General features: G+C 42.6%; 15 protein-coding genes across 21 annotated transcripts; 6 read left to right on the forward strand and 9 right to left on the reverse strand.

Moving 5' to 3' along the window:
• Positions 1-10,066: 10,066 nt before the first annotated feature.
• ttll12 (tubulin tyrosine ligase-like family, member 12) lies at positions 10,067-21,339 on the reverse strand. The gene is made up of 14 exons (XM_084573741.1): positions 21,049-21,339; positions 20,385-20,545; positions 19,588-19,786; positions 17,567-17,726; positions 17,113-17,246; positions 16,654-16,730; positions 16,360-16,476; positions 15,613-15,807; positions 15,245-15,356; positions 12,934-13,085; positions 12,092-12,173; positions 11,921-11,989; positions 11,208-11,346; positions 10,067-10,539 (listed from the first exon to the last, which is right to left on the reverse strand). Exons 1-14 carry the CDS (start codon positions 21,187-21,189, stop codon positions 10,388-10,390), a joined length of 1,890 nt encoding a protein of 629 aa, XP_084429867.1. The 5' UTR covers positions 21,190-21,339; the 3' UTR covers positions 10,067-10,387.
• Positions 21,340-22,261: 922 nt separating this feature from the next.
• On the reverse strand, positions 22,262-31,468 carry LOC311508844 (sorting nexin-4-like). Its single transcript, XM_084573833.1, has 14 exons — positions 31,282-31,468; positions 30,794-30,918; positions 30,473-30,611; positions 29,283-29,432; positions 29,137-29,184; positions 28,978-29,033; positions 25,731-25,803; positions 25,343-25,404; positions 24,966-25,031; positions 24,712-24,801; positions 24,375-24,474; positions 23,854-23,999; positions 23,617-23,731; positions 22,262-23,531 (listed from the first exon to the last, which is right to left on the reverse strand). The coding sequence occupies exons 1-14, from the start codon at positions 31,420-31,422 to the stop codon at positions 23,484-23,486; spliced, it is 1,359 nt and encodes a 452-aa protein (XP_084429959.1). The 5' UTR covers positions 31,423-31,468; the 3' UTR covers positions 22,262-23,483.
• A 973-nt stretch (positions 31,469-32,441) lies between these two features.
• pnpla3 (patatin-like phospholipase domain containing 3) lies at positions 32,442-44,362 on the reverse strand. The gene is made up of 9 exons (XM_084573376.1): positions 44,072-44,362; positions 42,659-42,891; positions 42,514-42,579; positions 39,458-39,667; positions 36,280-36,340; positions 35,971-36,147; positions 35,493-35,625; positions 35,287-35,394; positions 32,442-34,652 (listed from the first exon to the last, which is right to left on the reverse strand). Exons 1-9 carry the CDS (start codon positions 44,256-44,258, stop codon positions 34,409-34,411), a joined length of 1,419 nt encoding a protein of 472 aa, XP_084429502.1. The 5' UTR covers positions 44,259-44,362; the 3' UTR covers positions 32,442-34,408.
• A 1,804-nt stretch (positions 44,363-46,166) lies between these two features.
• Positions 46,167-63,753, forward strand: sult4a1 (sulfotransferase family 4A, member 1; the record flags this gene model as incomplete). The annotated part of the gene is made up of 7 exons (XM_084573028.1): positions 46,167-46,335; positions 53,840-53,970; positions 54,246-54,326; positions 54,516-54,642; positions 54,749-54,843; positions 59,003-59,141; positions 63,444-63,753. The coding sequence occupies 7 exons, from the start codon at positions 46,167-46,169 to the stop codon at positions 63,554-63,556; spliced, it is 855 nt and encodes a 284-aa protein (XP_084429154.1). The 3' UTR covers positions 63,557-63,753.
• A 49,405-nt stretch (positions 63,754-113,158) lies between these two features.
• Positions 113,159-119,749, forward strand: LOC311508975 (EF-hand calcium-binding domain-containing protein 6-like). Its single transcript, XM_084573981.1, has 8 exons — positions 113,159-113,575; positions 113,658-113,852; positions 115,591-115,818; positions 116,162-116,350; positions 117,389-117,572; positions 117,670-117,857; positions 118,878-119,027; positions 119,508-119,749. The coding sequence occupies exons 1-8, from the start codon at positions 113,378-113,380 to the stop codon at positions 119,628-119,630; spliced, it is 1,455 nt and encodes a 484-aa protein (XP_084430107.1). The 5' UTR covers positions 113,159-113,377; the 3' UTR covers positions 119,631-119,749.
• A 6,380-nt stretch (positions 119,750-126,129) lies between these two features.
• Positions 126,130-330,019, reverse strand: mpped1 (metallophosphoesterase domain containing 1; the record flags this gene model as incomplete). Of its 3 annotated transcripts, XM_084572992.1 has the most annotated exons (7): positions 126,130-126,408; positions 130,531-130,644; positions 138,224-138,339; positions 177,130-177,355; positions 196,040-196,221; positions 198,872-199,054; positions 330,000-330,019. In XM_084572992.1, 6 exons carry the CDS (start codon positions 199,048-199,050, stop codon positions 126,284-126,286), a joined length of 942 nt encoding a protein of 313 aa, XP_084429118.1. In that variant the 3' UTR covers positions 126,130-126,283. The 3 variants fall into 3 exon arrangements, with proteins under 3 accessions (XP_084429118.1, XP_084429117.1, XP_084429116.1); XM_084572991.1 differs by lacking the exon at positions 330,000-330,019 and having other exon boundaries at positions 198,872-199,050; XM_084572990.1 differs by lacking the exons at positions 126,130-126,408; positions 330,000-330,019 and having other exon boundaries at positions 129,494-130,644; positions 198,872-199,050.
• On the reverse strand, positions 217,050-331,480 carry scube1 (signal peptide, CUB domain, EGF-like 1). Of its 2 annotated transcripts, XM_084572989.1 has the most exons (23): positions 331,295-331,480; positions 328,054-328,176; positions 308,133-308,258; positions 293,391-293,525; positions 269,228-269,356; positions 267,252-267,368; positions 261,147-261,236; positions 255,452-255,568; positions 237,840-237,962; positions 234,413-234,529; positions 232,405-232,527; positions 232,102-232,221; positions 230,881-230,979; positions 228,757-228,873; positions 228,448-228,606; positions 228,128-228,331; positions 227,889-228,050; positions 227,364-227,531; positions 225,356-225,517; positions 225,047-225,244; positions 224,412-224,564; positions 224,169-224,248; positions 217,050-223,987 (listed from the first exon to the last, which is right to left on the reverse strand). In XM_084572989.1, exons 1-23 carry the CDS (start codon positions 331,380-331,382, stop codon positions 223,835-223,837), a joined length of 3,063 nt encoding a protein of 1,020 aa, XP_084429115.1. In that variant the 5' UTR covers positions 331,383-331,480; the 3' UTR covers positions 217,050-223,834. The 2 variants fall into 2 exon arrangements, with proteins under 2 accessions (XP_084429115.1, XP_084429114.1); XM_084572988.1 differs by lacking the exon at positions 261,147-261,236.
• Positions 331,481-334,765: 3,285 nt separating this feature from the next.
• Positions 334,766-345,649, forward strand: samm50l (sorting and assembly machinery component 50 homolog, like). The gene is made up of 15 exons (XM_084573917.1): positions 334,766-334,965; positions 335,652-335,765; positions 336,234-336,335; positions 336,407-336,494; positions 336,598-336,704; positions 337,360-337,490; positions 338,704-338,791; positions 339,039-339,167; positions 339,277-339,348; positions 340,301-340,387; positions 340,606-340,676; positions 340,881-340,948; positions 342,356-342,502; positions 342,990-343,131; positions 343,753-345,649. The coding sequence occupies exons 1-15, from the start codon at positions 334,945-334,947 to the stop codon at positions 343,796-343,798; spliced, it is 1,413 nt and encodes a 470-aa protein (XP_084430043.1). The 5' UTR covers positions 334,766-334,944; the 3' UTR covers positions 343,799-345,649.
• An 8-nt stretch (positions 345,650-345,657) lies between these two features.
• On the forward strand, positions 345,658-363,502 carry aldh1l2 (aldehyde dehydrogenase 1 family, member L2). Its single transcript, XM_084573916.1, has 23 exons — positions 345,658-345,714; positions 347,038-347,182; positions 348,672-348,906; positions 350,500-350,665; positions 350,769-350,870; positions 351,593-351,682; positions 351,980-352,114; positions 352,330-352,455; positions 352,566-352,657; positions 354,540-354,687; positions 354,800-354,919; positions 355,005-355,132; positions 355,308-355,458; positions 355,569-355,639; positions 356,137-356,242; positions 356,538-356,625; positions 356,966-357,059; positions 357,157-357,256; positions 357,407-357,505; positions 357,668-357,833; positions 358,929-359,034; positions 359,117-359,316; positions 361,324-363,502. The coding sequence occupies exons 1-23, from the start codon at positions 345,667-345,669 to the stop codon at positions 361,377-361,379; spliced, it is 2,772 nt and encodes a 923-aa protein (XP_084430042.1). The 5' UTR covers positions 345,658-345,666; the 3' UTR covers positions 361,380-363,502.
• An 8-nt stretch (positions 363,503-363,510) lies between these two features.
• nopchap1 (NOP protein chaperone 1) lies at positions 363,511-366,786 on the reverse strand. Its single transcript, XM_084573919.1, has 4 exons — positions 366,666-366,786; positions 365,928-366,002; positions 365,691-365,824; positions 363,511-365,528 (listed from the first exon to the last, which is right to left on the reverse strand). Exons 1-4 carry the CDS (start codon positions 366,724-366,726, stop codon positions 365,334-365,336), a joined length of 465 nt encoding a protein of 154 aa, XP_084430045.1. The 5' UTR covers positions 366,727-366,786; the 3' UTR covers positions 363,511-365,333.
• A 317-nt stretch (positions 366,787-367,103) lies between these two features.
• Positions 367,104-401,967, forward strand: slc41a2b (solute carrier family 41 member 2b). Of its 3 annotated transcripts, none has more exons than XM_084573263.1 (11): positions 367,104-367,208; positions 368,458-369,046; positions 370,467-370,574; positions 372,982-373,053; positions 373,470-373,614; positions 373,828-373,974; positions 378,958-379,105; positions 379,566-379,645; positions 387,919-388,050; positions 388,332-388,480; positions 399,394-401,967. In XM_084573263.1, the coding sequence occupies exons 2-11, from the start codon at positions 368,501-368,503 to the stop codon at positions 399,577-399,579; spliced, it is 1,713 nt and encodes a 570-aa protein (XP_084429389.1). In that variant the 5' UTR covers positions 367,104-367,208; positions 368,458-368,500; the 3' UTR covers positions 399,580-401,967. The 3 variants fall into 3 exon arrangements, with proteins under 3 accessions (XP_084429389.1, XP_084429387.1, XP_084429388.1); XM_084573261.1 differs by lacking the exon at positions 367,104-367,208 and adding an exon at positions 367,248-367,474 and having other exon boundaries at positions 368,360-369,046; XM_084573262.1 differs by lacking the exon at positions 367,104-367,208 and adding an exon at positions 367,248-367,474.
• Positions 401,968-419,559: 17,592 nt separating this feature from the next.
• On the reverse strand, positions 419,560-515,554 carry chst11 (carbohydrate (chondroitin 4) sulfotransferase 11). The gene is made up of 4 exons (XM_084573780.1): positions 515,374-515,554; positions 451,124-451,209; positions 428,431-428,660; positions 419,560-428,182 (listed from the first exon to the last, which is right to left on the reverse strand). Exons 1-4 carry the CDS (start codon positions 515,474-515,476, stop codon positions 427,558-427,560), a joined length of 1,044 nt encoding a protein of 347 aa, XP_084429906.1. The 5' UTR covers positions 515,477-515,554; the 3' UTR covers positions 419,560-427,557.
• A 3,421-nt stretch (positions 515,555-518,975) lies between these two features.
• Positions 518,976-528,980, reverse strand: LOC311508310 (thioredoxin reductase 1, cytoplasmic-like; the record flags this gene model as incomplete). Its single annotated transcript, XM_084573020.1, has 14 exons — positions 518,976-519,041; positions 520,443-520,577; positions 522,556-522,651; positions 522,758-522,865; positions 523,010-523,166; positions 523,258-523,334; positions 523,452-523,552; positions 525,076-525,103; positions 525,179-525,404; positions 525,508-525,623; positions 525,938-526,080; positions 526,213-526,320; positions 526,399-526,471; positions 528,891-528,980. 14 exons carry the CDS (start codon positions 528,978-528,980, stop codon positions 518,976-518,978), a joined length of 1,524 nt encoding a protein of 507 aa, XP_084429146.1.
• A 1,441-nt stretch (positions 528,981-530,421) lies between these two features.
• nfyba (nuclear transcription factor Y, beta a) lies at positions 530,422-535,925 on the forward strand. 2 transcript variants are annotated; one of them, XM_084573136.1, is made up of 7 exons: positions 530,422-530,497; positions 532,768-532,861; positions 532,974-533,104; positions 534,016-534,213; positions 534,624-534,702; positions 534,810-534,889; positions 535,135-535,921. In XM_084573136.1, the coding sequence occupies exons 2-7, from the start codon at positions 532,768-532,770 to the stop codon at positions 535,165-535,167; spliced, it is 615 nt and encodes a 204-aa protein (XP_084429262.1). In that variant the 5' UTR covers positions 530,422-530,497; the 3' UTR covers positions 535,168-535,921. The 2 variants fall into 2 exon arrangements, with proteins under 2 accessions (XP_084429262.1, XP_084429263.1); XM_084573137.1 differs by lacking the exon at positions 530,422-530,497 and adding an exon at positions 530,666-530,788 and having other exon boundaries at positions 535,135-535,925.
• Positions 535,926-547,455: 11,530 nt separating this feature from the next.
• On the reverse strand, positions 547,456-556,110 carry LOC311508426 (histidine ammonia-lyase-like; the record flags this gene model as incomplete). The annotated part of the gene is made up of 20 exons (XM_084573175.1): positions 547,456-547,569; positions 547,650-547,719; positions 547,836-547,944; positions 548,028-548,162; positions 548,839-549,004; positions 549,259-549,324; positions 550,130-550,210; positions 550,326-550,384; positions 550,473-550,568; positions 551,065-551,212; positions 551,728-551,775; positions 553,027-553,166; positions 554,048-554,173; positions 554,693-554,730; positions 554,851-554,917; positions 555,015-555,087; positions 555,169-555,243; positions 555,337-555,364; positions 555,735-555,783; positions 555,870-556,110. The coding sequence occupies 20 exons, from the start codon at positions 556,108-556,110 to the stop codon at positions 547,513-547,515; spliced, it is 1,872 nt and encodes a 623-aa protein (XP_084429301.1). The 3' UTR covers positions 547,456-547,512.
• Positions 556,111-563,110: the final 7,000 nt, after the last annotated feature.

Raw genomic sequence — 563,110 nt, forward strand, 5'->3', positions numbered from 1 at the left:
AACAGTTCTTTCTCAGGCTCTATATTATCCTTATAAAATAGTCCGAAATTATGTCCAGTACTATTCAGCATAGCAACAGGCTAACATTATTACATACATAAAATCATCATCATACTCATAGATGACAGCAACATACACTATATTGCAAAAGTATTCAACCACCCATCCAAATAAATGAATTCAGGTGTTCCAATCACTTCCGTGGCCACATGTGTATAAAATCAAGCACCTCACCAACTTTCTGCAGAGTCAATCGCTACAGACCTCCAAACTTCATGTGGCCTTCAGATTAGCTCAAGAACAGTGCACAGAGAGCTTCATGGAATGGGTTTCCATGGCAGAGCAGCTGCATTCAAGCCATACATCACCTAGTGCAATGCAAAGCATCGGCTGCAGTGGTCAAGAGAAGTCAAGAGTTGATGCAGTTTATTCTTAAAAAGATACAAACTCGAGTCTGGTTCAGGATGCCATGCGAGCTCAGACTGAATCTATGGTGTCATGCATCATGTCATATTTTTTAAAAAGAGGTGCAATTCCATACATGGTTTTGGTTGGTTCTGTGTATCACTCTCAATGTTATTCAGAGTTCAAGTTGACATCCCAGCTGCTAGTTGAATGTCATTTAGCTGTCTTGGCTGTCAGTTAGATGTTGGTTGTGTCGTCGCAACTGAAAATCAGTCACTTGTCTAGTACAGATGAAAGTACTTCTATTTCTTGTCAAGAAATCCTTTATTAGATAGATAGATAGATAGATAGATAGATAGATAGATAGACAACTTTATTGATCCCTTTGTGAGGTTCCCGCAGGGAAATTGACATCTCCATCGCATACAGAACAGTCAAACATACATGTACACGAATTATATAGGAAACAGTAAATAAACCCAAATACCAAACACCCAGAAAAGAATAATAATAATAAATAATTATTGTGACTGTACATAACATGGTTGTTGCATAAATAGAAAAATACCAGCTGCATATTGTTATTGCACTTTATTATCAGAACTGGTCTGGGGTTGGGATTGTATTGAAGGCACTCGAAAAGTCCAGGAGGGTAATCCTGACAGTGCCTTTTCCCTTGTCCAGATGCGAGTGGGCTCTGTGTAAGAGGTAGAGGATGGCATCCTCTACACCAACCTCTGCCCGGTAGGCAAACTGTAGAGGGTCCTCAGCGTGGTGCAGCTGAGGTCTGAGGAGCTTGAGGAAGAGCCGCTCCAGTGTCTTCTACAGATGTGATGTGAGTGCCACCGGTTGGAAGTCATTCAGCTCGCCGGGCTGGTTCTTCTTGGGGACAGGGACGACGCATGAAGTCTTCCAGAGGGTGGGTACTCTCCCGAGATGCAGGCTCAGGTTGAAGACACGTTGTAGCGGCTCCCCGAGTTCAGCAGGGGAGGGTTGGGGGATGCTGTGCGAGAGAGGTGAGAGTGGGAGGGCGGGGCCAGGGCATGGCTGCGGCAGCTGGGGGAGAGGAGAGGAGGGGGGGGGGGGGGGGGGGGGGGGGCTACTGTTGTATGGGGTTAAGATGCGTTGGGGGAGGGCAGGCTACAATAACGGTGGGAAGTGGAGTGTATTCACTGAACCTATTGAAAAAGATGTTCATGCTTTGTGTCCTGTGATGGTTCTGACACCTTCCCAGACGTCCCTCATGTTATTCTCCCTCAGCTTCTGCTCCACTTTCTTCCTGTAGCAGTCTTTTGCTTCCCTCAGGCAGCGTTTCACCTCCCTCTGTGCTGCTTTCATCTCCTTGTCTTTGGCCCTGAAGGCCTTCTTCTTCCGGTTGAGGACAGCCTTGACTCCCTGTCTTACCCATGGTTTGTTGTTTGGGTAACACCGAACGGTCTTGGTGGGGGGCGACCACGTCTGCACAGAAGTTGAGATAGTCTGTGATGCAGTGAGTCATCCCCTCTATGTCCTCGTCATGTACACCCAGCAGTACATCCCAGTCCGTGGTGCTGTAGCAGTCTCTCAGGGCCTCCTCTGCTTCAGGAGTCCACCTTCTGATGGAACAAGTAGAGACAGCCTGCCTTTGGACCAGGGGGGTGTATTGGGGCTGTATGTACACCAGGTTGTGATCTGACTTGCCCAGTGGGGGCAGGGCGGGGACTCTGTATGCCTCCTTCACGTTGGTATACAGTAGGTCTATTGTCCTGTTCTTCCTGCAAGCAAGAGCCACTCATCAGCAACACATACAGTAGTCAGGTCATAATATTGCATATAATCTGACACAAAACATTGTAACATCTCAACATCCACCTCATGACACGCGTAAGAATTCTACACTTTAACCTGAGGTATATTTCAAAAGAAACATTCTGTGAAGTTAACCATTCATAGGATGTGGACCAAGGACATGGATAAGGCAGTCAGTGTTTATGTTAGGGTTAGGAAATAGACGGTCCAACAGATAAGAACTTTAAAGTGTGTAAGGGACGGTCAAAGGTCAAGTGTGAAAACGGCCAGATGTTTAGGTTAATGTTTGGAGACAGGAACCTTGGAGTTAGAAGATTGGTTATTCTATATGTTTCCCATATGGTGGAGCGATGACCTCATTACCTGATGTTATGCATTTAGACAAACATGTTGGGTATAAAAGGAGACGACCGGAGGAGAACGAGAGAGTCTCAATTTGGCAGAAGGGCTCTCCGAGCAGTTGCAAATGCTTGTATCAGATGCTGTAGTCTTTTGTAATAAACCTCTTTATATGCAAGAGAGACAGTGTCAGCGGAGATCTTTTTCTTCATCATCTTCACATCATCACCGGCAAATAAACAACAAACCATTATTGTGTAATATACAGTGACCCATTCTCAGATCACATGTACACAGAAGAGGCACTTCAAATACCCCCTTCAGGCTAAACTCCTTAAAGTGAGTTAATTCATTCATTCATTCATCTTCTGTACCCGCTTATTCCTGTTAAGGGTCGCCTATCCCGGCTGTCATCGGGCGAGAGTCGGGGGTACACTCTGGACAGGTCGCCGGTCTATCGCAGGGACCATGGATTCGAACCCAGGACCTTCTCGCTGTGAGGCATCAGTGCTAACCACCTTGCCACTGTGCCGCCCACCTTAAAGTGAGTTCCTCATATTAATTCTCACAACATATTATACAACGGAACATACAACAACATATCTATTCATACCTTGCAACCACATGATTATCATAAGGCAGAACCTATGTCCAAGACACAAGCTTCCACCCTACATACAATCTAATGTTGCATCAACAATTGTTAGATTTCATATATAAGATATCAAAATGATAAGAGACATTTGAGAATTTTGACTGTGTCCATCCCTTATTACATAGATAAAAACTGAAACCTTACTACTGTGGTTTCTTATAGTATAAGCACTACATATCAAACTTAAATCACATCTGAATTTTGGAGGATTGGAGAGGATTAAACTGTGCTGGATAATGTTGTAAAAAAGATTGTAAAAACTTTCAATGTAGAATATATATAAAAAAAGAACACATTATTTGGAGAGAACACACAGAATATTGGCAAGACAAACAAACTATTGTTCAAAAACTGTGGCATCTAACAAAATTTGTTAATCTAGCACAAATACAGGAGGAGTTTCCAGAGGTACTCTGGGTACAGGTAATTCGAAGCTGGTGGACTGCCAACACTCTGGATGACGTGTTGTCTGCGCGTCCAAAGACATGCTCAGGTTCATTGGTGATTCTAAAGTGGACAGCTGGGATAGGCTCCAGCACCCTCGTGATCCTTCACAGGACAAGTAGTTAAAGAAGATGAATGAATGAAAACACGTCTAGTCAACTGACTGAAGAAGCCAGAAGAGAGAGGGAGAGAGAGACTTGTAAATAAGTGACTGATAATGAGCGTCTCCCTGATTGAACTTCTGCTGACTTACAGTTGTATGGTTGTATGAGATAAGATAAGCACTTGTGAAAGTGATTGAACCCAACTGAACCTTAACTGAAACTCAGCTCAGAGTTCTCAGGCACAGAGATAGCCACTCCAATAAAATAAATTGTTTAATAGTTGCCGTTGTCTTGTAGCATGTTCTTATCCAGACTTGGATGAGTGGTGTTTTTGAATGAAGTAAAGAGACCTCTCTGTATTTAGGCATTCTTGGTAGCAGAGCTGAAACATTAACTACAAATACTCCAATGTAGATTCTGACTTATTTTTCCATATAGTTGCCAGTGAGCCCCTTGGCCTGAGTCCTGCAACTGTGTCATATCACAGATTCAGAGCAATTTGTTTATTCAAATTCACTGAAAAAAAGGCCTCCTGAAGTAAAGGTCAGAGGGGAGACTCCTGCTCAACTTCCTGTCCTTTATTTTATTTCTTTTATTCCCTAATGTTGTGTTAAAATATGTCTTGCATTGTGTCACATAAGTTTTATTATTATTATCATTCGAATCTTTATTTTACTTCTAAAAAGATCATCCAACTGTTAACACGATAAAAAATAGTTTGATCATGAGATCATTAGGTTTATTTTTGGAAAAATCAGTTATGAGGCTCACCAAGCAAGTTATGAGGCTCAGCCGTCAAGTTGGACCTGGAAAGTGAGAAAGTGGATGTAGAAGGTAAGATAAAACCACAGACTGTATATAAATATGGAGTCTGCGTAGCGCAGTCCGAGAGTGGAGCCACGCAGAGCCGCCTTATCGATGACCTGCCCACACTTCCTCCAGACTCACTCAATCTACCTCCACCAGCTACAAAGAAATGTTGGATTATACACTCCTATTCTCACAGGCCTATGGGACAGCTTCACAGAGTAGTTGGCATGGTGGTCATTATGAATGATGTTTATTTCTATGGCGTTTAAAGGGGAATTATCATTTTTGACAACCGGGACCTTATTTCTGGCATAAAATCCAATCGTTTATTCACCCATATAACTTGGGTGTCATTTGATTACATCCAGCGGAGCGCCCACTATATGGATATACGCGGCGCTCCGTTGGATCTAAATATCTTCCGAACGACTCCAAACGACACCCAAGTTATATGGGTGAGTAAACGATCATATTTTATGCCAGAGATAAGGTCCAGGTTGTAAAAAAATTACTAAAACAAAACTCATCAGTTAACAATTAACATGTGAACATGCATCAACATTATATTAACTACCTATAATGAGAAATACCATCCCTGAAAACATTATTATTTGACATGTACTTTAGTGTTTTAATTCAGCCCAAGTCCCATCCACTAACATGGAGGAGGTGGACCTTATGACCTTGTCCTGTTAACGCCTAAGTATGTCCTGTTGTGGATTTTTTCCCTTACTTTGAATAAAAAGATCTCAAAACAAAGGTTTTGTCTTTGTGAGTTCTCACAGAGACGGCTGAGCAGGTGCAGATATGTTTTGTCTTGTGTGAGCAAAAGCATGACAGTCAGCACTTAAGAATTTTTCCACTACGGGAGTGAATGGGGCACCGAAACACAGCTTCTAAATAACACATTATCTGCCACAAAACTCGTTCATTTCATCAATATTTTGTTATGATAGTCAGACAAGGAGGAGCTAAGGAGGGTACAGCACCAAGTACAAGACAAGCTGAGAGGGTGCAAAGACTCCAGCAGAAGGAAGCTGGAGGCCAAACTCCAGCAGAAGAACATGAGGGAGGTGTGGTCAGGAATGAACGACATAACGGGCTGTGGGGGGAGAGGCAGGGTGTCTGAAGGCAACTTGGAGCGTGCCAACGAGCTTAACACCTTCTTCAACAGGTTTAGCTCTACGACTCCTGTGTCCTCTACCCCTTCCCCCCGCACCTCCCCACTACCTCCATTGCTCCCACATCTCATGCCCCCTACTCCTCCCCCTGTGGTGAACCTTCAGGATCAGACCGTGGGAACAAAGCTCACTACATTTCGCCCCACAGACACTCCCCTCACCCCCAAAGTACGATGCACCCCCTCAAATCAGGAAGGCTGGCTCCATCACTGGGTGCAGACAGTGGAGAGGAGGACTCTTAACAAACTGTTATCAATCATGGATAACCCTGACCACCCTCTCCACCACACAATAGACAGACAACGGAGCACCTACTCCAGAAGGCTCAGACAACTTCAAAGAACGCTACAGGAGATCTTTCCTGCCTCAAGCCATCAGTCTGTACAAACTGTAGTGGAAAAATACTAATTGCTGACTGTTATGCATGTAGAAGGAAAACACCTGCAACTGTTACTGACTGTCACTAACGAGACAAGATCTAGGGATGCGCTCAGACGTCTCTGTGAACTGTTCTTGCTTTTTTTCTCACACACGAACATCCGCAGATAACAGTTGATATACGAGAACCTTCTCAAGGTCACATTGTTGTTGGGCAAACTAACAGAAATTATAATATCATACGAAAGAACAAGAACCAATGAGCGGAAAGTAACTGTACCATATGCAAAGTGACAACGCCTAGTTCGAAGTATAAAAAATCTTGTAAGACCTAAACTGCCCCGAGAGAGTCCTCGGAGCATTCACAGCCTGTGTTGTTCTGTGCATGATTCTCCCCCCTTCGCGAACGGTATACCTTTGTTTGACGCAATAAAACTCACAAAGACAAAACCTTCGACTTGAGATCTTTTTATTCAAAGTAAATTGGAAAATCCACGACAAACTCCTCATCTGTGTGTGACAGATGACATTCTGGACTTTTGTTTTTCTTGCACATTTGCACATGATTGTTTGGTCATTGGTTGTAAATTCATTACGTTTCACTGCAATTTCATTTCATTTTTAATATTCACTTATTTTTTAAATATCTATCTTATTATCTATACTGCAGCCAGTCATCAGAGGGAGCTCTGCTTGCTTTGGCTTCACTTTTGAGGAGCTGGTTCTGCCATTGTAGAAGACAAAGTTGAGGTAGGCCAGGCCGGGCCAGATGTTGCCTATGCCTCTTACCTTCAACACTTAATATAGATTCTTAGAGTTTACCGGTGTCTGGAGTATCTTCAAAGTCAAAGAGAATCACTGGAGAAGTCAGGAGTTGATGCAAGCAGAGTTTATTCTTAAAAAGATACAAACTCGAGTCTGGTTCAGGATGCCATGCGAGTTCAGCTGCATTAACATATTAACATTTTTCCAAAAAACCTAGGTACTTTTACCCTGAAATTAATGGTGTCTCCTTGTATGCTACTTGTTCTTCTTTTAGACAATAATAGTGTCTAGACTAAACTAGTGGTGTACATTTCATTCATCATTTGCTACAATTATGTCCTATTCTAGCTGGGATAGGCACCATCTTTATTTACAGTCTATGGATAAAACTCACAAGTGCACAGAATTGCAGTTATAGTAAATTAATTTTAAGTAAATAATTGAGCACTCTGGGTTTTATAAAAATACGTCCCATTTGCGTTACTTTCCCTGTCACCCTCAGCATGTGCTGGGACTGACATAAACAGGTCTAGAATATCTCTGACCTGTTTGCTGATACCTCTTCGCTTTGTCTTTGCTTTGTGACTGTGGAAGACGCAAGGTTAACCATTATCAGACACATTTAGGCTTTTCCATGCAAGGGCTCAGGATCTGGGTGCTTTAAGGCATCTCGAGATGATTCGGATTTAAATGTATTTGCAACTGATATTTTAGAATTTTTGGCACAGTGTCACACAATTTTTGTATTATTATTTGAGTTAAATAGAAGCAAAAAATGCATACACTACATTGAGGTCAAAGGGAATTTCACGTGGTAGGGTACGGTATCAGTAATCAGGCATAACAGTTTTCACTGTGATGGCTCAAACTGTACCATGTTAACATGTTGCATGTCATTACAGGCAAAGTGTGGCTGTTGGTGTCGGCCAATTTCTTTAATAAAATGAAAAGATCAAGTGTCTTCCAGAGCTATTAACTGCAGTAACCTTCACACACGCACACGGGACGCATGCCAAAAGATACAGGAAAGGGAGTTGCACTCAGCAGTTATGCATTGTTAAGGCCCTACCAGCTGAGTGAACACAGCTGACTTACTGCAGATATGTTCAGCCTCGTCTACCAATGAAGCCAATGTTCCTTTTCAAGGTTGGCACTCACTTATCTCAGAATGTTTTGTGTTTGCATACCAAAGCAAAACTGTCCTGCAAACCGATTCTGCTTAGAGCAGAAGATACGAGTCACAAGAGACAAGAGGATTGATTGTAACTAAACCTGCTATGGGTGTGTAAAACATCAAAACTTAATGTCCTCATTTATCACAGGTGTACAAGAGGTGATTTTTTTAAAATATTTTTTTAAACACACCTGATTAAATTATGTCAAGGCTTTAAAATTGTGCATAATTTATGAGTGGCTGCTTTGCATACCAGGTGGGTGCTATTGTTCATCAATCTAATGTAGAACTACAACATTTAACGTTTGCAGATCTTGTGTTAATCTCCATTCCTCAGGCTTGCCAGCATCACTGTGTTTATTATTATCTCTATCTCATCTCCATCTCCATAAAGAAAAACAATGAGCTCTCTTTTCACTTATTGTAGAAATCTAGTCTTTGGTTTATTGCCCTGAAGGCATGCCCAGCCAGTAAGAAATGCTGGGTTACATTATGTGCATTAACCGTTATTAATTTCAACTGCGCGTTTATCTTCGTCAGATACAATAATCTGCGTGAACAGTCACCCACATTTTGTATCAGCTCTCTTGCATTCTTTATCTGGCTCAGACACTCTGTGCATCTCTTCTCAGAAACTGCATTCCGTCCATTTTCATGTGTGTGTGTGTTTGTTCCTGCACAGCTATTTGCGTCAAAGTTGGATATTCCAGGACAGGAAAAGGGTCAAAGTTACAATGATAGAAATAAGGTTTATAGAAGACGCTGGGCATGGTGTGGAGACACTATTTTATATATATTTAAGTACAACTTAAGAGCTTTTTGTGGAACTTTGTGTGATGTGAGAATGGCTATAAAACCTTTGTGCACCCTAAACAGTTTGGTTTCATCCCAGTAAACTGTGAGTCTCTGTGCATGAGATCTTCTACAATTCTACAATACACATGTAACTGCCATGCCCCTGTTGTCAAAATGAAATATGTTGCAGACCAAGGTAGGATGTAGACTTTCCATACAAGGGTTAAACCACAATTAAACCTAAGAATTATGACCCTGGTATTCTATATTCTCTATATTCCCTATTAGACATAGCGAGGGTTGATAGAGAATAAAAGAGGGAGATCAGGCATAACATTATGACCTAATACTGTACATTTCTTGTGCCCGGTATACGGTGGTCCACCAAGTAATGCGTCCAGGTAACATCCACATGAATGCCAGGTCCAAGAAGTTTCCCAGCACAACATTGAATTGTCACAAGATGGTCAATGTCATTTACTTCTTATGTCAGTGGTTTTAATGTTGGGGCTGATCAGGGTGACTTGTGCTGTTGGGAACCTGCGAGCAGCTCAGTGATTTCCTGTCTGCTCTCTTCCTGCATTAAGCTTCAGGGACTTCAGAATACCCTTAAATAAAACCTGTGATGTGCACTTCGACCACATGAACTGTGATTGTGAATTGTTCGATTTGTATGAGCTGTAAATGTTTGAGTTAGCATTTGGTAGCTTCATAGCCACCTCTCACTCTTCCTCAGTCACAGCCATCTGGATCTGCTTGTTTTGTTATTCACCAGATTTCTGGGGGTTGCCCCTCTGACCCCAAACATCCTCAATCTTCCAGTTTCTCTACAGAGACTGTCCAGGGAAGTCCCTGCAGCCGACCTCCACTGGAAAATTCCAGTGGAAACCCCCCCACCCCCACCCCCACCCCCACAACTGGTAAAGAGAAGAAAATACCTCTGCACACATTTGGACAGTCCTACAACCAATCAGAGAAATGATGAATGTGACATTAAGGCGTTCTCAACGTATGCCTTAGTTGCTGTTAAGTATTCATCCTTATAGCAATAGCATCAACAGACACATGTGTATGTTACTACTTCAGTGTTAGTCTTCTGTCCATCAGTCCATGAAGCCCGCCCACGAGATCTGATTGGCCCGGCAGATCTTTGCTGGAGCATCATCAGTTCCCAACGGAGCGACTCGACACCAACTTTCCGTGACAAAGATTTTGTGTGCTAGTATATTTGCATCCAGAGGTCTTTCTTCATTCATTCGTTCATTTATTAATCCAGTTTGGAGCCAAAAATAACAAAAAATTGACAGCAGGTGACAGGGCCACAGGAGTCTCAGCAAGAGAAGGAAGAGGTTTTATAGCGCTGTAGTACATAATGTAAGCGTCAGAATGGAAAAGGTATTTCAAACTGTATGAAGTCGTGATACAATTCTTGTTGATACAAGAGTAGTATTAATAAGAGAAATGACCAACAGATGAAGTAGTTAAGTACTGAAAAATAGGGGGGGGGGGGGAGAATAAAAGAATGGAAATAGTCTTTGTGTTGGGTTGATCATGCTATCTGTGTGACCGGACAGTCCTCGGGCTGATCCAGGAACAGCGTCTGGAACATGTGGTTGTAGAAGGAGGGGTGGTAGAGGCAGGCCCGGGCGCAGTCAGGGCTAAAATTCAACTCCAGGATCTGAGGCTGCATGACCCGCTCACCTGAAAACACACAGAGATTAACAGCGGCCAACATTTCAGTTTCAATTTCAGTTTTCCCAACAACAATTAACAAGGTTTAACAAGGGCATCAAAGCCCTGTTGGACAGGAAGGAGACTCTTCATGACAGGGGACGCTGACATAAGGAATATAGGAAGCGAGAGGCTACAGATCGCATTTGAGATATATGATCACAGACCACATCTGGAGGCGGTCTGGGTCGCAAGTGTCAGATGGTGTCGGGGCTTATTTGCATACAGAGCGGGAAACTGAGATTGGATCTGGAGACGCATGTGAATCGAATTGAAACTTGTCACTTGACATCTGATAGCCCAGATCAGATGTTAATGCAAGGTGTGAACAGGCCCTCTGTGCGCTGATAAGAGAGTGGACCCTTTCAAAGGAGAGCTGGAAAAATACGTTCTGTAACAGGGAAATCCCTGTAAATCCCTGGGATCTAACACATAGTAAATACAATGGCAGCCATAATCATCAAACTATCCCCTCATTTTAATATAAAATAACTTTAACATTAGAATATTGAGTTCTTTGGGTCTTTGCTCTAACAGTCACTTGAGACATTAAAATGTGTAGGCATCTGAAACAGTCGAAGAATAATGCCAGCGTATCTTAACCATGGTGATGAATTAATTACAGAATGAACACTCACCGTTCTGCTCCGTTTTCCACTTCAACATTAGGTCCACGGCATAGATCGCCCTGGATGATGGGTAAGAACAGATACCATACGGAGCCGGTCGAGAAGAGGCCGCTTGGAAGAGCTCTTTGAAGGCTTTAAACAATTCTACCTGAGAATAGCAATGAATGAAAATTAAGATTTGTACACACCAGGAACAAGCCCCTAAGGACAACGTTAACTGTGGCTCATATTCTGGATCAAGCTCAGAAAGCACTGGATAATGATCAGTCTTATTTACTATAGATTTCTTAGACTAAGTCAGGTGGTGCCAAGACTTTATAGTCAATAAATAAATTAATCGCGATTAATCACGATTTCCAATATGGCTGAGTATCGCTACTGATTTGATTCAATATCAATTCATTTAGAGACATTTCTGTTTTGAAACAATTTTACTTAGAGATTTTCACCTAAAAGTTGTCATTGGTTCCAGAGATTTGTGGCATTTCCACAATACTTTACCTCAAGTTTCACATCTTTCACACACCTCTTCTCCGTCGTCACACTTTTTATACACAATCAGCTATCAGGCCTGACAGTGCTCTCTGAGTTGTAGCATCCATCATGTTTTGGATCCCTCTCAAATGTGGACTACTCCTAGAGGACCTCTCCTCATCAATTTCTGCTCATTTATTTCTGCTTGCGGTCCCTGCAGTTGTAAAGGACTTCAAATGTACACTTACTTCCACCTCTTTCCATGGATACTGTGGATACTGCTTCTCGAACATGGGGATGAACTCATCGTAGTGCACCTACAGACAATGATTCTATTTTCACTGGACTTGCATCAGTTAACAACGACCGAGCTTGAAAGGTACAGTGTCGCTGCCAAAAAGACTACAAATAGGGAGTACCTGTTTTAGGTCCACGCCGTCTGCGTAGTTCATGACAGTGAAGTGCTTTTGGTAATCATCAAAATGGTCCAAGGAAAATGGTCTAGGAAGAGGAAACAAAGATCAGGTCTAGACCAAGGAGGGGCTCATTCTCAGAATTACTACCTGCTGAGATGAAGCCAAGAATAACAGGCGGATAAGAGCCGCGATTAGTCCGCTTTGTAGTTCCTGTTTACTATTTCCGGCTGCTTCTCCATCTCCACAATTTTTGAATTGATTGTTTTGGATCAATAAAGATGGAGCACATTGAGTGATGGTTAACTGAGGATGACTCAGACTTTCAGTTGCCATTGTTCAAAGTGGAGCCGGAAGTAGAAAGTGAAACATGAAGTTGAAACAAAAATGAACCAGACAGGGAAAAATGACACAGCCCCGAGTACTGTTTCCGTGGTGTTTTTACAGAGCGAGCCAGACTGACGAGCGCACAAGTGGAAATGGCTCGCACCGGAATCGGCAACGTCTGTTGGCTATGGCGTCTTGTCCCTAGAGGCATAAACTCTCCTTGGCCAAGCTCTCTGTTTTATACTAACAGCTTCTAGGAGAAGAGAACTCATGAATGTGTATTTCAAATCAACTACAATAAGTAACCATCTTATTATCATTGTTTGGGTCAGAAGCACTGGTAAAACACTCGTTCTTGCTGATTCTGATGCTACATCAGTACTTGTGAATAGTGAAATAGCACCAGTACTTCACTGGACTGTGCCAAAGAACCCTAAGCAGGTAAGAACTGTTGGAACTCTGGATTCAACTACCTCTGATAGCATAATGGTACAGTGTTAAACCATGTATGTATGTCTTACCTGTTAGCAAAGCGCAGCCAGAACACGTTATAGGCGTACAGACGCAGAGGCTGCACCGAACGCAACATCAGCATGTAGCGAATGTCGAACTTCACCATTCCTACTTCCTCCCTGCTGAACAGTACTGGGTCTTCAATGTACTTGCACACCACCTGGAACGGAAAGAGACACGTTTACAAATGTGGGCACTACATCTGCAAGCATGATGGCATTCAGGAGGAACACCGAATTCCAAGACTGATACAAACAGGTACGGGTATCTAGACGTCCAGCATGACAGAATCATTAAAGGGGCCGATGAGACCTGCCAAACAGGGAACAATTCCTGTCTGAATGTGCTACACTTCCAAAACTGAATCCCTGCCTGTAGTTAACAATACTGTAAATGAAATTATGTATGTACCATCATTTGCCTGGTTCTATTGCAGCTTTTTGAATCAACTGGAGGATTTTTAAAGAGCTATTTGGACAACCAGACAGTACTGAATTACAGTAACCCAGCCTGGAAGACACAAATGTATTAACTCCCATCACATACAGATGGGATGTTCCTTATAATAATAATAATAATAATAATAATATCAGGACACAGCTTATGATGTGACCCCAAAACAATTTAGAAGGCATCTGAATGGTGCCATTTTTAAGGATATAATAGTAGTAGTATAATAGTATAATAGACTTCAGGAGTTCACATCCAGCAGGACAAACTGAGCTGCAGACTACATGACGTTGGCACAAATATAAGCTCTGGTTCTGCTTTCAAGTGACTTGATTTGCATTCAAATTATAATCTAAGATGTAGTGGCAGCACATTAATCCCCAGAAACCATCGCAGATATCGTTTATTAGATTTTGGCGCAGTTTCTACAGAAACACGTATTTGTGGATGCGATTTTTGGAATAAAGGCATGTTTTCGTTTTAGAACAACGAAATTCCAGAGCATGCGCAAATATAGTAAATCGAGGTTTCTATGTACAGCTAGTGCTTGTTAGTGGGTCAACTGTTATTCATGTAAATTCAAGTGTCTATATAAGAAAAGATCTTTGGCCTTATCCTTTATCTGACGTGTTTTCAGGAATGTTTCAACAAGTTACTTGTCTATATCACAACAAGTCCATATTCTCGCAAAGGATGCGGTTTTAACACTTTATTTCTTAAACAGCGTCATACTTCAGGCAGATCTGACGAATGCATAGTGTTAGCTTCCAGGAACTGCAAACAGCAACTCGTGATGTGGTTGTGGTTTTTGTTGTTGTCAAATCACTTCCTCGGTATAAATTCAAGATGCGCTAAATGAGCAATCACCCATTCTCTGATGATTACTACCCTAATCCATGCTGGTACGGACGATTGGTTTGGAAAATATTTATCTGCCTCCTCCAGAGATTTTTAAACAACCTGTTGTATTTCGGTTTTCGGTGATTTATTATAAGAAGGCGTTTTCTGCAGCAAATGCTTGTGCTGTTCCACAGGATGTGGTCTTATAGTTAGTCAGATGCAGTTGGACGCGCCTCATATAGCACACCCATGGCTGCGGTTTGTTTGGTAATTTACAAAGCCTGGCAGCAGCGTTTAGTTTACACGAACTGAAGATACAATCTCATGGCAACAACTTGGTGCTGACGCCATCTGTGGTGAAGCTTCAGCATGAAAGATCACTGCCAGTATCACCAAAAGCTTGAAGGTTGGAGTTGCAACAAAGAGAATAAAACTGCATTCACTCTAGCGGTGACGGGGCAAACAGCTAGGATTCAACGGATGCCAGCGATATCCAGTATCATGCTGATCCTCGACACTTTCACCAGTCACCAACAACGTCAGCAAGTGCTTGAACGCTTCAGCTGCGACTCTGTGACAGTGTAGCAGTACACACATAACTGTTTTGCAACGTTTGTAGTTGTGTAGCTTTTGGTATGAATGCAGCACACAGACTGAATAAATATGGATGACAGAACAGCTCCTCAAAAGTGAAGCCAAAGCTAATAGAGCTCCCCCTGGTGTCTGGCTGCAGTATAGGTCATAAGCTCCACCTCCTCTATGTTAGTGGATGGGACTTGGACCAAACTAAAACACTACGGTACATAAAATAATATATAAATAAAATAAATGCAAGGAAGTGGGGATGCATTGTCCATATTTATATACAGTCTATGCTGCAGCACTACACTTAATTCAATTCATTATAAACAAGTGAATTTATTTTAAGTAAACTTGAGGCCAAAGGGACTAGAAGAGATAACGTTTCCATGTTTTGTCAGTCATTCAAGTCTGAATAAACCCTTATGCAATGTGGTCGTGTGTTAGCACCTTAGGCGTACTCTCTCTCTGTCGGATTATGTAGTCCAGATTGTTGGTGATATGCGTGTCCAGTCCACGGGCCAAATTCCAGGGCTTACAAATCCAATGGTTGTCTTCTCCCCTAAAACATTCAGAGACATCTTACATGCAGCTTGTCTTACACCCAACTCAAAACACAACTTTGAACTTGAGGCAAATGATCAACAATGACAAAACACTTTGACTTCATTTCACTTTGGGTGATATTACCTAAAGTCTGGAGTTTCTAAAAGAACTTAACCTGATGTAGTGCTTGCTGATCCAATCAGCAAATGCATATACATCAAAGTGGTATTTAGAATCAATTTCAGTGACTACTAAGAAAATATGATCCCAACCTTTTCTGTCTCTGTTGGTAATGCTTGACGAACTGCGGCAGCTCAGTCTGCAGGTTGAAGGTCTCTGGTAGCCAGTCTGGGGCCGGGCCACCTTTCAACCGGCGAGCCACTGCAGCCAGACAGTCCTTCACAGTTACAATACTCTCACAGGGAAACTGGTTTAGCATGACATGAGGACGCTCCTCACTGAGTTTCCTGCCAAAGAAAATGACATCCATGGTCAAAATGGATTTTCATTAAAGAATGGCTGATGGTTGGTTTATTTTAAATCCTGTAACTGTGACCATAACTGTACTGAAACAGTCACATATTTTAGTTTGGATTAAAAGTATTACTCAAGACCAAAACAGAAAAACTCTGGATTAAGGGCTCTTATTTAAAATACATTTGACATAATAAGGAGTAATTCAAACTTGAAATGTATCCTTTTACGGTACATTTAGAACAGATTAAGAAATGTGTGATTAACTGCACATTAACTGTGGACAATCATGCGATTAATCGCGATTAAATATTTTAATAGATTAACAGCCTTATAAGACTTATGATATTTTAATATATTTTGTATCACATTTAGAAGAACAGAAATACATGTTTTTATCTCAAGATGAAACTAGACAAGAACTAAACCAAAACCAGGTGCTATAAACACTGCTATGCAATTAAATTCTGCTTCATATTTACCAGTGACTTGTAAAACCAGACTCTCACAGTACCTGACTGTGTGAATGATTCTTTGTCTCTGACCTGTAGTCTTTAATGTGATTATAGCCCCAGATGACATCAGCCTCCTCCTCCGCCTCAGTCAGCTCAAACCGAGGGTGTGTCAGGTTGTTCGTTACTTGCAACATTTCACAGTAAACCCTGAAAACGGAGCGGTGGAAAATGGGGCAAATTATGCAGCGATTAACACATGAAGATGTAGTCCCATGGCCCATGTGGTCCGATCCAACAGACACGTCACACCCAACTGTAGACATTTATTTAATCAAGCAGATCAAGCAGAAGTCTTTGGATCTCTACTTGAGGTGACAGACTTACTTGAGGATCTTGTCCTCTGGAACAGTGTAGGGCTGGACTTCCACAGGAAGCTGCTCCTTGTTCTCCCGTGCAATGGCCTGGAGAGAAAGATACAGAGAACAGTGAGGATCAGAACAGTGTATTTGATTAGGGAGGCTCTGCCAAGTAATTTCCCTTTCAAATCAAGTTAACTCTTAATATATTATCTCAGTCTGTTGGTTTTATAAATTACATAATTATACATTTCTAAATAAAGCCCTACAGTAGACTCAGAAATCTAATTTTCTGAAAGGCCATCTATCACGTTCATTGCTACTATGACCTTGTGAAATTATCTTGGTGGGTTCCTACACTACAGTCCACTACACTGCACTACACCACATATCTTCTTCAGTCATAGCAGAGTCGTTTGTGCTGAGCCCCTCAGTGCTAACTGCAAAGGCGTTTTTGTCGTGTTTGAACCCAAGTTACAGTCCTTACCTCGTAGTATGAGTCCGAGGGCTCGGCAGTGACACTGCTGACACCTTCAAGATCAGTAGGTATCCATGGTAACAGACGGCACTGCCTCACCAGCGGGTTCGACTCTCCATATGTATAATCACGGGTTACTTCATCTGTGGAAGCAGAAAGAATATTCAGAAACTTCTCCGCTCTGTCTGTGGAGCCCATTAGTTTCTACTGAAGTCACTTTTCATTTGTTTGGGAATACTTTCTGTGTCGAATTAATGCACGCTTGGTACTCTAGTATGTCTGGAAGCAGGATGGTGTGTGATGGTGCTTCTAGAAGGTGCAACAGTGTAGCTTGCTGGTGTGTTTGGATGGTGGAGCTCCGCAGCACAGAGGGAAACCTTGACTTTCTGATAACCAGCCGTGTGGTGTATGTATGTGTGTGTGTGTGTGTGTGTGTGTGTGTAGATGTGCATCTTGTTTTCACCTCCTTCCTGCAGGTCCTGCAGAGGCCAGAGCACAGAATAGGCCAGCTGGCCCTGTATGTAGAAGAAGGGAGCCATGCTGCAGCTGGGCTGGTCAGAGTGCTGCACCTGGGAGCCAAACTCATCCATGATGTACCACACCGGAACCTTCTCCTCCGCTGACTGAACACAGAAACACAACAGAGGGAGAAGACTGAAGCAGAGGACAGCGAGACAACTGAATTTGAATGTCTTTTACAATACACCGATATGAATCTCTTTGATACGATGCAAATACGATTATACAGTGTGTAGAGTACAGATTTATATGCAGGGACAGCAGATGAATCTGAAGGGATTGCGAGATGATTGCTGAGACAGGAAAGTAAAAAATAAAGTTACGTGTTTAATTTAGTTTTGGGGCTTTTCCTCAAATCTCAGAGTATCTGGCTACTGTGCATTGTTGCGCACCCAACAGTTCCTCTTCCAAAGATGCATCAGGTTAACTGCTTGGTTACAGAATTCTAAGGTAGTCGTCTCGGCCCGAGGGTAATGTGTTCAAACATGAAACAAAATACTTTGGGAAGCGACAGCAAGACCACTCTCTCTATCTCAGTTCATTTGTTCTGGAACAGACTGCCACTGCTGTGTTCACACCAAGCCAAGCTAACAATGACCTAGGTGTGAACACACCCTTTGTTATAGGTGGTTTATGCTTCTGGGTTAAGTTGATGCAGAGGCTAACGTGACAACACAGACTCCTACGCAGAGCCTTCACCGTAACTGACGTGCACCTCCCCAGAAATGTAAATACTCGCTGACGCAGAGGACAAGAGCTGTGATTGGTCCACTTGGAAGTAGCGTGTTTCCGCTTTAGTATTTTGGGCTGCTTCTCCTTCTCTGCAATTTTCGAATCGATTGTTTTGGATCAATAAATAATTGGTACGGTTAACTGAGGAGGTTTGGAGACATTTGTAATTTTGCCGAAAGTTTCAGTCGCCAGTGTTGAAAGCGAAGCAGGAAGTAGAAACAAAAATGAACCCGACTGGCAATAAAGGCACAGCGCTGACTAGTGTTTGGGTGGGGTTGTTACAGAGCGAGCCAGACTGATGAGCGCACAGGTATAAACGGCTCGCACCGGCGTAGGCTACGGCATCTATGTCCTGCAGGAGTATAAACTCCGCTTTACTTTGCACCTCTGCTTTTGACACCATTTCTTAGGATGTTTTCACACCTAGATTGCACTCTGATTCAACAAGTAATTGGGCCTGCTCAGACCTTGCATTAAGATCCAATCTAAGTAACAAATCTAAGTAAGAATTTACAAATGGACGTTTTTAATAGGAGTACACAAGTGTGATTCTGTGTTAATTATTGATGTGGTCATGATGATGTATGAGTGGTTAAGTTACATGTTTCCTCAATCACTGACGTCTTTATTTCCCTTTATTACTGGAGATTATAGTACGCACAGAAACTTCCAGGGTTGGAGTTATAATCTGAGCTTTGTGCAGGTCTAACTAACGTCAGGGAGGATATCAGTGCATAATAACTTACAACAGCACTGTTCTCGGTTCTGGAGCAGCGGTATCCATTAGAGACAGTAGCTGTTACAATATTCTTGCAAACAGTTTTGTGATTGCTCGTAATTTTCTGGAGGGAATTTCAGGTAATCAGGAAATAATCGAACTGAATATGGAGCATCAGCAGTAAGTGTGAGCACTGGCTTTTAGTGCTCTTCTGTTGTTCATTTACCAGTGTTCTGTATATGAACACCATGTTTAGTTTGAGCATCTTGGGCACACTGCTGCTTTACATGCTCTGGTTTACGCACCAGGTAAAGAAGTTGATTATATAATTACATTTGTATCAGTCCTTGGTTACCGTCTGGTCACACTGCAATGAAGCTCAGGACATCCGATGCTAAATATCTCCAGTTGCAACTATCTTTTTGCATAGACTTATCAATCACCATCCCTAAGAATATCTGCAATGGGTCTATTAGTAAAATCATGGTGGGTGTTTTTCTTTTTTTTCTACGTACCCCCTGAGAGAGGTGATAAGTCTGGTTGTACTTCCACATGAGCTCCATCACCAGTTCCACCGTGTCCGGATCGGGAGCCTCACCGTGGAAGTCTATTCCCATGAGGGCGGCCATTCTTGGCAGCAGGCCAGGGATCTCCTCCAGCTGCTGCCGGGCGTGTTCCACGCGGTAGGTCCAGGCGTGATCCACCAGGAAAACACTGAAGGGATGTGGGAAAAACCTCAGTTTGAAAAAAAATAAAATAAAAACAAGCCATGCGAGGATGCAGAGGACGGTGAGGGTTGGATTTCTGCTAAAACTTCTCTTAATTGGAGAAGTTCGAGCTCAGCATTGGTCAAATAAATGCACTTCTACACCATCCTCACCTCCTCCATCACCGTCTAATACGCTGCTGCCACTGCTGAGGACAAAGGCAAACTGCAGCATATTATTCGCTCTGCCGAGAGGGCAACTGGATGCAATCTGACTTCTCTTCAGGACCTGTATGCCTCCTGAACACTGAGGCGGGCGGGTAAGATTGCAGCCGACCCCTCTAACCCCGGACACAAACTTTCCCCATCCATCAGGACCAAAACCTCACGCCTCAAGAACAGTTCCTTTCCATCAGCAACTGAACTTGTAAATCTCAGCTGTTTTTGCATGTCACTATCTGTTACACTATCCCCCAATCTCCAATGTGTCCTGCATCTTACTGTGCCATTTGCTCTACCGTACATGTACATGTCAACAAACTGCAACCATATTGCAACATTTTATTTATTATTATTATTATTGTTTTGTGTCTTTGGCGCCCTCACCTGTTCGGCTCTGAGGCTTGCAGTCCACTCTCCCGAGTCACAACCACTTTGGACCTGATCACAGGTCCAGGGTTGTTCTTCTTCTTTTTCTCACTCTCTCCATTTCCCTCCTCCTCCTCTTGGTACTGCATTATTCCAAAAACCTCACCGGCGTCATAAATCTGTGAAAAATGAAAGAGCGTGAGCCGCATGGTGCTTGTACCAGACTTCACTGAAAAATGTATCAATTTAAACTTTGCTCACGCCACAAGGCTGCTGTAACGCGTTTAAAATACTCTCAGCTGAAACGATAATTCGCTATTACACCAAAGCAGGATGAAGACTAGTAACTAAATCTTACGCCGAATTGGTGCTCGGAAAAGGTACATTCAGGAAAGATTTTAGCTGTTCTCTGTCTCAGGTGTATATTAGTAAAATTTATAAAAATATAAGGTTTTTCAAGCGAGTTCGGCACACACTACATTACCTCATGTGTAACAAAAACATAGGTAACGTAACGTAGGTTACTAGGCAACGTTGACGTACAGTATTCATGCAACGTCCACAAAGTGTTTTTGCTAAACGGCGGTTTAATGTCAGCACTGGGCCCGGGTTATCAGAACTTCTGAGCACTACAGTGGTTATCAGGACTGTGTGTGATGCAGTGCTTCATATGAGGGCAGACCTCGTTGGTGATTTTGTGATGGAGGCTCCTCCAGTAGATTTGGGGGATCCCTGAGGACTGCAGGGCTCCGGCGTGTAGCGCCACAAAGCTTTGGAACTCCTCGTCCCCTGCTCCATTCAAAATTTCAGGATTTGTTGACATTATTACAGCAAGACTCTATTCACGTGGACGCGGCTAGGGAGAACCCGGAAGAAATGGTCTGACAGCTAATGCAGCAGTGCATTGTGGGAGTTTTAAAGAAAGATTACACATACAGTACATATATTTTTTTTAATTCTTCCTCCCATTGTGCAAAGATATGCTTGTTAGATTAACTGGTGATTCTAAACTGGCCGTAGGTGTGTTAATGGTTGATGAAATAAATAAATGACAAAAAAAGTTAATATCTTTATGATCTTAACCACTATACACGGACCGCACACAAACACAAAGCAGAAAAATTACTACAAAAACTAACTAATGATTTATGTAAATAGACTGAACCAGCTGCCAGATTCAAACTGAGATTTAAAACTGGAAATGAACCCACAAAGCTTATTGCTGCCAAGAATTCAAAACGTGATATAGAAGTTGTAAGACATACACTTTCAAGCCCTATAACGTGATTTAGATGCCTCTGTACTTCTGTCTAAGGTGATGATTGGCTACCTCTTACATGTGTACCTCAGACCAAGAATAAATATGACATGTTGATCTCTCTGGTCTGTGTTCATACTTACTTCCTACAAACAAGGCAAATGGATTAATGTGATTAATGCACTGAGTTTTGACTCCAGATTGTACTGAGACCTGAGTGGTCACACACAATGACAGTCAGATATAGAAATCATCACCATGTGGTTGTTACATTTCATTTAATGAAGATATTTTAGGCAGGTGTGTAGTATTAGGCCAGTTTTAAGGTGTTTACATACACGTCTGTATACAAGTTTACAAGTCTGTATTTATTGCATGTGTTCTTTTTTTAAATCTGTAATATCTGTAATATATATTGTATTTGTTTTGCGAAAAACGCAATACAAGACAAAGCAAGACAGAGTCATGAAGCAGTCAAGTACTGAGGCTGATTTTAATCATCCTCTAACTTCTTTGATAGAAGCCTATTCTGGATGATGACCTCTGAATACACGAGTGCTCTGAGTAGTCAAAAAATAAAACTGAGATGCAAAAAAACCACAGACATCCAACCTGTTCCGGAAACTTTAATGACGGACTAAAGCTTCCGTGAGAAACATGATTAATAAAACATGAGGTCATATTTTTTAAACATAACTAGAGTGACAAATCTGGATGATAAATATGGTGTGGAAACAATTTCATAAAAATAATCTGTTTTTACTACTGAAAGCTTAAAAGTTAGCCACGACTCTCTTGTGAGAAGCGGTACCCTCTTTCCATGGTAACTATCACTGACGGTTGCACACCAGTGTGATCAAATAAAAACAAATAAATAAGAAGAAACGTCATGAACTATTTTTACTCAAGTAAACAATCCTGATGCAGACTCACGAGCTACCAGATGCACTCATCCTGGCTACAGGGTGTAGCCAGACTCATTTCGTGTTTCAACTGGTACTGCAACCTCTGCATGCAAAACATAAATGCAAATGTAAACAAAGTCAATTCCACGGCTCTCAGGTGACATGAACGAGTACGTGCCCGTTACTCTTCTGTCTTTCCCGCCTGTCTTCTGTCACAGCATAAAGCCCGCACAAACAATTTGACTGGCCTGTCAGATCTTTGCTGAAGCATAATCACTTCTCAGCAGACTTTAGACCAGTGTAGACTTAGCTTTCAGACAGCATACATCGACACCACTCTGAGATTTTATCTTACTTTGTTTAATCTACTTTGTTTATGATCGAGACTTTATATCTGATATCTAGTTTAGCTTGATCTATGTCATTCTTTGTGAAATAGGGCCCGTTTTAACTGCCTTCCAGTTCCTCATATATTAGGGACAAGCTGATGAAGCATATACGTGTTACCATTAATCTTGTATTTTTATGTAGCACACCTAATAGGAGATTAATTCCTGTATAGCTAGCTCTTATCTTCTGGGACCAGAGTTCACTGGACTGGTTTCACACCAGCCTAAATCAAACCTGAGTTATCTAAATTGTTGGAAAGTGCTGATATTTAGACTTGCTCTTGCATAAAGCTGGGAGACCAAAAAGGTTTTTAAAAAGAATGATAATCAGACTTGTGGCTGTGGCAAAGTGCCTGTTTAAGGTTAGAGACAATGGTCTTGGTAATCCTGTTCACACCCCAAAAGGTTAGCAGTGAGTATGAATTACTACTGTTACATTTTTTTGTGCACACATTATGTTAATATTGACATTTTCTATCCCCAGCCAGAAAACATTGGCATCACTGTGCAGAATCCTCAACAGATCATTACTAAGAGTGGGCATCCTCTGAATATGGCTTCAGTGTTACATCTTGAGGAAACATTCTTTGGCATTGCTCCACACTTGTATTCCCTGCAAAGAGAGAGCAGAAATAAGAACATGACTGAACACGACAATCATCTGTGGACTTCAGATGGCTCCTGTGCTCCTTCTTTACCTTCTTGCACATGCTGATCTGCATGACAGCGTAGTTGATGAGCGCTTCACGCAGATCTTTGTCTTTCTGTTCCTGAAAGCGCTGCATGTCCACCCACCCCCTTTCAACGTGCTCTCTGCACCAAAACATCAAGTAGAGCACACACACAGAATTAGCCAACGGAGCTTTAAAGCACAATGAAAACGTATGCTGCTTTCACATACGTTCTGCTAGAAGAGAGCAGCGCCCACAACTTACTCGCACTCGACTGTTTTCTCCTTGACGGTCTCTTCACCCTCTGTTATTAGCTCCTCCAGGAGCTTTAGCCTCGCCTCCCTCTGCTCAGGTGCCTCTTGCCCAAAAAGCTTGTTGGTCATTCCTTTGAAGGAGAATGTCCGCACTATCTGAGGAGGTGAAGGAGGACTACACATGAAACTGAAAACTGCAAATACATAAGAAGTCATTTCCAAGATCTTTCTCAAATCACTTCTTTCAGTCTGCCGCATGCTGTATTGCATATTTAGCAATTATTCTTTAACGTATGTATCATGTCCTGACTGAGTTCTGCCTCACTCATGGAGTGATCTGATCTCAGACCCCATTTGGATGCACAGAAACAAAATATATGTTATAACAGAGAGTCGAGTGGGTCATGGATTGTCTCTGGCAGGTGCCACAGAGTCAGAACTCAATACGAATGCTTGCTGCAGGCATTGTAGGTTAAAGTTAATAGAAAAAGAAGTGCAAAAGAATACATGCATTAAGTGAGCATAGTGTACCCCTGTAGCCAGCTCCTCACGTTGTTGCTTCTTAGAGATGAGGTCTTGCGAAGCCATCTCCAGCTCAAACTGGGTCAGCTCGTGTTTCCTGCACACCGCCCTGCCGAGAGAAAGGTTACAACAGGCTGTCATCTACTTACGTTTGGAAATGTCACAATAGAGGAGCAAAGAGTGGTCATTAGTGCAAGACTGTTACAATAGAAAGCATTGAGTGTTGTCAGTGCCTTTATTGTCAATTTAAACTGCAGGAGTTTCTGAAGGCTCTATGTGTATTATTGGCAGGGAGAAAATAAACACATTAAAAACATGTGCAGACATTGCTCAAGTCGCATCTCACCTCAGAGCTTCAGCATAGAAAAGGTATTCTTTCAGCTGATCAGCATAATGTTCCTCTTCCTCAAGGATATCATCTATTGAGGCAGCATATCTGCAGATGTGTGAAAAACATCTGTCTTAGGAAGAAACACAGTTGGCTGTAACAGTCCAACAATACAGTATACATTCAATGTACTGTGTGTGTAAACAGTATCAGTTGAGAAGTAATGTCAAACTATACAGAAATGAGAAGACAGTCTAGACTGAACGACTTACGCATCCATATGATGGCCGGCACTCTGTAGTCCATCCCCCATTTCTTTCTCAATGGCGCTCCACTCACTGCAGTGAACACATGGAAGAACACACACACATATTCAAATGAGCAACAAGAGTCTGGCACACACCACGCTCCATTTGACACAGAACTGAGAAATTTCTGAGGATTCCCTTCCCTTCTTCAAATCTACTGTCTAAGGCATTGTATGCTGTACAGGTAGTGAAATCCTCTAGGCTACAATTGTGAGACTTTATAAATCGTCAAAAAGACCAGGTGGGTTTTAACCTGGGAGGACGAAAGTTACATGGTTGACATGAAGACAATACAAAGGTTAATCATGCACACACCTATTATAATAAACTTATTGACAAACCTGAAGACTCTTCCATAGTTCCCATGGACCTTGTAAACACCATACAGTCGATCAGCAACCCTCTATAAGACATACAAACAATGAATGGTGATTGGTCAGTTACTGTTTCTGAGAGCAATAATGGACTTTCCATTTCCTTTATTTCATGTTTATTCGGACACTCTTTTCCTTTACCACTTGAAATCTTATGAGTCTATTGCACCATAACATACTTTATGTTCCATCACTACTTTCAGCCATTCATTTGCGTTCACAACGTGTCTCTGCTGTCCCCAAGTGGCCACAATAAACAAAAGTCCTTGCAAGTTTTAAGAGTTAAGAGCATGAAGCACGTTTTTTTAAGATTTTATTGTGAGTGACAGGAAAACAGGCTGAAAGAAAGACTTACTGCTCGTACTCGGAGCAGCTGGGAGGTGTGAGACTGGAGCTCATCACTGTAGCGTTTCATATCCGTGAAGCGTCTGAGTAAGACAATGAAGACACATAAAGAGGAGAAACAGGACAATTTCAAACATTTGAAGGTTCCTGGTTCCCAAATGTGAGACCTCTCTGCCTTTGTGGGCTGATATGAATTAATATAAATTAATATATTGGAGTTTCTCCATCAGATGTATCTAAATATTTGGTGCAGGACCTTTACATGAAACGAAAAATGTTCTATAAATACGGAATTACTTACAGATTGATCTTTACCAGCATATTAATAAAACACAAACTGCATTTTAATCATTACCATCAAGCTCCATCAACCTCTTAATAGCTGGTTGTTTGAACTTTTTCAAATCTCCTCAAGCACCTTTATGGTAAAAACTGAAAACTGAATTTCAGTTGGAGGCAAAAATGTTAAACCGACATTATGGCTCCAATCTACATTTTTATAAATTTAACAGTCACACTAAGCATTTCCTAGGCTTAAACCAAAATGCTGGAGATCAATTCTGTCTAAATGCTTAGGAAGGCCCTCTGTAGGGGATCCTGTCATCCTCGGAACCCTCTCCTCTCTGGAATGTAAATTTACGGAGTTGTTTTGTGGAAGAACTCTTCTAACAGATCAACCTTTTACACCTTAGCCATAAATGTGCCATGTCTAAATGCTGGACAGACCCATGCTACCGGACCTCCCTGAATGCTGAGGACGTCATCTGAGCCAAAAAGAGAGATTTACACTTCTGTTCTGTTTCCCACTCTTGTTTCTGATCTAATTAGTCCTGAATCGAAAGAACATCAACACGATATCAGGAACTACAAAGAATGAAGGAGTTGACTCTCATACTTCATATAAACAAAATCAAGAAGCGATATTCAATTATGCTATTAAGCCTGTGACTCATTAATTCTTCCTTTTCAGAGACACACACATGCAAACATACCAAACACTTTCTTCCTTCTCCTCTCCCAGAGTGACCAGGGGAGTGAAAAACAGATAAGCATGTCGTAAATAACTTTCTTTCCCCAGAGCCAGACTCTGATCTGCATTCTCCTCTCTAAAAAGAGCCTAAGTTTGATAATATGACAAAATTGTAATAACCTGGTAAGTTATATATTGTTTTTCAGGAAGTGCTTAGGATCCCAATGAGACGATTTTGATCCTTGTACAATAAACCTAGCCCAAATTCACATAATTTGTCACAAGTAAGATGGATCAACAGTGCCCCCAAGTGGCTATCTTTAAAAACATTTTCTTTCTTTTATCATTGTTGAAATTAAAGCATGTTGAACCTTAGATATGTTCTTATACTAATGGTAGCTATTAGTTGAAGCTATAACTGTTGGAATTATTATTTTAGAAACCCCAACCTTTTGTTATTAGCAAAATGTCACTGTAAAGAGAACCTGATTTTATTAATTACTGATGCTTATGAGTTATTTTGATGTGGTCATTCTGATACGCCATCTTGTAATGTTGAGTGTTGCCGCATACGCAAGAACATCGCGAACAAGCCATGATGAGTGATGGAATGATTAAAATTAAGTAAAATAAAGCAGGGTAAGAAGATCAGGTAATAAGATATCTGTAGACAAAGAAGTATAGGCGTTCCCTTTCCTTTCCGCGCAAAGAATTTGGAAACCCGGTCCAAACACGCCCTGAATAATTAACACATAAAACCAGAGGGATGCTCCCTCTTCTCCACACTTTACCACTTTCCACTTTCTACTTTTCTTTTACTTTGCACTTTTACTTGCTCTTCTTTCCGTATTTAGTCACGTTTATACTTAGTAACTTTGTTTTAAGAACAACTTGGATATTGTTAAGCGGCATTTCCAAGCTCTGTTTGTTTCGCGTCAGACCTTTTTCCCGACGTACAATTTTTGTAGTGACTTAAATATTTTTCTAGTTTTATTCATTTTTATACTCTACGAACCGAAGTACTAATTAAGAGAACCAACATCGTTTATAAGTTAGCCAGCGTAGTCAGCTGGGATATCAGAAAAAGACCCAATCTCTTCGACGGATCAAGATACCAAGAGGCTGTTGCCATAGCAACAACACAGAGAAGCTGTGACGATCCGGCTTCCTTCTTTGAACACAAAGACATTGCAAAGTGTCATCTGCCTTTGACTGAACACCTACAACGCTCTCAAGCGACGCTGGGTGTTGGAGTTGAAGATCAAGCAACAAGTCCTATCTACCGGTCCAAGAGAGACCTGCATCAGCTGTGCTGTTTCGTCACCACTTCGTCACACCGACGCTTCGCCATCACCGTACCGAGAAGACTCTACAAAAGTAGGCTGAATCGTTCCTACCGCTTAAGACAAAGAGTTGGTGTCACTACTTTGAAACTCCCTATTAACATCTTTTAGAGAGACGTTAGTTTAGGCCATAACATATCTCCATCTCTCACCATTGCTCCAGAAATTAATTGTTTCATATCTTATCATATTCATTTTATTTAATTACACACCTATTTTCTATTAGTCCCTCATTTATTCATAGTTGTCACTTCATTAAATAAATATTTGATCACACTTAAGAAGTTGTTTGTGACGTTGTTTTACGGCAGAGAATGACTGGTACAAATTGTGGAAAAGGATCCACTCCTTCAGATATGCAAATTATTTAACTGAGACTGATAAATTGATTTAAACCGCGTTCTTCCTACGATAACAGGACGTGGTGCCCTAATGAGACATTTAAAAAGTGTAGTAAACGCTACACCCTCTTACTATGGGCAGCCCGACTAAAGAATTATTGATTAGAACATTATTATGTAGGGCCTTGCTTCCACCATCTGTCACTTAGTACAGGAACAATTATGTGAACCCTTGCTCAGGGTCACAAAACATCAGATAGGAGACCTGGCTGTGGACATATCACATCACAATGTACAAGGAAATGGATTATTGTCTAATTCAACTGAAAATGGAAAACATCCACCCCCTTAAATAGAATGGCACAGTCGGCTGCATACGACAGACTGACACACTCTGAACAAGCCTAAACAATATGCGTTTGCATGGGATCTGTTACTTAAGACGTTAACCTAGTAATCCAGTGTTAACTGGATTACTGTTGAACTTAACCTTGGATGAAATATCAGTGAATTGATTCCTTTATGTCTTATTCTCAGTATACTTCTAAATAACCAAGGATGAATTATTGATAGAAGTAGTGTGTTTAGGAAACACTAACTTACTTATCTGGATTTCTCACCCTGAAGGTAGCACTGAGAGCTCGCAGCCTGGAATCTGACTGAAAAAATGAGTAACAGGAGGTGCTCCAGGTTAGTGAACACTGAAAATATCTGCATGAATTCAACATAAGATTACAAACAGACAACACAAATATCCAATACCTTTGCCTGAAATCCTGTCTCATACACCACTTCTTTCCAGCCATGCTCCTGCCGCACAGTAGCAGAGGAAGTTATAATTAAAGACTGATCTGAAAACGATCACTTGAACAGCCAGCTTGACTGATGCACAGTTCAGTACCGTGTACCTCAGTGAGGAAGTGGTAGAGGATCTTGTCGTTGGATAGGACAGGATGAGAAGCTACACGAAGCAGAAAGTTCTCCAGGCCAACCCTGCGGCGCTCCACGAAGTCTGGGTCCATGTTGTCTGCCGACAGCTTGTGCCACACGAACTCTGCCTGCATGCAGGGGAACAAAGCAAGAACATTTTCAGTCAACTTTTCTGGACACTTTCTTTAAGCTTGACTGTTTTCCTACACAGGTGAGATGAATTAAAACACCTGAAAATCAGACTCGAAGTCATTTATTTGTAGCAGGTACAATATTTTTAAAATGATTTTGTATTTTCCAAAAAGTACCAATTCTGTTACATGTTATTATTATTACACAAATACTTCACACTTTATGTGACTTATGTGACCGCTCAAACATTATTTCAAATCTGAACTTAATGGCAGAATACTTTTAGAAAATAATGGAGAAAATAAGTGAGATATCCAGCTCCATATCGACTTTATGTCTCAATTCACCAGTGGCTATCTGGAAGCCAGTGGTGAGTTGTCTAGATAGGGGGTGTTGAGACTTGGTTATTTGAATGCATTCTCCGTGATCCAATGGGAGGTAACTGGCTAAAAACACTTAGTAGTTAGTTGTGTGCGTGTCATGACGTGAAGACTTAGGGAACTGACACAAATTATGGAACAAGCTTTGATCAATGAAAGCACACATACATGTTATTATTAGAAGTTATTACTTAATTAGTTATTGATCTGCGCCCTGAAATTAGTTATTTAAGAGACCCATACAAAGCTCAGATTATAACTCAAACTCTGGAAGCTTCAATACGCATTAAAGTAAAAGAAAAAAATCTCTAGAAATAAAGGTAAATAAGGACAGATTACTATGCTCTTTCCTTTTTGGGTGATCATTTATAATAGTGGGCGTGTGTTTCTTTTTCTGAATGTATGAGGCAACACTTTGCTTACACAAGAGCGCCCCGGCTAAGTAGGCGGTATTTAACGTGACCCAGGACGCACTGACACTTAGGAAAGAATGTAGTCACAAGCGGCCCAGACCTCCTTCAAATGTGGTCTGTCCTCAATGTGTCCTGGGTGTGTTCACAAATGCACTTCAAGCTGGCCACTTGTGATCGGATTCATCACATAACCAGGTCTGATCACTCAACAGATGTTGGAGAGCAGAGCCACACTGAACTCACCCTCTTCTCGGGCAGAGGGGGCACCACGATGTACGGGTAAGTGACTATTAGGTAGTTCCGCAGCAGCTCGAATTCACTGTATCGCCTCCACAGAGAGTCAGGGGCTGGGTTGCGGCCTTCAGCGACAGCGTCCATTGGCCTTTGAAAGTTGAACCACAGACATTTGTGTTGTTTTTGTACAGACACACACACACACAAAAAAAACAGAAGTAGATTGAGCTGACACATCGCCACAAGAGGTGATGCATGCATACCAAAACGTCTCAGCTCAACATGCAGCGCTTCCTGTGACTGGACTGTTAAGGGCTAAGCTGTGCTCACCTGGTTTCGACCAGGTACACGGTGAACGTCTCCTGCATGCTCACTGCGTTTTTGCCACTCCTTTTCTCAGCCTCAGCAACACAGATCTCCATCCTGCGCAGGAGAGTCGAGCCCTCCTCCAACATCTGAGCCGTCACAACACAAGACACCATTAACGACTCTGAAAACAGCTGTTCGTAAAGACACCTGGGTCCATCCACCTGCTCACTCCTGCTCCATATTAACTATGGAAGAGTGTGCAACAGGAAACCGGATCATACATAACCTCATTCTGATAAAAAAATAAAACTTGAATGGTGAACACGTTATCAGGACTGTCAATTTAAAGCGTCGAACATCCAATTCAGCTTCCATGTAGCTAGCTTAAAGCTGTTAGCTAACGTTTTTTTTACAATTTAACGGAAATACTGTTTTTTTATGGTGCTACGCAGCAGTATATGTAAGAGTCGTTTTACAAACAAAACGAGAAGAAGAAGCTACTGTTTCACCGTGTTGTTTAAGCTCCCGTCGCCAGCTGTTTGGTCCGAGTCGTCGTCCGTAGCCACCGACTCTTCCCTGCCATCATCCGCCATCCTCTTTTTCTGCCCTGATGTTGATGGTGATCCAGGACGCATGCGCAGTACGTTCATCAGCTGTATACAAATAATTTGCTATATAAAACATTTTATTTTGAGAACCGTTTTTTTGCAACAATACAGACGCAAAAAAAAAAAAAAACGTATTCAACGATAGTATATAAACAAATAAATTAGATTTTTTTTTAAAATTATTTTTTTGATTCCTAATTTATTTAGTTATTTATTTTCTCTTTATGAGCACACAGGCTTGTTGTGATGCATTGGTAGTTTTAACATTCTTATGTAGTAAAAAATAATTAAATATGAATAGAAGTCAAATATGAGAATGTAAAGAAATTATATGTAAATGCAATAAAAACATAGACACCAAGTTGAACTGAAAAAAACTTTCATAAAAGGATAGAGTAGGGATAGGAATTGGAACATGAATACTATGGATGAATGAAATCTGTAAAAATGGCATGACCCTTTCAACAGATGTAAGATGTGTTTCATTTATTTATTTTTTTAATTTTAAATGTTTCAGATCTGGCAGAAGTCGTAATTTCTCTAGATAAAATTTGACAGAGAGGTGAGGTGGAGAGTTTCATGTGAATCCAATTTCTGTGTGTCAACTTGTCAAACTGGATGGGAAGCGTCTGAACTTGTGTATGTTGGTTAAAGTCTTAGAGCATTATATGAGCTGTATGACTTTACTCGTGTTAAAAGATGAATCCAGGAGCAGGTCTTCTGCATCCATCCTTCCCTCAGTTCTGATGGGCAGTCTGTCTCTTCCTGCTGCTGAGAAGCACCCCTATACTATGATGCTTCCACCAGTGAGCAACGTCGTGGATATTTCTTCTGAGTTCTGAGTTTAGTTTGTTTCTCATTGGACCAGAGAATCTTTGTCCACATGCTCCGAGAGCTCTGAAAGCTACTCTTACACAAAGGCCCGATTCTTGACCACATCTGTGTCAATTGTATTCAGTGCCGACTTTTTTTTTTATCTGAAGATAAATTTTAGAGCTGGCTCTGGCAGCTGACACCAACAATACTGTATTCATCATTACACTGCATTTCTCGGAGGTAAATGAGGAAATTCTTTGAATTTGTGTTGATCCTGTGCCCTTGGCTGCAGAACGCTCAAATAAAAATCACACAGTCGATCCATTTACAATTGTTTAATTTTTAAATAACAACACAGTGCATTAACGTACCGTGACATTCAAGTGATAACTGACACAAAACATATTAAAAGTTGAAGGTCGAACCATACAGCTGGTTCCGAAGGTGTTTTAAAGTTAGAAGAAGGCAACACACATTAAAATCAGCTCATTTTAAAAGGTTAATGTATTGTTACTTTTTATTTTGGATTAAACACTAGTTGTGGAATGTGAAAAGTTTCGTTACTCCTTAGCAACCCTCTTCCACGTTGGCACACCCCAAAGTTTTATAATTATAAGCTTCTCTTTCTTGCATATCTTTTTATACCACTTTTATATTTTCCTGCAGCTACTGGCAACGCTGATATTTAATGTCACTGGTTAGCGACGTTTTCTAGTTCTGTCAAAACACCTACCAGCAGCCATCTGGTCCCAAAAATGCTGGTAAGCTGCTGGCTTTACATATAAGAAAATGGGCTGCTGATTAGGCTGTACATGTGTTTATGTATTCATAAATTGGCGTGGACTTTAGTTATAATGTTGTAAGTAATGTATGGATTTGTGTCATAGTTTGTCATATCGCTGACAAGATCAGTTATAATAGGGCCACATTCATTCACTAAAATGAATGCCAGAAGAGGAGGAAATAACACAGTAATGACAACAACAGGAATTCTATACCCAACAAGGCACTGTTGTTGTGACATTTTGATTGTTTTTTACTGAAGCCATAGTTAAAATATTTCTCTGCTGAAATTGTTGAAATCTGCTTGGAATAATCAATACTTTAAAACATAGACTGTATATAAATATGGACAATACCTCCCCACTTCCTTGCATTGGCCAAACTTCCCTGGGATCCAGGCGGCACCACCATGCAAGTTTTGAGCCAGAGCCTGCGCACAAATATCCGAGAGTGGAGCCATGCACACCCGCATTACGGATAACCCATCCACACATCCGCCAGACTCACATGCTTTTTTGTGTAATTAATACTGCACTTTGGTCTACCTCCACCAGTTACAAAGAAATGTTGGATCATACCCTGTACTTATTTATTTATTTATTTATTTTTTTCCAACTCTCACGGCCTTATGGGACTGCTTTATAGAGCATCTGGCATACCAATTTGTAGTCATAGTAATGTCACATCCTGTTTCCATAGAATCAAATAACTAAAACAAAACTAAACTGACACTGAGCATACACGAAATGAGAGAAACTATCCTTGAAAACAACTGATGTGTACTTTAGTGATTTAGTTTGGCCGAAGTCCCATCCACTAACATGGAGGGGGTGGAGCTTATGACCTATACTGCAGCCAGCCACCAGGGGGAGCTCTACTTGCTTTTGCTTCACTTTTGAGGAGCTGCTCCGCCGTCCATCTTTATACAGTCTATGCTTTGAAATGACAGGAAGTAGCAGTTGAAGTAGAAATAGTGTACAGTTTCTCCTTTTGTGGTTTTCTGTAGCTAAGTAGTAGAAGGCCAGTATGGGGCAAGTTTTGGCACGCTCTGGAAGTAGTTTCTTTTGCAACATTCTAAAATTTTGTTGGCTTACTTTGGATGTATCCATAAATTGACAGAAACTTTAAATGTACCAGAATGGATGATAATACTAAACTAACAGATAGGTAGGGCTGTAGGTGTGAGGTTGTTAGGTTTCTTTGTTCTGTGCTGTGCATTAAAACAGATTATAAAATTGATGAAGTTAGCTGTAACGCTGTCCAGATTGCACGGAAATATAAAACATTTGGAGTGTTCTGTCAACGTGACAAATAGTTACACAGTAGGGCTTATTTGTTCAAACTTTTAACACCCATCAAAGCACCTGTGCCTGACCCGGACAGCTAAAATGTGGCCGCATCGTAGCTAAAGTGAAGGTCCTGAATTGTTTTACTGCTGCTCACTGCTGTAGGATTCATCCTGCGATCCGACAAAGAAGCAGACTTGTTGTGGAGATGAGGGTGCGATGAGGGGAGGATGATGCTGGGACGAGGAGGAGGTAGATTTGGGGACCTCCCAGTAGTTTCCGTGGAGGTCGAGGGCAGAGAGAGCGGGCAGGGCGTCTCTTTGCAGGGTACCGTCACACTTCGAAGGTAGTGGAGGCACACTCAAGCATTTCCTCAGACATGGTTCACTGTGTATGCAATTATAAACACGTGTAAGAGTTTCACTTATTCCAAACAAGAATCACGTATAGTAGCAATAGGCAGGAAATCAATTCCTTTACATATACTCTATATAGTGGCATAAACCTTAATTTCATTTTACCACAATGACAAATACAGACATTCTATTTCTATTCTATTTCTATAAACAGGTTCAGAATAGCTTCAATGCCTGGTCTAACACAGAGCTCTTCAGTGTGCGTCAAACTATACTATACAAACACGCTGTCTGACTACAGCTACAGCTACAACACTAGCCCATGCTTTCAGACAATCTATCCTTTGTGTGTTTAGCTGTAACAGGCAAATAAGAGATTCCATGAAAGCAAAAAATAGTACAATTAATATTCTAATAGTAGATTGGAGGAATCAGATGTCATTTATCCTATTTGTGATTAATGTAAACAGGCATTACTTGACGCCTGATTTCTTAATATGTTGTAGTTATGCCTTTCTTTAGCTAATTTTGAGATTGAGTCATCCTAACTTTGTTGGAATCTTGGGGGACAATGTCCCAGTAGAGCCAATCATCCGATTTCTGTCCATGGCATTCCACCAAAAGAACTGATATTGTCCTAAAGTTGCAACACTTAGTCAAATCACCTGATGGAGCCGGCTGGTTGTCCTTTCCAGGCCTGTCGGTACACATCACCTGCCACACTGAACAGCCACCGCATATCAGTTGGCACCTCTGGGATCCACTCCACAAACCTGATCCAAAGGAGACATCATGTTAAATACACGTGCTGCTTAATCATGGGCCTTGCTCTTTGCATAGAACCCAGTGCTTACTGCTACTGTCACCTCACCTCTGGGCCACAGAGTAGGCTGACTGTACAGGAAGTGTGTACGGCATGAGCATGTAGGAAGCCACTCTCACTGGTAGCATCTCGGACACCTTGGCGTACAGGCCAGATTTATCTTGACAGGCTTCGCAGAACACTGACAGATGGAAAACAGGAGAGACAACCACGTATCATGTTTATACCATTATCTACACATACGTTTAAAGTACAGACGTCCAGATTGGTATCAAGGAAAAAACAGAACAAGACGACTTCTTCTAGTGGCCATTGGCTAGCGTCAAAGCTGTCACAGATCGTGGGAGAAAATTTGTTTTATTTAAGATTGGATAGGGACTGGGATTGGCCGATACTGAATATTAAAGGATTGATATCGGAACATGGGGCAAAATACACATTATGTAATCTGTGAGGTCGAACAACAAAAACATGCCTCAAACGTATCTTCCTCACTAAGCCGGTTAAGTCTGGGCTGACAACCAACCTTTCTTGATTGACGTAGGCAGAGCAATCTGCTCATCCAGCCACCAGTGTTGTTTACGCAGCAGACGGAGCCTCCGGAGCACCCACTCTTTCGTTGTTTCAGTATGGTTGCAACAGCAGCTCTCAGGGCTCTCTGGCGTGGAGGGCCCCGAGGTTGGACGCTCCAGCATCAGCAGGTCTGGCATCACAAAATATGACGTAAGTGACACAGTCCAAAGATCAGGCTAGAGCCTGATAGGGATAGGGATGCACCATAACCAGGTGACCTCAGTCGAGAGTCACCGTGGTAACACAATAATAGAGAACTCACTGTTCTCTTCAAGGAAGCGTAGAGCATCTTTGTAACCGCTCTGACACATCTCAGCCAGTATCTGTGGAGAAAAGACAATATATCTTCCATATGGGGAAAAACTTTGGAATTCACTGGAATTTAACTGCCTTTTTCTCCTAATGTCTGCTTTCTTTGTCGTATGTAAGCTACAGTCAGGCTATTTTTGTTATAAATTAGTTATCTGCATTAGTAGCTTTGTAGCTTATTTATAACAAAACCACGGCAAGAATATTTTAGGACAGGCTTTCTCAATGACTATGTGAAATAAAAGATCAGAAACCAAAAAACAGACCAAAATATATATAAGCAGTACAATTTTTAAAGGAACACTTTGTTTGTTCAAGCCATGAAAAATATCAAAAACAGACATTAAACCTATCTCTGCTTATGTCGTATGTGTTAATCTCTGGTTCCACACTGGCAGATGTAAAAAGCTGAAAATGATTAAATAAATAAAAAATAAAAAAAATTAAACAGTTTGCTTGATAGGGATATTGATTTCCCTCATTTCTTTGTTAGATTTGTTGTGATTTCAGTATTTAAAGTCTCCCATATTATTTAAAAGGAATTCTGTATAATGGAAATCATAAGACAAAATCCACTGTCCCAAAAATGTTTGACTGATTGAGGTTTTACAGGGAGTTAAGTCGCTATACACAAGAACAAAAAGAAACTTCTAAATGTAAAACTCTGAATGATGTAACAAATCATTCAGTGTAATAATTCACACAGATGAATACGTCTGTATAATAGCCATAAAGCAATTTTCTCTTGTAGTTTATCTTTGAGCTTATCTTAGACTGTTAACTTGTGGAAATGACAAGCTGGACTGTGTCCATAAAACTGAGCAACATCTCTAAAACTCACTGTTTGACACATTATATCTGGTTAAACTAGAAATGGCAGACCAACAATTTGTGATTTAATGTGCACTAAGTGCATTTGCGAATGCTAAGCTACACAACGCTACAGTCAGGTAAGGTACACTAATCAGGCACAACATCATTCCCACTGACATAAGAAGTGAATAGTATTGAACACCTTGTGACAATTCAGTATTCTGCTGAGAAACTTTTAGACCTGGCATTCGTGTGGCTGTTACTTAGACATGTAGCACCCACCTAGACCAGCCCAGACACCCCCTCCCCATGGCAGCAGCCATCCCCAGCAGGATGCAGCCTGACACAGGCACACACACAAAAACGGTTTAGGAACAACTCAAAAAAACAAGGTGTTGACCTGGCCTCATCATTCATACCCTACTCACTCCAGCTATACAACAAGTCACCTTTCTGTAATAGATGTGATTAATGTTAATGACCTTATTAATCCTTCCCATGTATATAATATATATTTACTTCTATCTGTATTTCTTGTTTGTACTATTTAATTTTATTTACTAGATTTTAACTTATATTTTATTTTACTAGATATTTACTTATATTTTTATTTTTATTGATTTATTTTCATTTACTTGTGGTTCTCCAGAGTGTTTTTTTTATGTGCAACTGAGCTACTGTGACCAAGCAATTTCCCTTGTGGATGAATAAAGTCTAAGTCTAAGCCTAAATCTATAATGGTATGCCTGATCAGTGTATATTAATATTTTTAACATAAAGACCAACCCTCTATGTTGAAGGAATTTACAATATATTTGGTTATATAGTTACTATATAAACTCTGGTTATATTTGTTGACACAGCACAGAGCTGAAACAAACAGATGTGTTTGCCATTCAACGTTGAGATATCACTATCTGTTAGAAAGCCAGAAGGACATAGTCTTCTATCACTGACTGCATTTATGACACAGCCATGTCTCTGTGGTCAGTTTGTTTTATTGCATAAGAGAAACTCCTTCAGTAGGGTTCTTTTGACATCAGCAGATGTATTCACAGCCAATCCCCTGGCTGGAATGGTCAGACCACAGAGGTCATGACCTGCCAACCGTGTGAGTTACTGGCTCAAGCGCGTACTGGTCGAATTGTTTTTCAGGTGGCGTGGTACAGCGAGGTCATTCCTGCCTCGAGGAATGTGCTAAGAACACACGTGCCTCAGAAACAGAGATTTGTGAACGATTTGTTACATAATTATGGGACTGAGCTATAACATACACAATCATGGTGAATCTGTGTGAGGAAAACAACACAGCAGACAGGTCTGCTCCGACGAGGCCAAAGCTCAGCTCGTGTGAGAGCTCAACTAATAATTATCACAGGGACTGATAACAACATGAGGAAACATGAAATCAGAGGGAGATAACGTGTCAAAACAAGATGCTGGAGTTTGAGGCTGAAGTTCTGCTTGAAGTCCTGCTTTTTTTCTTTTTCACACACACATACGCCCCCCGTGCTTACACAATAAACGCACTACCTCCATTTACAATAACAGGAGGACTGCACTGCGCTGTAGTGGTCCAGATTTGGTGTGGGGTAAATGAATAGGGAAACTTGTATATTTAGACGGTAGTTCCATGTGGGTTCATTAGTATGCAATTCCTCTCACTTCACATAGTAATTTGATCCTTTCTTGTTATAAAAATATCGATTGGCGCAGCTTTAAATGAACTTTAAGGGTTTGCTACATTTAACACCGGGACTCAGAATCATAGCTTTACATAAGGGCAGTCAAAATGAAAGCATTACATCAGGCTGCACGTGTCGTAGTTCGGAAAATCAGGAAGTGATTAAAGCTACAGGCTTGCAGCTACACATTAAGCTGTAGCAAAACAAGCAGTCTCTGGAGTGCGGCCACAGTAAATAATTTTACCCTGCAAAGGGCAGCAACATGCCGTGTACTGTCAAATTCCCAAAAGAAAAAGAAGAATGAGCAAACATGCAGAAATGGATAAAGACCATAAACTGGATAACAAAAGAGTTAAAGACCAATAAAGACATAGGTAACTGAATGCCAATGCTGTATTTACTGAGCTTTCTGAGCAGCTGACATGTTTATAAGAGTAATAAAAACTTGAAAAATATCCATTTAAATTTTAAAAGTGTGACTAATTTGCGTTAAAGTGGGTTAACTAAGGAAATCATGTGATTGTTTGCGACTAAACCTTTAATTTATTGAAGGTCCTAGTTCATATACATATAATTTTGTCATGTTATGAGCTCCTCCTCTGTATTGCCCTGAAATGCTAAACTGGTCCTTACCTTAGGTTCTGGCGGAAACAGAGCCCTGGTGAGGCGGTACATGTTGCCCAGGTTCATCTGGATGCTGGTGTTGGTGAAGCGCAGCTCGTGGAAGCTGCTGGAGTTGTCCCGGGGACAGATGTCGCTTTCACCAGAGAAGGGCGATATGGTGATGGTGTTCTTCAGCTCCGACTGCGGCAGGTTATCGCTGATCCCGCCATCCACGTAACGCTAAGGACGCACAAACAGACAGGAATGATGCATGCACTGTACTTACTTTTATTCAAAAGCTCACGCCGTTTAAATTTTGTTGACGTGGATCACTCACTGCATAGTCAGTATGCATCATCCAGAACTTTTAGTGCTGTAGTATGATAATGGGCACAAACATATTTTGAGCCACTGCCACCATGGCATGCAATTGCTGTCATGTACTGTCACAGAAGTCACTCAAATTTGAAAAAAACTCATCCTGTGGAATACTGAAAAATTAAGGAGGGCTTTCCTTTTTAGAGCGCTTAAGGGAATTGACCTCGTTCTAAATGCCAGCTGTAAAATCCCATTCAATCTGGCAATGTCTGAAAGTGTTGCCTCTGTGTTTGGAAATGCCACCCTGACAGAAAGTAGGACAGACAGGGATTGTAGGTCAGGAGGGTTCACTTTGCACTCAGACAATATGCTGTAAATGTTTTAACCGTAATCGGAGAAGCAGCATTGCTAAACAAAAAACATTCATGGCATTATTTTAAAAGCATCCTCCCAAAAACATTTGCACATTTGCAATGCGGAAACGCCCAAGACAATCATACATTTTGCCAATCAGAGTGCACTGACAATTTGCCAACATCAATTGGTGTGTCCACCACTTTGGCCTACAGTTAATATCTGAACAACTATGGCGTACCTATGTCATCCAACATTCATGGCACCCAGGGGATAAACCCTACTGACTGACATGATGTAGATATTTGTGGTTCAGAATAAAACAGTGCTTCTTTTACTTGTTATCCACCTTCTCATCAGGCTTAAAAGTGTTAGCATGGGAACACATTGGTTTATCCAGGAATTAGAGGTGTGGCCATACTGAACCCTGAGTTGCTCAAAGGACCTGGTACTGGTGTGTGAATGTGTGTGCTTTAGGAACAACACCACCATCTGAAGATCAGTCAGCTAACAACTTAAAAGACATGAAAAACAGCACAAGGTGTTGACCTGGCCTCCGAATTCACTAGATCCCAATCTGATCAAGTATCTGTAGGATGATCCACAGAGGCCCCTCCCCTCAACCCATAGGACCCAAAGGCCCCCACTAACAACATTCTGTTTCCAGACACCACAGGACACCCTCAGAAGGCCCATGTCCATTCTCTGATGAGTCACAACTGTTTTGGAGGCACAAGGGAGACCTACACAATATTAGGATCATAATGCTATGCCGGATCGGAGTAGATGTATAAAGCTGACTTTTGACTAAATTGGATCAACAGTTGACTCTGACCTATAGCTATGCAATGCTTTCCTATGATTCAAGACTAATATTAGCAAAACCAATACGCCAATACAGGAAGGTGGTCATAATGGTGTGCCTGATCTGTGTATATACACACACACACACATTTGCTCATGTGTTGTCATGCCTCGTGTGAATGTACACTCACGCGAGGTGGTGACTCACACTTTACTAGGCACTGCACCAGCAGGCAGTCTGTAGCTGTGTAGCTAGGTACACAATGTACGGAATCCACAAATAGCTCCTGCAGGCGGAATACGCATGTATACCATACACACAAACACAACACGTGAATAGTTCAGAAATATCTAGTGTATCAACTTAGCGGAAGCACTCGGTTTCATGTGGGTTTTTATCACTTAGGTTCGGTCCCAAGTCTCAGACAGCTGGCTCCATTCAGCTTAAAACACATGGAAATGTCCACAAAGAGGGCGTTTATTTGATTCGATTTGCCACTGTGGAGCTTCACTGCTGGGATGATGATTATTATATAAAACGGCACAATTTAATCCAATAGTTTTTAAGATGGAGCATTCTTGATACTCTAGGTCATTTATTTTACTCAGTTAGTCATGGCTGATTATCTTATCAGTCTTGACTTTGTTATTTTGACATTTCACCTGTATTCATGCCAACATCAGAGCGGAGTGCATTTTCCAACTACTTTCAGTGGATAAACCTCGACAGCTTTTGTTCATTAGCCATTGCAGGGATTAGCTTTCGATCACACATTTTCAGTGCTTATATATTTGAACTGACGCTTCAGCTGCTTTCACAGTTCAACTGATGCTTTCAGCTCTTTATGCTGCGCCTCCTTTATTAAATGCAGCTATTAACCTTTGCATTTTCAAAACAGAAACTGATTATTCCAGCAACTCGAGTTTATCTACTCATGTCTGAATGACAGGGTTACATAATTCTGTTTATCGTTTGGTTGATTAATTTTATGTACTTCAGCTGCAATGCAGGTAAACTTTTTATTTCGTTATTACTATATAATCTGGATCTGGATCTCTCTTACTCACTAAGTTATGAGTGATTATGAGATCACTGCCAAAGTCCAACAGAGTGACTTCAGAGTGAAGTCAACAGATGCATCAAAAACTAGGACTTGGTATTTGACTGCTACAGTTCTTTTTTTTTGTCTGGACATGAGAATAATTTGTAATGGGAAGCAGTTTTGCACTTTGACCCATATTTTTAGTACAATAGTCTGTATCTCAAAGCTGTGGCTCCTGTATTTACTGGAATCATTCTGTCACTTTTTGAGTTTTGGATCACAGCTGCATCCTGACTGAACATGTTTTTGCATGCAGACTCCTAAGGATCTGCCTCTCTGATATCTGACTAATTCCATTTTAACTTTGCTTATTTTGACTTTCTTTCACCATTCAAGCTTCCTTCTTCTTTTTCCAACTTCCTTTTAGTCACACGCTTCCCTCTTCATGATGCCGATCATGTGTAATAAAGCAGAAGAGGGGACTATTTCATGAGGAGACACTATAACTGTGTATCCCCGAGGACCAAACCAAAGTTAAACCATAATGGGTGCGAATCAACCACTTACCACTCCTCTGAAGGATGGAGGAATCAGCCCGCAGTAGATGGGAATGAAACAGCTGCAGATCAGCGCCTGTGGAGAGAGTGCAGGGTTAAACCAAAGAATACGCATATCCGTGTCTTGTGACATGACCGCCACCTCCACCCCGTACCTGGATGAGCTCCTCCTTGGAGCTAAATTCCGACACCAGCACGTTCTCTCCATCGGACACTCTGGTCAAAGAAACACAGAGCCGCCCCGAGGCCAGGGTGTGCGCATCAGAAGGCAGATCCCGGTCCAGGCCGGACTTCATCACCTTGACAAGGTTGAAGGTTGGGTGAAGGGGGCCCAGGTTTCTCTTCCTGGCCTCCCTTGCCACCTCAATCACATCTTCACAGCATTTACCTAGGTCAAGGAAAGAACAAGGAAACATTTAAGAGTTTGAAGCAACACCACCATCTGAAGATCAGTCAGCTAAAACAAAAACACAGTGTGACTATGGCTAGATCAATAGCCTCTGAAGATAGCATGAGTCAATGATTTAAAGTGACTTGCACTGTTCCGACTACTGATCCCCTTCAGAGGTCACCACAGCTTCCTATGAGTCCGTGAGCGTAGGTCAGTCTGTTTTGACACGTTTACTGATATCACTCGTGAAACATAAAGTGAAAGAGTCCCTTTGACCAAAGCACATGCATGTTATCTTATGACCTGACCCCAGTACTTCCATGCACTCCAGCACTTCCATTTTAAACTGAAACACAGGTTGAACAAATATCAAAGAATCAGCCTGCTCTGTGTACAGTTCTCTCCATCAGCTCTGCAGTTTTAATCCTCATGTTAGGTTTTCTAGGGTGAATCCAGCAGCGACTGACAAGTGACATTTAATCTTGAAGAAAAATACTACAGTATGCTTTTCATTGCTTTGAACTGAAAGTAGAATAACGGTTTAATAACTGGATTTAAGGTACATTTCTTCTACCCTCAAGCCATCAGCCTCCTGAACAGCCCCGTACCCACCACTGGCTGTATCTGTAGCACAAGGCACAGAGCGCTTTCTAAAATTGGGTTTTAAGCTTTTTAGCATTTATATTTCTTCAAGTAAGAATTTCATTGTACAGTAAAAACACTGTGCATGTGACAAAAGACATCTTGAATCTTGAATTTCCATTTCATTTCGTCAACACACTCAAACTCTGCACAATTTCTAATATCATATCATCATATATTTAAATCTGAATTATGTTTCATTTTCTACATTTGTAGCCTGATTCTATTTTATCAGGATTTTCCTCAGTACAGCATGATTTAATTCTGCTTTTGAAAAGTGCTAAGAAATAAACTTTTATTATTTGTATAGTAATGTAGATTTTAATTAATAGTTAATTAATTAATAATAAAATTAATAGCTATTCATAGTTTTGTATTTGCATGGAAATGACGTTCACGGTTAAGAATGCTTTGAACAAAGCTTCGTATATGTTTTCTCACACCAAAACACAAAGAAATACACACATGCCTCACTGTGAGACGTTATAATCAAACAACACGAAAGACAAGAGCTAGTGTAAAACCTGTGTCTTACTTATGGGCGCCTGGCTGGCGAGCACCGCGGCCGTCAGAGCACCGGCGGAGGCCCCGTACAGCTTGGTGGCCCCTTTAATGAGGTAGGGCGCTTTCTCCAGCAGGCAACTGGCAACTCCGATGTGGTAAATCCCCAAGAACCCGCACCCGGCGAAGGACAAGTTCCAGCCGCCGTTTAGGTCGAACATGGCGGGGCATGCCCCGGCTGGGGAACCTTTAGGACGGATAATGTCACCGAGTGAGCTGCGGCTGAGAGAGCGGAGGTACCCGGTAGTCACGACGGACAGACGAAGATTAGTGGACTAACCGGGTCAGTCAACAGCTGGCTCGTATAAACTTCTCACGGTGCGTTCAGGCGCTGTCAGCAGTATCACGGTTTCGTAAGTAACCAAAAATGTTGTTTTACATACACAAGTTACTGCTAATTTTTAGTCAGTGTAAAGCTGAGGCGTTATATATTGTATTTCCCGGCGTTGTTATAACAAATGTATAGTTTAACAAAGTGCTAGGTGTTGTCCCCTAACCACACCTGGCGTCTTTCCACTTAAATCTGAGCGTAAAGCCAGGGGAAGGCACAGAAGGCGCTTGTATTCTAAGATTTACGAGTTACCATAAAGGCAGCAGATTTCGCTGACATTATGATTGGATTATTACACGTCTATCAATTCTCTTGTCAAAACAAGGACCAATCAGCGACGAGAGGAATATATGACGCACGGCGGCGACGTAACACGTGAAAGCTATACAGTCAATGGTGAAAATTAAAAGCAAAACAGAAAGAAGCCCCTCCTCCAACATGGCTCCATGCCTCGCAGATATTTGTTGACTTCTCACACACTCGCCCCGCCTCACAAAATACTTTACGAACTGGACATGCGACCATAACAAGATTACGAAATGAACATTTGGAGACGGGGCCCGGCCACGTGACTTCTTGTGAATATATGATATGCAAAATGTGGTAGGCTGTTTTTGTAGGCTGAGGCGTAAATGCAGGTATAACCTCTGGAACAGTAAGATATTAGTTTGGAAAGTATTAAGGCCCCTTTACTTTTTATGTTGTAACTTTAATTTTAAAATGACATAATTTCCACATTATCCCAACAATTGTGGGATAAAAGCCATGGTGATAAACTGAAAACAAAGGATTTTTTATTTGCAAATGTATTCAATTCTAAATCTCTCATTTATAAAAGAATCCATACAATTAAATCCGATCCGATCACTTTAAAGACAGGTGTGAACACTCCCCAGGACGCATTGAGATTGCATTTGAGAGTGGGTCTGGCTCCACCATACTGGATGAGAAGGGTCAGTGAACTGCCAGCCTCAGGTCTCAACAGGTGTTTTCTGGGGTTTTAGTCTGAGCTTTGGCCGGACCGCTGGAACAACAATCAGGCTTGTCCTAAAGCCACCCCTGTGTTGCCTTGGCTGTAAGCCCGAGCTCATTTTTGTGGTGCATGATGGTGCTACCACCATGCATTACTGGATAGTGCAACAGCAAAGAGCCCAAACACTTTGTATAAATGCGATTTTAAATTGCAATATAAAAGTCCGAACTAGAACACGAAAGGAGTATTGTAGAAACATTACTAGATGTTAAACATGTAGTATTATTATTACTGAAGGGGGTGGTTGTAGTTACCTCCATTATAAACTCGCTATTAAACATCAGCTAGAATAATTAAATCCACTTGGTAGGTGAGCAGGGTATATGTGGTAACAATATGAAATCATTATTAGAGGCCTTTTTTTAGTAGAGGTCTGTGTAACGTGATGGGAAACGTCTCTCCTCCGCGGGCGCGCGCATCCTCGAGCCCGCTTGGAGTGGTCCTGATGCTGAGACTCGTGCCCGCGCATTACATCACTTTTCCCCAGCGCGATTGGCTCTAGGTCGACTCCCCTCTGCCTGTCGTGCAGCTTGGATAGCAACCCCCAGCATCCGAGAGGCAGTGGCGTTTCAAGTCCGCCTCACCATCAGCACCAGCTGCCGCATCTTTGATTTTTTTATTTTATTTTTTTAAATTCCAAAAGTCCGAACTGTTCGCGTGGGTGTGCGCCTTCTCTTTTTCTTGCACTGGCGGCTCGTTTCGAGGATGGCCGAGAGCGAGGCAGACACGCCGAGCACGCCGATTGAGTTTGAGAGCAAATACTTCGAGTTTGATGGAGTGCGGCTGCCGCCCTTCTGCAGGGGGAAGATGGAGGAGATCGCCAACTTCTCCCTCAGAAGTAGCGACATATGGATTGTCACCTACCCGAAGTCAGGTAAACAAGCCTCTGCGTCACCCTCTGCACGGTGCAGATTTCTTGCAGCTCGCTGCTGCAGCGTTCTCTGCAGGCGCCAGTGTTATTATCAAAGTTTTACAATACACTACAGGGCGACCAAATGTCTTCCCTGCGTCGGTCATAGGGTTCATTTTACGCAACTAAGTCTACAGATCACAACCACCATTAAAGTTGCAGGTCTGGTCGTGGTTCATGTTTAATAGCGGTGGGTGGAGCACCGTAATCCAGCTAATATTGCTGTTGATATCGCAATTGTGCAGCAAAACTACAGTTTATAGGCCTCATATCAAGCTGTTACAGAATGCCGCTTATGTCATTATGAGCAATGTATGAATCAGTCAGACAATCTAAATGCATACATTCCCAGCTGCATTGCTTCAGTTTAGTCTGCTCGTCCATTCTGGCCTTGGCGGTCCACCTCCATCACACGCGCAGTTCGGGAAGTTGGTGTTTACATCCAGGTTCGGAGCGTCATTGCGCAGCGCTGCCGCAGACGGTCCACAGTGCGCGGTGCCCTGCCGTGCGGTGGGTGGGTCCGGTCATGTGACTTCTGGTGGGCAGCTGTAGCTCTCAGTCAGTTCGTGCAGAAGGCCTAAGTTAATAATTGCCCTGGTTAAGAATCTCATCCCTCCGTTTATGAGAAGCTGTTTATAACCCTGTAGTGGAGAAATGTAAACGTGATCACCAAAAACACGTGGTCTACACGTGTCTTTGTGTGACAGCAGAATAGTTGGTCATATTCTGCTGCAGTCATAACCTCAGGAACAATGTGTGTGTATTTAAGCTTTAGTACTACAGTATTCTTGTATTTTAATCTGTGTTTTGTCTTTGACTTTAATGGAGATGCATTCATTTCGTAAGACTGGATCTAAGACAAACAGACAGGGAATGAGCAGAAGAAATCCAAAGGAAAAATTAGGACAAGGTATAATCCAAAAAGGCCAAGGCTCACAAAAACCCAGGAGACAAAATCAACTGCAAATAAACACAGGCACAGCATCCTGGGATGAATTAACAGGAGGCATAGTGAGAGGCAAGACTGTACATTAACATTAAAACCACTGACAGGAGATGTAAATAACATAGACCGTCTTGTGACAATGCAATGTTCTGCTGGGAAACTTCTGGACCAGGCATTCATGTGGATGTTATTTAGACATGTAGCACCCACCTAGACCAGACCCCCACCCCATAGCAATGACACTCCTTGATGGCAGCAGCCATCCCCAGCAGGATGCAGCCTGACACAGACACACACACAAAAACGCTTTAGGAACAACTCAAAGAACATGACAGACAGCACAAGATGTTGACCTGGCCTCCAAATTCACTAGATCCCAAACTGATCAATATCATGGCACATAGAAAATTAAGATGACAAAGGGAGGTGTATAGTATCAGCATTGGTGCACTAAACATACAGTAAATGTAACCTAAAGAGTAATCTAAACCTGGCATGGCTTCTGTTCATTCACAGAAGGTCAGAAGAGTCACGTTATAGGCTTCTTAAAGCGTGAAAATATGATCCCTTAATGAAGGTGTTACGAAAGATGCAGCTTACTTTACTTATTTTTATCTGTCTAAACATCGCCATCTTAATTTGAGATGTAGCCTCAACTGAGAAACGTCACAAAAGCTTAAATTAATTGTATCACAACCCTAGAGAAACAAATAGCCATATTGTAATATGTGTTGATATAATTCTATGATCTATGGAAGGCATAGTTTTCCTCACTGAAATAAAAATGCCCTTACATTGAAACCATAGTTCTTTCAATAAACTCACGACTATAATTGTAGAACCCACCATGTTCATCACCGCAACAAGCAGGGTTGGCTGGAAAGACGTAACTGCAGGAACACAGATGCAGGATTGTTGTACTATCCTAAAAGGATACAGTGTGGGAAGATTAGTGCATAAGACCCACTCCAGTTCAGAAGGTAGGCGGTAATGCACCAACCACCATAAAACAGAAAAAGAATCATCCAGAGAGGAAGCAATAGCCTAGACTGATTACCACACTGAATACAAGTTTGCAAAGTGATCAAATTATCGTACATTATATCCCTCTGAGATAAAGTTAGAGAGGCCAGGTTGAGATGCTGTGGACATGTTCAGAGGAGGGATATTGGTGGAAGGATGCTGAGGTTAGAGCTGCCAGGCAGGAGGTCTAGAGGAAGACCAAAGACTACTACTGTATGCAGTGAAGGAGGACATAAAGGCAGTTGGTCTGAGAGAAGAGGATGCAGAAAATAGAAAGAGATGGAAGCAGACGATTCGCTGTGGCGAACCCCAGAAGGGAAAAGTCGAAAGGAGGAGAAGAAGATCATACTTTATATCCCTTTGTTGATCATATGTGGTACGTAGGGCAAAATACAATTAAGATAATTACTGTAGCGCTGGTAATGCTCACTCCATTTCTGGGACTCGTGGTCATGGTCCACCTCCACGGGGTTCAGTGTGATCCATTCACCAGGGATCAAACCACTAACCTTGTGGTTTGTGGACAATCCGCTCTGCCTCCCACCCAGATCTCCATCCCTCATTGGCGTAGTCAAGATTGCTATTGTTGAGTCATGCTGATCCATGGATCAAGCTTCTCCATGTTGCACCTGAAACGAAATGTAATAGCTGGTATGTCAGGGTTTTATATTTAAAACACCACGCCAGAAGCCGAAAAATTAAAGATTTTGAAAGCCAGGTCACAAATAGGTAATGGGGAACAGCATAGATACAATGGCGTACTTATATGCTGATGTTAGCGAAGGAATCATGGAGTGTTGCTGCACCATACCATAGCACACATTCTGTTCCATGACACAGCGAGAGAAAACAGTAGAGCCAAACGCCTGTGTCTAACAGAGCATGCCCCTTCTTGTTTAGGTTTGGCACTGCCAGCAAACAGTTCTTTGCTGCGTCCTCCCATCTCACAGCACCCAGAGAGCCCATGTGCTAACTCTTCATGATTCACTGGGATTCAGTACCTCTCATGCTGACTGCAGAATCGCGAGTGCAAATGCATAACGGCTCATATTCAGATAAGGCTGTTTGCTGGGTCTTCGGTTAGTCACTCATGAGTCGTATCATCCACAGATGTACTGCTGAAACAGTGTTACATATTCATACTGTGGTTTCACATGATGTTTAGTAAGATAGCACACAGTTAGCTGTGAAATGCACTTGAGTAGGTTCGGGGTCTGATTTTTCAGTTGCCCTGTTAAAGTAAAGTAAAGTTGAGTCATACCTGTAATAATATTAAAAAGTATTTGTGTATGAGTTTGTATTGTGTTTGCTAGAACCAACTTTGCATAGTTATAGGTCAGAGTCAATTGTTGATCCAATTTAGTCAAAAATCAGCTTTATATATCTACTGTAGGTCTCCGTTGTGCCTCCAAAACAGTTGTGACTCATCAGAGAATGGACATTAGCCTTCTGAGGGTGTCCTGTGGTGTCTGGCAACAGAATGTTGTTAGAGGGGAGCCTTTGGGTTCTGTGGGTCAAGGGGATTGGCCTCTGTGGATCATCCCACAGATACTTGATCATTTTGGGATCTAGTGAATTTGGAGGCCAAGTCAACACCTTGTGCTGTTTCTAAAGCGTTTTTGTGTGTGTGTGCCTGTGTCAGGCTGCATCCTGCTGGGGATGGCTGCTGCCGTCAAGGAGAGTCATTGCTATGGGGTGGGGGTGTCTGGTCCACACCAATGAATGCCAGGTCTGAAAGTTTCCCAGCAGAACACTGAATTGCCACAAGAAGTTATTCACTTCTCCTGTCAGTGGTTTTAATGTTATGCCTGATCTATGTATATATACATATTATATATGTGTTTGGGGGATATTACAGTCCAGTGAGTGGACAGTAGGAGGAGAGAGAGAGTTCAGTTTCCTGACAGCCTTTCTGTTGTGAGATACTGCAACTGAATGTGCAAACGCAGACTACACCCCTACAGCTAAAAAAAAGTACCCTCATTCAAGCTTTTATTGCGGTTACTTTATGAAACTGAGTTAATGAACAAACCCAACTGAGAATATTATATATACCTAATAAATGAAAGACTAAGACACCTCCAGGACATGCCAGTGACATCGGTTGAGATCATCAGGGCTAAAAGAAATTCAGGAATCAGTCTGGGCACAGATTACAAGAATAATGTTTTCATTAGTTTGTCACAGTAAGGTCTGTTTTGTAGATAAGAACAGTTAGTGCCTGATCTGTACTTGGTGTGCCTTGCATGCGGCTGGCCTCTCTTCTGTGTCCCATCGGTTTTTCTGTCCACTGGATTAAAGTTATTATGTGATGAATTTGTACGTACCAGAGTCCATGTTGGGGACTGATCTTTGTGGATGGAGACAAATGTGTCATTGTGTTAACTTGTTAAGTTCATTGCTTTCGTCCTTCTGCTCTGTGTTGTTATGACTCTCGCTTCTGGCGCAGAGGGAAAAAAAAGCACATGGCAGGCCACGTGGCAGAGATGCTGCAGAGCTATAATGCTATTGGCTCACATGTGACTAGTCTCGGCCAATGGGAAGCACTGTGGCTTAACTGCAATGATATGATTGCAGTGACTTTAATATTTTGACAGCAGGCATATGCTCAGTCATGTCTCCCTGCAGGCGGTATACCCCTGCAACGCACTGCACTGCACTGCGAACACCCTAATCTCAGATGTGTGGGATGATCATGCACTGAGAGGTGCTCTAGTTGCATATTAGACACTAGCAACTTATGCACACAAGCAACTTACTTTCAGTAAAGGCCTTCAAATGACCTTTAAGCAACAGCACCTTCTAGTGCTTGTGGAACATTGTAGTACAATGGAGTGAGTTAGGTAGCATAGTTATAGAGCCACAGATTTGGCACAGGGGGGAGGTCGGTGTGGATGGATGGGTCAGCAAATATTTGAAGTTAAATCTGCCAAATTGTTTGTTTCCCCTTTTCTAAAAGCTATTTAGAGATTTATTTCCATCCAGTGTTGCATTAATTTTTCACCAAGATCTTGTATTGATGATGTGAGAGTCTGACCACTGTGCAAATCCTTCTCCCCAAAGATTCTCAATGGGGTTAAGGTCTGGACTCTGTGGTGGCCAATCCATGTTAAAATGATGTCTCATGCTCCCTGAACCACTCTTTCACAATCTGAGCCCGATGAATCCTGGCATTGTCATCTTGGAATATGCCTGTGTCATCAGGGAAGAAAAAAATCCATTGATGGAATAACCTGATCATTCAGTATATTCAGGTAGTCAGCTGACCTCATTCTTTGGCCACATAATGTTGCTGAACCTAGACCTGATCAACTGCAGCAACCCCAGATCATAGCTCTGCCCCCACAGGCTTGTACAGTGGGCACTAGGCATGATGGGTGCATCACTTCATCTGCCTCTCTTCTTACCCTGATGCCCCCATCACTCTGGAACAGGGTAAATCTGGACTCATCAGACCACATGACCTTCTTCCATTGCTCCAGAGTCCAATCTTTAAGCTCCTTAGCAAATTGGAGCCTTTTTTTCCCAGTTCCTCACTGATTAGTGGTTTTCTTAAGGCTACACAGCTGTTCAGTCCCAATCCCTTGAGTTCCCTTTGCACTGTACAAGTGGAAATGTTCTTACTTTCACTATTAAACATAGCCCTGAGTTCTAAAAACTGTTGTTTTTCTGCGATTTGATTTCATCAAACGTTTAAGTGATCGCTGATCACAATCAATCAGGATTTTTTTCGAAGACGATGGTTCCCCACTATCCTTCCAGTTTTTAATAATGCTTTGGACAGTTCTCAACCCAGTTTTAGTAGTTTCTGCAGTCTCCTTAGATGTTTTCTCTGCTTGATGCATGCCAATGAACTATGTATGTACCTATATTGCTAAGTAATAGTATCAAGTATTAATCAGTTATTGCACATTGAAATTGCGCTATGGATTGCACAGTCCAGAGTCTCAATCATTTAGCTCACTTATTGCTTTTGTAACAACTGTTTAAGAGCCTGGAGGTGCGAGCTTTGATTTCTCTCTACTGCTTCCCAGAGAGAGGAGCAGTGTAAAGAGGCTGTTGCCTGGGTGGGAGCAGGCCTGTGTGATATTAGAGGCTTTGCACAGACATCTGTTTCTAAATGAGTTGGGGACTGTGGGAAGCTGTGTTCTAATGATGATCTGCACAGATTTGATGACTCTCTCCAGAGCCTTCTTGTCATGCACAAATGGTTGCAAAGAAGCCACTACTGTGAAAGGACAAGAAGAGGAGAATTGCTTGGGCCAAGAAACACCAGTGGAAATTTGTACTTTGGTCAGATGATATTGTGAGACACAGAAAAAAGATGAGCGCATGTTTTTAACATGTGTGGTTACTACCGTGAAGCATGAAGGAGGAGGGGTGATGGTGTCGACATGTTGGTGAAACTATGTAAGGCCTTTTTGACCAAGAAGGAGAGTGATGTGGTGCTTACCAAGATAACCTGGCCTCCACAATCAAACAACTTACGGTACACACAAACTAAATGGTTTGGGATGAGTTGGACCGCAGAATGAAGGCAAAGCAGCCAACAAGTGCTCAACACCTCTGAGAACTCCTTCAAGACTGTTAGAAAACCAGTCTAGGTGACTACCACATTAAGCTGATTGAGAGAATGTCAATAATGTGCTAAGCTATCATCAAAGCTAAAGCAGAATGTGGCAACATAATTCCATATGTGTTCCTCCATAGTTTTGATGTCTTTAACATGAATCTACAATGTAGAAAATAATAAAAATAAAGACAAAACATTGAACCAGGAAATGTGTCCAAACTTTTGGCTGATACTGCCAATCTGGAACTTTCAATATGTACTGGGGACAATGGTCCGGATCTGAATCTGAAGGAGTTAATACTTAATTTGACGTTCTCAGTTAATCTTTTTATCCCTGGCTTCTGCAGTTTTTTGATTTTTATTTGTAAGCATCTGATGTTTCTCGCGTATCGAACACAACCAAACCCTTTCATGAATTCAAAAAGACCTCACAACTGGTACTAATCTGAAATAATAGATTTCTTGTAGGACGAGAAAGCTTGTAGAGAAAACTGTCCCAAATCCTTGTTACGTGATGGATTTGGTTTCATAGCATGAGTCTATGTGAGAACGTTCAGTGTTGCTCACGTCAACCGTTTGGCAAGCACTCAGGTTATCAAGAAGCCAACATGGGGGAGCTGACCACCATTTGTTAAAACCCTGAGACATTACTTTTCTTGTGGCTTCACAAAGCTGTGTCCTTTAGGTTTTATATTGATGTGATGACAATCTATAGTCAACGCTTGATTGTATTATAAGAACTGTTTACTGTTACTGTTTTTTCCAGTGAAGTGTGTGGAATATCAGATTGGACTCATGTCTAAGTAACATCCACATGAATGCCAGGTCCAGAAGTTTCACAGCAGAACATTGGATTGTCACAGGATGGTCAGTGTTATTTACTTCTCCTGTCATGTCCTGACTTTCTTTCTCCTCTGTCCTTGCAGGCACCAGTCTACTTCAGGAGGTTGTGTATCTAGTGAGTCAGGGAGCAGACCCTGACGAGATCGGCCTTATGAACATTGATGAACAGCTGCCTGTCTTAGAATACCCACAACCTGGGCTGGACATTATCCAGGTACAGTCATGTAACGGAGATCAGATTACCAACATTGGCCAATCGAGGATGGTGGGAGCCCTGAGATGGTGGAAGCCCTTAGATTAAGATTTGCTGCGTTGCAAAAGAATGAATGACATATTATTCCTAGACAAAAAAAAAAAAAAAAAAAATTCCAAGAACTGTAGCTACAGATTACATGTAAGGGTGGAGAGATAAGATAACCTGGCAGTTCCAGATCATTCTCCAGGACTGATAAGAGTATGTTGAAGTTGACTTCCTCTGCGTTTCAACAGGAGCTGACATCCCCTCGTTTGATCAAAAGCCATCTTCCCTACCGATTCCTCCCTACGGCCATGCACAACGGAGAGGCCAAGGTCAGTGTACTGGGACTGGAATGTGATATGTGAAAGTCGCTTTGACTTTTTATTGTATTAAGGGGGTGATGTAGAGGTAGGCGTCACAGGTGTCATCAGACTTGGTCCTCACTTTTATTATACTGGAAACCAAAACACTGGATCAAAACACTGAAGTTGCCATCAATTACTGTTGTGGCTCTGTTCCAGGTGATCTACATGGCTCGAAACCCTAAGGACCTGGTGGTGTCCTACTACCAGTTCCACCGCTCTCTCAGGACCATGAGCTACCGGGGAACCTTCCAGGAGTTCTGCCGGCGCTTCATGAATGACAAGCGTAAGTATGTGGGTTGTAGTAGGACACTGTGCCCTTCCATCTAGTCCACTTTATAGAACCCCTGTGTTATTATGTCTAGTCCATCCGTCTGTCCTTTCTTCTGCAGTGGGATATGGTTCCTGGTTTGAACATGTTCAGGAATTTTGGGAACATCGCATGGACTCTAATGTCCTCTTCTTGAAATACGAAGACATGTACAAGGTAACTTGACCGTCTCCTGTGACATTTTTAGCCTCCTTTTTCTAGCTCTTATCTCAGCTTTATGCAACATGAACTCTTATCCCAGCAGCCTGGCCCCGACGGTTGGTTTCACAGATTGTTTGGTGTAATTTAGATAGCAAAAGTAAGTCAGTGCGTTTTTCTGCGCGTGCTACCGAATACAGCCTTGATACGATCAAATTACAACACAGACACAAATATGAGTAAGTGAGTAAATGACTAACAGTACACATGAATACAATGCACGGATAATAGAATTGGGACATGTGAAGCAACCAGTCATAAAGAAGTTTCAGGTCAGCGGCTAACTGTTAAAGGACAATTCACACCAAAATGAGCCACACACACATACATGAGCTGCTGCATGGTTCCCAATCTCATGGCATGACAAACTGTTTTTATTTCATAATTATTTAGCAGTATGTCTAGCATGTTTAGCCTTTCTTCCCCGGAAAATTGAAAGAGGCAACACCCAAGCGCTGAGATCATGAAATATCCTTGCCACAATGATGTGAAATTAGAATAATAGGAATGAGATACATTCCATTCATTCAAATTGAAAGCACAATATGAGCAAAATGCAATTTTGCTATTTTTGAAGCCTTGGACTTTTGAGGTCAAACTCACATGATGTATTGGATGTGTTAAATTTTACACTGATGTTTTGTTTTTCTTTAAATATGCCAGTTAGAGATTATGTTCGGAAAATAATGATAATCTGATTGGAAGTGGTATTGAAAGAGAATAACCCTCAAGCCCTTTCACTTCCCCCACAACTCTAACTTACTTTAACCTTGCATTCGACCCGCTATACCTTATTTTGCACAACGTGGCAGACCCACGTATCCTATCTATGTTTTTTGCGCCGGAAATCCAGGATATGTCAAATCAATACGTGCTCTTTGCTTTGCCAAAGGTCCCTTTATTAGATTATCTGTTCTTATCCGTTGTACAAGGCAACTCACTCATGTGACTCTTCTGAAGATAGGCGAGTCTCACAAGAGGTTACTGAGGACTTAACGGAGAAGAAAACACAGTTTTGGGTTTTGGTTTTTATTGTAAAATTACAAAATGCTGAGACATGATAACAAAATAGACACACAGTGTATGTGATATATATTTTAAGATACCCAATGCAATATTTTTATATCAATGCCACACGTGATTAGGTTATGTAAAGGGATCCACACAGAATTATCTCCTGTCATCTCTGCAAAGCTTCTTTTAGCTTATTGTTGTCACTTCCAACTAGAATCACAATCTTACTGTTCTTATTAATATTGTTTTCAGCAGAAGTAGGCGGCAAAACTTCTGATAAACCCACAGTGTCATACGTTAATCTACAGACCAGTTTGCAGTTAGTCAACAGTGGAGAATGGAGCATTAGGTGCAAAAAATATAGAAGTTGAGAGAGAGAGACCCTGAGGGTGTTCACACCTGTCTTTCACGTGATTAGATCGGATCTGAATGCAAGGACTGAATGGGCCCCTAGATGGACACAAACACCAATCCAAATGAACTGAAATGAAATTAAATGATATTGCTACACGCAGCCAACAGTCAAACATAAATGTGTGTTATTATTAGACTAGAATAGAAGTAGATAGATGTTCTTTGGCATTGTTTAAAACGACAAAAAACTGTTTAGCGGGCACATAAGTCACAATAGACGTATAATAATGTGACAATAGACATATACATCACTTAAGTTCCAACAGACACACAATAATATAGACACATAAGAATAGCAATAGAAAAAGAAGTTATTACTATATGTTTGTATCAGCATTTATACATTCTGTCGTTGTGGGAAATGCCACCACAGTTTGGGGACTATCCTTGTTCAAAGCACCTGAAACCCTGTGTAGGTAGCGACTGCAAACCAGTGACTGCAAAATCCCGAAGCTGCTTTTTAAACTAGTATTCCAAAGCTCCTTGGCCATATCGACTGCAGACAGGTCGAAACAGCTAGTACATCTACCGGCACCCCTAAAGTTTACTATTCAGCATCTTATTTCATATGTTTTTTTAAATGACATTCCCATTACCTTCCACTGTACCTTCCATCGTACCTTCTATTACACTGTCTCTGGTGTATAGTGTAATAGAAGGTACACTGTGTACCTTCTGTTACACTGTACACCAGAGACGGTACACTGACGGTACAGTGTACCTTCTATTACACTGTGCACCAGAGACGGACTGGCCATCTGGCATACCGGGCATTTTAATGGTGGGCCAACATGCTACGGTTGTGCATATGTTATGTGCATTCTTTATTTTCTTGACTGACACGGGGCTGGCCTAATCTTATCATGAAACACCTCCTCCCTTTGGCTCAGTGCGCTGGTGTGAAGTGCAATGTAGGATGGTAACGATCGTAATGTTATCCGTTAGGATCTTCTGACATGAAGAGAAAATGCAAAAGGAGGCGCAGAGAAACTGCGAGACAAAAAAAAAGAAACTTTCTCTTTAAGAATACGCTGCCAAATGTGCCAAAATTACAGACATGTTTGCCACGGCAGGACCTTCATCAGCTCCTGTGGCTGATGACAGTGGTGGTGGTGGCGACAGCAGGTCTGGCAGCAGCACTCACAGTGAACAGGAACATGTAGTAGAACGTGCGGTAAGCTTAGGCTATGTAATGAGTAAGCTAAAGCAACCCAGCCCCTTGGTAAATCTGATAAAATGATAAAACTTCAATAAAATAAATGTGGCTATTGTTCTATGGCCAAGTTAGTTCGTATTGTAAACACAGGTGAAATTAGCTAACATCCTTATCACTGGTGGCTATTTATTAGACATTGTGTACACTGACTGGATGAGAAAATAAGCCTAGGTTAGTACTTTTATGTCTTCCATCCTGAACTAAATAGTCTTGAATGTGAGAACACTTAAAACCACCATTCACCAACAGTAACAGTAAGTCAGCAGGCATTACTATTATTGTTTGTGGGGTAGTAGGCTAGCCCAAGGCTAAGCTACTTTTTGGCCCTGGAAAAATGTGTTAGGCAGTTTTTATGTAGGTGGTTAGGGACAATGTACAGAAATGAAAGAAAAGCACACTTTTAAAAATTATATCATTTTGTCTATTGTCTATGTTATACCAATGCAGCTGTGCACCACTTTACAAGAGAATCCAATAATTCTAGGCGTATTAGTAAATTTAAAGCCACTACTCAATAACATGAACAGTAAGTCAGCGGACAGAATTCTGATTTCGTTATCAGGCTGTTAATTGTTTGACACTTTTTGGAAGTATTTAATGTGTCCACTCTCACTGATTCACGTTAACTCATTGCATGGCTTAAGGTACGTGGTTTTAAAGAGTTGCACAGTTGGTATACACATTAAAGAGATTAAAAAGACAGAAAAGGTGTGCGTTATCAAATGTGGTGGGCCAGTCTGGTCCAAAATGCCAGGGCCGATTTTTTGTCCCAGTCTGCCCCTGCTGTTTACTAATCATTCATGTTAGCTTGTTGTTAGCTGTCACTGTGAGCATGTTAGCATAATGATATTAGCTCAGTACAGGCGCACAACCAGCATGGCTTTAGGATTCCGAACAACCCCCTTCCTATGAATTGCTATGAATTGCTAGGTGGAGCCTCCATCTGAAAGGGTTTTCTGATTCATTTGGAGACTAAGCCAGCACACTGAACTTTTTGTTATGTTCCTCAACCATTCCCTAGCATTTTGTTCGGTGTGCCAGAGTGCATTATCCTGAAAGTGGCTGTAGCCTTCAGGAAATACTGTTATCATGAAACATCTCAAACACATCAACTGCAAGAACTGACTGTTCACTTGCTACTTAATTCACTCATTGATAGCTACCTTTGGATCATGAATATTGTTCACTTTTCCTGTCAGTGGTTTTAATGTGGTTGCTGATCAGTAAACTGTATGTCTACAGCCAGTGTTTCTAACCTTTGTGCCAATAGATTGAGTAAGCAAAGGGAACAGTGTGTTCTCTCTGTCCGTGGGTGGATGCCATTCATGGAAGCAGAATCACTGCCGGGTATTATTTTGTAATGAAAGAAGGACACAGTCTTCTTTGAATTTGTCTGTGATTATTGCATTAATGGATTTCACATTTCTATATCTCTGCTTTTTTTCTTGCCGCCCGTCCTCTCCCTCTCACCAGGATCTGGGGACACTGGTGGAACAGTTGGCTCGGTTCCTGGGTGTTTCGTGTGACAAGGCTCAGCTGGAGGGAATGGTGGAGAGCTGCAACCAGCTCATCGAGCAGTGCTGCAACTCGGAGGCTCTGTCCATCTGCAGGGGTGAGTGGGACAGAAAGTAGAAAGCAGTGCTCTTCACAGCATGTCCAACAGGGCCAAACTCCGAAACCAGAAGAGTTGCTAAGAACAAAATTATTGATGTAATTGCTAAGAAGTTTGAATCACTTTCTTACTGTTCCAGACCTAGCTACTGTAGCTATATACACTACTTGTTGCAAGTTGGGATTAGACCTTACTTTGCATGGTGGCCGAGAGGGCAACACACTTCAACTTAAAAAAAAACACTTGCAAATAGACGAAACACAAGCTAATTAAGAAAACGCCTTCAAAATGCCCACAACATAGATCGGGGGTGTCAAATTTATGGCCTGCGGACCAAATCCGGCCCGCCAGAGGGTCTAATCTGGCCCGTGGGATGAATTTGCGAAGTGCTAAAATTTCATAGAAGACAACCAATTTTTCCGCTATGGTTTAGTCAAAGTTGCGTACATAAACAACACTGATACCCAGAAATAAACAGCAGATGGCAGCAACGCGGAGTCTGGTGCCATAATTGTACACGCTCTTTTGCCGTCAAAATTACCCTCCATGGCACCTTCATTACCGAAATGTCTTTGTCTAAAAGGAGAAAGGTGGACATAGAGTGTCGAGATTTCCAAAAAAAAAAAAGGACCGATTCCTATTTATTCACCGAGGTGAATGGGAAACCTGCGTGCTTTGGTGTGTATGCAGCAAGTTTCAGCGCTGAAAGAATATAATATTCGGCTATGAGACACATCATGGCAAAAAATACAACATACTGCAAGGACGACTGAGAAAAGAGAGGGTAAATTACTGTTTTATCCGAGTTGCAGCAGTGGAAGCTAGTTACCTTGTTGCTAGCTAAATAGCATTAGCATCAAAGCCATACTGTGAGGGTGAGTTTGTGAAAACTGGCGTGATGAAGGCTGCAGAAATCATATGTCCTGAGAAGCGACAGCCTTTTGCCAACCTAAACCTGATGAGAAACACTGTGGCAGATAGGATTTCAGATTAAGAGTATGTTTTGGCGGAACTTCCCGTTGCTCCTGCCACAACCTTCATGTATAAACTTGTTGTTCTAAAACGATGAAATAGTGAAAGTAAAGTGAAATACTGTTTCAGTTCCAGATACCTGTTACTAAATGTTTTGTAGCTTTGAGGCATACAATTGTTGAAATTTCACTTAATTTTCTTAGGAAATTTCAGGTTATTCATGAGTAGGAGTTTATTAAATGTAAACATTTTCACACAGTACTTGTACTTATTTGTAATAAAGCAAAGGGGAAATTTGAAGTTGTTATTTATAGGTTATTATGCTATTCTTATGGTCCGACCCCCTTGAGATCAAATTGGAACACAGATACATACAGATCAATACAGAAACGCAATACAAGTAGCACAAACAACTTTAGCTTTGTGGCACCAGTCTTGATGTGTAAGATTAGGAATTTCGGAATGTCCCTAAATTAAATGGAAAAGCAGCACAGCAAATTCCAAGTACTCCGGAGAAAATGTATGAAAGGAATTATTTAGTTCAACAAGCAGAGTATTGCACAACTACTCCATTCACTCATATATTGAAAAAAAAAAGAAAAAAACACAGACATGAAGTTTCCAGGAAACAGTCTACTTCAAATTTCCTTAAATAGGTGCAAATGCTACCACATCACAGTGGAAATGCCAAATCGGATAAAAGTCATCAATACATTTGAGATAAAAGACATATAAAACCATCAGAACATGATACTGAAAGGAAATAGAATGTAAACTTAGTTAGAGCCATTAGATGAGGCCTGATTTCATCAGTGATCTCACAATATCGACCGACACTCCACTTACAAAGCTATTAAAAGACCAGGGATGTGCACAATACATAACTCACATGCAAAGGTAAATATGGGCCGACAAGCCCTAGCAAGAAACTTGGTGTTATTATTTTGGAAAACGCAACACGAAATGTTCAAAAGACTCATTTTTGTGAACCATACGGAGTATACCGTGAGAAGATACTCTTTAGAAAGAGGCGGCTCAGACAACCTACACTGCTTGTCATGTGAAGACACAGTTTGAACAGAATATCAGTTTGTATTTCTACTGTACTGGGGTTTGAAAAAGACGGTAATAAATCACACAATTAAGGGCATGAATAATCCTTTGACAACACAAATTATTTGCGGTATATTTTTACTGAATGGAACCATCAGTTTGTGTATGTGTGAAGTGCATATGTATTTGTCCTGTAGTGATCATCTTTAAGAAGGACATGGAAACTCTACCTATTTTAAACTGTACAGCGGGTCTGGTTATCTGATACAGGCTAAATTCATTCATGCCTCTTCTGCCACAGAGAGACAGACGCTGAGGAATCTCAACACAAGTTTCACAAGACCTTTTCCCCTTTCAGTCTGCCAAGCTGGAATGTTCTTGCAATTTCAACACAAGCACAAACTGTCCAACCATGTCCCACGATGTCCTCCTGAATCACTGGGCTCACAAGTTTTATGTATCTTTCTTCACCATTTTACCCATCACTGATGTTGGCATACCATACCTTACTATAGATGGTGTCTTCATGAGAGAAACGTTAACTGGAGTGTAGGATGAGTTCAGTGGTAGACTTTGGCAGTGTGTGTGTGCACGTGTGCGTGTTTGACCACTGAATGTGCTCTGCTTGTGTAAAGAGGAAGATGCCCTTTGTATTACATTACAGTGTGTTCACGTGACCAGCAGTGTGTGGCCCAGTTGTCTGAGCTACTTCTTTCTAGAATCTCCGTCTGCCTATCAGTGGAGTACAGGACTTCATCAAATGGCTTCGTAGTAGCTACTGTAGATAGTCTTGGAGTTTGGGTGCTACAGTTTTGTCGAGTATGATCTCTTTTATGGTTGGTTACGTTAGCGTAAGTAGCCTAATCTGGGTGGTCAAAGTACTAAACAAATTATCAGTCTAATAATTTGGCCGTTTTTTTTGTGTGTGTGTTTTGGTGGTTTTTCAACAGCTTTTCAGCTGGAGACCGTCAGCTGTATCTGGCGACACTGCCTCTCAGCCAATCACCCACATTTAAGAACCTCAACACGTGCTGCCAGATTTAGCCGGTTAGCACCTGATAGCTAGAAAACCAGAGTAATTCGGAACCATTTAACTGTCTAAAGCTTGACAGAAACCCCACATACAGTACACAGATACAAAATCAAATACCTCTTTCTGTTAAAGTTAACTCACAACACAGGGTTGTGAGCTTGGTTTATTACTTAGCATCAAAGTGAATAGCCAGCATCAGCTACCTGTTAGCAGCTAATTTAGTGGCCAGTTCATTCTTATATTTTCTGGCATATTTTAAATATTAAGATCTTTCTCAGGACAGCTGGGATAGGCTCCAGCCTCCCCGCAGGACAAGCGGTTACAGAAAATGAATGAATGAATGATGTTTCTGAGTAAGACACCACAGAACCCTGTGGTTGCTCAAGACAGCAGCTAACTAACAATGCTAACACTGGCTGTAGGTAGTAAGGAAGCTTGTACAGTTGTTTTTTTCACAACTTTTCTCATAAGATGTTTTCTGATACTTAAGGTTTGAGAAGATTATAGCTATGTTATGTGGCTACATAATCCATCTGCACCACAAACTGAATTTGAACCACAGACTGCATGTTATCAGCTTCCACTGTCTACACAATTTTGGCAGCAGAAACTTGCCGGGATCAGCCGGGCTGATTATTTGGTTGAGTTTTATGCAGCTGTGGACTAAAGAGTAACAGCGACATAGTCATACTATAACCAGAGCACCATGGAATTGAATTTATTTGCAACAAAATGGCTCTGATTGGTTGTTGGTATTTTGTCTCTGTGTTAGTAGAAAGATGACGCATAATGAAATCCAAAAGGTGTATTACCAGACTTATATTCTGATAAACTGTCTCTGCCAGCCTACTAGTTTATGATTTCAAACTGCAGGTCTGCAGTTTTTAATTTAACGCTCTTTGAATTTCATTTAGATGTCTTTTATGTTTATCCCATGATTTGTTACCATTTTTCAGTTTAGTTTATGTTGTCATTCTCATTTACATATAGTTTCTGTCATCATTTTTTTCTGTTTTCCCTTATTTCTTTTCTTTTAGTGTATGGAAGTCTGGTGTTTGCTCTGCTTTAGGTTTAAAACAGAGCTGGCAGTCATTCTGATGTGTCTCATACACACCACAGCAGGTGAGTGTCTGCCACCTCAAGCTGTATTCAATGTGCAGCTGAAACATGTTTAGTAAGATGTGATGAAGACACACTGGTCAGAAACTCAATCAGAATATTAACTTTCCTCCCTGTCCCTGCAGGCCGCGCCGGTCTGTGGAAGGACGTCTTCACAGTGTCCATGAACGAAAAATTCGATGCCGTGTACAGACAGAAGATGGGCAAATCCGACCTGACCTTTGACTTCAGCCTGTGACGTCACCCCGGCCCCGTACCGCCTCCGTCCTCACGCTGATCTACGTCAGTGCAGTCAACAAGTGCTCACCTCCTGCCAAAACCCACGCTCCTGTGTCTCCGTTCAGTCAACCCGTCTGAAGTTTAATGCTACAGTCTGACAGTGGGATCAAGAGTTTACGGAATTTTCCATCTCAATCAATAGTTAAACCAAACCTCCCTCAACCCCTACCTCCACAATATGTGCAGACTGCTATGTAAGTCGTGTATATACTGACCAGGGTTTGACCAATTTAAAAACTCAATGCCACTTAGCTGAAGTGTGCAGATATTTGTGGTGGAGATACACTGAAAATCACATATAAATTTTTCTGCTCATGGGAAAAGTTAAGCATTTATTTATGTCACTGCTTTCCTTGAATGGTTTTCATTCTATGGTTGTCTTAAGAATATGTGTTGGAGGTGTGCGACACGGGTAGCCCAGTACGCTCAGTGTGATATCTAGAACAGAGTGGCACAGAGCGTGTTCTTATCAGGTCGATGAGGTCTTTTTAAATTTTTTTTTTTAATTGAAGAATAGCACTGCTAATGAAGCTGTGTTATTAACACAATGCATTTCCTAAAAGTAAGTACAAAGACAGGAGGGACGCTCCAATGAGTGGCTAATAGAAAAACATTGGATCTTTTTCATTGTACCTTTGCACTGAAAGGAGTTGATGTGGCTTGGACAGCATTGCACTTTAGGTACTGTATGTCTAGCTGGGCAGACCCAGCGCATACTGGACAAAGTACGTATACCCATAGGCTTATAATGCTTCAGGATCCCCCAGAAAGAGCAAAGGAAGTAGCCACCGAGCTCACTTACTTAGGTTGTGGCCACACGTGTACCCTGTGTGACCTGGGAGTGGCATTTTTTTTTTTTTGCTTGTTTGCCATTTGGTGACAGAGGAATGGGCACAACTTTGACAAACATCATAAACCAATATGGTGAGCATTCATAATTCTGGTCCTGCAAAATGCTAATGCTCTATGGTTGCCTAGCGAGTGGCTAACTTTATCTATCTGGAGCTGGGTAGGCTGTGTGAAGATAATATCTGACAGCCGACATCTGGAAACAGGGTCGACGAAAACCAAAACTGCTCAAAGGTCAGGTGGTAGTAATCACTGAGTTTGTGAACATACACTTTAAAGTACGAATATTTATCAGCGCAGCTTTAAAGTTAATGTCAGTATTAATGTCTCATTATCTAAAAAAGTCACGCTGAGAGGCAAAGACAATTGACTGTACTGTGTATCAGTGTATATCAGCCACAAATATCTTGATATTTCTGCTTATCAGTTAGACAACCCCTCTGCATTTGGTTTTACTGTCATGAGATTCTATAATTCTTGAGGGAAGCCCAGATGAATAAAACCGTTTTTTTTTTTTTTGCTCCGTTGGTCAGGCGGCAGACGTAGTTATTAGCGTGGAAGCAGAAATAACATTACTTCCTGTTACTGAAAAATTACACAGTGCAGCTGCACAAGGAGAAAATACCAAAACTGTCCCATTATATACAGTGTATCGGTTTAACCTTGATACTCAGCGGTTGTCTTGATGCAGTGATGGAGCTGAAGCCAAACCTGTAGAGAAGAAGCTTAACATGCCTAATTCAAACAAGCAGCTTGGTGTCACAGCTGTGTTTCTTTTTTTCTTTTTTTTGCTCGAGGGGCTGCAGAATTTTCAGCCACCGTCACCGATGCAGTGTAAGAGCTTTTTGTATGTGTGTGTGTGAGAGGGAGAGGCAAAGAGAGGGAGACTACATCAGTCAGATTCAGAGACATGCTAGTGCAACATATAGAATACATTTTCTGCCGCCAAATGAATCTGCAAAGGCTAAAATCACATAAAAAATCTTACACTAGTGGATTAAAGGACAAGATGCTGTGTGTGGTGGTCATATTATCAGGATTAGAGCAGAAATCCGCTGGTGCTTTGTGTTTCCTTGAAGTAACTCAATGTGGCCAAGTTTGCCCTCTAGTGGTCAAAATGAGCAGCTGCTGTTGATTTGCAGATGCCAATTTTTTAAGCCTCACATTTGATGTGCATCCACTGGCATCTTGTTGGAATTAATTGCCCTTCAGTGACACACAGAATGGACTCATTTAGTAATATGCACTAATCAGCACAATGTAACCCTTGAACCTTAAAGGTCTTGCACACCAACACAATTCAAGAGTATCTTGCTCCAGAGAAAATGGGGAGGCCTCTGATATGTCAAAATGTAACCTGGCAAACGTGCAGAAACTCTGAATGTGTGTCTTTTCCAGTGTGAACCAGGCTCTCCACCACCACTGATCAGTGAACAGTTGTTTCCCTCTCTTTCTCTCTCATTTCTAAGCAATGTCAAGTTGTGTCTGCAGGATAGGGGCGAGCAGAGTATTAACCCATAACCAGCATTAACTGTGTTCTGCTACTCACTGTAGGGTCACAACAGCACCACTATCTGAAGTCAGGCGATTAACTCGAGGCATCAGTGTCAGTCCAGTACCTCCTTTTCTTCTTCCTCTTCCTCCTCCTCTTCCCATGTAACTGCAGTAGTTTCCAGTCCAGCAGACCAGTCCTGCCCTACCAGACACTTGTGAATGTCTTTATTGTGTGGATGTAAACAATGATCTCAGCACACACTTGTCACGCCGTCTCTTTTTTACGGCCGCACATTCTTTCTTTTTATTGTTCTCTCTGTCACTCTGTTTACAGCCGTCGGCAAGGCTTCAGCCCGGCCCATCTTCACTTTTATGGTTTGTTTGGGTTTTTATACATGCCTGTGTCCGTTTCCAGGTCATTGTATTTGACATGCTTTGCGTGCTTGTTTATTAGTAAAGTTGTGTCTTCAGACGATATCTCGATGGTTTCTCTTTGTTTCATGCTGCACATTGTCAAGAAATGTGTTAATCGGTCTGAGTGTGTTTTGATAAGGAGAACTGGGAAATTAGTCAATTACATAGACTGAAAATAAAGATGAACTGCTCCTTAAAAGTGAAATCAAAGCAAGTCGAGCTCCCCCTGGTGACTGGCTGCAGTATAGGTCATAAGCTCCACCCCTCCAGTGTTAGTGGATGGGACTTGGGCCAAAGTAAAACACCAAAGTGCACGTCAAATCATTTTTTCAAGGATGGTTTCTCATTTTAGATAGCTGATATAATACTGATGCATACTCAAGTGTCCATTTTTCTGCTAAGTTTCGTTTTAGTTATTTGACGCTAGGACTAAAAACAACATGTGACATCATGGTGACTATCAGTTGCCATGCCAATTGCTACGTGAAGAGGTCCCATAGGACCGTGAGAGTTGGAAAAATAAATAAATAAAATAAGTGCAGTGTATAATTCAACATTTCTTTATAACTGCTGGACGTAGAGCAGAGCGCAGTATTAATTAAATGAAAACGAGTGAGTGAGGGAGTCTGGTGGAAGTGTGGGTGGGTCACTGATAACGCGGCTCCTTGTGGCTCCACTCTCGGACCGTACTGCGCAGACTCTGGCTCCAAACTCTCAAGGTGTGCCGCCCGCTTCCCCGGGAAACTATCATCAGTTAAACCAATGCAAGGAAGTGGGAACATATTGTCCATATTTATGTACAGCCTATGGTCAATTAAAATTAGTTTGTTGCTGCCCTGAAAATGATTCTCCTAACAATAACAAACTGACATGTAATATACGGTGCTATAACATGTAATATGTCCAGTTAATGCATATCCATGTGATCATTGGCCTTTTCCATGGTCCTTCTAAGCAATGCAGTATTACAGAGCACATCAACACAGTTCAAGCATTCCTTGCTCCAGACAAAATGGCAGAAACACATGAGGGACGCTAACCCGGAGAGAATGTTGGATTCACAACCTTCTTGCCGTGAGGCATCAGTGCTAACCACCACTCCTCTGTGCCGCCCGACATCGAATTCATTCAACATTTCAACAGGAAAGTCCTAAATTTGTCAGTGGTGTAAGTGTTTTTGAGCTCCTCTCACTCATTTTGTATGAACAATAGATCATGTTGGCAAAGGCTGTCCTGCAAACTTCAGCTAACCACTGGACGACATGGAGCACACACCATAGGTGGCTACACGAGTGAAAGGATTTATACATGTGTACTGGTATTTCAGCATTGTTCTGCAGTAACACCACTAAGACACTACGCGGAAACTAGCTGTGTGTGTGTGAATTTCAACCTTGGTTCATCCAAAAAAGGCTTTTTTGGATGTACCATGACCTGGATGACTGAGAAACTTCACAGATAACGTTGGTTTATAGTCGAGCGTCACTAGGTACGGCGTAGCTATGGCGTACCTCTGGACTCTACGCTGTAGCCTACATCGTAATCTCATGTGCACCTCCCCAGAAATGTAACTACATGTTGCATTCACACATTGTCGGGTAGAACTGAGTGGCTAATGTCGTAGTTTAAGTTAATAAATGCAGATCAACAGTTACTTTCAGCACAAAACAGAAAGATCTACATGTGAATAGATGATGTGTAGGAGGATGAACAAGGGAGAACTTTTGAGACGTGTGATTAAGGAAATGCATTTTGGACCATTCACAGAAGCTGTGGTCCGTGTTGCCAGACCACGTAGTTACATTTCTGGGGAAACTCAAGTCCTGCACTAAAAGACTACTGAGTTGGCAGGAGTAACTTGCTACCAAACCTTACTGCTACATACAATATCTGGCTTTTCATTGTAGTTAGTCCAGCTGCTGGAAACATCACTGACTAGACGGAAACAGTTTCTCACTAGGAACATACTGTACGTCCACATATACTGCACCAAATTTCTCAGTCCAGGAAATCTGACAGTTTTTACTACTGCCAGTGCAAACATGGCTCAATTAAATGTTGTTGTTGTCTGACACTTGTTTAATGGGCTGTTTCAGCAATTGCATTAGCATGAGCGTCAGATATGGGTGTAGCTAAACCAGACCAGCCACCAAATGCATTTTTTTCCAACTTTATACTGCAGCTATCATCAACATTTCAGGCTTTGGGTTCTGTAAAGACAGTTTGGTTTGTTATTGACAGTATATAACATAAATAAATTAAAGTTAATAAAGTCTAATCAATTAAATTATTAATTTACTGCTCTACTGCTTTTGGTTAAATATCTGTACAGCTGGACTATATTTATTGACTGTTAAAGATTACAAATATAGACATCTTCTGTTTCTTTGCAACCATAGTAACCTGTGGCGTACTTCAGTTTGACAATAGTGGGTGGAGGCCAACAAAACCTGACTTAAATACAGTATGGTCTGCTCAAAAGAGTCTGACAACTGACTCAACACACTCACACACACACACACACACATAGAGAGAGAGAGAGAGAGCGAGAGAGAGAGATCAGGTTCATGTGTTAACTAGCAACAGCAGTCCACTCTTCCAGTGTCATTTATCACCCTGCTGTCCACCTCCTCCTCCCTCTCTCCACACACTCACCAGTTTTACCCAGAATGGCCAAGCTGCAGCCACTTTATCCTGGACTGGGACAAGTGGTCGTTGGCTCACGACCCTACACAGCTCTGAGCACCACACGCTCCTCCTTTACAGGAAGGGGACAAACAGGCGAAGGACTCAGGAGGACATGGACCTTTGCAGACAGAGGTCAGTGGGTTATTGGATCTTCTCGGTTTCTTCAGCTGTACAGAAAACAAAATGTAATAAAACCATGAATTATTACTCTTTCACATATGTCTAATTGCAAGCTGCCAAAATGGCAAAAGAATCTCCTGCAAAAAATGTTAAACCTTTTATCTAGAATATGTAAGGTTTGTCTCCCCCATCTGGCAGTGAGCATAATCACACACATACATGGTGATGCATCATGTATCAGTGCAGTCTACAGTACCTCGAGAAAAAGCCACACAATCAGCCAACAATCTGTGTTTGTACTTCATCAATCACCTTCTATTCTAGACTTCCTTCCTATGAACACGGCAGGATACAGCACAAAGAACAAGATGAATTCATATTTACTGTACATCTGATTAAGGCATATATGCAGCATCTAAACAGAAGATGATAGAAATATGAGCCCAAGATATGGGGGATGCATGTTAGACACATGCCCTATACTTTCTATTTTTCTATTTTAGACTGTGCTTGCTGCATAAGCCAGGATAACCACTTATTTGGAAGAATTTTTTTTTTCCCAATTTTTATTTATTTATTTTTTATCAAAAGAAAATTACAAAGACACCAAGATGCCTTTAAACTCCAAAGAAGAAACTGCTTCGAAAATGTGCTATGTCTCCCCATATTGGTTGGCAGTTTGTTACAGTCCAAATTCTACCTGGTGTGAAGAAGTCAGAGCCAGCCTTTTAATGACATCTATGGGAGCCCACTTTTTCAAGTCAAGTTAATTTTATTTTCTATATAGCGCCAGATCACAACATGAGGCATTCATTGAGGTTACCTTACTATAGAACAGATATTTACCTTGTTCTTTTATTAAACAAACTAAACAGCCTTGTGTTATCTTTATTTACACACAGACACATGAGCGCCCACACAGGTCAACATACTACGCTGTATTCCCTTAAAGTATTGTAAAAGTGATATGAAATATTTCATCCTTATCTGACCCTTCAGCCCGCCCAGCGACCTCCCATCCAGGCCGGCAGCTCACCCTGGAGCAGGTGGAGCCCCTGATCCACAGCCGACTGGCAAACATCAAATCAGCCTTAATGGCAGCTGACGCTGATAGAACAGGCCTGGTGAGCAGAGAGGAGTTCAGACGAGCGCTGATGAGCTCACTGTCTATCAGCAAGAACCAGCTGGAGGCTGTGCTCAATGAGGTGAGATGGTTGGGGTTTCTAATGGGGTCTTGTTTGCTAATTTAAACGCATCTTTCTCTTAAGAAAGGCCCGAGTATGGTATGTCCAGACTTGACACTCCTTGATGGCAGCAGCCATCCCCAGCAGGATGCAGCCTGACACAGACACACACACAAAAACAGTTCAGGAACAACTGAAAAAACTTGAAGAACAGCACAAGATGTTGACCTGGCCTCCAAATTCACTAGATCCCAAACTGATCAACTATCTGTGGGATGATCCACAGAGGCCCCTCCCCTCAACCCAGATGACCAAAAGGCCCCAATGTCCATTCTCTGATGAGTCACAACTGTTCTGGAGGCACAAGGTAGACCTACACAATATTAGGAAGGTGGTCATAATGTTATTCCTGACTGGTGTATTTAATCAACACTGATTAACTGCATTCAATGCAGAGTATTTGGGTTGAAGGGGGAAAAAAACTTGACTGGGACATACTGTATCCAAGTCCCTTAGACAACATGTCCTCCTGGGTATATTACATTCATCTATTCCAACTGGGAGAAGGTCCCGAGGCGAAAACCAGAACACTCAAGAGGGATTCTTATCCCATTTGGCCTGGGATCCCCCAGGAAAAGGTGAATTAGCAAATGACGTGTGGGGTACATTGCTTATCCAGCTAGCACGGTGAAATTAGCGTCAAAAATTGATGAATTTATTTCCCCTTCAACTCCAAGCAGCAGGCGCTGCCTGGACGCCTCTTGGACTTTAGTTAGCATGTGGAGGGTTTGTAAATGCTTTCCAGGGCCAGCCAGCCCCTGAAATATGCGTTGTTCTGTGACGCATCCTCCAGAAGATGGCAGTAGAAGATTTTTCTTTGGCCCCCTCCATGCGGCTGACATTGACAAATGACGCTCCATGGCCGTGGAGACTGGTCAGAGGAGAAGTGAATCTGGCAGCTGTTAAAGCAGACGTTATTTGTTTGCACTTCTGTTGCGTTGGATGGCATCAGTTTTTCCCCTGCCTCTCCACTGAACTATACTTTGCTGTTTTATTTTATATTTTCCTCGGCAGCAGATGTTCACCAAAAATAAAAAATTAAGCAATAAATGAAAAAAAAAAATAAATAAATAAAGGAGCATCATTGGTAATATTTCTGGGTGGTGTAGGATGTATAGTTTTGAGTCACGGCTCTGCATTCATGAGGCCTAATGAGAACGCTGAGGCTTGGTATCAGAATGCTTCTTCTCCTTGGCATTGATCAATCGAGCGTTCGCGCGTGTGTTGGTGTATTTGGCATCGTTGCACGGTAGAGTAATTCCCCCTCTCCCTTCATCTTCATCAGTGTGCGCCATTCCTCTGTCACTCTGCTACACCGCTGTAATCGTCTCCACTGTTCCTCTTTGTTCCGTCTCAGCGCTCACGCCTGACAGTTTGACTGCCTGTCTTTCCCACACAGATTTCCTCCCATAATATCAGCACTTTGTGCCTGCTACCCCCCCCTCCCCGCCCCCCATACACACATGGACCCCACATTCATTCCTCCATTCCATACCCACCCCTCCCACTCACCGTCTTAATCATTAAAGACGCTTCGTGGGTGAGTGCCTGTGCTTTCAGGAGAGTTGTGGAAAGTTTACTTTAAAGGGACTATCGCTGGAGAAGCAGCTGCTGTTGCTGGTGACATTTTGATGTGGAAGTGGCTTCTTGCTTGAGGGAGGGGGATGCCACAAGCGACAGCCTAACCCATCCCCTTGTTCTTCTTCTTTTTAAAAAAAAAAAAAAGCAGGGACGAAATCTGTTTCTGCTGAAAGGTGATCAATTATTAAATGTGCCCCGGCAGCTTTTGCCTTTAAAAAGACAAGTTAAGTTGCTTGAAAAATTAGTTCTTAAATTGGATGCTGAGATCGCAACTGAGTTGGTTCTGATTGCTCCTAAATATTGCAGCCCCTTTGACCATCGGATCCAAACTAATTCAAATTCAGCCATGACAGCTGATTATCAGGATGGTGGAACGTTCTCCTCCTGAAGAACATACCTAACAGCTAAAACACGGCCACAAATCATTGCAATGCAAATGTTATAAAGAGAAGTTCATCAAAAAAAACAACAACTCTAAATGCTACAGAAAAATAATAACAAACTACAGGAGATTCCTTTGATATTAACACATATCCTATCACATCTTACGGCCCTTTCGTCCACCGGTCGCTGACCTTCATCTCACCTTCAGCCTCAAAGTGAACTGCAGGTGTTACCGCACTGTCACATATATGTAGAGCAAGGAGACCCCCCATCCCCTTCCCCCATCCCTCCGCCTCCCCTGAGGTGGCGGTTGGGGGCTGCGTGTTGCGCTCCGTGGCTGCTGATAGCAGTGATAATTGGAAGGTGGGGTGTCTATAATAAGACTCAATGCCAGGAGTTCCGCTGGGGACCGTTGCACTGGATTACACCATGGAAGGATGTAGGGCAGGACAACGGGGACTGTACTTTGATTATGAGCCACCAAAATAGGTATGTGCTTGTGTGCGTGTGCCAAGTCTTTGTCTGCTTTCCTGATTGAATGCATGTGTGTGTTGTGTATGCTTTACTTAAAGCTGGTTCTTTGTTTTTGCGTGTTTGGGCCAGCTCTTGATCAGTTTTTCCTTTAGGTCCACGTGTGTGTGCGCGTGCAAAAATAAAGCACAAGGTCAGAACAAAAAAAGCAATACCGCACCGTTCCCCAGGTGGGATCGTGTTCCAGTGAATGTCACCAAGTTTATTCCCCGAACAGTCTCGTCCTGAAAATTACTGCTCAGCCCGCATGATGCAAGCCTCCGCATCGCCACGCAGGGGTTCCTGTCTCCGCGGAGACACCCTCCCAGACGCCCCCGCTGGAATGTTTGAAAAGTTTGGATTGGGCCTCGAAAAGCAGGAAGATGTTGCATATAGAGAGGTGTTTTATCATCATCACTCACTCAGCTCGTTCCCCTGTCTTTGCTGTAGGCGTGTGAGACGGGAGGTGTGACCGTGGACTACACGCGGTTTCTGAGGAGGTACGGCCAAGTGTCCCCGGCCCGCAGAGCCTGCAGCAGGAGCAGCGGCGTGAGGTACACACTGCATTTGCACATTTAGACATTTGGTGGCAGCAGCTGAATGTACTCTGATCGGTCTGTGTGTTTATCTCAGACGAGGTGCACAGAACACTTCGCTGTCCCTGCCAGAGATACAGAAGCTCCTCAAAGATAAGGTGTGTACCCCCTCCTTTGTTTGACTTGATCATGGTTAAAAGCTGCCTGGGTTCCTGAGCTTCACTGGTGTTCAGGGTCACTCTTTAATCTTCATCTGAAATCCTAATAATTAGAATTTAAAATATAATAATAAGTACAAAATTAAATTATAAAATTAAATAATACTAATATGGTTTCTGTCAAAACACTATGACCAAAATCTGTTTGGACTAACTGTATCATAGGTCAATTCAAGTGACTTGAATGCAGCATCGATCTTTAAAAACACCAAACATGACAGATGATTAGGATGATGATGATCTGAGCCTAGATTATTTCCTTTAACACCCATTAATGCCGGCAAATATGATGCATTCAGAAACAAATAAATGAAATCTACGCACTAATATGACTTACACAACCTTCTCTCAGTGTGTGTGTGTTGGGGGGACGAGGGTAGTTGTCAGCAGTGGGGCCAGCTCTGCCAGATTACAGGTTCTACGTAGGAAGCGTGACAGAATCTACTCCGGATTTGTGCTGCCTGTGTTCCACATATTAAACGAGGCAGTTGATGTTCTTGTGAAAACGCAAGAAATCTACCAAATCCCGTCAGCGGATAAACAAAGGCCCGAGGGCCATCGGGGCCGGCCTCTCAACAGACGTCTGTGTGTTTGTGTGTGTTGAAGTGTATGCTTCTGTGTGGGCTGTATTCAGGAAAACATCTCCCACGGCCCACATCCCTCTGTCCTCATAATACACTTTCATTTGTAGTCCATCCATGTCTTCCTCCTTGCATATTATGTATTTCTTTCTGTTTCTTGTTTCCAACCGTATGCGTCCAGATGGTTTGACATCTAACAAGCAACAATAAACAGTTGCAATCAGCTGGGGTACACTCAGGGCTTCAAACCAAGACAAATGACCAAATTGGAAGTGCAGGCAGCGAAGCAAAGTGAAGTTCCATTTTTTAAAAACCGTCAAAGTAACATAGGCAACCACTATTAGGACTTTAAAACAAGTGTAACGTGTTCTCACTCTCTGGTCATGGAAAGCACTCAAGCTGCAGACTCTGACACACTTCTTTTCACCCTCTGTCTTGACTCTCCATTGAGACTCCTCATCCCAAAAGCATAGTCTGATTTTATAACTAGTTTATTCTGTCATTTTTGTTCAAGTGCTTGGAGCCTGCTTCCAAAACCAGCTGCTAGGAGGTCTTCAGGAAAACCTTAACCTTAACTGTTTGTTGTTTTTTGTCAGTACACAAATAAAACCCAACGGCGCTCAGATGACATGTATGACTACGTCACTGTTACTCTTCTGTCCATCACAGTCTAAGGAACACCGAGGTGATTTGGCTGGCCCGGCAGATCTTTGCGGGAGTCAGTTCCCAGTGGAGGGGGCTCCACACAAACTTTCCAACACGATAAATTTGTAGGCGGTGGAAGTTGTTCTGACTTTTGGGCTAGTTTTGGACAGTTTGCTTGAATTCTGATTTTCGATATTTCAAATGAATAATTCAATAGTAACTGTAATTTCACAAAAAGTGTCTGGACATCAAAAGACATTTTCGTTCATTTTCAAACAAAGTTGACATATACTGATGTATGCTGATGTTCTGCAGTTACACTTCTAAAACCTGTTTCCCTCTCAACAATAGCAGTTTTGTCTTAAAGCTATTTGGTCATTATTCACCAATGGTGAACGATGGCGTCAGCTATGGTTGCTAGGACACTAGTGACGCAACCCTGAAGTCTCTAAATACACTACTTCCTTTTCACCCAAACAAATGCCACTCATATTTAAATCTATCTCCATAAACACGCTGCATCCGACTTCTGTTACTAAGGCAATGAGTTTTTGTTGTCACGGCAACTGGACAAAGGTGTCCCTCTGAGGGACAAAAAGAAGTTAAATCAAATATTCAGAGGACTGTTTACTGGGCAAACAACAAAGCCACGAGGGAACCCCCTCTCTGCACTGTAGTCTACAGTTTTGGCGACTCTGATCTCTGTCAGAATAGTTTGTGGATTACTGTAACAAGTGCGTGTACATCTGCGTGAATGTGTGTTCGTGCGGTCACTCTCTGATGACTCGTCTCGGAGGAGCAGCTGGGCCTGATAATGAGTGATGCACACACACTGTATGATGAAGTACCAGTCACAGCTGTTTACCCCGTGTGCTTGCCTCACTTATCAATATTCAATTTAAGATCACGGCCACGCACACACGCACACACACTTTCACTTTCACTGAAGTAGCCATCCAAGGGTTGAATGAAGGATGTTTCTGAACTGCTTATTAACTCCATCTGCGTCTTGATCTCCTTCTGTGGGTTCTTACATTACTTGCACCGCTGTGGAGTTAAATCTGGCAACACAGAGCAGACGCAAGGGACAGCAAGAGGCCAGGATTTACTCATTCAGTGGGATTCCTGAAAGGCGCTTACACAAAAGCAATGTGTGAGTTTGGTTCACAAGTAGGGTGGAAGCCCAGAGGTGGACCAGACTGTAAGTGAACAGCCGAATCGCTTTTTTTTTTTTTTTTTTTGTGATGGGAAGTACAGGTCTTTTCAAAGATTCGGCTCCTTTGGCTCAGCTTGCTGAGAAGAACTGTCTCTTATGGCTCCCAAATGGCTCCTAAGTGGCTCTTCATTTAGTTTCACTCTGAACCTTCTATTTAATCCTAATTTAGCAAGCAATTTTCATTCACTGTTTTCATAAAAGCCTTATTTTTATCCATTTTTTGTTACAAAAATACAGTTACTATTGTTGAACATTTTAATCAAAGCTTTAAATTAACTACTGAAACACCGCAATCAAATCAAATGCATACAAGCTGAAGTCTTAACATTGTGACAGTTTAGGTAAAAGTCTTTAGTGCAGGTTGGCATTCAGAAATGCCAGATGCTTCAGCTTGGATGTCCAGTTTTCGCTCATTTCTTCACTTTTTCCAGTCTCCCTTGCATTTAATTCTGGCTCCCTCCTCTCAGAGAACATTCACTCTCCAACACTCTTTGGAGCATCTGCCCCCCTTCCTTTTTTAACACAATGGTATGATCTTAGTCTGTCCTCGCATGTGACTGGTCGCATGGTGTCCATCATGATAAAGTTCCACCCCTGCCTTTATGAATTCACTGGACCCGCTGAAGCTTCGGCTCTCCCGATGGGAGTCAACCCTTCTCGTTCGCTACAAAGAATCGGCTCTTAGAGGCGACTCGTTCGTGAACGACACATCACTAAGTCTTTGCTTTCTGGACCAGTCCCCCCAGTGGTTCAGGCCTGTGTCAGAATGGAGAAATTCAGCTTTTATGGTTATGCAGACATTTTATGATTGAATTGTTTGGTTAGAAGCAAAACACAATCAAACTCCTGTCCGTTTTATGCGGTATAAATGTGTAACTTTTGTCATTTTTCGTCCCATCTAGAGGCAATCTCTATGCCCGAGTGTCTGAATCATGCCTTTTTGGAAAGAAGTTTGGACTGAATTTCTGTTTTCACTCTGGATACCTTTAACATAGTATAATATTCCACTCAAGTCAAACCAACGCATACATCATTAAATGTTGCTATGGTGGTGCACTCTCCCCATGGATCAGTAATTAAGTCTCTCCTTGTGTTCATGTTTTCAACCAAATGTTGAAAATGGTTCTATGTAGCCTTCTTTTATGTCTAGGATGCTGTCAGTCATTTCTGTTTACTTCCACAATCCTTTGTAAGTCTTAGAAACTGAAAAAAACAGGATTTAAAAAAATAAATGAAAAGTTAACACTTCATTTTAAGACTCACAATTAGAATTCATAAGCAGTACAGAAATAATTAATGGTTCATAATAGTTAATGAAGTGATAAACCGATATAAAGACATCTGAAGTGTACACATAACTCCTCCTTACAAAGCACTCATACACTGTATTTAATGATTGATAAAGAAGGAGAACAGTTCTAAACCCTAACATACTATATGTTTGTACACGTCAGTGATCACTCAATAAATGTCTACTAGGTTTTATTAGGCTCAGCCTTCACTTGATTCATCAACAGTTCTAACCTTAAGTCTAAAAGCATGTGTAACTATCCATGACTTACTTTGCTGTTGCACACTGATTGTTTCAGTGTTTAAAACACTGTTTTACAAAATAATTTTAATATTCCAAATTTGCAGTGAAATGTGTGGTGTGTATAGGCCTTATAATAGCATAAATGGAATACCATAATGTATACATTTGTGAGTACGTTTTTATTAGTGTGCAATCACCAGAAAAAAGAACTGCAGTGTTTTTTCGTTTGTCGTTCGTTTTTGTCTTTACAATTTATCTGCAGATGGAGCAGACCCTCTTCCAGGAATCTGTTATGCTGGCTATCTCTAAAGGTTAGAAGAACTTGTGGGGCCCCATGCATAGAAGCAGTGGTGGCTCCTGTCAAACTTCTCCTCTCTTGAACAAATTTCTTGCTTCTCACGGAGTATGCAACAGCCTTAACAGTGATGTAGTCATCCATGTTATCTGAGCGTTGTGGAGTTCAAATTGTTTACAACACAATGGCTGCTGTTGGAGAAGCAGGCTGTTTACAGTCAGTTGTAAAAGATATTGAGAGCGAAATAACTTAGATGCAAAAATAATGCATTTGTTGAGATTGCCCTACTTGCTTAATAATACTTCTTTGCTGTGTTTGTTTTGTTGTTGAAACACACCCCATAATGAAATTGAATGCTACCAGACTCATATTCTGATTACAGTTGAGTCTAGCTACGCCAAGCAGTACAAATATCAGTGACCAGTTTCTTCTCCATGGAAATGGCCAGTGCATTCGGATGTTCCTGATCCGTCAAGTTTCACAGGAGTGTCCTGACCACTAGCTCAGTCACTGACAGCTAGCCACACACTGTGGTTGGAAGAAGTTCACCACTAGCCACTAGATTAAATGCTACATACTTGCCCTTTAATGTAAAAATAGCTGGAGAGACAATGTCAGTTTTCCACAAGACCGTTTCATTCAAAGCAAAAACTTGTTGATCAGAACCAGAAAGAAACAGAAATATTCACTATATGTTTAGTAAGAGAGGAGTTGCATGCTGACACAATCTGTATGGTACTGCAAAATGCCAATATCATAAAAATGACAAATCCTATAACAAAATGTATCCTATTGGAATGTTGGCCAACTGGATCCTTGGTTAGCTTCTTAATCGTATGTCCTGGCCAATATACACTGTTTGCACACTGTGAAAATTGTGAAATTGAGATAGTGCTGTCACTCAAACACTGGTGTTAGTGCTGTCAGTCAAACATAATAAATAAAGAATAATAGCAGCAGCAGCTGCAGACGACAAAATCAAAACAAGATAATCATGTTACTGCATTAATATGGAAATGGTTTGCTTTTGCGAAGTCTGACCTCAAACAGACGCTGCACAGCTACGCGCCGTACTGGCCCAAAAACACGGTAATGATTATGTATCAGAATCAGACTGTATTGTTAAGTCCATCGTCTTGTTTCTGTAGAGATGTCAGGAGACTTTATGAACATGTTATAGTTATCAGTAATTTACTTTCTCCATGGCTCCAAAATGCATAGATTGGCTTTCAGAATGTGCAGGTTAAACTGGTCTAACCAAACACACATAGGGCTGAATGAGGGGCATTTAGCACTGATGCCTCACAGCAAGAAGGTCCCGGGTTCAACTCCATGGGCTGACCAGGCCTTTCTGTGTGGAGTTTTCATGTTCTCCCTGTGTCTGTGTGGGTTCTCTCCAGGTACTCCAGCTTCCTCCCACTGTCCAAAGACATGCTTGTTAGGTTAACTGGTGATTCTAAATTGTCCATAGGTGTGCATGTGAGTGTGAATGGTTGTCTGTCTCTCTGTGTTAGCCCTGTGATAGACTGGAGACCTGTCCAGGGTGTACCCCACCTCTCGATGACAACTGGGATAGGCTCCAGCCCCCCGCGACCCTTCACAGGACAAGCGGTTACAAAAGATGAATGAATGAATGAATGAGTCTGAACAACTCACCATAAACACTGGTAACCACAGGCCTCGTAACATTAAGGCTACAAACAGCCCATGCACTGCAGGGTTTCCCATACAATATTAATACTATGGCTGCCCGCCAGGGTCTAATTCACTCATCCATAGTCTCATAACGAATCGGAAATATATTTGCATGTTTCAAATAACGTTGCCGTGCTTGCATTGGCATCTCTTCCTCCCTCCCCTCCCCAAAGCCGCTTCACCCCAGACCTTCCACACACAGCGGTTGTTCACCTGTTCTGCACTGAATTTAACCTGAGGGACAAAACGCCTCAGATAACTCACGTAGCATTTGAAGCTATTTGCGCTGTTCACTAACAAAAAACGACGTTACCGCCACTTTTTAAAACCCGATGTTTGTGCTCTTGATTTTTTAGACCATGGAGATTTAAAATTATTTCAAGAGAGTTGGGCAAAACCCGGAGGAAAAGACTCCAGATGTAACAAGAACTAGCTTAACTTCATAAGCTCTGGTTAGCTAGTACAACAAGATCTGACTCAATCTGCAAGAGAACTATGACTTGGGAGAAAATTTATTTTCCAGCAAGACAAAAGCTACATAAAATACTTTTGAAGCTACATAGAATACTTTTGATAGGCATTGCATTTTGTGAATCACTCTTGGTCTTGAGCAGGAAGGGGGAAAAAAAAAAAAATTGTCCATACAAATGAGAATTTTCTAGACCCAGCCAAAGCAACAATTTCCTGTCTATAATTTCAACGGAGAACCCACAAAACCACTCTCCTTGTTCTTGGGGAGTATCTGGATAAACCGACTCAACAGCAGGGATCCTCCATATGGGGATTCCCTGGAGTAAATCTTCATCAAATGGGTGTCTGTGGTCTAATCTGCATCTATCAGCAGCCACAGCATGAGTATTTCTTGGAAGCCCTCTTGTAGACCCTCCATGTTGTTTAGGTTATGTAGTGCCTTTGTACTGCTAATGTTTGGATAGGGAGCGACAGCAGCAGAATGGTCCCAGAGCCCCTTATTATCCCTCTGAGCTCCACTTTAATGCCACGCGTCTCTGGCACTCTGGAGCACAACCAGAGAGAAATTAGCCCTCTAATTGACAAATGAAAGACGGTTCGGCCCCTCTGCTCTCTGATGATGGCTGTCTGATCTCCTCTAGTCTTTCCTCTCTCTTTTTCCTTCTCTTCACGCGCTCTCTTGCCTCTTAGCGGCCTCTCCTCCGCTTCCAGCCTGTGATCGCACTGTCTCCCCTCATTCCCTTCCAGCTCTCTTTCTCTTTCTGTCTCTTCCTTCCCTTCCTTTCATCCCTCCCCTTCAGAGAGCCATCCCGGCCCTCTGCTCGCCTCCTTCCCATAATTCATAGTGACAGGAAAGGTTAGAGCGAGCGCGGCAGAGCTTGAGTGTCTTTTAAAGCCTTGTCGTTACACACTGTTTACAAGTCGACACAGTGTAACTGAAAGCTCAGATAAGTAGCGTCGCCTGTGACTCTAAATAATGTCAGATACTGTTGATGTGTGAGTACAAGTGCTTCACTTACAGATTTATGTATGACACAGACGTGATCCAAGCATGTTCTGTGATGCAGCTTTTTTTGTTTTGAGTTATGTGAGAGTAATTTTGCGCTTTATTTCCACATTTAATGACATGCACTCGTGCTTTGACCTTACAGGAAAATCTAAAGTACGTGTATTCTCTAATTAGAAAAAGTTGACCTGGTATACTTTCCACACATGCCTGCTGCCAAGTCAAACAGCACTCGTGCAAAGCAAACATGCAGGTGAGGTGGGAGGCTGGAGGCACAAACACATCACATTAGTCATTAATCATGACTCTAATTAAGCAGCTGAGGAGGCTTCATGCAAATCACCGAAGACGTCTTCCTGTATTTAAACAGGTCAGCTAAATTAAGCAAAGCACTGGAAAGATCCAGTAATATCACGCGTTCATTCCATATGCTAATTTATTAATTCAGACCGTCGAAACCCAGTTCTAGCTGATATTAATTTGTTCATATCAGATGAGGATTGTCTCGATCCTGCAGAAATATGGGAAAAAGGCTGACGATTTCAGCCTTGAAATGCGCTTTTAAATCTTCAGAACATCAAATGGAGCCGAACTGTAGCTTGGACTGCAGATCATATATGCCGATAAAGCTGCCTATTGTTCCATTTCTGGTTTTGTCTGTTGATTTGTGGATCCTGTTGCTAGGTATTAAAAAGAAAGGGAAAAATCTGCATCTTCTACATCTCTAAAAGTTGGGAGACATAACAGTCAGTCAACTCACTTCCATTTAAACGTAACAATAAAAAAAAGCAACGTTGTCTATGCATGATTTGCTATTAAACATACATTACATATACATAAATGTTTGTCCAATATAATATAATATATATAATTATAACCCTAATCATCACACTGCTGTAATTACCTTTAGCCTTAACCCCTGTGACAAATATACTGTCAAATATACTGATGCACTCTGACCAGCCACCATGACTAGCCGACCCAATCTCTGTATAGATATAAATGATGTAATGTCAAACTGCTGCAGAAGAAAGGTCGATTAAATTGTAAAATACTCCAAAACACACAAAAATCCCACTTGTGTAGAGCTGGTGTGTTAGGCCACGCAGATAGTTTGGATTTTATCTGCTCAGATCTTATGGCAATCTGTTGCAATTATTTCTGCCTTGTTTTTAGTTTCTTCTTTAATACTAAAGTATCCATGAGCCTCAGCCACTGTTGCTACGGGGAATATGACAGATGCTGTCAAGTTTGAACTTCTTTGTTATCTCTTACAAACTGAACACCCACCTATTTGCTAAATGTGCTGCTTAGCCTTGTGTCTCCTTTCTACAAACAGTAAAGTTTAGCTTTTGCTCAGTAGTGATATACATATAAAAATGAGCAGTTGGTGATTGGATGTTTTGTTTTAAAAATGCGTATTGTCACTTGACGGAATAACATGAAAAGGAATATTTTGCACACATGCATGTGAACGTGCATGTGTGTTCTTCTCTGTGGACCCATTTACATAAGATTTAGCTATATGTGTCTTTTGCGGTTTTTTCAAATAAAGAAATTTTAGGCCATCCAATCTTTAATGTCCTTGAGACAGTCCGGGAGTGGTTTTAGGGAGTTAGAATCATTCTGTTTCAATGGCAGGTAAAGTTGTGTATCGTCTGCATAAAAATGGAATAAGATGTCATACTTCCTGAGAATGTGGCCTACGTGGAGCATGTACTGGAAAAATAAAATTGCCCCGAGAATAGATCCCTGGGGGACACCACAAGGGAGAGCAGAGGAAGAAATGGCATTGCCGAGGCTGACAGAGAAGCTCCTATTGGACAGGAAGGACCTGAACCACTCCATAACTGTACCTTTAATGCCCACACAATGCTCCAAACAAGTTAAAAGGATCCTGTGGTCTACGGAAATCTAAAAGCATGAGGATAGCAGAGTCACCTGGGTCAATGAATAATAAAAGATTGTGAAATTTTTTTAACAGAGACTTAAAACCAGACTGCAGCACCTCTAAGATACCATTTGAGTCTGTAGCAATAATCCTGCAGCTATTTGTAGTCGCCAGGTACCATTAGAACTTTTTTTTCCTTTTATAAACAAAATGCAGTGACGAACACAAGTTAGCATTTCCAGACCGAAAACCAATCCAAAACCTCGACAAAATTCTAGCAGTGCAGCCTATATCTTCCTCAACTATTGTTGCAACATATACAATCAGATACAACCCCCAGAAATAGTCAGTTGCTGCATACATATATACATGTATATTTTTAAAATAAAAGTGTAATTATTTTCATTACAATAGATATTTTTACACTAGTGTGTTTCATCATTGTGAAGTAACTAATCACAAATTTGATGTGCTACATGTGAGACAATGGCCAAGGAGTGACAGATAAACTTCACTGACATATGAAGAGTTCTCCAAATGTTTGCCACAGGAAAACACCATTCTCGACTTTAGTTCCTGCCACCAAACTCACAATGGTGATTGTGGACTTAGAACGTTGAGCGAACCAAGATGAAATGCAGGCGTCTTCTCGAATAGAAGAATAGAATAGAGCAGAGATGTCAAGAAGAGTAAGCTCTATACACCAGCAAGATTTTTATGTTCTGCTTGTTTCAGATTGGAAAGGGAAATACGAAAGGGGAGACTGTTAAAGCTACAAAGCGCTGGGTGACCAGCAAATCGCTTTAAATGTGAATAGAAGTTCAGATAGTTGTTCATTTGTTGTTCTGATAAGTCACCTAGAAGAGTTTCAGCTTGGTTTGGAATGCTCCAACTGACACCAACATGCAGTTGAAGAAAATGATGATGTGAAGTAATGGAGACAGTTTGTAGAAGCTGCTGAATTCTTCAAACCACAAGTGAAATCTATTTATTTCCACTGTAATGGCACAGAAACAGATACTTCCTGCAGAACTCTTTGTAGATAAATAAATACCTCTAGGGGCAACTGAGGTAATCCATTGATTTGTAACCTGGGTGAACTGACCCTTTAGATGTGCAAGATTCATTAAGAGGAGGAACAATTTGCAGTGATCAAATGGCTATCAGACCTGCCTTTGGGTCAAAGCTGTTGAGCTCATACTAATCAGCGGAGGGTGTAACACACAGGCATGGTGGAGGGACGGGCACGGACACACAGGGCTTCCTAGATTAGCATATAACAGGCCGGTAAACAAAAACAACAGAGCTTTCATTAATTAAGGACCATGGGGCTGGGCGGGCAGACGGATGGGAGAGGGCTGCTGAGACACTCCGAGCACGGCACAGCGCCAGGCCTCCAACCACGCCAACCAGAACACAGCTGCCTAATGGAGCGCTGGCACCGCTGAAGGACGAGGGAGTGGAGAGATAGGGGGGGGGGGGGGGGGGGGGGGGGGGAAGCAGGAGGCGGGAGGTTGGAGATAAAAACTAAATAATCAAGGAATTTGTAGCTGAGCAAAAAAAGCAGAGGGATTCAAAGACAAAAGAGGGGAAAAAGAAAGGGAAACAAAGTTTGCGAGGGAATCGGGAAGAGGTGGAAACAAAGGCAGATAAAAACCGAGGGGGAGTGTGTGTGCAGAGGGAGAGATATGATGGAGATAGAGATGGAGATTGGATGATATCCCTCTGTCTCTGTTCATTAATACCGTATGATCTCCTCTCTCCCTCCTTTGTGATTTTAACACATTTCTAATTAGCACAGAATCCTCTAAGTTGGAGAGGGAGGGAGAGGGGGAGGGGGGGGAGGGACGAGATCGAGGGGATAGAATCATATTTATATCTGTCTTTAATAAATTCACTTTCATTTGATCTTTTTTTAAATGCACAGGCTGCTGTGGAGCGCCTCTTCCCTTTCCCCTGACTCCGGCAGAATGAAAGGTGGAGTAAATGCGGGGCTAATTGTTATGCTTGTAAGGATACGCTTCCACCGTAGCTGAAGTTGGTAGATTACAAAAAAAGTGGAGATTTTCAGAGTTTTACCCTTCTCTCTTGTGATTCAAAAGGGAAAGAAAGGAAACTGTAGAAACATGACCGAGTCGTCTGTGCTTAAGTAAACACTGAAATGGTATTACAGAGGTCAGGGTCTATATTTTTGCTTGACTTTACTCCATCTGCTCTATTTTGTGTCTCAGCATAGATACAATGTCAGTGTAACAGCACAAGAGGGAGGCTCCCTCCATGCCTTTCACTGAGAGACTTGGCAGCTTGTCTAATCAGAGCGCAATTAGAAGGAGACTTCTCTGGGCGATAGAAGACGACTCTGATTACCCAAGAGTCACTGGGGGTATATTTAGTATCTCTGCTCCTGTTCCTCCGTGGTTAGTGTGGCACCCCGAAGCTATGGAACGAGCTGGTGCATGGCGGACACTTTTGGAAGACGGGGTAGGGTTAGGGACTCGGCTGTGGCGCTCTGACTTGCTGACTGAGCTCTGGCAATGACAGCTGGATCCAAAACCTCATCATCCAGCTTCCCAGAGTGTTAGGATTTTCCAGATCACACATACGTCAGAATTCTTATTGTGTCATACAGATGTAGACTCGTTTACTGGTATGGCCCTCGTGCCATATTTCAAATGCCTGTGATGAAATCAATCACATGTCAGTCATGACTTCAAGAACAATGATGACCAACTCAGATTCATTCTTAGCATGCAGGCCCTAATTTTGAGCATTGTTTTTTTCCAGTCACAGATGCTGAATGTGTTGCCTTAACAAAGACGGTAATGTGATGAAATAATATTTCTCACTGGGTTGCTCTTGTTTATGTACCCTGCATGATTGAAGAAGACACAGGGTGAAGTATCTTCAGAACACTGTAGTTTGCGTAGGCCTACTGTAAGTGCGGTAAGATTCTCTTAGCACCATGATTGTCTACAAACTTCACATCTTTCCCAACCTCATGATGTTTTCCAACTATCCATGCAAAATCTCTGAAGGTGCTTTGTGTTATTTGGCTAGAAGATGATTCTTTTTTTTTTTTTTTTTCAACTCTCTTTATTAATTTTCTGACATTTTAAACAATACTGACAGTCATACAGAAACCACACATACTGTACGTACACTGGCTAGAAGATGATTCTTTAAGCCCTTTTTCACTAACGAAGACCTCACCTTAATTGATGCAAATAAGTTTATTGGTAGACAGGTCATGAGAGACATGGATGGATGGATTAGAAGGGTTGAAGTGTATGGGATGAAAGGGGGTCGAGGGGATGGGATGAAAGGGAGTGAAAAGCTTTGGGGGGATGGGCTGAAAAGGGTCCAAGGGATCGTTTAAAAAGAGATGAAAGAGGTCGAGGTGATGGGATGAAAAGGGATGAAAGGAGTCAAGGTGATGGGATGAAAAGGGATGAAAAGGGTTGAGGGGATGGGATATGGATTGTGTAGACTGATGATGGTACAGGAACCCAGGGATTGAGACTTAGGGTGGGGCACATCTCGTGAAGCTTTGGATCCTTATCCCCTGGTTCGTGTAATGAAAGGTGTAAGAAGAAGAAAAGAGAGGGATGGCAGGGTGGGGGTTGAGAACTCAGGCAAAACAGAGAGACAGAGTTAGGACACACTTTTATAGGTAAGTGTGGAAAATAGAATGATATGGGACATGTTCTAGTTCCCAAGCTTAAGTTATAAAAACTTTAAAAGTTCTGAACGGAGCATCTTTGGTCAGGGTATCTCCCTCAGACCTCTGTTGGTATGTACTCACCACAGCTGACAGGGAGCACCCCATAAGCCCTTTGACTCTTTTCACCCTTGTCAAGACCCACATCCAACATGTTGACTAAGAGAACCAGTTGTCCACCTGTCATTTGATATATTCCGTATCTTGGCATACAGATGATAATCAACTATTATATTACTCATCTCACTTTTTGTGACCATGTGACAAATCCCAACAACCTCCACCTGTGATGGAATATAAATAAGCACATACCTTCAGTGTTTTGTTTTCAAATGTTCATTTATGTAAATTATCATTTTTAAAGCTGTACAAAAACCTTGCGCCCTCAGCTGATGCTTCTAGTAATTTGATTTAATGGGACTGTAGTGAGACATGATGGTTTAATTCAGTTGTTTGCCAGTATTTATTTATTTTTTTGGCTCACAAGCTCGTCTTCATAATCCAAATTTCTCATTAGTCCCGCAATTAATGAGCTGTCAAGTTGTCATGTGCATTTGATCGTGACATACTTTTGTAATATATTTTCAACAGCACAGGAAAAGGTGTCGATACAAACCACTGTGTAACTTTATTTGTGGCTTCAGTCTTGTAACGAGTAGTGGCGCATAGTTGCAAGAAAAGTACGTAATCTGACCTTAATCTCACAGTCACAAATATAGACACACAAGCAAATAACATAGTTACAATAAAACCAAGTTGCTCTGCTCCACTCCTCCAGTCTTGTCTGACTCCAGTTAACTTTTCTTGACGTCATTAGCTTGAGGATTCAAACACTTTCCCCAACCTTCGATGTTTATGCTTAAATCATACATTCAGTATGGACAAAAACAATGCAGTGATTTGGATAATATCTTAAACAGGTTGTGTTCATTCATGAGTGTAACTAAGATGGAAACCCGAATATATTTTCAGACAGAATTAAACATCAGTGCATTTAATTCCAACGTATTTACTTATTTCTGCTTGCTTCTGTGTCATTCTGAGCAGATCGCATCAGATCACCTTAAACACAGGCGCTCTCCTAAACCATAAAGCTCTCCATTAGTGTCTCCTCCTTTTCTCTCTATTCCATCTGTCAGCCACAGATCTTTGCATCTCCTCTTTGCTTTCTCCCACCCCATCAGTTGTCAGCACTTTGGAGAACAGGCCCAGGCTTTTACAGATCAAGGCAGGCGTGTCAATAACTGTGTTCACAAAGATGAAAAGCTCCGGTGAGCCCAGACTCACAAGTTGGTTGGGTTCAGGAGTTCACCGGCACCGCCGAGGCGTAGAGTTACTGTTTATGTCAATCACCGTGTGTGAACCCCACAGATAGGAGGCAACCTGAGAACTGTGATCAGAGTCTTTCGTCAGTTTGACTACAACCGAGAGGGACACATCCAGCGGCACGAGTTCCACCGCATCCTGGACAACTACTGCATCCGTCTGACAGACAAGGAGTTTCAAAGGTGGGGGTTCATTTTGTACATCTGATACAATTTGTCACATCAAATCTGGGCACTAGGTTGGTTGGTGAGGTGGAAGTTCTGAGGACACTCAGGTACTTTAACCGAAGACAAATAGCAAGCGCTAAGTGCTTAATTACTGAGTATACATTTTTAATTTGAACATCTTTTAGCTAGCTCTGATAAATCTTGAAGAGGAATGCTGTCTGTGATCAGACGGGTTGGAAACAAACCCATTGATTAGTCAAAAATGTTTTCATATCCTGTGAAACCACACAGTGATTACAGATGTCCAGCTTTCAGCAATTTTAAGATGACACTACAATATTATTATGGGCTATTTGGGGGCGGCAGAAATTTATTGTGAACATATCTATATCAGCATCATCTTTAAGATAATATGGTAAACTTGTTAGCAAACTGTTGAAGCTAAAAATACATTTTAAAGAGATCACAGAGTCAGCTGACCTGATTTCCTCAGGCAGATTGCCATAGTCAAAAAATAGCCTAACACAGCCTAAAAACTTAATTTTTCCGCTTGGGGTTTGTGTCTTTATGCTAAATTAAGGTTTTTGGCAAAATGTGTGAAGCTGTAGTTTATTATTTTATGGCCTTTACTTACTGACTCAACGATGAAAAAACAGGTACACGCACATGGTACAAGCTCCACAGAACAGCTTCCAGCTCCTTTGTCTGCACTCCTTTGATTGGTCATGTTCAACATCCACAGCTCTTGGCCTATCTGGAGTATGATGACAGATGGTCATCACTGCCCTGTCACTGCATTTGTGCACATGGATCAAATATGAGTTAGTATATCATAAACCAATATGGCTAGTGTGATCACATACGTATTTTTTAACCTGGTGAATGGAATTCCACACATGAACCAAATTTACACCAATCAGCCACAACATTGATACCACTGACAGAAGAAGTAAATGACATTGACCATCTTGTGACAATCCAATGTTCTGCTGGGAAACTTTTGGACCTGGCATTCATGTGGATGCCAACTCAAAAAACATGACGAACAGCACAAGGTTTTGACCTGGCCTCCAAATTCACTAGATCCCAAACTGATCAAGTATCTGTGGAATGATCCACAGAGGCCCCTCTCCTCAACCCACAGGACCCAAAGGCCCCCACTAACAACATTCATTCAGTAGGCTATTTTCTGAATAGCCTCAATTTTAATTTAGGTAATGAGAGCCAGGTAAATTGGTTTGTATGTCTCATTAAACCAGTTTTGAACATGGTGTCTGCGGTGGCATTCCAGTGCTGGTGCACTGGTACCAGTGTGTTTTATGTAAAGCAGTTACAATTGCTTTGCCATATTCCTAGTTGCTGTGTGTGACTTTTACACGCATGCAAATATAGACTTTATCACACCTGATTGTTGCATTAGCAAGTCTCCATATAGTCAAATCATCTTTTTGTTGTCTGGATATGGTAATGTGGTGCACACACTCAACCACCGCCCCGACTATTTCCAGTATTCCCCGCGGTGGGAAGTCATCTGTCGGCTCGAACGAGATCACTAACGCTAACTTTGTGGTCAGCCTTTGTCCCTGAATGAGAGAGAGCTAATTGACTTCTAAAACTTCGGGCCCTGCAGTCAAATCCACTCCAGAAACGCCGCTCAACTTTTTTTGAAGCGGCTCTAGAGGATTGTGTGTGACAGGTTCATTTTCAATGGCTTTAATTGGTTTTAGCGCTCAGGACTCTCTCTGTCACACACACCCACACGCGCACACCCACACACACCCACACACACCCACACTCACACACACACTCCCTATGTTAGTGTGCTAGAAGAGACAAAGCCATGCATAAAGCCTGACCTCTTTTTTCGTCTCATTATTAACATGGATTTCTTGACATTTAGTGTCACTGTACTGTTTATTTAAACTTAAACCTCAAATCTCTTTTTGCTTTTTTTTTTTTAAAAGGTTGTGGAATCACTACTGTCCCAGTAACACTGCAAACATCTCCTATGAACTGTTCTTGGACAAACTAGGCTTTGGTGACAGGCATGACTTCAAGATTGCACCAGTCTGCACTAAGCTAGGTATGCCCATATTGTATTTGGAATTAACAGTATACATAAAAGAGCTTAGAATCAACACCAGCTGCTCTTTTAGTTACACTCTAGCCAGGATCTAGATAGCTAATACCTTATCCTGTGCTACGCTAGCTATTATAGGTAGAAAAAAAAATGTGGTTTTAAGGTAGGTTTGGTGTCGGACTATGTCTTGGCAAGTTCCATTGGACGCATGGCACTAAATTATCAAAGAACATTTGCTTTTGCACAGATTACGGTCTTTGTGGTATGTTGAGCTGTTTGCTGGCAGACATGAGAGGACAGATATGAGTGCACCATCAATCTTCTCATCTATCTCTGTATTTGACCACCATACCCAGTGGGAAAGAGGAAGGGCACTGACAACAAAGACACGTTGTCAGTTTAGTGCCCACTTAACACAATGTAGCTAAAGTTCATGGAAAAGCTGGCTAGTTTTACGGGTAGTTTAGGCAAATTAATTACTGTACCAACAGTAGAACAGATAGGGTATATTAATGTAAGGTTAAGAAGTGAAGTTAATTATGAAATAAAAACTATAAACAAGAGTTAATGAAGATATCTTATTTTACAGATTTGTCCAGCCGAACAGCAAGTCAGTGTGAGAAAGTCAAAAATGGGAAGCAGAGACCAGAATCGCAAAGCAGCTCGTATTACGTGCTATCAGCCCCGCCACACAAGGAGCTGCAGACCCTCTTCTACGACAAGGTAGATGCTTGTCTGAATGACTTTGTGTGTTTTATTCCTCTTGTTTGCGTGTCACCATCTGGCCCTCTCCCCTGCATTATCCTCTTTAAAAACGGAGGGGCAAATTGGCTCTAAGTGGCGCGTCAGGATGCAAACGGCAGAGGGAACACTCCTAATTAAAATGTTTGCCCAGAAAAATCAGCTCCCGAGTTAGTGTGTTAATCATGACTAATTTGCGGAAAAGGCGGTGGAATGGGCCCGCTTTGCTCTTACATCCTAGAGCTGCGCTGGGATGTTCTCCATGGCAACTGAAGCTGTAGATGACTCACTTCCTGTCCTCACAGAGGGGAGAAAGACAAAGCATGGGGAGATTCTTCTCTAAAATATAAATGTATGTACTTTTTTCGTGTTCTTCTACTTGTCAGATGTGCATAAATTCTAGTCCGGTGTGGCAAGCTCTGCAGGCCTTTGATACCATCCACTCTGGCCTGGTAAAACGGGACGTCCTCAGGGCCGTTCTGAGCAGCTTTATATTTCCCATGAACCCTCTCACCTTTGAGAAGCTGATCAGTTGGTAGGAAAAGGATTTTTACTATTCTTTTGTTTTCCTAAGCCCCTGTGCCGCAACCCTCCCTGCCCTTTGCTCTTTAAATCTTAAAATCCACCTATCATCTATTCTGTTTAATATATTTTTTATGCATGTGTACGGATTATGTGTGTGCATGCAGCTATGGCGTGAGAGCAACAGGACCAGTGAGGTGGAAACACTTCTTGGGCCATTTCATGAGTCAAGACAATGAGGAGAGTGACTCAAAGCTACACTCTGACAGGTCAGTTTGAAATAGCATTGCTGGCACTTTTCACTTAAGCAACATAAACACTTGCTTCAGGTAGTTAAATTTGCTCTACAGTCTGACAAGTTTGGGCAGTAACGCACTGTAAATGTTCAGGGTATGTACAAAGAACTCTTACCATTCCCCACTGCATTTCAATGGAAAATTTACAGGTGTTTCAGATGAATTAACAATGCCCATGTTCCAGTTAAGGACACGATCGTAAAAATTGAAATGCGGCAGTTGTTAATGTTATGAATAACATCTGGGCTTTTAATCCTAGAAAACATCCTAATGATGTTTGCTGGATATGAAAAACATATTCTCCACTCGACACAGAGTACTGTGTCAGAGTAGCTATATCCTGCTTTAAGGGAATGGAAAGATACCGTGTTTCAGGCTTGTTCGTAAAGAACAAATATGGTTCACATTTAGAAAGAAATCCGGAGTGTGGAGGAAAAATCACTTTCTCCCATTTGGTGGTTATTGATAGGAATGCATGATGCCACTGGAAAAGAGGGAGCAACTACTAAAAACACGAGAGTACCAAAGAATAGTTTGAATGATACTAGCTGCCTTGAATTAGTCAATCAATCAATCTTTATTTATAGAGCACTTTAAAAACAACACAGTTGACCAAAGTCTAAAAAAAACAGACTGTTGACGAAGAGGATGCAAGTGCTTGTCTGGCAAAGTACCAGAAGTAACTGCAGTAAGATGTCCCTTCAGTACCTGCCTGTTTGAACGCAAGTTTTCCTAAGAACTGGGCAATTAGACTGAAATCTGAAGGTAAAATCATTGTCAGGAGTCTCCATAGGGAGACCAGAGTCTCCATAGGGAGACCAGAAACCCATTTGTTCAGGAAGTAGTCAATCCTTGAATCTGGTGCCTTAGACCACTTGGCCATCCTGAGTAAAAGTCATGAAAGTCACTCTTGACTTCAAGCACTGCGTGAAGTTCTAACTTGGAGACCCGGGACGCTTTGTTGTTTGATGCAATTGATTAAACGGCGAAGTAGCAGAAGTAAAAAAGTAACGATTTCTGCAGTAACATGTCCCTTCAATATCTGCCTGTTTGAAAGCAAATTTACCTAAGAACTGTACAACTAGACAGAAACCTGAAGGTCAATCATGGTCTGGAGTTTTAGACCACCTGGCCACCCTGACAAGAGAGATACCAAGATCATCAATGTCACTCTGGACTTCCCTCTGCCTAGCTCACTAGCACAGTTAGATTAGAGTTAGATGCCCATGTTTCAACAACAAGTGTTGACAATTCGTTTGGTCAGCATGACCCCCATGCCCATTTTTGGATTATCCGAGTGTTGGTGGCATACAGTACAGCCAACATGGAGGCTGCCGTCTACGGCCACTTCAGGTTTCAAACTCTCTCCTCAGAAATTAAATGGGTGACATCATGATGGGTTTGTTCATAGTATGTACAGTTAATGGTTAATATGCAAATGAAACAGTATATGCTGTTTCGTTTGCATAAATTATGTATGGTGACTCTGAGATTAGCAGCATCTTAAAACAAGATAAGAGCAGTAATACTAGCAAACACAAAATCAAGCAGTACATAACACAAATCTAGTGTTCACCTCTATGCCAGTACTTTGGGCAATCATTATGTCGTAGCGCACCTTTTAGTGCAAATTTTTTTCTAACTGTTTACTAAGAAGTTCCAGGAAATTCATTCATTTTCTGCAACCGCTTGTCCTCTGGGGACCAACTTCCTCCGGGAGGAAGCCGGAGTACTCAGAGAGAAACCACACAGGCACAGGGAAAACATTCAAACTCCACACAGTAAGGCCCCAGACGGCCGGTGGATTCGAACCCACCACTGTTCCGGGAACATGATATTCCTCATGTCCAAGAATTTCCCTACAGGGAAAAGTCATCAATGCATTATAACTCATTTCCATAGCTGGGTCCACTGTATCAAAAACACAGCGATCTCAAGTTTTTGAGGAATGAGTACAACATTCCTTTGAATGTTGTACTCTTCAATTGCAATTATAAGTTTTTGAAAAATGTCATGTGTATAAATATAGTGAAGAAAACACTTGAGCTCTCAAATGTGGCTGTTGCCAACCCCACCCTGAAGATTCCTGAACATTCAGAACTCCAAGTTAATTTAATACGTTTTAGCTTTACAAAATAAGGGTTTGATTATGTTTGGTAAAGAATTAGCTCATAGGACATGTTCAACAACAGTGCTCTGGTTAGTAGGTCAATCTACAGACTTCGGATGATGATAACAGGTAACTCCGGACTCAACGGGGAATAGAACTAGCGTATCAGTTTCCGAGTTTCGTGGCAGATAATGCGTTATTTAGAGGCTGCGTTTCGTTGCCCCAGTCACTCCCACTACGGTATATGGATATACGCAGATCTAAATATCGTCCAAATGACTCCAAATGACACCAAAGTTATATGAGTGAGTAAACGATCGTATTTTATGCCAGAAATAAGGTCCAGGTTGCAAAAAACGGTAGTTCCCCTTTAAGTCGTAAACTGGCAAATTTTCACTTCATTTTCCAAAGAAAATTACCCCCAGCTGTGGGTCATACATGAATACATCATACATGAAGATACAGTTATCCAATACTTGAGGTGCTAAGAAGTGTTGCAAATGATTTTCTATTCATTTCTTTATCTCTTTTCCCAGGGCCTCTGAGCAGCAGCCTGCCCCACATGCCGACAACTTTGATTTCCATAACGTTTATCCCAGTCTAAAAGTGATCCTTCAGTTCCTGGTTACGGTAAGAGTCACATCTTAGGAAGAAAATGGAGTAATGAATGTACTTCTTGGACAAAAGACAGGCTTTCAAAGCCATTATTTGCACAGCACTGCAAAAATGATAGTAAAAGACTAGACAGAAGTGATTTTGAATGTTACCAGACAGGACACAAGGGAGTAATCTCAGCAGATTGCTGAGAGACAAAGGCACATGCTCAGGTGTGTGCTTTAAATATAAATACCAGACAGCTTTACAGATGAGCCAATCATCATCCACAGCTTTTTGATGGCCATAAACATGATTAGATGATTGCATATGGCCACTGGTTAGCCACTCAGTCACTAGCCATATGTTCGTCTGACAGCCATCCCCTTCAGCACGCCTCCGCATTCAGTTCTGCCTCTTTAATTTCAAATCAGTCTTCTTCAGCTGGATAAAACTTTGGAGTCTGACTAAACTTTGGGAGAAAGGGGGGCTGAATTCTCCATTAATTCACAGTAATCTTTGATGTTGCTGCCGCCACTCACAAAACAACACTCGGGCTTCGAAGTTTAAGGAAGTGTGTGCGTACACGTATGCGTGCACATGTGTGAAGCCTCTCCCAGATACGAATCGCACATATCTATGTGCCAGAATCTCCCCCTTTTAATGATATGGGAGGGAAAATCCCTCCATCAACTGTTTTAAAAATCTATTGAGCGGGTTGGAGATCAAACAAGAGTGTCCTCACACTGCCAGCCAGTAATGAGGGTTTTTTTTTTTTTCATTCAGGCGGGTTTTAAGCCAACTATGGTTTTTAGACTATCTCTGGGGAAGCATTCATGAGCTCGGACAACTTGCAGCGATTCACATTGTTTGTGTATAATTCAAAATCTAACATACACTTCAAATGGATGTTATTGAGCCAGACCATAATTGCTACTGTTATATGATATCACAGCGCATAATCACATAAAGCACTTAAATATTGGGTATTATAGTCTTAACAAAGAAGTGGCAAATTGCAGTAATACATTAATTGTTGAAGTAATCCAGTGTAACAGGCCTTCAGCAGACTGTGCAGTTTAACGTATTAGATTGGATTGGGTCTCTTCACATCCATTTAATGATGTTCCCAGAGATTTTTTAAATGTATGTCTTCTTTTAAATCATTGACTGTATTATTATGGACAACGCGTCCCCACTTCCCTGCATTGGCCAAAGGCGCGCTATTTTCCAGGGGATACGGGTGGCACCATCTTGTGACTGTGGAGCCAGAGTCTGTGCAGCACGGTCCAAGAGTGGAGCCATGCGGACATCGATGACCCGCCCACACTTCCTCCAGACTTACTCGCGTTATTGTTTAATTAACACTGCGCTCTGCTCTACCTCCACCAGTCACAAAGAAATGTTGGATTATAAACTGTACTTATTTTTTATTTTTTATTTTTCCAACTCTTGCGGTCCTACAGGACCGCTTCACAGAGAGGTTGGCATGGCATCTTGTAGTCATCATGATGTCACATTCTGTTTCTATAGCGTTAAATAACTAACTAAAGTGAAACTTCTCTGAAAAATGGACACTTTAATATGCTTCAGCATTATATTAACTACCTAAAATGACTGAAACTGTGTATTTTAGTGTTTTACTTTGGCCCAAGTCCCATCCACTAACGTGGAAAGGGTGGAGCTTATGACCTATACTACAGCCAGACACCAGGGGGAGGCCAGGGATTTTTGCTACAGCTACGCCTACAAGAGGACAGAATAAAGTCCTAACTTGAAGTTAAAACTCCACCATGATTTGAGGTATAATGATCAGCTTTATTTTCATACCACTGCTGCTTGGCTTGTGGCCTTCATTACGGTCAGTATGGACACATGCAAAGAACATTTACCAAAGTACTTGGAAGGTCACTTAACAGTATCTAGCAGTGCAACCCACGTGCACGACTGTTTTCACTGCAGAGAAAACGCTGCGCGAAGATGTTGTGGGATTCATTCTAGCAGAGGTTATGAATGCAAGCTTTTCTCCCACCCCCAAGTGTGACCACTAATCAGTAAAAGCACTTCTGCCTTTTCATATGGTTGGATCAGAGCTCACAGAGGTGTTTACCTCTCTCCTAAAATATTATTTTTTAATTCTGCCTATTTTACACAACACAGATCTGTGTACAACAATGGTCTGCCTGTCTGTGATAACTTCCTGGGTTCTTTTTTCCAGAAAAAGGCAGACTGCATCACCAGGACAGAGCTGCAACATTTTCTGGAGAGGTCCAATAGGACGCAGCCTCGAATCCCCAACCCACCCTGCCTTTCAAGTTCACAGATCACAGAGCTGCTCAACCTACTGGACCCGGGACACACTGGCGTTATCCAGTTGGCCAGCCTCGAGCGACTCAACCCTGGCGTTACCGCTGCTTCCACAGGCAACGAGGCACCATCGCCCCCACTTTCTAACACCAATGAGCCCCTCGACGTCCACGAGGACACGGAAGGCAGCGCTGTATGCTTGTTTAACCATCTGTTTATGTGTGTTCCACGATTCCATGTAATGTGTACCACGTTTTTTTTTTTACTTTTTTGCCTTTTCCCAGGAGGAGCAAGAGCCACCAGATAACAGAGAGACCCCACAGTGGGCTGACAAAGTGGCGGTGGCATCTGCTTCGTGGAAAAGAGTGAGTGTGCTAACTGTGATCAAATATCGCACATACCACACAGCATAGAGCGCGAGATCCGACAGAGAAAGAAAAGAGAAAATTAGATCAAAAGAACAAAGAGGGGTTAATCATTAATGCAGCATTTAGTTTGGATTTGCATTCACACCGTGTGTGTGTGTGTGTGTGTGTGTGTGTATTAGATGGAGAGTTTGCTGTGTGAGCAGCTCAGTTCAGTGCTTGCAGCTCTGGAGCTCTGTGACCCTGAGCACACTGGATACGTCTCACAGAAAGATCTGAAGAAGGTCATAAGCAGCTATGGCATGACCATCTCAGACACACACTTCGAAAAGTAAGGCACACGCACACAGCAATCAAAAGCTCAACAAAGGTGTTAACTCGAGAAGAACTTCCTATACAGTGAATAAGAGGTCTGGTTTATTATGCATATGCACTTAAAACAGTGCAGGCAATTTCACCTGTGTATCTTGTCTTACCGTAAATACTTTGTCTTTTCTTTGCGGGCAAAATACCAGCTCAAATCAGTTCCCATTGTCTTTGGTCAGATCATATACCACCCCATTACATAAAATGTGTCAAAATAGGTGCGACAGCAAAATAAAAGTTACAGAGAGTGTGATATGATAACACTTTTGCCACCAACCACATTTTTCTATATTAGTACAGCACAGTGCAAACGTTGTGGGCACTAAAAGTGAGGATGCCTTGGATACTTGTTATCAATTAGATGCACGCAAAGACCGGAGAAGAAAAAAACCCAAATGAAATCAGTTTTTAAAGATGCTCTCCCTAGCATCTTTACAGTCTTTTGATTCTCTAAGTCTACACTTTGAGTTTGACCTGCTACTTTCACACAGGGGTCTAATAGAGATTATTTCTCAGTTTGTTATGTGTACAGTGTACAGTATTTGTGTGGCACCAACTGACACTTCCTTATTTTGTGTAATTGCTAGTCACTACTTAAGGAAATTAGGGCTGACCGATGTCAGCTTTTGCTGATTGGAGAGCAGCATAAGCTATTCTCACACATGCACTGCGGCTCTCGACAGTTCAAGACATCAAATGGAGGAGCTGTGTGTGGGAACACAAATGTCTGAATTTGACCAGACATGAAACGGACTTGGCCCTGCCAGCTCCCTAGTACAAAGTCTGTCTAATGTCTGTCTCAGCTCATGTGTGAATATAGCAGTAAGCATCAAGACTGAGTAACATGTGCTGTTGTGCTGAAGCGACAGCTCTCAGTAGCAGTAATTGGTTGACAGTGAAGTGATGCCTCAGGAAGTGAGGCAGATGTGAGGAAGATGAACATAGTTGAACATCAGAAGGATAGTACCTTATTTATTCAATGTGGGAAGATTTAGGTACATACAAAGTTTTAAAGAATTGCACTTCAACTCTTCTGTGCAGCTCCCCTTAGTTCTTTTCTTCTCTTTTGGACCTTGACTCACATTTTCTCCCATCATTCTTGTTTCCACCAGCAGGCTGCTAATTCAGCAAGCACCAAAGAGCAGATTTAAACATTTTTGAGAAGCTGTCTACAGCATAGATGGTTTTGTATCTAGGCAGTTCATTTTCCCAGGAGCTGGTGGTGACCAAAATGGAGCAAAGCAACTTTGGAATTTTCCAGAAACAAGGCTCCAAATAAACGTTTATGTCACAGCGTACACAGTGTGCGAACACAGCATTATGCTGCTTCTGTCATCCACATTAATATAAAAGCTAACGATTTCATTTGTACATTTGAATTGAAAAAGTAAAAAATAACTCTTTACACAAAGAAAAAAAAAATCACACATGAAACATTTATTTCTTCAAAAAAGTGTGGTATGGTTGATTGCTGAAACAAAAAAACTACTGACCTTAATTCCGCTATTTGAAGCTCAGTCTCAAACTGTCTCTTTGTGTTTTCAGACTTTGTGCTTCCTCTTCCAGCTCTGGATCTGGCAGCACTTCCATGTTAGTTTCCTACAGTGACATCCTCAGAAACCTGGGAGTGCCATCGACGGATGTAACTCACGCACCCTCATCTTGCTGCTCCCACAAGAAGACAGACCATACTGAGAGGTGAGCATGACTGAATGTATGTGTTGTGCTGTACTGACTGTAAAACATGGCATTTACTCTTATATGTTATAATAGGGAAAGAAATATAAATCTGATTTCCTCTTGTGATCCTGGTAATGCTTTAGTAAAACAATACACCATAACATTCACAACTATGGTTTATATACATAGCATAGAAACAATACTTTTATACTCTGTACATTTTGTGCAGCTATGCATTTTACACAAAGTGACTACTTACCTTTATTGATGAATTCCAAATATGTGAATCCTGACTGTAGAGATGGGATTTGAGGGACTTTGAAGGGAGTCAGCCCTTGTGGATCCATTCCTTTCAAAGAGCCGTTCAAAAAGCTGGCTCATTTAGATATTTATTTATTTTTCAGGTGTTAGCCTGGGAGTAACTAATTTTATCTGGGAAATAATTACTAGGAGGAATGATGGGTACGATTTGGATCAGAATCAAACAAACTTCTACCATTCAACCTACCATTCTATTGGTGGGATCTCTGAGTTTTAATTATTCTAAAATATTGATTCCAGATGGATAGATTTATTTATCCTGTGGGAAAGTCCAGAGCAGCTATAGTTACCACTGTACCTCCAACCTTAACACATTCTGCCAAATCTTAGCCTTTTTGAGTTGCCAGCCACCCACTTCAAATGAAGCGTGTCCTTCCACTTCTCAGTACTGATGCACTCATGTGTGTTTCACACAACAGGCAAATATACTAATTAAAGAAATGAAAAAAGAAAAAAAAAAAGGCTTGAAACTGTGCTTTGGTTTCCATTGTGCGTTATAAAGAGCCACTCAAAAGATTCGGTTCATTCGCAAATATCACAACTCTACCTGAATGTAAATTGATGTACTTCTTGGCACCTGGTATTTCATCTTCAGCAACATACTGACATTTCCCAGAAGCTGCATCATGGAGAAAAGTTTAACAGGTGAAGGATTTTGACTGAATGGCATTTATAGCCAAGAGAACACAGCTCTTCTAATATTCACTCTGAAGGCAATAGTTAAATTCCCCAACCAACTCTAGTACCGGTACAAAATACTTCGACAAGAACATAAACAAATGTTGACTATAGACTGTCCAGACAATGTTATCCACCCATAGGTTAATAATTACACTAATTTATAAACAATGGTCATAAACTATTATTTACTTTACTCTTTTTTACTTTATCTCTCTGTGCATACTCCTCTTTTTTCTCCTTACAATAGCTTTATAGTTCTTAAAAGAAATCTATTTCTGTAAAATTGTGCTAATGTAGGTAGCACGTATTAATTAAACAACCAACTACTTTTACGTCACTGGAAAGTGAAACCATATAAGCAAATAAGCAAAGTAATCTTCAAGTCAGTGAACAGTCCACTCCCTTGTGTAGCACTGCCACGAGATTGAAAAAAAAAAATTAAATTTAAAATTCCCATCACTTGAAAATTAACACAGCCGACAGAGTCTTTGACAAATGAGAGCAGCAGTACAGTCCTGTCTCGGTATGTTGCACCTGCCTCACCGCCCAGAGCAATGTCGAGAAAAAAAAGTTCTTTGGCTTGACAATTCAGATGCTTTCGGAAGATTTTCTATCCTGCAAATTTTACCTATGAGTATTTTTTTTTATGAGTTAGATGTGAATTCTTTGTGATGCTACAGATAGCGTAAATAGAAAGGAAATAGTTAATCTTCCACATGGTATTTATTCATAGAAGGAGCCACATGACCTTTTATTCTCCTCTCTGTAACGTCTTCATCAAGAAGCAGGAAATGATTTTATCATCATAGTGAAACATTAGTTCTTGGTGTTTATGCTCTCTTTTGTATGACAATAAAAATATATTGAACACAATGTATAAGAATGGAGTAACAGTAACATCCCACCAATAACCTAGATAATAATTTGAATTGGAAACATGAGTAATTTGTTTTATTATTAATTTAAAGTATAAACTTTGATTGAAGCAGAGGTTATTCTTATCGGATATAATAGGTATAATAATCAGATTTTAAAAAAATGTTTTTTTCCTTTGGTACTACAAGGGAGACATGTTTCTTTTCTAATTTTGTGGCAAACATTGATTGACAAATAACTTCATATCAACAAGATTGTATAGAAGAAACTATGTTACCAGAATCCAAAAGGAAAGTAAGGCTTAAGTTCTGAATAGTTTCATTGCAGTTACGATACAGTTCAAATTCAAACTCATCAGTGCTTGTCCACTGACTGAATAAGCATTTTATATTAGTTCTATCATAGTTGTAACCTTAAATTGAGAACATCCATCAAACATGAAATAATTTTTGCTTTTTATTTTTCTTTCTTTTGAAATGCATAGAGAGTTGAGAGAGAGATCAACTCTCCTTGGACGGCTGGCTGTGTGTTGGATCTGGGCATCAACAGAATAATCTTCTGTACCATTTCTTCTTGTTCTTTTTGCTCATTTTGTTCTCCAGATCTTCTAGCAGGGACCTCATGGATCTCTCTGTCTTCTCCCACTCCTGCTCCTTTGTTTCAAGAATCTGCCCGAGGTCTTCTGTGGCCTGAAGGAGGCTTGACTTTTCTTCATGCCACTCCGTACGACACCTGTCCGTCTGCTCTTCAGTGTTCTTTAAAGAGGCCTCGAGGTTGTTGTTTATGGCATTCTCTTGCTGTTCTTGGAGCTTCTGGAGATCGGCCTCCTTATTTCATTCTCCTTGCTGTCCAGCTGGGCAAGATGAGAGGCCTCTGATGTTTCTGTCTGTGTGATGAAGGACGATTTTTCTTCTTGCCACTGGAGCAGGTGATCCTTCATCTCCTGCTCAGCCTCCTTCAAAGCTGTCAGGAGCTTCTGGTTCTCATCTTTCTGCAGGTTTATTTCAAGCAGACAGGAAGCTTTGGCCTCTACGCTCAGCTGTTTTTGAGCACTGAGCTCCACCTTGATGGCCTTTACTTCATTTAGAAGGGCTTCCTTCTCTCCCTGCAGGGCTTCCATGTTGAGCTGAAGCTCCTTGGTGCAGGAAGTCTGTTGCTCAGCAGAGGCCACAAGCTTGATGTTCTCACTTTCCTTCTCTTGAAGCTGAGCCATGAGGAGAGCTCTGGATTTCTCCATCTCTTCCAGCAGGGAGGTTTTCTCCGGCTGCCATTTGACTTTAACAGTCTTCCACTGCTCTTTGAGTTTCAGTAGATGGGCCTCACATTTCTTGATTTTTTTTGTACTTCTTGGCCAGCTGGGCAAAATGAGAGGCCTCTGATGTCTGCATCTTTTTGGTGAGGGAAGAGTTGTCCTCCTGCCACTGGAGCTGCTGAACCTTCATCTGCTGCTCAGCCTCCTTCAGAGCTGTCAGGAGCTTCTGGTTCTCTTCTTTCTGCAGGTTTATTTCCAGCAGAAAGGAGCCTCGGCATTCCTTTATCTCCTCCTCAGATTGATCCAACGCAAAGCGTACGCGCTTCTTCTCTTTAGCCTCTCCGTTTTGCTGTACTCTCAGCTGTTTTCTTAAAGCCATCACTTCATTCTGAAGGGCCGCCTTCTCTCCCTGAAGGACCCGCTGGATGTTCTGAGCTTTGGTCAGCTTCATGCTGGTCTAGCTGGGCTTTGAGCTTATCCATCGCAGTGTTTCACCTCTTTGTGTTCAGATGAACGTAGATGTTTTGAATACACTGGCAGTGTTGATGTCTCAGTGTACTCTCTGGCGTCATGGTGAATCTGTCATCAAAGTGAACTTGTCTTCGAACTGAATTTGTCTCCAAACTCAACGAGTGTATGTCTATCTGGGCTCTCGTTCAGGGTCTTTTTTAAAACTTCTGAACGTCATAGACTATGAAATCACAGCTTCATATATATATATATATTCTATCACTCGGTCTTGTTGTTGCTGTGGGATACCAGCCTGTTTATGTTTGGATCTGCTGACAACTCCATGATTAGTAGTTTCACTCACAAAAATAATGTTCTATAAAATCACTGTTAATCTGGCTAAAGTAAGGTGAAGATGGTTATTTTACAGACGGTCAGGTGAGGGTGCTGCAAATATTTGTAATACTGTTTTCAAATGATCAGAAACTCAAACTTAGTAACCTATTAGTTATGGCAGAGGTACTATATATAGTAAATAGTAAAATGCAGAAGATTCAATATTAGTTCTATGTAAACTTTTGACTTTACCTTATCCTTCCTCTGGAGCCAGAGCCAAAAGCTCCCTTGCTCCGCCTCTTCCGCTAGGTCTTGCATGGCTTCATTTTGTGGCCTGTTACTCCGAGAGTTTTCAGGAGTCTCTGTGTGGATGCTCCACTGAACCCCCTGCACCCGACTTCCACTGGGAAAGTGAATGTTCTCCACCCAGCTTGCAAGCACGCAGCTGACAGTTTTGCGTATCTCTCCTTCTCTCTCTCGTGTGCGGCTTCTACCTCTTCTTCCCATGAGATGGTGGGTTCTACCATGATGACTGGTTTGGCAGGAACAGACCAGAGGACGATGTCTGGGCGCAGTGATGTCATGGTAATCTCTGTAGGGAATTTAAGCTGGCGGACCAGGTCAGCCGCTAACTGCCACTCGCGTCCTAGTGTTAGGAGGGATTGCTTGGTGCAGCGCTGCGCTTCTTTCCCTTACCTGACGAACCTCTGGGCTGTAGGTGTGCTGGCCTTGTTTGCTTCCATCCTGCGAGTTTAGAGTATTTCTGCCAGCTTGCACACAAACATTGTAATGAAAATGCGAGTGAGTTGGTGCCGCCCGCATCCCCGAGAAACTAGCGTCAGTTTAGCCAGTGCAAGGGAGTGGGGATGCATTGTCCATATTTATATACAGTCTGCGGGTTAGAGAGAGAGCTTTGGGACCAAAGGGTCACAGGTTCAGCTCCCCCATGTCCATGGCTGAAGTGCCGTAAGCAAGTATTTGTTATTCAAAAGGCAAAACCAAATCTCCCACAATTAAGTAGCCAAGAGTGATCTCTCTGACCAACTCACTCCACTGGCATTTCCACATTCTGCCTGAAAAGCAGGTGACAGGCGGCCCATTAGTGCCAATGGTGTGTTGGAAAACTAGGGCCACAGACGCTCTCTGACAGCTCAACACCAAACAACGGCCAGCCATCGCTCTGGCGTCTCATAGATTTCAAGTGTTTACTCACCAAATTTACCCAAGACATTCAAACTAACTGATAAAGGCAGAAGTTATCATCAAATAAGTTAATCCTTTCCAAATTTTAATTTATCCCACATAAAAATATGTTATAGGAATTTTGTTGTGAATCTAGCTTTATCCTAGTAGGAGAGAAGACCGAAAAATGTTGCAACTCTTGCCCATGACTCCTGTCTCATGCATCCCTACATTTACATTTTTTTCCAAAACTAAACAGTAGGTGGAACAGTGCTTAGAGCTGGAGGTGAAGTTGAGTTTTCCATTATTAGTAGCTAAGGCCAGCTGCACCTTTGCACTCAATAATGTGCTCCAACTTAAGCTATGCAGTATCTTTCTATACTTAAGGTACCTAGTTGGCTGTTTCTCCATGAGTTTCACTTTGTAGTTAGCTGCAACTCTGACATTATGTGTGTAGTTTGATGTATATCAGTAACTTTAGCTGTGTAGTAAGCTCTACCCTATTATCTCTGTCCATAGTTGCTGCTAATTTCAGTTTTCATGGAAATTGCACACATTTGTTGCTTTTTATATAGTAAAACATATACTATATTGGTCTAGGACTTCAAGTATGTTTTAAATCCAACATTACAAAAAGCAGCCAGACTTTTCATTGCAGCCCTAGCTACATCATCTCTTATTCATAGCCACCACCATGGCTCAGTCCATTGTTGTCACATTTGTCTCCTCAGGCCATGCACATCGCCCCAGTCATCCCTGCGGTCTCTCAGACAACAGCGGCCTTCCTCCTGCCGGCACGCTGATTTGGGTGCAATCCAGGACATTGTCTTCCAGAGGATGAGGTCGAGATTAGAGCAACGCCACACCAGCCTGAGTGACCGTGTTCAGGCCATCATCCGGAGAGCTGATGAATTTGATGATAGACTGTCAGAGGCAGACTTACGGAAGGTGAGAGCAGAACAAATAAAAGAAATGTCACCACCTCAACAGCAAACACACATACTTAACCCTGTAAATCTACACATGGATTTGCTTATGTCAGATATATTTTGTATTTGGATATATTGCTAATGGGTTGAGGGGAGGGGCCTCTGTGGATCATCCCACAGATAGTTCTGTGGGATGATCCACAGAGGCTAGATCAGTTTGGGATCTAGTGAATTTGGAGGCCAGGTCAACACCTTGTGCTGTTCTTCATATTTTTTTAGTTGTTCCTAAAGCGTTTTTGTGTGTGTGTGTCTGTGTCAGGCTGCATCCTGCTGGGATGGCTGCTGCCATCAAGGAGTGTCAATATGCTAAAATATTCCGTCACGTTGAGTATCCACGGCCTTATCCTGTGAGGTCTAGAGCAGCAAGTGGTGATTCATTACATGCCTGAAAATATTTTTGTAACGCCGCAGAAGTTTTCAGATCGATTTATTGCTCCCTTCTCACAGATCTGTGGTTGCGCATGAGGAATATCTCCACAAGTTCTAAAGGTGTTTTGAGCGAGGCGACTTGTGATGTGTGTGAACCTTTGCACAAACAGAGACGCCGAGGGTGAGAACTCTCGGCAGAAAACAAGCAGAAATGTCAAAGAAGCGGCAATGGCATTAATTAGATGCTAAAAATATAAGATGCGCGCCGTTTGATGCAAGCCCTCTGAATCGATGTTGCTGTTTGTTAGATATTAAATTAAGGGCATGAGACTGTGAATTATCACACACTCCTACCTGAGCATTGCAGCATTCAGCTTGGTCTTGTTCTGTTTCACCCACTCTGGACTCTGACTATTGTTTACTGAGCTCTACTTTTGTGAGAGGATAGTTTTGATTTATTTTCGTAGCTATGGGCACCATTCTTTTTGGTTATGATATCGTTTTCAACAGTTGAGGCCTGTGGACACAGTGGCAATCTTTTATATAGTTTAGATCTAATCAGACAACGGACATGGCAATCTTGGCAAGTATATGTGTTAGTATATGTGTTTACATATTAAATGTGATTCTGACCCAGAGAATCAGTGCAACTTGGTCTGAAGTTCAGTGGGGCACAGCACACTACTAACTTGCTTTGTGTTTTTTCATCCCCAGATACTAGAGGACAGCTGGGTCATCTTGGACCACGAGCATTTCAGCAAATTCACAGAACTGCTGGGCTTCAGGGACGGATGGATCGAGCGCTCAGCGTTCCAAGCGAAGTATGAGGGTGAGGCTGGAGAACGGCATCCAGAACATGTTGACCAGCGGCGTCAGCAATCCCATCAGTTCTGCATGGCAGGGTTTTCAATGCTTAAATAGAGATTTTAAAAATCCCTTCCTACTCCCCACCAGGCTCCCGTCCCCCTCCACTTCATCTTGCCTCGCATCCCGACTCCTACCCCACCCACGGTGATCAAACATAAGCCCCCTGCTTCCTGTGAAATTATGTCTTTCTTAGCGCATGAGCCATTGGAGAAATCATCCCGGATTATAAATAGAGTGAGAGTGAGCCTCTTCGTATCTCATTAGCAGAGCGAAGAAGCACGCAGATTCAGAATCGCACTCATTTCTGCTTGTTTGGGCTAATTATGTGCTTTGGAAGCAGAAAACAGAGCAGCAGGGCATCACTCTAATTTGTATCCTCTTTAGAAAAAATAAAAAGACACACAGCAGAAAGAATAGCAGAGAATAGAAGCATTAAACAAAGGCAGGACATAAAGTTAGTCATGTTCACAAGGCATAAAAATTTAATTTTCTAGATTTAGAATACAAGTGTGCTTCTAATTAAATGTAAATTAGGTCAGGCAGTTAAATGCCCAGTGTGGCTGCCAGACATGAAGGGCATTCTGTGGAGTGTGGTGAAAGACAGAAAATTCATGAAATGGAACACAAAAATCCACTTTGTTGAGTAATATTCTCTAACAAAGAGTGGGAACCTTAAGGAACTGTTTAATTGTGTGTCCGATTGAAAGGTCAGATATCTGGTAACATCTCTGTGCGCAACAGGACAGTCCTACAATCAATCAGAGCAACGTGACACTAAGCGAGTAATACATTATTTGACAAATGTCTTGATTGCTGTTCTACTGGAAGTTATTTCACTGTCAACATCTGTTAACAACACAATAACAGACTCTAAACTGCTCGCTTCTCTGACAGCAGCAGTTATGCTGTTACTAAATTCAACTCCACAGCGCTCAGATGACGGGTATGACTGCGTCGCTGTTACTCTGCTGTCCATCACCGCATAAAGCCCGCCTTGTTGGAGCATAATCAGTTCCCAACAGAGAGGTTCCAGACCAACTTTCTGCCACAACAAACTGTGAAGGCAGGGAAGGTGGTCTGGCTTCCAGGCTACTACTGTGACACAAAATAATTTTATTTTACCCTTTGTTTCCACAGAGGCCACTAAGGGACACAAGCTGGGCTTGGGGGTCAACCCCCTCCTCACTTCTGCTGAGCAGTGTCTGACTCTCATGAAGGATAGGATCAAGATCATTCATGGGGTAACTCACTTCAATGACAAAAAAACAGGAAATGAGCAAAAGTATGGGGGTTCCCAATGCAACAGGACCTACATTTCTTATTTGACCCATTGTACAGGATTCAAATATCAATGCACCACAGATTTAGGGAAACAGTGCATGCATGTATTGGATTTACTGGATTTAAAGACAAAGTGCTGGGCATGTAATTCAACTGTGAGGGCAGCTTTTTTGTTAGCTGGCTGGAGACACTGGAAAAAATGAATTGGAAATGACGCGAAACATATGGTCCTCCCTAGGCTATCTGAGTACTCCCCGATGACTCTACTGACTTCTCCCTCTAGGGGCCCGGTACAGACTTGTACTGACTGACCTTCAGATCCACAAATCAAAATGTGGACGTCCATTTTCTCCTGCTAAGACTAGAAACACCTTCATTCTCCAGAAGCTTGCTTCCCAAGCCTTGCTGCTTGCTATGCTTTGAATGCAGCCACATGCGTGTGTCCGCTGTGCCTGCCAGCCATGCGTAAACTGGCCACTTATGCCCCCTCCTCTATCTTTACGCTCTGACTCGAGTCTATGAAGCGTGAAATAAATGTATATAGACGGCCGTAATTGTTGACAGTTGATTTAGAATCACTTTTATACATTTCTACATTTCATTTGTTGCTCACATATACATGTACAGCACCATTACTTATTCTTGTGTGTAATTAGAGAGTGAAAGACATACTGAGAGACGTGATGTGGGGTATGTCATCAATATACTACAGCTGAATTCAGGGTTCCACTCATTTCCATATTCTCCAGATTAAAAGAGAAAATACAGGTTGTTGCCGTGCCGTGAGATCCAGTAAAATGAGCAAGGAGACGGTCACGGTCACATATCTCAGATGGTCCCCTTCAAAAGCAAGCTGGCAACCAGAACGTCACCATATTATTTAGGATGAGAAGAATGTAGACACAAAATAGGAGCCCAGGAGAACATAATAATGCTGTACAATAGGTACATCGCTGCTTGCAGCTGCTCGGAAGGTTTTAGAAAAAAAATATTGTGTACGTCTTTTCTACTCGAGAGCGGTGTTCCTGTTTGTGTCCATATCAGCAATGGCCACTTCCTCATACATAGATTCAAATTCAGAGCAAGAAAAAAAATAGAACAATAGACAGTATGTACAAAAAACTATGTCATAAATTTTCCAAACCGTGCATGGAGGATGTAAACATGACAAAAATGTCCACTTCCAAAACACTGCTATGAAAACTTCTTCCACTTTCAGATCACATAGATCTCTTTAATCGCTTCAGCCCTTCACTGTTCAGTCATTTTGAGAATGTTAACCCCTTAAATGCCATTTTGATAACTTGATGTCACTATTGTTATTTTTGGAAAAAAACACAGAAAAAATTTTTTGTTATTTTCAATATAACAAACTAGTGCAGTGCCCGTCGGAAGTATGTATTCCTATAGTGGGAGCCTACAGGTGCTGTGTATGAGGATTAGTGGAAATATTAGAGCGGAGAAAACCTATTTTACCGATATATTTTACATTTCTTATCCAAACAACGTCAAACTTAGCAATGCACATCTTCGTGCCCGTAGCGAGACACCTGCCCAGTTTCAAATCAATCGGGCCAACGGTTCGCGAGATATGCGTGCCACAGACACACACACACACACACACACACACACACACACACACACACACACACACAGACGCTTCTTGATTTATAGATAGATGGCAGACTACATGCTAGTTTTCCTGCCGGAGAAGATATTGAGCCTATTAGGGTTACCAGGGCAAAATATAATTTCTCCTTGAGTTTGGTTTCTTCTAAAGCCGATTTGTAAACAGTGCTCAAGATTTGTGCGCATGCTCCGCCTCTTCCTCTCCGTTTTTGGTGAATTTCTGAAAGTGGCTGTTTTTGATGCCATGGCAACCGGAGTAGTGGAAATATTAGAGCGGAGAAAACCTATTTTACCGATATATTTTACATTTCTTATCCAAACAACGTCAAACTTAGCAGTGCACATCTTCGTGCCCGTAGCGAGACACCTGCCCAGTTTCAAATCAATCGGGCCAACGGTTCGCGAGATATGCGTGCCACAGACAGACACACAGACGCTTCTTGATTTATAGATAGGTGTTGGAGGGCTGGGGCTTTAATTTCAAATCAGTCTTGGATATGTCTAAGATTAGCTTTGATGCATTGCTATGTTTAGCGTAGCATCAGATCTGAAATGTACTACCCTCTCGAGTCGTTAAGTTGTTAAGTCGTTAATGTCCACTTCCAAAAACTGCTATAAAATAATACTCAACAGGGAATAGCACTAGCGTATCATAACAAAATATTAATGAAATGAAGTTTAGTGGCAGATAATGATTTAGAGGCAGCGTTTCGGTGCCCCAGTCACTCCCACTGTATGGATATACGTGGGATCTAAATATCATCCTAAACGACTCCAAATGACACCAAAGTTATATGGGTGAGTAAACGATCGTATTTTATGCTACAAATAAGGTCCAGGTTGTAAAAAAAACAGTAATTCCCCTTTAAGTCATCATATTAAACTCTTTGGAAATTTTAGGATCATCTAGCATGTGAAAACAGTCACCACAATACACACATAAAACTTCTCAGTGAATCAGTGAAAACACACCTGCTCTCTGCTCTGATAACCCAACCTTTTTCCACCAGGACAACCTCACGGCATTCCGGCTGATGGACAGGAAGCGTAAAGGCGTAATCGACTGCCAAGATTTCAGAGTGCTCTTCAACAGCTTGAGGTTTCTCTGCAAAGAGGAGGAGTACCAGCGTCTGCTGGATCTCATTGGCCTGCACCACGGGGGCAACCTCAACTACTCAGAATTTGTCGATATCGTTGAAAATGGTGGCAAACGCAAACAAGAGACACAACCAGCTAGAATGTGAGTTTGAGATAATAGTTAGCAGAGGTATCTCCAGGAAAGTTGCTTCTGTAGTGTGCTCCCATGTCTGTTTTTCTTCTGTCTTTCCTGACAGACAACAGCAACTCCATGAACTCTTGGCCTCTGAAGCACGCAACAAGTGGGCAGACATGTCTAAGGTCAGCATAAATCCTCCAGAAAGCACTTACAGAAAGATTCTTCACATGATGCACAGCTTTACCTGTAGTTATCTTCCTCATCAGGTACTCTTACAGTACAACACAGATGGACAGGGTTGGATCCATAAAAAGAGCTTGAGGGGATTTCTCTTCACCTACGCTCTTCCATTAAGAACCGACGAGTTTGAACAGTTTTGGTCAAGGTAAGGCACACCCAGTTGAGGCATTATAGTTACTATCCTGTTTACTGAAGACACTTTTGAAGATCTGGGTAATTTTACAGGTACGACCCAGAGGGGAGGGGCCAGGTTGCGGTTTGTGACTTCTTGGAAAAGCTGGGTATCCATCCTGAGGAAGAGCCGATGTCTTCAAACCAGAAGCTGAACCAAATTGTTTCTGAGCAGGACATCCACAGACCAGTCTCCTCTGATGTTGCCTCGCTGGAACATATAGAGTAAGTGAAGGTGAAGGTCAGCCCAGACAGCCCTGGCATTCGTGTGGATGTAGACATGTAGCACCCACCTAGACCAGACCAGGCACCCCCACCCCATAGCGATGACACTCCTTGATGGCAGCAGCCATCCCCAGCAGGATGCAGCCTGACACAGGAACACACACAAAAACGCTTTAGGAACAACTAAAAAAACATGAAGAACAGCACAAGGTGTTGACCTGACCTCCAAAAAAAATAATAACTCCTTAACAGTTACTCATTAATCTATCAAAATTCATGTGAGTTACTGACTCTATTTCTGTCCTCCATTATGAAAGATAAGTTTTGTTTGTATCACACCCACGTCTTACGTGCATGCTTAATACATTCTTACCCTGTGTCAGGACCATGTAGTGTCTAATGTCTGTTATTTTTAAGTTCAGTTTTCTGTCCTCCTAGTTTATTTTGAAGTCTGAGTCTACTGACGTCTGTCTACCTGTCTGGTTCTGACTGTGTGATTGCTTTCCCCGCTCTCATGTTGTTCACCTGTGTCTCATTGTCTCCCTCTCCCTCGTGTATTTAAGCTGTGTTCCCCTTTCCTCCTGTGCCAGATCGTCTTGAAGGATTCCCTTAAGCATTAATGAGCAGTCATTGTTTTCCACACAATTATTCTAAATTTAAAATCCTAAGCTAAATATTTTAAACACACAGTTTGAGCATAAATTCTTGATGAGTAAAAGATATAAAAACGCTGTTTCATGTTCACAGCACGATTTCTTGTAAGTCTTAACGTTACTTTCCACAGGCAAGTGTTGCAAGAGAATTGTGAGAGGCTGAGCGACGCCCTGACTCACCTGGAAACCAGGGACGGCACCGTGACAGTAGAGCAGCTGCTGAGCCTTTTACACGCCTGCAACTGCTCCATCCAGAGAGAGCAGCTTGTAAATCACCTGCACAGGTCAGTCTATAATTTTATGAATCAACAGGGATATTAATGACAAATGAACCAAACGCCACGATGAAAACCCAAAATGATTGGGCCGTACAATGTAAATTAGTTTGATTTGAACCTCATTTTTAGAGCTTACTATGTCACTCCTAGTCTTTTTAATAGAAATGTAGATAATTAACTTTCTAATAGAATGGAATAGATTTTTTCTAATCAGAATTCTGCATTAGTCTGGAACCAGTGGTGAGCAAACACTGATGTTGAAATCATTCTTAAAAGCTGACCAAATTTGATGCACAACAATTGTCTCAGGGTTAACGGTCTACACTAGTCGATATATTAACATAATTTAAATTTATAGGAACACATAAGGCCTTGGTACAAATCAAAACAACTTTTTTGTCCACCATTGTAGCACAAATGTAAAAAATACTACACGCACACAGACAAACTGCTTTATTTCTGGTCATACTTACGAGCTAGCGATTAATAGAAGAACGTTAACTACAGCAGGAGGTGGATGCTCATTATGCATTATTAATAGATGCAAACCATCTGTTGCATGCCTTGTCCCCCGATGGTATCTGCAACTTGAATTTTGTACCATCTCCTGAGCCATGCCCAATTTACTGTAGGTTCAGGGACACAAGAACTGGAAATAGAAGCACAATGGATCCATATGAAGGTGTTAAGGGCTCATTATACAATTTCCTAGATTTCCTAGAGTTTAATTAGAAGGAATGGAACCCACACCAATGTCTGTGAAGCAACTTTTAGGCAATGTTAGTATGCTAACATACTGCTTGCATGCTCAATTCTTAGTTAAGCTATTTAATGTTAAATTATCACTAAAGACATTTGGGACTGATAGGATTTTGTTTTGTTGTATCTAAGTCAGTTCATTCTTTTTGGGGACTTTGAGTACATGTCCCAAAAATTCATGACCATCCATCCATTAGCTGTCACTGAAAACCTAAAACTTTCAAACTCATAATAATCATTGGGATCTTCCTAGCAAAATCCAAATGATTTTGTTGACAGCTCAGCCAGTTAACCATTTCTGTTGCTCAGTGTGAAACCAAGTTGTGTGTTGTCCCCACCCTCTCCTAGGCTCAAGGTTTCCATGGATGATAACTGCACAAGGTTGACTTACCTGGAATTCCTGTCTGCATTTAACCTTAAAGCGGAGAAGAAACACAAGCCACCTCCTGCCTCCCCCGATGCTGTGCGCCAAATAGAGTCTTTGGACAACCTCAGTCCTGCTATGGCGTTGGCCACAATGCGAAAGCTTGCCTCTGTCTCTGCACCCAATCTGTATAAGGTGACGCCTACTACCACAGGTTTATTTATTTTATCTTTTTCATGAGCTTATACAGTATTTCACCTTTATGTGGCTGCTCTAGGCATTCTCAGCCTTCGACCAGAGTGGGACAGGGACAGTCGGGGCTCTTGAGTTTCGCCGGGTGCTGGAAAACTTTTGTGCTCGACTGTCAGACAAGCAGTACAGGTACATGCTGACCAAACTGGAGCTGGATAGTGATAAGTGCACTGTTAACTGGAAGGACTTCCTCAACAAGTTTCAGTCCCAGAGTTCACTGGTGAGAGAAAAGACTTGAAGAAATAGATATGCATTTTGGGAAATAAATCTGAATCTTGGTTGCTCACAAAGGATGAAAAATAACCTCAACCAGTGGCACTGTGCTGCCACTGCTTTGAGCTACACCTTCCATATAGTGCCAGCACCTAATACTTCCTAAACCCTCAATAGTATATTTGTCTTTCTGCATCATTAGAGAGCTGTTGAGATGCTTGCTGGTGCATTTTTAGTTAGCAACATGGCTTTAAGGATGGTAGTGCTCGCTTGGTCAATCAGTCTGGTCCAGACTGAAATATCTCTAACAATAGTTTCCATTAGGTTTTGTGACATTTATGGGCTTCTTTTGACTTTGGTTGCTTTCCTAGAGCAGTTGTGAGGTTAACATTTCCAAATTATTATACAGATGTAGAATTAATTTAATCTTCCCTGGTTCCAGTCAATCATTTTCCCCAAAAAACAGTGTTACATGACTCAATTGGAGCCCCGCTTAATCCTCGTTTGGCATAAAATCATCATCAGACCAGAAATCATCAGACCAAATTATTAACAGCTGCCATGACAATATCTGGCTCTTTGATGAAAATTAGAGGCACATGCAAATATGGGTGAAGTTAACTATGATTCCCGAAACTATGAGTCAAAAACCTCCTGTTGTTTCGCCTGGTGAAAACTAAATGCTAAATTAGGAAATTGATTTTATAATCTCCATTGTGACCCAGTTCACATTTAATTTCAGGGGCAACTTTGGCTCAATTCATGAGGTTGACCACTGAGGCTCATGGGAACTATATGTAACCCATGAGTAACCAAATCCCTGACAACATTCTAATCAGCCTCAGCTGCAAAAAAATTAATCGAATTAATTTGAGGCTTTGTAATTAATTAATCTCGATTAATCACATTTTAATCGCCACAACATCTGCCCCCAAAAGCAAATTTTTTTTTAAATTTAAATGGATTTTAGTGGACGAATGAGTCAAATAATAGACACAGACATGAATATTGTAAACTCAAGCTCTTTTAATGTCTGGAAAAATGCATTTAATTGCATTTCATTTCAATTCATTCATTCATCTTCTGTAACCGCTAGTTCTGTGAAGGGTCGCAGGCGGCTGAAGCCTATCCCAGCTGTCATCAGGCGAGAGGTGGGGTACACCCTGGACAGGTCTCCAGTCTATCGCAGGGCTAACACAGAGAGACAGACAACCATTCACACTCACACCTACGGCCAATTTAGAATCACTAGTTAACCTAATCAGCTGTGCTCACTGCAACATGCTTTGCATGTAGATGTTACCGTAGGTTTGAAGTGCTTCGGTGGTTTGCAAACTCTTTTTTTTATTTTTATTTTTTGGCAACGTGTTTTCTTCCGATTCCTCCATTTTGGTAGCCGTTAGCCGAGCTCTCTGACGTGTGCATCAGTGTAATCGGTGTACCGGGAAATCATGCACTTAAAAAAGTTCTGTGTTGTTTGGAACGCAAACTGCGATTAAACGTGTTTATTCTTTAACTACTGTGTTCCATTACCATTTAGTCCAAAGCAGTTTAGGATAAGGGAGTGATTTCAGAAAATAACCATAATCTCGTCACCAGTTTTTTTGCTAAGCTAGGCTAACCATGCCTGTATTTACTGAACAACACAAAGTGATTTTCTCATCTCATCCTCAGAAAGAACCAATAATCCTGAATATTTTCCAACTAGTCTGTTAGATGTCCTCTTTATTTTCTTAATACTACAGATATTGGAGAGTGCTCTGGGTAGAAACACGGCGCAAGAGACTAACATCAGATCCCCAATCCAGACCAAGTCCTCAGGAGTCACAGAGCTTCTGCAGCAGATCCAGGAAGGAGTCTCAGGTCATGTGCAAGAACCGATGGAATTGGACCCCTCCAACAGCACTACGATCTCTAAGGAGCAGTTCAGACAGCTCTGTGATCGCCACTGCCTGAGACTCACAAATGACCAGGTAAAGCCAGAAAAACTGTTCAGATAATTCAAAGAGGAGACGCTGAGGCTTTCCAAAAACTTCCCCTGTGCTTTCAAGCTGAAACAACACAGCCTGGCACCAACCCATGCCTCCAAATGAGAGGATGAATCTAAATGTTTGTACATTTGCCAGTTCTGTTCTTTTTAGGCCGTGTTTCTTCAATTATTCTAATCACAATCTAATTTATCTTTGTTGATAATTATAGGCTGCATGAGAAAGTTAGTCATCTGTAAAGCCAATTTGCGTGTTGTGTGTAACGCTCTTCGGGGTATTAGTTCCTACAGTGTGGATGATTGCGTGTGTGTTTCCTATTGCTTCTCAGTTTGAGTGTGTGTGGAGTCAGATGCCTGTCAATGAGAAGAGGAAGCTGCAGTACGCAGAATTTCTGAAGTGGTTTGGTGGACTGGATAGGACCCCTTACCCCATTACATCCCCTGAGCCTGGAAGAACTAAGTCAGAAACAAGACCTAATTGCTCAGGCACTGGAGGTGCCAATCTGCAGCGCACTAAGGTACAGCACATTAAAGGATACACAGTTATCTGTTAACTCTGACTGACAAATTATTATTTTTTAAGTCATTGTCTTGGAAAATAATTATTAACAATCTCTACTGAATGCTGCGATTTTATTAAGGCACGATGGTACCAGCAGCTTTGCAAAGCCAGACGTATCTCGTTGGTGGTCTCTGGGATTCGGTGCTCTCACTGCTGCATGGAGTAGTGGTTCGAGGGTCACAGCTTTGCACCCCCCCCCCCCCCCCCCTCCTCAAGATCCCCATTTGACCCTAATGTACACACTGCTGTGTGAATAGTCCTAGAGGGGCTGCCTTTACACACAGATGTGTTCTCACTACTGTAAATAAGGGATGGTACAAGGGTAGAGTTTGCAGGAGGAGGACTGCTCCGTAATGTCGGCGATTTTCCCGTTGATATCTCAATATTGCATGCTGTGGACATATCTGCAAAATCAGCAAACAAAAAGAGCAATATACAGGCAAGCAGAAAAAGGGACGCTAGCCACTGAACCGGCAAGAATAAAAAAAAATGCCGGTATGGGAGTGAGAGAGTGCTTTGACATATGGGGCAACAACAATCACCCAAAGCTCAGTATCAGCAAAACCGATGTCTGGTGGAACAAGTGGCCTCCTGTCTCGGGCTGATGAGTCCCATGTCCATTCTCTGATGAGTCCCAACTGTTTTGGAGACACAAGGGAGACCTACACAATATTAGGTCATAATGTTATGCCTGATCGGTGTAAGCCAGATCTTCAGGTTTATTCGGTTTTCATTTTTACACGTGATTCCAAAACTATCATTTCACGCATGTTCTCAAACTAACTTCACTGACACTACAGTTACAAGTTAAATTCTTACATTTATTTAGCTTGACCTCTTACAGAGCTGACCAGGAGTCATATGGAAAGAGAAAACATAGACAAATGAAGTGAAAACCAACAGTTCTAAAGATAACTTGAATCACTCTAATCCAAACCCTTTTTCTGCATAGTTTTGTAGCCCCTTTCCTGACCTCCTCTCATTTCTCTCCTAGTCTGCCCCCCAGTCCAGCTCCAGGCGTCCCAGCTCAGTGGGGAGGCCGGGAACAGGAAGCCCGTTGGGCAGCACAGAGAGGAGGCTACGCGGGGCAGTGCAACGCCGCTGGAAGGAGATCCAGCAGAAATGCGCTGAGCAAGATGCTCAACAAGAGGGACACATCGGCGCTGCCTCCTTCCTGGGTGAGAAGCAGACCACACGCGAACACATACGACACCGTGTTCTCCTTCTGCAGGTCGTATTCTAATGTTCATGCCAATGACACTGGCTGTGTTGCAGACATTCTCCAGTCTCTCAACATTAGTGTGACGCAGGAGCAGTTTGTACATCTGGCGGGGAAATTGGATGTCACGAATGATGGTCGTGTTTCATATCATGACTTCCTTCGCCACTTCCTCCTGAACCTAAAACCAGCAGAAGCCAAGGGGGCGTTTGAGCGGCGCAAACTTCCTCTTCCCGTTACACTGGTAAAATTTGTTTGTAGTTTGATGTCCAAAACAACTGGCCCATCTCATGTTGAACCAAAGACTAACTTTTTGAATAAAGCCAGTTGAAATGCTAGATCTAACTTTATTTGCTCAATGACGTCATTTGTACATATTTAGACTTCAGTATGTTATCTCCAATGTCTCCTACCTGAGTCGGGGTTGACTTGGAGTTTGTCACTGTCTTCTACCCACTTGAATCTGCCTCTATGATTGCCTTGAGTTTAGTGTGAAATGGGGACAAGGGGATGTACTTTCAGTTAGACATACCCATGCTGAGCACATTTCAAATGAGCTCCGTAGTCCTCCTCCTTTCCTCTCTTTAAGGTCTGATGTATTATAGTTTTATTGGCTGCAAGTTTAAATTGGGTTATAGTTTAGTGAGGGGAGGGGTGGCTCTGGAATGTGAGGGGGTGGTGATGGGCGACGGCGGGTTGCCAGGTTTTGTAAACTCAGCAGGGACCTCCCACCCTCAGGCTCTCGACTATCACCTCCCATGACGGGCAAATTGGACACGTTTGTTGCGTTGCAGTGCTTTTTCTGGCACGAGGAGGTGTATATGAAGCTTTGAACAATGACACACGGGTGGGCACGTTCTAAGAGGACCCCTGCCGAGCAACTAAGCAGAGCCCCAAGCTTCAGCGGAGCGTGTGGGTGAGGGCCTAATCTGGCAGCCCACGAGCTGCAACCTTCCAAACCAACTTTGGAATCACAAAGACCTGCATTGTCTCGACCGAACCCACCATCTGTGTAGAATTGCAGAGACCCCCCCTGCATGTTATCTGATTCGATGGTGTGTCTGTACACGAGTTTACAGACTAAACCTTATTCTCTGATCACACAACAGAAAACACTTTGTTCAAAGTCTCAGCTTGAGGAGAAGTGAAATGTTACTGATAATGTGGGGGCTCTCACCTCTATTTGTTGCTTTCTTTCTCATTGTTTGTGTGTTCCTGCGTGGACCTGGTGCTCCGCTCTGCGATGGGTTCCTGCACGGTCCAGACGAGGCCAGGTGTTCTCAGTAAAGACTGCGTGGAGGTCATGTTGAGGATCTACGAGTCAGTTCGCTTGTCTTGGACTTCCGTCAGACGTTGCTTCCTGGCGTCTGACCGCGACCGTACGGGAAGTGTTACCGTGCAAGACTTCAGGAAGGTGAGAGCTCCACCTGGTCTCCTACATCTCGGGAGCGTCAACCAAACTGCTGCTTTATGAATTATTGATGCGACCGTTTGAGCTCCCCTTGTGTTTTTTCTATCAAAATGTCTGAAGGAGAGTGATGGCGGGTGACTGTAAATCCATGAAGCTCCAGTGTGCAACCTTACAAAGCCGCACACACACTCACACATTTACCTGACAGTCAATCAGTAATTTTAATTGCTTAATTAAGCTGAAGGTTGAAACAAGACCACGTCGACATTTTGGCCCAGGAGAGCCTCAACTGACACTCCTGCTTTATTGTCCCTGCCATTTACCTGCTGTACAATTTACCGAAGACAACGTTCCCTAAGCCAATCGATAGAAACAATTAGCCACCCGGTCAGCATTGACATCTCCTAAATCCCTTCACAAGGACACACACAAGTGTGCACGTGAATACACTCCAACTTAACTTTTGCCGGTTTCTCCCTGCAGGTGTTGCGTAATTTCAGCGTGAATCTGTCGGCCGAAGAGTTCTTCCACCTCAGCTCTTATTTTGATGCCAACACCACTGGGAAAATCTGTTACGACAACTTCCTGTGGGTGTTCCTCCACTGACCTTCGATCGGACACCTCCAGCAGCTCTCAGGTCTACTTAGTGTCAAGAACTTTGCTGTATTGGTGTGGTAGCACGTCCAAAAAGCCTGGAACATCTTGTACTTGTTGACACAAAATCTAGCTTTTTTTTTTTTTTTTTTTTTTTTTTTTCTTGTCCTGTCCAGCATCGAAGCAAGCAGAATAATGATCTGTTCTTTATATTGTGCTGAGCAGATTTTGATTTGCCAAGGGGAGCTATATGAATGATAAGGCTCCTCTTGATAATCTCAGTTAAACTTTATTTTATTTTTTATACATGTTGGTGGATGGACCTTTACATAATATTGCTGAACCTGACACGGAGAGAGAAAGAGAAGGAAAGATAGAGTGGACAGGAGTTGAGAGAAAAAAAGGGGGATGGAGAAAATCTAGCTTTAATATTTAACTAAATTGTGATTTCTCTATGTCTGTCAGGAATAATCAGTCACAAATAATACTAGAGCCATTGTAGCTACTTTTTAATTGGTGAAGTGTCTGGATTTTTCTGTGGAAACCTTGTTTGAACTTGGGTGGGTGTTTCACTGAACACTGGTTGATGGAGGACCAGCTTTGCCAATATAGGGCGCGATAGACATATAGATACAGTTCTGTTCAAAATAATAGCAGTCCAACATCACTAACCAGATCAATCTGTGTTTTTGTTAGAAATGATATTTCTACATGGCAAATCATTTTATAGTAGGTGTAGTAAAAAACGGGCGTCATACAGGTGGCTCTTATTTAAGGACAAAGGCAGAAAAAGACGTGGAAGAAAACAGAAAACTACCGTTCGAAACAATAACCAAAATGGCAAAGACTCAGCCAGTGATCAGCTCCAGGGAGTTAGTCAGTACTGCAACAATTAGAAGACACCTGTGTGAAGACAAGCTATTGGCAAGAAGCCCCTGCAAAGTAGCCTGGCTCCGCCTGCCTACGTACTTCCGCTAATTTACATTCCCTACAGTACTCTGTCTGGAATAGCTTGATCCGCTTACGTTTACTCCGGCCAACTGGTTGGCGAACCAATCAGCGAACAGAGGGCGGGTCTGAGAGCGATTACGTTTCAGTTGCGCGCCGAGTTTGAAATGTTTACACGAACAATGGCGACGGAGACGGATATACTCGAAGCCATTCGCTCCGTTGTGGATATGCTTCCTGGCATTACAGCACTTTTATTCCAATTTCGCGTCCTGAATTACAATGGGGGATGGTAGAGTAGTGATTTGTTTACTTGTTGCGTTCTTGAAAGTGGAAGTACGAGGCAGCAGAGCCTGAAGGCTCCGACGCATAACATACGTCATTACCAAACGTTAGTGATTGGTTAAAGGAACTCCAATGATTTTAAACCTCAAACTGTGCCCTCCCACCAGGAAATAAACGTTTGCCAATGGATCTAGGCCAGACTCTCTGCGAAGTCAGAGAGTCTGGTATCCAGGCTACCTGCAAAGACCCATGTGCTGAAGAGGTTACAGTTTGCCAAAGAACGTATCAACTGGCCTAGAGAGAAATGGTGCAACATTTCGTGGACTGATGAAAGCTTTTTGGGTCTAGGGGCCGCAGACAGTTTGTCAGACGACCCCCAAATATGGAATTCAAGTCACAGTACACTGTGAAGCATGGTGGTGCAAGCATCATGATATGGGGAAGTTTCTTGTACTATGGTGTTGGGTCTATTTTTGACATATCAGGGATCATGGTATTGTCAAAATACTTGAGGAGGTCGACTCCGCGCAACACAGATCTGAAGTGGCTCTCAGGAACACTGGTTATACAACTAAATATTAATTCAGTGATTCACAGGAATGCTAATTATTTAAACATACATGCAGTTTTTACAGTAAATCTATGAGTGTGTAAAGAAAAATGCAGACACTACTAATATTCATTTTTCTTCACTTTCTGTAAAGTAATAACACATATAATAAACATTTCTTCATGTTTTGATTTAGAATAGAATGTGCAGTGTTCCCAATACATTTGCTTGTATGGAAATAAAAGCTACTATAAGGATGTTGAGCTTTACCCAGTCTTTTAAAGACACTGCTGTTAATTTGAACACAACTGTAGACACAAACACACAACAAATAGACCCATCAATGGTCTGAGAAACATGAAAAACTAAAGATTAAGAAGGAGAGATTGATTTGAGAGTTGTTCTGCGTTCTCCAGCCTCTGTCTGCCATGTGACTGTCTGACACTGATTTGTGTTCCGAAGCCAATCAAACAAAGTGCCGCTTTAACGATGCAGACGACCAGGGGCAGCGCCAGCGTCTTTTCTTCAGATGGGAAGTGTGAAGCAAGATGGATGACAAGGAGATACGGGGGACGTCTGTCATTCATTCAAAGGAAACGCTAGCGCAGCAAGACACACACAGTCAGGAAGGGGAGGAAAATGTGGAGCGCTGGGAATCATTATCTGAGGAGGCCCGGAGAAGGACGAGCAGATGGAAATGGGAAAGGGATGATCAGAACTGAGAAAAAGAGCTCGGTATTGTGGTTGGAGAGGCAGAGTGAGAAAAAAAGGGAGGGAGGGAGGGAGGGAGCTGGAGGAAGACAAGAGCATATGAAAGCTGGTTGTATTCATGGCAAAGTAAAAAGCCGTCCGCGAATAAATTACCCGGTCTCCCCTGGGATTACTAATGTAATTATTTGAACGAGGGTTCTCATTAGAATGTGCAGAGGTGTGGAAGACCTGCGGAACAAAATGGGAGACAGAGACAGAGCGGCGAGGGTTAGGCTACTGGAAATTAACTTGCTGCTCTGGGCTCCATAATTGATACGAGACACAGATACCTTTGATTGGAACAAAAGGGAAGAATCAGGACAAGAAAAGTTTCCTCCCTTTCTCCCTGTCTGGAACAAAAAAAAAAAAGAAAAAAAAAAGCGCAAGGAGAGACAAAAGGCAAGAGTTAATATAGAAATAAGGAAACATGATCCACTGGTCACAGATAAGGTTTTATTCATTTGTCGAAGAATCTATCAGAACCAGCAGAACCTTTATTGTTTTTAAGAAAGAACGGTACTTTACATTTTTAGAGTCTCTTGGAGTCTCCAGGAGCTGTTCAGTTTTCATTTTCTTATTGTTCAGTTAAAAAATACAACACCATATGAACACTTTCATTCCAAAATGCTATGCACCCCTTAAAAAAAAAGTCCCTAAGCGTCCAGTGTTGTTGAAATATAAAAGATATAGCAAGTAAAAATGTCACCAAGGACACAAGTTACCGTCTCTACCTCCGCAGTCGACTTTCAAGTCTTAGCTGTCAGTCATTCTGACCGTGTAGGCTTTTTTAGTTCTATTTTTTCAAACAGTAAATATCTCATTTTGGAACAAAACTCTTCATATGCAGATTGTCTGAGTAGCATAAGTCATTAACTCCTTTAAGCATGCCTCAAAAATGAATCAAGAAAGAGTACCGCCACTTTTTTTTTTTCCCCCTCCTCGGATAAAACAGGAAACACATAACACAGCTATTAAAGCAGAAGCGCATCAAAGGGAGAAACATCTAAATGAGGACTGAAACTGGAGAGTCGGACCAAACAGACAGCTTTTTCCGCGAAACTTAGAGATGAAAGTTCCTCCCGTCTTTCGGTTTTAATTGTTTCTTAGAAGATTTTCCTTGGAACATAGATGCTAATTAAGTTTGTGTTTTAAATGATGAGGCCGAGGACTCACGCTCAGACGTACACTATACTGTAGTTGTAGGGCCCTACCACTGTGTACATTCAAACTATAACTGCTACCCCTGATCAACTGGGGTTCGCGCCTAAAATCTTCCTCTGAGAATTGTTCTTTGAAGATGATGTGTTGTGTAGTCATTTGACAGCCGTTACTCGTCTTCTCATCCACCACTGCCAATTAGTGAAATGGTATTCCTCTGTGAGATGTTCTAAAACTTAAGTTACAAGGGCACACAACCAACCTGTTCGAGAACTCTTAACGTAAAACATCAACGGGAAGTGCTGAGTTTCATTAACAGCATCTTTACAGCAACTAGATCTATATAGAAATAATTTAGGATTGAGAACAGTTTTTCTATTTAAAATCTAAACCCAAAGGAGCCTCCTTTCTTAACATTATTAGTCTTTACTAACAAATAGCCTTGACATGTTTATGCTTGGTGCACGCGGCTTCTAGAGTATTGAAATACTTTCACTTTATACAGTTAAGCATGATGCTGGATTGCCTTGGGAAAGGCAGGTTCCACCAGTAGTCTGATAATTCTTGGCATCTGCACCAATAACATTGCATTAAATGACACACGTCATGGTGTGTTCACACTAGCAGTGAGAGAGCGCATTTTCAACGGAAGCTATCGACGTGTAGAACACGTGGATCTTGTTGACATGAAAGTTGTCAATGCCCGTTCCCAATAACCCTGTCAATGACGACCCTTCAACAGTTTGTGTTGCTACAATCAGAGAGTGATGTCAACTTTCTGAAACAGGTAATCACCACACTCACTCACTGGCAGTCTGGGTGGGTTGTCAAGAGATTTTGGAAAATTGCAGTATTTGAATAGGTTAAATATTCACCAAATTGACAATTGATAGGATGTAAATACATAAGAAATTGAGAAAAGTCTGTCCATGTCACTAAGGATGTGGCATATGGCAACTGCATTTAGGTGCCGCAGGTGTAGAAGAAACACAAGCAAATAAAGATGGCCGATTGCTGACACGTCATAAGATAATAGTTAAAACTGCTTTTGGGATTTGTGCCGCTATGTTTTCTGGTTGTATCTGCAAATCTGGTGTTTTGCGTTAACGCTGCAGCTATCCACGAACACACACACACGGAAAGCAGTACCACTTACCATGTGAGATTCACTCATAGTTTAAGGTCACCATCTTTCAGCTGTAGCTCTTATTACATTATACCAAATGCTTCGGACACTGTGGTTTAGATGCGTGACCGTTTTCTTTCATGACCTGCTGATTTACAACTGAAGCACCAGATACGCTTGTAGTCAAATTGGTGATTTTTTTCTCTACCCTAAATGTGAACCTTATTCTCAGTGCCTAAAACTTAAGCTGGAATACCGTAACACCAGCAGACACTCGGACGTCAATGCGTGTCTTGCTGTTGTGCTGAAGAAGAGAGAGTGCGGCGGGAGTAAACTGCAGCCCCGGGGAACGTTCGTACATAGCGTCGGGGAGCAGGGAGATCAAAGTGTAACGTGATCTTGTTATGCTAAGCACATTCAGACTCTTAACTCGGAACAGCCATATTCAGAAAATATAGCACATGAAAACAACGAAAAAATACTCTTTCTTTTCCTTTTTTTTTCAAAAATACAGACAAAACTGCTTAGGGACATGAAAGAGTTAATAATCACCAAATGGGGCCGAGCAGCTGCACAGAGAAGAAAATACCATAATAAGCATTTACATTACTAAGAAATAGACCAAATGAAAAGTAACAACCACGATTTTCTGGACACAAATATTTAACAAGTCTCTTTTTAAAGCATAGCAACAACTGGGAAATCTTGGAGAAAAACTTCCAAGTCTTTTTTTTTTTTTTCTTTATATCGACAGAGAACATTTATATAGACCAGTTACAGTACATGTAGTTACAGCTTTGATCCTCTTGAAAAACAACAAAAAAGGATCCGTCTCTCCCGTGAACGCCATGAGCGAGCATCCTTGAAGGAGCCACACACCGCTGCCAAGGTTCATTAGAATGACCGTCGAGAAGGAGCGCGAGCACGTAGCACCTGCGAGTCCAGAGCCTCCCAGCTTTAGAGCCGAGCTAGACGTTCTCGGCGCGAGGGAAGGGAGAAGAAAACTAAAGAAGCGGGAGCTACGTGGAAGGAGGAGTGGGGTGGGGCTGGGGTGGTGGGACGCGCTCCTCTGTGTCCTCTGCATCATCCGCTTAAGAGGCTCACTGAGGGCTGTAATGAGGCCCTGGGGAGTGGTGTCAACATGTTTGACACCCCGACGTTCACACAGCCCGTGGCACAGACCTCTCGCTGCCCTCACACACTGCCTTTGATCCCCTCTCTCACACACACATGCTGGAAAAAAAAGAAAGAAAGAAAAGACGCTCTAGCATGCCTGAGGAGCGGAGGGGAAGAGGAGAACCATGAGTGGTAGAAAGTGTGTGTGTGTGCGGGACTGGGGAAAAGATGGGAAATGAATCCTGTAGGAAAAGTAGGAAGAGAGAGGAGTTACGTGAACACCCCCCTGGCAAATGTTCCTTTGCTGCTGCGTTGAGTCGTTGCTTAGCCAGAACTTCTCTTCTTTAGACGTTCAGCTGATTCACTGTTCATTAAGTGAGACTCTGAGAGCTATATCAGATTGTCAGTGCAGTAACCCAGAACACGGAGAGATGTTCATTTGTCTGCGTATAAAAACCGTCCCGCTGCTCCCCATCTGCTTTTAAGTCCAGCGTTGAGGCGAAGAAACGATGGAACATGAAGTAACACTAACAGAGCGAGGCAGCGTCCGCCCCTCGCTCGGCGGGGGCGAGGCAAGCGGACCGTCCGAGCATGTGCCGCCTTGTGCCGCGTTGAGCACACGCCCGCGCAATATTTACAGAGTTCCACGAATCCTGCCCGCCGACCTCACCTACCTCGCCTGGCTCCTTTCTCCTTGCTGGCGGTAGGGGTTTGGGGGCGAGCTTCCTCTAGTCATGTGGTCCTGGGGTTGGGGTTAGGGAGGTCAAAGACGATAGGCGGGTTCATGGGAAGGAAGTTGACGGTGCAGGCCGAGGCGTTGATGAACGTCGTGGTGCCGTCCGTCATCATGCCGTAACCTGAGAGGAAGTTTAAAGGAAAACCAAATGGTGAAAATGTGCATCTGTGTATCCATCCACCTGTTCTTATCTGCATTTCATACTGGCAAACGAAAAACCCTAGACTGGTAACACACATTTGGATTTCTTTAAGGGGCGCGTTTCAGCCTACACAGAGAAATAAAAATACCTCTCAGAACCATTTCGTTGTAAACAAATTCCACTCCACGGCACTCAGATGCCAAGTACGATTACGTCCCTTTTGCTTTTCTGTCCATCACAGCATAAAACCTCGCCCAAACAATTTGATTGGTCTGACAGATCTTTGCCAGAGCATGATCAGTTCTCAACGGCGTGACTCCAGAGCAACCTCCCACCAACGCAAAGATTTTGTGGAAGTCAGACCGGCTTTTAGGAGCACTGGCTGCTTTAAGTGGATGAACTAACTCTTACATAAAGGTAGTGGATAGAAATACAGATTTGTAGATTTTCTTTTAATCTGGTAAAAATGTAAATGCTGTTTTTAGCACAAAATGTATTAAAGAAGCTAGGTTTCATTATTAAAAGACGTTAAAGGAGTCACATGAACGGTAGCACCTTTAGTTTAAGTCTCCAACGCCTCTGTTTGTCTTACAGGTGTATATTAGACTATTACCAATTTATATTCAGGACAGAAAAAGCTAAGTTTTACACTACTTTTATTTTGAAAATACAGTCCCAGGTTGTCATGTTGGGAGAATGAGAAGTTCTTTTTCAACAATTACCAACTTGTGTGTAAAAGCTGGCTCTGACCCCGCAACTGTTACGCTGGGACGGAGGCAGCAGGTGCAGTATTAGGTAATTTGTGGAACTGCTGTGATTGGGACAAATTGGAATAGAGACAAACAAAAGCTAGTATGCAAACGGTGTACCAGAGCATTTAGGATCTCATCAAACGCGTCTATGTAAGCTGCTCGTAGACAGACATCCAGATCTGTACACAGAATTAAAGGTGTGAAAGATTTAGCTGTTAACTCAATTAGAACATGTTTAGATACTGACATCCTGAAATGTTATGGTAACTGCATGTGAATTGGGACTGCTGAAACCTTCACAGAAGCTACTTGTTTTGGCCAACGCAGCAGTGACACATCGTGGATCTCAACATCAAATACAAATGAAGTCTCTCGGTTTTAACACCAGTCACGTGTTGCTCATAATGCTAGTAGCTACTATCAGCAGTGTTCACTACTAATATACCACATTCTCTCTGTGCGTGTGTATCACATTTATTTGTTGGTGTCAATTTTGAAATTTCCAACCGACCAAACTCGATGAAAGATGCTTGTTCAGCTCCGATCTGCGTGGAATGCCACTGCAGGAGACCTGTGGGTGAGGCCTGCTGATCTCATAAAGGAGGCCGAATATTTGGAACTGCAACTGAGCACTTATCCTGCAAGAGGAAGGCTACTGTATGTGTAAAAATATGGTATCGCCTGAAATGTTTATTATCTATGTTGTCAGGTCCAGAAGATAAAACTACTAGAGTTGTATGAGCTTGTTTTAACGCTTGCAGGTATCATACAATGCTTCAAGAAGTGGTTTAATGAGTTCTTGAAGACGATGAATAGCAGCTCTCTCTGATATTAGTATGAATGCTGGTGTACATTTCTTTTCCTTTTAATATTTTGCGCCTCACTCCTAACTGAAAAAAAGAGTAGCAATTGTGACGCAGCGGCTGATAAAGAAGTAATCTTGCAGAAGTGCACTGAATAAGCAAGACAAAAGTGGAGGAAAGAAAGGCTCATCTTCTGAAATCATGAGACTCCAGCTTGAGCAAAAAATGTATGCATGAGAGTGTGACTAAAAATCCTCCGCTTCAAAAACACTTTGGAATGACATGACTGCCAAATGGCAGATGTAAGTGTTACCATTTTGTCAAGCATAAGTTAACTGCCATCTCTCATAGAGTACTACAATTTAGCTTTGCACCATCAGTGATTTTTTTTTTTAAGTGTAGGTGTCACTTTCAGAGAGGACTCTTGCATGTCCGTGTTAGTCCTTTCACATTTGGAATACATGAATGCAAAACACAATTTCTGCCTCTCTGAATCTCTCTCCTTTTTCCTGAGCCCTCGCATTAATGAAGAGAGCTGCTTTCAGCCTATTTCTCCTCTTATGAAATCTGATCTAGTTTCTAATCTGGTTCTCTCTGATGGGGGACAGCAGCTCCAGGGGCTCGGCGCTGACCTGATAACCCCGAAAAAAGGCGATCCTCAGCCCAGGGAGTTGGCCTCTCTGCCCTCGCTGGCCTGGATGAAATTCTGATTGGGATGTGGCATTCAGCTATTCTTTACACACTTTAATCGTTTTTTTTTTTTTTTTTTTTTTTTAGAAGGCAATCTCCATATTCTGTGAGGTTACATCCTTGAAAATGAGTCAGTTTAATTAATTAAATAAAGATTTGGATTGATTTTCACTGGGTTGATTTATATATGTGATTGCTAGACCAGTTATATATTAACAAAAAAATGTTTAGGTGTGAAGCTGCATGAGAAAAGCAAGACTTTTTGATGGAGCAGCAGATGAATATATGCACATATTTGGATTGTAATAAGGCTGACAACAGAGATACTGCCTGTTTTCCTCACAGTTTATAGGCTTTAATGCTAGATTTTGCTGATTTGCCCCATAAAACAGTTAAACTTTGCAGCGTAAATAAAAACTATCCTAATACATGTGTCAGGGTCTGACTGTGTCAATTTTTCTGTTGTTAGGCTTTGAGTTCTTGTCTGGTCACTTCCTGTTTTATTTTGAAGGATTGTGTGTTCTCTTGTCTCTGGTAGCTTAACTTCCCCTTGTTGATTGCACTCCCTGCCCTAATGTGTTTCACCTGTGTCTAATTATCCCCCTCTCACTCAGTATATAAGCTCCACTCCCCTTTTTTCCCATGCCAGATCGTCTTGTCCCCTGTGTGAGAGTTCTAGTCTGAATTTGTTTGTTTGATTCCCGGATATCCGACCCAGTATTTTTCCTCTGTCCTCTGAGTTTTGCCTGCCGTCTTTGTACCTCTGCCTTTTCTCGTGTGACTTCTGGTTTTGACCTTGGACTGTAATAAACAACACTGATTTTGCCTGAACCTTGGATTCCTCATTTGTGTCCTCCTGGCCTACCCATGACAACGTGTACATCCACACTGCCTGCTTGAGAGGAAACAACCGCATTATAACTGTTTGTGTGCACCGGGGCAATAGTCAGAGACAAACAGACCTAAAGCCAATCAGATACATTTCTTTAGATTTAGAAAATCCAAAAGTTTCAGGAAACTGTGTAAGTTTATACACATGTAAGCATTATTTGCTCAATTTATGATTACAGCTCTGGGAAATGTAAAGTAACTATATTAAAATGAAATATTCATGAACCTATTAAGTGTGAAAGTAGCTTTACATACATTTGTGCATAAGACTCCACTTTGCATAAAATGAGGATGCTTGGTTGAGACAAGTTTGTGTGAGGAGTAAAGGATAGATGGATTTCCTTTGCTCCTTGTCAAATTTGAAGAGCCCTCTCTGAACAGGGGAGGTGGACTGAGATAGAATCTGCGATCAATTTACAACATAAGTGCGGTTTATACCTCTGCGGGACATAGACGCCATAACTTCTGCACGTAGCCTACGCCAGTGTGAGCCATAGTTGGCGGTTGGAGCTGTGTTTTTTTTGCCAGTCAGATTAATTTTTGTTTCTACTTCCTGCTGCACTTTCCACTAAAGAGGAAAGTAGCGTTTTTCCTAGTACCAAGCGGACCAATCACAGCTCTTGTGGTCTGCAATGCCACTGAGATCTGCGACATTTCTGAGGAGGTGCACATCAGTCATCAGTGGTAGGGTCTGCGAAGGGTCTGGGCAAGGAAAACAGAACTGAAAAGAATTCCTCTGAATTACAGGGAAGTGTCTGGTCGTTAACAGACCCTAGTCATGTGATTTTCAGATGGGCAACACCCAAAGATGATCCTATTTAAACCCCAACAGCAACTTCAAGAAACACAACAAGTCCAATTTCCCTGACCTCTACTACTGTCTAAAAAGCATTGTGAATTGTCAAATGACCTTTGCTTTGCAACTGCAGTTCTGTTTGAAATATTTTCAAAGGACACGCACGTACCTTCATGAATGTGTCCAAACACGTGGAATTTGGGCTGGACTCTCCTCTGGACCGTGTTGAGCAGCTCCATGCACCCGACACGCTGCATCTTCTTGGGCACCCAGTCAAGAAAACCTGCACACAGTGACATCCTTATAAATCTGTTTGTACGTAAGTATAATACAGATATGTTATTCTGTATTTCCCTCTATAGTGTTTGACTAAAACAAGGACAACCAATGTTGCTGTGTGCATAGAGATGTATGTGTGGAAATACAGTACATACAGTATGTTGCATTCCATTTCCTTCCACTACCTTTATGTTTGAGCTGGTAGGACAAGATAAACTGCTGGTGCTTATTTTTCCAGTTGGGTCCATTGAAACAATTTCAGAAGAAACTGCAACAAGATGATGTAACTAAGCAAACAACAGTCAAATTTCAAATTATGAACTGGCATCATCATTTCCAATTTTACTGTGGCCCAAACACTGGAGGGAAACACTGTTTTCTCACCGTCTATATGTCACTTCTAAGTCTGTAAGTCATGTCTTGCTAGACCTAATGCCAGTCCTCCGCACTCCGGCCGACCAGTTGATTATCCCTCCATAAACCCTCAGCCTTAGCCTCACCAAGGTAAATAAAAATTTCCTACACCATAGAGAAGGCCAACACTAAAGTGCAGCGATGATCCAGTTTCGTGCTGATATCCTGATTTGACTGCTACTGTGTTAATTTGCATCCATAACTGATTCTGGAGGATAAACCGTCTATCCTTACACTGCCTGGAGGGGCATATCTAAAGTTATTTGCATAGTCCTTTATGCTAGGGACCGTGGTGTGTTAAGTGGGGGTACGTTGCTTGCGTAGGTGCACTCCATTCCAATTTGCACCTAAGCAAGTGGATGAAAATGCACTGCGATGATCTGCAACGCAGACTAGTCAGTTGCGGTTGCTGCAGGTGCGGAAGTAAGGCCACAGGTGCGTAGAACGATGCCATCATGATTCATCATGGTATTAGATTTCGTCGACCGGACAAATTTCCTGCGATGCAAGCCTTACATTGCAGGAATTGTGCGCTAAAAATGCATTCATTTAAATGTTACCATTCAAACTCTGTTTGTATTAATGCCCCAGGGCAGAAAGAGAAAAAGAAAGAGAAAAGAAAGCGTTTCTGCAACTGCATGACAAAAACATGTAGTGTCTGCATTCTAAATTTCTATTTTTAACGTGACTATCTCCATGATGAAAGGTGTGCAGCAGGATGTAATCAATTGTATTTTAAAATTAAAGAAATCTTACAGTTGCTTGTTGAGTCCACACCTAGCTACGGTAATGATCTTGTTTTGGAACATTTCAGTCATTTACTTAACGGGGTGTCTGACAGTGGCGGGTTGATTTTCTGTGTTTTCACGGCTGAGCGTGTCTCCGTGAAGGTTATTCATCTCTCTTCCGATGGCGATACATCACGTTTTAGAATGAAGTTCTTCATTTCAGGCTGCTTGTCTAATGGTAAACTGCACAACGCAGCAGCACACGCACACGCGCGCACGCACACACACGTAAAATAAAAAAACAGACTCTTAGGAAGTGGCCGTAGAAAATAAAGATCAATCAAAGCCACACACAGACGCAGACTTCACAGTATGTGTGACAAGGATGAAGCGTGGACTGTATATGATTTAGTGGCTTCTCCGTGAGGAGGAATGCTGCTGATGCTGAGTCAATAAAAGCATCAAGTCGAAAGGAATAAAATGACTGAGGAGCTTGTTCCTCCATCTTCCCGGCCTTCTGCTGCTCTGCCCAGACAGGGATAAGAAAGCAAACATACATGAAAGAAAAAAGGGAATGAACAAAAGAACAAACATGGAAAGGCAGTGAAAATAGGACTGGAAGTCCTAGAAGTGCTTAAAGCCTGCCATATCGCCATAATGTAAAAAGAGAAGCTCTCATTGAATAATTGACAAAAAGAAATGATGAATTTCATCACTAATCAATAGTTTTGTACACAGCATCCCAGCCCAGATAGTCTAAATAGTTTTGAAGAGTGTTCATCAAATGCTCCTTTCTCCCTGAATTTTAATTGCTCATTTTGTCCAGTCAACAGTCCAGAACCCCTAAATTAGGACAACTTCATGCTCTGGGCAACATGACAGTGCTGAGAAAATCTCATGATAATCTGCCCATTAGACTGGTTTCTGTCCTGAGAGTGGTGCCAGACACACGGTTTAGTGGATCAGCAAAATCATGAATTTTCACATCAAATCTAGCGGGAAGAGGTCTAGAGCGCATGCTCACTATTAAATCCTTTAATGTGCTGCATTAACTAATGATTACTAGAGCAGATTTCAAGGAGATCTGGCCATTCATTACTGAGCTGTATTGATATATCAGACAGAAGTGCTATCAATTGCCTCAAAAGAACTCATTAAATCACTTCTCAGAGCATTGTGTGATAGCATATACCTTCATGTCCAACCAATTGATTTTCCAAGCTCCAAGTTTACAGTTAAAATGTCACAACAAAGAGGGCAGTCAAACAGTTTTAGCTCCATATCATGTTCCACATATTAAAGGTCATGTCTAAGTCAGGTCTTGTGTATTCAGTAGCAAGTCCCAAAAATTACAGGCTAAGTCCAGTTCTAGTCTGAAGTCTTAGAGTGCTTTCACACCTGGGTTGTTGCTCCCAAACCAGGAGCGTTTATCCCTCAGGTCGGTTTGTTTGTGCTTGTGTGAACACAGCAATCACACTTTGTTCCAGAACAAATGAACCAAGCTGAGCCCGGTTAGAGAGGGTGGCCTCAGCTCTGGAAAAGTACGGACTGATACGATTACTTTACAAGTAGTTTACCTGATGCGTATTTTGGAAGAAGAGAGCACCTGACGGAGGCGACTGTAAGCACACTGCTCCTTCGGAAGTGGCAGTAGCGATGCGCCTTCTCATCATATATACATGCTGTTTTCTACACATCAGCCTAGTGTGAAAAAAGTGTGAAAGCACCATTAAAGGTAAGTCTGCTTTATAAAACTGGCTGTTTTTTCCTTTTCTAGTCAAGTCTTCTGGCAGTAGATTTTCAAGTAAGCTGAATCACAAGGCAGACGGGTTCCAGGGGAGTCACAAGACCCCATTTGTGTGGTTTATGTTTGTTTAAGCTGTAAGTCTCCATCCCTTGAGCCCAAAAGTTTGAACTGGGATAATTTTCCTCAGATTTTTTGCAGTGGCTTGCATTAAAAGAGCAAGTGATAGCTCAAACTATACTACTGAATGTGACCATGTGGCAGTCGAGAAGTGGCAATCTTTCACTCACTTCCAACAGGTCCTCGCTGGAACAAAAGCAAAAAAGTGAAAGACTCTCAAGGGATGGGGCGTTGATATCCTTTACCCATTTTTATTTTCTACTACCAGACTGCTCACGGCAGAGTTAATGGACCCCTCATAGTCGACACAGACATAAAAACGTCCACGTTGTCGGCTGGCAGTGAATCAGTCATGCTGGTAAAGTGATACAGTCTGACTTTTTTACCCTCTAAATGTATCTACCTGTGTAGAAAAAAAGAACAAAAAAAACACACTTTTAGTATCAGTTTAGGTGAAAAACGCCTTAAAACTCTAAATGTATTCTTTACAAGCCTTCGGAGACGGTGGAAGTGAAGTGCGAAGTTACGAGGGCTTTTTGTGTCTCGGGGTATTTCGCTCTAATGTGCTTCTTGTTTCAAAGCAGCTGCTGCCTTGGGCACTGAGCCTGTTTTCCTCTTTTTGTCTCACTTTCTCCCGTTCCCTCTCTGCTGTTAACTTCTTCCTCACAGCCAGATAAAGAGGCCATATTTTTCCTCTCTAGCCGCCGATGTGCAGCTTTATCGCGCCTCGTAAAAGACGTCCTCTTTTGCCGCAGTGCGAAACAATGTCTTGTTTCCTTCACCTTCTCCTTTATTGTCTGTTTTGTCTTCCTTTTTAAAAAAAAATCATCTAAAGTGGATGTGGCATTAAAGAATTGATCACTTTCTGTCATTTGTTCCTGTCTCTCTCAGTCCACTTCCTCCAGTCTTGCTATGAGTGTGTGTGTGTCATGCATTAGTAGCCTGCTGTAGCTTCTCCATATGCCGGTGGCTTACGAGCAGATAGCTTGAGACACTTGGCTAAGCTGAATGGAAAATAAACGGCCGCGTTCGCAGCCGAGACGCAGACACAGAAATCAATCACACACACTCGTCTGAACACCACAGCTGCAGCGGGAGATGAGGTGTGAAAGTGTGTGTGTACGAGAGTGAGAGTCGGAGTGTGTGCGTGTGTGCGAATGGGCGTCTGTGTGTGAGACCGAGGAGTGTGTACAGGATGTCAGTCAGCTTGTGAGCTAGCATCTGTGTTTGTTCAGACTGTTGTTGCGATGCCGGTGTGTACCAAGCGTGTGTGTGAGGATGAAAACATGACGCTAAAAGGTGAGGCTAATGATCTCCTGTACAGGTAAAGTGCGTTTTCTGGCAGAGCAGGGCGAGCCGACTGAACGGTGTGAGTCACCGCTTTGATTACCTCCGCCTTTTATGCATCCACTCAATACAACAATGACTCGTCAGTGCCACCTCCGCTGCTCTCTTTCATTAGAAAATAAAATCAAGCGTTCGCACGGAGCGTGCTCACGGAGCGCGCATGTGTGTGGAAAAGCTGACGGTAGATGTGTGCATACACCTGTATGCTGTTTATGTAGTTTATATAAGTGTAGGCGTGTGCTTGTTCACATACAGGACCACTGAGGTCAAGTTCTGTGGGGATATAAAAAAAGGAGCCCTAAGGGGCATAATCTTTGGAAGATTATAGACAAAATATTAGCAGGAGCACAAAACAGCCCTTTAGCAACACTCAAGTGGCACAGGTTTCGTTAGGGATTTTGAAAAAAATCGAAGCCTGGTGCAGACACAAATGGTCAGGCTCCAGTTGATTAGCTTAGGGTCTGAAAGTAAATGGAACAACTAATATATGCAATGTCGCCTAAAACCACCCTTAAGAATTTTTTACATTTCTGCATAAAAATGACACAAAGCATTAGCGGGTTTCGTCAGGAAAGTGAGTCAATATTACATATCTGTGAGATGCAACCATGGACTGCAAATAAGGACGGAGGGCAGAACAGCTCCTCAAAAGTGAAGCCAAAGCAATTAGAGCTCCTCGAGGTGACTGGCTGCAGTATAGGTCATAAGCTCCGCCTGCTCCCTGTTAATGGATGGGACTTGGGCCAAACTAGAACACTAAAGTACACGTCAATTATTTTTCTTTTTTTCAAGGATAGTTTTTCTCATATAATGCTGATGCATGTTCAAGTGTCAACTTTTCTGATAAGTTTTGTTTTAGCTAGTTATTTGATGCTATAGAAACAGGATGTGACATCATGATGACTACCAATTGTCATGCCCCTCCATGAAAGTAGGAAAAAATAAATTATGTACAGTGTATAATCCAAAATGTCTTTGTAAGTGGTGGAGATAGAGCGCAGCACAGTATTAATTAAAAGAAAACACGACTCCATGTGACTCCACTCTCGGACCGTACTGCTCAGGGAAAGTAGCCTCAGTTTGGCCAATGCAAGGAAGTGGGGACGCGTTGTTCCTATTTATATACAGTCTATGCTTGCAACAGTAAGTGCGCGTCTACGATTATAAGTTATATTCAAAGCTAAATCAGAGTACATCTGTTCAGAAATGAGACTCGGGTGTCATTCAGTACCCTGCTTTGTTTTTTGTTTAACAAATCTGGAATTTGACACAGTCTGATCTTGGTCTGATCTTCACAACACGTTTGTGGAAGTGTATGATAGCACAGAGCTTTCTGAGGTGCTCAGAAAAAGAGTTGTTGTTGCTCATCAGGCTGGAAAAGGTTACAGAACCATCTCCAAAGAGTTTAGAATCCACAAATCCACAGTCAAACACAATGTGATGAAATGGAAGAGGTTTAATCCACAGGAGTGGTCGTCCAACAAAGATCACTCCAAAAGCAAGAAGCATAATAGTTTGAGAGGTTACAAAGGAACTCAGCATCTAAAACTAACCCAGCACTGAGCCGTATCAAATATTAATTAACCAAACTGACTGAGTCACACCAATTTTCAGAGCTTGAGTCACTTTAGTAAGTGAGTGGACAGGTTAATGTTTTCAGAGAGTGAAATGCAACACTAAATGGAAAATATGGCATCCATCATTGGCTGCAGCTTTGGGCTTCAAACTAGCACCAGTGCAAACCAATGGGTGACCTCACACCTCGCTGGATGCAGGAAGGTGTGAGGTCACCCACTGGTTGGCACTGGTGCTAGTTTGCACCTTGCTGCATCCAGCTTCATATACAGTGTATACTGTAGTAGGTATTCAGTTACCGAAAGTACACTCAAATCATCTGTTATGCGCAAAATTCTGTCCTTCCTCAAATCTATTTCTGGTCTTACGGAATCATTGCATATTCACTTTCAAATATTTCCTTTCTTTCTGTTGCACCTTTACTGTATAATTAAAAAAAAAATAAATAAATGAAAAAAAAACCTATCTCAAACCTGCTGGGTATTTCACAGGCTGATAAATAGATCAAGGATTTACCGCGGCTTTTGCACCAGTGTTTGCAGACCCAGATGTGATGCATTCTGTCCCGAACACGTGCCGCATTTAAGGAACCGTCTGTGTGTACTCAGTAAGCTGTGCTATGAAGGTGTGCCTCTATCCTCATTGTATATGTGTTTAAGCGTCAAGCAGTTGGCCTTCACCTTCAAAGAACAGGCATAATCACAGCACAAACAGGGTTTACACAAGCAAGCCAGAAGGATGGCTTAGTGGGTACAAAAACATGCATAAATGCAAAATTATGTATTTAAACAATCTCAGTATGGTATTTAGTTACCATCAAACTGTGGATGGGAAGTTTTGGTTGTAGCTGAACATTAATCTTGAATTTGAACTTCTACACAAGCTTTCAAAATTACAACCTGCAAAGCTTTTATTACCTGCTCCACCTTCAATGTCCCCCCCCTCTCTCTCTCCATCCACATTAGATAAAGATTACAACATCACAATCTCATTTCTGAGCGTAAGGATCTCATTTACAGTCCAGCTACTGAACTGTGCCTTCTGACCTCTCACGTGTCCGGAGGTCAGCCACCCGGTACAGTCCGGATTCTGAGTACCTAATGAGCGGAGTAATTTATACAATCTCAAATACGCTCAAGTTGCAAAAGCTGCAACACTTTCTTCAAGTATCCCCTCAAACTTTATTTCTGATCTTTAAAGCACTATTTAGAACTTCATGTGAAATGAGGTAAAGCATATTAAAATGCATTAAAAAGAGGGGATACTGGAGTGAAAAAGAGTGTCTTGTACACTGACCGTAACGTTGGAATGAAACACTACATGCACATGCATCCTTGACATGTGCGTATAAATTGTGGGCACAGTAGATGCAGATGATTGGTGCTTTTCCTTTTGTGCAGGCCCCATATTTGTGTGTGTGAGCACAATGTATTGTTCTTACATCTGTTTATATGTGTGTGTGTGTGTGCACACATATGCTTTAATTACTTTGCCTGTGTGTTAACTCATCTTACCTGAGTACTACATGTATGTATGTTTGTGCACATTTTTGTGACATGCACAATGCATATGTGCAGCAAGATACGTGTGCCGCGTGTGAGCAAGTGTGCGGGCGTGTGTGTTTGTTTGTGTGCATTCTGTAATATGTGTCTTACCCAGTGGGGGGCAGTGTGTGACCAGGATGTCTGTGCTGTCTGGGATCTGGTTCCACTTGTCCAGCAGGGCTTGACCCCTTGGAAGGTTAAAACCCCAGCCGTAGTACCAGGGCTGCCTGCAGACAGAAACAGACAGAACAACATATGGTCACCGCGGAAATACAGACAACATCATGCTGGACAACAGCCGTCGGATGTCAGCCATCTCATGCTCTCTCTGCTCCTGGCGGCCGTTAACCTTGCCATTAATAACTCTGGTCATATAGATGACATTGGAGTTCAGTTGACACAAGAACTTCTTCCGCTCTGATGTGTAACGGCACCCACCATGTTTCAGTAGTTTCCCCTGTCAGAGCATATGACAGGGGATGAGTAGTTGATCAAGTCCAAAGCTCACAATCACTTCACAGTTAAATACTGAAATAAAATACACAAGAAAACATCCTGCAAAGCAAGATGGTATGGTATTGAGCTCCAAAACATTTGAGCATTTCCTGTTAAAACTGGATCTTGGATAAAGACCATGTCATTTTAGGAGGAACTGCCAGCAGAGAACACTAAAAAGTGTAAAAGCCTTTCCAATGTGAGGGGCGTAGCATTTAGGATTTTGGAATTGTTGCAGCATGTACAGCTTGGTGACAAAATAACAAGTATAGCACGCTTTGGTTAAGTTTATAATGAGGAAATGTTGCTGGTGGTAACGGCTGGGATGAAGCATTCTCATGATGACGAACCTAATGTCCTGGAAATCTTTTGTGAATGCCGTTGATGGCATAGATATCAGACCTCTGTGTATCTCAGTAAGCAGTCTCATAAAAACACGCGAGGGTCAGATTTGATTAAAGCTGACACATGACCCAGTGGTGCCTATCTAAAAAGTGTAATGATGCCTGATCATTCTTCCTTTTTTTTGTGCCTAAACATGAGGTCCGACCTTTGGGATGAGATAACAGTTGGGGCACTTTTGAAGAGCAGTCATCTAGAGGAGCACAAATGAAGGAATCAGATAGTTTGTTGGAGTGTTGGGAGGGGTTGAGCAGTTACATTAAACGTCTCCTTGATCACAGTCAAGACTGGAACGTGCCGCAACGAAAAAGAAAAGGAGAGAAATGAGAAGAAGAAGAAGAGGAAAGCCTTGATGGCGGAAGCTTCCGTCTCTTTACTTTCATAGCCTTGGCTGTGAGTGACGGAGAAGAAATTAACATGTCACTTACAATCTGTACCCTGATCCATCTTCCTCCACAACACACTGCGCGCGCGTGTGCAACCGCAGGCGACGGCGTCCGCCCGCTGACGCCATGCGACGGGCTTTTTATAAATTGCTGAGTGCAGTCACTCGAAACGCCAACTTTATCGCCGTGGCCGCTGCCCGATGCGTCTGTGCTCAGTGGAACATCAGATGAAGATTTTTTTTTAGAATAATTTCCGGAGTGTGTGTGTATATATATGTGTGTGCGTGTGTGTATTTGACATGCTCGGAGACTTCAAAGACAGATGGGGAGACAGAAAGACAGGCCCGCAGATTGGAAGAAATACCTGTCACACACACTGTCTTCCACTTCTTTTTCTCTAATTAAGAAAGCTAGAAATGGCGTCGTGGAGGTCAATGGTGCAGGGAGGGCTGGTCAAGCACATGTGACAAGGCATCATGGGAAATCACGCCCTATTTTAGGTGGAGCTAAACTAAACATTGGTGACGAATGATCCGACACTTCCCCGTGTACACAATTTCAATAATTTACACCAAGAATATTCAAACATTTAGACTGGCCTTAGCATATTAATAGGGCCTGTGCGATGCAATATTCATGTCCATCATAACATGGACGTCTCAATTAAAATGGAATGAGCTCAGCGGCGCGATTGATGCCCCTGATCCGCTCAGTGTGAACGGAGGATGAAGTGAGAGCAAAGGAGAAAGAGAAGAGACGTTAAGGCCCCACTCAGCGTACGATGATTCATCAGGCCGATGGATAAGCAAAGAGAAAGATTCATGAGGATGGTGAGAACAAGTGATGGGATGCTCGTTTGGACGGAAAGAGGAGTTCAAGTGAACCTAAAAGACCCACATTGTACTCTCACATGTTTTATTAACTATAAATTATAGAAGCATTTTTTCCAAAGCATGTTCAGAATGTTGATTAATACCTCCAGGCTGCTATTGTTTCAGGTTTACGATAAAAATTCTGATTCGACTTTAAGAACCTCATTTATTCATTTACATTCAACTGATCTAACAAATTATGTTCACGGGTGCCTAAAATGCAGCCTCCTGTGTTGGAAAATTAATTATCTCCATTTATCTGCTTCTGTGTGTTTGCATTGTGTAGCTCTGGCAGTTGCAACCATCATCGAGCGGTGTGAGTACCTCCTCAGCGCAACGGCAAGAAATGAAAAATGAATGTTAAAACTTAACATTTGACCAATTTATTTTGAGACACTGGAAAACTGACGAAAGCCAGAGTTTGAAACATTGGGTTGGTGCAATCTATGCTGTATAGATTAAAAGGGAACATGAAAGACTGGATCTCCCCCCGGGACCAGAGTCCAAGACTGACAGGGATATTGTGCCCACTCCAACACCACCTGTGTGTCCTGTATAAATGTACATATTGGGATCCCAGACACTTCTAGCCACAGACGTTTGTCTCATGACATGTCTTTATACTTGAGTACTAGTATTGTACACTCATATTTTTTATTTTCCCTGTTGCTTGCCCCTGTGTGTAAGAGATGGGTGACCTGAAGTTTTTGTATTTTGCCTGTGTAAGGTACCCCTCAGCTCGGGTTGTGTGTTTTGTGGTAAGGCATCGTCTTGTTTGGCTTGTTTGTTAAAACTGTAAAGTTAATAAAAAACACTTGACCACCCTCATTTTTCATGTGATGGTCTCATGGTATCAAATTTACAAGCAGGGACTATTTGTCTTCTCCTTGTGGTGGTCCATTCAACAATATACATTTTTTTTGCTGAATCTAAAAAGTGAAAATGTGACCTGAGAGTATTCACACACATGGCTACATGTTGACTGTGATGTATAAGCTATCCATTTATGCTGAAAGTAGATTTTCACAACATACAGAAATAAACTGAAACCACTGACTGCCAAGGAAATCAATGCTAAAACTGATGGTAATCTTTGGTAAATAGTGAGGAAAACACAACACTGTAGTTCTTAAGCCCTTAACTCACCACATGAGATACATGCAACTGGTTTCTGAATGAGAAAATGTTTACAAGAAGTAAAGTAAAAGGCCGTGGTGTGAGGAAGGCGGCAGCTCCTGGGCAGGCCGACACCTTAAAACTCCCCCGAAAACGATAGAGAGAAGACTTGAGGCTTACTTGTTTGTTAAGCCTGTGACAGAGGATGACCCACAGCTTTGATCAGGTTCTGAAACCCCTCGACTGGAGCCCATGAAACTTGCTACAGTGCAAAACGAGTGAAATACATTAGCAAGATTGGATTGCCACCACGACAAGGCACAGTCGCCTCAGATGCTGTAAAAGTCGGACGGAGTGGGATGGTGATAAGGACTGAATTTAGCGGACGCTGTGAGCGAAGCGCACCAAAGGAAGCCAGCACTGATTCAGGCTACGTGATGAGGCAGGAGGTTGGAATTTGAATACCCAGAGAGTTGTGGGTGTGGGAGACAAAATTAGATAGGTGTGGCTAGAAATAGGAATAGAAGGGTGAATCCGTTTTGGAAGGAGTGAAAGGAACTCCAGGAGAGAGGAGAGAGTGCTGGGTTTGCAATGTTGTTAGTGGCGCATGCCGTAAGGATAGCTGCTGCTGGGAAATGATACATCTAATATTGTGCGTTTCTTCAACAAAATATTTCCTTGGTGTAATTCAAAGATGAAGACTGCAAGGTCTGGGGAAGGGTGGCTGCAAAAGGAGCCTAATCGGAAACCCTTACCCTGAAGGTAGTGAGGTAAACCTTAGGTGGAGTTTTCGGAGCAGCTATGTTTCGTCTAGTCGTTCCCTCCATCTAGCCTGAGTGGTAGACCCACAGAGGTGCGGACTAATCAGTGTCCTGCGAGGACGCACTGGCAGCTGGCAAGCTTTAGGCGTGACAAAGACCTCCTAGATTGTTCTGTGTAACAAACACGACAGGAAGGGGATTGATCGAAGTGTGCTCCTTTTTCTTGAACTTCAGCTAAAAATTGTATCTCCATTTAATTGACTGAAATATCCCAAACTATTGGTCTTGCCTCGTGCTTTAATGAGTTCCTGTCAGAACTTCTGAAAAAGAGAAGTTTTTGAAAGTTTTAAAGATGTTTTGAAGAGAACAATTATGATCTCAAGTTTGTCATCCCGTATCCCTTAAACACTGATGGTCTAGTCTATCATTTTGTCAACCAAGGATTACAGTATCCCATATAAAGCACGGCAGCTTGTTTTAATTTGGCGCCATCAATCATTCTCTGTGAGAGAAGGCGTCACTTTATTTCATATCTCATTTTGCAGAGAACCTATTCAAGGCGTCCACGGTGCCAAGGAAACGCGTCCACGCCGACCGTAGGCGTCCCCATCACAGTTACTAAAAAGAGATTATCTCTCGCAGGGAGTGACCGCAGCTTCTTCCCGAGAGAGATCCACTTCTGTGTTTGCTGAGCAAACCCGAGAATAACTGAATGTAATTCCACGGATAATGTCCCTGCTCCAGAATTATAATTTTTTATTTTTTTTTATCAGGTAAGGGATTACAACGGTGCAAGTGATTTGCGTTAACTAAGATGAAGAGAACACGCAGGCGGGCAAAGCATGCAGCATATTAAAGATTCTGTGAATGTATCGGCTGGTATTTTTTAGCTGGTGTAAGAAAAAAAAACAAAAAATAAAAAATAAATAATGGGGAAAACAGATGTTTGTGTTAGAAAACTCAATCCCCAGGCACATCTTCAGGCTGCACACTGGGAGAAAAACAACAGCGTTCAAGCCATTATTTTCATCTCACACACGCGCACACACACACAAAAACACACACTAGCTTCACCTCTCTTAAAGACAAGAGAAACAGTCCAGCTTACTACTAAACAGTGTTTATGGGTTCAACACAAACAGGGGAATGCACTGATCTCTGCTTAACTTTCTGAGTTTGCGTCTGCGTTTCGATTTCTGTGTGTGTGCGTGTCTAACTAACAGAGGCCCGCTGATATCACTGGAGTAAGTCCATGAATCATTGAAGGCTTCTGCTGAGGGGCTGGAAGCACCCATGCTGGCCTGCCTCCCTCTTCTCTCTCATTCTCTCTTTCTTCATCTCATCACATCTCTCTGCCCATTTCCCCTCTCCTCCTCCTCCTCCTCCTCCTTCTTCCCTCTCTGTCTCCTCTTGACACATTACTCCATCTTTCTCTGCCTCCTCGTTTCTCCCCCTTCTCTCACCTCGTTAGCGAGGGAAACGACCTGCTGCCAGGAGAGCAGCCAGCCCTCTGCGCCGTCTCTCTCCGCCTTGCGCGTTGAGAGGGAATTTTTTAAAACCACATCTACAGTGAAGGTTTTCTGAGGTCCAGCAGGGAAGAGAAAGAAGCAGAATTCGGAGACAGAGAGGGGGAAACTGGGGTTGGGCATCCTTTTTAAATTGATACTAAAATGTTCCTGTTGAACTGTGTAATTTCATGATCTGACAAAACAGGTTAACCAACATGTCAACAAACCTTTACAGCAATGACAGAGCAACAACATCATTCATTTGTGGCCACCAGATGAATTTAAGTCTGGTTTCTTTTATCTCAGTTTTGGTGCATCACTATATGGTCACCTCCTTGCTGCAAATTTTCTGAGTCTGATGTATGGTTCAGCGGAGTTTATCCTCTAAGAAAAGCTACTGTGGCAGGGAACAAGGCTGATGAGAGCAGCAGTGAAACGTTAAAGAATGAACTGAAAGGTGAAAGCCACTGAAAGACTCAGTCGAGTGGAAATGCACAGTTGTGTGATAGTTCTCTGTAGATTCATCCTAATGACCAATACCATTCACATTACATATACAAATTTGATTCAGTCATAGACTGTATAAAGATGGGTGTGGGAGCAGCTCTTCAAAAGTGAAGCCAAAGTAAGTAGAGCTCCCCCTGGTGTCTGGCTGTAGTATAGTATCTGGCTGTAGTATGAGTCATAAGCTCCACCCACTACATGTTAGTGGGCGGAGCTTTTTTTCCGCATGGCTCCGCTTTTGGACAGTACTGCGCAGACTCTGGCTCCAAACTCGCAAGATGACGCCACTTGTATCCCCCAGAAAGTAGCGTCAATTTGGCCAATGCAAGGAAGTGGGGATGCATTGTCCATATTTATATACAGTCTATGGATTCAACGCACCAACAGTGCAGCTTTACATTATACTTTTGCATATTATAGACTGCATTTTTGATACAGGTGCATTATTATTTTCTATATATGTTTCTTATAATGAATATGAATATGTATGAAACTATCAGACCAACAATTAATGTATCCTGCTGACAAGCATTCTATGTGTATCCACAGCTTGTGCTTTCGTGCGATTCCGTGCAGTCTCTTCCTGTTTGAGGAATGTTTCCTGTTGGGGAGAACTATAGTGACCAGCTGTTTTAGGAAATTAATGAGTCTCTTTTGACAATTATTTTAAAAGATTTACTGTATGTCTTCAGGAGGTACCAGCGGGCTTGGAATATATATGTGATATTATGTATCAGCACATTTAAACATTAGAGTTAAAACAACATATTTATCTCCCCGAAATCTAAATGAATATTTTTATTACTAAGACTACAAGTCAGGTTAATACATCCAGAAATGTAGATATACAAACATGCACTCAAAGAAGAGATAATTACAGTGCTGAAAATAGAAGTGGAAAAAGATAGAGAGGTGATGTGGTTTTAAGCTATGAACAAGAAGAACTGATGCAGATTACTGTAACAAAGTCCATCTTAACACAGACCCCGTGCTAATCACTACATGCACTGACGCAATGAAAACAACCAACCGTGATCACCTCTGCTAGATTTAATTAACTACTCATGACTTAACAACCCTAATAACAGCCTGGGTGGCAGGTTGCAGGAATGGAGCGCAGCGGTCTGCTTACACACACGAGCCACACACACATTTGTGTAGCCTGGTTTCTTCCGTGTTTAATGCACAGCACATGCATTAGGGTGCACATTTGTTGATCTCAGTGTTTTCCCTACAGGTTTATTTCCTAGCTTCTTTCGCCTGACATCTATCTCTAGGTCTTTAGTCCTACTTGCCCTGCTCGTTTGGAAGCCTCACTAGGGAGCTGTTTCAATTAAAAGTGAGCAGAGAGGAGGCCCGCGTTCCCCTGGGACTCCCCGTGCTCCGGCAGAGGTCGACTGCGAAGCCTCTGCATCATCTGGCAGGTGAGACCGCCTGCTGGTTCTCCTCAGAAGCAAAAACAGCCCAGAGTTGTTTGCTCCTGGAGCTGGATCCACCAGCTGTTGCTAATTTCAGATCTTTAAAGTGTTTCTCAAGTCATAATTTACGCATCAACTAAAGCAGCCTGCGGCACACAAAGTAGTCCTTATGTATGGCATAGGTGAAACTAAACATTTACACCTAGTGACTACTGGATGTAACAGTTCAGGGCAATTCAGTTTTATTTATATAGACTCATTAATAGTTCAAACTGACTCAACACACCATGAAACCCCCAGAGCAAGAATACAGGACATCAAGATTAAAATGCAACAAAGGGCATGTTAGGAGGAACTAATTGAAAACAGCATACTAGCCACTGGTGGGTAACATTTGACAGGCTACACCCTGTTCATGCCTATTATCAACTCAGCTTTGAGCAGGATTAGCAGATAAGAAATTGTAGCAGATATTTCAGATATTTAGTTGAAACAGGATTTATATTATTTGCTGAATTGTTTTTGATTCATGGACACTGGTAAAAAAACAACAGAAAACACTTGGAACCAGCCAACCAGAAACCATCTAGTTGTTCCTAAAGTCCGGTTGTTCTTACTACTTGTGTTTTTCATTTTGATTTTGTGGTCATGGGTGACTGCAGATGTAAAGTGCGGCCTTTTTAACCTGACACTGCTGATACTCTCATGCTAAAGTTGTCAGTTGATCCAGTTTCCTCCGTTCCGTCTCGTCCTTATAAGTTACACTTTTCAGTTTCATTTAGAACTAAGCCCAAATGTTCATATATTAAAACCTTGAAATACTTGTTGCTACTTGGTTTGAACCTTCCCCCAGAGTACATACCACCAAAGCCAACTCCATCACAGTTTGAATTAATGGTCAGTTCCATCCATCATCTATTATAGCTTATCCTCAAGTGTTGGCGGGGTGGGGGGTGGAGGGGCGGGGGGTATCATTAGGCAAAGGGTGAGGTACACCATGGACAAGTCACCAGTATATCACTAAAAGACAAACAACCTTTCAAACTCACATGCACACCAACAGCCAACTTAGGATGACCGATTACCCTAACAAGCATGAGGCCTGAGCGCCTGGAGAAAACACACACAGGCGCAGGGAGAACAGATTAATTTGTTGGCAAATTAAGCACAGTATATAATGTAAGGTTGCGTTGGCAGTTTTAATTCAACGAAAACGCGAGTGAGTCTGGCGGAAGTTTGGGCGGGTCATCGATATCGTGGCTCCACTTTTGGACCGTACTGCGCAGACTCTGGCCCCACACTCGCAAGATGGCACCGCCTGTATCCCCGGGAAACTAGCATCAGTTTGGCCAAAGCAAGGAAGTGGGTCCACATTGTCCATATTTATATACAGTCTATGGATTCAATGCACCACCATTGCAGCTTTACATTATACTTATTATTATTTTCTGTATATTTTTCTTATAATGAATATGAATATGTATGGAAATATCGGACCAACAATTAATGTAACCTGCTGACAAACATTCTATGTGTATCCATAGCTTGTGTTTTTGTGCGATTTTGTGTAAAGTGGGGTTGGCAAATTTTCGAGCTAGTCAGAAGGAATGTTCTCCCACCATTGCTAGTGCTGGGCGATACCCCAGGCACTCTCCTGAACAGCACCATTGACAGCGGTCAGGACAAAAGTGAAAGTTGCAAATGAATGCTGCTGCTTTTATTTTCCATTCACAACATTTGGAGTTGCAGTTTAATTGTATGGTAATGCAATTACCATAAGAATGCAGATAACCCTTAAGTGAGTAATTGCTTTGACAAGGACCCTACATTAATCCCCACGTAGAGAAATTATAAGTCTTAGCACTATTTCCAGTTAGATAAGGCAAATCCAAACATTCTGTCTCCACATTTACCACCCACAGGTATTCAGGAGTTACATTGTTAACTTGGAACTGCAGCTCTTAACCACACATACTTGGTATTGAATGGAACAATAGAAATGGCTTGAATGCCTAGGCAAGCAACAACAGTGAGGAGAGCCGGCACCAGAGGCACTGAGCGATAGAAACATTCCCCTGACCTGACAACAACAGAGAAGACAATTCAAAGCAAGTCAAGAAATCAAAAGTCACATTGAAATGTGAGAAAAGATTTAAAAAAACTTCACAGCTTTCTCGGCTGCATTTCCAGAACAACAGTGCTTTTTCACAGTAAGCCCCGCGTTTTTGAAAAGCGGAGGCTCCGACAAGCTCGCTTTCCTCTCGCCATCTCCTCTTCCCTCCCACACAATGGGATTAGCGGCGCTTGTTTCGGCTAATTTGACAGTTGTAACTCAATAGACGTGGACATAAATAGGCGTGTGTGTAGAAGCAAAAAAAATAAATAAATAAATAAATGTGCATCGCTGCTACAGCACTCACATAGCCCATGGTGGTGCACGGCGAGCATGCGAGAGTTTGGCTTGGTCGGCCCACTCAGCACAGCGGGGCGCCAGGCTAGAGAGGCACGGAGAGGGAACATGTTGTTTTATATGTTGCAAAGAGACACTTCTTCAATTTAATTATTTATCATGACTCCAAGCCACCGAGACACGCGCTATTTGATTCCTTATTCGTGGACGGACTTTGATGTTTAATCCCGGGCAAGCACACATGCCAGCCGGACCTCCACAGTGGGCTGATCCTCACAGCAGGAATACAGAGGCGAGAGAAAAAGAGACACTGAATGAAGAGGAGGGGAGAGACGGAAAGAAAAAAAGGGTAGAAGATGCAGATTTGGTGCAAGAAAAGAAAATAACTGGAACAGCGAGCTGATAGTTGAGAGCAGGATGCAGGGGATGACGAATGAAGAGCGAGAGAGGGATGGAAGGAAAGACGCAGGGAAGGAGGGAGGGAGGAAGCGGCGCTGGAAGGCAGAGTACATCTGACTCTGACAATAAGAAGGATTAGAGATGTGACAGAGACTAGCCTGCAGCACCCTTCTCACTGTCACAGAGCGAGTGTGTTGTGTTGTACTAACACCACCTTACTCCAGCCATCCCTATCTCACCACTTGTTCTACGCCCCTCTGCTCTCATACATCTCGGGTCACGGAATACTTCATGGGATACTGTCAGTTTTAGTTACATTATAAGTTTTTAAAGGGGTCAATTTGATCAGAGAATAACCTCAAACCAAAGGACAGCTGATTTGGTTAATCTTAGGATATGATCTGCTTTAACACAGAAATAGTTTAAGGTAACTTGAGGCTTAATCAAGTAAATGCCAAGTGTTTCTGCGTGTTTCTTTTCTTTTCACTTGTGTGGGCTTTCTGGTGCCTGGACTGGGAGAGAGGGCCCAGCCAGTTGCCAGTGGGTCAGTCCGGGCAGCGACCGAGTTCTGTTGCTGTTGTTGAGCTCTTTGCTGAGATGAGTTTTATTTCCGGCGGGAAAGCGTTGTTTTAGGGTTTCGTGAGGCCTTACTGCCTATCTTAAAGAGTCATTTTAATTATTGATTATTTTTGGTTTGCTTAGTTGATATTTGGCTATTACTGCTTGAGTCACTGTAAATAAATCATCCTGTGTTCAGTTTCACTGTTTCTTTAATTCATGACTGTTTCTTCTTTTCTTTTTGTTACTTCCCTCATCCCCTAGTCCGTTCCTGCGAGCGTAGCCAGAACCATCTTTCCCTTATCTCGACAAAAGTGCTCCTCAACCTAAGCACAATCACAAATTTACACCAGTCAGCCACAATTGCCACATTGACCATCTTGTGACAATCCAGTGTTCTGCTGGGAAACTTTTGGCATTCATGTGTATGTTACTTAGACATGTACAGTACCACCCACCTAGACCAGACCAGGCACCCCCACCCCATAGCAATGACACTCCTTGATGGCAGCAGCCATCCCCAGCAGGATGCAGCCTGACACAGACACACACAAAAAATTGCTTTAGGAACAACTCAAAAAAACATGAAGAACAGCACAAGGTGTTCACCTGGTCTCCAAATTCACTAGATCCGTAACTGATCAAGTATCTGTGGGATGAGGCCCCTTTCTGTTATTTATTTTAGTAGCACTAATGGTTTGTGGGACAAAATACTCTTAATCCAATACAAAGGAAAGCGTGGACAATTGGTTTTGTGATAGCAACAGAAGAAGTTGATTGTAGCTAACTCTGGAATTCCTGTTAAATCTCTATTTGTTTTCTGTTTATGCTGCTGCAACCATGGTCAACTGTGCTTCCAACTCTTGAAAGAAAATAGAGGAACAGTCCTCAGAAAAATGGAAAACCTAACATCTACAATTGCCCACGCTCCATTCAATGGCAATTATATGAAATGATTCAAATGGGCCTTGATGTGAAATTGCTTTGTCCAAAGTTTCCAATTACAATTTTGTACTTTTTCATCAATAGTGTTGGTGATTGTTCCCCTTGAGGATGACAGAATGGTTCAAAGCAATGAAGTGATGACAAACTGTGACAGTGAAGAAATGAAAAGTGGATATCAAACACAGATGTAACTAATATTCTAAGCAATTACTGCGTTGAAACTGGATAATTGTTAATGTTATTAGTACCACTACTTTTTTCTGCTGCCACATCTGCTGCGAAGAAACGCAAATGAATCAAGTTCTCTCAGGTACAATAAAGACAACTGTGTGTGGTGCTGGAGGTGATAACAACTTTCAAGGTTCTTTGCAAAGCGTAATATAATATATACGATGAAAAGCAGCTCGTAATACCTCAAGCAGACAGAATGGTAGCACAATGGAAGGAACAGTTATTCCATCTTATTCAGGTACGGTTAGCCCAAGTTCTGACCTTGTATTCACAAAAGACGCATAACTTAACTTTGACTATTACCAGCTGATACCTGCTACATTACGTCAAATGAGCTGAATGAATTGTATATGGTGTACTCCTCCTTTAATCTGCCCTTCCTGTGGCCTTGATTCCACCTGTGTGGCGGTGACTGTGTCTTTGCCCCCACACCTCTCTGCAGAGAGGCAGATTGGAGACATGTTGGCCCTCAGCATGACTTATGTAACTCACAGCAGGTCCCAGGACACACACATGCACATTCGGAATTGCATGCACACCTTGATGCTCGCGTACACACAAGATCATCTCAGGTTTTGCTGCCTTATCTTCAGAGATTATGCATATTATCTCTGCTACCTTAAGTACCTCTGTGAATGTGCGTGTAAGAGAGATTTCGGGTAGTGGTGTAATTGCAGGTGAGCGGCGAGTGCAGCGGGGGTCTCGACAGAAAGTGGCAGAAGGATTAGAAGATTGCCGGAGTATCCTAGACACAGTCTTCTCTTCAGTGATACACTAGCGACACACACCCACACACACAAACACGCACACACTCAGCAGTGGGCCCAGTTGGGTTTAGTTCGCTTGTGTGTGTCCAAGCATCCTGTGAATCCTGGACAAGGACACTGTGGCATCACAGAGCCCATCTGTGGGACAGAGAGTGGGGACATCTGTCCATTTGACACACAGACACACACACACACAGAGTCTGTGTGTAAGATTCATCAAAGAAACAGTGACAGGACACCAAGAAACACTACACAACAGTGTTTCCCTGGTGTGTACGTGTGTGTGTGTGTGTGCGCGTGTATGTATGTGTGTAAGAGAATGAGAGACAGACAGGGAGGTCTGGAGTGTATGCTCTGCACTTGTCTGTGTGCTCACAGCTGTGCTCAATCACCGCTTTCACACTCATCAGCACCATTATACGTCAGACAGACAGCCCCGGTGTGTGTTATACACCCAGGACTGTCTCACAGTTTATGTTAAGAGCCTCACCTGCACGTGTACACCGATCAGCCAGAACATTAAGACAACTGACAGGAGAAGTAATTAACATTTCCATTCATGTGGATGTTACTTAGACACATACCACCCACCTAGGCTGCACCAGGCACCCCCACCCCATAGCAATGACACTCCTTGATAGCAGCAGTCATCCCCAGCAGGATGCAGCCTGACACAGACACACACCCAAAAACGGTTTAGGAACAACTCAAAAAAACATGAAGAACAGCACAAGTTGTTGACCTGGCCTCCAAATTCACTAGATCCCAAACTGATCAAGTATCTGTGGGATGATCCACAGAGGTCCCTCCCCTCAAAGGCCCCCACTAACAACATTCTGTTGCCAGACACCACAGGACACCCTCAGAAGGTCCATGTCCATTCTCTGATGAGTCACAACTCTTTTGGAGGCACAAGGGTGACCTACACAGAATTAGGAAGGTGGTCATAATGTTATGCTTGATTGGTGTATGTGCATTTGTGTTGTAGTGCAGTTACTATATGTGGTGTATGACAGTCAGGCAGCAGCTGCACATGTCAACCAAAAACACACGCTCATTTTAGGACATTCACTTCAGGGCTGCGACAATTTCTAATTGATCGATCTCTTGTTCAGTCCTAAAACTGATTACTGTTTAGTCTATAACATAGAGTATTGTGAGATTCTGTTGCATTAGAACATTAGTCTCATGTAGACAAAATCACCACAGTGAGCAGTGTGTCAATGCTGTACAATGGTCTTACAAGATTTATTATCATATACAGGGGTGCTCTGGATTAATGTATTTATTTAAACCAATCACAGTTGTCTCGGGCAGTGTTATGGCCAGCATGCAACACTGGTGGCCTTACAAAGGGGCAACCTGTTTTGGTGGAATAGACCTTGGTGAAGGGAACTTCCATTATGTGAAAATAACACTTTGATCTTGAGGAATTACGAGGAAAATCTCGTCCAACCCGAGAAATGTTCCTCCTCTTGAAACATATTGATATCATGCATACGTTTCACTCACTTCAATTCCCAATATGAGCCCTGTCACTGTCATGCCTGCCCTCACAAGATGCACCACCATCACGCTACTCTGTCCATCTGTCTGTAATGTCTATCTGTCCATCCAGCCAACCATGCATCCATCCATCCATCTTCAAGACTGTGAAATCTGCTGGTTTGCTGAATGCTAAAACATCACACCCTAAGGCGTGCATCAATTACACACACACCAACACACACGCCTGGCAGGTCTCAGTCTCCCAGATGTTTCCTGTTTTTAATAAAAGAGAGTGTGCCATCACAAGGGGGTGGGAGGTTGTGCTGGTAATGGGCTGTGCATGCATTTGTGTAGAGAATAAGAAAAGAAGCAGGGCAAGGCTTCTGGGATGAAGAGGAATGGGTGGGAAGACAAAGAGAAAGACAGAGCAAGCTGTGAAGGTAGGGATGGGAATACAACGGAAATGAAAGGAGATGCAATGGTGCCAAGCTAAGATGTGAGGATTGAAAGTGAGACAGACACCGAGACGGGAAAGTGGGATATCGCTGGACAAGCAGAGGGAAGGAATCAAGCACAGGATTAGTTGACAGATGAATAGCTGAGTCCCCTGTTCCTGCTTTCCCCTGCTTTTCTGAAACTCCCTCCTTCCTTCTCGCCATCTTTCCCTCTCACCAGCTGCTTTTGCTCTCCAATCAAATCTGATGTGAGGAGAGCAAATACTGATTCCAAACATCCTGAGAAAGACAGATTCATGTCACCCAGTTCCTTCTTTTAAGCTTTGGACCAACAGGGAGTCTCATCCAGCTATTCATTCATTTACTATTGAACTGTAGACAGCGATACAGTCAGGGGTAAAGCCATCTTTTACTGAAGGCACATACACTCAATAAAACATTCAAAATCAGTATTCACGTTTTACGGCTGCAGCATAACATCAAACAGGAGATTCAAGATGTTCCATGCATCATTTTAAACACATTTCTTGGTAATTCGGCTTGACACATTGTTACATCTCTGAGAACCGTGTGTTCTTGACTAGAATTTAAAACAAAGTTCTGTGGGCTTGATCAAAGCGTGACTGCACAGTGTTCAATTTGCAATGATGGATCTGACAAAAGCTTTGTAGGGTTTAAAGGATTGTTAAAAATAAAACAGGGGATGCATTATACTTTTCTCATAACTGGCTGTTCTTCATGTAGGTGGCTTTAGTGCCTTAGAATGACCACACACTGAAAAATTGTCCAGTAATGTTGTGAGCTGTGAACTGTGAGCCAGAAATGACCTGTTTGACCATGTGTACTACTGTTCTATCCTACGTCTACTTGGTTATTTAATATACACCAACCAGACATAACATTATGACCACCTTCCTAATATTGTGTAGGTCTCCCTTGTACCTCCAAAACAGTTGTGACTCATCAGAGAATGGACATGTGTCTTCTGAGGGTGTCCAGTGGTGTCTGGCAACAGAATGTTGTTAGTGGGGGCCTTTGGGTCCTATGAGTTGAGGGGAGGGGCCTCTGTGGATCATCCTACAGATACTTGATCAGTTTGGGATCTAGTGAATTTGGAGGCCAGGTCAACACCTTGTGTTTTTTCATGTTTTTCTTCATGAGTTGTTCCTAAACCGTTTTCTACTCCAACTACTCTAACTTTCTACTTCTAACTCCTGCTCCATAGCTGCCCAGTGATTACGATTATGGTTAGGTAATGAAACAAACAACAGTCTCTCTTTTTAAACTTTGATGTTTTGTTGACCCAATTATCTACCCCAACCTGATTCAAGATTAATGTTTCCTTTGACTGGCAGAAAGCATTTCACGAAGTCTGCTGCTTTCAAAGGCCCATAAATATTGCCCTCTGTTTATCACTTCAGTTGCACTGACTGTTATATCCAGTCAGCAAAAGGAGATAACCCATTAGCTTCTCATTGGGACCAGCTGATCATTTAAATAATAGTGAAATTAATTTAGCCGATAGTTGTGCAGTTTTCCCTAGGTCCCGCTTTCAGGATCACTAATATTTTATTCGATTCAAGCTTGCAAACAGAAAAGGCACCATATCAAGGTTCCCACACAGAGACTATTCAGTGTCAATTTGAACTTTGAACTGCCTGTTTTGGTTGAGGTAAGACATCAGTCAAAGTAAGACAACTCACACATTACACATTAAGATGTGTCACCTAATGTTTTATTCATTTTAAACATGCAGTTGTATTACTGCAAACCTCCACACCTGAGGGTGTGGAAGAAGTGAGGCCTTGATGTTTGGGAGGTAAGGATTAATGCTAAATTAACCCAGAATGGCTATTAATCAAGCACTCTGAAGGTTGTCCTTCCATTATTCATACATTAAGCTACCTTTAATCCTTGATTTAGTTTGTCAAAATTCTGTTTTCAAGGATTTTTAAAGCTTCCAGGTGCCATTCAAGACAAGACTCTCCAAAGAACCTAAGACGGACCTTCAGTTCAGCACTAAACTTCTATATCCTTATGTTAATTTACAACACAGAGAAAGCAGAAATTCTATTACTATACCCTTATGGAGTGATCACGCAGAAAAATGTCTGTTTGAGTCATAAATCTCTGGCTTCATTGCTGATTTCCTCATTCCACAGTCTCCAGCCCATTTCATGCATCTTGTAAGTTGATGAAGCTCTGCCAGGGCGCCATTTCCATTTCACAGTACAATACAAAGCCATAAACAAAACCGCATGAATCACTGTAAACAATACCAGCAACATGACAAATGCCACATGGAAGCGCTCTCAACATGTGCCACGTGAGTCCCTGCCGTCTCTTGCCGCCGACACGAGTTACTGTCAAGAAACAAGACAGTAACAAGCACGGGGCCATAGAAAAATGCTTTGCGATGCTCCCAAGAGCAGGCAGTTCTAGACAATCCCTCCACCTCCAACTCTACCCACCCCTCCCCCCACCCGCAGACACACATGCACCACTCAACAACACCCTCAATCTGCCGGGCTCAGCAGTGGGAGGGGGATCTGGGATGTGACAAATCAGCCGAGACCCTGACAGTCAACTTCATGCCCGGCGATAATGAGCTCCCGCCGGAGACAACTCTCACGGGGAGCGTACGGCGACGTGGAAAAACGCTAACTTTGAGCTAATCGGCTGATGCGGAGTGTGTAAAGACTCAGAAAAAGAGAACAAAAAAATATATTATTCTTATTTTCTTAGTGAGAAGTGTGTGAAAATATGAGAGGGAGGAGGAGGAGAGTGATTTGAAGACAGGCAGATGGGCAGACAAACACAACCAGGAAGAGGGGATGAGTGCGGGAGTCTCCGCAGAGGCTCCAAGTATGAGTTGGATGTGCGGGAGATGAGGACGAGCTGGATCAGAGCACATGGTTTCAGTGCTGCGTAAGCCTCCCTGGGTACAGCAGGTGGAGGCTTCAGCATGTGTGTGTGTGTGTGAGTGTGTGTGGCGCGTTGCAGAGCAGGTGGGTGAGTTGCTGTGTCACTTTGAAATGCCTAGAGCTGCACAGGAGATAAAGGAGGTCTAATTCAAGCTAGTGTGTGGGGAGTGGAGTGAGTGGGCCTGTACTCACTACGCTTTCAGGTGGCCTCGGTGTGTTTTCTATGCCTGTATCATTTGACTGACAGCTTTTACACTAGACTTACTGAGCCAAACAAACACTGCAGAATTTGCTGAATATATACACCGATCAGTAATAACATTATGACCACCTTCCTAATATTGTGTAGGTCTCCCTTGTGCCTCCAAAACAGTTGTGACCCATCAGAGAATGGACATGGGCCTTCTGAGGGTGTCCTGTAGATCATCCCACAGATGATCCCACTTGATCAGTTTGGGATCTAGCGAACTTGGAGGCCAGGTCAACACCGTGTGCTGTTCTTCATGTTCTTTGAGTTGTTCCTAAACCGTTTTTGTGTGTGCTGCTGCATCCTGCTGGGGATGGCTGCTGCCATCAAGGAGTGTCATTGCTATGGGGTGGGGGTGCCTGGTCTGGTCTAGGTGGGTGATACATGTCTAAGTAACATCCACATGAATGCCAGGTCCAAAAGTTTCCCAGCAGAACATTGAATTGTCACAAGATGGTCCATGTTATTTGCTTCTCATTGGGAAGCAGTTATATATACTGTATATAACTGCTTGCCTATGGAGATCACCTTTGGGTTCAAAATCAAGGAAGCTTTGACAACTTTGAAGCAACTTACAGATGTGCCAACTCCTGCTCCATAGCTGCCCAGTGATTCATTCATTCATTCATTCATTCATCTTCTATACCCGTTTTATTCCTGTTAAGGGTCACGGGGGTCTGCTGGAGCCTATCCCAGCTGTCATCGGGCGAGAGGCAGGGGTACACCCTGGACAGGTCGCCAGTGCCCAGTGATTCCAATTATATATATTAATGTTTGATGTTTTGTTGACCCAATTATCTACCCCAACCTCATTCAAGATTCAAGTTTCATATCACTGTATCATTTGACTGACTGCTTTCACACCAGACTTACCGAACTGCAGAATTTGCTCATGTTGGGTGTTGAAGCACCCTTTGTAAGCCCGGACGTGAAAGTCGGCTTTAAAGGGGACTCAAGGGGGAATAGCACTAGCGTATCGTAACAAAATATTGGTGAAATGAGCGAGTTTCGCGTTGTTTAGAGGCTGCGTTTCGGTGCCCCAGTCACTCCCACTATATGGATATACGTGGCGGATATATCTTCTGAATGACTCCAAATGACACCAAAGTTATATGGGTGAGTAAACGATCGTATTTTATGCCAGAAATAAGGTCCAGGTTGTAAAAAACGGTAACTCCCCTCTAAGTTAGAAAGTAAAATGTGTAGTATAGTTTGAGACAACAGATCAGCCTTCAGTGCGTACCATTCAGGTAGCTATCTTCACAGATAGCTGTCTGAAGTGCTGATGCTACCACTAGCTGAGATGCGAGGGACTTCTGCCTGCCCTGAGGACGCAAACTTTTCGACAGGCGTGATTTTGTGTTTTAAACTCCGGGTGGGAATTTCTATTTATCTCTGCACAAAAAAAACCTGACAAGTCTCTCGCCAACTTTTGAAATTGAAGTAAGAGACGCAGAAGCACAGCGTGCCTGTTCTAACAAGGGGGGAAAAAAATACTTCATGAAATTTAAACCACGTTTCTTCCATTAATATCATCTGTGCTGTATCTGTGCTGCAGGTGCTGCTATGTGGGGTTCTAGTTTTGAGTACTGGCACCTTTTTTTTTTTTTTTATTCCAATCAAGCACTGGTTGGGGGCTTGCGGAGGCAGGGAGAGAGGCGCAATTTCACTGCAAAAACCTGTCAGAAAGTGTTTCGAGATATACGCGCCGACCCGTGGGTTGTTATCCCAAGCGCCGCTGCAGCCGGTGATAGATTTTTTTTTAACAATATTGACAGCGATAAAAGCAATTTGTCCTCTACTGCTGTTAACAGAAAGTGACCCTTTTTCCTCCCTTGCCTCTTCTCTAAATCTAATTCCTTTACTTCTGCTCGTCCCTCAGGTTGGACGCACGGCAGCTTCAGGAGTAATACAAACAGACCCAGCACTGCTTCACCTGTTTTCCAAGCAGCCGGTGATTTTCTGGCTTCAATGAAATGTCAGGGAAAGGAAGGGGAAGAAATCCTTCCCCGCCTTGTCTTGTCGTATCTTGGGTGCAGCCTGTGACATTTTACACAACCGCCAGGACCCGCCCCTCCCAGCACCGTCCTTTACTTTTAGTGCGGGCATAATGAAGGGCCGTTTAACTTGCATTTAGAAGCGCTGGGGGAAGCACATTTGTCCCTTCCTGTTCTAAATAATGACCAATTACCAGGGAGTGCGAGGTGGGCTTCAGCGCCGCGGATGAGACGCTTCAGACAGCGGAAAAGCTGTCACGGGTGGGCGGGTGGGCGGCTGGGTTTCGGGAGGGGAGCGGGTGTTAGGGCCTCTAATTGGAGGCAGATTTCAAACTGATATTTCTGATGATGCTGCAGCATGAGGGACAGAAAAAGAGAGGAAAAGAGCGGACAGGAAGGTAAACACGAGAAGAGGAGGGGGAGCGTGGGGAGCACGAAAAGAGCCGATAAAGAGAGACGGACAGACAGTGGAAATGGGGAAAACAGAATGAGGGATGATGAAAACACTGAGAGATGGAGGATGACGTGAAGAAGGATGGAAGGAGAGACAGAGAGACGGAAGAGAGAGAACAGGCCCTACTGCTGTTTGTCTAACAGGGATAATATTCCACCAAAGTCTAATTCTGTCCATAAAAGCTGTTGGACTTCTTTTTTTTTTTCTTTCCTCCCGCAATCTACCCCCCACCCCGCCTCCCCCACCCCTCCTTTCAGAGTGATAGTTGCCTTGGCAACCGTGGCAAATCTTCCTTTTCTCAAACAGATGTCCCATTTAGTTGGAAATTAGAATGTGTAAAAAACCCACGAGACACAAATTATTTCAAAGTTCTCCGGTGGAGAGAAGGAGACGAGGGGAGGGGGAGAGGAGAAGAAAGGAACAAAAAGAAAATAGAAAAAAAAAGGAAGAGAGTACCCCACCAAACCACCAAACCTCCACCCCTCCCCCTCCCCCTTCGCCTCGCTCATCTTCTCTCCCCCCGGTCTCCTGCGCTTCGGCGTGTGAATCATGGAGATTAGCCAGATCATCCAGAGCTAGTGGCCCGTTCAGGGGAAGTGGAGAAGGTGTCGCGGGTGGTTGGGTGGGCAGAGGGGTGAAAGGAAGGGGTGGCATGGTTGGCTCCCTCCAGTGCATCCGGGATGGGGTGGGGGCAAGTGGCAAGAACTACAAGCCCAGTGCCAGCGTGGCAGAAGGGACAAGCTGCGGTGTAGACCACCGAGCTGCCCTCAAGGGAAGAACGGAGTCTGTCCTGTTGTCCCCGCACACTGCAAGAAATATCCTGCTCCCTGGCAAATCCCATTCAAATCAAGAGCCAAACCGACAATTTGTGTTACTCGTCGTTGTTACAAATAATCTTCCGCAAGAGAACATGCACCTTAACAAGCTCTTTAATGTGAAATTAAAGAATTGATAAACATTTCTTAAAAAAAGAAAAAAAAGAAAAAAAGCTCCAATTCTTGCCATTTGGTGGAATTAATTGCTCTTGTTTCAGATGCAAATTAGTTCTTGGAAAAGTACCCACTTTATCTGAGTGTTTGATTAGATTTAAAGAAGAAGAAAAAAAATCCACCCAAAAAACACTTTAAGCACTGCAATAAGAAAGAAAAAAACTGGCTGGGATGAGTGATTAACTGGCAAATTAAAAAGAACATGACGTCAAGACATTTGCAGCCCAGCTACACGACAAATACAACAGCAATAAAACAAAGAGAAACGTATCAGAGAAAACATCCTCCGTGAGACCAATCACAGAGCAGTAAATGTATTAATCCAGAATATGCTGGCTCTAATTCGATGACCATTTAAAGAAAGTAAATTAGTTACTAAATCTAAAATAAAAATTTGAAAGTTCAAGCAAAATTTGAACTTAAACCTAATTCCTTCTTACACTACATCTTAGAAGGTTATAATAATCTATTTCACACAACTCCTCACAGATGTTTCCAACTCTAATGTTCTGACTGACGTTTGCAAATTTGAAACGAATGACATATGCAAACTACAGCCGATACACCAGAGAATACTGAATGGACCACTTGGGAGATTCAGGGCTCGGCAGATTGAATTGTTAACCAGAGCCACAGTAAACGCAGTGCTTTGCAAGCAAGTTGGCTTGATACTCCTGCTTCAGAGAGAGTTGTTGCTGCAGTCTGACTCCTATTCGCGCTGTTAGTGACACACCATACATATGATTTGGTGGATTTTGGTGTAAAAGTGTGTAAAAATACACAGTTTGTGTCATGTGTCATGGATATTTGCACTAGTTATTTTATATTTTGTATTATATGTATCTTTTTATATTGCTACTTCTAAGATTTTATATTTAGGCATTTGGGTGGACGGCAAAGAAGAATTTCATTGTACAGGGAAACATGTTTCTATACTGTGCATGTGACAATAAACTCTTTGAATCTTGAATCTTGAATTACTACCCTACTTTTATATCTGTTTTAACTCCTCCATAGCTGAATGCTTCTGATTTAGTCAATAGACTGTATAAAAATATGGAATATATAGAAAATAATAATGCAATTGTATCCAAAAATGCAGTCTATAGTCTGTAAAAGTATAATGTAAAGCTGCACTGGTGGTACATTGAATCCATAGAGTGTATATAAATATGGACTATGCATCCCCACTCCCTTGCATTGGCCAAACTGATGCTAGTTTCCCTGGGATACAGGCGGTGCCATCTTGCGATCGTCTGCGCAGTACGGTCCGAGAGTGGAGACACGCGGAACCACGTCATCGATGACCCGCCCACATTTCCGCTCACTCGCGTTTTCATTTGATTAATACTGCGCTCTGCTCTACCTCCACCAGTTACAAAGAAATGTTGGATTATACACTGTACTTATATAATATTTATTTTTGCCTACTCTTGTGGTCACACGGGACCGCTTCACTGAACGGTCGGCACGACTGGTAGTCATAACGTTGCCACATCCTGTTTTTATAACTAAAACTTAACTTATCAGAAAAATGGGCACTTGAACATAAATCAGTGTTATATTAACTACCTAAAATGACAGTAATCATCTTTGAAAAAAAAGGTATTTGATGTGATCTTTAGTGATTTAGTTTGGCCCAAGTCCCATCCACTAACAGGGAGACTGCAACCAGACATCAGGGGGAGCTCGACTTGATCTGGCTTCACTTTTGAGGAGCTTTATTTACAATCATGGTTTAGACCAAGATGGCAAATTTAGAAACAAAATCAACATTTATACAATAATGTACTCCTATGTACATACAGTATATAGGAATTACAATGACGTGATAGTATGTCAGCATGCTCCATAAAGGGAGTCACTGACAACATGCTTCTTAATTTAAGTGCACTAAAGTGTTTAGTTTCCTAAAAGGCATGTGTTAATGGTGTTTCAAGGATGTAATCTGTCTTGTATCAGAGTGATTTTTTTTTGCACAAGACACATGCAGCAAATGAAACTGTATTTACAAGGAACTGAAATGACATTTCTTGCAGCGTTCATGGCATCTTGACTCCCTCGGTTCTGTGGTCAAACGCTGAACATAAACGTTTGCGGATGCACTGGCGAGACTGAAAGACAAAGAAGTAGGGAGCACAGTGTAGGTGTGTGTGTGTGGTGTGTGGGGTGTGTGCGCGGTGTGTGCTGAGTGTGTAGAAGCAGGACGAGAGATACTGAGGCGAGGAGGAACATAAGGACGGAATCACTTTAATTCCGTTTTTTTTTCCACGGCAATGGCACATGCATCGGGGAGGGAAGGCATGTGTGAAATGGAGGAAAATGCCCCGTAGCATACCATAACACTCAAGCGCACACAAATGCTGACACACACACCCACACATGTTGAAGTCCTGCCCCTGGAGGCCATTTAACAGGTAATTTAAAGAGAAATCCCTCCAGGGAAACGACACAGTAAATGTCCTCTCATCTGCTCTTCCTCCCTCCATAACTGTTTATTCAGCTACAGGGCTGCAGACTGGCAGCACTTAGGAGGGAGATAAAGATGAAATTGGAGAGGAGTAGGAAGACAGAAGGGGGGAGGGTGGGGCGGTGGGGGGGTATGGAAAGTGACAAGTGTTAAAGTAGGCCAATTCCTTTTTTCTCCTTTCTCCTCCACCAACCCCCTTAAGCACCCGTTTATTAATGTTCAGTGTTCGTAGGCTACTTTATTTGGGTCCTCTGGGAATGTAATTGCTACTGGGATGGAGGTGGGAGATGGAGGGATGAAGGGATGGAGGATAGAGAAGGACAAGGCTCAAGGGAATGGAGAGTCTCAAAGTGAATCAGATGTTAATTTAGTCTGGGCTCTGGTGAGAAGGCCCAGAAAAGCATCAACTCCCAAATGTACATCTCTCTGACTTTTTATCTTTAAGAGGGCACGCCGGTGTTGCTCCACGCTTTATCCCTCTGACTACAAACCGAGCATACACGACATTACTTAAGACAGTGTTCTAGTGCATATGTTTAGAGATTGATTGATATCCCTAAAATTTGGACTGGTCAGACGAAGTTGGACCGGTCTGGCTTATTGGCGGTTTATGCTTCTGCATTAAGTTGAGGAAGAGACTATGGCCACAACGCAGACACCTATGTAGAGCCCTCGCAGAGCCTAGCACCGTAACTAACATGCACCTCGCAAGCGCTGTGATTGGTCCGCTTGGTAGTAGCGTGTTTCTGCTTTAACATTTCCGGCTGCTTCTCCATCTCCGCAATTATCAAATTTATTGTTTTGGATCAATAAAGAATCTGTAAGGTTTACTGAGGAGGTTTGGAGGTACAGACATTTGTGTGACTCGTGTTCGGCCAAAATTCGTGTTGAAAGTGAAGCAGGAAGTGGAAAATGAAGAAGGAAGTAGAAACAAAAATTAACCAAAAAAAAGACAGAGCATCGACTAGTGTTTGGGTGGCGTTGTTACAGAGCGAGCCAGACCAACAAGCACACAAGTATAAATGGCTCGCACCAGCATTGGCTACGTGTTAAGGTTACGGTGTCTAAATTCTGACTTACACTTGGAACTGGAGAAGACCTCAACTGGAAACACATTTGGCCTCTACCATATCTCTACCAAACTCTGTTGACCAATATAGTGAGAGAAGTTTCATTACAAATCTTACGAAGATAGCTTGCTACCCAGCAAATCATTATCTGGCTAAATTGAATAAGAATACTGATGTAAACTTCTCTCTTTGCCAAGAAGTCCCAAAAACACTTGTTCTGGCAAAAATTGATAACACTGGCTGTAACTTTGTACTAGGAAAGTGTATCATTTGGTTTTACTAAAAACAAAAAAAAAAGAACTTCTGAGAATCGTACTAAACAGCACATAAATACTATTCCTCCTCCCATAACAGAAAGGGTATGAAAACAAACACTGGCCCTGATGTATTTGATCCACAGCCACCGGATACTAATTGGTGTGAGGAGATACACCGATCAGACATAACATTCTAACCACTGACAGGAAAAGTACATAACATTGACCATCTTGTGACAATTCAATGTTCTGCTGGGAAGCTTTTGGATCTGGCATGCGTGTGGATGTTACTTAGACATGTAGCACCCACCTAGACCAGACCAGACCAGACACCCCATAGCAATGACACTCCTTGATGGCAGCAGCCATCCCCAGCAGGATGCAGCCTGACACAGGCACACATACAAAAACGGTTTAGGAACAACTCAAAAAAACATGAAGAACAGCACAAGGTGTTAACTTGGCCTCCATATTCACTAGATCCCAAACTGATCAAGTATCTGTGGGATGATCCACAGAGGCCCCTCCCCTCAACAACATTCTGTTTCCAGACACCACAGGACACCCTCAGAAGGCCCATGTCCATTCTCTGATGAGTCACAACTGTTTTGGAGGCACAAGGGAGACCTACACTATATTAGGAAGGTGGTCATAACGTTATGCCTGATTGGTGTAAGTGTGTAAGGCTTGTCCAGCCTTTGTAGGTTCCAGCTAGTCTTCCCAACCAACAGGCCACATTCAGGAATTCTGTCAATTGTATTCCTGTAAGTTATAACTTGTATGCTCAAACATCCCTCTCCCCAAATTTCCCAACCATAACGCAGTTGTAAGCCTGGACTTGGTAAAATGAGAATGCTTTGACTGTAAATGTCTTCAGTGACAGTTACACTCAGGCTGTCGAACCTTAATAAACTTTAGGAAGCAAACAAGCAGAGAAACTGGCAAAGAAAACCTCGAGCCCGTAAGAATGACACACATGGAGTGTAGACTATTTTGGCAAAAGTGGAACTTTCTTTGGAGCTGAACTGATGTTTGAAAGCTCTGACAATGTCACAGTGTTCATGAAAACGTTATCCACGGTGCACATCCGTCATTCTAAATTTCCACAGGTCATTAATTCTTAATTTTGCAAAGAAGAGTTGTTTTCTTCTCCGCTCAGCTACGTCACAGACAGCACTGTGTAGAAGCTGAATTGCAGCGATCAGCAGTTTCTCCCCAATACACTGTGAACTTAATGAGATGCAAGAATAAAAAAAACACACAAATGAACACCTTAGACGTGTGCAGGTGCAATGGTGATGTGACAAAATAGTGCCCAATTAGAGGTATGTAAATGACTTGCTAAACACAAACACAGCGTATAGTTGCAGTTCCATAACAGACAAAAGAAACTGAATGTCTGAATGAGGTGAACGTGCTTTAGTGGGGTTGTAACTTCGTCTTTGAAAGATGAATCAAAGATGAATCTTGAATCAAACAACAAAAAGAGGTCCCAAGAATGGTTTTAACTGATGCTGTTTAAAATTTAGTTCAGCATCCAGGAACTGAGAGTTGGCTGCAAACCGGCAATCTTTGCATTGTAAGCTATGGGAGGATTCATTTAATTCTTCCTCTGGGCTTCTGATTGCAATATAGCAACTATTTCTCACACCTCAGAAGCCAGACTGTCCTTGAACCTACCAAAAGGGACCACTCTTCAATATGGCCCTTGTTCGGAACCACATTACCACATAATGGCACGGTGATATAAAAGCCACTAAATGTTCACCGCGGTGGATTTGTTATCTACCTAAGTTTCTGCAAGTTGGTTTTCATAGCATCCTGAAATGGAGTGTAACCAATGGTTGCCTGGAAGGAAGGAAATCCGTATAAAAACTGATAGAATTCTCGGAGAATGGCTGGCAATAGTGTTAACTAAACACAGTTCGAAGGCAGTGGGCTAAAACATGCACTACGGCTGGCGCTCGTCACTCGTTCATTGTTTCTCTCCATCATTCCAAAGTCTACACTCTGAAGTCTCTCCTCATCAGAGGGAGAACAAAGCAAACTCGAAAGGCTCCGAGAAGAGAAACAGGGTCAAATTACCTTGATGCCATCCCCACCGTCATTAGAGTCATTATCACTAAAGGAAGCGCTTTGCACGCCACCACTGCATTTTACCTCTCCTTTTCTACCCTTCCCCCTTTCTCCTTTACTTTACTGGAAACAAGCAAGTTAATTAAAGTCTGCAAGAGTCCCTTCCATTTCCCACTCATCATCGAGGACAAGCCATCAAACAGAACGCAGGTAGTCCATTTCTGTCAAATGAGAGAGCCGAGGAGGAGGAGGAGGAGGAGATGGAGGAGGACGGCGAGATGGAGGGGGACAGGGAGGAGGAGGAGGAGGAGGAGGAGGAGGAGGAAGAAAGAAGAAAACCGCCTCTCTTCATCTCTTTAGTTTTTGATGAGCTTTCTTAATTGGGCCACTATAGAAGGAGAAGTGAATCCTCAATAATTAAAAAATCTAATTAAGGAGTCTTTTGCATCTCCGTCCTTAATTATTCCACACGGAGCAGCGGGGAGCGATACATTTCTGCCGTTTTCATTTAAAGAAGAAAACAGGGTCTCTTCCTTTCTCTCCCCCGTCACTCTGCGCAAATCCCCCGTCAACAAATGGACTACTTTGTCTCTCTCATCCCTGCGTGTATTTGTGTGCGTCTGTGAACGAGCCGTCCGTCTCCCCTGCCTGTCTTCCACTCCTCAGAGACCATCATTATATACATTTAAAGAGATTTAAATTATTAGTACCGGCACATACGCAGCATTCCTCAGATTTCCTCGGATGCCCACTGCCTGTCCTCTTTTCCTCTTCCTTTGACTCAACCTTCAACTAAGTTCAACTATAAGTAATCAAGAACAGATGCATGCTTGAAGACAACAAGAACAGTTTTGAACAAATTGGAGCTTTATCTTGACCACCGTGCAACACGTCCCCTGGGCACATGGAACCAAGCCTCTAACCCCATTAGCTTCATAGTTATTATGGCCGCCCCCAAAAATTCAATTATTCAAAGCATCTGCCAGAGAGCCCCGAGCCAAACAGGCACCCGTCAAGGTTTTACACGTCTATTATTGCCTGGAACCGGCGACAATGGACTAAAGAGGATAGGCTCGGTGATATTTTACTCATGAAAATCCTTAAACCAGCAATGAATTTATCCAGCCGACGAGCATTGTGTGTGTATTAAACGTCTGCCGAAACGTCTCATTCGAAACAGTTCATTCAAAAACTACTGAAACACATCCCTTAGCCACTGTATTGCATTTATACATTGAATACCTGTTTTAATAAATTACTGGGTCCTTTTTAAACTAGATTTGTGCACACCATTTGTAGAATCATCAATAAGAATACCCCAACCAGTGAGCTTGGGACTGAACATCACAGTCAAGTATGTAGACCATTAAGAGATGCACCAAAGCTGCATCCAAACTGACTTGAGTCTTGTAAGTATGCGCGCATTTGAGGTGCTAGAAGGCTCAGGCATAAATACACACTGTTTTCTCGCAAAATGCAACAACTCTAGAGACACTTTCATGGAGGGAAATATGGTATCTGCCTTGGGATAACTTTCTGGAGGTGTATAGTTTTAACATGCTGTTAAGTGTTTTAGGGCCTGTTCAGATCTTGCATTAAGCAAGTGACCAGCTTTAGGTACGTGTGTTCAGACATGACATTAACATACATGTCCAGATCCAATCTCAGTTTTGCAAATAAACCTTGACCTCATCTGGGCTGTAGTAGCAGCTACTGTCTCTGATGGATCTCTACCGCTGCTCCAGAACCGAGAACAGCGCTGTTTAATGTACGCTCACACGTTAGTTATTATTTATTGATCTCCACCCTGACGTTAGTTAGACCTGCACAAAACTCAGATTATAACTCTGGAACAGCACAGGAAGTTTTGATACGCACTGTAATCTCTGGTATTAAAGGGAAATAAAGACATCAAAGACTGAGGAAATACTTAACCACACACAGGTCCTCATACATCAACATGATTATTTTTTCATCAGTAGTTAACACAGAATCACACTTGTGTGTCATTTGTAAATTCTTACTTCGATGTATTTATTTTTTAGTTAGTTGACAGCTAAAAGGAGAGAATAGCTTTAAAGTCTCTGCTTTTTCCTTTCCACGTAGCGGTCGTGTGTTTTTTTGTCCGAATGAGTGAGGCAAAACTTCACTGATACAGGAGCACCGTGTTGAGTATGTGCACTCTTTAATGCGACTCGGGATGCATTGCGTTCAAACTACCGACGGAATGCGGACACATCCAAATGTGGACAGAGATCTCTCCAATCTCAGTGTGGCCTGGGGGTGTTCACACCTGTCTTTTACATGATCGAATGACCCAGATCGGATCTTAATGCAAGTTCTGAACAGGCCCTTAGAGACTCGTGAACTTCACATTGAAACAGTACCTGGAATAATATGATCAAATCCCAACCCTGCAGCATTGAAACACCCTTCTGCTGTTTTAGTCTGAACACTGAAAGCTGATTATAGGTATACAGGTTCAACGGTGGTTCCTCCTTCTTCCATGTTGTGGCCTTAGTCTTAGTTGTTACAGGGACTTGGTTTCAAAATCTTCTTTCAAAATCCTATTTTTTTGTTTGTATTGTGTTTACTTAGTGTAACTTGAGCTGTCAACGCAGTTCAACACACGATTTTACACATTTTTATTTATTTATTATCAGTTTTAAATGTACCTAGAAGGGATGTTTTTCAAGTTTGTGCTACTCTTATCTCAGCTGCTCAGAAAGCTCCCTGCGCTCTTCGTGTTGACGAGAGGACCGTCTGACAGGACTTTGAAGATGAACTTGCCGTTCAGAAGACACGTGTCTTTATCGATCTCTGCTGGTCTGTGTTGACGTGGGCACAAAAAACACTGGAAAAAAAGATGACCAGTTAGTTCTTGCTTGCTTTCTTCTCCTTCTTCTTTTAACATTTTTTGGCAGTTTCAAAACTCCAGGGTGTATTATTGCCATGTGCAGGGTAAAACCATTACCCTATGGCTACAACTGTACTTTAGGTCCTGCTTGCTTTCTACAGCGTTTCTAGCCTGAAACGCCAGCCCGACTTCCCATGCCAGGCCATAATGTTGGTTGATCACTTCCTTTTTCTTTAAACTATGATCTGGGCCGAGGTCATAACAACAGAACATGCTTGCATTCATCTGACTTTGAAAACAGTAACACCATTTTAGTTTTAACATGAACATTTTCCTTTGTTGCATATTAAGAGCAACAAAACAAATTTACACTTGCGATGCTGGCACCAGGGTTTTGGTACGTTTTTAGTTTTGTTGTTGTTCCTTTTAATTGAAATGTTCGCTTGAAATTAACTTGCAATCAACAAAAAGTTTGCACATTACTTTGTGAACTAATCAGTTGCTTTCCAGCCTTGGGGAAAAAGCTAACCTGCTATCACAAGCAGATTAAACCGAATGGATGTCCACCTGCTTTTGTGCATCCTAGACTGAACAAGTGTGTCAAGTGTGACAGTCCTCCCCTACTGTAATTGTACAGAAGATAGAGGAGGAAACCGTTCCACAATCCTTTCTGTTTCAAGCCGATACATACCTGTAGAATATTTTCAAAGATGAGCCAGTTTTGTTGTACAAGATGTTTCAAGTCCTCTTCCGATCAGACAGTGTTTTTCTTAATTGGCTGCTGATGAAAAGATCGCGCAGAGCGAGGAGCGCATACTCACGGCCGTGTTTGTGCTCGTGGAGGAGTGGCTCCGTGAATGTGCAAAGCTGCGTGTCCCGGCCATGCAGCTCATTATTAATAATGACTCAGATGTCATTGCAAATGTGAGAGAGTAGTTCTGTAACGTGCTAAGCATCCAAGAGCTGTGATACCAGCTGGTGAAACTATTATGTACTTGTGTGTGAATATTTAATTTCCAAAAGTAGATTTCTTTTAAAGCGGCGTTCAGTCCAGTATTACAAAGATGGAGCAGAGATTTAATTAAAAACGACAGCGGGTAAATCCTTAGAATTTAATGCTTAGAAATGTATTCATAAATAAAGGCAAACACTCTCATCTTGGTTTTTTGTGTGTATGAGCAAAACATTTCAGCTACTACTACTCAGCTTCTACAATTATCCCTGAAGCATATAATGTTCCCGAGTAAACAGTCGATGATGTTTTCACATATTTCACACTTACTTTACTGAAACAATGATACACGGGGTTCGATTAGCAATCCATCACCCCAGCAGCATCGGTATTTGTTCCCGAGGAAAATTAAAGGCTCACCGAGAGAGTAAATGTGAGACATTTTCTTTGGTGGCGAAAGTTGACATCCCATAAAAATGGTAGCCTAAATACAGCCACAGAACATTTTTCATGCGTTGCTTAGCTCTTGTTGTTTGCTGTTATTTCTGGTACAAATAACAGACTTAAACGGTTTAGCAAATAAATCACAGCTTCTGCACAGCCACCACCATCACATACACTTAATTACTTTTTTTTTTTTTATCTTAGATGTATGTAATAAAGTTAAGAGCAACGCAGCTTTTAGTTCCTCTCACAAACACAAATGTTGCTTTGTTACAATACAATACAAACTACCACAGCTGCAGTGCGTCTACATCACATTCTCTATATCCCAAAAGGTAAAAGCTATTATTTAAACAATGGCCAGGTCGGCACAAATCTATAAATAGTACTGGGGGAATGGGCGGTTTGATAAATTCAACACAATATGCCGTACATACTGCAGTCATGCCACAGTGGGTTTAGCACAACATCAGATAAATACAAAGGGAACAGTGGCACGAGCATGTTAGCAGGCTCAAAAGGAGCAGGCTTCTTAATTAACTGACCCTTTGTTAGCTTTCTGATCTTCTGACCACCAACCAGAGGAAACCTACCCTTTGTCAAATCCCGACGTCCTGTGTTACTGTTGCTAGGTTAGACAAAGCACAACCATCCATGCGGGTTGGTCCATTCCCATAGAAAAATATTTAAATCTTAATAATAGAGTCACGGGTAACATTAGAAACCGTGCTTGTTAGCAGACACTGGAAAAAAATGCTTCTTTGCCCCAGCTTTGACTTTTTAAGGTTGTAGAAGTGAGAGAGTGACAAGCCATAGTACATTTTCGAAAGAAGCCGTAGCTATGAAGCAAGAAGCTGACATCCAAAAGTGTTGGGCGAGAGGCAAAACATGAAGGATAGAGCCGCTTTTAACTCTTGTCGTTGCTCCACTGACACGGTGAGGCGGGAACCAGTCAAATGCATCCCCCCACCCCCATCGAAGACGTAACTGAGCACTTAAGTGGCACGCCAACATTGACTTGACAGTTGTCACCGAGTTGCTTTTGTTGCTCGTAGTGTGAATGTATTATATTGACAAAGGCTAGTGGCCCTCTAGTTTGGTGGTCTGAAAGCCAACACAGGGTCAATTATGGGGGGGTAGAAGTCCACTTGTGAAAGCATCATGCACGTGTGCCATGTTTTCCAAGTTTCGTGCTATAATGAAGAGCAAGGATTTTGGGACAAGCAAGCCATGACATACATGATTCATTTCAAACGGGTGCCTGTCAGTCATAAAACTTCAAATGGAATTGCTCAAATGTGTGGTGTTGCATTTGTGATTACCAGTTATATTCCAACATAATAAACTATATGAAAGCAAAAAGGTTCAAATATCTGATACATTTGGAGTGTCTTTGGTGCTTTGTAGCAGTGAGCAGCTCATCAGATTTCTTTAATACGCTGCGTTGTCGAGTGTCCATCAGCAGAACACTCAAAAATCAAGCTGATAGGAAAACGCTGCATACTAAAAACCTGCAAGAATTCAGCTTAATTAGACTTCTGTATTCAAGGGTTGGGTTCACACAGATACAGCAGATGTGTGCCTCCGTGGTATAATGGCCGTTGCACAACCGCTGCTCTCTATCACACAGAAAGAATGAACATAAACAGTCTTTCCCAACATCACTCACATCACAAGAAAGAATCTAAACACATTTAATGAGGGGAATATAATTAAAGCATGATGTGGACTCATGCTGTATGGATTGGATTCAGCCCTGTAGTGTCTCAGTGTTGTGATGGTGCTATCAAAGAGAATACTTGGCTGAACCAATATCAAAATCAGTGACCATACCTCCAGTGTCATCCGACACAATATAGTGTTGTACAATATTACACAATAATATTGCTTGTTGTGTTTCTCGAGATCTTCCCTGAGCTATTTAGACTACAAGATTTCAGTTGTTATTAGGGATGTCCCGATCCGATCACGTGATCGGAAATCGGGGTCGATCACGTGGTTTCAGACTCGATCGGAATCGGACGTTACATCCCGATCAGGGATCGAATATATATATATATATATATATATATATATATATTTATATTTATTCTCATTATTTTTTTTATCAGATCTATAATATTTCAAAACAAATGGGAAAAATAACAGCTTAGTATTTGCTGTTATGTGGTGGTACAGAGTCAGACCGTCTCGACTCCACACAGAAACAACGTATGCGGCATGACGTCACTTTGCTTTTTTTAATGTACTGTAGAAGTATCGGATCGGGACTCGGTATCGGCAGATACTCAAAATCAAATGACTCGGACTCGGACTCGGGGTCAAAAAAACCTGATCGGGACATCCCTAGTTGTTATTCCAGTCAGTACTGCGCTGTGCGAGAGAAGTTTCTCTGCTCTAAAACTGATTAAAAACCACTTTAGCACAATAATGGTTGATGACGGGTTAAGTCACCTTGGCATGTTGCTTAGGTACCAGGTTAGAGGAACAGAATATTTTCCTTTATTAGTATATTTTCTGTCCATCATTCTTTAAAGCCTGCCTAAACAAGTTGACTAGCCCGGCAGAAGTCATCTGAGCGTTGTGGAGTTGAATTTCGTTACAACAAAGTGGCTGCTCACTGGGAACTGCAACGGAACGACTCCAGAAGAACTGCCACAAACATTTTGTGGGTGGGGGAAGTCCAGGCTCCAGGCTAGGCAAGTGTCTCTTCAGAAAGGAATGCTCGAGTCCCAGTGAAACCACAGAGTCACATTTATTCTGACCGCAACCGTTCACATGGTGCATACACATTTAGTTTCCTCTTTGTTTTGCTTTCTATTCTGGTCCTCCACGTGTCTGCGGATGTGCGTGTAGCAGGTTCCCTGCCGTGTTGGGGGCTTTGACGTCAGTGATCAGGGGACAGGCGTGGTTAATTGCCTTGCATCCTACAATCTTGCTCGCCTTCTTCACCCTGTGGCTCTTCCACTCTCAACAAACACAGACAGAGACACGCACGCGAGTTCTCCTTCACTGTCCCCTTAGCTCTCAGACAGAGCGTCGCTGGGCGATATGTTCGTGACAAATGACTTGTAAACTCACATTAGCGTCAGACTGGGGAGAGAGGAAGCGCCCCCACATCTTCTGATTCTTCAATTCATGCAGTGACAAATTGTGAGGGTTTGAGGAGAATGGAGCAAGCATGGGGTTTGAATAGTGAAGTGTGCGTGCATGAGTGTGCGTCAGTGCGTATGTGAGAGGGAGAGATATCCAGGCGTGGGATGGACTGGAAGAGCCCGGGGAGAAGCACGCAGCAACACACGCACAACCTACGTGGAGGAGCAACGGAGGAAAAGGAGAGGACGATGTAGGAGAGAGGGATGGAGTAAACGGCCCGTGAAGCCAGATGGATAAAGGAGCGAAGAAAGAAGAGGAGACAGGAAGTGGAAAAAGACTACAAACTGTCGGCCAGATAGTGTCGTTAGTTTTAGGGCCTACACGATATACAATCAATACTTTTAAAAAAGACCAAATATATATATATATATATATATATGAGTTTTGGCATTTCCATGCACCCCACCCAAACAAATGTTCTTTTGATTTACGTGAACAACAACACGTCACCCAAAACTGATGCCGGCCAATCACATCAGCAGCGTTGAGCTCATGTTTGTTTGTGCCAATGCACTAGCACGGCAACAAACTTTTCACTCCAGCGGCTCAGACATGGACACCAGTAAGAAAACAGTTAAGTTTCTACTGATGAGGCAGTTCTGCATGCAGTGGGTCGTTCCGATGCTTTTATTCTGATAGTTAAGGACGGAGGTGGTGGTTGTGCAAACAGGTGCAACTGACTGGTTGGGTGGGTGTGTTTAAGTGTGACAATGAATTAAGCAGTTGTTTCATTCATATAACCAAGCCTCTATGTTTGTTCCTTAGGTTATTGCAGTTCCATGCATATACAGTAGCTTCGATTTTAAATACACTGTCCTAGTGTGTGATTTTTTTCAAGTTTATTTTTGTACATAAACTTACAATATTTCTTCATTTCCCATCTGGCAACACTGTGCACATGTCGGTATTGTGAGATGTGAGAGGGTTGCACATTAGCTCTGCAGTGAGCCTGTACAATTAGGTGGAGATGTATCCGATATCAATATTATGAGCTGATGAACAGTTATGCAGTGGGATCAGGTTAGAGCTACTGATTGTGAACATTATTAATGCTAAAACCTCTGATGCCATGTCAATCAACAAAAACTAGTTTAGGGATTTGTTTTTTATAACATTATGACGTGCACTGAGTGAGGAATCAATTACCAGATCTGATCCCGAACTCAGATTTGCCAAAATGCTGTCGAAACAAATCCCAGTCCCAAAACCAATTATGCATATGAAATAACTGGCAGTTTGTTTTAAGTAAAAGTATCATCACAGACTCTATATTTGATTGAGGTTATTGGTACATAGGTATTGGATATGTTTCCTTGGGTAATCAAATGAGCGGTGGTGGTGGTGTTAGCAACTGGAGAGGGAAGGGTTAATCCACGGGCCGTAGAGCAGCGTCAGCCTGGCATCGCCATGGTGACACAGTGACCAGAACGGGCACTGTCATATAAACTGCCATAAAACGTAAGAGAGCAGTAACATAGTTATTATCTATTACTGCTTATCCTCTAGGGGGTTGGAGCCTATCCAAGCTGTTATTCGGCAAGAGGCAGGGGGGCACACCCTGGCCTAAATGAAGTCACTGCAGTTTAAATGACATATTTTGGAATTAATATGGCAAAATAATATGCCAAAAACTCAGATTCTGGTCACAGCTCAGTTACTGAATACGCACAGTGCTTCGTAAGGCAGCACTCACTCATTGCTCCCGCTGGAGAACTGAGCACGTGGATGGGATGGCTGGTGATAGAGGGAGTGAGCATGTGTGTCGTCCTCAGCTACATGCGGAGCCCATCAACTGATTAGGGGAGTAAGGGGGAGGAAAAGGGGTGCACAGAAGAAGAAAGAGAGGGAAAGCATGAAGGAATAGATGTTTGAGCTGGAAGGATACAGAGAAGAAAGACACGGAGGTGGAGGTGTATAGGGGAAAGAGTAAAAGAAGAGCGTGCAAAGGATAAAGGGAAGGGACAAGTGAAAGACGTAAGAGGGAGAGAACGAGGGAAAGACGGAGGAGATAAAGACCGGGGTAAGAGTGGAGCAGACAGTACAATGGGGGAACACACGGACTCTCCAGCTGGAGCCCCTCTGCTGCAGGAACACACCCTGAGGCTGACACACACACACACACACACACACACACTGAAGCGTGTGCAGTCCAAGACAAGTGAGAGCACACACGGGTGCATAAACTCACAGAGCCTTACTCAGACACAGACCATCACATACACACACGTCCATTACACCAGCCAGGGCCAGCCGGTGAATATGAATAAATCTCTTCCTAAATCTCCATACCTCCCTCTCTCTGTCCTGCCTCGCCTTTCTCACATCTTCCCAGTGTTTCCCGCTCTCTGTGGGCTCTTTCGCTTGTCTACTCCGTCTTCCCCTCTCCGGTTTTTGCCCGTCTTCCACCTCGGGCACCTCTCTGCAGTGGCCTGAGCAATAAACTCTGGGGACCCTGCTATCACAGCAAACCAATTACCAAACACTGGGGGCAAGCGCACACGCTCGCACACATGCACACACTCAAACAGTGCCCCCAGGATCCTGCCAGCGAAACACACACACGCGACGTAGATCATAGACCACCACCTCACCGCTCACGCACACATGCACTACCCTATACTTGCAGCCAGTCCACGAGGAAAACTGAAAGGAATAAAAGTCAAGGCTAAATAAAGAAGCAAATCAATGATTCATTTCAGCAATTTAAAGATGAACAGATGAAAGTGGTTCTCTGCTATAGCGGAGAAGCAGAGGAGTGTCACAAAACCAACATTTACTTTGGCTCTAAGCCATGGCCAAGATAACCTGCTCCAGAACACAGGCACAAAACCAGCTGAGAGTCCCTATTAGTCCCATTCCTCCCTCTCACTGCGGACTAAGTTTTCAGTGGAAATAGTGGAATCCATCCCAGTCTCAGGACTTTGACACAATGAAACTCTGTACCATTGTCAAACTGCTAATCCTTCCAAAACGTGGACACAAGTAATAGCTTCCTCTCCCCTCATTCATTCCCATCCTCTAGAAGCCGTACCTCACTATCATAGCACCTCTTTGGAGCACTCCTCCAACATTAGAACATCAATCACCCAGGCATACATCAGCAGCTTGAATTCCTCTACATCAGTTCACTCTTTATTTCCCATTCCACATCAACGTGTTAACCAAAGCTCACGCAAGGTCAGGGATGCCCATGAGTGCTCCTCCGGCATTCCCTTTCGATCCATGCTGCATCCGCCGCTACCAGCAGCAAAACTCGACCACAGTGTACCTTTGGATTGGGTTCTGCTCAAAGTTTCTTCCTGTTAAAGTTTTTTTCTTGCCACTATCACCTTAGTGCTTGTTCTGGGGGTTTCAAGTTTTGGGTTCTGTAAGGCGTTTGAGACAGACTGGATTGTTGTTGATGCTATATTAATTAAACTGAGTCGCTCCCTGGGTTCCTCCACGTCCATACCATCACCCATCATCCATCTCTGAGTTCCACCCCTCACACCCCTTCCCTTTGACCCCTCTCAGTCCTCCATCTCTTTGCCTCAGATTCTGTCAACCAATAAACCTCCTTGCATCAATAACGGCATGGTTTTCATTGGTGAAAAATAACTTGGAACTTCAGATAACTTTTTTTTTACACCAGTTCAGCAAGTCATTAATTATGTGAATGTAGGATTAATACAGCATTGATATAATCAAAGATTAATTTTTCCTGAAAAAGATGCAGTCCAAATGAATAAACACCAAAGTTGAAACTGGTAAAGACACTTCACCAGCCGCTAACGACTGTGGATCAGCAGTAAATGACCTCAAAATAAGATAATTCTCTATTTATCCAGTGGAGGTTCAAGTGTCTGAACAGGGACTTGAATCCTGAGCCCTCATGCGCAGTTTATAGTACCCTGGCACGTTGACCATTGTAGCTACGGTGTAGCTCATTATGCCGTAACCTGATGTGCATCTCCCCGGAAATCTAACTATGTGTTGCAGCTATGCTGTGATTTGTCCAGAATGTATTTCCTTTTTGCATATGACTCAACGTCTGAACAACAGGTATAAAGGCTTTTGAATGCAAAACCCCCTACACCGTAGATATACCGTCAAAGTCCTGCGGGATTGTGCTCTTCTGACTGAGCCATCCAGACTCTAAAGGTGAACTTTCTGTGTAACTGGTGGGGACCACAGATGCCATTCTTTTTAGAACTGAAGACACGAAATGTCTTCAAGACACTCTACAAGTTCAAATGCCAGTGTTTTTTGGAGGTGACTCATGGGCATCGATGCTATCAACTAAAACCACAGTCCTTGGTACTACTCTAATGGTGTTCTTTACAGCAGTCTTAAGGCATAGTAGGAATGTGTTCATTTTTTTCAGTCATGTAGTCTGGGGTGTTTGTACTGCAGTAGTGATGGTTACTCACCAGGGAGAGCCGTAGATTCTGAAGCCCCTCACGGTGACCTCAGAGTCCTGCAGGTAGATGCAGTTGGTGAGCAGCGACTGGACATTCTCATAATTCTCTGGCTTCAGTTTGGAAGCCGAAGGGAAGTAGTAGAAGTCCTGCTTGATGAGGTCCGCCATAAACTCCTGGTCAAAGGTCAGCTCGTGGTTTCCAGCGATTACTATCTTGATGTCATAGGGCAGGGTACCTGGCAGTGGGTGGGGGAGGTGGAGTAGTGGAGGGAAGGATAGGGAGGGGGAGAAGTGGGGATGGAAGAAGGAAAACAATGTGGTGAGGAAAAAAGGGAGTGATTGGGGAGGGGACAAGAGGCAAAATTTGATGATGATGATGATAAAAAGAGAGATGAGGGAAAACAAAGAAGATGGCATGGTGTTACGATAAATTTCAAGAATGAAGGAAGACAGGTAAAACAAGTGGTAATGGAATAACAAAAAAGGAAAAGAAGGCAAGGACAATAGGAGAAAATAAACATGGATACAACATAGATGGAGAGAAAGGAGATGTGCAGGGGGTAAGGAAAAGGCGGTAGGCAGAGAGGGGAGTGACAAAGCGAGAGAAAATTGAGGACGACATCTCAGAATCCACAGACTTGGCATTCACATGCAAGAAGGATTTCTTTTTATTTTCCTCTCTATTTCTAGTTAATCTGTACATCTGTCTTAGATTCCCTCCATCAGTCAAGGTCTCAACCCAGTGCACTGCCGTCTTCTGCTAATGGAAGCATAGCTGAACGCATCCGTCAGGGAATCTTTATCTGGAGGACGGATGAGGAGGGAAAGCGGGCAAAGTGATCATTGTTAAGTTTACAACGGAGAATATTAAACATTTACAGACTATGGTAACCACTTCTTCATCTTTTACCCCCTTTCTCCCTCGCCATCCTCCTCTAATCAGACTCCCGCTCCTTCGCTTCACCCCCCGATTCTCTCCTCCATTTCAATGGCTTTAATTGGCTATTCAAAGCTTGGCACAGCAGGGCGCGCAATCGATCCGAGCCCATCAAATGTAGCCGTAGCTGGGCCTTCACAGTTCTACGTAATGTTTTCAAAGCTCGCAACAACAAACGGAGAGCCAGCACCGGCAAACATCTGGGGGTCTGCTTTGTCAGGTAGAGCGGCTGACGGAGAGTTCAATCACCGTGGCTTTATTTTTTATTTTTTTCCTTTTTAAAAAATTAACGCCAGGACGGCGCGGCACGCAGCTGAGCGCGCTGGTTAGTGTGTCAGCATATGTGTTTGTGAGTGACTTTACCGCGCGTGTGAGTTTGCATGCATCTGTGCATGAACGTGTCATGTTAGTGAAAAGGAGTAATTAAACTGAGCTTTAGAAGAGGCTGACAGCCTGGCGACGGCTGTGTCATAACAGCCAATCACAGACCGGTGAAAGAGAGGGGGAGAGAGAAAGAGAGAAAGAGTAGGGGGATAGACGGAGGGAGAGGAAAGAGAGAGCGACAGAAATACTTTAGGAAGCCCAAAAATCCTTGAGTGTGAAGGAGGAATAATAACAAGATGAAAGCAGCTGTCAAAGAGTGCCCATCTCTGCAGTTTGGGCCCCGGGACGCCCCCTCTCCACAACGCGGCTTCCATTTGTTTGGCAGAAGGGCTTGTGTTTAGTTGTCAAGCAGACACCAAAAAAGCCCCATAAATGAGGGGCTGCACCTCCACAAAGGCACACGGACACACATGCCACCACGCAATCAAAAGATGCTTTCCATTCCTTCTCGTCAGGCTTTGGCATCTGAAGTAGTGTTCACTCAGTCCTCCCTGGATAAATCAAGGTTGAAGAAACACTTCACTCTAAAATAGAAATTTAAACATTACCTTTGATCAAATGCCTACTGAGGCTCGCAGGACAAGCGAGCACACAATGAGTTGCTGCCTGAATTTCTATCTCACGCAAAGTATTGAAGGATCGTGCGCTTAGAGCACCAAAAGTGATTAAAATCTTGCCATGCCAGAGACTGCAGTGTGGGTAACACTAATTTTTACCTCTCTATCCCACATATTCTTCGCAGAAATTCCAATACATTGCACTTAGGCGCCCACGGTGCAATGTTTAAGACTCCTGCATGATTTGGCATCCAGCCGCAAGACAGTGATACACAGACTTCAACTGTGAGAGACAAATGACATGAAATAAATTTGCATGAAAATATTAGCCTTCCAGTGTAAGGCAGCTTTGTCAGTTCTTTGCATTTTATACATGAGATCCCTTCTGCTGCATTGCCGTAAAAGGCTTTTGGATTGGAAAACGAAAGCAAAAAGGCATCATTTTTGGTTGCGGTGTCATATTATAACATGTTAGCAAACACATTTAGCAGCCTAAGGAATATTAGACCCGGAATATTATTTCATTTGGAGTAGAATTTGTGCTCACCTTGTGAACATTCTCTCGCCTTTCAGCTTAGTTTTGGCGTCCATAAATTCTTGAGAAAAACATCTGTCTCTTTAGCCACGAGGTGCTAACATTGCTGTCTGTCTGATTCTGGGCAGATACGTTTTTTTTTTTTTTTTTTTTTTTTTACCGAAATGGCTGTCTGCTGGTGTTGGAAACTAGGCTAGCGAGATCAGGCAAACAGAACCAAATGCGGATTTCTGGGTTAAGAGAAACAGAAAAACAAAGCAATGCTAAATATTGATAAAACACTATGTTACGCTGCACTGAAAACTTCAGAGTCAGGCCACCTTTTTCGCATTACACTGGAAAAAAGCAACTTCAAGAATATGCCGGAATTAGCTCAGTTTTATCACACAGCCCACACAGTCTGTTCATTTCCAGGGTCTTTTGGTGCAGCTTGTAGCGCCTTAAGAAAATTAACACAAATTTATCACACATATTTTGTCTGCACTCTTAAAGACAACTGTGATAGCTTTTGGAAAAAGCCAACGAGCTGCATGTGAGCACGGCATCTACCTGGAGAACAAATTTGTAGTTTTTCTTTTGTACTGTATGTCAGATCAGATTTATTTTCTCTGATTCTCTGATTTTTCAGGCAATAGTAAAATCTTTCTGTTTTCACTTGCAAATAAGCAGAGAGGTGTATGAAGGGGAGTTATCTGAAGACAGAAGAAAATGAGATGGAGACCAATATCAGCCAGTAAAGCTCCTCTGAATGAACGTGTGGCCTAAACAGAAACAGTAGATTAGCCAAAAATTTTAGGTAAGGTAACACTTACTTAAGGAAGAGTAGTGTTCCATCAAAATAATATTACTCAAGTAGAAGTAAAAGGTAAGAAAGAGTAAAAACGTACTGTTTAATTGTAATGTCTGATTTATTTTTTACAAATGATGTAATCAGACAGGCAAAAATATAAAATAATGTGCAGATTCTGGTATTTCCAAATAACAAAATAAAAAAAAAATAAAAAAATGTAATAATAAAAATCTTTACAAAATAACAAATTAAGGCACAGATTTCCAAGTCTCACTTTCGGACGCTATAATCCACAGTCCTCAAAAGTGAAGCCAAAGCAAGTAGAGCTCCCCCTGGTGGCTGGCTACACTAAAGCATACGTCAAATAAAAAATTTTCAAGGATATTTTCTGTCATTTTAGGTAGTTAATATAATACTTATGATAATACATTCAAGTGTCCTTTTTTTCTGATAAATTTAGTTTTAGTAAGTTGTTCGACGCTATAGAAACAGGATGTGACATCATGATTACTACAAGTTGCTGCTCCGTGAAGCGGTCTTGTAGGGCCGTAAGAGTTGAAGAAAATAAATAGATAAATAAAAGAAGTATTGTGTATAATCCATCATTTCCTTGTAACTGGTGCTGCACTGTCCATATTTATATACAGTCTATGGTAAAGAGTAACGAACAGAGTGTAGCCCAATATGGCAGAGTAAAAGTAGTGTTTCTTCTTCATAAATCTACTCAAGTAAAAGTAAAAAGTATGTATGCAAATGTATGTATGTATGTAAAGTATACAGCAAAACTACTCTTTGAAGTTGTCATGTTTTCTGTCATGCTTTCTGTTTATTGTATTTTGTTAAGTTCTTGGTTTTTTCATGGTCATGGTCATGGTTAGTGTTTAGTTTTTCTGTTCTGTTTCCTGTTTTTGTTACTCCATGTCTCCATGTTTCCTTTTGATTAGCTCATTGGTTTCACCTTGTCTTGATTTGCTTCACCTGTGTCTCGTCACCCCTCTGTTCCTCGTGTGTGTATATATAGCCCTGCCTTCCCCTTTGTTCTTGGTCGCGTCATACTGTTTGTCTGCCAAGTTCATGTCATAGTTTTTCACGTTGTCCATGTTTCATGCCATAGTTTTTTCATGTTGTAGTTTCTGTATGCCAGGTCATAGTTTTGATAGTGTTTTTGATTTTTGTTTTTTGGTTCTTGGATTTCCTGCCACCTCGGCAGCGCTTTTGGTTTTGGTAGCTTTGGCCTTTTTTGTTAATTAAAAAATTTTTTTTGCCCAGTCCTGCCTTAAGTTCTGCAATAAATAAATACATTTTCCAAAACTTACTCAAGTAAATGTAACAGAGTAAATGTAACTCGTTACTACCCACCTCTGCCTAAACCTCCTCTCTGCAGACGGATATTCTGTATTAAAAAACAACCACAGATCAATGCATATCTTGGAGAATAAGGCTGGAGTCCTGATCATATTCCAGTGACAGCCCTTCATGTAATCTATGCTATTTATTGCACACACCGACTTTTGTTCCCTGACTTTGAGCCTTTGAGGCCGGCATCATATACACCCTGGTAAAAGACAATCTGGGGAAGCACTGCCTTAAGGACAAACTCAGGGAACCAATCTCCCTCTCCTTGTTTTTTCATATCCCGCGAGCTCCCTGGCTCACACAGAAACGAAGCCAACACATCCGTGCACCCCAAACCGTCTGCTTTACCCGAAGCAGACAATGCAACGTACGCAATGTTAGATAGCGGCATCACCCCAGCAGATGCTGGAGGGGGGGTGGGGTGGCGGGTGTTGATAGTCGGAGGAGGAAATATTCACATTCAGAAAGTACCAACACTGCAATACAAAACAGAATGTTACAATTAAAAGTTGTGCATTGAAAATGTCAGCACAATTCCCTCAAAACAACCTTTAATTGAGAAAATGGCCCCTGTGAGTGCTATACTATATTATTGGGTCATTACTGCCGTTGAATGAATGTGGAGGCAGCATTTTTTCTGCTATTATATAAAGACGCAGGGTAAGGTGGTGTCTTGGTAGGTAGCGTTCCCACTTGGCAAGACCATTACACCCCTGCGCCTAAATGCTTGAAATGCAAACATCAAAAACAAGTAAGGGAAGGAGGTGTAGTGTGTGTGTGTGTGTGTGTGTGTGTGAGAGAGAGACAGACAGCAAGGCAACAAGGGATAGACAGCAAAGGAACTATGCGCTCATAAATTTTCAAACAAATAAACACTATCTGTGTCTCCTCAGAAATTCTGCAACGTGAGCGCTTCTCCACCCATGAAGTTTGACGGCCAACTGTAAACTGAGAGAAATAAATCACAGAGAGAAATATACCACCAGCTGGACACAAATACCCCCTCCCCGTCCTCACAAACACACACACACACACATACACGGTCTCTTACTTAGCAGAATTAAACTTCAATTTCATGGATGAATTTTTTTGAAAGTTTCCACCGGAAAATAATAAAAAAAAAAACTGCAAAGAGACAAGGTGTGAATACCAAACAGATAAACGTTGAGTAGTTGAATCGGACTAAAAGCAGCCAGTGTGTGCATCTGTTTATCGTCATTCTCCACCCCAGCCAACTGCTGTCGGCATAAAAAATCATAACAATACGATACGAGACAGAAATTCAACAATACGGTCTCTTATTGTGCAAGTACACAAAGAACAAATCACTCAGAAAAAGACAATTTCTCCATCAAATGAGAGTAAATTTGTTGCTACTGTGACAAAAGAAGAAAAGAGGCGAGGGTGTGGGTGGAAGTGTGTGTGCGTGGGGTGGGGTGGGGTGGGGTGGGGTGGGGGGGGGGTAGCTTATCATTCGGGGCAACATTCCCCCATAACACACGGGCCGCTCTTTGTCACCCTGCCATCTTTTGTCTTTGAATTCAAAAGGCGGCTTTTAAACAACAAATAGTTTAAATTTTCGCCCGGGCGCGAATCAGAGGCAGCACTGGGTGGATAACCACCCCGCGTTCAAAAAACAAAAGAACAAGGAAAGCAGGAGGGCAATAACTGGGGGGGAACGCAAAAGATTCAAGGAAAACATGGGACGGTGCCGGCCGAGGCTGCTTTCAGGAGTGGAAACAGCTGGACTTCCGATTCTCATTCTCTCCCTTCATCCCTTTATTCCTCTCTGGTTCTTTTTTCAATCCTCTCTCTCTCGCTCATTGTTTTTGCTCTTTTGCTGAGTGCCTGCCCCTATAGCCGTACACAGATCTGTTGTCTGTTGGCGTGTCACCACAGAAACCTCCATCCTCCCATGAGCTCCACAAGGTGGCCTGTATGTGTGTCAATGCGTGTAAAGCTGCCAAAATGCCGCCTCCAGGTAATGATCACAGGGTTTTTGTGCATGGGCAAAATGTTTGTTCGTGCATCTTTAGTCCATATGATTGTGTGTGTGTCTATATGTAATACAGGCTATCCTCTGCGTATGTGGACTCCCACTGCCGCCACAGGAAATCTTCCGGAGTTCGGCCACCATTGTTCTGGCGCTGTGATGGGTGGTCTGCTCTTTGAAGAGGAAAATCCCTGCTCTGCCCAAAGCTCTGGCATGTACAGGGGGATTACTGCCCATTGTGTGTGTGTGTGTGTGTACGTGTGTGTTTTCTCTTACATGTGTATTTGTGTGCATGCAGAAACAAAAAAAAGGCACAAATTTCCTGCCTGCCAAGACAAAGTTAATTCCTAAGTGTCTGTGTGCGTCGATATCAAAAATACTAGGAGCCAAAACATTCTGCCAAATAACTTAATACCAAAGTGTGCGTGTCTAGGACATCTATGAGTGTGTATGCAGTTGCGGAAAATAGGGGCCAAATATTTCCTGCCAACCCAAAATGATTAAATTAATACCAGTGTGTGTCAGTATGACTGAATGCGTGTGTGTGGAAAGCAGGAGCCAAAACTTTGTGCTAAAATTAAATGAAAAGCAAATTTCTGCTCATTACAACTTGGTTCTTATATTTTGCACATGAGCTGTTTTTAATACAATATGTAAAGTAAAGAAATTCTGAGACATATTTCTTTTCCCGGCTGGAATTGAAGTCTCTGAAACAACTTACGTCAGTGTGGAGATAAATAAATAAATAATATCATGAAACGTGTGCTTTCAAAGAGAAAAAGACTTCACAGCTTGTTCCAAAATAAGTGTCATGTCCCCGGGCATGACGCACACACAACAAACAGCTGTTTGTGGTTCTGATACAGCAGTAGCGATCCATTGGAGACACTTGTTTAAAATAATATATGCGCTCCAAATGATGTCGGTGTTGATTTGCAAACAGAGCACAAAACTGAGATCAGATCTCAAGTGCTGGCTGGGTACGCAAATGGAGACACATTTTTAATGCCTGGTGTGACCACAGGTACAGGAAGTGGATTGTCCAGGTGGGACGTTAATGCAAGGTCTGAACACGGCCAAAATGGCCGCTCTTAACAGCGTTTAAGCTAATTAATGAAAACTTAATTCTAACACATAACTATCACAGACTGTATATAAATATGGACAATGCATCCCCACTTCCTTTAACTGGTCAAACTGACGCTATTTTCCTGGGGATATGGGCGGCGCCATGCAGAGAGTTTGGAGCCAGACTCTGCGCAGTACGGTCCGAGAGTGGAGCTACACGTTATCGATGACTCGCCCACACTTCCTCCAGACTCACTCGCGTTTTTGTTTAATTAACGAAAACCTCCATCGCTTACAAAAAATGTAACTGTACAGAAATGTAACTCAACTCAACTGACAGAAACCATCCTCGAACAAAATTATTGTATTTTAGTGTTTAAGTGTATTTAAGTGTATTTTAGCGTTTTACTTTCCCATCCACTAACACGGAGGAGGTGGAGCTTATGACCTATACTACATCCAGCCACCAGGGGGAGCTCTACTTGCTTTGGCTTCACTTTAGAGGAGCTGTTCCACCATCCATCTTTAGACAGTCTACGATAACATCGCAACTTGAATCTTGCCTCTTGTTGGCTGGGCTAGTATTTGCACATAATATGAAATTCATATCAATCTCCTTGGCACTTTCCCAAAACACCTGTTCGTAATAATATACAAGTAATAATATGTGGAGAAACACAAGCATTCGGACAGATTATAAACCATCCCTCATACTGTCCAAACAAAGACAATACCATACTATAAAGATATTCTAGCACGCACTCATCATTTCATACACTGATGTGTTTTTAATCTGTATAGCAACTAGCTGGCGTCAGATATCTGTAGTGGAGTAAAAGGTAAAAGGGGGCTAAATATTTCCCTTAGTATAAAGAAAACTGTTGGCTTGTTTACTGATCGTCTGACTGCTCCTTTTTCTTGTCATGTCGGGCATTGCAGCGACAATGAAAAGCGGGCCCGAACAAAGAGAACAAGTTGTTAAAAAAAACAAAAAAAAAAACAGAATTCTTTTTGTCAATAGCCAGCAGATACGCTTGTGCATGGTTGTGTGTATGCACCTCACAGTTTATGTCTGTCTTCTTTATGTATAGAACATAGTGAGATTATAGGCAGACAGTGCGGCTTTAGGCAGCCTTTGTCTGTGTGTGCATAAACAGAAATGCAATAATTCAAAGGGAAGCTTCCGAGGCAACAGGACTGATGTTCAAAGACAGACAAGCTAAAGACTCGGCTTGGATCAGTTGTAATTCCTTTACAGAATGTGTGTGTGTATGGGTGTGTGTGTGTGTATGGGTGTGTGAAAAGAAAGTAATGTGTCACATAAAAGAGGGGAAAAAGAGAAAGAAGAGGAGAGGGTGAGGAAGGGACAGACATGCAACAAGGTACGGAGGAAGGCGGAGGAAGAAAAAGCATGGAAGACTTCTGCCTTCCCACCTCAGCTTAAACTTAATACTTACTCGTTTCATTTAATTCACCGCCCACACACTGCTGCGTCTTATCACACACACAAACACACTCGCGCACACAATCGTGCGAGCGGACGCAAAACAAAGACAAGGCAGCAATTATGAGACGCCGTACACAAACACCACCTACTGAGCCACGCATCCAAAACACACATTTTATCTGAGTGCAGCAGCACCTCCTAACACTTCACAATGTCCGCACTGAACATAATGCATTACGCACACGCACGCACGCACACACACACGAACAGGAGCGACTGACAAAGACGGATACAGTGCATCATCAAGCGGCCTGGTAGGTGGTCTGTCTCTTCTCTTTCCCTCTCCTACCCTCCATCTCTGTCTCTTTCATCGTGTCTGCTCCGCTTCCGTGTTTGCCGTGACAACGTCGCCTCCGGGGTAACGTGGCTGGAGATTAAGCTGCAACTTCTAGAACGAGCGACGTGGGCTTCTGATGAATGCTGATGAATTGCACAACTGGCCACTCGCCATATGTCCCATGTCTGTTTTTAACTTTTTGCAGAATATACCTCGGCGTTCTCGTCAAAGCAGGGACTGTTTTGAAGGTAGAGCCGAGGCGCTGGGTTGTAGGGTACTAGATATGCAAGATTTAAGCCATCAGAGGCTTTTGTGATTTAATTGGAAATATCAATAGAGAGAGACAGGAAGTCATGGGTGAGAGAGAAGACAGATACGGGGAATGACATGCAGGAAACGGCACAGCCTGAACTCAAACCTGTGTCAGCCTCAGTTCATGTTGCACCCATTGAACCAGCTGAGATATACAGGCGCCCCTTTTATTTATTTATTTTAACCTCTTTTTTTATTCACATGAATGCGTTCTTTTCCTATATTATATCCAAGAAGGAAGAAGAATGTCCATTTCTATCACACGCCATATCAGCTAATTTCGCTAAATTAAAAATCCATAAAGCCCTGAATGACAAGTTAAATTACCAGAGACTGTAGGGAATATTTTCTTTCCTCCCACCTCCTGTGATGTTAATCCCATCCAAACAGGGTTTATGAGTCTAACAGCCACGCTCGTGGATCAACGAGGCTTTATTTAGGCACAGCTGTGCTTTGAGCGAAATGCTAACATCACCATTATGTGCTTTTCTTCCATCTGTAGTCAGCGAGACTGCAGACACTGTTGCAGTGCTGGTGGAGGTTTGATGCCCACAGCTGTTTACAAGCTGATTTATATCTGACTCCCCTCTGCTCCGAGTTTAACTCCAGCAGTTTGGCCTCGGACAATTTGCTGTCTGTTCCCGCTCGAAAGAGAGGGCCGGGCGCTAGATTTAGCGACTGTTTGCGTACAACGGATTACGCGCGCTGACGCTGACCCAGAAAACCATTTCCTAATAACGTATCGTAACGTTCTTCTAAAACGTATTCTGAACTTGAGAGGGAAAAGAGGGAGCTTGATTGCGAGAAAAAGCGAGATGTTTCCAAGACCACATCCACATGCACGCATGTAACGCTGTCTTTTCAAGTGTGCAAACGGAAGATATAAAGGCAGCGAGGGACAGATGGGAAACGGTTTGCTTAAAATTTACAGTCAATTGAAATTCCGTCAAGTTTCCCGATGTTAAAAACCATAAAGGAGTGTCAAACCGCCTCGTTATTCTCTCCTCCAGCAGTACTCAGTACTGGGTAAATACAAATTAAGGAGGGAGGGAGGAGAAAAGGGGAAAGAAGGAAGGAAAATGAATAGAGGAATAAGAAGAAAAGACAAAATGAGGTTTGGGGAAGGACAGAGAAGCAAGAAAAAGGGGAAAAGAAGAAAAAATGCTGAAGAGGGTAGGAAGTGTGAGAAAGAGACACAGACAGAAAGAGATAGAGAGAGCAATGAAGGAAAGGGGAGGAACAGACCAGAAAAAGACAGCAGCAATGAAAGTTTAATGCCCTCGCTGTTACAGAGCTAAAGAGAGCGGGCTGGGAGAAGAACGAGGGGAGCTGACGAGGAGAGGAGGAGGAGGAGGTCCGGAGGGGAGGTGAAGGGGCGGAGGAGTGCAACACCTGACAAAGTGTGGAGACGGATGGAGCAGAAACGTACACAAACGCGTGGAAGGAGAGGCAGGTGCAGAGCAGGGGAGACGAAGAAAAAAAAACACACACTTGCATTTAAAGTGCCTACACGGCAATCGCATCATGGTCGTCACTTATCTATTATTCAGCAGTAAAGGGGAAGAGAGCAGAGCCGGCGCTAAATTAAGAGTTGTGGCGGCGATGCTAAAGGCTGTGGACCTCGTAAGCAGAGAGAGGGAGAGAGGGAGAGGCCTGTGGTTGCTTTTTTTTTTTGAGAGAATACCATGTGAGTTATTATACATTTTTTAAAGCTGCGCTAAGTGGTGTCTTCTTTATTGAGGGGTGTCACTTGTTAAGACAGCCCTGTGAGATTACAGGTCCTCAAGCTGACATGGCTTTTACCCACTTTAAGCTCATTCTTTTTTGTTTGTTTTTTGGTTTAGTGTCCTGAAAGTCTGCTCTGGTAAAAACTTTTTCCTTCCAGCAGCAGCAGCGAGGAGCTGTGTTCATTAAGGCAAACCCTACAGTAAACCATCCGTCCAACACTGACAGAGCTATAATCCATGTGTGATGCCACTGAACTGAAGTCAAAAAGAGGCAGACCGGGGAAAGAGCATGAGAACAAAGCCTTTAAGAATTGAAGCTGCTCCTCTTTTGACCCAGAGTCGACTCCAAAGCGCAATGAGATCCATATTTAAACACAACACTCACTGCGGTATATCCTCTCTCTGCGCCGCCAGCTCACGCAATCACATGGCATGAATAAAGACGCCACTCAAGTCTACAGCAAGGGCAGCGCGCACAAACAAACACGCAAACACTCGGGGAAGTGTTGCCTCGGCTTACGAAATCCACACGGATGCTCGTTGCAGCTCGCAAGCTCGCAGGCACTGATCAAAGAGGCCATTATTGGAGACAATTGGGCTGAAGAGCTGCTGCTCTCGAGCTCGAGGTCTGCCTCTCGCCCTCACTAACCTTTCTTCTCTTTTTTTTCACCCCTCTCCTCCCGTTCCTCTTTCTAAAATCTCTCTCTGCTCTCTCTCCTCTCACCTGTCCTGGACAATTTGCCTCCAACCCCAACAGTACGGAGCTCGCTTCCGTCCAAACGAGGGCTTTTGAACTGCGCTTACGTTCCTTTTTATCTTCCACGGCTCTTCAGAACGCCGTTACACACCATTAGTAGCTTATTTTAATCAGCCATGATAAATCTGCAGGTCATTTTATCAGTGCAAAGTCTGTGTCCAACAACATTTGTATGAAAACAGTAAGGGCTCTGTAAATCAGGCTCAATGTTCAATGAGTTCAAGAGGAGCTTAACACTAAAACGTGTCAGTAATTTATATGTACAGTCATTAGATTATCAATTCATATAGCTGTGTATACAATGTTCTAGCTAGATAGATAGATAGATAGATAGATAGATCAGACACTCTGCAGCTTGAGTCAGCAAGTACAATCTCTTGGGGAATGTGTGTAAAGCTTTACACCACTACATTACGGACCAATTACCACCAATTATTGGTATTCGGCTAGCTATAAGATGAATCTAGCTCTGGATTCTCTGTATGGACATCATAGCAGAGGCAAAACGACAGAAGAGGATGTTGACGGAGGAAGCTTATAAGAGGAAAAAAAAGAGTCACCGAGCAAGAGGCTGGATGAGAGTAAAACTCAGACTGGCTTTTAGTTGCTCAGCGAAATAAAAGGCTGCACAACAGATGCCAAGCTGACCTTCTGGCTGCTGGGCTACTAAGTAATATAAGTTGGCTTGCTATGTCTTCTTGCGTTGTTGCACTTGATGGTAGACTGTGTTAGCAAGGTTGTCGAGAGAAGAGTTGGCATCTGCTGTACTCAAATGGTAACATACAGCAACTTGGTGTAAAACTGGCCTCTGTTATATACTGGAAAATCATATTAAGGAGGTGGTTTGGTGTGGGAAATTATGTTTTTCTTTCCTTACTATGAGGGCTGTGAATCAATACCCTAAGCTTTGTAATAACAATGAGGAAAAGAAGTAATAATAAGTGTGTGGATGAGAAAATGAGGAGTAGTGATGTGTCGTTAGCAAACGAGCCGACTATAAGAGCCGATACTTTGTAGCGAACAAGAAGAGCCGGCTCCTGTCGGGGAGAGACCATTCTTCAGCCGCTCCTGCCTAGCTCTGCTGAGAATCCATGCAGGCAGACTTTATTTCGATGGGCACGGCATGTGGCCAATCACATGCGAGGACGGAAAAGGATCATACCATTATGTGAAAAAAGGAAGCAGTGCAGACGCTACAAAGACAGTGAATGTAGTGGTACAGGCTAGGTACACACAGAGGGACGGAGAGACGGGGGGGGTTAAAGAAAACTGGACATCCAAGGTGAGGCATCTGGTATTTCTAAATGCCAGCTTGCACTAAAAACTTTTAGCTAAAGTGTCATAATGTTAAAACTTTGGACTTTTTATTAATTTGATATGTTTGCTGTGGTTCAGTTGCTCATTTAAAGGTTTGAATGAAATGGCAAACTAAATAGACTAAAATAGAAGGCTAAACTAAAACGAAGACCCATGTGGGAGCCGAATTAAAGGAGCCGATTCTTTGAAAAGATCTGAACTTCCCATCACTAGGAGGCGCTCTGGTCAACCTGGTCTTTTCCTCAGCAAGAACAAGAAGCACGATTTCACCTGTTGGTTTAATATCTGCCATCGGTACGACACCCGATGAGGTTATCATAGAGGACAAGAATGTTTACCGCTGCTCTGTGTCCTTGTGGACTTTCTTATTGGTTATTTAGAAAGTACTGGCGTACTCATCAAGATTTTAAGTCATCAGTGCCGCCCTGAAGAGTCTGACATGGATCAGGAGGTTTAAGAGTGGATCTGCAAACTCGTGAGCAGGTTATCTGGGCAGAGCCTCGGTACCGAACGGGACGGGTGAATCAGGGTTTTAAACATCCCAAAACTCCTGTTGTCTGAGCCACCACTTTGTTTGCTGTTTTGTAAAATACAATTCTGATGATATTAGAAGTAAAAGTTGTTAAAATTACATCTGTAAAAATGAGCGCACCAGGATGCAGCAAAAGCGACACAAACACACATATCCTTCATGCAGTGATTGACAGCTGGACCTGCATGGATCACCATGACAACAGAGGGCAGAAGTGTGGCATCAGTCTTCGGGGCTGTGAGCTGTGAGTTTCACGCAGGTAACGCCGCCCACCTTGGGGGAGAAACATGGACAGCTTCCTCCCCTCTCCAGTCTTTTTATACCTTCACCTTCCTTCCCCCTGTCATCCCCTCACATTCCAACTATTCTCCCTGCATGAATTTCATCTCCTACCTCCTCACTCAGCCCCTCTTTTCCTATTTTACCTCCCCCCGCCCCCCCCCTTCTCGCCCACCCCCTTCTCCTGCAACGTTTGCCATCCCTGACAAAGCCTTGAGCGGCTGCCAGCGGCCCCCAAGAGCCGACTGACTTCCTGCTAAAAATAAGAGCCGAGCAAAGAATCGCAGGGAGCAGCCACCGAGTGAGAGGGAGCAGGAGAGGAAGGGATGGGTTTGGATAAAGTGGAGTGGGAGAAACAGGGAAATTCAGCACTGAATGAAAAGGGGATGTAGCTAGAGAAATAAGACAGGAGGAGGAGAAGGCAGCGGAAGTGAATAGAGACAAAGAGCATCGAAAAGAAGAAGGTGAAGAAAGAAAAGAGTAAAAAAAGATGAAAAAAGCAGAAAGTTTGGGAGCAGATGGCGATACCTGACCGAGGCTCAGTTTGCACAGAGACTCCCGCGAAATGAATACACTAAACCTGATCTCCCAGCAAATCTGTTCTGCACACACTAAACAGCAGGAGTTACATTGATCTACAGAATAAGACGGTGTGACAGGGATAGGGAGCAGGAGGGAATGAAAGAGAAAGAAAGAATGGGAATAGTCACATTATAAATATTTATACGCGCAGAGGAAGGGGAAGGTGGCAAGGAGTTGCAGGGGAGGAGGAAATAATGGGAAGGAGAGGAGAAAGGGATGGAGAGAGGAGAGGCTGACTTCACAGGCAGCAGCAGGCACGTTTGGCTCGGTTTATCTTTTCTTCCCCGTCTCTCCCGTTGCCTCTCTCGCCGCTGGAATGCGGGCTAGCGGATTTGCAGCTCGCGCTCCCTGCAGCTCTCGTGTGTGTGTGCGTGAGGAAGGAGGGGAAGGACAACAAGTTCTCCCCTTATCTCCCCCCAGTCTCTCGGCTTCCCTCCCTCAGAGAAGGAGATGAACACACAAAGGCCCGCGCACCCGCTAACAGGTTTCTCCCGTTCCCGGGGAGGATTGTGCCGGTGTTGATGACGCCGACAACAATGATGATGAAGCCCACGATAGCGGAGCAGCCCTGCCTGCTCAGACCGTAGTAGATTCGCAGATTCAGTCAATTTTTTAATTTTTATTTCTGCAGTTCGCCTTCATACGAGGTCACTTCATTCCAGTTTCCAACAGATATCACACAGTGATGATAAGACCTATACATGCTCCCAACTACATATGCAGATAAGATGCTTCCATTGGAGGCTGGCTGAGCACAAAATCAAACAAGATGGAATTTGGTAAAGCCCTTATACATCTGCTATTCTTTAGCTGCTGAAAAGTCTTCCTACACTTTAAAATATTAACCCAATATGACTGGATCACCAAGGACACGTGTGAACACCAGATCTGAAGAGCCTCTAGGGATAGCGCTTTATAAAAGGTCACTCATTTAAATGGACCATTATGGGCTTTAGTTTTTCATCAACTGATGTTAAATCAGTTATAGGCCATTCATAGCCATTGATAAGCAGCCTTAGGGCTGCTCGATTGTAACTAGCTGATGATGCCGCAACAAATTAAACATAAAGAGACTGCAAACAATGAATATTCATATCTGCTGGGAGCCATAAGAGCCATAAAAATATATGCATTTAAAAATAATAATGCACTGATCAAAAAAACAAAACAAAACACCCACTAGTAGGGTTTCTTATTGCAACATCTAATTTCATTATCAATGGTTTCTTAACAATGTGTAAAGTATTAGTAAATTAATTTTCCGAAACATTTAAAAAGTCTTTAGTTAGAATGTGTGAACATTTTTTAGGATGGCCTCATGACAAAATGTATCTTTTAAGTAGGTACCCTGACCCAAGGGAGACAAATGTTTGCAAAATTGGTTTAGAGGAACGAAAGAACTGTGAACTAAAAGAGCACCATCTACTCGTATTCTGTTAGCAATGTGGACAAAGAGGAAGCAATGGGAAAACACCCAAAGAAACACCAGAATATTGTTGGAGAGGGAAGAGTTACAATACTTTTTTGCAGATGTGTATGATGGCACGGACAAAGGAGCTTTCTGAGGAGCTCAGAAAAAGAGTTGTTGTTGCTCATCAGGGTGGAAAAGGTTAAAAAAAACGTATCTAAAGAGTTTGGAATCCACAGTCAGACAGTTTGTGACCAAATGGAGATTTAAGATGACCAACAAAGATCACTCCAAAAGCAAGAGGCATAATAGTCTGAGAGGTCACAAAGGAACTCACAGTAACATCTTACCAACTAAAGGTCTCTCTCACATTGGCTAATGTTAATGCTCATGAATCCACCATCAGGAGAACACTGAACAACCATGGTGTGCATGGAAGAGTGGCAAGGACAAAGAACCAAAGAACATTTCTGCTGATCTGCAGTTTTCCAAACATCATGTGGACAGGCTAGAAGACTATTGGGAAAATGTTTCGTGGACAGATGAGACAAAGTGGAATTGTTTGATTTAAATGAGAGGCGTCAAGTTTGGAGACGGAACAACACCGCATTCCAGCATCACAACCTCATCCCATCTGTGAAACATGGGGGTGGTAATGTATTGTTTGGGCCTGTTTTGCTGCATCTGGGCCAGGACCGCTTGCCATCATTGATGGACCACTGAATTTCAAATTAAACCAGCAAATTCTAAAAGAAACTGTCAGGACATCAGTCCGTGAGCTGAATCCTAAGCAGAACTCGGTCATGCAGCAAAACAACGAGCCTAGGCACACAAGTCATTCTACAAAAGAATGATTAAAGAAGAAGAAAATTAATGTTTTGGAATAACCAAGTCAAAGTCATGACCTTAATCCAATGCAAATGTTGTGGAAGGACCTGAGGCGAGTAGTTCATGTGAGGAAACCCAACATCTCAGAACTGAAGCAGTTCTGTATTGAGGAATCAACTAAAATTCCTCCAAGCTGTTGTAGACGACTAGTCAGCAGTTACCAGAAACATTTTGTTACCACTATTGCTGCACAGGGGTGTCACACTAGATACTGCAAACAAGGGTTCACATACTTTTGCTTTTTTGTTTCATTTGTTCCGTTGGGTTCTCTGTCTACTGGTCTGGAACTGCTCCGTTTGGAACTGATTATGGACCGGCAAATCTACCAGGCCAATCAAATCGTTGGATGGGCTTTATGCGGTGATGGACAGAACTGTAGTTATCTATGTATGACCACCATGGAATTGAATTTCTTTGCATCAAAATGGCTCTAATTGGTTGTAGGACTATCCACATCCCTGCAGGGGTATTTTTCTCTGTATCGGTTGAAACGCGCTCCATAATGAAATCCAAATGGTGTGTTACTTCACGCATATACTGATAAGAATTAAGGCTTGGACTCTCTGTAAATGGCCATTCAGAGTCAGTGAGCTGAAAGTCTCTGTGTCTCGGACAAAGCCAGGCAGAGACGTACAACAAGGGTGGATAACAAAATTTAGAACGTTCAAACCCTCAGAGCCATATGGATAAAACAGCTATGAGCAAACTGTCTATATAGAGAAGTTAGAGATAATACATGTTTAGAACTAAGGATCATCTCGGTTTTGTAGGCTTTGGAAAACTCTGAGGAATTAACTTTCAGAGCTGCATTGTTTCTGTGGTTTCTTCCTGTTGCTCCCAGATTGAAGGCTGCTTTCAGCGTTCAAGCTGCACAGATATGAAGTGGGATGTCTGCGCAACCTCCACCCGAGATGAGAGGAGTATAACAAAAACCAGACTCACGCCACACCATGTTGCAATTTAAGCACGATACAGCGGGTTTTGCATGCGCGCCACAAATCACATATAGTCGTTTTTTACATTACAGTGATCGGTTTCCCCAAGCATGGTACACATTTTCAGTTTGACTTTTTTCTTCTCTCTGAACACGTCTGTCAAAGCGACTTCATTATTTTGCGAAAGTTTTGTCATTGTGTGGCGGCGCAGTTATGTGCTCAAGCCATTTTAAAAACTCTTCTTTGTGATTTGTTCAAGGAACTCCTCGACGATTTGAGAATCAGCAGCTACATAATGCTTCTACTCTCAGAGAATTGAACACAAACACAAACAATAAGCAGACTGAAAAGTTTTTCCCTCATATGTTAAAAAAATATTGGTGTTCAGATGTTGGCTTGGATCCCGGACATTCTCGGAGCGTCCTTGAACTTCCAAACAAGGTTTAAGAGAATCAAATCCATTCAGAAACTGACTGTAAAATGTATGGCATGCTCGGGGAAATGATCAGCAGTAAATTGACAGAGTTTTTTAATTTTGAGTCAAGGTTGCTCAGCATGTGGAAACAGTAAGAAGTGAACTTACTGTGTCCCTGAGATTCTTGAAATTTGAGAAAGTTTTCTTAAAAACTTTCCTCAAAGCACACCGTGTGAGTAAATTTAGCCTGGCACTGGACCTTACGGGCGGCCTTATTAAGAGACTGTCACAAGGGGACCCAGTTACAGAAAACAGGGGCCGGACCTGCTCTGGATACAGAGCCACAACTTTCAGAGATGCTGACCTAGCCAGTCGTTGAACTTCTTGACCTCAGAGGGCAGTCCCAGCTCGGTGAAGTCTCCGGCATGTATGAACACGTCCCCGTACGGCATCTGGATGGCGTCCGTGCGGGAGTGAGTGTCAGAGATGCACACGAAGCGCGTGTAGCCCGGTGGCTTGGGAGTGTCGTGAGGCATCGGGTCCACCCTGAGAGGCGAAAAAGAACAAAAGAAGAGAAGTTGAGGGAGAGAGGAAGGGAAAAAGGGGGTCATCGAGGCTGTTGGTACACTTGAACAATACAGGATGAGACACTTTGTATGCAAAGTCTCTGTGGTAAGAGGCTGACAATGAAAGAAGTTTGAATTAGTATCCAGTAGAAAATCATCCCTACAGACTGAGGCAGAGGAGGAAACATGAGACATAGCGAGAAGTGGAAGCGAGGGGCCACAATAAAAGCACAGCACTGAGAGAGACAGAAAGAGAAATGTGCGGCGATGGAAAAAGAATAAAGCACAGATATAGAAAAAGAGCGGGGTCCCGTGGGATTTCCAGCGAGTGTGCAGATCCATGCGGTCTCCAGGGGGAAGAGGGGAGCTGGTGAATAACCGTGGCCCACTTTAGTGAGCTTTCCTCCAGGTACGATAACACCCAGCCCTGCCTCCTCCTCCTCCTCCACCACCACCCGACCACAAGAGATGGAAAGACGCAAGGGGAAGTGGGGAAGAGCATATGTATGCATATAAGACAGTCAGCAAGAAGTAAATCACAAAGTAATAAAATAAAGAGATTCGGGGAAAATGCTTCACGTCCACGATTGATTATACGGAAATGTAAGAGAATATAAAGTAATGTTTTATGGAGCCACACAGACAAATGCTCTTTCTCAGCATCAATAGAGCAGTGTTTAAAAGACTGTTTCAGTGGTTATAAAATGTACACTGATGAAATCTGGTAGTCAGACAAAGCTGAGGAGCTTTAAGTGACTGTTTCTAGAATAAGGTAAAGCTGTGACCTGCATAGACAAGTAAGCTAAAGCTCAAGCTATACACTGAAGGGGAGAAATAACATACGCTAAAATGGCTCTGTCAGTAAATGTAGCGTAATATACATGCCCAAGTAGTCATTTTAAGTATCCTTAATTTCACCTTCTTAACTGATGGTAGTGGCCAGCGTTCATCTGTTATGCTACATCAAGTTGCACCCTGTTTGTTGTTGCTTTGCTAGTTATTTATTATGCATATACATAATAAACTGTTAAATTAAATTATGTTTAATTTCTGTTTCATTTAACTCATTGAAATACAAGAATACAAAGGAAAGTGTTATTTTTCACCAAAAGAATCCCTGTCACGTAAAAGAAGAGTTTGTACTCATACAAAGACAGTGTCATGACGACCTGGAAGACATTGCACAAAGGCGGGAATACAGTTCATTAATACAAAAATACAAAAAAACAAATAAATGCATTGGCTATTGCCTCTACTGTTGACATGGATAACGATCTGGAATTCCACAAGCAGTGGTGTATTTGGTGACCCAGGCATTCTGGTTCGCTGGAGTTGGCTGGACTTACATGTTGCTTGGTTAGACCATAGACTGTATATAAATATGGAGAGCGCGTCCCCACGCATTAACAAAACTTACGCAAGTTTTACGATGATACTGGCAGTACCATCTTGCGCGTTTGGAGCCAGTGTCTGCGCAGTACAGTCGACAGTGATCCACTCACACTTCCATCAGACTCACTCGCGTTTTCCTTTGATTAATAGCGCTCTGTTCTACCTCCACCAGTAACGAAGAAATGTTGGATCATACACTGTACTTATTTATTTATTTTTTCCTGTTCTCACTGTCCTACGGACCGCTTTACGGAGCAGTTGGCATGGCAACTTGTAGTCATTATGATGTCACATCCTGTTTCTATAACTACGTAAAATACTTGAGTATGAATCAGAATTATATTAACTACCTAAAATGACAGAAACCATCCTTGAAAAATGATTTGATATGTATTTTAGGGTTTTAGTTTGGCCTAAGTCCCATCCCAACATGGAGGGGGTGGAGCTTATGACGTATACTGCAGCCAGACACTAGGGGGAGCTCTACTTGCTTTGGCTTCAAAGTTCTGTCTGTTTAACCTATACAGTCTATGGGATAAACAAGCAAGGATAGTAGCTTAGCATGATTTGATGTTAGCGCATGTAGGTTGCGCATGCAGAACCTGAGTGGGCCAAGAATGAAGTACCTTGCCTACTAAACCAGATTGACATGCTGGCTTACGTATTTGACCAAGATCAACTGTTCAGTCCAGTTTTACTTCAATGTGTGGTCACTGTTGTCAATCATCATACATGGAAGCGATGCAAGTTACTGAAGTTTCCAAGGAGAAATCACAAAATGACAGATGCTTTGTGGAATTAAAAAGTAACCGAGGATTGTATCATTCTTAAATGTAGAGAATCGGAGCAGTGAGTAATAATAATTCTGCTGGTGTGGTGGTGAAGTTAGTGCAGGCAAAACCAAACTTATCACAGGGAGGTCTGAGGTCAAGCCACTGATCAATATCTATTCATCCCTAAGGGACAGATCAGCTCTAGAGTCAGACTGAGAGCACACAATCACAGGATATGCCTGACAAAACCTGTAAAGATTACCTACCTTCCTGTTTTCTCTAGTTTATTCAATGTAAACGGCCTTGCTTTTATATAGCGCTTTTCTACCTATTATGTATATATGCATTTCTAACCTGCAATTGCCAGGTTTGGTACAACCATGGCTGACTACTTGCCAGAAATGCTACGTAGATATGGAGGAAAGCATATACTGTAGCCACCATGCTATATGTCCATCTACTCACATGTGGACGTGAGGCGGCTGAAAGCGTCCCTGGTTGATATTGTAGAAGGTGAAGGCCTGAGTGGGGTTGGTGCTGTACTCGTCCACCTCCACCGCCGTCCTGCTCCCTCGCTGGGCGTGCGACTGAGCCTGTGACTGCTGCCGCCTCGCTGCCATGATCTCTGACAGGGTGAAGGCCATGGCACTAGGGACCGGAGTTCAGTTGCTTGGTGCTTTTGCTTTAGGGCAACGGGTGAATTGTCCTGACCAAAGAAGAGGCTGCTGGAAAGTGTCTCTCAAACACTTGGTGAGCTCACAATGACCTGAGGAGAGGACATCACCTCCCTCCACTTCTTCTTCTTCTTCTTTTTCTCTGACGCTCCTCTGTACCTGAGAAGAACACAAAGGAGCAGAGCTGAACAAGAGTCCCTCCCAGTGCTGAAAACTGATTAATCATTTATTCGCTAAACATTTATCCGAACAACTCCAAAGGTGTTAATTGAAAAAAAAGAAACTCTGTCTGTATTTTTCCCCACACCAAAATATGTCAGAAAGTGGAGCAACCATCTCGTGCAGGTGAAGTAATTTACACAGTCCCAAGATATTCTGAGATATTTTGGATTCACTTTTGTGGAGAGGACATGGTGTTCTTTTTCATATTTTTCATTTTTTTACTCCTCTGCGAGGAAATGAAACCTGCTCATGTGGAATCATACAGTTCAATACTCTGCTCAACCTATGGTATATTGAAATTATTGTTTTTACAAGTGTCTGACTTAAAAAGGATTAGATCCATTGGCGTCTAAATAGCAGTTACGATTGGCAAATTCAGATTTTTTAGCCAAAGTCAATCTAAATAAACCCAAATTTAACTTTAATCATGTGAACCTAAAAAGCTCTGAATACTTTATGGTAACTGGTCTTGTTTTTATATAGAACTTTTCTAGTTACTGGTACTCAATGCAACTCTTGGGGTTCAGTGTGGTTTGTAGATAGCCCACTTTACCTACTGAGCCACAACCGCCCCTTTATGCATTTTATATATTTGTTTATTTTTGACAAGAGAGCAAAGGACACAGATCAGCAGAAAAAACTGACAACCTCAAACACCTGAATTTGCACAAAAGTATGGTGTTGCCCTTCTGAGAGATGAACATGCAGCTTGTATTTGTAAAAATGAATGAGTTAAAAATTCGCAGCAAGCGCAAATTCCTTTTAATGGCACTAATTGTTATTAACACATGATTGACGCACACGCCTCGACCGGACTGTAGATCAGGAAATCAGGAAGTGATCAAAGCAGCAGTAACACTGTGGAAAGCAAGAAGAATCTGAAGTGTGGCTGTAGTAAATAAGTTTAAACTGCACAGCCAGTTTAACACTACCAAACATCCCAGAAGATGATGAAGAACAGAGCAAGCTCAAAATGGATAAAGAAACTGGTCTTTTGTATGGCAAGTTCAGTTCAGAGCCATGCCCGATGGTTCACTTGACAAGAACAAATGTATCTGTAACCAAAGAAATCATGCGATAGACCGTGATTAAATATTTTATTTCGTTGAAAGCCCTAGTTGCCCTATCTTTGCCAGGTGTATGTTGGGGTTTCTTGGTATGTCTCTGTGTACATGAAATCAGCAACTCTACAAGTCACAGACTTTCCGAGTTGCTCTGACTTCGGGCGGTGTTCATGTGAATTCTCCCAGTTGGGAACCCTTTTCCAATTATACTGACATCACATTAACATTTAAACCTCCTGTGCAGTACACACTGCCTGGGCAGAGTTGCTTAAATGAATTTCAGTCACCACACCATCAACAGGCTGGTAAAGCTGCTGCAGGAGAGGATGTTCTCACACGGTTCTTCAGTACAACCACATAATGTGGCAGACACCCGTTTCAGTGTCAGTGAAGTGCTGCGGTTTCTGCCAGTCACAGTGACATAGTATTTGTACTAATTATAAACAAATGAAACATTTTAGCTTTGTAATGGAAAGCTTTGCAATACAACACTGACACTGAACAGCAGTCAGTCTATTGATGTCTTCAGTGGGACTGCATCCAATATGTCGGTCATGGTCGACCAGTAGATCGCAAAGGTATTATGGGTGGATCGACACTTGGTTGACATATATAGCATTACATATTTAATATCTTAGATTTTACAACTACATATCCTACAGTATATATCTCTCTATATACTATACGCAATATCTATATATCTTCATATCCATTATATATATATATATATATATACACACACACTTATATATAGTATTAGTATATTGTATATTTTATGCCTATACACTTAGTAGTTTTACAGTTTGTATATCGCTTTTATACACTTGTATATTTTATATATCTTATATATATATATAATATATATATTATTTTAAACATACTTTTATACATTGCACCTATTTATTTTATCTATTTGTTTATTTGAATGAGGAGAGTGCAAATTATTGGTAACTTGGTACAAATACATGACATTGTGTAAATATGCCAGATTTAGGTACAGGGTAATTTCCATCCGTAGTGCTGACTGTAATTCCCCCTCTCTCTGTGTAATAAAGCTACTGGACACAGAATTTCCCACGGGATAAATAAAGTATCTATCTATCTATCTATCTATCTATCTATCTATCTATCTATCTATCTATCTTATTCAATGACACATGCGCGGTAAAAACGCGCGAGCTGCTGCAAAACTCCAGCGAGCGAAGTAACTCCATGCCATCCACCTACTCAACTCTGAGCCTTAACCGGACTTAAATACCACTGCACTTTAGTCACATAGCTGTTTTCAATACTGTAAATGTGTGTATATATATACACGAGTCACCCCCCTCTAAGTTTCCATTTCCAGTTTGCAGTCTATATTTTATATTAGTTTATATTTTATTTTACCTTTCTCAGTTTTACATTTACACTTATATTGTTTACCTTGTATGTTATGTGCAGTTATTACTGTTTTACTGTAGTATTTTTTTACTTAAGTAGTTTGAAAGCCAGAAGAGTGTGGCTAACCTTGATCTACAGTATTAAAGCAAAATGACTGCAACTTCTGGTTACATTCACACACTCTAAATTTAATAATCAGACATACATACAGCGTGTGACATGACTTGACCAGAAATTATTTAACAAGTAAATAAATATTAGTATTTGGAGCAGTATTTGTGCATATTCTGAATGTAATATTGTGTTAAACTTCCAGTTTTACCCTTAACAGGAATAACCGGGTATAGAAAATGAATAAACTTCCAGTTTTATGGGCACAGGATCTCTAAGTCCATAGAGATCTCTAAATGAGAGAAATCCAGCATGGGTTTGCGAGAAGAAAAAAAGATTATATATATACCATAAGCAGTCAAAAAATCTCCCAGGGTGAAGCTGGTGCAGTTATTACTTCTCTGACTGGCCACGGCCTTAACTGGTAGTTAACACTGAATCACGGTAGACTCAAGTAGATGGAGCAAGGAGCTGGATGCACCGAAGGAAGCAGCGTGAAAGCAAACAAGGCTATTTAAAGACCCTTGAGGTCCCCGAGATAATCTGGCTGGTCTGCAGGGGTCCACCGTGCACGAAAAGGTTCAGAGCTACTGCTGTATCACACACGGCACACTGATACCACCGTGATATTTCCTCTCATTTAAAAAAATCTGTATACACCTCGCTGCTGGAACCTGATTGGAATCACTCCTCTGTGTGTTAGGTTCGGTCGCTTTTTCAAAAAAGAAAATGATTAATATGTAGTTGCCCGTGAATTGAAAAACAGCAAAAAGAAGACTAAAGTAATAATAATAATAATAATTACAGAATCGTCAAAAACGAGAAATCCATCTCATATCACGGTTTAGAAACCTCGCCAATCAACGCAGCGCTGTGATGAGTTAAAGACTGCAGAACAATCCGTCTGACAGACATGTTAAACACAGTGATCAGAGGGAAACATCAGTGCTTTGACAGAACACACGAGAGAGATTATAAGAGGTGGAGACTTCCGTAACCTTGATTACGTGGAAATGAAAATGATGAATGTTTGTAATGGTTTGTTGGCAGTGCATGGAGGACGGCTGGGTTCTTTAAAACGTTCACACGAGTGCTGCATCCCCTCCAGCTCCTGTAGTAGAAGCGGATGTTAGCCCAGGATGCGTCCAATGTGTAAACCTGTCAGCGCCGCAATCTGAGCCCCACATTTACACCCTGGATGAAAAATAATTGATGGCAGATGAAGAACTGTGCTGATGACACAGTTTCTTTAGGTTTCGCTGTCTCCTGCATACATGTAATGTGCAGTCTTGTAATTTGAGTTTTTGCTCAAGATGATATGAACTGAGTTGATGGAATCACTCCATCGCCTGTCTGCGGTGTGCGAGGCCCGCCTGTGTGTGTGTGTGTCGCCCATTAAGGCTCGCATTCAGCTCTGCGGCTCATTTTTCAGAGGCTCCGGCGACTGCTGGGAGAGAGCGGAGCCGCTGAGAGGTGCCGAGGCGACGGAGACGGTGGAAGACGGAGGTGATAATTTGGGGACAGGCAGCTTTGGCAAAGTCGGGCCTGGACCGCCGCGCGATGTCAGCGCGCCATCTCGATTCCCCTCATTCGCTGCAACCTCACACACTGACAGCACGCTGACGTGACAGATACACACTTCACACTTCACACCGCCGCTTCTTTTTTTTTTTTTTTTGTCACGGGCAAAACCCAGCATGGTCGGTGGATGTGTTTCAGGAGTGCACGCGGTGCATTCTGTGTGTGTGTGTGTGCAGGCTGATGTGTATGAAGGCCTGTGCATGCATATTTAAATGTGTTTCTGTTGTCATGAATGTGACAGTGACAGCCCCTCACACTGCTAGTGTCAGACAGAAATGCATTAGCAGATGCTGAAAGTGTAACATGCTGGGCTCAGATGCGGCTGTCTAGATCATGTAGACTACACAGGACGACTGAATCTGCCATTTAAAATCTTTAACAGCGCTCCCAGTCCAACCTTACGCCCAGTTTTATTCAGGGTGGACGGCTGGATTCACCTTTAAAAACCCACTCAGAGGATCTTTCGAAATCCATTTATTTTCTATCAACTTTTAGCATCATTAATAACCTCCCACCAGTGACTTCAGTCATTTTATCCTAATGCTAATATTACCTGAATTATTCTCAGGCTGGTCATTAAAAAAGAAAAAAAAGAAAACCTGTTTCATCAGCCTCAGAGGTCAGCACACCAGGCTATTTAAAACAAATCCAAAACTGGCTGTAAGAAGCAAAGCCTGCCAGTCATGTGGGTGTGGGTCTGAAGGACGAAGCCATACGGTTTCCGATAGCTCGGCCCGCTCAGACGTTTAACCCCATTTTCCGTTCACATGTGCAAAACTGTTCACACCTTGTCTCCGCTGGCTGCACGCTGAGAGCGGCATCGGCGGCAGCTTCACTCATCCGCGAGCATCTCGCGCTGGAAGCGTTCACAGCACTGCTGTGGGTCCAGACATGTGTTGGCAGCAATCACAGCAGTTAGTGGGGTCACGGCGGAATTAGCCCCGTGCTAAAGCAATGTAAAGCAATGAGTCGGTGGGGGTGAATCTTTGTCAGGGAGGCATGAAACGCATCGTGATGAGGATGTAATTTTGCTAACTCTTGGACGACATCACGACATAGAATGTTCCATCTTTTTGTCATGATAGCTTTTTCTGGAGGATAATAAAAATGCAGCGTGGCCCAACTGGTCTCATTAAAACGTTTGGGAGGTCTGCAGTTTTTCACACGCCGCCGTAGTCGAGTCTGAACGCAGGCTTTAGCGTTTACATGCCAGCCGTATTGATTAAAATTAATGCGCATCTGTTCTGTCAGACATGCACGGGACTGAATGCTCCTGCGTAGACAGCCTGTTTGTCCTGTCTGTCTGTCTGCCTGCCTGCATGTATAAAACCTCCACGCCACGATTCTCTAACTCTCCCAAACAAACAATCCTCGCCGCCCCGCGTGGAACATTAATCTCATCTGGAATGTCTTTTATTATTTTAAACTGAATCTCCGGATATATATATTTTTTCTCCTCTCTACGGGAAGATCTTTTTCTTCATACTGATGTGGAAAATGTGTCTTTTGTGAAAAAACGGTGGAAGCCAACAATGCTTTATGAAGGAAACAAAAACCTATACTAGGTTTTTATACTAGGTCTACTGCAATATGGCAAAGAAATCAAAGACATCAGGACGGCCTAATGATTGCACTGTTGTGACCTCAGCAACAAGTATGGCAGGCTGTTTTTATTCAAACTGGTGCCTTTAAACGTTTTCCAAATTAGATTAGCAACTCCTCTTTGAAATGTACCATTGGACATATAGACAGTTATCACTGTGTTACTGTGAAACTGAAGAGAACTATTTAAAAAATTATTTTCTGTCCTTTTATGTGGGGTAAAATGCACATTTATCAGTATTAAGGTTCGCCCTGCTGTCTGCTACAGATCAGATCCTGTAATTTCGTCTTCCACGCCTTTCTGCCTGAATGGAGCTTTAAAATCTGGAAAAGATTGAATAGGTGAATTTGTACCATCCAATCTTGTCAAAGGTGGCATGAATTCATAGCGTCACGGTTACCTCTTAAGTCACAATGGTAATTTTTCTTGATAATAATAATAATTAAAATCTAAATCACAGTTTTAATGTTTCATGACTATCTTTTATAATTCTGTATTATGAGGATATTTAGCCGCGGCTGAAACCAAGTCAAAACCGTCCTCGCAAGTAAAATTCAAATTGTTGTGCCTTTATTTTTGTAAGACAATGGTCAAATAAAACTTCTGCAAACCATACAATTTTTCTGCCACTGTCACTCAGACCCTTTCCCAGCATCCAAGATACATCCTCCAGGCCAAAATCTTTGTTTTTTTGCCATCTCCGTGAAATCTTCTGTGTGACGAAGAAAAACAATTCTGTCTTCCATGTATCTCACGGACGATCTTATAAAACATGAGGGTGAGAAGCAATGGATCACAGTAAAGGTTTAATTAAGGCATCAGATACATTATAAATCATTTGTCCCAGGCACTGATTCTGCTTGACTCGTTTGTTTTTAGTCATTTTCTTTTTAATTTAGGATCATCTGCACGGCACATAAAGGAGAAATGATTTAAAACTTTAAAAGCCATCTTTGGTCAAAGCCTCACATGGATTTATGGACATTTTTTATTTTTTCTGCATGTGTGTCAAAAAGGAGCAGAAACCTGTCAGTGTAATGAGGGACAAGGCATGACTGAGAAGAGAAGAGAAGAGAAGATGATTGATTCTCCCTCCTTTCCGGCACATTCTCATATTTAACAAGCGGCTGTCATATTAGACCGTGTGCCCATCTTTACCCATTCCCTCCTTTTTTTTCTTCTTTTTTTCTTTGCTTCATATGGACACACACGGAAAATTAAAGTGCACTGAGTGTGGCGCTGAATTACACTTCTGTGTTTTATGTGCAGCCTGGAGATGATAAGGGCGCGCATTGGTTTGATTTGGAGCCACGATTCTGTGAAATATGGCTGATTCTGAAAAAGAAAATGTCCATCCAAGGTGGAAAGGAGAATAACATCACTACACAGAGGCAGAGTTCCTCCGCTGTTCAATTTCCTGTGACAATTAACAACTTTTTAAATCTATCTTTAATCACATATCCCCCACACTTTGTTTCAATGAACTGGTTTGCAGGCAGCATTTTGCCAGCTTTAATTTAAAATTTAAAAAAAAATGCACATTTCTGCAGAAGTTTCTCTGAACTATAATCAAACTTTTCTGCCATTTCGTGCCACAGGCTGCCCCCCAAACTCTCTCCCAGACATGCGGGCTGCTTAGAAACCTCCGCTAAGCCTCTCCAGCCTGCGCTGCACTCGGAGACTTTGCCCTTTGGATGCGGTGCTATAGCGAAATCTGATCTAACATGAAAGCGTTCCGGTGAGCCCTGCTGGAAAGCTTTATATCCCGGGACGTGAATGAACGTCTTTATTAAAAACCCAGACTGTTCAGACGACCGCAAACCCCCCCACCACCCCCAACTCACTCACTCACTCACTCAACCAAGAGAGAGCGAGAAAAAAAACATACAAAAATACAGATCAGGGTTGAAAGCGCAGATTAACCCGGGAATACGCAGCGCTTTGCTGGTTCAGGGCGCATCTCAGTCATTCGTGCATAAGAAGACAAGGCTGCATGGATGCAGGAGTAAAATAAAGAAGAATCAACATACCGGCTCTGGTGGTGAGCTGCTGTGAGGATCTTCAAGTGATGGATGTGGAGAGAGGAAGGTGTCTGAGCTGCCAGAGAGACGCGCTGGTCAGTTTGAATGCGCACCCCGTGGTGCACCAGCGCAACGTCCTGTAGAGATCACTCCACTCCTCTCTCTCTCTCTCTCTCTCTCTCTCTCTCTCTCTCTCTCTCTCACTCACTCTCTCTCTGCCTCGTATTGGTCCAGCCCACCGTATTTCCCGGTGAGCGGTACAATAAGGAAGAGCAGAAGAGGGAGGGAGGACCGAGAGTGAGGTTCCACGGAGCTCATTCCCGGTTATACAGCCACAGGAATCACAGCTTCAGCTGGGAGCACAGGACTTATGGCACTGAAGTCATGAACCACACCATGAAAGAATTGTCTTATTTTAATGGATGAACGATCATTTTCTATCTAACATGATCATTTAAAACCATATGCAGAGCTCTCTGACAGAAACAGAACTCAGGAAACAAGTTTGCTTTTCCCCCCATGAAATCATAAAAGCCTTTAAAACAGTAATCCCCAAGCTTTTGATTGCATCACATGATCTTCATCAGTAGATGGAGATTAACATTAGTCATGGCTTTTATTTAAATATTCATTTTGTGGCAGAAATAAAAAGAAAAAAATAAATTTCTGTTTGATATTAAAACCAAAATGAGGACTTTGAACCCAGCGTGGATGAAAGACCACCCTCCACGCTCAAGGGGTCTAGAGCAGGAACAGGTCATCTTGAGTTGTGACTGTTTTGTCACGGATTCTGCTTAAGATCACAGGAAACCCCAGAGTGTCCTATATTCACATTATGTTTGCTTTTATTTATTTATTTATTGCAAAAATGATCTGCAACTGTGCGTCACTTTCTCAGTGTTAATGCAGAAATCAAACCCTATCTACTTCATTTTTATTTTCTAAAACAAGAGAGAAACCAATCAAATCATTTCTTTGTAGTTAAAAAAAAAAGTTAAAAGATGAACACAATTATGGACAGATTATGGGACAAACGTCCTCAGATGAACAAAAACAGCCTCTATGTCATCTCCATTCTTTTTTCCATGTATTCCACTTGTTAATCCTTTGTGAAGTGCAGCTGCTGTTTGGAAGGAAGAACTGAAACACATCTGTACACACACCTCTGTGCCTGGGGTGGAAGAAGAACTTACATCCTTTATTTAGTACCAATATGCCATGATAAGAAAGGAGATGCATACATTCACTAACAAAGACCACACCTTAACTGATGCAAATAAGTTTACTGGTAGACAGGCTGTGAGAAAGATGGATGGAGATATGAGAAGGGTCACAGAGTATGGGATGAAAAGGGGTCAAGAAGATAGGATGAAAATGGGTGAAAGGGGGATGAAAAGGTGTCAAGGGGATGAAAATGAATTGAGGGGATGGGATGAAAATGGGTGAAAGAGGGTTGAGGGGATAGGATGAAAAGGGTTGAGGGGAAGGAATGAGTAGGGTCGAGGGGAATGGATGAAAAGAGGTCAAAGGATATGGGATGAGAAGGGGTCAAGGGGATGGGATGAAAAGGGCTCAAAGGATATGGGATGAGAAGGGAGAAGGGGTCAAGTGGATGGGATGAAAAGGGGTAGAGATGAAAAGGGGTCAAGGGGATGAAAAGGGGTCGAGGAAATAGGATTAAAAGGGTCAAGGGGAAGGAACGAGTAAGGTCAAGGGGATGGGATGAAAAGGGGTAGAGATGAAAAGGGGTCAAGAAGGTGGGATGAAAAGGTTCAAAAAAGCAACTATAAGGATGGGGAGGGTGAGGGTTGAGAACTGGGACGAACAAAGAGAGAGAGAGTTAGGACACACTTTTATAGGTAAGTGCGGGAAATAGAATGATATGGGACTCAGTTTAGCTCCTGAACTTAAGTGATTATAACTTCATTAATCAGATATTATATTGTTAATATGAGGACATCATGGTGTTCGCAGCATTTTACTGTTGGAGGTGGAGGTAGCTTGAACGACTTTATTGGGAGGTGCTGAAATACATTTTTTTTAACATTGTGTTGTATTTTATAAACTGTAAATTTTTAATTGGAAAAATGTCCAAAATCCTATGAAATGTAAATATTTAAATGAAATACTTTAAATATTTCACATATATTAAGATTTAGACACTAAATTCTACCACTGAAAGGCTAAACTAAGTGGGATTTCTGTCATCACAGCTATCTTGGAAGCTGGGTCCCGGTCCAAATATCAGCTTCCACTAGTACAATGTAGATGCTTGAAACCTGCTATGAAAAAACACTGAGAATGTAAATCCAGGAGAACATTTTGAATGACCAATATTAGCATGTTCACAGATTCTTATTAATGAGGGTGGAGGGCTCCGTATCATGCACAAATCGTTATTTTTAACACAACCCTGGAGGATGTCTTTAAAGAATTCTGCAGCCAGGCACGTTCTAACAGCTACAAGCTGTAATAAAAGCACGCCGTGTCCTGTTCTGTTGTGAAATGATATTTGTACTGTGATTAAAATGTATAGATCGGAATCAGAAGACGGTGTTGAAGGATCTGAATAGTTACTCTGCTCCGGGACCCCTGAGTTTGTGGTAATTACGTTATGTGACTTGTACTGTAGGTGTACATCATTTTTTCATCTATCCACACACATTCGTCCCATTCATCATAAGATTTGCCAGGGATATATGCACAGATCAATAACTAACTAAGCATTGCGCTGGAAAACCTTGATAAGCCCAGGTCGGATAAATCCTTTCATTTCTTCTGAAATGAAAACTACACATCATTTATTGGCAGTGCAAGGCATAATCAGTCAAATTACAGCATTACAGCACATGACCACCTCTGCTCCTGTTTATCCGCAGGTAATTGGACTGGGATTTAGGCTGGTAATGAGCTAAACAAACAGACCACAATCTGGAGCTGAAATGCATGCACCCGCAACCACCACGCTCCAAGTTGAAAGCAGAAGCTTCCAGTCACAGGCTGACGTGAGTGCACCATCTGGTGGACACAGTTATGAGAGGTTTAGAACTATGAAATACACAGATCAGGCATAACATTATGACCACCATCCTAATATCGTTTAGGTCTCCCTTGTGCCTCCAAAACAGTTGTGACTCATCAGAGAATGGACATGGGCCTTCTGAGGGTGTCCTGTGGTGTCTGGCAACAGAATGTTGTTAGTGGGGGCCTTTGGGTCCTATGGGTTGCCCAGTTGGACAAAGTCTGGACCAGTCTGCACTAGTTAGGGACAGTAGACATGGGTATTTGGCACTGTTTTGAGCCAAATCTGGACCACAGAAATGGAGGAGAGCTTAATGGAGTTGTGGCAGGAGAACAAGCGCGAGAGTTTGCATGAGTTTGATGATTTCAGTTGGCTTTAGTTGGTTTGACAAATCACGTCGTCTGTGATCCCTCATCAGGTGCAGTTGTTAAGTGTGTGATCCCCGTTCTTTCAGTCGTCATACAAAAATCTGCTGAAGCCAGTCTGTTAGTGTGTACTCCTAGTCTTTTCAAAATCTGTACAGACTGTGAAAGTGGTGTAGTGCGTCCCCAGCTTAACAGAAGGGTGTAGAAAAGTGCATCTGCCAGATGGGTGGAGCGTTCCTGAGGACGCTTTTGGTGCATCTCTGGAAGCGGGTTGGATGGATATTCTCCAACCCTGGGAAGAGGAGATTTACTTCTCCACTGTGCCGTTTTAATTACACACTGCAAGTTCTTCCTGTCTGCAGCAGCGCAGAAGGTGTAGCACACAGTGCAGCGGATGTCAATGTGTGTCAAACAGCAGGAGTAAAGTGTTACAAACTGGCCCGTGGACATAGTGGAGTAATTACTAGCTGCCAAAGAGCCAGATATTTTGTTCACACTCCGCGAGGAGTGTTAAGAGCATATGCACGGGCTCTCTCTGAGACGTTTTGATGCCTTCATGTGCATCTCTCCAGACTTTTCTTTAAGGAATAACGCACAGTTGGTAGCAACTAAGGTTGGGTGGAACTGTTTGGAGCCACTGATGTTACAAACAAGAAACAATGCTGATAAAAAAACATGAAATCAGAGGAATGCACACAGATTATACACCTTGTTTTTGCATCAACTATTTCTTTTACCGATTATTCAAAAACTACCACTCTTCTACTCCTTAAAGCACGAGCTTGGGAGACGGACTGCTGTAAACTTGATATGTCACTTTGTTGCCCCATTCCTATTTATGCCATATCAAGAACCTTGCAGCCTCTCGCCAGTCACTTACATGGTGACTTCAGTTTTGTCTTGAAGGATTTACTGGGGGCCTTTGGGTCCTATGGGTTGGGGGGAGGGGCCTCTGTGGATCATCCTACAGACACTTGATCAGTTTGGGATCTAGTGAATTTGGAGGCCAGGTCAACACCTTGTGCTGTTCCTCATGATTTTTTGGTTGTTCCTAAACCATTTTTGTGTGTGTGCTCCTGTGTCAGGCTGCATCCTGCTGGGGATGGCTGCTGCCATCAAGGAGTGCTTGCTGCATATGTGGTGAGAGCACGTCATTTGTCCACTTTCCTATCAACATTGCTGTATTACATACTGGTGTAACCGTGCTTATCAATCATTTGTTTTAGCCGTAGCTCCGTGATTGATTTGTAGCTTGCAGACACATACTATTCTGGACTTGTTTGTGTTTTGCATTATATCTGGTTACATTTCATACACCATCATTTCATCATAAGTTTCTTCCGTGGTTTTTTCACCATGTGTTCCAGGGACAAAAGGAGGAATAGCCCAGCCATCTCATATCCTGTATTTATGCAGTGGGTAACATCGTTGGCGACATCACGGGGAAAAATCATGTGTGAGGGAGAAAGTACATTAAGAATGTGTTATTTTAAAGTCCCATTTGTGCATGATAAATGGGCTCAGTTTGTAAATTGTGGAGGAAGTGTGTTCTATGATGAACGGAAGTGTGTTTAATGTTAAGCTAAAACTGAACAACTTTGTCACAGCGAGAAGGTCCCGGGTTCAAATCCATGTGCCGACTGGGCCTTTCTGTGTGGAGTTTGCATGTTCTCCCTGTGTCTGCGTGGGTTCTCTCTGGGTACTCCGGCTTCCTCCCACTGCCCAAAGACACGCTGGTTAGGTTCATTGGTGATTCTAAATTGGCCGTAGGTGTGAGTGTGAGTGTGAATGGTTGTCTGTCTCTCTGTGTTAGCCCTGCGATGGACTGGCGACCTGTCCAGGGTGTGCCCCGCCTCTAGCCCGATGACAGCTGGGATAGGCTCCAGCAGAACCCGCGACCCTCAACAGGAATAAGTGGGTACAGAAGATGAATGAATGAATGAATGAATGAATGAACAACTTTGTCACATACCTGTTTCAGGAAGGTCATTGTTACATCTGTGCTTTAGTCTAGAGTGTTTGCTGACTGAGGGGACTATATAACCCGGGGCGTTTTTGCTATCAGGGAATAGCTTTGAGCATGTGGTATTAAATTAAGATTTGTTAACGCGAGACACAGACTGTATATAAATATGGACAATGCATTCCCACTTCCTTGCATTGGCCAGACTGACGCTTTTTTCCCAGGGATATGAGCGGCACCCAGGGGCGGATGGTGTATAGGGGCGATTTGGGCGACGCCCTACCAGCTGGGAGAAAGAGGATTTATTTTTTTTTACAAATTCTATCACAGCAAAAGTAGTTTTCAGTGTTCTAGACATATTATCTGTCATTGTCCAATCAGAATCGTCAGGTTCAAGTCGCGTTTCAAATGGTCCCGCCTCTCTGGGCGAATTCATCAACGTGGAAAATCGCCCCAGCTTCTCCCATTGACTCTCATGTTAAAAGTTTTTTTTTCGGAAAATGAGCCTTCAATGCATTTTCAATGAGGATTTGGGGCTCGCCCTAACGCGCTTGCGTCATACGTAACTGAGCAAAGAGATAGCTGCTTGATTGGACAATTCATCAATCAATCACGTCCATCAGGAAGCATTCGCGCAATTTTCGTCGGTCGGCTGCATTGAGAGAACGTCTAATATGGTAGACGAATATAATATAATAATATGGTGGACGGGCTCTGGTATATATATATATATCTATGTGGAGAAGAAAAGGGTGAAGGAGTTGGGACCCGACTGTCCGGACTTAAACATTTCGCAGCAGGCTAGCCTACTGATTGTGGGAGGACATACACAAGGAGCTTCACCTCAAATGTGTATGCTAAACAGCTTTTTTTGTTTCCCCTGCGTGCTGTTTCAAAGTCCCGGGACAGAGATGTTATGGACTACAACGGGGATGAAGGACTTAAAACTAGGGCCGGGACTTTAACTTGTTAATTAAGATTAATTACACAAAAATAACGGGTTAATAATTTTTTACGCATTTTAATCACACTTATTTTTGCACCGCGGAACGTTTCTCACTGGATGAGTTCGGCGGACCGATTATACTGGAGCACCAACTAGCGTTCATTACTTCAGACTACAAACCACAATGAACATGAACGAAGAAGCTGATGAAACCGCTTTGGTTGGCCCCTTGGCTGGGAAATTTCAGTCATTATTCAATGGTATACTAAAAATCCATATGAAAAAATAACTTCTCACTGTTCTCAGGTCAAATATTTATATGCGATTAAAATGTTTGATGTATTAGCACTTTTAAACTTGCTGGATTTTACAAGGCAAATAAATTAAGTTAAAACTTAGTTCCATGGCCCCATTTGTCTTTGTAAGGAGATGTTCTATTTTGTCTTTATTATTTTGTCAGAATGCACCAGAATGCTTAGTTTGTACGTGAAAATCACAAAAATCTACTGGGGGAGGATGCCCCCAGAGCCCCCTACAGGGGTTTGATTTACAAACTTTGTGCCCCCCCTAATACAAAATTCACCAGCCGCCACTGGCGGCACCATATTGCATGTTTGGAGCCAGAGTCTCTGCAGTATGGTCTGAGAGTAGAGCAACGTGGAGCCGCGTTATTGATGACCACACTTCCACCAGACTCACTTGTGTTCTCGTTAAATTAATACCGTGATCTGCTATACCTCTACTAGTTTAGAGTAGAGGTAGAATTTACACACTAAATTATACACTGTACTTATTATTATTATTTTTTATTTTTTTTTTCCAGCTCTCACGATCGTATGGAACTGCTTCACAGAGCAGTTTGCACAGCAGGGGGAGCTCTACTTGCTTTGGCTTCACTTTTAAAGAGCAGTTCCATTGTCCATCTTTATACAGTCTATGATGCGAGATGAATTTATTTCAGTGAAGTCAAGTAAACAGTTTTGTTTTTTGTACATGCTTTTAGTTTGCGCATGTACCATGGAGGCACTGTTTTTAATTCATGCACAAGTGCGTGGATGTTTCATTGTTCATCCGTAAAGTACCAAAACGTAGAAAAGCTCTATATATACAAGACTACTATGCTGTTCTGTCTACCTTCTAAACCTTAGGATTAGGTAAGGTATCTGTCTAGTTACTTTTAAACCCTTAACCTTCGGTAACAGCAATCTCTGCTAAAGAGCTTTGTCAGAGATATTTAAAGAACATAGTTCTTTAAGCATTAAGGGAAACTCATGCAAAATAATCTTTATTTGATTTCAGATTAAATGTCCTGATTCACAGAAACTGAAAAAAATAAAAATTGTCACTGTCCAAACAGTCTGGACTGTATTTATATTCATGAGGAGTTGTAGTAGTAGTTTTACTCCTATACTATTTCTCATATGATATGGTACACTGGAATAATAAACAGAATACAGAGGCATTTGTTTCAGATTTCTCACACATATCTCATATACACCAGATTAATCTGTAATTAGACCAAACGGTCACATTATCCTCACCCAGTCTCAATCAGTCTTTGTCACTTCATATGCAGTGAACTTTCAGCGGAGCGACTGACGGGGAGGAGGAGACAAGATAGTGAAGGGAGAGTAATCTCAGCATCTGGCACAGTCGCATTTGCCCGCAGATGCTGGCTGCTGATTGGGCATCCTGGAAAGATCACGTAGGAAATATCAGATCTGCTTGTCAAACATGATTAATGACCAGCAGCAGAGCAGCTGAGCTGGTACAGTAGTGTTTCAAACAGGCTGTGAACTCCGTCATTAAAGGAGGCTGCCACTGTCAGTCAGAGTTACAGGCTACTTACAGCTGGGTTAATATACTTACACGGATTATTCTGGAAAAGCGCATGTCTTCCTTTGTTGTTTTAAAGCAAACTTTATTTGCCGAAAATGAACTGAACGTGACTAAAATGCAACAACGGAGTCTATAAAGTGATATGTCAGTGACTGACGGGATCTAGAGTGTCATGTTACGACACGGTGATGTGGAAGCACTCATCTCAGGGACACTGGAAACACAAACTTTGACCAAATCAAATGAACATGTCATGCTGTGATGGATTATCTTGCATTGTGGAGACAGTTTTACATTTTCTTCGCACAAATGCAAGAAAACTAATGAAAATTTCCACTCCGGGGTGCATTTTATAGCAAATATGTTACACTTTTTCTGTTGAACTGCGTCAGTTAATGTTTCTGCTTCATTGTTAATGTGCAAGGAGAATGCCCCCATGATCTAGGAGTCAGATTTTCTTTTTCCCCCATGAGCCAGTTCAACCTAAGAGCTTCAGTATACTTTCCGTTTTTGTACGATTGGATGGCCAGTCTATAATTGTAAATGGCTATGCTGGTGCCATGACACAGTGGTGTTACATACACCAAGCCATCACAGTTGGGTCACCAGAGGACAATGTAAGTTGTCCTCTTTAAATTTCAACTCGTCTGGAAAAAGACTCAGATAATGAAAAGAACACGGAACATCTACAAATCTGGATGTCAGATAAGGTGCCTCTGGTTTGTGAGCACTGTGCAAACAATGCTTTCCTGCAGCAAAAGCTTTCCTGATTTTGTTCCATCTCAGAGGACAGGTGATAAATGCAGAAAAACAATCTCACTGCAGAAACATGGTTTCAATTCCAGTATTCCTCTGGTACCAACTGCTTGACCACTAACTATGAATGTATCTCTGATTCACATGATGTATCCGCAACTCAAGCTAACGTTGAGAAATCTCAGAGCAATGAGCCAAGCACCTGCACCACTGGAACACTAGAGACGGTCACGGGTGGAATGGAGGGCAAATGAAATGCAAGACACACTGTCAGGGAAGGTGGGATGAAGTCAATTTGATGAGGATTTACAAAAAGAAAGAACAAAAGGTGCTGCAGAGGTGAGCAGGTAACGGACAAAACACAAATCCAACAAAATCCCAAAAAGGGGACACAGAGTAATCTAGAAAGGGAAGCAGCAAACCAAGTCACATGGTCTCTGGGGATTTATGCCAGAAGAACAGGACAAGGATCAGGTAATGCAACAGAGAACATGACAAGGAAAAAAAAAACAGGACTATAAATACACAAGAGCTGATGGAAACAGGTGGAACATGAGGGGAGGAGCACATAGATGGGCATAAAACAAAGAACAGAAGGAAAATGAAACAGACAGGACACAGGGACCTGGATCTTTAAAAAAATAAAATAAATAAAACGGGAAAACACACTGAGCTCCAAAAATCCAAATCCAGGTTCTGAATGAGTATTTTCAGAAGTCAGACTGTGGTCCTGGTCTCATCAGCCTGCCTAGCCTCCATAGCTTATAGTTATCCACTTCTACCTGAATGCATTATTTGACCTGCTGATGATATTATATTATATTCATAAATCAAATCAGCTAACTCACCTGTAATAGAACTATGGCTCTTGCTTATTCCTATAACAGTAACTTTATACACCGTCTGTGTATTCACTAAACAACAACCTTCCTTTGGAGGTTTGCCAGGCATGGCTCGCTGGGAGGAGACCCCCGGCGTCGACCCAGAACTCGCTGGAGGGATTATATATCCCATCTGGCCTGGGCTCAGGATCCCCCAGGAAGAGGTGAATGTGCTCTGGGTTCTGTAAAGCGTCTTGAGACAAATTGTATTGTTATTGAAGCTGTATAAATAAAATTGAATTGAAATTGAACTTTTAACGAGGAGCAACCATCCAACGCCTGGGCTTGCCAGATCCTTCTCTCTCTCTTTCCATCCCCCCAAAAAACAAATGAAGTCTCCCCGTCTCTGGAGTTTAGCAATAAAAATTAAAACCACCGAACATGCAATAAATGAAAATAAAACACTCCAAAGAACACGAATGCCGAGCACTAGATAAAATAAACCACATGAACCAGCGATTAAGGTACGGCACATGCAGAAAAGAAAAAAGAGACCAAAGAAAATCAAAGTATTTCAACTCTCTTTTGAAGTAAAATCCCACACAGAATGAGTATTTAAATGGTGTGTGAATGAAGACGATGATTAGTGTTTCTGATACAGCACTGTAACCACAGACAAGAGGAATATTAGCAGCGTCAGCTAAAACTTACTCACACAGAGGGACATCTGAGGAGGGATAAAAAGGCAGAATAGGCGGACACAAGCCGAGGCTGTCACACGTGGACTCACAAAAGAGACGACATCGAGTTGGTTTTCTGCTACTGTTTTATTTAATTTGTTCAGTACTGGAGTTTCATGGACCAAACAATGGCACAACACTGCGTTACACTTTCTCTCTTTGGGTACAACCGACTAACACAAACGTTAAAATTATTCCTCTACAAAAATGGACTAAAGTACTCACACACAGTCTCTTATCGCAGGCGCTCGGCACAAAAAAACAAAACAAAACAAAAAAACACTCACACCTACCGCATTCTTCTCACGCAGACCATGCACGCCCATTCACAATAGAATACATTCTCAGGAAAAAAACAAAACAAAAAACAAAACAAAAAAACAGAACAAATTTTAGAGCATTTCATTTCATATCTTTTCTTTTTTTTTTTTTTAAACACTCATATTAAACAGCGCCCACCTCAAACAGGAAGCAGGCCCTACGTACCATGACATGTCAGTGTGGCAGCTATTTAGCAAGGCCTGGAACAATACCTAACAAGAATATTGTGGGGGAATATCCACGGAGAGTAAGCACTGATCTCCTTATGAGTTCATTTCTATTTCTTCGAACCAGCCAACGTCTGTAAAAATACGTTTAATTTAAAATTATTTGTCATTTAGTTTTTCTTTCCCCCTCCCCAAATACTTAATTTCTCATTTTGGAATGAAATCCTCAACTACAACCAGTGAACCCCAGCTCTGTGCTATGCAGGACCATACTTGTGGTTTTGCCTGCTTCAGCCCATTAATTACAAATATTTCACATGACCGCAGACTGTTTTGCAAAGCAGAAGCTTTTTGATTGATTTCCTACCCTCTGGCCATTGGTTTCATTTCAGTGCACTATGAAAATCAACTTGTAGAGACCTGGAAAATCCATCAACTTTGTTTTGGTAGCCCGTGTTACAGGGTTCGTTCAAGGACGGTTTAGTGTGGGAGAATCCAATCAAAGACAAACTGTAATTAAATTTTGGAATTCGTGAAACGGGGTGAAGAGATTTCGGATATCTGGTGCATTACAAACAGGCCCAGCCAGGTATGCAGCTGACAGGTTTGTGCTCTTGATTGCACTAGCTTGCAGTCCAGTTGGTAATATGCTATCTCCCCAAAGCAAACCAGAGTTTGAGGGAAGAAAGTAATAACTAGCAAGAAATTGGCAGAGAGTTTGCAACCTACTTTGCAGAGCTCCGAGACATTATGGTGGTTTTCTACATCCTGCACCGGATGATTGCTGGAAGGGCATACAGTACAGCTGGGCCGAAGAAGTAAAGAGGTTGTTGAGTTCAAAGTGTACCCTTCACCTTGAAAACTGAAGTTAATTGAAAGAAAAACAAGCCCAGTGTCCATTCAGGAGCTCCTGGTCACATGATCGTCACACTGAGTTCAGCTAACTGGACCAGTGTTGCCAGAATGAGTGGTTCTGAATTGTGTTCTGCTGCTAAAAATAGACTAGGGAGTAAAGTTGTGAACTGCTTATGCCTATTTCCAAAGAGTAGAGAAGCTCCCATAGACCAGTCAAACCAATGGATTACATGACATTATCATTGGCTCCATGGCAGCCAGATGAGGGTAGTTGTGGTGGTGGGCTACTGCAGTTCGGTGCTGTATCAGCTTTGACTGCATTGTTTTCTATGACAGGCTACACTGGTGTAAGAAATCTGGGTGGTTCAAGTACTCCACAATATATTGGTTTTGTGTGCATTTTGGTGGTTTTTGAACCTAGCCGACTTTGAACTTTTGGGCTGGAACTGTATATACTTTATCTGGCAACACTGACCTGGACTGTTTGAAGCATTTGCTGAAGATCATGCTTCAAACTGGCTGCTAAACGGACCAGGCGCTGAGACTGTTGTTTCAATGTGTTTTCTGTTGTATCCAAGGTCAAAAATGAACTTTGAACTTTGCATGGAGCTTTGCAGCAGCCACGGGATAAGATATGGTCACAAGTCTGTTGGTTCATGACTTGAGTTTGTCCTACCTAACTAGCTAACTTTGAAACTGAAGCAGGGTTCCTTCATTCCACCTCCTCTGGGCTCACCACATCATTCTTATTTTAGTTCTGTAACTCCCCCAGCATTAGCAAAAGTGATTTATTTATTTATTTATTTTTTTGTTCATATTGTGTTATTTAGATATAAAATTAATAAACTGATAGTTTGTGATCCCCTTGCTCAGGTTGTTCTGTAACATCATGTGCAGAGCATAGACTGTATATAAATATGGACAATGTGTCGCAACTTCCTAGCATTGGCCAAACTGACGCTATTTTCCTGGGTATACGGGCGGCGGCATGTTGCGAGTTTAGAGTGTGCGCAGTACAGCCCGAGAGTGGAGCCAACTCTCACGGTCCCACAGGACTGCTTTACAGAGTGTCTGGCATGGCATCTGGTGGTTGTCATTATGTCACATCCTGTTTCTGTAGCGTCAAATAACTAACTAAAATGAATCCTAAAACAAAACTTATCCAAAGAACTGACACTTGAACATGCATCAACATTATATTAACTGTCTAAATGACCGAAACCATCCTTGAAAAAAATTATTTACGTGTATTTTAGTGTTTTAGTTTGGCCCAAATCCCATCCACTAACATGGAGGAGGTGGAGCTTATGACCTATGCTGCACCCAGTCACCAGGGGGAGCTCTACTTGCTTTGGCTTTACATTTGAGGAGCTGTTCCTCCGTCCATTATTCCATTATTCTGCTGACAAAGATTCCACCATATGGGCTCCAGCTACTAAACAGACCTTGATGTGAGCTTGTTAGGACGACTGAAAATGGTTCTTGCAAATGACATATATTTTTCACTGTATCTCAACGAAATAAATTGTCATAGTGTACTGACAGTTCAGGAAACCTTAAGACCAATGCTTTAAAATGCTCAGTAGAATGTGTGATTTGTAGTTAAAGGGCGAGAAGCTGCAAAACCTCCAAGGTGGTGATTTATCCAAAAGTCAGTGGGCTCTGGTGAGCTCTAAATGAACACTCCCTCATTTTCCTTGTGCCCAGCACAAAGACCAGACGCTGTCTCTCTTTATGAATGACACTGTTAACAGGAGATTAGTCTCTAAAGATGCTTTAACACCAATAAAGGACATGTGAATTTTTGTCATTGTCTGGGGGAGAAGCTCGAGTCTTCTCTAATCACACGACAGTTAAAGCGGCAAGTGCTACAGACACACAGACACTCAAGACAGGAGATGCCTCTAATTCCGACCGCGTCCCTGCCACTACATTCACCTTCAGACCAACACTCCAGTCACTCCATACACCTTTTTCCAACTCCAGTTGCTTTGTGCAGATATAGAGTCCATCTTCAATACACGGTATAGGATGTTTATAGACATATTAGTACCAATGGGAATGACACAGAAACATTTAGTCGGATTATAAAAGAAAAGCACAGCGTACACACACTATACTCCCTATTCAAAGGAAAAAGAGTGCATCTGTGTGACTGCAGATGTTGTTGTTTTTTTTTTTGTTTTTTTTAGAACATGTATATGCTGTAGTATATGTAGTATGTAATGCCATCATACAAGAAGCCTATAATGAGATGCTTCTTCTCTCTGGCAGCTATAGGACATGTTTGAGGGATGAAGCAGGACCGGGCAGTGAAAACACACACAAACCATAGCGGCGCTGGAAAGACCGACCGACGGGTCCGACGCTTACACTCTCTTTAATCTGTGCGCTTTAGTTTAAAGTCTCAGGTTTTTATTTAAATGTTTCCCCACTGTGTGCGTGTGTTTGTGTGGATGGGGCTTGAAGCGACTGTAGCTGACTGCGAGCTACATAGTGGGAGCAATAACAGGAGACCGTCTTTCTCTCTCGTCGCCGCCACTCGTGGCACATTTTGAAACAAACATAAAAAAAGAAGAAGGTAACAAATACGTAACTTAGATCTTTTTTTCCACCTACAGTTCAAAATATAAAATTCAAGTGCAATTAAAGTTCCAAATATTAGTTACATCACATACATTTCTCTCTAAAGTAACACACTGTTACTTGCAGGTAGTTTATCTCATCTTGTTATATATATTTTTCTTAATTAAAAAAAAAATTACAATATACACTTTTTGACTCCCCCAGTTTAATAATTCCCTGTGCTCCAATGGAAAAAAAGCACCTATTGACTTGGAATGGTATAAATCTTCCAATATTTTAACATTTCTTTCAAATCATTTTCCACGTTAAAATGTGTTTTAAGTGCACCGTTTGTTCTCTCGTCTCTGCCTCATGCACGTAAGGGCCAATAAAGAAATCTAGTTCAAGACGCATCCGTGTACTCTGCGTGGGCCGATGCATCCTCGCACAGCCAGCATGTGCAGCTGTGCACCTCCCCACCTCTGTTCCTATGTCACATCTAAAACATCTGCAATGTGGGCTTCCGAAAGTTCCGACATGTTCAGTATAAATATTACAAATCGACACAACAACACAGAAAACAAAGCGGAGCAAAATCAAACGAGCACAGGCGGAGCAAGAGGGAGGAAGATTGCAGAATAAGGGTTGTTAGAGAAGGTGCCAAAATGTAGGAAATGGCGGGGAGAAAGGAAGCTAGAGTACAAAGTGTGGAGGAACAGGGTTTGACCAATATGCTGGTTTGTCGATACTGGCCTTTTGTTGAATAATGGAAGTACTTTGTGATTATAACTGTATTTAAATGATTGATTATTAATTTTTCATGCTTTACAGGTTATTAATACACACTTCTTTTTAAAGATAGATCGATAGATAGAGTCTTTATTGTCCTATAAAGGATATTCTTCTTCACACATCAAAGCAATAGTTGGGATATTTTTTTGTCAAAAGAAGGGACACACCAGACCGTCATCAAAGAACTAGTGGCAATGAAGACAGACACTTAACGTTGCCTTTGCCTAGGTCAAAAAGTTGCACTTGAACACACTGAAAATGACTACAGCCAATGGACCAGAAAAGCCACTATTAGATGGTAGGATAGGAAGCTAGAAGAGCAGTACAGAGCTGGCCTCTCCTCGATTATATGGATAATTTGGTCTACTGTACATTTAATTCATTCTAGATGATCAATATCTATATATTTGAATATTCTGATAAGATAAAGATGTAAAATTGGAAAAGCTGCATGTGTGCCCTTTGTCATTTATCATTTCATGTACTTTTGTCACTTCCCTTTTTTCTTCTTGTGCATTGGTTTGCTAATCCTAACAGCCAATCAGAAAGAGCTCTCTTGCGGACCCGTTTGGAAAATGAATGCTAGCGAACTGTCCGTGAACTTTAGGAGGTGGTGATAAGCAGATTTTCTTAACTTAGGAGAGACCTAGGCTAGAACTTTCCTGCAGTTTCCTGTCTTAAAGCCATGCTAAGCTAACCGACTCCTGGCTGGAGCGTTATATTTCACGGACTGACATAAGAGCAGTATAAATCTCACCCTCCCTAACTTCTGTCCAGAAGGCAAAGGAGTATTGGCAGTGTGTCACATTTAAGCCGTTGCATTTGCCTCCGTAGCTTTGAAGCTAATGGCCAAACCAAGTTATGTTTGCAGACGGTACACGCTGTGTATACAGTTCAGTACAGCAGCATATTACTCACCTATAAAGCATTAACTAATGTGAAAAACCTAGCAGTAATCATCATTAATAAAAACCATAAAGGCTGTCCTATTGACCAGCAATGCCATGACTACTGCTGTCCTGGCCCACAGGTCTGGAAAACATTCAGGAAAAACTACATTTTATTTGGAAATTTAATGTAGTCTGGATAATTTGCAAAATGCAAGGTTAACAGCTATACTGTATTTTCTGTGTTGTGTAAATTATTAAATGTGACATTTCAACTAGATATTACACCATTACTTACCATACAGTTGGGGTGAGATGCTAAATACAAAGCCAATTTGAGAACAACACATAATACTGGTTTGGTATAAAATGGTCAAATCTAAAGGCAGAATAAATAAATTCAATATGATGGGCATTTATGCTACATTTTAAATATTAATATTGGCCTTAAAAAAAAACCTATATTGGTCAAACCTTGTATAAAAAGCAACACTACTGAAGGGGTGGCAATGAATGGCATATTACAAGTTAGAGGGCTCAAAGATGTTGAAAGGCATCATGTGACAAGCAGGACAAATACAGGAAATGAAGATAATTAGTCACAGAACGTGTATATCGATGTATAGACCTCGGCCGGGGAGAAGAAGAAAGGGGGCGGGGCGGGTTACATTAGGTTTGCTGGATTTGGAATGATGCGGGATGACGGTGCAGGACAGTGGAGGAGCCCCGTCTATTTGTATGGCCGTAGGAACCTGGTGACTTTGGAGCGCAGCAGCTTGATGAAGGAGCGAGGGAACATCTCTTTGGACTCCTGTGCCGTGTACCTGAAGTAATTCTGGGGGTGGGCCAACACGTCGAACAGGGCTTTGATAAGCTTCTTGTCCTGCAGGGAGAATACAGGGACAAAAGGCGTCACCCCCAATGGACCATTCATAAGAGGTGAGGATTTATTTTGAACTTGCATGTTTGTGTTTGACAGCAGAACAAACCGAACAGTACATATCAGTCACAGAGACCATGCTTCATGTGAACTTGAGCATATCATGTAATGCGTCCTTCAATACCTTGAGTATTTCCTGGTGGTTCTCAGAGGCGTAAAGCCTGCCATCTCGCACTATGTCTTCTATCAGCTGCTGGTAGTCCTCTACAAAACAATAAGGTTGAATGTGGAGTATAAAACAGCTGTAAGCAGTTGATGCTGGCTTAAAATTGATAAAAATACAACAATTAATTACAAAAAGACTCATGGTGGCTTGTACAAGAGTGGGTGTCGCTGAAGTGTCTGAACTGTACTGAGGCTGACTCACCGTCATAGGTGACATATGGGACCTGGAAGCCTTTTCCACTGTTGCCCTCGTTGGTCTTGAACTGGATCCAGAGCTTGCGAGAGCGGGAGGTGAAGGCGATGGGTCGTTCATAGGTCTGACAAGTCTCATAGGTGGTGATGGACGTGGGCAGGGCTGGAGGAACGACACAAATCCATTAGAAATGTCCACATCTTTCCTTTTTGCCAGGACCATGATTTAAAGCTATAGACTGTATATAAATATGGACTACATGGCCAAACTGACACTAGTTTCTCGGGGATACGGGCGACGCAATCTGCTCTACCTTCACCAGTTACAAAGAAATGTCGGATTAGACATTGTAATTATATTCTATTTTATTTTCCAACTCTCACAGTCCTACGGGACCGCTTCACGGTTGGCATGACAACCTTGTAGTCATCATGACGAGTCATTGTCATTTGTCATATAAGATTGTTGTAGTAAAAGGAGCCTCATTGTACAGGCCAAGAATTAACTTGCCAGAAAATGCTATACATCATTCTCCATTAGTTACTGCCAACCCTGCCTACTGCCAACGACTAGAAAGGTTCACACAAATCTGAACCTTATATCAATTCATGTCATCATGGTCCCAAACTAAATTATTTGTTTACCACTTTTCCTCATGACCAGCACGTCTCCACACTCATCCTCAATGGGGAGGAAGATCTCTGGCACCACGATGAGGATACGCCTCTTGTGTGGTGGGTTTATGGTCCAGACACAGTCCACGTTGGACGGGTAATCTCCAGGGTAGTTAGGAGACTCGATGTAGCCTGTGTACTCTCCCAGCTCACCTCCGCACACCTGGTCTGAGGACAAATAATAGAAACATTTCAGTATTTCAGTCAACAACAAAAATTGGCCTCAAATGGTCTGTGTTTCATCGTTTAGAAGCAGGATAAATGTAAGGGAAGCATTACTTTTGCAGTGAGAGACGTTGGTGGCGCCATCAAAGTCAGTGGTGGTGTTTCCGGGGCAGGTGATGCAGTAGTTCTGCCCGAACTCAGACTGGTAGGTGCCTGCTGGACAGCGGATGCAGCGGTGGGTACTGGAGTTGTAGTAATGTCCTGGAGCACAGTGCACTGAGGAAAAAGAGAGAGTCAGTGCACGGTGTAACTGGATAAAGGTGATTAACACGTAAACAGCAGCCCATCTAGATGATAGATGACAAAGCTGGAATATCATTATTCATTATTATTACAGAGCAGGCGTATAAACACAACATTAAACTCTGTGTAGAGGACTTTATCATCTACTTGTACAGATTACCATCTCATAGACATCTGCTTTGCAATGTAATCACCGACAAATAACTCTGTTGAAAATGCCAACACAGCAACACCCAACGGTTTGTAGTGGCAGATGAAAACGCAGAATTGCGCAAGTCAAGCAGTCTGTATAAACCAAGACTAAGATTCTACAGACATGCTAGTAGCTTTGTAAGGCTAACATAGATTTGCTAATAACTCAGTTCGTTTTACATGTAAACCACTCAGCTACAACATTAAAATCACTGACAGTAGAAATAAATAACATTGGCCATCTTGTGAAAATTCATTGTTCTGTTCCGAAGCCCCTCCCCTCAACCCATAGGACCCAAAGGCCCCCACTAACAACATTCTGTTGCCAGACACCACAGGACACCCTCAGAAGGCCCATGTCCATTCTCTGATGAGTCACAACTGTTTTGGAGGCACAAGGGAGACCATTGGTTATAGCCAATGCGTTGAACAAACTGAAACTCCACTAGGCACATCATCCTTGTGGAACTAAAGGAAATGTCAGGGATTAAAGTCACTCAGTTCCAACATGAATTTTACCAGTGCCTGGCCAATAAAAAGTTGCCACCAAAAAAAGGTCATACACTCTCTAATATTTCATTGGACCGCCTTTAGCTTTGATTACAGCATGCATTTGCTGTCGCATTGTTTCAATAAACTTCTGCAATGTCACCAGATTTATTTCCATCCAGTGTTGCATTCATTTTTCACCAAGATCTTGTATTGATGATGGGAGAGTCTGACCACTGTGCAAAGCCTTCTCCAGCACATCCCAAAGATTCTCAAAGGCATTAAGGTCTGGACTCTGTGGTGGACAATCCATGTGTGAAAATGATGTCTCATGCTCCCTGAACCACTCTTTCATAATCTGAGCCTCATGAATCATGTCATTGTCATCTTTGAATATTCCCATGTCATCAGGGAAGAACGAATCCATTGATGGAATAACCTGGTCATTCAGTATATTCAGGTAGTCAGCTGACCTCATTCTTTGGACACATAATGTTGCTGAACCTAGACCTGAGCAACTGCAGCAACCCCAGATCATAGCACTGCCCCCACAGGCTTGTACAGTAGGCACTAGGCATGATGGGAGCATCACTTCATCTGCTGCTCTTCTTACCCTGATGCCCCCATCACTCTGGAACAGGGTAAATCTGGACTCATCAGACCACATGACCTTCTTCCATTGCTCCAGAGTAAAATCTTTTTCCTCCCTAGCAAATTGAAACCCTTTTTCCACTATTAAACATAGCCTTGAGTTCTAATGTCGTCTTTTAACTTTCTCAGCTACCACATACTCTGTTTTAAAATGTCATATGTCCTTTAAACTATAAATTTGATTGTTTAATGGTTTCCTTTGTTTGAACACATGGGTCCTTTAAAGTTTGTTTGTAGTTTGTTTGTAGACATGGGTCCTTTAAATTTTGAATTTTGTCTGCAAACAAAGCAAACCATGTCTCTAGAGTCTGCTGCAATCTTTTAGTTGTTGAGATATTTCAATACGGACTAAGGTGAGGCTTTGACATTACCTTTCCTACATTGCAAATACGCTTAAAAATACAAAAGCAACAATCTCTAAAATACTTTAGTATGTACACACATTTACACTGGAAATACAATGACAGATAATAACCCGTAGCCTCACCTTTGGCTTCACAGTCTCTGAAGGACATGGATCCTTCATACTTGGTCATGAGGCCTCCTCCACAGGGGAAGCAGAGAACCCGGCCTGGTTCTGGCTGGTAGGAACCCAGCAGGCAGGACTGGCATGGGCGGAACCCGTCAGCAGAAAACTGACCGGCCGGACACTGACCTGAAGAATAGACAAAGAAAATCAGCTGGATTTACATTCATTCTCTTGATGTGTTGGTGTAAGTAGCCTTTGTCTCACAAAGAAGTCTGAGAGTTGCAGTGTTCTTAACTCTAACTAACTTTCAACGCCCCACAAAAACCTCAGTAACACTAATAGTGGTATAAATACTAGTCTTTGCTGCTTTCTTGAGGTTGTATCCTGGGTTCAGTTTGCTTTAATGGCCACAAGGTGGTGCCAAACCAACATTTATACAAGCATAGAGTATGAAGATACCATAGATGTAGAGATGACTTGTTTTACTACATGGATTGATTCATGACCTCAGTCAGTTCATAAAGTGGTAGGATGGTGAATTACCTCCACACTGAGACACATTCTTGGCACCAGCGATGCCCTGTCCTTCAGTACTTGGACATGGTTCGCAGGACAGCTGACCCATTGTGTCCTGGTACGTTCCTGGAGGACACTGAACACACTGCTCCTGTTCCCCGCTGTAGTACGTCCCCACACCACAGCTCACTGGGGAGACATGCAGAGCTTAGTGCTTCCTGTGGCTTCCTGATACCAATAGATAAGGGTTTAAACTGCAGACTCACCACACTTTCCTTCCCGGAGAACTTGCCCTGTGCTGCAGGTCTCAGCGCCCTCTGATACCCTGGATGGTTTCTGGGCCACTTCGTACTCTGTCCCTGAAAACTGGATGTAGAACTGCTGTTTGTTGATAGACTTCCTGAGCGTCCTCATGGCGCTCTGCAGCTTCTGCTTCATTTTCTCCCGCACGCACTCCACGTTGCACGAGTCTGAGGCAACACATGGTTAGACATTTTTTATTTCCTGAAATCTTTGCACTGCATATACAGTATGTCTATTATTTAAATCCAAGCGGACTTCAGACAGTTAAGAAAGACCATCGCACCTGAAGCTTCCTCCTCCTTCATCTCCATCTCAAACTCAGCCGTGATGTGAGAAACCTCTTTCGAAGGAGATTTGCGTCCTCGCCGGCGCTTCTTAGATGAGTCGCACTTGAGGTTGACAAAAGTTACCTGGCAATCATCGGTGCATGGGAACTGGCCTCCTTTCAAGTGAAAAAAGAAACAGAGGTGAAGATGTCGAAATTGTAACAAATATGTCTTTATGGGCGCAGTTTTATGGTAGTTTATCATGTACAGTTCGCATACACTGAGCTGCTGATGTAGTTCAATGCTCTATGTGGGATGTTCGTTACCTTGCAGGTTCTGCCTGGATGAATCTCTGTGTTTTTCCTTGTTGCGGGGCCTCAGGTGACACTTCGCATCTTTGATCTTAAACCTGGCCTTCTGTTTAATGGGCGAAGCCAGGGTTTCTTTAGTCACGCACAGCAGAAAGAAACAGAAAACTGTTAAACACGATACAATGCACCCAAGGTAAATGTATCATCTGTGATTCTATGGGAAGTCAGCTCAAATGGTTTCAAGCCTACTGTACATGTCTGAGCAAAAGGTTGAAGTCGGCAGTGGTTCCAGAGGAGGGAACAACATGAAATCTCAAGAAGGCATTTCATTGGTTACGTAATTAGTTCATGCCCCTAGCTTAATATTGAGGTATAGTAAGGCTATGGCACAAGGCATTTCATATAAAAACACTTCAAATTAGACTTCATGGGGACCCTTTAACTATTATGTAATGTAGTGCTCCTGCTTCCACATCTCCCGCTACCTCTTTTAAACTTGACAGCAGAAAATGAACCCGTGTCTTTGTAGTGTTAGTGGATGCTATCATCAATCTACTTTAGATTGTATTTCTTTACTAATTCGGTCTGCTATGGGTTTAAGTCACTCATAATTTCTCCAACCATTGTGTGTATTTATCCACGGGATAAATAAAGTATCTATCTAATCTAATCTAATCCACCAGAATAAACTGCCTGGTCACCTACAATAGCCTGCTGATGGCTTCAGTATTGGATATAGTGAGGCATGAATATCTGGGGAGAAATTACAGTCAGACACTGATGAAATATAAAAAAAAAGGGGGGGTACATCCCTGCTGTGTAGTGAGTGGCTTGTATACAGAATATTCTGCACTACACAAATAGTATATGCTGTATTTATCAAACACACACAGAAAGCTAGACAGTTTCCTCATCTCCTTACCCAATATAAGTTTATTTTGGGTGTCATGTAAAACTAGATGTTAAGCCTTTTGTATTTTATTTTATTTATTTTACCGCTGCCAGACCTCTTACAACATACAGTCCAGTGGTTGATAATAGCACAACTTGGGCTACTAAGATATGCGTGTTGCTGTAATTAGGCATGGTATTATAAATAACATTTTATCAATAATTCACTATAAGAGACTACTATAAGAGACTACCGAGGTGTAAACTTAACAAAATAATCTTAAAAATAATCAGTGAAGACTTTTTCAGGTCATTCATAAGGCCTAGGGTTAGGGTTAGGGTTAGTGTATTTACCATAGGGTTGTCTGATTAATTACGCCGATCAGGCATAACATTATGACCTAATATTGTGTAGGTCTCCCTTGTGTCTCCAAAGCAGTTGTGACTCATCAGAGAATGGACATGGGCCTTTTGAGGGTGTCCTGTGGTGTCTGGCAACAGAATGTTGTTAGTGGGGGCCTTTTGGTCCTATGGGTTGAGGGGAGGGGCCTCTGTGGATCATCCCACAGATACTTGATCAATTTGGGATCTAGTGAACTTGGAGGCCAGGTCAACACCTTGTGCTGTTCTTCATGTTTTTTGAGTTGTTCCTAAAGCGTTTTTTGTGTGTGTCTGTGTCAGAATGCATCCTGCTGGGGATGGCTGCTGCCATCAAGGAGTGTCATTGCTATGGGGTGGGGGTGCCTGGTCTGGTCTACGTGGGTGCTACATGTCTAATTAACTATGAGCATTCATAATATACCCACTAAATGTTTCTACTATGAATTTTATGCGTGCTAGCTCTCATCGGTTCATTTTTATTTATCCTCAGTCTCTCATGTAACATACATCAGCTATATCTTGTACTCTGGGTTCTGCTCAAGGTTTCTTCCTGTTAAAGGGGTGTTTTTTGTCTTAGTGCCTTAGTGCTTGTTCTGGGGGTTTCAGGCTCTGGGTTCGTTGAGACAATTTGGGTTATTATTGACACACTATGGAATTTTTTTCTTAAAATAGGAGTACCTTTGACTGTAACTCGGCATAACATCCATATCAGTGCCATCTCCACCTCTGCCTCCAGGGCTTGCATTTAATGTGACAGGTCAAATTACATGCTGAACATATGAATATGTGACACACTCCTTTGTGCTGTTTTATTGCTGAATCTGGAACCTGAAAACCACGTTTCCCATCATGCTTGTTTTACTGTACCAGCACAGGTGGGTAAAGCAGCAGTGGTGTTCCTCTTCTGTGGCGCTTTAGCAGCCTGGACAGGCACGCCGCAGCTCAGTGTGTAGCTGTTCTCTGAGTCTGTAAGAAACAAACACACATGTTAGACTACAGTGATAAATAAGACATCACGATTAGGATTAGAGGTTAGACAGATGACCTTTTTTTATCTGAAAAACATCAATTAGGCTGGAGAAGAACACAGCTATGAGGACTGAGAAGACTAATGTTTAATGGTCTTATTTTCCTGTTGTACTGAGAAAAGGAACAGAGATCCCAGAGGAAGCTGTATCGCCATGTGACCTCAAACCCTGTTTGTGAAATCAAAGCCAGAATAATGAATCCTGCCTTTCTCTCTTGATACACACAGAGATGCATTTCAAGTCAGAAATGAGCAATGAAGCCTGTAGAGATCATAAAAGTGTGACGATTAAATAAAAGCCTGGGCTGCGATCAGCCACAGGAATTTACATGGCTCCTTCCCCCCTAAAATTAAGATGTCCTCCAAAAAGACAGAAATAACAAATATTTCACTTCATGCCTGAGCTATCCATCATTCTCACACAATGGCTGCCAAGTCAAACGAAGCAGAGGGCCACGCAACGGAAAAAATGGCACCATCAAAGAGCGTAATCGATTTACAGGCATTGGCTAAGTACTATCACAGGAGAGGCTGGGGTGCCAGCCAAGGTGCTGGGATGGGTAAAGCCAAGAAAACTTTGCAGAGTGAAAAACACATCAGTCTGAGTGGAGAGCCCCCCCGAGGAGTCCACAAATGCGGCAATAAAGAGCACGAGCAGCTTCATCAAGCGCTGGTGGAGCAGAGAGGAAGCGCGGCGCGGAGCTGTAACTGGCATCTGACACCACCAGAGGGCAGCAAAAAATACAGGATGAGGACGGAGATGTGTCTCTCAGCAGACGAAGGGCACATTAGAGGGTTTCAAGTGTTCGCAAATGATTTTAAATGAAAAGGGAGCTAACAGACAAAACATTTCCATAAAACCATTCCGCTCTCATCAAATAACCGACATAATAACCAACGCAACATACTGTAAATGTGACCTATACACTACCGCTGATCCGTCATGATCAAGGCGCCAAAATTTAAATGAAAAGAAATAAAACCCTTCCAGGAGGTTAATTCTCCTGGAAGTTGTTGACTTATTGATGAAATTATGTGTGTGTCTTTGTGTGTGTGTGTACCTGCGAGGAAGAGAGCGTTGGACGGGCAGGACAGCGAGCACACCTCAGCCCCCCCGCTCTTGGTACAGGTCAGCTGGGCCCTGGGTGCTGGCTTTCCATTGGGCAGACACTTCACCGCCTCTGAGGAACACACAGAGTCACATCACCATGACAACCACCTGGACACACACACACACACACACAACATACACCTGTGTTCAGGCCTGCCGAGAGGAGTCCGCCACACCACACACGGAGGAGAGCAAATGTGTCAGACGCAAACGTAGACACACACACACACACACACACACAGCTGGTGCTTACCGATGCAATCTTTCCTGTTCCAGTGGAGCTTCTGTCCCGCTGGACACACACACTCGTAGCTGCCCTGGGTGTTTACGCAGCCATGCTCACAGCTCCCATTGTTGATGCTGCACTCATCGATATCTAAGACGAAACCGCAGACAGCATTACAGACGTGTGATTCTAAGTGAGAGACAGTGCAGTCACCGGAGATGAGCATGGGTAGGCTCAAACAGTTTGTCCGCCTTCACGAATTAACATAGCACTGGTATCTTATAGCATCTAAAAGGGTTCAAGAACGAACTTTATCCCATTTCATCGTGTTCAAGTGTCTCTGTCCCTTTCTACCAGACCCAAGAGCTTAAATCTTATGTTACCTTCCATCCTGGGTTTCCAGTTCATATTTATTTTCCTGCCTATTTTTTTTTTATTGCTTTTGGACAGTTTAATGGTTTCATTGGCCAGCTTACAATAGGGAGATGAAAGGAATGAGGGGGTAGAGAGACGAGTTAAAGAGGTTTGCAGCTGGAGGTGTAAGCGTGGTCAACACTCTAACTCATAGTGACCTTCATTTCTGTCCATAATTTCTAAGTATGTAACAGTTCACTAGAAAGTCCAGAGGGAAAGTCGTGAACTTCGGGTCACTATGCACTTGGTTAAGTAAATGTTAATGAGTGTGTCTTAAAATGACCCGTGACCTCTTACACATATGGGGCCTCATGTTTCTGATCTGAATCACAGATTTGAATCTGATCATAAGAGGCACGGTTGGCATCCTTTTTGTGAATTGCCGTCTGTGTTTTTCTCTCTTTTGTTTGGCCAAATAAAACAGCTTTCCGAGCAGGAGTGATGAACTACGTGGACCCAATAAACTCGAACTGAGTATATATCCTTTGTCAGAATAACAGGAACAATTTTCGTATCTTCCATATCCTTTCAGATTAAGATTCATGATCCAAGTCCACTTGTGTGGGCTGCAGTTTGAGGAAGCCATACAAGGAGCTGCAGATTGTTGCAGATCCAGCCTTTTACTGCTGCTGTTATTGCGCTGACCTGCCCTTTCCATCAGTGAACATCTAGACTGTCATGATTGTACGTTTTGACTGAGCTACAGATGTGTGAAAGCTTCCCGATACGTCACACGCACAATTGTACTGTATGCAAACCATAGACTGTATGAAGACGGACGGTGGAACTGCTCCTCAAAAGTGAAGCCAAAGCAAGTAGAGCTCCCCCTGGTGTCTGGGTGCAGTATAGGTCATAAGCTCCACCTCTTGGGCCAAAATAAAACACCAAACTACACGTCAAATAATTTCTTTTTAAGATGATTTCCGTCATTTTAGATAATAATTCTGATGCGTATTCAAGTGTCCACTTTTCTTATAAGTTTTGTTTTAGTTAGTTGTTTTACACTATAGAAACCAGCTGTGATGTCGTGGTCACTACAAGTTGCCACGCCAACCGGTCTTGAAGCAGTCACGTAGGACCGTCAGAGATAAAATAAATGAATAAATAAGTACAGTGTATAATCCAACATTTCTTTGTAAGTGGTGGAGGCAGAGCAGAGCGCAGTATTAATTAAACGAAAACGTGAGTGAGTCTGGCTGGAGTGTGGTCAGGTCATTGATAATGCGGCTCCGCATGGCTCCAATCCCAGACCGTGCTGCACAGGTTCTGGCTCCAAACTCGCAAGATGTCGACGCCCATATCCCCGGGAAAATAGCGTCAGTTTGGCCAATGTAAGGAAGCGGGGACGCATTGTCCATATTTTTATACAGTCTATGATGCAAACAGGGATGCAGGCACACAAGCAGACATAATACACACCTTATCCACTCCGTGACAAGCTATTCAGGGGAACTGAGGTGTGAGAGCGCTTTCAACAGCAGTCGACTCAACGCACTCAGTGACCTTGCACCTTTACACTGTGAAAAGCGTTTTCCTTTCAGATGCATACACACCAAAAGACACATTTTACCTACTGGCTGCGTCATTCCGTCCAGCAGCATAAATCTGAGCAGATACTCACCTCCACAGTGTGTAAGGCCGTACAGGATATATCCCTTGTTGCACAAGCACTCAAAGCTGCCGGGGTAGTTGATGCAGGTGTGGTCACAGGTTCTTTCAAAGGAGCACTCATCGATGTCTGAGGGAGACCAAAGAGATACATGAGGAGGGGTGAGAAACGCTGTGGCTCTGTGCGATGGAACGGACTGAGGAAAGTGACATCATCCCCCACTGACTCAGCAAGTTAAGTTTGATTTGCAAATTAAAGGATAAGTCCCCTATTTTTTACAGTGATATGAGTTTCACAATCATAAATAGCACAGATCACGAGATGTATTATTCGTAATGTTGCTAGAAGAGCTTTGTCAAATCTGATAATACCCTTGATTGTGAGAAAATTGAATCCATCATTTTTGGGGCTTGATTCACATAAGGGACCAAGGACCTGTTCAGATCTTGCATTAATCCTGGGCAACTGGATCCCAAGTGGCCTGCTTTAAGTACAGGTATGAACACATCTAGGACGCATTTGAGCAACCTGATCTCAGACCACTTTTGCAGAGGATGCATGTGGAGATGCATTTAAATGCAAGGTGTGACTACGAGTACTTAAAGCTGGCCAGTTGCGATCAGATGGATGGATGGACATCCAGGACGGATTGTTAATGCAAGGTCTGAACAAGGCCTAAATGTCAGATCTCCAGCCGTAACTTCTCCTGAGATAAATATGCATCCTGGCTGATCCAGTCACACCAAAGACGCAGGACGGATTTGAGATCCAGTCACTGAGACCACATTTGGAGGTGGTCTGGGCCACTTGTGACCACCTTCTTTCAGTGGTCTCACACTAGTTACATAACTTGAGTGATTCAGTCAAAGAAAACATTCAACTGCTATTTTTAATGATCCCCAGACAAGGCATAAAAGCCACCTGTGATGTTGGTTCATTGGTAGGTAGGGCCAAACAAAGTCATCACCACATCTAAACAAGAATAAATTCACATATTAAATGTTTTGGTGTTTTGTGTGGAATAGTGTCAACATGTGGTGAGTCATCCATGCGTTCAAGTTGATGTATCAACGGTCCACACCCAGAGATTTTTCTTTTACTTGGTAGCTTCAAGTGAAGTAGTAGCTTCTGTAAATAATAACTGAACATTTGTGGTTTCGGTGGGTGAGAGAGACATCTCAGCTATTGTTTAGCAAAATGTTCCACTGCACAACGAATGCTTTATTTGCATATAGAGAGTGGTTGAGACAAATGGAAACAAACGCGAACAATAGGTGTGAATATGCAAACTTTAAGCGGCCTGCGTGTAATCAGATCACCCAGGATGTGTGTTAATACCAGATCTCTGCTTAATTACATTGTTACGCACCGTCCAGTTTTCCATTGTGGGTTATTATGACTGTGTAACAACCTGGTATTTACTATAGCCATAGCAGTTTGGAGCTAAGTTGACATGTGGGTGGTTTGTTTGTCCCAAATATACAGTATGACAACAGGATTTCCATGGTTTTCAGTCAGAAATTCTTTCAGCCTCACCAGTCTTAAACAAAAAAACTCACATTATGCACTGGTTCAGTGATGGTCCAGTTCAGTCTAAGAACAGTGAGGATTTTTTTTTTGCTGAAGCATGGAAGTAAAGGTCGGTGAGATTTGCAGGCATTGCAGTCTTAATGACTCATTTATGGAGAAACACAAGCTGCTCACCCAGGACTAAAGAGGCCGTCATTAATCACAGTGGACATTATAGTAAACAAATACATGAACTCCACATAAACCGGACAAGAGCTCATTCTAATAAACCAGTCCGGAAAAACTTCACGGGGCACACACTCGCCGCTCACATCCGCCGTTACTTCGGTGTTTGCGCGAGCATGAATGTGTACAAGCGCGCACGCCTGCCCGTGCATGTGTTTATGCTTGTCCAGTGCCAAATATTATTAACCTACCAGGAATGGAGGGCAGCTTTTCAAGCTCACCTGGTTTATTTCAGGCTGTTCCGCTGGGCTTTACAGGGGCTAAAAATACGACATGTTATAATGGAGTTTGTCATGCGGAGGAAGTTGTTATGGCCTGGATGTTGGCTTGGTAAATACTCCAGGCAAATGTCCATGTGAGGACTTAGGAATAGCTTGCCTGTTTGGAGCTAGCCCACAAGCGCAGTTTACATAAACTGAGGCGGGCACACAGGAGTTGCCTACAGCTGTTGAACGTGAAAAGAACATACAGAAAAAAAAAAAGAAAAAAAAAAGTGGGTTTCTAGTGTGTGCTTTCTTTTCTGTGAGACGCACCCTCGGTCATGATGAGGTGTTTCAACAGCATATTGCTGACATTTATCTAACTGCTGGCAACATCCTCTCTGCCTCTGTAAACATTTAGAAAAGAAAGAATCATCTGTTGAAACTGCTCATGAGGCTATGGCGAACAATTAATCTTTCTGCTTAGGTTTCTCTGGCAGTCCTGGCAAACGCTCTAACGCTGGCATGTTGTGTATCACCAGGAGCCTGTTGTTTTTTTTTGCTGGAAAAGTTCACGAGCACGGACGAAGCTGGCAGACGAAACATTTTAAGGTCACGGTGAAGCTGAGCACACTACACGCCAGTGGATAGGACAAACCTGGCAGCTTTTGGCAGGCTCTAGGCACCGAGGCTGTGATGTGGCTGACAACACGCAACACCACATTATTAAAGACTCCAAATGCATACACACCGTTTCGCGCCTTCGGTTTTGGGCTGGAGACAAAAGCACCTCGGGGGTTTTGTTGTTAATAAAAATCATTTTGTGTTTGTCTGCTCTCCCGTCTCGCTTGCCGTGACTTGTAACCAGGAATCTGCCCGTGGTCGTGCGAACATAAACACTGATCAACATGTACACTACGCACCCAGCTGTGGAAGTCAGCCACAACTCTGCAACAAACTTGGGAATATTGTTTACAGGGAAAACTGACTGGGCACACTTTACATTTACCCAGTCATGCATTTATTAATTTCTACTCATAAGAGAGCAGCTCAGGTGTAAAGACACAGCCAGATGTTACAGAAATAATTGTTTGCAAGTTCGCACAGAGTCTGATGAGACAACCCAGTTCCACTAGAATGTAAGAATAACTTAGCACTAGGGCTGCTCACCACAGACTGGCATGAACTTATGTTATTTGAAATGTTTTTAGAGTAGGATAGTGTATTTAGCTGAGCTTCTGGGTATATATCAGATGTTTTGACTGAATTGTATAAAGGTAAACGAGTTACATAGAAAGTATACAGTAGTCTATAATGGTCACTGTGCACCATCTGCAAAATCACCAGCTAAGCAGTCATAAAACTCTTATTTTCTTCACTGAGTGTGCTTGGACCTCACTGACGGGTCACACTCTCGAACCCGGCAGCCCAGCTAAAGGTGTAAATAAATAGAAGTGCGTGACTGACAGCTGTCGGTCACTGACCTTGGCACGTCCGTTCGTCCGTGAGCAGCTTGTGGCCTTTCTGGCAGCTGCACTCGAAGGAGCCCACTGTGTTGCGGCAGAAGTGATCACAGCCCCCGTTGTTCTCCTGGCATTCGTCGATGTCTGGGTGGGGAGCGTGAAAGAATTGAAAAAAATTAAAAGATTGTTATTAGTAAAAGCACAAATTCTTGTCAAACTCTACTAATGATTGGCATGTTCACTTGAGTCCAACTGAGCCATGTCTTAAAACTAAGTGAACTGACGTACAGTACTTTGCAGTAGTTGTAGCCTCCTCAGATGATAGACATTTTATAGGTTCTGCATTAGTTTATCAACAGGGAATGCCCTCTATATCTATGTAATGTACAGTATGTAATAGCTCTAATGGTTTGTTCAAACACCAATCAGGCACAACATTATGACCACAGACAAGAGACGTAAATAACATTGACCATCTTGTGACAAGTCAATGTTCTGCTGGAAAACTCCTGGACCTGTCATTCATGTGGATGTCACTTAGACATGTAGCACCCATCTAGACCAGACCAGACACCCCCACCCCATATCAATGACACCAGCAGGATGCAGCCTGACACATGCACACACACAAAAACGCTTTAGGAACAACTCAAAAAACATGAAGAACATCACAAGGTGTTGACCTGGCCTCCAAATTCACTAGATCCCAAATTGGTTAAATATCTGTGGGATGATCCACAGAGGCCCCTCCCCTCAACTCATATAACCCAACCGAATCCTTAAACCTTTGCACAGTGCTGCATATCAAAAGAATGTTGTTCAGTGACGTTGAGCAGGTTGACCACGAACTAGAGGGTGAGCAGTTTGGCTACTGGTGGACCACATGCTTTCGAGCAAGACACTGAACACTGAGTGGCTCCCAGTGCCTGGTACTGGTATGTGAATGTGTGTGTGCTTTTGTGATTGAATGGGTAGATGTGACATTGTGACTGTAAAGCGTTTTAAGTACCAGTTGACAGAAAAGCGCTATATACGCATATACAAGACCACTTACCAAGCCTTACCATTTGATTGTGCATATTTGTCATGTAGCTGTTCTTTCACGAGGACCCACACTGGGATTTTATCCGTGCATTTCCAAATAATGAGCATCGTGGTGTATCAACTGGAATGGTATGCTTGTTTAAGAGGGCTTTGAAATGCATTGTAAGTCAGTCAGAGGTTTAGCTCTGGGCTTATTCACAGGAATCCCCATCTCATCCCATGACACGCTAGTTACCTGGAACTAATGGAGCCAAGCTGCTACTAGAGAGAAGAGTGACAGAGGCTGTCACTGAAAAATAAGTCTATTAATGCTCCACTGAGAATGTGGGGGGCAGTCAATGAAAGACTGACATCTGTTTATATGTGATAGCTTTCCAGTCGTCTTTTTTTTTTTTTTGATGACCAGCTATGCTGTGGTTAAAGGTGCCCTTGAAAAAAATTGTCAAACTGGGAGCATGAATGGAAACCAGACAGCAGCTTTGGGGTTTTTACAAACTCAATAAATAAAGAAACTAGAAATACCACCTTGCAGCTCTGATACACATTCCTAAATGTTTTGTCCTCATATGCTACTAATTTGAAACATAAAAATAAAGAGTTAATGAACATAACAAAGGTTTATTTTTATCTGCATCTGCAAGTACTTTTCTGACAATATTTTCCCTTAGCTTCCCTGACAGTACCTGCCCATTACAACTAAAGCATCTAAAGATCATAAAACGATATGGTCATACTTTGCAAGCCAGAAATTTGAGGTAAACATGAATACACTCACATTTGGCCTTATACCAAAATGATTGATTGATCCTGCCGAGCATACAGAGGTGAGAACAGTCTTCTCTGTTGTCCTCTGTTCCAGTCTGGTTTTAGCTTATTTGTAGCTACCAGCACAACATCTTATACACCTCTCATCCTGGACATCCCGTCCTTAAAATTGTCAGCAGTTTGAATTTTATTGGTTCTCAAAGAAACAAGCAGCCTTTTGGTCCTGGAATAAAGTGTCCCAGTGGAATAAAACCTGGATACCTGAGCTCTAGACCAGGTGTGGTGCAGCAATACGGTTGGATTCTGAAATAATGATCAGGCAAATGCCCCCGAGGCATGTTTAGTGCCGACCTCAAACTTCCTGTGTTTTGTGTTGAAAGTATCTCTTCCATCCCTTAGAGTGGGTGCACCCTATCCAGATCATAAAAAAGCGTTTCTATTTGCTTCTTTAAATGCTCAGTTTTCAAGATGGGAGAGTAGTAAGGAACAGGCTGGAAAGATTTAAGAGGGTAGGGTGAAAGAAGGCCAGGTAGAAAAAGAAGGAAAAGAGAAGAGGAAAGGAGGAGCGGGAGCAAAGAAGTAGGGAGACGGGACAATAGTACGGCAGATTACACAAACTAAGCCCTTTTTGATTGGTGCTCTAAGTGATGAAAACGACGAGGGATTAAAACCTAAGCCCTTGAGCCGGGGAATAAGTCGAGCAAGACACCACAAAGAAATAGAAGAGGAGGAGGAGAGAGGGAGACCAAAAAAGTACGAAGGCAGAGAAAAGGAGGAGGGAGGTGCAAACCAGACAGAGAAGAAGAGAGAGGGAATGGAGGGAGAGATAGAAAGAGAAACAGAAGGAAACCCCAAGTAGTGAATGAGAAAAGGGATGAAAGACGCTTGTGAGAGGACAAGGGTTAACAAAGGCAGACGAGAAGAAGACAGTAAGGGGAAATGAACTGAGGGTCAGAGGTAGTAAAAGTACTAGATACACTACATTTAGACTAAATGATACTTGGAATGCTGGATTCTTGTGCGTTCTGATGCGTAAACCTTCCCTGCAAATCGTCAGCTAGACTGTAGCTTGTTGTGTTTTGTCCATGACAGACGGTGATAGATAGTTTGTCAAAAGTTGCCAAGTGTTGTTAGTTGAAAGTTCTTGCAGATGGTTGTGTAATAGAGTTAAGAACCCAAAAATAATCTGGCACGTCAGATTAATGCTTGACGCCAGAAGCCTTTTTTCTTTCAACACTAAAACACATTTTATTTTGAAACAACTTGAACTTGAGTTTGTTTGCTGATGGCCTTTTCCCCTCCATCTTGGCTGTCCGACAATTGCTCAGAAAACTTATTGGGGCTGTCATCACTTTTTGCTAAACCCTCATTACACCTTAGAGTAATAACTGTCCTGGATTTACTATTAAAATAAAAATGTATTCAAACTTTTGGACAGTGTCCTTGATTTCAGACAGCAAGCTTCTCATATTTAGCTGACAGTCCTTGAAATGATAACTGTTGCTAACAGATTGTTATTGTGTATGTAGCTAGCTAGCTAATTAAGTTAGATTCATGACTATGGCCGCATTCAGACCTTGCATTAACATCCGTCCTGAGCGATCAGATCACAAGTGGGCAGCTTAAAGTACAGGTGTGAACACACCCAGGACGCATTGAGGACGTATTTGAGTGATCTCTGACCACTTTTGGAGGTGGTTTGGGACGCATATGGCCACGTTCTTCAGCGATTCCTTAGAGACAGCCCCCCAAGTTATGTCTGTGTTGATTATATACTACGCGAAAATGCAAGTACAGACGTTAATGCTGTCATTTGAATTAGGAGTACAGTACCACAGTAGGTAGTTAGCCAGTTTTTTTTTTTTTTCAGTGGATGCAACAGTGTGTTGCTGATGTAGCTGGTGCTCCTGCGTGACCACAAGGCTTTTCTGTTTTCCAGTTATTGTAGTTGCACCTTCAGTGCAAATCCCAACACATCTTGACAAGTCCAGGGGCCTCATGTACGAAGGTTGCGTGCACACAAATACATTCTGTACGTACTCACTAACGGAAAAGTTCAGATGTATCAAGAGTGAAATGTCCGCGAACTTGTTCGTGCCTGCGTACAAGTGCTGGCATCTACAGCTGTTGATCCTTTGGCGACACTTAGAGGTGACACTGGGAAACTGTCAAAAATGTGAAAACAATTAGTCCCACCGACTGGGACTGTGCCAGTCGACCCTGAGCAGAGTCATGCCAGCTGCGTGGGATGGAATTATCCGCAATTCCCACAATGCATCTGAACAGGTCAACATTAAAGCGCAATTTGCAGCGAGAATTAAATAATCGGAGCTTTCGACTGCACACACATTGATATATAAGCGCCATCACATGATGAAATTGTACATGTCATCAGGGAACATTTTCATTCCATCAATGTACAGATCATATGTGATGCGCAAATGCAGTTAACCAACATTGTGGCGCGTGGAGGACAGCTGCCAAAGAGTACATTTTTGCGCACCTCCACTCCAGTTAGTAGCATCTCCAATTCGCTTTCTGTGACGTTCTTCTTTTTTCCTATTTTACTCATTCGTGGACAGGGAGGGGTCGGGCACAACATGTGCGCTCAATTGGGATGTACAAAGGAAATGTGCTTCTAGATCTGAGCCTGCGCCACATTTTATAAGGAAATCCACACAAGTCTTTGTACATGAGGCCCCAGGTTATTCTTCACAATGAAATCATTGAGTGAGTGAAAAATTACTTCTCCTGTGGCGTTGGTCGGCTAGTCATCATGCAATCCACCGGCATAAATATATTTCACAAAACACAGCAGATTTGCCTCATTCCTCACGTCGGATAGACTCATTGAAACTGTAGTGAGAAAAACTAGCTTTGGTGTAGACGTGTCACCAACTGATCTTCAACACTTTCAGCCATAGCTTTTATGCACCGCTGGACGGTGTCAGTGGAGGGAGGAATCCTGTTAATTTCGTTGCTGGCTTTCCCCCAAACAATATGTTACCCATCACCTTTGCAGCTGGTTTAACTAAATTCTTACCTATTGAATGAGGTTTTCTCGCTTTAGCAATCAAGAATGATACCCTGTAGCCATTGCATTTTCCCCAGGTGCAAAAAACTGGGAGGTCTCCTTCATCATATGCTTCTTCAGTTCATCGTGTTTTCTTTCAAAAAATCCAGTAGGTTTTTGTGTTTTTTTGTGGGATTCATAGCCTCGTTAGCCAACATTTAACAGCACAAAACACAGTGTGGTTTGGCATCCTCCTCCTCTCCAGTCCAAAAAAACCTGAACCGTCACTGAGGTATTTTCATTTCAACTTAGCGGTGGATTTTTCACAGTCATGGCCAGTTTCACAACTTTGCGGCGAGTTTTCTTTTGATGACTTCGCTATAACATTAGCGGTGGTGTCAGACTTGGCTGAACTACTCGCATTTGCATCAAGTTGTTGCACCTTTCCAGTCATGTCAGATGTTTCATTTGGGTTTCTCTTAAGTGACGCTTTCCTAAGCCACTGATCCATAATTGAATTCTACGTTCAATCCCAAGGTGGGCTGACTAGCCATGGTGCCACCTTGCGGACCACTAGGGGTCACTCACGGACCACCACTGGTCCGCGGACCACTCTTCAAGAAAGACTGTTCGAGACCATGGTTGAAAATTGTTGGCTTGCAAACCCATACGAATGCACACATTAAAATATATTAAAAGTATGCAGTATCAAGTTGCTCGATCCGTTAGTACCCAGTTGCTCAGAGGGTCAATAGGTGGTGGCAAGAGCACAGAGAAGTCCACTCAATACGTACTCTCAAATGGCCCTCAGTGTAGCGTGATAGGAGTCCTCATAAACCAGCCCGTAACTCAGCCACTGTGTTTTTCCATCAGGGTAGACTCAGGCCTCCCTGGCCTGATCATCTCACTCTGTATCCTCACGGAGACCCTGCTGAATGAACTCTTCATCTAAATATGGAGCTGAGACAGGAATCCACAACGAGCTGGCTGCCCGCCACGGCAAAAATGTAGTAAACTGTATGCCCCACTGTGCCCTGTCAGTGGCCTTTTAAAGGGATTGTCCCTACATCTGGCTCGACTGAAATGGATTTCCCTGTGGCTGATGGGAAAAGTTTTTTTTAAGGAGCTTGGGAAAGGTAAATGTATTCAAATAGATGTAGGTCACCGTGTAATATCCCAAAATGTAATGTAATTCATTCGTTTTAGCTTCTTGGTGCTCTCCATTGTTGAATTTCTAGGATATTGCTTTTATCATTCATCTTTGTCTCCTTGTCTCAGTGCAGATAGTCTCGGGGATGATCTGGATCTATGAGACGGCAGAAGGATGGCTGCCTTTCTCTCTTTAGGTTACAACAATAACACACTTGCCAGTCCTTAGACATGTTTTTCTAGAGATCATCATTTTCAACGCTTGGTGAATTTTGAACAATGTACAAAAAAAAGTGGCACAAAAAGCTCCAAGAAGAAAGCTTCAGCAGGGAGAAAATTTGGATTCTCTCAGGCGTGTTACCAAATGAGACATATACACAAAATGTGAAACACACACACACACACACACACACACACACACCATTCCTCAACGCTCCCTCTCTGCCCACGTTGTCTCTGCTCTAATGCCATGTAAAAACAGTGGATACCACCTTGGGTCTACCCAGACGCAGCGCCGTAATTATTCTGGCAGCTGGCAGAACACTGCATCTACCCACACTTAATGGCCACTCTGGGGATGTCTGAGCGTTATAACAGGGTATATAATTACCCTTAATGGAGCTTAAATAAGCTTTGAGCTTAAATAAATACATTAAGCCCCCGTACATCTTGAAATGATAAAGTTCGGAGAGACGAGAAAGAGGACCACTACCAGAGGCGAGTCAGGAGATTGGGTTGAGGGAGAATGGGCCGTGGCCTGTCGTTTTAGATCCAAAACATCTTTTAACCACTTGTCTGCAGAAAATGGAATAACAATATATCCAAAAGCATTTGAGATATTGACAGCAAGATTGTAGATCTATAGAGTAATACATGGATATAAATGTAGGGCTTCTGCATGTTTCAAAAGCAAAAGGGAAAATAAAATTATGAATCAAATCTGCGTGCGCGTGAATAGGCACCTTGATACCATTATATACAACCATCTGGCTTGCCAGAGGACATTTTACAAGGGGAGTTTCTTAATGAGGACGCTCCTAATTAACTGAAGAGCTCTTCACGTTGGACTGCACATGGACAGTGAGCAAATAAGGTTAAATCACTGAGGATTGTCTTTGTTTGCTCCCAGCAATCACACAACCAAGCAAAAAGCATTCATTCATTCATGCGTACGAATGCATATTAAGTCTGTTAGTCCGATGTTTCCTTCAGAAATGTTCTACACTTTCCATCTCAGTCTGCCCCTGTGAAGAAAGAGTCATTTGTCATTTTCACTACACACGGCCTGCACACGCAAACACACACACACACACACACACACACACACACAAAGCCCATTCCCCCGGGATCCATCCCTGACATTTACTCTAGACGATCAATATCTCACTCCAGTCTTCAATCAATAGTTCCATCCTTTGCCAGGAGCTTAACATCACACAGCTCTTACCAGCAGACTGGCTCTGCTACTATCTGTGCCTGACACAATTGGTGTTTTCAGACAGGACATTTAAGGATCTTTTTAAAGCGAACCTGAATTAGATTTAAGAGCAATTTAACAACCCTCAGAAAAAGATAAAGTAAGTAAAGAAAGGGTGGCAAAAGTGACATATTTCCAATTAAGTGTTATGAGATAACAAATGGAAAAATCTTACCTAGACATAACTGTCAAACTGCATCGTGCCTAAACAAAATCAAGTATTTAATATACACCGATCAAACATAACATTATGACCACCTTCCTAATATTGTGTAGGTCTCCCTTGTGCCTCCAAAACAGTTGGGACTCATCAGAGAATGGACATGGGTCTTCTGAGGGTGTCCTGTGGTGTCTGGTAACAGAATGTTATTAGTGGGGGCCTTTGGGTCCTATGGGTTGAGGGGAGGGGCCTCTGCGGATCATCCCACAGATACTGGATCAGTTTGGGATCTAGTGAATTTGGAGGCCAGGTCAACACCTTGTGCTGTTCTTCATGTTTTTTTGAGTTGTTCCTAAAACGTTTTTGTGTGTGTGTCTGTGTCAGGCTGCATCCTGCTGGGGATGGCTGCTGCCATCAAGGAGTGTCATTGCTATGGGGTGGGGGTGCCTGGTCTGGTCTAGGTGGGTGCTACATGTCTAAGTAACATCCACATGAATGCCAGGTCCAAAAGTTTCCCAGCAGAACATTGAATAGTCAGTGGCTGTGGTCCTGTCAGTGGTTTTAATGTTGTGGCTGATCTGTGCATGTCAGAATCACTACCCTCTTAAATATGAAAATGCTCTGACACTCTGGCATCAGTCATGTTCCAGGGATTGAACAACTAAACCTCCAGTTCTTGGACAACCCTGCTCTACCGAGCCACAGCCGAGATGCCCCATATGAAGGTTTCTGACAAAAAACTGTGTGTTCCTATCAAATCTGAGGATATGTCCATTGCATTAATACCCATTCTGGGAAGTTGGGTAACAAGCGACTAGCTTGAAGTACAAATACACCTGGGAAGCATTGAATGATTCAATCTTAACAATTTTTATAGGTTCTGTGGGACACATCAGACCACATTCTTTTGGTCGTGTGAACACACAATGCATCCATTTGAGATCACCTACTCAGCAGTGGTGCTCTTGGCAAACGGTGTTTTGCCACATTCATTCAGAAAAACTTCTATAAATAATGTCATTGTAGCTTTTAACTAACTAAATAAGAAATACATCTGAACAAGAATAAACAAGTGAAACTATTTAATATGAGTACACTGTGTGTGATTCTGTCATTAACAATGTACTGGCATGAGGTTAATTACTGATGCAAACATGCTGATGTTTAAGGAGTGGCATGGGGTTAACTTAACGTGTTTGACTTCAGTAAGTGAGAGAGACTTCACAGCTTGTTCCAAAATATAAATCATCTATCCATGTGTGTTTATTTGCATACAGAGTGTGAAACTGAGATTAGATCTCAAGTGAAGGCTGGGGACACAAGTGGAAACACATTTTAATGCCAGGTGTGAACGCGGGTACTTTAAACTGGCCACTTGCAATCAGATCGCCCAAGTCGGACGTCAATGCAAGGTCTGAACGGGGCCTGATATACAGCAAGTCATCAGAATTTGGGACGAACTGTAACAAAATGTACAGGTACTGTTCATTTTAATCAGGAGCAAAGTGTTTCTGGCAGAATTTACAGACAGAGAAAGCGCTAGAGGATTAATTTCGGCTCGCCGTGACTCAGGAGTTTTATGGCGCAACCATGAAAAATTTTGAGCAGAGCATTCATGGACAGGCAAGTCTACTTGACGTGGCAGTGAGTAACTGACTAAAATTCTCCTGCAAAATCTGCTTGCACCAGTTAAAGAAAATATTCTGGACATTTTCTGACAAATAATATCAATAACCCAATTAATCGGCTTTGAACAGAATGGAAATTTAATTGAAACTACTGGTAGCTGAATGGCGACCTTCAGGGAATGGATTTTTCTTCCAAAGTAGATATTTTGGATGTGAACTCTTGACATGCGCTGTGCTGGCCACAGAGGAGGCTGAGGGTCATATGAGAAGGCTTGCTAACATCCACCTGGGCCAAAGGAAACAAGCCCGCCACCCCCTCGCCTGCTCCTCTGTGAGCCTCGGGGCTGCGTTTGAGAAGCCCAGTGTTTGGAATAAGAAATCCGACTCCAGAAGAGACCCCGATGCTGCTTCTGCGGGGCTCAGCTGCCTGATTAAGACCCAGCGACTGACCGAATTGATCAACGCTGGGGCCTAAACCAGCTGGCACCGGGGAGGGTGACATGAATGATCCTTTAACTCCTCACCTCTGATCCCAGCATCCAGAGGTCAAGAGCGGGGTCAGGCTGTCATGTAAGATCCTCCGGAAAACAAAACAACGGGTTGAAACAAATCAACCGGGAACAAAACTCATGTCACTTAAAACTACTTGCTTGTAGGAATGTGCAGTTCATACAAGCTGCATACAGTGGAGAAGAGCTGTGTAGTTTTACCAAATATTTGCAGTAAAACGCAATTAAATGGAATACATTCGCAGAAACCTGAACCTCCACAAATAATTACGGAAGGAGGACAGGGGATCTAGTTTTCATGGGGAGCGTTGATTTTCTTCGCAGGGTGTTGCTGGTGGAGATGACAGACATCAGGCCGGGAGGCAGCGTGTATTTATTCAGGTATTAAACGACCCCAGCGCTCGATTTTGTTTCATAACAAGCACTCCGCTGGTGCATGTGGGCCAAGGGAAACTCTAAGTTTTATGCAACAATAAAACAGTGAGTGATCTGAGCCTGCTTTGGCCCGAGTGGGGACTGCCTGCCGTGCTGCAGTCATGTAAGGTAATAGTGACAGAAGCGTGATGACTGGGTCAGCCTGACAAGCGTGATTGTTGGGCACGCCGATCTGTGACTCCTCACAAAGGCAGCAGGAAAACCCAGGCTACTACAAAGAGAAACTATATCAGCACAGAATCCGTTCCACTTAGAAACTTTGTTTCAGTAAAACAAAACTTGCTGAATTATACAAGGCGAACAAAACACTTAACTCTCACACCAGGGACCAGGGTTCACATCCAGACTGCCATCTGTGGTTCAGACGACAAAGGGCCTTTAGTTAAGGTGGTCAGTTAAGATCTTGGTTTCAGTTAAATGTAAATAAACACATTGTCTAATGTGTTTATTTACATTTTTTCTGCATTAAACCAGATCTTTGCAAAAGGTAGACAAGCTGCTCTAGTATTCCAGGTCATGGGAAGGGGAGGGGAGGTGCGAGAAAGTGTGAGCAGAAGGGGAAAATCCATAAGAAGTAGAAGAGGAAGAAGAATGATAAATCTGGCTACTGCAAACATGCTGACCTTCAATGTGGGAGGTGGTTAGCACTGATGCCTTTCAGCAAGATGGTTCTGGGTTCGAATCCACCGCCCGACTGGGGCCTTTCTCAGTGGAGTTTGCATGTTCTCCCTGTGTCTGCGTGGGCTTCCTCCCGCTTTCCAAAGACATGCTGGTTAGGTTCATTGGTGATTGTAAATTGGCCGTAGGTGTGAATGTGAGTGTGAATGGTTGTCTGTCTCTCTGTGTTAGCCCTGCGATAGACTGGAGACCTGTCCAGGGTGTACCCCGCTCTCGCCAGCCCTCCTGCGACCCTCCAGAGGACAAGCGGTTACAGAAAATGAGTGAATGAATGAATGAATGAATGAATAAATGAACTCCAATGTACATTGAAAAAGATGGGCTATGACCACATCATTGAGACTTTCTAACTGCAGGGTAACTCAGAGAATGTAAATGAATAGCCTGAATACGGATGCGGCGGATCTGCTTGGATAGGTGGTAATGTTAGTTTTGGTTTGTTTCACAGAAGGGAGATGAGCTACTGTTGTAGTCTTAGCTATTAGCGGGAAAGTTGTGAGACGTGCTGCGGTCACACTACGAGCAACAAAAGGGACAAAACAAAAGTATACGATTGGTGGATGTACCCTTCAAAATATCAGCTCTGATATGGAGCACATCGTGACAGTCACATAGCGAGAAGTGTAGGTTGTTAGCTTGTCTTCGTAATGCCAGCTTCCATGGAAGCTTTTAACTTTTGCTGGATAGTTGTCAGGGGACAGGATGTAATGGCTGGAAATATACGTAGCCTATGCTTGGACAATGCACATCCATGAAATCAAATGGCCGTGCTTGTGACGTAGCACTGAGGTGCACTGGTTTGGTAAATGGTAAATGGCCTTGCTTTTATATAGCTCTTTTCTACCTATTGGTAGTCTTTACAGTCACAGACACATCTACCCATTCGCTCACACAAGCACACACACATTCACACACCAGTGCCACACACTGGGAGCAGTGGGTTCAGTGGGTTCAGTGTCTTGCTCAAGGACACCACTTTGGCATGTGGCACATTCCGGGGATCGAACCGCTAACCTCTATGTTGTTGTTGAACATATTGCTGATACATTCAACAAATTCGCTGAATACATGTTATGGTAAATCAGTTGATAGAAATCATACAATCATACAATTACCTGTCCTTCAAAATATATTTAATGCACTTTAGAGATGGGTTGCCACACGCATATAAACTCATCAAAACTAACCAGGGACATTTTATTACTATTGTAATAATACAAATATCTTCATATTGAAAATTGCACTCTTATCGACATCTGTTAGGGTCTATTAATTTCCTGGGGAATGGATGCGATCATGCCCTTGTTGTGCATTTTCAGGTCTTTTCAGGTAGAGGAGGAATGCAGGCCAGTGGGGACGTGCCTCAGGTGCCAATACACACTCTGTATTGTACAACACAGTGCACCGATCACACGCTATCCACAGAAACGCGCACAACCGCGCGCACGCATGTCATGCCTTCCACGAGCTTGTGTGTGCACACAAAACGCAGACTGACATGCAACTAGGCTGCGTATTAATTAGCCCGCAAAAACAGAAGTGCGCACGGACACACACGTATGCTACAGTGACATCTACCCTGCAATGTGAACCTTCTAATCAAACATCTGGAAACTGTTTAAAAAAAAAAAAAAAACAACCTCTCCCCGTGTGCGTCTCTCTCACCCAGTTGTCGGCACGAGAGCCCGTGATGAAACGCCTCCTCGAGTTGGCGTGTCTGTCATCGTGAGAGGCTGAACCGCCTTGTCTGTCAGCGGGATGAAAGGGCGTTTATCAAACTGGTGGGTTTTAAACATGCCCTACATAGTTTATATTGAAATGATTATGATAGACAGGCATGACAGGGCACATCCCCTTGGCTTTAGAGTGAGGTAGGTAGATGCACACAGGGAGAGAGAGAGAGAGAGGCGGAGAGAGAGAGCTGCCTGCCACTATCAAGCAATTTAGTGGGACATTAGACGAGACCACCTCGCAGCCTGGCCACTAACTACTATGTTCTGTGAATTGCTAAATGCGAGTGATTATACCCTGGTCTATGCACTACAACATATTGCTGACATGACCACGACTGTATGTGCTACCGGAGTCGAAACACAGCCAAACACACGCATGGACACACGTGTAGGCTTTAGCAGGAGATACTGATTGATCAGTGTCTGTACGCTGTAGGCAAGGTTTTACGAAGCGTCAGTCGCAGAAAGAAAGGACCGAAACAAAAACTCCTGAAAAGTGATTTTAACGGAAAATAAATACGCCTCAACACAGCTGAAGAAAATCTTGGTCAGACCTACCAGCAAAATGAAGCCAGGACCTAAAAAGGGAAGGCCTGTGCCTCCTTGCATGCTCAAAAACATGACGTTTGGGTGTATGCAACTATACGACCTTAACCTGTGCTGCTTTGACACCTTTGAATTTTCCTTATGGGGATCAACAAAGGTGCATTTTAGCTAAATCAAACAAAGACATTAATTGACAGTACATTGTTGGGATCACACTGGTTCTACTAACCCTAGCCCTTCAACCAGCCCTAGTCGAAGATGCTGCTGCAGCATCTTTTGGTCTGAACAGGAATCTGTCAAACCTTCTTCATTCCTCATTATTGTCACTTCTCATATCCCTTCAGCATACATACAAATGATAAAAGAAAGCCACAAAGAAAGACTGATCAATTGAATCAATTCATTGTGGAAGCCTAGGTGAAACTAGATGTGGTTTAACCATTACGGAGCCAAAATATGAAAGAGAAAAGAAAAGAAAAGATGGCAAACCAGATTTATTCATTCACATCAATTGTATTCCATGTTTTTTTGGTAATTTAGGTGTCCTGACCAAGGGTGGGACACACAAGTACTTCTGGACAGAACTTTCAGTCTTCATGCCTTTAAGGATTGGCTTGAATTTGTAATTTAAAAAGGGCGAGTCAGACAATAAGGCCAAAGGTTTTGAAAATGTCACTTTAGAGACCTACGTGTGAACTCACAGTATGGCCATGTTTCCCCACAGCCTTTGAAGTAAGCACCCTAAACACCACTGCATGGCTCCAGCCAAGTGCGTGCCTTCCTGCTCGGTGCCCAGGTGATAGATACTGATCGATGAACGCTGCCTGCTATGTGTCTCTCAGCTCCCCTCAGCTCTGAATTTATGAAGCCCGGGGGCTGATCCACAGCCAAATTATGTGGGCGTGGCACAGCTGGACTGCGCTCCTATCCATCTTCCCCACTCAACTCGGGCCCAAAAAACACAGGGGGAACTTTTCATTTTTCCACCACTATAAATGCTGGGTTCTGTCAGGACCACAAATCACCCGAGGAGACAGAGTGGAAGTGTTCGCACAAGCTGCCGGGCTTGAACTTGAACATCGGAGCGGCGGAGGTGTTCTCCCGGCATGCCGCTGCAATCTTTAAATACCTGATAGAGCAGGATGCTGCACAAAGGGTTGCCAAAACGTTTCCATTTTTTAGAATACACTAAAAAAAAATCTAGTCATTTCTTCTATTCTAGACATTTGTCAAATAAAAATAAGAGTCATTCAAGTTTTGGGACTTTTTTTGGTTTAACTTTCTCCACCCATCCATGCCATTTTGACCACTCATGGACTCCATACATACAAACACTGTTGGCGTGCAAAGTGATGTTGGCATGCAAACCCTCTTGGATATGAGGGATACATAGATTAGTCAGGCTTTAGGAGCATTCTTAGGACACGTACAGTACACAACACATTTGGAAAATCCATTTTTGGTAATAAACGGTAATAAACCATAAAGAAAAAAAATGAATTAGCTGCAGAATCACATTGGAGAAGCATTAGCATAGTAAGGCTTTATAGAAACAGAGATTACAATAAATTCATTAATTAAGGTGATCCCCTCCGTGCTAATGGATGGATTAAACATATGCATCCGCCCGGCCAATAGAGCTCGATTTCCATTTCCACTAACGTTTATGTGTAAGCCACTGAAACTGACTGCTTGAAAGGACGTCAGGGACACCTTTCGGGACTCAGCTCGCCTGACATTCTCTGTGGCGCGAGCAGACGGTGATGATGAACCTGCGGCTGATTCACTCTGTGTGGCTGCCTCTCAGCGCCGCTTCATTTATCAGCAGGCTAACATTATATTAGCTAATTAGCCATGATAAGTAACAGTGTGTACTTTTAAAACATGCTGGGGCCCTGCCACTCTTCCTCTGACTGCGACATCCCTGCTGATTTGTAATAGGCACTCACTGAACGATCAGGACGTGTTTCTGTGCGCTACGCTAAGATTTGTTGCTGTATTTTCACATGTAACTAAGGAGAATACTACGAGCCTTAGTGGACAAATGTCTTCAGATGAAGAGCAACGTGTAAACATATTGCTCATCTCTCTCATCTGGTTGTGTACATTCACCCGCCGTTCGCTGTATTTACTGAATCTGCAGCTGGATGGTGCTGTCTGTGTGAGAGTGCACGTCATGGGTGGGAAAGAGAGAGAGAGAGAGAGAGAGAGAGAGAGAGAGAGAGAGAGAGAGAGAGAGAGAGAGAGAGGGCAGCGTGGGCCCCACTGTTCAAACATCTCAAAGTTTGCCGACGCGTCGTCTGCCTGGCAGGCCTGAGACGACTCCGGCTCCAGGATTTCACACACCTACATGCCACATTCTCAGACTGCCTGACACTCATTTTGCAAAAACACACACTCTCCGGAACACACACACACACACGGTATTATACAATTTATAAGAGCACACACATCACACAAGGTGCCTGGAGTCTAATATGCATATACAGCCATGTTGCTGTCACGTGACCAGAACCTTGTTGCTATGACGATTCCTGTGTCTCCTAGAACATGTCTGTTACGTGTGGGGTTTGGCTGGGCAGCGAAGAGCGCCACAGCTCCAACTCTCTATCCGTGCAACCACTACTTATGTGAAAGAGGAATGTGGAGTTCCGTTGCCCTTTTCTCTGTAACTACAAGCTGGTCCACTCATCAAACCTGACTCACAGTATGGCTACTGTACAGCACACACCGACCAGTACGCTCAGTTCGTGTGAAGCGATCATCACATCAGAATCATAACGGGCAGGTGTGCATTCTCTCACAGGCTCATGGACATTGTTATTAGCTCCTGGAATCGGCTGTAATTCTGTCTGTGACCATGAGGGAAAGACGTTTAAAATGGTGATGTGATGAAGGACAAAATATATTTGTTAATTACTAAGTTTACAATTAAATGCTGTAATTTTACTCAACCACGTTCACTGATCAGTCACAACAACCGTCTTGTGATAATTCAGTGTTCTGCTGGGAAACTTTTGGACCTGGCTTTCATGTGGATGTTACTTAGACATGTAGCACCCACCTAGACCAGACCAGGCACCCCCACCCCATAGCAATGACACTCCTTGATGGCAGCAGCCATCCCCAGCAGGATACAGCCTGACACAGACACACACACAAAAACAGTTTAGGAACAACTAAAAACAACATGAAGAACAGCACAAGGTGTTGACCTGGAACTCCAAATTCACTAGATCTCAAGCTGATCAAGTATCTGTGGGATGATCCACAGAGGCCCCTCCCCTCAACCCATAGGACCCAAAGGCCCCCCACTAACAACATTCTGTTACCAGACACCACAGGACACCCTCAGAAGGCCCATGTCCATTCTCTAGTTAGTCACAACTGTTTTGGAGGCACAAGGGAGATCTACACAATATTAGGAAGGTGGTCATAATGTTATGCCAGATTGGTGTATATCATATACTATATTATTGTTATTAGTTTATTTGATCTCTTTATCATTTATCTTGTGGCATCTTGGAAGCATCTTGGAGACTAACTGTACTCCAATATATACTCCACATATAACTCAAACTGCTACTATAGTTTTACTCAATGTAAATGTCTTATATTTATATAGGGCCTTCTACCTATTACCCATTCACTCACACAAGCACAAAGACATTAACACACTTGTACCAGGCACTGGGAGCAATTTAGGGTTCAGTGTCTTGCTCAAGGATGTTTCGGTATGTGGTCCATGTCACCCCCTAGTTTGTGATCTACCTGCTGAGCCACAGTAGTACTCTGAATACTTTTTCCAAATTGCTCTCAGAAGGAGCTCATCTAAGAGAAACAATTTTCTACCCTTTGCCCCTCAGGGTTGGTTCCTTCATGTGAAGTAACGCAGATTGTAGATGAAGGCAAACTGACAAAAAAACATTACCATCTCTATCTCTACACATTGGCAGTAAGCCCTTACGAAACTTTTGCGAAATTTTAGAAGTAATTCTCTCTCAGCGTGTGAATATATGTGAACAAGAGCACAGCCTGGTCCCTGCTCCTTTGTCCAGCCCTGAGGAGCACAAAGCACTGCTGCCCGTAAAGCATAGTGTGTGGTTCAGCTTGCGCCCACGGGTCAGGTTTGTTTAGAGGAAAGCCAAAACGCTATAATAATTTGTTTGGGATGTTACGGCCCACGCTGTGGCATCTTCTCCTCGGACCACCGTCATCGATGTCACCACGGGCTATCGGAAGTGGAGAAATGTTCCGCTGCTAGGACCAACAAAAATAAGCAGCGGCAGCGCCAATGACCGTGAGCAGAACAGTGCAGTTTAAGTGAAGCGGATGGTGGGTTTTGGGATCTGGCTCTAGATCACTCAGATACCAGGCTCAGATGTCCTACGCGCACACGGAGTGCTCAGTCGATGCCGACCATGCACCACTGACCCTTACGGCAAGCTCGTGGACCTCACACACACGCACATTCACACGTCGATGTCTTCACTGACCTTTGCAGGTTTTGCCATCGGGCTGCAGGGTGAATCCCACAGGGCAGCTGCAGCGCACCCCTGTGGCCGTGTCTTTACATGTCCTGTCGCAGCCGCCGTTATTCACAGCGCAGGTCTCTACAGATGCCGGGACAGAGACGGACACAGAGAAAGAGATGAACGGCTTGCTAACATGTGACCCCTGCTCCTGAAACACCATGAAACTACAAAAAAAAAAAAAAAAAAAAAACTGAAGGTAATGTGGGTTGAGACAAAGCTTCATGTGCTAGAAGAATACAAACAGACAACAGCACAACAGGGTTTTATGTATTCTTGGGTTTTCTCATGTAGCTTTGTCAACGCACAGGTGGAGAAATTATATTACAACACCCCAAAAGACATTTTATATATTTTATGGAAATAAAAAAAAACAACGACAACGTTTATGTACAGAGAGTAACATCAGGGTTGATCATAGACAGTGTACCGTTACAACAAGACAAAAACTCATGACACTGTACTGACAAAGGAGGGTGAAGAACTCTTTGGCCCAGAGGTCGGTCCTGCTTCCAAGAGTGACAAGAAATCAGTTAACACAAATAAAAAGGTTAAGGTTAAGGTAAGTAGATGAAAAATAAAGTTAGTACATTGAGTGCCGTAAGACTGGAGCACACTTGACGGGACCAGGGTGTATATTTTCCTCCTGAAAAATGTTCTTGTACGTGGTGCAGATAAGGTTTGCCGGGACTTGTGAATATTGCCTGTGCTGATCCCAAAGCAAACACGAAGCTCTTGGTAACTCTAGCTCACCTGCCCTGCCGCTGTTGCTTTAGTAAAGCTCAGCACACACTTGGCCAAAGGGCCTCGAGAAGTGCTGAGGAGGCTGAAATCTGACATTGACACATGTTTATTGCAAGGGATTCATTGAGCTACGTTTGATAAGAAAAGTTTTACTCAGCCAACGCTCTGCTTTTGGTGGGTCAAATTGCCGTTGTATTGGCTTCACATGATAGAACCTATTGGAACCTCCGCTGTTCTTGCTCTAATTTTTCCAATAAAAACCTAAATAAGTCAAGAGGTTCTTGAGTTCCTTGAAAGACGACATTTTGGAACTTAAACAGCTTTTGCGGAACAACAGCAACATGTAAATGAGCGATGTCCCCCCGCTTTTTGGCGCCTGCCGCTTAATTAAAATGCCAGAAGATTGTGTGAAGTGAAGAGGGAAATAGGAAAAGCCCATTGAGGCTGGCAAGCACATCCGCGTCTAGAGGTCAAGGCATTAGCATAATGCCCTTTCAGAATGCAGAGTCACAAACGTGGTGGAGCCAAGATGGCTGATGCTTTCCGTCAAGAAGCAGAAAGGTATTTGTAGAATTGTTTGTGTTCCCTCATGCAGCTCCAAACAACATCAGTCCCACGGCTTCATCCCTTAATCTCTGTTCTCTAGCCTCCATTTGTTCCTCTGTGTGTTTATCTGTCAAAGCTCTGTGTTCGTAATTTGCAGTCCTTTTCATGTCTTGGTCTCTCCTGAAGGCAGTTTGCTGAACTATTTCAAATGTTTGGCTTAAATGGAAGAGTTTTTTCTGAATAAGACTGAGAGGTTTTGTAGGAGGATGTGTTGCAAAAAGGCCGGACGGAGACACTCCATCACCCGGGCGGCCTGTCTGACAGGCCCTGTAGGGAACGACAGCAGACCTCTGTCCCCTCTCCACTTCCCAGCTAGGGCCTCTGTCAGGTGGGCATCTGAGAATGTGCGTTGCATCGAGGTCCGCGGGCCACAGGTGTATGCAGTCAAAAACAATGTTAGCAAGAGCGTGAAGGTGTATGTCCATGTGAGTAGCCCTGACGTGTGCGGAGGTGGTGTTTATGGGTCAGAGTGATTTATACTGAGTACAGTGGGCCCTATCATTAGCCGAGGGTGACTACAGTTCTGCTCAGAGCCCCTCTCTCTCCACACCACGCCCAGCCCAGCCCGAGGGCCAAGCTAGGAGCGGGAACACAGACGGACCGCCTGGCCTGATTGATGTGCAGGACAAGCCCCTCATACCACCCCCCAGCCCCCTCTTAGAGCCTCTACACCTTCTAAAACTGCATATTTCTTCCCTAGTCAGGTTTGCAGGGGCATATTTTTGCATGCAACTTCTCTCTCGTGGGGACTGGAATCTCACATGGTGGACTGGGATCACATACTTTTACAATCACTTTGTATTTTTAGTTTTCACTTTAAAATAAGACTAAATTTTAACATTTGCATGTTGTGTCACAACAGTTTAAGTATTTTCTGCTGAATTGTAAAAGGAGAAATGGCGTGAATAAGATTTATAGTATTTGAAATGACTTTCTGTTTTTATTCAAAATAAGCTAAACCACAGCAGCAGTAGCTCATCTGCTATGCGTAACACTGCAAGTACTGAGTGTGCATCACTTGCATTTACTATAGTTACAAACAGAAAATGCATGAATACAGACTTGAAGCATAAAAAATGCTTTGCTTCGTTTTGCTTTGCAGGCATGTTGCATGGCTAAAAAAAGCATAATCTCACTACCTGTGTAGACAGCTGGAAGGATTAAAACCGAAGTTCTGTGAGGTGCATGTGATCGATGAGTGAAAAATTCAAACTGAAACACTTTCTTTCTTCTACATAATCTTCTAAATAATTGCTAGTCAGGTGCGGTGGCTTCTGGGACTTATGTGATAACTGCATTTGAGACAGCTCCCATTGACAAAATGTCCAACTGTCCTTTAAGTGATCAATCAAAACCGTTGGAGTCGATGCCTAGGCATCTTTTATCATCTTATTTACATTACAGTGAACATTTTGGATTAAAAATTACACGCGTTGTGACATGCATATTTTGCCATTTCTGTGCTTCCAACTGTTTTAGTCAACTGATAACAGAGATTAGTTGAGCCACTTTGTTGTCATTCCATATATATATACTTATTCTAATTAGGTCTAACAATACAAAATCAAATTGGTCAACATTATTTTTACTACTTAGCATAAGATGCAATAAAATAGTTGTTATGAATCGGATTAGGATTATTACTGAGTGAGGACAGGAGGAAGAAGGAATTGTCAGCATATGCCTGGGAAGATGAAAGCAAGAGAATACTACTCCTCTTCCTGACTGATGAAGGGCGGCAGCTTTATCTCAAGAGATTGCAATATGTCACATAGGAGGAGAGGAACAAGAGATAGTACAGTAAGTATACATAGGTCTGTCACACTCCTCGCATGGAAACGCTGTCTGCTGTTACCCACTTTCCACGAGAGGAAAGGAGTGGACACATGTCCCACTGATCAAATCTGGAGAGAATTAGAGAGAAAACTGTGCACGCAGTGTATACTAAAGCATCGTGCGGAGCAACGGTAACTGCTGCACTGCTGCAAAAAGGTTAAGAGGGGCATGATCGCCTTTTAGCACTTATCAAGGTCCCTTTCTGCTTCGTGATAGCGCCTAAGTCAGCTGTCAGTGAGCACACCTCTGGCCTCTAATCAAGCTATGTGGATACACAAATATACAGTCATCTGCTATGAGGTGATGATTTATTTTGAATCCAGGGCTGCAGCCACTGTAGCACCACTGAGTCTCTCTTTTGACACACTGCTCACATGTGTCCAGCACCTGGCTCCGCATTTAGCCGCTCATTCAATATTAACATCGGGAAATGTCACAGAAGTACTTTTAGCCCGTTTCTCCTCAGCCCTTTCTCATCTGTCTGCCTTGTTCCCTTCCTTTCTCTGTAACTTTCGTGTCATTCGTGCTGCGTGACGGCAGCGAGGGCCGAGAAAGGAGCGCCACATGTCAGGAGATCAGACAAATGGATAGCAGTGTCAAATCTAACACGCTGATGCTGTTCGGGCTGTGCCAGTGCGGCGGTGGGGTGACCTCGGTGCTCCCTGCAAACACATGCGTGCACACGTGTCCCTTAAAGCACACTGGCAAAGTGACTAAATCAGTAAATATTTAATTGCTCTTCAGGGCTGAGGTTAGGACGGGTCCCAAATATGCTACAAGACGAATTAGCACGTATCCTTGTCAATCAATTCTGTGTTCGATGTGTCTATCAGTTTTGTGTCAGCAACACAATAGGTCTAAATGTCTACTACTGAGATGTACTGATTTACAATTGTGGATTTACTTTACGAAGTGCATTTGTTTAAGTTAATTGTAAAGCATGGCATGTATTGGAGCTCTCACAAGATTTAGCTGTATGGGCCCAAGTCACTGTTAAGTTTCACATTTAACAACAGTATAATTTGTTGATAACTACCTGAACATCCAAAAGCTGAAGGCTACATGAAAGTCACTGAGTCAGAAGAACCTTTCAGGCCTTAGGCCTTTATTAGTACGTTGCATTACTAGCTAGAGGTGCTACAGTGGGTGACTCTGATCTTATTTTAGGGTAGCTGATTTGAAAAGAATCATTTTGCTATGTAGGAATAAATAATGTTAATCCTTTTGGGAGGTTCAGCCATGTAATCCCAAAGAGATGTACATGACATCGTTTAGGCACCCCTGTAAAACTACATCTGGGCTCCATCAGGACAGGAGACATGCTGGTACAACAGAAGCAGGGTTTAGCCAGTGAAGGTGAAATAAAATATTTAGTGAAAACTGAGGAAGGAGAGAAAGGTCAAGTTCAGGGAGGGAGGGTTCACAAAGGTTTTCCATCCTGTCTTCATGCCAAGCTGGCCAGAACCTGCTGAAATGAAACCGGTATATAGTGCATACCAGGAGGGTTTCTGTTGTACCTCTGTTTTAGAAAGTAAAAGAATGAATGTGATTAAACTAGAAGATGAAAAAGGCACAGTTTTGTCGGAACTTTGATTTTGTGGAGGTGTGACTGAGCAGCTCAAAGCGGAAACAATATAATAACCCCAGAAAGCTAGCTAAGTAAGTAACCTAGTTAAGTACGCATACGAACCGTCATCCTTGGCATTTTTGGAACACCTAAAGAAGAAGTCACAAATAAATTGGGTCAGTGCTGATCAGTGGTCCCAAAAATGTGCTCCAAGGATGCCTGGAGGTAATTGAGTATATTTCATAGAGGCTCCAGAAACAAAAGCATCAACTATTTCAGTTTAATTTGAAATTATCCCACCAAAAGAACAGGCACTCATCTACGGTATTTGTAAAAGACACATTCGATGGTATAGATCTTATGGGATGTTTGTGAGGAAACCTTTAGTGAACACAAAACCTATGATGATTCACTTGGTAAGAAGGGACCAGGCTGCCCATGAGTGTTTCAGTGCTTCCTTTCATTGGCACCGCCCCCCTCTGATGACTATTGTTATAGGAATACACTTCTGTAAACGTGGAGCAAGTTCAGTTTACAGCAATTTCAAGTTTTTGTGTGTGTGTTTTTTAGTGAGTAAAGACGATGGACTACAGAACATTTGGAGTAACTGGGAAAGTAAATGTTAGTCACATAGAAGACCTCAGAGCCGTCCAGAAATGTCGTAGGTGGAGTTAGGTAGAAAGGGTTTAAAGAAGCATTGACCTCTTTCAGTCCGTTTTCATACACTTGCAACAAAACTGCGACTGTGGGAGTAGACACAGTGGGCACCAAAGGTTTACAATTATTTTTTTTTTGAACAAAATAAAAGACAGGGAGAAGAGAACGAGGAGGAACGAGGAGGAGTAGAGTCGGGGGTACAAGCACAAGCGCCATGGCAACACATAGAAAGAGGAAGAAAAGAGTTACCCATAAGTAGCCGCCGTTTCACCCGCTTGTCCACATCAGCTACTGACGTGGCATTGAACTCAGAGCTCTCAATTGCAGCCTCATCTTTCTCTAAAACACAAGTGACAAGGGGACAAACAGTGAGCAGCAGGTTAATGAGAAGCCCAAATGACCAGACCTTCAGCCCCTCTTGGCGTTTGAGCAAAAAACCAAAGCCAAGAAGCAAGAAGCGATGAAGAAGCGCCAAAATCCCTGTTAGAGTGTTAATCCCCAAACAAATGATAAATCCCCCAGGAGCAAATCAAAAGAACAAAACAAAATAAATGAAAATGATCAGTGTGTAGCTCACAAAAAAAAATAAAAATAAAATAAATGAAGCGGTAGGTGGGCAAATAGGTAGGGAAGGGGAGGGCAGGAGGTTCAGGATTGATAAATGAAAAGAGTTTTTAACAGTGATAGAGGTGTTTTGGGGTGTGTGGGGGGTGATCCTGATGTTGATGTTGCTGTTGTCGCCGATGGATGTTTCTGCCTTCCATATCAAACAGCCACACTTTGTCAGCAATGATTCCCTCGCGTTAGGATGGAGGAGGAGGAGGAAGACGAGAAAGAGGGGAGGATAATCGCCCAACATTTCAAGGCAGGCCGCCTTAAATGTGGGCACGGAGACAGGAGGAGGCAATGATGACAGGAAAGAGAAGACGGGGTGGTGGAGGAGAAGAACACGAGACGTCACGGAGCAGAGAGAGAGAGAGAGAGAGGTGCTCGAAGAACTGATTCAGAATAGGATGACTGAGGAGGGGTAAAGAAAACACAGAAGAGGAGGAGAGAGCGAAAGAGAGAGAAGGACAAAAAAAAAAAAAAAAAGACAGGATCAGTCCCATCATGGCCCACAATGGGAGAGATATATGAGGGTTGGAGGGTATCACACGCTGAGAAATGGGGTTTGAAGGAGGAGTGGAGGAAAGGCATGCGGGGAAATAAAAAAGCAGGAGGAGGAAGTCTGGGGGCAGCGCTGGTTGCCTGTTTGTCTATGGAACACATCACAACTGGCTTTAACAGTCAACGCTGGCAAAACCACATTCCCAAAAGCTGGGCAGCGGAGGCGGGAGGGAGGGGGAGCGGGGATGGAGGAAGGTGGCAGCGGTTGGAGATGGCTGTTAAAGTAGCATGCATGTGCTGCGCCGGGGATGGCGGGTTCGATGATGAGGCTGGGAGCGAGACGCAGCAGCCTTTCATCGGGCCTGAGTCATTAAGGCCTGAATGAGCATCGCTCTGTGAATGGACGCCACTTGCCGCAAAAGGGACAGGTCTTTGATGTACTCACTCAGCCTTATATAGGGTTGGGGGAGTGGATACGGGGGGGCAATTAACGTCCCCTCCGTTCCCCAGCCACGGCCCGCTACCATTTTCCCTCCCTCTCTCCTCTCAGGCGCATGATGGACAAAGTGGAGTACTCTCTGAAGCACACTCTGGGATGAATGGAGGCTTTCTGGTGCTGAGCGAGGTGAAATGCGGTCGTGTGAATGCGTGTGATTGTTGAATCAAGGGGCTCGCGCATACCAGCGTGCATGCTTTTGAGCATCTGCTTGCCTGAGTGTGTGAAAAAAAAAAAAAATCTGGCGATAGAGGGAGATAAAATGTTAGCGTCTGTGCGAGGGCTGGATGTGTGAGACAGGTTGAGAAGGGGTGGGAAGAGAGAAGTCCCGGGCCACTCACTGCTAAAGAGTCTATGGGACTAAGTGGCGGTCGGAGGCCCGCGGAGAGGGGAGTTGCTTTAGAGAGCCAGACCTATACAGGACAAGGAGGGGGAAGAGTTAAACCACTCTACGCTACTACAGCTGGGAGGAGAATGGTAAAAAAAACCAATGCACTTGAGGAAAACAGAAGGACCAGGGTCGCTAAAACAACAACAACAATAAAAAAAATGTACTTCAATTCAAAAGGGGGAAATGAAAGAAAAAAAAGAGAAAAGAAAAAAAAAAGAGGAAACTATACAAATGCAGTCTCCCATGCAGCTGGGCAAGCAGACAAACAACAGACGGACGGATTAGTGAAAGAGGCAATGACAGACGAATGGATGATGTGGCACTTGTGAGTGGATGCATGCAGCGGGAGCAGGTTACGAGAGCGAAGAAGGGTGAGCAGTGCAAGCCCCTGCCTCGCTATGAATGTGTGCGCAGCCAGCAAGGATGGGCGCTGACGGATGGAGACGAGGCAAAGGGAGTGTTTTCGGTGCCGGAAAGGGGTTTCCGCTTTGGTTGCTTTTTCGTTTGGGACTTGTGAGGAGGTGGAGAATGAGGGGGTGGTGATAAGAGTTGGAGGAGGTTAGGTTTGCTTTCGTGGGAGCTCTACCTAAGATCAGGCTGCAATTGAGATGTCCGTTTTTAACCGCAGAGTCTAACACAAGGCCCCGGATCCCGTCCCTCCCTCCCAACCTAGGGTCACTCTTTCCACTTGTGCACTGAGGAATAATCCTTACTTCCACCTGATTTGGTTTTAACATGGATGCTCAGACAAGACAGGCAATCAGGTGCTATCACCAGAAAGCAGGAGGAGGAGGTGGGAGGAGGAGGAGAAGGAGGAGGAAGAAGGAAAAGGGGGACAGCGCTATATAGACAAGGTATAAGGGTGGGTAGGGACTAAAGGCAGGCCCATAGAGCAGTTGGGACACTTGGACCAGACAGAGAGGCTCTTTCTCTCATCAAAATATAAAGAGAGAGAGAGAGAGAAAGAAAGAGAAAACACAAGACATTGGGAAAAGAGGGAGAAGAGGGTTCCCGCTCTCATTCTGCTTCCTCTTCGCAGCCTTCCTCGACGGAGCGTTCCACTTTTCTTCAAAGCAGCTGGAAAGAAAAAGGGTTAGTGGCAGTCAAAACCTGGCGCCGCCGCGAAGCAGCGTGGCAATCTGCTCCAGTGGTGAGGGTGAGAGACAGAGGAGGACAGAAAGACGGAGGTGTTTTTCCAGTGTTTGAACACAGCAGCGAGGACAGCACTTCAAAATGACATCAGACAATCCGTTGTCCGTGCGCGCGATCTGCAGCGTTGACACAGTCCCGAGGTATTTCCCCTTCCACAGAGGGGGAATAAGAAAGCCTTACGTGCCTTCAAGTCGGGTGGTTACAATCTCAGCACTTAGCTTTGTTTTCTTTGCTTTGAACCACATGGAAGAGTTTACTGTTTTTTTGTTAGTTTTTTTTTTCATTTGGCTCATTAAGGTTTACACCATCCAATTACAAATTAAGCAGAACTTGCAAACGAAAGTCACATGGCGTCCCAAGCAGTTCATTATTTGGGTATTAGATTTGTTGACCTGTCGTGCTGCCAGCCGATAAAGCCGTTTTCACACATGCAACGCAGCTCTGAGGATTTCTGGATATCACCTGGAGGAGCCGTATATCAGAACAGCTATTTCCCAATCAGTCGGACCGAACATTAACCCAACTCTTCCACAGACCCCTTAGTCTAGTCTGTAGTCCAATGCAATGGCCAGCTGAGCCCATGTGTGAATATAGCAGGTAATTATCTGGAGAATCCACAACGAGCGGGTGTGTGTCGTGCCCTGACTCTCTCACACTCCACCCAGGCACCACCTCTTACCCAAATCAAACAGAGAATCTCCAGTAGTGGGAAACCATCTGACACAGACAATCTCCTGTCGTCTGCTGTGAGCGTCAAAAGGCTTTTCCGGACTACCCCAGGACATTGTCCGCAGCGTATGTGTGAAAATGCTTTGAGCCTGGCAGCAGAGGAGTTGAGGCTAATTCTGATTCAAAGCTCTGAACTTTGGCGATTACTGCCTCTGGGATTTCTGCCTCAAAAGGAAGTGTTATGAACACCTTTTCTGGAGTTTGTATCACCTCCAAATATGTGAAAAAAAGCCAAATAAGACTGTGGCTTGGTCTTGGTACATTTTGTTATGTTTAACTTTTTCCAAATCTGAGGAATTGCTGGCTATCGGATATCAACCTCCTTTTCATAATACCAATAAATCCTGGATGTGGCAAGTTTTCTCTAACTGATTTGGATTTTATCCTCACTCCTGACAAAACACACAGCGAATCTCCTAGAAAATGACAGAGACCTTTCTCTTTTTAGCTCTATTTGTGTGACCTGAATTCAAAGGCCATCGCTTTCCTCCATCCGGATCTACCATTAAAATCGTCTACGTCCACATGACGATGCATTTGTTGCTCTTAACAAAGCTGGCAACTGCTAACTCCTCTTCAGCACATGCCACACATTTTTTTTTTAAGTGTGCACTATTTAATGATTTATTCTCTCAAATCAATAAATTACAGTGCAGACCAAATGAACAGACACAATTTGTTCACAAAGCCAAAATATTAAATATACAGTATAGCGTCCGCATACAAATCCAAACTCAAAATAGACTCAAGGGACGCTGCATGGCCGCACAACTTTGTTTATCTTGTACTGTATTACACAGTTTGTAACCACCAGTATAAGCTAGCCAACAAACAAAACGGTCTAAAACAACATCCAGTTTAGCATCAGATATCATGAGAAAGAGAAGATGAAGTTTCGTAATGACAGGTCACCTACTAGCTTTAGCTCCTGCTACTGCTACACCAACCGAAGGGTGTCATTTCAGAGAATAAAATCAAGCAGCACTCAGCAGGTGATTAGTTTGAGAGAGCAAACGACTAATTCTGGCACTCCATTTTTAAATTTGAGAGTGCAAAATACAAATGATTATTACAGTATTAACTGCCATGGACTCAGAGCCAACATAATCAAACTACAGCAGGTCACGGACACACGCTGCCGTGAACTGGCTATGAGAGCAAGGATGTGGAGATGAGAAATGGATTTCAGACTCCGTACACACATTTATTTATCAGGATGGAGGAGGAAAAAACAATTCACTTAACTCAAAACACCTTACTTATATTCTACTGGTGAGAAAAACAGCAAGAAACACTCCTGCTGACCTAGACTTTTGGCGAGGAAGAGGACAGGTCATTTGTACGTGTTGTTTGCCGGTTGCTGACTGTATTCACCTGGTCAACTGAGGTTTGAATGTCTGTGGAGGCTCTCAGTAATCCAGGTCATGGTATATCCAAAAAAAAAAAAAAAACTTGAGACAAGGACAATTGGACTTGTAGAGTTTTTTCGAAGACGTTACGCCACTCATCCAAGATCAACTATCCATTTACAACACAGTCTTAACATCTGTCCCTAAAACGTTTTGCCTCCATTTACAGCTTGAGACTGGTCGATAATTGATCATTAGAGTACCATTTAGCGGGGAAAGAAAACATGCAAGTTTCTGATGAGCAACACCCACAGATGTTTTAAACCCCAACAGACGTTTTAAACCCCAACCCACCAGTCTTGTAGAATAGAAGAAGCAACTTTGATGGGTGGCCAAATGTCTTCTACAAGTCCAGTTGCCCTTGTCTGAGCTTGCCTTTTGTCTATTTCGTCTTTTTCATAGTGGGACAAACGTCAGCCATTAATTTTCCACCAGTCAGCTTACAACCCTTACTAATGCACATTAGAGCCTGAATGTGATCTCTCCGCTAACTCACCACTTCCAAGTAGGGCTGCAACAACTCAAATAATATCATTGCCTTCGCTTAAAACCAAGACAACTCTGTCTGCACATACAGTAATAGGCTAGCTACTAGCAAAGGAGCTAGCTAGCTCACTGAGGCGAGTCTGAATGTTTCAAAATGTGTGTCCTCTTCAAATGTTCATGTACGGCTAAGGCGGCCGAATGGTGCGCAAGGTTCAGCTTACAAATGTTGCATGTGACAGTTTGGCGGGTTCCTGTTTAAAGTATGAAATGTTCCCAAACACTCTAAGCTAGTTCAAGTGGCTTTTGGAGAAACATTGTTTAGCGTGGCATTGCATGCCGTGGGATACACACAATGATGCTAACGACCCGTCGACTACTACTTTAGTCAATGACTAATGTAGTACTTGACTAGTCATTGCACCCCTACGTCCAAGTTCAACCCTACGTGCCCTCATTTTGTCGCTTCCTTTCTTCCAAATCATGAGTGCCACACAACTCTTGAAGGCCTTCTTTCGTACAGCAGACGTCACAGCTCCAGGTCATGTGTGTGCATAAGTCAGGAAGCCACTATGGCGGTCACTCACCGATGCAGGTCTTGCTGTCTGAGTGCAGGGCGTACTTCTGGTGGCAGCCACACACCGGCCCCGTGTCCGTGTCATCACACGTGTGCTGGCAGCCGCCGTTTCCATAGTTACACGTCACTGAGGGAAACACACGAGGTTAATTCGTAATCATGTTTTATAGAAAATGAGTAGCACGAGCCTTGGGAGATGAGTGTGTGAGAGAATATGATGGATGTACAGAAAGAAGTAACAGTTAAAAGTGTTGGGAAAAGAAAAGAACAGAAAAAGGACGAAGGAGATAACATGCAGAGACAGCTGTATAAAAAAAGAGAAAAATACGCTTTAAGAGAGGAAAGGAAGAGAGAAAGAGAGGGTGGATGGAAAATCATTTGACGGAACATTATTTATTTTACAAGAAGACTTGCTAAGATACATTTAATGTATAGTTCTTTGTTTTATAAGGTAGGAGGAACAAACTTTTGGAAAAAAAAAAATTAAAGCAGATCACATGTCCTTGTAGTTAGGGACAACCATATGTCATCGGTCCATTTCCTCTAAAAGAACACATGAAAGTTACATCTATTTTCTCACCTGATGCCTTGTTGACAGAACAAATGCTTAGGTTTTGCCTAGGCTTCGGCACCGAACCAACTTAGATTGTGGGTTAAAATTACTAGTCACTAAATAATACTCCAGGTCTGAGAAGATTGTTACAAGAATAATCATGTGGTTAAGGTTTGGCAGTGTTTACTATTGCGAGGAAAGAAACGAAATACCTCCGTGTTTTGCTGACCCTTCTGTCCACCCAGACCTCCTTTTTATGCAAACTTTGTTGGTCTATAGTAACATTTTTGAAGTAGTTATTAATGCATTTATGTATGGGTTTGCGTGTGTGTGTGGGCATAACCGTTTTAAAGGCTGCACGAGCAAATTTCGTTGTACTGTTTTCTCTGTGCAGAGTTAACATATGAAATCGTTTTTGGGAACTTGCTGCAATTTAAAGTTTTAGGTCATCCTAATTTGCCTAACATTCACATTTCTTCAAGAGAAGAAATCATGTGTGATTGCACATTGAGAATTCTTATTTTTTTGAAACTTTGTCAGTAGTTACTCTTGAACATGTGGCGAATCTAATACCAAATAAAAAAAGAAAATGAACGTAGATACTGCATGACATACAAAGCAAAATGATGAAGCGGAGCGTGAGGAAGGTTGGACATGGGAGATGAAAGAAGAAGAGAAAAAAGTGATGGAAGATAGAATATATGTGTGTGTGTTAGCGTCGTAGACATAATTTCTTTCATCACACGTTTACTACCGTCCTGTGCCGCTACGCTCAACAGGCCGGCCCTGCACTAAGTCCCTGGCTACTAATGAAATATTACCACATCAGGGGACACATTAGAGCCTTTCAGAAGCTTTCACAATCATTACACTCTGACCGTCTGGGAAGGGAACAAGATGTGTTGCCAAACAAAGTGTAACTAAAAGATTATTTTTCCTCCTCAAGAACAGCAGCCCTAAATTCCATGGCTCCAGGCACTCGGCACAAAGAGTGAGAAACAGCGATTGAACTGCAAAGCGGTATTTAGACACATGAATTCACTCTACTGAATCCTTCAGCACCTTCGGCTTGGCCTGAAACGCTTAACTGATTTTGGTATTAAATGTCCACCCTCATATTTTACCACTGAGGGCCTACTGGAATTTGTCCATCATTGCTATTACAGATGTTTATTACAGGAACAGTTTAGATCCTTCATCACACCAGTACATAACTGCTATAAAATCAAGTCCATAAAACAAAGTGTTAATACCTTGCTGCCATGTGAATGATAAAATAAAGTGACAAGTGAACTGACTGTAGATTAACAGATGACAAAAAGCATTTCAAGGATTTCCAGTCCCCTAACATCTGGGAGCTGCTGACATGAGGTTGACTAAAGCGTAATTGTTGCTGCGTGTGTTTCAGCGCGAGGGTCAGATGGGATACATACATGTACAGTCTTTCTGGTTCTTGGCCAATTCGAAGCCAGGACGGCACTCGCACGACACCCCGCCTTTGCCTGGAGCTTCTCTGCAGATGTGGGCGCAGCCGTGGTCCTTGTTCATGCAGTTCATCCCATCTGTGGGGCAAAGGGATACAGTGAATTTTAACAGCACTTTAGTTAGGACAACTTCTGTTGGATTGTACAGACAAGAACAATCATTATCTCCTTTTCACTGCTGGTGCAATGACATTCAAATGAAAACCTGTGAAAACCTCAACGTCAAATAAGCACCCCTCCCAACTGCACCACCAGATCACAATAGAAGTAAGGTTACCTTTCCTTTAGAACAGGTCTAGTTATTTTATTAAAAGTGACATTGGATGCCCATGTCCACAAGTTGAAATGTTTCTTTCATGACTGGATGGAATCTCTGTTACAGCCCTTTTTACAGTGAGCTTTTTTGCCCGGCTTCCCCTCCCTCCTGAGAATGAACTCCTGTAACCCCGACCTTATCCTCCGGGAGATATGGCCACACAGGACCCGGGCGAAGATGGGTAGAGTGGCTCTCAGAAGCTACATCAGTCCATACGGTTGACCTATAAAAGCTCAAGTCACAAGATGCTAAATTGGTTAGCCTACTGTTCCAGGGTAGTGCACATGGCAAGCAGGAAACTACAGCTACACACCAGTCGGTTAACATACATACTAACATACAGACACACTGAAAGTGTCGTTTAGCCAAATAACAGCAGTATGTTTAACATGGCCTTAGCATGCTAACTTAGTCCCATGGTTAGCTCCACTCTCCACCGCATAGCAACCAAAACATTAGCCCCGCTAGTCTGTTGTGTATGGAACACAAGCGCAAGTTTTTGCTTGTGAGCCTTAAACTGGACACAGATCAGTTTACTTGCGGACAAATGTGGCTTTGCTTCGCTAGTGTCGTTGCTACCTGTGTACACGGAAGGAGGAGGCTGTCTGAAGCCATGTAGGAACCATCGACTGACAGGGCAGAACGTGCTAGTTACGTCACAAATTAGTCAACTTTGAAACGGCTCGCTGAAGGACACATTTTCACTCTCAGACCACTCACAACAAACTGACTGCATGGCTTTTTATCAGCTTTTCTGAGCTGGTAGACATGCCACATTACCTACTAAATGTAGATAAAGTTAAAAAAGTGAGATTTTCATCCTATGTCATCTTTAAACATACTATTTTTTAAATTTTATTTATCTTATTTACACAAAGTCACGTCATTTCTGTTTCCACGTGGTTACGCATTCAGAATTCTCAGCACTCTCTAACGTGGGTGAGTTCTGCCTAAACCCCAACCCCTCAAAGCCATAAATCTTGTAGCTGATACAGTTTCTTTATCACTATTTACTGAAATGTTTCTGAGTCACAATGTATGACTGCAATGGTTAGTACAGTCTGTACTTTCAACATAGCCCTAAGGTGAGCTTAACCCACAACACACACACACAACATCATAAAGGAAAAAGTAGGCAGTTTCCCTTGCCCTGGGATTTGTTCCTGATTAAGCATCACACTCTTTTATTTTCTTGGCCTGCTGGGACAACAACAGAGGTACTAAAAAGAACATTTTGAACAGGTGAATGGCATGAGCCTAGCATCAGTTGGTCAGTCGGTACACCACCATACAGCATACAGATTTATGACACTTTCACAGACAATCATGGTCCTCAGAACACAAAGCCTACTGAGCAAAATCGCGATGTTTCATAATGTGTGCATGTATTCATATTTTATTATCAATATAATATGTATTGATAAGAAAAGGCCACAATAACATAACATAATTAACAAATTAAAGATTTGCTTTATGAAACCCACCTCATACCCAAGAGTGATTTTATTGTGAAGAGACTTGTAACTGAGGACCTATGGTTTCTCTGTTGTATGTGAAAGTGAGACAATCCTCAGGCTGAGCTAAACTGCCAAGGGTCACTGTTTTCTTTTCCTAATTGCTAGAAGCCATTTTTATGCTCTCTGACATCCCACTTGTCACACTCTTCACACACACCAACTGAGCCCTGCATATTAATTTATGACCCTACTTAGCCTATGATCGGCGGCTTCTTCTTCCGGGATTGTCTGATGTGGTCTCCGTCTATTCCCGATGATTTACAGAGCGCACTGTGGCAATAATATGTGAAATAAGCCAGTGTTTAAATCTTGTTCAGCAAGGAGAGGAGCTGGGGGAGGAAGCGAAGAGACGGAATATGGAGGGCCAGTGCTCTCCAGAGAGCCGGGTAGGGAGGATGAAGCCAGCCAAAGATATCACTGAGCTCTGAGAAGAACTGGGAAAGTTGGTTTGGGAGTGTGCTGATGTCTTCTCATCATGCCACAATCAAATGTCTTCACTCTAAATTGTGAGATGTATGTAAGAGAAAGTAAGAAGTTTTGTTTTTTCATAACCATCTGTCCATTTACTCACTTTTTCCTGACTTCTCAGCAGTCTTTATTCTTCTGAAATGGGAGTATCAGGCAAGAAACAATGACAGACGGGGGCTGTCTCCTCAAGGACCGACAAATGGAGTACACTACGTCAAAATAAACTCCCTTAAACGGACACTCCTGTCAGAATGACTTCATTATTTAGTTTCTCATTCCATCGTCTTCCGATTTGTTTGGCAGAACATCCCATTGACTAGTGTGCCAGATCCTCTAGTGAAGATGAAGGGTGAAAACACAGATAGAGATGTCAAATACAAAACAGTCCACAATAGACTCATTTTTATAAATCCACTGCTTGGACAATGGACAATTCGTGAATGGCTATTGTTGCTAATAGAGAGGATATCTGTCAGTTTGCAGTGACTCTGAAACTCACTGATAGACTAGCAAGCAACAAAGTTCAAAAGACTCACTTGCGCTCAAGGATGAATGGATTAAAATGGTCAAAGTCAAAGCTCAGTGTCACATCACAAAACACATATTTGCCCATGATTATAAAAACACTTCACACCAATGATCTAGTGATGCCATTTTATATACAAAAGGTCAAAATACCTCTTCAAGGCAACATTTAAAAGTTCTGCAAAATTGCTGCGTATATTATATGAGTCTCAAGAGACTGCAGTAAACTTCAACTTCACTGGTTGGAGGAGGCATACGACCACGAGACAATAATTCTAGTTGCTCCTGTGTTCAGACAGACTTCAGCTATGTGTGAAAAAACATAACCAACCCAGCGATGCAATGGGAGAGGCAACTCAGAAGTCTCTGGCAAACTACTACAAGGTCAGAGGGCCAAAAGCTGAATCAGACTCAACTCACGCTGCAGTACAACACAACAACATCCATCAATGTGTACTTGAGCCAATCACTTCAAGCAAATGCACATTCTTCATGAATTCTATAACTGTTATGATTGCTATTACTTTTACTGCTGCTACTGTTACTACTGTTTACCCTGAGTAGAAAGGACTGACAAATAGTCGTCTCATAGTGTATTAAAAGTCAAAGTTAATGTGTTAATGACATGTTAATGGAAATCACTTTTAACACTGCTAGTTTTTTAACACGCAATTGACAAATGCACATTCTGGTATTACAGCCCAAACTGTAGTTTAGGAAATTGGTCAAAGCAGCATGAATTGCTGTGAAAAGCAAGCAGATTATGAAGTGAGGTCGTAGTAAATAAGTTTATCCTGCGGAGGGCAGTAATACACTCTGTAACGCCAAATCATATCCAAAGCAGAAGAAGAAGAAAACAAGCAGAATCAAATCCAAGATTTGAAATTGACGCAGAAGCTACGACAACAGCGCAGAACAGATGCAGGCCTTACGCAGACCATAGCACTGTAGCTGACAGAAATGTAACTACGTGCTGCAGCGACGCAGACCACAGGAGCTGTGATTGGTCCACTTGGCAGTAGTATGTTTCCACTTTAGTATTTCCGTCTGCTATTCCATCTCCGCAATTTTCGAATTGATTGTTTTGGATCAGTGAAGACGGAACACATGGAGGAACCTTTCCTGAGGAGCTTTGGAGGAGCTTCGGAGATACAAACATTTATAAGACTAGTCTTTGGCGAATTTTGGTAAAAGTTTCAGTCGCCATTGTTGAAAGTGAAGAGGGAAGTGGAAAGTGAAGCAGGAAGTAGAAACAAAAGTTAACCCGAACTAGCAAAAAAGACACAGTGCCGACTAGTGTTTGGGTGGTGTTTTTACAGACCAAGCCAGACTGACTAGCCCACAAGTATAAATGGCTTACACCAGTGTTGGCTATGTGGGTAGATTACAGCGTCTAAGTCCCACAGTACTCTAAATGAGCCCCAAGAAACACTTGAAAAGTAGGCCTTCCAAGTACATGTTAAAAGATCGCAATCAAATATTTTAATCTATTGAGAGCCCCGCTTCAAACCAATGAATCTATTAGTCTGACTTCACTTGAAGTTATTCCATGTCTCAGTGATACCTGAAGCAACACACCCCCTCCTACACAAACCCCCCCCCCCCCCCCTTTTTTTTAACATATGGCTGATTTTGGTTTCAGCACCCACTAAGAGGTTGTTTTTTGTTTGTTTTTTTCTATTTCTTTGCTGGGTTACAGCACACATCCGCCATGTGCACACTCTTTACAGTGTTGACAGGCTTACTATGTGGAGTCAACAAGATTTGTGTGTGTGTAAGATTGAGACGCTAGTGTTTTCTCATAAAAGTTGCCAATACTGCTGGAGATTGTTAATAGTTCAATTCAATTCAGTTTCATTTACAAAGCGTCAATGACAAAAGTGTCTCAAGACACTTTACAGCACCGGGTCTGAAACCCCCAGGGCAAGCATGAAGGCAATGTTGGCAAGGCAAAAACTTCCTTTTGACAGGAAGAAACCTTGAGCAGAACCCAGCTCATATGGAGAACCCATCTGCTTGAGGCCAGCCAGGTAGAGTACTATTTTTAGTAACAAACTTAACCAAAGACACAGTCATGGCTGAAACAGATCAGCCTATTTGACAGATGTGAATTCCGTAGTGAGTACCACATATCTGAAGTCTGAACAATGTAATGTGATTCCCAAATATCAGTTATAACCTAGCTTGACACAATATCAGATTAGAGATTAAATTGACTGCAATTCATTTGCGTCTTAAATCCTCAGGATTTGCCTTAATGTGGAACTGTGGAACTCACTGCACTCCATTTAACACACCCCTTACTCGGTCCCCATAGCGAATAATGTCCCTTCACAGCACCCAAGAGTGCTTCAAGCACTTCATTATGGTGCCATTCCCCCTAGAGAGCCCCTTTTACAAACAAAAAGTTCTTTCTTAAACGCTGCCATTGTAGCTGTCCACCCCAAACAGAACCTTTCTATCAAAGTCCAAAATCAAAGGAGCCCAACTTTAAAGGAAGTTGTGAATTTACATAATTAACAAAGGATAAATCCAGCAAACACCGCCAACATTATATAAGTCATTCAGTTAACGTATAGGCAGGTACTGATGCTATGCCAAATCTGGACCTCGTACAACCCATAAAATTAGCAAAGCAATGAAGCTGTCAGTTAAAAAAAAACTTTGAACAGTTGCCAAAGCATGCACTGGCACTGTTTGAAAACTAAACTCATAAGAAAGCAGTGTTTCTACAATCAATTTGAACCTGGGAGAACTCAAATAAGCTGAGGCAGAGGGAGAAGGCGGATATAGGCCCGCCACTCAGCACAATCGAGCCTTAAAACAGCAAACAGAGCTACAGGCGCAAAACCATGGCCTCTCGGGGTGTGCGATTAGACGAGGCGGCAAACCCGAATCTACAGCTCACTGACACAATCACTTGGCCAGCCAGAATAACCCATAAAGGTCAGTGGGTATTTCAGCCAGATGCTATGTCTGACCTGCTGATACACAGACAGAAACAGGTAGACACCACACAGGGACGGGCAAATTAAGAAAATAATTGTGTTGCCTATAGACAATACGAACTAATTCCACCCATTCCTATTTTACACTTCGACACTTTGTTTGCTCACATATTATAACATCTCTATTTTCACAAAGTCGTAGAATAAATGATGATTAAATGAATCTTCTTATGTAAAAATCCATGTAGCATGCCTTACCTTGTGAGGCAGCTATGTTGTCACAAGCTTTGTGAGATCTTATGACAGTCTATCCTGCCAAGCTTGAAGCTGTGCTTGTGGTTCATCCACAGTGTTGCAGACCAGTCAGCGCTCTCTGAGGAACTACTGGCAGTTATGAGTGTGTTTTGGGTGTAGCAACAGCCCCTCCTAAAGTTCCGTCCATGTAGAAAACTATTAGCTCCATCGCTTTGTTGGTGTCAGTTAGTTGCTAGTAGACATTCAAGGGTATGGTTACCCAAGAAACTATGTATGAGAAACAAGTAGAACGTAAAAAGTATTGCTAGTGTATGGAAAGAGATAACTCTTTTTGCTCCATCACCCAGTACTTCCAAGTTTTATGTAATGTTTACAGTTTGTCTGCGTCTTGTGTATTTGTTTCCTGTCTGTAACGTCTGTGTGTAACACCTAGGACCATGCTGGAAATAAGTATGTTACTTTTGCATGTCATCCTTTGGATTACTGTTTTTACTGTCTTTGATCCAAATAAATAAATCAAATCAAATATAAGCATGGTGAATTTTGTGGTAAGAGCACACCACAAGTCGTAGATGGTGTTCAATATCATATGTCATTCAGCTGATCCTGTTGGTCATTGCCTCAAGCATGTGCCTCATCGACTGCAACCACTTCGCATTACTGAAGGTTTTTTCACCTAACATCGCTACAACTCGCAGAATTTCATTAAAAATCCATGGTTGTCACATCACTGCTAGTCTCCTGTGTACACACAAATACACTCCTTACAAATACAACGAGAATCATCTACTGGCATACTCACTACACTGACAGCTTTCAAAGGTCCTCAGATGGTGGATTGCTGTGTTTAGCCTGTGATATGATGGCAGTGGTTTTGTGTCACAAACATTGTGTCAGGTTAGATAATTCTAGCTTTACAGGCCTTTAAAATTGACCACACACCATGTGTGTTTCAAAGGGTTTGGGCGAAATCTGTTTGTTTCAAATGGTCCGTCATTACCATAGTAACGAGGATATTGGATCTAGCGACAAGTAGAAGCCGCCTGCACAGTTCATGAACATGGATACTAAACACAATGCTGTTGAGACATGGTATTCTATGGGAAAATGTATGTACGATTAAACAAAGTATCAACAACTAAATCAAATTTATAGTAAACAGTTGGCTAGCTAGTGTTTATAAAGTTAAGCTAGTTCGTGTTAAAACTTTGCGGGGGGAGGGAGATATGCTTTTTAGGAAAAACAACGCAAGCACAACGCTGTTTGAGACTGCAAAAATATTACCTTAGGCCCTGGCTGGCCCACCATTACAATATATGGGAAACCCTGATATCATATCACCCATCCTGGATGATAGTTAAAGTAGACCGTTTTCACAGCAGATATTGTGACTCACAGGAAACACACACAGGTGCAAATATTATTGCCCCTGGCTAAAGCGATTACAGACATTATTACTAAGATGGATACTGTGTCTAAATTTATTTTCTCAAATGAACTGAAGTGGATGAGTGGAATGACCGTATGAATGAATGAATGGAAAAAAATAATAAAAACATTTTTTTTTCTAGACAATAATTAGGTATCCACATGCTCCTTTACAGTAAAATACCATCTATGCCACTTTTGATTGCAGTTAGCAGTGAAAAGGTAAAGAAAAGGTTAACGTTTCCTCTTTCCAGCTCGGTGAGCAGCTTTGTTTAGATTAAGGAGGTCAGCAGGTTTACAACTACTGAAGCTCCTCATTGGGAGCCCCAGCAGGTCCAGATAAAACACTGAGACACGTCTTCACGTCCCAGTAAGAGCCCCCAGGATAGAGTCTGCCTCTCACACAGTCTCTCCTCTGTCTCTTTTATTATCCTCTGTCTGTCTTTCTCCTCCACTCTCCCTTCCCTCTTTATCCACCTCTCCACACATCTCACTCTCTTAGGAGCCCTGATTCCAAATGAGGTCCAAGCATATCATAGCTGTGTTATTACAACCTGGCTCTCGCAGCGTTACACCCCAAAGCCCCCAAAAGTCTGGCTGGCAAAGTATAACAGGAGATAGAAAAGAAAAGGAGGAATGAAGTGAAAGACAGATAAAGAGAGGGAGCAGAGCTGAAGAAAGAGGGGAGGAATTCGGAAAACAAAGGTAGACAGAAAGAGGGGAAAAAGATGGAGGCAGAGTAGGATAATTTAGAGCCTCACAGTTGCTCTCCTCCGTTTCCTCTGAGGCTGGTGAGGAATGAGGTGATGCTGAACGCTAATCTCACAACCTGATCTCCTCACCAGGGACGAAGAGAGATTTCACAGCTCCATTCAACTGTGGAGAAAATGTGACGTTTACTTTTGAGGACATTTCAAATGTCACTAATGTGAAACATCTACACCAATAAGTGAAAGTCCCGTGATACCGATAACGCACAACTTTTAAAAATAGTCTGCATGTTGTCTTTAGCCACTGAGACCTCTTCAGTAAATGGACTGAAAGATGCAAAAGAAAAAGAATGATTTGAGTTGGGAGAGTTGTTAGCTGTGGTATTATTGCTTATTTACATTCAAAAGCTTCAGCTTTGTAGCGCAGTTTTACTGCTTTTTATGCAACACATACATTTCATGTATGATAACGTCAGTATTAGCATCATTGTGTGTAATTTGCCGTTGTTAAACATCTCTAACTTGTAGCCATACCTAATTGAATACCACAGCAATTTAGCATTGCATTCCTATAACAGACCAAACATGGACGGTTGAGTGCGTGTCAGTGTTGCCCTTGTCCATTCTTGTTAAGTCATTTAGTATCCCGTGTTAAACACCGCTGAATAAAGAGCAGTAAATTGAGATTTCGTTATTGTCATACTTGACCTAATGGTCATTTGGGCATCTATTAAATTATGGGATTATTAGCTAGATTGTTAGGGCAGCTGTGGTTAAGCAGGTAGTGCAAGCTGCCCACTTTATCCCCACTGTGGGATAAATGAAAGGATTAACTTAAAAGATTATCATATCTTACATGCTAAAATGTACTTTTAAGACTACTTAAAAGTACATTTTAAGTACACACAGGTGTGTGAAGGTGCATGCACTTGTTTGAATGAATGGGTAGATTTGTCATTGTGACTGTAAAGTGCTTTGAGCACCAATAGGTAGAAAAGTGCTGTATAAATGCAAGACCAAGACCATTAAGCAGTAGCAGTAGTGCTAGAAGTACTGCACATGCCACAGACAGTAAAGGAAATGGAAATGTAGTACTCTAAATGAGTAATTTCAAACACATCACACAATCATCAGTTGTTTTCAACACTTTCTACTTCCTTATTTACATTACCCATGCAAGACTCTCTATAGATGCGACATTTGCCCCTTTTCATATAGCCTGTTCAAGGCAGAACTGTTCTTCCTTTGTTCTTCCTTCCCATTCTCTGTGAAAGGCAATGAGATGAAATGGCGGGACAAGCCACAGATATACAAATCTTCAGTGAAATCATCAATAGGATTCTTGAAGAGCAGTTTTGAAGCTCAAAGTGGGTGGCCCTGGACGTCGCCATCTTGGCAACGCCTCACTCCACCTAACTCCTGGCTGATTTAAAAATGGGCAAAGAGGCGGAGTGAGAGTGGAGCGGGGGGACGAGTGACGCCAAGGCAGACAGTTAGCAACTTGACATCGCAGTGGCCAACTGTCACTGAAAGAGGACTAAATTCTGCAAAATTTTAAACCTTAATATTACTTAAACAGGAGAATTATATAAAATTGCAGCCTCAAATGCCCACTCGAGACACACGTCTTTGGGACTTTCATGTTGGCTTGCAGCATCAGAGGTTGGTGCTTGGTCACACCTCTGATACGAGAACCCTTTCTGAATGCATACTGCGGAAAAAAAACTTTGGCGGCTTTGTTTCGTTTAGCATGAACAAACAAACGCAGCATAATGAGGGGACTTCTCAGCAGCATTATAGCGCCGTCTCTGTGAGATGGACCATACGTTGATGATTCTACTAATGAGCATGTGCGAGCCTGTCTGTGGCCAAACATGTACGAATTACCACTTAAAAGACCACTTTTAAATAAACCCCTTTAAAAAGCCACGACTGCTATATCAAACAGGAACAATTTATACTGTCGTTACAGTTTCCTCTTCAAAGAAAACACTGCTGCAGACTAACTAAGAGAGCAGCTGTTACAATATTGGTTTGTCAAGTGCGGTGCTTTGTTTGCAGTTAATGTGAGAAACTTACTTTTCATTAACCTGTTAAGAAGAAAGAAAAACTGAAAAGCTGATCTCTGCCAATATGTTTCTCCAGAACATCGAAAAGTCCTTGCCATTTTTGGGATACTATTATTATCGTTTGACATTCCCTATTTGTCATATTTAAGTTTTCCATTAACTTTGCAAACTCAGAGTAACTAAACGAACCATCAAGTCAGTTTGGTCATCAGTTGCGGAAAGTGAAATAGCCTTAAATTTCAGACATAAATAAATGGAGTGTGACAAAGTATCCTTTAAGAGCACTGGAGCAAAAAGCAGACAGAAGAAAAAAAAATCCTCAACCGTCGTCCTCTCCTCCCACCACTTTTCCATCCATCTCTTGTAAATGCCATTTTAATTGAAATCTGTCAAGACGCTGGCTGTGTGTCTCTCTCACTGGTCTGCTCAAACCGCAGTGCCATAGGTGCTAAGCCATGAATTTCAATGAGAGCTTTTCTTTAACTGGCTGCATTGAACTCCTTTAAATAAGGACTGCGCCTTTCTAATAACCCTCCCCAATCTCTTCGTCAAACACTGGAGGAAACAAGTGCTGCAACACACACACACACACACGTTCATATGGCTTTGTGAGGACATTCATTGACATAATGCATTCCCTAGCCCCTTACCCTAACCATGTCAACAAAGTGCCTCACCCTAACCCTTACCCTCAACATAACCTAAATGTAATCTTTACCCTAACCGAGTCTTAACCTTCAAACAGCCTTGTAATGAAGTGAGGACCGGCCAAAATGTCCTCACTTTGCTCAAATGTCCTCACTTTGCACAAATGTCCTCACTCCGATGGTGTAAAACTCAAAACGGGTCCTCGGAAAGATAGCTGTACAAGAACATATGCGCACACACACACACACACACACAGACACCTCTCTCCCTCAATTCTTTTGGTTTCTCTTCCTGCAGCTGGTTAACACATATTACCGCACCAGGACTGCAGATTTTTTTTATTTTTAATATCAACTCTCATTATGAATCATGGGTATAATTACAGAATACCACTATCAATCACTGTGCACCGTGAGGCAAGGTTTGGAGGGAAACCAGCACTGAACAGTCATCGGCCCCTGATCCTCCAGAACAAACACACCTGAAGCTCGGAGGCGAACGGTTGTGAAAGTGGGAATACAAATATTTTCTTTATCTTCCACTTTAATGAAACTGAAAAGAAAAGGAACACACCACGAACAATAACAGAGAAAGGTGAGATGTAATAAGCAGTATGGGAAATGTGGTTTTAAGTTCCTACAACAGTTCCCAATTTTATTTGCAACAAGCGTGAATATTATGAGATCTTTAAAGCCTTTTGAGCTATCAATAGAACAGACTGGGCAGATTATGCTTAGGAATTTTGCTGAGTCATTGACGGGAAAGGAATATCTTTGCAGGAATTTCTGTGGTTTGAGGAATTGCAACGTTGTTCATGGACACTTTGTGGTAATAGTCTCAATGACACGGCTGATTGGGGATGACGGATTTTGCATGATTTATTCTGAATGGATGTTTCACCATAGCTAAACCGACAAAGTGTCTTCCTCTCTCCACAATCTGTTTCAAACTACAAACATCCCATTAAAAAGTGATCACACAATTACATAACAGGTTTTCAGCGTCATTTAGCAAAAAAAAGTACTGAAAACTACTGGCTGAAAACCTGGAAATCAAACCTGAAATTCAAATATATAAAATTGACTTGAGTTATAGCTTTCTTGAAGTGTTGCAACTACTTGTCAGCACTATGGAAATTTAAAAAAAAAAGACTAAAGGAGGTAACCAAATGTTCGATGTGATGAATTACCTGTCTGAAGCAACTTTCAAGTCCCTGCAAGTTGTTTTTCGCAGTGCACTGAAATGAACCGAAACCAAAGGGTGCCTGGAGGGAGGGCTATGTCTAGAACCGGTGGTGCTCTTTGGAAAATGGTCAGCAGTCATGGTAAGTGTACTTAATGCGCAGTTAATGAGCTACAACCTGCAAACCACAAGCACGGTTCCTTGAATACACAAGCAGTGTGGGTGCTCGTGTCCTCCCAGCAACATATACGGCGCCCGAGCAGCAACGTTTACGTGAAGGCCAGAGAGCAGGCGAACCGGAGTTCAGTGTGTTAAGCGAACAGGGTCCAGCTGCTAACGTTACAGACATTTGGGGAACAGTTTGATTCACACAACCCTTATTAACTGAAATAGTGTGACTAAAAAAGCCTGTGTGTACTGTTGTGTGTACCAGTTTCCGGCTGAGGCAGATGTTAGTTTCCTATAAAAGGCTGGGAAATGATGAGACTGGAGGCCTACGTTTACTTCATGCGCAAATGTGTGTGCGTGTTTTAATTCCAGTCCCCATGTTTCCTGTGTTTGCTACTGAGCAGCAGCTACACACCGGGTCAGCTCCACGCCCTCGTATTAAACATTTCCACTGACCAAAGACAAACTCTGGACTAAAAATATAACAGAGGCCAGAACAGGGGGGAAAAAATATGAATTCCGCTCACATGTAAATAACTCATATTTACCTTTTAGAGAGTCAGAAAGTTATTAGAGCTTGTTTTCAAGGGCAAATCCCATGCTGGAATAATATTTAAGCAAAGTATTTATAAAATGAAGAAAGAGTGCTTCGGGAAGGGAAGCATTAGTCACCTTCAGCACTCCGCTATCGTCTTCATTGCTTGTGAATGAAGAGTTCACACCATAGCCACACATAAGCAACCAATAGAGGAAAACACTACTGGTCTATGTGTTAAAAGAATCAAGGCAGGTGTTTGGTAAGGTTTTATCACACTCAAAGACAACAACTCACATCGTCTAAACCATAGATAGTATAAAGATGGACAACGGAACAGCTCCTCAAAAGTGAAGTAAAACCAAGTAGAGCTCCCCCTGGTGACTGGCTGCAGTATAGGTCATAAGCTCCTCCCCCTCCATGTTAGTGGATCGGACTTGGGATAAACTAAAACGCTAAAATACACGTCAAATAATTTTCTTCAAGGATGGTTCCAGTCATTTTAGGTAATTAATATAATACTGAGGCATACTCACGTGTCCATTTTTCTGATATGTTTTGTTTTAGTTAGTTATTTGATGCTATAGAAACAGGATGTGACATCTTGATGACTACCAGTTGCCATGCCAACCACTCCATGAAATGGCCCCGTGGGACAAACAAATAAGTACAGTGTATAATCCAACATTTCTTTATAACTGGTGGAGGTAGAGCAGAGCGTAGTATTAATTAAATGAAAATGAGAGTGAGCCTGGAGGAAGTGTGGGCGGGTCACTGATATTGCGACTCCACGTGGCTCCACTCCTGGACTCTGTTACTACTGACTCTGGCTCCAAACTTGCAAGATGGCGCCACCCATATCCCCAAGAAAATAGCATCATTTTGGCCAGTGCAAGAAAGGGGGATGCGTTGTCCATATTTATATACAGTCTATGACCCAAACTCACATATACAGTCTATGGTCCAAACCTACATATGGACAAGGACTTTTTTTTGAAAGGTGGAAAGTTAATGCAAAGGACAAACAGAGGCCACTCTATGTGTGCAACGGTTCCATTTAGCATAGTAGACCTGTTTCACACAAACATTTTGCTTTGCCATTGCAGAAAAAAAACAACATTTCTGCTAAAGATAAGGAGTAAGTGTGCACGATACTACGAGACTAAAACTTCCTCACCTGAATGGAAAGCAGAATGTTCAATGTTATCAGTTACACTTGGGCTTTTCCTAGAATGACAAGCCAACATGTGGGCTGCAAAATGAAACTGAATCTTTATATTTACACTGTACATATACACTATATTACCAAAAGTATTCGCTCACCTGCCTTTACTCATTCTATGAACTGAAGTGCCATCCCATTCCTAACTCATAGAATTCAATATGATGTCGGTCCACCTTTTGCAGCTATTACAGCTTCAACTCTTCTGGGAAGACTGTCCACAAGGTTGAGGAGAGTGTTTATAGGAATTTTTGACCATTCTTCCAAAAGCGCATTGGTGAGGTCACACACTGATGTTGGTCGAGAAGGCCTGGCTCTCAGTCTCCGCTCTAATTCATCCCAAAGGTGTTCTATCGGGTTCAGGTCAGGACTCTGTGCAGGCCAGTCAAGTTCATCCACACCAGACTCTGTCATCCACGTCTTTATGGACCTTGCTTTGTGCACTGGTGCACAGTCATGTTGGAAGAGGAAGGGGCCCGCTCCAAACTGTTCCCACAAGGTTGGGAGCATGGAATTGTCCAAAATGTTTTGGTATCCTGAAGCATTCAATGTTCCTTTCACTGGAACTAAGGGGCCAAGCCCAGCTCCTGAAAAACAACCCCATACCATAATTCCTCCTCCACCAAATTTCACAGTTGGCACAATGCAATCTGAAATGTACCGTTCTCCTGGCAACCTCCAAACCCAGACTCGTCCATCAGATTGCCAGATGGAAAAGCGTGATTCATCACTCCAGAGAACACGTCTCCACTGCTCTAGAGGCCAGTGGCGGCGTGCTTTACACCATTGCATCCGACGCCTTGCATTGCACTTGGTGATGTGTGGCTTGGCTGCAGCTGCTCGGCCATGGAAACCCATTCCATGAAGCTCTCTGCGTACTGTACTTGGGCTAATCTGAAGGTCACATGAAGTTTGTAGCTCTGTAGCAATTGACTGTGCAGAAAGTCGGCGACCTCTTTGCACTATGCGCTTCAGCATCCGCTGACCCCTCTCCGTCACTTTACGTGGCCTACCAATTCGTGGCTGAGTTGCTGTTTTTCCCAAACGCTTCCATTTTGTTATAATAGAGCTGACAGTTGACTGTGGAATATTTAGGAGCGAGGAAATTTCACGACTGGATTTGTTGCACAAGTGGCATCCTATGACAGTTCCACGCTGGAATTCACTGAGCTCCTGAGAGCGGCCCATTCTTTCACAAATGTCTTGTTTCACAGTCTGCATGCCTGAGTGCTTGAATTTATACACCTGGGGCCAGGCCAAGTGATTAGAACACCTGATTCTGATCATTTGAATGGGTGAGCGAATACTTTTGGTAATATAGTGTATATAGTCCAAGTGTATCAGTGGAGATCAGCATCCGTGATTCCGTTGAGGGAAGTAAAACACTCTCAAAGCGTGTTCTATTTTGTGATGATGATGTTTGCATGTGTCTTTATTTATCACTTTGTGTTTTTTTTATATTACCCTACATGCATGTTTGCTTTGACCTAAATTTGGAACTAAACTAGAGCTATCCAGCCAAAGCATGGGCTCAGGCCATGGTCAATACGAGTTTGAGCCTGTAAAGTGATATTCACGAGTAATCCCAACATTCAGAGTTCTAAATCAACCTTTGTAAAGTAGTAAAATAAATCAGCATAGAACTTTTTGGTTTGTGTATGTGTAGAAAAGATTATTTAAAAAAAAAAATGTGTAAGAGTGTGTGTGACACTGAAATTAAAGGCATTTATCAATGTGTGTTCTTGTCCATGTTTGTAAACAATATGTTACTTAATATAAGGTTCGAAAGTGTCCAAGAAACGAAATCTCTAATTTTACTCACTATATTAATGATACTGCTGGTTTTGTACAACAGTAAATAAACCAAGGTAAAAACTAGACACGAATAAATTTAATTTGTAATGTTTTAAATCCACTATCTATCGCCTATCTAGTGAACGAAAAACTCATAACTCTTAAATTATTAATGTTGTTGTGACAGAAAATTAAGTTGTAAGGTTTTTTTTATGCTCAAACTTGGACCTCGTTCACACCTTGTATTAACATTCTACCTGGGCAGTCCAGCCACAAATGACCAGCTTTACGTACCTGTGGTCACACATGGCATTAAAATGCATCCATATGTGTCCTTAGCCAGCACATGAGATGTATTCTCAAATAAACACTGACATCATTTGGGGGCCAGTCATCGTGGCATGGGGAGATCATACATATTTTGGAATAAGCTGAAGTCTTACTCACTGAACTCACACATTATGAAGTTATAATTTCTGCTCTTAACATTTTAAGATCTACACAAAAATCTGATTATAATCTGAATCCCAAAAACTTCCATACGCACCATAAATTTAGTGGTCAATTGTGGTGCTCTTTCCTTTTAAGGCGATCATTTATGATAGTAGCTGTGTGCTGTGATCCGACTGCTCAGAATGGTTGCATCACTGAAACCTTTTATTACACCAGTGAAATATCACAATGTTAAAAGTTTGTGTGAGTAAATTAGACTATTTCAAAAGCTTTCTCATGTACAATTCCATTTATGAACCTATTGTATTTGCTAGGGCAGTTACACTGACATATTACAGTATAATAATCTAAAATATTACACATTAAAAGTCAGTGTTTCACGCAATAATGACATGCTTCTTCAAGTGGAACTAATGAGCATTTACTGCGTAGCTCTCAGTGTGTTATTAGTATTGAATGATTTTTCATTTTTAAATTGATAATGATAACAGCCAGGTAGACGGAGCTCCCTGTACTTAGTGCTTCCACGTGCCGCGGGCCTGTCATTTAAAAGCTCCCTGTACCTTCAATTTCCTGCTTTGGTTTGTTTAAAGTGAGAATTCCTCCGTCACGAAGAGGCCGCGCACTCCTGTGTGTGTTTCTGTGTGTGGGTGTGAATTTGTGTGCATGAATGCGTGTCTATGCATCTGTGTCAATGTGTGTGTGTGTGTGGCAGCAGCCTCAGCCTCAGTCTGCTTCCTCTCCTTATGCAGCTCCAAATAAACACCGCTGGTCCAATTCACCATGTTTGTTTCTCTGTGTTTATTTTTCTCTTTTTCTCCCCGAACATGCACACCTCCCCCAACTCATGCTCCCGCAATCCATTGCCCTCTTCGCCTTCCTCTCTTTCAACACATGGCACACTGTATTTGTACATACTGTATATTATGTATGCATTACTTTAAATAACAGAAACCCTTTACTTTTCTTACATATTCCCTGAATAACCTGGATATGTTCATTAGAATAAAAGGGTTGGGACATTCTATATTGTAGCTGTAGGCAGATATACACTGATCAGGCATAACATTATGACCACCTTCCTAATATTGTGTAGGTCTCCCACGTACCTCCAAAACAGTTGTGACTCATCAGAGAATGGACATGGGCCTTCTGAGGGTGTCCTGTGGCGCCTCTGTGGATCATCCCACAGATACTTGATCAGTTTGGGATCTAGTGAATTTGGAGGCCAGGTTCCTCATGTTTTTTGAGTTGTTCCTTAAGCATTTTTTGTGTGTGTCTGTGTCAGGCTGCATCCTGCTGGGGATGGCTGCTGCTATTAAGCAGTGTCATTGCTATGGAGTGAGGGTGTCTGGTCTGGTCTAGGTGGGTGGTACATGTCTAAGTAACATGCACATGAATGCCAGGTCCAAAAGTTTCCCATCACAACACTGGATGGTCAATGTTATTTACTTCTCCTGTCAGTGGTTTTAATGTTGTGGCTGATTGGTGTAAGTGTCTATTAGTGTTATCTCCTCCTCCACAAACCCATAGGTGAAGGTTACCGAATACACTGGTAATGAATGCTAGTATGGTGATGCATAGTTTGAGGATTTTTGTCGTGCACTTTCTGTATTGCCCTTCCTTCAGCTCTGCAGTGCGTTGTTATAAGTCTGTCTCATTACACTGAAGTTTATTATTTCATCTGGCCTTGCCTCCTAGTGTGTGTCCCGCGATTGGGTCCTCCCCCTTGTAGCCCCAAACCTGACACACAGTTGCACTAGTATAAATATATACTGTATCTTCATAGTTCTTGACAAATGCATTACATCTGTTTACATCTACATTCCAGAGAGTTATAAACCATGTATTAAATGTACTGCATGTTACCTATAAATGCTAACTAGGAGGGATTTGAAGTAGCAAGTAATAATCAGAGCAGGCCAGGACTATATCTGCTCTGTTATCACATTTAGGATTACAATACTAATGTTGTAAAATGGGAAAAATAGAAAGAGTGCAGTTGACTTAACACTAAAAACGCCTTTGTATCATTTCAGAGCAAAAATGTCAAAAGAATGTCAGAGATCTTCTGTAGTTCCAGCTCTCCAAATGTGAAGATTTGCTGCTTTCCTGTTTACCTCTTTGCTTGTTTTATGTGATTACAAACTGAATATCTTTGTGTTCTGACAAGGAATTTGAAAATTGCAACATCATCAGGTCATTCATTGACCTCATCTATAACGGCTTATCCTGAGCGTCGCAGGGGGCGCCAGAGCCTATTCCAGCTGTCACTGGGCGAGAGACAGTTTTACAATCTGGACATGTATTCTTTCACAGGGCTAACACAGAGAGACACTCATATGCAGATCTACAGCCAATTTAGAATCACTAATGAACCTAACAAGTGCGTCTTTGGACTGTAGGAGGAAGTCAAAACACCAGGAGGAAACCCACACAGACACAGGAAGAACAATCAAACTCCGAAAGGCCCCACCTGACCAGCTGCTTCGAACAATAGACTGTATAAAAATGGAACAGGTCCTCGAAAGTGAAGCCAAAGCAAGTAGAGCTCCCCCTGGTGTCTGGCTGCAGTATAGGACATAAGCTCCACCTCCTCCATGTTAGTGGATGGGACTTGAGAAGGACTAATACACTAATACACATTTTGTTTTGTGATGGTTTCAGTCATTTTAGGTAGTTAATGTAATGCTGATGCATACTCAAGTGTCCATTTTTCTGATAAGTTTTGTTTTAGTTATATGACGCTATGGAAACAGGATGACAACAAGTTGCCATGCCATGAAGTGATCCCATAGGACCATGAGAGACTCTAGTTCCAAACTCGCAAGACGGGGCCCCATCCCTCCCATCCTCAGGAAGCTAGCGTTGGTTTGGCCAATGCAAGAAGGTCTATGATTCTAACTCAGAGCTTTCTTGCTATTGGACGATGCTACCACACTACTGTGCCAACTTCACATCTTCCTTTGAGTGCACAGTTGACGTAAACAACGCTTAAAGCTTTATTTGTTTAATTTCAGAAGAGAAACTTAAAAAATCCTCTTTGGTTCCAGCCCATCAAATGTAAAGATTTCATTCTTTGCTGTTCGACTCTTTGTTTGTCATACTGACTGGATAAGACAACACATTAGAAAACTGCACCATCATCATTTCGTGCCATTTTATAGATTAAAATTCTGATTACTTGACAAAATGAACAAAATAGTCAATATAAAGGCATTACATTATACAGAGAAGCTTGTCCAGTACTGGAACTAACAGCTGCTACACTACACCAAGCACCATGTAAGTGCCGCGCATGTCGGAGCACATTGCATCAGTGCAGTTTGTCCTGATAATTGTAAACCTTACCATCATATATAGCTTCCTACGAGCTGCCAACTCAGCCTATAAATCACACAGAGACACTGTTTCCCAACCCAGCACTAAGTTCATACCTGCAGGGCTGAACAGACAACCTAATGATTTTTCAGACTGAAAGAACACTCAAACATTCACTCAAACAGGAGGGAATTGCAGGAAATGTGTCTGAAAACCAACAATCAGTATCAGATGTCTTTCTTTTTCTGTCTATTTGTCTTGCCCACAGTCCAGTGCTAGAAATCATTTAATCATCGCCTTCCACAGTTCATAGAGACTCCTGTGACCAAACCTTTTCAAGCTAGCATGAGATGGTGTTTAAAATTCCCAACGCTACTGCCAACTCCAGGAATTGCCAGGAATTTTTGGTGTTAAGCTCAGAGGAGAATTTACAAGCATATTGTGTTCGCTCTGTTTTGGCCGGGGCTACGTTGTCCAAGAGGCACAATTAATAAATCAGACGAGGAGAAAGACCTGGTCAACTCAGAGGCATCAATTTATTCTGTAATAACACGCTGCAGCGAATCACCCTCTGTACTACTGCTGTAAATTTCACACACACGAACACAGTACAGGCTAATCAGAAGCAACTGGAGTTTAAATTAAATTAGACTCTTCACTCTTCAACAAATTTCAACCTGAGGTTCAGCAGGTAACAGAAACCCTTCAATAACAACTTAAAGCCTCCATTTTAGAGATCCCAAAACTCCCAACTGGAAATGATACTCTCCATTACAAGCAGGTCACTGTTGGCCTTTTGAGCCATACCTGACTCATGCTGTCATAGCTTTCCAACATCATGACAGATCGGGAACATTTGCAGGGAGGGAGGGCTACTTCCCGGCTCCCAATTGAGGCCACGGGTTTTGGTTCTCACCTGGATGTGGTTCAGACAGAACTGTGAAGAACAACAGAGTGGAAACACACCATAATGGAACAAACAATTGTTGCTAGGCTTTATTATCCCCCAGGCGAGTGTCAGGGAGAAAGAAATGAGCCGTGAGCTGACACTTACCATACGCAAAGTAACAGTCTAACACAAACTCTCTCTCCTTCTTACACACAGTTCCTTGCACAGTCATGCACTAAACAGTTGCACGTTTAATAATGCTTGTCTACCGGTGGATCATTTAAAAATGCTAGTTGAAGACCAGAACTCCCTTGTGCTGCAGTTATGGTGCATCAAGGTGAGATTAACAGCAAACGATGAGTCTGCGTTTCCTGCTAAATGTCTTCAGCAGAGTGGCTGTCACTTGGCAGGATACACACCATCACATACAAGCCCCATTAAAAGCTCTGTGTATTCAGCTCTCCACAGGTTGTCGGAGGGGAGTATGATGAAGTTGACCAGCTCCGGGACAAGATGTGGCTAACGGAGAGACTCCAGACCAACGTTCCACCTGCTGACTTCCAGGCTAGCAATTTCTTCAAATTTGGCACCATCATCCACTTGGGCTAAAGGATGAACTGACCAGTGGTGCTCAAAGGTTAAGGTCATTATGATACTTGGCTGCTGCCATCAAGGAATGTCATTGCTATGGGGTGGGGGTGCCTGGTCTGGTCTAGGTGGGTGGTACATGTCTAAGTAACATCCACATGAATGAATGCCAGGTCCAAAAGTTTCCCAGCAGAATATTGTATTGTTACAAGATGGTCAACGTTATTTACTTCTCCTGTCAGTGGTTTTGATGTTGTGGTTGATAGATGAATATAGCAAAAACAAGGATTTGATGCTACTCAAGCCTTTTGAATTCGCATAACATCCCTAACTAGTCAACCAGATTGTTGCATGTGAGCTTAGTGTTTTACAGTATGTTTATAACTCACATTACACTATGGTGTCCACTGGCATTAAACAGTCATGTGGTAGTGTGAAGGGATCACTCCAGTGTAAGGTAGAACCTTTCATAGGCAATGTTTTAAAAAAAAAAAACAAGCTGACAGTACGGGGATAGGCAGAATTAGACCAGATGAAATAAAACAGACGAAGGAGAAGACACATGATGAAGAGGGGAGTGGAGTAGGCCATCATGGGGAAAATGGAAACAAAATGTGCAAGTAGATTCCTGTGGGATGCCTGGATGCTGCTGCTATTCCTGTCCAGGGGAGGGATAGGAGACAAGTGTCTGATTGAGAATCTCTGAATGGTGGTGGTTAAAGGCTCAGGACAGCCAGCCAGAGCGGGGGCAACAGAAATGTACCACAAGCATCTCCAGTGCTTGTTTATTTAGTGTGAACATCCCTCAGACAGGAGCAGGACTTACAAATGTTTACACAGTTACCGCTCTGATCTGGAAGACATAGAACAGGGGAGGAAAAGAAGTTGGACAGGATGGGAAGACCTGGGGGACTCCGTCTGAACTTAAGGTTTATAAGGTTCAACACAAGGTTTAAACATGAAAAAATATCTCAGCATAAGAAAACTGTCAATTGCTGTCAACTGAATGCGTTTTTCCTCTTGTGAGCTGTAACCAAAACTTACAGAAATAGTTTGGAAGGAGAGGAAAAGAAAGATATTCACATGCGGGTTTATGGAGTTTCCAGTGAGCAAACACGCGTCTATTTCTGCATCTCTTTTACTTCTGTCCCTGACGGTCTCCACATAGAATCCTCTAATATCCTGATACTGCTCCTAACATGCCTTCAAACTGTGAGCACCCAGGGTCGCTGCCTCTTCCTTTGCTTAAACTGGCTTTCCTCCCCGTCAGCCATTCCTCCCAGGGTCCCCTTTTCGAAGAGATGACGGATGATCGTCCTCTCATCTGTCTTTGAACTTGATTGCCACACTGTCTCCATTCACGGCCGCATCCATGTGAGTATTGTACTTAGAGAATGTGTGGGTGAGAGGAGGGAAGGAGTCAGCAACCCCTGCTCACCTCGGGAACACCACTTCGTCAGTGCCTCTCGCCACCACAGGTCGAGCCCATAAATTCAAAGTGACAGGTCAGGGATGCCAGGGTAGCGAGGTCCACCCAACATGAAATGAATGCCAGACATTAATGTCACAAGCCACACATCAAACCCAGTGATCGTCACTGCCACTGTGCGTGTGGCGGGAGGCTGACCAAGCCAGGGGCATGATGTCAGTGCCCTCGAATTTTCTGATCCTGAAAGCCTCACACAGGGTATCCCACATGAGAAACACATTTCACACTCGGAGAAGAGAAAAGTACGGGGATGCAAGTGAAAATGCCATAGTAACATGTCATGGTTATATCTAACCTTTTTTACAGATACTACCATGGCAATCTGTTTTTGTTTGGTGTGTGATATATAGACCCCTTTGTGTGTGTAAACACAATGAAGTTTTTTTTAGAGGGCGTGGCTTAGCTGGAGGCAAAACAATCCACAGGAATACATTAGTTAACATGGACTAGCAACTTCTGTTGGTTTATTTTCGACAATGGTGGAAGTAAACACATTTTTTAAATAATAATTATGTTCTGAATGGTCATGAACAAGACTTAACTTACAAAGATTTAACAGATGAGTTTTGTGTTGTGCGAGCCAAAGTTCTGCTAAGCAAGGCTTGAAAACAAACCAACAGAACCAACGGCTACGTCTTGACAGCTAACTACACTAGCATGGCTAAATAAGTAACCTACATCTGGTATTTGTCAACCACAAAGTTAACTACATACTGTAGGTGATATGTGATGATTTTAAAGGCTAATGCATAAGCCAACGGAGGCTATTACACAGGCTAATGGGTTAGGGTTAGGCTAACGTAAAAGTAAAATGTTGTTAGCTGTGTCATGTTTAGCAAAATATGAAGTGAATGAAGGTTGCTATCAAAGTATCAGCGTTGCTCATTATGCTAATATTAGCTAGCTTTCCAGTGGGACCTAGTAAATGCACGCACAAACATTTGTGATGATCGCCTCGGTTCTGTCTTCTCATTTTATCACATTCAGCCACAGGTTTCTTGTGGAAGTGGCAGCTGGTATGAGATAAAATGTCAGTTTGGAGCTATTAACCGGACTTCTCTGATTCTGGCACCCTACAACACAGGAAGATGACATTTTGATAACAGCAACCGCTGTGGTTTTTGCCTCCAGCTAACTGCGGTGACATAATCACGACCTGGGCCGTAAAAGGGTTTATACTGCATGATGATGTTTAGCAGTCTTTGTTTAGCATATTAGCCAAAAAGCACACAACATGGATGACACTAAATACACAGGAATATCAATACATTTGAAGAGGATGTGGTCATATCCTTTAAATTTCGACCAGATAATGGCATTAGAGAATCAATCAGCATACAAAAAAAGTTACTACAATTCATTCTGAGTGGATTATGCCAAATGTCATCACCCTTTATTAACTTAGCACCAACTAGAGGCAACCAGAAGCAACACCTGATTAGCCTCAAAATTTGTAACATCTCAGACAATTTAATCCCTAAATTTATTAAATATAGACCGGTCAGGAGTACCCTTTACCTCTTGTAAAGAATTCATCTTCAGAAACTCAAGCTCATTCTCTCACATCTTTCTCTGTCCCAGTCTTACCATCAGAGCGGTGGATGCAGGTATGCTGGTTGTCACTGAGGAAGAAGCCGTCTGTGCACAGACATTCGTAGCTCCCCATGGTGTTGACGCACACTTGCTGGCATCCGCCGTTGTTGTCCAGACACTCGTCCACATCTGTTTGGATGGAGAGACACAGATTGAGAGAGAGAGCGATAAGGGCAAGGGATGGAAATAAAGTCAGCCATGGCAGCCTGGTGGAATAACAGCCCATTAGGCTTCATAAATAAACACGTGTCAGTGAGAGTTTATGTGCCGGGAAATGTCTGATGAGAGGGATGACACCGGAGTCAGGAATGCGAGGGTCACAGACACACATACACGCACACAAAACAAAGAGCATCATGTTGTCCTGACAGGCTGATCCTGGTACAGTTAGTGACTGAATCAAACTCCTCACTCAAGGGGGTAACAGGGGCTGCTAGTGTGAGTGTCTGCAGTGGATATGTGTGTGTGTGTGTGTGTGTGTGTGTGCACGCAAATGTGTTTTGTGCACACACTAGAGCACAAGTGGGTTTATAGGGCCCCACTGTGAGACTAAAAGGCCAGTAAATTTCCAGTGGGGCATTTTGATGGGGCCGAAGTGAACTGGAAACATGTAACACCCTCGACTGACTTTAACAGGGATCAAACAGGGCTGCCTTCCTCTCTGTCTGTATCTGTGTGTGTAGTCTCGTCGATGTTAAGTTGTGGGGGCCAAATACTAAGATTTTGGGCTTTTAAGAGTCAAAATCCCCATCAAGACTTGGTTTTAGAGTAGAGGATATGGTTAGGTTGTGGTTGGGGTTAGGGTAAAATGCTAGGGAATGCATTAAGTCTAAGGAAGGTCCACGCAAAGATAGAAACACGAGTTTGTGTGTGTTCATGTACAGCTATTTCTGAGGACCAATTTGAGTTTTACACCATCGGAGTGAGGATATTCATGCAAGGTGGGGATATTTGGGCAAAGTGAGGACAAACAAGTTTGTTTGAGAATATAGACTCAGTTTTGGGGTAAATGTTACAATTAGGTTATGATTATGGTTATGACTAGGGTTTGGTTTGGGTAAGGCACTTAGTGGAGATGGTTAAGGTTAGGGTAAGGGGCTAGGGAATGCATTACATCAATGAATGTCCTCACAAAGACACCCGTACAAATATGTGTGTATTTATTTTTATAACAGAATACTAACCATTTGAAGCCATTTTTGTGGACCCCACAATTTTTTTGAGGGCTTAAACCTGTAAAGATGTGGCTTTAGCAGAGTAAATGTTGCAAATAGATTGTGGTTGTGGTTAGGGTTAGCGTACAGGTTTGGCACTTACTTGAAATGGTTAGGATTAGGGTAAGGGGCTAGAGAATGCATTATGTCAACGGAAAGTCCTTTCAAAGATAGAAACAAGTGTTTGTTTGTGTCCGTGCATGTGTGTGTAAATCCCGTGCCTGGCCAGGGTGACTTTGCATTATGTTCGGTCTGACGTGCTGAGGTGAACCTAGCAGACGGTGTAGCACGGTTACACAAACACAGACGCAACTGTTGGGAAGAGAGACAGAAAGACAGAACAGACAGGACGGACAGAATAAAAACACACATAGCTGCAACTTGGGTTTGGTTCCGTTGGACAAGATTGGCCAACCTTACTCTACTTGACCCCATGATGGTTTTATCATCAAGCAAGAACAAACCTAATGCTGGTATTAAGAGATGTCTGTGAATATGACATGATAGACACCCACACAGGTTCATCAAGTGACTCTGTGTTCTCAGACTTATCTAGATATTCTTGGAACCTTTAGGAAGTCATTCAGAAATGGAAGCAAGCGACTGGTTGCTCATGAACAACGTGTTTGGAGACTGTATACTGATACTATAACTACTCTCAAAGCCATATGCATAAGAGCTAACAGTAACCAATGTGCATTTATTAGTATAGATGAAGAAACAAACACAATCTCTAAATGTTTCTTGAGCCTTTTCTTCTTGTCACTTTAGTCCTTCTTGATTTCGACCTAAATTTCGCTTCAGTGCCACAGAAGAACATAACAAGAGCAATGTCTTTATGATCCTTGGTTTACCTTTAATCTACAACCTACAGTACAAAACATCACAGAGTGGACTAAAATGATCTCAGGTCTAAAAGTCATAGACCTACCGTTCCATCATATTGTTACATGTCCAACCAGTTCCAGTCCTCTGGCAAGCTAAGCCAAGATTAAAAGCAACCTACAGCTTTACAATCTCCTTTTTCACATGAACAATAAAGTGCAACACTGAAAATAACTTTCAGGAGGGCCTGTAACCCCTGATGATTTCCCCATATTTTAATGACATTATGTCTCCTTGACACCTTTTCTGTGATTACGAAAAGGTGTTTCTGGGCCCTGCTGGGCCATGCTCTTGATGCTTTTCAAGTGAAGTAACACTGGGAATTTCACTGGCAACTTCACCTGGAAACTCATTTCTGTGCTTTCAGACGGTGGCAGTGGACTCGTTAAACCCCAACAGAGTAAACAAAGCCTGTGAGAGCCTTGTTAACAGTTTGTGTAAAGGGAGGGAATATTTCACCATCATGGTAACCTTGGCGGAAGAAAGGAGGATGGGGAGAAGGGGTGCAGAAGAGGAGGAAGCATGCTTTAATTGTGGTTTGCTTTTGACTCACACAACACCCGTAAACAACTCCAAGGATTTTGTTAAGCTTTGTGTCTGTTTCCTGTATTTTACATGAGTAACTACAGTGGCTGTGTATATGTACTGCACTGGCGTTTCTACTGTAAATCACTACTTGAACTAAAACCACTTGCCTGTCTTCCAGAGAGAAGAAGAAAGTAATTTGGTCAAGATGCTCTGGTTGTCCACCTTCTCCATCGTATCATTATTGTTTACTGGAGAAATCAACACCAAGGGGATTGAAAAAAACAGGACCAAAACAGACGCCAGCTGCGAAAGCCTTCCAGTTACAGATGCCTAGACTACAGTCATTTAAAGGGGGGCCATAAAACAGAGAATACAATAAAAGGTAGCTGAGCATAGTCCAGAGATGTACAGATTCCGAGAGAAAGAGGGAGGGAGAGAGAGAGAGAGAGGGAGAGAGAGAGAGAAAGAAGAGATGCAGCCATCTTCCAGTCCAATTGATCTCTGCCAACATTTCTGAATAAACAAAAGCCACCGGGTCATTTTGCAAGTTTCAACCAGAACCCCTATGTTTTGTTTGCTTGCACTTGTGTAAACTTGCGTAAAATTTTGTTTAGACACAGTGAGGATGGGCTCCGCAGATGGAAGGGAGGGCTGAAAGGCCAGAGAAGGCAAGAGAGGTGACAAGAGCAAGGAAATGGAGAGTGGTGGGGTAAAGGCTATGAGTTAGGGGGCTTGAAGGAGAAACAAAACATGGGAAATGTTGCATGTGCATTTTGATTTGAACTTTGAATGCCTCCTAATAAGTTGATTTTATTGTGTCCACAACGCAGCAGTGGGGGTACTGCATGTAATAGTACTGGTAAATGTTCTTATCTTGCATGTATATAGCACTTTTCTATCTATCGGTACTGAAAGTGCTTAACAGGCACAATTATATAAACTACCCATTCATTCGCACAAGCACACACACATTCACACACCAGTGCCAAGCACCGGGAGCACAGGGTTCAGCGTCTTGCTCATGCTCGGCATGTGGTCCATGTACCGGGGGTTATACTGCTAACCCTAGAGCGGGTTGTCCATGAACCAGAGGGTTCGCCCGCATGTGCAGGGTAAGCAGCACTTCTTGCATCCTGTTGCATCGGTTTATCTTGACTTGATTACTGTAACTGTTTACCAGGTTGTTTTGTGTCAGTTCCATTTAGTTCGGTCTTAGCAGGTTAGGGTTAGGTTCAAATTAACCTTTTCGATAGTTTGATCAGGCAGTTTGCCAACACGGAAGTGAAAGGTGAGACACCTTCCTCACCATACACCCATTTGACAATTTAACATTAAAAGACCTTTAAAATAAAATACTCATGGCCATTTGTACACAGAAATAATTTATGGAAATTAACTTGAAACTAAAATCAGTAATATGAAGCTTGGACACCCTGGATAGGGGGTTGTTGAATGTCTAAACTTGCAATAGGACTTTAAACACTACAACACTTTGTGCATGTTCCAACTCCAGCAACGGCCTCTTTCAGCGCTGTTTTCACGAGTAAGTACCTACTGAGGGTTACCTCTGAGTGGTACTGAAAAACTGCCAGACAAATTCTCTCCGTTGTTCACATTATTTTGGCTTACCCATTCAAAATTTTATCAAAAGCTAATGTGGAGCTTCAGGAGACAGAGTTAGAAAAAGCTGCGGTGAAGGGAGAGTAATGAAACGAGGCAATTTGTGCTTTAAAAAAATTTTGAAAATATATTTAGTCTGTGCTGCAGCTTGGGTGTGTGAAATCTCGCACTTGTTAACTTTAATAAATGTTTGAATCCATTTTGGCACAGGGGGACTGTAAATTTTGTTGAAGCAGACTTTTAAAAATGTACTTTTACTTTCTTTGAATTTTTACACATTCCATGTTCTGTTTTTCTTTTAGTTATCGATCCAATTGTACAACAACTGACCTGTCTATAACAGATAACTAAATTTTAATTATTTTATTTTATTTTATTTTAAATTTAGTTAATTTTCTTTTTCTCTTACACCTTTTTTTTTTTTTTTTTTATTTATACTAGTGGTTTTTTAAGAGCTCATATTGCTGGCAGAGGTAAGCACCAGTGTTCCGGTCTTTTGCTTGTTTTGACATGATTTGTCTTTTCTTAAAAATCAAAAGGCCGCTTGTATTTCAAGTTCCAGTTTGCCTCTTCCCTCCCCTATGTTTGTCTTGTCTGTTACGTGTTGGACCTCTCTGTGACGCGCTGTCGTCAGTGGCTTCCCGCCGTGCGGCCACCTCTCAGCTCTCGCCATGAAATGAAAAGGACATGTTGGAAGAAAAATAAACTCCTGCGAGTGCACCAGACATTCGCGGAGGGCACCAAACCATCGACACATTGCGCCCAGCTGTGTCCACGCCAAAACCAAATAAATAAAGGGTAAAATCAAAAGGAAGAAAGAAACTGAAAAGGACTGCTCTTTAATCACAGAACAACTAGGCAATCTTAAATCAATTAGTGCCTTAAGTTGTTGACACGGTGCATCTGGGAGATGATGGAGCGACTTCCTGAACACTCACGCAAACTGCCGTGTTTTTTGTTTTTTTTCTCTCAACGCTGCAATTTTCCAAAGTGTAATTTGTCATCCGAGGCTCATTCAGGACGCTGCAAGGTCTTGGAGTTTGAGAATATCATGCTTTGGGTTTATTAAAAACCACAAAGTCTTTATTGTTTTTCACGAGCAGGCCCAGAGCTTGTGAGAAAAATAAGAAATAAATTGAGCGTAACTCTGACAGGGAAACAAACAACTTGGACCAAAAAAAAAAAAGTTTTCTTTCAAACGAAGCTGTTGGGCTTTGATGGCGAGTGAACGCGGCAGTTAACTTGCTATTTCCCGATGAGTTTCGATTTTTTTGCATGTGCAGCTTCTGCCTCTTGTCAAGCTACGCAACCTGAACCCAAAGTAAATCTGTTCCTGAGACAGACGTGTTGCTCGGATTGACGTTAGGTTCGGAGCTATGATTAATGAGAAAGAAAGCGAAGCTAGCAAGTCCTACGTGTCTACCAGTCAAGGAAGACATATGATTGTAATTTACAGCATCTCTGGACTCATCCCCACTGTTTCAGGCTACGGCTCTAACATACATTGTTATGACAGCTCGTGATATGAGAGCCAAGACACTTTCTGTCTGCGGACGAAGACGGGCCGCCAGGACTGGATGTGTAAATGTGATGAGAGCGGGAGTATGTACATTGCAGAGTGCGCCCCCATCTACACAGTAAATCTCCTGCTGAATGAGACACTTGAGAGTGAGACCTTATGACAAACACTGCGATCCTTCTTGATGCACGGCATAAAGACAAAGGTTAGAGCTCTGCCTGAGCTGCGGTTTGACAATACGCCGACATGCCAGTCTCTCATATTCCTGTTTACGTGGTTACCATGCATCGCAGGGCACTATTTACACCAATAGTTAGTGATGACAGTAAACATTAAGCATCAGAGAAGTTGGTTGACGGTGCGATCTCCATGAGTCAATACACAGGAACGCAATCTGCCGTGTCGTATATCTTCTCAAACGGGACTGGGCCTACGTAATCGTACCTGAAATACAACCTAATCCTCTGGGCAGCGCTGTCTGCTGCCAACAATCCTGTTTTTATTCTTTGGTTTTATGGAGGTTCAAATGTGAAATTCGAAGGATTTCATTCCAAAATGTGATACCCCGCACTTGTAAAAACAGCCCTAGTCCCGGCATTAGAGTAAGCCACATGATAGGGGCCACTGTTGAAGCTGTGAGTCATCCCAGCACCTTTGCTTACAAACGGGCTGGTTTTGTCTTGTTTTTGAAATACTGACTGACTGGGCTACTTTAGAAAGCAAATTTTGTTGTTTTTGTTGTTTCTAAAGTGAACACAGGAATTTGAGCAAAGACCAAAGACCACATCAGTAAAATACCCTTTCTACATTTCTGAATGAATTACTCAGAACATCAGCAGCTTTTCTTGTCCTGTAGTCCTGTGAGCAGACAAACAGAACCCAATCACACAAATTCAACAGATATACCATATAGGAAAATGAGCCAATATTACATATCTGTGAGGTGCAAAATACAAACCCTTGTTTTCAGTATCTGGGGTTAACTTCTTGTGTAGCAACTAAATGTTTCCGGTAACTGCTGATCTGTCATCTACAGCGGCTAAGCTCATTCTTTATTAGAGAACCTCTTTGAGATGTTGGTGGTTTTCCTCACATGAACTGTTTGCTTCAGGTCCACCCACAACATTTCTTTTGGATTAAGGTTAAGACTTAGACTTGGCCGTTCCAAAACATTCATTAAGTTTGTCTTTATCCATCTTTAACCAACACTTAAGCTCCTCAGAAAGGTAATTTGTCTGTGCCATCATACATTTCCACAAACATGAGTTGTGAAGATCAGACTGTGAAAAATCATAGATTATTCACCAACTGGGGCACTGAATGAGCCTCATTACACTGATTCTGTCTAAATTAACTTGTAATCCTAGAGATGCACTTACTTTTACAACTCACAGATATGTAATATCGGCTCATTTTTCTGAATGGGGAAATGTTTATTTGATTGTGTTCTCTTTGTCGAATTTCACGTATTCCGTGAAAATCCGCTGATGTTTTATGTCATTTTCATAAAGAAATATAAAAAATTCTAAAGGCTGCATACTTGCTGTATGAGGAATCAAGAACAATTAAGTTTCCACCTTAAAAAAATCTATACGACTGGCTTGTGGAAGTTTATAATTTCAGGCCAAGAAAAGCTTCGCTATGAACAGTGTCATGTTTGTAATATAAATAGAATTAAAAGCAAAAGGGAATGCCAAACTGAGGACCTGCGTTCCTTGATTTATAGCCTACTTTCTATCATCATCTAATATCTAGCAGACACTATATTTGCAATTACTCTAAATGACAGGCTTGGTGCGCTGAGTTTGGCTGACCATGTGAGATTATCCTGCAACGCTTTTGGAGGTGTTGGCAAGGTCAAGCAGCCCGGCACATCTTAAGTGTGTGTGTGTGTGTGTGTGACTGATTCAGGAGTAAAACCCCTCTGCCTGTCAAGAGTTTTCAGACACAGCCCAGACCCGTCACTCCAACGTCCAAAAGCTATCCGTCAAGCGCTCTCCTCCGAGGCCCGGATGCTGCGACATCCATCATCTAAATGTGTGCAAGTGCTGCCGAGGAAGAGCAGGATGGTCCTTTGTTCTGGGGCGCAGAAGAAGTTGCTTTTTATTTTCTCAAACGTTAATGCCATACATGATTCGGTGACCCACAGCAGCAGCACAGGTGCTAAGAAATCCAAAAGGTGGAGGTACTTTAGGACAGTGCGGTTGCAATGTTAAAACCAGAGGAAGAAAGTTCATTCTTAATTCTTCATATACAGTTTTTAAGTGTCCATATTCTGACTTTTTGCTTCTACTCCACTGCATTTTAAAATTAAATACGACACACAAGATTTTTGATTATGTGGCTCGTGCTTGAAAGTTTAAACTGCGTTTTTTATACAGTTTCTTAACAGATTGTACTGCATCCCTTTTCACAGCTAGCATCCTCCCTTTTAAAGAGTTGCCGTTCTAACAGTAGCTTTGAAGACAAATTGAAACATCTGCTGAAGGCAACTCAACACTGTAATCACTGCCCCTTTTATTGGTTTGGCTTTGTAAACAGATTTCCTCCTTTGAATATGTTTAACTTGGTGCGTGTGTGTCGCACACTGCTGTGGGTAATTTTCTGTGATGTTTCCTGTTTGTTTAGTGTGCTTCCAGTAGGTCCAGTACATCCCTAACCCCTAGCAATGAACAATTAGCTTATAACTTAAAAGAGAAGGAACTGAAACGTTCGTTCTCTGGGTTGAGCTGCTGGAGAATACAGGTCACCAAAATCCAAATAGTTCATCTTGTCTTTAGTGTCAGATATTTATTATGTCCTAGAGGAAATACTGACTTCACAGTGACACTGGAAATCGGAAAGACCAGAAGGTCATCCAGTTATATGGTAATGATAATTTAACTTGGACCGTGAATGTCAATCGGGAGTTCTTTCCTCCAATAAAATGTCCAAATGTCAACAAGCCCAGGCAGCAAACAGCCCATAAAACACAATAAAGTGTCCACTAATCATTCCAATAAACTGACTGTACCTCTGCTGCTGTTACCTGATGATGGCTGGAAGAGTGGTGTTTAAACATTCAGTCATCCGTCTGACAAATAGACTTCACTGTGATGCATGAGGAGGAGAAGGAAACTAGACGGCTATTAAGATAATTTGATGTCAGTTGGTAAAAGGTCAGCAGACGGAGAGGAAGTGTAATATAGGAAAGAGGGAGTGAAAGATAGAAGTAGCAAAGAAAAATGGTGCAGCCAGGATGTTAGACAACGAGAGACATGAAAAGAGAAAGACACAGACAATGATGAAATGGGAAAGAGGGAAAGAATAATAAAGAAAGGAGAGACGGCGGTGGTGAAATGCTGTTGCAACCCCATCAGTCTCTTTTAGAGCAGACCTTCCGTAATAAAGACGTCAAATAGAGGTGAACTTCATTCGCTCTGAGAGAGAAATGGCAGGGAACAGGACAGGAGAGGAATTTAAAAGAGGGATACAGTGTAGAAATGAAGTGAGTAAAAATGTAATGAGACAGGACAGGGAAAAACTAAGAGGGAACAAAGACACGGGGGCACGGAAGGACAGAGCAAAGAGAGACAGTGGAGAGAAGGAAGCAGAAGGAAGTCACACGGAAAAAGAGATACATTGTAAGAGTGAGAAAATGCACAAAAGCACAGAAGCAAAAAGTTACAAGGTGAAGAAAGACATTTGAGGAAAGAAAGGCCATGAAATCTGAAAGGAATAAGAAGCCGAGACAAAACTACACTGTAAAACAAAAATCTGTAATAAAAAAACAAAAAACTGGCAGCTGGGGTTACCTGAATAATGAAGTAAATGGTATAACAATTATAATTTAACAATTATAATTTACATATACAGGCTGTGAAATCTTAAAGAAAGAAGAAACCAAGACAAAACTACACTGTAAAAAAACAAACAAACAAAAAAAACGCTGTTGTTTGTAGGGAAAAAAAGAACTCGCAGCTGGTGTTGCCAGAATAATTCAGTAAAAAAACAATTAAGTAAAAATGTCAACAATATTATATGACAACTAATTATTACACTTTAAAAGGGTTAATAACATATATAATGTGTTTCTGAGTAACATTTCCAATGGCATTATAATGGCGTTTTTTACAGTTAAGCAGTGTGTTTTGTTTGGCATTTTTCAGTGTAATTATTCAGGGAATGAACACCACATGAAAAAGATAAAATAAATAAAGGAAAGAAGAAGATAAGAGGAAAATAAGGATCACATAAGCCCTGTTCAGACCAATCAATCCTGGGCAATCCAATCGCAAAGTGGCCAGCTTGAAGTGCAAGTGTGAACCCTCCCAGGACGCACTGAGGTGGTCTGAGATGTATTTGACCAGATTCCTCTGGTAGTGTGAACACACAATGCGTCCTGGCTCACATTAAATACCACCTGATCAGCAGAGGTGCATCAGTGGAGTTTTGCCTCATTCGTTCAGAAGAAAACACACGACTGCATCTTTATTCACCTTGAATACAGTAAATATAGAGTGATGCATTACAGAGAGCAGCTGTTCTAATATTCTTCCGTGCCCCAAAGTATGTCTGTGTTTATTTGCATGCAGAGTGTAAAACTGAAATCGGCTCTTGAGTGCTGGATGGGAAAACATGTGGAGACGCATTTTAATGGCAAGTGCGAACACATGTACTTAAAGCTGCGATCTGATTGCCCACGTTTAAACATCGACCATAGCCTATTTCGTATCTTTCTGTGGTCACATAGATCTTTTCACACTTTACTATGTTGTTTGAACTCATAACCTGGTTTGAATTAACTGCATGGCATTACAGCCACATCCAGTCAACATCTAATAAAGCAAGTCTGTGGGTCAAGGGCAGACTCAGGCTGGTTTCCTCTCTGCCGCCTGTAAAGAGCAGGTGATGACAGTTCTCACATGACTCACTTGGTATCATTTCAATTGGCGGCACATTGGTGAAATCCCACTAACCTCACGCCCATTTTCTACGCTTAACCACAACACACAGAGAGAGATAACAGCTAAGTAACAAGCTAGCTGGATAAGCAGACAAGTCAGCAGAACATAAAACACACAGAGATGCAATTATGGTGACAGCTTCCCACCAAGCCACTGATCCAACATAGAAAACTGTCATGTTCTCAGGGAATTTTATAGCTGTTACAATCAAGTCTCTCAGTGCGACTGGATTTTACACACCAGCTTCAGCGTGGGAGATTCTATACAGTGAGGAAATCACCAAGGATTTAGCTAATGTGAGAAACCATTAAAATGCTATTCGTTTGACAATTGCTAGAGGCTGACATAAAAGAATAAATTCCGACTTTTTAGAAGTGAACTTGGACCCACATCTTCTCTCTGCAAGTCAGTATATGGTTTTTCCACATAGAAATCTGGTTCTCAGCAGAGAACTTTTCATCTATGTCTTTATGGATATTAAATATATATATATATATGTATATATCTATACTAGACATAGACTGTACAAAAATGGGCAACGCAACAGCTCCTCAGAAGTGAAGCCAAAGCAAGTACAGCTCCCCTTGGTGACTGGCTGCAGTATAGGTCATAAGCTCCACCCCCTCCATGTTAGTGGACGGGACTTGGGCCAAACTAAAATGCGTCAAATAAATTTTTGGTTGGTTTCTGTCATTTTTGGTAGTTAATATATTGCTGATGCATACTCAAGTGTCAGTTTTTCTGATAAGTTTCATTTTAGTTATTTGATGCTATAGAAACAGGATGCCATGCTACAAGTGCCATGCCAGCTGCTCAGTGAAGAGGTCCCCTAGGACCGTGAGGGTTGGAAAAAAAAATAATAATAATAATAAGTGTAGTGTATAATCCAACATTTTGTTGTAACTGGTGGAGGTACAGCAGAGCGCAGTATTAATTAAACAAAAACGCCAGCGAGTCTAGAGGAAGTGTGGGCGGGTCATCGTTAACGCGGCTCCGCGTGGCTCCACTCTCGGACTCTGGCACCAAAGTCGCAGGATGCTGCCACCCGTATCCTCGAGAAAGTAGCATCAGTTCAGCCAATGCAAGGGAGTGGGAACGCATTGTCCATATTTATATACAGTCTATGGGTTTAAACACATGCAACATTTATCTGACCCAAGTCTTAAGGCTTCATCAGTGAGAGATATCATCCAAAATTTGATTTTCATCCATCAGTAGTCATGCATATTTTTAAACGCACACATAAAAAAACAGAATGGATATCACAAAAAAATTTGGTTTGATTAGCTGGAGCATTACTTTAACTTATACTAATTATGTATTTTGCCCAAACTTATGTTTGAAATCTTTGAGTATGAAAGTAGGTGTGATTGCGATATTAAAAAAGGTGAAAAGGTGAAAGGAGTCTAAAGCCTCACCATCCAGCAGTCATGGCTGACACATGCGTGTTCCAGCTCAAGCGGATCTTTCATGAGATTTGTCATGTTGAAAATGATGGAATTAATCTTAATAATACAGAGATAAATCAGAGCTGAGTCTGCTTGTTTGTGTGACGTACTATTCACAAAGAAATGAGGGAAACACTACTCAAAGGAAGTATCTCTGAACCTGTAGGATTAACTCTACATTATGAAATTTTAACCTGATATTTGAATTGAGTTAAACCTTGTTTTGACTTGTCTGAGATTTGCAATTCCTGCTGCTGAAAAGCTGCTCAATCTGCGACTTCTTGTCTGCATTCTTCAAATGAGCAAACTACTGCGATGATGGATGTGCATGATGGGAAAAGCTGCTCAAAGGTTTGAAGGTCAAGGGTATGCTATGAGGGGCGGAATTAAATTAGTAAGCTAGCATTTAGACAAAAATGTTTTCACCACTTTTATGACTTCTAGTTTAACACTGTTTATCATTCAGCAGAAAGAATAGGCTTGGGTATAAACCACAGGCAGATTTTAGTGTTTTCTTGAACAACTCTGGAGGAAAATTTTGATTCTCGCGGCAGGCCATCTTTAAGTCTGCTTTATGTCAGCTGTCTGAAAGTCATTATTGTGAGGTGAATCCACAGCTCAACAGCTACACTGGGCTTCTGGCTGCTCCTATTTGCACTCAATCTCTCACTCGGCCTCGCCAAAAGGTTCAAAGAATGAACTACAACGTGCACAAAGGCCAAAACGTATCGCACCACAGACACATGGGCATCCAAAATCTTAGTTTTTATGGTCCTGATTTTATTTTGCTCTCGTCACTCAGCGGTGGAGGACTGACAGGATGAAATGTGTCTGAGCACATCAGTGCAGAACTACGTGTTGCACAGGACAGAAAAAACATTAGTCTGGCTGACGCTAAGTCAATAACACAGGACTGGGGCTAAATGAGGTGGATCTGTCAGTAATAAAGCACAGCCAAATATCTGTAGAAGAACTCTTCAACCCCTACCGCCCTCCCAGCACTACAGAGACAGAAGCATAAAACAGCAGAAATCATGGAAACCCTCCAAACGATGACAGAGCGACTCTCCGAGAAAGGGAAGCTGAGCCAGACAGGCTTAAGAGATACAAGGACACACACAAACAGGAACATCCACATACCCTTAAGCACACTAACTTAAGCACAGACAGACAGATCTATCTATTCAGCCATACGCTGATGCATGCACGCACCCCAAAGACACTCAGACGTCAGCAATGCACACTACTGATAGATTAACATTAAGACACGCAGATCCATTCATTTCAAGAAACGGAACTCACACAGGCTTTAAAAGCCTTTAAAGTCGGAAGACAAATGACTGTGCTTGATTTTTTAAATATGACACATTTGTCAGCAGCTCTCAACTCTCTGTGGCTTTGTCCCACTAAGCATCAATATATCTAGATAAAAGTCCCATAAGACTTTTTTTTTTTTTTTTTTTTTACATTATTTAGAATGTCCTCAGCAGCATGTTTCTTGATGACCCTGATGAAGGCCATGCTGAAACACGTCTAATAAAGTTGTTCCACACACTACAAGTGCTGCTGGAGAGCAATTTCTTTTCCTCCTCCATGCACCTTGGTAGCAGGTGAAGTCGCGCCAGGAAGAAGTCACCACATGAAGTCACATAGAAGTCAAAGATTTTGCCTTTCTTTGAGGGACGGGGACACATAAGATTACTGTAAATCCCACTGTCTTAATAAAAGCCCATAAATATCTACTATGATGTTATCCCACCTATTAAAAGCTGGAATAAGATCATGCATTTTGTAGCAGTCCGATGGAATTAGCGACAAATAGCAGCAAAACTGTGCAGTTCATGTATAGGAATACTAAAGGACTCTAAAATGCTGTTTAGATGTGGCATTCTATGCCTATAAATGCTATTATTTTTGTAATAATTTTATGTAAGATTAAATAAATTCAGCGAATGAGTCTAATTTGTAATGTAAACAGTTGACTCATCGATTTAGCTGTGCTAGCTAACACTTATAAAAGTTAGGCTAGTTCGTGTTACGCCTGCAGTAATTTTTTCCGGGTTTTGACCAGCTCTCTTTAAATAAATGTAAACCTCTATGGTCTAAAAAATCAAAAGCACAAATGTCATTTAAGTGAGTCACGTACGTTGTCCGTACGGTTTTCGCCGTCATTTTAAATTAAGAACAACGGCCGACGTGTGTGTGGGGAGGGGGGGTCTGGGAGAGGCGGCTTTGGGGAGGGAGGGAGAGGTGGGAGAACTGATGAAGAGAGATGCTTTCGGGAACAGTAGGGCAGAAAACGACATAAGCACAATGTTGTTTGAGACATGAAAAACTATTTCCATTCGTTATGAGTAAAGTAGACCCTGGCAGGCTGCCATAGTACGAAGAGTGTATGGGAAACCCTGGATATCATCAGGAGTGACTATGGATACGGGTATTTGCTGTGCCCGTAGTTATTCAAAAGTCTATTCGTTTCATGAAACTGAATGAATGTGAATGAAAATGAATGTGACAACTCCAGAAATACACACACACATAGAGGAAGAATGCATTTAAGCGAACACCATTCTTACCGAGGCAGTTGTGTCCGTCGTGGGCCAGCATGAACCCATCATAGCAGGTGCACCTGTAGTTGCCTGGTATATTGATGCATTCGTGGACACAGCCGCCGTTGTAGTCGTTCTCACACTCGTCCATGTCTGTAAAAAAAAAAAAAAAGAACGCATGTTTTTTTGCAGATAATTAATTGTATTGTTAATCAGCTGAACAATACGGTTTAAAAAAAAAATATTTTCAGTGCTCTATCGGCTCTCACTGGCTGTCTCACTGGCTGTCTAACCCTTGTTCGGACAAGATGAACAGCAGTCAAATTACAAGATTGCAGACATTACTCATGTCTAAGACTCTGTTCACACCTGGTTTTACATTGAGTAATCAAATCATAAGTGGCCAGCTTTAAGTACCTGTGTTCACATCTGGAATTAAAATGCATCTCCACACACACATCCTCAGCCAGCACTTGAGATCTGACAATCACCATACGGCGAGCTGCAAAGACTTATGAATACAGGTGTGAACACACCCAGGACACATTGATGATGCATTTGGAGGTGGTCTGGGATGCATTTTTACTGCATTCTATTTAATAAAAAAAAAAATGTGTGCTTTCAGAGAGTGAGAGACTTCACAGCTTATTCTGAAATATATAGCTTTTCTCCAACCCATGATACACACACGCACACACACAAGACTGACACAAAACGGTGCCGTTTAATGCGAGGTGTGAACGCGATTACCAAAGTCAGACGTTCACACTGCTGAAAGAATATGGTCAGAAGAAACCTGGAAAACACCTCCAAATGTGGTCCACGTGATCTGATCATTCAAATGCGTCCTGGATGTGTTCATACCTGTGCTTTAAGCCAGCCACTTATGATTTGATTATTCAGGATGCATTGAAATAACCAGGTCTGAACAGGGACTACATACTTTTACATCATATTAAAGATATTAAATTATATTAAAGAACTGCAATCCTACAAGAGTGTCCCCTGCGGCATTACAGCTCAGGAAGGAGGCAGTGGCTCAGTCGGGTTGAGGACGAAGAGTGTTTATTCATCTGGGGATGCGCCCCCGAAAACTCCGCGCTGAGCCAGCAGAAGTTTTCGCAGGAGCCACTTGCGAGTGGTTGCCATGAGGAGCCACTTATACAAACAGTCCTCCCCCTCTGTGTGAACAGCAGGACATCCACCAGTCGGTAAAGAAGACCCTGGCCCACGTCCTCCTCCTCCTTCCTCTGCATTAAGGATGACAGAGTGCAGGTACAATGTCCTGTATGTCTCCTGGATTCTGGGACACAGACATTGTTCGGTTCTGTGGAGTTCTGGGTTCTGTCCATGTCTTCCTTGTGCGACGTAGGAAATGAGTTTGATGAATAGAGTTTGTGGCGTTTAATTTTACAATCTATCATCCTGTGTGCGATATCTCACTCTTCATTCTCTTCTTGCACCATAAACTCTTTCCGTCGGTGTCGCCTCTTATTTCATTCTACACCATGGCTGCTTTTGTCAATTCATTTTCACACCTGCTTGTTTATCAGCCAGCCTGTCTGTTTGTCAGCCCTTTCCGACAGCGTGACAGCTGAATCTGATTTCAATGAAGGCGTGAAGCAACTAACGTCACCGATGGGGACGTCCCTGAACTCGCCTTGCGGCTGTTACAACAAAAACTCAAGAAACACAAATGTGCAGATTGCACAGGCATCAGCACTAGAACACATACAAATGCAATCACACATAGAGTATACAACACCAATTAATATGCCGCAAAGACAGGTTTTACAAATAAATACACTGTTCCCAAACCTAAAAAAAACAAGACACCACACTATTCACAGTGATCCTAAAAAAACAAGACACCACACTATTCACAGTGATTCTCTATCCTCAAAACGCTTCCTTTCACGCGATTAACATTGCGATGTTGGCTCAAATGAGATCACTTTGAAGAGCCCAAAAGAAGGCGGACATAAACATGAAAAGATCCTGATCTGAGAGGTTTCACTCGGTTAGAAACCATCATGGCAAAAGCCAAATCAATGCCATACTCTTTGCCATGCAGGACCACAGACATGTTTACCGGAAAACAATTATGCAGGCCAACGCACACACACGAGCGCTTTTTAATTCTGTTTGTCTGATCTCTGGCAAAAGGAGCCGACTTCAAGGACCACTGCAACATTAATATCACCCCATTGCATTCAATGCGGCGACCAGAGCTTTCTTCAAAAGCTGTACACCGAGCGAACGGCTTTAATCGAGCTGCATGTGTGCAAAAACAGAGTTCACTTTGAAGGGAGGAATACATAACAAATGCCAAAAAAAAAAAAACTTAAAAAAAAATAATCAATCCTGGTGGAATTCTGCTTTAAATAGCATGGGCTTTGTGTATATAAACTCCTCACATCCATCACTAGCTCATCCTAAAAGCCATTTGCAACCAATTATGTTGAGCTTTTGAATGGGTGGCTGTTTGGGGAAAGGTTGTTTGGACACTTTGCTGAACTGCCAAATCAGATGGTGTGGTATGGATGTGGTACCTCCTACGCGCTCTGCTTTTCATCTGTCAGAAAGGAAGGGAGGAGGTAAATGCTAGAAATAACGGCCTCGCAAGTGAGGATGAATGAAAAGATGCAGGTGCTTGAACGGCTGAATGTAGTCAGGGTGGGACTACATTCAAACAAAGCTGGTTCAGTTTAATGTATTTGTTTTGAAAGTATTTAAAAAACGTTCTCAAGCCAATAAAATGAGCCCAGGATAGGAGGAACACAACACAAATAATTTGGACGCGTAAAGGCCCAGTACATCAAAGAACTGCTGAACCGCAAAAACCAGGCCAGCTGACACGTACTGTATATTACGTGCATTCATGGAAGGAAAGTAGTCTGTATTCATCATTCAAAAGAAAAAACTGGAAGAGCTACGGTTAGCTAAGAGGCTAGGAAGCTTGCGTTTCTGTGAGCTGGCCTCTCCTGAATCGCGCTGATCAGTTGGTTTACGGTTTAGTCCTTGTAGACGGCCATGTGGTTTTTAGAATAATGCGTATTGGAATGTTCAAATGAGATGAAGGTGGAAAATGAGAAGAGCCTTCTGTGGATGCCCTTCTCGTGCACTGGTTTGCTACGCTGAGCGGCCAATCAGAGTGGTCACTCTGACTGACTATGAGGCGTGAACAAGGAAATACATTTCGGGTTTGGCTGTCTACCAGCCTATTCAGTCCTTGCATTAAGATCCGATTTGAGCTATCTGATCGCAAGTGACCAGCTTTAGGTACGTGTGTTCAGACCTGGCATTAACAAGTGTCTCCAAATGCTTCTCCAGATCCAATCTCAGTTTTGCGCTCTGTATGCAAATAAACCCCGACATCATCTGGGGTGCAGTAGAATAATTTAACAGCTACTGTCTCTGATGGATCTCTACCATTGCTCTAGAACCAAGAACAGCGCTGTTTTATGTGTGTGCGTTATGATTTTGGAACACACATTAAGTTATTATTTATTGATCTCCGCCCTGACGTTAGTTAGACCAGCACAAAACTCAGATTATAACTCATTCGTGAATTCTTACATAGACTTATTGATTTTTCTTAAATTCCGCTGATGCAGGAGCACCTTGTTGAGCATAGGTGGTCGTTAATGCGAGCCAGGATGTGACAAAGTGGAACTAAAGAGTCACGCCTGCCATGACATCTAAAGACTGAAAACATCAGTGGCCCATCCGGTGACTTTTAGCACTGCACTTACTGTATATATGGTTTCGTGAGGTATTACACAGGCACAGGTTTTAAATAAAGCAAAATGCACAATAATAGAGAGCTAGTTAAACCTCAAATGGTGTAATAATGGTGTGTTTTGGAGATAGCACAGTTCAGTTAGCTTTTATGGTTGCCGTCAGCTCAGATGATAGTGATCATGCCATTATGTAATGATTGTGACAAGTCTAGCTGAGAAATCCTGGCACACCACCTTAGTATGATTTAAACCCCCAAACTGCAGCCTCCAATATTTATCACAATGCATCCAATAGATTTAATATTTGCGCAGATTTTGAGGTTTTTTGTTATAACATTTTAGTTTCCAAGAACCCTAGCCCTAGTGAGACAAAAGAACAGAACAGTAGGAAGAACTTCTAGCAAAAAATAACTGACAATAATAATAATGTCAAAGTCACTTTGTCACTTCACTTAGTGCCTCCAGTCATTTTTTCTTCTAATGCAGCACGGTGCATTACATAATACAATATTAAACTACACCTAAAACATTGTACTTCATACAAAAGGTTGTCCAAAAGGTTGTCGAAGTCAAATATTTACACCAACGATTGTACCTCCAAAGACCGAGCTGTGAAACTCCTTAAGTTAGCAGACCTTGGACATTGGACTCAAAGAAGGTGATGAATCTAGTGTAGTCAGAACAACCGAGTCCTGAACAGTCTACTTTCCTTGTCTTCACAGTATCTGACAGCCCTGTGCCAAGATTCTGGTAACTTCCATTTCCCAAGAACCTGACGTGGGTGACCAACAACAGCGCTATCCTCGAGGCCCGGCAGGCGATGTACTTTCTGTAGAAACTGGGGAAGTATGGTCTGCCACAGGAGCCAGTTCCATACCACAGTCTTTGAACCCGTCCTGTATACATAAATCACGATGTGGTTCGGAGCACACAAAACAGATGAGCAACAAGAGTGCAACGTACACTAAGAACAACGGAACACGTAAGATAAGATAATCCTTTATTTATCCCACAGTGGATATATTGTGCGGTACTATTCCAGTACCAGGAAACAGAAGTAAAAATCAGTATCATTAACTAGACACAACCTTTTTCAGCTGTTCTCTGACAAGGGACGCAGATTGCTTTTATCAAAACAGACCCATGGACAGTTTCTTTCCTCATGCCATCACGCTGAAGCAGAATTTGGCTGCAAGTGTCTTGAACCATTGGTGGACGTTTGGTATGTAATTAAATGTTTGAGTCATATTGATCCACATTTTGGTAAAGACTAAACAAACTGAATCATCAGTGTAAAGTTTTGTCTCGTTTTATTCGTGGAAGGATCCGTGCGTCAATTAGAGTTCTGGTGCGGTAACACCTCAATGGCTTAAAGGGACTGGCTTAGCGTCTATAATAAAAATAATATAATGTATACTGTATTGATCCTACATGGGGAAAAGATTTTTCTGTATTTGACCCATTCATTGGGTCACACCATAGACTAGCCCTAACCCAAAGCAAGTAGAGCTCCCCCTGGTGGCTGGTTTCAGTATAGGTCATAAGCTCCACCTCCTCCATGTTGGAGGATGGGACTTGGGCCGAATTAAAACACTAAAATACACGAGGATGTTTTCTGTCATTTTAAGTAGTTAATATAACCCTGATGCATTCTCAAATGTTTTATTTTAATTACTTATTTGACGCTATAGAAACAGGATGTGATGTCACGGTGACTACCAGTTGCCATGAAGTGAAGTGGTCCTGTAGGACCGGGAGAGTTGTAAAACAAAATAAATAAATAAATAAGTGCAGCGTATAATCCTCCTCCTCCACTCTCGGACCAGAGAATAGCATCAGTTTGGCAAATGCAAGGAAGTGGGGACGCATTGTCCATATTTATATACAGTCTATGGTTCACAGAGTAGTGTGTACACTCTAAGCTACGGACGTGGAGGGATGCAAACCTCTGACCCTTCAGCCCCAAGCTACTTCTCTGACCACTACAACTCACCTCTAGTCCAACATATTATTTGATCTGTATATAGCTTAAATAATGTGAACAGTATGTATGTACTATGTCCATTCCCTGTATATACTGTTGGCTGTTAATGCTCTAATAAAATTGATTTGGATATATGGTTGGTCTGAAAGTATAAACTCTAAGATTACGGGCCATACACACTTTCCAAGATCCTTTTGAGCGCAAGGACATACAGTCCACACAGTTCAAATCAAGTTTCTGCTTCTCATGTGAAAATAAAGGAGGACAAGCGACTAATGTTGAATGGCAAAGAGCGTGCATCCGTGTGTGTCTGTGACAGAGGGGGATAGAGGGAGGTGGGAGAGGTCAGTGGGAGGAGGAGGAGCGAGGCGCTTCATTGGGTCCACTTGGCCCCAAACGGTGCTACTTCCTGCCCCTGAGCTGTTGTTGACATCTGACAGCGGTGCCCCGACAGCTTCGAACCGGCTGCTGCTTCCGCTCGCATGTGAGCATTTTCTAATTGACAGAGAAGTGTTTACGCTGGGCGTCTCATCAAGTGAATTAGGCGCCTTCACTGATGGACCTCCACCCCCCACCCACCCCCACCCCCACCCCCAGCTGCACAGACATACTGAAAGGAGTAAATGAAAAAGGAAGAGCAGGAGATATCACTTTCACTTAGTGCAGGGTGACTGCAGGTTTACTTGAGCTAAATCCAATATGTTATGCCCTGTTAAAGGACTAATAATGCTGTTTTCTTCCTTAAAATAGTGATGCAGTGTACTAAATACGGAATGGGCACTGCAATTGCAATATGATGGTTATATAATTTACTGTATTTCCTGATACATGAGGTGGAGACTAAATTCAAGGGAAGCCTAACTTAATGCTGTTTTTCCCAACATGGTTACTTGGTGCACTGTGTGTCTCTTTGCACCCAAATTGTCGCCCGCACATATTTCTTATGCACTTTAAAACGACACCAGATTCATTTCCAGTAAGTAGTACTAGCAGCTGCACTTTGATGAGGGAAGCATTATCCTAATGACCCTGGATAAGAACAACAGTAAACAAGTATAAAGCAGAGCGGTGCTGTATGGGGAAGGGTGCCGGGATGATGAACAAATATACATGATTTAAATTTGCACCATAAAATGTGCAAAGTCCCCGCACTGGTCCTTTACAACTTCTCTAAAATGGCATTGCCAACTCATAAAAACAGAATTATTATCTAGCATTACGGCTTTACCAAGGTCTTTAGCCTCTGATTGCTCATAGTTCTGGTTTTACGGAATTTTAAGTCTATAATTCAGTCTCACAATCTCAATCAAACCTTCTTCCAGTCCTTTCAACAAGAAGAAACTGATTGACCCCACCGTATGGTAGCATACAGCTATTACAGCAACAAGCTGCATTCAGCGCCTAAGACACTGGTCTCAGGAGTGGATGGAGATCAAACTAGAGCTATGGAAGATGTTAATATTCAAGTCAAGTCACATTTAAAAACAGCCTCAGTTGAGCCAAAGTGCTGTACAAGCAGGACAAATATAAATAAATCAACAATCCCCATTAACATAAAATAAATAATTATGAGCTAAAATAGGCAATAACACATGAAATAAAACAAAAGTAAAACAGTCAAAAAAACTGCGTTTGCATATTAAATTCCAAGATATTCTGCTCAACTTGCACTGAAGGCCAGCGAGAAAAAGTGGGTTTTCAACATAGATTTAAAATGCTCCAAACTCTGGGCAGCTTTGAGGTGAAAGGATAGGCTGTTCCGGAGTTTGGGGGCTCTATCGCCCCTGTTTCTGAGCCTGGATCTAGGGAGGTCCGGTAGCAGCTGGTCTGTTGATCGCGGCCATTAAGTAAAACTAGTAATAACATTTTAAAATGAATCCTAAAATGGACTGGACTGGAATAATGGACTGGACCTGTGGGATGATCTACAAAGGCCCCTCCCCTCAACCCATAGGACCCAAAGGCCCCCATTAACAACATTCTGTTGCCAGACACCACAGGACACCCTCAGAAGGCCCATGTCCATTCTCTGATGTGTCACAACTGTTTTGGAGGCACAAGGGAGACCTACACAATATTAGGAAGGTGGTCATAATGTTATGTCTGATCAGTGTAATTGAGTTAAAATATACAATAAGACTTCACCATCCACTTCCACCGTTTCCGAAAATGTCAGCAAACTCTCACCTTATCAAAAAATTCCAGTTACAAGGTAGTGAATACCACAAGAGGTGTTCATATGGACACTTGTCATTATCACGGAAAACAGGATTTGAACATGATCCTGTTTCTGTGGCTGTAACAAGTCAAAATGCCTTCTGTGAAAACCAGCTATGTGGTTCATTGCCCAAGTTGGGCAATCGTGAGATTACAAATACGATGTGGGAAGTTTAGTACATGCTTGGTGTTCAAGTGGAAGCATCAGTCTGTAAACACAACTCGTTAACTCAGACCATAAAATTTTCCACTTACAAGGTTATGAATGAGAGAGGGCCTTCATGTTTGCTTTTCTTATGAACAGGGTAGATACGCGCAACTCCATATAAAGGCAGCATATGACATAAGACGTCATGTATTATGGTAACTTTGGCCATCCCAGGTCAGCTGAGGCTCAGTTAATAGGTTTGTCCACCAGGGGGTTAGTGGTTTGATTCCCAGTACATGCCACATGCTGAGGTGATCCTGAGCAAGACACTCAACCCTGAGTTGCTCCCAGTGCTTGGCGCTGGCGTGTATATTTGTGTGTGCTTATGTGAACAAATGGGTAGATGTATCATTGTGACTGTAAAGCGCTTTGAGTACCAATAGATAGAAAAGCACTATATGAATTCAAGACTCTTAACCATTACCGTAGGTTCATAGAACACCAGTGATTGGTAGCTGTTGGTGAACGGTTAACGACTAAGTAACTTAAGGTTGATGTGCGGTTTATGCTTCTGCATTAGCTTGCCTCCGTAGCTACAGCGACAGCCCAGACCCAACACAGACTCTAACGACGTAGCCAGACGTGCACCTTTAGTATTTCTGTCTACTTTCCCATCTCCGCAATTTTTGAATTGACTGTTTTCAGTGGAGTTTTGACGAAAGTTCGGTGAAATTTCTGCAAAAGTTTCAGTCGCCATTGTTGAAAATGAAGCAGGAAGTAGAAACAAGAATTAACCCGACTGGCAAAAAAGACACAGCGCCGACTAGTGTTTGGGTGGTGTTTTTACAGAGCTAGCCAGACTGACAAGCGCACAAGTATAAATGGCTCGCACTGGCATAGGCTACGTACGTAGGTTACAGCGTCTATGTCCCACATAGGCATAAACCATGCTTTAGTCAGTTGGGAATATCACTTCAGACAAATTATAATATTACAAAAAAAAAATTCTATCATACATTATGAAATGAACGTTCAAAATTAACATTGTTTGGTTACCACTAGTCTAGTAACAAGATCAGACTGGTTTTAAATAAGATACATGAATAATGTTAATGTGGAAATTGTTTAGGAAAAAACAGAAGCACATTTCGTGTGGCTGTGTTGTTTTTGGACATTCATGACATATGAAAATAATTTGGCAACTATCGGGCAAAACACTTGTGAAAATATGTTTACTTCTGTAAATGAATGACTCAAGACTCAGAACCAGAGGCAGCGGTGAACCCATGTGACACAGACAGGAAGGGCCGCAGGCCTGCCTGAACCGCCTCTGGTTTAAGGTTGCAGGTATGTCAACTAGTTTTAAAGTTATGCTTCCCACTTGTGAGAAAAAAAAAAAAATCAGAGAGTCACGGATGAATTACAGTAAAGGCCCGGCAAGCATCCACATAAAGTGCGGCCACCCAAACATCTGCACTCGATCAAGTGACTACATTACACGGCGGATGACTGTGGTTGACGTCTGACTGACAGCCACATTAAAACATATTAACAAAGGCGCAGAAAAAACAGGAGTCTTTAATGAATCTCTGAGCGCAGATAAAAGGAGTTAACAGGCTTCAGCAATCATTTCCACTCAATCATGTCCAAATAACAACCATGTGTGCTTATTCATAAGGCTGGATGACAGAACCAGACCAGAAACAATCTAAATATTTTTATTTTTTTTAAACCAGAGCATGTCACATTCCATTACTGTGGCTGAGAGTGTGGCCGGCTGCGATTTAAGAACAAGCCGCAAAGCAGCTGCCTGGTTATCAAGGCGAAGCCACTCATTTTGATGGCTTTTTTTCACATGGGTTTGAATCTCTAACATTTAGTGTGTGTGTCTTGGAGAAACATGTTTTATGAAAATCTCTGCTCATACCCCAAAACACCTAACACGTCTCCAGTATGGACGCGTGGAAGTCAGCACCAAGCTGCAGAGAGTAGGAGCTTTTCCAGCGAGCACTACCAGTCCCTATCCGCCAAAAACAAGCAAACCATGTTGGAGATGCTGCCATGAGGTAACTGTATCTATATATATAAACCCGAGACTCTGACCTGCTCCACTGAGTGTGAGCATTGTAGAAGCAGACAGAGAGGCAGGAGAGGGAGGGAGGGAGGGAGGTGCACGGAAGGAATCTGTGCTGGGTGGGATGCATTTCTGTGAGTGTGAACTGAGTTATGCTTCTGTGTCTGTAGGTAGCCAGTGAGGAGAGCGGCTGACTGATGACGGAGGTTCAGACGCCAGGCAGACAATGGCCTAGTAATTGTCTGCCGCTTCTCCCTCTCGCCCTCCCACCTGCGCCGTCTCCCTTGCCATCCATTCTTCCCATGAGATGCCCTTTCTCTCTCCCTGCCTCTCTCTCTCTGCCTCTGTAAAGCAGGTCAGGTGTTCGTCACTGCGGTGCGCAGTGAGGGAAGAGCAGCGGGAAGAATTGAGCCTCAACCCTCGGAAGGTCATACTTTCAAATCAATGCAAACAAAAGCACATGAAAAGTTAGGCAGGGAAAGGGATATGTGACATTCAAATAAAAAATAAAATCTAATCTAATCAAATCAGCTTTATTTGCCAAGCAAATATGAATCCATGTGAGCGCACTTAGGGCAGTGGAGAGTCGTGCAAGGCACCTTGGGAGCAGTTTGGGTTTTTGTTTTTTGTTTACAAGGTGCTTGCTCAAGGCACCTCAGCCATGGACATAGAGGGGATGAAATCTCACGGTCCTAAAACTGCTTCCCTAACCACTAGCCCACTGCCTAGTGACTAAATAACATTGGACAAACTTTGTTGGCTAAAATCTAAACTACTCAGCGTTCAAACCTGTTGTGAAACTCGAACACAAAGGTCAACACGGCATTCATGGCTGCGGAGCACTGATTTGTTCACCAGTGAGTCAAAACATTTTGACCAATCCTGCCTAATTTGCTGTTGGTCATCCATGTGCTATATACACTGATCTGTCACAACATTAAAACCACTAGCAGGAGAAGTAAATAACATCGACCATTTTGTCGAAGGATGAACTTTTCCTCTCCTTCAGCTCAGGATCTTTATACCTATTGGAAAGGTTAGTCCAACTATGAATAGACCACTCGCCAACTTCTCTCCAACTGACAGTTTATTTAGCACGCAGAGAATAGGTTCAGAGCCAGCGCTCAGACTTCAGCTTAACCACCTTATGGGTAGAAAAGGAGAAGCCCCGGACGAAGCATACACAGAAGTTTTGTTCTATCTGGGCTCCGCCCGAAGACAACAGGAGGAGCACTGCCTTTCATGTATCAGTGGTTTTCCATGTGTAGCCGAGACCGGCTCTAACTGGTTTCTACAAGGTGAAACATTAGATGGTGTGGCGCATCCTATCTCGTGAGCAAAGCTGCAGCAAAGCGGTAAACAACCCCATTTATGATATGATAGAAGAAGAGCGCTTCTTTCTGTTTTTGCCCTCACATAACCCTTTAATATCCAACAAACTCCCCTGTCGGCATGCCTTAAGGGCACACCACCCCTTAACCTGTTCTGTCATATAAAATCATAAAAGCCCCTTATAAAACGGCTTTATGGATGCAACGTAAACTATATGTATAACCTGGAACTCCTTCCAGCAGTCACGTGAACGGGCTCCCCCAGACACGTTGCCTTCTCTCCGGTAGGTTCAGGTTGTGTGTGCAATACAATCTTCTGCTGGGAAACTTTTGGACCTGGCATTCATGTGGATGTTACTTAGACCAGCCCATAGCAATGACACTCCTTGATGGCAGCAGCCATCCCCAGCAGGATGCAGCCTGACACAAGCACACACACAAAAACGCTTTAGGAACAACTAAAAAAACATGAAGAACAGCACAAGGTGTTGACCTGGCCTCCAAATTCACTAGATCCCAAACTGGTCAAGTATCTGTGGGATGATCCAAAGAGGCCCTCCCCTCAACCCATAGGACCCAAAAGTCCCAACTAACAACATTTTGTTGCCAGACAGGACACCCTCAGAAGACCTATTTCCATTCTCTGATGAGTCACATTGGAGGCACCTACACAATATTAGGCAGGTGGTCATAATGTTATGTCTGGTCAGTATATAGAATAAAGGTCCTGAATAGGAAATTGTATAAGAGCTGACTAATATGATACATTAACAGTATTGAATGCGACATTCTCTTTTACCTTCTTCATACTTAATTGGCTGCTTTGGCATACAGATAAAATCTTGAGCCGACCGACACAATCACAAAGATGTGTTCGTGAGAGTAGGGATGGCTAAGCCTTTTGTGTTAAAACACATAATGAGAGAGAGAAAACCCTTCCCTTCAGAGCTACGGGCAGCCGTGATGAAGACCAATCAATTAGCCTGTAGGTGACAATTGCTGAGTAAACACAGGGGGCTTTTGCAGGCCACTGACAGCTCTGTGGCAACCAGCCAGATCACTCAATTCTTGGACAAGAACACAATGAAAGAAATGTGCTTGTTAAAAGCCCCCTGAACCTATAACTGAGGCCCCCGTTCACACCTTAAATTAACATCCGTCCCGGGCCATCCAATCACAAGTGGCAAGCTTAAAGCGCAGGTGTGAACACACCCAGGACGCATTGAGGATGCATTTGAGTGATCTGATCCCAGACCATACGCATTTGACCACATTCCTTTGGTAGTGTGAACACACAATGCATCCTGGGTTCACACAACTCAGCAGTGTTCTTGCGTGAGAGAATGAGTTTTGCCTCATTTATTCAGAAAAAAATGTCTCTAAAATAACTCTTTACAGTTTGTTCCAATGTATAAATCTCATGACCCCAAGACAAAAAACGACTGTTCATGGTTCTGATACAGCAGTAGTGATTCATTAGACATAGCAGCTGTATACAATACTGTATGCTCTCTAAATGATGATGTCGGTGTTTACTTGCACACAGAGTGCGGAACTGATCTCAAGTTCTGTATGGGGGGGCGCATGTGGGGATGCATTTTAATGCCAGGTGTGAACACGTGGCCACCTGCAACTGGATTTCCCAGTCGGATGTTTATGTAAAGTCTGTGCGGGGCCTGAGTCTCACCCTTTTGCACCAGGAATAATTACAATATGAATTATTTTGAGGCTATTTGACATTTAAACAGGAATCCCATTACCTTCTGTTCTTTCAAGCACACATGCCATTGAAATAAGGAAAAATAACCTGCATTTCACACAGACAGTTTGAGATTTAAAGACTTGACATTTCATATTGTTGATAAGATGTTTTTTTTTTTTTTTCTGCAGCAGGAATGCCATTGCTAATCTCCCAAAGCTCCGTCTGCCCTGAACTCCGAAAACACAGCAAAGTCTCTTTGATTTCCAGAGATTCATCTTATCAAAATCTTTTGAATTTTTAACTCTCAGCACAGTAAACAAGTGCACAATACTCCACTATTGACAGCGGCTTTCAGTTTCGCTTGATCTCTCTATAAACAAGGAGACAACTCTGGCGGTGTTCCGGACACACACACACACATGCACATGTGTAGCAAAGCAGGCTTGAGTGATACACAGCTCCTCCCACATACTCTTCATTTGACAGCACAGGGATAAAAGTTCACATTTTTCCATAACAAGCCGGCAGTATCAGCTTGTGGAAAAGTCTACAGAGAGGGCAGCGTTCATGATCACCAGATCTGATTTCAGTGGTGAGCAGCTTCAGAGAAGCGCATTCACTTGAGAAAAGGACTCCTGTGACTACTGATGGGAGGAGAGCTCAGAAGCTAAGAGATAAGAAAGGAAACACCCATGGTCTCCGGTCTGGGGGATAATCTTTGCTGTGGCTGGGATGTGATCGTGCTGAGCTCCCAGGTAGCCAGGCTCCTGGCAGGGTGATCATTTGTAGTGTGGAAAAGTAGCACGGAGACTGACACAACAGGTTCTTTCCATTGGTCAGTGGAGCTTCCATCCCATGCCGTTTGCCTCACATGGACGCTGATTCCAAATGAACCAAATCCCAATATCTAATTGAACTTTTCATCACACAGATGGTTTCAGTCTACAATCTGGGCCTGAGCTAATGCATTTAACATTTGTTTTGAGTGTGAAAAACAAAATTGCTTTGCGTGGTTGCTTTCGGGTCTCTTTGCTGTGGTGTCACTTCCCAGAAGTGAAGCGGACTTGCTCAGAACGCCGGTCGCTACATGTTTTAATGACGACACTGTTTCCAAGAAGATAAAGAGGATGTCAAAAGCAGTTGGTTTGTTGCTTTGCCTGTGCTCACTCCGGATAAAACTTCTGTGTTTGAATCTTTTGTGTCGCTGTGAAATATTTCATGCCACTCAGCAGATAACTGAACTGTGACATGGTGACTCTATTTGTGTAATGGTTAAGGGCCTGTCCAGACCTCAGTAGGTAGAGCGGGTTGTCCACAAACCAGAGGGTTAGCGGTTCGATCACCAGAATGTGCCACATGCCGAAGTGTCCATGAGCAAGACGCTGAACCCCCAGTTGCTCCCAGTGCGTGGCACTGGTGTGTGAATGTGTGTGTGCTTGTGTAAGCGAATGGGTAGATGTGTCTGTGACTGTAAAGTGCTTTGAGTACCAATAGGTAGAAAAACGCTGTATAAAAACAAGACCAGTTACCATTTACCTTGCATCAAGATCCAATCTGGGCCATCCAATCAGGTCGCTTTGAGATCGCATTTGAGATACACAATATATGGAGGTGGTCTGGTTCCATTGGTAGTGTGAATGTGTCCTAGCTCGCATTAAAGACTGCCTGTACTCAGCAGGGGTGCTCCTGCGTCAGCAGAGTTTTGCCTCATTCATTTAGAAAAAAACACACAACCGCTATTAGAGGATGCATCTGGAGTACATGAGTGCATCTGGAGGTCTTTGAATAAATACTAGCTCTCTGGACCCGGAAAACTCTGATAAGCTGACAAATGAAAGATAACAGTGTGGACAGATCATAAATGTCTTGGTCAACACACTTCTGAAAACTGGGGAATAATAAGTCAGTGACAAAACCTCAGCTGTGTGTCTCATGATCTACTGCATGTTGTACTAGACTGTTGAAGGATTGTTTGCTGATATGGAGTGATGCTGATGATAAAGAAGCAGGGAGGACCTGAGGGATGCAGAGAGCGAGCGCAGAGGCTCTGCTGCTTCCAGGTGCTTCCAGGAATAGCAAAGCGGCTAATGGCGCTGGCCGGCAAAGTGGCCAGTAATGCCTGTTGATGGAAAACACAACCGGCCAATTACAGCGCCTATATCTAATCACCGGGGTCAGGGGTCAACTCCCATCCACCATCTGTCTTCATTTGGTGTCCCTGTCATGAGCTGTTACCTCATCGCAGCGGGGAGAGTTCGACGGAGCTCCGACCATCCAGTCACAAGGCAAAGGGAGGAGAGTGTGTTGTGAAGCATGTTGAGCTGACCTAATGCTGGATGTAGAACTGTATTAAAGCTGATATCATGACTGTGCATCTTCCACAAACACACACACGCTGATTTAAATTCATAGCAGAGTGAGTTGAGGTAATAAAAAGCGGCTGGCAGGACAGGCCTGTTCAGACAGCAACTTTAGGGAAAGACGATAATATTCCCGAAAAGCCCAAACCCTCACTCTGCTTAGAGGACTACGGTGAGTCAGGACACCTCATTCAGACTGTCTGTGCGCACAGTGTAATAAATCACACTGAACATGGCGAGACGAGTAGAGGGACTTTATTTTTCGCAGTCAATAATCGTGCATATCCAAAGGGCCACTTCGGCCAAAAAAATAGCATCATTGTGAAATACCAGTGCACACTGCTGGTTGGAAAGAAGATCAACATCAGAAGTTGTTTTTATCCTGAAAACCTATTGTAACTAACAGATGGGGCCTTGTATAACAATCTTCAATCATGCTCCTAGGGTTTACTGTGCTCACCCGGCTTCCTCTACGGTTGAAACAGAAGGTGAAGCCTTAGTTTAGACTGTCCCAATCCCAACCAACAGCTGTATTTTTAGAATTAAAGCAAATTCAGGAGAACAGGAACAAAAACATTTTCAACTTGATAGCGTGCATGAATTACTGTGGTATAATCAGTTTGACGTGCAGTATGTTTACTGCTGTGTAACTTCCACCCTTTTACACCAAAATGAGTACATAGAGTACACTGTATGCTAGCTTTTTGAACACTGGTAAACCTGCTAAAAATAATGGATCCTCCTTTGTCTCCTTTTCAATTGCCAGTGGACGAGTTTGTCTTACTTTTACTGAAGAGTCTTAGGCCCTGTTCAGACCTTGCATTAAGATCCGATCTGGGCTATCCAATTGCAGATGACCAGCTTTAGGTACGTGTGTTCAGATCAGGTATTAAACATGCGACTCCAAATGCGTCTCCAGATCCGATCTCAGGTTCACGCTCTGTATGCAAATAAACCCCAACATCACCTGGGGCGCAGTAGTAACTTAACTACACGAGCGTTGACGCAGGAGCACCCCTGCTGAGTATAGGCGGTCTTTAATGCGACTCAGGACGCATTGCGTTCACACTACCAAAGGAATGAGGACACGTGCGACCTAGACCACCTCCAAATGTGGTCAGAGATCGGATCTCTCAAATGCGATCTCAGGGCAGCCTGGGAGTATTCGCACCTGTCTTTTACATGATCGGATCTCCCAGATCAAATCTTAATGCAAGGTGTGAACATGCTCTTAGTCTGGTAACACAGCATTTGGATTTATTTATAAGGCATGTTTGAGCTGATACAGATACTACATGCAACTGGATAGTCCTACAACCAATCAGAGTCATTTTATTGTACACAAAGTCAACTGAAGACGTGTACAACTATCAAGCTTCCATCACTTGAGATCAAAGCTGGAGGGTGACTGACCCCGGTATGAACCTGATTGTACCCTTTCTCACTGAAGACATAACATTACAGAGGGTGTTAGTAGATTTTTGTCTGGTTTGAAAGATGCTTTGGTGATACTGTCCCATTTTAAACATTGTCTTGTACAGTAGTGTGCTATACTGTACAAATGCACAGGTCATTTCCATTCTGATAGCATGTTTAACAGACATCTTGAGAGCTTGAGCACATGCAGCCGAATAAACAAGGGAAGTGTTATTCTTGGATTTAAGCACAATTTAAATCAAGGCAGAAACAACTATATCCACCTACATATGCATACTTCCTATGTATTTATATATTTACTATTAATTCTATTTCTTGTTGATTTGTACATATTCAAATCTTGTATTTTTTTTTTTGCTAATTTAATTTAATTTAATTTTTTACTTCATTTATTTTATTTTTATCCATTTTTTATTTCCCTTTCCCTTTTTTATTTCCCTTGTGGGTTAATAAAGTCTATCTAAGTCTAAGTCTACATCTAACAAATTCTGGAAGCAGTAAAAAAAATAATATATAATCAATAATAATTGTATACGCCCACAAAACAAGTTCAGCCAAGTGCTCTGGGGGATGTATTCTGGGTAATTGGTGTTTTTAAGGTGCTTATAAGAAATGAAAATTCAAACCTGATCTACTGAAGATGGTCATTTCATGGAGTAGAGTCAAGACTGACAGCTAACCTTGACTTTTAGGTGAGGACTGACAACCAGAACTACAAAAATGAAAACCTGGCTTTTAGGACTTTTCCTTTAAATGTCAGAAATGCAAACTGCACTGTAACATCATTAATATAAAGGCAATCTGGCCTGTTACAAGCAGTGGAGCGTGCAGTACAAGGGGAAAAGAAATCTGAGGAGTACACTGCGTGTGTGTGAAATAAAAGTGTGAGAGAGAGCGAGGATTCAGAGGGGAACGCATATCAGTGCAGTTGGCAGGCTCCAGCTGTGGTGTGCTTTGAGGCAGAAGTGAGTGGAGGTGTGAGCGCACAGCCAGGTGCTGCCCCCATCTCACCCTAACACCCTTGATTAGTCCACTTCCTCCCCATTAATTAGGAGAACCTGTGGGAGGACGGAGGGTGTGGAGTGTGTGCAAGTGGGGGTTTGTGAAACAGCTGTCTAACCTGCTGTTACATCAGAGGCCCGGTCCTTTTGCCCAGATCATCCAGAATCAGCCTAAACATGTTTACGATGGGCTGAAGCTCATACTGTGCTTGACATCACAGTGTGTCTCAGTTATGACTAGAGTTCACTTCCCGCGCCGCTGTCCTAATATTATCTAAAGTGTGACACTCCATTCAGCTTTCCGACCTTGCATCAAGACCTGATCAATATCCGAACTGGGCCATCCGGCCACGTAAAAGACAGGTGTGAACATCCACAGGGCGCAATGAACCCACATTTGAGAGATCCAATCACTAACCACATTTAGAGGTGGTCTGGTTCGCATGTGTCCAGATGTGTCAGCAAAAAAGTCAATTGTGTAAGACAAATTGTCTTAAGATGCTTTCGAACCCAGACCTGGGCAATCCGAACACAAGTGACCACCTTTAAGGACCTGTGTTCACACCTTGTATATAAATGCGTCTCCACATGTGTCCCCAGCCAGCACTTGAGATCCGTTCTCGGTATAGTGCTCCATATGCAAATGAAATAACACAGTGGAATATTATAACAGCTGCTGTCTCTACTGCTGTATCAGAATCATAGGCATATGTTTGTTGTGTGTGCATCATGATATGGGGAAATGATACCTATTTTTGAACAAACTCCGATGTTTTTCTCACTCACTGAAATCACATGTGTTAAGCTGCTACTAATGTAGCTTTGCCCTCATGTTATAGTTACTTTAGAGACCTGCACAAAGCTCAGATCATAATAAACAGGCAGTACTTAGGATGCTTTGTCCATTTCACGCCATCAGTTAATTTTCTTGAATGAATGAGGCAAAACTCTGCTTAAGCAAGAGCACCCCCGTTGAGTAGGTGGACTTTAATGTTACCCAGGACTCATTGAGTGTTCGCACTACCAAAGAAATGTCACTCAAATGCGTCCTCAGTCCGTCCTGAGTGTGATCACACCTGTGCTTTAAACTGGTCCGATTGCCCAGGACGGGTGTCAACGCAAGGTCTGAACGGAGGGCCACTGTCACTCCGTTTCAGGCATACAAATGATTTGGCCAGGACTTGTCTCCCTGGTTACCAAGAAAATGGAGGAGAAACTCGCCCCTGCCGTGTCTGTTTACCCTAAGCTGACGCATGAGACTGAACTTACCACAACAACGACAGAAAAGCACATATGTCTGAGCGGATCAGTCGGACAGTGAATACTGATTGGCAATTTTGCTATGTTGTCATGATATTGTTGACACGGAAACAAAACCTATGCACATAGAACTTTTGATTGTTTGAATGAATGAAGAAGTTCTGGGCCTGGCCCAGCCAGAGAAAAACGCTTCATGGACTCATGCACTTACACCTGATATCTCTCCCTACAGCATGGTGAGCTGGGAGAGGTAGGATTAATGGTCTGTCAGATACTATCAGAACAACAGCACCAGATAGTGCCCATTATCCATAACTTTCCAATCTCAATCACTTTCTCGCTTTATCTCACTCTCACTTTATGGCAGATATTGTACTCAAGGTCTAATTATCGTCTGTTACTCCACTGTTTGTGGTGCATTCCATATATACAACCTAATATTATCAATGTTTCCCTGGAGAGACACAGTGAGACAACCCATTTGGCTATACTCAGGACTGCAGCTACATTTTTATCTCAACATCTATCCCATTTAAATCTCATTCAATTTACAGACTGATCAACCGCCACACTGTTGGTCTCACAGCATCGCCCTGTTTTTATAACCATATCTTAAACCATAAAGACCCATCCAGTCACCTGTACTTGGATAAACCAAAAGACGTGTGATGAAGCAGGGAAGAGGACTCACCCTCGCACTGCTTGCCATCTCCCTTGTAGCCCGGCTTGCAGATGCAGTTGTAGGACTTGGCTGTGTTCTGGCAGAGTGCATCAATGTGGCAGTCGTCTGAACCCTCCGCGCACTCGTCGGCATCTGTACAAACATGAAACATCAATACCTAATTAGTCTTGAGTCCCTGAGGATCCGGTAAACTCAAGATGTTATGTATGACTAACGATCAGACCAGATCAGTATTTGGAACCAGTACTGATATCTAGCCTCAGGTCCTCTTACAAAAAACTATAATAGACAGATGTTTATTTTTTAAATCTGGAAAAAAAAAAGAAAGCAGTGGTATTGGATTGGCACTGAACCAGAGACATCAGAGGTATCAGGATTTTGTGAAAGGTTGAGTGCAAAGGTCAGAATGGTAGGATTGTGATGGAGACGTTTCCCAGCTGAAGTGACTAAAGAAAGCTGCATCTGTTCTGTTATACCTTTAATGTCTTTTTAATAGATTACAGATTATAGTTTGTGTGTAATCCATGGCACTTGGCAAGAATTGTTTGTCAGCTGTTTACGAAAAGATCACGAAATACTAAGTGCCAACCTGATGGCACCAAAGCTAGGTTTATACCAGTCTAAACTGGGCCTTCGACATAGGGGGCTTTGCCAGTACCAGCATCTATACCCCATGTTGGAGCTGAAGTTAATGAATGTGGGTGGACAGGTACTTTCACTGCAATCCCCACAGTGCAGAACATAGAGAAGACATCTGAGTAGATGGTGTGTAGGAGGCTGAACAAGGGAGAACTTTCTGTGCTTGTCCTGTCCGGCCAATCATAGCCCTTGCGTTCTGCGTAACCGGGACACGTAGTTAGGTTTCTGGGGCTGTGCATGGCAGGTTTTGGGGTAGGCTACGGCCACAGTCCAGAGCGACGAAGTTCTGCACTCCATCCTTTCTACATTTACAATGTTCAGCATCTTTTGGAGCTTCAGTAGGACAAAGTGATGTATGTTTGGGCTCCCTTCCACATACACACTGACCTAGGAACCCCAAGGTCTGAGAGGTTACAAGAAGATTACTCGGACAGAAATGGTCAAATGAAATAGAACAAAAAAAATATCACTCTTGGCTTGTTCAGAAACCAATAGCCACTTTCCTAGCCTCTCCCAACTGTTGAACCTTTATGTGCAACTCTGGCCGAAAGATACAGGGACAGAATGACATGGGATGCTTTTGTTGCACCGTTCAGGTGGCGGCAGAGGTAATCGCAAAGCCGAAAAAAAACGTCTGTGTGAAAAAGAGAGCAATAAATGCTGGATCCCCTGACTCCGACTCCACCTGACTCCCGTTCCAAAAACCATTAACTTCTGTCTCGAAGTGTTAACTCAATACATTTTTCAAACGGTCCTGTCTCCAAACACAAAAGATGGCACTCGCCGCAACTCAGGGCTTTAAACCAACTCCGGTGGGTGCCATCACACCACACAGCCTATGAACTTCACTCATACTGGGAACAATAAGTCGGGATATCCCAGACTCTGCTGCTTTTACTGTTTATTTCATATGCCTCTCACAGGCCAGATACAACATCTTTGTGTTTAAGGGCCACAAGCCAATCATTTACTGGAAACACCATAAACACGTTTCTCCTCCAGCAGTTTTAAAATGAGATGAATGAAATCATGTCAGTTGCCTCATGCAGCTTTAATGTGACTAATTTTGCTCTTTTAAATCAACCCAGTCCCAGGACGCCCTTGCCAAATGTGTCCAATAGATTACACACCATTTTTGCATGACAACGTGACGGCGAGGGAGAGCTCTAAAGTCAAGGGCCGGCTGCAGACAGCACGCAGAAAACAGGGGGCTTAACGGCTCTTCAATTGATCAGGTTATTGATAGAGGAGCTGGTCACATCTGGGCCTAAATCCAAGGGCAGAAGGCCATCTCATTACACAGTGTACACACACACACACATACACATACACACACACACACACAGACACACAAGAATGGGGTGATAGATCCACAGACGGACCTTAAAATGTTTTGGTTCCTACTTTAAACGTGTGGTTCAGCAGACCTTTACATCAGCCTGGTCCTCTGCTTCCATCACAGCATAAATAGCCTGTGTGTACGTTTAACAGCCCGGCTGGAGGCAGCCTGCGGTCCGACCCCTGCTCTCTTTCTGGCCCTCTGCCCGGCTCAGGCAATAAATAAACGATAAAGCAGAATTTACAACAAATATTTTACCGGGTAAAAAGTCAGGGAGTCTTTTATTGAGAGTGTGCGAAGGTGACAGGGAAGGGAAGCAGCAACAAGTTCAAGATTTTTGGTGATAGTCGTGAGAGGGTGTGCTGCATAAACCTCTTGGTTTTGGCTGGCTGTCTCTGTAGTGACTGACCAGTGACCGTCTCACAGAGGTTGGAGGTTGAACAATGCTGCTGCAGGGTCGATATCGGGCCCCTGCTCCTCTTGGGATTTTGACGGCCCTCCACCACCCCACTTCAACCCACACACTCTCTCTGTCACACACACACACGCACACACAAGCACCCTCCTCCACCTCTGGATCCGGAGGCGCTATGCTCTCTAGCGGACTCCGCTTCTTAAAAACCACCTTCGGTAAATCATTTGCGCCGTTTCCACCACAGTGAATTATGAAAACAGGCAGCCCTCTCACTCCGAATCAGAGCAAATGAGCGCTTAACCCGGAGATCAAGCTGCGGTTTCCGATTGAAACTGACCTTTGCGCGCAGGAAACAGAAGTTCCACTGAAGTCTGGGAGACGGAATCCATTTGCGCATCACAAATGCCGTGGAGGGGAGGAAAAAAACAAACGCTGATGATGTAAAGCAGAGTTTCTACCAAGACTCCGGCGTCTGATAGATCAAGTACGCTTCACTAAATGACCAAATTAAATGCAGAGAAGTGTGTTTCATGACAGCGCGCAATTTCGGTCGTGGCGAAAATCGTGCGCAAACGGGAGTTTTGTATCAGCGGGGATCCATGTGTAATATAGCCCTGAGTAAAATTTAATTTTATTATAGAAACTTGATTATGATACTAGGTTTAAAGAGGCCTAATTGTACTTAAGATTTTTTTTTAAGTCACCTGTGATCTCATCAGAATATTACTTGGAGTTTTTCACTCACGTTTCCATAATTTCCTCCTTTAAACCGGTAAGAGTGAAGCCACCCCGAAAAGTGCCATGTAGCCGCATGGTTCACAATAAAGCAAGACTGAGAGAAAAAGGGGAGCTCTTACCTGCGGATCCGACATTCCCCATCACCCTGCAAGTATTTATGAGGAGGATAAACAAACAAACGTCCCGGGAAAAACAAGCGCTCCCCATGCTGACAGACGGTGTGAGGATTCAGCAGGGCTTTTCTGGGGGTTTGGACTGGACCGAGAGTGTGTGTGTATGTGTGTGTGTGTGTGTGTATATGTATGTGTGCGTGTGCGAATGTGTGTCTCTGATAGGAGAGGAGGAGGAGGACCGCTTTTGGTGGACTGGCAGCGGCGGGGAGGGGAGGGGGGACGGCGGCTGGAGCGAGAGGGAGGCAATCCGAGCCCTCCGATTGGCTTGCTGGCGCCGGTACGAGAAAAAAGAGAGAAAGAGAGAGAGAGAGAGAGAGAGAGAGAGAGAGAGAGAGAGAGAGACGCAGAAAGAGGGAGAGACAGAGATCGAGTGTTACTGAGTCACAGCGTCATGATGAGGTATACAAAGGGTTCCCCAAACCCTAAACACCATAATAAAAAATAAATGGAAGTAAACGAATAAAAACTCAAATTTACATCTTAAAAATCATTATGGGGTTTGAAGTAGAGCTTTCCAACCTGAGGGTCGGGACCCCCGTGAGGTCCCAAGTCAACTCTGCAAGGGTCGGGATCAGTGGCGCGGGTAAAGATGTACGGCTGCAGAAAAATATGGACGACAGGTCTCCACTTCCTACCATTTCCTCTCAAAGCTGGTATCCCGGGGATACCGGCGGTACCATCTTGCGATTTTGGAACCAGAGTCTGTAATACTGTTATCAATGACTTGCCCACATTTCCGCTAGACTCGCTAGAGTTAGCTTTGGTTTAAACCGTGCTCTGCTCTAGCTCCACCAGTTACAAAGAAATGTTGGATGATATGCTGCACTTTCTTTTTCTTTTCTTTTTTTTAAAGCAAGCACCATTATGGACTCACACTTTGTAAACCATAACTACCGAATGCTGACGTAAGTGCTGTTGTTTTAGCTAGCTAGTCAATTACGTTAATTCACTACAATCTCACCATATAAAATTTTTACTTAAAGTTTAACCAAAAATAATAATAAAAATAATAATAATAAGAAAAAACAGCAAAGCTCTCACGTTCCTGCGGACTGCTTCACGGAGAGGTTGTGTCAGCCATTGGGATGCCACATCCTGTTTTTATACTGTCAACTAAAATTAAACTTCTCGGAATGGAATGGAAAAGGACACTTATATGTATTAACTACATAAAATGACAGAAACTAAAATTTTATTTGACATGTACTTTAGTGTTTTACTTTGTACCAAGTCCTGCCCACTAACATTGGGGTGGGTGTGTCTTATCCCCTATACTGCATGCAGTCAGCCACCATTGTCAGCTCCACACTTTTGAGAAGCTGTCATGGCATCCACTTTTTTTTACAGTCTGTGGTGCAGTGCCCTTCTGTCCAAACATGCAAAATCTGGCATAAAGTAGGTAAGGTTGCAAAGAATTTTTGATGCACTGTAGGGATTTTATAGGTTCAATGAGGACTATGGATTATGGTTTATGGGTTATAGATGTCACTGCATTGATTCTTTTACGCAGAGCCCCAAACAATTGACACTGCACCCTGGTCAGGAAACACAAGAAAATGTCTCTCTTACGTTTGAAAGTTTTGCCTCAGTTCTTTGCAAAGTGATATTGTCACGTCTACATGTCTCTAAAAATCTATTTGAGAGAGAATACTCCGTAATGATCGCAACACACACACACTCAACGAAAGTGGATTTTACTGCAGAGTGTTCCTTTAGCACGATTGGTGCAGCCAGACTCTCATCAGAACATGAGTCTGGTAACACTCTGTTACTGTTTCATCCTGCACAGGGAAAAGAATACCTCTGCACACAACTATAGTCCAACAACCAATCAGAGCAAGTGTGTGAAACTAAGCAATTAAGGCATGCTTGACAAATGCCTTTTAATGTTCGTCCTTTAAAGTTATTTCAATGTCAGTATCTTTTACAACTGAGACCATAGCAGACTTTCAATAGCATTCTTCGATGGCAGCCATTTAACTGGAAATAAATTCAACTCCATGTCCATCACCACATAAAACCTACCCCGATTGACTTGACTGGCCCAGCAGATCTTTTATGGAGCATCATCAGTTCCTAACAGAGTGATTCCAGACCAACTTTATGCCACAAGACATTTGTAGGCAGGGAAGTTGGTCTGGCTTCCTGGCTTCCAATCTCTTGCTGCAGTCATTCAATAGTTACGCTGTTATCTAGGTGGCTGCCTGGATGCACTGCTCCAAGATGAAACTGGTCCTAGAACCAGAACATTTCTGGTTGAAAAGAAATAACGTTTGTACATATTCTGCATTTTCTGTTTTAACTGTTAACAGCAGAAAAAGTGACATATAAATCCTGGTTTTGCACATAAAGTACCCCAAACGAGGATCCTTAAATGTCAGGTTGTGTCGGGCAGGTTATGTATCTTCTTTACTGCTTACTAATAGCTATTGTTTTTTAAAATCAGGCTATAAATAAAATGGTTTAAAGGATTAAGAAGAAACTTGACATCGATAAATGGGTGAAAGGAGGGTACTGATATCGGCACCTTATAAATTTCACAAAGTGTTTGTTCATTTAAAAAATTTCCAAACTAGTTTAAGATCTTTTTGTCCAGTCCAGAAAAAAAACAAAAACAAAAAAAAACATAAAAAGAAAACAACAACAAAAACAAGTCACTTCAGTTGTGTGGCCAGTTAATGAACCAAAAGTCACAAAAGCACAACTTTATTTGTCTAGGAAGTGATTCACTGCAAAAAGCTGCTACGTGACTTAATAGAACCTTTACAACTGTATTGGTGGTACGTTGAATGCGTTTAACAGGCAACAGCAGTCACGCACATTTAGAGACAGGCTCTAAACTGGCTTGTAAACCGGTAAACATCAGCTGAGTCCAAACTGAGACGCAATTTACGAGCATTTCCCCGGCATCTGCAAGGGAAGTGGGCGAATAGAAGACAAACACCGCCATCTGCTGGAGAACCTCCGCCAACGTGGGTTTGGTCGCACGGGGGTCCCCCGCCCACCTCAGTGCGTTCGGTTTTCTATCCAATCACAGCGAGAAGACTGCGTGATGCCTTTAAGAGCATCAAATGTGTTGTCCTTGACAATATCATAATTGTCAGTAAGTTTTCTGTGAACAGTGCGGAGTTACTAATTTATGGCACTGAAATTGAAATGTGTCACTTTGTCTTAAAACTCACTTGCTTAGCTTGCGAGAGAATGTGATTGGTAAGACTGTTCTGCCTCGCACTGTGTTTAGTGGAGGTACTTGACAGGCATGGCAGGGTACTTTTTAGTGCTAAAGTAGAGCAGCATTGGTTATTAAATGCGAATTCACACATGCACAACATTTTTCATCAATTTACTGAATAAGCGACGGGGCTTGTAGGGTCTGTCTGACCTTAACAAGCAAAAGTAAAAGGGAGCGGTTAACTGAAGTTGTCGTACATTACGAGGAGCACTTGAACACACCAGGAGACATCGTCAACTGTCATGGCGTCTCCCTTGAAGGGGGTTTGGTACTGGGGAAAGTAGCTACTGTCATTTATCAGTTTCCCCTCTCGTACAGAGCAGCTAACCCCGACTGAAGAGGTTTTTAGGAGCGGGTAGTTACCATGGGGACTGTCCATGCTAAGGTAAACCCAATTTCCTCCTGGTGCCTCGCTTTTAGTTGTATATTCCGCCGTGACCTCCCTGCCCAGTCAGTAATGAAGGCTGCAGACTCGCCTCATGTGTACTCGATGTACTGTGACACACAGCTGGAAAAAGACGAAACAGTAAAGACGATTGACGAGTGAACCTGAGCGTGTGTTGCTAAACACTTGGCGGTGAAATGACTTAAGAGTCGCTTTCGGCTAGTTTAAACGACCGTAACGCTGCTAATAAAGGCTAAGCCGCAAAAAAATTGTAAATGATTTATTATCTAAATGTCTCATTATGCATACTGGGATATTTTGAGGACTGCCTTTGAACAGTGTTTACGGTAAAATAAAAATCCCGACAAGCCGTTTTATTAGCCAAAACGGTGTTGCAAATAAATTAGAAATGATTCCCCAGCTGTGTAATAGTGTTCTAGTTGACAATTAATTCATCATATTCTATTAAAATATTCACTTTAATCTCATTTAAACCATAACTCTTCCTACTTTAGAATGGTGGTTACTGACTTTCCCTTGAAAGCTCCACCCATTGACTATAAAATACCAGCTGCCCCTTAAAGGTGCTATACATAGTTTTTAGTCGCCTTGTAATGACACTCAACTGTTTGTACCTTGCATTAGATGCAGTGTTTTTGAAAGCGCTCCGTTTGTCCCCGTTGCAGAGTCTGGATCCTCTCCCTATGCATGGCCGGGAACTGGGTGTCAACCCTGACGACCTGATGGAGACCCCCGAACAGGAGCAGGACTCCAAGCAGGAGATCCTCGAAAACAAAGACGTAAGCAGTAGTAACGCTGTCAGCCGACATGCCCCAGCCACTACTGGGAAGTGTGCAGAATATTCGTAGCATTAGAACTGAGGGGGAGTGGAGCCAGGTCACTATCTTCCCTATTTCCCTACAACAGCAACTATTTCTCTACTTTCTTCTCTCCTGCACTGAGCACCGATCGGCTAATTCCTTATCGTATTTCTTCTCTTTTACTGCTCTGCATTGTGTGCTACTACTGTTCAGAATGTTATTAGCTGTGTGTCTTTCTCTCTCCATCCTCCAACATGTCTATGATCACTGTTATATTCAATCATTTTACCAGCTAACTCACCTGTAATAGATGCATATATGCATGACAGATGTATGTTAACTTGTTCCTCCTGCTGCTCTAGGTTAGCCGTCTTCCTGACCAGACTAAAAAGAAGAAACACAACACTTCCTCTCTGGCTGACCTAACCCTGTTACCCTTGATTGCAGGTGGTGGTGCAACATGTCAACATCCAGGGCCTGGGGAGAACCAAAGAGGACCTTCTTGGCTATGAGATCTCCGACGTTTTCCACGCCAGAAACCTCATCGATGTATGTATTTCAAGCACTCTGAAATAACCGGTCTCGAGTTCATTTTTCTCAAGAGCAGATGTTTGTTTCAGGTCATGAAAAAAGCTCACGTCGCTAGACAGAAGCTGCTCCGCCTGGGGATCTTCAAAGATGTGGAAGTTCTCATCGACACGTCAGAAGGTAACACTTATATTTTTATCATGCCGATAGGATGTCTTTTAAAAATGTGACAATGCATCACTATGTGCTTGTGATGCAATCTTGACTGGCTGTCCCTCCTCAGGTACAGACGCTCTGCCCAACGGCCTGGATGTAACTTTTGAGGTGACGGAGATCAAGAGGCTGACAGGAAGTTACAACACTATGGTTGGCAACAATGAAGGAAGCATGGTGAGAGGCACAGAAAACCTTCCCATACCTCCTTGAGTAGACTTTCCCAGTGATGATGAGTGGACATAACCAGTGGGTGGCTGATAACGCAGTTATATGATACACAGTTGGAATCTAGCTGGACTGAGTTTTTGTTCAGACCACAGGCAAATTTGATTTGTTTCTCAAATCAGATCTTTAGGACAGTCTGTCTGCACTGTTATTTGGAAGTAATTAGACTGGATGTGTGTGTTCTGTCTGAATAGGTTGCTGTGGTGATGACATAGGCGTCACTGACCTGTTCTGGTGATGTGGCTTTAAACTGTCTTTGTGATAGATTCCTTCCAGTACAGGAGACGTTAACTTAAACTGCCAGAATTCAATTTATTTCAGCATCTTTCCACAAACTGTTTTCCTGGATACCCCTCCTCTAGTAGCAGCATTGATTCTACTCAGCATTTTTGTCATTCTGGATTCGTCAAGTTAGTTGTGTTCTGGTGATGAAAAAGATCCTTTGTATTCCGATTTGAGTTACCAGAGCATCGGGAAGGAGACACAACTGCACAATGTTTTTTTTTTGTTACCCTCTAGACTTTCTAAAATGCTAAATGAATTTAGGCTTGCAGCCTCTGTCTAAAAACCCCTCTCAAGACAGACTGTCCGTGTTTTCTTCCAGGTTCTGGGTCTTAAGCTGCCCAACATGTTCGGCCGAGCTGAGAAACTCACCTTCCAGTTCTCGTACGGGACCAAGGAGACATCTTACGGCTTGTCTTTCTTCAAGCCCCAGCCCGGACTCTTCGAACGCAAGTATGTCCAATTACACTGTTGTCTGTCTCTGTTTTCCAGGAGATGGTACTGGTATTGTTTTGATGAATTTCAGTTCTTGTTTACATTTTTGTTGTGTCATAAAATGAGAGTAGGAACTGTTTTGAATAGGCTGTTAACTACAAATATGGCATCCTGACTACATAGCTCAATTTGTCCATTAGACATTAGACTATCTTCTGTACAAGTTTATATGTCATGACCCCCAGCTAATACTGACAGCTATTTAGCTACTCCTACTTTCTTTCCTAATGTTAACATTAAAGCTAATAGCTGACTTTCCTGTTGTCTGATGAATAGAGACAGAAAAGTTATGCCTTTGAAAAGAAGCCTACAGGTGGTCGTCCTCAGGGAACAGTAAAGAAGTCAACAGGACTTGTGATTCGCTGTCTCATTATTTTCCTAATTAACTTAAATGATTATTAGACACTAAAATCAGACGTACTTTTGAACTCGTGTTCGGATTTGGGGAATTGGGGAAAGGAGAAGTGTTATCTCTCACGTGACTGGTGGGTGGTAGAGCACTCAGTACAGAGTAAGTGGTTGCATTCCCGCCCTGTCACATGCCAAAGTTGCTCCTGATGGTGGAGCAACTTGCATGGACCACAGCCATCTGTGTGTGGCTGTGTGAAAGGGTAACACTGCATCACTGTGGGTAGAACCCAGAATAAGATAATACAGCAGCACTTGAAAAAAAACAGTTAAAGTGCAAACCGTTAGAAAAAAATGCACATAAGATACAGCATATATATGCAACGATCAGTCATAACATTATGACCACCTGCTTAATATTGTGTCAGTCCGTTTTGCTGCCAAATCAGCCCTTTACATCTAGCAAGTTGTGAGGTAGGACATCCATAGGTCGCCCTTGTTTGTCCTCTTTGGGGCATCAACCATATGACAAAATGTTCACTTGCTGCCTAATATATCCCACTCACTGACTGTGTCATGGGTGCACTGATAGCCCATGATAACTAAATAATCAGTGTTGATTTCACCTGTCGGTGGACATAATGATATGAACGGTTGAGTCTATAAAAGCAACAAACTAATGCAAAAGTTAATAATGTGTAAATAAACAAGTGAAACTTGACAAAGTAGATAAAAGACAATGACAAAATCAACATTTTAAAACACAAATGCAGTAAAATGGATGTATAAATACGTGGGTTGTCATTGTCGTTCTCTGTTTCAGCCTCACTCTCAACATGTACAAAGTCACTGGACAGTTTCCATGGAGCTCCTTAAAAGAGACCGACAGGGGCCTGTCTGCCGAACTAAACGTAAGAGTTTGTCTTCATTTGCTGTGTGTGTGTTGTTTCCTTTTAAAGAACTCATCCATCCCATAAGAAACACCTAAGTCGATGTGGCCTGCTACACAGTAACACTATGCAGGAAACAATGTATCATCTGCAACATACGCTGTAGCAACATTACCAGAAGAAATACAAGGAAAGAAAATGAATGAAAAATACACAGACCAATATTTAAAGCTTGTGTTTCTGTGTTAAAGCTCTCCTCTCTTTACAGTTTCCTCTCGGGGTGACTAACCACACACTGAAGTGGGAGGGCGTATGGAGGGAGCTGGGCTGCCTGGCGCGTAGTGCATCCTTCGCGGTGCGGGAGGAGAGTGGACACTCGCTGAAGTCGGCCCTCTCGGTACAACCTGAAACCCTCTTTGTTTTATGTAAATGACTTGTTGTTTTTAAGAAAAGGATCATTTTCTATTCCACCAGTTCACTGGAACGTCTCTTGGTTTTATTTGCAGCACTCCGTGTCAATCGATTCAAGGAATTCTGCCATCTTTCCCAGCAGAGGTGCCTTACTGCGCATCAACCAGGTAAGTTTGCAAGAATCTCTGTTCACATTGGCACCTGTATTCATCCCAGCTTTAAAATAAGGTCCCTCAGCTACACAGTGAATAAACCGTAGTCTCCCAAAAGTGAGATAATCTCTGGAAATCAGCGTTGACAAAGTGTGGATAGTAATCAGAAATTGTTGAATGTTATCTAGAGAGTCCACTAACTCTCTAAATAGCATTGCATTATGGGTAGTTAGCCTAAATGTTGCTAGACTACACAGTGTTTTAGTCCGTTTATAATCAGAGTCTGTTGGTCTTAGTCTTCTCTGCAGTAGAGGACATGAAGTGTCCTCAAATGAAGGGAAAATGGACTGGAGAATGTAGAATGGAAAGTGGAGTCCTCTGCCATATTTACTGTTGAACTGAAGCAGAGAAAACCTGTCAGACTGCCAAGACGCATATGGCTGCCACAGATAAAACACAAATGAGTCCGTGACTGATAACATAAACAAATATGCATTAGAGAGAATAGGCTTCAGTGATGAGGACACTCTATTGCGTGGACTGGTAACAACATTTCCTCACAATTATATTCTCAAGCAGTGGTGTTGGAAATAAGTCTTCTTATAACCAGGGTGGTCTTATAGCTAAAAATGGTTGTTTTCTGTTTTCTTTGCTAAAACATAGAAATTTTGATCAAAAGATTCACAGAAGAAGTAACAAGTACAGAGTTTTACAGTGTACATGGAGAAACAGTACTGTCAAGAAAATACCTGAACTACTATCACCTGATAAAGGTGACCTTTAAGAATATGAAAATAAACAGTCCAGGAAAACTACATTCACTAAGCTACAGGGAAGGAAATTAGTCTGAATAAACCAGCTTACCGAAGACATTTCATTCATCACTGTCTTAACACAGCTCGATCTTTTCTCCCTGTCCGTTCCTACGTTACAAAGATGTTACTGTGGTATTGGTTTTGCCCTGCAGGAGCTGGCCGGGTACACTGGAGGAGACGCCAGCTTCTTGAAAGAGGATTTTGAGCTGCAACTCAACAGAAGGCTCTTCTGGGACTCGGTAAGTTTAGGATAAGGCACTTCAGGTCATGTTCAACAAGATCGTTCACTTAAACAATCAGCCAAGTTTGTTGATTCTTACAGTTTTGGTCTAACCACCAGGGGGCGACCAAGCTTCACTAAACAGTTGTTGAAAAGCATTAAGGCTCTTTTTAGCCTTGCTGTGTTTCATTACAAACATTGTGAGGTGCATGAAAGGAGCATTTTGTGTCCTCTCAGGTCTTGTCTGCGTCTCTGTGGGGCGGGATGCTCTATCCTTTGGGGGGACAGCCGTCCTGTATCGCTGACAGGTGCGTCTGATTTTTCCAAGAGCTGTCATCTGGCTTTGACACGTCACCAGCTGCAGGGGGCCGCAAACACTCACTGCTAAGAAGATATAAATTGTGCTTTTTATCAGTTACTTTTTTTCAAAATATCAAAAGGACGTTGTCATTTAATTTCTTCAACCAAAAATTGTTTTCTGAGTGGGTGATTAAGTGATGTATTTTGTGCAGGTTCTACCTTGGAGGTCCCACCAGTGTACGAGGATTTGGGATGTACAGCATCGGGCCACAGAGTGAAGGTGAAGAAACACCGTTTTGACAGTAATAGGAATAGCTGTAGCAAGGTTCTGTTAAACAGTTCAATAACTGAATGCCTCCATCAATTAGACTGCTTTTGTTGAAAGTTGCGGTTAAACCATTGACTGCTAACTTTTACCTGCTGAGCTGTCTGACTGGTCCTGATAAGGGTTATACTTTAACATCATCTTGCAAAGTTAAATGTGTCCCCTTTTTTGTCAGATGAACTACAACATAAGTTACACGTAAAATATATGTTTATTTATTATTTATCTAATTCCGAACTGAATTATGAAACACACTGCTCTGCTCATTTTGCTGGAATTTGCAGTTATGTTCCTTTTATGGTGGTCCTATGACGTATACAAGTGTTAGACCTGCAATGTGAATAACTGACCAACCTGAAGGTCTAATCCACCCTGTCACCCTGATAGGCGGTTTAGGCTTCAGCCCAGACTCAATGGGTCTGATGTGCACCTCCCCAGAAATGTAACTATGCGCCATGCCGACGCAGACTGCAATTGCTGTGATTGGCTTGGTAGTAGCGTGTTTCCACTTTAGTATTTCCAGCTGCTTCTCCATCTCCTCAATTGTTGAATTGATTGTTTTGGATCAATAAAGATGGAACATATCGAGGAAAGGTTAACTGAGGAGCTTTGGAGATACAAACATTTGTAGGACTCGTCTTCTACGAAATTTTGGCGAACGTTTCAGTCGCCATTGTTGAAAGTGAAGCAGGAAGTGGACACAAAACTGGCAATAAAGACACAGCACTAACTAGTGTTTGGGTGGCGTTTTTACAGAGCGTGTTAGACTGACGAGCGCACAAGTTTAAATAGGTTACGGCGTCTACTCCCGCAGTACCTTAAATGAGCCCCAAGTCAGATGAGTTTGTGAAAAAAATCTTTCGGTAGCATATTATCAGATGTTGAAACAAATACATTTTGCAATCGTTTTGTGAAAAGATGTGATTTGTTCATTTTATCTAGTGGAGATGTAGGTAGGGAAGGTCAAAAGGTTGAAAAGACGTTATGTGAACCTAGCTAAGCTAAAGGGCTTGGCTATGCCTGGTTCCTCTTTAACACCTCCATCCATCCAACACTTCTAGTTTTACATTCAACAAAGTATTGTCTTTCACATAAAAAATGCACAAATAGAACACGTTTTAAAAACTATTCATGTTTGGATTTTTACACACTATGAGTCGGTGTCAGCCCAAATTCACATTGATTACACAGATGAAGTTAAATGGAGATGTAATGAAAAGAACGTCACACACATCTCACAGCAAATATTATATGAAACCTTTAGCAAATTACTGACTACCAGCTGTAATTATTTATGCCTTAAGTCTTACCTTAACTCTAGAACGTAGAAGACATGTTGATTTTTGTGTGTGTGTGTTACAGGTGACTATCTGGGTGGAGAGGCGTACTGGGCTGGCGGTGTTCACCTCTACACCCCTCTACCCTTCAGACCAGGAAAGGGAGGCTTTGGAGACCTCTTTAGAACGCACTTCTTTCTCAATGCAGGAAACCTCTGCAATCTCAACTACGGTGGGTGAACTGAGTCAGACCTCTTTCTTCCAAGAGATTGAGCTTCTTCTTTTGCGTGCATGACGTCTATTTATCTCTCTTTTCTTCTGTGTGTTTGTTTTCTTTAGTGGGTGAGTGGTCTTAGAAGTTGTATGTTTAATGGGGCTTTAATCAATAGATTAAACCATTTAATCACAATTAATCGCGTAATTTTCGTTGTTAACGCATGGTAACACAAATAATTTTTATTTTATTTTATCTCTTTTAAATGTACCTGGATGGTTATTTTTCAGGTTTGTATTAGTCTTATCAACATCTGAGCTTTACAGACAGCTCCCTGCTCACTTCATAACACATCACGTTGATGTCGTAATAACAGTTTATCGTTTATCGCGCTTTTAAATCATAAGTGGGTGACCACATCTCAGAAAATCTTGGGGAAACTCTTTTATACTCTTTGGCGTGGTAACGGATCCTGACGTGACCCTGTGTTGCGTGTCATGTGCAGGTGATGGTCCTCGGGCGCACCTTCAGAAGCTAGCTGAGTGTATTCGCTGGTCGTACGGAGCGGGCATCGTCCTGCGCTTGGGAAATATCGCCAGACTGGAGCTCAACTACTGCGTGCCCATGGGAGTTCAGAGTGGAGACAGGTGGGTGTGCTCCCCACTAGACTACTTCTCATTCCTGCTCTGTGGTGAAACCAGACAGATGTTGTAGATTACAATTTTAGATTTCCAAACACACGAGTACACAAATAAAGAATGTTGAAGAGCTTGTTCTTCAGCATTAAAGTTCTCAATTTACTGCTTAACTAAAAATTAAGGGTACAAGCACATCTTTCAAACCATACTCCACAGAACCTGGCTTCATGGACCAGGTCCAACTGGTAACAGAAGTTGGAACTATACTCCAATCAAGCATAACTTTATGACCACTGGCAGGAGAAGTAAATAACATTGAGCATTTTGTGACAATTCAATGTTCTGCTGGGAAACTTTTGGACCTGGCATTCCTGTGGATGTTACTTAGACATGTGTCACCCACCTAGACCAGACCAGGCACCACCACCCCATAGCAATGACACTCCTTGATGGCAGCAGCCATCCCCAGCAGGATGCAGCCTGACACAGGCACGCACACAAACGCTTTAGGAACAACTTAAAAAACACCCAACAAGGTGTGATCAGTTTGAGCAGCATAAAACCATATTTGTGTCTAAAAATACTCCAACATGATGTTTAACTTGCGCTCCTTGTTCTCTCCTCTCTTAGGATATGTGACGGTGTCCAGTTCGGAGCAGGAATACGTTTCCTGTGAGCTCATCACTCCTCTGCCCTCAGCGATCCAGCAGAGTCTGCGATGTGAAAAGGGAGAACACTTTTTAGTTTGTCATCGTGAATTGTTGAAGAGTGTGTAACACTAGCATGGGTCCTATGTCCTGGGGACAACCTGCCTGACCTCCCCGAACACCTCTTTTATATGCATCCGTAAAGACTTTTAGACAACAAAGTGCCACTGCTGGGTCATATAGCTAGTGAAACATTTTACGTACTGAACCAATAAGAAGCCAAAAGCAATCAGACGCAGGATTTCTTTAGCACAAAACTCATTCTTTCTTGATTTGACGTCTCCAGCACTGGCACCTTGGTTGTGGTAAAGTGCTCCAACCACCTTTTCTGTCACTGTGTTTATTGTGACACGAAGTGAATTCTATTCCATTATGGTAAGAGATGTTTGGGCATGTTCCCCTATTTGCATTTACGGAAATGTGTTAGTCATTTTGTTAGAGAATTGAACACCACACACACTCTCCCGACCCGACGTGTTCTTTTGAGTTGTACCGCGTGAACTGAGAGAAGCCAGCACTTTTGAAGCGAGACGTTGTCACAGCAGAGGTTGGGAACCCTCCTCTGAACAACATCCACCACCAGTGCTCTTAACATTGGTCCTCTTTTTTTGATGTTGTTGAAACTACACACAAATAAATCACAGCTGCTCCCTTGGTTTCTCTTTTCCCTCCTTTCTCGTGTCTCAAACACACATTCAGGAGTCAAATGGTTAAAACTGTTAAATGCAGGTTATCAGATCTGGACTTTAATGTAATCTTTGTTAGGGTATTTAACGTGTCTCTCCCTTGATTTCTTGATTTATCTTCTTTTAATATCAAGGCTCTACGACGGTGACAACACATGGAGGGACCATTTGGTGGAGTTACCTCCTGAGCCGCAGCCGACCTTAACTAGGTCCATAAAAATTTTAAAATAAACAAGACCTTTGCATCTGTTAAAACAATTCAGATCTTTTATCCGTAGCAATGAGTAACCTTAGTAGCATTTTAATTCCATTAATTATCCTTTACTTCCTTACGGGACGCCATCAGGTCTGCATGACCCGGTCTAACCTGACTATGATTATTAGGCTCTGAAGCCATGTGCGTTTCTTTCCAGTTGGCATGAGTGTGTGTTTGTGCGTGCTTGGCAGCGCCCTGTCTCCCTGCAGGTTGTGAGCTGTTTGAAACTTTGCTCCTCAGGAACCTGTGCAGGGCAGTCGAGTGCGGATGGTTCCGGATGCGTGTTTGGTCAGAGCTTGTTCTGTGTGGGAGTCCAGGCAGGTGTACGGCAGATTAATGCTGCAAAGCCAAAGAGCCAGAACTATGAAAGCATAGTGAAGCTGAAATGAATGTACTTGTGTTTTTGTATTTTTAAGTATTGGATATTATCTAAACGTAATTTTTTTTTGTAAATGGCAGCGCACATGAATCCACACAAAATTGTCAAGTTGTCAAGCTGTAAAGAATACCTAAAACTTATCAAATGTAGCAAACCATATGAATAATTAATGAGCCAATAGATTTGTGCACATTTTGGAAGTGCAGTTCAACTGACTACAGTGAGAATTGGATGAATTCCCACGCGTGGCCGCGCAGTAGAGGACGGAGTGTGCACCGCGTGGTCGCGCACGTACAGTACGTACGCACGTACCGCCTCGGCCGCTTGCGTTGAGTATAAGCTGGCTGCAGCGAGCCCAGACAACGGGCACTGCTTCTGACTCGCAGTCTCACACGCACATAAGAGGCAGGTGTGTGTGCATATACCTCAACGGCAGGTCGGACGTATATTTTTTCGGCGTTTGGACTTATTTTCATTTTTTTTTTAAATACAGTTTAGATACAAAACAGCGTCATCATGTTGTGGACGGCGAGTCAAGTCCTTAGGAAATTCTCCACCTCGTCCGTAAGTAACGTTTAATGCTTCTCCACAGATATGCATTATCACATTAAGACTTATTTTGCATTTATTTAGAAAACACGCACACACACTGCACTTGCATAGATTGTGAATGCATGCCGTTGTCGTGGGGGCACACCAAGGGGGCTGAGCCAGGCTCGGTTCTGATTGCGGATCAGGTGGATCTTTTCCCAGGTCTCCATAAATCGCTCTGCTACTGTAGGTACTCTCAACGGACAGACAGATGAGATGATGGTGTGCAGTTTGCCACGTTACCGGTCACTCTGCTCTGCTCTGCTCGGTCCCCCCCCGGTACAGGCTACTGTGCCAGCACTGGCCTTTACTGTACAAGAGCTGGACAGGTTGCATCAGCGCATGAGCTCCACGCTGAAGCCCGTCAGCGGCTTAGTTCCGATCCTGCAGGGCTGCAGCCGCACAGCATACACACGATCCACTCAGTCAGTCATTCAGCCGTCCTGTCCACTTACTGTAGGGTGTTGCTTTGAAGGCGTTATGAAACGCGTTGCAAAATGTGCCTCGTGCACTTGACAGGTCCATTCATTAGAGCATGGGAAACCTGAAACCTGCCTCCATCCACATGTGTTGCTCCAGCCAGAGCCAGAGGGGTGGGGGGCCTCTTTGGCATGCACTTGAACTTCTCACTCTACGGAGGAGGGTTGGGCTCTCTCCGTCAGCCAGTGGCTTTTCTCAGTGCAGGCAGAATGATTCATTAGGCCAGGGGTGGTTGTAGTGATTTTGGGGGCCCCGGGAGAGGCAAGCATGGGCCCCACCTGAACCCCACACCTAGCATTGCCATAAGTGAGTGTAAAAGTAAAATGAAAACTCTCAAGAGTTCTAAGATAATAATCATGTAATGATGTTTTCCCAAGTCTAGGAAAATAAATGGTACATGGTTTTGTATGTATACGCCGATCAGGCATAACATTAAGACCACCTGCCTAATATTGTGTAGGTCTCCCTAGTGCCTCCAAAACAGGATTAGGGTTAGGGTCAGGCTGCATCCTGCCGGTCCTAGGTGGTCTGTTCTAGGTGGGTGCTACATGTCTAAGTGACATCCACAGGAATGCCAAGTCCAAAAGTTTCCCAGCAGAACATTGCATTGTCACAAGATGGTCAACGCCATTCACTTCACCTGTCAGTGGTTGCCAGACACCACAGGACACCCTCAGAAGGCCCATGTCCATTCTGTGATGAGTCACAACTGTTTTGGAGGCACAAGGGGAGATCTACACAATATTAGGCAGGTGTTCATAATGATATGCCAGATCGGTATGATTGAAACTAACGAGTTACTTGCTCTCGTTGCAGCATTATTACCAGAATAAGCTCAAACTAGCTATAATTGGCCAGAGCCTGTTTGGCCAGGAGGTCTACAGCAACCTGAGGAAGCAGGGTCACAAGGTGGTTGGTGTGTTCACAGTTCCCGACAAGGATGGCAAGGCCGACCCCCTAGGTGAGTTAACCTGTTCACCTGTTGGTTCATTTGTTTTTTCCTCTAAATTGTACAGCACCAGACATAGTGCATCATTGCTATATTCCCGGTCTGTCCCTGAAATGTCAGTTATAAGTAATATGTACTTTGGTGTGTTCTTTTGAATTTGGTTCAGCTTGTGTTTGACCTCTAGATGCTTTTCTTGTTCCACATCTATTGCTGTCAGCAAGTACCTCAAGTTAGCGTGTGTGCGTGGCACAATTGCTGTCTGACCATCACAGTTAAGGATGTAATGCTGTTTCCCAACCTTTCCCAGCCTCTTGCCCTGCCCCAAGTGTAAAGGGGTGCAAATCAGCAACGTCAAAAGCATATCTCTGTCTTTCTGACAATATTGTGAGGCTCAAGGATAAACCTGGTGCCCCGTGAGGTTGATCTTCACAAGGTACGGAACCGAAGATCGCACAGGGTATTCTGACTGACTTTTCGTCTTGTTCCCCACCTAAAAGCTCATGCCTGCCGTGTGAACGAGAGGAGAATGAGGGCTATCCAGGCATTATTTATCCCGTCAAGGATTATTCTGGCCTGGATATAGCCATCAGTGAGGTATAGCAGTCAGTGGCGTACTATCTTCATCCTAACTGCCCAACTGGCTCTTCTGGGGGTGCTCAGATAAGATGGAGCGCTTCACAGCCTCCTTGTTCCAGAAGATCTACATATAGTTGAGTATATTTAGATACTGAAGGTACCTCAGAGGCAACTCTTAATGGAAAAATTACAAAATGATACCTAGACCCTAATATTGAGCATGCAACAAAGTATGGTATGCAGTTTATTTCAGCAGTATGCTTGTGAGTCTGTTACTAACCTTGGTGTTAGGATGTCTCTGTCTGTTGAGTATTCTGAAATTATACATAAATTGCAAGAGAGTTAACATTTATTAGCATTTGTACAGAGTTGACAACCTGTTGGGTCGCTGTTCCTCTGTCCGGGACTCAGACTCTGGGTAACCAGAAGCCTATGCTGTGGCTGAGGTAGATGCGTGTTGACTCTGCTGTGCTGTTGCACAAAGACAAGCCTTTATCCTGCGTTAGCCGCGGGATAGTGACTCCATTGTCTGTGTGGGGAGAGGCCCCGTGTGGCCTGGAGATACAGCTTTGGGTTGAAAAGTCTTCACATCGGGCTGTGCACTTTGCTGTGATGCAATCTTTCCTGGAAGCGTCATCATCAGCTATAGGCTCCTTCTTACCCTCTTTTTTTCTGAGAAATATTCAGCTTTTTCCTCTCATAATATGTCTAGACTTGATAATATTACTGTTGGACCTGGACTTGTTTAGCCATACAACAATAAGGCAAGGATGGTTATTATAAGACAGTTATTGTAACACCTCATGTTTGCCCCATAGTAATGCTTGCATGCATTTTCAACAGAATTTCCAGATTCTGCACCTGCTGTTGTGATATGATGAAATGACTGAAGACTGCATCACTAAATTCTCCTCTTACCTCCCAGCGGTGGCAGCAGAGAAAGATGGGACGCCGGTGTTCAAGTTCCCACGGTGGAGGGTAAAGGGGAAGCCCATCCCGGAAGTGGTGGAGGCCTACAAGGCAGTGGGTGCCGAGCTCAACGTCATGCCCTTCTGCTCCCAGTTCATCCCCATGAACATCATCGACCACCCCAAGCACGGCTCCATCATCTACCACCCCTCCATCCTGCCCCTGCACAGAGGAGCCTCGGCCATCAACTGGTGAGGAAAGACAAGGAGGAAGGTGGTGGTGGTGGTGGGAGAACAGGACCTGTGAGCAGTTCAATAAGAGGAGAGATAAAAAACTGATTTGGTTCATTGCTTGGTGCTTGGGGCATGTCAACATACAATAATAAGCTTAAGGCTAAAGGGAGGTGTGGGCTGGTGCTCAGAGAAGGAGCTTTGGGACCATAAGGTCACTGGTTCATATCCCCTCTATATCCACTTAGAGACTCCAGTCTCCAGATTGTTCCCTGGGTGCCACATGCGTATCTGGACACACTCAGAGTGTGTAAGTAGTGTGTAAGTGTCCGTAGGAATGGATTGGTTCAATGCAGAGGACACATCTCTGGCCAGATTAATAAAGGGTAGTAAAATAGCTTAGATACTGTAGGTCATAGTGCCTCTGTACTCTCTGTTGTCCAGGTCACAGTAAAGGTAGAGGCAGTTTTGCTGCTATCTGTCTGTCTATCAGGAGGTTTAAACCAGTTCTGTTTGACTCTAGCCTCCCAGCACGCTGGTTTTCTTATCTCTCTCTCTTGCTAGTACGTCTGTTCTCCACCTATGCTATCTCTCTACTCCTGCAATTGGTGTGTGTAAATGAATAGCTTCCGCTTTTTTTCAGTCGTGAAAATACGACTTTCTACATTTTCAGACAGGGAAGTTTAGATATGAACACCTACTGCTTTCCCACTTCACTCACGTAGTAAACAAACTAACAAAGAAGTTCTTTCTTTTCAAGAATAGCGAGAAAATTTGTTATTTCTTTTCATTCTTGTACAGAGTTGATGAGACGATTGATAGCATTCTCAAATCTATAAGGCCAGAGCAAAGAAGCGCTGGCTTGGCATGGACTGTGGGGGAACAGATAGCTTAGCTCTGTCCAATATTAAAAATCCCCATATCTTGTACACCGCAATTACTATAGATATAGATAATATAGAGCAAATTTAAAAACAATAATATGTTAATTAGAGAGCTTCAGGCTGATTTCTGTTCATGAATTTAAATCTTAGAACCGAGAAAGGCCCTGTTTCCGGTCTTTATGCTAAGCTAATTGTTAAGATTGCCTGAACATTAGCAATTTGCAATTAGCAATTAGCAATTAGCTATAGTTTCCCTATTAACAGATAGACATGAGTGTATTGTTGATATTGTCACCTAACTCCTGGCAAGAAAGCAAATGAGCTTATATTAAACTTTTCCTTTAACTAGCATATGTTAATTTAAGCTGCTAAGCTAATTTAGCATCCAAAAGCTCAATTATATCTCGCCCTCAATACAAAGTCATAAGGAAAACATGAGTTAGGAGTTAGGAATATCAACATTTCCCTCAGACATTTTATAAAGCTAAGAAGAAAATGACTTTCCATGACTAAATTACGATAAATTAACTTACGACCCACTGAAAAATTTACTTCTATATCCTCCTGTCAGTGTGTCATCAGCTTGATATCCACATTCTCTGTTAGCTGTGTTAATTTCTTTATCTCTGGTCATTTAGGTTTATGGTCTACTTTATATCCTTTACCTGTTCTAAAAATAGGTGAGTTACGACTGAACTCTTACTGTTTACTTCTCCTTGTGTGTCCCCAGGACACTGATCCAGGGTGATAAGAAAGCTGGCTTCACGGTGTTCTGGGCCGACGATGGACTGGACACCGGACCGATCCTGCTGCAGAAGGAGTGCGCCGTCGAGCCCAACGACACCGTGGACACACTGTACAACCGGTTCCTCTTCCCGGAGGGCATCAAGGCTATGGTAACCACCTGGAATTGAATATTCTTTTCCAATTCAACATAATATTAACTTCACAACCATGGGCCGTAGATTGAGTTGTCGCTCTCACTGTTTCCTGGCTCAGGTGAAGTCGGTGCAGCTCATCGCTGACGGAAAGGCCCCTCGAGTTCCCCAGACAGAGGAAGGAGCGAGCTACGAAGGCATTCAGAAGAAATCCAATGCCAAGGTTAATGCTTGACAACAGCCTAAATCATGTAATATGAATATTCTGTGGCTCTGGATTATATTCTTGGCAAAGTAGCGCGACTGAGTAGTACTACTGCAACATTCCACATATTTTTAGGTCAAAATTTCCTCTCTGTGAGGAGTGGGTGTGAAAGAGGATCATTTGTGGTAAAAAGACTGACTTTTTAATACATATAATACATTCATTTAATTTGTTCAAATCAGATTACTCAAACTTTAAATTAGCTTCCATCAAACACTGATATAGATCATGATTTACATCCTCAAGCCCCAAGAAGCCCCTTCATTTACACTGACAAATACTTATTCTGCAGCCTCAAACTGCTGGACAGCTGCTCAGCTCAATAACTTTCCTTCAGTGAACAACATGGAAATTTACTTCTATGTTCCTCAGGGTCAAATCCTGAGAGGCAGAGCGTGGCTACTGGCTGGTTCAGTGCGGTTTATCCTATAAGAGGAAAGACGGAGGTGGGGCAGACTTTAGGTGCTTTTTGATTTGTCACTCGGAGCCACGTTGCTGGCAGCATGTCAAAATGTGCTATTCTTAGAGCAGAGGCTCATTTTCCCACTGTGTCACTCCAGTCAGCGGCCAGCTGTTGGGCTTCCCTCTCATTCTCAGAAACTTAAATGATCCGGTCTGGAAATCAATCTGAGCTCGTCAGCAGTGTTGACTCCGGCTTTTTTCTGTGTCCCCCCTCCCAGGTTAATCTGGCCCAGCCAGCTGAGGCCATCCACAACTGGATCCGCGGCCATGACAAAGTCCCCGGGGCTTGGACCGTCATTGATGGTCAGGTGCGTTTCCTGGAACATGGCAGCAAGGAAAATACAGAGAGCAGGTGTCTGTTGTAAGGTCAGACAGACAGAGGTTTAAAGGACTGATACAGAACTTGACATTCTTGCCTCCAGATTGCATATTTTCATATACTCAATAACTGCTGTACTGTATATGAGAACTGTCCCACAGTCAAGACACCAAGTGCAATGTGACATTATAAAATATAGATCAGCTAGGGTTCGCTTGACCACTGCAAGTTAATACACATGCACTCACACCAAACATATCCGTTTCTTCCCTGCGTCTTTCCTCAGTCTGTCACCCTTTATGGCTCATCCATGTTGGGGGGGTCTACACCAGCCGGACAGCCCCTGGAGCTTGAGGGGGCCTCCCAGCCTGGCCTTGTTACCAAGAATGGGCTTGTCCTGTACGGAACCGACGGAAAAGCAGTGAGTGTCCCCGCAGTTGTACTCCAAAACAAATATCCAGAGCAAAGAAGAGTAGGGCTGGACAAGTGTGGAAATGCCGCTATTGGCTGCCATGGAGCTGAACTCTAGATAAAGCAGCTTTTCTAGCTGCTGGGTTATTCAAACACTTACTCAGATACTGCATGTTTTGACATGTCCTCTTCTTGTGTCTTATCTATGCATTGCGTGGTCCATAGCTCCTGGTAAAGAACCTGCAGTTTGAAGATGGGAAGATGATCCCTGCTTCCAAATACTTCTCGTCTGGAGAGAGCTCCAGCGTGGAGCTGACCGATGATGAGAAGAAGATGGCAGAGGAGATCAGGGCAAGTAAACTGCTGCGTTATCTTCTTCTTTTTAACGCAGCATTTGTCTTTCAGAAGTATACGAACGACTTAAGAGAAGAAAGTCATGCTATTTTTTATTTTATATGCAGAACATCTGGAAGGGCATCCTCAGCAACGTACCAGCCGTTGAGGACACCACCGACTTCTTCAAGTCCGGAGCCGCCTCCATGGACGTGGTCAGGTGAGGAAGGCAGACAGTTAAATAGAAGTGTTTGACCGGTTCTTGAAGACCAGACAGAAAAATACATCCTGACTTTGCAAACACATAGGAGTTGTCTATTTTAGTACAGTTTAGAAGTTAGAGTTCACATCACGTCTGTGTTGAACCTTCTCTTTCATAAACTGTGCATAACTATCTATAACATGGGTGTCAAACTCGTTTTAGTTCAGGGGCCACATACAGCACAGTTTGATATTGAGCGTTCCAGACCTCGCCTTGTCACCAAGAACAGTCTTGTCCTGTATGGAGCTGATGTAGGCTGAGTGCCCTTGCAGTTGTACTCCAAAACAAAAACAGCACAATTTGATATAAAGAGGGCCAGACCAGTAACATAATAGCCACATAACGTATTATAATGACGACTCCAAAGTTTTCACTTTGTTTTATGTGAAAGAAGCACAAGTACATTATCAAAATGTTCATTTTATCAATTTCTTAAGAAAAATAAGTGCAGTTTCCGCACATTGCTGCCCTCTGCTGTTTAAATCTGAGGCTCAGTGTTGTGTTTTGTCCACTAAAACAGCGCCCCTAGATGACAAATTAAAAATAGCAGTTACTTTTATTGAAAATTTGTTAAGTTAATTCAATTCAGTTCAATTCAAATTTATTTATATAGCGTCAATAACAATACAAATTGTCTCAAGACACTTTACAAAACCTGATCTGAAACCCAGCATGTCTTCTGTGTTGTTTCTGCACATTGCAAATTCATCCTGCAGGCCAGGTTGAAACTTCCGGTGGTCCAGTTTTGGCCTGCGGGCCATATGTTTGACACCCCTCATCTATAATCTTTACATTTAATTAAATGTACTGAACACACTTGTTTGTAACTCAATATCAGCCTTTCATGCAGCAGTACACCTATGGTTGTGGCATTCACTGTATTCTTTACTCGTCCGGTAAATGGTCTTGTATTTACAAAGCATCTTTCTACTTATTATCACCTAAAGCACTTTACATCTTCCCATTAGTTCAAACTAGGGCTGCAGCAAACGATTATTTTAATTATCGATTAATCTGTCGATTCTATTTCCGATTAGTTGATTAATCCATTGATTATTTTTTTAATTATTGCACCAACTATTATCGATTCTGATTAGTTGATCGTAGCAATACGTACAATTGAACCTTTCATAATAAATGTTATTGAAGCATAATGATGAATGAATGAATAACCCATTGCAACCAGACTGTGTTGCAAGCCCCCTGAGACAAATGATAATGAGCTATAAAGATAAGCCATTTGACTTGACACAACATAATAATAAAATAATTCCAGTACCCAAAAAACAACTATAAACAACGCTAGACAGATTCAATCTGGTGTCAGTAGTAAATATTTTGTCCAGTATTCCAAGTATTTTTTTCAAATTAAGCTCAAATACTGGCACAAGTTTAACAACTCAGTGGACATTTTCAGGCCCCTTCTGTGCCTGGCTCACGCTCAGTTGGTCATTTGAAAGTCTTGGCATTAATCTGAGCAACAATAGCCCACAAATGTGGAGGAATGCAGTTTGTTGATGAGGGCTGGCAGTTAACCTTCCCTGAAAATCGCGGATAATTTGCTGATTGTCTACTGTGTAGATATCCTAGTGTAGCCAGACAAAGTTCTCATCAGAACATGAGTGCATTAGCATTCCATTTGAGTTTCAAAATGGGGTCAAGCATGCAATTGGATAGTCCTACAACCAATCAGAGCCATTTTGTTGGAAACAAATTCAACTCCACGGTGCTCAGATGATGTGTATGACTATGTTGCCATTACTCTTCAGTACTGCAGAAAAAATGAAAAAGACCGCTTCCACCATTAGCAGCTGTAAAGAGTTGTTGCTTTTGTGTTCAGGCTGGTGGAGGAGGTGAAGCAGAAGTGTGCCGGCGTCCAGCTGCAGAACGAGGACGTGTACATGGCCACCACCTTCCAGGACTTCATCCAGATGTTTGTTCGCAAGCTGAGAGGAGAGGACCAGGAGGAGGAGCTGGTCATCGACTATGTGAGTTTGATCACAGCATCTAAATCCTCGGTGTACCTTAAAGGAGTTTCATACGTCATCCTCACAGTCATTCTTAACTTCCAAATGGGAATGCCATTTTGTTGTTACGCAGGCAACCAAAGAAGTGAACAACATGACCGTGAAAATGCCATACCAGTGTTTTATCAACGGAAACTTTGAGGATGCAGAAAGCGGCAAGACCTACGATACCATCAATCCTAATGATGGCTCTGTGAGTCGCATCAGACCATTCATACACCCATATAGAATGTTTGATGTGCCTGTGAGCTGTGTTTGACCATCCAACCTTTACCCAGGTGATCTGTAAGGTGTCCTACGCCTCGGTGGGGGATGTTGATCGGGCGGTGGCTGCTGCCAAAGAAGCTTTTGAAAATGGGCCCTGGGGCAGGATGAACCCTAGAGACAGAGGAAGTCTGCTTTACAAGTGAGTAGCTCCACCTAGAGGGATAAAGTGGTGTTGCATGATAAGAGAATAACTTTGGTCCAGATCTCTCAAAGCTAAAAGACAGCCATGAAAAAACTGCATCCTCAAAAAAACGACCTAATATATTAAATTCAATCTCACCCATTTTCCCTATCCCTTCTGATCTCCCCTCCAGGCTTGCAGACCTGATGGAGGAACACCAAGAGGAGTTGGCCACAATCGAGTCCATCGACTCAGGAGCTGTGTACACCCTGGCCCTCAAGACACACGTAGGCATGTCCATCCAGACCTTCCGCTACTTTGCTGGCTGGTGCGACAAGATCCAGGTGTGGTAATGTCCAACAGGGTGTCTCCTTTACAAGCACCCAAAGTGAAGCTTTATAAACATTCAACGCTGACAAGTGAAGTACATCCTGTTACTTCTTGTTGTTTGCAGGGCAAGACGATCCCCATCAACCAAGCCAGGCCCAACCGTAATCTGACCTTCACTAAAAAAGAACCTCTGGGGTAAAGCGCCTTATTTAAAAAACACCCCCTCAGATAGTAATGAATTCAAATAAAATATAAAAAGAATTAAAGAAGAACAAAATTAATGTTTTTGGAAGACAAAGTCAAAGTCCTGACCGTAATCAAATAGATATGTTGTGGAAGTCCGTGCAAGGAACACGAAGGTTCTGTAGATGACGGATCAGCAGTTACCGGAAACGTTAACTTCAGATATAAGGGTTCACATGTTTTTGTAACTCACAGATAGGTACCAATTATTAATTTTCTTGAGTAAATAGATGCACAAGTTTAATATTTCTGTTTCACATGTTTAATTGGATTCTCTTTGTCAATTGTCTGAGTCAGACTCATTTTTATGCCGAAATGTAGAAAATTCTGAAGAGCGCAAAATCTTTTACGGAGCTCTGTATCAATTTGTGTTTGACTTTAGTTTAATTTGAGTTTATTGAATGTATTGAGTGCAGCGCTATGTGTTTTTTTTTTTTTTTCTGTAACAGTGTGTGTGCCATAGTAATCCCATGGAACTACCCTCTTATGATGCTGGCGTGGAAGAGTGCAGCCTGCTTGGCAGCAGGAAACACGCTGGTTCTCAAACCTGCACAGGTGAGAAGAAGACATGAAATAAAATCAGTTGCACAGAGTGCTAAAATATTTTATTTTGTGTTGTTTCTCATGCCAAATCGTTGCCCCAGTGGAAGAATATTACGTGAATATAAATACTGGAGTGTATCTGGTATTTTAGCTAATGCCATTATGCAATATATTAATCACAACAGATAGTGTGGTCACATACAGCTCCTCCCCCCATCCTACATGTGTTTAGTTTAATTTCATCCAGTTAAGCCGACGCTGAACTGGCCTGGTATTCCTTTCTAATGATCATTTCTAATATTTACAGGTCACTCCACTGACAGCCCTGAAGTTTGCAGAACTTTCGGTGAAAGCGGGCATCCCAAAAGGAGTCGTTAACATTTTGCCTGGCTCTGGTAATGAACACAAATCCAGAATACAAAATCCCTTTTTTCTTTTCCATAAAACTTGTGATTTTTGCATTTTGTAAACTGGACAGGAGTGAAAAGAAAATCTGAAAATCGCCCAAAAAGACTCCCAAGCTCTGCCCTTGTAAATGTTTTAAAATCTCTTGGGGGTTGTTGGCTGGCTGGGAACCACTCAGCAAGAATACATTCCTTTACTGAAATGCACATGTTAAAGTCTCTTATATACTTCTTTCTTTCATTTAAAGTGAATCTCACACTCATTGTGTGCCATTGTGTTGTCATGCTTCCATCTCTTACTCTGTGACTGTATGACCTTCCTAATCTCCAGGTGGCATGGTGGGACAGCGTCTGTCTGACCACCCAGACATCCGCAAGCTGGGCTTCACCGGCTCCACACCTATCGGCAAACAAATCATGAAGAGGTAGCACAAACTGACGAACTTTTTGGTTCCGTGGTTATTGGTTCAGATGCCTGTTATTAGATCACTGAGATTGTTTCTCTGTGATTTCCTCTTGCAGCTGTGCACTTAGTAATCTGAAGAAGGTTTCTCTGGAGCTGGGGGGGAAGTCCCCTCTTATCATCTTCAGTGACTGCGACATGGACAAGGCTGTACGAATGGTGAGAGAGCAGGACTCTTACAACTTTTCATACTTTCTATTTATTGTGAATCAAAAACTCAGGTCAGTTTTGATATAATACTTCACTGAGAAACCGACGTGTAGACTATGCCTCTAAATTCTATGTGTTTGCATGTGTGCTGCTCCACAGGGCATGAGCTCCGTGTATTTCAACAAGGGCGAGAACTGCATAGCGGCCGGACGTCTGTTTGTGGAGGAGTCCATTCATGATGAATACATCAGCCGAGTGGTACGTTGGTCTTCTTCTGCCGTCTTCTAGGACTAATACAGTGGATACTGTAGGATGACTGTTTAGTACTTGAAGCCAAGCTGCAATGTGCTATTTAAAGGTGTTTAAAGAAACAAAACTATATCAGTGTTTTTTTCTGTGTCTGCACCCCGTCCCCAAAAGGTGGAGGAGATCAAGAAGATGAAGATCGGAGACCCCCTGGATCGCTCCACGGACCACGGCCCACAGAACCACAAAGCCCACCTGGACAAGCTGCTGGAGTACTGCGAGGTCGGACTGAAGGAGGGAGCCACGCTGGTGTATGGAGGGAAACAGGTGGACAGGCCAGGTACAACACACACCGAGGCCCCTGAAGCCTGAACATTATGCTGTCCATTGAATCCAGTCACAGTAATAACGTTTACAATGCGAAAAAAGACAAGTACACTTTGTTCTTAGCTAGTATAATATTTTTCTTAATATTTTAAGACTCTTTTGCCTTAGGTTTTAAATTTCAAATACCAACCATTTTTCATTTAATATTCTATACACAGAAAACAAGCATTTTATATACATCAGTCAGCCATAACATTATGACTGGTGAAGAGACTAAGACTGATTTTCTGGTTATCGTGGCACCTTAGGTTGATGTGTTAGAAACATAGACTGTATATACATATGGACAGTGCGTCCCCACTTCCTTACGCTGACCAAACTGACGTTAGTTACTCGGGGATAAGGGCAGCGCCATATTGCAAGTTTGGGGTCTGCGAAGTACGGTCCGAGAGTGGAACCACGTTATCAGTGACCCACCCACACTTCCTCCTGACTCAGTCACGACTTCGTTTAATTAATATTCCACTCTGCTCTACCTCCACCAGTTACAAAGAAATGTTGGATTATACGTTGTACTTATTTATTTAAGTCTCTCACGACCCTAAGGGACCATCTCACAGAGCGGTTGGCATGGCAATTTGTCAATAGTTAATTTTGTAGGCAATTTGATGATGTCACATCTGTTGCTATAGCATCAAATAACTAACTAAAACTGCATCATATTACCTACCTAAAATGATAGAAACCATCCTTGAAAAAAAAATTATTTATTATTTGGCGTTTTATACCTATCCACTAACATGGAGGGGGTGGAGCTTATGACCTATACTGCAGCCAACCACCAGGAGGAGCTCTACTTGTTTTGGCTTCACTTTTGAGGACCAGTTCCTTGTCCATCTTTATACAGTCTATGGTTAGAAGCAGGAAAATTGCAGGACAGTTGACAATCGGTAGGAGCTGAAATTGTGATCAACTTCAGCACTCTTAGACAGAACTTTTGCACAAAATGCCAAGTACCTCATGCAGCACTAAAACAGGTAGCTTGAAGTAAGAAGTGAAAAGAATGAAAGTACTGACTACTATGCATAATATGGTTATTGTCCTTCAGGTTTTTTCATGGAGCCCACTGTGTTTACTGATGTGGAGGACCACATGTTCATCGCCAAAGAGGAGTCCTTTGGCCCCGTCATGGTGGTGTCCAAATTCAAAGATGGGTAAGTCATGAGCTAAGAGCATCTTGCTGCCATGTGACTTGAGTTGCTAACCACTATTCTGTCCTGTTCCTCCAAACCCCAGCGATGTGGACGGCGTGCTTCAGAGAGCCAATGACACAGAGTATGGCCTGGCCTCAGGCGTCTTCACCCGCGACATCAACAAGGCCATGTACGTGAGCGAGCGGCTGGAGGCCGGAACCGTGTTTGTCAACACCTACAACAAGACCGATGTGGCTTCACCTTTTGGGGGTTTCAAGCAGTCAGGCTTTGGGAAAGACCTTGGTGAGTGGAGACCTGGCATTTTATAAATATTTGACCAGAGAATTCGCAAGCAGGGTTGTCGACAGAAAAGCCAAGCAGTTAAAACGCTTGTACAGCCACTGAGACAAATGGCTGGTCGCTGATTTTACACATAAAGGTCAGTTCACGCTCCATAAAGTCTTCATAAAGGTAATGGCTTCACATTTGGCTCTAGAAATTCTCATGGCCTGCTAACAGCTCATTGCACAAATATTAAGCCACTGCCTTTATGAGGACTTTATGGAAGCTTCCAGGGTTTGAGTTATAATCTGAATCTGAGTTTTGTGCACGTCTCAAATAAAAAACGCCAGGATGGAGATCAATAAATAATTATTTAACTTATGCAGTATTCTAATGCGCCCCATACACACAGTAATCTGTGGTAATAATAGTAAATAAATAAAGACACGGATCATTATTGAGGAAATAAGCTTGACTCCACAGGGCTCCTTATTCAACAGCATGATCACATCAATAATTAACCACATGCCGATACGGTTTTAATGGCACACAGTGTGCTCATATTGAATCGTTTCATTTGTTAATTCATGTTTATTTATTATTTAGTGAGTTAACAGCTACGAGGGCAGAATATTTTAAAATGCTCTCATTACTCATAAACGGACATACTTAAGGTTCCTTTTCCTTTTCCGGTGATCATTAATAATAGTGGTGGTGTGTTTTTTTCTTAAAGAATAAGGCAAAACTCTGACACAAGAGCAAACCTGTTGAGTAGGAGATCTTTAATGTGACCCAGGATGCATTGTGTTCACACTACCAAAGAGAAGTGGACCTGTCCCAGACCACCTCCAAGTGTCAAATGGCTTCTGAGATTGGACTTAAACACTTAAACAGTATTTCTGGCATAAAATACCATCGTTAACTCACCTATGTAACTTTTGTGTAATTTGTATTCCTTCGGGAGATAATTAGATCAGCGTATCCATATAGTGGGAGTGACTGGGGCACCGAAACGCAGCCTCTAAATAACGAGTTATCTGCCGCGAAATCCGTTCATTTCACTAATATTTTGTTATGATGCGCTAGTGCTATTCTCCGTTGAGTCGGGAGTTACCTGTTATCATCATCCGAGGTCTGTAGGTCAGTCTACAGATGATGTCTTCTGACCTGGATGATGTCGTCTCTGAGCGCTGCGTGCACCCGCGACGATCGGCTTGTTTACCTGTAATTTGCTACTGCTATGGTTCGTCCACAACCTCAGAATCGGAAAAATATTCAGCCATGTTGCAAAAAACTAGCAGTAGCAAGTTACAGGTAAACAAGCCGACCGTCGCGGGTGCGTGCGGTGCTCAGAGACGACATCATCCAGGTCAGAAGACACCTGAAGGCATTATCAGAAGACATGATAACAGGTAACTCCGGACTCAACGGGGAATAGCACTAGCGTACAATAACAAAATATTGGTGAAATGAACGTTTCGCAGCAGATAATGCGTTATTTAGAGGCTGCGTTTCGGTGCCCCAGTCACTCCCACTATATGGATATACGCTGATCTAATTATCTCCCGAAGGAATACATGTCTCTAAAAACAGACAAAAAAAGTTTAACTTGAGCTGTAGATTTTGAAGTAATAAATATTTTTATTTGAAGATTTGAAGAACTTTCTCTGTAGCCCTGTTTCAAGATATGAACTGGTGGGTGCTTGGTAGCCCAATGGTTCATGCTTATGAATTAAATGTAAGGCAACCAGTCCATGGCTGCTAATCCAAGAGGATTTTGAAGACAAAGTGTTTAACGTGAATTTCTGCCAGCTTATTGATTTAAGCCACAACAGTTTTAATATTGATGCTTTGCAGTTGTAAGGTTTTTTGGCATTGCTAGACCTATCAACAGCTAGACCTGGTAAAATTTCCCATTGACTTTACAATAAAAACAAAAAGTGTTTCACCTACTATGTGTTTTGTTGCAGTGTTCCTCAGCAACCCTTCAAGCTTTTGACCTGTTCTTGTTCCCTGTGTTGTCAACAGGAGAGGACGCCCTCCAGGAATACCTCAAGACCAAAGCAGTGACTGTGGAGTACTGAGGCTTAAACTCTCCTCACGAACTCTGTCTCACTTCTGCCTAGGAAAAGAACTCGTCGGTGTCTGCGTGTCAAACATCCAGCTTTATTCTGGACATATACAGTATACACAGTGAAACTCCTGAGTTGGATGCGTTTTGACTGTCGGAAGCCAAACTTCCAGCAAAGTTTCCGGTTCAGTCGGTGCCACCTCCACCATTCCTTTGTTAACTCCTTCTTCGGGAGCTTTCAGGCTGTCCTGTGCTATAGCCGAACACAGACAGTTAGACCGATCTTTATGCAAAGGTCACTATGATTCAGGGTGTGTGCAAGTGTTTTGTTGGTTTTGGACCATCAGACGCTTGTACAGGACTTCACTGCTGAGCTGTATCTGGGTACTAACAAAATATTGAAAGCAAAAGCATCCAAACTGCCATTTAAATTACATTTTAACCGACAATCCACTACAACAAAGTTAGACCTTTAGATACTACTATAGATTTTCAAGACATTTCTAACAGTCTTTATTAGCAGGTCACCATGGAAGGTGGTCAAAAGCTTGGGAAAAAAGCTAGTAAGTCAACCTTGACTTAAAAATGAACTTAAATTTGGGCGTAAGATCAAAATGTCACTGATTTGATACGTTTCTAATTTTTAAAGTTTTATACACTCAGAGCAATCACTGCCGGGAGATAAGGATTAAACAGTCAGAAATATGGATTTTGTAAAGTAAAAAAATAATTTTGTTTCCAAGGTAACATACAAAAACAAAGTGGCAATAGTAGAAGAATAGATTATTGACAATTAATTAAAGTTTTAATGGTGAGCGGCTCCACAACAGCAAAATGGAAGTTGGTAAAAATACAGATTTTTAGAGCCAACCTTTCCAGCATTGGAGGTGGGTAGGTTTTAATTTTTGTTCTGAACACTATAAGAAACTGTTTTACAAACTTTCATTTTTAGTACTTTCACTGAAGTCATTAATGTGCATCCAATTTGAGAAGTGGTTGCTTCGTATGTCAGATGTCAGAATCCACGAACACTCCAACAAGAGTGTTTAGGTGTCATTTGTCTTTAATATATAAAAATGCATAGGAAATTGTCAACTGTGGTTGATATTTTTTATTTTATTTTTCGCTCCAAGCTAACTTTGTCATTGACAACCTGGTTCTTTCAGAATTTGGATTTCACAGCTCTCGTGCCATTTGAAACAAATGCATCTACTGATGTAAGATATGGTATTCTCTCTAGAACAAGGTGCAGGGAGCCACTTGTTGTTTACATCACGCCCCTGCAGCTGCTTGTTCAAATGTCCTAGCCGTGGACGTTCAGTCTCTCCTCCCTTTGTCGACTTTGACTTTCTTTGTAAATATTTTTTAACAAATGAGGGGAAAAGGGACTGTTTAATATATTTTTCACGTTGTACGTGTCCGACGAAGACTGTATGTTATAACACTATGTCGTATGCATTAAAGACACACCAGCGAGAGGTTTTTATGCACCATAAAAAAAAAAAAAGTCGTTTTGTCTTTGTCCCACATTGTCATTGAAGGCAGCAAGGACTAGGAGGCACGTGTTTGACTTGACAAAAAGGTGGGAGTTAAATTTACTGTGAAATGCTGTACTGTCTTGTACATTATACTAACATACTACAGTGCCTATAAAAGTATCCCCCCCTCTTGGATGTGTTCCCCTTTCATTGCTTTTATAAGATTTCTCACGAAATGAATGACCATGCAAGAAGAAGACCAGTGAAGGAGACCACCAAGATGCATTTGACTAGTCTGAAGCATAGACAGTATAAAGATGGACGACACAACAGCTCCTCAAAAGTGAAGCCAAAGTAAGTAGAGCTCTCCCTGGTGGTTGGCTGCAGTATAGGTCATAAGCTCCACCCCCTCCATATTAGTGGATGGGCCAAACTAAAACTCTAAAGTACATATCAAATATTTTGGTCATTGATAGTGTCAGTTTGGCCAATGCAAGAGACATGCTGTCCATATTTATACAGTCTATGGTCTGAAGGAATTAAATTGTTACCAGCCAAAGCTTTATGGGAGAGTGGCAAAGAGAAAGGGCAGAGAAGGGAAGAAGGTTATTTGGTCTGAGGAAACCTAAATGGAGCTGTGTACCCATCAGAATTGGTGCTGTCCCTGGCGGACACAAAATACTCCACAAACACACCATCCCCCAGTATAGAAAAAGGATGAAGCATGGTGGTAGCAGCATCATGCTGTAGGAGGCCCTGGAAGACTCGTCAAGGTAAAATGAACGCAGTAAAATATAACAAAATTCTTTAAGATAATTTGATTCAGTCTGCAAGAAAACTATGACTTGGGAGAAGATTTATGTTCTAGCAAAGCAATGACCTGAAACATACAGTGGAATCTACACAGATATGGTTTAAAGACAAGAAGGTGAATGTTCTGGAGTGGAAATGGGACGAAAAATGTTTCTTCGCAGAGTCGAACTTAAGGAAGGATTTAAGTTTACTGTGGTCAAAATGGTTCAATGGTAGCACAAAAAAAAACAAAACGGAAAGGCCAGATGGACACTCAGTTATTACAAAATGATAATTTCACAAAGGCCGTAAGCTTTAATTTGAGGATGCATCCGAATTGGAGGAAAGGAAGAGACCAAATCATCAACAAACTGTTGCAGAGAGGAATGCCTGAAGTCTGGAATCCTTAAACATCACCCAAGAATGGGTTGTCTCCTTTGTCTTCAACTGTTTGTGGGCTTTTCTGCCTTCAGTATTTGTTCTCAAGTGAAATGCAGACTAGATCAGGCTGTCTATCTGAACTGTGAAGCACCGCCCATTCGTCTTTGCTTCATTTGGCTGAATCTGATGAGACGGTGTATATCGCCACACACTTAAGAACTCATCCAGCTGCTCCTGTCACATCGTCACTAAGCACCCAGTGCCACTGGTGACATTGAGGATGTATGCTTCAGATGATGAGCCGTTCCAAGCCATCTGTCCCTCTGTATGTGGAGTTTCTCGATATGATGAAGTAAATGTTAATAGCTTGGTGTACATAAAGAGAGAAAAAAGAAGTAGTGCAAACTCTAAACTCACTGCATCCATGGCAATATTCATTCCACATTTAATGTCAAGGACAAAATAAAAAATTATATCAGGCAACGTCATAATGTCTTCTTAGTAATTACCATTATATGAGTCAAAATTATGAGATAAGGTCAAGAATGATTGAGCAAAAACGCAAACTGTTTGTGACCATATGAAACAACTTAATTATGACAGTTTCAATGAGCTGCCAGGATTACCAAAATCCTGAATTATGTCAAGTTAATAAAGAATGATCAACTCTAGATGTAGCAGACTTTGTTTTCATCGCCATGGACCTGATCACATGGACCTTTCTTCTTCCAAATGTGCCTAATGAAATGACAGTCTAAACAGTGCGTAACAGTGTAATGAGTTCATGAAAACAGAAATGAAGTGATCCACGAGGTTGCAAGGTATTGTCACTGCTGATGAGGACTGGATTTAAAAAGAAAAGACTTTCCATCTCAAAACGATCTCGATTTGAAAGATCCGATCCGTTTCATGAAATTCGTGTATCGATTCCTGCATCCTCTCGTTAGAAATCTTGCAACGAGATCAGCCCTAATGTTAGGGAGATGCAAAACACGACGACTCTGAGAGCACCGTCAGGCCTGAAAGCTGACTGGATTTAAAAAGTATGACAACAGAGAGGAGCTGGGCAAAAGCAAAGACTCGTAAAAGATGTGAAACTAGAGGCAGAACCAAGATCTACTGACCATCGATTCAGGAAATTAGTCGCAATACCCAGCCCTATCGTTGTCCCCATGGAGATGAGGAAGGTGTGTGTGCGTGTCTCCGTTCCGTTCACCACCCGTGCGTGAAGAAAGTCAAAAATCCCATCAACACACGAGGCAGTTCCACCTCACCCTAAAAATTAAACTCGGTCCAAAGTTTGTGCAGGCGACTCATCAAACCCCCTGCTGATCCAGAACCTGGATGTTGGCTTTCTTCTTATTGCCTTTGTCTCCTGGTAGTTTGAAGTTTTGCTCCGTGATCTCAATGTCGGCATCGTCGCCATCAGAGCCCGACTCCTCCTCGGAGTTTGTCCCCTCGTCGTCTTCGGAGTCGCTCTCCGAGCCGCTGAGCTCCACCAGAGCTACGTCCTGAAGGGAGAAACCACATGGCGCGATCAAACCTCACGCTAAATGAAGAAAACCGCCAAAGGAGTGTTCACTAATGTTTAAATGTACATTAGAGTAGCTGTCTGGATGCTTATAGGCGTAGCTGTACTGAGTAAAGCAAAGCAAACACTGACTGACTCTTACCATCTCTATAACCCTCTCCTCCTCCTCCACGCTCTCTATGTCGAAGTGTCCAGCAGGAGCCTCTTCCATCTGCCGCTTCAGCTTCTCGTTGGCCTCGGCCATCTGGGGCAGGAAGCTCTGGAGCCGCTCCAGCACTGAGGCGACAATCGAAGCAATCGAAAGCGTTATCAGTCTCTCAAATATAAAATAAGCATTAAAATCAGACTGGCCGCAAGATACGCCGCAGTAAAGACCTACCGCTGCTTCTGGGAACTCTCTCCGTCTGCAGGGATCGGCCGGCCGTTGGCTTGAGGAGGAGCTTCTCGCCGAGACCTGGCAGCACAGGAAACAAGATCAACACAAACCCAATGGGACTGTCACCAAAGCAACGTTAAAATATAAAACACATTCTATTTTTTGTTTACTACATAATTTCATATGTGTTTCTTTATAGTCTTCATGTATTCAGTGCTAATCCAGAATGTAGAAAAATAATAAAAATAAAGGAAACACATTGAATGAGAAGGTGTGTCCGGCCTTTTAAATGGTGCTGTAGGCTCAACCACTATTTTTTTTCTCACTTTATTTGGAGACAGCGACTTAACATGTATTTATTTCATAGAAAAACTTTGAGTGAACTTTTAACACATAATTTTACAGGGCAATATCGTGAATTAATTATAGTAACACAAACGTTATAACTATATATGTTTAAAATAAATAAATAAAATAATAAATAAATAAAGGAATACATTAAAAACGCTTTCTAACCTGCCAAACAGATATCAAATATATTAAAAATGAGTCGATACAAATACTGTGCTCCTTGTAAAAAATATATAGAATCAGCCGGGGTAGTAGTCACATTTCCTGAATAACTACTAGACCAACTTAAAGGGTCTCTAGTCAGTTAACTTTTTACTGTATCGTGGTTAAATGCGCGATTTCTTCCCTTTAAACTCTCCCAAAGCAACCCAGTAAAGAAAACAATCAAACCTCCTCCGTTGCCACACGACAGCAAAGCCTGTGAACTCGTTTTCTTGGCGTTTAATTCCATTTTAGAGAGGACGCAATTTTGTTTCCATCGACATGTGTTGTTAACGCTTCGACCAACATCCGGGTTAAAGGTCAAATATTCAACCTTTGGTTTATACAGCGCCCTCTACTGTTTGGAAAGAACACACTAGTTTAGATGATGTAAAAGAAGTAAAAAATTAAAATAAAAAAAACGAGAAGAAAGGCTAAAAACAAGCATTCTTTTAACTACCCCGCTGACAGAATTTGTCAGGACATCTAAGAAACAATTAGCTTTTAAACCAAACTACTCCAGCGATGCGTGCTCTACGCGTGCGCACTACAATCTCAATTTATGTGTGGCACTTTTTGTTTCGACCACAGACGTTATCGGTACAGCAAGAGGTCTCCCTCAAACTTTTTTTTATTTTTTTTTTTACCACAAATACCCAGGGTCGACCACAAACTACACAATTCACAGACAATTTTTCAAACGCACCCAATTTATTGACAGTCCTTCAAGATGTGAGTTTATGTTGGTCTGCTTATATCTAAATGCTTGCTTATCATTTATTCCACATGTTGCTATTATACATTCACATTGACGCACGTCCTTGTATTGAATCGAGATAACCAGTGACAACCGTTCCAACTGAGTCGCTCATCTTCCTGCGTAGACGATCTTCGGTGGCACTTTTTTGCTCTGACGCTGCTCTTTGGCTGGCTGCTAGCTGACAGGGAAGAGGGCTCCGCATCTCGGCTGCTGGGTGAAATTTCTCCAAACTGGAAAGGTAATTTAAGAGCAACAAGAAACAGATAACGCGGGTGACTCGTACAGACAGTTTGCTGTTTTTTAAAAATGTATTTAATGGCTAACTTTGGCTCCCGTGCTGCCGCGGGTTGGGAGCCGACGTGCTTCCGACTGTTTTGATACCTACACAGCCAGCTAACAGCGCCGTGTTAGTTAGCCACCGTAAACAAATAACAACAACTAGCTCGTTTTATTTTGTTAAGCAAATGTGTCAGTAAATCGTTTGTTGTGCGAAGGCTTGAAAGGGAAATGCTACCTTAAAATAGAAATGTTACAGTGACACAGATGGGTAATACGGAGGCCCGAACAACGATGAAGTGGAAATAAGAAGCTGGAGACTGCAGCTGTGGTCCGTCAGAACTTTTTATTTTTTTATTAAAACGACATTAGTTGTCCCTCTTTTAGCAAAGAGGGTCAACAAAGCGTTTTAGCTTTCAGAATAATAATTGATATTTGTAGCTATAATAGCTATTTTGTGCTTTCCTCCCCGCGCTCTCTGGTTATTTAAATTAACAGCTGCTTTTGAATATGTAGCTCGTATTAGCCCAAAAAAGCTACAAAAAATCAGAAACGGAAGTGGGTTTCGATTGTGGTTTACTATGCTTTGCAATCAAATAGTACAGCAGCTTTTAATAGTGATCATCTCCAATGTTGTGTATACCTTCGGTTCATGTGATTCATGATGTAAAGTTGCATGCATTCTCTCCAAACTGCTCTGTCATTTCTTAAAAACATCTGCTCAGTATTTAGCCTGGGTCCAGTTAAAAAGACTTCCTCTTTAAAAATTCCTCCAGGCTGTGTTTTCCTCTACGCTCTGCTACTTTCTCTTCTTTCTTCTTCTTCTCCACCTGTGTGTTTGCCTTAGACTGATGAGCACCTGAGGCCATTCCTCAACATGGATTTCACACATGAGCCTGTGTAATACACCTGACTGTGTGTTGTTTGGACACTGCCCCCACCCAGACCGGATGACGGGAGATGAGACGCTGCCGACCGAGACCGCACCATGAGCATCCAGGGCTTGGGTGGAGCAATAGGGGAGTCTCTTGGCTCTAGCCTGACGGTGCGCATGAGTGGAGCAGGTGGCGCGTGGAGTGCTCTTTCCCTGAAACCTGTTTCCACCGGGCGGCTCGCCTCTATGTTCCAGACCATGGTCCCGACAGGCTACACCAAACTACAGGAGGAGAGGCTGGCCATGGTGGACATCGGCGCGAAGCCTGAGGCCGGCGCGCTCCAGAACGGCTACAGGCAGGAGTCGACTCACGTCGAAGGGAGGCGGGTCACGGACCGGGCCTCTCGGTCCTCGGTGACTTTATCGGACAGCGGAGACTGCGGCTACTCTGAGACTCAGCCCATGCTGGCCGAGAGGAGGCTCTCCGGGGAGGAGGCACATGAGGGGGAGGAAGAGGACGAGGAGGAGGAAGAACTGAGGTGTGACGTGCAGAACATGCCCAAGGAGTCGCCGCTCGCTATGGCGTTGCAGATTTTGCTGCCTTTCCTGCTCGCTGGGTTTGGAACGGTGTCAGCTGGAATGGTGCTGGATATTGTGCAGGTAAGCTGAGCTACAATACGACTGTTGTTTACCGGTGAGCATTGTTGAGCACACAAGGGTGGGACAGGGTGGGATTTAACAATTTATTACATCATAGGGTTAGGGTTAGTGTTAGGGTTAACTGTGTGCTTATTGTTCAGTTACACTATTAGCATAATGTCACAACATGGTATCATGACTATAACAAAATCTGCAAGTGCAAACACACAAGCAGCTCGATTATTACTATTAGTCTGTAAAGTGACCAGTTTATCCAGATTATTTATCACCACCTTATATGGACGTAAAAGCACCATAATACCATTGAAGAAGACTGTTGTTTGATTTTGTGACAAACCCCTCAACGCACTGTAAACAACCCACAATGTAGCACTCCCTATAGAAGATCATGTTACACTGATACTGTCTCCAATCAACAGCAGTGTAACTGGATAGTTGTACATGACACATATGACAAAACACAATTGATCAGTCTTAATCTCCAGAAATACCTGCTGGGAGTTCTGCATTTGTTTCTCACTATACCACCGGTGGCTACCATCTTTATTTGCCCGGCTGCCAAGTTATGCACCACAATCAAGAGAGAACCTCAGTGGTCAGCACGCTCTCTACAGTGCTAGAAAGTGGTGAGGATGGCAGGGGGTAGGAAAGAGCACATGCTTTTGGAAGTTATCGAAGAGTTTAATAATTCTTTATTGCTCAGAGTTGTGTGTACAGATGTGTCGGAGGAATCGGTCATGAACTGTGTTGATGTTAAGGTTACTGTTCATCTTTGTTTGACTACCTTGAGTGTATGGTGCCAGTCTGTTTGACTTTACCAATATGAACAGTCTTATACAGACTTATACACCAAGCTCTGAATATACATCATATATGTATAGTTGTTGGCAAAAGGTGTAGCCTATATAAAACTATAGCTTATAGAGCCTACTGTTTTTACCACTCCACCCTTCCCTGCCAGAGCCCCTGCCCAGTCTCCAATTTCATATCCGGCAACTAACAAATGAATTAAGAATTTGTTTAAACTTACTGTGTTTCAGTTTCTTACTGCAGCTATTCCACAAGTTCACAAATTCCCTTGACTGAAGTACAAATACTGTTTTACATCAGCCTGCATTAATTGCATAGTGACTTAACTACATCTTCCCTTAACTGCATCTGGATGCTTTTAGGTAAATTTTTTTATTTTTTTTAATCCTTGACTCTTTACTGACTCACTACCAGAATCCTTGATAAGAACGACTGACAGAAGTCTGTGGTTGCTGCCGTGTGCTGTTCCCACTTACAGAGCTGCATTATGCAAATGACGATTTTGCCTTATCTGAATGACTGCGTGGCATTTGAATGTCAAACGAGTCTGAGTGTTATTGGAGAAAATAGGAAAATAACCCTAACATGTCCACGTGTTGGTTGTCCGTAGCACTGGGAGGCGTTCCAGTACATCACAGAGATCTTCATCCTGGTACCTGCACTGCTCGGCCTGAAGGGAAACCTGGAGATGACTCTGGCCTCGCGGCTGTCCACAGCGGTGAGACACACACACACGCGCACACCTCTCCCCTTTTTAGATGCAGTATGAGTGGTACCCTGTTGTTTTTATGTGCCACATGAAGTATAATCCAATTATTTCTAGGGGCTTTATAATTATGGACGAGTTTTCCCATTTCACTTGATATTGCTTCTCCTGAATTCTTGAATTCTTATGAGTCGACTGCTCCATATGCATGCTCAATATACATAATGTATATTCCTCTCACTGTTTTCAGCCATGCATCCTGTGTGGGTGGATCTGCCTTGTCTTCGTAATGCTTTTTTACCAACTGCTAACACGATTTTATACAAATACGTATCTTCTCTTGACGTTTCCAGTCATATTACCAATTTACAGCGTTTGACATGACTTGGTGTATCACATCCCACACTTTTTAACAATAACTTCTCCCAGAGCTGTACAATAACAGGGCAGAGGCAAAGGATATGTGAAAGTAGCTGCAGGTTGCCAGTTTTTATCTGGTTGTATCCCGTCATCCCCCAGACATGTCCTTTAGCTACTGTACAAGGTACACTAGATACGCAACGTCATCGCGTGTTTGTTTGTGTGAAGTTGCATCATTTTTTGTGGTCATGCGTCATCTGGCCTGTTGCTGTCTATCGCTATGTGTTATTATTCGTCCTGTCTAACCTGTAATTGCAGTTCTAACCTCTTATATTACATGTCGGGTAAGGTGGAAGCGAAAACACAACAGGCTTATATTCTCAAGTGGAGTTCTGCCCTTGCTGGTCACTGCAGCCGCCTCCACTCTCTCTTCCACTGTCTTCTGGAATAATTACTTTGGAGTGTCAAGTAGGAATTATTTTGGGCATCTGAATGGGTTTTGATATAAGAGCCTTTAGGGAATTAGTAGAGGAATTTGCTGATGTGGCAGACTGAGGGGTGATTTTCTGCAGAGAGAGATGGAACAGAGGCTGCAACCAGGATGGCAGAATAGTCAGATGGTAAATGCATTGCTCCACATTGCCAAGAAAAACATAGATAATAAAAAGGAAGAGGGAACCGGTTTGCCTGTTGGCGATCATGTGCTCAAACCGTATCATACCTTCCACAAACCTGTCCTGTTTGAGTTCCATATGAAAGAGGTATTTATATGCGCTTTCTCAGTGGTTCCACATCTCGGTGTTGACCTCCACTTCCCAAAATGTTGCTAAGCAGAAGAAGCTGAAGCAGTGACAGAGCAGAATTCTTTCTTTGTTTGGTTTTCTGGCTCTTCCTGCTGGCATCCGGCTCCCCCCATACACCCTCCGCATACACAGCCCTGTGTCAACACGGACAGAGGAGCTCAGCATGAACTGATTCTCCGCAGCGGTGTCCCAAATAACAATTTGTCTTCATGTTACTGTTATTCTCCTCAGCCGTGATATAGACAGAAATTCAGTGAGGAGAGGCCTGCAATTGCAAGAAAAGTGTCTGGACTTCTTCAGTATACATAACAGATATCACACATATACAGTCACTGAACCAATGAAATGTTTTTTTCTGGTGTATTAGCCTGCAGTGTAACTTAAAGATGAGGGACTTCAAATTTATAATAGAATTCCAGCTTTAAAAACAGGAGGAGTGGAGTTTGAATGATTTAGGTGGATTATGGACCATTCAGTTGAGTTGCATGAAGGGAAATGAATGATTCAGTGTCCCTGTTTTAATTTTTCCTCTTGCAAATCCCCCAGCTTTATGGGAGCCCTGTACTAAAGGCTCATTTAGGGTGCTGCGGGACATAGATGCCGTAACCTACGCACGTCGCCTACGTTGGTGCGAGCCATTTATACTTATGCGCTCCTCAGTCTGGCTCACTCTGTAAAAAGGCCACCCATGCTAGTCGGTGCTGTGTCTTTTTTGTCAGTCGGATTAAGTTTTGTTTGTACTTCCTGCTTCACTTTCAACAATAGTGACTGAAAGTTCTGAGTCAGACAAATGTTTGTATCGCCGAACCTCCTCAGTTAACCGTTCCTCAATGTGTTCCATCTTCCAACACTCAATTCAGAAATTGCAGAGATGGAGAAGCAGCTGGAAATACTAAAGCAGAAACACGCTACGACCAAGGGGACCAATCACAGCTCTTGCGGTCTGCGTCGTAACTACATTTCTGGGGAGGCGCACGTCAGGCTACGTTGTTACGGTCTGCATGTGGTCTGCGTATGCCCTGCGCTGTCGCCGTAGCTATGGCGTCAAGTTGACGCAGTAGTCTAAACCGCCTATAACTATGTGAACTACCTCTTTTAAGTTGGTAGTCTTTTTATCCACTTATTTCTGCTTTTCTGCAATTACATTAATATATTCAAAGACCTATACACTTTCCAAGTCATAAAAGGGCTCTAGTTGTTGTATAGATGGCCATAGAAGTCTAAAAAACATGTTTTTTCTCTTTCTGTCAACTCAGGTGAATGTGGGCAAGATGGATTCTCCCATAGAGAAGTGGAATCTAATCATAGGCAACCTGGCACTGAAGCAGGTAAACACAACTGTTCTTACATATAGAATGACTCAGTACTAGATATATTTTTTTATTAGTTTCTTTTTTCTTACATTCTAATGTAAGTAATCACCTTTATGTTGAATATTATGAATATTAATGTCATAGTTACCATGTATGTGGCATGGTTTCTAATACTCATTATACACAATACTGTGGTCGTAGTCATTTGAACCATGCATGTCTTTTCTGTTGATCTCTGACTGAGTACACTCCCTGCTAATCATCTGCCCACACACTGATAAACACCCGCAATATTGTAGTGTCACGATGATAACTTTGTAACGTCCGTCATCGGAAAACGTACCTTGACACTCACTCGCGACGTAATGCTTGTTTCGGGTAAATGATAAAAGAACACGGCTGTAAACCCCTCTCCCTCCTCCTTGCTCCAGGTTCAGGCCACTGTGGTGGGTTTTCTGGCGGCCGTGGCAGCTGTGGTTCTCGGCTGGATCCCAGAGGGGAAGTTTCAGATGAGCCACGCTGTGTTGCTCTGCTCCAGCAGCGTGGCCACGGCCTTCATAGCCTCCCTGCTCCAGGGTAAACACACGCGCACAAACACAGCCTGACTGAGTCCCACAGTCTAAAATAAACTGTTAATGCCTGGGTCACTTTTGTCCTCTAGCCAGCTGTTTTCACTGATTAAAAAAAAAAAAAAGGAGGATTACAAAACTAATCTCTATGATGTCTGAAAGTTACCTCTAACGTAATGAACATTAATAAAGTGCTCCATTGTCTTTGTGTCATATTCAGGTATCATCATGGTTGGGGTAATTGTGGGTTCTAAGAAGACAGGCATCAACCCGGACAACGTAGCCACACCCATTGCAGCCAGTTTTGGTGACCTCATAACCTTGGCGATCCTGGCCTGGATAAGTCAGGGCCTCTACAAGTGCCTGGGTATGTGAATCACTACTACCTTCACAGACCTCACTGATGCTGCTGATTCAAAATGTAGAACTCTACTTGTGTCAGTGCAAGACACGCCACCAAAACAAGACCTGCAGACGCTCAGCGACAGCTCAACACTGGCCAACACCCAACTGTTGGCTGTTGGCTTAGTGTGTCACTGCCATTAGTCAAACATTAAAACTAAATTATTTGTTATTGTTAGTGTTCAAAACTCTGACTGTTTGAACTGGGACTTCTCTAAATACGTCCAGCCTTCTCACCTACCATTAGCATTAGTATTACTGCAGCTGTCTGTTCTTTCAGCTGCAGAACAGTATCATCTTGAAGAAGACGATTCACGTAGTTGTTGACTATAATCCAGTTATCTGTTGGGGTTTAGCTTGAGAACATTAGCAGTAGCATTTCTTTAGCAAATACACAAATCAGGCATAACATTATGACCACCTTCCTAATATTGTGTAGGTCTCCCTTGTGCCTCCAAAACAGTTGGGACTCATCAGAGAATGGACATGGGCCTTCTGAGGGTGTCCTGTGGTGTCTGGTAACAGAATGTTGTTAGTGGGGGCCTTTGGGTCCTATGGGTTGAGGGGAGGGGTCTCTGTGGATCATCACACAGATACTTGATCAGTTTGGGATCTAGTGAATTTGGAGGCCAGGTCAACACCTTGTGCTGTTCTTCATGTTTTTTTGAGTTGTTCCGAAAGCGTTTCTGTGTGTGTGTCTGTGTCAGGCTGCATCCTGCTGGGGATGGCTGCTGCCATCAAGGAGTGTCATTGCTATGGGGTGGGGGTGTCTGGTCTGGTCTAGGTAGGTGGGTGGGTGCTACATGTCTAAGTACCATCCACATGAATGCCAGGTCCAAATGTTTGCAGATCATTGGATTGTCACAAGATGTCTGTGGTTTTAATGTTGTGGCTGAAAAAAAGAAAACAAATATTGCCAAACAAGGGATTTACGAGTTGGAAAATGTGCAGAGCTCACATCACCTGTCACACGTGAAAATTTGTCAATGCTAAGACTGACACGTTGAGACTGTGATTTTAGGAAATACTCAACCTGGCATCACTTGTTTTTTATTGCGAAGAAGTGAGTTAGGACATTATTGATTAACAATTCAGGTCTGGACTTTGTCCAAAACATTACAAAATGACTCCTTCTTGTCTCATTTCTGAGCTCTATAAAGTACAGCATCAGCTGCACTAAATCCCTTACTTGGTTTTGTTGCAAGTTCATGTAGCACTGACGATGCAAGATGATAGTTGAGACTGTCCAGTCAGCAACCTGTCAGCCCTTAGGACGTCATGTTACATCAGCTGTCTCGTCAGTCAGACGTCAGTGTGAACATCAGTTGTGCCAGAAGTGATAGACGGCGGCGTATTTTTCTTTTTCTTGGCTAGGATCAAGTGAATTGTATAATTTCCTGTTAATTTCACATGGAAATCTTGAAATTATATATAGTTCAGTCCAAGTTTTCAGTTTTAACAAGCTTTTGTTTGACGTAACAAAAAACCCACTGAGAATCATAAATCTTTATAATAGAGTTAACTTGGTTGACATTCTCTCTGTTGTGGTTTTCAGCCCATTTCTTTGCTTCTTGTGATCTTGTGCAGTGAGGCACTTCCTTCATTCCGCCAGTGGGGGTCCCTCTTGCCCCACTCTGTAGCTGCACCTTCCTCCAGTTGCAGAACAGAGCATCTCTTTTTCTCACACCACACATTCCACATGTTTAATACATGTCACACCCAGACCTGTTCTGCACCACCTCGTATTGCTTAATAGAGTGCACACTGGCCGCTGTGTCCTTTGGAAAGTGTCTCAGAGTCACTAACAGTGTCAGGTCTAATTGGATGACATAGACGTCCAGCACTATGAAAGGAACAGTTTAGTGCTGGGAGCTAAATTTAATAAGCACACTTCAGATTTCATATTTCCGTAGCAGGTCAGTGCAGTCTGTCTGACTGTCTGACTCTGTTCTTCTCGAGCTCGGCCACAAAGACACATTCTCGCTTAATAGAAACTAATTGCAAGTTTACTCTCAACAAAACTAAATTTAAATCAAACGATTATGCGAGCACAGAAAAAGTGAGCGTCTCTAATGCTTCTAATCTTAAGGGGGAATCCAGCTGGGTAGAGACGCCAGTGAGACAGAGTAGCTGCTAGAACCAAGTAGAGTCCAGTGGAGTTTATTTATGGAGTGCTTTTAACAAACAGGATTGTTACCAAAGGCAGGGATAATGAGTGCATGAGATGGAGTTCAAACACAGAAGAAATGGGGCCAGAGTTTTCGGAGCTTGCACAGTGTGTGCATTTGTGTGGATGGGGCAACACTGGGGCATTTTGAGGGCAGTCCACAGAAAGAGATAAATGGGAAGAAACAACTGGTATGAGGTTAAATTAACAGACTGCACCTACTTACTGTAGGGGTATGCAGCACCAGGCAAGAGTTTTATAATGGTTTGTCTATATTCTTAATATTTTCCAATTTGTAGGTTAATATTGAAGACATCAAAACAATGAAGGAACCCATAGGGAATTATGTAGTAAACAAAAAAGCGTTAAAACAAACTGTAATGTGTTTTATAAGTTGCAACCTTTTGCTTTGTTGGCAGCTCTTGATATTCTCTCTATCAGCTTCATGACATGGAATGGTTTTCAAACAGTCTGGAAGGAGTTCTCAGAGGTGGTGACCACTTGTTGGCTGCTTTGCTTTCACTCTGAGGGCTATCTAACCAAGAGGGGCTATTAGACCAATGACGAGAGTGATGGAGTGCTGCATCAGATGCCCTGGCGTCCACGGTTACATGACCGAAACCCAACTGAAATGGTTCGGGATGAGTTGGAAAACAGAGAACACAAATCCATATGTGTTCCTTCCTTGCTTTGATGTCTTTAGCATTAATCTACAATGTAGAATAATAGAAATAAAGGGAAACCATCATTGACTGTGGTATGCCCAAACTTTTGACTGGTGGCTGTGGTGTGTTTTAGGGTTAAGACTCAAATACTGAGACCCTGGCTGCCTACATCTACACCTTCAGAACACAATTCAGTGCAACATGGTATGGACCCACATGCTGGCACAATGCTGTTCCAGAATGGTGGCCAAAATCAGAACGGCTTTTCTGATATTGTCTATCCCAGTAGGGTTTTATGTATGTCCATACATGCATTGAAAGTCGCCTTGAAGGCCATTGAAGGCCTGAAATGACTTACCACCGTATACCTCCATGACGGTAATTTACCTTTCCTGTCTCTACTTTCCCACGCATGCAATACCTATCAGGGTTGGACAGGTTCCTCCATTATTACACACGTTTCCTTGACGAGGAAACACCTTATTCCTGTCACTGTAGTTTTAAATCTGCAAACTCATGGTGGGCTCTGGGTGCCTTTCTGTCGTCAAAAAAACGTTGAAGTACTTATCATCACTACAGGGCCATGCTTTGGAAGTGTCCTGCATTTCTTAGCTAAAGGAGATAATTGGCAGCTGGAGTGTTCTTTTTCCTGGCAGATAGTTTTAACAAAATACATCCCACCAGAGACGGATAGGAATATCAGCTGTTTGTTTATTAGTTTATTCACTGCAACAGGGATGTTAAGTCCAGTCGAAGGCTTTATTGGGAGCTTGGCTTAAAGCCAGTCTACTTAGTGCTTGTTAACGCTGGTTTCAGATTCCCTCTCCTTGTCTTACTCCACAGTGAGGTGGGCTGCTGTGGGCCAAGGCTCCCCTCCCAAATGAGTATTTCAGTATACCTGCTTTATATTTTAGGACTCGAGGTCTGCTAGAGCCTATTACATCCCGAGTTGAACAGCAGGCCCTTTCTGTTCTTTTGCCACTGCACCATCAAGATTATAAATCTGGGGCTGTTTCCTAATGACAGTTATTTAGTGCTTGGAATGGGAACCCATAGGAAACGTCTGGTGGTGGCTATATGCAGGTGCTCTACCACAATTACTCTTTCAAAGCAGTTGGGCTACATTGTAGTTGAAATAAAGAGATGTGGATGCAGAGAAAGTGAGAAAAACCTTTGCTGTGTTGGAGCGTATTTGCTCCTTGTGCTCTACTTTTCTTAAAGTTAAAGGATTCATGTCAGATGGATTTAAGACTGAAGTTAACAGGCTCATTTCTTACCCTCTCTCCTGCCGCAACCACTTTGGAGGCTTTTATAAATGCCGAATTAGCAGGATCACTTGAAAATATTCATGGAGCAAATTATCAAGCTGATGAGATTCTCATCAGCCTCAGCTGCACTTTGTGATCAGTTTAATTAAGCAAGTCTTAGAATGCAAATATGTTTCGATGGGGCGAACTTGTAACCATTATATCTGCTAAACATCAGCTTGCTAGCATTTTCAGCGCGAGCATGTTGGCACGCTGACGTCTAACATTTGATGTTCCACTCACATGCATGCAGACTCTTGGTGCAGTCAAACATTTAAACAGTCGTGACAGCTGACTGATAGCAGACTGATAGAGTCTTACCCTAGGATTATGCTTGATAGAAACCTTTTTCCCCCCCAAAAAAAGCTCATGGAAGTGGTGCTGTGAACATGAAACTGAGAGAGAAACAAATGCAATACTACTACTAGAAGTCTAAAAGACAAAGCACTCAGAGTCCCACTAATTTTATTTTTCAACAAGTAAAAGCCTTCAAAAATTCCTAGTAAAGAATATATAATGAATATCTGAATCACTGTCTACATCCAGATCTTGATTAGCAATAGGGCCAAGCTTCCAGCAGCTTCAGAGCCGTCCAGATCCACTCTGTGTAAAGTGTTTTTGGAGAAATTTGAGTAATTGCACTTTAAAGGCGGCTTATTCGCAAAAGATCAATACTACCAGTGCCAGTTTCTGCATTATTGCTTTCTTGCTGAGAGTCTAAATTACAGTCCAAAAATTGAATAAGCCTTTCATTACTTTATAATGTGTTTAAACTGCAGAAGTCTGAAGCATCTCCTCCTATTCCCCAGATACCTACCCGTATGTGTCGTCGCTGGTTTGCGCCTTCTTCATGTGTCTGACTCCTCTGTGGATGGTCATCTCCTCCAAGCACCCTGCCAGCCGCACCCTGCTCTACTCTGGCTGGGAGCCGGTCATCACTGCCATGGTCATCAGCAGGTGAGTATGTGTCTGGTCTTGAAAGGGGGCAAAGAAACGTCTGCGGTGTCTGGTTTGCTCGGTGACTCACCCCCTAAACAAATTGCTGCACCCAAGCACATACGCTCTCGGGTCCGCTCGAGGCTGGCGGTCTTGGAAATGACTCTCAACGCTCAATGCAGCTGTGGCAACTCTGGCTTAAACAGTGGAGGGTGACAATACAAACATCAGCTCGAGAGACGACGTGAAAAATCCTTCATTTGTTTTGTTTTTCAGTCTGTGTTACAGCCAGTCAGTCCAGCTGATGAAGCATTTTTTCGTTTCATTTATAGAAAAGCACACAAACTTGCTGTGTGCACCATTTAGATGAAGACACTGCTCTGTGTTTCTCTTCCCATGCCCCCTTTTTGTCTGTCTCTGTCCGTCTGTCAAGCACGCACGTTAATAACACTTAATGATCTAATTATCTCGCGCTCCGCAGCATCGGAGGGCTCATCCTGGACAAAACGGTGACTGACCCAAATCTGGCTGGCATTGTAGTGTACACCCCGGTTATCAACGGTGAGTACGGACACTGCTTCTTCTTTTATTCTCTGTGAATAAGAGGTGTAGCTCTTTGATTTGCGATCGCCTGCCCCTGGGGCAAGAGGAGACAAGGCTAATCCGGTCAAAGATGGCACCAAAGGTTTAAATATAACAGCTTCCTAAATGCAGGAGGATTTAGAGAAGACACATGGTAAGAAAACCTTCTACTCCTCTACTTAGATCACTTTAATCCTACATCCAATATTTCTTTCCTGTCACAGTGCAGGACACAGCGAGATAAAGCGTCCTATCTGCTTCATTCAGGGGTCGTGCTCCGGTACAGCGTAGAATAAGCATAGTAGCTCACATTATTTTCTATCACACCATTGTAAAATGCATACTGACTGGCTATTTTGTAGGTCCCACACATGGAGATTAAGCGTCAATATGTATATTTGACCTGAATGAAATTTTGTATGCCTCAAATGCAGCCGTAGTCCTGTTCATGCATCAGGGAAAAACAATTCCATCATTACATTTTTATTCTCGTACTGTGAACATAAACTCATATGGACTTGCAGATGAAATTGGATCGTGATGACTGTGCTGTGCTGGTGTGTACATCAGAGAGTTTAAGGATTATGAACATTTATTGGTCCAAAATGCATCTCCACGCTGGAGACAGAAGAGAGGCTGTGATGCTCTCTGTGTAGTCTGAGCATTTCACTCATTTGAATTCTTTTGATTTTGTTGGCAGAAATCCACTTACTCATCCAGCAAAACACATAACCCGTTACCACGGATGCCAAAAGATTTGCATAAATATACATGCCTTATATCAGTTGCCTGTGAGATTGCTTCTGTGACAGTTTACAGACAGGTGGATTTAATAGCTTTGCTTTCACACCACGAATGAACCAGAGACAAATAAGAAGCGAGTCGCCACCACCTCGAGTTGCGTAGCCTGCCCCGGCTGGTAAAGTGTGGGGGAGGAAAATGAACAGCACTGAAATAGAAGCATTTTCCTTTCCCTCAACATCTAACCTGTCAATTAAGATGCACAAAGCATGTTTGGATACTTTCCCAGAGCTAGACATAACAATCTGCAATCTTCATTCCGTAGTCCACTGTTCCTGCCTTCAATAATCATTCTGTTTAAAATAGTTTGAGGTTTGTATTAATGGCTATTGGAGAACGTTTGGGGTAATTGTAATGATGCCATGGAGTTAATAATGAAGCTTGAGCTATAAATATCCCACAGTTGAAGTTTACATGCACCTTAGCCAAATACATTTAAACTAATTCTTTCACATTTCCTGACATTTAATCCAAGTAAATGATTCCTATCTTAGGTCTGTTACTATCACATGTTTATTTTAAGAATTTGAAATGTCAGAATAATAGTTATCACATTCCCAGCGGGTCAGTGGTTTACATACCTATACATTTAGTCTTTGGAAGCTTTGCCTTTGAATCATTTAACTTTGGTCAGACATTTCAGGCAGCCTTTCTCAAACTTCCTATGATAAGTTGCAGAAATTTTAACCCGTTCCTTTGACAAAAGAATGGTTTAAATCAGTCAGGTTTGTAGGGCTCTCTGCACACACACTTATTTAGCTCTGCCTACAAACATTTCTGTGGGATAGAGGTCAGGGGTTTGTGTTGACCACTTCTATACCCTTCACATTGTTGTTTTTCAGCCGTTCTGACACAGCTTTGAAAGTGTGCTCAGGGTCATTGTTCATTTGGAAGACCCGATTGCGGCCAAGCTTTAGCTCTCTGGCTGGTGTCTTGACTCGTTGCTTGAAAATATCCGCACAATCTTCCTTCCTCATGATGTGTCATGGTTGGCAGGTTTTTTTTTTTTTTTTTTTGCAGGCATCCCCTTTTTCTGCCAAACAGGTTTTGTTTCATCAGCACAGAGGACCCCCCCCCCCCCCCCCCCCGCCCCCCAACTTTCTTAATTGAAAAGAAATTTTTGTGCATATGACATGCAGCGGTAGAAAACAGTTGACATCAAAATAATTGTCCATCTAGACTGTAGACTGTATAGAGACATGGAGGGTTTTGGGCGGCACCATCTTGCGAGCTTGGAGCCAGAGTTTGCGCAGCACAGTCCAAGAGTGGAGCCACGTGGAGGCGCGTTATCAATGACCCGTACACACTTCCGTCAGACTCACTCGCGTTTTTGTTTATTCTGTTTATTCTTTTTTGTTAATTCTGCGCTCTGCTCTACCGCCTCCAGTTACAAAGAAATGTTGGATTATATGCTGTACTTATTTATTCATGGATTTTTCAAACTCTCACTGCTTCACGAAGCAGTTGGCATGGCAACTTGAAGTCATCATGATGTCACATACTGTTTCTATAGCGTCACATAACTAAGTAAATGGGAAAAAAAAAAAATAATAATGATTTTAGTGTTTTAGTTTGTCCCAAGTCCAATCCACTAACATGGAGGAGGTGGAGCTATACTACAACCAGCCACCAGGGGGAGCTCTACTTGCTCTGGCTTCACGTTTGAGGAACTGTTCCTTTGTCCATCTTTATACAGTGTGTGGTCCAGACAGTTTGACATAACCCTCTTGTCCCTTCCCACCCCGTCAACAAATCCTCATTCAGGTCAGAGGTAACCAGGGACACAAGACGAGCAACATAAACACTCATACAGGAAAAAAATAATCAGCTGAGCAGACTTTTCAGGTTATGTCGATACAGGGCTCGTATTATTGTGGTTATACAGTAGATGTTTTTATAACTGTTCCCTCCTAACCAGCTTACCAAAACTATATTTTGTTAGCATGAGATCTATGTAGTGGTTTAAAAAAAATATGTAATATGTAGCGTACATAAACGTAAGCTGACACGTTAAAAAGGCAAGTTCTGTAGTTAGGAGCCCCGTTCTTTGCTCTTTTATTTCCCCTCCATGAGCTAATGGACATCAGAGCTAATGCTGTGATGACTCATGAGTCAGGGAAGGATTCTGACATTTGAAACAAACCACACCAATGTAGGCGCTAAAGATTTTAAAGTGCGTTGAGTTGTGTGTCACAGTCATTTGCTGGAGCTCCAACAGCTGACCGTGTTGGTAATGGAACAAATCAGCAAGTAAAATAATGCCTCGCATCTCTCGCTCCTTCAGGTCTATTGCACTGCTCAGTGAGAGGTTTCTGTCTCCCATTGTGCTCACTTTAAGACACCAGTGTTACTGTCTTTAGTTTTGCCCAGAGAGGGCGTAGAAGTGATTAGAACTCAACCCTCTTTGGTGCCAAGAGGTTTAACTCTTTTTTTTTTTTGTGAGCCTGTCCCTGGGGGACTATTAGTTGTTGTGAGGGTGGACTGTTTTGTATTTTGTGGGTTTTCTTTCTTAAATGCCGTGATTAGTTGAAAGTTGTCCTAATGAGAGCCCCCTTTTTAATGAGCATCAGCGATACGCCACAGTTTTATTTTACACAGAGGATGGCAACAAGCTGTTTAACTTTGAAGTTTGTGCGCAGAGAAACTCCGTCTGTGGTTGTTTGTCTCGTTTATTTCCCTCAGTTTTTAATTAATGCAGTCTCTGACCCTTCTAGCAGAGATGGAGACAAAGTGTTTACACACAAGATGAATAACACGCCATCTATTTGTCTTGTGCTGTCCGGCTCCCAGGTGGGAATATACGTGGAGGTGAAAACTGAGCAAGTAAGTGTGCTCAGTAAACAGTCCCCAGACAGATAAACGGTCGCTAAAAAAAAAGATTCCAAATGTTCATCAACATAAATAAGTTACCTAATGAGACTGGTTTAGGCAGTCGGCCGCAGTCTGTCTGTCTCCACTTCATAAAACTGGTCCTCTTCCATTTTCCCTGGCTTCCATCTCCCACTGCCAACGGGCTCAGGCACGGTTGCCAGGGCTCTGGCACCTCCACAACAAGAGATAAGCTTTTTAATTAAATGACATTAATGAGAGACATTTAACGAGATGCAGTATGATTCTGACTCTAATTGGTTTTCTGTCGAGACGTAACCCGTCACAAAACAGCTGGGGATCCGGGCGAGTGCACGTCTGTTTATGAGCACGAGCACGTTTTTTATTTGGCGCGTGCACTGTCGGAAACAGATCCACGTCTCTCTGTAAACTTTTCAACTCTCTCTGTCTGATTTACAACGTTTTGTTCGTGGCTCAGGAAACACCGAGGCAGGGAGCTCGTGTATTTCAGCTGATTAAAATGCACCGCGCCTCCCGTCCTCATAAAAGAAGTACAAATGGGGAAAGGGCAGACGGAACGGGGACAGCGAAAGGATGGCGTGCGGATGTTGGATTAGAAAGGAGTGGGGGGAGGAGATGTGTAGAGCTAGATAAGAAAAGACAGGTTAAATGAAAGATAGCGGGAGCATCACCACTCCGACCTCCATTATTTCATTTTAATACTTTAATACTGAAGTTATTAATTCAACGTCTCCCGCAGTGAAAGGTATTGTGGTAGCTTAAATGATTGTAACACTGAAAGTTTTAATGGTATTTTAATACTTTAAATGTCGAGCAAGTGTCTTCTGAATTCCTTTCTGTACTTGTTCTTATTCTACATGTTTCAGTAGGTAGGTATTGCTTCCAAAATGAGTCTTTCTTTACTCTCCTTTCATTTGTTTTGATTTTAAATTCAGGTGTCTGAAACCTGCTGATATCACATTATGTTATGCATCTTGTTCTGTACTTTTCCACTCGGCAGCGCCCGGAGACAGCCGAGCTTTAATCTTTGCTTGTCATCTTGGCATATTTGCCTTTTCTTTTCTATTTTTTTTATTCTTTCCTTCTGTTGTTTGCTTTGAGATAAAGTGTCTACCTTCTTTACATCTCACTTGCACCAAACGAGTCATTTTCCTACCCCTCTGTCAATGTTTCAGTTTTTATTATATTTCATAATTTCATCTGCGTTGTCTTCACCACGTCACACTGTCATGCCAGAGCCATTCAGATAAACAAAATGAAATTAAACTCAGAGGAGGTGAGATGAGCAGACTTGGCGTCCCTGCGCTCGCTGCCTTCCGGGCACGGCAGCCTGTCAAGACCACCCCCCGTCCCCCCACCCACACCACCCATAGCTCCAGTGAGGCCTTGTTGCTACCCAGACCTCCTCATCCTCCTCATCTCATCCTCTTCATCCTCTTTCCCCCTGTCAGAGTCAGTGACCTAAATAAGACAGATCGCCCCCAAACCTCCATCGCTCTACCTCTGCCCCCCTGCTGAGGTGGCAAGAACCCCCTCCACCCTCATACCCCAAAATGCATCCCAGACGCCCAAGGCCAGAAAGTTCAAATCAGTCCACTGTCAAGTTTTTTTAATAATTTTGACATCTTTTAAACAGCAGATGAATAACATATATTTTGATATGCTAACCGCTCTTGCCCAGTGTTCTCATGCCCCACTTAGAAAGACAGCAAATAAGAATATCAACACTGGTGTATTCAGATTTGTAGGGGCAGCAGTGTGAGGTGAGCAGATGAGGACAGATGGGGGCAGATTGAATGTTCATTGTGTAGTTATGTCTGTTTACAGGCCCATGGGAGGGGCGCCGGTAATGCTCCAATAAAATGTCACCCAAGAGCCGCAATAGATTGAATTAAGTGGCCATCACCCTGAGGTGGTGGCAGTGTCTAATTTAATATACTCACCGCAAAAACAGGCTTATCTGGGAGGGAGTGGGGCGGGGGGCGGGGGCCGGGGTTGACGAACACCTACTGCTTCTTGTTTTTTTCTATATTGTTTCTAGTACACAATCGTTTCCGTTCCTATCCCATATAGAAGATTTGTTTCCCCGTTGAACCGCGGGTATCTGAATTATATATGTTTTATGACTCTGGGTAAGGATTCCACAGTTGTACCCAGAGCGGTTTGTTTACAGACATAAATTTAAGACAGCCTTTCTCTTCTGCTACGAGCTGCTCTGTGCCCTCCTGTCTGCTAGTTTGATGTCTGTATCTGTATGTACAGTGCGTGAGCTCTCCTGCAGGGTTTGTTACACACCAGAGCGTGGAGGATAGGAAAAACACAAAGTTAGTTCGTGTGTCGCTCGCTAAAAGGAAAGGTATTACAGCTGCAGCAAGTGAATGTAGAATAGCCGCGTACAGATGGCGTTGCATATTTTCGCAAATGATCGTCTGCTTGACTTTAATTGAAATCTAACGTGAAGAAGATGGAAATGGAAAACGGACAAGGTAAATGGCTGTGATCATTTCACTGTCTTGAAAAACAAAACGTCGAATGTGAAGGTGTCACTAGTTAACCAATCCTTAAACAGGGTTAGCAGCAATAGCAGACAAAACTCCTTAATTCAGAGTAATAAGCAAAGACTAGAAGGAATAGAAAACATAATTGGGTTTAGCGGATTTAATTATTTATATTTCCTGACCATGTTATCGTCCTACAACCCTTAAAGCTAGATTTCTAATTGAGTTTGATGGAATTACACAGCGCTCACACAAAGCCGCTTATGGGCACCTCCTCAAAATGATAACGGCTACAACATCTACAGACTTAATATGAGGAATGCAAGAACTGTGTCAGGGACTTTCAGGCAAAACAGAAAATCTTAAAATGTCTAAAATTTAAAGAAGTCTCATCAGTATAAGTCAGAATGCCTTATATTTGTTGTAAATATACTGCATTTATCGATTTTGTAGATCATGTGAATAAAAATAATCTTAGCTAATACGATTTAACGGTTTTATTAAGTTGTCACAACCCAGATGTCTCGTGTTTAGTGTTCTTGTCCTCTTGTTATCACACAGATTAGTTTTAGATGAGGTTACATGATCTGCTGAGGGCTAACCTAATTACATGCCGTAAAAACAAACGGTAAATGACTTAAGGCTCATTTAAGGTACTGTGGGACATAGACGCCATAACCTACGAACGTAGCCTACGCCAGTGCGAGCCATTTGTACTTGTGTGCCCGTCAGCCTGGCTCGCTCAGTAAAAACACCATCCAAACGCTAGTGGGCGCTGTGTCTTTTTTGCCAGTCGGGTTCATTTTTTTTCTTGCTGTGTACTTTCAACAGTGGCGACTGAAACTTTCACCAAAATTTCACTGAAGTCTTGTATGAAATGTATGTATCTTTGGATCTCCTCAGTTAGCTTTCCTTGATGTGTTCCATCTTTATTGATCGAAAACTATCAATCTGAAAATTGCGGAGATGGAGAAGCATTCGGAAATACTAATGTGGAAACACGCTACTACCAAGTGGACCAATTACAGCTGTTGCGTTCTGCGTCGCCACAGCACATAGTTACATTTCTGGGGAGGTACACGTCAGGCTGCAGCATTGGGGTCTGCGTATGCTCTGCGCTGTCGCTTTAGCTATAGCGTCAAATTGATGCAGAAGTCTAAACCGCCAATTAGGGTCTGAAGATAAATAGCTATGGTTCCAACAGCAGCTCCACAGTAGCATCTAGAAGGTCCTGGCACTCAGATGCATGCACCGTGTGCAGCTTTGGGTGAATTTTGCTGTCAAATATTTGCATACTTAACTAGAAATGATTCCTTGTTTGAACAGAACATGCCATTTCAACATTGTTGTCTTTTTTTTTCCTCTTAGTTTAGACTGAAATTAGTCAACTATAACTGTAACACTGTATCCATGGCAACTCCAAGGCAATTGTCTTCTGACATTGGTTTGTGCATGCGTTTGACCATTTACTAGAGACATGAAGACCAGGTTACTGCTCTACAGGGTGGTATTCCCCACATTACCCACTGATTTACTTTGCCCTGATTCTGGAAAGAATACTTCAGTAAACCTTTTTCCACTGCCGACATTTTGACTCACCGTGGCAAAGTGCCGTAGCGGTTTAACAAATAACTGACGGCACGGCAACACAGGGGGGCTGCATTTATAGAGGCATGTTCTTTAAAGTCCAATTGGAGGAACAGATTGATGCATTTAAAGGCTTAGCAAACCCCATAGCTCTGTGAATTAGATTACAAACACTAAAAGACAGGAATCCTGCAGCTGCTTTATCATTCGTCACGACAGTTTGATAATAACAACAGCATTCACATTACAAATCTGCATGGACTGGTCATTCCCTGGTACCTTACCAACATAATACAGCAAAAAAAGAGAAGAAAGCAACAGACTGACTCTATTTAAATGAATAAGAGCACCAAAGTGTCCCAGTTACATTATCAGTATCTGGAAACTACACAACCCTAACACAATAAAACTGTGTTAATATTGTATCTAATCTTTTACAGTTTTCTCTTGTGACAGTACATCGCTCTATTTACCTATGACGTTACCAGTCATGACCCACCTCTCTATCGTGTGCAGGTATCGGGGGTAACCTGGTGGCCATCCAGTCCAGCAGGATTTCCACCCACCTGCATTTCCACTGTGCTCCCGGGGAAGTTCCAGACGAGGCTAGGGGCTGCTACTACCCCTGTCGCACCTTCTTTGGAACAGGTAATGACTTTTCAACGAAATCTGATGAACGAGAATTGTTTTTCAACTCCTGCTGTGAAGTGTTCTTTATTTCGTCTACAACAAAAACTATGCTGGTTGCCAGTGAGAAGCGTTCAATCGGACGCATTTTCCTTTCCTGTTGTTAAAAACCAGCAGGACAATTTGCCACCAAGTGATTTCAGTCATGCATTTTTGAATACAAGTATTTATTTCCTCTTGCAAAGAAACAGATCCCTCGAGTTCGACATTAATCTTCCCCCATCTTGTTGGTATTTTCTCAGGAGCCAATCATCGGTCTGCTCAGGTACTCATCCTTTTAGTGATCCCCGGTCATCTAATCTTCCTCTACACCATTCACCTGATGAAGAGCGGCCACACCACCCTGACACCCATTTTCATGTCCGTCTACCTGGCTGCTGCCATGCTACAGGTGAGCACGTGACGATCGAAATGCTAGTGTACTAATAAAATAGTTTAAAATAGTGTCTGTGAAGCATCTAGGTCGTGCTCTATCGAAAAAAGAATCTAAAAGAAGTTTGAACTAAAGAAGCCACTTGGATGAGTGGTTTTCATGAAACTTGAAATGAATCCAGTTGCCTTGTTTTATAGCCATTACAGATCAAATATTTAAGGCCTTTTCTCACAATCCAGTCGTGAGAAAACTGACTTTATTTCTGCTTTAGTGGGAGTTTTGTTACCAAGATGTTTTTCACCTCTTAAAAAAACATTAAGAAAAATGCACACGCCTATTCTTAAAATAGTTTAAAGCAGCACTAATCTGTGTTTTTGTGTCAACACTGGATGAAGTGACTAAACTCAGAAACTTTAGTTCCCCTCAGTCACACAAAGCCTTACAGAATTCTTCAAGTCACTCTTTTGGTTTTCTGATCCATAGTCAAACCACTTTGCTTCATTCTCGCACAAAGACAGAATATATTGTGTTCACATTTATCAGATAGACGTGCACATAAATCCAACTCGCCGTTCTCTGCTTGTTCACTTAAGGCAATTTAAAGTTTTCCTTGGATAGACTCCCCCATGTTTTTGAGTTTGCATATATTTATATTAAACGCTTTTTTAATCCTGCTGATCAGACACTTTCGTTGCGCTTTAAGCCCTTACTGGAACAATATGCATCTGTTTAGTGGCCGTGCTCTTGTGATGCTATGGAAGCAATCAGAGTGAAAGTCACACAGACTGTCCCTGTGCTCACAAACCCTCCCTGGAGTCTGAAACACTTCATAAATATACCCAAATTAGTATATTCCGAATTCATATCAACTGATTGTTAGTACAGACGGAGGCTGGGAATGTGGAGGCTGCTGTTTAGCGTGGTTGTATGCAGATTGAATGAGGTCCAAATGTTTATAATGACTGTCTAATTGAGGGATACTATAGGCTACAGACACACATGGAAGGTGTGTGGAAGATACATAGGTAGATAGGTAGATAGGTAGGTATATAGATAGGTAGATAGATAGCAGGCTGAAAGAGCTGCTTTGCCTGACTGTGGTGTCGCATAGAGGGTGATGGACATTGTTCATGGTGGAACAGACTTTGTTCAACGCCCTTGCGTCTGCCACTGATGCCAGGGACTCCAGCTCTGCCCCTACCACAGAGCACACCTTCTGTATCAGTTTGTCCATCTGCGAGGTTCCCTCCTTGTTAGTGCTGCCTCCCCCGCACACCACAGCGTAGAAGAGGGCACTGGCAGCGGTAGTCAGGTAGAACATGTCCAGCAGCTTCTGGCAGATGTTAAACGACCTTAGCCTCTTAAAAAAAAATAATAAAAAATGGAAAAACAACTGTTATTTGATTTAGATTTTTAAATCCAAAAACATGCTGTGTTTTTCTCCAGTGGAACAGGAAGTGGCCTACATCTTGTAATATACACCAATCTCACAGGCATGGATCATTCTGTTCAGCACTAAATAAACCTTGTACGTCTTTGTATTCAGAAGACAAACGCTCAGGGATTTAGTTTTTAGTTCAGAGCTACAAAATCATTGACTGCTGTAAACAACCTTATCTTCTTCGTCGTCGTCTTCTTCTTCATGTACAAAGACTTCAGCTTTTATATGAATCACGTAACAGCTGTTTATCCTTTAGTTCTCGTTCTGTTTTCTTTTTTCGTATATTAAAGGCAGGTAAATTTACTAGTTTAGCATTTTTTTGAGTTTTTGCTTTTTAAATTGAAAATCAAGTCAACCAAACTTGAAATCCCAAAACATACACGGGCTGTTTATTCAGATGCAAATATCATTTTTTCCACAGTGTGAATATGATTAAGTTCCTAAGAAAGATGAGTCTGTGGATATGTGTCTCCCCTTAAGACGTTTATTGAAGGAAGGAGGAGAAGCAGGTGTGTGTATCCTGTGAATTCCTAGAACGCTGTGGTTTCGGGCGATGCCTGCAGGAGCTTGACTCCTCTGTACATTTTTTTTTTTTGTTTTGGCAGCAGTTAAGATAATTACGGAGGAGCGACTTGAATTATGAATGGCTGCTTTTACTTCTTCAGGTGCACCACGATCGGCCTCAAGGTCTGGAATTTGAAGAATTTAATTGGCGTGTTTTCGTATATGTTTCGGACTCTTTCGTTGCCTGAAGTATTTTGAAGACACCCCTAAATCTTTAACGCAGGCAAGGAACATTAGGATGTAATCCTGACCACTGAGGAGTTGGAGACTTTCCAGATCAATTAAGTCCATAGCCAGTAGAGCAGCTTTAAGGGTCCTTCAGTCCCAGATACAACATCAAATGGCAGAGACGAGTCAGCCGCTTTCTTATCTCAATATTTACAGCAACTAAAGAGAGAATACTGATCAGTTTACTGATGGGATTCATGGACTGAACTCTGCTTTGAATGGGGGTTTGTGCACAGGTACACAGCGACACGGTCATTATGGAGTAATTGTTTGCTGAAGCGGGCCACAGAGACTACTCATAGAACTCCATCTGCTTTGTCATCAATATGTTCGTGTAAACAGAGACAGAAAAGCAGATAGTAATTATTGGGCTGAATGCAGCACATAATGAGAAAGTTTAGTACAAAACTAAGGTTTTCCTAACGCCATATTCAATTGGCTCATTTTAACTCATTAGTCTGAAAAAGGGCTCCTGGTTTCCTTGAGGTGAAAATGCAACACGAGACAGAATTTGTTTTTGTCGCTGGAAATTTGGTTTCATTGTCTGCACACGTTCATGTCTCCGCAGGCAGGTGTTTAAAAAATGCTATGTGCTCTGCTCTTAACAACACACAGACGGCGTTTGCCAGGTGGCAAACCCAAACTCTCAAATGATTGGACAGGTTTCTATATCTTATGGTGTGTCATAAGGCAAATTAAATGTGCACTGAATGTCTTTTTTATCACTGTCTTTTTGTATGGCCATTATGTTCCAAAACAAACTTATGTCTCAGAATCTGAGACACAAGTCTGCATTCTAGCATTGTGGTTCAGTGTTTACGCTGAGAACTGGTGAAGTGAAGAGCTGTAAACACTTACATCTTCTCTGTGACAGGACAGACTGACCGGTGCTCGAGAGGGTCCCTGACATTCCACGACTATAAAGAACAGAAACTGCACAGCTATTGCCTTTAACAAGAAGGCCTGCATGCGTGGCTCTCACTGACGTCTTTATCTCGCTGGAAACAAATGTGTGGGTGTCTGGATTATTAGCAGAGTACACTTGTGCAGTGGCTGTGCCTTCAGTGAGCCTCCGCCTATAATGCAATTCAGGGAATAATGATAAATACTCTGCTGCTCTCTTCTCGCCTGTAAAGAAAATTAACGCATAAGCTCTGCATTTTGAGTGGGTAAAATGGGGGGTGTGGATGGTCTGCCTCTATAATAATTTATAATCCCGGATTTCATGAATAACATTAGTTTTAATATCGTTAGTCTTGTTTAGAATAAATAGTTTCAGCACTGGGTGAGGGGGAAATACAAATTGCTCAGTTAAGACACTTGTGTCTTAGATATTAGCATTAGTTATGACTGTCAGTAGTCACCGAAACTAAATGACTTTATCCATGCAGAGGCATTACATTTAGTTTTTGCCATTAACTCTGAGTGAAGAAATGAGGCTTTAATTCAAACGTGACCTGAATTTCAAACACCCGTTTGCCAGAAATCTCAACACGGACTCGAATCAATTTGAAATTCAATATGTACGTTACCTATTTTTCTCAGACCTTACAATGTAGTTTCGCATTTCCCCTGTGTTCCATGTCGTGGGAGACGCGACGAAAATATTGAAAAAATCTGATAATTCAAGTCAAAATAAAAAAGTACTGGAACAGCCTGTTCCTTTAATAGCAGCGATAAGCGGAAACTGCACATGGTGCGGTTTGATAATCTTCTACTTAAAGTGAAAGCCATAGAAAATTAGGACAGAAATTGAAACATTTCTGCAGAAAAGCCCGGCTCATTGTGATATAGCCTCGAGCCTCGCGGTGCAGTCACTGAAAAGAAGGATGTCGTTTAATTGACCAGAGCTGTGCATATTTTGGCACGCGGTGGTTAATAGTTTTCCAAAAACCCATACTGAATGAAACCCCCAGCACATGCCAAACAGGAGCAGAAACTGGAAAGCATTACTTAAACAATACGCACAACTGCATGATTAAACAGTGCCGTGTTAGCCCAAAGCATCTCCAGACTAAGAATGAGGCGATGCTAAATGAGCTACGGCAACACAGTGCAGTAAGTCTTTGAGATGTCAAAGGAAACCAGAGTAGTTTGACAGTTAAGGATTCAAGACAGTTTATCTCTGGAAAGGTTACACAAAGTTTAACAGTGCAAATGATGCGTGAATATTAAAATGAAACATCCGTGGGAATCATGATACTGGCACAATTAATAACACAAAGGTCCCGGGGTCAGTACATGAGCTAGTGCAAACCAATAATAGCCGTTTTAAAGGCACTGCTGCTTTGAAGCCCACATCTCATTATTTCAGCGAAGGCTGCGTGTCAGATATTATCAGTGTTATCTTGACAGATCAGGCATCCTGCAAATCTAAGCTGCGAGAAAGTTGCTTGATCTCCTATCTGTCAGTTGAGCTTTTGGTCCTCAAATCACGCAGTGCTCCTCTAAAAAATAAAATAAAAGACAATATAACAAGGCTGTAACACCAAACATTCTCTATCAGGAGATGCTACTTGACTTGCACAGAGCACTCCTAATTTCCTAGCACTTCAGCTCTCACTAAAATGTCGGGTACAATAGGACTGCCTCATAAACATCAAAGGAATCACTGATTTAAACTAATAAATATTCAGTTGTAGCACTGTGTTCAGTAAGAGCTGTGCAGCAATGTTTTGCGAGATTAAAAAAAACGACTGCAGTGAATGGATGGGTTGACTGGAGGCAGTAGGTAGACAGATTTCAGCTGGTCTTCAGCTCAGCGGCCAGCATAACACTCTGGTGGTATTAGACCACTCGCAGGTGTGAAATCTGCACATCATACTGAAGAACAACCACAAGTCTGTTATATTTCTACATTTTTATGGACTTGGGCTTTTTTGTGAGACCTGACTGTCAGAACACTTGAACTGAAAGCAGCAAAACTCAGTTTTTCGATCTAGCATGTGCCCACGATAGCCTTAGTATCCAGGTGGGAGGGAGGTGGATCATTAAACCTCTGTCCAGTCTTCTTTTTTTTTTTTTTTTTCCTCTTCACGGTCAACTACTTTATACTCTCTTACTTTTCTATTTTCTGTTGTCAAAGGAAAAAATCTGAAAGTCACCCTAAATATGAACAGCCTGGAAGCCAGCCTGCAACCACACTTTGTTTGTACCCGTTGGTCTGGAGTCCCTCCATTGGGAACTGATTATGGTCAGATCTACCAAGCCAATCAAGTCATTTGGGAGAGCTTTCTGTGATGATGGACTGAAGTTACAGCAATGTTGTCATACATGTCATGTGAGCACTGTGGAGTTGAATTTGTTTAGAACAGACTGGCTCCGATTGGTTGTAGGACTATCCAGTTGTGAACAGAGTTATTTTTTTTTCTCTTTATCGCTTTTAAATCACCCCATTAGGAAATCCAAATGTCGTATTACTAGACTCATATTCTGATAAGAATGTCTATGCTACAATACACCACATAAATATGCCGCATCAGAGAATGGGTATGGGCCTTCAGAGGATGTCCTGTGGTGTCTGGCATCAGAATGTTGTTAGTAGGGGCCATTGGGTCCTATGGGTTGAGGGGAGGGGCCTCTGTGGATCATCCCACAGATACTTGATCAGTTTGGGATCTAGTGAATTTGGAGGCCAGGTCAACACCTTGTGCTGTTCTTCATGTTTTTGGCTGCTGCCATCAAGGAGAGTCATTGCTATGGGGTGGGGGTGCCTGGTCTGGTCTAGGTGGGTGCTACATGTCTAAGTAACATCCACATGAATGCTGGGTCCAAACATTTCTCAGCAGAATATTGTATTGTCACAACATGGTCAGTGTGGTTTTAATGTAGTGGTTGGTCATGAAACATGAAAAATGATGGCAAAGCAACACTGTTTGATTTGTAACAGTGGAAAACACAACTGAAATTCTGCCTTTTTCTTTCCAAAGACTGGATGTCCCCATGCACAAAGATTTGGTTTGGTTCCCTCCAAAATGCATTCATTGGACACACTTGAATACAAAGAGAACAAAATGATTCGGTTCCTGTGTTTTTAAATCATTCCTGAACTTAATTTTATTATAGGGAGGTGTCAGACCAAGTTCTCTGCAACTGTGCGATACAACTTATAACCGTGTGCAAAACATGCATTTCAGTTTGTTATTTCAAGCAGTACATGGAAATCAATTTATGTTTGCCCGGAGGGTAAATAACTGAACTGTTCTGAAGGAGCTAATAGAGAAACGTTAAATGAAGTAGAGTGTGTTGTTCTCAGGCAGGATTTGCCGATTTGTTTGCTCACAGGATTGAGGGTCGTATATATTGATGACTTATCTGAGGCTCAGAGAACTTAAACCTGAGTAAACAAAAGAGGGAGCTTAAAACTGTGATTGTATTTATTAAAATGGTTGACTGTGTAATTAGACGAGCCAAAACATTCATGTCATATCAGGAATATGTTAGATGGCACTAGCCAAGTGTGTCTGATGATGAGAAATGGGCAGTTTAAAGCCATGACTGAGTATGACGGGACAGACTATAACAGCCAGCTGACTGGGTCAGTGCATCTTGGACACTTCAAGGCTTGTAGAGTGCTCCTGGGCAGCAGTGGTTGTTGTTGTTCCGAGGAACAGCAAGCCATGAATTGACAACCAGATGTAGTAAAATATGCTAGAAACAAGTTCCATATACAGCACCTCCAACTGCTGCTGCCTGATACTATAGGGCATCTTTGAGGTCTTGTAGGGTTTAGATTGTGGTTGGTCTGAGCTGTGATGGCATGCATATATCTGGTAGAGAAACTGCTGTTTATCTTTCAATCATTGGGGTAGAAGAGTAAAGGAAATCTGAATTCCAGATTTATAAAATTATGTATGGTATTAGAGACTGCTGCATAGACTTTCCTGTCTGACAAACCGTCAAGCTAATGAATGTATTACAGTGCATCTCGTCATTGTTTCTACAGCACCAGAAGAAACACAACAGCCAGTTGTGAGATTGTCAACTAATGCCCAATTAGTCACAGAGGATTATAGGCTTTAGGGAAATGACTGAGATCTGATCACTATCGCAAATTACCTCTTGATTTCATCGGGGTTGTAAGTCCTCATATGTCCCTGGAGCAAAGCACCAGCACAGTACCAGTGTCCTTTGGGCAAGTCTCGAGCTGTCTGAGACAAGTCCAAGAAAAGTCTCAAGTTGTCTGAGACAAGTCCAAGGAAAGTCTCAAGTTGTCTGAGACTGGTCCAAGGCAAGTCTTGAGCTGTTTGAGACAAGTCCAAGGGAAGTTTCAAAGTTGTTGGAGACAAATCCAAAGCAAGTCTCAGGCTGTTTGAGACTGGTCCAAAGCAAGTCTCAAGTTGTTTGAGACAAGTCCAAAGCAAGTCTTGAGCTGTTTGAGACTGGCCCAAGGTAAGTCTCGTCTCAGGCTTTTTGAACCAAGTTAGCTGAATCTCATTGTTGACTTCAAAATAAGTTCAAGCCACAGGTTATTTGAGACCCCACCAAGTCTCAAGTTTTTAGAGATGGGTCCATATGGAGTCTTTAGTAGCTTGAGTCAGTTTCACGCCTAGTCCCTCTCTACGTTTTTGTAAATGAAAATTGACCACAGATGATGATCAGTATCCTTAAAGTGAAGATTGATGTTATGCTGATAATTGATGCATGGTCACAAGACTGCTGACCTCTTAATGAACGGGTGGTGACCATCAATCTTAAAGGATTATCTTATCTTAAGATGGTTTGTGAGTGTGACTTGGAACACTTTCACAAGAATCTTCAGGGGACAAACGTATGAGAGGTTTAGTACATATAAGAAAACCTAACAGACTTGCATAGACACTTAAAGGATTCGTCTTTTCAAAGCATTGACTGATTTTACATTCCATTGTACGTTGGAGCTTGAAACTGTCTGTACTTTCATACATTTTGCTGGATAGCCAGAGGAACAGCAACCAGCCTCAATAAACTGAACTCATTTTCAGCTGTGCATTTATTTCCGATCGTGTAAGCGTACTGTAATTGGAGAAACTGACACAAAGGCAGATGCCGGCAAACATGACCGTCTCCTGAGATCAAACAGCTTTATTGTGTAGACGCTGCATCTGTCTCTCTCCGCTCTCTCCAGACATGATTAAGGAACCCGATACAGAAACGGTGAAAGAAGCTGCATGATGGATGGGCTTTCTTTCATTTCGACACACTTTGGAAATTGGATGAATCTCGGCCCTTGAAAAACGGACGCGGCGAAACTTTGCGCACACGTCTCTCTCCTCGCCTTCAAGTTTTTCTCGACAAAACAATATCCGCAGCGGGAAGCTGTGCACTCTAAATGATTGACTGCAGTTGACATTTTTGAGGCAGGTGACGGTATAAAATTGAACAAATGAGAGGATGTCCAAATGTGCAACCTTTTCTCGAAAAAAAGATAATCAAAAGAGTCGTGACACTCATGAATAAGCTTGAAAGGTTGTTGTTTTCCTGTGAGACGCTTTCATCGTGTCGTGACTTAACAATATTGGACAGGAAAGCAAGAGGCCATCTTGTTTCACAGCATTACATTATTCCCTCACATTCATAGACAAGCAGGATTATCAACAGGTTATCAGAAGCCATCCTTTAATGCATAATTAAACACAAAGAATGATTATAGTATCATAATCAATTCTCCCTGCTCTCTTTTGATAGCGTCATCCCTCCTTTTACCCTAAGTATGTTGGTATCGATCAATGGCGGCAATGCTTCTGTTGATCTTAAAATGTTTGCCAACGCCCGACATCTCATTTCCCCTTAAATTATAGACTCATCCTTATCTTTTAATAGACTTCTCTTTTTCTCGCCACTGTTCCCTCCATGCGTGGAAACTTGAATTATGAATAACACTCTCTTAACTCGTCTCCCGGTCTGCTGCTCCGTCCATTACTCCTTCTCCTCTATGTTTCCACTGCAGTTTAAGTGTTTATAGCGTTCTGCACGGCATTTTGAAGCACTTATTCCTCCGAGCCATGATAACACAGCCTTTTTCTTTTCCCTATCTTGCTTTTCTTTCTAGTCTTTAGTTAGAAATTAGAGGCGGCCTGCTGTTCCTGTGCCCCACCTTTCTTTTGCCTTATTATTTACAATTGCCATGAAAAAAAGCACTACTAACTAGATATCCTACTTGATCCAAATACTGATCCATATCTATAAAGTTGGTCTGCTTAAGTAATTGAAATGATAGAGATGCTTATGTTGTACATGTTGGAACCAGAAATGCTCAGTGCAGTTGCATTTGTATGCAGCTGTTACAGATTGGAGGTCTCAGTCTTTGGCTAAGGATAGCAGCTGCAAACAGCAGAAACACCCTATGACAGGCTGCAACCTCACTGCTCAATGCCACTAAATACTACAGACGTGTCCTTTAATAAGCTACAGCTGATAGGATCTGCTGCTAAGAACATTTGTTGTTTTACCCAGTCCAAGAAAAAAATAGCTAAAGGTTATTGAGAAAGGTAGATGTGAGATAAGTAGCTTCAGAGTTCAGCAAGTGTGCGTCTGCCGAATCATTTCTCATATTTACACACTATAAAACACACTGAAATGCTCTCACTGTAGAGCCCATCTGCTCAGCAACCTAAGACGGTTAGGATTTCCAGTCTGTTGCTGAACTAAGATAACTGGCTTTAGGTCATCAAGAGTGTTATGAATAATCTGTTGCAAGAAAGTGAAGATGTCGTCGTCGTCTTTTCCGTTCGGCTGTTCCCTTCAGGGTTCGCCACGGCAAATCATCTGCGTCCATCTCGCCCTATCTCCTGTATCCTCGTCTCTCACATCAACTACCCTCATGTCCTCCTTCATTACATCCATAAACCTCCTCTTTGGTCTTCCTCTAGACCTCCTGCCTGGCAACTCTAACCTCAGCATCCTTTGACCAAATGCGGACATGTCCAAACCATCTCATCCTGGCCTCTCTATGTTTGTCTCAGCTGTCCCTCTAATGTACTCATTCCTGATCCGATCACGCCCAGAGAAAACCGCAACGTCTTCAGCTCTGCTACCTCTGTTCACCTCTTTTCCACCCTCCCTGTTGCTCTGGACTGTTGACCCCATAGACTGTATATAAATATGGACAATGCGTCCCCACTTCCTTGCATTGACCAAACTGACGCTATTTTCCCGGGGACATGGGCAGCGCCGTCTTGCGAGTTTGGAGCCAGAGTCTGGCAGTACGGTCCACGGTCCAACTCTCACGGTCCCATGGTACAGATTTACGGACCACTTGACACGGCAACTGGAGGTTGCCATTACGTCACATCCTGTTTCTATAGTGTTATATAACTAACGAAAACGAAAATATTGACACTTGAACATGCATCAACATTATATTAACTACCTAAAATGACAGAAACTATCCTTAAAAAAATGATTTGACATACTTTAGTGTTTTAGTTTGGCCCAAGTCCCATCCACTAACACGGAGGAGGTGGAGCTTATGACCTATACTGCAGCCAGTCACCAGGGGGAGCTCTACTTGCTTTGGCTTCACTTTTTAGGAGCAGTTCTGCCATCCATCTTTATACTGTCTATTGTTGACCCTAAGTACTTAACGTCCTGCACCTTCTGACCCGTGTTATCTGACCTTTGTTCCCCAACATACCAGTGTAATCATTCAGGTTTGGTGTTGTATCTCTATATTAGGAAGCCAAAGTCTAATCCTCCTTTCTTCTTCTTCTTCTTCCAGGTGCTGCTGTTGTTGTGTATAGCAGACTGGATGGTGCATTCCATGTGGCGCAGCGGCAAAGACCCGGACAGTTTTTCCATCCCTTACCTGACAGCCCTGGGTGACCTGCTGGGCACCGCCCTGCTGGCACTCAGCTTCCACTTCCTGTGGCTCATAGGAGACCAGGACAGCGACGTGGGCGACTGAAAAGACACTTTCGCAACATGGCGGTGGCTGTGACGGGAACCCTACCATCTGCCATCTAAGTTCTCACGCCCTTAAGCCTTGTTGGGATGTGGGTGCTCAGTCTCTGTGGCCAGCACATTCCCCAGCTTCACATACTGGATGAAACTTAAACCACACGATGGTTTAGAAACTATTTTCTGCTCCTGACTTTTTTCTTTTCTTTTTTTTTTTGTGTACACATAAAAGACATTATTTTCCTTAAATTTAGACTGTTCTCAGTAGCAATTCTAATCTGCATCTTTTGCACCAGAGCACTTGGATATGATACTGCTGGCAGCGCTACGAGGAGCAGGAAACACCAGCCGCCACCCACAGTGCTGAGGAAAGCTTGCTGCTGTTTGCAAAGTGGTCTGCTCCGGCAGCCAAGCATCAGTCACAAGTCTTTTTCTTTAGCTGGTATCTATTTTGGGTTGCCGTGTCGCGTGTCCCGTGGTACGATGTTGCACCTTCACCTGAGTGAAGAGACGAGCAGACAGTTGGGGTAGAGGACAAGAGAAGGGAAGTCTTCTGCTGAGGGCAGACCGGCGGTTCTAGGTCTACCACCACCAGACTTCAAAGAGAATTATTTCAATTTCTATGGAAGATACAAAAAGTCGTTTGTGCGTCAGTTTTGTAATTTGAGTTATCCTAATTTTTGTTGTTGTAGTTTGTTTCTAACCTTATCATGAGCTCTCAGTGTTTTTTGGGAATGTAGACCAGCAAAGAACTTACAGGCCATTTTTTTATTTGTTTTTTGTGAATTAAGACAAGAATATGAATTTATACCAAGATTCTGTTCAGTAAACATGCCACGGGGTGAATTTAAATGAAAATGATCTGATAGTTCATGAGTATCTTTGTGGCCAGTCGTGGAGGAGCGACCCTTTGTTAAGCCCCTCCCCTGAAGTGCTAACAGCTTAGCAAATCTAAGTTGGCACGACTCCTTTAAGCAATATTTGGTATGTAGAAGAGCCTCATTTTATTACCAGAAACCATAAGAGCAGAAGCGGCCAAAAAAAGAAAGCTTAGCTTAGCATTAGCCCCAGGGCTAACAGTCAATGTTGATCGCTATTTTGGGTGGTATCACGTAGCGTTAGCTTACTCTTTACACTGAAGCCAAAGTTATCAGAGATAGCATTGTATAGTCTTCAATCTAAAGTCTTTCTAAAGAGTATAATAAGCTGCGGGCCTGATTTTACATTCCATACGACACAAAATATTCTTCAGACTAATGGGCACTGCACGACAGTGAATGAAAAATCTCATTGACCAGGCGGGTAGCTTCAGCCTCAGTCTTTTAGCATTATAATTTACTGTATATAAAGCCATCAAGTGCATATCAAGACCCCATTTAATTCAACATTTTCAACCAACTGCTGAAGCTAGCGTTAGCATACAAATCTGAGATAAAGTACGGCTGCAAAATAAGCAGCCTCTCCTTTTATGTGCCAAAACAAAACAAATAAACGCTTTTCATCTGTGCTGTGGGCTTAGCAAACAGTCAGCCGCTGGTCTGCATCGAATCCTTGCAGCCGTGCAGCCTCCCAGCCGTTACACAACACAAGGCCATTATGTGGAGTGTGGCACTTCCTCGGCGCGCTCAAAACTAATCAAGAAATCCTTAATATGTTTTGTCGAATCCCCGCGTCGCGTCGCATCCATTTCCTCTGTTTGTTTGTCCTGTGTTTGGTGGGTGGGCGTTCACACAGAGCAGGGCCACTGGCATTCCGCAGTGAGATGTTTGCACGCCAGTCACATGCAGTTTACATGCATGCACGCAATTACTCGGCTGCTCGCAGGGCCGGGGTCAGTGTGGCCTGATTAAACGCAACATTTCTGCTCGGCTTTTTTCACTTTTTTTCCTCAAATGTTGCATTTAAAGGGTAAAAAAAAATCTGATCCAGATGGAGCAACCTGATATTATCCAGCAGGAAATCATACTTCATTATCATTACTTAAAAATAAACTCTTCAAATGAAGCAAGTCCTTCTAATTATTATTCAAGCAGCATATCGTGCGCATGTGAACGTAGCCAGTGGCTCTCTCCAATTCCAATATGTGCCTCTTGAGATTCACTGGTTGACGAGGTTCTCTGTCATGCCATTAATGCAAACTTCTTTCTACTGCATTGTAATAATGTGCAATTATTTGCTTTTTATACTCCCTGTCAGTTTTGAAACTATTCTGAAAGAGTTTCATTCTAAAAAAATAACAAAAAGACCTATCCGCTGTTTTAATTGCTGCCATCAAACTCCTTGCAGATCTGGCAGAAGGAATTGGAATCGCGGATAGATTTTCTTTTTGGAGTGAAACCCTTTTATTTGTGGCTCGTATGGGCCGAGCGTGTCAAAATAAATATCCTTGATTTGAAAAACATCTCATTTCTGGGTATTTTTGTTGAAGCGTTTAGCTGACAAAGTGGCCGTCCTCTCATCCACATGGGCGCAGCAGCAGCAGCAGCAGTCATTACTGGATTGAATGGGGAGAAAAAGACAACCACCGCGTGAGCTCTGAATGCAGCAGGATGAAGCGTGACTACTGAGCCAGGGAGGACAAGCGGGTTGTGATTGAAGAGAACCGTAGAGGCGCTCATCCTCACTCTGTTTGACTGAAGTAAGCCCTAGATATGAATCTCTGTTCTCGGATGGTCTCCATGACAACACGGCGGGGTGATGCTCATCCTCTTCTCTTGACCTCAGTGTTTTGGAAAACATGCTTTTCAGCGCAGATGTCGCACATACGCCCACCTCCCATCACACCGAGTAGTTCGTGTTTCCCTGCGAGAGCTGGCGTCGACTCCCTGTTTTGTGGGAAAGGAGCTTTGAAAGAATTTTCTCAAGATCTAAAACGCAGCAGTGTCAAATATAGACCTACACTTCAGCAAAAAGTCTAAAAGAACTAGATGTTTAAACAGAATGTTAACCAGATGCCGTACTTATCTTGATAGTTTAAAATTTCTCATGGTTGACTTGGGATCTGGGAAGAGTTTGGACACGACAGAGCTTGGTATGGGATGTAAATCTACACATTGGCACAGTTTGTACGGATGAAGGTGAAACTCTTGAACAAATCCACAAGGAAAGTTGGACTTTGTAATCATTTATTGAACACAAATATCACTTTATGGAATATTCTAATGTAAAAGAGAAAGAAAGTAACTACGCTCTCAGCCTCAGGCACAAGCATAATGCTCTTTAGCAGAAATATCTTCTTGAAAGTATTTTGCATAACTATCCACCAGTGTCTGAGATGAGACAGTTCACTTCAAGAGAGTTTGCAGAACAGCTGGATACATTTCTGAAGCATACACCGATCAGGGATAACGTTAAAACATGTAGCTCCCACCTAGACCAGACCAGACACCCCCACCCCATAGCAATGTTGACCTGGCCTCCAAATTCCCTAGATCCCAAACTGATCAAGTATCTGTGGGATGATCCACAGAGGCCCCTCCCCTCAACCCATAGGACCCAAAGGCCCCCACTAACAACATTCTGTTGCCAGACACCACAGGACACCCTCAGAAGGACCATGTCCATTCTCTGATGAGTCACAACTGTTTTGGAGGCACAAGGGAAACCTAGACAATATTAGGAAGGTGGTCATAATGTTATGCCTGATTGGTGTACTTCCAGATTTCCCATTATTGTATGTATTTGTTGTGGCCCTAACTTTTCACTAAAGGCGTCGTTGTGGAACCTGCAGAACATCATAAAGCAACTAACATGCTCTATGCAGGTTTTTTTTAAAATAAGTCATTTTTACAAGAATAAAAAAAATAATAAGTCAGGAATTCTGTGGGACGAGCATCGTAATAACGCAAGATCCGGGGAATGAAGTGTTGCTTCACAAAGACTACCATTTTAGCTCAGAACGGATCGGTCCCTACTCAGCACGGAAATAAAGACGCAGCTTCAAAGTTGAATGTCACAGGGTGCGTCTACCGTGGGAGCAGGAAGAGCCTGTTAGAGGATCAAAAGCAGAGGGGGTACTAGCAGACCTCGTGCGAGGCCTAAATACAAAGACCTGCGTAGTAGAACGGATAGATTTCCCATTTCTCTTTGAACACGTTCAGGAGCATCCCAGCGATCTTCGCAACTTTTCAGCGTCGTCAAATGGATTTTCTTGCCGCTCATGTGATCAAAGTCGGAGGCAGAAGATATAGATTATTCATGTTTATGGATTTTTTTTCCTGCCAGCAGAACGAATCAGATGCGTTCTCCAGATGACTCCGTAGGTCTGCATCGAACAAGAGCAGCAGGACGTCTAAAAACAAGAAAAGATCTTTTTATGCCAGGCATGCATCAGGCCGTGCTGTTTTATTATAGAAGTGGGAAGCTATGATTAATATATTTCAGCTGGGGAGTGAGAATGTGTCGTGTTTAACAATGCGCCCCTGTTTGCGTCTGGGCTGCCCATTTTTAACAAGGTCGATCAGGACGTAGTGCTAGCTTGATAAATCAAGCGGGGAAGCTTCGAGGCAACGTTCACTCTCTGCTAGCCGAGTAGCATTGACCCAGACAAGACCAGAGGGGGCCAGTGAAAACCTACTCCGCTCACCCCACCCCACCCCACCCCACCCCCATCAGTCAACCAGCCACCCTCTGGGCTATTAGCAGTGTATTAATGTAGAGACCCGAGTCAGACGGGGGCTCTGGGAAGTCTGGCAGTAGCTGGCAGCCTGCTCGTGAATCCCCAAGCAGCTCTCTGGGGCTTTCAGAAAAACAATAGATGCTTCATACACAACCTAATTGGAAACAGATTTCTCCAGAGACCTATAGGCCCTGCCAGTCAAGATGTGGCGCCCAGACATGTTGGAACAGTCGGCCACATTGAAAACAGAGGTGTTGCATTGCACCACAAAGAAAATGAGCAAAAGTTGTGAAGGATGGCATTGAGTCTGATCAAATTCATCGTGTTATGTGGTCTGTACTGTTGTACTATGGATTTCCCGTGTTGTAATCACTTCTTAGGCTCTGTTCAGACCTTGCATTAACATCCGTCCAGGGCAATGTGATCACAAGTGACCAGCTTCACACCTGACATTAAAATGCGTCTCCACATGCGTCTTCAGTCAGCCAGCTCTTCAGATCCAGTCTCAGTTTTTTACTTTTTCAGTTTTTATCCTTTTCAGGTTACCATTTTTAATAGTGGTTGTGTATTTTTACTGAATCTATGAGTAGAATGTCTCTAATATGACCCAGGACACATTGTATGTCCACACTACCAAAGGAATGCGGACAGATGCAGTTCAGACCACCTCCAAATGTAGTCTGAGATCAGATCACTCAAATGCATCCTTAATCCTGGGTGTGTCCTGGGTGTGTTCACACCTGTACTTTGCGCTGGTCTCTTGCGATCTGATTCCCCACATCGGATGTTAATGCAAGGTCTGAATGGGGCCTGGTTCACGTCTTCAGCTCTTAAGGCCTCAGTGCTCTTCAAACAAAGTACTGATCTTTAAGTGCCTGAGATACCCTTTTTGCCAGGTGGTCGGGGCTGTTAAAGTAGGCATACCTTTGAGGAGAGACTTTCACTTGTCATTCATTGAGATTGCAAAGATGCAAATGAAACTGAGTTCTTGGGGAGAAAGTGTAGAGGAGGTGTGATGTAGTCACTCTCATGGCAGGGTTTCCACGTCACCTTCCAGTGTGACCACTCAGTTCAGTCACTTTAGTAGCACTTAGAGGAGCAACGTGAACTAACTAGAAACACGCTGACTAATCGAATGCACAAAAGACACAATTCTCCAGTGACTTTGACAGTGACCAGAAACCAAGACATGTTTCCGCTGTTTCTTTTCTTTCATTTTCAGCAAATGTTTGCTTACGGATCATCATATAGATCGATAGCCCTGCTGGCATGGAAGAACTCTCGCTAGTTTGTGGTGTCCATGTGAATTTGATTCATTTAACTTTACCCCCACTTCCCACTGTTCCTAGATTTTTATGTGCACTATGTCTCTTATCTGCAGCGCACAGTTTGAGAACCACTAGCTTAACTGAAGGTGAGGGGCAGAGAAATAAGAAATGCTCAAAGTGAATAAGAACGCTGCAGGCTAGTGAACATGTAAGAGATGCAGGGTGTAGAAGATTTTAAATATTGTATTGGTTCTGCATCTTAAACTACACACACAAAAAGGGAAATGCTTTAACTTTATATGGAGCCCTGATTTGTGGTTGTAGTAAGGTCAATACTCCAGAAACACTAGTAGTGTATGGAACAACTTTATTAGACTGACATGTTTCGGCTCGTGGCCTTCGCCAGTGTCGTCATGACTTGATGCTGTGCTTTTATTGGGTAAACAGAGACCTTCCTGACACCTTAGGGTGACATTCCTCCAGAGACAGACTGTACATACTCTAAATATTTCCATCTTAAAAGTATCAAACTTTGTCATGGATCTGATTTGACCTGCATATCTGTCCTCATGGAGGAGTTGTCACTCACACAGACTGCATCCTGCTGTCTTAAATGTTGAGTCATTTCTCAGAAAAGCCCAGAGACAGCCGGTAGCCGGCCTGGATGTGACAGTGTGACCCGCGCGCCCCTAACACAGCGTCCTCTATCTTTTACAGCGACAGTAACTGTACTTGCGACAAGGGAAGATCGATTACACTGTTTTAGAGGACGGATGACTCAGCCTGTAGTGGGTGCTCAGTGCTCTTAGAGTGAAACACCGGTCGATCTGTCTTTACTTAGACAGTTATCAATCTCATCTGGCACCAAACCCAAACCAAGACAGCAGGGGGAGGTTGACAGTCATTACTCTGTAGGGAGATTCACCGCTGTATATGTTCCACCCCAGACACGTTAATTGCGGGTAACTGCAGAGGGATATCAAGTGAGGACATATTTCAGCCTGACTGACCAAAGTTTCTTCTGTTCTTCATAAATAATCACTTGATTTTAGAGAGAATGACCAGTAACTGCCCTTCATCCTCCCACCAGCCACAGCTGGGTTTAAACAAAAAACTTCATACTTGCATATGAATCATTACACATGCAAGCTATCACAACGCTTTCCATCTCACCGGCCAACAAATCAACCAGCCAACTATTCAACAAAGCAACCAAGCCAGCAAGCAAGCAACCAACCAACCAACCAGCCAACCAACCAACCAACTATTCAATCAACCAACCAACCAATCAACCAACCAACCATTCAATCAACCAACCAACCAACCAACCAAACCATTCAATAAACCAACCAGCCAGCCAGCCAATCAACCAACCAACCAACCAACCAAAAAAACAACCATGCAATCAACCAACCAAACAACCAACCATTCAATCAACCAACTAAACCACCAAACAACCAAACAACCAATCAACCAATCAACCAACCAACCAACTAACCAACCATTCAATCAACCAACCAACTAGCCAGCCAGCCAAGCAACCAATCACCCAACCAACCATTCAGTTAACCAAACAACCAACTAGCCAGTCACTCAACCAACCCACCAACCAACCAACCCACCAATCAACTAACCAAATATCCAATCAGCTAACCAACCAACCAAAATGCCACCCAGCCAACATGCCAACCAAATATCCAAACATCAAAACAAGCAAATATTCAACCATCTTACCAACCTACCAACCAAACATCCAAACATCATAACAACCAATCCAACCAGCTAACCAACCTTCCAACCAACAGCCAGTGACAACTACAAGCCACAAATTGTTATGTATATTTATACTTCTAGAAGTGAGACATCTGCTAATTAAAATGTTATATTAACAATGGGTTGCATTAATGTATACAATCCGAAATGAATCTGTTGATCATTAACTCCTTATCAGTTGATCAGTTGACTCTTTAGCTCCCTCAGGTCTACAGAGCATCTTACCACCTTTCAGCTCATTGTCGTGGCTGTTTTACAGCCAGCAACTTAGCAGTTTTAGCTCAGTCTCGCTCAGCTTGTTAACAGCTTGACTGAATAAAAATGCCATGTGGCCGCTGATTTTTTAATTAGAATTCTCACCCAAATCTTGCTTTCTTTGTTGAAAACACTTTGGCCTCATCATGTTTCTAATTATGTGAACTAAGCTCTGAAATAGAGGATGAAGGATGAAATGTGATGCCGCAGAACCAGACATTTAATCTTTTTTAGTCCACGTATTCTTCTTCCTTTGGAAACGCTGGCATATATATTACACACAATTGAACTTGGCCCTTCATTCTAATTCAAAACCTTAACATTAGCACCTTTTCAAAATGTGATTAAGGCGCAGCTGTCAAGCTTTAGCACCTCTCACCATTCATCTTGAAAGGTATAAATAGGTGGACGTAACCCAGCACCAAGGCCTGTGTGAAAGGGAGATAGACTCAAAGGCTGTATTACACCTCAACGCTTCAATTGTGGAAAATGTTTTCCGAGAGCACACACAATAAAATTGGCACCGTTTCCCTTTCGGGGTCCAACTACACCACTTTCAAACAATCTATTTTTGAGCTGACTTCATACCTGTTCACTCTGAAAGAACCAAATAGATTTGTTTAGTATGAAGTGAGTAGAAAAGCATTCTTCTTTGTGATCACTTTGCATTCCTACTTGGCTTGTCAGTGATGTGGTGGTGATTCAAATTTACAGTCTTCTGTTGCTGAGTGCACCAGTAAAACCAGACTTTGATCCGACACGCCCTGTGTCTCCATCCATATATCAACTTAACTGAAGGCTGGCTGCTCGCACCCTCTGTTTGTTCAGCGCCTGTGGTATCTTTAGTTGGAAACTGTCTCGATGCAGACAGCTTATCAGGATGAGTGGCATCTACAGAGCATCCTGGAGGTGAAAAGCTGTGTATTATAGCTCATGGAGGAATTATTCATGTCGAATATGTATCTGTCCACCCTCATATCCAGCCTGGTGAACAGCTTATAACTGCACCTTCTGCTTCTGGGGAGACTGTGTCTCCGGACTGAAGTTTAATTCATGGGCAGCAAAGAACCATAAAAGGAAGCTTAGTCTGACAAAATCCTTCCATAACCATCAATAACCCTGTTTTATCAATATCTGAGCTGTCCTGACTGGAAAGTAAATGTAATTTTTTAAACCCCACTCAGGAAATGTTTTATCGGTTCTCTCCTCCAGGGTGGTCGGGAGGTCACCTTCAGAACAGTGACTAAGGCTGTAAATGATCACAGACAAAAACGTTGAGTGCCATCTGTACCGTCAATCAGTAGTTTTTTGGGGAACATGTAAAACCTTAGTGTTCGTTGGCCCCTTGCTTTCATCTTTGTCTCAGAAGACAGGAAAATTAATATTTGAGGAAGCAGGAACCGCCAACCTCATCTATCACAGGCTAAAAGCCAACATGCTTTAAAACAAACAGGATTCTTAGCTGTTCATCATTTTCGTGTGTGCGTCGTTTATAGGAAGTAATGCTATGCACGAACGGAATGCAATTAAGTGCACAAAATGGAGTTTATTAGGACAGCTGCAAATTTATCAAACAGTAACAATGGCTTTAAACAGCAGTGCTAAATGCTGCTAATCTTGGGCATTGTTGCTTTGATGGCTAAATTGACCCACCTTTAATTTGATAAATTCAATTAATTTGACTAAACAATTGTTAGCTGTTGTTTTTTTTCACCCAAATGACAAAACCACCCGTGGCTTTGGAGCAAAACAGACTTGCCATTTCTAAATGTATAGACAGGGTATTCATTTTTTAGGGACGCTAGCACCCTTAGTTGTTCTTCCCACTTTGGTGCAAATTGTCACAAAATTTTTATGGTCTCCAGAAGATGAATTACCTGAAAAAGACAGAGAAGTAACAAGACCAAAACTAAATTGTCTCCTAAAATTAAAGGTGCAGTAGGCAGGATTGCGAAGATCCAGGACTTAGCCAAAAAATTTGAACATCGACAACTTCTCAGTCCCTCCCCACTTTCCTAAAGCCCAAAAAGGTATCGCAAGCCCCTCCCCCCACAAGGGAGCGCTGTGCACGATAGAGCGCGTGCATATTGGCCCTGGAATACTGTGCACGAGCAGAGAACCGAGAGAGAGCGAGTAAACAAACTAGCATGGAACACACCGACGTAACAACAACAACATAGTTTTTATAATACCCTTCGTTATTGCTAAATAATTTTAGGTCAAAATATTTAGCAATAGTCAACTTTAGGACAAAACCAAGGTTAGGATGTTTCTGAAAGTAGCCTACATCGGTGATGTTTGCTATCAGTAACAGTTAGAAGCATTCATTGTGGCGTTTTATTCCACAGTTTAGATTTATCAATTTGCTATGTGGTAGATATATGACCGCTACCTGTTGATGTGGTTAGACGTTTGAGAGTGAAGCTGAGGCACAGGCCTCAGACGAGGATTACATCCCGGCTCCTTCTACACGCCCACGGACAAGTGGTGCGAGGTGGTGGAGGGAGGGGAGGGCGCTATAGAGAGCCGAAGTCCCCTCTACTTCCGGGTTATGGGACCTATCTTTCGAAAAAATATGAACGGCAGTCTATGGCGAGATCATAATTATTTTCTGGTCCCGATCGAATTGTGGCATGAATTTCACATATGATGTGTGTGGATTTAAAAGATAATTTTTCACGTCAAGAGATAAATTATTTGACGTAAATAAGCTGAACAACATTAGGTTTTGTATGAGATCGCTTAGTGAACTACATCTCTCGTCTGAGAACTATGGCTGTCTCCTTGTTGAGCTTTACCGTCTTCTTCCAGGACGAAGGCAGAAGCATCAAACGAGGTGAAAATCATTATAAATCTGGTCATGTCGAGAGCTGTAGTTACACGAAGGGAGTTTTGGTCGGTTCTGTACGCGCCAGCATGCGGGACTTGTAGTTCGTTTAATTACGTATTTTCCATAGCGTTTTACTGAACTATCTTGCGACAAACTGTGACATTCTTGACATGTAAAATCATTTTTTATTCTGAAAAACAACATATGTATAATCCAAGGCACAAGTCGATCGGGACCAGAAAATAATTTATCTTTTGCCATAGACTGCCGTTCATATTTTTTCAAAAGATAGGTCCCATAACCCGGAAGTAGAGGGGGCGGGACTTCGGCTCTCTATGAAATGCGTGTCCATGAGCAGTGATTGACACTCTGTTAGATACACCCCTGGACGTGATTGGTGCATCTGGATGTGGAGCGGTGGATGTCTTGCAAATCGCGCTACAGGCTCTAGGTGGGACCAGAGGAGCCGAATTTTTTTTTAAATGACCTGCTTCATGCAATTATACTTGAACATAGGGTCAGTTTCTGCAAATATGACAGAAAGTTAGTTTTATAAAAGTTGCCTACTGCACCTTTAAGACATACCTAACAGCCTTTGTCATTCTTAGCTAGCATGCTAACATGTTGTGAAGCACTAAACATTGACGGGTTAGCATTGTCACCTGGAGCCTGTTTGTTAGAAACATATTATCTCAAAAATCTGTTTCCTTGACATCTATGCACAATATGGGACAAAAAGAAATGTCTTGCATTGTGTGATCGACACTGGTCGCTCACAATCCTACCTTAGGTACATCACCAATGTTGCTAGTACATCGCTATTCAGGCGGTATTGTTGTAGGGTTACAGTTAGGGGTAAGGCTGCACATATTTTACCATTTCTGGTCTCTTATTTACTGAACACCTTTTGCCATTCAGAGACACATCCTTATTAAAGTATGCTACATAGGTTTTGGCCACCTTTCAGTTCAAACAGTGGTCAGAAGAGATTGTTAAATTCACATAGGTCAGCACAGGTCAGGTCAAAATTGAGCAAATTATAATTTTCGCAGTGTACATCCATGCTCAAGAATCACAACACACCATAAACCCAACCATTAAAAGTGTGCAGAAATTATTGTGAATAAACCGTTACACTTGTTAATTTTGCAGGGACATGAATATTGGCATTTTAGCTGATGGTCCACATTAAAATCAAGTTTATCACACCATTAATATACTCTGGATGCATCTTCAAAATCCAAGCAAGACAGTAGAATTTTAAAAGAGATATGAGCAACTCTCACACTAACAATACTAAAGTGAGGGTTTAGTAGCTTTAAATGGACTTAGCCAAACTTCAGAAAGTGTCTTACAAAACTCATTTGCATCTCCTTCAGAAGAAATCTAAATTCTGTTGAGGGTACACACTGCATGCATTCAGTCCACCGCTGCTCTATGCATAATATTATTGTGTGAAGTGCAAGCCAGCTAATAGGACATCTTTTTACGTTTTGGACCCTTCAGCTCTATCTCTGACACCATGACCATCTTGTACAGTAAATTCTTCCTCTTGATGACTGATGGCAGTTTAATGGCAACATTAACCCTCAGGATGCAAAATACCTGAGGTGAGCCGCCTCTATTTGGCTCATTTAGCCCTCAACTCTAAATGTCATCGTTTGCATAAATCAGTGGGTGATTTATCATCGCATTGCATAATCTATTCAGTCTGCACATGCTGCCAACGCTTTTCATCTCTGTGGAAGAAAAATTGACTAACCATACAAAATGCTTTACAGCAAAACCCTCCCTCACACTTGTGGACTGACAATTCTAGATTGCGCAACAGCTGATGAGAGAGTAGCATCATTTTACTGGCTTTATTTGAGTGGTGTTTTTTATTTTTTTGTGTGGAAAGAATGAGATCTAGAGAGGCTGAAAAGGTGTTGGTGTGAACTTGGACCCACAGGCTTCTGGTCATGAGGCTGTTAATTCCTATAATGGGAAGCAGAAGATACTGTATCTGTGATAGCAAGGCATGAAAATCAATTCATCACGTTTATTTATTGGGGTACGTCAAGTCAGATTCCATGCTTATTCTTCTGCACGGTCCAGAAATACTATTACATCCCTGTACAGCGAGTTTTCTGGTAGGACAACACATGATAACTGTCTGACTTTTATTTAGACCACATATGAACTTTGACATTTTAAGGCCAAACGCGTCCATCTCTGTTGACAAGAATGGAACAGAAAGGATAAGCTGAAACGGCTGAAACAGAACTTCAGTTAAAGGATTAAACCAAAGACATTTGGACATGTAACATTCGTTCATTCATTTTCCGTAACTGCCTGTCCTCTGGAGGGTCGCGTGGGTTGCTTGAGTCTATCCCAGATGTCACTGGGCAAGAGGCGGGGTCCACCCTGGACAGGTCGCCAGGCCTTCACAGGGCTAACACAGAGAGACAGAGCCAACCACGCTCACACCTACGGCCTATTTAGAATCACCAAATAACCTAACGAGCATGTCTTTGGAGGATGGAAGAAGCCAGAGTTGACAGGTAACAGCACAAGGAAAAGTAATCAAAAATAAATTATTGGTGCTGGCACATAGACTGTAAATAAAGATGGACTACGGAACAGCTCCTCTAAAGTGCAACCAAAGCAAGAAGAGCTCACCCTGGTGACTGGCTGCAGTATATGTCATAAGCTCCACCCCTTCCATGTTAGTGGATGGGAGTTGGGTCAAACTAAAACACTAAAATACATGTCAAATAATATTTTTAAGGATGTCATTTTAGGTAGTTATTGTAATGCTGTTGCATACTCAAGCGTCCATTTTTCTGATGATTGAAACAGGATGTGACATCATGATGACTACAAGTTGTCATGCCAACTGCTCCGTGAATCGGTTCCATAGGACCATGAGAGTAAGTCCACTCTTGGACGCTCGGACTGTACTGTGCAAAGTCTGGCTCCAAACTTGCAAGACGCCACCTGTATCCCTGAGAAACTAGCATCAGTTTGACCAATGAAAGGAAGTGGGGACACATTGTCCGTATTTGTATACAGTCTATGTGCTGGCATTGTTGATGCTGCACCTTTCCTGTTTTATTTGCTTTCATTTTCAGAAACCACAGCAGATAAATATTTTCTAAAGGATGAAAAAAAGTCATATTTCTCAGGTATTCAGGAAAGAGACTTGCATTAATCAGTTGGACACGCTAACGTATCTCTGTAAGGCATGTAAATAATAGCTTTGTACATGCAGATACCTTTGGTTTGTAAGATGTATCTTTTTGCAGAGGAGAAAAGATTCTCTCCAGTTGAAATAGTGTTTATATCTGAGGTATAAATCAAGCCTCCAGGATTAGCACCAGGCCGTGGAGTGATTTTAGTGTAGCAGCCAAACTTCATTCTACAATTTCTGTGCCCACTGGCCCAAAAAACTATTTTCCCACACTCAATCAGTGACAAAGGAATGGCTGTAGAGGAATGGAAGTTTAATCTGAAACCTAATTTACTCATGGACTAACTCTAGTCCTTTTCTTTATTTTTCTTCTTTTTGTTGGAAACTGAGACATTCAGTTGAAGATTAATCTATTCTAAGACATATAGCAAGCTGTTTTTTTTTTTAAAAATTATTTATTTTTTTAGACAACCTGCCTCCCTCTCTTTTTAGCTCCCTCTCGGTTCTTTGAAGCTGCTTTTTCTGTTTTCAGCCTCCACTGTAACACACATACGCACACCAGTTGCCGTTGGCCTCCCTCTAATGACAGGGTGTGTAGCTGGAGAGGGCAGGGAGGGCAATGTGTATTTCAGAGTCGGGACCACAAGGTCAGCCAGGAGGAGGAACGCTGCCAATTGTGTGTGTGTGTGTATGTGTGGGTATGTGTGTGTGTCTCAATGTTTGTGTGATGAGGAAGGGTCAGGCAAGTGGCTGCACTCAAAACAACAACACCACTCCCTATCATTTCAGTGTGCCTTTTTTACAGTGAGTGCATATTACAGTGCAGTGCTACTACGGCTGCCGTGTACGGAGCAGGGATGGGAAAAAAAAGAAGGTTGTCAGCAGGTCTATTTGAGGCCTAACACTAATCACCTGGGTAAATGGCTGCGATAATGTAGAGCAGGGCAGGACACACACTGCCTGCCTGCCTGCCTGCCTGCCTGCCTGCCTGCTCATCACTGGAAAGTTTTTGTTTCACTGTCTCACACAAGGTTGCTTCATTAAGCGGAGCCAGGGATTGAACCACAGACTCTGTAGGCCCAGCTTCTAGCCAGAGATACTCCATGGAACAAGGCTTGATGCTGATTGGACAGTCAGCAATGGTGATAGTATTTGACGGTTAAACAGTGGTCAAAACAAAACAAAAAAACAAAACAAAACAAAAAACAAAAAAAACCTTAGTTGTTCTACCCACTTTGGTCCGGACAGTTATAACATTTTCATGGTCTCCAGAAGATGAACCACCTGATATCTCCTCCTAATTAGAAGATGGATTGCCATTAGACCTCTGTTATATTCATTCATTGCCACCAGTGGTCAAAGCTGTAGCTCATAATGTATATCTTAGCATTCATTTGATGGCTTGGAAATAAAATTATGATGTTCATGGTTCATAGAGGATAGATCATTAAGACGTTCTCTCCCATGAAGAATTGCGATAACCTTTTCATCTTGGCCAAAATTTAAAACTTTCCTCACAGTTAGTGGACTGACAATGAGATTGGGCAGTGACGTGTCCAATCTGAGTCTCCAGACCATTTTACAACTGATGCAGCAGTTAAAACATTAAAACATTTTATTGGGTTGGTTGTTTTTGGCCGCTTGGGGGCAGTGTAGGAAAGATGGGAAGTTAGCCATAGCAATTCTTCATTTTCAGGGAGAATTCTCGATATTTGAATTCCGCCAAAGCCCTTACGGAGATAACTGGCTCTTGAGCTGCTGAAGTTTTACATTTTGTGGAAATGTATTTATTCCTCTGCCACCCAAGATACATATGAGTAAATTAATACCGCTGCCATGTCTGTACAGTTAATACGAAGTTAAAGCCAGGAGGCTGTTAGCTTAGCCTAGCTAAACATAAAGGCCAGAAGCAAGATACAGCTTGCCTGACTCTATCCAAAAGAAATAAAAGTGTCCTTACCAGTTACCTTACCAAAAATAGTTGAAGCTAACAGAGGAGAGGTGGTAATAAGTAAATGGGATGGTAATGAGCTGGAAAAATGAAATAAGTAAACCAACTTTCCCTGACAAACCATAAAGAATGTATTAAACTAATGAGTTATAACATACTGAATGTGTTATTTTGGTCAGGCTAGTTATTTTCCTTGTTTTCTAGTCAATATGCTAAGCTAAGCTAAAAGCTAAGTTTCATGTTGAGCTACAATATGAGAGTGGTATGAATCTTTTGATCTAACTGATAGCTAACTCAATTAGGAAAACCCTTGCTTCTCTATGTGATAGATAACTAAATCATCAGTAACTTCACTAGATATTAGCACCTATGTATGTTTGTCGTTTTGAAGGACCTTAGATTTGTATTAGCCTGGGAAAGCGGCACTCATTTCTTAGCAGAATACGAATCTGGAAACACTCGCTTGGCTTCCATTATGGGGCGGTTTACAACTGATACAGATACTTCTGCACTCAACTTGACAGTCCAGTCAGCCAATCAGAGCCATTTTGTTGTTAACAAATTCAACTCTGTGGTGCTCAGATGATGTGCATGACGACTTTGCTGTTCCTATTCTGTCTATTGAATTTAAACCAGCCCAAATAATTTGGCTGGCCTGGCAGATCTTTGCTGGAGCATAATGACTTCCCAACAGAGCGACTCCAGACCAACTTTCCACTGCAAAAAAAGTGAGTTCTGGTCTTATTCCAGGGTAGCTCAGAATCCATCTTTACTAAATCACTCAGAAGAGTGTTCAGTTTTACAAGAGATAAAGCGTATTTAAGCGGTTTTTTAAAGGGAGTTTTTCCTTGCCACCGTTGCCTTCAGGCTTGCTCTGGGGGTTTCAGGCCGGGTTTTTGTAAAGCGTCTTGAGACGATTTGTATTGTTATTGACGCTATATAAATAAAATTGAATTGAATTGAATTGAATTGAATTTTCATCTGGCTGAGCTGCTTGGACACATTTCCATCTTCCCATACTTCATTCCTACCGTCTCTGCATTTTACACTGTCCTATAAAGCTGAAATGCAATAAAAAATACTTTAAAACCTTCATCTGTTGTGCTAGTAACTCGCTGTAGAGGAAGGAAAGGGTTTGTTGAACGGTTACATTTGGCCTGCCGTCTCCACGCAGTGACACAGGCGGTTTGTGTAGGTCAGTCAGTGGGTTGTATATTTTACTAATAACATTGCAGGCTGCGGTGTTCATGGATGAGGGCAATCTTTCTCTGCTCTTTTTCTTTTCTTTTAATTCTTTTTTTCATGTGGTATTTTTTTTGGACCCGGGGACGTTCCTTTAAAGCTGGCCACTTTAAAGGAACCGTGGAGTGCAGCGGAGCACAGTGCTGGCGTAATGAGAGAGATGGGGGTCTTTTCAGTGGAGCAGAGACAGGGACGTAGGCTGAGGGACAAACACAGCTGCAGCAGCTTTAATAAGCACGAATTGGAACTAGCAGGTGCAACAGAGGCGAGAACATGACTCGCCGCCCATACTAAAATCTCCTCGACTATATAAACGCTGTGTATTAACCGAGGGCGTGTGTTCGGGCGAGTTTCACCATGCATTCTGGAGGACTGAGGTTGGAGAAGTTGTTGTGGATTCCGAGCTACTCTAAAACAATTACACAAAGTTGTCACCTGACTCTGCATTGCTATTGACTTTTAGAGTCTTAGAGTTATTGTTTTGGTTTTCCAACCTGTGTTTCCTAATCACTCTGAAAAATAGTTAAGTGAACGCTGGACTTAAATTCATAAGGTGGGACTTATCCCAAATTGATGTTAACATCTGTGTCTGCAGGATATGTCAACACAGGTGGTGTGTGCCGTACATTTACACACCTTTGAGTTAGTTATGGACAGGAGAAATTAATAACAATGACCATCTTTTGCATTCCTGTGGATGCAGCCATCCCCAGCAGGATGCAGCCTGACACAGGCACACACACAAAAATGCTTTAGGAACAACTAAAAAAACATGAAGAACAGCACAAGGTGTTGACCTGGCCTCCAAACTTACTAGATCCCAAACTGATCAAGTATCTGTGGAGTTTTGTGGCCTATATTTATTCAATATTATTCATGTTTATGGATCCTAAGTGTGACGTTTATCCACTCGGCTGTTCCCTGTGCATCACGCCTGTCAATAATAGCACAAATGAAAATTATTCATTAGTGACAAGCTTTTCAGTTTTCTGCACTTTATACTGTTAACCACTGGGCGTCTATTATACAGGGAGTGGGGATTTTGCACAGATTGCATTGAACCCATTCCCCTGGTACACTCCTTTCGTGTCAATCAAAATTAACTTTAAAATCCATCGCAGCTAGAAGAGTGCAGATACATCAGTCTAATAATCCAAGAGAGCCTGTCATTTAGATCTGTTTAGAAGGGTAAGACATTAGAAAAACAGCTTCCCCCTGGGAAGCTGCAGACAGACAGGGCCTTGACTTTTAGAGCTGTTTCTACAAATCATACATAACAATATAACTATAATTCTTATTATATAATTCTGGTGTTGTTTCTTTTCCAAACCTGCTTCCATGGTTTCCAACTTCCAGGTGTAATGTTTTGCTTGTTGGATGGTTTTCATGATTATACTGTTTGACAAAACAAGATACATGAAGCTGTCAATCTTGTATCTGGGTAAATGTCATGTATATTTCTATATTTCTCATTTTTTGACAAGAAACAACATTGAGGAAATGATCCGCAGGTGAATCTGTAAAAACTGGGATGAATTGGTAATAATAACAGTCTAACATTCATTCATCTTGTCCTGTCAAGGGTTAACAGTCTAACATTTAATATGTAATTTATGCAGTGAGTTCGCTAATTTTCCTGATTTTAATGAAACTTTCACTGAAGTAACATTTTCAGGGACGATGGCAGGACTTGAACACGTGGTCCATTATTTAATAGAACAAATTACTACATAATAAGTGAGACTATAATTGATTTGATTCATTCAAAATGCTGCAGTGAAAGCACTGACAGGAATTAACAAGAGAGATCCAATTGTAGCTTCCCTTTATTGGCTCCATGTAATATCCAGAATAGAATTTAAAATCCTTCCCCTTACATACAAGGCACTTAAAGGCCTAGCTCCATCTTATCTTAAAGACCTCATTGTCATTCTAAGAGGTCGCTTAGCTCTCAAAGTGCAGGGTTACTTGTGGTTCCTAGAATTTAAAAAGGCAGAATGGGAGGTAGAGCCTTCAGCTACCAGGTCCCTCTCCTTTGGAACCAGCTCCCAGTTTGGGTATTAGTTAGTTAGAGCTGGCTCAGGTGACCAACACTCTTGGCTGCTGCCATCAAGGAGTGTCATTGCTATGGGGTGGGGGTGCCTGGTCTGGTCTAGGTGGGTGCTACATGTCTAGGTAACATCCACATGAATGCCAGTTTCAAAAGTTTCCCAGCAGAACACTGGATTGTCACAAGATGGTCAATGCTATTTCCTTCTCCTGTCAGTGGGTTTAATGTTGTGAGCTGCTAGGGGACATCTTCTTATGCAGTGAGCATGTCTCCTCTAATTTCTTCTAACTTCTTCTCTCTTGCTAGCCATGTGTTCCTACTGTATAGCATGGTGTTAGCTGGTTGTCCCCCACTCCATCTCCCCTTCCCTCCCGTAACCCTCCTCCCCCATCTTCTTGTGAGTCTCTCCGGCCTGGACTGGTGTGTTTCTGATCTGCAGAGCTGCATGCTACTTCTCTGTGGTCATGGTCTCATCAACCTGCTCAGTCTCCATAGCTTATCCATTCCTACCTGAATGCATCATTCTCCAACCTGCCTATGATACCTCTTACACATTATACCAGATAACTCAACTGCAACAGAACTTCTATTACAATTCTACGCCTCTGTGCTTTTGTTTATTTCTATAACAGTAACTTCATGAGCACTTGGTATACCCTAGGCATTGCAGGCTCTGGGTCCTGTAAAGCATCTTAAGAAAATTTGGAATAGAATAACAACAGGTTAATGCAGTTCATGAAACAACCTTCTCTTGTTCTGTACGCTGTGTTGCACAGAACTGTCTTTCAGAATTCATACATGGCCGCCACGCTCTGCTGAACATCTGACATCCACACATGAAATAACCAGCGGGAGGCACGGTGACTTTCAGTGTTATTTTATTGTGAAATGATCAGACAGAATGAACCGGTGGCCGCGCTGCTGCAGGACCCACACCACTCTCCCACACTCAGTGTACAGTACGCAGTCAATTATTCATGATTTTGGAAGTACGCCTGAAAAATGAACGGAGTAAGAACAGAACAGCGAGAGGCCGTCCCGGGAGGAAAAACGCGAGATGCGGAGAGTTTAGGTGTGTTGCCATGGCGATAGCGAGGAAGCAGTACGGGTAGTTGTCTGAGAATAAATAAATAAATAAATGGCGCATGTTGGAACAAGTGTCTCGCCTTCCTTGGAGACCTTCCCTCTAAGGCAGAGCGGGTACAGCAGAGTCTTCACACACACACACACATACGCACAAACACACACACCACCTACACGTAGCCACCATCCAGCAGCACAACTTTTAAATACACCACCAGTTACGGCATTTTACACAGGTTGTGGAAAATGCTGATGACATGGTAAATTCGAAATCAGACACAGCTGATTTCGGACTCATTCCTCGAACGGTCGCACACATTTCTGCACGGGTTACAGCACAACATTCACGCTTTATCTGGCAGCTTGTGGAGCAGCTCTGAACACTGGAGGTGTGTGGCCCCTGCTTACTGAAGGAGGAGATACTGTACACGATGTCAGGGCAACACAGAGACATGTGAAACAGGCAGCAGAGGCCGCGGCCATTATGCAATGAGCCTCCCAACCGCACTGACTTATCAACAGATTTTGCTTTTTGTGTCCCACTGGGCATGTACAAGGCATGTTTTATAATGCACACCGTGCAACTGCTCAAGACTTGGTCAAAATAGCACAAAGCTTCTTGGTAGAGATCAGGCTTTGTTAGAGAACAATTCCAGTTTAACATATCTTTTAGTTTTGGCCATACTTAATACTAAAATGCAATTATACTTAAGATATATTTGACTTGGTGCTTAAAGTATGGATGTCTCATGTCAATTAAATGTGATATTTGAGGTAACTGAACAGGGAAGTATAACAGCTACACTAAATTGAACAAGCGCTCTATTTTGAATGGCCACGCACGCAACACACTTCAAGTGACACTTCTGTATAGTTGCCATTAAAATGCTTTTAGCAAACCTTTTACTAACTGGCACGATGCTCTCTGAAGAAATGGAAACCTTCCATTTTCATGAGCACTAAATGAATGTGTCCTTTTTATAAGGTATTTCTGTAAACAATCTCACAACAGCAGCTGTGTCAGCATCGCCTTTTGTTTGTTTTCTGCAGTTTTGTAGCTAGCTAGCTAGCTAGCTAGCTGGTTAGGTATTTGACGTTTAGCTTGCGAAGCTGTTTCTATAATACATGAGCAGTTGGAGGTAATTCAGGGTAGGTTTAGACGTAGAATTGCCGGTATTTCAGCAGAGTTAGATTCAGTTTGATTCTGTGACAGCTTGTGTATATATTCACTATTCTGCTGTGGCGATGTTGGTATCAACAAAAAGCACAAAAATATGATGTTGTAATAAACTGAAATCATGATTTTCAATTTAAATTAAGATGTTTGACTGGTTTTGAATAATTCTTCCCGTTTAGTGCTGAGCGGATACGAAGAACAGTAGAGATTTTCTAGCCTAGCACACAGATTGTTTTTGGCAGTAGGTTGCTCTGGAGTCTCTCCATTGGGAACTGATTATGCTCAAGCAAATAGCTGAAAGGCTAATCAAATTGTCTGAAACCACAGCGACTAGCGGTGTGGTCTTGAATTTGTTTAGAATGAAATGTCTGACTGGTGTGGTAGGACTAACCAACTGTGTGTAGAGGGTTTTTTTTTCTCTCTGTATCAGTTGAATAATGAAATCCCTGGCGCGTTAACAGAAACAATTTTCTATCAGATATGAGCTCTGTGCAGATCTGCATGGAGTCACATGAGCCTCTGCAGGTGCTCAGCTGTGTGATAGTGGAGCGAGAACATGCGTGCTGGCAAGCACTGCGGTGGTCTGTCATGTGAGAAGTGAATTTTAGGAGTGTAAATCAAGTTCTCTCTGAACAGGTGTTAATGTATATGCTGATCTAAAGGTTCTTTCACTTTAAAGTGAACTTAGATGGTTCCTACTGGATATTTTGTTGTTATATGCCCTCTTTGATGTGGAAAATGTATGCAGAAGGCAAAAGAAGCTAACAATAAATGTTTGCACTATAAAAAATGGAAGTCTCTTTCAGTCTTTTGTGCTGTAAACTAGTCCAAAATATGAACCCATAGAGTCCCTGATTTGTCAGTAGCAAAAGAAAACACCTAGGTGTATATAATGTGATGTATAGTTTATTAATTTATCATTTCACATTTTCAGCTTGGAGGATAATTTTGCATGTTCCACAGATTCTGAACTTTTAACAGGAATTTATGTGTTTTTTTTTCCTGCCGTTATTTCTCTGGACAAACTCAAACACTGAATGCAGTAAACAATCAGACTGTCCCAGTTATTTTTTTTTTCGACTATACTGATAACAGGAATGCTGTCCTGACAGCCCAGCTGGCCGTGGGGAAAAGCTGCTCTGCCTCTGCCTCTTTTTTCAATGTCTCTGTGCTGCTGTGAATGAAAGGCACAGCGAAACAAGAGCGCCACACAGCAGCAGTGTGTGTCCGTGTGTATGTGCGTGTGAGGCAACCTATAGTATCACATCCGAACCTGACAGCTCAAAAACAGCAGAATGAATTGACATTGCGTCTACACTGTACAAAAACGTCCTGCGTTGGAACCATATGTCCAACAAGACACAGGCAGAGGAGGAATATAAGAATAGTTCCGTGCTTTGTCCCTCTGTGCCGACAATATCAGATTTCTGCGCAAATATGTTATGAAATACTCTGCTGAAAGGAACAAAAGTGAAACCCCCTGAAACTATTTACATATTTTTTTTAACACTATCAGATATCTTTTGCAGTTTTACATTTTAGGGAATGCACTGTTTTGTTGTCTTGCTGACAGATAAGAAAATACATACCACATCTGTTAGATATGCACACCTCGCAGCAAGTTAGTGTAGCTTAGCTTAGCTTAGCATAAAGGTTAAAACAACTGGAAACAGCAAACAAACATGAACTTTTAATGCGCCGTTAGATAAAGTTTTAGCTACCCAACGGCATCGAACTAAAATATTTTTAAATCTCAACTGACTTCCATAAAATGCTTTAGGCTAGTGATCAACTTTTCAAATAGTACCCTGAACAAATCGTACTTGGTTTGTTAAATACTTTCATTAGCAGTAATTTATGTTCAATGCAAAGTAATGAATTTTAGCAAGCTAACATGTGAAACTAACAAAATCTCATTTGTTACATATCACCTGTTACATTTACCGCCATTGCGAATTTGAGCCTGTTGAAATTAGCCTTAGCATTGGACATCTGATACAGTTGATACAGTTCAAGCTAGCGTTTCCGTTTACAGTTGTTATACTATGCTAAGCTAAGCTGGTTCTAGCGCATATGTAACTGAGAACAGACAAGCAGTATAAATTTTTTTATGGGTGCTTTCACACCTAGGTCATTGTTTTGAAACCAGGAGCGTTTGTTTGTCGTTTGGACCGGTGTGAACACAGCAATTGGCCTCTCGTTGTGGAACTAATTAACCGAGCTGAGTCCCCTTAAAGGGGTGATCTCAGCCCGATTGCAATCTCTCCCAGAGCAGTTAATTTGCAGTTTGAACACGTTACCCACGGATCGATACGCATTACAGTAATTTGCCGTCTTTGGAAGAGACAAAGGCGTCTGGCGGTGCTTCCACAGTGCCCTTCTCATCATATATACGCAAATGTTGTTTTCTACACATAGTCTAGAAGCTTGATCAAACTCAACACGTTGCCCACGCTTGAAGCTGTTGCTCCGTTCTTTTTGCAAGAACGCAGTGTTGAGGGCCTGTCAGAACTTTGTCTCGACTGCTTTATCTTGATTACCGTTGGAACAAGAACTGAACCAAGGTTAAATGCAACATCGCAATGATACTGTGTCAGTTACTCCTTGAATCGGAACGACATATCGTGTGAAAGCACCCTTAATCCTTCATCAAGAACATTTCCCAAAATGTCTATTGCTTTAAGATGTATTTCCCTGATTGACATTAATCTGTACTGTATTTACAACATGTTTTCATCTGTGCGTCAGTAACAAAAGTATGAACACGAATCACATGACACTGTTGGATATGCTTAGAAGATTTCCTGTGTTCCTTTCAGCAAAATGGCAAGTACAGCGTATAGTTCAGTCTAATAGTAGACATCGTTCAAAAACTGCGTAAATAGAGCCATTTGCTTGAATATAAACACGCTATGAAACAGTGGGCTGTGAACAGGACTGGATTCATGAAGTTAAGAATAGAGACAAAAACACTGGAAATGAGGCTGCTTGTTTTTATCCCAGGCAAAGACTCAGCAGGGGCCTCTCAGTCTTCTCTTCATTCCCTGTGGGTATTTTTTTTTTTCCTACAACAGCTCTGTTTGTTTAAGCAAGCTGTCCTTTTCCTGCAGGGACAGTAGGGATCATCTACACTGACTTGCTTCTGTTGAAAAGAAAAAAAAAAAAAAAGGAGGCAACTTTAGAGCGATGAATGAAATGGGGCGAGAAGAAGACAGGTCTCTGTGATGGCTTGTTTGCGGGCTGAGAGGTCCTTTGTGTATCGTTCATCTTCCGTTCTAGGGGCTAAATGAGCAGCTTAAGCCAAGCCTCGGACGCAGTGTGAAGTGGAGGAGTGCTGCCTGCCCGTGTCTATACCTAACCACGACTGCTGAGTAAGATGCTGCGTGGCACTAGCATCAGCGGGAATGCTCACGTGTAGGCCAACTGTGTGTGTGTGTGTTTTTGTGTGCCTGACCCAGGAGGAGGTCGCGCTGAGAATATAGCCATTGTTTCTGCGGTCGCACCAGGGCCGGGGTTGCAGGCCAATCCGGTAGCTTCTTTACTTTATTAAAGCCAGATGTTTGTGCGTGGGCTGTTCTCTCATTAAAACCCTTCCGAGCGTGTAGACGCTTGTGAAGAAGTCTAACGCCGCTTCAAAGGCTACGAGAAAAGGTTCGCAGAGCGGACAGTGAGCAGAATGTCTAATCTTTGCAACAAAAGATGCTGAAATTTCTTCACCAGCTTCATTTTACACATGGGGTCAATGCTAAACTTTACAGGCTAGCGAAGTAGACCTGGGATTCTACGGTTGTGGCATTTAAAAAAGATGATCAAAAATAGCTGAAGCTGAAATATCCTTTCAGGCTAAGTCACGCAACATAAACACGGAACGCCCCTTTAAGTAGGGTAGCTCAAGCCACATTCAAATCAGACTGTTTGTGTTTTAGCTTTAATGCAATAGGCTTTTAATGCAATGCAATCTATTTAAAATAACAATGAATTGAGGAAAATATAAAATTCAAAATTGCCCTCCCCTGTTGCTCTAAAGACCTTCCCTCGTCTCTTGTTCTTTTTTTTTGTTTGTGGTATTAAGCCACCCAAATAAGCATGACATGCTCCAAGAGCAGGTAATACACCACAACTACCCAGAGACAATCACACTTCCATTAACTATTCCCAACTCTCCTTTTTAGGGTGCTGCAGGCGTCTGGAGCCAATCCCTGCTGACACACGGTAACAAGCAGGCTTCTGTGTGATACACTTGACACTGCACGTGCTTAAGTAGTGCATAATTCTCCCTCAAATGAATTCATAATAATAAAACTTTAGACATTGCGGCCACCTAAGGGTGAAGAATCCCAGGGTAATTACAATACAGGACCCTCAAACATTCAAGATCTGGTAGCAGGTAGGGTAATCCACCCTAAGGACCCCTCATCATGTCAGTTGATGGTGTGCTTTAGTGGTGCATACTTCCATATTCCAGAGTTACAGTTCCCTCACACTGATCCTGGGCCTTTTAGATGCTTAGATGCTTTTCAGTCTGACAGAGCAAACGTATCAGTAGCATCACTAACTGGTGAGTTAGATGTGATAATTTCTAGCTGAACACCTACAATTTCTTTTCACACTGGGGCTTTGTATATCTGGGTGTAAGAGACGAGAGAGAAGAGAAGCACCAATGCATAAGGAATGCATTTTCTCTTTTACTTTGAAGCTGGAGTGGCTTAAAAAGGTGTAAAAAACTAAACGACAACCTCTCTCAACAGTGTGAGGCAGAGCGGTCAGATGTTTTCTCCCAGCACCCTCTCATTCCTAATCCTTACAAAACAGCCTGTGATCCAATTCGCAGCGTGTTGACGAGCGCCGCTATTAACCTTGACATCGCTTTGCATCGCTACCATTAATCACATTACAGTATGAGATACGGTCTCTGACCCTGTGATGTGGGCAGTTGATTATTGATATGTACAGAGAGAGAAGCATCTACTTCTCCCATTCATTCTGTGTGAGTGCGTGCGGGTATCTCATTGTGAACGTGCTTAATGGCAATGATGTGCGCTGAACACTGACTGATGTTATCTCCGAGGCTCTCAGCCGATTTTGGCACCGAATGTATGACAACAGGAAATGGAAAATAAGCCATAAATCTCCGATGATGTCAGGCACAGAAGGACAAAGCCGACTGAAGTGTCCCACACACCCTTCAGAAATGAAAAGCACTGATACAGAGGCAAACAGTGAAAAGAGAAACCAGCATGATAAACCAAACTCTTAACAACGTTCAAAATGTCCTAAAAAGGTTCACCAGCTCAGGAAAAAACAAAAATAGTAAATCTTTCTCTCTTAGTTTAACCAACAAAGCAAATTAAATAATCTTCAGTTATTGCTGCTCGCAGCAATGATTCATAAGACAATAAAAATAAACATGAAGACAAAAGGATAATATTAAATTACTGAAAGACATGTTTGGTTGTCGGAGCAGGGGCCTTGTGTGTGTGTGTGTGTGTGGCCCCCGTGTGTGTCCACTGAGCTCCTGTGCGGGGCATGGCGGTTATGAGATCCAGTGCCTTTCCACAACCACGCAGGCTGTTCCTTTTCTTTCAGCTCAGCGGCAGACTTGTCGCCCACAGCCTGTGCGCCTGACCACCTGAGCGCATCCCGTACCTTCTTATCCACGTTCTGTAGCTCAAAGCGTTAAGGATGTTTGGTGTCACAGGCGATGATTTATTAAGTACTTCCATACTTCACTGCTGCAGCAGGAGTGTCTGAATTCGCAGGGTCCTCTGGGGTGTAACACAAGAGATCCCTTCTTCCAGCGTCATAATGATAGATACCAGTGAGAACTTGCTTTGCTAAAACTGTTGGCTGAAAGCTACTCCTCCACAGTTACAGCTGTAGAGGTCTTGAGATTAAAATCAGTAGCTATCAATTACAGGGCATCCTTGAGTCCATGATGAGCCAATTTCCCTCTGAAATGTATGAACCTAATGAGGGCAAGGGTAATGAGAACTAACTCTCCACGCTGACTGAGCAGTGAAGGACATGAACTGTGTTTTACAATTTGACGGAGTTTCTCTATTGATCGGGGGGGTGGGGCGGGGAGATAAGCTTAGCTCCCACGATGCATTGGGGTCAGGGCGCGTGCGAGGCCGCTGTTTGCTTTGCAGAATTTGAAGCAGCCTAATTTGTCAGCAGTTTGTTTAAACATGTAGGGAACATCATCCGGAGAATCCCTCCTCAAGTCCGTCCTCTGAGGATACGTTCCCCTTTTTTTAAACACCTTGAAGACCTGCTTCACCCACACATTCAAGTCTTTGCATGCGTTTGGTCCATTTGGGTCACATTCTCATCCAATCGGTGCTTTCTGTATCTGCTGATTGGACATACTCGGACATATGCCCAGAAAAGCACGCATTACCTCAATCTTTCAGCACCTGTTTACATATCAATTTCAGACTCCACGCCTGTAAGGTACAACAACAGTTTTTAAATCAAGTTTGCTCCGATAAATTCTGCCCTTCACTCATTTTGTGCCTTCTCTTTGAACAAGGCAGCCGATCTCAGAGTCCCTGCTCTGTCCTCCTTTAGTCCAGCCGCAGGTAGCTGGGTATGGAGTAGTTGAACATGAGGAAGTCCAACTTGTAAAGCTGGTAGAGTTGGATCTGCTGTTGAGTGCTGATATTGCTGAAGAACTGAGCCGTCATGGCGTCTGTGGTGCGGGTGGACTTGGCGTAGCTCGGGAAGCGCAGGGAGTCACCGACACCCGCCAGCCGTAAGACATAGTTTGCATCCTCCTCCAGGGTCTCATACTTGCCCACCATGTCATAATGGATGTGACACGGGTGGCAAAGCTGGTAAACTGTCTGCCAGTGCTCATTGAGAGGGCCATCGCGCAGCGTCGCCGGGTCCACCAGGTACTCTGCGAATTCTTTGAATTTGACGTCGGCGCCGTTGAGCAAGGCATCCTGCGTGGCATTCTTGCGGTAGCGCCGGACTATGCGTGTGCCGAAGCGCTTGTGGAAGGACGAGTTGTACTTGAGGGTGAACTTGTTGCGGTATGCGGAGACCAGCCTCTCGAAAGGCTCACGAACGAAGAGGAACTTGAGGTAGTTCTTGAGGCGGTGATTGATCTCGGCAATGCTGTACTGGTTCAGTGTCTTTAGGTTGGAGGGAACATGGGCTTCATTGGAAGGGATTTCCATTGGGTCACTTTGGAAGAGAAGAGAGGCACAAAGACAGTGAGGAACAAATAGCAATAGCAATATGTACAGTATCAATTCACTCACACAAGCACACACACATTCACACACGAGTGTCACTGCTGTTCAGTGTCTTGCTCAAGGGCACTTCGGCATGTGGCACATGCACTAACCCTCTGGTTCGTGGACAACCCGCTCTACCTACTGAGCCTACTGAGCCACAGCTGCCCCCTTTTAACCATTTGGTACTGCACTCACCTGTATTTTCCCCGTCCTGTGAGCACCATCATGACACGTTTCCAGTTGGTACAGGCCACCTTGGGGACATAGCAGTAGATTAGCTCATGATCCTCATCCACCACAAGATGCTTGAGGTCTCCGGGTGTCAGGACTCTCCGCTTGCGACTGGACGCACTGTAGACTCGACAGGCGTCCACTACCTGATCCCTCCTTGCCTGGTGGAGGACGGCAGCCCCTGACAAATCCGTCTGGACCGGGAAAGACAGAAAAGGAGACAAATATAATATCGGTGTGAAACGTTTGCTTTAATCACACAGCTTAGAGCAGAGAGTTGAAAAGTAATGACGAGGTAACAGTGCATGATGAGCGATTCTGGTCAGAGCATACAACGGAAATAAGCTGGTCATGGCCAGCAATTGCGTCTCACTAAATTACTACATAAGATGGAATGAACATCCTCTGTACTTAAATATATATATGAGGAACATTTGTGCAGAATATGGAGTGGAAGTCCCCTTCTGAAGGTAGTGGAGAATGGTCAAGACAAGAAGGAACATAAGAAGCTCGTGAAATACCAAGGGTTGAAAGAGAAACTAGAAAAGATGGAAAGGTAAAGGCAACAGTGGAACACTTGGGGCCAGATCCCAAAACTGGGAGAGCAGCTCCAGCAGATTCCAGGAACAACATGTGAGATCTCTAAGCTAAGAACAGCGAAGATACCACGCAAGACCCTCAAGCTCCCAGGACCCGAACTCAAAGGAAGGGAAGGAGGGAAATTGTGCATTCATAGACGTAGAACATCTGAAGAGCACCTGCCCTCTCTATGACAGAAAGGCTACATATTTAGGATCTTGGAAATGAAATTCAGGACTTTTGAATGCTGCCATCGGACACCTCTACGTTACTGTCTCATTTCCTTGGCAGTATGAGAAACCTTACAGTGCCAGGAAAGCACTCCAGCATTAATGAAAGGAAACAGAATCAGAAAGAAGGAGTGAGAGATTCAAGGAGATAGATGAGAAGGAAGACAGGCACACAGATAGAGTTATTAATCTAAGCCTTTATTATCATACTCATCTCTTTACTGACTCTATCTTTTTCTCGTATCTGAGTCCCTCCACAGACTGTGATAGAGATTAGTCCATGGGTATGGGAAAAATAATGATATTGGAGGATATTACAGATATTGAGTGTTCAGTATGCGTAGATCCAGTCAGCAATCATTCATCTGGGGCATATTTCATATTCACCGTCACACTTGTGATGAAGTGGACCATGGCAGGAGGGAAAGGAGGAGGCTGACGAGGAGGAATGAAAAAAGTCTGAGAACAGCCTGAGGCTTTTGCATCTGACCGGCAGAAATGTTTTCTTATGCCTCTTGATTATTTTTCCTCTGGCTCTGAATTCCCCTCCAGGGCAGAGCCCCGGTTTCCTTGCAGAATCTAAATTGATTGTACGACAGCGTGCGTCTTCACTGCCCCGTCCAAACAACCCCAAACAAGTGTGGCCTTTCAGCGATGCACTGACCGAGGCTGAGAGGGAGGTAGAGCTGCTGACATGAAGTAATGAAACAGCTCGTGGACCACCACCAGGCACTGTACATGAAGACAGCTTGACTAAAGAGGTTTGTGTGTGTTTCCCTTTGAAGCCAGTCTTCAAACATGTCTCCAAGTGGGCAATTCATCACACACACAGCTTGCTACGAGAACATGGGAGGAAACCAATCTGGTGAACCTTTTTATCTGATGACAACCCACAAAAGTCGCTGTGTGTTGGGCTCCATATCTGTAATGGTGTTATCCAGCATGAAAATACCAGAACTATGAAGCCATGAAGGAACGAGTCAAACACATGACATAAGAAAAGAAATATTTCAGAATGTGTTTGTAAAAGTCGTGCTTCGTAATCTGCTAATGTGTCAGTAAAATCCATTTATGGATAGTCATGTGGGAATAGCAGTCAGATGTCAGTGGTCTTTGTCTTGATTTCCTCTAAAGGAAAATCTATAGGGTCCATATAATTGAAACCCTATCATTAACCATTTAAATATTTACTGAAACTTTCCATGAACAACAATTCTCCGTTGTTGGTTTTTTTTTTTTTTTTTTGAGAAAGCATGTTCTTGGCTGTTTTTAAAGTGAGTTTGGGCATCACAATGAAAAGGATCTCAGCCAAAGAACCACAGCCAGCACTACCATGGTTGGGAAACAGACATAAAATTGATCCAGAATACCAAAGCAAACTGAAACTTCAGAGGGTATTTAGTCTTAAAGCCTTGGCTTTTGCTATAAATAAATAAGAACTTTTAGTGCACTCCGTCTCTTTTTTGCTATAGGCTATTTTTTTTGGAAATTTTCACCTAAAATTCTGTCAGTAACAGCTCCACATCTTAAAAGCCAAAATGAATCACCTTGGGCAGTAAGAAACACTTTGAATATTCAAATAAATCCCCATGAAGAGGCCAGTGTGAGAACTGAAAAAACTTTGTTTTACTTTTGCCTGTTCAAATCTACAAATTGTGTACTTAAAAATTGAGTAACAGCCTTCTAACTATGCACCAGGGCAGTGGATTATGTAAAAACTAGGGGTGGGACTTTAATTCTGATTAATTAATTACAAAACATTTTTTATTTTTTCAAACATAGTATTCATGTCGGTGTCTATTATTTGATTCAGTCGTCCACTAAAATCCATTTAAATTAAAAAATGTTGCTTTATGGGGCAATAAAGTTTCATGCGATTAAAATGTGATTAATCGAGATGAATTAATTACAAAGCCTCTAATTAATTTTATTAATTTCAGATCTTGAATATCAAGGAGAATATTGCATTAATAAAGTACAGCAAGGTCTGCCGTGTACTTAAAGGTACACTCTAGAGCTTTTAACCACTAGTAGTGCTAATGAGCAGGGGTTTGCGGGAAAAACTGGCGATCTTTAAACACATTCAAAAAGATTCGGTTACATAGATGTACACTTTATGCAAATTCTGACTTCCTGTCTCCATGCTCCTACTCCTGTTTTTGCGCAGGGGAAGTGGATGTTGACAAGGCATGATGTATTCTCCATGCACAAAGAAGGTCTCATTTTGCACCTCTCCCACTTTGGTCTTTGTGTACAATCCACTGCTCCCTATTCATGTTAACACTGGAACATCAAAGCCTCGTAATAGTGCTGAGCGAACAGCAGCTCTTTGTTGATGAAAATGTCTCCTTTTCTATCTGAGCAGAAGCATGAAGCTATGATTCACACAAATGTTGCGGCGAGCGTGCGGACCTCCATCCCAGAGGAGGACAAATGCTTTAATTAACATGGGAAGAAAGAGACATGGGGGGGGATCTTGTCATCTCCTGTTCTGCCTCCTCCTTATCTCTCTTCTTTCCACAGGATTATTTTCTGCCATTTTATGTCCTCTTGAAGCCGCTCAGTGAAGGTTTGAAAGGGTGGGAGGGAGAAAAAGGAGAAGATAAGAGTGGCGATATGTCGATACAGTTGTGATGGAGGATGCTGACCTCTGGCCATGCCAAGCTGTTCCCACGGGAGATCAGATACCATTACTCGCCAATTTGCTTGCACATGTCTCACCCAACACCCCGTGGACATGAACTAGTGGCTCGGGATCGAACAAGAGGCAGCAGAAGTCATAAAACCGCAGTAATAAAAGTAGTTAGCAGCTTCACATGATATGGTCAATTTAGTTTGATCTCTTCCGATTGGTCAAGGTCCCATAAGGGCTTCAAACCTTATGCTCAGCAGTTTTCCTGTGCAGTTACACCACTGTATATGATGAATTATTTAGTGTTACGGCATATAGATCTCACATATTGATTCAGATGTGACGTTACGTGCGTGACAGACATTCCACTCTCTGTTAGCAACTGGATCCATTCTCTCAGGCAAACGTCATCAAAGCTGGGAGAAAATTCAAAACGGGGGAGAGGGACAGAAAATCCTTATGCATACACTTAAACTTAATCTCGCCATGGAAGTCATTGTCAGCACTGTATATGCAAACAGGAAAGTCTCTGCTCCCCTATTGTCAGATGTTGAGAGGAGCTCAAGACGAGACCACGGTGCATTTGCGGCGGCGGCCTCTCTTCTCAATGCCGCGCTTTTGCTGCTAAAATGTGTGAAAAAGTGATGACGGGGGGGCGATGTGGAGATTGTGTTTCCATATTTCAAGTCTTCGTTACCTCGCCACGGATCTATTATTCTCTTTGAAAGTTGTTAGGAGTTTGAAATATGATCTGAGGATCAACGCTGAGAGAACTCGATGGTGGTGGTAATGAAAAACTTCAGTCTGATTTGCTGATATTTGCAAAAAAGAGAGAGAGAAGAAGGAAGCCAAAAAGCATTTACAGAAAGATGGAAGAAAAAAGTTTTCAATCTACAATAGATAATCCAGTGAAATCCTTCATAGTGCAAGCCAAGGCCTTGAGTAAGTCTTGAGCAAATAAGAGGAGAGCTGTGAGCCTGCAACAGCCACAATGCTTAATTATGCCCAAAGAGAATTTTCTTTAATAAGGAATTAATTGTTTTGTGAATAAAATGTCAGAAAATGTTGAATATGAATCACATTATTAGTTTGTGAACATAGTTCATAGAAAACAGAGAAACTAGCCACACATATTTAACATTTCAGAAGCCGTAATGAGAGAATTGTGTTTTCTATCAAATGTGTCGCCAGTTAATTTTCTATCAATTATCTTTTAATCTCTTGACTACCGTTCGGTTTATGGGCCCCTGGGGAAATAATAAAACTGCCATGTATAATGGGGGTCAGAAGGGCCTCCCGGGGAATAAGTCTAGCCATGCTTATTCATTTGTAAGCTTATATTTAGTCATTTAATTAATTGCAAACAACAGCAACTTGGTGGTGGAACAGGCACGATCCAATACAAGCTTAAGTAATGGTTCTTTAAGAGACTATTTGTTTTATATTACTTATTTCTAAATAGAGTTGTGTTTAATCAAACCAACAAACTGACTGAAAACTATGTAGGCCTATGAAGTACTGTTACAGATGTACTGGTCAGTTCTTGAATGACAGAGCAAATACTCAAGCACACAGCTCAGATAACTGTGTACTTAAAGGTACACCTTAGAGCTTTTCACCACTAGTAGTGCTAATGAGCAGGGGTTTCCAAAGTATGACATACAAACTTGCCCATTTTTTCTTTTCTTTACTTTTATTAATGTTATAATAGGCAAATTGGCAACCTTAAAAATGCTGACTGTACTAGTCTGCACTGTGCCCACGGATGTCCAAACATTTCCATAGTTTCTAAGCAACTTTATGTATATTTATGCAGATGCAGAAAGATCCTGTCACTTATTAGTGAGATTTCAGAGATTCAGAGAATTTATGTGAATGCTGACTTCCCATTTCCATGTGCTTATCCCAGCTTTAGAGAAGGGGAAGTGGAAGTTGAAAAGTCATGAGGGATTTTCCTAGCTTGAACAAGGCCTCATTTTGCACCTTTCACACCTTGGTCTTTGTGTACCCTCCTAGGGCGTAGCCGATGAAAATGTCTCCTTTTTGATCTGAGCAGAAGCATCAAGCTGTGATTCACGCAAATGTTCTTGGATGTCAGAGCAAATATTGGTATATTGGCAGTCAAGTACAGCGAGGTCAGATGACTTAAAGGCGCACTCCAGAGCTTTTAACCGTCAGTGGTGCTAATGAGCAGGAGACTGCAAAGTCTTACAACTACAACTTCAGGTTCATTTTTACGCTTTTTTTTTCTGGTTACAAACTGTCCATCTTAAAAAAATAATAATAATAATAACCTGAATTACCCACTGCTGTTCCACTTTACAATGAACACTTGGATGTGAAGACAATACTGAAATACTTAAAAAAGTTTAAAGAATTTATTGGTTGTCAAATTCTATAACAGTTTCCACAATAGTTTCTTAGGTGATTTATAAATGATTAAACGTTAATCTTTTCCTGTCAGACAATGATCAGTATAATAGGCTGCAATGTTTCAAAGGCTCTGCAGTATGTAGAGGTACCTTCATGTTTTCTGCAAGGTCTGAATACCACTGCAGTGCAACAGCCCAAGTCTGAAAAACCACCACTTACATAACGACGGGCATCAGTAGGGGCAAAACGGCAAATATTTACCCTGGGGCCTCCTAACAGGCTTAATCAGTTATGAATGAAGACTTCCAATAAAATCATCCAGCTATATCTGCAGATGTTACATTTTGGCTTTGAATTAGCATACATATGGAGCCCGTTTTTCTATTTATTCAGAACTTCATAAATCTATTTTAAATACTGTTGGGGAGAAAATTATATGCTAATGCATAATGATTTGTAACCCTGCGATTCTGCTGAGCATCAGAGGACTTTGTTTAGAGAAGCTGCCTGAAACATCTTTTCCACTAAGAAATAAGATACTTTATCCTATTGCAATTTAAACACTGTGCAGTCGGTAGTGCTATTTATTTCCCCATTTAATTGTGCTGCCTTGTTTATTTTCTGCAAGGCTATTCTGCTGCTGCTTTACCAGTAGTATTTTACACTCCTCTCTCTCTCTCGAAGACTTAAAATGTCGATATACACCATCTAGGAGAAGTGGTCACGTCTAAATTGAAGATGGTGAAGGCAAGGTCCTGCAGCAGAATTCATCCTCTCTTTAGTTTGATGTTTGTAATGTGGAAAGGATGTTTTTTTTTTTCAGTTTTGTCTAGCAAAATCTGATCTGTCTGCATGGCTTGTCTATGTGCATCAGCTTCTCTCTCTGCTAGCTGTGAAGTCATCTAAACAAAGATCAATAGATTCATTAAACTGCCTCTCTTTCTAGTCATAGACTGTATATAAAGATGGACAGTGGAACAGCTCTTCAGAAGTGAAGCCAAATCACGTAGAGCTCCCCCTGGTGTCTGGCTGCAGTATAGGTCATAAGCTCGACCCCCTCCATGTTAGTGGATGGCACTTGGGCCAAATATTTTTTTAGGTGGTTAATATAATGTTGATGCATGTTCAAGCGTTTTAGTTAGTTATATAACTCGTTAGAAACAGGATGTGACATCATGATGACTATCAGTTGCCAAGCCAACCGATCTGCAGAGCAGTCCCGCAGGGCCACGAGAGTTGGAAACAAATAAAACAATAAATAAGTACATTGTATGATCCAACACTATTTTGTAATTGATGGAGGTAGAGCAGAGTGCAGCATTAATTAAATGAAAATGTGTGAGTCTAGCGGAAGTGTGGGTGGGTGACCAATATCGCGGCTCCACATGGCTCCCTCGGGCCATACTACGCAGACTCTGGCTGCAAACTTGCTAGGAAACTAGCCTCATTTTGGCCAATTCAAGGGAATGGGGATGTGTTGTCCATATTTATATACAGTCTATGCTTCTAACATACAAAGAGAGAACTGAAGGAGTCTGTCTCTCTGATTACAGACTGGCATTCACAGGTGAGAATAAAGCTGCCAGTGTACCACAGCTGTAGAGCTGTAACAAACACCTGCTCTTCAAATGTTCAGTGCTTCACCTGAGTCTCAATAAAAGGCAACAAGGTGAGACCATTCTGTAAAACCCTGACAATGGCAACAGGCAGATTCATCGTTTCCACTGAGGCCAGCTGCACATGAGCTTTCCAATAAGTCATTTATGGGAAGTTGAGCCACGGACTCCGTGCAGACACCGCAACGCGGAAAAGACCAGAGGAAATGCTTCTTTACCTGTATTTATCCAGGGAAGTGACTGAGAACACATGCTCTTTTACTGCAGCTTCATTTTAAAGCAGCTTCACACATTCACGCCTGGAAAAATCAGACCACAGACGTCTACTGAGGAGGCCCAGAGTTGAAGCCAGCAGGAGGATGAATTAATTGAAGGAACCTCAATGGAACATTTTGAGCCATTTGATAAAAAAAAAAAAAATTGTGATAATATTGATTGTAAATGCTATATTATAACTAGTATTTTGTCAGATAAAAACCAGTGGTCAATTAAAAGTTTCTGACTGGACTGAAACAAACAAATAAGGGATAGTGCGACTACTGTTGGCAATCTTAGTTGCAATTGTTGGATTTACTGTTACAGGCTTTGTTTTAAGAAAATGTTTTTCTATTGAGGCAGGTTTCAAAAGTGACATTTTTTAGCATTTCGTTTATTAATCCTGATCTGTTTTTCTTCGTGCTTTTTTAATCTTGTCCAACTGTTGTTGCATATGGCCTGCTAATGTCTCACAATATAAACCCTGTTAAGAAATGAAGAGTTTCGCACTCAGGGTTTTATTTTGAAATGGTGGCAGGAAATGTTCTGTTTACATTAACAGGGTAATGAACTGTTAGGGCAAACAGAAACAGGTGGAGGCTTCTTAGTTTTATATGACCCATTACACATGTCAAACAGGCGGGAATTGAAAATAAAGGTGTGCCTTTGATACAAGCCTACTTTTAATAAGGCCGTCAGCAAAATGCACTATTCCAGGAACTACATAAACTCTCCATGTTGTTCAGCTGCACCATCTTTACCTACACAACATAACTAGAACCGGAACACCTCATTGCTAAATTGAGTAATGTATTACTAAGTGTACTTGTTTTGGCTGCGCTTGCACTTGCCAATACACCGAACAGGCATAACATTATGACCACTGACAGGAGAACTAAATGGCACTGACCATCAATGTTCTGCTGGGAAACTTTTGGACCTGGCATTCGTGTGGATGCTACTTAGCACCCACCTAGACCAGACCAGGCACCCCCACCCCATAGCAATGACACTCCTTGATGGCAGCAGCCATCCCCAGCAGGATGCAGCCTGACAGACACACACACAAACGGTTGGTGTATTTTCACTTGCAGTGTATTGTGGGTTCCTACAGATTTCCTAATCAGGTACCCAGAAGGCATCCTGATCAGATAGTACTTTAACTGTTTTGGATATGAAACACCAGCACATCAACTCTGTGCTCACTCAGCCTATACATTATCAGCCTATCTCTGCACCCTACTGAGGAAATTCATTTCAGTCTTCTGAATCTGTGATGTTTCAGACACTAAGCCCATGACCATAGGTGAGGGTATATGGAATATGTTTATGAATCAAAACAAAATGAATGCTCCCTCTTTACATCTGCTACACTGGGTGCTTTACTGCCTGTCATTCTCATACTCCATTTTACCCTCACTTCAGACAAGACCTGGAGATGCTTCAATTGCTTCACTTAAGGTAGAAACAAATCCTATAACTTCTGTTCTAAGACCAAATCAGATATTTTGAACCTGCGTAATTGGTGCAACAGGCTGCACACACCAGTGTCTCTAACCTCCAGACACCCCATAACTTTTCGAGAAAAACAGCAAAGACTAGAGCTTTAAAGCAGTGAATCTAGTGATTCATGATTTTTGCGCTGATGTTGGTACATACGACCACTGCAAGGGCGCAGTGAATGGACACAGTGTGCAGGCCAGTTTCTAAAAGCACTGGGCTTCCCTGCCTGGGGCCAATGATAGCAAACAAACACACACACAGATGATGTGTTGGTATTTGTTGCAAGAGTTCTGTTCAGTGTTTTTAATCTGTTCCCAGTAGCAGTCAGCATTACGAATACCACAAAATATTTCCCTTTCAGCAAAAAAATCGACATAATTGTTTCCTATTAAAATTGGGATTGGACTGTGGATACGATTTTACTCAAGGCAATTCCTGCGTGCTCGTCTGTAAAAGCAGCAGTGAAACCTCGAGGCCTCACCTAAAGGAGCTGTTAATGACTATCATAAGAATTTCACAAGTAGAGGTTTTAATGGGGAGGATTTTTACTGTCCCAGGATGCGTGGTTGCCTGTCAAGCTTTCCACCCTGACAGGGACGTATCAGAACTCTGGAGGTGTCCCTCTGAAAGGGAAATGGTACAAACCGAGGTCAGTGAACTCTGTTGTGTGACACTTCAGGTTAGATCTCCAGGATATCAGACACGTGTCTGACCCTCCGTATATCACGGTAACGTCAAACCTGTAACCTGAGCTCAGAGACTTATTCCAGGGGAAATTTGGCACCAAAAACCTGTCATAAACATTTACTATGCTATGTTTGTGTTGTTTTTTGCAGTACATTTCAAAGATGTGGTGAAAACTAATGTTTCGATTGCAATGGAAACATGCTAACAACAACTTATGGGTGTATACAGTATGTCTGTGAAGGTTCTCAGTAATCCAGGTCATGGTATATCCAAAAAAAAAAAACAAGCTGAAACAAGGACAACTGGACTTGTAGAGTTTCTTGAAGACACCGCTCATCCAAGTAGCCTCTTCAGTTCTAAAAGACTGGTAAGGAGTTGGGGTCTGAGATGGACTGAGGGCCTGTTCGGACCTTGCATTAAGATCTGATCTGGGCGATCGCAAGTGACCAGCTTTAGGTATGTGTGTTCAGAACTGGCATTAACACGCGCCTCCAGATCCAATCTCAGTTTCATGCTCTGTATGCTAATAAAAGCCTGACATCATCTGGGGCGCAGTAGATTATTTTAACAGCGGTTATCTCTAATGGATCTCTACAGCGAGTGAGATATGATCTGCCAGCAATTTACAACACATCTGTCCCCAAGAAGTCTCACTCCCATTCACCTTAAAGTAGAGTCCTTGGCCAGTAATAGGTCGTTAGAGTACCATCATTCATTGTGGAAGGAAAACAGGATAAAAACTGATTTCTCCAACTACAGGTAAGTTGTAAACAAACCCTAGTCATGTGAGTTTCTGATGAGCAACACCCACAGATGTTGCTTTTTAAACCCCAACTCCCCGCCAGTGTTGTAGAACTGAAGATGCCACTTGGATGAGTTGCGAAACGTCTTCAAGAAAGTCCAGTTTTCCATGTTTCTGCTAAATATTTGGAGATATAATGGATAATTATATATTTGGATAATTTCCCCTTGTGGGATCAGTACAGTCATACATATGAGTACAGCCAGATTTAAAAATGAAAAATTGCGAGCAGTCAGGAGAGCAAGACATTGTAGAAGCTCATTCATTGGACTGCTCATGTGTCAGCTACAGTTACTGGTATTCTCATTTGTGCCATCTGATTTTTCCTACATCTGCTTATACTTAGCAAAATGAATCATACCTAAAAATCAGCTAGAAGTAGAGTCGCTGGATAACGGCAATGCTAGAGAAAACATGTGATCATTTTCAGGCAAGTTTCAAAGCACCTCTTTCTATATGATTTTTCGGCAGATTTATGGCAGATTTTAACACAGTGGATATGCAACTAATTTCATGACTGTTGAAATTGCTTTGTATAATTGAGTTAAGGCTCCAAGAAAGAGTATGATTATGTCCTTGGCTACAGTTAAATGCCCCAGCAGAGTCTTTTAGCTTTTGTCTTTATCCTGCAGAATGTCCGTGTCTGTCACCCTGGCTAAAACACCATCCGGAGCAAAACGCTCAATTACACGGGAAGCACAGTGACACGTGACAGTTAATGCTGTCTGCCATTGGCTATGCATGGTCAGTAATATGTGTTTACTGCGTTTATGTATATATACTGTGTGTGCCGTTGTACGTCTGCGGAGAATGTGTTGTGCATATAAAACCACTTTGTGTGACTGAGACCTGTGTGTGTGTGTGTGTGTGTGTGTGTGTGTGTGTGTGTGTGTGTGTGTGTGATTGAGTGCCAGTACATCTCAAACAGAAAAGTGGGGGTATAATTATAGCATCACAGACAAGATAATGACAAACTTCTCCGACTTTCCCTCAGAGCCATCAAAGTTACTCTCCCCTCTCATGAGCATTTTAGCCTTTTTCTCTCTGCGTGCCATGCTTTACCCTTCAGGGAGCAAAAATCAGAGGGGAAGCAGAGGGAGAAGGAAAAGGTTTCCCTCCGTGGCAAAATGCAGTCTGTTTAATGTGTAATTTTTCTGTCGTTGAACCTAATCACAAGACATGACGCCATGGGTGCTGCTCAGGCTGCATGGGGATTAGGTTTTGATCTATGTATCAGTGCAAGTATACAATTGATAATGGTCGTGTTACAGGCAAAATAATATACACAGATCAGGCATAACATTATGACCACCTTCCTAATATTGTGTAGGTCTCCCTTGTGCCTCCAAAAAACAGTTGTGACTCATCAGAGAATGGACATGGGCCTTCTGAGGGTGTCCTGTGGTGTCTGGCAACAGAATGTTGTTAGTGGGTCAGACTTCTTCCAGTACATCCCACATATACTCAATCTTGATTTGAGTTGCCATGTGTGCCATTTTTGAGTTGTTCCTAAACTGACCACGCCCAAAAGTTTCCCAGCAGAACAGTGCATTGTCGCAAGATGGTTAATGTTATTTATTTCTCCATTCAGTGGTCATAATACCTGATCAGTGTATAATGGAAAAAAATGGAAATATTCCCTTCATGAGCTTAGGGTTTATTGCAGGCCTTTAACACTGCGTTACATCATGTGCTGGATGAATACTTGATTCTGAGTGGATGCAGGCTGTCCATTCATTCCTGGAAAAGGACACCAACAAAGTAGTGCCAGTGAAACTGGCTGTTTACTGTGTTGGGACAAGAGTATTTAAAGTGGGTAAAGACAGCAACATGGACGCTGTCAAATAAAATTAGCCTGGAAGTCAGACAAAATTCCCTGTCTAAAAATGTTTTGTGGCAGAAAGTTGGTTCAGAACTGCGCTGCTGAGATGTGATTATGCTCTGGAAAAGATCTGCCTATTGAATCGTTTGGGTGGCCTTTACACAGTGATGGACGTAAGAGTAACAGTTACGTAGCCATACACGTCATCTAATCACCATGGTGCTGAATTGGTTTACAAGAAAATGGCTGCCATTGGAAAATCGAGCTGTTAAGAGTCCGCTATCACATCTGTATTAAAAGATATTGACAGCTAAATAACTTTAAAGGATGAACAATTAACAGTGATTTGTCGAGAATGGTCTGATTAATTGTTGGACTATCCAGTTGCGTCCAGAGGTATTTTTTTTCTCTGTATCGATTGAAACCAACAACCAGGCATCAATCGGTCCGTCCCAACATGACCCCTATGCTCACCTTTGGAGTATCCGAGTGTGGACAAGGTAAAACACAACCAACATGGCAATCTTGATTCTGGGCCAATGACATTGCTTGACAGCTAGCGTTGCGTTAGCTGGCTAACGCAAGGTTACTGGCGTTGAACCTTGCTAGTTCTGGTTTATAACTGTGAAAAAAATCTGCATTAAAAGTCTGTGGGAAGTCAGTGATGGACACAATTAGTCAATATTGCGCTGTGACTTGTAAAAAAATTAAGATTTTAAATTGCAAACAGCATGAAAATATAAATAATGCTGCTTGTACCCTCAAAAAAGCAGCTTTGGTTTCTGCATCATCCATTAATTCCTGATATTAAATGCCCTTTAGTTATGGATAGCTTTTCAGGCATTATCACTTCTTACTTTTAGCTAGGTTCACTGAATAACCTGGGAGTTAACCAGTGTAGACCAGACCAGGCACCTCCTCATGGAACTGGGGTTACATGCTGGTAACTCCTACAGGGCAGTGGTCACAGTGAGCAGTGCGTTTACAGTGAAGATGCCTTAGCTTTTCATGCAAATACGCATACAACGCAAGTCGGACCCGTTCATACTGACACTGGTCGAACTTGTGTCGTCACCATTTACATAAGACTTCCAGCCTGCATTCCTCTACAGCTGGGGTATTTCAGAGAAGTTCAGTTAGAAAAGGTTTGCGGTAGAACATCATCTAACTTCAGTTCCCCCAGTGTGGGTTTAATCCGTGACATTGCATCAGTATAAATAGGTACTGTGGATAAAGACAGAAGCTACTGTTAGCTACCTTAAACAGATGCATTTTCCATTTTAAGTGTGAAATCCATCAGACATCTGGGTATTTCCACAGTGAGGACTGGTAACAAAAGCAAGCAGCCTAATGTCTCCTAGAAAGGGATGGTGACCGCATGCAGCAGAGGTCCTCAGCTGGATTCAGACTGCATAAATTACCACGTAATTATTTCATGGTTTCAAGTAAACAAGCTTGTAATGTAAAGACCATGAAACAATTTCCCTCTGATGTTGATGAAACACAAAATCTTATTTATCCATGTTCTCCATGGCCTCTGCACTATGGCGCCTCTTCCATCCGCACAGTTTATCCTCTAAGAGAGAAAAACAGAGCGATCATCTCCTCTAAATCCCTTTGTCTCTCTCCTTTCATCGCCTTTCTTCAGACCCGTTCGTATGCAGCCTCCAGAGATAGACAGAGACAAAAAAAAAAAGAGACTAAAGCCTCCTCTTCTAAAGCCCTTTGTCTGTAAACCCTGAATGACTTATCCAGCTTCCTGCGTGCACATCTTAAAACCCACACCCACAGCGTATGGCTGTGCTCTGCTCTGATGGTTTTACAGCAGAGCAACACTCAGACAGCTGCTTTGGCTTCGCTGCTGTGGGTGAAAGGTGTGACGTTTCTTTTAAGTCCGTGCCAGTCTCAGCTGCTGTGTTGCTGCATAATCTGGCCCAGGGTGCCAATTCCAGGGAGGGCGGGAGAGGAAGTGTGAAAACACACACACACACACACACACGTTTGTCTAAAGCGAACGGACTTGTAGGGTTATCGGGACATCTGCAGCTGGTGAAACAATCCAGACAGGTATTATCTCATGGCACAGATGGACACTGACACTTTCCTCCCTTCCCTGATTGCTTATTTATGAAAGGCTAAACTTAACTGATCTGAGCAACAAGATAAAATTCCTTAAATGCTGTCTGAAAAGAATGTCTACGGCTTGATGACTAAATAAGCAGTACAAACTAGTAAGATTTATTAAAGTCATTTTTATATTTTTGGCTAACAGTCAGAAACGGGCTTGCGTCACCTGGTTGGTATTTAGGTTGGTTTTTGGTACATGTATGGGTAGTGCACACTTGAACTCACATGACTTGGGTCTGTGCGAAGAAATATTTCAGATTAACAGAAGTGATGTCCCCTTTTTTCACAATTAGTGGGCCAGAAACTCCAGACAAAAAGTGTGAATGGACTTTTTGGGGACAAATATTAAGAATGTGTTGTAAGTGGCTAATAAATGGTGTCTCGGTTCACCTCTCCCATTCATTTCCAAAATGTTATAGACTTCTTCCGTATGATGGCGTAGATGGCTACTCCTGTCATTTAGAACTGAAGAAGACAGTGGTGAAACATCTTCATACCTATGGGATATCCACCTACCCAGGCAAGTGTGCTACTTTCATTCATTCATTCATTCATCTTCTATACCCGCTTGGTCCTGTTAAGGGTCGCGGGGGTCTGCTGGAGCCTATCCCAGCTGTCATCGGGCGAGAGGCAGGGGTACACCCTGGACAGGTCGCCAGTCCATCGCAGGGCCAAATGTGTACTACTTACTACTGTGATCTCAGTAATAGTAGCAGTTGAGCAACATTCTGTAATTTAAACTCCAACATGAGCCACTCAGTTTCAGTTGTTGTCGTGTGGATTACACGAAGACCTCAACCCAACTGCGCAATGGTTCCACCGACAACTAGAGCCAACTGCTTACAACAACACTGATGTAGGTTACAGTTTTACGTAGCTCCTTTGCAGAAGTATAAACCGAGCTTCAGAGCACAGTATGTAACCATGGGTGCAATATCACATTTTTAGTAACAGTTTGCCCTGGCAACCTCCTGCTTATCACAGGAAGTCACAGAGCGAATGCCAAAAAAGCTGTAAAACCTTCAACTGGCTAGCTGCTTTAAATGAATTTCCAGTATTGGTGCTAAGCTAAGCTAACTGTCAGACTCAAGAGGGGTATGAAATGATTAACGTACCACTCTTGGGTCTTAGCTTAGCTTAGCATCAATACTGAGAACACATCGAAAGCAGCTAGCCAGCCAGTTGAGGGTTTTACAGGTATTTCCAAAAAGGTTGAACTTCACTCATCCAACAGTCCTTTGCTCTTCCAAAACACACATCTGTGCATTCCGTACACACAGACTGTGGACACATACTTCCGCTACAAGGAATGCAATATTTATGTTCACATCAGCCTTGAGTCATCCGTCCCATACACAAATCTGAACATCCTTTCCCACTGGCCTCAGTTCTGATCTCTGATTCAGCATTTACTGTAAGTGTGGGCCCGGCCTCAGCGTGGTAATAATGGTGTCTGTATGCCTCTGTGAGCCAGCCTGTGATTACTAGCAGGGGAAATGAAAATAAAAAAAAAAAAAAAACTTTCCGTAAGGAGGCAAGGTCATTACAGTGTAATGAAACCAGATTCTCTCCCTGTATTTAGATGATATCTCACCACGTGTGTGGCCACATCCAATCCATTACTTTATTACATCTGGTATCTGATTTTAATTCAGATTAGTGCATCCGGTGTGGGCCCTGAGGAGAGAGAGAGAGAGCTCAGCTTCACTCGATGCATTCTAAAGTGTAAGAATGAAAGAAAGAAAGAAAGAAAGAAGAAGGTATCTCTGAAATACTGGAAGCCTCAAAGACACCTTGTTGCTTCCTGCCTATTGCTCCTTGGCAAGAAAGAAGTTAAGCCTTGAATAGAACACTTGACTTTGGATTTATTCAAGTCAGGTTCTTTGAAAGAAAACCACAGAATGTGTATTAACTAAAAGCAAAACATCTAAATAGAATGACAGAAGGGAGGGGGCGAGAGGAGGTCAGGCTAGAAGGGAATGGAATATTAATGGGTGGTAAGAGGGAACAGGGTTTATTTACTTCCATTTAATACGCCCTGACATATTAATAACAAAGCTCTAAAATCTGCACATGTTGGACCTCCTGTGATTTATGGGTAAATCTCCATATGCAAAGTAAGCAGGCAGAGCTTGAGGGCATGTCAACAGACAAAGAGGAGATGCTGTTTTTTTTCCCCTTTGTCAAGATTTCCCATCACTATTAGTACTGTATGTTAACATCTCTGATTAGGTAGCATTCCTAGCGATTCCTTTACATCTTGTATTAACATCTTAAACCACGTTCAGACCTTGCATTAAGATCCGTCCCGGATAATTGAATTGCAAATGGGCAGATTAAAATAAGGATGCGAACACACCCAGGGTGCATTGAGGATGCAATTGAATGATCTTATCTCAGAGCACATGGTCTGGGACACATTTGATCTAATTTCTTTGGTAGTGTGAACACACATTGCATCCTGGGTCTCATTAAATGTCTCCTACTCAGCAGGGGTGCTTTGCCTCATTCATTCAGAAAAAGACACACAACCGCTATTATGAAATGATTGCCTGAAAAGGAAAAAGCACCGTAACTGGTGTATGTCCATAAGTAATGCATGTTAATGCCAGGTGTGAACACGTGCACTTAAATCTGCTTCCCCAGGTCAGATGCAATTTCTGAACGAGACCTTGCATCTTGTTTCTAATCCAGAATATTTATATAAAGATCTAAATAGCAGGCGTGACTGTCGTTGAAGAAAGTGAACTTAACTTACTTCTAGTTGTGTGTCCAGTTATCATTAAGGTGTTTCTGAACACCTACATGGCATCTTCTCATCATACAGCTAAATAGGATAGCTTAAACAGAGGAAACGGTGTGGTCTTAAGACAATACATCAGGTCCTCCAACTGTTTGTGATCTGAAAACGCATGTCATTGTGAATGGCTGTTTGTGTTAGACCTGTGACCTGTGAAGTGTCTGCCCACATGGGATTAATAGGTACGGATGTATGGATACATGGATGCAATTTTTAACTTCCTTACATAGCTCTGTTAATGTGATTTAGCGCACAAACTTCAGTCAAACATTATTGCATTTTATCATGAAGAAACTATTCAGCATTGTGGGACAATTCTTGGTTCTTGATGAGAGAATCAAGAGCATAATTGGTCCGAAGTGCAAGATTATTCAACATTAAAACCACTGACAGGAGAAGTAAATAACATTGACCATCTTGTGACAATTCAGTGTTCTGCTGGGAAACTTTTGGACCTGGCATTCATGTGGATGTTACTTAGACATGTAGCACCCACCTAGACCAGACCAGAGGCAAATTCCCTAGATCCCAAACCGATCAAGTATCTGTATCTGACACACTGAAACAAGCCTGAAAATAAATAGAGACGAGATGGAAGATGACGGATGGAAGTTGAGTTTCAGACTAAAAAACTTTAAGCAAATATTGCAGAATCTGTCAGAAAATGTTTCTATCTACTAAAAGGAGGTGGTCAGCTCAGATAAATAGTGCATGCCACTCATTCTTTATGAACTATAAATTCCTGAAAGTGTGAGAAACCATTTAAAATACAGAAAAACAGACATTTCTGTTTGGGTAATGTATTAGATTGAAGATCATTTACTCACTAAGTATCCATATGTTAATACAGCCAGGCATTTAATCTTTTTTGTCATATTTCTTTCCACTTTCAAAATAGGTAGACACTGGGGAGTCACACCATGTTCCAGTTGAGAGCACAGACTCTAGACTCAGACACTATAATGTCGAAACTGAACTAATAAAAAAAAAATAAAAAGCCACCTCAATAACGCCTCCTAAAACCAAAAACCACAACCAAATTGTCATTATTACGTCTCTGACATCTTCGGTATGTTCATTTCATTTTCCCACATATCTTGTGTCTTTCTCTTATGTGCAGCAGTGCACCCTAAACCGAAATCTGAAACCCAAAGCCAACCAGTGTGAAGTAAAAACGCTCTTGCCAAAATATGGCAAAAATGTCCTCGCTCTGAAAGTCCGCAATTCAAGCTTCTTCTCACAAGGACGAAGAAGAAGAGGAGTGTATGCGCACACTTGCACAACTCTCTCCTGACCACTGACCTCAAGCACCCTGCTGAAGTTTACTCTAGCTGCAGTAACACCCCCCCCTGTGCACACAGAAATATATCAATGGGACTTCACATGAGCGCGAACGTGTGGAAAAATCCTCCATGGAAAATTAACTTACAGCGAGTCCACGTGCACCTGGTCTAATCTTAGCTGTCCAGAAAGCCATTTAAAGAAGCCTGCCTGCGTTTAAAAGGTGCATAGTGATAAACGGCCAGCAGAAAAATAGAAACCGGGAGAGAGGATGTGAGAGAGGATGAGAGCAGGCAGAGAGAGAGAGAGAGAAAGAAGGCAGAGCAGGGGGAGTAAAGCACAGATGGTGGCGTGAGGGAAAAAGACAGGCTGGGTTTAGCTGCTGAAGAAAGAGGCAGGCAGACAGGAAGTGATAGATAGTCAGGAGGACAGTGATGAGAGAACAGAAGAGGAGCAGCAACCATCCAATCTATCACCATGATAGCATCACCTCCAGCGGTGTCCTCCAGTCTCGCTCCCGTCTTCAGTGACTGCGGCACATTACTGACAAATTGTGCTCGAACGCAACAGCTAGAGCTGCAGAAACTGTTGCTTTTCTGTTTCTGAAAACATACACCGATCAGGCATAACATTATGACCAATATTGTGTAGGTCTCCCTTGTGCCTCCAAAACAGTTGTGACTCATCAGAGAATGGACATGGACATTTTGTGTGTGCTCCTGTGTCAGGCTGCATCCTGCTGGGGATGGCTGCTGCCATCAAGGAGTGTCATTGCTATGGGGTGGGGGTGCCTGTGTTTTTAATGTTGTGGCTGATCAGTATATATCAACACTGTGCCAAAATGTGCATTTTAGTTTTGCATGATATAGTCCATAAACTTTTAAGTCTGTATACTTTACATGAGTTCCAGGCCACTGCACGACTGACTCCCTAACTTGGAGACATCCATCGGTTTCAGCTCACTTGCTTGAGATTGTCAGTCCATCACAATGATCATCAAGTCGTTTTGCTCTTTGCCAGACTTACATTATCATTGCAAGCAGAGGCTGCTTTGAAAGCTGCCCTCGTTGATGCATTGGCGACAAAGAGATCTCAGCTGGCCGGATGTGGATCGGTAGGTATGTGTTGTTGGGTTAGCGGTTCAATTCCCAAAGGGTCCTTGAGCAAGACACTGAACCCGGAGTATCTCCCAGTGCTTGGTATTGGTGTGTGAAGTGTGTGTGTGCTTGTGTGAAGTGGTTAAATATGTCTCTGTGTCTGTAAAAAGCTGTGAGTACTAGAAGGGTAGATGAGTGCCATATAAATACAGTACATGTCTTTCCCGCTCTTGTGACTGTCTGATTGTATCCTCCTGTGTCCTATTAAACTTCCCTACAGTATATAATCTTTGTGTTTCCACTTGATGCCCTTGTCAGTTTGTCTGTGACAATTCTATTCCTCCCGTGTCCCTCATGCCTTTCCAGTTTGTGCTTCATTTGTTTTTTTCTTTTTGCCGTACTTTGCATCCAGCCTGACTTTTCTCCTTTCGTTTGCGTTTGTGTTGTTTTTTTCCCTCAGCCTCAGTTGTCTATGTGTGATGTATGGTGTATACGTTATATAATGATAAATAAAGCACTTTACTTTACTTTACTTTACTTTACTATGAGCTCTGGGACTCGTGTTTAGTTTAACAGCTTTTTAACAAATCTTGCTTTTTGCTCTGAGCCATTCGACTCAGGTTGCCGTGGCTAATACTGAAAATCAGCTAAATGTTTGTCAAAATTATGCTGAAGTAAAGCTAGTCTTATGGTGCCTTCAAACTACGAGCGTTGTCACTGTTGAAGTGTCACTCAAACGTTTGGTAACGTCATCAATGAGATCTGGAATGGGACTGATGAACTGGAATTGACTGTATATATAAAATGACAAGCGTCGCACATCAGCTTTTCACTTCAAATCGCCTCATTCACACCGATCCGTAATGGTGTGAACACACCGGATTGGTGTGAATCGGGCACATTACACATTTCTGTGTATTTCTGTGTAATGTATTAGATTCAAGATGGTTACAGTTACCCGCATCATTTACTCACTAAGTATCAATGAGCTAATTCAGCCAGGAATTAAATCTTTTAAAATAAAAAAATAAAAAAACAATAAAAAGCCCTTACAATATATAACACAACAAGTGTCGGGCATCGATGTTTCGCTTCATGTCACCAGATTCACACCAGGTGCGTTCTCACCAATACCGGATTGGCACTATAAAGGTTCTGCCTTGGCTCTGTGCAGAGACTACATCGTAGCCTATGTGAGTGCACTACACCATTGTAAACATTTGTACTTGTACTGGATGGTTCTATAATGACACTGATAAAACACCATTCTGCAGCTAGTCAACTGTGTTGTGCTTCGTCGAGTACTCCAAACAATGGCGACTGGCAGTGAGCGGTGGAGTTGGGGCTAACGCGTGTCGAACAGCAGTTACATTTAGTGAAATCACCGCAACACAGAAAAGAGAGAAGGCATCTGAGCTGATGGTGTGTGGGAGGGAGAAGGAGGGAGAACGGATGGGAAAATGCAATCATAACTGGTGTGGTCTGTGTAGCTGCGATGCAGAAGTTACATTTCTGGGGAGGTGCATGTCATGTGGGACACCAACAATAAACCGCGTCAGTTTTAACAAAAGCAATCATTTTTCTAGAAAGAAAAACAACGAAAACTGTACTCCGTCAGAATAAATTAAGAGAAAATAATAACAAATAGCTTTAATTATTTAAATTCATTCTTTAAATTCAGTTAACATCATTTATTTTACAATAATGGATTTTTGTCTTCCAAATCTAATTTTCTTTCAATATAGCTTAAGTATGCAACACTTTTTGGCAGCCATCTAAGCTGATTTGTCTGCCAGAAAGCTACTTTTTTTTTTTTTTTACCGTTAAATCAAAGCGCTGCCTCGTAGGTATTAAATCATCATAAAACATATCATATGCTCTAGAATGCGGTCGAAATGAATAAACATAAAATGCACAATATTTATAGTGACTGGGATGAATTGTACAAACGCACAACTACAACTCTTTAAGACTACTGAGAAAGAATGAGCTAATAAAAAATGAATAAAGCACTATTCCCCCAAGTTGTTCTATTGTATTCCTTTTTATTTTTAAATCTATCCCAGAGCAGCTTTAATAGTAACCGTTAACTTGCTGGCTCAGCAGGGTAAGACCTTTGTCACCAATTCCACCTCATTCTTTCATACTCCATCAGCCAATGTGCCACAATAAAATAGAAAAGTCATTAAAATGAAACCCAGAATATGCTTTAATTTCTTGCCAGCAGTCAAATTATTATAGCAGGTGTTATGTTCTCAGATGGCTGATGAAGTTCTTCTTTGTATCTTCCAGTGGCTGGAACAAAGTAATAGCTCAGCTATTTATGGAAACTTGTAAGGAATATGACCTGAGAACACAGTAGGTTGTTTTCCCTCTCTGTTTCTCATAGAGCTAAGACTTCGGCAAAACCTCTGTCCTTACCTGTCCCAGGTTGTCCACACTCATTCCTGGAAGAGTGAAGATGGCTTTATCGCCTCCGGCCTGTAACGCTCCCTGACTACCAGACGGAGGATCATCAGCGTCCATTATGCTAATGCTGTCCCCTGGAGTTTTCACAGGCACTCAGACTGCTGTCACTCTGTACCAACGCACGTCACGGGCAGTAAAGACCTAGCAGCAGCGCTCGTTTGGGAATAATAAACGAGAAAGCTAACAACAGGGCTCGCACTTGGGCAGGCATAAACCCGACACTAGCTGGGGTCAAAGCCTCAGAGGGCCTTGTTGTGGGGTGAGACCTCTGACGTTAGGGGTGAAGAGGAGACTATTAATAGGAAAACAGATGAGGATGGAGAAAGAAAGAGAAGGGGATATGTGAAGAAAGGAACCAGTTATGGAAGCGTGTTAGCGTCCTACCTGTGTGGGGTTGTAGAGCTCTTGCAGGGCATTGCGGGACCCTTTCCTACAGCAGCCGTCCACCATGAAGGGATTCCTCCGCATGACTGCAAAACAGGGGAGACACCAGTAAGGTCTGAGCAATTTCAAACTTCAGTTTCAATCTTTTGTCAAGACGTTGAGATGAATCCAGAGTAAAATACTGCATCATTTCCCCTGTTTTGTCTTTCACTGAGCATCTCTTGCCAGACAGCAGCCACATGTGGTAATTGCAGCATAATAGCACAGTGAATGATAACGTTGCCAAAGGAAGGCCGCCGTATTCCTTTAACTGACATCCAGCTACCCCTCGTTTTCACTCCCTGAACCCTTCCCCGATGACACCACATTTGGACCACCCTTGGTTAAAACGACCAACTGCTGAAAGTAGGAAGCAGAAGGCTACAAGGATAAAATAATGAGAGCAGTGACTATATGCCAGAGGTAAAGCCACAGTTCAGCGTTTGTTTGGCTGGATCTCAGCTCTTTACACAACTCGATACAGAGCAGTAGCTGCTGGCAGCGGCTCAGCGGGAGCAGCCAGCGCGAGACTCCACCGCCGCCAACACACTCCCTCCAATTACTCTGGATGGAAAAGAGCTGGAAGGACGGCGCAGGATCGGCAGGGAGAGGGAACGAACCGCTAACGAGAAAAGCAGGGATTTAAGGGCAGTTTATTCCACACGTCATCTGCCTCATGTTCATGGATGAACATGTGTCCCTGCCATCAGGAAAGCTGACGATGAGAATCGCAAGCGATGCGCATTCACACTCGTGGATACGCTTCTGTACAGTACGTTTCCGTCAGTAGGCCTTCCCAGGCAAGATTCAATGCATGCTTGCCATTCACATCACGATTATACAATCACGCCGACAACGGTCATTTTTCATACATGTCGACGCAATAATTGATCAGCATACGGCTAAATAAAACCTTGCTGAGAACACAACAGCTAAGTATGAAAATTGGTGTCTTGTGTCGTAGGGCTTTAGGTGCAGGCCATAAATCACTGTGTCACAATCCTGGCTAAGGCCCTGGCTGCAGCCTGCTTTCTAAATAACGGTCGGTTCCTGCAGGTTATTCACAAAATGAAAACATGATATGATTATATGAAAAACAAAACTGCAATAGCAAGTACAGATTTATACAAATTGTGTTTCCAGATTGAAGTAGTTAATGTTTATTACTTTTATGAGCGACTTCAGGCATAATGTGATCCGCAGTAACCACTACGACAAGAAGAAGAAAACCGCCGTAAAGATCCGTCACAACAAAATAGTGACTACAAGACAACACAATGTGAGTCAGAACTGAAAAGTTCCACAACCAATCATGGTTGGTTGTCACCATTAATGTGACATTATGTGATTGTGACAGTCCTGTCCTTTACAGACGCAATAGTGGACTCTAAACAGCTTGCTTCTCCAATGGCAGACAAACCCATCGGTGCTCAGGTGACATGTATGACTACGCCGCTGTTACTCTTCTGCCTATAACCGCAAAACTATTTGATTGGCCTGGAAAATGTTGCAGTTCCTGACAGAGGGGTTCCAGATCAACTTTGAGCCACAAAAAATATGTAGGTAGAGGACATCTCCAAAGAGACCTAAAGCACACCCTGCAGAGTATCAAAATGACCACAGGATTAAAATGAAGAGAGAAGACTATTGCTAAAGTGACACGATATTGAACAGTTTTGTGTCTATGCCCATCTTGCCCCTATACACTGTAAGGGGGATTGGGACCTTTTATATCTGCCAGGGATCAATAGCCGGCTACACACATTTGCACTACTAGACATACACAGCTCTGTCTGTATGCTTGCCTGTATTTACAGTGTACAGTTTGGCAGTAGTAGAGCCTGAACGTTGGCACATCTACCGTTTCAGTCCGATACCGTCTGAACCCGCATTTGCTCATCTACACACCTGCAAATCTGTTGACTGCAAACACGCAAATCTGCCCTCGAGCCAGTTCACACAGTTTGATGAGGATGTCACGGTTATCTGTGTTTTCATCTGTTATGAGCTTTTTTTCGTGTGTTTGTTTCATCCTGCGCTGGTCACGTCTCCCTCTGACAATCAATAATAAAAAAGAAAAAAGAGCTCGTCTATCCTTCCTCTCATCTCTCATGTTAGATATGCATTAAAGCAAAGAAGAAAAAAGGAGATGGTTGAAGTTCTTTTTTTTTTTTTTTAAAAAACCTGGTTAAAAATTGACGAAGGGAGTGTGCTGGGGTTGGAGCTGACCACAGACGTAACCTGTATCCCAGTTTGAGAAGTGTAATCCTCCTATTGGCCTGAACCAGCTCCATCGACGGAACCCTGGGGAGCAAGCTGAGTGCTTGTTAGTGTTAACGAGCCCCAACAGACAGCGGTGACCTTCAAACACAGAGGGGAGGATAGAAAAAGGCAACGGATGCCTTTATACACACACACACACAATACACACACACACAGAGCGTGATTGATAACCTTGTTGCTAAAGCTGGTATTTAATAATGCAGTTCAGCTCTTGGACCAAATGTGGACGATGTAAACAGGCAATTACTGCTTTCTCGGAGGACAAGAGCTTCTACAATAATGCAATCATGGAATATTTGCTTTTTAGGCTCATTCACTCAGAAAAGCCCAAACACAACACGCACATTTCAAAAACCAGCGAGCTGAATCAGCAGAGGGGTGGTGACTACTGATTACTGTGGACAGAGGCTTGAGGTGGAGCTCAAGGTAATGAGGATTCGGTGTGTGTGTCTGTGTGTGTGTGTGCGCGACACTGATGGGTGTGAGGTAATATTTATCTGCCAGCACCAGAGAGCCTGGTGCTAATGACAACGGATGCCAAAATAAATCAGTTCGAAAGCCCGCCGAGCGCAAAAACCAATATATTTGATTCTTCCAGTTTATTTGTCCTTCCTTGAAGCAATGGAGCACTTAGAGTCAATACACTGGAGAAGAAGGTCTGCTGTCAAAGTCAATCATTACTTGTGAATTAGCATAAGAGCTCCGTAATGAATGGAACAGATTTTACTTCTTAGCCCAAAATATTACTGCGTAGCTAAAAATGTGAAATGGGCTATGGTTTTGTTGTACACAATGAAATGATATGAGATGAAAGCAACCACAAATGACAACAAAAAGATGTTAAATTACTACAAAATGAAAGGAAGCAACAATAGAAACACAAAATGATGAGACATACACAAATTATGACAAAACAACCTCAAAAAGACAGAAAGCAATGGAAGAGATGACAAAAGATGACAAAGTGACCCAAGACAATCACAAAGAGATGCAAATGACCACAAAGAGACACAAAACAACCACAGAGGGACATAAAACAACCATAAAGAAGTAAAAAGCAACCACACAGAGTCAGAATGTATCACAAAAAGACAGAAAATGACCAAAGAGATGCAAAAGATGACAAAGCGAAACCGCAAAGAGATAAAAATGACCACAAAAAGATGCAAATGACTAAAATGAGACACCACTGAGCGATATAAAACAATACAAAACAGATGTTAAATAACCACAAAGAGAAAGAAAGCAACCGTGGAAAGACAAAATGATAAGAAAGACACAAAACAATCACAAAAGGACAGAAAACAACTACAAAGAGACAGAAAGCTGTTGCAAAATGACCTCAAAAAGCGACCAAAGTTCAATTCAATTCAATTCAATTTTTTATTTTACAGACAGAAGAAAGAGAGAAGAGAACAGCAAGATAAACATACATCTGTCATAGATACACATATCTAACTAAACCGTACATGTGGAATCTTATGATACAAACTGATGATGTTACATGACAGTTTGAAAATGTAAGAGGAGTCATAGGCAGGTTGGAGAATTGTTCATTCAGGTAGGAGTGGATAACTGCAGGATTCCATGAAGACTGGGCAGGCTGATGAGACTACGACAACAGATGTAGTATAGAGCTCCACAGGAAATGCACAACTCCACAAGAAGAAGGGGGGGGGGGGCACACAGCAGTAAACATTCTATGTAGTAATAGCCCAGAATTGCATGACTAGTAGCGGATAGGAAATTAGAGGGCAAGAGCTCTGTGCCAGAGAAAAGAAAGTGGAGGATGCTTTTATGGAAGTGAGGCAAAACAACACCAAAGAGATAAAAAAATGACCACAAAAAGATGCAAATGACTAAAAGAGGCACCGCTTAGAGATACAAAACAACTACAGTGTTAGAAATCAATCAAAAAGACTTATTTTTTTACCTCAAAAGTATGGAAAACATATGCAAATATGATAATGTGATCGAAAACAATCAGAAAGAGACACAAAATGACCACAAAGAGATGTAAACCAACCACAAAGACACTATAAATTACTACTCAATATGACAAAGTGAAACCATACAACCACAAAGAGATACAAAATTAACACAAAAAGGTCTAGTTTGTTGGTTGAAAGAGAAAGTGAAAATGTCAAATTCTGTCATGACCACCACATGAAGTCTTCAATTATGGCTAAACTGTGTTTTGTGAGGCTGAAAAGATCCAATCAGTTTGTCTATGAGTGAATGTTTGTACCAGATGTAATGAAATGCCCTTCAGGTGTTCCTGAGATATTGCGTTCCGGAGAATGACATGGACAACCTGAAAACATAACGCCTCCGGCCTCGGCCTCAGCCTCGACGGCAGACACTCATAAACAGATCATTTGCTGGCAGCCCTGATTCCCAACACCTGCGTCAACAGGTCTGACAAAAATCAAATGGGGGCATGTGTTTTATTCACCCTCCTTCTGATTCCAACCGATTCTGAAGTGACACTAATTTCTGCGCTGGTTTATGCTAATGTGACCACCCCGGGAGACAGAGAGGAAAGAGAAAAGCTCATGTTTCCAAATCCCTTTGTTCTCACACGTTGCGCAACTCCCCCGTCACATTCACACACTGACATCCAAGCTATATTAAATCCGTCCACACGGGCGTTATCTCCGTCCTCTGGTCTGCTCTGATGCCTCCAGGTATGTACACAAATACACACACATCACACACACAGAGAGCGGGGCAGACACGGCTGAACAGTTTAATCTGCCGGTAATCCTGTCTGAGGTCTGTCTGCTACCTTTGACTAAGTGTTCGTCCCACACACACACGCTCTTAAAGCTTCGGAGCCTGTAAGACCAAGATGAAAACCAGCTTCCAGAGCTTGGTGTGCAACCAGTGTTTGCCAACCCAGTCAACGGGAACTCTAGGTCACCCCCCACCCCACCCCACTCCACAAAAGTCCCCCACCAACACCTGGCTCACTGGCTGGTGAGAACCTAGTTGTTACCATAGAAACTGCTACCCTTCACATCCTCTCACCTGCACCATCTGGCTGGATTCCTCAGGTAAGGTCATGGGAAAGTGGAAGTGTGCTCATTTCCTCAGTGCTGACAGGTATTAACTAAGCACTACTGCAAAGTACACATACACAAAAACTCATGTTGGGGATACTAATGCGAAAGGGTACTACAATAAAGATGAAGCCCGTGTTGCGGACTCGCGTACTGTCAGCTTTGAAGTTACCCCTGTTCTTGATCTTGTGAACATGTACATTTTTGATGCTACAGCCAGCAGAGCGCATTGAATAATGCAACACCAGTGTGTGTTTAGAAGAGAGAGAGAGAGAGAGAAAAAAAACGAGCGTTGAAGTCTAACGGCAATGCCCTTTCATTTCCAGAGAAAGACGATCGAGCCAGAGTGCTTGGGAAGCTGGAGTAGAGATGTAGGTGGAGAAAATATGCCGCAGCTGAACATGGTAGGCTGGCAGGTAAACTTTTAGAGTAGCAGGAAGTAGAGGGGCAGTTTTTGGACCACTGGGTCACAGGTTCGCATCCTCCATGTCCATGGCCGGAGGTGCCTTGAGCAAGAACCAAACCCCCAAACTGCTCTCTGGGCACTGCACAGATGGCAGCCCATCAACACCTTGTGCTGTTCTTTGTGTTTTTTCAGTCGTGTTTTTGTGTGTGTGCCTGTGTCAGGCTGCATCCTGCTGGGGATGGCTGCTGCCATCAAGGAGTGTCATTGCTATGGGGTGGGGGTGCCAGCTACCTCAAGTCTGATGGCAGTGAGGTACCACAGTGTGACAGATGCTCAGATGCCTTTCAAAGGTTCCTGCAGTTGCTGTACTTGATGGCTGTTGTTACAACTGATACACGAGTTGTCCGTGTTTCATACCATGATAGCACACCTATCTTCACTTTTGCCTCCTGCTTTATAACTTGGTTTGGAATTAGTTATATATATTGCAGCTGTCTCCACGATGACACTGACGCAAGTCGGTTCTTTGAAACCGCCATTTGTCGCTTGAGCACGTACGGTTCGCGCCACGAGAACTGTATTTAGAAGCTGACACAATGCAATGCGCGTCAACAAAATGTGCGACGCCTAGCGTGAAATTAAACGTATAAGATGGCACTTAGCATGAACATGAAACAAATAGCGTTCCACAAGAACAAACAAAGTTCCTCGTTGGCTGCTTTTAATGAAAAGAGGTATGTTAGTCCATAAAAGTTCTCCTGAAGTGTCTCCAACTGTGTGCCTCGGTTTCAGACACAAGTACGACTTTGGAAATAACACAGCAAGGCCCTGTGAGAGACACCAGCACTCCGATTTGTTAAATAAGTAATTCAGTTAATCACAATCAGTTATTATATAAATCACAACAGCACTTATAAGAACATTTACATTTATGGTCATACATTTTTTATTAATGGAATCTAAACAGGAGTGGACCAAAATACTGGTCCAGGTGGTTGCACTTAATGAACAATTCCAGCTCACATGAACCTCCTGAAAGCTATCTGAGCTATTGAGAACTCCATTAACCAACCTTCCCCGCCGCCTCGCTCCTCTACCCATCCTCGCCCTTCCCCCCTCCTCCTCTGGCTGTGAGATGCCCGTGCCAGGCCAAACACCATCAGCCCACTCAGTCTCCAGTATGTACCCTGAAAGTAAGAGATGCTGCTCTGTGTGCCGCACAAACAGCCACACACACACCAGAGAAAAACACAGTGCGCACACTATTCCGCTTTCATACTCTGCTTTCATGAGCCGTGGCAGGGATGCTGTCACACTGACATTCCTCCTCCGCCTCCCTGTCACCGTCCTCCCGCTGCTGAAAATGCTCCAAAAAGATGCTGCTATTTGAAGATTATTAGTTCTTTTAAAAGCAGGTGGAGAGAAGCTGGGACGCTTCCAGCGCAACACAACACGCAGGCCTCTGTGTCATCTACTGAGAAGACCACTTCAAATGATTCTCAGCAAAACTTAATGCTCCCACGCTGCCTCCCGAAGAACGGCTTCTCTGAATTAAACAGCTCCGTGCCTGGGAAGGTCACGAGAACACTGATATCACAATTCACTTACAACATAAAGCGTCCTTTCAGTGGCTTTGAAATAAAAAAGGATAAGGCGGGGACATTTCATGTAAAGCTTCCCCTGCCAAGTGCAGCAACAACATTCAAGGTTATAAATCTTGAGCCAAGCCAAACGTCAGAGAGCTCAGGATGCAGTGTTCAATGTCACTGTACATCGTTCATCTCGTTATTTTCACAGGACAGTGTGAATATTATGTAGCAAATCCCATTTATATATGTTAGACTAATAATCAATACGTATTGTACCGGTATATCCCAAAATGTTAAAGAAAGACAACTGGACTTGCAGAGTTTCTGGAAGACATCAGAAACTTGCTTGACTAAATAAAGGAAGCTTTACATGGTCCTGCCACTGAAATGTCCCTGCTTTGTCCTTTTTCCTTTCAAACCCACTGAAAGGATGCTTTATATTTTAAGTGAAGTGTGATATCAGTCTCCTCGTGACCTTCCCAGGCATGGAGCTGCTTAATTCAGAGAAGTCGTTCTTCGGGAGGCAGCATGGGAGCATTAAGTTTTACTGGGAGTCATTTGAAGTGCTCTCTCTCAGTAGACTAGTATCTCACAGCCATGATTATACAAGTTTCTGATGGGCTACACTCGCAGATGTTCCTGTTTGAACCTCAACTTCCCACTAGTCTTTTAGAAATGAAGAAGCAAGAAGTCCAGTTGCCTTTCTTTAATATATCTATTTTTTTGATATACCATGACCTGGATGACTGAGAACCTTCATAGACATATCGTACTGTACCAGTGAAGTCGAAACCAATGGCCACCTAGAGTTTTGATTTTCAGATTTCTGACTTATTTATTATGAATACCTTATTATAAATCATTTCTCAATTAAAATGACCTGACCTTTATATTGTAGCTGGTTGAAATTGTCCTCCATAATCCTGTTTGTTAATTACTGCCTTTGCTGTCGATCTTTTTGATCCCTAGTCAGCTGATTGTGAAAGTGTTAAAAGTTAAGCCCCATCCAGGCAATTTGCACGACAGCAACCCCTTTTAGCACTGGTCACTATTAGATGCAGAGATGATTCTATTAGGGCCCTAGGTAACGGTTTCCAGTTGACTGTAACGGAACAATGATATCTTATTATCAAGTGATCTCCTATAAAACGGGAAGCGAAACTATACTATGGCAGAAACCCTGTGTATTTTGGTAACACTACTAGCTCATTCATGTTCATGAACAAAGAGCTGGACAAACTCTGCAAGCTATGTTGACTGTTAGCCATCAAAGAAAATACAAGACAGTTTAACTTTATCCCAGAGGGATAACTTCTTCATTTTTAATTGGGCACATTTGTCATATTACTACTACTATAAAGAGCGATCCACATGACATGTAATGGTATTTAGAGTTGTGTCAGGAGGGGGTCACTTGGGGAGATCTCCAGGGACATTTCGCATTATGCGTTCTTGTCTGTGCTTGTGTTCTAGTGGGCTTATGAAACGTCACCAGACCAAGTACTGTTCAAATTCAACGTACCATCCGTGTGTACTCATGTGTACTTGCCCCGCTCGTTTTATCGAGGATGAATCAGGAGGTAACGTGTGGATTTTATACAGTCTTTCATACAGTCAGACATCCCAGAATGCCATTCCAATTCCAGGATGACCGCCCTCTGCCTCCCGTCCTCTAGAGCCTTCTGAACTGAATGTGTCAAGTCCGAACTACCAAGTATACAAGCCCAAAGTTTGCACAACTGGTACTGATAAATGGCTTTGCTGTGATTGAAAACTTGCCACTGCTGTAGTGTAAAATTTGTCAGCAACTGGGGACCCCTTACTGGCCTAGGTCCCCAAGCAGTTGCCTGTCTTGCCTGTTGACAAGCTGCACTCTGATTGGATGTTATGGTTGCCCTGCAGAGGTTCTTGGGTACTGTAGATGTTTTTACTGATATCAGCATGGTGGTATGACCCAAAATTATATGTGCTCTGTGTTTGCGTGATATGTCAATCAACAGTGGCAGTGCCTCTCATTGGTCGCCTGAGTTAGGTTCAGCTTGGTACCCGCCAGGTTTTTCCAAAGGTTTGTACGCCTATCAACGCTACAACTCTCTGCATTTCATCACATTTCCATGGTCTCTAGTCCTTTTCTGTGAAGCGTGAATGAAACAGCTGTGGTACCAACCACAAAATTGGTGATCTTGTTGAATTTGTGACAGCACTGTACTCAGAGTACAAACCAAAAACAGAGATGCGAGGACTTACATCTACCAGTGGTCCAGATTAAATCCAAATGAATGCTAACGTTGCCAACAATTTAAGTCAGCTCCTAAGCGGCCAAAAACCTACTAATGCCTCTTTCACTTTGTGTCGAGGATTAGTTTAACTCAAAAGTTCTGGCCTGACTGGAACTGGAAACAAACTGAGACTGTGCGTAATAAATCAAACACTTTAGGGAGAAGAAAAGCAATCTGGTGAACCTCATCATGTCACCTAATGCATAACGAGCACCGTAGCCAGTAAATATTACACTGCGCCATGCATTTTCTCTGCATTTGCTCACACACAAGACGCCTTACAAACAGCAGGGCCGCCCCCTACACATGCTCAGTACCGGCCGGCAATCACGCACAACATCTGCTGCCATCTATCAGTGCAGGATTATGGGCCGCTGGAGGAGGATTAATTTGTCACTAATCTTACCTTCACAGTGGGAGAGGAGAGATGCACTTCATTCTGAGCTGCCTGCGCATCAGCCAGCACACACACAAAGCACTGATTGCTTCTAAACAATGACTTACACTACTACTTTATGGCTGCGCGTTCAGAGTTTGTTATCGTCCTAAAAAAAACTGAAGTGCTGCTGCCTAATTGGGATTTAAATGAACAATGGAAGCAGACTAGAGAAGGAGAGATACAGGTGATTAGAAATGTTGGCACAACTTCATTAAACACAGCCCAATAAGAACTTGGGGAAGTGATTTTCTCAAGTTGTGTGCACGTGTGAGCGCGTAGACTATAAAACCAATCAAGTCTCCGGCGATGATTGGCTATGTGCGTCTCTTCCTGGTTAGGGTGCTCGGGCTAATCCCCTTAATGATGATTACTAACACGGCGATAATACACAAGCAATTACGACTCCGACAGTCCTCACCTCAGGCTTCCAGGCAGGGAACGATAGGGGAGATCTGATAGTTCTTTTAACTACATTTCTGCTCAGCCTCATCGTCGGTCTGTATCATAACACCCCGAGGCAGCTCTGACTGACAGCTGGGTGCGGCAGGAGGCAAGACATGTCAATCAGTGAACCGCAGTTTGACAATTTGATCCAATTCAGACCGAAGACACCTTCGGAAGCGGTTTGACTCATAACTAAGATATTCTGGTTGCAAAACATTGCACTGTTGGAAACCTTCTGCCAGGAAAAACAAAACTGAGTGGGTAAAGTTACTTGGAACTAGCATAATAAGCAGCCTACTATAAAAAGAATCACATTAAAACTCGTAAACATTCATAAAACTACTTTTTAATGCATAAACATTTATAAAATGTGTTCTCTGATGTATCGTATCTGCACCATAGACTATATAAATATGGACAATGTGTCGCCTCTCCCCTTGCATTGACCAAACTGATGCCATTTTCACACTCAGTTGGCCTGGTTTTAAAGTTAATTTTCCTTTTCTGATTACTTTTTAATGCTGATTTGAAACAAAACCAAAGTGCATTTACTCTTCCCAAGAATGGCATCAAATGGCTTCGTAGTGACCAGATGAGAGTAGTTGCGGTAGTCGGGTGCAGCAGTTTGTTTCTGGGTGATCTCTGTGCTCCGAACGGCATTGTTTTTTACAATAGGCTGCACTGGTGTAAATAATCTGGGTGGTTAAAGTACTAAAATATCTATTACACAATATCGATCTAGCACTGTGGGAGATCTTGTGAGCCTTTTGGGGGGTTTTAAACTGTTTTTAGACTGGAAACCACCAGCTGTATCTGGTAACACTGGTGATGACTAATGTCTCTTGAGAGATTAGTCATGGGAAACCAGTCTAAGATAAACCACGAGTGATGGAGATCCAAAACATGACAGAAGCTACAACTCGGACAGAAATCTTATGTGTGGAAGCATTTTGGAACGTCGACATTTTGAGTAATACACCTGGCCAGAGTTCCATGTTTGGACAACTTGGAACACTAGTTTTCTGAAAATCTCTTTCTTAATCGAGGAAAGACGTTTCGGAACTGAAATTTCTCTTAATGAATTGATATTTAACTGAATCGAATCGGAATCGAGCTCATTCAGCTGTAGTGGCACCCCGCCCCAGTTAAAATGTCTTCAAGAAAATGTTTGACATTTTAAAAGATACATGATGGATACAGGTCTGTGTTTGTAGCAGAAGTTGTCGGAAGTTGACGTGTGCTTTTTCTGTGTCCCTGGAAACTTTCCATCACACGGGGGCTGTGTCCTCTTGAAATGAAACTCAATCAAGTTGAGTTTTGCGGCATTAAGTGAAAGGTTGTGTGCATTGACAAGGACAGACTAGAAGATAAGAGCCGCACAGGAGTTTGACCCAGGGCTGCAACACAATGCGGTCTCTAGCAAGGTTGTCAGAGTGCTATATAAGTGTATGCTGTTTTCCATATGGGTTATACAATACAGCATATTTCTACAACAACAACACAACCAATGCAGTCCAACCTCTTTTCTGGCCTATGTCGTGTCATCTCTTATATTTCTTACTAATAAAAATTCAGATCCGTTATGCAGAAACTTATTAAACACCAAAAGGAAAACCTAATAACCCTAACCCTTGACAGTTGAAGCAGCGTTGTACCAACAAGTGCAACTAACTGCATGCACACCTGCCAGATTGCACAACTTTACTGTACATCCTACGCTGCCTGTTTGCGCTGAATGCAAGCTCCCGGAGTCCTGCACCAAGCGTATCAGTCAGTTTTTCGCGTATCACCGTGTTTGCTGTCAACTTGCTCCCGCGGCACGGAGACAAACCCCAGCGCATTCATCTCGGCCGGCAAACAAAGTGAGCCTAATTCCGCATGATAATAGAAGAAGAGACACACCGAGCAAATACAGAAGTAGCAGAGACGGGGATGGAACCTGACAGGGCCTAAAATGTCTACATCGCTACAAGAGCAGCGGACCAGGCCCTTTTAGGCTTCCTTTACACATCAGAGCCGTCACTGAAGTAGGAATCACAAAGGCAGGAGGAGGCAGGGGGAAGATAAAGAACGATGGCTGAACTCACATTCAGTCACATAACTTCTGCACTGCACTGGATTTTGGCTTTTATTCATTTAACATGAGGGTTGATTCTTTAGCAATACATTATCCCAGTGTGGATGCAATCTGCACTATATTTCGATAATATTTTGATAAATCTAGATATAACGCACGTTCAGTCAGAGCTAAATTTGACAGTGCTGTGTTTTTATCATGCATCCAACTGTTGCAGCCCCTGTAGTAATGCGATGGGTTTTTCAGGATGGATCCTGAAAAATATGTTTAATGAGCGGAATCACTATTATGTTCTTGATCTTCGGGATAAATGTTGTTTCTGAGAGATGATAAATAATATATTTGCAGCTTCAAGGCTGCTTCCATTAATTAGCTCAATAATTAAAGCATGAAATAAAGTAATCAGCACTTGGAATTTAATAATATTTTGCTGAGGGACTTAAGATGCAACAGGGGATGTCGGAGGGTGCCCAGGCGTAGTTAAATTTTTTGATAATGCTGATGAATCTAAGGCTGTTGAGGAAGACCAGAGTGAAGTTCAACCTCGTTCTGTCTGTTTATCTGCATATATCCGTCCCTCATCATTAGTTTTGACTAATTTACAGCCATTCTTGTATAGTTGGGTAATTCGTGGGATGTGCAGAAAGATGTGTTAGCGTAAATACAACTAAACCTTGGTAAATAGCCATGTTTTTATAAACTGATAACCCTCTGGTTCATGGACAACCCGCTCTACCTACTGAGCCACAGCCGCCACTTTAAACTCGTGTGCAGCTTTAAAAAGTCCAATAACGAGATTGCAACCAAAATAACACTGACTTGACTGGAGGACACAAGGTGTTCCCAGGCAAGAAGGTACATACAATCCCTTCAGTGAAATATGGGCCTGCCACATGGTCTCCTGCCAATTGGCTGTCATCAGAACACTCCCTTAGGGAGGCATCCATGTAGGATGCCAAACAACAGCCTGACTCTGTTCCTGAAGCTGAGTCAGAAGAAATTGTATTTCTCTCTAGGTACGCGGAGGAGGAAAAGAACAAGGTCAAGACTGCAGCAACACTTAGTATACATAACGTATGCTAAGTATATGGAAAAAAGATTTATTAAAAAGATGCGTTTTGGCTCGTAGCCTTCATCAGGGTCATCCACTACTGAAGCTGAGTCCACAGAACCTACTGAGGAAACTCATCAGTTGCTTGAATCCATGACTGCATTCTTTCAGTCACAGATCATGATGATTATTGAGGATGGGAATGTATGTAAACCGAAAAACTCAAAGCTTTTAGGAATTGTCAGAGCCTTTTCCAACAATTTCTCTCCTTTCCTTAATTTTTCTCGCTAACGACCGACTCCTAAATCCTCTAGCTTGCAACAGTGAAACCTCCCAAACCTTAAATGGACCACTTCCACTAACACACAAAGGCATATAACACATAACAGCATGTGCAACGTAGACCAGGCACACACTAGTTACGGTGAATTCTGCCCCCACACTCTGCTGCCAGCTTCGCTTTCGGGCTCAGCTCTCTCTTCGCCACTGCAGACACAGCCCCAGTCCACCTTGACAATGTCGCGTTGCCACATACCCCGACTCGTGACTTGTAATGGAACAATTTCACTTGGGACTGAAACTCATCCCGCCCACAGGGAGGCAATTCAGTGTTGGACTCCATCAGAGCAGCACAGCCTCTGATTTGGAGCATCTGATCCTCAGCGATTGCTCCAGAGCACATAACCAAGTGGATATAAAATGCCCCAACTATCTGTGGAAGAATATTCTAAATTCAAGGCTAACTTACAAGCTTTTGACTGTAACCTACACTTTCCTAAGTAAATTGGCCTTGCTTGCACGGTTACACATGCTGAAGAACAAACTGCAGAACGCGTGTAGCTGGGAAACGTGTCAACAAAAGACATGTGCCTTTATGTAGCCCAGTCCATGATCTCACCTTCCCCCGTCAACATCTGCTTATTCCCAGTGTCCCGGGAGCCCTGAGTCATAGCTGCTCTCTCACTGCCTGACTCAATGTCGCCTTAACTAAAAAGGGAAGGAATTCATACCCAGTAGCCTTAAGATGGGAACCAAGTCCTCAGATGTCCTCTTAAGTCTTTGTGGCTTGACACCAGCACTACACATACGGCTGGTCATCAAGCAGAGCGCGCGTCAACATGGAAACGGAACATGACTCAGACAGATAGAGGAAACTTGCCAGACATTTAGAGGCAGACTCCAGACTTTCATTATTTACGAGGGAAATCTTTACAACCAGAACACGGCATTTCAATCTTTTTTTTTTTTTTCTCAAACTTTTATTGAATAAGCAAGGGAGGAAATAAAATATGCAAACCAAATATAGCTTTATGAGAGATCTCCATCATATCAGATTACAATGTAATAATCGTTTCAGTAGGTGGAGGGAGATGCGAACCATGTGGACTTAATGGAGCTCAAGGTTTTGATGGATGGCAGGAAGTCAACAAGTGGCGACTGCTCATAGTCCGGCCCTCTCCTGGGGCACACACACACACACACACATACACACACACATACTCAAACTCACTCACAGACCCGCAGATCCACACAATGTGACTGGGTGGAAATGGAACGGTGGTGAAATGCGGTCAAGCGTAGGCCAATTCGGTCGGGAGGTGGCCAAGCGTGGAGACAGAGCCGGTCACATGAGAAGGGCCGACTGGGGGCAATGAAGCAGACGCCGCAAAAACCACGAGACTACAGGACACAAACGCTGCAGGGGGCAGTCATGAGGATGGAGAGAGAGAGACGGTTGAGGAGAGGAGAAAATCCTTCTGCCTGGATACAGACTACAGAGATCAAATGAACTCATTGAACCTCCTCACCCATGCCCCATGAGAGTCTTGCCTTGCGCCATCCACCTCCCCACACTTCACCCTGAAATAAAAATGAGCATGAATGGAGGTGAAAATGCACTAAGTAACGAAGAAAGGAGTGCTGGAATCAGACAGAGGTATCTGATCCCTGAGGCTTGATGTTGAGCCGACATGTCGAGCTGTCATCTGAAAACCATCACAGACCAGCAGGCATGAGTACACAGAAGGCATGCTGCGAGAAGAATCAGTTATACAACGAAAGCCACTAAATTCTCTTCATACTACGCAGTGAAATGATCTTTGTCTTCCCCTGCGCTCTCTGCATGGACTCCAGGGTCTCATGCATAAAACATCTAAAGTTGGAGAAACGCTCTCAGAAGACAAGACAGTAAGTAATTCATGAGGGTTTTAAGCTGTGAGATTCCTTCAAGGAAGGGGAGACATTGAGCAGGGATGACGAAGGCATGTGGGCTGGCTGTGGAGTTGTGTGCAAGATCTATTAGAAGGGGAGAGACTGAAAAACATAATAAACAAATTCACTGTAAAACGAGCCAATATTACATATCTGTGAGGTGGATTACAAGTTAATTTGAAGGCCAAATTAGAGTCCATCTGTTCAGAAGTGTTTCCAATCAGTGTTATGAGACTCAGGTGCCTTTCAGTGACCCATTTTGTAGAGATTTGTCACAGTCTGAGGACCTCAGAAAAAATGTTGTTGTTGCTCATCAGGTTGGAAAAGGTTACAAAACATCTCTAAAGAGGTTGCAATTCGCATATCCACAATCAGACAGATTTCTCTGTATTGACTGTATATATAACATGAAAACGGGTGAAGCAAACGCATATGATTGGTTGACGTGTCACTACAACAGTCTACAGTGGAGCGACAAGGAAAGCTGGAGCCAACGTAGCATCAAGTGTTGGATGTCAGCCTGTCATTTCATATCGCATGTTTCCATTGAACATGTTGAGTAGTTTGTAGCTCGTAACTCTCTCACTGCTGGTGTGAAACATAGACTGTATATAAATATGGACAAAGCGTCCACACATCCTCGCACTGGCCAAACTGACGCTATTTTCCCGGGGATACAGTGCCATCTTGCGAGTTTGGAGTCTACGCAGTCAGATCAGGTCCAGGTCCCAAGTGACCACGGTTGGCAAGGCAACTGGTAGTCATCATGATGTCACATCCTGTTTCTATAACGTCGGAAAAAAACTGACACTTGAGTATGCATCAGCATTACATTAACGGCCTAAAATGACAGAAACCATCCTTCAAAAAAATAAAAAAATAAAAAAATAAATATTTGACGTGTATTTTAGTGTTTTAGTTCGGTCCCATCCACCAACATAGAGAGGGTGGAGCTTATGGCCTATACTGCAGCCAGACACGAGGGGGAGCTCTACTTGTTTTGCGTTCCATCGCCCATCTTTATACAGTCTATGCTGTAAACACACCATGGCAGTTTACAGCTGTATTTAGCTGTTGTGGCATATATTGTAGCACACCTCGGTACTGTGTGTGCTGGCATGCTAACACCTGCTAAGGCTGTTGGGTTCCAAAATGTCTCAGATGTCATTAATCTTGCAGGTGTTTTGTACCAAAGTACCAGACCAATAATAATAATTAAAGACCTGATGACACTGACAATTAACTTTCATAATCACGAAAGCGTTTTCATGACAATCCATGCAGATTTCCTTAAATACCTCTCTTGGTATTAAACCAAATTACCAGAGAATCTAGGATTACTCTCCTGTACAAAATATGCTATTTACCTCTGGACCCATGGCAAGCCAACAAATTTACCATCCATACATGCCATAAGTAAAGATGTGCTACCTGATGATTTGAGCATGCGCTTTCACAACCACCTTGTAAGTACGCAGCAGTCAGGTGATTACTGTTTAACTGATTTTTGCTCATTAGCACAATAAAATGTTAATCTGCTGAAGTCTCCCTATCTTTGGTTAATGGTTTGGTTAATGATACAGTTATTATCTTTAATGATCCCTTTTACCCCCAGGTCTGCAATCATTTCCTCAAAGCGGAGGTCACATTGCTCCAATAGTAGCTATTTAATTGAAGAATGAGACGCTGCACAGATATTTTAACACATATATATATTCAACAGAAGGTCACCTTCAGTCTTTAGCTGAGAAAGCCTTTTTTTTACGCCGAGAATATTAATGATTCTGTTCGGTGCTAATACTCCTGGGTGTGATTTTTCTTTCCACCAGCATTTAGAAAATGTCTTTTTCCTAAAGTTTTCTGTGAGGCTGGAGGCAGAAAGCCTGAGGGAGTCTTAGAAAAACAGCTGCGATTGCATTTACATTACATTCTAGTTTCACGCCTATATGGTGTCAGGAGAGTTTAACTGTAACTGTGAGCTCAGAAAAGACTTCATTCCAGAAAATCACCAAAGAGGCCAAGGATCAAAACCTCAGGGGTCTGATAATAGATGTAAGAAATTGAGTCGAACGTTCCAGAGTCCTTAGCGAGACAAAGAAAGCGCCACATGAAGAGGGATGAGTCAGACACAAGCAGAGGAAGAGGGGACGTGAAGCGATTCTTAAAGAGATGAGGTATCAGTCGGGGCTGAACATAAAGAGCGACTCTAGCTCTGCCCGTGGCAATAAGCTCAGAAGAAGAAGAAGAAGGAGAAGAGGAATGAGGCCCAGGTGGAGTGATGCCCCAGCTGCTTCAGGCGAGGGAGATGCATTTGCACTAACAGGCTGGCTCAGGGAGGTTTATGAGCTAAACTCAGTTCCTGCAGAAGTCTGACAAACTGGAGATCCCATCCCTCATATACTCATACTGATAGATAATCAATGTAAGCTGGTCAAAACACTCCAGGAGTTCTTTGAGCAGAAAGACGGATATCTAACTATTTAAAACGCATCCATTGGCTTGAGTTTATCTGAAGACATGTTTTCTCTCAAAGGGCTTCCCTGGTTTTAAACCTTAAGAACCGGAGAGGCCTTTTGGAGGAGAGGTGGAATGTCTCTTGTTTTGAACACTTAGAGCTGCCATGACCTGAATGATAAAGGTGGCTCTAATTCTCGATTCACCCGCTTTTCCCTCTGATTCATCTTCAATTTGTGTTTTCCTCTTTTTTATAGAATGGTTTTCTGACTTCCCGAAAATGTTCCATGTCTATCACCGTTGGATGCAGAGGGAGGTGTTTGACAGCTGAATATTATAACAACTAAGCCAATTCTGTCTACTGTATGAGTTAGAGATGGGTAGTCAGGCTGTTTCCAAAGATTCGACTCTTTTGCCTCAGCTCCCGTAGAAGAGAAGGCTCATCATTTAGTTTAACTCATAGCCTTCTATTTTATCCTAATTTAGCGATTATGAGTGGTTTGTGTGTTGGTAAAAAAAAATTTCATATGCCTTTTTCATAAAGCCTTATTTTAATTTTTCTTGTTACAAACTTGAGCTACTATTGTATAACATTTTGATCAATGCTTTAAATGACCAACTGAACCATAAACAAAACAAATAATTTTTTAACCCTAACACAATGGTATGATGCTAGTCTGTCCTGGTATGTGATTGTCCACATGGGGTGCCCATCAAAATACAATATGCAAGGGGAATCGGCTCTTCTCATTCACTACAAAGAATGGGTTCTAAGAGCCGTCTCATTCGCGAATGACACATCACTACTAAGAGTTGAACGTTAGAACTGATCTGACCAGCTCAGTTTAGTCATTCAAAACTGCTGTCGATGATCTGAGGTTAAGTGAGTGATGTTTACGGACTCTATTCTTGACGATCTTCAAGAGGAGCTGCTCCTCCTTTCCAGGAAGTTTGCTCCTGCAAGCTTCTGATCAATTACTTGGACTACTGCAGCTCTTTTTTTTTTTTTTTTTCCTGTGTTCCTGTGTCTAACGTCAGACCACTGGAATGCAGCTAAGGTTTAACCTTTGAATGTTGTCTCACAGGACTCCATTTGTTGCATTTACTACACTGGTTCTTTGTTGCAGCTTGTATTCCATCTTGGTCAATGATTTGCTTTCTTCAGGCCCCACAGTTGTGGAAAGGACAGCAAAGTCTCTGAACAACTCACACTGCAGGCTAAAAATCATCTCCTCACACTATAACTGCTTGTCCTTTTACCTCTACTCTGGGATGGTTGCAGTTCCAATAACTGACGCAGTCTAGTTATTATTAACTGCTCTGGACAAATGAATGTAATATCATCAAGTGTTCTACTGTTCCCATTAGATTGAGAGTTATGACTGAAATAGAGACAGTAAAGTTAATCCCTACGGTAAGATAAGCTTGATCTGGTGTCTCATCGTGTGTGGGGTGGACAAGCAGCCGGACTGTTTTCCAGCCATTTAAAAAAGTACAGTAGCATATGTCATATGTCACAATGTGAATTTGGCATAGGCATTAGACTTATTATGCCTTCAGCTAACTTTGCAAGTTTCAAGTGTAAATTACAGAATGGTACGCAATGCGTTGAATTCTCTTAGATTTTTTTCAAAAGATATCTTTCTAAGTTTAAATAACAGCTTACCATTTCTAATGGTTTCTTACATTGCTGGTGTAAGTGAGCTAAGAGTAAGTGTGCTTTGTCCTTATTGTCTGACTTGCTGGCATTAAAAGGCCATATTTGCTGGTAATGTTTTATTCTGTTGAAACATTTGCTATTAAATTGCACTGTAGCCTCTGGAAACGTTTCACCACGATGCCACCAAACAACTAAATGGCCCTAAAATAGCTTTTTTCGCTGGAGTGGATTTTCCTCCATCAGCCACAAAAAAAGTGAGGGAGTGACTCTACAGAATAAAACTGAAAAACCGACTAACCACAGCTAACAGGATTGCAATTATAAATCACAACTCTGCCTCAGTGATTTATGGAACATATTTTTACGGCGCTATTTGTAACTTACATCAACACCCTGATGAGTTTAATTTAAATCACAAGCCTGCCGCAGTGGGAGGCATGCTTAGCTCAGCTCGGCACAACACAGAACACGGCCAGGTGTGTTTCCCTCTGGGTGGACTGATCACATGTAGCTTATCTTAGTGTGACGGGCGTAAACCGTGTTCAGGGTAGGAAAACATGCCATGAAAGAGACGCCGAAAGCTGCTCCCGAGTTATTCGAATATATTAGCATGAAATCATGAATAAAAGCACTTAATAGTGTGTCTGTGGTGACTAATCATTGGAGAACTGTACTTCATACATGAATAACTGAGACAATTTCCGTGGGTTGCTCAAGATTTGGTCAGTTCGCTTTTTGATTTTTGTAGTTCTTTAAAAAGGCATGAAAACAATTCAGATTCAGCACATAGTGGCTTTAAAGCTGCTCTGGCTAATACTTTGACATCAATAATGGAAACATGTCTTTGGGTTTAATATGAAAACACTAAAGATTATCACCAGAGTCTGCAGTTTCCCTCAGCTTTATGGAGCTTAATAGCCTTTTTAGAGCTCCTTTTTGGTTTTGATTCAGACTCTCATCCTTTCTCATCAGTAGACGATCACATCCCAACAGCCTACCCAGATGTTGCCATCATAAAAGCTTTGAACCACTATGGACTACTTGCATGCCAACAAGCTAAAAGGTTAGCAATTACACCAAAGAGCAGCCAGAATGTTGGTTATATCTATAGTGATGCCTTAAATGCTGTTAAGGCATGCAACATAACTGGAAGACTGAGCCCAATGATTTTTGAAACACACCACCGTACAAGCACGTCCACTTTGTTTGGTGAGGAGTGCCGAGGCAGGCTCTTTGGACCTGGTATGAACACCGTTGCCTAATCAACACGTCAAGCTTCAAGCTAGTTTATTTGAAACATTCTTGAAGCCTGTACTTTCTGTGTTTTGGCTCAAAAGCAGAACTCAGGAACACTTACAGTGAGTTAAGCAAGTCTGGGCACTGACCAGTTTGGGTCTCAAAGAAACAGGCTGGAAGACGGACCAACTTCCCTAGCCCAAATTTTTTTGTGACGGAAAGTTGGTCTGGAACCTCTCCGTTGGGATCTGGTTATGCTCTGGCAGATCTGCCAGGCCAATCAAATCGTTTGGGTGGGGTTTATGCGGTACTAGACAGGAGAGTAGAATTTCAAGAACAGTGATTAAGGCACTGCCCGACAAATTACTTAATGTCACATACTTTGCTGCTCTTATGGTTTGTAGGACTATGTCATTTCTTGGGTATGTTTTCTCCGTATCAGTTGAAACACGCCCCATAATGAAATCCAAATGCTTTGCTACCAGACTCATATTCTGATAAACACAAAGTCAAACAAAAACACAGACAGCAGAGAGAATTTAAGCCTGTTCTTTGGTCACAGAGGGACTGGCTGTGTTTGTCTTTTCACTTTTTGGGCTACTTTCAAAATCACTCTATGTCTATTTTAAGAATCTCAGCTTCTCAGTGTGACATTTTAAAGAACTGATGTCCTTGCAGTTTAATTTTCCCAGTGGATGGATGATGAGTTTATGATCATCAGTAACTTGGGTGATATTTTGAACACGCTCATCTGTTTTTGGATCCTCTGCATTGCCTTTTCTTCCTTCCACTGTGGCCACCCATGCTAAAAATATATGCCTGATCCTTTACAAAGACGATTTGGATGAAAGCTGGATGATGCTCGTGTAACTTGCTTCTGAACTGCCAACGCAACTAATTCTTGAAGTGTTAGCAGGGTGTCCATGAATTTCCAGTGCAGACCCTGACCACCACCCAGCAGATGGTCTTATCAGTACACGCTTCCAGATGCAAGGGCAGAAAAAACACCTTCCAGCAGTCCAATGCAGTTGCTAAATGCTTCTCATGCTGTTGCCGCTGGTGATTCAGTTCACGGGGTCAGATAAAAGTACAGAGTGAGGGGAGTCATGCACTGGAATGCACTCGCGGAACACACGCACAAACTTGTGTTTCTATCTTTGAAAGGACTTTGCATTGACATAATGCATTTCCGTGGGGGGCCCTAACAGGTACAGGTAGGTGGTTCCATGGTGTAATGGTTAGCACTCTGGACTTTGAATCCAGCGATCCGAGTTCAAATCTCGGTGGAACCTGCATATTTTGAGCTGTGGAGTAATGGTTAGCATAGCGAGGGCCATAAAGTCAGGTTTCAATCCCTCAATGGTGCCTTGAACAAGCTCACCACCCAAAAACTGGGTGGCAGCCCACTGCCCCAAGCATACATATTGCTTTATAAATGAATGGATGGGTTAAATACAGGGATAGAATATCCCCATTAGGGATCAATAAAGGCAAATGATGGTTATTAACCCTACCCATAACCTAGTCATAATCTCTACCATAAAACCAAGCCTTAATTGCCACTAAAGGGATAACATGGACCCACAATGAAAGTAATCTGCAAGAGTTTGGCCCCCACGACTTTGTAAAGACAAGAACACACACTGAATGAAAGCCTTTTATGGTGGTCCTGGATCTGATAGCAGCCAGCCCATTAGTGTAAAGACAGCAACACTTGCTGGTTAAAACCCTTTAAAACCTTACACAGCACACTGATCTGCAAACGGCTTAGTGCGGGAAAGTACGCACATACACACACTCACTAGGAAGGTTTACCTTCCTCGTGGGGGGCCCTAACTGACTTCTCTTTGGAAGGCATCACCTCTCAGCAACCCCCTAAACACACAAACACAACATCACACATTCCGTCCCCCACATTATCAGATCATCCTTGGAGGGATGGGGATGATGGGTGGCAGGCCTCCACCGTGTGAGGTCTACAGTATGTCACCACTCATTGCCACAGTGATGGGTGGTGTGGGCGGGCCCTGTGACATGTATAACCTCTGTGAAGGCGACAATAGTAAGTCACACACACTGTAGGCTATTTCCCCTTATCTCTCAACTCAGTGGATGGAACACAAGTTTAAAGTGAAATCTTTCATAGAGGACTTTTCTTTCTCATGATTTATTTCCTGAGCTCTTGGGGAAAACACAATACGCTGTAAATACAATGTGCATTTTAGTCCAATATTTCATTGCATTTTAGCTTGAGATTGAACACATTAAAGCTGCAGTGTGTAAAACTGAAATTATGAATTGAAGGACACTTTAAAGGTTAATTTAAAGTACCGCTGGACGTAGACGGCGTAAGCTACAGACGTAGCCTACGCCTGTGCGAGCCATTTATACTTGTGCGCTCGTCAGCTAGTGGCTGCTGTGTGTTTTTTGCTGGTCAGGTTAATTTTTCTTTACTTCTTCTACTCCCTGCTTCACTTTCAACAATGGCAACTGAAACTTTTGCCGAAATTTTGCCGAAGATGAGTCATACAAATGTTTGTATCTCCAAACATCGTCAGTTAACCTTTCCCCAGTGTGTTCCATCTTTGTTGATCCAAAACAATACGCTACTACCAAGCGGACCAATCACACCTCTTGCCGGTCTGGATTTCCGTTACATTTCTGGGGAGGTGCACGCCAGGCTACGGCGCTAGGGTTGGCGTAGGAACTGGGCTGATGCCGTAGCTACGGCTTCAAACTGACGTATAGGTAAAAACTGCTACTGCTGAGTCGAGAGACAATTTTCTGTGGTTTTTTTCCCACTACATGTTACACCATTAAAAGTACCCAACGTCAAAATGAGCTAGTATTCAAATAAAAACACTGATTAGTGTAGCTTTATTTGTACTGAAGGCAAATATTACACCCTGTTTGAATGGCATTTACAGTGTACATTTATGCTACCGAGGGGATGAATTTTAATAAAACCTTGCCTTGTTGTCTGTCCCATGGTGCCAACCCAGGACAAAGTTAGAATATATCTACGTAATAAACAGAGGAGCCTGTAGGGTCCACTGGAGTGCTTTGGGTGTAATTCCTTGTTATTTGGTTTATCCGGCTCTTCAAGGGCCAGAATGTAATATTTAACAGCGCTGGATTGTAACTGTCTGTTCTGATCTGAAACTGCTTCCCTGCAGCAGTATGCACCCCACTGTGACGTAGGCACACACACACACACGAACAGCTCTTTTTATTGTTTCAACCTGCCTACTGTGATTTCAGTCCATTTCATATTTCATCCAGCGTGCTTGTGTTTATGTGTTTTGGGAGATAACTTTCCATCTGAAGTGCCGTAACACATCGGAGCCAAAGCAGGGCCCACACGTGCCTCTAAAAGTACAGCACCATGCACACTCAGGAGAACGTTCCAGCAGTTTGCATTTCTGAACTGAAGTTTTTGCCAACATTTAATGCGCTCTGTTTTTTTCTTGGCGTCATATAAATAAAAACCAGTTTAAAGGCTTTCCCCCTAAAATTTCTCCTTGCAAAAAAATCTTCCAAAAGACTATTTAAATAATCTTGGGACACTAAAATACTCCATTAAAACTTGAAATGGGCAACTTTTCCGACTTTGCCGTTCTCTGCAGTGGAGAGACGTTGTGTGGCATCCTGCTGCTTGAATCAGACCCACTGCAGCTATTCCAAAACTGCAGCAGCTAGTCAAGTGAGACACTGCTGGGGTTTATGCTGTTGATTTAAATGCATGTAATTATAATAAGTATTACTAGATGTGTGCTGCTTATCAAAAAGTCTTTGAATTAATATAATTAGTTTCTGGAAATGATCAAAATCTACCAAAATAAGATTTAATTTACTGCAGTGCTGGTTAGCTGCCTGCTGTTTGGGTCTGAATATGTACACTGTGAACGTCATGCAGAAATTTAGTGGAATCCATTCATCTTTTCTAGTCAATGTAATTGCCATGGTGTTGAGTTTTGGACTTTCTGTTTGGTTTGTCTTGTTTCCTCTTAGTTGTACTTCCTGTCTTTGTTTTTTCAGTTCCCATGTGATTGCTGTCACCTGTGCTCTATTTGGCTCTCCCATCGTTGCAGCATCTTATGTTATGTTCAAAGTACGTTTTATTAAAATTGCTTAGTTTCCTGTTCCTGTCTCCTCCAGTGTCTGCATTTGGGTCCTCTGTTCCTCAGAAAGCACATGTGTAAGTAGTTCAAGAGTTCTTCTAACTTCAAACGAGGCAAAATGAATACATAGCTGAGAGTTTATTCAACTCATTAAATTTGCAGAAAACAAAAGCTGTGTTTTGGCAGACTAACCATGATTCATTGTCGAACTCCCAAGAGATGTAATGCTGTTTGTTCCTTTCATAAAAAAATAAAAATAACTTTTAACCATGGCAAACACTACTTATTGAATTCTGTTCATAATTTAACTTCTGAATAAAAGGCTTTGGTAGAGGTCTCATGTTACCAACAGAAAACCGACTTACGCCATCAATGTGGAACATGGCTCAAAGACTTGGGCCGCTGACGACAGCCTCACATTGGCTGATGACAGATGAAATTTACATGGCTACGTTTCCAGGATTAAAAAACGTTAACATTACACATGCCATGCACCGGTCAGTCATAACATTATGACCACCTTCCTAATATTGTGTAGGTCTCCCTTGTGCCTCCAAAACAGTTGTGAATCATCAGAGAATGGACACGGGCCTTCTGAGGGTGTCCTGTGGTGTCTGGCAACAGAATGTTGTTAGTGGGGGCCTTTGGGTCCTATGGGTTGAGGGGAGGGGCCTCTATGGATCATCCCACAGATACTTGATCAGTTTGGGATCTAGGGAATTTGGAGGCAAGGTCAACACCTTGTGATGTTCTTCATGTTTTTTTGAGTTGTTCCTAAAGCAGTTGCTGCCATCAAGGAGTGTCATTGCTATGGGGTGGGGGTGCCTGGTCTGGTCTAGGTGGGTGCTACATGTCTAAATATATGATACAAGTATATTACAGCCAGGTCCAAAAGTTTCCCAGCACAAAACTGTATTGTCACAAGATGGTCAATGTTCTTCACTTCTCCTGTCAGTGGTTTTAATGTTGTGGCTGATCGGTGTATGTTACACTTTTTAAAATATTGAAAGGCGCTGCTCCAATGGGATGACTATGTGCTTCTTTATTCACACATGCGAGTATACAAAAGGAATACAAAATACTATGTAGTGAGATCATTTAGGGTCTAAGCAACACCAAAAACTTTTTACTTCAGCAAATACTTTATAAATCTTAACCCATTTGGATAATGTAGTTGGCCATGTAATTCCCTTTCCTGCTAGTAGTATTGATAGCATAAAGGTTATCATTAAAAACAATGGAACACTGGAAGTTTCCTTTTCTTTTGTTGGTTTTTCAGTTTGGACACCAGCCTTTTTATATTCCTCTTTAGTGTTACAGGTGCCAGATGGTAGACAGGATATATTATTACACTGAATTTAAACTAAGAAAGTAAAAACAAATGCAATAGTTTATTACCTAGATGGAAATAACAGCATCTAAGAAGATATAAATCACTGTAATAAATACACAAACGCATCCTGAGGATGGATGGTTAAAGTTCTCTCTTTAAAGAGAGTCTGCACGAGATACAGGAAACTGAAAACTCACTGATGTACAGACAGCCAGAGGGAGATGGAGGTGTGGGTGTAACAGATGTTGAAGTGTGCGACTTTCCACCATCGGCTCAGTTAATTGTCTTGCTCTGTTCTTGAGAAAAACAATGGGCAACTTGGCTGCAGAGCCCATCCCCGCTGCCACAGCTTCACTAGTCTGGAAAGAATCAAACGCTCCTTTTATGTCGAAATTCACAATGTATTCAGCCTCCGGGGGAGTCAGCGGATTTATTTATATATCCCAGAAACTTTCCTGAGGCCTTTGAGGCATCAGGGCGTCACCTCAAAATCACCTTCGACACACCACAACACCACAATACATCAGTCCCATTAGAGGAAACACACAGTTGGTCTTTGAATACAAGTGTGTGTCTTATCACTGTTATGTCAAAAGACTGATAACCGTCTTGTGGTGAAAACTGTAAATCTGGATGCCCTGTGACATTTAATCAATTGCTCCTTGTCCCAAAGCCAAATCCACTAGGCATAGAAATATATTCTACAATTTTTCATGCATGCTGCCAACAGAAAAACTAATGAAAACAAACATGCATGAATTAAGTAATGAAAAAGATATTCATTCAACACTTATGTACTGCACAACAGTATGTGGTCAGAAGATATTAAAGTCATTCTAAAGTCATTCTTTGAATCAAAAGTCAATACCCCTGTCAAAAGCACTAAGAAGGAAGAAGACGTGAAAATGTGCTAGCTTTTAAACCAAAGCGAGTCGTATTCCACCACCTGCTCTCTTCCGTCTCCCTGCATTGGAAAGCTGAGCTGTGACATTTGACCTCCCATTCTGTCTTAATGTGGCTCATTAAACACAATCATTACAGAATAATTAAAAAGTCATGCTGGTTAATACCCTGACAGAGTCCCACACCCATACAACAGCTCCATCAGACTGTTGATAATCAGAGATAAGCCCTTTGTAAAACACAGGGTAACACACACACATACACACACACACAGAAGTACATCTAAATTTGATTGAATCCAAGAAGAGCGTGTACCTATGCAAATGGCATATGCCGCTGCGAGCACATACACCGCCAAAACAGTGGTGATTTCTTTGCCACTGTCAGTTTCTTTGTGCACTTCGCACAATGGCGACTGGATCTGAGCGGATTGTGTTGAATTTGGAGTTAATAAATGTTGAACAACAGTTGCTTTGTCTGAAATCACTGCAATGCAGAGAAGAGAAAAGACCTCAGAGTTGGTTGGCGTGTACTGTGCTGTACCACTGAACTGACTGAGGGAGAAGGAGGGTCAATTTTCTGTGCTTGTCCACCCACTGAAATAAGTGGATGAGGAAATGGATTTCGGCCAAATGTAGTTGGTCTGTGTCACTGTGATTTATAGTAACTAAGGCTGTCAAAGGGATCATGTTAATAATGTGTTAATGCAAATTTCACACTTTATTCTTCCTAACTAATAACTGAGACTTCAGAAAGGATGTTTTTTTTTTTCTCATTAGAACCTGCCTTTGGTCCCCATGAGGACAACTGGTCCCGACAAGAAAGAGTTTATAGTGTACAACAAAAGATTCCAAACAGATTAAAGCACAAACAGATAGCTGAGAGTTTACACAAAAAGATAGGGGTCTGAATGTCCAGTAATAATGGGCTATCCTTAGCTGTAGTGGCAGTGATAGCTGTACTCCACAGTTATTGGGGTTTAACTTGCAACAGCTTCTAAGATTAGTCACCTAAAACTGACAGATAAACAAATTTAGTGCCCCTAACAACTCTGTGCTTCCTTTAATGTAACATAAAAGCTGGTTTCCTCTGTTTATTTGGACTAAAACACGTCCACAGAAGGCAGTTTATAAATGCTTTCAGACTTTTTTTTGATGACCAAACCAATAGGTACATGTAAAATCTACATCAGTGTCCATTTGAGGGATGTTCCAGTGTTTCTCTAGCCACGTCTCCAACACGCTGCACCACCCTTGAATCGCGAAGAAACGCATTTTTGTGCAGCTTGTTTGCATTTTACAAGGCCGCGCTTATTTCTCCACACTTCCCCGAGTCCTAGCCGAACAAACACATTCGCACGCTCCTCAGATCAAACCGCAGAGCTGCTGTGTTTATGGCTTGCGCCCTGTGGAGAAGTGCATTGTCTCATGCAGGCCTCCCATCGCGCTCTGGGGCACCGAACGAGTCAAAGCCATTTGCAGAGCGGGAGGTCTCCGACGGCGCTGCCACAGCAGCAGTTTGTTGAATTTAGCTCAGACGCATGGTGTGGTTAGAGAGGTGCCTGGATTTAAATCCCAAACAGCTGCTCTGCCGGTGTGGCCTTGAGCAAGGCAGACACCAAATCCCCTTTTAGATTATCATGACCATTCTGCAAAGGGATGCACTGAAAAAATGCAACTCATATGGCAACTTCAACTGTATATAATTAAAATCTGTTTGTTTGGTAAGATGTGAAGCCTTGCTGCACCTGCATCATGAATCAAACACCCAACATAATGATAGGCAGTAAAATGCTCAGCAGGGACCATCTAATATGCCATCATGAGTAATGGCTTTATAAAAACCATCAGCTTCAATCATGTTCAACAGCAAGTCTTATATTATCGCCAGCTGTCATTTTTCAAAAAAGTGGATTTCTCCTTGTGCTTTGCACAGTTAGAAATAGCTCAGGCCCCAGCTGAGTCAGTCTGTCCTTCAAACGCCGCGTTGGAAGTTGGATGTTTGACTGCTCTTGGCGCTGAGTCCCAACTTTTTTTAAAAAAATAAAATGACACTGACTTGATTGATGGAGGGCACTACAGAGAAAGATCAAAGTTTCAGGCCTTTCAAGGCCGTAAGCCGAGGGTGAAAGCGACCTGACTGAGCAGTGACCGCTGCTTCTCTGGCAATCAGAGAAAATATACATGATTGTAAAAGCAAACGTGTACTGTAGCCTGAGCACAAGAAGCACACAACCAGTAAACTGAGTCAGCAGTGTCAGATAGAACGCAGAATCTAGATTAAGTTTGCTAAAGTAGCTAATGACTACGTATACCAGTGCACGAAAGACTGGGTAGTGGCAAAAGCCAGAAATGTTGATGCAAACTGTGATTTTGTAAAAACAAACACAGCAAGTGACTTTACATTTCAGTTATCTTGTTTCTTATGTTCAGGTATCCATTGACTCCAATGCATTTTTAGACAGTCGATTCAAAATATGTCAGCTGATTCTTGAAAACCGCTTGATTTGTGCAATCCTGGCGTTATTATGGCGTTTCCAGATTCAACTATTTCAAAACAAAGCAGCAAGGCTGCTCACCAAAATAAATGAGAATGAAATCATGCCAGTTTGTAGCATTGATACACTGGCTGGTTAGTTAATCAGAATAATCCACTGACTTTTAACAAACAACAATTTTTTTTTTTTTTTTTTTTTTTTTTACTCTCACACTAACTAGACATTCTCCTACTCAGAACTGCTTAAAAAATATATCATATTACTGTCTTTTTGTATTTCTGTGTGGGTTAAATAGGATTAAAATCAGTTCACGCTATGAGAAATTCTTTTTGCGTAATATTTTGGCATAAACACACAATGGAAATGTACAAAATGCATCAGCCAAAAGTCCCTATTGGCACAGTATTAACGGAGGTACAAGTACCAATCACTGGAATTTGAAATTAAAGAAGAAATGTTTGATATTTGATCTAAATTTACTTAAATCAGCTCAAAATGTAAAAAAATATTGTTCTACAGGTGACTGTTCTATATTTATGTTACAAAAACAAATGGAAATCAATGACAGGCTACTTTACAAAGCAGCGAAGAGCAGAAGTGTGCAAATTTACCTTTATCAAATCACACACTTGGAACTGATTTCAGGACACCCATACAAAGACGCTAACAGATTCAACATGGCACCAGCTCGGCGCCTCCAGCTCACCAAGCGCTCTTTGTTGAGGGGCCTGTTCGGTTGACGTCACCTCGCCCCCGGCGCGCTGTTGACACAACGCCTTGATCTACGTCACAGAGTGCCGCACAGCAAGTTTTTCAACTGAGACAGCGAAAGACCCAGAGAGAGAGAGAGAGAGAGAGAGAGAGAGAGAGAGAGAAGAGGGTGGCGGAAAGGCCAAGTCAGCAGAAAAAGCTGTGTGTAAAATACCTGATGACATTCTGACAAAGTCTGCGTGTGTGTGTACAAGGTAACAGTATTTCACCCATGTCTCTCCGATGTCAGGTGTCCACGTGAAGGGGTGACTGAGAGATGCTGATGTGTTGTTGTTGTTGTTGTGCTCTCACGCTTCAACACTCTTTTCTCCATACGTCACCTGAAGGACTCATTTAGAGTCTGTCACGCTCTTTGAGAAATGATATAATACAAGCTTTACACTCCTGGGAGAGAGGAGCATCAAGATGGTTTGTTAACTGTGTGTTTTCACTTTATGTGTTTATTTCAGTGAGAAGTTAGACTGAGAGGTTGTGTTCGGCGACAAAATTTAAATTTAGACTTGGAGTCAGGTTGAAGATTGCAACTTAGATTAATTTGGCTTAGTTAATGGCCATATATGATGCTTCAAACTTAATCACAATTGGCATGTTCCCAAACTGCTGCTCAGACACAAGATAAGTGGCAATTCATTTAGTTTAATGACATTCACAACAGATGGAGTATCTGAGTCTAGGGGCTGGAGGACGGGATTTTCAAGTTTTTTAAACAACAGGATGTGTGTTTAAAACACACACAAGTGTTTTTAAGTGTGTTTCCCAAAATAGAAAACTAATTTGGCCGCAAATTTATATAGCTACAACCTGATGCCTTTTTTAGGCTTCAAGTAAAAGTCACGCATTGCAAATCCTATCAAATTAAAACCACTTATTAGCAACACATACTTATCAAAGTTCCTTATGACAGAGAATACGTCATTAGACTATAAGCAGCAATTCACTGCGTAACAAATTGATTCGGTCCAGTGGTTCCTAGATCGTAGAAGTCATTAGATGATTAATTGAACCTTTTTCTAAGTTTTGATAGTACTGTGAATGATTCAGCTTGTTCAAATGAAACTATGTGAAAAGTAACAAGTGGAAGCCACTCTCTTTAATAGCAATAGCAATGTATCTCCACAGACAGGGGAAAGGAAAACGTCGCTCTGACTACAAAAAAAGCCCCTGGAGAACCCGGACTGATGGTGGATGAACATTTTAAAGCAGGAGTCATACAGAAGAGTTAATAATTAATAGGTTGGTATATCATAAAATACTAGTACTAATACTTACGATGGTACACGTCTAAGTAACATCCACATGAATGCCAGGTCCAAAGGATTCCCAGCAGAACATTGAATTGTCGCAAGATGGTCAATGTTATTTACTTCTCCTGTCAGTGGTTTTAATGTTATGCCTGATCGGTGTACATGTACATACTTTCCACCACTGTCTACAGCAGGGCCATGTCTCACTGTTCAATACTAAATGACTGATGATTTAATGGCTTAATGACTGATTCTTCCGTGATGTACAACACTCAAGGTAAAGTAGCGCCACCACCTTCTTCATCATCTCCTACTCAACGTAGAAGAACAATGGCTCGTTCGGAATCATCTCCGCAGTCTTCTTCCACCACAGCCTGGCCAGTTGAACAAGTTGGTAATAAAACTTCATTCATAGTTGGTGTAGGTACGGTATGATGTCTAGACCCTACGCTGTAGCCTATGGCCTAATCTCACGTCTACCTCAGAAGAAATGTAATTACGACAATGGCCACAACGGCTGTGATTGGCCCGAAGCGTATTTTCTTGGTCACATGCCCCACCTGCACAGAAAACTCTCCCTTGTTCAGCCTCATACAAACCAGTGCTTAAAGGATCATTTGATAAGCAGCTAGTGATACTGGTGACGAGTGCGTTGGTGGGCTGGTAGGTGGCTGGAGATGTACAACATTTATTGACATCTCTGATTAATCAGCCTACGCACACACTCCAATTGAGAGCCGGAAGCAGGGTATACTTTGCGTTTTAAATCCACCATTTAGCTCCTGCAACCATAGCAAATGCGACTTCTTTTTCAAAGACGTTGGATTAAAGGAAAAATCTGCCCCTCACTATATCATCGCTCCGTGATGTTCAGTGCATTCCAAGAGTTATTCCTGTGAGGACATCTTGTAATTAGCTTTTTTTTTTTCTTTTTTTTTTTGAGATACCCGCATTCCCTCAACCTGCTCCATCTGTTTCTGCTTCAGCTCAGTGGTATCCTACACTTCCCAGAATGCTTTTCATCAACCCACAGAGTGTAGGCCTGAAGCCTGATGAAGGAGCGTGCACAGGAAAGTAAAGTTTGGAACAGAAAATGGTATAAATACAGATCATGACACAAGAATACCCTCAGCTCAGACTTCCTGCCAATTGACTTTAATAGAACAGCTGAATGTGGTGAGTATTTCAGTGACATTTCATATTGGACAAAGTTTCAACAAAGTTTTATAACATTTATAGATGTGTGTTAAGATAGACCAGATTACAGTTTTTATCCAAACAAGATTAAATGGGTGTGTCAGCATCTATTTATGAACAGAGCTGGGAGCTTGGGTACATGCACAACCTTTCACAACAAGGCTTCTGGCCTCGTATACACATAGTTACATACCCTGAAATGTGATCCATTCTGCGGGCATTCAGATTGTGTAGGTGGAGGGAGTGGCAGAAACAAAAAAAGCTAAAAGTTTTCCACTTTAGAGAAACAAAATGTATTTCGCCCAAGCACATCTTTGTGGCTGCGTTGTGTTCTGGTCTACTGGTTCCCTATTGAGACGGCAGAATTGGGTCTGTGCCTCCTCCTTGGTGGATTTTTTTAATTGCTAGTGCAAAGTGGTGGCTTAGGGTAGAAGCTCTCACTTTAGGAACTGACGCTGATTGCTGAGAACTGCGCTGTAAGCGTCTCATTTGGCCCATTTGCGACCTGAATTATAAAGTGCTATTTGAGATCTGAGGGGTGTTTAGATACTTTGATTTAGAGATTCCACATCCTTGATAGGATCAAATTGGTGGCAAATTATGTTTTACTAGCCAAAATAATGCAACAATCTACTTGGTAAAAAAAGCCAATTTAGTCTTGCTTTGTTCGCGTTTGAATTCTGAATAGGTGTGTGGTAATTCATTCGTTTCATGTGCATTTATGATAATTATGTTTTCAAGGCGGAAAAGCTGGTGTATCAAATAGAGCAAATAGCAGTCAAGGTGCAATGGAAACAGCTTCACTGGATAAATCATCACATAAAAAAAGAAATGACATGTTCTCTACATAGTTTTTAACGGTCTGAGCTTCGGCTGGCATTCTTTGAACTGCGCCGTCTTTTCTGCAAAGGTTTAATGGTACACAGCAAGATCATTAGGGCCACCTGCTGTTCCGCCTAATTTGATTTCCGTATCTGGATGAATGAACTTGTTTTGTTGAGTTGGTCCATTTAACCTTTAGTTTGTGCTACATTTGATGGAACTGTAGCTAATGTAGTTCATCAGGTTTCATAAACCAAGTCATAAACGGACACAAATCCAGTCGGAAGCCCGGCAGAGTTAGCATAAGAATGCTAAAATGTTAAACTGCTAGCTAACTACAACCACCATTTGTACACAATCAAATGCCATCCACTTTAATCCCTAAAGAAGTGAGTTCAAGCGCTTTGGTCTGGATTGAAATGAGTGGAAATATTGGATGGGTTTCCATGAAACTTAAGGAAAAACTTTGGGTATCCCTAATTTAGTTTTTACAACCAATTACCACAACATTAAACCCACTGACAGGAGAAGTAAATACCTTTGACCATCTTGTGACAATTCAATGTTATGCTGGGAAACTTTTGGACCTGGCATTCATGTGGATGTTACTTAGACATGTAGCACTCACCTAGACCAGACCAGGCACCCCTACTCCATTGCAATGACACTCCTTGATGGCAGCAACCATCCCCAGCACGATGTTTAGGAGGCACAAGGGAGACCTACACAATATTACGAAGGTGGTCATAATGTTTTGCCTGATCCGTGTATTTTCTATTCAAAATGTTTGATCTCTTATCTGCACCAAAAAGAAAACTACATGAACTGCATAGAGACATTTCTATTGTGTAAGTATTTGTTATTTTCCTACTCTGTTATCTGTGTGCCAGGTCCCTGTCTTTTCTCTCCTCTTTGTGTTCCATTCAGAGGCTTTAAAATGCGATTTCTCCACAAAGCTAATGAGGTGCTTTTATGGGCTCAATTTCACTCATTATTTCACCCCCCTTTTGCACACTTCAAATCTACTTTTCAGCTTTCCTTTTTTTTTTTTTGACATACAGTCATTTCTTTTCTTCTCTCGCCAGCATCTCATTCATGCTCCACTCTGGGGTGCGGCCCGTCCGATTAAGGGTTTTGTGGGAGAACAGATCCCCAGTCGAGGCTGCTCCAAGAGAGATCAGCCCCATCCGGAGCCACAGCTGGCTTCAAGGACTAAATATAGAGAAGGAGCTTAGGCCTCGACAATCTGAACTAAAAAATACACAGAGGCTGAAGGAGAGAAGAAGAAAAATAACAAAGATGATGAGAAGAGTATGCGAGCCTAACAGCACGTTTTACAATCTGGACTTCCACAGTGAATTGATGTGATTTAAGAAGCACAACTGGAGACTATCCCAGCTACGTTATCTATCTGTGCTCTCTGGTCTGAGGCTGATAGGGCCCAGTAGATCACAGAGACAGCAACACTGCAGTCAGTCCGTGCACATCAGAACCTCAACATGAAGATATAGAGCCACTGGCATCAGAAACCAGAGGACCAGACTGCTGTTGTTTTGAATCACATTGATGTTTTTATGTCGTCCCAAAGGTTTCAGTATTAAATTAAATAACCACTAAAAACATTAAGAAATAAATGATAACTTAAAAAATACAGTATCATTCAGATTTGCATTAGGGGTTGTACCGACTAGTCGGCTTTACTGCTGTGCCATCGACTAATCACTGATCACATGACATAACAACATGGTCAGCCCTGAAATACAACAAACAAAACTACTACAACAATGCCACTCATCCGAAAAGGCATCTGTTAATGCCAGCAGAGGATCGGACCAACCCTAATTTTTTTTTAATCCCGGCTGCACTGTTCCTTTCTTACAACACCCTGTGAAGTACTATTAAATGCTATTGACAGTTCCCATTTATATAGGCTAAACATATCTCCAGTGCACAGTATTGATAAGCTCATGTGTTTATATTCAGTTCTGCTATGTTCTATTGGTTGACATTGTTGCTGTGCCTGTGTTTTGTCCTTGATGTCAGTGAATGCACCATGCGAGAGACAGAAGTTATGGTAGAACTGAGAGTTTGCCGAGCGAAAGACGCATATTAGAAGTGTCAGACTGACCATGTTTATGGCATTGGCGTGGGCCACGACTGACAGTAGCTTTAGTAAACTTTCAGAAATGTATTCAGGTCAAGAATATAGATTTGTGAGTGGCTGTGGCTCAGTAGGTAGAGCGGGTTGTCCATGAACCAGAGGGTTAGCGGTTCAATCCCCGGAATGTGCCACATGCCGAAGTGTCCTTGAGCAAGACACTGAACCCCCAGTTGCTCCCTGGTGTGTGAATGTGTGTGTGCTTGTGCAAGGCCATTTACCATTTCATTGTTGCAAAGCATTACTTTCTACTGCGTTTATATTAGCGATGTAGTCGGCAACTAGTCTGTGTCGACTTGACTTTCACCACAATAGTCTTTATAAACTCAGCACAAACTTCTTAAACTCTCTCAAGCCACCAACATTAAACAAATCCGTCAGACTGAAATCTGCCTTCAGTTTAAGTCGCTGTACACAGCAGCGGCAGCTAACTTCCTGTGTCAGCTCCATTTGTGCTTTGTCGCACATGCGACTGATGCTACTGAAGCATAAAATGGAGAAGGAAGGTGCCACTTTCAGCCCAGTCCTACCAATCGAAGATGTGCAAAACAACCAAAAAAAAAAACAAAGTCCATGTGGCAATGCAGCTGACAAGAAGAGAAATGGGATTGATTTTGCAGCAACACTGGGCTCAGCAGCCAGGCTGACTCCAGAGGAGGAGAGACTTCCCCATCGGCTGCTAAACGTCCATACAAGTCATCAGTGGCGATCGAACGGACACTCCGCTGGTGGAGCGAAACGATAGTTTGATTTGACATGCAGCACAAACGCATGCTACGTTTCCTGCAGACGTTGAACACACAGTAAGTCCGCCACACTGAACAGCATGTGTGTGTATGAACTTCTGTTTACATCCATTTACATGGTCACACTGAGTGAACTCAGTTTTCCTTGGGGGTTAAAAAAAGCAATACTGGGTTCAGGGTTAGATTTAGGTTCAGTTTAGGCTAACAGCTGGGGTTAGCAAAACCACAAAGCTGCATGTCAAGAAATGCCAAACTTAATTTAAGCATTATAATAAGTTAAACATGATTTGTAAAGACAAGCAACAATAACCAATTTGCTAATTTAAAGGAAAGAAACAGAGGGTTCAGTACTTTTACATGCACCATGCTACTTTGAATAATTAAATCCCAAGTTAATGCATTTTCATGGTTGCACAATTACATTAAACAGAATTCTACATTTCTTTACTTATTTTATGCAGATTTCTCTCAATGGAGTTCAACGGACTTGTCTTATCTTGAAGTGTTAACTTAAACTGCATCATGCACTCAAAAAAATTGATGCTACTATCTCCGGGTGTATGAGGCGGAAGCCAATGTTGTAAATCAATTAGCAGGACAGCCCAATCAGCAGAGTCTTCTTTTCAGTGACATTTTAACAACATCGAGTGCTGCTGAAAGGTTGGCCACATTATAAAAATAAATAAATAAATCACAGGAAAATACATAAAGTACTAACATAGCTTCTTTGTGTTGAGAAACTTTTATATATAACACAGTATGTGTTATTGATGGCAGTGGACTTTGTTCTGGTCTGGTTTTCACGTTTGAAGTGGACACGCATGTTTAATTCCTTGATCACCGCATCCACTCAGGAGTTTCTGTCAGAGGATTGCACCATGAGAGCACGTCGGCCTCGGGAAAGAGGTAAAAAGAAAAAGAAAAAAAGAAGAAAAGAAGATGATGATGACAGACTGATTGGGGAGAAATCATAGGACGCCTCTGTTGCAACGACGCGGCTCCTCTCCTCCTCCTCCAATCACTGCCGGCCGCCTTTGAAGTGCGAACAAGCTGGGCAGTTGGAGGGCTGTAATTATAAAAGCCTTAATCAGCAGGGAGCAGAGGAGAGGAGTGCGTGTTCGAATGTTTTAACCGAGGTAGGGCTGCCGTCTGCCGTTCTGGACTTACTGAGAGGAGCTAAAAGACACTCGAACGACTATGAAAAATGACTGTGTGTGTGTGTGTGTGTGTACACATGGAAAGTGGCATAAAAATGAGTGCAAATGTTGTTGTTAAAAACCGATTCAAAGTGTTTGTGTGTGTGTGTGTGTGTGTGTGTGTGTGTGTGTGTGTGTGTGTGTGTGTGTGCATAATTTAAAATGGCATAGAATGAGTGTTGGGCATTGTGTGTCTAAAGGAGCCTGTATAAGCTCCTAAACGACTGTGCACAGCTAAAATTACTTATGAACCGAATGTGTCTGGATAATGATGACATTTGTGCAGAGCTGTGTGTGTGTGTGTGTGTGTGTGGTTAAAAACAGCCATAAAGAGAGAGTGTGCATCCTCTACACTCTGCTCACACAGCGACTGTGTGTGTGTGTGTCTGTATCTATGCTTATCTGTGGATGCACAACCAACAATGGTTATAAAGTATTAATGGTCGTGTGTGTGTGTAGCCAAGACGTGTGAATGTGTCAGTGGATTTAAAATGTGCATGTGTATATAGCATCAAGCACACCGCACTATAAAGCTAACAAGACAGGTCACATTATTTATTGCCCCAGTATTCCTCATTACTTTTAAAGTGTTTTCAAGACAGGTGAAAAAAACAACTTGCTGACACCCCCCTGTGTGCGTTTGCCACTGTGTGTGTGTGTATATGTGGAGAATAGTTTTCTTAATAGTTCATTTGTCTCAAAGTAATTCCTCTCACGTGCAGGAGGGCATGTTGTCATTTTCTTCTTCATTAGTTTCTCCAGAGGCCACCTCTTCCTCAGCAGAGAGCTGCCACATTGCCTTCATCTCCACTTACATTTAGGGAAATCAATTCCTCATTACGCCTCTAAATGAAATGAACCTATTACCTTTTTTTGGCTTTCTCCACCGTTCGCCCTTCAATATATCCAGCAATCCTCTCACTAACCATTGAACCATGGACGAGATGGGTGAAGTCTTTGATAAGTCATTTGCGCAAACGTTGAAGACTTCTCAGAGTTCGGTCAACAGAATACTGTATTTCTAATAAAGTGATGGTTGGGGACACGTGGAGATGCCATGTGTGAACACAGGTATTTAAAGCTATCCAGTGGCAATCGGATTGCAAAGGTCTGAACGGGGCCAATGACTCATTATTTAGCATCATCTTCCCATTGCTACGTAGCCACATACATGTGAAAAGCATGAAAGAGGAACGTTGCAGCTGCAATGTTTGCTGTGAGTCAGTTCCCCAAACTAAAAATGACTAAATTTCTTCAGTTGACGGGAAAGAGTAGTCACTCGTTCAACAGTTATTTTCCTTCCATATACCGTGCACTAGATGCAAATCTCAAAATATGTCAAGCATTTCAAGTGTTTGTATCAACCTTTTTGCAGGACTAAATGGTCTCAGCAGTGAGCAGTACATTTAGTACAGCTACGATAAGCCCAGGAGCTTGAGTGCAGGAGCTGGCTGTGTCAATCAGCTCCTGCACTCCTGAAAGCAAAATTGTCACACAGTACTGAGTGACTATTTAGTTCTGAATAATGCCTCCATTTATTTAGCTGACAGTTAGCTTAGTAACAAATAAAAGCAACAAAGGCGAAACTGTGAAACATCGAAAACGCTGATTCTCCGCAGGGGATAGGGGATCTATCCTCAGGGGAACTTCCCAGCTAACCAAACTAATAAAAACTGTGTATTCATGAAAACATTGCTTGTGTTAGGTGGAAGGTTACATGTGACACCATTCTTATGTTTGCACACCAAATACAGTGTGAGCTACAGACAGTTTATCTGTAAATAAATACGAGATAAACAGCAAAGCATACCACCATTAGCATGTCCATTATGTTTGCTATAAAGAGTAAAAAAACCGATATACTGAATGATATGTTAATTAGTAGATTTTAGAGACCCTGGTAGGTGTTTGTTTAATTTTACATAAAAGTAGTTCAGCTGTTTCCTTGTTTCCAGCATAGACTGTATATAAATATGGACAACGCATTCCCACTTCCTGGCATTGGCCAAACTGATGCTAGTTTCCTGGGGATATATGTTGCGCCATCTTTAGGGTGAGTTAGGAGGAAGAGTCTGTGCAGTACGGTCCAAGAGTGGACACCGCGTTATGGATGACCCGCCCACACTTCCTCTAGACTCACTCACATTTTCATTTAATTACTACTGCGCTCTGCCCTAACTCCACCAGTTACAAAGAAATGATGGATTATACACTATCCTTATTTTTTATTTTTTTTTCCCAACTCTCACGGTAACGCTTCTCAGAGGGTTTGGCGTTGCAACTTGTAGTCACCATGATGTCACATCCTGTTTCTTTAGTGTCAAATAACTAACTAAAACGGAACTTATCAGAAAAATGGATACTTGAGTGTGTATCAACATTATATTAACTACCTAAAATAACTGAAACATCCTTGAAAAATTAATTTGACGTGTATTTTAGTTTGTCCCAAGTCCCATCCACTAACATGGAGGAGGTGGAGCTTATGATCTATACTGTAGCTAGTCACTTTTGAGGAGCTGGTACGTCGTCCATCATTATACAGTCTATGGTTTTCCAGTCTGGGTGCACTGTTAAAAGTGCTTGTTGAAAGCCATTCAGTTTTGCTGCATTTAGTCCTTGTGGACACTTGTGGTATTGCAACTAAAATCTTCTGTAGCTTAAAAAGTATTTTTCCCCATTGATCACCATTATAAAAGAGCAGTCTGTGAAACTGTTGATGGCATACTTCCAACTGAATAAAAGTTGTTTTTGGACAGCCCTCTGACCAATCTATCTATCACTGCATAAAGCCCACCCAAATTATTTAACTGGCCCAGCAGATCTTTGCTGGAACATAATCAGTTTTAGTCCAGACCAATCTTTTGCCACAAAAAAAAAAAAAGTATGTGAGGGAAGTCCAGGCTACGTGGGGTCAACAGGAGGAAGCAAACACAAAAGGAGCATCAAGAGACCAATTTTCATTATATCTTTGAATCCAGTATCCATTTCCTGTAATACATCCATAATTTCCAACATTCATCATAGCTAAGCCAAGCTAAGCTATTGGTCCTGTCCAGCTTCATATAAACCTAGAAGTATCTGTCTATTTCCTAATCTAACTCCTGGCAAGAATGCAGATGAAACTATGTGGGAGTTGCACTTCTGACAAGTGCAAAACCGGTAATAAGTTCATTTAACAGCTCGATTATGTGTCTATCTTTGGAATAAGACAGCCATTCAAATGTGCTTGAATTCATTAGCACCCAGCCAAAATAGATGACAACTGCAACACCGCTGATATCTGCTACTATCCTCACTTCTTTTTTCGGTGTTGTCACTTTCACACGTACAGGCAAACGCACAACACGAGGTTGGCTGGAGGGATGTTTAAAACACAAAGGCTGCATATTTATATCCCCTCTCTGTGTAATCTTTTGTTTCCTCCTCAGAAACAGCAAGACAGATTACCGGACACACCGGCAACTCCACACTCCATTTGTTTATTGCTGCACGGCGCCCTGAGCAGAGGACGCACAATGACAGCACGGCAGCCAAAACCAGCGAGCAACTCGTTTCTCTCTGTCTGAGCACTTAAGCATAAAAACTACTTTAGAGGATGGTGTTATTTTTATTTCTTACAGAGCGACTTACAGGAAATGCAAAGATATCATTTGCAATAACATGGCATTAGGGTGAGATGGAGGAAAACGAAGGACAGAAGCACTGAGTCATGTAGATGTGTGTTGATCTGCTCTGCCTGTCTGTCTGCCTGCCTGCCTGCCTGGCCTTCTCTCTCAGTGCACTCAGATACCTTTAATGCTGGCTGCTCTTGCAACACTGCAGTTATGCACCGCTAAATTATAGCGTGCGTTGTTTTTTTTCGAGGACTTCAACTTCTCTTAAAATAGACGGCAGGGGAAATTATGGCCCTGTGTGCCCATGTGTTAGTGTGTGTGCGTATACATGAGTTTGACCGAGCCCCGGTTCAGTGAGCCACCGGTCCCTGAGAGACACAGAGCAGGGAATAGACGCTGCGTCTTAGGTGCCTCTGCTGTCTGCCAATCGGGTCTACCGCTGTCCAAGGCCGGGTCTTGGCAGGGGGATGTGTGGGAAAATCGATTGCGGATGGCACCCAGACAGAAAACATGCGTTCAAGTCATCACAAGACAGAATGTGAAAGAAAAGATATAGAGGTGGACAGAGATGCAAGGGCTGAGGAAAGGTGTGTACTCTCAAGTGATAGCTGGGCATGTGTCCCAATATCTAATTTAGCCCTAATAAAAAGTCTCTGAAGAACCTATTGAGTATGACGTGTGGTTTTCTTTGGAAAACTGCACTGATGCAACGTCTCAATTGATGTGACTTAAGTCAATGTTAAGGCTCATTCATAGCACTGCGGGAGATAGACGGCGTAACCTACATATGTAGCCTACACCGGTGTCAGTCGGCAGTGGTTTTTTTTTTGTTTTTTTTGCCACTTGAGTTAATTTTTGTTTCTACTTCCTGCTTCACTGTTAACAATGGTGACTTAAACCTTGTCATACAAATGTTTGTATCTCCGAACTTCGTCAGTTAACCTTTCCTCGATGTGTTCCATCTCGAAAACAATCAATTTGAAAATTGCGAAGATGGAGAAGCAGCTGGAAAGACTAAAGCGGAAACACGCTGCTACCAAGCGGACCAATCACAGCTCTTGCGGTCTGTGTGACACGTACAGTAGTCACATTTCTGGGGAGGTGCACTTCAGGCTACGGCGTTAGGATCTTCGTAGGGTCTGGGCGGACGTATAAACCGCACATGAGCTTGGACTAAAGACAACAAGAAAACACCAGTGGTATGGAGTCCAAACAGCTTCTCTGCAGACTAGAGGACTTAGCACTCACAAAGCTTTTTTAATTGATTGATTAATTCAGTCTCCAACACAGTGGTCATCTGGGTTGATTTCCACTATCGGTTCTTTAGACTGGCCATTCTTACCGTGGCTCATGCTAAATTCGCCCTCACCACCAATGTTTTTCGAAATTTAAAACCTACACACTAGCAGGAACAGTCTAAGCCTCTTAAAGCTTCCAAATAAGGTTAACTTATATATGATATTTGTCATAAAAAAGTAAACACACTACTACTGCTGTATCAGAACTATGAACAGCTGTTTGTTGTGTGCGCATGACTTGGGGAGATGATACGTATTTTGGAACAAGCTGTGAAGTCCTCGCGTTAAGTTATTAATTATTAACTGATGTTTGCCCTGACATTAGCTATTTTAGAGACCTTTAGAGACTTGAACCCTGAAAACTTCAATCTATAATGAACCACAAGCTGTATAGGAATCTACTTCCAAGACAGTTCCCTGTATGGTATGATCTGGATGATATCATGTGGACCGATGGGTTATGTAGCAATGGTGTTTTTCAGCATTGTATGGACATTTCCCATATCCCTGATTCTGAGTCACAATTAGAATTCAACATAACTGCTGGGTCTGACTACTTACTACAAAGGCCATATCTTAAATTGAGTATTGTCACACACAGGCTTTAACAGTTATACAATAAAAACGGTTGCTGCAGTGGCTAAATTTAATAATATTATAGGACATAAAGAGAAATAATTGCAAGGAATATTAAGAGGAATCTGCTTCAAAGGAACCTTAGAGACTAAGTGAGTTATCTGCATACATCAGTTTGGTTGTTGCAGACGTTAGCATGGCTTATCTTTAGACAACAGTGACACCCAGTTTTAAAAAAAATGCATCCTATGTATTGCTGGTATTGTAGATGAAAAAAGCAAAACAATAACCGTAGAAATGTCACATTAAAGGCCAACCAGAAAATGGAGAGATGGCGCCCTATGAGCCGCTGGATGACTTTTAACGTGAAACACTTTTGCAGGGAGCGTTTCGCCGAACACAGCTCCAGCTCAATCAAAAAAGCATCAAAGTAGAAGTGACTTCAATGAGGGGAACAAAATGTTTCTATTAGAATAAAAATGGAAGGAATAGCTGGGCCATTGTTGCCCTGATGGAATTAGTGATGTGGAAACGTACAGAACTGGTATTTAATAAGATGAAAGGGAATGTGTTGAGTTTGCGGTAAGAGCAAACTGTACATTTTCTTCTTACACAGTGCAGTATATGATGGATCTTTGTAACTGTTATGTCACTGAGGCCATATGGCAGCCTTGTGACTCCAAATCTGGACATATGTGTTTATATTTGAACCGCAAGTAAAGGATTATACTGTTTTCTATGAGTACAGAAAATTATACATGTTTGTGCTAATGAAACCCTTTCAAACCCCACTGGATACACTCCAAGCGGCTCTGTGGCGTACTCAGTAAACAGGGCTGCTACATTCGGGCTCTGAAAGTTGACGTGAAGGCCTTTGCGAAACACTGATAGCAAAGACACACAATCCTCTTTCTTGATTTATTCGTCGTCTTCGCCTCCTCGTCAGACACCTACGCCAAAGCACGAGGTGAGAATAGACTCCAACAAATCACTACCAGAAGTCACACTTCCGCCGAGCTACCGTGTCGAGGAGGAACCCCCAGCCAAGCGGGGCGCCGCTCTGCTCCCGTAGCAGCCCTTACTCCCCGTCGCCACGGCGACCGCAAAGCAAGGTGGCAGTCGGAGGAGGAAGGTGCAAAAGCTCTGTGCATTTGTATCCCCGCTTCCACTGCCATCCCTCTCTCTTCTCCCTTTCTATCAGCAGGTAACAGATGCCCCGCCAGCCCTCATAAATATCTCCTAATCACCATCTCCGGTGATTCAGGAAGCACAGATGGGTAAACTTCGGCTACATATAGAACTCGCCCATATCCGCGCAAACTGGGGACAGATGGGCCTTCTCAGAGGGAGAGTGACAGATTACTTTGAGGTTCTCTTGGGCAGCCTGGTAGAAGCACCTGGGCTTACATAAAAAAAGAAGACAGAAGAGGAGGAGGATAAGAAAAAGGGAGGAGAAAGAATCAGAATCAAAGTGAAGAACAGAAATGAGAGGGGGAAATGGCAGAGATGAGAAGAAAAAAGATGAGAGGACACGTATATTCCTACCTGAAGGAGCCATAATGCATATACGTATATTTGAATGTATGCTCTCGTAGGTCTTATTGAGAGGTGTGGTTATAAATAGAAACCAGTCTTTACTGGGTCAAGTGTTCCACTCAGAAAGGTTAATTTTTTTTTTGATCGCTGAAGCGGCGTTTGGCTGCGGGAAGTATTGGAGAAGTTCAATCACATTGTGATGTGCAATTAGATTCAAGTCACTCGGAATCTAAAGTCTGTTGGATAATAAATGGATTGAGTCTTCAAATACAGACTTTGTCTCGGACCATGTTCAACCATCGGAGGGATCAGCGCGTGAATTAGAATTCCAGTGTGGTAGCACTTCAGCGGCTTAAAGCGTTGGCTTAGCTTCTATAATACCAGCGTTTGACCATTCACAAGAGGTAGAAAACACTTGATCTCTCTTTAGCCTGTGTCCGTATTCCCTCGCCACACCACTTTCCATCATTAATATTCCACAGAAAATCAATTGATTGCTTTAAGTACCTACAGTAGGTCCTGTGGAGCTGATGGGCTGAATTGGACGCTAATCATGACACAGATTAAATATCAGATATTTTTCACAATCAGCTAATTTGCGGCAAACAGATTTAATTCCAAGTCAGATCATAACTGATTGATCAGTATCTGGTTTACTGACACGGAGAACAAGGAAACATCTGCCCAGGTTCACATGTGACAAGGTGGGCAAAGGTACGGTAACACAATGTGTGTTAAAGAAGACAATAACCGTAATGCGACTCACATGTTCTGTTTTTAACTACATGATGTAGATGATGTATGTTATACAGCAGAGGTGTTTTCTAGAGTTGTATGAACATTTTAATCCTTTCCCCCTCCCCAGAGATTCTGAATCACTGAAATCATTGAAATTCAATGCAATTGCTGGACCTGACTACTTACTCAAAGGCCAGATTTACATTTTTAAATTAAAGTATTCCTTTAAAGCACGGGCCAAAAAAGTACAAAACTATTCTAAATGAAATAGAGTTGACTGTGAGTCACCAAGTCCAGACCCTGGCTGAATACTTTTATGAATACATTTCTGTGTGGAGTTGCGTGTGCCTGCGTGGGTTTTCTCCAGGGTGCTCTGGCTTCCTCCAACATTCCAAATCCTAATTCTAAATTGGATGAAGGTGTGCATGCAAGTTTGTCTTTCTGTGTTAGCCCTGGCACGGACGGGAACCCGTCCAGGTTGTACCATGGAGGCCAGGTCAACACCTTGTGCTGTTCTTCATGTTCTTTTGAGCGTGTGTTCCTGTGTCAGGCTGCATCCTGCTTGGGATGGCTGCTGCCATCAAGGAGTGTCATTGCTATGGGGTGGGGGTGCCTGGTCTGGTCTAGGTGGGTGCTACATGTCTAAGTAACATCCACATGAATGAATGCCAGGTCCAAAAGTTTCCCAGCAGAACACTGGATTGTCACAAAGATGGCCAATGTTATTTACTTCTCCTGTCAACGGTCATAATGTTGTGGCTGATCAGCGTATGTATGTAAGTGACCAATGGAAAAAATTTGAGAGCAGAAACTTTAAAAGTACAACAAAGAGGAGAGGAGCGAGGAGCGTGAGCAGACTACAACAGAGATCAGAGGAGCAGACAGCTGTTATTAAGCCTCTGGTATTATGACGTTCCGCTGTGCTTGTCTGGATGTGGTTTGGCTGCAGTCCGGCTCCGACTCTCCAGTACAGTAAGCAGACTCCCAAACAACCGTGCCTTCTTAAAAGGTGCTACGTGTCGAGCCTTCGTGTCAACAAGTCGTGAACACATTCATTGGGAGACATTATCCGGCATAATCACTGTGAAGAGAGACTGGCGCAGAGGTGGTTGTTTGGGGGCGTCTAAAGAGTCGAGCTCATATCAAGGAGTTGCATGGAGCCAAAAACCTTGACGAGACGAGCATAGCAAGTGGCAGCAACTTCAAAACCCATGCGGAATGTCCTATTATCTTGAAAGCAGTTTAACAATTTGTAAATTCAGACTAGCGTCGTCTAGGAGTTTTCGGGAGATTAGATGCCAGATAAATACTTCCTGAAAGTAGAGTAGAGAAGAGTAACTAGTGTCTCCCTGTTTCCAGTTCAGCATAAATACTTCTTAAGTTTGTTGCTTTAGTCGGAGATTGTTAATTTTTGCATTCCTTTGATACACAGTATACCGGCCAGGTTTAGCTTTTATCTTCGTGAATCTTTCATCTGATCTAGCCTTCGGAGTTCCTACAGCAGATGGTGCGGGCTGGCAGGAAAGTCTCCTCCACCACAATTACCTGCCTTCAGCAAAGACAAAAAAATGAAAAGCAATGCATGAGAGTGTCCATATGAGAGGAAGTGGCATGATCCAGGGAAAATGTGGTCCGAATTGTGAGAGATGCCAGTGCTAGCATGCGCATGAAACAGGAGCTGGCATTCATCTCCACATCTGCAGGTCCGTCAGATGTTGGTGCTTCATTACAATCAGTTCTAATCTACTGTATCTATCCAATCTAAGATAAAGGACTGTGTTAAAACTGTTCTGCTTTAAAACTGTCCGTCAGTTCTGGTTTCTAGACTCTCTTCCCGTCTGTTCTTTTTGTCTTCTGGGCTTCGCATCCTCCACACCGTCGCGTGATTCTCCCTTCTCTGCAGTGTTGTCACGACGTCCCGTTTCCTCCTTCTTCCAGACTTTATTTATCCCACCTTTCCCTCTCTTTAGTCCTGAGGTCTCTTCAACTCTGCCATGTGCGTGTACCGGCATGACACAGACGGACACGGCACCACAGAGGCTACACTCGCAGCGGCTTGTGGTCGAGGTGGGTGTTTTTTTGTTTTTACTTCATCTTTTTTTGGATGGAGAGAAGATCAGACAGTTGAACAATTACTTGTGAACCAGTCACTCACCGCAATCAGCAATGCAAATACATCAGTCACAACATTAAAACCACTGACAGGAGAAGTAAATAACATTGACCATCTTGAGACAGTTCAATGTTCTGCTGGGAAACCTTTGGACCTGGCATTCATGTGGATGTTACTTAGACATGTAGCACCTACCTAGACCCATGAAACGTATGTCTGTGAAGGTTCTCTGTCATACAGGTCATGGTATATCCAAAAAAGCGTGTAAAAAAGGCAACTGGATTTCAGTCAGAACTGAAGAAGCTACTTGGATTAGTGGTGAAACATCTTCTCAAAAACTCTGGAGGTCCAGTTGCCTTTTTTAAACGCTCTTTTGGATAGGCCATGAAACACAACAGTGCTGATATTGGGTCCATTATTGTTTAGTTGGTCATTTGGACTAGTCCATTTGTCCACCTCTATTTGCCTTGGTTTTAGAGCATTAAATATCACTGGAGGATTTGGACCTCTTTGTCCAAGACCTACAGTAAGTCTACTGTATTTTGGTATTGATATTCACAGTGTTTCACACATATAGAGTTTAACTGTGCAGGCTATATAACGGGTATATTAACGGCTGCCAATGTATATTTGGCAACCCTGTTTAGTATTCTTTATTCTTACTTTTTAATCGTTTGACTCTGACAGTGGTCCCTCAAGGGCTTGGCTTGAGGAGGTGCAAAGTCAAAAAAGTAAACTCCCCAGATCCAAGTACTCCAGCACAGAATTCCCATAAAGTGCATTTAAATTGCCGTAAAGTACGCTGACACAATGTCAATTTAGCTCCCAAAGGGATATCAAACTTTCTGAGAAAATAGGCTCATTTGTGTGGCAAGATTGCCTTGTCAAATTACTCTGCAGCTCCATCTTCAAGGTTAGCAGAAGCAAATACAGTATGTGTGTGTGTGTGTGTGTGTGTGTGTTCTTGCTGAGTCAGTGAAGAGGAGAGGTGTGTTTGCGGGGCACTGCCAACATGTCCGCCCTGACCTCTTCGTAGGGACATGAGAGGAGTCTTTGAGACTCCGTCAGAGCCGCCAGCTGAGCCGGCTCTGAACTGCTACGCTGTGCAGCGGAGTCTGCAGCGAGGCCGGTGGCAGCGTCCACCAGCTCCACGGGCCAAACCGGCCACGCTGGCAGACTTACCGCGGCTGGAAAAACTCCGCCGACGCTGAGCAGAGATGGACAGATAATGCCAAAGAGAAATAGACGGAGGGATTGAGACGGAAGATGGAAGCACTGTGGATGAGGGGATTTTGAAGCTGCGCGTTTAATTAGGCATAACACACTGCAGCGGCTTAATCTCTTCGACTGTTGTATAAGCAATTTCATAAGAAAAGTGATTTCACTCTCCACAACAGAAAACGTGGTGGAAAATGAAAACTGTCAAGATGTTGATGTATATGCAGCCAAAAACGAGGCGAGGGAATAGTTTTCAATAAGGTCATCTAATCAGAAAGCACTAAAACACATCCCTAATACACCTTCCATTTTGGAGGCTTGTTTTGTCGATATGCGGCATTTTTCAAACGAGCCGGACTGTTTTGGATTTTGTGCAGCTCTCTAGCACCGCAATCAACTTTCAGCAACGATGCAAGAAGAAATCCATCAAGAGACGGAATCCATTTTTTTCCCAATAAGAGCAGAATGCATCCACTTATAAAGATACTCTATAAAGATACCTACTCTAGCAGATCAGTGCTGCATATCCATTACGTCTGAGGGCTTAGAAGATGCGGATTTAAAAAGAGAATACATCAAAGTTGATGCGGCGGGTTGGGCTCCGGTACGAGGGCAGGCTCAGGTCCCACATGAACCATAACGCTGTGTTTTTGTTACTCCCTCTGTCAAACTTCAGGCTTCCAGTTCTAAACATAGGCATAAATCTGCCGCCTCCGAGCCTGGGCCAATAAATGTGCGGTAACATCACTGTGACGTCACCGGGGCTATTTTCTCAGACGTGACAAAACCCCTCCGGAGCCGCAGAAGGCATTAATTTTCTCAGAATTACTAATGCGCTCCGCGACGGGAAAACAAACCTTATGGTGGCGTGCACCTTCACGGAAGAAGGCAGGGCATTTCTAATACTATGAAAATCCCTTGAAGTAGAGCAAGATGCGGCACACAGAAGGAAGTTAATTGCAACCTTTTATCACGATATCCTTCCCAGACGCAGCAGAATACCGAACACTGAGACGCTGTGTTTAAGAAGAAAGTTCACGAGCAGAATCCATCAAAGTCCAGGGAGAGACTGGAGGTGGAAGAAGAGGAAGAGGAGGAGGAGGAGGAAGAGGAGGATGAGGAGTGGAAAATCCCTCCCAGTTGTTCTGTAAAGTGTCCCAGTAGCGGCTGCAGAGCAGGAAGGTTTAAATGTTCCTCCACCAGTCGTTTAATGAGACAAGGCTCTGCCTATCCACTTAATTAAAGCCATGACTCACTTTTTGTACGCCGCGCAGTCCGCAGTACATTTGTCAGAAGAAGACACAAATACGCTTTACTTTCTTCACAAACATACATACACCATATGCACCCCCTCTTCCCCCCCAAAAAAAGGACTCAAGGCACTTGTGCAAACACACAAAACCACTTGTTGCATTATCCTCTTGCAGGCTGTCACAGTTTGGGCATGCTGTATGCTACATCTTGGGCACACACACACACACACACACAAACAGACACACTCCTCTGGCTCCCTGCACTCCAGGGGTAAACACTGAAAGCTGTTCTGTCACCTCCTAAATATGCCCCCCCTCCCTCCCCTGCTGTGCTACTCCTAATGCCCAAATGTGGCTAACGCGCAAACGCTTGCACTCTCCGCGCACTACTTGGGGCTAAAACCTAACAACCAAATCAATATTTATCGGCAGCGGCGGTGTGATTACATTCCCATCTACGCCTGCTGTAGCTGCCGCTGCTGCTGCTCCGGGCCTGCAGACGAACAGGGGCAGTTGCGCTTAACGACCACGGGGACCATTCCACTCCTTTTATGCAGTCATCAACATGCACATATACAGACACACCCAGGGATGTAGTTTGGAGCCCCCTCCCACCCCAACTTCATGAATCTCATTAAGATCTGCTCTATAATGCATATTTTTCTAAATTAAACATTGGATTTGAAACAGACAAGGACGGAGACAACTGTCTCGTTCCACATAATTAAAATCTTGCATTGCCCCTTACAAGCTAGACAGCAGTTATTTTCTACTCACATATTAGAGATTTTTCTGTAACAGTACTAATTATTGCATTTATTTCTATCACTAAAGGATACAACTTGAATTAAAAGTCTGTTATTTTCTTGCTTTTAAGTTGAAAAATCTCAACACAAGGCCAAACAATGTTGTTCACTCGATACTTTCTGACTTCCCTGCCCTGTCTGTCAAAATCAAAAGTCTATTAGATAAAAAATGAACGGCTCGTATAAATGTATAATTTCATTTTCAAAAGCATAAATAAAGGCTTATATTTCTATGGATTTTAGCGAGCAGCAATGCTTCTCTAATGCTTGTGGCACGGATTCCAATTTTAGCTAAATGGTAGGAAACAGTTCAACCAAGCATCCAACCGAGCCAACATTCCGTACCAAAAACGTGCATAACTAAATGACCCAAACACAGCTGCTCATGTAAGAGGGTTTTACATCATTAAATAGGATTCAAATACTAGCAGACGAAGTAGTCGGAGCACAGTAGCCCAGATGTGCTAATTTGACAGGACAGCGTGATAAAACGGTGTGGACAGTTAACATACGTCATGGTGCTGTTGGCTACACGTCTTGAGAATTAAAAATGCTTGCATCCCATAGAAAGTAAATGGAATATGAACTAGGATTTCTGTGTTTTGTTGCAGTTTCTGTGTCAAAACAAAGCCCAAACGTTAGCCTGATCTGAACATGCTAGCCTTCTGTAGCTTAGCTAAAGAGCTACATTGTGAGAGCGACTGAAAACAGACTGCACCTCAAGCCATTCACAGTCATTTGAATAAATCTTGCAGGTGTCAGGGTTTGCATTTAAAAATGTAGCACGAGTTTTGGAGCGAAGCAAGAGTTGAGTTTGAGTGCAAGTGCCCGGTAGTAGCACAGCAATTGCATGATTATTTTTTATGTGGAATCTTGGCAGTGTCGCAGCTACTTATGGATGCAACTAAGCTGAGAGCCTTTCTTACGCCTTTTCTTTTGTCATTTGAGGTGATTAAACTCATATCAGGTTAAACTCGTGCTCATATTCACTTTGCCTCCACGAATAAATCTACTGAAAGCACAGTATCAGTTGGAGTTTGGTCCAAAGTTTTGGTGCCACAGCCGAGCCATAATTCTTTTGGCTACCAGGTGATTTACCTTCTTCCTCCCTTTTTGGCAAAATAAATGTTGAGGCACCAGAATAACATCTTTAACAAAAGTCTTTATATTTTGAGTTATTTCTATTATTACTCAGGCATTCTATTAAAATTGAAGGGCTGCTTTTATCTGCTGTGCAAAGAGGAAGTGACGAATCAACAGTGGAATGGTTTCCTACAGTATGTCTCAGAATCTGAAACTGCTCTCTTGCGTCTAATATTGTTTGGATTCTGCATTAAAGCACTTCCTCTTCCAGTAGCAGACACCCTTTTTTTTCTACACAAACAAAGACAACCACAGACAGCCCGGATGTCACTATGGAACATGGAAGTCTGACAGATGGTGGCCATGTTTCAATTTACTGCTGTACAAGGGTTCAAGCCGCCTGCACACACACTTGGAGAAGATTAGATTACAATATTTTATTTTCTTCTGGCACAGATCCACTCCCTGCCTTTGGGGGACAGACTGAACACGAGACGGATGGATTCCCGTCAAAACATGCTCTAAACAAACCGATCAACCTGAGACGCATTTTATGATGTGTGGCAGGCAGATGTTGAGGCGTAGCCAACACTGCTGACGCTGACGTTTTCTATCATTAACATCCCCGTCTCTGGATCCATGGGAAAATGTTCACAGAGGATCTGTTCCCTAGGGTGAAGTTTTTGAGAAAGGTTTGAATTCACTTTGAAAAATCTGTTGATGTAGTGAATCAGCTGACTGACTAGTCTAGAATTGTGCTGTTACAAATGGTGGCATGATTAAGGCTTAGAGCTAAGCCCTTGGGGTATCAGCTGAGGGGTGTGTGAGCTTGGCTTTAAAGCACATCCTCTAGTCTCTCATAAATTCTTGTGTCTTTTTAGACAAAAAAAATTAAAGCTGAAATACTAATCCCCAAACATCTGGGAGACCGACTTCTGTTAAATACAGATGTCTGCGCCGCAACGCGCCTCAACATGAGGGCACACACTTCCCGCACACAGTTTTCTGTCATTATCTGAAATAGTTTGGCTGCAGTTACAGGCAGGTTCCCTCTGGATAAGGAAGACGAAAGAGACAACGGACTCCTGTTCTCCAGACAGACAGTGTTTTTTTAGCAGGGGAAAGTACGGGTGGATGACTGCTGTTTTCCCATGTGCAAATCTGTGTCTTCTGTGAGGGGTCGAGTGAGTGTTCGTCTCGAATCCCTTCGGGCTGGGAGGCCTGGCTGATGACACGCTGATGAAGTTATCAGGGATGCAAAAGTGGAGGCAGATGGGTCTGGAGGGGCCTCACACACACTTGTTCACTCAGAGGGCAGACAGTGACTGTCTGTCTATTGTTCCCCTCAGAATAAGCCTGTTTGTTGTTCTGAGCTGAGGGAATGTCTCACTGTGTCGGTTAATGCTCATAAAAGTTGTGTGTGTGTTGGTGTGGGTGTATGATCTATTTCTGTCCTCACAAGAGCAAAAATGTCCTCGCAAGGCCAGACATAGAAGTAATCTTTCCGGTCTAGGTTAACTTGTTTCCCAAGACAGTGTAGGTCTAAACCAAGGACCAAAGAGTTTGTGTATATATTTATGTGCGTGTGCTCGTGCGTCTTTCTTTGTGGCAGCCCTTTCATCGCCTCTCTAATGAAGTCCAGACGCTCGTGCAGATGGTCACCGACTCAGTCTAGTAAATGAGTCCTCAGCGTCAGGCCTCCGGCTGCTGACTGAACCAAAGTCCAGACGGTGGAGCGGCACAAGCGGCACGCTCTGAGTTTTCCCAAGAAAGGTTTAAGAAGAGGATGTGGACAAGCAAAGAAAATACTACATGCTTTAAAGGCAGGCTTTAGAGCAATGTTTGAGGATGCCATGTGTAACTTACAGTCTAGGGGGCTTAGGTCACAACGGGGTTTGTTAACTTGTAGCAAACAAAGGTTTACTGTGTACATGTTCCGGAGCAGCCAGTCTACTGGCAGCATTTAAAAACATTGAATGTGGAATCTGATCTGTCACCTATTGACTAATCTTCAAACCATTTGGATCTATCAGTATAATTTCAAACAGGATTATTAGAAGCCTAATAAATCACACCATGATCAGGAGGCCAGAACCACTAGTCTACATCCACACATCCATTTGTTTTCTGATGCACATCCTGTAGTCCAGGCGCCTGCCCCTCCAGCAATATTTTCCATTTCCTCCTGGGGAATCCCCTCCGGCGTGTTCTGGGTTTAGCCTGGGATCTCCCATCACTTGAACATGCGAGGAAAACCTCCAGCTGAAGGCGACCAGGACTCATCCTGATCAGATGCCCCCCGAATCAGCTCAATTGGCTCCTTGCGACCCGAACGAGCAGCGGCTCTACTCTGAGCTCCCTCTGGATGTCTGAGTGTTATAATCTCCAAATGTGAGCCCAGCTCAAGCAGATTGTATTTATTATCTCGTTGTTTTGGCAATTCACAAGGCCTGATGAAATGGAAAACTCAGACTTACTTACTACCTTGTTTGGAATAGGATTAGAGGAGGCCACCTCCTGGAAGCCAGACCTGATGATGAACATCGCCAGCAAGCATCTCATGGTTGGACCTAAACCAATGGAGCCCATGTGATAGGCACGGCCAGAAGAAACGACATGAAGGTCCCATAGTGATGTGGACCATAAGATGACCTACCATGGTACAATGTATCTTATCAGGGACCTCATAGCCTGATCAACACTTTATACATCAGTACATTTTACTTAATCAACAACAAATCTGTGGCTGTAGAAGGACTGCTGGAAGTAGTCTTTTGTGGAGTCTTGCCATCCCGGCGTGGTTGCCAGGAAACCAGCTAAAATGCTGCAAAGAAGAACTTGGCGGATGGAGAAATTGTTGTTCATCGGGAACAGTTACACCTCCAAGCAAGCAACAATTTTCTTAACCATAAATTGTCGATTATGTGTCTCTTTGTGACAAAAGAAGTGTGCACAATTTGAGCCTTTTCAACAATGCAGTGAAAGCAGTGCATACTCTCAAAATTGTATGCCATTAGAACAACTTAAAAGATGTCAAATCTCTACAAACGATTGGAAACATTTCACTTAATTCAACAAAAACTGATCTGGATACAACCTTGTATAATCATGGTAAAATCCCATCCTATCCCAACTAGAAGTGCTGGAAGTCTTTGACATGAACTCAGTTTCCAAAGCTGGTTTGATCAGATCATCCTGCAACACTTTCCTGAGAAACAGAATGGTTTAGGTGGGGGTTAATCTGGGCGCGCTGGTCCTGAATGCGGACGGCAAAGTCACTGCGGGACTCAGCGGGGGACACATCCCTCCTCCCCCCTGATGTGCTGGGATGTTTGATCCAGGATTTAGCAGCAGAGCGGGGCAGGAAAACAGCAGTAGCAGAAAGATTACACAAACAGGACGTCCGGGATACGTTCTCACAATACACACACACACGCACAGGCAGGAGCAGAGGAGCAGGCAGGGGTAAGAGACAAAGACTGGGGGGCTGGGAGGAGGGGGTGCTCAAAACACACCCACCAGCATGAACGCAAACACACACATGCAAAACAAAGTACTGCTATCTTATTTCATTACTTTAGGTCATCTCTTCTCGCTGTGTGATAACATCTACCGGGGCTCTGAGAGGAATCCTAAACGGGAGGAAGCCCCTGTGATGCACAGGGAACTTGAGAAGCAGCAAACCGGCTTTAAAAGCTGCAATTCCTCAAATAAGAACCAGGGGAGAGAGCTAATGTATGTTGGTAAAGGGAGTAGGGGGGCATGCCGTGCTGCCATGCCAACAGTCACTTCATTAAAACTGAATTGCCATAATTGGTGAGTTTTGCTCTCAGAGGTTTCATACATGGAATGCATTATAAACATACTGCAATACATTTCAAACTACATCGGAAATGGGCACCGTTCACTGTGTCAGACCGTCCTGACAGTGCTGGGCTTTTAGTAAGATGTGCAAGGGTGCCTTTGAATAGGCGACAAGAGCAACAATTGGTCTGGAGTCACTCCACTAGGAAATGACTATGCTCTGGCAAAGATCTGCCGAGGCAAATCACATCATTCGGGCAGGCTTTGAGCCACGCTGTTAACCATATCTTATCGTCACATACTTTGCTGCTCCGATTAGTTATAGGACTATTCATTTGTTGCAGTGGAAACACACTCAGTAACAAAAACCCAATGGTGCATTACCAGACTGATATCCTGATAAGAAATATTACAGTCTGAAAGCTAGTGTGATTGCGTAGCTTTGAAAAACATAACAGATGAACAGCAACAAGGATTTTTTCCTGAGCACAAAACAAATGAAATCAACAAAATATGTAATCTTCATATCTCTGAAACAAGATCCAGAGAATGAATCCTGTCCCCACCTAGTTGCATTCTTAGGTGGAACTCACTTATTATTGAGCAATGTCTTCAACCAAAAAAATGTCCACTTAAAATGTAGAATCACCGCAATCAGTGTTTTGGCTCACTTATGTAAAATAGATTTGTTTCCAACTTTTGTCATGTTAGAATTGCTGACCAACTGCAAACCATCATGGCCACGCTGCCGCTGAACCGAATCTAATGAGTATAAAATGATGAAAGGGGCAATGTGCACTCATTTGCCAGTTCATTAGGTACACCAGTGAAAATATCCTAACATCCTTTCACCTAATCCCCCGGGAGTCTCTGCAAAATTTCGTTATGTTCACACAATGGCAATAAAGACTCTTGATTTGTGATCCTTGATTTTTTTATAACGGTTCTAATGTTCAGGTTACGTTGAAAAGACTTCAGGTGGTGATTCAACTGGATGATCGTTTTGGAGAATTTTTGGTGATGGTCTGGTAAACTGGATTGAGATTTAGACTTTACTGATCCACAAGGGAAAACACTCTTGAAAGATACAAAATAAAATTAAAATTAAAATTAAAATTTAGAAATATATATAATCATCTAAATATTTATAAATGTATTTTATTTTATAAATATATCAAACTAAAACAAATAAAATAAAATAAAAAAGATGTGCATATGTACAAATCTACAAGAAATAGAAAGAGAAGTAAATATACACTATATACATAGGAAGGATAAATAATAGATAGATAGCCCAGCCTACTGACTAAAATGGATATGTCACAATATGAGAAACGTGTGTCAGTACAACACAATGCAATTTGATGGTACTACAAACCACAGCCTCCAAAATACAAAGTTGAATCAGCAGCTCTCTCAGTCATTTTAAACCATAACCTTCATGACGTTTTAGTTCAGGGCTGTTATATCAGAATACATGCAACTCTAGTTCCTACCAACTATTACGCAATGACTCGTAAAATAAATTTCACCGTTCTCTACCTTGTGCTTGAATTTGGCACTGGAACTGGAGGACAGTGTCTGCTCCCAATGTTTACATTCTCATTCTGTTTTATCTTAAGAATGCCGTCTGAATAAAGGGGTTCTATTAATTATGCCTATGACAAAGCTGTGAAAATTAGTGTGGAACCCCTCCGTTGGGAACTGACTATGCTCTGGCCAGTCAAATTGTTTGGGTGGGATTTATGCGCTGATCCTCCACAGCTGGAAAGGAGTACGCTACAAAGAGGTTTGAGGATTAGAGCCTATTTCTCAGATTACAGGGTCCCATATTTGAGGTCAGTGACCCCAGCGACTCAGCACTCTCTCTTTGTGTATCAGCTACAGCTGACGGTGCCGCCACAGACCAGCGAAGGTGAGGAATTTCGAGTTTCCTGTAGAAATTGCGGGCAGGAATATTTTGTCCTTTTTCAAGATGTTCCCATTCCTTTGCTTCAAGCTGCTGTACTTTGTTCCATTTCCTTGCTGTGAAAAAAAAAAATAAAACTCACCCTCACACACACACACACACAAACACATGCAGTAGAAGAAAAATAATGTTTTTTGGATTTCAAATGAGGTCACCCAGGTCTGTCTCCAGGCACAGCTGACCGCTCGGGAGTCACAGGGGCTTTGTGGCAGACGTGTAATGTGAGCGATCGACTTTGAGGGCCCGGGAGCACAAGCAGGTTACCATGGGCAAGCTGAAAAAAGACACAGTGGCGGTGGCTGAACGGAGCTGCACACACACACACACACACACACACACACCCACACACACACACACACACACACACGACGATTCAAAAATATCCCAGAGGCACTTCACAAAGAAACCAAACAAGCAGCCCACAGAGCAAACTGCCTTGTTAGCCACGCTGATGTCTGCAGCTACAATGCCTTTAAAGGACCAGCAGAGATTCTGACGATCTGTCACAGGCACAGTGTAACCTTACACTCAGAGTGAATGCGCGGAGACAAGCTCTAGGTGGAAGGGCACAGGCCCTTGCACATGGCTGTCGTCATGCTAAACTAAACGAGGCAGTCCTTTCGGCTGAAGCATAACAGACGTGACAATCCCCATTCGCCAGGAGCGACCCGTGTTTCACTTCCCGGCTATTGCATTTGTGCGCCTGTGAAGAGATGTGCACCGTGAGAGAAATCCGCTGCGCTCAGTGCCTCCTGAAACCCTACATGTTCATTTTGGAAAAAGCTTTTGCTGCCTGAAATTCATGACTCAATATTTCAGGCGCGCAGACAGGACTGCTGTCAAAAAGGGTCTTAAATAACTTGAGTGAAATTCTAATGTGTGCTTTCCTATGACGGCAGCAGTCAGTTTGTCAGATTAAATTTCTCTTTTTCCATGCACTGTATACTTCTTTATAGCCTGAGAAACTCCTGAAATACTTTTTTTTATTCTGCCTGTTGGTGCATATGAGAGGCTTGGCAAACATGATACAGCATCAGAATGGATTTAGCATCAGTACAGCCGATCTATACATGCTGGGATCTATACATGCTGATTGATGATTTCCACCTGCACCCTAATCAGTCCTGGATACATGAAACCTGTTATCAGTTATGACATTTATATTCTTGAACAGTCAATTATCGTTTGTTCAATAAAATGCCAACGCAAAATGTCAGTGTTTGAATTATGGAGGCAGGGACACATTTTCTCTGCGTATAAAGAGGACTCCAAAGTACAACAGAAATCACACTCTGCTAGCAAGCTGTTCTGTTGCGTCTTAGAGAGAATAAAAGAGAGAGATTGTCTTGTTTGCTCTGTTGCAATTTCTACAAATCCCAAGAAAATTCAGCGTTTTTAATTGAATTAGTCAGTAATCAGATTGGTTGCCAGTTAATGTTTTTTGCTTCACTGTCCAACTTTTCCAGATTCGAAAGGTTTGTTATACACACTCCGCGAGAAGTGACAAATTTGTTCTGCCAAGATGATGTGTCGAGAGTATGTAACAGCCTTGGTAACCATGTAAAAGCAATTGTGTTACTTTACTAATTACAAAACAACAAGTCTACCAATCCTGATCATTCGTGCTAGCCAAGCGCTTGGGACACATACTGTAGCAAAAGCGTGACTCCTGAATGTAAGTTTACTGGTAAGCCAACATTTAGTAAACGCAGCTACAGAGTTGCAGTTCTCCTCTTTTGTTAAAAGCTAATTGTCTCTCCAAACCTCCAAATCCCATGCTATGCTAACATCATGCTAACGCGCCATATTCTCCAGCAAACTAAGAGCTACACTTAGAACTTAGATGGAATGGGCTGGTGCTAGCTGATTAGCGTGCTAATTTTAGTAGATATCAGTGTAACAGTAGTAGTAGACTGGCGTCTTTGACATAATGTTGTAGCTATAGTTTGTAACAGTTTGTTGAAATTTTTAACTAGTTTTTTGAAAAACAATTTTACAAATTTGCTAGCATAGACCAACTCCACCGCCTACAAATCTTCTTGTAGCGGAAAGTTGGTCTGGAATCTCTCCGTTGGGAACCGATTATGCTCCAGCAAAGATCTGCTCGACCAATCAAATCATTCTGGAAGGCTTAGACGAAATACACCAACATAGCCATACATGTCATCTGAGCGCCATGGAGTTGAATTTGTTAAAAACAAAATGGCTGCCATAAGAGAAGTGAGCTATGGCACCTGTTGTAAAAGATATTGACAGCAAAACAACTTTAAAGGACGAACAGTTAACAGCAATTAAGGCATTTGTCAAGAATAAGGTCACATACTTTGCTGCTCTGAAGCACGCCCAGTAATGAAATCCAAATAATGTGTTACCAGACTCATATACTGACATTTGATACTGAGATTGAGACAACAAATGGCAACTTGAAATAAATGACAACAACTGAATAACATTTTAGCCTAAATTTCACATTTAATATATAATTTTTATTCCACTGTCAGGATAAACCACCACACAGAAAATGCCACTTGACAAAAAGCTGGCATATTAAACATATCAATGCGCAGGTACAAACAGCCTAAGTGGATTCTGAGCGTGACAACATGCAATTTTTTTTTCCTACTGCCATGCTCTCTGCATGCTTTGACAAAACCTGGCAGTCGACTCCAATCTAAACCTAATCTGACGTGCTCTCAGGCTGCCATTGAATACGGAGCTGAAGCCTCATGCCAGTGCATTTGCAAAAATTCCAAGTCTGTTCCTTCTCTGGCTTCCACGCCGGATCTTGAGGGAACAGAGAGTCAAGTAAGAGCTGAAAAATTGCATTTGCAAACTTTCAGTCGGGCCAAACATGGCATTTAATTCTGATCATAAACCCTGACCTAACCTTCTTGACTCAGTGTATGCCCTGACACTCATGCAGTGTGTGTGTGTGCTTGTTAAGGCCACCGTGCTCAACCTCCCCGCTCCCTCTTTCTCCCCTCTGTCTCTTTTACAAGAGGTCACGACCCCACGGGTTCTGGGAGAGAGGTGAGAGTTTACATTGTGAGGCCAGACGGGATTCCCAGGCCCACTAAACATGCCTGAACCACAGAGACGCTGCCTGGAACTTTATCTGATGGACAACAATGGCTCTACCGTGTGTGTGAGAGAGAGAGAGGGAGAAAGCGAGGGAAGAACTGGGGAGAGTGAAGGGCAGAAGATAAGGAGAAGTATTGGAAATGAAGTCAGCGGCACTACACACAAACACGCTACTCACTAGCATCCATGCCACCTGTATAATCACGCATAAATACACACTGCATGCATTAGAGCTCACATCCAAGCTCCTGCACAAACACCCCGCTTTAGACATCTCCTCTTCAATCAGAGCGTCCCGGGCCACACACCCTATCATCACCGCTACTAAATAAAACATGCACTTTGCGACCTGTGTATATCTGCGTGTGTCGGGCAGAAGCTGATGCAACGTCTGCGAGGATTGGCACAACTCTGAGAGCGGGATCCAGGGGTCCTTGAGAACAGTTTAATGGAGTCTCGGTTCAATTTTTACAATCAATTGCCTCCCAGGAAGCTAATTTAATGATGCACAATAGAGGAGAGGTTTCAGTCTGTGCAATGTTCCCGCTACAGGATATACAGTTATGTAATTCTTAAATAAATCATATCAGTCTACAGGGGACATTGCAAGAGGGGATTTTTTTTTTTAAAAAAGAGTAACTGATTACAGGCTTAAAGGGTCAGTTCAACCAAACTGAAAAAAAGCAAAAATCCATCTTGCCACCGTTTCATTTGGAATGTAGCCAGAGAGTTAGGGAACTCTGCTGCAAAGTGGAGGCCAAAGAGATTTCACTTGAAGCTTTTGACACGGGCATCTGTTTCCAGAGAAAGTTTAACCGTCCCCCTGGATAACCCAGGGAAAAAGCAAGTCAGCAGTTTTTTAGTGGGACTAGTTTCTTTAAAACAGGAGCTGCAACTAAATAAATTAAAAAACAAAACGCTGAATACATTTAGTTTAGATGTGACAAACAAATATCGCCCCAACGTTTATGCTATTTCTGCTCGAAAACTCAAGGAATAAGGAATTAAATGTCACAATAGTTGCAGATGAACTTTGAATTAACTGGTTCATTAGCCTCTGATCCAACCCTTTCTAATGACTGATGCAGTGATCCAATGGCAAATTTAGGACGAGCTTGATCCTTTAATGAAGTGAAAGTACCAATAGTAAAAATACTGCATTACAAGTAAATCCTGGATTAAAATGTTAGCTCAGGACTTACCAATCAGTTAAGCAATCCGGAAATCATCAGAAATGGCACACTAACATATCAGATCATTACGATTTTGCAGCCTGCAGCCAAAGAGCAACATGAGAAACTGTTTAAGGATGAGAGCACAATTTCACAAGTGACACCAGGCAACAGGACAAACCTTGACTAGTCAATTCATGTTTCATATCCTGATTATAATATATTTGGTTCCTTATCTGATTTGTATGCAATGTGAAACGCATGTGGAGTACAATACTTGGGTTCCAGTTGTCCGAAAAGAGACCTCATCACATTAGGATAGTGCAGGATGGCGAGTTCCCTTGAGGGGATTAGGAATAATAATTGCCCGCCGCTGCCAGCCGCTGCCAGCAGTGGTGACTCACACAGAGAGCTGGTGTATCTACAGAGAAATCCCTCCTGAATCAGAGATGTGGCAGCGCGTCGGTTCGGTTTCACGCCGCCGTGGCTGATATGAGCTCCTTCTCTCTCTTTCTCTCTCTATCTGCTCTATCTCATGTCCCATCAGTCTGTTATCCCCTCCACTCGCTTAACAGTGACCGTGTATCATCAGCTACAGGCTGCTGATGCATGTTCCTGTGCGTTCTCTGTCAGGACTTGATATTTCACCAGTGCTCGCATTTGGATGGTTGGTGCATCCTGGAGGAGCACAAAGCCTGGCAGACTCGCTGTCTCCAGCAGCGCAATTATGAGATTACCATTTGTGCTTCTGAGTGATTCGGTTTGTTAACTGAAAGCAAAAACTCAAAGTTTATTTTAATCCATTTTGCACTTCTACAGTGAAGCTGGTGTACAGTAGGTCAGCAGATTGAAAACTCGGAGGTCCCTTTACGCGTCCGAGTGCAGGCTTCTTTTTGATTTTGGCGCACAGATATTGCACCCACTCACGCGCGTTCATTGGTCTTTTTTTTTTTTCTTCAAAGCAGCAGATAATATCTCATCATTTAACATTTAACATAAATTGATGCAAATCCCTCCAAGAACGCCCACCGCTGATGTGGAGAGGAGTCCCCTTTACTGTGCGATAAATTATTAAACCCGTGTCTCCAGGGGCGCACAGATTAGAGCGGACGTGGGTTCTAAATGCTCCCTGGAGACTGTTTATTCCTAGATAAGCATTCCGCTTTGATTTATTATTATTATTATTATTATTATTATTATTTATTAAAGCCTTCGGTCTCCAGATGGTAAGAAGTAATAGGAGGATCACCTTAGGGTCGCATTGGGCTGCCAGTGCCCAGACTGTGCCAAACCCAGCTGCCACCGGTTCCTGTCGCCAAGCCACGTTTCTGAAGACAAAAAGCCCCTCCACCACACCACCACCACCACATCCATGCCACTTGTCAGCTGAGGAGAAGCGAGTTAACAGCGCCTGGTGGCTCGCATCCAATCATAGCCTGTATATATTAACGCACAAACGCAACACTTCCACCAAGAAAGAAAGAAGCACTCAACAAAAGGCGGACAAAAGCGCGCAGATAACCAGTCCACAGTAATGTGCCACATGGAAGACTGATTTACAGCGCACTGCTGCTGCTGCTGCTGCTGCGTGATTTACACCTTCACACGGAACAAGTATTAATTATTCATCGGCTGCGTTAATGTACAGACCCAACAAATCGATGTGTCAGCATGCCAGGAGGCAGCCAGACAAGATGCCATACATCAATAGCTACACACACACATGACAGAGAAGAGAGGAGGGAGATCCTACCTGGTTGGAACATACTTTGGAAATAAAAGATGACCAGAATAAAGGATCCCAAACAAGTGGCAAATACCATCCGGCATATCCTGCTCATCCTCATCAGTTCGCTCAGAGTCTGTTTCATGGCCGGACGGAGGGGCTGGAGGCGGCTGCTCGCTTTGTGGGGTGGAATGAAGGGCCGGCTTGTCGGAGGCTCCGGGGGCTCTGGTGGTACTGATGAGGATTGTCCGCCGGTCAATGAGCTGAACGCATCCAACAAGGAGCGTACCACTGCTCGGCTGAAGGAGGGGGGGAGCAAGGGCAGGGACGAACGGATCGGCGGCACCTCCCCCTCGCTCGGAAGAAAATGAGAGCGTCCACGTGTGCTTTTATTCGAGAGAATTATATGAAAAGCTGCTGGTTTAGCACCTCAAGCACCACAAAGTCTATCTCAGAGGGCCACACAGACTTTACAGAAAATTATTTTTTTTAACGTCTGATACACATGTTCTAATAATAACATCATATATTTAGTTGTTTCTGCTGCCAGTCACCAGAGTCGACTCTAGACGTTTTGGTGTAGGTGAGATTATGGTTTTAAAAACAGAATACAAAAGTTGCAGCGCGGATTTAAGTCAAAGTCAGTCCCAGTGACAGCAAATGTTTTCTCAGTGCCCGTCACATTTGTAAAGTTGATCTGCCTATTGCGGCAATTACAAAACAAACGGCAAGTCATAGACTGTATATAAACATGTACTACGCATCCCCACTTCCTTGAAAAAAGTGATACTATTTACTATATACGGCATACGCCATCTTACCAGTTCGCGCACTGTGGTCGCGAGTGGAGCCATGCAGAATTGTGTAATCGATGACCCGCCCACACATGGACCACTTCATGGAGCATTTGGCATTGGCAACTTGTAGTCGTCATGATGTCACATCATAGTGTTAAATAAGTAGCTAAAACGAAACTTAACAGGAAAAAAAGTACACTAGAGTGTGCATCAGTATTATATTAACAACCTATATAACAGAAACCACCCTTGAAAAATTATAAATTATTTGGCATGTATTTTACTGTTCTGGTTTGGCCCAAGTCCCATCCACTAACATGGAGGAGGAGGCGCTTATGACCAATACTGCAACCAGCCACCAGGGGGAGCTCTACTTGCTTTGGCTTCATTATTGAGGAGCTGTTCCGTCATCCATCTTTATACAGTCTATGTGTACGGTACAAGCAAAAGATGTAGCTGCAACAGACAGCCTGCTGCTTGATGTGTTCGACATAACAGAAATGATTATCTAGTTGTGATGACGCATTACTAAAATAAAAGGTTGCCCTACAATTATATGGTTACACAGTAGCTACAGTATCTACAGTAGCATTATTAGACAATTGTGTAGTATTTCAACTTGTTCCCATCAAGGATATATTGCAATATAGTGTTGTGACACAGCTACAACTGAGTCTTTTATCAGGGCTGTGCAGCTTGTATAAAATAATAAGCTATAATGTAATAAGCTTTGGCTGCAGCCTCCTCCTTTGCGTTCAAAGTTACCATAAAAACATGTTTGAATACCTATGAAGCTGTCAAATAAAGCTGTAAAAAGTGCAATTTTTCCTTCTGAAATGTAGCTGTGCATAATATACACAAGTGAATACAGCATGTATTTTATACTGCAGCATCTCTACATAGTTCACTTTTTCATTTTCACTTCAAATATATAGCTACAGCTAGATGAGTATATGTGAGATCTAATACAAAAAGTGCATGTGTCACATTTCAGATATTTATGAGTTCAACAACCACCCTAAAAATCTTACATGATTTGATAAATGGTTGAATAAGCCAATAATTCATAAAACAGAAAAAGAAATGAACGATATTTATCACATCTTTACTTGTTTTCTTGCCTCTGCCATTAATCATCTTACAGCCACAGATGTATCTTATGACCATTTGGAGGTCCCTGGGCCCATGATTGTAGACACTGTGTACTCAAGCTGTTGCAACAGGAACATGCAGCCTATCTACATTAATTATCTACATTAAAATATCTCATTACAATATTATAACAAGAAGGACACAAGTATGACAATTTAAGTATACTACTGACAATACTTCAGTAATTTTACTTCATGATATTTCACTTTCACTTGTGGAGGACTCTTTTAGCATTGCTGTATTGGTCCTTAAGGGCTCTGAATGCTTCCTCTATCTCTAACACAGTAGAAGTGGTAGTATCAGTTGCAAACATTATAGAAGCAACAGTGCCACTTTTAATGAAATGAAAATTACTGTCACCCCATGCAGCTGACTATTTTATCTGCTTTTTCTTTTTCCTTCAGTTACTGTTACCGTCCTAATACACTATGGCTTCATTTGTCTATTCCACATACAGCTACAGTGCCACCTATCGGCGCAAGAGAGCACACTGCACGCGGATCTGTTAAAACCTCTGAACACTGTCCAAGACACGCAGGCAGTGATGGATAGACCTCTGCGTAGCATCTTAACCTTGCTGCACAAAGTTACGGACGCTGCTTGGCTTTGATCAAATTATGCTCTAATGGCATTTTCAGGCACACGCCAAAAGAAACAGTCCTGTGCACTTTTTCTAATTAAGATATCTGTCTTACACAAGCAGGTCTGTCGGGGGAGGAGAGAATCATAAGGTGGTCTCGGGTATAACAAATTTGCATCCAGTCGTTCTGCAGCAGCGTTGGATGGAACCTCATCCTAATGACAAGCTGTGTCACGCAGAGAGAATTCAAATGATGCCCTTGCACAGGACACAGACATGTTGTAAGCACACAAATGTACATTTTTTAATCTAAATGCAGAGTGCAGAGCTGAGGTGGTGGGGGAAACTCGGAGGGTCACAGGCAGGCTTTAAGAAATAGCTGCCCTCCAGTTCATTTGTATGAGACGCTTCACTTAATGACTCGCATGAATAGTAAACCGCCGTTTTAAGGCAGTTGCTATGCTTGGCCATGCTGATCAGACAGAGAGTATGAAAGAGGGAAACAAACAAGACTGTGCATCAGGGAACTCTGGCCTTATGTCTCAATAAAGACATCATATGCATTAACTAAAGTAAGAGCACTTGTCGATAAATACTATTAATTTGGGGGAAGTCCATAATCCCTCTCTAGTTCATTACATGAAATTAAGGCTTTCAAGCTCCTGAGGCGTGCGCCATAGCAATAAAAACACAAGGTATAAGCCAGAGCTTTTACTCCATTTAAATGCATCAAATCCCAGAGCCTTATCACGCTCCTGCAGCCTTTAAAACCTCTGCTACATTCAAGCTTACAGAGCCTTTCAAAGGCAGAACCGTAGGGAGCATCTTATCATCCCCAAATTTGAGAGCCCCAAAAAATGCATCAATGGGACTGCATATTTCAAAGTCACGCTCATGCAAACAAACCTAAAAAGCATCAACGTGCTCAAAAACTAGAAGTGTGTCAGCAGCAGAGCATCAGTCCTCGCCCGCCTGTCTGTCCGTCAGGCTTCAGGTGAAGACGTCATTGGGTGGTCAGGTGGCCACGCTGCCGGCGTCACTCCTCAGACGCAGCACTCCCCTGCTGTCTTGTACTGTTGCTGTAGGCAACTGTGACTGACAGCAGGGAGCTAACCTCAGCAGTTTCCCCTGAGCATCAAGGCCTCAGACATACGCTGGGTCTGGGTCAATGAGGTGAGGACCTAGGGCACAGAGAGAGACCAATATATGAGCAGAACATGTCAAGGGACTGTATTGCCGTCAGGAATGTGAGAAAATTAATGTCTTACTTTGCTTGCTACATAAAAGTGTGACCCTAGCAGATTCCATCATGTAGTCTCATTTATTAGTAGGAAAGTTTAGAACAAGTCATGGCCCTTATTTGTCTTAGACTTCAAAACTGCCTCTTAAGAGAAATATTAAGAGTCAAACAATAAGATATGTCTACTCACTGAGGTATTTTTCCACAGTCAAAAACTTAAAGCTGCATTAAAAGTCTTAGACCACTTGTGGAAACAAAACTCTTCTGTCGTTCACCACATAAAGCCCGCGTCAACAATTTGATTGGCCTGGTAGATTTTTGCTGGGGCATAATCAGTTCCCAACAGAATGCCTCCAGATCAGCTTTCATGATGAGCCCAAGTCCACCATCTCCAGAGGAAAATATCAAGCTCTCTGGCTGCAGAATGCTTCATTATGTCACCAGCCTCTAACTTTGTGTGTCTGAGCATGTAGTGAACGGTGGGCTCATCTGAGCTTTTTTAAATGTGTTGCTTTGAGCAGCATTGTGGGCCTCAAAGCCAAAATCAGTGAGTTCCAACACTCAGCGCTGTTGAAACTTGCAGTGGATCATAATTTTCTTGTGGCAGCCACACCTTTCACATAACATGCAGTAATCTGATTCAACGATCAAATTAAAAAAGCAGATAGGTGCAGGTTAAGGTAATCAGAAACAAATGCCAAAGTTGTAATAAAAACATGCTAGGTTACACAACTACAAAATTAGGCTTTAAAGCCCTGATGAATGTGGGCACAAATCCGACATCTGACCTGTCATTATTACAGTCTCCTGTGTCCCTCAGTGCAAACAATCTATCTAATCAATCAGTCCAGAGGAGACATACTGTGTGATTACTCAGTATCCCCAAACACCATCTTGGCTGACATTGCCAGGACCAGTGACCTAAATTTAACATTTCATTGAATGCCTTATTAATTAACTTTGCAAAATGTCAAGTATTAACCCGCTTATGTACTGCGGGGTCAATCTCCGCAGAGATATGCTGTGAGCGACAGGTTTTATTAAATTTTGCCCATGAATAATTCAAGGAGGCAGCATTCGGAGCAGGAAACTCATTCGAATCTGCTGCTCTGGCATTGACCCCAGACAGAAGAGCTTTCTTGAGGACTGAGCACGGCAATGTGTTAGCACCGAGCTCTCAGCACCGTGCCGGAATCAAGGAGGCAGCAGTGAACTAATAGCATTGACAAATCAATCCAAAAAAAAGTGTCAAAGTAATCATTTTGATCATTAATAGGCTTGGAATGACAGCTGTTTTATGAAATCATTTAAAAAAAAAAAAAAAAAAAAAAGCAATGCTGACCTGGGCTGATCCGGAGTGGATGCCCACTGTGGCATCTAGTTGTTGTTTGGTGAGACCACATTTCATTGCAGCAACGAAACCCTGGAGGATATCTCCAGCGTTGGGGCCCATGATATGGAGACCGACCACACGCTCCTGTTGAAACATAGCAGTGTTGTAGAGGTTTCATCAAGAGCTGAGGCACCTGTCATGGTAGACTCAAAATGTTCGAGCACGGGTTGTCATGGTTATGTCTTTGTGGTCTGGCATACTTGAAGTCTAACCCAGAAGTGTCAAAGTCACATCTCGGTGAGTTCTACAGTAAAAAAAAAGTTCATGTTCAAGTTCTGTTCAAGTTCTTCTGTTCTTCAACTGTGCTGCACCATGGGAGTCAGCCTGAATCATGTCCAAAGTCCTCAATTCAAAGGTCTGAGCTTGGTCCCTAGTCCCTAAGATCACTTCCAAGTTGGTGTCTACTAGTAGATTCCAAGTCCTTCAATGTGCTGTCTTGTCCTTGTCCTATAGTCGTTGTTTGTGTGTAATCCTGAGTCACAAAAGCAAATGTCGTGAGTTCTCAAGAGTAAAGGTAAATTTGAACCAAGTTAAAGCCTTGAAGAATAGTCTCTAGTCTAGGTTCCATGACGCAACCATACAAGCCTGGCTCCCTAAGACCCAGTCTGTGTCCAGTTCCCTTCATTATGTCTGAACTCCTGTTGCAAGTTCAAGTCCTCCACGCACAAGTAGTCCCAGTCACTGGTCATGTGTAGAACGTCCCAAAGCTTAAACACGAATTTCAGTCACCAGGGTCATGCTCGAATTGAGTTCCTTAATAAGCGAGCCAGAATTACTGATGTAGTGTCGGGCTTCAAGAGACAAAGAACAAATTTAAACTGACAAAAACAAATTAATGTCAGTTTTATGGTGCCTGCAGTGTACGGTATTTCAGTCTGAAGACGGGGAATAAAGTGCAATTAAAACGTCAGAGGGCTCACAGTGTAATTCACCGACACACAAAAGCCGCTGATTACTAACACAGTTGTCATCTGCATGACAGACACGCGTTTTAAAACACGGTTATCTCGAGTGATGCCAAGTCACTTGTGGAAAGAGCTAAAAATAAAACAAAAGTGTGGGTGGATTAATGAGGTATGACCCGTTGCGCAAGTTGTGGCATTATGATTAAGTGTTGCCTGAGGAAAAGAAAAAGAAATCTCTTTATAGCTGAGGCATTATATTGCGTATCACACTCGTAAATGTGTGTGGGTGGGTGGTTTGTTTGGATATGTCCATAGGGACACAGTCAGTTCATTAGATGCTTAGTATTGGATATAATTGCATATTAATCATATGCATACACTTTGTATATGAATGTAAAGTTAAAAGAGAAAACCAAACAAGAACTTTAGCACTATGGTACAGAGGGAGTTGTAGGGAGTTGACAGGTTTTCTTTGAACACAAATACTTGTCAACTTGCAATGCAACAACACTTGAAACAAACACAACCTTTGGGACAACCTTTGCGGCGTCCGTAAATGGCTTTTTCGGTCGAGGATTACAGAGACCTCAACTCAATCTCACCGCGTGGAATTGCACTGCGCCGTGCTGCCAGGTGTTCCTGTCACTTTGTTTGCTCGTCATGTTAATCCACTAAATAAACCGACTAGCTTAAAAAAAAAAAAAAAAATTCAATTAAAATGGAAATGCAAGCCAACAGAGAAACGAAGGCTGACTGCCACAGAGTTGTTAGCAAACAGTTGCCTATTTACACATCACCAGACCCGGAGCAACATCAGCATTGATTCGAGGTTGGCTTTCTGGTCGCTACTTAAGTGGAAGTCCAATATTCACTCTCTTTTTTTCCTCTCGTTTTGTCTCCACCAACTCCAGACAGAGACATTTGGCACTTAAGCTTCTAAATGCTCCGCTATCAGCTGGATACCTAATTGCATTTACAGCATAGTAGATTTTACTTTTTTTTCTGACCTGCACTTAAAAATGAACCGGTGATAACTGTTACTGTCACTGCTTGCAACTACTTTCACATTACACCTCTATTTGATGTGCTGTTAATTTAACAGAATTGGTACAGTCAGCTTTAATATATGTTGATAGCACAGTTTTAATGATGCATACGTGATCTGGGATATGGCAGATGACTTTCAAATAGCAGGAGTTTTTGTTCCTCGCAGGGAGGATCCACTCCAGGGGCCAGTAGTGGCTGTGATACACCTGCAAATGGGAAGACATTTTTATTTTACTTAATTCTGCGAGGTTAGAGCTTCTGCTTGCTTTAGTATGCTGGACTGTGTGTGTGTGTGTGTGTGTGTGTGTGTACTTCAATGTTGGCTTCTCCAAATGTCAGATTGGCTTTCTCCTCAGACAAACCACAGGCAGCGTATTCCAGTGGCGTGAGCACAATAGTGGGCACACAAGTGTAATCACACTGCGGGCACAAAAACACAAACCATTTTTTCGCAGAACATACAGTGCGTCAGACTTCTAAATGACCCGTGGACACTAAAAGGCTCATTTATAATACTTAGGAGAAATTATGGTACAATGGTACGACTATTCCCAAACTGCGTACCAAGACGGCGTCCCCTCCATAGAGCCGACGAGCCAGCAGTCTCCCAGCGTGCATCGAGAGGCCAGTAGAGGAGGGGAGTCCGTGCTGCACGGACCCGATGGCGTAAATGTGATCCACGCTGGTCTGATCCCTCTCGTTCACCAGAATCCTGCCAGTGCTGCGGACACGTAAAAACGCGCACACGACAGGTGAACAAAATCTTTCGGGCACAAACGGAGAGAAAAAGAATGCACACGAATAAAACACACTCCTGGCAGAGCCGGACCCCGACACTCTCCAGGCCAATGTCGCTGGTGCAAGCCTTCCTCCCGACAGCGAGGAGCACCTGCACATAGCAAACAAACAAACAGGATAATTTACAAAATGAATAATCATTGATGTAAATACAAGGCTTCCGCTGTTCTTGGCAGGCAAAATATTGGAGAATTATTAAATGACATACTGTATCAAAGTCTTTCTGTACAGTTTGGCCTTCCTTGGAGATGATAGTCACTCTGAGTGGCCCTTTAGGCCCCTGCTGTGGTGCTGCTGTAGAATCACCTGCTTAAAAATGATTAATAATACACACCGTAGGATCTGACTTTTAGATTAACATAAAAAAAAATGAATTTAACTTAAAATGCTAGCAGTTATAATATATATATATATATATATATATATATATATATATATATATATATATATATATATATATATATATATATATTTATATGGGTAATAGTTGCGGCTGGTGTGTTTTTGTTTTTGTCAACAAATCAGCTTAAAACCAAAGACATAAATCAAAAGCCGCTCACAAATTCGTGCTTACATTTGTTAAAAAAAAAAAAAAGATTCAGTCATTTCCTGAAACAGCCGACCACTGTAGCTTTTAAACATCTTACTTTGTGAAACATGAGCAAACGGTGCATTTGTTGCAGGCTATCTGCAGATGATTAATCCACATTTTGGCTCTCTCGCGCGTATTCCCGTCAGCACAGCGCATGCGGGACTAAGTCAAAAGAAACTACAGTGCGTGTGTTTATGGTAATTGGGTAACACAGAGTGCAGCCTTATGGCAAAGAAGAGCAAGATAAATCAGGCTTTGGATACAAATCCAATGACATTTTTATGGCGGCACCGTTCAGCTGAATGACAATTCCTAGCTGTTTACGTCTCAGATAGATATTGCTGCCTGTTATTCTGTCTCGTGTATTCAGTATTTTTTGAAACACTGACTGCTGGACTATCACTGAGGATCACTTTCGGTGGGTTTGATCTATAAATCCACCACTGATTGACATCAAGAGGTTTTTTGGCAACAGCAGCAGAAGTACTCAGGTCCAATCAAACTTGAGATCCTCCCAGTCCCGTGTTGTAAAACTAGTACAAATATAACTGAAGTGCATTTGGAGTGATGGTAGAGGAGTATTATGAGGTAACTGTACACAGAGTGTGTAGAAATATAGTCCCTGTGAATTTTTATAGTTTGGTAGTCAGGTCCCATGTCTGACACAGGGTCACAAGATAAATCTGAGGGAATTTAAGATGATGAATGAATATCTAATCTTTAATTTCGTGTGAATCGCTAGGGAGATTTTCCCCTTTGGACCCTGAAGTGGTTATTTAAATAAAACTGTCTCTAGTTCGGACAGGAAATGGGAGGTGGACCTCCAAACAACTTCAAATTAACAAGACATTGTTAAATCAAACTAGGTTTAATCTGGAACAAATCGTTGTACTTTAAAAGCTTATATGCAAATACCTCTGTGAAATAAAGTTAGTGCAGTAAACATTTCAGTATGCAGTGCTTGAGTATATTTACTGCATTACTGGCTGGCAGAGGTGAGACTTGTGGTTGATTTTCGGGGACTGTTGCACACAAAATAGGCACGTTCACTGAGTTTCTGCAAAATCTTTCAAGAAATGTACTAAAACCTGACAGAGCAGAGACCAGAGGGGTAACACTGTAATGAATAACCACTAATAAAATCAGTTTGTAACCTCTTAAGTGCATGGGCTATACTATTTCACAATTTCAGACTGTGTTTCTAGCCTAACCCTGATAAAAATGGAAACATTTGTCATACCTGAAGTAACATCCTCAGTCTGCTCCACCTAACACAGACACAAAGAGACGCTGAAAGATGTTCTGTTGTGCTTTCAAACACAAATGGTGCTGTGTCTCCGTACCTTACTCAGTGAACAACGATAAAGGAAGTCCACCCCGGCGACAATCATGTGGTTTTCTATCTTCTGTGCCGTTTTCTGGTCAAACCCAGGGAGGAGACCGGGGGTGAGTGCGACGGTCACCGGCAGTCCAAGACCGAACAGGAAACCGGCGCACTCCAGGCCCTCAGCGGACCCACCGACCACCAGGGTGCGGCCTGGGGCGTGAGGCAGGGAGAGGAGATCCTCACTGCAGGGGGGGAGGAGAGAGGGAAGGGACTTTAGAGATGATGTTGAATGCACTTTTGTTCATTCAGGTGCATGCTGAATATGGCACATAAGAGCTGGCTGGCCTGGTTATGCAGTGCTCTGTTTCTCCAGGTATGCCCAGATACTGAGGTGTGGTTCCTGTAGCGATGACCAAAGTTTCTGCTGTCAGCTGCCTCTTTCTCCCATCCATATCTGTGACCTGAATATAAAAATAATATAAATATAAAAACACATCTTAGACTGCATCCGACAATGTCCCAGGAGATATTTGTAAAAATAATTCCACTTCTTCAAATGTTGATGGCACAAAGATCTGTCTCTGTTGAAAAATCTTTTCATGTTCTGCTTGTTTCATTCTAAAATACATCGGGAAACGTACCAGTCGGTTACCTAGGCAACCGGAGTCTGGAACATGCAGCAGCGACCAAATGTCAAATGCAAAATGTTCGATGATCAAATCATTTCGCTTCACGTTGACGGGGCTTAAGGATCGCAGGTGCTGCTGGGGTTTACCTCGACTGTGTGAGGCGCCACGATCCGTCCACGGGCACTGAGGTGAGAGACTCCGCAGCTCCTCAGCTCCCTCTTCAGCTCCAAACTGGCAGACTTCACCTGCTCCTGCACGGCTTGCACCAGCTCGTTCCAGCCGTGTGACACTGAAATGAGCCGTTGCATACACTTGTCGCGCAAATTTACACAACTAAAGAACGCACATGTTTGCCATATTAGCTATAACTGAGAGATAAATGGGAAGTTTGGTCACTCTGCGCCTTATCTCACTATCTTACCCTCTTGTTGGATCCTCCAGCCGTAATTTTGAGAGTCTTGAATAGCTCTTCCAAGCAGTGATGTCTGTTGCAGAAATTTCCTGATGCTGTCTGTGTCGGAACTGGAACCTGGAGAAGAGAAGAGAAGAGAAGAGAAATGATCCGTAATCACCGCAACTCTTGACAGTCTGAGAATTAAACACTCACCCCTCTTGGTGCCTCTTGGAGAGGGGGCCATTAGGTCAAGGAAAAGCACCTTTTTCATAAACCCTGCAGCTTCCTGAGGAATGGAGAGAAGAAAAAAAAAATAGACTGAGCGTGACAGTGAGACAGGAATGAAGAGGAGGGGAATTAAATATTTAAAGGGGTTAAGCATGTGTCCTTCTCAACAATCCAAGCTCTTGCCCCTTCATCTCATCTCCACTTTCCTCTAGAGCTTGCTCACACATCATCCCATTACCATAATGCCCATTAATATGATAATCATCTGAGCTGTGCTTTGGCAGAGAGCACGTTCATTGACTAGATTAGGAGTAATTATTATGAGGTTGAGTTGGTGAAGGGTTCTGCAACCCTTTGAGTTACAGTTGGGTGCATACAGAGGAATGCATGTAAATGAATGGAAAGTTATTTATGTCTGAGTGGAAGGGGACATATTTGGCTAGCTCTATGTTTCAGAATTTTTTTTAATGATTTTCCCCTTTTTTTTTTTTTATCCCTCATGGGGATATTCTCTGCATTAACCCATTCATTTACGCAGCATGTGCGGCACTTGAGTGGGACTTCATGGATGCGAATGCGCGACCTTACGGGGACGAAACTGCTTTTCTAACCACTGCTTCTTATCCTCCTGCTTGCTATCAGATGAGTCTTTTAATGTGATGCCTTGGCCAGGAATCAAACTTGAATCAACTGCTTGGCAAGCAGCTACCACTATCCACTATAGTGGCTCCATTATTCATGTTTATATACATACACTGATCAGCCACAACAGTAAAACCACTGACAGGAGAAGTAAATGACATTGACCATCTTGTGACAATTCAGTGTTCTGCTGGGAAACTTTTGGACCTAGCATTCATGTGGATGTTACTTAGACATGTAGCACCCATCAAGACCAGACCAGACACCCCCACCCCTTAGCAATGACACTCTTTGATGGCAGCAGCCATCCCCAGTAGGATGCACACATACAAACGGTTTAGGAACAACTCAAAAAACATGAAGAACAGCACAAGGTGTTGACCTGGCCTCCACTAGATTCACTAGATCCCAAACTGATCAAGTATCTGTGGGATGATCCACAGAGGCCCCTCCCCTCAACCCACAGGACAAGGGAGGCACAAGGGTGAACTACACAATATTAGGAAGGTGGTCATAATGTTAAGCCTGATTGGCCATTTGTAGACACAGTTGCACTTTTACCCAGTTGGATACGTTGAGCCACACCTATAACAAGGGTGTCCAACTCATTTTAGTTCAGGGGTCACATACAGCCCAATTTGATCTCAAGTGGGCCAGACCAGTAAGATAACAACATAATAACCTATAAGTAATGACAGCTCCAGATTTTTTTCCATTTGTCTTAGTGCAAAAAAGAACAAGTAAATTAGGAGAATGTTTACATTTAATAAACTACCCTTGGAAAAAAAAAAAATGAAATTTTTTAACAAAAATAAGTGAAATGTGGGTACGTTGTTGGTTTAGTCCTGGGTCTCAGTGTTAGTGTTCTGTCCATGTCTCTTACTAAAACAGTGGACAAATTAGGGATATCAGATATTTCCATTGAAAAATTGCACTCTGTATGACACATGCAAATTCATGCTGCGGGACGGAGTAGACGCGCCGGCGGGCTGATTTCGGGTGGGGAGCCGTATGTTTGACATCTGTTATCTAAAATAAAGTTACGTCCCTGGGTGGGCTCGAACCACCAACCTTTCGGTTAACAGCCGAACGCGCTAACCGATTGCGCCACAGAGACGTGCCCACGGAGCTTCTACGGCCATTACATCACCCAATTGCCAGACTTAATGCGCAGTTCCACGGTCCTTTTCCTAGATTCCATCCATAGATTGATTTCACGTAGTGCTCTGAGCTCCAGAGTTCAAGCTGTGCCCTGTAAACATTAGCCCACACTGAAAGGAGTTGGTAAAAATCGCTATGAAGTTCGGAGATATGCAACTCCAAACACCTTCTAGCAAACCTGACACTGCTTTTTTTGTAAAATCAAGTTGGTTTAATCTGTAGCAAACATTTCAGTATGCAGCACAAAGTTTCATAGTTCAAAACGATTCTTAAAGATTGTTCTGAAGCACAATGCTGGAGCATATATACTGCATTACTTTCCACCTGAGTCTATGTTTGGGGGAGAATAAATCTGGGATTTATGTAGGTCAGACACATTGCATTTCCAGTAAATTCAGAGTTGTTTTACCAGTTTACATGAACACGTTGATATTAATGCAAAAATATACAATACTACAATACTTTCATCAGTAGGCCCAATCAACCACTGATTCTGTGATAGTGACTTTGCAAAAAGAATGCAGTTATTGTAAGATGAAGCAATTTCATGCATACTGTTTTTGGAGTTTAAACTGCGTAAAAGACAGATGTCAGTATGTATATGAATGCATGCTTTCTGCCATATTTTTCTTGTCCTGGTCTAATTTATCTTGCTGAATAACAACTTGGCTGACCTTTGCCACAGCCAGGCCTCCTGATCCTCCTCCAATAACCAGCAGATCATAGTCATAGAGCCCCGGGGACAGTCCGTTCGGTGGGTCCATGGTTCACCGATCACGATCCGGGACACTGCAGAGCTGTCGTTACAACCTAGAAGCACATGCGCACACAAAGACCTAAACCACAGCCGTCCCGAGGAGGGACTTTGACCCGCGCGCTCTCACTGAAAGACAGCTGCTGGGAGAGGCGTTCAAATGTGAATACTGAACAGTCTGGTGACATTTATTATTTATTTATTTATTTATTTTTTGCTGTCTTTTTATTTCATTTGAATGTTGGACTAAATTATAACATCATACTGCAGCCTCTTTAAGTAATTGTGTTGAATGGAAGCTACTGAGCACTGTTCACTTCCAACTAAAAATAAAAATAAACAAGGTACTCTAAATATTAGTGAGACATACATGCCAGGCAAGTCCCAGTTAAGTGGATGAAAAAATAATATTGTAAACTGTTTTTTTACTTAAAAATTACTCAAAATGTTTAAATATCTAAAGTGAAACATAATAAAGGGGAACACGCTTAACGGATAACGCTTGAAGCTTGGGAGGTGTTGCAGTAAGATGGCGCCATCTTGTGACGAAACATGTTAAAACTCAACAGCATGCCTTTGGTGAATGAGCTTCAGTCTTCTGGATATTAAATTTAAAACACAGCAAGAAAGAATTAATCTGAAACGGCTCAATGCCATTACCACTAAACTGCATAACGTATGCGCCCAGGTGTACAGACATTTGTTGGCAGAAATTTCTTGCTCAGAATAAGGCATCTTACCTTGCAGGAAATAACACAACAACTAAGAGACTCTTTTAATTAACTTTGCTACTTTATCATTCAGTAGACAGACTCCTAAAACTACCTTGAGTCGGTAAGAAAGCTTTCTGTTGGATACAGTGCCTTCGGGCGCTTTGCTTCAGGCAATAGGTGGGAGTACGAATAATTGTTGGAGCAGCCTGAGCAGCCTCCTACAAAGGAAACGGAGGGAGGGTGAAACATTTGCGGAAAATCCCACAGGCAACATGAGACGCATTCCATTGCTGCCACAAACGTAGGAAATAACACCACAATCAATAAGAAAAAGGAGAGAATGAGAAAGAACAAAATCCACGATATTATATTTTGCCTGTCGAGTTTATGTAATGCTTTGCTGCGTTTGAGTAAACCCACACACAAGGTTGTTGTGAAGAATCTTTATTTTATTGTGTCCATCTTTGTTATAAACGTCTCACTGCATTACCGGCGTCTTCTTCTTGATTTTCATTGCAACTACTATACAGTGTTATGCTGTATTGCCGACACCAAGTAGAATAGAAGGTGGATCGGGAATAAAACTATATATTCTCTGATTCAAATAAAAAAAATTACCAGGTTCCATTCGTGAGTACACTTTAAACATGTGAAGTTGAAGCTTGTGGGGAGTCAGTGAACGTAGCACAGCCCTCTACTGATCAGACGCGGTAGTGCAGCCGCGGCTCCGCGCTGGGACTGGTCCTTTCGCAGCCATTTTCCGTCCAACCAAACAGCCGTCTCAGGAAGGTAACCAACCAGGGCTTCATTGCAGGTTTGTGCCTGGCTCCGGCCAATGATTGCTAACCGATTTCTCGTTAGCTCGAATGGAAATGTCCGTCTCTGTCTGATTTTTTATTTGTTGTCTGAGAGAATGAGGGCTGCTCATCAGGAAGTATCTCCAGCGGGGCGAAACTTTTAAACATATTTAACATTTCGGCCCCGGCCACGTCTTGCTGTGCTCTGTACGACAAAGAACAGGCCAACGCAGACGCGAACTGCAGTGGATTTACAATGAGAATTTATGCAAGGGACACTATGTACCTGATTAGGTTAACTACAGAAGGTAATGGCCCCTGGATAACCTCTCTTCATTATACTATAATCTTCAGTTTTCCTAAAGCAAGGGAGCCGACTAGCTAGCTCTTTTGGGGGGTTAACGTTAGCTATATACCCAACATAACCGCGGCTGACATTTGCTAGTTAGCATGCGGTAGCTGGTTCATACCAATATATTTAGCTTGTGGCTAACGTAAACTGACCTCACTGCAGGGTTAACATACGTCTAATCATCACGTTTTCGTATTTAAATTACTATGCTATTAGCACTAACGCTACTAGCTAGCTAGCAGTTCGAGGGTCGAGCCAAATTTTGAATTCCCGCAAATGAACAAACACGTAATTGAAATGTGTGTTGTGTAAAGAGGGCGCCAGTCTCCACTGTCCGCGGTCGAAAAAAAATTGCCCGTTCTCTAAAATAGTCAGTTACAAATGTATTCCGAGGGAAAAAGCAGAGGTCAAATTACCTAAATGCAACGTTGTGCTGCATAATACCAAACCCGCCAAGTCGCTGAGCGAATGACCAGGCTGGTCTGCTGCGGTAGCTAGGTAGCTTAGGTGCACACAAAGCAAAAACACGCACTTGGTTCATTTGTGTAGATTTTATTCTCAGCTTAAAATAGACCAGTTCAAAGTTTACTCAGTCGAAATGTTAAAATGCATTGACGTTATTCTTAAAACGGCCTAAAACCTCCCAGTATTCGTCTGAGGCTATCATTATTATTAAAGCTCATGTCCCTATTGCTCATAACTGATGTGCTAATGGTAGCCTGAGGGAGCCTTAGTGTTAACACTCGGTTGACCAAAAATGCTGCCATAGCCGAATAACTTGCTAATCAGTAATGCATTAAAGGCCTAAGTATTCAAGCCAGTGTGCCAGTATATTTCAGTTAATAATTGTCCAAACCAACCAGGAGCAAGGACTGCACAACTGAAAGATCATAGTTAATAACTGTTCCCTCAGCTCAGCTTTCTGTTAGATTTTTACAAAATAATGGCAGAGACCTGTTGTTATTTTCCAGGTTGTTGTTTCTTTTTAGTATTTTTACTTCATGGCAAACAAAAACAGCAAATCCTGTATTACTTCATGGCTCGTCCAGTTCACTTTGGAACTTTTGAGTGACATTATATGGTTACAGTTAGAACCACAAATCCCGTGAGCATTTCTAAGTGATCAGATGCATGACATGAGCAAAGTCTCTAATTTCCCCCCCAAGAAATCAGCTTTGTTGTGTTTAGATGTTGCTGCCATGTGATCTGTGTGGACGTGACACGCAGGCATACCAGGACTATGAGAAAAGTCCAGCAGCAATACGAAGAATCAGCTAACGCATTTATGTAGTACTCAGATCAAAGTCAGCTACTATAAAGGAAGAAAAAAAAAATACATAAATAGCTTGTCAACCACCGGTAGCTGTCACTTCCTTTACTATCACCGAAACCAGCTATTTTGTACTTGATCGCAGAAGCGTTGTCAGATGTTTTTTTCACAAGTGTTACTGCAACAGTTGACTCGGAGATGCCGGGTACATCAAAGTGTTGTGGACTGTGTTGCTGGCCTAGCATAGACAGACTCAGTTCTTACCAGAATATGAGCCTGGTAACACTCCATATGGATTTCATTATGGGGCAAGGTTCAACCGACACAGAGAAATCAAAAAGGTCTGCTCGCAACTGGATAGTCTTCAGGAATGCAATCAGAGCCATTTGTTGTAATACATTCAACACTATGGTGCTCAGATGATGTGTATAACTACGCTGATGTTAGCTCTTCTGTCCATCACCACATAAAGCCCACCCAAACAACTTGATTGGTCCAGCAGATCTTTGCCAGAGCTTAATCAGCTTGCAATGGAGTGACTCCAGACTAGCTTTTTAAGGATTTTGTGGGAAGTCGGGCTGGCTTCTAGGATGCTGTGTTGCTACAGCTCCAGATGTTTAAACAGAATGTGTGTGTGTGTGTGTGTGTGTGTGTGTGTGTTGCAGATGGACGGAGACAGCTCGACCACCGACGCCTCCCAGCTGGGCATCACTGGAGAGTACATGGCCTCCAGCCACTACGTCCTCCAGTCTCAAGATGGTGAGCAGAAAATAAGTGTCACCACATGACAGTCTCCGTCAGTGTTTTTTGTTATTATTATTTATCTATCTTAGGCCACAGAGAGCTGATCACATCTTTGTGTTTTTTTTAGATGATGGAGAGGAGAGTCTGAATGATCACGACGACGGCGGTATCAAGGAGAACTACAGGGAGCAGGACATCTACCTTCCTATCGCCAACGTGGCTCGCATCATGAAGAACGCCGTTCCTCAGACTGGAAAGGTTTGTGACGGGGAAGATGGAGCAAGAATCGTTTTTGAGAATGAAGAGTGATCAGTCCATCACAGTTAGACTGTGCGGGTGACGTTCAGTTCACCAGGCACACACTGTGACATAGTCAGGATCAGGTTGAACCAAGAAGTTGCAGCTGTTTCAGACAGCGTGACATTTAATGAAGTGATATAATTGACATAAGTGGTCCCACACATACACACTTGTGTAATTTAATAATCACAATGGATAACTAAATGTGATGATTTTTGTTTTAGTTTATTGTGCATGTCTCTGCATCATTTTGTTCATGGCAGTGTAGGCTATTCTCTATCACCTCTCATGTGGTATTTGGCTTTACATGGATGTTATTCAGCATCTGCTCATTTTTTTTTTTCATTTTCATATATGGCACAACTACAATTAATTAAACAGTTTGTGTAATTTAAAAATATTTATATATATTTTCTCCTTTTATATGACCAGCACAGACTACTGCCACCTACTGGTTAGGAAGAGTAATGTCCTCTCATGCAGGAGCAGAATACTCTGACATGGTGTACCTTTAAGTGGATTAAGGTTTCATAAAACATTACTGATACCCATACCTCTTAGCAGGTGGCATTATCAAATTAAATGAAGCCATTTAATGCCACATTATTATAAAATGTCTTAGCATGAGGCTGAGTGTTTCTGAAGGCAGCAGCAGATGGCAATATTTTCTCATTCAGAGTCAGAGTTCTTACACCTACCACTGTCTTAATGGGATGAATTCAGGATTTACATATTAATAAATACAATATAGTATTTAAATACTTTCCTTCGGCCCCATGTGAATATAACGCATTTCCTTCCTTTGGCTGTTGTATCCTGAGATGACTTAACTATGTGTGATGAGCGATCGTTTTCTTTTACATCCACAGATCGCAAAAGACGCCAAAGAGTGCGTGCAGGAGTGCGTGAGCGAGTTCATCAGCTTCATCACGTCCGAGGCGAGCGAGCGCTGCCACCAGGAGAAGAGGAAGACCATCAACGGGGAGGACATCCTCTTCGCCATGTCCACGCTGGGCTTCGACATGTACGTGGATCCACTGAAGCTATACCTGCAGAAGTTCAGAGAGGTGAGTGACGGACGAGGGGTTTCTCTTCATGCTTCAGCTTCACGTAATAGCTGATGGATTGATTTCACAGGGTCAAGACTAATATTCAAAAGAATTACAGTTGGTTGGTTGAGATTGCAAGGGCTGCACTATTGTTACCAATGAACGTAGGGGGAAAAAAATTAAACACTTGGAATTTCTTGCAACATCTGTCTCAAAAAAGAATCTTTTTCATTTGTCAATCCATCAGTTTTCTGGTACTTGTCTGAGCCTGGGTCATGTTAATAATAACTGTATTACTGTTAAATATTGCTGGGGAAAAGTGCAAAAAAATGGAAAATTAAACCTTAATATTTACACAATACAACGTTTGTGTTTATGTCCTGATGCTACTGTGCTCACACCTTTAATGTTGACTGGTGTTTTTCCAGGCGATGAAGGGGGAGAAGGGGATTCCTGGAGTGTCGGTGGGAGAAAGTCTGGGTGAGGAACTTTCAGACGAGAGCTTTGGTGAGTGGAGCACACACAGGGGCGATGTGTTTGTCCTCTTTGTTTGTTTTTAACCATGTTCTCACTTAGTCTGGGTCAATAAAATCCACCTTTCACCCCCTCATCAGCAAATCCACTGCCAGCTGGGATTATCACAGCAGATGGCCAGCAGCAGAACGTCATGGTGTACACCACCTCATATCAACAGGTAAAACTCTTGCTCTTAGCATAAATCAGTATTGCAGATTTATTTTTGTGTCAAAATATTTGATGACAAATAAATCAATTCTCAGCAGGGTGGGAATTAGTCTGATAATAAGGATTCAGCCTGTATTAGTTAAACCACATGTGAAATAGTCTGTGAGGGATGATAGTTCCTAGGCAGGGGTTATGTGCTATTCAACCAGTTTAAACATATTCTCAGATCTCTAATCTAAAATAACTTTCTTTCAGATTCCCACTGTACAGCAAATCCAGTTTTCTTGACGAGGCCTTACTCTGAGCCCAAACACAGCGGCTCCTGTGGGGCCCACGCTCGCCGGATGACCTCTGACCCCGTCAAAGGGTTAAGGTTGTCAGACGGACGGGGGAGGGAAACCCTCATGTACAGAAAAATCACTACCTGTTCATTAGAAAGTGTAGTTTCTAGTTGTGAGGTACCAAATGCTTCCAAAGCAGTTGGGAAAGTTGAGGCTTTATTTTAAAGGCTAGTCTTCTTACATGATTTAGTGGTGGAATTTTGTTTGTGTTAATGTGTTTGCTTTTGTGCTTTTATGTTTTTTGTTTTTTTTCTCCAGGCAGGGGTTGGGGTGGAGGGGGAATGGGGATGTATTGCATTTGAATTTTTATTTTTGACAAACCATTCTCTGGTTGAATCAAGAAGAACCACATTGTTCCTATTACATCAGATCATGCAACTCTTTTGTAAGTTCACACAGTTACCATGTGCTTTAATGTTATGGAAATCCTTTGAATAAAAATTCAAAAGTGAATTTCAAGATTTCAGTGTTTTTTCATAATACAACACCAAACAAGTATGCATTATTTTTATCATTTCACCTCTATATAACCTGGAGAATCTTACTGAGATTGTAAATTCCATTTATAAGACTGTCATGGCTGAGATGGGTAGCACAATAACAGGCATACCTATGACAATTTATATGACTACAGCAGAATCACAATAAAGAAATTCTCACATATCATGGATTAAACTGTGGCAATAAGTCAGAAGAATGTGCCTGCAAGTCATTCAAAATGATTTAGTAGCTTCAGTTATAGGGTTAACCCTATGATGCCAAATATATCATCAGTTTCTGGGACCTCTGTACCACCCACATAATCAATACCCTGAAAAAGCTGCTGTATAGTTTGATACTTGTCATCTGCCCCCTGGTGGATTTAACCAGGCTCTGCAGGCAATAGCAGGCCAATGTTTTCTGCAGATTTTTCTTATTTAATTAAACTGATTATATAAAAGATTAAAATCTTAAAATATGCATTATTTAATTCCATATTAGTAGATATTATGTTTATCAATAAAAAAAAGTGGCCATCTGGATTTAACCAAGCAAATAGGTACAAGCCTCCTATTGGATAATTACTGCATGGGTGATTATCTTTCATCAGGTGCATCAGGGTAAGAAGAGAGCCAGATGAAATGATGCTCCCATCATGCCTAGTGTCTACTGTACAAGCCTGTGGGGGCAGTGCTATGATCTGGGGTTGCTGCAGTTGCTCAGGTCTGGGTTCGAACAAGGAGTTTGAGAGATGTGGACATTTGCGGCGTAGGGAGGGTCTAATTGAAAGATGGTATCGAACTAAATCATCGGTACAGGCTCGGCTTCCATCGTGCTTCATCATTTTTGGAGCTTGACCTTCACAATTCAGGACATCTTCAGCCTAGGCTGCCAATTCATCTCCTTTTTTTGCGTAAGTGCAGTCATAAATTGCAGCAGCCCTTTAAAGGCACAAATCAAAAGAGCTAGGAAGTATCCTGAGTGAACATGATTAATTACTGCGTAGGAAGAAATGTTTATTTATGATTTATTAAAATTTCTATTTCCTGGCCAAGACTATAAATGAACTGTGCTGTAATAAAGCTGGTGTAAGTCTCTTCCAAAAGACATTCTCTTATTTGCCATTTGGAAGACATACTCTTTGGTCAACATGTTTCTACCAAATCTCCCAGAGTGTCAGGGTAGAACAGTAACACTGTAATGTGCATTCATGAGTGTATTTAAAGACTCTCGAGCAATGTAGTGTTTTGTTGTAATTCTTTATTTGTATCATCATTGTGCATCATTTCAATCATCGTCCCCATGAGGCAGGATGCTCTGCATGGCGCTGTGATCCTCCTGTTGTGTTTGCGATCACCTCCAAGGTTTTCTGGTTGTTGTGCATCTGGTGTGCCTCAACACAGCCCTGTGATGGGCCATCTTGGTGCTGGTTAGGCCCTTCATTGGTCCCCATGTGTGAACTCGATCATGTCTTTAGAAATACCATCTTCACCAAGCTATTACATCAAGCTCATTTAAAGAAAATAAATACTTTTTGCTTTCTTGTACAATAAATGCATATTTTAAAATATAATTCACTATTCACTGATCTCAGTGTAGTAATCCGTTCCCAAACATACCAGACTCTTTAGCTGGAGGAAATAAATAATTTCTAAGTTGCATTATAAACTAAAGATCTTTGGTTTCTGAGGGAGTTTAATGGAAAAGTAGTAACTAGTCACAAGTGGAATGCTATTTCTAAAGCTAACAGTGAGGGGGAACATTTATTGGACCAGAAGGCCTGTAGCCTCTGCACCTGTACTAGCAGAATTATAAAAGTACACTATTATCACGTGAGATATTATGATATTATCACGTGAGACGAGTTTCTTCTGAGGCTAACAGTGAGGGGGAAGATACATCAGACCAGACGGACTGCAGCTTGTGCAGTAGTAGCAGAATTATAGGTTTACACATTTTTAACTCAATGTACTTCAATCAGAAGAGACTTTAAAGAGGAAAAAATAGTATTATTTTAAATACGCTTTATTTTGTAAGGTAGAAACAGAATGATCTTTGGATCTTAGACCCAGGCAGGATGAAGATCACCATGGGACCACCAGAGTAGAAGGAAGCAGATGGATCCAGATGGAGAGTGTGGCGGGAACTTGAAGGTTGTGGTAAACTGTCAGTTGCTGAGAAGGAGCAGGGTTTTGTTGTCACTATGGCCAGCAGAGGTGGAAGGAGAGCTGCTGTATGCTGAAGGAGGCTGAGGACGTGATGTTGGGTGAATCGTTTTAAAACGTCCGTTGTGATAGTGGCTGCTCAGGAATCTGTCCATGGGATAATCTGTGGTAACAACTCCAGGTGCTGGTGGTGGACACTGAGGTGGAAGATGGAGGTCTATGAGGTGGAGTTGGAGGTTTGGCAGGTGGAAGGCTCGGCGTGAGAAGAGTTCTGTCTCTCGTGTTCTGTCAGACTAGAAGGACTGCAGCTTATGTGATCGGAGAAGCAAAAGCTGCTCTGCAGGAAGAGTTGGTGGAGGCTATAAGGAGTTTCTGGCAAACAGTGAGATGACTGAGGACTGAAGGACTGTAATCTATCCCAACTATTTTTTTTTTTGTGTGTGAAAGAGAGGAGGAAGTATACTATCTGCCACAGGAGTTTTCACATGCTATTGTGATAGCGGTGTACGTGGGGAGGACATCAATGCCATGACAGACTACATAACGTACTACATTAACTTCTGCTTTGAGAACACCGTCCCCTCCAGGGTGGTACGGCGCTTCTCAAATAACAAGCCGTGGATTAACCCTGAGATTAAAGCTCTGCTGCACCGAGCTCTCTCTCACCTGGAAGAGCCCGGCAGCACTGTGAGAATCACCTTTTTTGATTTCTCCAGTGCGTTCAACACCATCCAGCCGGTGATTCTGAGGGACAAACTGGAGAGGATGGGTGTGGACCACCAGCTGTCTACGTGGATCTTGGACTACCTCACAGACCGACCACAGTTTGTGAGAAACGGGAACTGTGTGTCTGACCTGCTCACCAGCAGCACGGGTGCCCCCCAGGGGACGGTCCTGGCCCCCTTTCTTTTCACCCTCTACACAGAAGACTTCAGACACAACACCGACGGCTGTGTACTGCTCAAGTTCTCTGACGACTCGGCGATTGTCGGCCTCATCAGAGACGATGGCGACGCAGAGTACAGAGGACTGACGCGGAACTTTGTGGACCGGTGTCAGCGAAACCACCTTCGTGGCATCACAGAGAGGGAGAGGAAGAAGCTGGATAAGATCATCAGGGAGTCCAGCTCTGTCCTGGGCTGCCCCTTGGACTCAGTGAGGGAGGTGGGTGACAGGAGAGTTCTGGCTAAACTGTCCTCCATGCTGGACAATGAGTCCCACCCCCTGCATGGTGACCTGACAGGACTGAGGAGCAGCTTCAGTGACAGACTGCTTCACCCTCCATGTGTGAAGGAAAGATGCAGAAGGTCTTTCCTTCATTTCCTATCCTTGACCTTTCCTTCCAACCTTGTCTGAACTTTTTAAATTACATTTTCCTTACTTCTAACTCAAGCTTGATGGTACTGCAGGTCTGATATCCATGTATCATATTTTACAGCTCATATTTATTGTCTAAATGGTAAATGGCCTTGCTTTTATATAGCTCTTTTCTACCTATTGGTACTCAAAGCGCTTTACAGTCACAGACACATCTACCCATCCGCTCACACAAGCACACACACACACACACCAGTGCCACGCACTGGGAGCAACTGGGGGTTCAGTGTCTTGCTCAAGGACACTTCGGCATGTGGCACATTCCAGGGATCGAACCGCTAACCCTCTGGTTCGTGGACAACCCGCTCTACCTACTCAGCCTCGGCCGATGTGCAGACATAAACGGGCCACGGGCACATACATGACCAATCAAGTCTTCTTGTGGAAGAACCGGAGTCATAGCGTTGCACTCTGTGCCTGCACACAGTGGCAACCAGGTCAAGTAATTGTGACTGTGCCTGTCTTAGGTTGTCCCGAGGTTTAGCAGGGGGGATCTTACCCGTCACTGGCAAACCAGCCTTCCATACTTGCCTGTTTGTTCATTTTAAATCTGTTCTTCCTAAATAGTTATTATTTCTACTTCCATCTCCTGTCAGACCATGTCCCGTGTTCTCGCACAGGTCTCAAGTCTTCTTGTGGAAGAACCGGAGTCACTTTCAAGATGTCTAGACCTTGCTGACACATATTTGGTCATGTATGTACCCATGACCCACTTATGTCTACACATCGGCTGCTGCTCAGTAGGTAGGTCTTGAGCAAGACGCTGAGCCCCCAGTTGCTCCCAGTGCGTGGCACTGTTGTGTGAATGTGTGTGTGCTTGTGTGAGTGAATGGGTAGATGTGTCTGTGACTGTAAAGTGCTTTGAGTACCAATAGGTAGAAAAGAGCTACATAAAAGCAAGGCCATTTACCATTTACCATTTAGACAATAAATATGGGCTGTAAAATATGATACATGGATATCAGACCTGCAGCACCATCAAGCTTTAGTTAGAGGTAAGGAAAATGTAATTTAAAAAGTTCAGACAAGGTTGGAAGAAAAGGTCAAGGATAGGAAATGTTGTGGTAAGGTTTAACAGAAAACAGCAGCAATATAGGCTGCTAGTAAGTGCATTAACAAACATCCTGGGCAATCTGATTCCAAGGAACAGGTGTGAGCACACCCAGGACACGTTGAGGACACAAGTGAGGGATGTCCAACCTCCGACCACATTAAGAGGTGGTCTAGGGCCCCATCCAGACCTGGCATTAACAGGGCAATCCAATCATAACTGGACAGCTTTAAGTACCTGTGGTCACACCTTGCATTAAAATGCAAAAACAAAGTTCACTGGAAAGCTTCTTCGGAAAGGGGAAACGAGCCAACGATCAGACAGCAGACTGCCAGCAAAAACAACAGGTGCATTTAAAAGAAAATATCAAGATTCCTACCCAAGTAACGGGTTCATCGCAACTCATTCTGCGTAATATACGCTCACTGGCTTGCTAATGAAGCCATGAAACCCTCAACTGTTTCGCCACATTGAGACAAAACACGCAGCATTAAAAGACATGCCCTTGGAATTTTTGAAAGAAAAAAACGTGAAACATGAAAGACAGGAACAATCACTGAGGGCCACCACTTCAACAAGCTGGTCTGCACTGAAAGCTTCATTCTTAGTGGCGTCAGCTCAGGAAGTTCAACCTGCCTCGGGAGCTGCTGAAAATCTTCTACACTGCAATAGTCCAGTCTGTCCTGACCACGTCCATCACTGTCTGGTTTGGATCCGCCACCAGACTGCAGAGAACAGTCAGGTCTGCAGAGAAGATCATTGGTACCGACGTTCCCTCCATCCAGGACCTGTACCGGTCCAGGGTCAGGAAGCGGGCCAGTAAAATCTCCACAGACCCCTCGCACCCCGGTCACAACCTGTTTAGACTCCTCCCCTCAGGCCGGCGTTACAGAGCACTGTACGCCAAAACCACCCGCCACAAGGACAGTTTCTTCCCCCGGGCTGTCGCTCTGATGAACTCTGAGACCATTCACATGAACAAACAATAACTATATAAACAATAACGAAACAGCTAAGAAACTAGGCCTCGTCCAAATAATCAACAGTGGACCATCTCCAAGCAGCCAAACAGTGGCAGATGAGCTGGTGGACAGCTACCCTGTTTCAGGGCATTGGCAACTTAAAAGGCTTCCAGGTAGAGCTCCACATTAACACTGACATTCAGCCTTCCTGTCAGCCGCACAGGAGAGTGCCATTTCACATCTGGTAGAACTACTGCTTTCGATTCATCAAATACTTTGCTTCCATAGCAGCGGCACTACGCAAACTGACCAGGAAAGACACTGTGTCTTCACCTGGGCCCCGGGGCAAGGACTGAGACTCCAGCCCCTACAACTTCAGAGTTGAGTACAGAAAAGGAGCTGAAAATCCAGCCAACTAAAAATGCTTAATCTATCGTGATCGTTTTGACTGCTCCCCCCTCCCTTCTCATGCAATGGGGCTATTCCATGTTACTGCGCATGTGCAGGCTTGATTCAGGAAGACGGTACCAAAACAAACTCGTTGGCGCGGTTTTGAGTTGAGACAAATGAGGCGGAGTTATCCCAGCGGAGCGGAGAAGAGGAGGAGGCGAGTGGAAAATAAACAGTTTTTATCAAAACTACAAAAGATGTCAACATCTTTCACAGTGACACCGAATCTAGGTACTCGACAACAGCAAGAGCCAGACGCTCCTGCCAGTAGTAGCACTGCTGTCAGTGTCAGCCGAGGAGGAGACGAAGTGGAGAGTGACGCTAGCGGCGCTTTTCATCATGAAGATGTGAGTATTACACACAGGATACAACAATATCCAGGCTAAACCTACAGTAGTTGTTGCTGCCCACGTTGAAGACCTCGTGTTGAGGTGAGAATAAAACTTTTGTCAGTGCAGTACGAGAATGTGGAGGGCCCCAATGACTGGGTTTGCCTTGGGCCCCCAAATAACTAAATACGCCCCTGCCTCGAGCATAGAGTGCTGCAGCTAGCCCACAAAGGACATCAGGGCATTGTTAGGACTAAGACACTTCTCAGATCAAAAGTATGGTCTCCTGACGTAGATCAAAAAGTTGAACACAACGTCAGAAACTGCTTAGCATGCCAGGCCAACACACCTGTGACCCAGTCAGAACCTCTAAAAATGTCTGAACTACCAGACGCTCCCTGGCATACTGTGAGATCCACCTCAGCTAACAGTCATTCCGGTGCTGGATAAAGTGTTCTCAATGTTCAGGAGTCCCAAAAACAGACAACAGCCCTCCATTTAACAGTAACTACCTCTCCAAGTTTGCAGGCCGTCTAGGTTTGCACCACCACATGATAACACCTCTCTGGCATCAAGCGAACGCAACAGCAGAACACTTCATGCGCACATTTGGAAAGGCCATCCGCGTGGCAGAGACTCAGAGCATCCCACGGAAACAGACGCTCAACACGTTCCTGCATGAGTATAGCTCTTTATATGCTGGTAGACCCGTGTTCCAAGGATTAAAACATCTAACTAAACTTCCAATACACTCGGAATGAGATGAAAGAGCCTCATGTCTAAATGAAGCCTTCTGTATAGGCATTATTTACCACACTGCCAAACTGAGATCGGATCCCAATATCCCAAGATCCCAAGATCCCAAAATCCATGGGACTCCCACCAGTCTGTTTAGACCTTAAGAGGCCTACTCTCTGTCTTGAAACTCAGCCCCCCCCCCACCCCTCAATTTGTTTATTTATTTATTGTGTAGGCTGCACGTGTGTGCGACCTAAATACCCTAGACACCCTATTGGATAGTGATGTACTCTGACTGTTTAAGCTACCATACATGCCATATTCCTGCTGTTTCGAGTGCCACCTTGTTTCATGTTGTCCCTCTCCAGTCTCTCCATGTCCTCCATCTCCTGCGCCTTCTCCTATGTGTGTAACGTCAGCAAACACCTCGCTGTTTGCGCCTCTTCCTGTCACAGTGTCCCCTGTGGTGAGAAATATGAAAAAAGGCTAAGTATGGATACACGGGTGACTGTTGTTGTAACACAGACAATGATGTCTCAGCCAGTGGAAGGTGACAATTAAACTTATTAAAGACACAGAACAAATCAATATTTTACAAATCTTAGTTAAGAGTTTTACCAAGTATTCAAATCGTGTCTTTATAAGCAATTACAAGTGACTGTGTGTCTATGACTCCCTGTATGAAGGAATTTCTTACTTTGATGCGAGCTGATCTCGGTGCTCCTACAGAACCTGACCAGCCAAGTGCAGACTCTGTGGAGAAGGCCAACATTGTCTCCTTGTTCTTGTCTCCTTCTCGCCTGCTCTCTTTCTTTCTCTTGACGCTTTGTGTCCTCCTCCTCCCTCTTTTTTTGTTCCTTCTCCTCCTTCTCCTGTCTTTTCTTCTCCTTCTTCTCCATTTTTTTCAGCATCTTCTCCTTCCTAATCTGTGTTTCTCTCACACGCTTCTCTCGCCTGTGCAGCTCCTTCTCCTCTCTTTTCTCTCTTCTCCTCTCCCTCTTTTGCAGTTTTTCTCTCTCCTTCTTGTCAAAGTTCTCTTGTCTCTTCTGCTCCTTCTCCTGTTGTCTTTTTTCCCACTTGTCCAGCTTGTCTTTGTCCTTCAGTTCTTGTTGTCTTTGCCGTTCTGTGACAACACACGTCGGCTGGCTTTGTGGCTCATCGATTTCCAGCTCTTGGATTTCAGACTGCTGTTCCTTCTCCTCCTGTTCTCGGTCCTCCTGCTCCGGACTTCTGCTGTCTTCAGCCCCGAGTTCCTCAGAGCTAGTGTCTTCACTAGAGGAGAGGCTGTAACTACTCCATCTAAGGTCCTCACAGCTCGCCAAAGGGGTGACAGACACAAAAGAAGTCGGGCTATCCCTGCTCGATCCAGTCTCCTCCGAGCTCGGGAAAGGGCTGGTGTCTTCACGAGATGAAGGGCTCTCACCCCTCCATCCGTGCTCCTCCCACAATGTGGGGTGGCTGCTGTCTTCAGGGGTCAAAGGGCTCTCACCCCTTTGCCCGTGCCAAGGTTGTTTTTCGGGTTCTTGTCCAATGCTCTCCATTCTCTTCCAGTGTTGAGTAACTGCAAACACAGACACACAGCAGTCATTTCACTGGCAATCAGCACACTAAGCAAGTCCTTCTAACTTGTCAATCAACAAGAAAAAGAGCCTTTTAGAATAAAAGCTGGTCTACCAAATATTTCTACCAGTTTCATTTCAAAGATGATACTCAATTTGTACAACTGTAGCTGACATATTACGTGTGTTGTAAAATATATATATGTCAATTAGGATAGGAAATAATCCTGAACATCCACTGAGACGAAATGTCCCACTTTGGGACAATACCAAATTAAAACTAAACTGTGACATGACAAGAAAACGGATTGACTAACAAACTAATGCACAGAGGAAGAACTCCAGGGGCCATATTTAATAAAAACATCATTAAATACTATAAAATAAACTAGGATCACAAGTTCAGAGACTGCAAACCTTCCAGTCAACATTTGTTTGTAGTGTAATAAAAAATTTTTTAAAAAAAAGCAGCCAACACATTTTTACAAATGAAAATGATGTTGTACGGGACCAAAAGTGAATTAGCATCCTCTGTTTACTTTCAAAAATTCACATATTAGCCTAATGTTATTTGGAATGTAACTGGTGAGAAAGGTATTTCACATTATTTATTAAACTAATGAACATCAGAATAACACCAGGGGCAATATTTAATTAAAACCTGACTAAATAATCATTACTGTAGAACACATCTATAACATAAACTGCAGAGGATCACAAGTTCAGAGACTGCAAACCTTTCAGTCAACATAATTTGGTTGTAGTGTAAAAAACTGCTATAAAATCAGTCTGTTTTATGGAAATGTAACATAGATAACAAGAAAAGCAACATTTACAAATGAAAATAATGTTGTACAGGCCAAAAAAATGAATTAGCATCCTGTGTTTACTTTCAAAGATTCACATACTAGCTTAATGTTATTTGGAATGTAACTGGTGAGAAAGGTATTTCAAATAAGATAAGGTAAGATTATACAGGAAAATGGATTGTTTAATAAACTAATGCACATGAGAAGAGCACCAGGTGCTATATTTAATTAAAACATAATTAAATAACCAATATTGTTGAAGACATCTATAACATAAACTGCAAAGGATCACAAGTGAAGACAACAAGTCTTTCAGTCAACATAATTTGGTTGTAGTGTAAAAAAACGCTATAAAAACAGTCTGTTTGTGGAAATGTAGCATAGATGACAAGATAAGCAACATTTACAAACGAAAATAATGTTGTACAGGCCAAGAAGTGAATTAGCATCCTCCGTTTACATTCAAAGATTCACATATTAGCTCAGTTTTATTTAGATCGCAACTTGTGAGAAAAAGTAAGTCACATGTAAGCAAGCTCTAATGCAAATAAATGTAGGGTTTAGCCAGTTGAAAACAGTTCTATTAAAGACAAAATATATAAAGTAAACAAGAGTTTTCTCAGAGTCTCAGAGTAGACTCACCTCTCCAAAGGTCGATGCGAAAATGATGCAGAATCGTGTTTGTGTGACAACAGAGCACAACAGAACATTCTGAGGATGATGTCACAGTTACCTTTAGTTTTGTGCATGTTTCATTGTCCAGGAGTGAGTTGATAAATGAGTTACTTTTCATCCTCATGTACCTGCCAGCATTTCACCTAAATGCATCAAACATGAAATAAGACATGTGGAAAGAAACACACAAAACCAGAAGAAAACTGTGCATCATGATATATATCCACATGATTTCAGTTAACATGCTGATCAAAAATAGTTTTTCATTGAACTGAGAGTTTTTTTCAGTGGGATGGGAAGAAAGGTTTTTATTTACAAATCCATTCTTTGCATGATTCCTACATATTGATCTTCTCTTTTAAGCTTGAAATGTTGAAAATACAGTATCCGTTTTAAGGACATTATGACCACCTTCCTAATATTGTGTAAGTCTTGATCAGATACTTGATCAGTTTGGGATCTAGGGGGTTTGGACACATACCAGTGCCAGGCTCTGGGAGACACTCAGGGTGGCGTTTTTGTGTGTGTGCCTGTGTCATCCTGCAGCCATCCCGAGGAGGATGCAACCTGAAACAGACACAAACACAAAAACAGTTTAGGAACAACACAAAAAAAGAACAGCACAAGGTGTTGACCTGGCCTCCAAATTCACAAAACCCCAAACTGATCAAGTATCTGTGGGATGATCCACAGAGGCCCCTCCCCTCAACCCATAGGACCCAAAGGCCCCCACTAACAACATTCTGTTACCAGACACCACAGGACACCCTCTGAAGGTCCATGTCCATTCTCTGATGAGTCGCAACTGTTTTGGAGGCACAAGGGAGACCTACACGATAGGATCATAAGGTCATAATGTTAGACTGGTCTACTTTTGATCGTTTGCATTTACTCTCCTTCATTAAGTTGTATTATGAAAAGTTCAGTCATCACGACCGCTCTGGCTTGAGCCAAAATAAATCTACAGGGGCCGGTTCACTGACTGGTGTTGAGAGAAACTGTAATTATAACTTTAGCCACAAGATGACATAGCTGTGTCACTGACTGTGTTCGTTAATGACTCTCACAGTAAGTACATGCTCCACATGTTGCATGCAGTCATTTTTGGGGTGATAACGTTTAAATTGATGCTGCTGCATTTGTGAATTCCGGTGGTATATTTGCAAAATACAGAAGAATGAAGCGCTGCAGGTTCAACTAGTAGTACTAATCATTATCTAGCTATATCACCATAGATTCAGGCACAAATGCAGATTATTGCTATGAGACAGAATGACCTAAACCATATCATTTGGCTCAATACGTTGACGTGCCCAGTCAGACAGCGTTGTAATTAAAGCCCTAAAACTGCTATTTTGGAAAGATGGTACAGTGACTCTATGTCCAAGGACACGTGATTCAATTTCAGTTTAGTTTTATTTACACAACATCACAAACAAACCAAAAAAAACAAACAAAAACAAAAACTGAAGTGAAAACCCCTGAGCATGCACCAAGGTAATGGAGGCAAGAAAAACTCTCCTTTAACAGAAAGGTGCCTTGAGCAGGACCCTTTAATGATTTACTAATGATAAATTTATCATACAAAAGTGATTTAAAAAAAAATGTTTTTATCAATTCATTTAACAACTGCAGTTGGTGTCATTTTGTGATCAGTATAAGTCTAGCTGCAGCTTTCCAGTCTAGCATTCCTAGGTTCATGTTTGCAGCTTCTTCCTGTATTCATCCATGTAGGGTTGAACCGTCCACCAGACCTGAAGAAGAACCCAAACAATGAACTCACCACAAGATGACACTGAACTGTTGGAGTGGTACTTCAGTTTTAGGGACTGACCTTTTGCTGTTTGACGAGTGCATGGGCAGCTTCGATGTCAGGGCTCATGATGCGGTCTCTGTCCCAGGGACTGGACAGACAAGGTGGAGTTAAGACACGTTCACAGTACTCAGGCCAGACAAGATCATTTAGGCTTAAAAGTAAAAACTGCTAGGTTTTCATCATAAGTTCTGAGGCGTGTCTGACCTGACCACAGAGCGCAGCAGCTCGTGGACCTTCTCCAGAGGAGTGGTGGTCTTCAGAGGACGCAGGAACTCCAGAGCCTGACAGGCAGCCAGCAGCTCAATGGCCAGCACTACAAACAGTCAAAGCCCCAGGTTAACATAGGCCTACTGTTCATCTGTGAGTATGTGGTTTCTGTAAACTAACATGTGTCACCTTGTTCCACGTGCTCCACCACTCTCAGGGATTTGCGAGCAGCCCAGCCTCCCATAGACACATGGTCCTCCGTCGCTGCACTGGTGGACAGGGAGTCAACGGATGATGGGTGGCACAGAGCCTTACTCTCTGACACTGCAGGGATTTTGATTCAATTCAATTTTATTTATACACTGCCAAACCTAAGTCATCCAAGGGCACTTTATGAGACTACTAGTCTATGACGGGGCTAACACAGAGACAACTATCACATCCACTCCAATTTAGAATCACACATGAACATGACAAGCATGTCTTTTGGAATGTGGGAGGAAGGCAGAGCACCCAGATAAAACCCACTCAGGCTCAGGGAGAACATGCAAACTGCAGGAACTTTCTCACTGTGAGGCCCTCTGTGCAACCCTGACGTCACTACAGTAAATAATTCTCTAGCTGCATGCCATTCAGCTATTGCAGAACAGCACACAAACTGTACGTAAAACGAGTTTAATATTTACAGGTTGAAGCACACTCCAATGTCCAGAAATCTGTCAGCTGTGTTGTAAAAAATGCAATCTACAAACAACCAAGAAAACAAATGAAAGAATAAATGCTTAATATCTGTGCAATGTGATTTGAGTCTGTGAATTTAAGTGTATTTGCTGTAAAAAGAAACAGTCGGACAGGTACAAAAATCTATAAAAAAAAATGTCAAGTGTGTGTTGTGTACAGAAATGTGATTTCTTTTTGGGAAATGTCTGCAGTTATGTTAATGACCAGTTCTTTTGTCTTGCTTTTGCATGCAAGCCAACAGGATGACAAATAGACACACCTAGGGCAGCGGCGGTGCAGTGTGCGATCATGAAGCCAGAGTTCAAGCCTCCTTCTTTGACGAGGAAGGCAGGAAGTTCACTGAGGGCCGGGTTCACCAGCCTCTCGATCCTCCTTTCGCTTATGCTGGCCAGCTCGTGCACACCTATGGCCAGGTAGTCCAGGACCTGTGACAGCACAGCCAATAGCCCATGTTCAAAGGCAAAGCTGAATTGGCAGCCTCTTCCAATGAGTCATTTAGTGACATTACACTTGCTGCCAGTATAATGTTCCCAGATAAAGACAAAATTTACGAGCATTTAACTGTTGGTCCTTTGTGTATTTAACCCGAACGCCATCCATTAAGCAAGAGAGGACAGAGTGATAAAAGACTATGAAGGGAAATAAACAGATCTCTTAAGTCCGTTCATTGTGACTTTACCTTGGCTGGATACTCTCCATGGAAGTTTCCACCAGAAATGGTCTCTCCAATCTCTGCAAACACCAGCTGTAAGTAAGTTGAGGATTTATTAAGCACAAGAACTGAATCACCAGCTTTAAACGGCTGGAAAATCATTTTTGTTGCAATTGTACAAAGCCTCATGAATTGTTTCTTCATTTTTTTTTTTTTTGTCAATTTAAACTAATAGTAGCTTTATTTGAACAAATTTTGCAAAATATGCTTAACAAACAAGAATTTTTAGTGATTGATCATTTTGTCAACAAAATGACAGAAAACTGTGAAAAACAGGAATTCCCCACATTCCAACATTGCTTGTTCTGTTTAACCAACAGTCAAAAACTCCATCCTAATGTTAGGTTCGTGCTCAGATAAACACTAGTGCCATTTGAAGCTTGTGTCAATCAGCCAGGATGATGCCAAAAAACAGTGGATTGCTCCCTCTGAGCTAGTTGCTATCACAAGACAAGGATCTTGTTCATGAGTGACGATAAAATGCAGCGTGAAATGGACAGGCAGATGAGTGCGGCATCAGCAGAATGCAGACACTGAATAAAATGTTAAAAAACATTTTGGGTAAGACGAAGACTTGTAAGGGGCACCTAGGGATAGACCTAGAGTTAACTCGAGGGGTTACATATATCACCAAGCCTCTGCACTCCCCAGGAAGAACTGGAAAGGTTTGCTAGGGATATCTGGAAAAATCTGCGTAGACTGCTGCCCCTGTGATCCGACTTCTGATAAGTAAACCAAATAGATGGATGGATAAGATTAAGTATTAAGTTCCTTGGCAACTAATCGACTCATTGCTGACGCTCTAGGATGATATTATGGTTGTTTTTCTGTAGGATACAGGGTTGTCTGTGGCACTGTTCAGCTCAGTGGAGATCACCTTCTGGACAAAAGCGATTGTGTCATTCACCACTCCATGAACCTACAACAAGGAGAGCACACAGCTGATTAACAGTCATCTACCTCCACACAGTTCATGACTTTCGTTTTAGTCTGCACAACAATGGAAATAAAAGCTGGATGACTGCATATTTTACCTGTGGGATGCAACGCAGGGTGTAGGCATCCTGAACACGATTGCATGACCTGTGACTCTCTACAGGGAGACAACCAGAAGGAAATCAAAACACTGTTTAAAAAATGACTAGATTTCAGGATAATGCACATTGTCCTGCAGGTCCAACCTGAGATCTGAGAAGGGAAGACAATGGAGTCCAGGAGAGATCGAAGCCTCTCGGCCACTACCATCTGACCGGGGTGAGGTCGCACAGCATGGATAGCTACAACACAACCATTAGTTCAATCACTGCAGCTGAATTCTTCCACAAAGCATTTCAGAATCCCTCAAATGTCCAATAAGAATTGGCTAAAGCTGCGGGAAAGCTGATCAAAGTATAATTTTTTTATGGTAAACTATCCCAACATCTGGATACTTGGTTGACCCATCTTGTATTGTGTTCCCCACTTAAAACAGATGTAATCCATATCTGACCACTCGGCAGCAGAAAAGCAATCTACAAAACAGGACATATCAATCCTTGTAAAGTCATGATAAACATTTTTGCAAACGATTGCTTACATGTGCTCCAAATGCCAAACGACATTAGCATTTATTTGGGATTATCTGTGCTGCCTCTCGATGGTCAACGTTGCTTTTCTACCTCAAATTCCAGGACGTTCAATTTCAAACCTTGGGTAAAAGTTCAGAGCTAAAGCTAAAGTAAATTTGTGTCAAATTTGGACTTTCCCTTCGGTCTATAAGAAAGTCTTGGTTACCGCTATGGAAGGCCTTTGTGGTTCCTTTCAGGGCCTCCAGAGTCAAGGCTGCGATGACGTCAGCTTGTCTGGCTACAGCCAGAGCTCTCTCCACAGCCTCGGCTCCCAGAGAGGACATCATCTGAGTTCCATTGATCAGAGCGATCCCCTGGTTGAGAAGCACATTCCTAATAACAATCTACGCTGATCAACTCAGGTTTAAATGTCTTTAAATTTGCTTCAAAGGACAGCTATGACTTACAACTCTGATTCATTTTTGCATAACTCCTATCAGATATGACATAACACCCCTATAATGTAAACATCATAACAGTGCTATGACAACAGCAGCATCTCTAAAAAACATTGTGTGAGGCAACACATGTGAGCTCTCAGATCTGACAAGATTTAAACAACTTACCTCAACCACTTTATCTAGAGTTGAAAAACTGATAGGGAGTGCACATGTCGCCAGCAGCCAACATTCTAGCTGAGTTGTAGCGCTCGTTCAGTTACCCAGAAAGTCAAACATTTACCTTCATCTTCTCAAATAAATGTGACTAACCTGGGGCTGCATGACCTATTTTTATTTAACAACACGGCCTGTCAAAATCAGTTATTACTCTGGTGAGTCAAACTAATCACTGAATAAAATAGTTTTCCTGTAACGAGAAATCCTTGTACCTCCTTTGGTTTCATCTTCAGCGGTTTGAGTCCATGGCTCTCAAGAACCTGTGAAAATGACACCAAACATGGACGGATGTGTTTCAGTCACATCTGGAAATTTAGCATTTCACTAGAAAAGTGACTTTTATGTAAACTGTGATTAGCTATGTTTCTGAAAACATTATACACCGATCAGGCATAACATTATGACCACCTTCCTAATATTGTGTAGGTCTCCCTTGTGCCTCCAAAACAGTTGTGACTAATCAGAGAATGGACATGGGCCTTCTGAGGGTGTCCTGTGGTGTCTGTCAACAGAATATTGTTAGTGGGTCAGGCTTCTTCCAGTGCATCCCACAGATACTCAATCTTGATTTGAGTTGCCTTGTTGTGAAAAAACTCTCATGTAGCTGGGTCCTTAAATAATGTCTTCTCTGGGTGGGTCTGGAGGAGCTTTCAAAAACTGAAACAGCCTGTGTTACAAACAAGGGAAGTGGAGTTTGAAAGGCGTGGACATTTACCAAGCAGCAGAAAGATGCTATCAACTGGTGTTATGGGAAAGGCCTGGCATTTTTGCTCTAAGACCAGGCGTTGATGAGCTAAAACTAATATCTCGAGACAAAAAGTATGACGAAATGTGTGCCTTTTTCTGGTAACGAGACAGGACTAGAATGTTATTTGATATGATAACATGTTATTTGAATATCGGACAATCAAAACAATGGTCCCAACTTTGATATGGAAGCAGTTCTCTTGTAATTCGTCTGAAAGGCAAACACTGTGCTTTGGAACCGAAGACAGGAAGAAGCCCTGTGGCTACAAATTAGGTGGAAAGAATAGCACAGATCTTAAGAGGCATTTTGAGGGTGCATCACCTTGCCATGCTGTTTATCTAGCCTCCACCGCAGTAAGCAAGTTAACTATGAAGTTAAATAACTCTCTTCTTACTGTTAGATTAGTGTAACAGGCGAGTTGCATGTGTCAACATGGATAAATTCCCTATGAAGCCATGTTGGTTTTTCTTGTAAAATATCTTTCAGCAAACGTCAGTTGGCCAACGTTGTGTCAGTTAGGTAAAGTTACTCACTTGTCAATATTACTCACTTCACCTGTCAGTGGTTTTAATATTGTGGCTGATCGATGCAGGTTTCTCACATTAAGATGAGGTATGGAGCAAGTTCTGCTAAATCCAAACACACTTGCTTTGTTACAACTTCTCATCTCAAAGAACAATTTCTAAAACCCATTGAAAGGTAGATCTTATTAGAACACTGTACAATGACTTGGCCATCAGTGTGGAGCTGGTAAGAAACTCACAGCCTTAGCATTGGCCCAGCTGCTCTGCGGTGACCACATCCTGCCCTCCCCCATCAGGCCCAGGGTGAGGTGGGCAAGCGGGGCCAAGTCTCCACTGGCCCCCACAGTACCTTTCTCTGGTACCCATGACAAACAAGACGCTAGAACACACAAAAGACGGTAACTTGTTGTCTTTTTAAATATACATTATGCAGTCAGTTGTTAGTTCATTAGGTACACTCAGCTAAGAAAGTCCTATGAGCAAATATGTACATCATGTAGAAATTGTTGGCTTTTTTGACACATTTCTCAAGTGTCTTTGAAAGTGGGCCAACAGACGAAGGTAACAAATGGCAATCTTACATTTAGGAGAGGCAAACCTCAGTCATCCGATCTTAATCCCTAATTGTTTTGGGAGTGACAGGTGGAAAATGTGTTATTTAAACCTCTGATATATATCAACTGTAGTGTCATAAAGCCCAGATCTAAGAGGTTGTCTAAGACCTTCTGAAAAAGTACTCTGGATTCTAAGCAGTATATTTGAAATGACTGTTAGTTTGTCCAAGACTGTCACGGTTTGACGCAAAAATAGTTTTTTAAGAAATCTAAATTTCATCACAAGATGATAAACACTTTTTAACTGTTGGGGTCAAAGAGCATGAACCTGCATTGCCAGAAAAGGTTAACCTCTCTAAAAAGTATTTTTAACAATAGTTAACATTTTTAGTACAAACCAAAGACACAAGAAACTGAAGACTGTGAAGCATGCTGGTGGCGGATGGTAAACACTAGATTCTGAGGCCACTTTCCAAAGAAGACTATTACAACTGCTGATATTTTTGTTCACTAAGTGATTTAGAAATCTAATTGTTCTTGTGGTTGTGTTCAGGCCTCTTTCAAACTGGACCACATTTGCTTGTCCGAATGTGTCAGAAAAGACAACACTTTACATGGGGTGAAGTTAAGGGAATGGGATAAACGTTCAAGGAAATTGTTACAGAAAAAAATACAATTGGTTAAAATAAAATGAAAAAACATTTACCATTGAAAGCCTTGATCATAGCATCCATGGTTTCCATGGAAACGCCGCTGTGGCCTTTTGCCAGGACATTGATCCTCAGAACCAGCAGCATGCGAGTCCTCTCCACACTCAACGGGGCACCCACTCCTTCACATACAATCACACACTGTCTGGTGACTCTGCAGTGCTCACATTTATCAATGAATAATAGATAGTAAAAATCATGTATGCATCTGTCATTCATTAAAAGCCTTAACTCCAAAAACATTTTGAAACCAAGGGTGGCACAGTTGTGTATAGTGGTTAGTACTGACGCCTCACAGCAAGAATGTTCTGGGTTTGAACCTGGGGCCCCTCCATGTGGAGTTAGCATGCTCTCTGTAAGTTGGTGTAGGTTTTCTCCAGGTGCTCTTGCTTCCTCCCACAGTCCAAAGACATGCTCGTTATGTTCACTGGTGAATCTGAATTGGCTGTAGGTGTGCATGTGAGTGTGAATGGTTGTTTGTTTCTCTGTGTTAGCCCTGATAGACTGGTGACCTCTGATGAGTCACAGTCTAGGGTATACCCCTCTGTTCTCGCTCAATGACAGCTGGAGTGCCTCAGTAATAAAAAATGGACAAATGAAACGGATGAGTGCTGATTAAAGAGGTGTTAACATTAACTCACCAGCAGAATGTGAGCGAACCACGTTCTCTTGCAGCTGCCTGCAAGTGGAGGTAAATTTGGGCATGATGATAAACCTCTACTAGAGATGGTGTGGTGACTTAGATCGTATTTGGATAGCAGCCAGTTAATACCTGGAGCTAAAGAACAGTTTCACTTACACCAGCTGTTCTTTTGGTATGAGCGTGCGGGCAAACTTTCCAAATCCAGTGTTGACTCCATATGCAACTGCAGGTGAAAAAAAAAACCAGAAACATAGTGGATATTTTTCACACTTTGAATTTTTAGAACAATAAGAGAATATGCAAAAGAAAAATAAACGTACCTTTGTCTTCTCTGATAATAGCATCAATAACCTCTCTGCCCTTTATGAGTTTTTGTTCAGCCTCAGGGGTTAACTGGAACAAAAAAGTCAACTTATGTCTACAGGAACTGCTTGGAGTTTAATGTTTGAAATTGTCTAGGAGACATCTTCTCACCTTTATTTTGTATAAACCTTTACCCAGGCCAACCAGATCAGCAGTGGTCAGGCTGTTGCCATCCAGGGACATGTACTACGAGCAGAAACAAATCAGTCAGCTGTACAAACGTCATTCTTTAAACTGCAGTATACTGTATGAAAGCAGAAACAGCAGTAACACACCCACCTCTTTGGGCTCTTTATATGGAGTCTGCCTGTTTCAATCAGGTTAAGGAGGTATATCATTTTAGCAACACATAAGAACATATCTTTTAATAATTACTAAAATAATAATAACAAAGAAAAACAAATAGGTTTGAATGTTTTATAACTATTGGATGAGTTGCCATGAAATTTCATACATTCATGATACCCAGAAGATAAATCCTATGCCCAGGAATGCTTTTATTTATCCAGTGAAACATTAATTTAAGATTTAAGTACAAATATTCACCGTCCCTAGATGATGACTTTCCCCACATTCATTTTTCTGTTCCATTCTATTTTCTACACAGTGGTGTCAATCCACCGTGCAAGGTTTTGGTTTCCACAAGCCAGTGTCTATAGAGGTCAGTGGAAGGATACTCTACCCATTCCAGTGGAGAAGAGATGTCACAGTTATCACCTGCAAAAACTTCAACAATAAAAAAAAAATCTTATTTTCTCTGGAAACTACTTCAAAGTGGTCTGTGCTTACAAGTATATGAGTTGGAATCTCACCCAGCTGCACAAAGTCGTTCTGCTCCAGAACATCCTCAACCCTATCCTCAGGATGGAGGAGCTCTCCACCCCGACACCTCCGCATGCTGAACTCCATCTTCCGGCCTCCAACCTCCATCCCCTTGGCCCTATGGTAGCGTCTCAGGGCCTCGGAGCCCAGAGAATGGACGGAGGCTGAGGGTCCACCTCCGCAGGGCACCCGGAGCCATTCGCCCTGAACACACACAGACACGCAGCGCATGGTGAAGAAAAATGCACAAAAGACTTCACGGGCTTTGAGGCTGCAGCTCTGACACCTTGTGTGGTGAGAGGTAAGCCCTCCCACAGTGACTTGCTAAACCTGCTATCCCTGAACGTAAACACTCACTCAGTCCCTCTTTGACTAATTAACATCTTCTGTAGAGTTCTGTCTGTGCTCTAACATGCTGTCAATCTTTAATTTGAGGTTGAGGTATGATTCCTTAATTCTGAGTGGAACAGGGGACATGGACACGGCTAATGTGGCCGCGGTTAAGTATGGAGTGGTTTGTACTACAAGACTGCTTTTGGATTCAGTCACATAGGTTCGGTGCAGTGAGGAACGTACAGATATGTATATCTGGGTAACAAAACCATAAAAACCCATTCACAAATACATGGCTCAACACAGGAGAGACAAGTCTTCAGGACAGGATCCATGTTTCTAAAATCCCTTTATTTAATATATTAGAAACTCCACTATATAGAAACTCCACTTGCTCCCAGTTCCACAGCGTATTCAGTTCAAAATCCTCCTCCTCACACACAAAGCCCTCTATAACCAGGCCCCCTCCTATCTCACTGACCTGCTCCGTCGCCACAATCCATCCCGCAGCCTCCGTTCATGTGACGCAAACCTCCTTACTCCACCACTCAAGACCAAGCATCGAACCTGGGGCGACAGAGCCTTCTCTGCAGCTGCCCCCTCCCTCTGGAACTCTCTCCCCAAACACATCCGCGACTGTACCGACCTTCCTACCTTCAAATCTCTGACAAAAACACACCTTTTTAAAATTGCTTGAAAAGCGCTTTTAAATAAAATGTATTATTATTATTATTATATTGAGCTGTAAATTTACAATATCAACCAATTATTCACAAACAGTTCTTCAGAGCCCCCCAGGAGGGAAAAAAATAAATTCTATTTCTGTAATAAGATGTGTATCTTGTCTGTTAACAGTACTATCATGATGAGGTCATGATTTCACCTTTGAAACAGATCATTGGCATGCATCAAGCAGAGAAAACATCTAAGGAGATTACAGAAACTACTAAAATTGGGTTAAGAACTGTCCAAAGCATTATTAAAAACTGGAAGGATATTGGGGAACCATCGTCATCCAGGAAGAAATGTGGTCAGAAAAAAATCCTGATTGAGCCTGATAGGCGATCACTTAAAGGTTTGGTGAAATCAAATGGAAGAAAAACAACATTATAACTCAGGGCTATGTTTAATAGTGAAAGTAAGTATGAAGTGACGCTCCCATCATGCCTAGTGTCTACTGTACAAGCCTGTGGGGGCAGAGCTATGATCTGGGGTTGCTGCAGTTGCTCAGGTCTAGGTTCAGCAACATTATGTGTCCAAAGAATGAGGTCAGCTGACTACCTGAATATACTGAATGACCAGGTTATTCCATCAATGGAGTTTTTTCTTCCCTGATGTTCACGGGCGTAATCCAAGATAACAATGCCAGGATTCATGGGGCTCAAATTGTGAAAGAGTGGTTCAGGGAGCATGAGACATCATTTTCACACATGGATTGACCACCACAGAGTCCAGACCTTAACGCCATTGAGAATCTTTGGGATGTGCTGGAGAAGGCTTTGCACAGTGTTCAGACTCTGCCATCATCAATACAAGATCTTGGTGAAAAATGAATGCAACACTGGATGGAAATAAATCTGGTGATATTGCAGAAGCTTATCGAAACAATGCCACTGAGAATGTGTGCTGTAATCAAAGCAAAAGGTGAAATATTAGAGTGTGTGACCTTTTTTTTGGTGGCGACTTTTGCTCCTCAAGCTAGCGTGTAGCTAGCGCAAAATGGGCAGGTTTTTGACAAGAAAGAGACTGCTGTGGAGGACATTGCTGCAAAAAAAACCTAAGTCTTCCTGGCCAACTAAAATCAGAATATGAGGCAGCATTTATGCTAAACAAATGTAATAGTTATTGAATAGTGAATAAAAGTAAGAAAAAACATTCTAAAAGTTGACGTTTCTTTACATATTTTGTAGCATTGTCTGTGGGTTTGTAAAGGGGGTCCCCGGCCAGAAGCTAATGCTGTTTGGGGGGTCTTGGCATGGAAAAGTTTGGGACCCCCTAGTTAAGCCAACTCCCCACTCCCGCAAACGCTGATATAATATGATTGATTAACTTAGCTGGTGGATTTGTTTGGTCCTCACCAGTTTGAAAAAAAAAAAAAAAGGCGCGCGCACACACACGGACACACTACAGTTGATTTTAACAGCCATTCGGGCCAACGTTGGACACGCGCGCATTTTAAGCTAGGAATCCACTCGGTCATGTTAGCCTTCTTGAATTTGGTGTTAAGATACAAAACCCGCTCAAGTACGGGGGGGAAATGTTGGCATTTCCTCTCGAAATGCCAACATAAAATATATGTGAAAATAAGAAACTTACCGCAGTCGTTTGACGGGGAGAAAAATGGCTTCCAGAAAAATCTTCAACGGTTCTGAAGGAGGAGGAGGTGGGCGGGGCTTTCAGAGTCAAATTAACACTACGTCTTTTAACTCCGGAAATTTTCACCAACACTAGGGGGCACTCTACTCAATCTGTTGTTGGAATAACTGAAAGAGTCAATGAACTTGGACACTGCATATTTAACACTGCGAAATTTACTGTGTAGTCAGACGAGCATGGGCTGATGAAACCTCTTGGATGAGAGGTGAAATGTCTTCAAAGACATATAACCAAATCCAGTTGCCATACGTCTGAATCACTCACTGATATGAGCCTGGTTTTGCGAGTCACTTGAGTCTCTTGAGTCACTTGACCCAAAATGGCCCGATTGCGAAAGAAAGTGTTTCCAGTACATGTCGTGTCTCGTCTCCTAATCAGTTTACAGCTACAGGACATTACTCACTATGTAGTATTCAGTGTTCGCTGGAAAGAGTCTAACACCAAACATCATGACAGCCCATTACACAGCCCAGTGACCAGATGTCAGTGGCCTCTGAAAATGGCAGACCCAGTATGCTTTCTGGTGCTCTGTGTGTGTGTGTGTGTGTGTGTGTGTGTGTGTGTGTGTGTGTGTGTGTGTGGTGCAGGAAAGAGTTTGTCAAACCTGTTGAATAACGATCCGGATGTCCTCCAGTTGCATTGGTCATCTTAAAATATTCACGTAGTCCTGCAGGCTGATGTCCAACAACTCAAAAATCAGGCTCATTGTTTGGCCGTCTGAATATGCCTCCTGATATTTGATGATGTTGGAGGACTCCAGATTGTGCTGCATAAGGGTTCTCATGATATGTGCCTGAGGAGACATGACATTTTTTTGTATCAGTTGTACAGTAGTCTTGTTGTACGGTTTCATTAAACATCAAACTTAGAAGTAAACAGTACTTCTCCAACCATGCCCAGACCCCTGTGAAACCTGACCCCCTGTTTAACATGTTGACTATATGCAATCAAAACGAACTGTGTCTCACCTCCCATTGTGCATCTGTGCCATCTGTAAAACACTTTACTGCCACAATCTCGCCACTCTCCTCTTTCACGCACGCCAGCAATATCCCGAAGCCACCTTGTCCCAGGATTAGCACGAACCTGTTGCCCTTTGGGACTGGGAAGAAGAATTTTGAATGGAAACATTTCACTTCCACTTTCGCATATATTTGACATATGGCAACAGTTTAATTATATCATATATTTTTAGCACTTTATAACTTATTTAAATGATTAAAACTAAACGTTAACTAACCACATATAACACAACATTTTCTAAGATCCAGTGACCTCAGCTCATGAGCTGTACAGTGTCAGATGAGGGACAAACTGGGTTTTCTGGATATGTGACGTCATTAAATATTTGTAACAAACGAATTGATAGATGACAAATTTGCATGAATGTTCCAAGCGTATTGTCTGTTTCTTGTGACAATCCAGTGTTCTGCTGGGAAATATTTGGACCTGGCATTCATGTGGATGTTTCTTAGACATGCAGCACCCACCTAGACCAGACCAGGCACCCCCACCCCATAGCAATGACACTCCTTGATGGCAGCAGCCATCCTCCGGAAGGATGCAGCCTGACACAGGCACACACACAAAGAGAGGTCTGTGCGTCCCTCCTTGGATATGCCTTCCCAGACCATCACTGACCCACCACCAAACAGGCAGCATAACATTCGCCACTGCTTCTCCAGACCCTTTCACATCTGTCACATGTGCTCAGGGTGAACCTGCTCTCACCTGTGAAAAGCACAGGGTGCCAGTGGCGGACTTGCCAATTCTGGTGTTCTTGGGCAAATGCCAGTCAAGCTCCACGGCACCTGGCAATGAGCACAAGGCCTACTAGAGGACATGGGGTCCTCAGGCCAGCCTCATGAGTCTGTTTCTGAGTGTCTGGTCAGAGACATTCACACCAGTGGCCTACCGGAGCTCATTTTGTAGGGCTCTGGTAGTACGCATCCTGTTTCTCTTTGCACAAAGGAGCAAATACTGGTCCTGCTGATGGGTTGAGGACCTTCTACAGTCCTGGCTAGCTCTCCTAGAGTAACTGCCCGTCTCCTGGAATCTTCTTCATGCTCTTCAGACTGTGTTGGGAGACACAGAAAACAGAAAAACACCCTCTTAATACAATCATTATGACCCCAGTGTTACAGAAACCATCAACAAAATACAGATACGCAATAAAACATGGAGTTGGAGAGAAGCTTAGCCATGATTGCTAGTAGCATGCTTCAACATAAATAAAGTTGCAAGGCAGATGACAAAGTGGGGGGATTTCCACACAACACATTTATTAAACTTATTCATTAAATGTGGCTTGTAGCCTTCACCAGCGTCCACATTTCGGAGGTTGAAGAAGTAAAAAAAAAAGAGACAGATGCAAGAGTGACACTTGCTGAACTAAGCGGTGAACACAAAGGAGGCGCCACCCTGTGGCATAAACTGGTATTGCTCCATGTAATACTCTGGCTGTTCCATATTCCCCCCTGGTAATAGCATGGCTGTCCTCAGCCGTACACAGCTGAAGTAGCAACCAAGCTACACTTAACATGTTGTTATACACGAACTCGATGAAAAGTTACCTGATACACACATTAAAACAGTTCTGGAGGGGACGTGGATAGTGAGGGAGGCTTGAATCGTGAAATCCATACCTAGGATGAAAGGGGAGGACAGGTATAGGGATCATGGCAATACGTTGGTAGAAGCGTTTGCCCATGAAGCCAATAGAAAGCCAAGTCACATTGTCAGGGGTCCAGGAGGAGTTATACGCAAGGCTCACTGTTGTACCTGTCCACTGGCGTCTTCTGTTTGGATAAGAGTCATTAGCACGGATGAGATCTGCTCGAGATCCAAGGTTGCTTCCACAGGCACGGCATTAAAGTTCACTTTGGTTCTTAGTGGTGTGTTCCAGGGAGCCTGGGAGTCAGTGTCCTCCATGACATAGGATGTGTTGTTGTTGTGGTGGTTAGGTGAGTGGGTGAGGCTCAGTTAGCGCTTGGAGGGAGAATTGAAATGTCCTCCCTATAGACGCCGAGCACACAGTAACTAGTCCATCACTGAGTAGACAGCGGTGCCGTACAGTGCAACTCTGCTTCAATCTGCTCCTGCGCGAAGGAGGGCTCTGTAGTTTATTAAACTCCCCCAGCATGTGAGCCAACGAATGTTGGGAGGGGCTCAAGTGGTGCTTAGACACGGTTGAGAATGCCTCTCAGGACAGTCAGATTGCAGAAAAACTGTTGAAGAGCTGTCAGAATTGGGCCCATGTGATGACATGTGAACTGAGCGCTTTCAACCATTTACCGGGCTCTTTCGCGAGGAAAACGTGGCAGCTCATGCAGTATCTGTCTATCGGACAGGTTCAGTGAGGATGTGTAGCTGTTGACAGCCTGCAACCAGTACTCAGGGGGCACTTTGCCATCGCCAGCACACAGAGCCGTTTCTTGCTATAGGCCAGTGATTCCCAAGCTTTTCACAGCCCGTACCACTTCAGACATTTGATCTCCAGGCATGTACCCCTTACTCTCACGCACTTGTAACAGCTAGAAAAAGAAATGTCTGTGAGCCTACCACCACTCCCACCACCCACATTTAGCATGCATAACATACAAATAAAATCTCTTAATTACTGAATTATACATACAATTATACAAAATAGATTTATTTACCAGCATTTTCAGTGAGCAACAGCAGTTCACTTTTGAAAAAAGAAATCTACCAAACATCCAGACCCCTTTATTCATCTTATTATTATTATTATTTTTATTGTCAGGGCCGTTTCTAGCTTCGTGGGGGCCCTTCCTAACCCTTAGATGGATTCAAGGAGTTCTATTGTCATTACACACGTTGGTACATGAGGTGGAATGAAATTAGTTACCCTGGTCCCGGTGCAAGCCAAAGCAGAAACAGTAAGAGTAGGAGTATAAAAATAGAATAAAATTAGCTAACTGAATATAAAAAATAGGCAAGTAAGTAATATAAATATGGAAAGTGACAATTGTGCACTACTGGAGTCAGTGCAAAACGACTGCATTCAGTGCAAAATGTATCTGTGGTTGGTTGTTTTCATGAGCATCTTAAGTTGAGCCAGTGCTCTGTCAGTGTCAGTGTCAGCGGTCTCTCAGATATTTGACACAGTGCTACTGTTTTATAATTTAAATAAATATTTTAAAGGTTTGTGTTTTAAGTGATTTACAAATATGAGGCATTGTGTTTATTTTATTTTTTATTTTTTTTTGTCCTGTCCAGCATCGGAACAAGCAGAATAATGGTCTGTTCATTATATTGTGCTGAGCAGATTTTGTTTTGCCAAGGGGAGCTTTATGGATGATAAGGCTCCTCTTGATAATCTAAGTTAACTTATTTAATTTTATTTTATTATTTATACATGTTGATGGATGGACCTTTACATAATATTGCTGAACCTGACAAGGAGAGAGAAAGTGAAGAGAAGATAGATAGAGCTGAGAGGGGGGGTGGAGAGAAAAAGAGGGATACGCCAGGCAGCAACTGCTACACCTGTTGAGAAACA

Source organism: Chelon labrosus, assembly GCF_963514085.1.
Source record: "Chelon labrosus genome assembly, chromosome: 23".
Classification (NCBI taxonomy): domain Eukaryota; kingdom Metazoa; phylum Chordata; class Actinopteri; order Mugiliformes; family Mugilidae; genus Chelon; species Chelon labrosus.

Excerpts from the sequence above, each read along its gene's own strand:
- ttll12 (XM_084573741.1), bottom strand. The coding sequence starts at position 21,189 with ATGTCAACAAATCCTGAAATTTTGAATGGAGCAGGGGACGAGGAGTTC. Across the intron at positions 11,990-12,091 it reads ACGGCGTGGACCTAAAACAG|GTGCACTACGATGAGTTCAT; the intron begins GTACTCCCTATT and ends CATTGTCTGTAG. Across the intron at positions 10,540-11,207 it reads GTGGAAAACGGAGCAGAACG|GTGAGCGGGTCATGCAGCCT; the intron begins GTGAGTGTTCAT and ends GTGTGTTTTCAG.
- LOC311508844 (XM_084573833.1), bottom strand. The coding sequence starts at position 31,422 with ATGAACGTACTGCGCATGCGTCCTGGATCACCATCAACATCAGGGCAG. Across the intron at positions 24,000-24,374 it reads GTGAGGAGCTGGCTACAGGG|ATAGTGCGGACATTCTCCTT; the intron begins GTACACTATGCT and ends TCACCTCCTCAG. Across the intron at positions 23,532-23,616 it reads AGATCAGCATGTGCAAGAAG|GGAATACAAGTGTGGAGCAA; the intron begins GTAAAGAAGGAG and ends CTCTCTTTGCAG.
- pnpla3 (XM_084573376.1), bottom strand. The coding sequence starts at position 44,258 with ATGTTCGACCTAAACGGCGGCTGGAACTTGTCCTTCGCCGGGTGCGGG. Across the intron at positions 36,148-36,279 it reads ACGCTTCCTTGAAGAGAACA|ACCTGCTGATGCTGGAGCGT; the intron begins GTGAGTTCTCTA and ends TTGTGATGCCAG. Across the intron at positions 34,653-35,286 it reads CAACCAGCCGGCTCCATCAG|TGAACCATGTCTGAGGAAAT; the intron begins GTGATTTGACTA and ends TTGCATACACAG.
- LOC311508975 (XM_084573981.1), top strand. The coding sequence starts at position 113,378 with ATGGATGATAACTGCACAAGGTTGACTTACCTGGAATTCCTGTCTGCA. Across the intron at positions 116,351-117,388 it reads CCAATCTGCAGCGCACTAAG|TCTGCCCCCCAGTCCAGCTC; the intron begins GTACAGCACATT and ends TTTCTCTCCTAG. Across the intron at positions 117,858-118,877 it reads TTCCTCTTCCCGTTACACTG|ACGAGGCCAGGTGTTCTCAG; the intron begins GTAAAATTTGTT and ends TGCACGGTCCAG.
- scube1 (XM_084572989.1), bottom strand. The coding sequence starts at position 331,382 with ATGGGGAGCGCTTGTTTTTCCCGGGACGTTTGTTTGTTTATCCTCCTC. Across the intron at positions 255,569-261,146 it reads GAAACGGCGGCTACTTATGG|AGACCTGCGCTGTGAATAAC; the intron begins GTAACTCTTTTC and ends CGGCATCTGTAG. Across the intron at positions 232,222-232,404 it reads GAACAGGAAAGATTGCATCG|AGGCGGTGAAGTGTCTGCCC; the intron begins GTAAGCACCAGC and ends TGTGTTCCTCAG.
- samm50l (XM_084573917.1), top strand. The coding sequence starts at position 334,945 with ATGGGGACTGTCCATGCTAAG. Across the intron at positions 336,705-337,359 it reads GCAACAATGAAGGAAGCATG|GTTCTGGGTCTTAAGCTGCC; the intron begins GTGAGAGGCACA and ends GTTTTCTTCCAG. Across the intron at positions 340,388-340,605 it reads GAAGGCTCTTCTGGGACTCG|GTCTTGTCTGCGTCTCTGTG; the intron begins GTAAGTTTAGGA and ends GTGTCCTCTCAG.
- aldh1l2 (XM_084573916.1), top strand. The coding sequence starts at position 345,667 with ATGTTGTGGACGGCGAGTCAAGTCCTTAGGAAATTCTCCACCTCGTCC. Across the intron at positions 348,907-350,499 it reads GGAGCCTCGGCCATCAACTG|GACACTGATCCAGGGTGATA; the intron begins GTGAGGAAAGAC and ends GTGTGTCCCCAG. Across the intron at positions 352,115-352,329 it reads ACGGAACCGACGGAAAAGCA|CTCCTGGTAAAGAACCTGCA; the intron begins GTGAGTGTCCCC and ends CGTGGTCCATAG.
- nopchap1 (XM_084573919.1), bottom strand. The coding sequence starts at position 366,726 with ATGGAATTAAACGCCAAGAAAACGAGTTCACAGGCTTTGCTGTCGTGT. Across the intron at positions 365,825-365,927 it reads GAGAGTTCCCAGAAGCAGCG|TGCTGGAGCGGCTCCAGAGC; the intron begins GTAGGTCTTTAC and ends TTGTCGCCTCAG. Across the intron at positions 365,529-365,690 it reads AGGAGAGGGTTATAGAGATG|GACGTAGCTCTGGTGGAGCT; the intron begins GTAAGAGTCAGT and ends TTCTCCCTTCAG.
- slc41a2b (XM_084573263.1), top strand. The coding sequence starts at position 368,501 with ATGAGCATCCAGGGCTTGGGTGGAGCAATAGGGGAGTCTCTTGGCTCT. Across the intron at positions 379,106-379,565 it reads ACTGCCATGGTCATCAGCAG|CATCGGAGGGCTCATCCTGG; the intron begins GTGAGTATGTGT and ends CGCGCTCCGCAG. Across the intron at positions 388,051-388,331 it reads TCGCACCTTCTTTGGAACAG|GAGCCAATCATCGGTCTGCT; the intron begins GTAATGACTTTT and ends GTATTTTCTCAG.
- chst11 (XM_084573780.1), bottom strand. The coding sequence starts at position 515,476 with ATGAAACAGACTCTGAGCGAACTGATGAGGATGAGCAGGATATGCCGG. Across the intron at positions 428,661-451,123 it reads AGCTCTACAACCCCACACAG|ACGGATTTGTCAGGGGCTGC; the intron begins GTAGGACGCTAA and ends TTCCCGGTCCAG. Across the intron at positions 428,183-428,430 it reads ACAGGACGGGGAAAATACAG|TGACCCAATGGAAATCCCTT; the intron begins GTGAGTGCAGTA and ends TCTCTTCCAAAG.
- nfyba (XM_084573136.1), top strand. The coding sequence starts at position 532,768 with ATGGACGGAGACAGCTCGACCACCGACGCCTCCCAGCTGGGCATCACT. Across the intron at positions 532,862-532,973 it reads CGTCCTCCAGTCTCAAGATG|ATGATGGAGAGGAGAGTCTG; the intron begins GTGAGCAGAAAA and ends TGTTTTTTTTAG. Across the intron at positions 534,890-535,134 it reads ACACCACCTCATATCAACAG|ATTCCCACTGTACAGCAAAT; the intron begins GTAAAACTCTTG and ends ACTTTCTTTCAG.